At 38.5% G+C, this 537,424-nt stretch overlaps 6 protein-coding genes and 1 long non-coding RNA gene across 20 annotated transcripts; 3 read left to right on the plus strand and 4 right to left on the minus strand.

Annotated features, from left to right (window-relative positions):
• Nucleotides 1-37,644: 37,644 nt before the first annotated feature.
• LOC120514882 (fibronectin type III domain-containing protein 7-like) lies at nucleotides 37,645-99,396 on the minus strand. 7 transcript variants are annotated; one of them, XM_039735512.1, is made up of 15 exons: nucleotides 99,016-99,396; nucleotides 88,396-88,470; nucleotides 82,604-82,622; nucleotides 80,754-81,011; nucleotides 80,147-80,401; nucleotides 78,239-78,499; nucleotides 72,831-73,082; nucleotides 71,972-72,226; nucleotides 69,011-69,268; nucleotides 62,830-63,096; nucleotides 52,157-52,411; nucleotides 47,054-47,314; nucleotides 44,932-44,961; nucleotides 41,309-41,342; nucleotides 37,645-38,204 (listed from the first exon to the last, which is right to left on the minus strand). In XM_039735512.1, exons 2-14 carry the CDS (start codon nucleotides 88,453-88,455, stop codon nucleotides 41,314-41,316), a joined length of 2,460 nt encoding a protein of 819 aa, XP_039591446.1. In that variant the 5' UTR covers nucleotides 88,456-88,470; nucleotides 99,016-99,396; the 3' UTR covers nucleotides 37,645-38,204; nucleotides 41,309-41,313. The 7 variants fall into 7 exon arrangements, with proteins under 7 accessions (XP_039591446.1, XP_039591443.1, XP_039591444.1 ...); XM_039735509.1 differs by lacking the exon at nucleotides 82,604-82,622 and adding an exon at nucleotides 93,578-93,711; XM_039735510.1 differs by lacking the exon at nucleotides 99,016-99,396 and adding an exon at nucleotides 93,578-93,610.
• LOC120514885 lies at nucleotides 78,461-88,387 on the plus strand. Its single transcript, XR_005630533.1, has 3 exons — nucleotides 78,461-78,549; nucleotides 78,902-78,981; nucleotides 88,011-88,387. It is a non-coding gene; the product is annotated as an uncharacterized LOC120514885 (long non-coding RNA).
• Nucleotides 99,397-99,474: 78 nt separating the features above from the next.
• On the plus strand, nucleotides 99,475-164,053 carry stxbp3 (syntaxin binding protein 3). The gene is made up of 19 exons (XM_039735516.1): nucleotides 99,475-99,573; nucleotides 134,101-134,150; nucleotides 136,161-136,242; nucleotides 148,543-148,619; nucleotides 149,711-149,783; nucleotides 151,653-151,753; nucleotides 152,277-152,422; nucleotides 152,522-152,612; nucleotides 152,706-152,830; nucleotides 153,056-153,163; nucleotides 153,565-153,622; nucleotides 153,727-153,795; nucleotides 154,095-154,175; nucleotides 157,003-157,138; nucleotides 157,515-157,621; nucleotides 159,806-159,904; nucleotides 160,602-160,687; nucleotides 161,956-162,107; nucleotides 163,184-164,053. Exons 1-19 carry the CDS (start codon nucleotides 99,528-99,530, stop codon nucleotides 163,294-163,296), a joined length of 1,800 nt encoding a protein of 599 aa, XP_039591450.1. The 5' UTR covers nucleotides 99,475-99,527; the 3' UTR covers nucleotides 163,297-164,053.
• A 7,983-nt stretch (nucleotides 164,054-172,036) lies between these two features.
• On the minus strand, nucleotides 172,037-269,058 carry LOC120514881. Its single transcript, XM_039735508.1, has 19 exons — nucleotides 268,922-269,058; nucleotides 249,788-250,085; nucleotides 245,466-246,640; nucleotides 234,862-234,930; nucleotides 225,768-225,891; nucleotides 222,363-222,490; nucleotides 222,212-222,271; nucleotides 221,949-222,082; nucleotides 219,296-219,461; nucleotides 212,410-212,504; nucleotides 209,197-209,405; nucleotides 197,056-197,206; nucleotides 193,923-194,090; nucleotides 187,054-187,154; nucleotides 185,519-185,653; nucleotides 184,636-184,716; nucleotides 177,447-177,564; nucleotides 177,108-177,252; nucleotides 172,037-172,501 (listed from the first exon to the last, which is right to left on the minus strand). The coding sequence occupies exons 1-19, from the start codon at nucleotides 268,976-268,978 to the stop codon at nucleotides 172,364-172,366; spliced, it is 3,552 nt and encodes a 1,183-aa protein (XP_039591442.1). The 5' UTR covers nucleotides 268,979-269,058; the 3' UTR covers nucleotides 172,037-172,363.
• Nucleotides 269,059-279,435: 10,377 nt separating this feature from the next.
• Nucleotides 279,436-349,075, plus strand: gpsm2 (G protein signaling modulator 2). 7 transcript variants are annotated; one of them, XM_039735020.1, is made up of 17 exons: nucleotides 279,441-279,557; nucleotides 281,384-281,474; nucleotides 282,569-282,619; nucleotides 298,198-298,513; nucleotides 322,016-322,237; nucleotides 322,752-322,887; nucleotides 324,602-324,741; nucleotides 324,877-325,000; nucleotides 325,489-325,604; nucleotides 328,177-328,332; nucleotides 329,602-329,710; nucleotides 330,108-330,237; nucleotides 331,580-331,650; nucleotides 341,780-341,971; nucleotides 345,491-345,653; nucleotides 345,928-346,148; nucleotides 348,047-349,075. In XM_039735020.1, exons 4-17 carry the CDS (start codon nucleotides 298,449-298,451, stop codon nucleotides 348,212-348,214), a joined length of 2,013 nt encoding a protein of 670 aa, XP_039590954.1. In that variant the 5' UTR covers nucleotides 279,441-279,557; nucleotides 281,384-281,474; nucleotides 282,569-282,619; nucleotides 298,198-298,448; the 3' UTR covers nucleotides 348,215-349,075. The 7 variants fall into 7 exon arrangements, with proteins under 7 accessions (XP_039590953.1, XP_039590954.1, XP_039590960.1 ...); XM_039735021.1 differs by lacking the exon at nucleotides 279,441-279,557 and adding an exon at nucleotides 280,618-280,826; XM_039735022.1 differs by lacking the exon at nucleotides 279,441-279,557 and adding an exon at nucleotides 281,126-281,144.
• A 90,306-nt stretch (nucleotides 349,076-439,381) lies between these two features.
• On the minus strand, nucleotides 439,382-467,454 carry LOC120514531 (chloride channel CLIC-like protein 1). Of its 2 annotated transcripts, XM_039734956.1 has the most exons (12): nucleotides 467,259-467,454; nucleotides 461,997-462,150; nucleotides 456,768-456,866; nucleotides 453,921-454,025; nucleotides 450,243-450,464; nucleotides 449,822-449,962; nucleotides 449,579-449,678; nucleotides 448,133-448,230; nucleotides 446,310-446,456; nucleotides 445,488-445,991; nucleotides 440,986-441,099; nucleotides 439,998-440,094 (listed from the first exon to the last, which is right to left on the minus strand). In XM_039734956.1, the coding sequence occupies exons 1-11, from the start codon at nucleotides 467,273-467,275 to the stop codon at nucleotides 441,043-441,045; spliced, it is 1,644 nt and encodes a 547-aa protein (XP_039590890.1). In that variant the 5' UTR covers nucleotides 467,276-467,454; the 3' UTR covers nucleotides 439,998-440,094; nucleotides 440,986-441,042. The 2 variants fall into 2 exon arrangements, with proteins under 2 accessions (XP_039590889.1, XP_039590890.1); XM_039734955.1 differs by lacking the exon at nucleotides 440,986-441,099 and having other exon boundaries at nucleotides 439,382-440,094; nucleotides 467,259-467,444.
• Nucleotides 467,455-483,226: 15,772 nt separating this feature from the next.
• On the minus strand, nucleotides 483,227-531,662 carry wdr47a (WD repeat domain 47a). The gene is made up of 15 exons (XM_039734984.1): nucleotides 531,493-531,662; nucleotides 517,299-517,476; nucleotides 514,065-514,148; nucleotides 513,721-513,805; nucleotides 511,795-512,597; nucleotides 510,747-510,888; nucleotides 507,298-507,476; nucleotides 501,785-502,036; nucleotides 499,784-499,877; nucleotides 496,043-496,200; nucleotides 495,225-495,394; nucleotides 494,343-494,513; nucleotides 492,196-492,327; nucleotides 490,408-490,626; nucleotides 483,227-484,909 (listed from the first exon to the last, which is right to left on the minus strand). Exons 2-15 carry the CDS (start codon nucleotides 517,454-517,456, stop codon nucleotides 484,767-484,769), a joined length of 2,790 nt encoding a protein of 929 aa, XP_039590918.1. The 5' UTR covers nucleotides 517,457-517,476; nucleotides 531,493-531,662; the 3' UTR covers nucleotides 483,227-484,766.
• Between the last annotated feature and the right edge of the window lie 5,762 nt (nucleotides 531,663-537,424).

Genomic DNA, 537,424 nt, shown 5'->3' on the forward strand with positions numbered 1-537,424 from the left:
TCTCATTTATCCAATTCCATTTGAAAACATTTGCCAGACTTGCAAGCCGAATTCCGAGCAGGAAGAGAGCTACAAAGTAAAATTTGCAGTATTTACTGTACTGTGAATTGGAGACATAAGGATAATTGAAAAGAAACGTTTTTCCTTTGTTCCATTGATTATTCCCAAAGGAGGAGACATTTGGTTATGTTAATCGTGCCAAACAAAAAAAAAAATCCCTGAAATACTTTAATGTCCTGATTAATTTGATCTGTCTGCACTACCAATGAGATCTGTGCGCTTATCTTGTTATCTGAGCTCGTGTATGTGAACATTGTCCTGTAAGGCTTAGTACTTTACCATTAATGGGTTATTCTTGAAATTGTAAGTACAGTGTAGTCAATGAAGAGAGAGAGCTACACAAGTTTAGGTTGATTGGAATTGAATCAAGGTGAGAGTGAGCCGAAGAGTGGGCAAGTGTACAGCCTCCAGTTAATCCAAAATGCCGCTGCAAGAATTATTACAAGAACAAGAAAATATGAACACATAACTCCAGGTCTTAAATCTTTACACTGGCTCCCAGTTAAGTTTAGGGCAGATTTCAAAATCCTCCTTTTAACATATAAAGCATTAAATGGCCGAGGTCCGCTTACTTGTCTGAACTTATCATGACTTACAAACCTGAGCGCACATTAAGATCTCAAGATGCCGGTCTGCTTAGGATTCCAAGGATTAATAAAATAACAGTGGGAGGTCGAGCTTTTAGTTACAGGGCCCCTAAACTGTGGAATGGTCTTCCTGCTTCCATAAGAGATGCCCCTTCAGTCTCAGCCTTTAAATCCCGGCTGAAGACTCACTACTTCAGTTTAGCATATCCTGACTAGAGCTGCTGATTAACTGTACATACTGCATCTCTGTTGTAAGTCATTAGCACTATAACATAAGTAACATGATAATTATATTTGAATACTAACCCTCACCTATTCTGTTTCTTTTCTCGGTACCCAAATGTGGCCATTGATGCCACGGCCCACCTGCCAAGTTGTTTGCCTGCCTATGGTAAAGTCATCCCTGATGGAGGATCACAGGAATCATGGGAAAGAGGGGTCCTTTCATCGAGCAACGTTTCAGCCGTGGCATGGCCAAATGGGGAGGCAGCTAGATGGATGAGGTCGCCAGGACTCTAAAATATCCAAACCTAATTATGTCATATCATCTACTGTTAAACCGTACTTCTAAAATTTTCATTATTATGCTGTCTTAAGGAATTGTTCTGTTCTGTGAATTGTATTGTATTGACCCTCTACTTTTGACACCCACTGCACACCCAGCCTACCTGGAAAGGGGTCTCTCTTTGAACTGCCTTTCCCGAGGTTTCTTCCATTTTCCTTCAAGGTTTTATTGGGAGTTTTTCCTTGTCTTCTCAGAGAGTCAAGGCTGGGGGATGTCAAAGGCAGGGCCTGTTAAAGCCCATTGCGGCACTTCCTGTGTGATTTTGGGCTATACAAAAATAAACTGTATTGTATTGTATTGTATTGTATTGTCAGGGACTGGCATCCTGTGATTCTGGCTGCCAGTGACTCTATAGTAGAAAAAAAAAATGCATGAAACTTTGATTAACAGGAATTGAAATCAGGACAGATTAACTCTTCTGACTGGAGGAAAACAGAAAACTGTGCCACAATGTAAGTAAATAAAGTAAACCAGATATATACTGCAGTACCACATTTAACTGGGAGAAAAGGCAGAAATAAAGGGAAAAAAAAAACAATGGAACATTTATTAATCAAATTACAATAAGATCAACCCACCCAGGCAGCAATTGTTCACACCTTTCCTGTGGGCATAGAAACCTGATTGAAGACAACTCTCTGGAGATTTGTCATCTGAAAGACAGTAGTCAGTTACACATCCTCTGTGGTTTGTGAGTCAGATTAGATAAAAAAGAAGAAAAAAAAACCAAAAACGCCCACAAACCTTTCATTTTTTTATTTTTTAACACTGGCACTTCTCCCTCTTCGAAGATGCAACAGAGATTTGGGTTTCAACCAAGACAAAAGATGTCCTGTAAATATAATCATTTTGATCTTAAATAATGTTTGTGCCAGAAAATGTTTCACACTTTCGGTTTGACTTAGCAAAACTAGATTTGAAAAGAATAAGATGGATGTTACATTTCTTTCCTTATTTTAGAACATTGGAAATTTAATAAAGGAAGGATACTTCAGTCCATCAGACTCTAAAATGTAGGGTGACCCAGTATCTCATCCGTAAGACCTTCTGGGTCTTCCCTTCATCTTCAAGACTTTGTTCCAGATCCCCACAACACTTTGAGAAGAAGTTTCCATCTTGATTGCACTTCAGAAATTCAACCTTCAATAAGAATTGAAACCATTTTGTTGGGTGAGCTCTACCAGCTCAGTGCAGCATTGGATCGTGCTGATGCCTCACAATTCCAGATCACCAGGACCCATATACTGTATCTCTCCATGTCTACATTAGGTTTTCCTTTCACATCCCAAAGTCTTTTGTGTTTGTTTAACTGGCAACTCAAAAATGATGATGTATGTTTTTAGTGTTCCCTGGTGCTGCTTAGGGTGATTTGTGGATTCTTGCTTTCCACCAAGTTCTTCTGAGATAGGCTATATTACGCAGAGTCACTAATGCAAGGGATAATGAACTTGTTAAGTATTACCCACTGTCACACACAAGGGCTTAAGGAGTATATCACAGGCTCCTGTTGACTAAGTAACAGATGGAAAGAGTTTTAGTGTCTCACAGATAGCAACGTGACTCTCACTTCTGCCCTAAGAGTGGAGGAGGATGTCATGGAAGACCAATGAGGTCACTTCCGCCCCATCTCCTGGAGACCCACCGTTAAGAAGCAGCTCAGCCAGAAGTGAGTGTTCATTCATAATCCAACTACTCAAGAGGAATGATACCCTCATCGGGAAATGTATACTTTAGGAAAGACCACCACAATGTGACAGAACTTGCATGAAACTGGGCATCCTTTGGGGACTCCGGCACGTTTTTGCGCTGTCTGCATTTTTTATTCAAGAATGATAATGTCACAGTGAGCCTCAATCTATACCAACATCTCTAAATACATCCTGGACAGGACCCGAGTCCATTCGAGCACATACTTGTGTACATATAAGCACACACTGGTTCAATATTGACATAATTCATTGAATCTATACATCTTTGAGAAGGGTGGGGGTATTGGATTACTTGGTTTCAAAGAGACCATTGAAGTGTTTGGATACTTTTGGTTTAGTTTCTTCTCTAAAATATCAAGTACTGTGAATGACTGGAAATTGTCTAAGATAAAAAAATAATAATTCTTTGCATTTATATAGCGCTTTTCTCACTACTCAAAAGGCTCAGCAATTGCAGGTAAAGGGCCTTGCTGAAGGGCCCAACAGAGCAGAGTCCCTATTGGCATTTACGGGATTCAAACCGGCAGATCCCTAGTCTCAGAGCCACCACTCCAATGATCTTAATGATCTTAATGATCTCCATTGATGACTCTGGCTTTTTCTTAACCCTGATACTCAATTACTGTATGTTTTATGACAATGTTATAATATTGTTTGTGACAATAAATAATGCAGATGGTCATATTTTAGTTAATTTAAAGCTCTTCTAATTTTGTACATGGAGAAAAACCAAGTAGGAAAGAGAAGGACATGGAGACTCTGTTCAGACAGGGACTCAAAGCCACATCACTGGACCGGTGAGGCAGTAACACTGCCCTGCCATGCCACACATCCTAAAATATCCATTCATGTTTATGCCGTCTACTCCAGTAGGATTTTTTATGCTAGCTTACTCTGCTAGAAAATAACAAGTACTCCATATTTATATATACAGCATATAAACAATTCAAACATTAGAAAGGTGCTATATAAATACAATATATTATTATTATTATTAATGGTAATATGTATTCAGGTATTCAGCCACCCATTTGTGAACCAACCTAACTGAATTTAGGGTTTTGAGAAGTAAGACTTTATTAGAAAAGAATCTGAGTACAGAGCATGGGCTTGGAGTCCTGTGATGAAACACTCAATGGTAGATAGATAGATAGATAGATAGATAGATAGATAGATAGATAGATAGATAGATAGATAGATAGATAGATAGATAGATAGATAGATAGATAGATAGATAGATAGGAAACACTACATTCTAGATAGATAGATAGATAGATGAGAAACACTACATTCTAGATAGATAGATAGATAGATATTTTTTATTTTTAAAAAGACCTTTATTGTGAACATAAAATTGAAAATATTAACAATATACACAGTCAAAATAAACAAGCCCAATTTTAGAATATAACAAAAGAGCCAAATATATCAGACCACCACTACTGCCCCTTTTACACTCCTCCTACTCCACATTAATAAAAGCATGTTGTTGATGCCCACCACTTTCTTTTCATTCCCAGTTGAGCACCAGTTCGCCCCCCTCCACAGCACACAGTACACTGACAAATAGTACATCATCCTAAGAAAACAAAATACAAATACAGAAAACTTAACTAATGTCTCATACATTCATTTTCAGTTCTCCATCATCAATTGAGCACAGCACCCCTTTAATCCCCACACATTTTTAAATAACTCTAATGTATTCATCAATTTATGATATGTATATTCCATTATTATTCTGGATGGAACGTTTATCTTGAAAATCAAGACAGCATCAGTGGCCCCTGTCCCAGATTGTTTATTATTTCGACTCTTTAAAATTGCTAGTTTTGCTTCACCCAATAAATAATTTAATAACTGAGCTTTCTGCCGATTTTTTTTGTTGTATTTTGTGCCATAAATGAACATGATATTGTTAAATTTCCCCATGAACTTTTTACATAATTCACTAAAAAATCTGAAAAAAACTGAGTCTCATACATTGCAAGAATAAATGGAATATAGTTTCTTTTTGTCCACAAAAAATACAATTATCATCCCCTTTTGCTCAATTACTTTTAAAAAAGAATTTGTAGCGACAATCCCATGCAGAATTCTCCATTGCAGGTCAGCCGTTCTTTTCTTACTTGGGGGCTTATATAGCTCCCTCCAAGCAGGTGCACTCCCACCGTCCACCCCAGATTTTCTCTCCATGGCGTGTCACATACTGTTTTTAGTGCTGCAAAGTGTATAATTTTAATACAATATTTATAAAGGTCCCCCTTTGACAAAGACTTAAAGCTCACGACTTCCCCTTTATGAAACGACACAATCGTATTATCAGTGAGTGAGGACAGATCAACAGCAGGGCAGACCTCCATCTCCGTGTTTGCTGCTCTTATCGAGTTGTTCAGCCGATGATAATCTTTGGCCATGAATGATAAAAACTTCTGAACTATTCTGACCGACTTGACCCCAGTATTGAAGATAGCTCTGCTGGGTCAATAAAAGACTTCTTGCTGTCATCGTAAATTTGGGACAGTGTAAGTATTTGCTTTGTGATGAGTGTTTTAACAAAACTATCGCTGAACAACAGAGGACATGAAAAAACAGAGTTGAAAACTAAAGGCTCATCAGCCAACCAACCAGATGTAACAAAGTTTCTTTTAAAAACAAAGTGCCATGTTAATAGGAGTCCTATGTAAAAATGGGGTAGGCTGGACAGGTCCATTTTGTGAATGTTCATCACTAGAAGTTGTCTATCAAAACCTAAGCTTCCAACTTGGCGGAAGAAACCCAATGCCAGCTCTCTCCAACTCAGAGGGTGAGAAACAAAAAAAAACTTTCTGCAGAACCTGAAGTCTAAATTGTGCAACTTTAGAGACAACGTCAATGAGCCCCTGACCCCCCTCTTCCAAAGGTAAAAAGATCACACTTTGTTTTATCCAGTGCAGGCCAACCCAAAAAAATCAACCAGAAGTTTCTGGATTCTGTGTAGAAGTCCAGGAGGAGGGTCCCCACTCACAAGTTTGTGCCAAAGCATAGAAGCTATCAAATTGTTACAAACAATCACTCGTCCCCTGTAAGACAGCTTGGTACAATCCACCTCCATTTGTTCAGTCGCATAGTTACTTTATCTAAAAATAGATAGATAGATAGATAGATAGATAGATAGATAGATAGATAGATAGATAGATAGATAGATAGATAGATAGGAAAGGCACTATTAGATAGATAGATAGATAGATAGATAGATAGAATAGATAGATAGATAGATAGATAGATAGATAGATAGATAGATAGATAGATAGATAGATAGATAGGAAACACTACATTAGAATTAGAATTAGAATTAGAACAATCTAGACGAGAACAGGCCATTCAGCCCAACAAAGCTCGCCAGTCCTATCCACTTGCTTCCTCCAAGAAAACATCAAGTCGAGTTTTGAAAGTCCCTAACGTCTTACTGTCTACCACACTACTTGGTAACTTATTCCAAGTGTCTATCGTTCTTTGTGTAAAGAAAAACTTCCTAATGTTTGTGCGAAATTTACCCTTAACAAGTTTCCAACTGTGTCCCCGTGTTCTTGATGAGCTCATTTTAAAATACAAGTCTCGATCCACTGTACTAATTCCCTTCATAATTTTAAACACTTCAATCATGTCACCTCTTAATCTTCTTTTGCTTAAACTGTAAAGGCTCAGCTCTTTTAATCTTTCCTCATAATTCAACCCCTGTAGACCTGGAATCAGCCTAGTCGCTCTTCTCTGGACCTTTTCTAGTGCTGCTATGTCCTTTTGTAGCCTGGAGACCAAAACTGCACACAGTACTCAAGATGAGGCCTCACCAGTGCATTATAAAGGTTGAGCATAACCTCCTTGGACTTGTACTCCACAGATCGTGCTATATAACCTAACATTCTGTTAGCCTTCTTAATGGCTTCTGAACACTGTTTGAAGTTGATAGCTTGGAGTCCACTATGACTCCTAAATCCTTCTCATAAGGTGTACTCTCGATTTTTCGACCGCCCATTGTGTATTCAAACCTAATATTTTTACTTCCTATGTGTAATACTTTACATTTACTGACATTAAATTTCATCTGCCACAAATCTGCCCAAGCCTGTATGCTATCCAAGTCCTTCTGTAATGATATAACGGATTCCAAATTATCTGCTAATCCACCTATCTTGGTATCATCTGCAAACTTAACCAGCTTGTTACTTATATTCCTATCTAAATCATTTATATATATTAAAAATAGCAGCGCCCTAGCACTGACCCCTGTGGAACACCACTCTTAACATCGCCAGTTCTGATGAGGTTCCTCGCACCATCACCCTCTGCTTCCTGTGTCTGAGCCAATTCTGCACCCATCTAAAAACATCACCCTGAATTCCCACTTCTTTTAACTTGATGCCCAACCTCTCATGTGGCACCTTATCAAATGCTTTCTGAAAGTCCAGATAAATAATATCATAAGCTCCACTTTGATCGTATCCTTTTGTTGCCTCCTCATAGAATTCCAACATGTTAGTAAAACACGACCTCCCCCTTCTGAACCCATGCTGACTGTTCAGAATAACTCCTGTCCTTGTCATGTGTTGCTCAATCTTATCCTTAATAATTCCTTCCATTAATTTTCCTGTGATGCTTGTTAAGCTTACTGGCCTATAGTTGCTTGGATCTGCCCTGTCACCCTTTTTATATAATGGGATGATATTTGCCATTTTCCAGTCCTTTGGAATCTCTCCAGTGCACAGTGACTTCCTAAAAATATGTGTCAAGGGTTTATATATGTACTCACTAGCCTCCTTAAGAACACGAGGATAAATATTATCTGGGCCTGGTGATTTGTTTGATTTCATCTTATTTAATCTGAGCAGCACTTCTCCCTCTACAATTTCCAAATCCCTCAGTACCTCCTTAGTAGTTGTGTTTACCTCTGGCAGGTTATCCACTTGCTCACTTGTAAACACCTCAGAAAAATGTAAGTTTAGGGCATCTGCTATTTCATTGTCTGTATCTTTTAATTCCCTTTACTATTCCTGATGAACTTGACCTCCTCCTTAACTGTTCTTTTACTACTAAAATACTGAAAGAATCTCTTGGGGTCTTCTTTCGCCTTATCTGCTATATTCCTCTCCAACTGTCTTTTAGCCTCTCTGATATCCTTCTTAATGGTTGCCCTCATTTCTCATACGCTCACGGTTCTCTTTGCAGTCATTAGTCTTATATGCCTTATACAGCAGTTTTTCCTTTGCAACTTCTTTTTAAATCTTTATTAATCCATCGTGGAGATTTTTTAGTTTCCTATTACTTCCAAATTTAGGTATGTATCTGTCCTGCATTACATGTAAAACATTTTAAACCTGTTCCACTGCTCCTCGACTGTCTCCACATTTAAAAGCTTATCCCAGTCTATCCTACTTAGACTTTGTCGCATCTGCTCAAAATTAGCCCTACTAAAGTTCAACTTAACAATTTTAGTCTTTGCATCTGTACTCTTACAAAATACTGAGAATTGTATTACATTATGGTCACTTGACCCTAGTGGTTCAATCACCTCTACACCCTCAATTCTATCCTGATTATTACAGAATACTAAATCCAGATAGGCTTCACCCCTTGTTGGTGCTTTAACATGCTGTGTTAAAAATCAGTCGCTGATTACTTCTAAAACTCCTGCTCTTGTGCTCCTCCATCTGTAAGGTTATCCCAGTTAATATTTGGATAATTCAAGTCCCCTATGACTATAATATCCCCCTGTAAACTTGCCTTTTGATATTACTAAAAGATGTGTGTTGAAATTACTGTCTGAATTGGGTGGTCTATAACACACTCCTAAAATGAGACCTTTTCCCTAATATTTTCCAGGCGAAGCCACATGTCCTCACTAAGATGGGGCTCATCATCCAACTGAAGATGACTTACATTTAATTCCTGTTTGGCATAAACAGCAACCCCACCTCCTTTTCTGTTCTGTCTATCCTTCCTAAAAAATGTGTATCCCTCTATGTTACACTCATCCCCATCTTTGTTATTTAGCCAGGTTTCCGTTATTGCTATAATATCATAATTGTGCTCTGCTACATACAACTCCAACTCACTTACCTTATTTTTGATACTTCTAGCATTAAGGCAAGCTATTTTTAATGTGTTAATCCTTCTATCTTTACGTGTTTGCTTAAAATTTACATTACTATGCATTTTTATTTCTACACCATTGTTTGTTCTTCCATGTATAGATCTAAATCTGGCCTGTCCTAAACTCCCTGCCCCCCCATTCCCTAGTTTAAACAATCCTCGACTAGCCTACACATACGCCTCCCCAATACATTGGTGCCCCTCCGGTTCAGATGTAACCCGTCACGGCGGAACAGGTCCCATCTGTTCCAAAAGGAGTCCCAATGCCCCATAAACCTATACCCTTCTACCCTGCACCAAGATTTGAGCCACGCGTTAAGCCTTCTAATCTCCTCAATCTTACCTGGACTGGCGCGTGGCACAGGCAGAACTTCGGAGAAGACTACCTTGTCAGTTCTGCTCCTCAGCTTGGTACCTAACTCTTTGAATTTGGATCGCAGAACTGACAGACTACCCTTATGTATGTCATTTGTTCCAACGTGGACAATGACAACTGGATCCACCCCGCTCTGGCCAAGAGCCTATCCATTCTAGATAGATAGATAGATAGATAGATAGATAGATAGATAGATAGATAGATAGATAGATAGATAGATAGATAGATAGATAGATAGATAGATAGATAGATAGATAGATAGAATTATTATAAAGAGCCAATTTAGAAAATGTGAAAACATAAGAAATTTGACAAACAAGAGGAGACCATTCAGTCCTTCAATCTAATGTGTTCAGCTAATAACTAAGCTGTCCCAATATGTCATCCAGATCCTCCTTAAAGGTTGTCAAAGTTTCTGCTTCAACTGTATGACTTGGTAGTTTGTTTCAGATTCCCACAACTCTATGCATAAAAGTTCTTCTTGGCTTCATTCTTATGTGTAATTTCCTTTAATGTCCACTTAATTTCTACTTCACTAAACCACCGTGTCTTTGGAATTTGGATAAAAGCTACAGAGTCAAAGGGAGCAAATCTGATCCAGACTGTGACCATATGAAAACTCAAGCCCAGACCCCTGGAGCTGTGAGGCAGCAGAGCTGCACTCCTGTGTCACCCATCAACTTGCACAGTTTAAACAGTTTATGTCCACCTCAACATTTGGTTTCTCAGTTGAAGCAGGGCTGCATTCTGAGATGAGGTTGCGTGTTAACTTTGTTTTCGTCTCGATTTCCACCTATCGTTCAGAGTGTGTCCAGATAAAGAAACCGATTATCAAATAGATTTTTTTAATTAAAACAATGAATGGGGACTACCATTATGTGTCCAGATAAGGAAATTGATTATCAAATGGATTTTTAAAAAATTAAAACAATGAATGGGGACCACCTTTAGGTTTAATAAAAATCTTATTCTTAGAAATCTTATTCTGCTGGAATGGATGGGCCAATCTTAAGCTAAAGATTCAGGATATAGGGAAAAAGAAAGAATAATACATTTAGATTGGATTACATGTACTGAAACTCAGATTTAATTAAAAAAGTGAAGAAATCACTGATCATCCATTTAATATTTCAGTAAATGTAAAACAAATAATAAATGTGTCATTTATTGAAGGCCTGCCAAATTGTTTTGCTGAGCCTGCAGCTTTATCTGTTTATTTGGAACACAAGAATGTCTGAAAGGGTGGACAAGCCAGAAAATCCAAAGGCCTTCAAAAGATAGAGTAACAGAGAAACAAAAGATATACAAAAATTAGAACTCTTTGTCCACTTTGCAAAAGAATGTGTAACATGATGTTACATTTTAAAGGATGTAATAGCGAATATCTGCTTTCAGGTTTCCCAGAGACGTCCGTAATTGTTACAAAGACTTGTCCTGATTCTGTCTTCTAATTGCCTCGGCTCACATCACATGTTTATCCTCCTTTTTGCTGCTCAGCTGTGACTTATAGGCACTGACTGTTATGCCTAGAAATGGTCCTCAAATAATGATACTGATATCCAAGCGTTAGATGGTATAACAATCAGACCATACAGTAGGCTGTAACTGACAAGTGAGGAATGAGCGTTCGTGTCTCTGGGGGTATTTTTCAAGGGTATACACTCATGAAAAAATATGTATTTTTATCCCACTGCCAATTGGTAACCCAAAAGGACTAGCACTTGAATGTCAGAGAAAAGTAACTTCTTGAAGCAAAAAGCTGTTAAGCCATAGGAAGACAGCACTTCAGGAACCTAAGTGAGTGTCTTATCTGTACGTCAAGAGTTGACCCGACTGTGTCCAAATGGCTCGATTCAGATGACTCGTCCCCAGGTGGAGCAGCAGCCTAAATGCAACAGAATCCACAAGCTTTTAGCAGCAAAATAAAAATAAAGACTAGTAAGTCTAAAAGTTGTTAGGATGAAAACCTATGTTAGGATCTTAAATTTTAAAAAGTACCTTGTTTGTTTCTGCAGTTTATTATGGGGCTGAAGGATAAAAAAAGGCTTACACTTATCAAGTACGTCCATTTTTCAAAGCAAGAATGTTATTGGATATGAATCTTGCAATTGTAAAAATATTGTAGAACAGTGTATCCACATCACTTCAGAAAGGAATATAAAAAGAGTAAACAAATCATTTGCGTGATTCGGCCGTTTAAAAAAAAGAAAACTGGCTCTGCACCTGATTTTGTCATTTGTTTCTCCCTACGTAACACTGTGTGAAAGGCAAGAAATGGTCACCAGCCCATCACAGGAACAACTTACACACACGCACCCATTCATGCTAACCTGGAATCGCCATTTCAAATGATCTGTCTGGCTTTGTTTATGTGATAGAGAGAACATTAAGCAAACTCTGGGAGGACATGCAAACTCCACACTGGCAACGATCACTCACATGATTTAAACTCATGACGCTAGATCCATGAAGCAGCCGTAACGATTGTTCTACTTTTATAATCTACATATACTCATCTATACAGTCTTCAGAGTTAGTTAGTCAACAACATTTCACCCCACTTCACTAGTAGCTGCAGTGAAATGACTCACCTTAAATATGCAACTGGAGTCGGCTTTAGTAATGGACGATCAGGAAAACGTTTTGTTAGGCCTTCTTAGGCTGCAAGTAGTCATCCACACTGCAATCTTGCAAGTCCACTTTCAGTAAGTCTTCCGTTGGCATGTTCACATCAAATGAAGCACTCCAGCCACTTTAAGGTATCGTGATTACCAGAAGGAAGTCAAAGAAGCTGTAAACACTTTGAATTGTTAAGCTTTTGTTAACATCCTGCATATGCATATTTTCAAACTAAGGCAAAATTGCTGTGAACGGCTTCAGACACATGTTCAGTTTTGTGCTGATCAACTTCATTATTAAAGTCCGAACGGCACCTACGACTGCAGCTGGGAGCAGAGAAGCGAACAGCAAGTGTATTCTTACCTCGAGAATTTAGTTTCAAAAATCTGTAATAAAATAATTATTTCTAATGTTCTTTTGTTATGACAAGGAGGCCATATACAATTGGAAGGCATATTATTTTAAAATTAAACCTTTGCTGCTTCAAAGTGGATATATTTGGTAAGTTGTAAGGCATATTTAGTCATCTGTGGACCCTGGTACCCTTCATCCTCATTGTAAGCTGCAAGAACAAACAAGATATTTAAAATTTAATTTAAAAATGCTTCACTTTAAAATACAGTTTTATGTGCGAGTTAATATATACCACAATTATGAAGAAACAAACTTTGACTTGAAAAGCACAGAACTTATCCTTTAATTGTTAGGGAAAAAATAAAGAATAGCTGTGAGTCACCTCTAGTAAATCAATCCAAGATGGACGGCCTTTGTTACATGAAGCCTGATGTAGCCTTCTACATGCACTGCATAGTGAACTGTGACAAGACTGAATAATCTAACAAAGCAACATTCTTAAATAATTTATATTCATTATATAACACAGTCAAGAAGCACTTCAGTTTACACCAATCAACATACAGATAAATGGTATAGTCTTCTAGCATTAGGGTTGCCAGCTCTGGTCCTGAGGACCACAGTGGCTGCAGCTTTTCATTCTAACCCTTTTCTTAATTAGTGACCTGTTTTTGCTGCTAATTAACTTCTTTTGAATTCATTGTAATTGATTTATTCTTGAAGACCCCTGAATTGTTTCTTTTTCCTTAATGAGTAGCCAAACTATAATGAGATACAAAATGAGCCAAAACAACTAGTGTCCATCATACAATATCTGAAAATAAAAAAGGTGAAGGTCCCAGGAATACCGAACTGTTCAAGACCCCAAAACATTTCAACGATACTCTTAGTAAAGAGAAATTCAGCGATTTTGTAAATGTCTGCTATGGCACAATGAGAGCAGCAACAAGCCATGGAATTAAAGAATGAGTTTAATTAACAAAAGACTCGGTCCCTAATGCAACTAGTTGGCTTTTGAGGCCCTAACTTAGGTGGTCTTCTGTTGGCTCACTCGCTTAACATTTAATTTCTGTTTTGGTGCCATTTAAGGAAAGAAATGAAGCAATGCAGAGGATCGGTGAAGAAATTCAAGGGGAACAAATCTTAAAAATAAAGTCAGTTACAAGAAATTAATTAGCAGCACAAACAGGGCATTCGTTAAAAAACGATTAGAATGGAAACCTGCAGCCACGGTGGTCCTCCAGGACTGGAGTTGGCGACCCCTGTTCTAGCACACCTATGTCTTAATATTATCTAAAGATCTAAAAATAGTTAAGTAGATTAAAAATCTTTGGAAAATATCTGGCTCATTGAATAGGATTTATTATATGTAAATTATTATAAACATTGGGATTTCATTTTAGAGCTGGTCCCAAGCTCAATAAATGGGAGGGTTGGCATCTGGAAAGGCTGTAAAAATCATGCCAAAACCGCTATTGGACAAGTCTAGTCAAAAAAATAGCGACCCCATATAAAAATGGGAATAGCTATGGAAGAAAAAGAAGAATGTATTATTTATTATATACCTGTAGAACAAAATAAAAAGCATGAATGTGTCATCTCATTGTTGTCTTGGTAAGTGTTCTGGGTACAAATGCAACAAAATGTTTCAGGTAATCAGGCAGTCATAGTCTGAAGCACATTAAAATTCATACAGTATGTTTATCTCTTACATAATAGATTCACCTTCTTAAAAATATGAAAACACCCTTGGATTCCCAGGATAACAATGTAAATAAAGAGAGCTTTGAAATAATAATCTGGGGAACCTCCGTGAAACAATGAGCTTGTCTTCTTACAGTGCAGTTCATGACTAAGGAAATATACCTAGGAGTGGCCTCCTGAGGGAGACATGCCTACTGAATGGCAGGTGTCAAGGAAACGTTTCCACACAATGCAATTCAATACTGTATGAAGGGAAAAGTTTTATTACTTCTCAACATCACCACAGTAAGCAAAGTTAGATGGTAAAAACTATCTTTTGAAATAAAAATAAGGTCAGAATAAAAGCAAAATTTGCCTCAAACTCGCAACATCAAGTGATCACACCTGTCACTTAGCATGCAAGAAAAAGCGTACAATTAACAAGTTGTATAAGAAATCAGTCTCTTCTATATACATTGTTAACTTTGCAAATCCCATAACTATATTTCAGGTATGTGTTTCTACACTTTGTATGTATTCTTCTTGTTTACAGTATGCTTTTTTCAAGTTTTTGTGATACAGTAGAGTCTCGCTTATCCAACCTTCGCTTATCAAACATTCTGTATTATCTGACGTCCCACCAAAAAAAAGAACATGCTGATAGATGTTTGTTGTTTTCAAAGTTCCCTGGTTGAAGTCACCAGCATTCTATGGTCAGAATGATTCATTATTCAAGTGTGTAGTATATTGTGAATTAACGTTTTAAATAAAGTTGTTATGAACGAGATAACCAAGGTAAATATAAGAATAAATATGGAGAGAGGTTAGCCACAGAGAGTAATGGAGATGGGCGTCTTTTGTAAAGTTCTATTTCATGTGTATTAATAAATCGAAAGCTTTTCTGAGTTAACCATCTGCCTTGCACTGAACTCATTTTCGGAAGCTTCCAGAGTGAATACAAGGCGTTGCTAAATCAGAGTAAATCATTTCTTTTGCTAAGTGATCTTTACGCCTGTCCACAGTGAAAAGCTGATGCTACTTTTTTAAAAGTATACAACTCTAGAGAGCATTTCTAAAAGTTTGTGTTTTCAGGGTTCTGAAAATTATGGGGTAGTGTGAATGAAAGGTGAAAACTTGACAAATGTAAGTGTTTTTAAATGAAAATGCATTAGTGTGAAGGTGGCCTGGCTTGGCCCCATTTACACCTGTGTGTGTGTGTTCATCATGAAGTATACTGGGCATTTTAGAGTGGTCCAAAAAAAGTTCTAACAGATCCAAGTTCTCCACAAGACTAGTTTTACACTTCATCATATTTATAACACCCAAAATTTTAATGAAAATAAACATTTCGAGGTCACTTGTTTGGCGGTTTGTATGTCTGGTCCACACTTGTAGGTCTACAACGTTAGCACTGTCTTTGATGTAGGTGGAAATTTCTTGTGATAGTCTGTGACCAGTTGAAGAATAAACTGTTTCTGCTCTTTGTCCTTTCTCAGTATGTCATTGTACAGTACTTTTTGATGAAACTTATTCCACTTTCAGCTGCGTCATTCATTACCTTCACATGCTCCAACAGTTCACTAAGTTTGTTGAAGTTTGGACCATCTGTCCACTGTTCTGGTGGTTTCTTGAGACCTTTATTTGCCTTTTCCCATAAGGACATCAAAGAAGGATGTTGTTCTTTCTTTTTTTTTTTTTTGATTTTATTAAAATCACACAACATTCCACACAAATAAATCAATTTCTACAAACATAAAATCGAAAACAAATCAACCCCACCCCTGAGAAAGAGAGCTAAGCCAGCAGAGTAAAACTTTAAGCTAGTAACAATAAGTAAGTAGATGAATTAATAAGTGAATAATGATAAATGATAAAAAAAAGGAAAAAAGGGGAGAGAATCTGCTTCTTCAGTATTTTAAAAGCTTATTTTAAAATGTTATTGATTAGTTCCTGCCAGGTTTTGAACAGATCCTCTAAGTGTGAATTTGATTTTTTCCAATTTCAAATAGTATATAACATCAGCAGCCCACTGACTTAAAAGAAGTGGGTTAGGATTCTTCCTGTTTAGCAAGATAAGTCTTCGTGCCAATAGTGTAGTAAAGACAATCACAGTTTGTTTGTCCTTCTCCACTTCAAGCCCATCGGTGAGTCCACCAAACACAGCTGTTAGTGGGTTAGGAGGGATTGTGACTCCGAGGCTGTCTGATAGGCATTTAAAGATTTTAGTCCAGAATCTATATATATAATTCACTAAGGCAAGACAACCATGGAAAGCACGCCAGAAGGGGCGTGGATTCACTAAGCCGCTGACAAGTGAGACACCTATGGCGCACGCAGGAAGGAGCCGCGCCACCAACCTAAGATCATTGGATACGACGACAACTCACAGAGCCACGCCCACCAACTCGACGCGACGACACAGAAAAATCGGGCCGCTTATATTCGCTCTGTCATAGAGGTCACATGCAGCTCTGACCCACGTTGACTGTTAATAGAGGCATGTTTCTCATGGAGGTGAATCGCCATATGCGCGGTAAAACTGTTTGCAGGGGTATCCCATGGGATCCTTAAACGCCTTTACAACTGAGGTTAAAACACAATGAAGTGAGCAGTCTTTAAAAACGAAGTTTTCGTTACGACGCATGACCGCGGCACTATAGCAAACTGTTTTACACGCTACATACAGCAATTCGCATTCATGCGACAAACATGCGCCTTCTTAGATACTCCTGCACTTTGTACACACCCCCCTCCCACCGTGGTCGGGTGTCTTGGTGGATTATATATAGAAAGGCAGCCAAAACCGCACAGAGCAATGAAAAGTCTACGGAGTCACAGGTGCATCTGGACTGTACAAAGACGACAACAGTCGAGTGACGAGTTGGAGGTGGGCACATGAGCAGGCAGTGTATACTGAACGAGAAATCAGCAGACTAGCATGAAGGAGGGAGCGGAGTGGATGTCCTTCTCCTCTCCTCCCGTTCCACCCTGAGCCCACACGGACGATTGTGTGTTGGTTCGTTCTGTGCATTGGTTAAAACCCAATGAAGGAAGCAGTCTTTAAAAACCAATAAGCCTTGTGCCTCTGTTTCATTACCGTCTCACCTGCTTCACCAATGCAGGCCCCGCAACAGGCAGCCAACCGGGTAACCAAAGTCTTTGGGTTCAGGGGGGAGTATGGTTACAAAGCTGAAACTTAAAGGAATTGACGGAAGGGCACCACCAGGTGTGGAGCCTTTCGCTTCATTTGACTCAACACAGGAAACCTCACCCGACACGGACAGGATTGACAGATTGATAGCTCTTTCTCGATTCTGTGGGTGGTGGTGGTGCATGGCAGTTCTTAGTTGGTGGAGCGATTTGGCTGATTATTTCCTAAAACAACGAGACTCCCGCTTGCTAAATACTTACATGACCCAACAGCGTCGGCGCCCAAATTCTTAGAGGGACAAGTGGCTTTCAGCCACGTGAGATTGAGCATTAACAGGTCTGTGATGCACTTGTATGTCCGGTACTGCACACGCTACACTGAATGGATCAACGTGTGTCTACCCGCGCTGGGAGGCGAGGTAAGCCGCTGAACCCCATTCGTGATGGAGACCGTGGCTTCCAATTGTTCCCCACCTAACGAAATTCCCAGTATGCGGCGGGTCATACGCCGCACTGATTACGCCCCTGCTCCTTTGTAAAGCCCCCATGGTCGGGTGACTTGGTGGATTATATCTAAAAAATCAGCCGGAACCGCAAAGAACAATGAAAATCAACGTGGAAACCGACTGAGGCGGTGTTTGGAAAATTAACAGTCAACGGACTCAAAGGTGCGTGTGGACTGTACACAGACGAAAGCGACTCAGGTAGGGAGTTGGGGCGGCACATAAGCGGCAGTGCGCACTGAACAAGCGCCGCTCAACCCCGCCCTTCACTTTGAAGGAGAAAGCGACGGCGCCCTCCGTTTTCAGTCATGGACAATTGTATGTTGGTTCGAGCGTGCATTGTTGCAATGTTACTTTTCTTGGTGGTTTATTAAATTACGGATTTTTCAAATGTTTATTTTTTTCCTCTGTGCTTAAAAATCATTTAAAAAGCGGCCTGATTATGCGGCGCATGCTACGCTGGTTGGCTAGTAATGTTAATTTGGGGCAGGCCCAAAACATGTGGCCCAGTGAGGCTGGAACTTGATTGCAACGTTCGCAGGTTGGATCTTGCCCTGGAAACATTTTGGACAGTTTTAAGCGAGACAGATGGGCTTGATATATTATTTTGAGTTGAATAATTGAATGCTTTGCACATATGGAGCTCGAGTGAATTCTCTGCATTGCTACTTTCCACTCCTTTTCTTGTTGTGTAAAAGATCCTTTTCTCATTGTTCTCTTGGATCTTTGAAAGGGAGGAACTGTAGAATGGTTTTATATATTATGAGTCCTCAAGACTGAGCAATATTCTTTCCGGCTGTGGACGTTAGAGGCGCTGTTGCCCCGTTGAACCCATCAGACAGACTTCCCAGACACACGTATAAAAACACCAAGAAGATTTTATTAATATTTCTTCCAATGAAGTGCCCAAAACACTGCACTTTTCACAATTCTCAACAATTACAATAACACAATAAACAACGATCCTCCAACTCCCAGCAGCTCCGTCACATTTCCACCCAACTCTGGCTCAACCTGCTGGGTTTCCTACAATCCTTTTTAAAGTCCATGACCTGGAATTATCCCTTCTCTGGGTCAAACTCCTTCTTCAGGTGTCCCGGAAGTACTCCGTGTTTCTGTTCTAGTGACTTCGAAGTACTTCTGGGTTAGCATAACGGTAATATTCCCCAGGTTCTTGGTGAGCTCCCCCTGGCGGCACCCACGGCACCCAACAGGGTTGAACAGACGGACTCCATGTCCCATACTGCGCTGCGGGAATCCGAGGAACCATTTCCATCCAGGGTAGCTGCCATCTAGCGTCCTGGGGGATGTAGTGCCCTGAAAAGGTGGGTTTCTTCCGTTGAGGGACGTCCCGGCCAGATTGAAACGCCGGCCGTCCATCACACCAGCATAGAGGAAGGTGGGAGGTAAGGAAAATTGGGCAGGTTCTGTTTAACAAAGTTTCTGATTTGAAGGTAGTGAAAGAAATGTGCTGCTGGAAAGTTAAATTCTGTTACTAGATCCTCCAATTTCAGATGTTCGGATTCATATTTCAACTTAAGATGTTGAGGAATGTCAGGTAAAGGTGGCCACTGCAGGCTTTGCAGCATCTTTTCCCTTGTTTCTGCTGAGACTCTGTTATCAAACAGTGCTAAACTAGAATGTTCTGGGAACTCCACATTAGTACCAGAATGTTCTCTGTTTCATATTTTTTATTTTTTACTAATCATTTAGCCTTTAGTAACCTGGCATACTTAAGTAGTAACAATTAAAATAAAATGGTTTAGAACTAAGCAACCTCAGTCAGCCAAAATTTCTTAGGTAAGCAAACTATCCATGGTGGACAAAAATAAGCCTTGTGGAGAAAAGACTCTACAAACATCGACGCTTTGCATTGATTTGTGGACCACCCTAGCATATATCATACACTGCTGCACCTAATGCCTTACTATGACTGTTCTCTCAAATGTATATTGTGGACTTGGCCCGGACACAGACAGGCGGATATGTTGTAATCACCACCACACTTTTCATTTACACTATTTACAATAAATAAACTGGTCACACAGACCCCAGCCAATGGTCACTAAGACCCAGTCACGTGCACAGAAACCCCCCAAATACTCAATCCTGGCCACAAATGCCTCTCTTCGGGCCGCCTCCACACCTCCTCTGTGCTTCGTCCTTCCTCCTCCCGACTCCAGCGCTGAATGAATGGAGATGGCCCCTTTTATACAGTTCCCGGATGAGCACCAGATGTTCCCGGCATTCCTCCCTTGCCCGCCCAGCGTGGCGGAAGTGCCGGCTGTCCTCCCGGCAGCTCTCCGGGTGTCTCCCAAAGTCTTCCCCCCAGCACTTCCGCCACACCAGGGGCGCCTCCTGGCGGTGACCACGGGCCCCTACAGGGTAGGGCTTCTATGCCCTCAACCCGTGGCTCTTAGAACAACCAGGAAGGCGGCCCCCACGTGATCCAGGGTGGGCTTTGACCCTCTTCCGGTCCCTCACGGCGTCCCGGCCGGGTCGTTGTCCCTGGCATCCATGACAATATCTAGCCAAATAAGACGTTTTCTTGTTTTTTGTAATTTTTGTGAGTATGTAAAAAAGGAGAGGTGGTTGTTGTTATTTGTTATAATATTCCTTGAGCTTTGCAAAAAGCTACATTTTCCCCTTGGGACAAATGTATCTACAATGTTTACAGCGGAAAGAAATAGTATGTGAACTCTTTGGAGTAGTCAGTTTTTCTGCATTACTTGGTCTTAAAAGGTGATCTGATCTTCATCTAAGTCAAAAATACAGACAAATACAATATGCCTAAGCAAATTAAGCAAATAACATACATAAAATGATCAATTTCATGTGTTTATTGAACACACCCATCAAACATTCACAGTGTGCTATAAAAATCAGCAAACCCTTGGAACTGATAACTGGTCAGACCTCCTGTGACAGCAATAACCTCAAGTGAGTGCTTTCAGCAGCTCCAAATCAGACCTGCTGGAGGAATTTTGGACTATTCTTACTTACAGAACTGTTTCAGCTCAACCATATTCTTAGGATGTCTGGTGTGAACGACTCTGTTGAGATCATTCCACAGCTCCTCCATGGTATTCAGGCTTGGGCTCTAACAGGACTACTGTAATGTAAAAAGCAGATTTTCTTTCTTTTTTAAGTCATTGTGTAGTACAGTTACTTGGATGTTTAGAGTTATTGTTCTGCTGCATCACCCAACATGGAATATGCTTTAGATGGTAGCCAGCCACCATGATATTATTCTCTTGGATACCTTAATAAACTTTGGAATTTATTTGCCCCTTGATGGTGGTGAAACTGCCCGTGCTCTGAGTTAACAAAGCAGCCACAAACCATGACGATCCCTCCACTGTACTTCATCACTGGGATGAGGTTTTCATGTTTGTATACTGTGCCTGCTTTATGCAATATGTACTGCTGCATATTCTTCCTGAACAATTCAACCTTAGTTTCATCACTTAACTAAAGTTACCCAATAGCATCGTGGAGTGTCAAGGTGGTCTTTGGCAAACTTCAGGCATGGTGCAATGTTTTATGGCTCAAGCAGCAGCTTCATCCTTGGTTTCCTATCATGGACTCCGGTTCAGTGTTTTGTGTATGGTAGAGTCGTGAACAGAGATATTAACCTGTTTCAATGATTCCTTCAAGCCTTTAGCTGTTACCCTAAGGTTAATTTATACCTCACTGAGCATTCTGCATTGTGTCTTTCAAGTCATCTTGGCTCTGTGCTCATTTCTCAGGGGAACAGCCACAGTATGATATAGTCTGCAGGTATTCCCAGTTTGTCTACCTCTGGACTAGTAAATATCTAAACTCTTTGAAATTACTTTGCAACTCTTTCCAGCTTTATGCAACTCAATTGTAGATCTTCTGAGATCTCTTTTTTGCAAGGCATAGCTTCACATCAGCAGATGCTTCTCATGGATGGCAAACTCAAAATGTTTGAGTATTTTAATTGGTCAAAGTATCTCTAAACCACACCTCCAATCTTGTTTCATGGATTGGACTCCTGGTTTGTTAACTCCTGACTCCAGTTTGCTTTTCTTGTAGTCATTGGCCTATGGATTCACATACTTTTCCCAGCCTACAATGTGAATGGCTGAATGTACAAGAACAATCTTTAATTAAACCAGACTGTGTTTGTTCATTATTGTAAGTTAAATGAAGACCGGACAATATTTCAAGACAAAATTGTATGTAAATATGGAGATTTTGAAAGGCTTCATGTACTTTTTCTTGCCATATCTATCTATCTATCTATCTATCTATCTATCTATCTATCTATCTATCTATCTATCTATCTATCTATCTATCTATCTATCTATTTATGACTCTCAGCTCTGTCTCACTAGCAAACCTACTGCTTTATTTCCACCCTCCTCCCTTACTGACTGCATAGTAGAAATCAAATCCTGGTTTTCTTCAAACTTTCTTAACTTAAATAGTGACAAAACTGAGGTTCTCCTCATTGGTACTAAATCAACATTATCTAAAACTGAGCATTTTTCATTTGTTATTGATAATTCCTCTGTCTCCCCTTTTCCACAGGTTAAGAGAATGGGTGTCATCCTTGACAGTACTTTATCCTTTCAGTCCCACATCAATAACATCTCCCGGTCTGCATATTTCCACCTGCGTAACATTAATCGTATTCACTCCTCCCTCACTCCCCACACCACTGCTATCCTTGTTCATAGCCTTGTCACTTCTCGTCTGGTTTATTGCAATTCCCTTTTCTTTGGTCTTTCTTGCAAATCTCTTTATAAGCTTCAACTGGTCCAGAATTCAGCTGCCCGCATCATTACTAGAACCCCCTCTATTCACCATATCACTCCCATTTTGCAGCAGCTTCATTGGCTTCCATTTCAGTTCCGAATTCAATTCAAAATTCTCCTACTAACTTTTAAGGCTCTACACAACCTTACCCCTCCATATCTGTCATATCCTCCTCCATGTTGCCATTCCCTACCGCACCCTCAGATCCTCTTCCTCCATCCACTTGACTGTCCCCTTCGTCTGTTTTACCGCAACTGAATGCTCTGCTCCCCAGCTCTGGAACTCGTTACCACCTGAGCTTAGAAATATTAAATCATTTTCACTTTTCAAATCTAAACTTAAAACTCATTTGTTTAAGACTGCTTCTTCTCTTTGATTACAATTGCTCTGTCTGATTTTAACTTCTGTATTTTACTTTTGTTTATAATCTGTGTTTAGTCTATTGTTCAGTGTCCTTGAGTGTTTAGAAAGGCGCCTACAAATAAATAAAATGTATTATCTATCTATCTATCTATCTATCTATCTATCTATCTATCTATCTATCTATCTATCTATCTATCTATCTATCTATCTGTTTAATGAAATATTGGGAAATACATAGAAGAGAGAAAGGTGAAGGATTGAGAATTACAGGCAGCATGTTCCAAACCCAAAATACAGTAAGTGTGGGATGAAAACCAAAGACACTCGAGAATGCATTTAAATGGTAATAAGGAGTAAGAAGCAACCAGTAAATGGGGAGTTGACTAATATGTAATTATTCTTTTTTTACATTATCTTAAAACTTTAAGAGATGAAATGGTGTCAAACCAAGACTTTTTATGATCTTCTAGGCAATGAATTTCCTCAACCCTGTAATGGGAAAAGCATGTTTAGAAAATTAATCAATAAACAGTTTTCTTGTATTCTGCATATTTGTGTTGATATTCTGCTTTCTTTTTCATCTTCTTAAATGCTTGGCATTGTTTGCAGTGGAATATATACAGTATGTTATTTACATTTCCATTGACTGATGAATTTTAGTTTTATGAATATGTTGTTTTCAATGTTGCGCCTCTTCTATTTTAGTAAATATGTTTTTTTCCCATACATCTGTGGTTGTCCTTATGCAGGACCCTGAAATAATTTTACAATTGCAGTAAAATACTGAAATCAATGAAACAATCAAACTACAGTAGGGTTGTCAAACTTGTCTTTTTAAAGCAGACCACTTCATCACTATCCATAATTTGATACATGTGACACGCAATAAATGTCAGTTTTCCCAAAGATTCCCATAACGCTCATTTCATTTCGTAGATAGTATCTGTATGTAATTAAACCAGAATACGTTTCCACCTGCCATTTAAATGTGTGTCCTTCGTCCATATAAGTTAATCAACACAATACAGAGTACTGCGGCTACTTAGCCTGTAGTTAGACTAAGAATTAGCTGCTCATGCCACACTGCCATAATGAAATTTATCATCATGATGCCAAACATATGGTGGTCACATGTCACACATGTGCCACTCTGCTCACTTTTTAAACTGCACAGGCGTCAGGACTGACCACCAGTCCTACCATAGCTCACCTGACTGCAGGCACCAGCCCACACGATTCTTTTGTCTTTTCCATTGACTTGATTGTTGTATGTGGAGAGAAAACTGTGAGAGAATAATTTCAGAGGTGACATATTTGTGCGTGCAGTGTTTTGCTGTGCAGTGTACTGTATATTAAAGAAATACTTGGAATTTCTCTTAGAAGAATAGCATGAACAGACTGCTGAAATGGTCAAGTAAACAGACAGAATGATCCAGGAAATAGTTCAAGAAACTGGCTGATGTCATGTTCTTTCATGTCCCCAGTAAGACTTAATAGTTGTTACATATACACATCCCATAAGAGGGTAAAAGTTGAAATTAAGAAACGTAGATAACAACAACAACAACATTTATTTATATAGCACATTTTCATACAAAAAAAATGTACTGTAGCTCAAAGTGCTTTACAAAATGGAGAATAGAAAAACTGAAGACACAATAAAAAATAAACATAAGTCAACATTAATTAACATAGAATAAAAGTAAGGTCCGATGGCCAGGGTGGACAGAAAAAAAAAAAAAAAACTCCAGAGGCTGGAGAAAAAAAATAAAATCTGTAGGGGTTCCAGACCACGAGACCGCCCAGTCCCCTCTGGGCAATCTACCTAACATAAATCAAACAGTCCTCTTTGTATTTAGGGTTCTCATGGAAGGACCTGATGATGATGGTCATGTAGGCTTCTGGCTTTCAGTCCATCAATGTTGGAGCATCATGATGCTTTGAGTAGGTGGTGGTGGCGCAGGCCACCACCACAGAGAAACCGGAAAAAGAAACAGAAGAGAGAGACCCCTTAGTCAGAGTATCGCGGATTGCTAAAGTGAAGTAAAAAAGGCCATGTTAAAGTAATGTGTTTCTTTTTCTTAATGAGCAGCCAAACAGTAATGAGACACAAAACAAGCCGCCACATGACCAGCTCACCTGAAAATAAAGAAAGGTGAAGGTCTCGGTCATGATGGTCTGCTCAGGTCACAAAAGAATTTTAAAGTCAATCCTGAATGAAACAGGTAAATCCAGTGTAGACATCAAAACTGGAGAGATGTGCTCGATTTTCATTTCCTAGTTAGGATTCTAGCATCTGCTGCACTTGGCTGCAGTGATTTCTGTTTTTTTGGGTAGTCCTGAGAGGAGGCAACAGTAATCTAGTCGACTGAAAACAAAAGTGTGAATTAATTTCGGGCATCTTCAATGATATAAGAGATAGGATAGATAGGACAAGAATGTAGTAAAATAAGACTTTTATTTTGGGAAATACAATCTGGCTATAAAACATCTCATGTCTTTTAAATCCAATCAGAGTAAAGGTTAGGTCATTAGTTCAGCACTGTTATGCATATTCAGTTATCTGATTCTGTAACCATTTGTTGACAATGTCTGCCCAGGCACTGTCCCTTAGTAGACTGCTGTAACGGGTGCTCGCCTCCATGAGGAGATAATTAAAGACGATTGAACAAGTTTCCTCCTGCCTGGTTCTGACTGAAAGAGGTTTGAGGACAGATTTCTTTCTTTAATATGTTTCCATTTTATTTCTTCCACAAAACACATTATTTCCATTTATGTTAAATGTCACTGTTGCTGATAGAAACAAATCAATTCAGAGGAATGAATCCTTAAAAACAGGGCAATTAAAATGAAGAGGAAAGGAGTTAATTAGCAGTGAAAACTGCTCACTGATTAGGAAAAGGGTTAGAATGACTGGACATTCATTGGACCGGAGGTGGACACCCCTGGTCTACAGTGATTAATTCTTCATTTCAAAAATCACTTTTTATTTTCAGAAATAAGTCATTATTTTCTGCAAAATTTTAAAAAGTAATACTTAAGCCAAGTGAGCAGCTTTTATTATCAATAGTAGAATACCAAGGCCAGAGCGGAGAAGTAGTGTGTTAAAAAGTTAAGTGAAAAGAAAAGGAAAATTTTAAAATAATGTAACATGATTGTTAATGTAATTGTTTTGTCATTGATATGAGTGTTGTTCTCATATCTATATTTATCTATATATATATATATATATAGATATGAGAATATATATATATATATATATATATATATCAATATCTATATCTATATAGTAAAATACCCAAGGCCAAGAAAGTGCAAAGTAGTGCATTAAAATTTTATTAAGAAGAAAATTAAACCTTTTTAAACTGTGGGAAAATATGCCAATAATTATTTGTTAAGGATCTGTTTGTATACCATGTTGTCAGTTCGCCCTCCGGTTGTAATATGACCAAGCTGTGCGCTGAGCTTACTCTTGAGCATGTAACTTACAGTTGGCCATGTGAACAGTAATCTTGTCTCAAATCTCACAGCTTGGATTGCTGCTGTCATAATCGGTTTGAGTTTCATGGTTTATTTCAATTACGACAGTATTTGCAGGATTTGTTGTGTTGAAGTGACATTTGGCATCTGTCAAGCGCCAGGCACACAAACCGGTTTCATCGATAAAATCACATCCAGCTTTTGAGAGTTTAAACATTCATAAACATCAAAGTGTCCACTACCGTAAATCGGCCACCTGTGAATCTAAGATGTTTAAGAGGCATTGGCAGTTGTCGAAGGTGTAAAATATTTGGCCATTTTGGTACACTTGAAAGCACAACCGAATAATTCAGCGCAGCCATCAACTCACATGCAGAACCATAGGTGAAGGGCTTAAGCATTTCACTCTTCTAGTGCTCCTGTGTAGTATAATTATCTCCCTGTACCGTCATCAGTCCACACCTTGAACCCGTCCCAGTCATTCAATACATAAGACAGAATGTTCCTCCGATATCAAGAGTGAGCCTGATATGGCGCAATATGTAACAAAGAGAATGGAAAAGGTAGGTGGTATCTCCGGCATGGAAACCACTCGGTAAGTGACAGTTCTTTGATCAATAGTGATCATCTCGATAGACATGGTAATGGGGTTGGAATGATAAAGGAAATGGGTACCTGAGCAAATGTAAAGTGTAAAATACCTAATGTAATGAATTATTATTATTATTATACAATAAGTATAATTGTAATAAACAAACAATAAAACAGCAGAGAAGCTGTGGATTAAACAAAAAGGCTGTAGTTATCAGTAGGGAGATGTGAATCCTGTGGCGTGGCAAGGAAGGAATGTAGAGACGGAGCGATGACGGTCTTATATAGGCAGGCAGCCAGCCAACAACGTGAGAGGCATTGGGATGGGGACACAACGCCACCTCACACGGTGACCGAGGTGCAGGCTATGGACGTATATGTACGTAAGTAGGATTCAGTTAGTGTTGGGAACCCGTGCACCAAATTTTGAAGATGGGCCCATAAGTAACAAAGACTGTTGAAAAGTTCAATATTGCGGCCGCAATGGCATCATACCACCGAAATAAGTACGCATTGGTTTCGTTAGTGCAGTCAGCCACCACCAAATTTCGAGAAGATGGGGCCATAAATAAGAAAGTTCAACATGGCGGACGTTGTTGACCGCTATGACCATTACGAGTAGAATTTCAAATGAAACCTGCTTAACTTTGTAAGTAAGCTGTAAGGAATGCTTGCCAAATTTCAGCCTTCCACCCATAATGGAAGTTGGAGAATTAGTGTTGTTGGAAAATTCAATATGGCGGCTGACAGTGGCGCCATACCACCGATAAGTACGACATTGTTTTCAGTTAGCTCAGGGAAGCCACCTACCAAATTTCGTGAAGATGGGGCCGTAAATAAGAAAGTTCAACATGGCGGACGTTGTTGACCGTTATGACCGTACGCTGTAGAATTTCAAAATGAAACCTGCTTAATTGTTGTAAGTAAGCTGTAAGGAATGATCCTGCCAAATTTCAGCCTTCTACCTACACGGGAAGTTGGAGAATTAGTGACGCTTGGAAAGTTCAATATGGCTCGCACAGTTACAATGCTATACCAATGAAATAAGTACAGACAACGGTTTCCTTTTAAAAGTTCAATATGGCAGCTGACAGTGGCGCCATACCACCAAAATAGTATGTACATTGGTTTCAAGTTAGCTCAGGGAAGCCAATACCAAATTTCGTGAAGATGGGGCCATGAATAAGAAAGTTCAATATGGCTGACGCTTGTTGACCGTTATGACCGTTACGCTGTAGAATTTCGAAATGAAACCCGCTTAACTTTTGTAAGTAAGCTGTAAGGAATGGGCCTACCAAATTTCAGCCCTCTACCTACACGGGAAGTTGGAGAATTAGTGACGCTTGGAAAATTCAATATGGCGGCGTAGAATGGCGCCATACCATCTAAATAAGTACGTACATTGGTTTTGGTTAGCGAGGAAGCCGCCACCAAATTTCATGAAGATGGGGCTATGAATAAGAAAGTTCAATATGGCGGACGCTGTTGACTGCTATGACCGCTACGCGTAGAATTTCAAATGAAACCTGCTTAACTTTGTAAGTAAGCTGTAAGGAATGGCCTGCCAAATTTCAGCCTTCTACCCACACGGAAGTTGGAGAATTAGTGACGTTTGAAAATTCAATATGGCGTCGACAATGGCGCCATACCACCAAAATAAGTACGCATATCGGTTTTGGTTAGCGAGGAAGCCGCTTACCAAATTTCAGAAAGATGGGGCCATAAATAAGAAAGTTCAAGATGGATGGACGTCTGTCGATCAAGATCTAATCGCTATGACCGCTACGTAGAATTTTGAAATGAAACCCGCTTAACTTTTGTAAGTAAGCTGTAAGGAATAAGTCTGCCAAATTTCAGCTTTCTACCTACATGGGAAGTTGAAGAATTAGTGATGAGTCAGTCAGTGAGTCAGTCAGTGAGTCAGTCAGTGAGGGCTTTGCCTTTATTATTATAGACTAGTAGAATACCAAGGTCAAGCGGAGAAGTAATGTGTTAAAGAAGGTAACGAAAAAAGAAAAGGAAAATTTGAAAACAACGTAACTTGATTGTTAATGTAATTGTTTTGTCATTGATATGAGTGTTGTTCTCATATCTATCTATCTATATATATATATATCTCTATCTATCTATCTATATATATATATATATGTTGTTCTATATCTATCTATATATATATATCTATATATATATATATATATATGTTGTTTTCATATCTATCTATATATATATATCTCTATCTATCTATCTATATATCATATATACCCGCGCTTGGCAGCTGAGAAGTAGTGTGTTAAAGAAGGAAAGAGAAAGAAAAGGAAACATTTTGAAAATAACGTAACATGATTGTCAATGTAATTGTTTTGTCACTGTTATGAGTGTCGCTGATATATATATATATATATATATATATATATATAGCAAAATACCCGCTTGCAGCGATGTCATGTGTTAAAGAAGTTATGAAAAGAAAAGGAAACATTTTAAAAATAATGTAACATGATTGTCAAAGTAATTGTTTTGTGTATTTGGCGGCAGCGCCACAAAGTTTTTTCGTCTAGCTGCATCAGAAAATGTACCACAACGCCTGACACGCCTCCTTTTTACTGTTTTCTCACAGCTTGATTGTTGCTGTCATATATATACACACACACACACACACACACACACACACACACACATACATACATATATATACACATACATATCTTCATATCTACATATCTATATACATATCTACATATACACATATATATATATATATATACATACCTATCTACATCATATATACATACATACATACATACACACACACAAATTATATATATGTGTATGTATGTATGTGTGTGTGTGTGTGTGTGTGTGTGTGTGTATGTGTATATATATATATATATATATATAATGTAGATGTGTGTGTGTGTATATATATATATATATATACAAATATACATATATATATATACATACATATACTTGTGTGTATGTTTGTATGTGTCTATATGTGTGTGTATAGCTTTGGTCACTGAGTGCAAGGGAAAAATAATAAAATATAGTCTATAAGTTATTAAACAGTAAAACATTAACGTTTTAAGAAGTACAGGTACATTGAGCACTACTGGAGTGGTTGGGTAAACTACATTTTAAAGACTGGTGTAACACAACAGGTAAGTAACTAACAGCAGCTAAAATGTATATGGATCATCTCTCGGTAGTAGATCCCTTTTGAAAGGCGCTACACGACGGCTGTGGTATAGAAATTACATTTTCTATGTGAACGCTCAAATTTGTGCCTCTGGTAATGTGCCTTACCGCATTTAAAGAAAATTAGTTTTGTGTCCTCTGCAGTGTTAAGAGAGAAAGGCTTTGGTTTGGGATAAAAGGAAAAAGGTGTAAAGAAAGGAAAGTTGCCTTTTTCTTTATATAGTATAGAGAGATGTGTTCGCTGACGCTATGATCGCCTTTTGGGACGGTCGCGGTGGGTCTTGTGTAGACTGGTGAGACGCCCCTGCCATTAATCGGCTGTGATGGCACTGTCAGTCCTCCACTCGTGTGCGTGTCTTCATAATCCGAGTGAGGACCTCATAATCGTATACGTGCAAAAGAAAGTGTGAATCGCCTTAATATTATTTTGCCGGGTGTAGAAAAGGGGTCCCGTGTTTGCACTTGTCTGGGCTATAGCGCAGGGGAGGATGAAAAAATTAAAAGTGCTCACTTTGACTTAAGGCAGAAGCGCAGTCAGCGCCTCAAAGGCCGGCACAGCTATGCACGCGCTGGCTGCTCGACTTTTGCTGGGCAGGAGACCCAGTTTTGCAGACACGCTCATGATATCAAAAGTCTCAGCTCTTTGGAGGTCATTCATATATTATATATATAGTAAAATCCCGCTACCGAGCGGAGAAGTAGTGTGTTAAAGAAGTAATGAAAAGAAAAGGAAACATTTTAATAATAACGTAACATGATTGACATTGTCATGAGTGTTGCTGTCATATATATGCCTGCCTAAATAAGTCACCCTCGCTTTGTTTACTTTTTTACCGCTCATTTAATCATGGCTAGTGGCGGAAAAATTATAAAATGGAAGGAGGATGGCTTTACCAAAACAATTATTGATGGCTTAATCGATTATTCATAAAGCTTGAATTGGTGATGTTTTTCTGTGTTAACCTCATATTTTTTCAGACTTCTTCTCAAACTAAGGTGGTGCGAGGGTAAAATGAATCGGGATGCGCTTGATCAATGTAATCGTGTACAGTACCAGGAAATCATGCATTGACAAAAGCTCCCTTTGCTTGTAATGCAAAGTGTGATTAAATGCATTATTTTTAACGCTTATGGAGCACATGCATCAAGCTTCTCAGCTGTGCTTGTGCTAAGAAAAGGAAAGATTTTAAAAATAACGTAACACGCATTGTCAATGTGACCTTTTGTAAGTAGTGCCTGGAGGATTCAGTGTGGAGAAACTCTAGAGACAGCGTGTGTATTAACTTGTGGATTTTTCTGTGAGTATTTGGTGGCAGTCTGACGGTTGCTTCGAAGACGGCGTTAGCTGAGCTCAGCTCAGACCGAAATGAGATGAATGGGAGGGGAGATGATGACGGACTCCCCACCCGCCTTTAACTGTCAATCCCCACAAACACAGTCTCGAATTTGCATAAGCACACCCCTTCACCTACAATTTTAACTTAGTTACAAAGTGATCAAAACTCGCTTATATCCCTGCGCCCTCTCATTAAACTTGTATCCCGTGATTACCTGTGGGCATGTGAAACGCCAGCGGTAGCCTGTCTATGAACTTAATTTAAAGTTTAGGTTTACACCTTGCTTTCTTTCCGAGGCAGCAACACTCATGAATATGGTAGTATATGTCACTCGCTCGCTTCTTATTGTTTTTCGCTGCCTTCTCAATTATATAATGCATGTTTTCTTAAGCGCTTTTGAAGGTCTTCCTGGTTTTCTACGCACTGCGCTGACAGTCAGTTCACGGATTACGTGAGGCGGATGATGTCACACTAAACTCCCCCCCACGTCATTCCAGCTCAACTCCATTACAGTTAATGGAGAAAAATACCTTCCAGTTATGACCATTAGGCGTAGAATTTCAAAATGAAACCTGCCCAACTTTTGTAAGTAAGCTGTAAGGAATGAGCCTGCCAAATTTCAGCCTTCTACCTACACGGAAGTTGGAGAATTAGTGATGAGTCAGTGAGTGAGTGAGTGAGTGAGTGAGTGAGTGAGTGAGGGCTTTGCCTTTTATTAGTATAGATAATATATTTAGTGACAAATTCTGTATTTTAAAGAGCTCCATAGATGTCAGAGAAAAAAAAAATCAGTTTGAATGAATTATTAATCTGTTCAAATTAATTATTAACTTATTCTAAAGAATTATGTAATTTCTTTGAACTAATTATTTTAATTTTTTTCTTATTTCAGTAACTATTTATTTTTCCTGGTTTGCAGTTTAGTGAACCGGAAGAGTATAGCCAGCCAATAGATTCAGTCTATTCTATGCTGTTCAGTGCTATCATTGACTACATTTTAAATTTATCATTTCTTCTATTATTGTTACCACACTGACTCCAGAATATCATGTTCTCACGAAAAATAAATCCATTCTTGTAACTTCCCCTGCATTTGAAACTCATTTTGGGACTCCTCAAAAGAACCGTTTCAACCGTTGTGTTCTTCCAGCCAGTTCCTCTTCCAATCCACTGATTTTAACACACACCTTACAGTTCACTGAACTGTATGCTAGGAAAACCATATGGGTCTCCATAATAAGAATTGGACTGCAAGGTGGAAAATTAATAATAATCGGGTCAAACAAATTTATACAGAAGGGGTTCCGTACTACCGAAATAAAGGTCAGGGAAAATGTAAAAATAATCTGTTCAAACAAGTTATGTAATTCATTCAAACAAGATGAGTAATTTGTTTGAAATATTTAATTTTTTTTTTTGCTTGATATCTACGGGGCACCATTAATTACTGGTTTCTATTTCTCTCTATTGATCTTGAAAAAAATCTTGGAAGGAGACGAGACGTGATTTCCTTGGAGAGACACTTATACGTCTCGTGAAAATGTTGGCGCGGTACACATGTGGAGCAGGTTACAGATAATGGAAGTACGAAAATTTGAAAGTCTCAAAAAAGGATAGGAAAGATTGCATTAGCACAAACAAATGGAAATTATTACTCTATGAAATAACGGAACAGAGAAATGAGATCGAATATAAGTCGGAGATTTGTAGATCTTCTAATTTGTGTTGCCAGCGAGAATTAATAAATTCCAACAATGCTGGCGCTGTATGAAGTCCTGTGAGACGGAGACTTTTAACATGAGATTCTTTCAAGTCACGCCCTCCTCTCCACCATTTTCAAACAAGACCACAGTCATCTAGGTCGTGTGACTGCTTTTGTCAGACACAGTTCCTGCGCTCTCAGCTCTTATAAATTTTATCAGGACAATAGTTTTATACATTCTAGATGACACGTCAACGACTAGGCAAAGAAGAAGGAGCATGGATAAACATTTGAAAAAGTTGTTTTATTTATTAGAGATTATATTCACTCACAGGCAGTTATACGTTGCGTTGTCACGATGAAAATCAAAACATGGAATCAAAATTCAATGCAATCTTGAAGAAAAGTTAATTCCAAATATTGTTTTTAGTAAAGTTTAAAGTAAAAGTGAAAATAATGCATATGTAACAATTCCCATGAAAATAACAATCTCTTTAAATTGTATATCCAGTTAACCAAACCTGGGGGTGGGCATGTCTAAAAAATTATCAGTTATGATTAAGAAATTCAGGTACTGGTAACAATAACTTTTCTTGGATACAAACACACAGGTTGATTTTGAAATGGCTTCTTAGTTTTGTAAGCAGCAAACATGATTTTTTTAATAAATGTCAAGTTCAAAAACAAGCACCTTTGTCAAGACTGCAGCAAAAGAACAAGATGGTAAATATCATGGCCAGTGTGGGGGGCCCTCACATATTCTCATAGGTTACTGGGGGACCTTGGAGGAATAAAGGCTGAGATCCAGCGCCGTAGATGATTCTGGAGAGTCACATTGCATTCCAGCCGCATTGAGTAGACTTCATAAACTTAAGTTAGACTTCAGTCTGTCCTTCAAGCATGGTCAGTGTAGTTTTGCTAATAAGCTAATCTGGGCATCCCTGGGATGAGGCAGGAACATGGGATAGGCATAGGAAGCTCACACAAAGCTCTCAGGTATATCCCCTGCCCACAAAAGAATTGCTTGAAGCTAAAAAGATAGTTATGGAAGTGCTAGAAATATCTCAAAGCAAAGCAAATTTTTGACATAGGCCAGCGCAGCCTACAACTTTATTTTCGTATGACAACTTTGTATCACAAACCTTACAAATCTAACAAATTCTGAAACCAGTTCATTAATGAGAAATGTTATATGTTTATATTTAGGGTGGCACAGTAAATAATGGTGTTGACCTGCAGATCCAGCTTCCAGTCACCGTCTTGGTGGAGCTCTACAGTCTTCCTGTGTTTACTTTGATTTTACTTCATTTGTGTGCATCAAGTTAGTTGACAATTCTAATCCTGCTGCCTAAATGAAAGCTTTGCGATTGACGGATATCTTGTCCAGGGTTGGTTTCTGCCTTGCATCTGATGCTGTTAGGATAGGCTTCAGCTGCTGTAACCCTGAATTGGACTAAACAGGTTGACTGATGGGTGTTTAATATTTTTGGGATAGACTGCTGCCCTACACAGGGCTGCTTCCTGACTTGGATCCAATGTTGTCAGCATAAACTCTGGACTCATTGGGGGGCCTGAAATGGATTGAATTGGATTAATAGATTAGAAAAAAACATGCACAAATGTTTTATTAAAGTAAATCTGTACATGTGTCCTCTCCTCTGAGAAGAGCATTGCTCAACAATGTATTGAAATGAAGATGTTCTGCTTCACAAAGGTAACTGCTTTAAATGACAAATGTTGTGCTACCCATCTAAGGTGGGCTGAAATCTAAGTAATCAACGTAGACCTCCGTGTTAACATTTGCGTGTTCACCATACAATGTATATGTCTCTGTTTTATGTTATTTGGTATGGGATTCCTAAAATCATTGTTAATGTTTGTGATGGGCCACCTGTTGGAATGACAAAGACAGAGCAACTGCACAGACACACAGACATTTATCCTTTTATTAAGGTGGATATTATCCAGATTACTAGGACTGTCTTTTTCCATTTAAGAAACATTGCAAAAGTTAGACCTTTTATAAGATGCTGAGAAATTAATTCACACTTTTGTATTTAGTCAACTACATTACAGTAACACATTCTTAAGTGGGCTACCTAAGGAAGACATCAATTGGTTGCAGTTAGTCCAAAATCTTAATCAGAAAAAGAAAGTCTGAGCACATCCCACCAGTTTTAGCTTTGTTACACTGGCAACCCATGTTGTTTAGAATTAAAAATAAAAATACTACTTATGGTATATGGCTTTAAAGAATTTTGCTCTTTCCATTATCTTGGAGTGCCTGCCCCCCTACATTCCAAGACATAACCTTAGATCTTCTAATGGATGTCTGCTTATTATTCTAAGACCCAAGAATAAAAGAAGTAGTGACGTGAGGCAGCAATTTTCTGTTATGCACCAAAAATCTGGAATACATTACCAGTTGAGATATGCCAGGCTAATGATGTGGATCATTTAAAAAAACTCCTAAAACCCTACATTTTTAATTTGGCTTTTTCATAGCGTCATTTTAGCTCTACTTTTAAAAAGCTAGATATTTAGAATGATCATACTCTTCAATAAATCTGCAATCTTTATTAATCTTTACCTTTCTCTGTTTTCTATTCCGGTTCTTCCACCACTTGAATGAAGTCCTGTGCAGCTATCTGTGATGTTTGAATGAAAGCCGATACCCTAACCGTTCACGAGACCCTAAAATCCTTAAGAACGACGTAAGAACATTTATGTTAGACACAGTGGGGGCTGGGTGGTCTTTTGGCCTGGAACCCCTTCAGATTTTGTTTTTCTCTCTAGTTTAAATGAACCTTCCTTATTTTTTCTGTTCACCCTAGCGAACTGACCTTATTAATGGACCATCATTTAGAGACTTAATAAAACAATTCTATATTAAATGACTCCACTTCTCATAATTATATATCTGTAAGTGTGCTTTATTTACTTTTTGTACACTATGCATTATTTTTCTTATCGAACTTCTTTGCATGTAACTATTTCTTTAATATTTAGTAGAGCACTTTGAGCTTCATCATTTATATAAAAATGTGCTATTGAAATAAATAATGTTATTGTTGCTTCTTTGATACCCATAATCGGAATAGAAAATCAAGCGAATCAATTTCACATACTGTATCTGATCTAAAATTGCAAAATAACTGCCTTCTACATCTCTTTAACTTTGAAATTAGCACTAAGTATAATTAAGTTCAAATGGGAAGGAGTCCAGGAAGGCATATTGGATTTATAGCTCATAACTCCAGTACACTGAGATTGGCTGCTGGTCAGTGTGGAGTCCATGTGGCTTTCACTCTGCATGCCAGTAGTTTTTCTGTTGCATCCCAAAATGCACACATTTGATTCAATGGCAATTCTAAAATGTTGATGTAGGTATGAAGGTGCCCTGTGGTTTCTCCCATGTGCCTAATGGTGCCAGGTCTTGGATTAAAAGTGATAGCTAAACAAATCTTTGAAACACGGTTTCAAAATATAAGCAGTTTTAAAATCGCCAATATATAAGTCAATCCCCCAGACTTGTCCATTTAGCTATTACTTTAGGTGTCCCAGAATTTCTTCAAACCAGTTCCTAAATGTGATCAAGTTGTTTATCTCAACAAATGTTTCCAACTATAGCGCAGCATTTTGGTCTAAGTAGCAAATCTCTGTAGGGAAATTTAAAGCTAGTCCTTAACTTTGTTATTTTTTTCTACGTTAGTGGTGGTCCAGCTATCATGGTAATTGCCAGGAGCAAGAAATAAAAAAATAGAATAATGCAGATCAACAAATGGCATCTGAAACAAGAGGGACTGACAAAGGCAGTTGGAGACCATCTTCACAAGTCACAATGACTAGAAGGAGGCCACCATGACACAGTAAGGTCTGTGCATGTAGAGGATGCCCTTCAAGAGACTTTTTCGAGGACATCAAGTGACTACAAGCAAACCCCAAAGAAAAACTATGGGAACCTGCTAGTAACAAATGAAGGCAAGCAGCCTCAATGCTGACATTGGCCTCCTTAAATAATAAAGGAGAGTTGGGGTTTAGGTTCTCATGGGTCCACTAGGAAGCGTTATAGGTTACTCTTGGTATTATAAGTGACTTCAAGAAGGCTAAAAAGCCTGAACAGTGGCTTTTGAAATGGAGTTGAATTATGGGAGGTGAGTTGGGGAAAGTGGCGGCACGGTGGCGCAGTGGTAGCGCTGCTGCCTCGCAGTTAGGAGACCTGGGTTTGCTTCCCGGGTCCTCCCTGCGTTGAGTTTGCATGTTCTCCTCGTGTCTGTGTGGGTTTCCTCCGGGCACTCTGGTTTCCTCCCACTATCCAAAGACATGCAGGTTAGGTGGATTGGCGATTCCAAATTGGCCCTAGTGTGTGCTTGGTGTGTGGGTGTGTTTGTGTGTGTTCTGCGGTGGGTTGGCACCCTGCCCAGGATTGGTTCCTACCTTGTGCCCTGTGTTGGCTGGGATTGGCTCCAGCAGACCCCCATGACCCTGTATTCGGATTCAGCGGGTTAGACAATGGATGGATGGAGTTGGGGAAAAGGCTCAGTGGCAGAGTGATGATGAGTTTGAGAAATTCAAGGAAGGGAGAGAGAAATCAGATAGTTAAAGGAAGTTGTCTTTGACATTTGTTGGTGTGCAAACTGAGAAACCACCCTGCCAAACAGGATTGGCATTTGCCATGTGTTGCTTGAGCAGCCAGACCCAGTGGAACAGTTAAGAAAGTATTTTAGTGATTCTTTATTTAATGCTTTTTGTTCTCCCTTTGGTTAATTTCTTCCTTGTGATTTGGTTCAATAAACATCCTTATTTTTAACCATATTGCAATCCTTTTGGTATTTTTATTTGTAACTGAAATGATCACTAGGTGATAGCCCTTGCCACCGTTTCCCACCAGATATTATGAGCATGAATCATCTTCATTTTTCAGATATAGATATATACTTTTAATGATCATGAAGGAAGAATTTTGCATAAAGATCTGGATTCAGTAGAATATCATGTCCACAGCTGTCAAACCTGGAAAATAGATATTAAAAAGAAAATGAAATAGAGCTTTGCACAGTTTACTTTTAGAAAAACAGCTTTAAAAGAAATCATTCAGGCCAAACTCATTATGCTTAGCACCCTGGGAAGTGTAACATTATTACAACAACATAAAGATTTGCAACACGTAGATAATTGTCATCCGTCTCGTAATCTTGACTATTAAAGATACAACAGGCAGTAAATGTTTATACAGTATAAGGACACTTTTCTAAATCACTCTGTACGTCACATACAGTCTGGTTACATTGGGCCCCTAAAAGAAGTCAGTCCTGGTCTGGCGCCAGGGACAAATCAGCATCTGAAATTCTGAGCGAAACTTAACCTTCACTTTCAGTCCTTGTAACAGTACATCAATAACAAATACTACTAAAATGTAGTATTATAAAACCACTCATTTTCATTGAATTCATTAATATTTCATTATACTTTTAATAGCCTCTGCCTAAACAAAATGCAATAAGTTTGTATCCTTGAGATTCACTAACATTGACCTTGCTTACCAGCTCAATGTTTTTAACTTAAAAAAAAAAAAAGAAGTGTGGACAACACTTACACACACACACACGCTCGCGTACGCACAACCATCAATGGCCATTGAAAGACCTGTTTATTAGCTCTTTTTAACTTTAAAAAATTTTTTCACACACGCATACGCTGCCAGCGTGATTGAAAGACCTGCGGGTGGGCCACTGCAATGCCCGGTAAAGTGCTTGAACCCCCTCAGAGGGATTGCCCATTAAGTGAGCTCTCTTGACTGCGCCGTTCATCTTCTCAGTCTTTTCCTCTCCAACCGGCCATACTGTTCAGAAAAACTTCTGCTCCTGTGGCTCGGCCCCCTGCAGTTTTGTTCATGAGTGTTTCTGGCCATCTGACCTTATCATTGTACTCATCTTCAGAGACTTACAACAAAATATTACATTTAAAGACTACTTTTCTAATTACATACAGTATCTATATGATGTATTGATTGATTTTTTATTTTTTTGAGCTTATTCATTATTATTCTTAACATAATTCATTTTTTTGTTGTAACTATTTCCTTGACCTTTTATAAAGCACTTTGAGCTACATCTTTTGTATGAAAATGTGCTATAGAAAAAATTGTTGTTGTTGTTCCTCACAGGCCAGAGTCACTCCAGTACTTATAAATGGTACAACAAGATAAACACGCTATTCATAGAATATCCACGATTACAGCAGGTATGAAGCTTAACTCGCTTACTGAACAAACAATACACATTCACAATGAAAATCAAATTGCCAGAAATGTGCTTTACCTTTGCCCTGAAGGATAAAATCATAATTTTTTGAAACTACAGTGTGCTTCTATTATAAGTTTATTTTATTTCTATTTTTTCTCAAACGAGTCATGATGAACTATAAAAAACTTAACTCATTTACAAAAGAATGTATAGGACTTACTGTACCTAACTAGCTTACAGCACGGTGGCGCAGTGGGTAGCGCTGCTGCCTCGCAGTTAGGAGACTTGGGTTCGCTTCCCAGGTCCTCCCTGTGGGGAGTTTGCATGTTCTCCCCGTGTCTGCGTGGGTTTCCTCCCAAAGACATGCAGGTTAAGTGCATTGGCGAGGGTTTGTTTCCTGCCTTGCACCCTGTGTTGGCTCCAGCAGAGTCCCGTGACCCTGTAGTTAGGATATAGAGGGTTGGATAATGGATGGATGGAATTTACAGGAATCCTTGAAAGTCAGTCAGTCATTTTCTAAACCACTTTGTCCTGAACAGGGTCACATGGGGGCTGGAGCCTATCCCAGCTAGCTTAGGGAGCAAGGGAGGAACAAACCCTGGACAAGATGCCAGACTATCACAGATCCTTGAAAATGTCTTATCTAAATACATCTGCATCCATTCTTCCTTTTGATCAATAGTTGTACATTCTGTCTTCATGTGACCAATTTACAATTCTCTTACAATCTGAATGCTTGTGTCAGTCAGTCATTTCCCAACCCGCTATATCCTAATATAGGGTCACGGGGGTCTGCTGGAGCACAGGGCGCAAGGCAGGAAACAAACCCCGGGCAGGGCGCCAGCCCACTGCAGGACACACACACACGGGACAATTTAGGATCGCCAATGCACCTAACCTGCATGTCTTTGGACTGTGGGAGGAAACCGGAGCACCTGGAGGAAACATGCAAACTCCACGCAGGGAAGTGAACCCAGGTCTCCTAACTGCAAGGCAGCAGCGCTACCCACTGCGCCACTGTCTTGATATCTAATTAATTTATGGTGCTTTTATTTTAAAATGGTCAGACAGATTACATCGTTTTTTTAATGGTAAATGAATGGGAAACAACAAGAGATTGCACAGGTATGTATAAGGATTGAAGCTTTTTGGCAGAGCCATCCATCACCAGAATATCTAGCCAATCATATGTGTATAATGTCACATGGTTCAGAACATGTATTTTTGACATAACTAGTAGCCCATCTGAAGGATCACAGAGCAGCAGCGAGAAGCAGCGACATCAGAGACTGAGACACATCTGAAAGAGAGAGTGGACCAATCTAGTAATGAATGTGGTGAATGTGGTCTTACTAATCCTACAATAATACCACCCTGTTACCAATGTACAAACTATTCAAAAACTACAGACCCTGTCTTTTTAATTCCATTTTGCAGTGTTGAAATACACAATGGAGTCCCAGGGAATCGGATTAATCTGTGTTAACACTGCGTGGGATTCACGCAGTAGAATTTAAGTTAAAGAGTTGAAAAATCATTTCATCCAAAAATGATCAGATAAGACAGTTCAGTTGGGAGGACAAAGCCCACTTTTGCCCACCTTGTTAGTCCACTCTCTCTTTCTGACATGTCTTAGTCTCTGATGTCGCTTCTTCTTGTTGCCGCTGTCTGACCCTGAGTCAGCCTACTTAGGCTAAGCCATGTGTGGCCTTTCTATTTCTATCTGAAGCCCACAGTGAAGTGGAGAAGGTTGTGGCGCTGCACTTAAACAGAATCCTTAAATAACCCTGGGAGCTGATACTACTGACGAGCATAAAATACGCATAATACAAGAAAAGTAAAAACAGTTTAGAAATGAAGCATATAACATACCTGTGCTAATCTGTACTTTTTCCTTGATAAATAACTGAAAAGAAACAAAAGAATTTAATTGGCAAGTGTTTCCATTGTTTTTCATTTATGTAAAATAATGACCCCACAATGAAAAAGGGGAAAAGGAGGAAATTGTACCTGGACACTGAGAGACAGGAATAACCAATAACTGCCTGAGATTGGGTATCATCTCTGGCAACCCCACCACCTCAGTGTTTAAGGACCTCCACATCTTGTCATTTTGTTGCCAACAACCATTGCCTCCTGTGCTCCATTTTCCATTGTGAAATGGTTAATGACACTCTTCTACTATTCTGCTGTCTTGTGCAGCATTGCCAACAGCCATGTTAATTTGGTCAAAAAACAATGATACTCCAACTTCATCTTGTCTTCTTATTGGGACCACTACTGTTGACAGGGACACTTCTTTTAGCCATGAAATATTGAAACCTCTCTCTCACTTACAGCCAAAGCTGTTGATCCTTTTGCCTTTGAAGCGTTAAAAGCTCTTTTAAATGTATTGTAATTCTGTCTCCATTTACTAGCTGCCATGACCCATCTTGGCCATGAAATGCTGATGTCCCTCACACCTATTTTACTATTAACATTCATGTCCCTTCCTTGTTTTGCAATTTTCTCTATCACTGCCAACTGTAATGCCTCTTTAACCATGAATTATTTAAAACTCCTTGTTCCCATCTACATAACATTCTTAAACTCACTTACTCTAATTTGGGGTCACAAAGGCCACAGTCTATCCTTGTTGCACTAGGTACAAGGCAGAAAGTAGCCATGGACAGAGCACCAGTCCATCTCAGAGCCCACTCAAATACAGTACAGGCCAAAAGTTTGGACACACCTCCTCATTCAATGGGTTTTCTTTATTTTCATGACCATTTACATTGGTAGATTCTCACTGAAGGCATCAAAACTATGAATTAACACATGTGGAGTTATGTACTTAACAAAAAAAGGTGAAATAACTGAAAACATGTTTTATATTCTAGTTTCTTCAAAATAGCCACCCTTTGCTCTGATTACTGCTTTGCACACTCTTGGCATTCTCTCGATGAGCTTCAACAGGTAGTCACCTGAAATGGTTTTCCAACAATCTTGAAGGAGTTCCCAGAGGTGTTTAGCACTTGTTGGCCCCTTTGCCTTCACTCTGCGGTCCAGCTCCCCCCAAACCATCTCGATTGGGTTCAGGTCCGGTGACTGTGGAGGCCAGGTCATCTGCCGCAGCACTCCATCACTCTCCTTCTTGGTCAAATAGCCCTTACACAGCCTGGAGGTGTGTTTGGGGTCATTGTCCTGTTGAAAAATAAATGATCGTCCAACTAACCTGACTTCTGCACAACACAACTGCTGGTCCCAACCCCATTGATAAAGCAAGAAATTCCACTAAATAACCCTGATAAGGCACACCTGTGAAGTGAAAACCATTTCAGGTGACTACCTCTTGAAGCTCATCGAGAGAATGCCAAGAGTGTGCAAAGCAGTCATCAGAGCAAAGGGTGGCTATTTTGAAGAAACTAGAATATAAAACATGTTTTCAGTTATTTCAACTTTTTTTGATAAGTACATAACTCCGCATGTGTTCATTCATAGTTTTGATGCCTTCAGTGAGAATCTACCAATGTAAATGGCCATGAAAATAAAGAAAACACATTAAATGAGGAGGTATGTCCAAACCTTTGGCCTGTACTGTACAAAATTATTATGCATGTGTTTGGAGTTGTGGAAGAAAAACTGAAACAAAAAGGGGAAGAATGTGAGAAAGCTCCATATGGACAATACAGTAATCCCTCCTCGATCGCGGGGGTTACGTTCCAGAACCCCCCGCAATAGATGAAAATCCGCAAAGTAGACACCATATGTTTGTATGGTTATTTTTATATATTTTAAGCCCTTATAAACTCTCCCATCCTGTTAACATTATTAGAACCCTCTAGACATGAAATAACACCCTTTAGCCAAATGTTTAAACTGTGCTCCATGACAAGACAGAGATGACAGTTCTTTCTCACAATTAAAAGAATGCAAACATATCTTATCTTCAAAGGAGCGCCGTCAGGAGCAGAGAATGTCAGAGAGAGCGCTCGCTAAGAAAAGCAAACAATCAAAAAACCAATACGTGCTTTTAAGTATACAGAAGCACCGCGATAAAGCGGCATTTTGTTAGAGGAGCGTCCGTATCTTCTAGGCAAACAGCCCTCTGCTCACACCCACTCCGTCAGGCAGAGAGAGTGAGAGAGATAGAGAGAAGCAAACAATCAAGCACCGCGCGGGAAACATATCTTACATCATTGAGGAGTTTTAGTTAATATGTAATACATGCTCTGATTGGGTAGCTTCTAAGCCATCTGCCAATAGCGTCCCTTGTATGAAATCAACTGGGCAAACAAACTGAGGAAGCGTGTACCATAAATTAAAAGACCCATTGTCCGCAGAAAGCGGCGAACCAGCAAAAAATCCATGATATATATTTAGATGTGCTTACATTTAAAATCCGCGATAGAGTGAAGCCGCGAAAGTCGAAGAGCGATATAGCGAGGGATTATTGTAGACACATATGGGATTCAAACCCGGGGTGCTGGATCTGTGTCGCACGGGGACCATTGTGCCACCGCTTCTCACCTAATTTGTGATTTGACCCATGATTGGCAACAGCTATGACATTTACAGCTACGAAAGTTTGAAGACCTCTGCCCCCAGTTTGCGACTTCATTCACAATTTCCAGTAGTGATGCCCATTTTCCCCAAAAAATGTTAGAAGTCCTCACTAACCTTTTCCTTCTCAGGTTTCATGACTACCGGTAACTTGTCCATTGGATATGTCTCTTTGTCAGTAAAATATTGATGTTGCATGAATGTTTTTTCATATTGAGGTACTATAAGAGAAAGATGTGACCTTTCCTAACTATGTAGAGTTTTCTGTATAGCAGAGGTTATATCTGCTGTTTTACAACATACATGAACATTGATAACATGCAAATTTGAAAATGATGCTTGTTACCAATGCTCTTTCGACAGTGGAGGCCTTTATCACCTTTTCCGATTTGATTTACATCACACATACAGTGACTCGGTGGCTCCGAGGAGACTGCCGCACTGTTCAGGAATCTCTAATTTGTTACAGGAAGCTGCGGACCACTTTGCAGAGAGAGACGCTGCTTCAGCCATGGTCTGCGTTGGCTGTCAGAATGTTATTCAGCATACTGGGTTAACTCCAGTCCACTACTGATGGTACCAAATAAAAAGCTCTCCGCAATGATGAAAACGTGGGACTGCGTTTCAGAAATAATATCACCTATACTAAGCAATGTAGCAGAATAACAAATGGAAAGTAAGAAATAATGCTATGTCAGTATAAAAAACATATTTCTGAATTGTCATTTGTGATTATTTGGAACTTTAAAAGAAAAAGCCTGTCCTGGCAGACTTGATTTAGTGGCCAGTGGCGTTTGGGTGTAGACTTTCCCTATATTTTAAAGAAGTGACAGCATGAAAAAATACCACACTAAACTAGAAAACAGGAACTCAGCAGAGGCGTTACGTGATGTTAGAATTTTATCATCAACCACAACTTTTTTTTACCAGTAAATGAAATAAGACTGACTTACCCATTCCTACATTGCTTCCTGAGCAAGAAACTGAAAGGCAAGAATAAACAAATCACAAAAGATCCTTCAGAGTTACATGCAGTTTTACTAAAATGTATTTAAGATAGATAGATAGATAGATAGATAGATAGATAGATAGATAGATAGATAGATAGATAGATAGATAGATAGATAGATAGATAGATAGATAGATAGATAGATAGAGGGTGGTCCAGATCTAATTATGCAGATCCAGATTGTCTGGATGACTTTGACAATTCCAGTTCAGCACGAAGACGATTCTTCATGTCGTCAGTTCACACATTTCTCGATGGTCTGGGACTTTTCGGGTGATTTTCTATGTAATAAATTTAATAAATTATAGTGTAATGAAAATTGCAAAATTAGATGTGGACCACCCTATAGATAGATAAAGGCACTGCTTTATATCACATATATATGTGATCTTTTCTTTATCTTTATTGCTATATGTATCCTCTTATGGTGGACCACCTGAACTCACTTCTGTTTGCCTATCAGACAAAGATTGAAGTGGAGGACGCTATTATCTGTCTGCTCCACAAGGCTTATTCTCACCTGGACAAAGCTGGCAGCACTGTGAGGATTCTGTTTTTTGATTCTTCCAGTGCCTTCAGTACCATCCAGCCATCCCTGTTAATAGCTAAACTCAGAGATGTGCAGCTGGATGAGCACATGGTGTCCTAGATAAAGGACTGTCTGTCGGGCAGACCACAGCTTGTGAGACTCAGTGACTGCTTTTCTGATACGGATATGAGCAACACTGGAGCACTGCAAGGAACAGACCTGACTCCTTGTCTCTACACTCTGAACACCTCTGACTGTAAATATAATACCAAGTCATGTCACTTACAGAAATTCTCAGATGATTCTGTACTTATGGGGTGTATTGATAAGGAGCATGACAAAGAGTATAGGAGTCGGGTGAAGAATTTAGTTTTTTGGTGCAGAAAGAACTGTCTGCAACTTAACATCACCCCAGTTATATGACACACTTTGGACCCCAAGGAGGTCGTAGCAAAGAAGAGAGTTAAAAATAAACTGAGTGCTATTATGAACAATGCTGCATATCCTCTCTCTGATACACTAACACTGAGGACTTTCAGCTAATGAATGATTCAGTAGAGGTGTGTCAAGAAATGCTACCAAGTCTCCTTTAGACCAACAGCAATATGCCTGCATAATGCCTCACGGTATCCGGGACAATCTTTTTAAATGTTCTTTCTTTTTTAGTCATTCTGGTGTGTGATCAGTCCATAGTGCAGGAGTGGCGAATTCCAGGCCTGGAGTGCCACAGTGGCTGCAGGTTTTCATTCTAACCCTTTTCCTAATCAGTGACCAGTTTTCACTGCTAATTAACTTTTTCCCCATCACTTAAATAGCCCTGTTAGAAGAGTTCAGCCCTCTGAGTTGATTCATTTCTTGATTAAATGACAGCCAAGCGGAAATGAGATGTGAAACGAGCACAGAACAGATGATCAGCTAAACTGGGGCTTCAAACTCCAACCAATTTCACTCCAATCACTTTCTCAATGATAAACCAATTCTTGCTGTTAATTAAACCCGTTATTTAATTCCATGGCTTGTTGCTGCTGTTATTCTGCCACAGCACACATTTTGAAAACTGTTGTTTTTCTGTTCTTATCTAAGAGCACCGTCAAAATGTTTTGGTGACCTGAGAGATCAACCTTACCAAGACCATCACCTCTCTTTAATTTCAGATATTGTGTAATGGGCATAGGTGAGCTGGTCATGTGGTGGCTTGTTTTGTGTCTCATTATTGTTTGGCTGCTAATTAAAGAAAAAGAAACAACTATGGGGTCGGAGTCAAGTTAATAAAAAGAAGTAATCAGCAGCAAAAACTGGTCACTAATTAAGAAGATGGTAAGAATGAAAACCTGGAGCCACTGCTGCACTCGAGGCCTGGAGTTCGCCAGCCCTGTCATAGTGTGTGCCCATCTATCTATCTATCTATCTATCTATCTATCTATCTATCTATATTCACTGAGCTTGACTGAATGTCTCACATTTACAATATAAGATAATAATGCATGGATCTCTGCTTACAATAGGGTTGGATTACAGGTTTTGCTGTATTATGTACCTGAGTATAATTTTCTTGGGCAGAAGGTAACTTTGGATCCATCACTGGAAACTGGTGACACTACAACAGTGTAGACATCCCCACAGGATATCTCTTTAACATCACAAAAACTGGACCCGGTAGAGGGAGTGCAGGAGAAATTGGCTTTGGATCCAAAGAGGTCAACCTGGTAGTCCTGGGAGAGGACAGCTGCCCGCCAGTGCACTCTGATGACGCTGTTTGCCATTCTATACAACTTGACACTAGATGGACAACAGGCACCTGTTTTGGAAATAGGAATGTGCTGTTCAATAAAGGCCAATAATCTCAGTTAGTTAAAAGACAATTAAACAATAAGTATGTCATTTTATTCTTTATACATTGTGAAGTGCTGTATTTATGATACATGAATATAATATATAAACATAATAAAGCATACATACAACATATTAGCATTACGTTCCTTTAGATGTTAACGACAGTTATGGAACACTCAATCCCATATGTGAAAATGGATTCGAAAAATGATTAATCCGCATTTAGCTGTAATATTTGTCAGCTGGCATTTCACGTGGCTGTTGGTGATTCTTTCACAGTACAGTGGAGAACGTTTGGTGTGCTTTTCTTTGCAGAATTGGTGCAAGCTGAAGATGCTTTTAAGTTTTCAAATAATAACTACTTATATAAATTGTTGTTCAAAAATCTCAATGAGTTTCAATGCTGAACTTTGACTAGCACATGAATAGATTTTATATTTCATCAGCCATTCTAATGTGAACAGATGCACATAATGAGGTTCAGCTGAGTAATACATTTATTTATATTGTGCCTTTCCCATACTTCAAAAATATTCAAAGGAATACAATTTAAACAACTAGATTAAATAAATACCCTTGTAAAGAAATTCCATGCATCGAGGTATGATAAGCTTTACAAATTAACTCCTTGTGTACATTTGGGCATTTTGCTCAAAGAGAAACAATACACTCCAATCCACTGCCACTACCAACTAACTCATTTCACTGTGGCACACAAAATGTAAATTTCAAACCCTCAATTACATTACAATTACATTAAATCTTCAGAGAGAAAGAACCCTAAAAACCCAAAGCAAAAGGGACTTGCGTCCTGAATCAATAATGTTTTTTATATATTGCTCACTTCTACAGGCCATCAAGAGTAATCCAAACATTTAAATGTACTTTACATATAACGTTACATTAATCTTTCTGCCTATGTTTTTCAAACTATATACACTAAACTTAAAAACTGACCACTCAGAAGGGTTCCTGGTTCCACAATGCCTGTCAGAGCTCTGAAATCACAATGGTCAACTGCCTGAAGTTAAGAAGTTGAACTCAACATTTTGTTGCCACCCCTCACTCAAGATGTCATTGTACAGATGCATAATTTATCGCATTTCAACTCCTGTCGGACTCCCACATTCACACTTCAAGCTGAATTAAAAATTAAATGGATTGAAATTGAAAACATTCACCCAAATGAATAAAGTTAACACCATTTTCTTCTTAGGAACATTATATTTAGAATAACAAAAACATTTTATCCTTCATCAGGATAAACCCAGTTAACTACTTGTAGCTGGAGGGTAGTCTTTCTAAACAGAATTCACATTTCCTTCAAGTAATGGCAAGTCATCCAAAGTTTGATGCAAAAAGGTATCCCCAGACTATAAGACAATCACCACCATTGAATTATGGGATTGTTGAATGCAGTGCTAAGTTTTCCCCTGATATAGCAGACCCTTTATGAACCAGAAGGCTCAAATTTTGAGTCATTATCCCCATTAAACATTCTTCTAAAACTCTTCATAATTTTCCAAGTGTGTGTTTGCCAGACATGGGGAGAACAGTCATCCTTTCATTAATGAGTAATCGCTTCTCCCCAGGAGCATTTTAAACTTATGGGCACTGGCATAAGGGCCCACGATTTTTCAGATGCCTATGTATGTTTCTTTTCTGCTATCAAAATAGGGAGCCCAGCACACTACTTTGCTCGTGGACCTATTATGCTGTTAACATGGCCCTGAAGTTCTCCCCCGTGGGTTCCATTTTTCCTCAGTGTCTTTCTGAAATTTGCTTAAGCAGCAGTGAAAGAGGCCCACACGTCCATGGATGTTATTCCAGAATACATTCTGTCTTTGTTGTAAAACTTAATGTCTTGTTCTCAGAGAGTCTGGATGGAAAGTTGGGATTTTTAAGACAGACTGATATACCAAACATTCTCTGAACTGAGAGTATGGATGGATATGTGTGTGTGTGTGGTTCAATGGGGCCTTGCTTCCTTTGAATTAAGCAGTTTAAGATTTTCCAAACGCACACAATTTTCACCTTTTTCCTTTTGTGATGCTCAGTCTTTCCAACTCAATAAACTTTTCAAGTAAAGAAAAGTATCTCACCCACAGAGACTCAAATTAATAAGTTTATTATTGTCAAAAGTGTCATGATATGTGACCAGCCCTCGTGTCCTTGTAAATTGGTTCAAATGTCTGAAGTTGTGTGCTCTTTCTAGCATATAAAATCATGAAGTTCCACTGTGTTCAAAGCTCATCATTCCCACTCTACCATCCCACACCTAGTCAGTACTCCATGTAGTTTAGTAAACTCACAAGCTGATCTGTTTACTGCACTGATGCACAACCTAAGACCTCCCATTTTAATCACAGAACAAAGACCTCCAGAGCAGGATCGTCTCTTCTTAACTGCTAAGATTTACATATGCAATACATGAGTCAGTCACTGCATTCATAAACATCATGTACAACGCTAAAGAAATAAAAAATGTATGTAGAACTACAGTCATGTGAAAAAGTAAGTACATCAGTATGCAAACATATCAAAATTTGATCTTAATTTATAAGCAATAAAATAAAAGTAACAGAATTGAAAAATGAAAATTTGACTTTGCAATAATTTATAGAATTAAAATGAACTTTCTGTTCACAATTGTGATGTTGCATGTGAAAAAGTAAGTACACCCATGAAATGTTTTTTTTTTGTTTTGTTTTTAAATGACAGTATGCAAACATATCAAAATTTGATCTTAATTTATAAGCAATATCTTTAAATAAAAGTAACAGAATTGAAAAAAGCAATGAAAATTTGACTTTGCAATAATTTATAGAATTAAAAATGAACGTTTCTGTTCATGGAAAAAGTAAGTTCGCCCTTGGCTCTAAATTGTCTTCAAGTCTCTGACATCAACTAGTAGATAATGTTTTCCACTTCTCCTTGCACTATTCTTTGAGCTGTGTGATGTCTGTGGGGTGTGTTATGTGCACAGTTTTGTTTCAAATTCCCCAACTGCCTCTTGACTTGACCACTGCAGAACACCCCCATCACTTTTTTTTAGCCATTCCTTGGTGGATTTCATTTTCATGTTGCAAGGTGAGCTTGAATCTTCTGACTGATGCCCTCATATTATCCTCAAGCACCCTCTGGTACAATGAAGAATTCATAATGGATTCTAAGGTGCCCAGTCCCTGATGCAGCAAACCATAACATTTCCATCACCATGCTTTACAGTTGGTGTTGGGTTCTTCTGGTCAAATGCTGTCTTTGGTTTTCACTAAATATGCCTTCTAGAATTATGGTCAAATATGTCAATTTTTGCTGTGTGTCAATGGCAAATTGTTCTAGAAGTCCTGGTTTTTGCATAATTGTTAGTTGGGAAACTTTAGACTTGCCCTGAAAAGCAAACGTTTCTTCCTGGCACACCTACAATGTACATCTAAGTAGTTCTGCCTTTTTCTAATGGTAGACTCGTGCACTTTGACATGAACAGCAGCTAGAGCTACAAGCAGGTCCCCTAATGAAATTCTGGGGTTTTTAGAGACTACTGCTGTCTTGGACAAGTTAGCAGTTCTTTGAAATCTTTTCCACTTGTGGAGGATCTTGCAGACAGTGGCATGGCTGAAGATTGAAGTTGGTCATTGTTGGTTGACAAGTGGTGTTGCAATTGTTTTTTTTTTTGTTTGTTGTATTTTTTTAAATCCCTTTCTAGGCTCATAGGCATCTGTATTCTTCTATTTGAAGGCCTCAGAGAACTCTTTTGATCTAGGCATAGTGATAGCAAGCATCATCAACAAACTAAATGTCTGAAGTTTGAATAAGGCAGGTTCCTCCAAGATCTTCTCTATTGAGGTGCTAACTATTTGCACCTGATCTGGTAAATCATGACTCTAATTTTAGATATTTCAGGTAGTGATAAATGTAGGGGTTTACTTAACTTGCTCCACATTCAAAATCTGAATTAATGTTTGCTTAAATTATAAAAATGAACTACAAACTGTAAATGTGGCATGATGTTTGTTATATTATACCAGTAACGGTGCACTGCACGATAACATGCAGTGAATACACTTGACTTGAGCATTCATAGGTTTCATACTCTTTCTCTGTACATTTAGCATTTGTTTGCTCAGATGTTGATGCATTTGCTGCTTCCTGAGCTTCTTCTCTTCTTTCGTCGGCATCTTTATGTGTTCATTAAAACTGATTAAGTCAGATTTTGCGTTGCAATTACTTAGTACGTTTTCCTTAATTTTTCACTTAAGCTCACACTTAAGTCTTCAATCTGCCTCAAGAATGATTTAAGATATGAAGAAGTAGGGATGAGAACGCCGCCCGTACCGGCTGCCGGCCAATGCCGAGAGTCGATTCTACAATAATAAAATAAAATAAAAAGAGGAATAACCTTGGAGGTCATTCATCAGCGGATATGTAGTTGATGTGTACCAAATTTCAGGTCAATAGTTCACACGGTTTGCGAGCTACAGGGGATTCAAAATCCTGGACAGACAAACGAACAGCCACGGTAGCATATTATATAAGAAGATCACCGTTATCTATTGATAGTATTTAAATAAAGATCAAACCTTGATATGTCCACATATGTTAGAAAAAGAAAAAGAAAAATCAGATGTACTTACTTTTTCACATGGCTGTGTATACCTCTAGAAACAGTTGAACTACACTTATATTTTTCCCAACTTTACTTTTAGATCTCAGTTTCTGCAGCACTCTTTTTGTTAATAGCGGATTACCTTTGGTGGAGAGCTGCAGTAATTAACTTTAATAAGGTAAGAAAAGTGTTTCAACATACTGGAGGAGTATCCATGATATCTGCAATGGGTCATCAGGCCGCTCTCACTTATCGAGTTTAACGTCACTGTGTAGTTTGTTCCACAAGTAATACACCCCAGCAGGCAGTGCGTCTGAAGAGTGTGGCATTGGGCTTTGCCACGTGACGACTCCAACACTGTCACATAAGACTGTGCTCCTGTTCCTTCAGACCAGCTAACATTAGTCATTGACTGTGTCACCTGGGTGACCGTCAGGTTCTGAGGGCAGCATGGATCTGTGAAAGAGAAGAAAGACAATAATCAGCAAAAAATGTTCTAATATTCCATACATTTTTATCATAACCATTACATCTGAATTTTTCACATTTACTATTTTAAATTCCTCAAGTCTCCCTTACCATGATTAACTAATGACAGCCTAATTCTGTGTCTTTCACGGATCATTTTCATCTATGAGTCACAGTTTTCCCTCCTAGTACTGTTAGCCAATAGCTAAGTCTTGTCACTTCCCAATGACTTATTTTGTGGATTTCATTGGCCACTATCAGCTGTCAGATTTCTCACTAGCATTTAGCATTCTGTTGACCAATCCTTAAAGGAAAAGCAAGCAAAAACATCCTATCCAATCTTTTGGAAGATCTAACAAAGTGGTTAGAAAATTAGAGCCTTGAAGGGTTTCCCATCTACTTCCAGTGAACATCCCTGGCCTCAAATTCAGTCAATGTTTAGACTGAAAATGAAATACCAATTGCCATATCACGTGTTATCTTTGTACAACAAAACAGCTCCATTTCTAATATACTGAAACAAATTAGAGGTTGCTTCTGTCATGTTGTGTAGCTAGCTTGACAACTTCTTCTCTAGGTTGTGTTAAGCATCTGAGTGCAGGGAGTGTCTATACCTGAAAAAACAGGGAATGGTTTGGATGTGACACTGCCACTAACCACTGTTTTGTTTCCCTAAGAACAGAAAAGAATTCCCCCGAAGAAAATTATGTCACTTCCGCTTCCACCTGGATTAGCACCACCCCTTCCACTTCCACCAGTCATTACTCATTTTGGGACCCACTTCAAAAGAAGACAGCAACTTCAGACAGTCAGTTAGTCAGTCATTTTCCACAGGGTCATCGGGGTCTGCTGGAGCCAATCCCAGCCAACACAGGGCGCAAGGCAGGAACAAACCCACGCCAAACCACCGCAGGACACACACACCCACACACCAAGCACACACTAGGGACAATTTAGGATCACCAATGCATCTAACCTGCATGTCTTTGGACTGTGGGAGGAAATCCACCCAGACATGGGGAGAACATGCAAATCCCACACAGGGACGACCCGGGAAGCGAACCCAGAGCAACTTCAGACAGCCTGAGGAAATGTAACTAATAAGCATTCACAACTTCTTTTTCTTTACTGTTTTCAACCAGCGCAAATGGGGTATCCTCAGGAACCCCATATCCTTTTCTTTGTTCTTCTTGGTTGTTCACAGTAGATAGCAATCTTTGCTTGTTTTCTGAATATCACTTTGGTATCAGTTAGCGCTACAGTAAACTGATTATTCATAAAAACCTGATTTCTAAAATGCATTGTTAACCCTTATTTCATTTAGAGAAATCTGGTCCTTGGCCTCTGAGAAACCTGATTAACAGAGCTAGATTTTTCCAAGAATAATCCAATTATGTGGCCATGTAAACCCTTAACCAAGTTACTGTTAAGGATGTTGTATTCTACACGTCTGTTGAACTCTGTCAGCCTGCACGTGTATTTTCTTTGTACTTGCTTTCAGCAGCCATGGGTAGAAGTGCCCACAAAATACATTTCCAGAGGCAAATGTTCGGGCAATCACATTATTCCTTCTTCTGTCTGAAATAATCATTCTAAATATTTAAGATCGCTAAATTTGTGTTGGCAAGCTGAACATACAGTGCTAAACTCAGCAACACAATCTTGAGAGCAGTAGGGTAATGCGTTAAAAATAACATGCGTTACATAGTCCGATTACATTTTAAAGTAACAAGTAGCCTGATGCAATACTTATCTTATTAAATTTAAATCCACGTTTTTATTGTTCTAGCAGCACTGAGTGTAAGGCAAGAGGCACACGTACCGAATTGGTCCTTTGCAGGGCTCAACTGCACAGCGAAGAAGAAAACAATTTGCTACATGCAATCTGGTAACATAAACTTATAAACAAAGTGTCAGTTTGACTAAGTATATAGTATTTATAAAATACAAGAAAATTATCACAGGCGTCATGCTTATTTTCTGATTCATAGAGGCTGGCACCCTGCCCGGGGTTTCTTTCCTGCTTTGCTGTTGGCTGGGATTGGCTCCAGTGGACCCCCGTGACCCTGTAGTTAGGATATAGTGGGTTGGATAATGGATGGATGGATGGATGGACAATGCTCTGTGTTTTTTAAAGTGTTGAAACTTATTTGCTATTATTTCTGTGCATTATAGGAATATGCCATCCAAAAACGATATTTGTTTAAATGTTACTTACTCCATGTAGTTTGAAGTGGTGACCAAGAAAAAGGTGTAATCTCCTGTTTTCACGCAGAATGGAGAGAAAGAAGTTTATATCATAATAGAAATGAAAAGTGACCAATGTTGTACAAGCAATATAGAAAATGTCAATGGAAAAAAGAAAAAAAAAATCTCACATTACTTCTGTCGCATAATCCACCTGTCAGTTATCCAGTTGTATGCTCAAAATGCACAAGACGCATGCTTTTATTGCTAAAATAGTATTAGCTAGTTATATCTGGAACAATCATCAAGCATCTTAAACAGGAAACTAAAGCCTTATGGCGTTGACTTTTTGAATTGAAGACAGGACTCTTGACCAATGATCTATGATCTAGTTATTATATTAAATTTGAGCTTGTTTGTAGCATTTTTATGGCTTTGTTGTACCCTTTTAGGGTTTTCAAGGCCAACAATTCAATTTATAGCTTTAGTTTTCCTAAAATTCCTAAAGTATTTAGAGATTTGTATTTTCTGACATTGTTTTGTTCTGGTTTGGGTGCCACCAGTTTGTGTACTCATTGTTAGGAGGCGGCTTCCTGTTTCTAGGGGGCGTGACCTTCATGTTACAATGCAATTAAAAATAGCGGATAACACAAGCCTTTGGTAACAAATTGCCTTATTAAAATATCTCTCTGTTTTGGCTCCCTTGCTTTGTACTTTTGATTTTTGCTTAACATTCTGGTTGAGACATTTGGATTCTTCTTGTTCTCACAGTTATGATCCCAGCTTTGTTCCTTGACTATGTCTCATGTTGATATCATATTTTTTTCTTTCAGCTAGTTTGCACCAGCATAAAAGTGCCTTGGATTTCTCTACATCTGGTTTTTAATTCTGTTTCTGATTTTCCAATGAAATATTAGAAAAATGACATTGAGAACATATAGAGTATATATATGAGTATGATAATCTCTATGTTCCAAACTACTGCTAACATAATATGAAACCAAGTTTTGCAAGTCCCCAAAGACACTGTCAACCACTCTATTTGGCATGCTATGATCTAAATAAGATTTTCTGTGTGAATTTGAAGGTCTTATCCAAGGTCCTATCGAATGAACCTAAAGCAATCTCCCTACAGTTCAAGTGGAACAGTAACAGTTGCAGTAGGAGCTCATTTGTAACAAAATCATTTCATCTGAGCCATGTCAAACTTATTGCTAGAAGCTCTACAGACGTTTTCAAATGAGTTAAGAAAACTAAAGACACTTTGTGCCCATCTTATGCTCTGCCAAGAATTGCACTATATCCAAAGAAAAATGTTTTCCTGTGAGCCAGTGTTTGAGGGGTAAAATTGCATAATTTTAGGAATTTATTTTAAAAATCACAAAAGACAAAGCCACGGAAACATTTCTAAGTAAAAAGAAGACAGAAAGCTAGAGGCTTCATTTACTAAGAAGGGTGTTAAAATGTCCCATTTGTGGATACACATTTTCAATTTATCTTCTACTCTACTGAAAGTTACTGTGTAATTACAGTAAATCAAACATATATTTCAATTTTTCGACACACCATTTTCTCAGCAATCATTTACCTTATAGTTTTTTATAAATCTGATTCATAAATCATGAGTGTGTAGAACAAATGTTTCTATATTTATATAGTTAAAGTGTTGCCTTTTTTAAATGACTCACTCCTGGCCACACAGTGAGTCACCATTGGGGACTAAAGTGACAGATGTATGGTTTGTTATCCATTACCTTAAGTGTCAGGAACAATGGCAACTGTGCAGCCTGAGTGACTCAGACACATACAGTATCACAGGTTTTTTTTTTGTTCTTTCTTACATAAGGGCCAGGGTCAGGCATTGTACAGTGCCCCTGGACCAATTGTAGGTCAAGGGTCTTGCTCAAGGGCCAACCAGAATAGGATCTCTTTCGGCAGTAATGGGGATTCGAACCGGCAACCTTCCGTATACCGGCGCAGATCCTTAGCCTCAGAGACATCACTCCACCTTTATTTGTATAATTCTGTTATGATGCCCTTTGAGATACACATGGATATTGCTTGATTAGTAGTGTTTTTTCTTTGTACCACAAATACCAGTTTCATTCTAGTAGAAAGGATCTGCTGAACATTTGTCTTGACAAATTCCCCCTCTACCTTTTGGTAAAGTTTTACTTTAAATATTCAAAACATTTTGTTTTCATTACACAAATAATTAGAAAATAGCTATAGTGTGGTATTCTCCCTGAGTTAGATGTATAAAACAGACACCTGGAGAAAACTAGGAATGTATTTGGCCTAAATGTGGGTGGGAACAATAAGATGGTTCATTCAGTTTGAAATTCTTAAACCAATTCAACGCTTCATGAAGGAGGAGCTCAGATTAAATTACTCCAGGGGTGCTATACAATGGCTGACCTTAATCTCTGATCCCCAAAGCTCGTGTGAAAAGGCAATTTTCCCTTAGGGAATAAGAAAGTATATGAAATCAAAATCAAAAATAAGGTCAAGGGTTTACACAGCAAAGAGAAACAGTGCACGTGTTAGCCTTGTGTGACAGACAGCAAGCCTGTGGTTGAGATGAATAAATCTTGTATGGCTATAATATTTCCTATAAAGACTTGTGATAAACATATAAATGTGTGTAGTATATGTAGAGAACACATTACATGTGCTAAAAAATAAATGAAACCTGTTGCAAAGGAAAAAGCTTTCTGTAAAACCAGATTACACTTTGGCATTCAAAGACATCACTGGCCTAGGATAAAAGTGAACTGTCGCCAGCTGTATGTGACGTCTGTCACTCTCAGTTATGACAATAATGCCGCAATCAATGTGAAGTTGAAATAAATGACAGGTATGTGCCTGAAAAGATTAACTGCAAAATATTAATTCCAAATAAACAGTGTGACTGGCACCTTCTTGTTGCTGACTTGTGTTCAATGATTGCTGGGGTAGACTCCAGTCCCCCCATGATCCCTGGTTAGAGTAAGATAGGTTATGATAGTGGATGGATGGATTAAACAGAAAGTTGTGAAAGAAGAACCTCAGGACATGGTATTTTCAGTCCTCTGCACACTCAAAACAGTACATTTTCTTAAAGACCCAGACACCACTCCAGGAGAACTATGGAGAAGGCTGCATGGCACCCAACATCTCACTGCACATGTAAATGAATAACAAAAGTAAGTTAACATTACTGTGTAATTGGAAATGTCAAACATGGCAAAGCTTAATATGGACACAATGTTTAAGCACATAGACTGATATATTATCTATCTATCTACTATAAAATGTGTATTTAATATATAATAATATTTTATAATCTATTGTGAATTATTTGACAAAAGTAAAGGAATTGAATATAACCAAGGGTTAACCAAATGTAAATTAAAGCTTAAGCACGAAAAGTCTCTAAAGAAGCTACCAACGTAATTTTGTAAGGTTAGAATGAGGTAAATGAGTAATGAACACCCCTCGAGAAAGCAGAGATAAACTGATGGATAAGCTGGTGGAAGAGCCTATACACTCCTCCTATAAAGTAATGATAAGATCAATAGAACAATCTGCAAAACACCCCTCTTAATGAAACAGTGTTCAGAATAATGGGAGAATTGACAGGGGGCAGAAATTACTGGTGGCATTACACTGTGTGCACAATTATTAGGCAAGTGAGTATTTTGACCATATCATCATTTTTAATGCGTATATTCCAACTCCAAGCTGTATTAACTTGAATGCTTATTGGATTTAAGCACGTCAGGTGATGTGTATTTGTGTAATGAGGGAGGGTGTGGCCTAAGGAGATCAACACCCTATATCAAGGTGTGCAGAATTATTAGGCAGCTAGTTTTCCTCAGGCAAAATGGGCCAAAAAAGAGATTTAACTGACTCTGAAAAGTCAAAAATTGTAAAAAGTCTTTCAGAGGGATGCAGCACTTTTGGAATTGCTAAGATATTGGTGTGTGATCACAGAACCATCAAACATTTTGTTGCAAATAGTCAACAGGGTCGCAAGAAACGTGTTGAGAACAAAAGACGCAAATTAGCTGCCAAAGATTTGAGAAGAATCAAACGTGAAGCTACCAGGAACCCATTATCCTCCAGTACTTTCATATTCCAGAGCTGCAACCTACCTGGAGTGCCCAGAAGTACAAGGTGTTCAGTGCTCAAAGACATGGCCAAGGTAAGGAGGGCTGAAACCCAACCACCACTGAACAAGAAACATAAGTTGAAACGTCAAAACTGGGCCAAGAAATATCTGAAGACAGATTTTTTTCAAAGGTTTTATGGACCGATGAGATGAGAGTGACTCTTGATGGACCAGATGGATGGACCTGTGGATCAGTAATGGGCACAGAGCTCCACTCCAACGTGGAGGTGGGGTACTGGTATGAGCTGGTATTTTTAAAGATGAGCTAGTTGGACCTTTTGCATTGAAGATGAACTCAAAATCAACTCCCAAACCTACTGCCAGTTTTTCGAAGACACTTTCCTCAAACAGTGATACAGGAAGAAGACCATGATTTTTATGCAGGCCAATGCTCCATCACTTGCATCGAAGTTCTCCACTGCGTGGCCAGCCAGTAAAGGCCTTAAAGATGAAGGAATAATGACATGGCCCCTTCCTCATCTGACCTAAACCCTATCGAGAACTTGTGGGCACTTCTTAAACGCTAGATTTACGGGGGAGAAAAACAATCCACCTCTCTGAAGAGTGTCTGGGAGGCTGTAGTCACTGCTCCACAAAAAGCTGATCGTCAACAGATCAAGAAACTGACAGACTCCATGAATGGAAAGGCTTATGACTGTTATTGGAAAGAAGGGTGGCTATATTGGTCATTGATTGATTGATTGATTTTTTTTTAAATGTCAGAGATGTTTATTTGTAAATTTTGAGGTGTTTGTTTATTATTCTCACTATAACAGATGAAAATAAACAAGTGAGATGGGAAAATTTTCATTTTTCCTTTAGTTGCATAATAAATCTGCACACTAATAGTTGCCTAATAATTGTGCGCACATATGTATTCCCCTGATGATGTTCACACTCACATTTCCGTTGTGAAACATTCAGGTTTCAGGTTTATTAACATTTTGGATTGACTGATAGCACTGTGTTTGTTCCATATTAACATTAATCCTCAAAAATACAACTTGCCTAATAATTCTGCACTCCCTGTAGTTGATCAAGAGAGATGATAAAGTTCTGCATATTAAGAGGCAGGAGATGTGAGGTATTAGATAAGGAGATTTAATTAAACAATATAAAAGCAGAAGATTTGTTTGATTGCTCACTGCATAGACTGAGACATTTGTGCATAACATAATTTGTGCAAATAAAGAGACGTTCTCAGGAAGAGAGACTGCATTCTCAGGACTGTGTAACTGCCTTCTTTGCAGACAGAGAATTTTTTTTCACAATGCTATCAATCTATTTATAGATGAAGATATATTCAGACCATAATGCTTATCTACACACTATTTGCTTCTGTTATGCCACATAGTGCTGAAATAGTCAAAATGACAGCAAGATATATAAATTAATCATTAACCTTCAGGTTCTGAGTCTTAAATTGATAAAAGCAATTTTAGCCTTCCATTTTCTCTCTGTATAAAGCCTTTTTGTTCAATATATATATTTGTCCCACTCTGTTTATCCATAGTTGTTTTACATATTTGTCTAATTAATGTGTATATGGTGGTCCATATCTAATTATGCAACTTTTAATGCAATGCAGGAAAACAATACAAGACAAAAGAATTGTTTGAAATATCTTGTAATAAACGAAAATGAACTTGCATTGAATTAATTTACTGATTTTCCATGTAATGTCCCACTTGTCCTCCATTCAGTTGGATACAGGCTCGGAGTAATAAACTTAATAAGTTACAGCATAATGAAAATTGCATAATTAGATCTGGACCACCCTGTAGAAGTGGGACACTGCAACCCTGAGTGTTTAAAGTGCATGGACTGGAGGAAATTAGGGTGGATGTAGCAGATTTCACACACTATTCACTACGTACTTTTACTGAATTGTCCCCAGACATTCAAGAATCACGTCTCGCCACATAAGGCTAATAATGTAGTAGCTGATTTAACATTGTTTACAGGACCAGGATGGGCACAGGATGCATTGAAGTTAACCTGAGATTATTAAACGAAGAGCAGCTATACATTTTGTTAATGAAGGAGCAACATGAATTCTTTTAAGAACTCAAGTATTGCATGATCTGGTAGACAGTATCATTTTAGAATGGTTGCTTCTGATGGTTGAATTTGTACTGTGTTGTCTGATGGTGTCATTGGTGTCTATAAAGACATTATTAACTCTGTGTGCCAGTTTTATAAACACTGTGTTAATCTCAGAAGCACCTTGTTCCCAGAAACAAAACATCTCCCATGGATTCATCCTTTTCCATTTCACTTCTTCACACAGAAAGCGTCCATGGGCCCGGCCCTCTGAGACAGAAGCAAATACTTATGTAGTTTAGGTAAAGAAAATTTCCTCCACATAGGTGTGTAAGCAGGCCTCTTGATTTTCTACACACTGAATCAGGGAGGATATTGTATTACAAAGCAACAACAGGCTCTGTCTTTCTCAGCTTTGCTCTGCTCTCACCTCCTGTTACAGACCTTGAATAAAGCAGCAGTAAATCATACTATAAGTTACATTTTATTTATCCACGTGATCTTTTCTTTTTCTCATTTATGCAGCCTTACACTGGAAATCTCTTTAAAGTACAAATACCAACACACAGGAGCTTAGTTTTGTTTGTCCTCTTCCCTTGTTGAGGTGGCACACAAAAGTGCCCTGACAGACATAAAGGGAGTATGTTAATTACATCCATCCATTTTCCAACCCGCTGAATCAGAACGCAGGGTCACGGGGGTCTGCTGGAGCCAATTCCATCCAACACAGGGCACAAGGCAGGAACCAATCCCGGGCAGGGTGCCAACCTACCACAGGACACACACAAACACACCAAGCACACACTAGGGCCAATTTAGAATCACCAATCCACCTAACCTGCAAGTCTTTGGACTGTGGGAGGAAACCGGAGCACCCGCAGGAAAACCCACGCAGACATGGGGGGAACATGCAAACTCCACGCAGGGAGGACCCGGGAAGTGAACCCAGGTCTACTAACTGCAAGGCATCAGCGCTACCACTGCGCCACTGTGCTGCCCGTATGTTAAATTGTTTGTTTTAATATTAATTCATTTGTCTTTTCATCCTTCTTAATCCAATATAGTGTTACTAGGAGTAAACTTTCATCCATCCATTATCCAACCAGCTATATCCTAACTACAGGGTCACGGGGGGCCAACACAGGGCGCAAGGCAGGGAACAAATCCTGGGCAGGGCATCAGCCCACCGCAGAGGAGTAAACTTTGATCATGTTATTTTGTACTCTTTAATTGAATTATTTCTATTTTCCTATTTTATCCTTCTTGTAATGTAGATGCTCCAATTAAAATGCATTGTGTATCACTCCAGTAAGCAAGGACTTGAGCTACATACTGTATATATATACAGTACATATATATATATTTTTTCCATTTCAAGTTAATAGCTAATCCAGTCAGCATTACTCCCAGTATGAGTCATCTTTCCTTCAAAGGGAACTCTCATATGCAATGGATCAGTTTTCAAGTCACCACACACAAAACTTTGCCAGGAAGTGAAGCTAAGAGTCTTAGGAAACCCCATTTAAACACTGAGTTGACATGGAAAGCCTACATTAGCATGAACATGCTGAGAGTTTAACCCAGCTCAGTCAGTCTGGAGTTGTAACACAGTAGTGCTAACCATAGCACCACCTTAAAATGTTTAAAAATATATAAGAATAAGGGCATGTAAGAATAAACTGAACTGGAACTGTATTATATTTGGTAGTGACTTTGCTTATCTGCAGACCTTTAAAAGACTGTGTCTTTGTTTGTGTAGCTATAAGTACAGTAATTCAGCCTAAGAACCACAGCAGAAGATTACACTGGGTAATGCCCTGACTTACCACTGGGAAAAGACGCTTGCATATGGTATTGTACAACAAGTCGCACATACGGTATACAGTACACTCAAAGCCCTACATGATCTTCATGCTAGATACTGTAGCTGCTTTTTATCACATATTCTCATTTAATTGATAAAATGTTGGCTCATTCAGAGTAAAGCTACTCTATTTCCAAAAAGAATATTATACAAAGACACCTGTTTCAAGTGGCACAGTATAACTTGGTAGGCTTTCTCCTGCAGAGGTGGCTGCAATGGCGCTGACTCCAAAGGTGGCACCACAAGGCAGATCATTGAATTGGCATGACCTTCCTGTGCTGCGACAGGTTTGTACTTCTGCTTCGGTGTCTTCTTCTGCTTGAATCCTCACAGTGTAGTTCGCTGCATCGTTGTCTGATATCCAAGAAATACTGAAAGTGGATACATTGACTTTTGAAATGTTCACAATCTGGGGACTGCACGGAGCTAAAAAAGAGGAAACACAGGAAATGTTTATAAAAACTTTTAATAGTATAGTGGATTTTTTAGATACAACTTTTCTTCAACAAAACTACAGCTTTATGGAGTTTTCTTGATTACATGTGTTATAGCCAAAGCCTTTACCTGCCAGTAGAGGCAGTAGATGTATTACATAAGAACATTAACCATTTGACAAACGAGAGGAGACCATTCAGTCCATTAGAACATTAGAATACTCTAGACGAGAACAGGCCATTCAGCCCAACAAAGCTCGCCAGTCCTATCCATTTGTTTCCTCCAAGAAAACATCAAGTCGAGGTTTGAAAGTCCCTAACGTCTTACTGTCTACCACACTACTTGGTAGCTTATTCCAAGTGTCTATCATTCATTGTGTAAAGAAAAACTTCCTAATGTTTATGCGAAAGTTACACTAAACAAGTTTCCAACTGTGTCCCCATGTTCTTGATGAACTCATTTTTAAAATACAAGTCACGATCCACTGTACTAATTCCCTTCATAATTTTAAACACTTCAATCATTTCACCTCTTAATCTTCTTTTGCTTAAACTGTAAAGGCTCAGCTCTTTTAATCTTTCCTCATAATTCAACCCCTGTAGTCCTGGAATCAGCCGAGTCGCTCTTCTCTGGACCTTTTTGTAGCCTGGAGACCAAAACTGCACACAGTACTCAAGATGAGGCCTCACCAGTGCATCATAAAGGTTGAGCAGAACCTCCTTGGACTTGTACTCCACACATCGTGCTATATAACCTAACATTCTGTTAGCCTTCTTAATGGCTTCTGAACACTGTTGGGAAGTTGATAGCTTAGAGTCCACTATGACTCCTAAATCCTTCTCATAAGGTGTACTCTCGATTTTCAGACCATCCATTGTGTATTCAAACATAACATTTTTACTTCCTATGTGTAATACTTTACATTTACTGACATTAAATTTCATCTGCCACAAATCTGCCCAAGCCTGTATGCTATCCAAGTCCTTCTGTAATGATATAACGGATTCCAAATTATCTGCTAATCCATCTATCCACCATCAAACTCATTTGTTTAGGTAAGAGCTAAGCTGTCCCAATACCTCATCCAAGTAGTTCATAAATGCTGCTTCAACTTCATGTCTTACTAGTTTGTTCCAGATTCCCACAACTCTTTGCTTAAAGCAGTGCTTTCTGGCTTCAGTCTCAAATGTCCTTCCCTATAAGTTCCACTGGTGTCCTGGAGTATGTGGGTCACCTTTAAGATGACAGGATTCTGCTGGATCTACTTTATCAACACCTTTGAGGATTTTGAAAACTTGGATTAGGTTCCCAGGCAGGTTCCTCTGCTCAAGACTAAACGGATTTCATTCACTGAGTCTGTCAGAGTAGGACAAGTCCTTATGTCTTGGGATGCACTTGGTTGCTCTCCTCTGCATGGCTTCAAATGACGCTATGTCTTTATTGAACTGTGGTGACAAGGTCTGCACACAACATTCCAGATGTGGTCTCACTAGTGTATTATACAGTCTGAGCATTATGTCTCTTGATTTATATTTAGCAGTTTTTATGATATAGCCTAATATTTTATTTGCCTCCTAATGGCTTCTGTACATTGCTTAGATGATGAAAATGTTGTGTCAACATAAATCCCTAAATCCTTTTCAGAGGTTGCCTTCTTTAGGGAATTGTCTCCCATTTTGTATTTGTGATTGATTTTCCTTTTGCCCACATGCACTTTTCTACATTAACCTGCATTTTCCAAGTGTTTATCCAGTTCTGAAGGTTATCTAAACATTTCTGCCATTGCTCCAATTTCACTGTTATTATTATTATAAATCAGAAAACAGAACAGTCCCAGGACAGACCCCTGAGGGACCCCACTGATGACCTCACTCTATGTGGAGCATTCTCTTTTGTCTGTACTCGTTGTCTCCTGCCTATAAACCAACTTCAGACCCAGTTACAAATCATAATGGTAGTTTTATGAATCACCTGGCAAGAGGCAGGTGTTTGGGGTAAAGCCAAGCCACGGAAAGACCAGAAAATGCAAGGAATAAAAAAGAACAGACGGTATAGTAGCCACGATAAAAGTAGCAGTCTAAAATCCAAAAGGAGCACAGTAAATCAATCATCAAAGCTTAAACAAAACACCAACATTTTAAATCAGAGAAACAATGCAAAAGGTCCTAATGTAATAGATATTGATTTGGTGCATGTTCTTCCTAATTATTTATTTATTCATTATTGTAATGTTTTGGACGTCATTTTGTGGCACTGTAGTTCCTGCATACCACCGTATTGTTTTGAGGCCCATTGCTATCAAGTAACAGACTGGCAAGTAACATTAGAGGTGCAAGACAAAAATTCATAATGGAAAAGGCAAATGATCCAATGTATGAAAACAACAAACCAGAATATCAATTACAAAATGACCAAATTGATAAAAGAAAGAGAAGGCTACTGTGACCAGATGGAAAGAAGCACATCCTGCATGGAATGGAGACGGGCAAAATGACTGGCAGGAAAGCAAAATTTTTTAGCAGGCCATATGCACAGAAATTCTTTACCAGAATCAAAGGAACATGAAGGAACAAAAACAAAATCCATGTCAAAGCACAGGGGTTGAATTAAGAAGAGCAAGAGTTCCTGACTGTAAATAAATATCCTTTCCCTATTACTAATTTTGTGAGCCACAGTTTGATTTTGGTTAAATTCACAAACTTGGACATTCAACACTAAAGAATGGGTAGAAACAACAAACAAGATGGCATCGTGCATGGCTGTATCAGGGTCACCTTCTGGGCTCAAACTAGGTGTGCAATGCACCGCCAGGCCAAGAGGGGGTACAGTCTTTAACTGTGTGGTCTCTTTTTACCACTGCAGTGCAGAGAACATGCTCACTGAGGGCATCTTAACGTGCCCACTGCCTTGGAAGCCCCACCTCTACTGGTTGGGATCATATAAAGCCAAAAGCTCCTGAAAGATGGTATCCCACTTCGGGAAAGCAATCCCCTCATGTCAGAGCTCCTCGAACTTGACCCACTCAAGAGAGCTGATACTTAAGACAAGCTCTACAGACTTAAGAGACTTTTGTTAGGCCTCTTATGTGTTGTGCCACCACATGTTCCTAACTGTTTAGTTTTGTGGCACCCCCCATTTTCGTTGGGTCTCCTTGCCTTCTCCCTCACTCATAATGGCCGCATCCATAATAAACAAACTGGTATCCATCTATCTATCCATTATTCAACCCGCTAAATCCTAACTACAGGGTCGCGGGGGTCTGCTGGAGCCAATCCCAGCCAACACAGGGCACAAGGGAGGAACCAATCCCGGGCAGGGCGCCAACAAACTGGCATCACATAACAAAATAAAAACACACCTGTTAACAAAAGCAGAGAAGTCTGGGCTAGATTAAAACACTGGTTGCTTAAATGGTATATCTGAGAAACTCAGTCAAAGTGGAATAACTGTTCCTGTTTAGCGGTAGGGCAAAAAGCATTGTCAAATATATAAGCAATGACATTTGTAAAGTTTTAATTCTCTTTAATTTAGATACACCCGGGTTCATGTTCTTTTCCTTTTCATTTTCTTTGACCGGCCACAGTATTCTTTCATTGTACATTCATACATATATAAATATTGACATTATCAAACTTGTTTAATCCAATTCAAGGTTTCAGCACTGGGCACAAGTTGGAAGTTGGGAATCCACCATGAAGAGACACAGGGCTCACACACGCTCACACACACGCACATCCACTTGTGCTCGGGGCCAATTTCGAGTCACAAATTAAACTAACCTCTGCATCATTGTGGATGTGGAAATAGAACTGGAGCATTCTGGGGAAAATCTCCACAAACATAGGGAGATGACACAAACACAGAGAGTGACTAAGGTCAGAGTTCAGACTCTGGATCTGTGAGGCAGCATCACTAATCACTGCACCACCATGCCGTCCTTATACTTTACAATCTGGTCACTTTGCATTTCTACTTTTTCTGGTTAATGTATGGGTAAGTTACAGCTAATTACGGCAGCAGGGAAGAATCTATAGTCTCTATATAATATATATAAAGCTGTCTGTCCAATCATTGTCTGTGCCCTTGCCAGGCATAATGTTCTGTGGCATCCACAAGAGAGCGGGAATGTCCAATGAACAAAGGCAAGTAGCCTGTGTAAGAAAGTAAACCGTGGGGCATAAATGTTTGCATCCGGGCATCATGTCATCCACAACAGGACTGGAATGTCTGACAAAGAAAGGCAATAAGAAGCACAAAGAAAGAGGGATGTAAGGTTTGGCATATCAAAGAGAACAGAGGTTTACTTACCATTGTACCATTAAGCCTAGTTTAATAAATGGGCTTTTTGTTATACTAGTCTTTTATAAATTCATTATAAATCCATGATAAGAGTTGTGCACACTCACAACCTAGGCATTGAAAGTTTAATATTTGCAATTATGTTTCATAAAAATGATCCACTTGACCCTCTACATTTTGTTTAAATATTGCTAGTTACAAGACCTTACAAGGGATGAAAATGTCTATCATAATGTGTCTCGATTTCAACTGTTAGCAAAAGGTGAAATTTCGAAAAGGGTGTCCAGACCTTTGACCTCCACTGTAGATTGAGGAGAGTTGGCTGTGTTCAAACAGCTAACTCTAATTATCCATTTAATTGGGTTAATTAAACTAGAGGGCACACAGTACCAGCTGTATCACTGAACCATTAGGTCTGTTTATTAAATTGGGCTTAATGGTATAACAGTAAATCTGTCTGTTTTGATTGTGTCCTGCATTTATGAACCTCAGTTGTTAGATAATTGTGTTCAGTAGCCAATCTCATTAAAAACATGTATGATTTATTATTGAATATTACATTCTGGTTGCAGACCTTAGGACATTCAGTGTCATAAATTTGTTATGATGGAAGAAATCAGGAAGGTGGCAAATATCTTTTATTAAAATTGTAACATCATTGATGTCAATAAGCATTTGATACTGCAAGCATATTATTTTGCATCAATCTTTGTATATGTATGCCCAAAAGGATGGAGGGGCATCCCGGTCAAGATGGAGGAAGATTTCTTGCTCAGTCAGGAAACCACAATGGAAGGATGGATTGGCTACACACATTACCTGGCTGGGACACCTTATAATTTTCATCCTGGCTGGGATACCACAGGGACTAATGGACTGAGGAGAGCTGGAAGCCAAGAGCAGTTCATCCCCCAAGTAAACAGGTGGCAGTGTTTGGGCACCCACAGGGCTGCACAGGAAATGGAGTCTGGAAGTCCTTGGGGAACGATAGAGGGCACTGCCAGGGGAGGTCATCCCAGGCTTTCTGGTGACCCAGAAGTGCTTTCAACCAGCCACAATATGCCATTGGAAGTGCCTCCAGGTCCAGCTTAAAAGGAGCCTGCTGCCATAGCTAAATGAGTCAAAGTTGGGAGGCAGCAGGCAACACTCATGGGAGTAGAGAAGAAGAAGAAAAAGAGAGACAGAGAGAGAAAGGAACAACTAATAAAAGTCTGTATTTGGCTGGGTTGATAGTTATATTAGACTTGTGTGAATTAAAATACTTATACTTGAACCCTGAGTTGTGTTGGGTCTTATATATCTGGGGTTTGGAGGCTCAGTGGCACCCCCCGCTGTTCACCATGTGTGTGTGTGTATACAGAATACATGGCTGTTTCTGACCTTCTTGGGTCCAATTTTTGGTTCCTTGATCCTCCACCATAAGGATGCCAAGTACAGGCTTACGCCTGAAAGTGTCCCTTATATAAACAGTAAAAGTTGACATAGTAATAAAGGAACCTGGATTATGAAGAAAAACAAAATGCTTGCGCTTGTGTTGAAAGAACAGGTTATTGTGCAATTCTGATTGGTTTATCTGAAATCTCAGAATTAAAAATTGCTTGCCTACCTGTTTCCACGTAATGAGGCAGACAAGAAGAGTTGCAACCACGGGCTTCACTGCAAGAGGTGACAACCACTGTGTACCTGGCATTGCACTGCAAATCAGTCAAGGCGCAAACAGTCGCTGTGTCGTTGCACTGAAGTAAATGACCATCGTGACCTGCTTTGGTCTCATATATTTCAGCTCCGCGGACGGCAGACCAAGTGATTTCCAAAGTGTCACTGGAGACAAACACTGGCAGGATGTTTTCTGGGCAGCAAGGGGCTGAAAGAAAAAATGTGATACTAGCTTTATGTAAGAGTACTAAAGTACATTGGTAGTGTGCCAGCCATACTCGTTATAATTAGACAGTATAATGGCAAACACTTCCTGAATAATGTCTATAATTTCATTTCTTCAGTTTGTGGTGCTTGTCATATAATTTCAGCCTGAAAGTATCTTATTAGCTGCTTACTTGTCCAAATGTTTTTGTTTCAGCTTTCAGTAAACATGCAGGTGTAAAACAAAAAGTCCTCAGTCATCTTGATTTCTGAGCGTCACAAAACGCTTGGCTATTTTGTCCTTGAGTTTTTCACTCCCAAATAGAAGTGGCAAAAATGCTGGGCTGGACACATTTATTTATGTTGTGGCTTCGGAGTGCTTGTTGTTGGTCCAACATCTTGCAGTCACCGTTTTATCTTAATTTATAGCAGATATTTCACCAAACTGTATATTCTGTCTTGTTAGCACCTTAATATACTTGTCATTTAGAACTACAGTACATATTTTCGATGATCATCTGTTGTTTCACATGGCATTGCCACTCTGCTTCTCTGTTCAAGCTGTAGATCAAGGTTTATGTGACTTATACTGCACAATATAACCTCCCATCCATGTACCCCATGCACCTGTACTCACTTTGTCCAATTAAGGACTGTGGTGATCTGATCTCATTAGTATGACATGACATGTAAGACATGAAGCAGCCTGGGATGCACGGCCGTCTTAACATATGGGCATAATGGGCACTGGCTGGGGTGCATAGGAGCCCACGATGTTTCTGGTGCCTACTTTGCCTGGGGGCCTATGATCAGAGGTGGGTAAAGTGGCCAAAAATTGTACTCAAGTAAGAGTAGCGTTACTTCAAAATAATATTACTCAAGTAGAAGTAAAAAGTAGTCATCCAAAAAATTACTCAAGTAAAAGTAAAAAAGTATTTGGTGAAAACACTGCTCAAGTACTGAGTAACGGTTTGATCATAATAAATGATTTATTTTTTAGAAATGTAATAAGACAGAGAAAATATAAAATGTGCAAATTCTGCTATTTCCAAATAACAAAATAATAAATGAGTAAAAATAAATAACATCTTTACAAAATAAAGATGCACAAATAACACAAAGTTCCAAATCTCAGTTTTTCACAACAAAGCTTTTGAAGCCGATACCTACAGTAGGTAACATGTATGTTTGAACAGTGCAAACTACTTACAGTGACGAGATATCCTGTACACTGACAGTATAATACTGCATATTCACTTGCCATCCAAATAGCACAGCTGATTGTAAATAACATTAGAACAAGGCAGCTTCTACACGTACAAGAAGTTTCACTTTACCTTGACTATCTGTGTCCGTGTATGTTTAGTTAAAACGTGTTTGTTCTTCACTCAGTGAAGTGATGGTTAAGCTTCAGCAGGAGTTGGCTCTCAAGGTTCCTGCAGTGAAGCTGTGGCCGTTTAGCAGTGATCAGGAGCCCTGTATGACTAAAAGGTCTCTCACAGGCTGTAGACGCAGGAAGTTTGTGTGTGTGGTCATGTGACTGCATGGCTATGTCTGATTAGTGAAACGGAGTCATGTGATTATTGTTGCTACGTCTGATGGGTGAAACAGTCATTCAGTAGATCCACTGGTGACTTCTCTCCGACTAAAATATAGTGTATATAAATCTGTAAATGGAAAAAAAGTAACGAGTCGTGTGTTGCCCAATGTAGCAGAGTAAGAGTAGCGTTTCTTCTTCACAAATGTACTCAAGTAAAAGTAAAAAGTATGGTGCATTAAAACTACTCATAGAAGTACAATTTTTTAAAAAGTTACTCAAGTAAATGTAACGGAGTAAATGAAACTTGTTACTACCCACCTCTGCCTATGATGACGTTAAGAAAGCCCTGCCTGGATTGGCCATCAGTTTACTGCACACACCCACACACTGGCACGTACTGAACGAGTTAAGATTGGTTGGTTAATCTAACACACCCTTATTTAGAAAGAGGGGTCAAAACCAGAATATACAGACAAAAAAATCACACAGATAGAGAGAGAACGTCTAGACTCCACTGTGACCAGGCCAGAATTCTAACCCAATCTTCGTGCAACAGCAAAACCAAAATACTGTGCCATTGCACTGCCAGTCACTCTATTGCAAGTTTTAAAGTATTTCTTGGATGTAATTATCTATGCATCTTAACCATTGTCACACATGTGCACCTTGGGGACACTTAAAGGCTCTGGTGGTGTTGATTCCTCCTACAGGGTGGTGCTTTACACTAACGCCTCTTCTCTTCCTCCCCCTGCAGACCAGATGATTGACAGCCTTACCACCTCTGACGTCACTTCTGGTGTCAGTTCACCTGGACTCACCTCTTCCTCCTTGGCCTGTACTTAACCAGGCGTGTCATCATCTTGGAAAGTCTAATTTCAGACTCATGTCTTCAGAGATGTTATTTTGCTGAAGAGCACTATTATTTTTCATTTAAAATATACAGGATCATGGTGTCACCCCACACCTTTATCTGTCTTTGTCCTCTTTTACTCCATGTATATTTGTACTCATATTAATAAAGTACTGCTTTATTTTAGTTTGTTCAGGTTCTGCTGAAGGTTATGGTTTCAGTTCTTCTTTTATAAATATCATTTATTGTTCTTGCATGTCTTGATAATGCATTTAAAAAAACACTTAAATTAGACAAAGAAAAAATATATCACTTACCAGTGGTGTAGTTAAAATCATTGCCTAATGGACTCTGCCCTGCTTTGTTATATGCAAAAACACTAATAAAATATGTGAAGCCACACTGAATCTGAAAGTAGCAGATGTTCAGCCCAGTGCTACAGGAGTTTTCTAGGCCATCATCTCTTTTCACGAAAGCTGTGTAATTCTCAGCAAAAGACATCACAGACCAAGACACAGTAAGGTTACTCGCAACAGCCTCTACAATACTGGTTACATCTGGGGCACAAGGAACTGCAAAAAAAAATAGTCAAGTGCTACATTATTTGCATTAATGATACATTTTGCTATTTAATTCAGACAGTGTCATATAACATGATTTCATGCTGCAAAGTATTTTCATCATCCATCCATCCATCCAAGCATCCATCTGTTTTCCAAGCTTGCTTATCCAGAGCAGGGTGGCGCCCATCCCAGCAATACCTGGACTCTGTTTTCACAAATTTCTTTTGTAGCATTTGAGTGATTGAGGCCTATATTCATAATAATAGTCTGTATGTACTCTGCAAGTTACGTACCATTACTTTAAGAAAGTAAATGGTCATGCAGTTTTGATGGCGCTTCTCCTGCATATCCAGTGAGCTTATAATGAATATTTTCAATGACATTTCTAAAATCTTTGCTATATAACTTCAGACACTTTTTACCAAAATCCTGAAACCACTAGAACTGTCTGAAGAGTCAACATTATGGTGTAACATGCACAATTGCATTTATCTTGGACTATGCCATGTAGAAATAGTATGAACATACACATACAGAATTAAAGTGTACACATTCACACACATATTAAGTAACGTTTTGTATCAAAAAGACAACTTCTTCTGCACCGACATACCTGTTAAAAAGTACGCTGGTAGTGATGCAACACTTGGGCCAGCTCTATTGTACGCTAAAACGCTGACCGAATAGTTGTTTCCACATTGCAAAGGGCCAATCTGACATTTCACATCAACACCAGTGCAATTCAGTCCATCAGTGCTGTATGCAGTGTAGTTATCTGCCCCTTCAACCCGTGACCAAGACACTTCCATTCCTATAGCCCTGCTGTTAGCCAAGGTCACCTGGACAGATTCTGGTCTGGCTGGTCCTACATTTAACAGATTAAGCACTCAGTTAATCAATGTTTAAATACATGAGGTGCTTTAAGCACTATCTCACACAGTCTAATCAATGAGGTACTTGCTACATATACTTTAAAATTTTTGCAATCTTTTATTTTATTTTTTTATGTCTCATGGCATATTTAGATGGCTTTATACGCATTATAAAAAGAAAATTAAAACAACACTATATAAAGCACAATAAAACCTAGCTATGTGGTAAGACATTAGTAGAACATCATTAAAATCTGGTGATAAAATTAACATTTTCTGATTCTTATATATAATAAATACCTGGAAGGTTTCATACTTCATCTATTCATCCTATATTTTAAACTGCTTCATTTACAAGTTTTAGACAGTAATGATGAACAATGACCACCAATAAGTTATAGCTAAGTTAGTCAAGTTAAAGCCAGGATTTAAGAAAAATAAATAATAAAATATCAACAAAAAATGTTTTGTAAAACAAAATTTCCAAATACCTATAATGACATCAAGCTATACGAACGAAAATCCTGACACAATATCTTCTTTCAGTTCAATATCAATAAAACATTTTTAATCATACTTTTTTAAGAATCTTTACCACAAATCAGCATCTAACTACAAATTAAAAAAGAACACTTAAAGAGGTGGTAGAGGAATAAATTCCAGGCCTCTCCAATGCCTCCCACCACTCCCTTAAGTCTTTTTTTTACCTTCTGCTTTTGAAGCAAATTAAGCATTAAGAACAAAACTGAAGGTCATCACAAAATTGCCGTCACTCAAGAGCAACACCCTCATAATAAATTTCCCCTCATCCACAGTACACAACACTGCCGCAGTACCCAAAATACAGTATAAAGTGCATAAGTCATCATTGAGTTCATAATAAGCAAATTCTACTTTTAATCTGCTTTTAACTAAACTTTGAACAGACAGACAGACAGACAGACAGACAGACAGATAGATAGATAGATAGATAGATAGATAGATAGATAGATAGATAGATAGATAGATAGATAGATATGAAAGGCATTATATAATGATAGATAGATAGATAGATAGATAGATAGATAGATAGATAGATAGATAGATAGATAGATAGATAGATATGAAAGGCATTATATAATAATAGATAGATAGATAGATAGATAGATAGATAGATAGATAGATAGATAGATATCTAGTACTTTAGGGCAGGGGTCCTCAGTCCCAGTCCTGGAGAGCCGCAGTGGCTGCAGGTTTTTGTTCTGACCTGGTTGCTTAATTAGAAAGCAATTCTTGCCAATAAAGCACTAACAAGCTATGAAATTAAATTAACTCTGCTATGTCAGGTCATTCTCATATCCTAGATTTTCCTTCCCTTTCTATCATGCAAATGATTTGAAGGCTAAAATAGACGAGTAATTCTCAGTCCTTCACTTTTTTCTCTTCATTTTTCTTCCAAGTATTTAATTAAACCCAATAGTGCAGATAAATACACACAGGTGTAAATGTAAATAAGCTAAATGGAGAAATGCTGCTCTCTCTTGTCATTTGCATGTTATGCATGATAATAAGGAGCAATTAAAATAGCTGTTTAAGACAAAATTAAGCAATAAGGGCTCAAAATCACAAAAGTGAAGCAGAAGTGTTACTTTAGCAATAAGTGCTTTTTATTAAGCAACTGGGTTGGAGCAAAAATCTGCAGCCACTGCGGCTCTCCAGGACCGTGATTGAGGACCCCTGCTTTAGGGGAAACTTACCTTTTACAGATAATCAAGAAATAGCAGAAATGTTATAACAAACAATAACAACAACCCCCTCAAACACACACAAGAATAGGAAAACCTAGTTCCAAGTAAAGATAAAAGACCAGTCATAATAAAGCAGTTTAAAGGCATATTGCCATAGGTACTGTATAGAGGGCCCCCCATTAGTGTTTATTAACAAACTTCTCTTGAACATTTTTTTAGCTAAAATTCCTTAATGTTAGTGTGTCAGTGAGATGATGTGCATCATTGCTCACTGACCCTCAGTTCTGCTTTAGTTTTCTCCTCCTCTGCTGCCTCCAGTAAATTGAGACAGCCTTCCCATAACTGAACGTGCCTTCATAATCTGCCTGCTGATTTACTGGGCCTCTCTTGAAGTGATGTTACCAGCCCTGCCACCACAGCACAAAAACAAATCACACCAGTCATCAGAGAGTCTTAGAGTCTGTAGTCTCCTAAGAAAAAAAGAGTCTACTCCACCCTTTTTGATATAGCTCATCTGTGTTATGAGACCAGTCCAGCCTATCATTAATGTGGACTCTCAAGTACTTGCAGCAATGTACCTCCAAATCCAGTGCCAGAATAGAGACTGGCTGTAGATGCTCTATGGTGTTGTGAAATCAATAATTATCAGTTTTTTTTTTTGTTGATGTTGAGTCCTTTGCACATAACATAACAAAGACATAACAATTTCCTTCTAAGTCCTCTCTCGTGTCATTTGACAATTCATATCATTAGTACAGAAAATGACCTAAATGAAAACACTAAATACTATAAATAAAAACGTCTTTTTTATGCTATTAAAAGAATTGATGTATTCTGATAATCATACATTAGATTAAATTATCATTCGAGATGATGGTATTTTAAATATCATTTTCTTTCCTTCTAATGAAAAAAATCGCATCATTTTGACAACTTTGGATCTGCACCTAAACTAGTCAATAAATATGAATATTCTGTGTGTGTCACACTTATCTCTAAGCTGTATGATAAATGTAGATTATCATCAAATATAGACTAAAACAGACTTTTACAACAATTTATTACAGTAACTCCTCTGAACACTAAGGTAGTTGCCATCCAAAGAATTTAACCTCTTAAATATAAATGTTGAAAGCCAGAGCATAACAATTTTACACATTTTTAGTCAGTATGGAGTGAAATCATTAAATATTATAAGATAGCATACTATCTGGCCTACTTGATAAAACACGTCCTGTATTAGTATCACTGATTTCACAGGTTTCTTTAACTATAAACCCAATAGCATACAATTGCAGATAAAAAAAAAATTCTCCAACATCTAATGCTATAGAATACCATCACCATATTTTAATTTGAATATCATTGCCTTTATGATGTACTGTGCATCAAATACCATAAAGAACCTAAACTAATCAAAACTAAACAAAGAGGCATTTATTTACCCGACAGCCCAGAATTCTAACAATAATGTGGCTTATTGTTACTTTGTACAAGAGAGGAGATGAATAGAGGGAGAGGACAACATAACAAAAGGGTTCACACACAGAATATAAACTACTATTAACAAACTTCTATCAGCATGTTCCATTTGTGAACACAACATGCTGGTCCTGTTCTGTTCAAATGTTAATGCCTTTCAATGCAAACCTGGGAAACAACTGGGCAGGCCTGACCACATTATTGTCACCTACAAGCCTGTTATTAACAGCAGCACCTCTCTTATTATGCAAGCCTTATGTGTGGTTTTGGGGGGAACTATGTTATTTTATAAACCATATATTTATTTTCCTTGAGCCTATGCAACTAAGCATTTACTATATTTTGAACTATGTACTGTATATGACAATTAAAATGTGATTTGATTTTGATTGAGTTTCACTAGACCAGGGGTCTCTAACTCCAGTCCTAGAGAGCTACTGTGGCTGCAGGTTTTCACTCTTAACTCTTTTCTTAATTAGTGACCAGTTTTTGCTGCTAATTAACTATTTCCCTTTATTTTAATTGACTTTTCTTGAGACTCTGACCGCTGAAATGATTCTTTTTTCCTTAAAGGTACCTAAGCATAAATTTCATGTAAAGTGAGCCAACAGATGACCAACTATGTTGAGGCCTCAAACTCCAACCAACTTCACTTCATTTGATGTCTTAACTTGAAGCCAATTCTTGTTGCTGATTAATCCCGTTATTAAATTCCATGATGCTCATTCTGCCAAAGCTGTTTGTTTTTCTTTTTTAAGAGGGCTGTCAAAATGTTTTGTAGACCTGAGCAGATCAACATTACTGAGGCCTTCACCTTTCTTTATTGTCAGTTATTGTGTGACGAACCTTGGTTGCTGTTTATGTGTTAGTTCATTTTGTGTCTTAATATTGTTTGATTCCTAAATAAGGAAAAATGAAATAATTAAGGGACCTGAGTCTTAAGTTGTGCATCAATTCAAATTAAGGCAAAATGTTAATTAGCAGCAAAACCTGGTCACTAATTAAGAAAAGGGTTAGAACGAAAACCTGCAGCCACAGCAGCTCTCCAGGACTGGAGTTGGAGACCCCTGCACTAGATCTACCTATGGAGGTGATTGACTCTCTTTGACACCTTTATTTCTTCCTTCCACCTTCAATCTCTCTTTCTCCCGCTCCCTCTCTCTCTCTTCGCCTCTGACCTTTGCCAAACTCCTATTCTAAATTTAATGTGAAACTGCCAGAGGACTATGTACAGTACCTGCCAAACCCCACTATTACTTCCATAACCAGGACTTTGCTACAATATTATAGAGCTACAGTATAAACTCTCAGTGACACGCATAACTCCATGGGTGAACCATATTCTGTTTACTGGTCATTAAAATCAGCTTCCTGGAGAATGTCTTCTCTCTGTTTTGGGCAGCATGGTCCCATCTTTCCCATCTAATAATAATCACCTTCAGCATTTGTTTTTTTGCTTAATAAGTTAGTCAATGAATACTGGATGCTTCAGACACCAATATTTTAGACTAGTACAATAAGCAAATGTATGACTTTAATCATGATATAGTAAAGCAAACACTGTAATGGCATCATTTACTTTCATTTAGTCACTTCTCCAGAATGCACCCTACTCTATATGTTTCATACTTAAAGGAGGTTGCATATTTACAGTTTTCAGTCGGAAGCAGGCAAATGAAGTAACTTTCTTAAATTCATATAGTAAGCCAATGAGGGGAATTCTGTCTGCAGTCTTGTTTCTGTTTAACTCCTTAGTCAACAGACCATACCGCCAGCCTTAAAAGTGACTCCTAACATGGATCAAAAAGGCAGCATAACCTGTCTAAACACTAGTCACACAGGGAAGTGGAACCACACAAATTTCCATTATACATACATTTTAATTTCACATAACAGGAACAAAAAAAGCAGGAACAACAACTCAGAAGTAATAACCTTACTTGTTATTTGACTAACAGTAGCATCATCTCCCAGGGTGTAATCAGCATCATATGCGTTGGCCTTTATGCTATAGGTGATACCAGCTTCCAGTTCAGTAAATGTGACATGGCTCTGGGAAGCATTGGTCTTCAGTCGACTCCCCAATCCATCAGACCTCATGATGGACAGCTGACAACCTTCTGCCATGAAGACAGGGCTCCAGGATACTACTATGGTGTCATTGCTGGGTGAGCTCGAGGTTAGGTTAGGAGCTGACAAAACTGATGGCAGAAAAGAAGAAAAAAAAAAAGAACAAATTCAGAGCTGGCAGGTAAAGATGGACAGCAATAGTATATTCCCAAATTGCAGATATAGTAATTGGATAAGTTTGCATTTTTGTATCTGTTGCTTGTACTAACATAAGTCTGCGTTTTTGTATCTGTTACTTGTGCTAACAGGCATACCTGGATAAGCTTAAGCTGCATTTGCTATCCCCTGAGAATTATTCAATGTCAAACCCATCTTACATGGCACAATGCTCTTCTCTGTGGCAACAATCGTCATTTTAAATTGAATGCCCATTTGATTTCATTTGATAACTGTAGTAGCATTTTCTGTTATTTACATTTTGAAATCCATGAAATATTAATGTGCAAATTCCAATGTGGGCATTTATCTGGCAGTTGACAAGACGGAAGCACCCTGTTATATCCTGTTATCTGTATAAAAATGAAGAACTGGAGTAAATTGGTAGAGAACATAGGTAAGTTGTTGTTTTTAAACAGTTTGCATTAAAAAAAAAAAGGGGCGATGATGGGATTTTTTTAAATCAGAATTTAGCCAACATCAAACCTAGAAATGTGGAAGGAAAATAGAAATTTTCAAATGTCCAAGTAACCAATACACAAATTGCTCAAGGTATTGAGTATTATGTACTGTATACACTATGAGGTCAAATATTTAATGCCATGGATTTCAGATTACAGTACATGACCGGCAGCTCAGTTTCTACATCTGACTTATGGTGTGTCCCTGAGCAGCTCAATGAACCTGTACAAAAATACAAGCAATAAACCTCTTCTTGTAAAGCGACTCTAGTATGGTGCTCACTACATAAAGGTGCTATTTAAAATAAATGCTGTTTGTGGCCTTTTCAACATTGGCCCTCTCATAATGCATACAAAAAACGGCAATTCCCTTCAAAGGACTCTGGAAAAGGAATTTGTTCCTTTTTTAATTACATCTTTTTGATGACATCTTGCCTGAAGAAGGGGCCTGAGTTGCCTCGAAAGCTTGCATATTGTTATCTTTTTAGTTAGCCAATAAAAGGTGTCATTTTGCTTGGCTTTTCTCTACATTCCTTTTTTAATTATTTTTTTGTGTTCACAGCATGTTCATCCAGACATTGAATGTATTGCCTTGCATCTTCTATTCTTACACCAAAAGCATCTTGCATTTCTCCTCCATGACTGATGACCTACTTTTTCTCATCAAAGTCACGAAGAGCAGGAGACTATCTTGGCAACAGCAGACATGAGGCACAAACTCAACCCTGATGTTATATCACATGCTATTACATATACAATACATAAAAATAAATCTAATAGCATGTCTTCGGACTATAAAAGAAAACCAAAGAACTCATAAGAAACCTAGAGAATTATAGGAAGAATATACAGACTATGCAAGAGATGTACTGTAAATCAAAGTAACTGATTTAAAGCCATGTTTCCTTCTCAAACCATAGTATCCCGTACAACAGTAGAATGATACAAAAATGCAGATACATGTAAATTCAATTTTCCAGATTAGTCTTGCTAGAGATAGGGATGAGTATTCAATTACATAAGCCCAGGCTTCAAAAGGACAATATCTGGAAATATATACAGAACGGAAATTTCATCCAGTCTTTCTACATGCCACTATACCTGTCTTTGCTTTCTTTGGCTTGGACGGCTGGCTTCTTCCTCCTGTGTTAACAGACATGACTGTGATCGTATACTCTGAAGCAGGCTTTAGGTTATTCAGTGTTCCAGGTGAGCTTCCGACTGTGGTTTCAATTATGGATTTACCAGACTGGGCTCTTAAAATATAGCCAGTGGCACCAGTACGTGTTGTCCATTCTACTGTGATGCTGTTACTCAGTTTGGAATAGGCCTGCTCAATGCTGGGCACATCAGGGGCTGGAAAATGGTAATTTGTTAGACAGAAATAAAACTATTAAATGGCTAAACATTCAAAATAAGAAATATGTATTACTAAAATACTAAATTATTAATTAACTATTAATTAACTAAAATATTTAATTATGACTACTTTTTAAAATAAATAAATTCATGTATATTTAAATTACACACTAAACATTTATCACATATAATTCTAAGCACATATTATGTATCCTATGCTACAAAGTATTTTCTGTATACACAATTTATGAGCCAATACTCAATGGGGTTATTTCTTTTCAGTTGAATAATGTCAGTATTTTATGACATACTGTGCAACGTAACTCTACTCTAGGGTTTCACTGCCTACCTGTAAGCTGCTCCATCTCTGACTGGGCCAAAACATTGCCAGAGGAGTCCAGTGCTTCCACTCTAACAGTATAGATGGTGTTTGAAAGCAGAGAACCAACAGTTCCAATTAATATTGCTTCATTGAACTGAACAAACACTGGAGTACCAAGGACATTTTTAGGGGTAGCAGTGACCATGAATGAATGGGTTCCTGCCAGCTTTGTCCACTGCACTGAAATGCTTTTCGATGTCACTGTATAGAGAGAAACCTGAAACCCTGCAATACAGGTCAGAAATAGTGTTAGCAAAGTGAAAAACACCAACATTCCTCACACGTGAATCCACTATTCATGAACATATTGCTATTATGGGACATTGTAACTTTTTTTAAATATCACAGTTATCATAAATTAATATGCTAGAACATTTTCATTCATGAAGAACACTATTTTTTAACACTTTGCATTGAATTGTAAAACGATTTCAGTGATTGGGTGACTGTGGTGGGTTGGCACCCTGCCCGGGATTGTTTCCTGCCTTGTGCCCTGTGTTGGCTGGGCTTGGCTCCAGCAGACCCCCGTGACCCTGTAGTTAAGATATAGCGGGTTGGACAATGACTGACTGACTAACTGACACTACTAGCACGTAGACTGATCTTGCTTAACTGGAATAATCCCAACCCACCTGTAAAAAGATACTGTAAGATAAGATGTACTATACTATTTGAAATTGGAAAAAATCAAATTCTCACTTAGAGTATCTGTTCGAAATGTCTTTTTAAAATATGACAAGATCTAATTAATACATTTTAAAATAAGCATTTATATCAGGGGAAAGGAACAATTTCCTTTCTTTTCTTTTTTTCTTTCCTAACTATTTGTGCCCTTGCTCTTGGCTCTCCTCCCTTCCTCTTGGGTGGGGATTGAACTTTGTTTTGTTAATTTTGTCTCTTTTTATTCCTGCTTTCCTTTTTAACTTTCTTATTTTTTCTTCCTTTTTTTCTAGTTTGACTTTAAAGTCATTTGTTGTATAAGTTCAACTTGATTGTACTAAAATTAAAAAACACACAAAAAACTATCAATAGTATACATTGATATTAACAATCTTTATATGAAAGTTCAGTTTTTATGAATGGCTATAACTAGTAAGTTTACAATTACAAGCAAACTTAGGATTTAATTCATCTTAGCAATAAATTCTACTGTTATTAACAATTGGGGCGTCAAAGTAATGGAAAATAAAATCTTATATATGGCACATCTGGGATTTAAATTTCTAGAGAAAACGTAATGTTGCTGTGATTGAAGACATTAAAGTTTCAGAAACGGATCGTTTCAACTGTAATTATTTTCAGCTATTATTACAAATTGAATGGGAACTAGGTAATATACAAAATGATACGCTACGAACCAATAATTTCTTAAAAATGGAACGATAAATGGAAGCTTCGTCCCCTTTGCTCAGCTTAGTAAATAACATAAAAACAATATCTATCTCAAACCATGCTCAAACTATACTGGTAGTTAAACAAAACTTATAAAACCCATTAGCTGTTTATTTATGACTTGTCACGAATAATTATTTTATGCATTAATTAAAGTTAACTGAAACGTATTTGGATAGTTTACACAAACGCATAGATATAACAATATGTAAATATATCCAGTAAATGTAAATGGTGTAACGTACTGAAATGTGATCGTTGGTGGGTGTATTTTTTCTTGTAGTGTAGCGTTTTCATTTATTATTCATTTTTATGTATGCTTTACCTTTAGCTGTATATTAAGATAAAACTTACAAATAATGGAAATGCGCCTGAAATTGAAAATTTAAGTTTTGAAATGAATATGAACTGAATATAAAATTTACCTTTTTGTCCAGCCGTGACCTGAAAGTGAAGAGAACATTGTAAAAACTTGTGTTTCTCAGCAGTGTCTACTATTTTCAGAGGAAAAACCCGCACATGAATGCGGCACACACAGTCTTCGTATTACTCACACTACAGTTTTTAAATTCTTACCCGGGATTCAGTTTCTGGTTTCATTTTTCCCTGAATGAATTTGTCTGTTGACCCTGAAGCCAGAGCCACTGAGTCGCTGACAGGCGTGGATAAAGGAGCAGTGTTCACGTTTATAAATCCTTTCCTTTTCTCTCGGGTCAAATTGAAGACACGCAAACAAATGACAGTTCCTTTTCTTTAATTAATTATTAGCTAAATTCTATAAAGTAGTCTATTTTTATTTTTACTCAGTAGTGTGACGATTACTGGAAAGATGATATATTTCGGGTACTCACCTGTTTTGTTAAGAAGCAAATTAAAGTGATAAAAATAAGTACATTTACGTTAGGAGTTCCCATAATGATGATTTCCAATTCTCCTTGGATCCAAAAGTAAATAAGACTAATCTAATTCACGTCTAGCATTCAACGTGAACAAATAGATAGGTTTAGCACTTTTTTAATTCCTTTTGGGCTCACTACTCTGCCGCTGGGAATAAATAGAAAGGATGAAACTCCGCCTCCAAGCGTGTCTATGGACCTATTGGCACTGTGACCACGCCCACACCTGCGCCAACAGAAATACAACCGTCTCCTGCTCCTTTTCGTCTTTTTACAGTGAAGTCAGGGCTACCGAACGGGCTCGCGTTTTTGTGGCGTTTTCATTTGTTTCCAGCACATTGCTGAGATTTTATCTGACTTGTCAGGTTTTTATCCCACATCTCTAACCTGTGCGTGTTCGAATAAATGGATGCTCCACCGTGCAGGTGTGTGTACTCGGAGAGTATCCGAGATGGTCTTAGCTACAGCATTCTGGAGTGGTCCTGCCTGGCTCAGAATACTACACGGATAGGCTCAGTGTGGTACTGAATTTTTCGGAAATAATTGGATAGATGGATACAGACAGACAGCAATTAAAATGAACACATTAAGTAAATGCATCGTCCTAACAGAAATGTTGATACTTAAAATGTCTTGATGGGTTTGTTTCCAATTCTGTTGTCTTTGAAGTTAAGCTAGATATACAGATACATAAAAGTCATCAATAGATACATAAATAGAGAACGGTGCACTATAATGTAACATAAATAGCTAAAGACAGTGTGATTCAATGACTAAGCCGTGTATCATTTTCAGTTTCCGAAAATGCCCAGAACGGAATTCATTGAATTATTGTGAGATATAAAAACACAAATTGCATAAATGTGCTGAAAACAATGCAATTTTGTAGATGATTCTATTTATGTCTGATAGAGATGCTGTAAAATTAAAAAAAAAAAATTCTGAATGTAAGCGGTCCCTAATTTCAAAGTCAAAGTCAAAGCGAACTTTATTGTCATCTCAACCATATGCAAGAATACAGATAGACGAAACTGGAAAGCTCAGGGTCTACAGTGTAATAACATGAAGTGCAAATAAAAATAAAAAGTTAAAATTAGATTTAATTACAATTTTAAATTTTAATTTAAAATTAAAACACAAAACAAGACATTGTGTAAAGGTTAAGTCAAAGAATTAGCAGCAATATTGATGTGTAGTAAGCAATATGAACATTGATGCAATATATGGTATTGTGCAATCCAGATACATAAATATAGTCAATAAATATATAATAAATAATAGATATAGATAATACAGCGCAGTGTGAGGTAGTACAGAAATGGCAGCATGACTCAGAGTATGATAATAGTTGTTTAAGACATGTAAACAATGACAGGTCAGAATGTTTTACAACAGAAGGATATCAAAGAATGTCAAAGTGCAGTGTGCCAAATACTTAAAGGTCAATATGAGATTTTCAGTTCTTTTCTACATGCACACTCATCTTTGAAGGAAACTGGCTTGCATGTATAAAAGTTCTGTTTTTAGAGGTGGTTGAGGCCATGTGGTAGATCCCAGGGGCAGCATGGTGTTAAGGAGTCTGGCAGCTTGGGGGTAAAAATTATCCTGCAGCCTGGCAGATCTGGCTCTGATGCTGCAGTATCTTCTCTTGGATGGCAGAAGTGTAAAAAGTCCATGTGAGGGGTGTAAGGGGTCCTGCACAATGCTGCAGGTCTTGCGGACACTGTGTTTGTAAAATATGTCCCATAGTGAAGGAAGAGGCACCCCAGTAATGTTCTCTGCTGTCTTCGTTATCCTTTTGCAGCACTTGCACTTGCCATACCAGACAGTGATGCAGCAGGTCAGAACACTCTCAATGGTGCCTCTGTAGAACATGGTGAGGATGGAAGGGGGAAAACTTGCTCGGTTCAGCCGCCTCAGTAAGTGTAGTCTCTGCTGGGCTGTCTTGATTAGTGATGAGGTGTTATGTTTCCACGTAAGTTCCTCAGTTATGTGCATACCGAGGAACTTGGTACTCCTAACAGTCTCCACATCTGAACCGTTGATGCTGAGTGGGATGTGGGCAGGATGTGATTTTCTGAAGTCCACAATTATATCTTTTGTCTTTTCGACATTGAGAGATAGATTGCTGTCTTCACACCATGTGGAGCGTTCCACCTCATCTCTGTATGCTCTTTCATCATCCCTGCTTATCAGTCCCAGCACCGTTGTGTCATCCACAAACTTAATGATATGGTTGGTGTTGTGCGTGGCTGTGCAGTCGTGAGTCAGCAGCAACTGTGCGCAGAAGTTGTTCAGCTCATCCGGTAGGGAGGCATCACCATCGCTGCTGTGTGGGCTGGGCTTGTAGTTTGGAATTGTCTGAACGCCCTGCCACATACGACGTGTGTCTTTGGTGCTGCTGAATTGTTTGTTAATCCTCTGTGCATATGCCCACTTAGCTCGAGACATATTCATATACAGTATCCATCCATTTTCCAACCTGCTGAATCCGAACACAGGGTCATGGGGGTCTGCTGGAGCCAATCCCAGTAAGCAATCAAAGTATCAAAAATAGCATTGTATTCTGCAGCAACCACAAAATAGCATAAACTAATAACTAAATAATAACACTCCCCATGCCAGTTTATCTATCCCTATTTTTTATGCTTTATGAAAAGGAATAATTTTGACCCCTTGTATCTCATTAGGGTGTGAACCCCTGGGTTGTCTGATGTGCCATGCACAACTTCAGGTCTATCTGATCATTTTACTGAAGTCAGCCAATGGTTATCATAACGGTATAATTTTCTACACAAAATTTGGTTGAAAAGTGGCCTAAAAATTAGGAAGTTTTGGGTCTAGAAGGACAAAAACAGGGGAGAACCCCAATAAGCTTGACATCTTGTATAGGTAGACATCAAGACCCGTTGAGCGGTATATCATATATGGGGGTTTTCTCGTACAGGTGAGTCAGGAGGCACTGGACTAAAGGAAACCAAAAAGATTTGAAAGTAATTTTTACATTGAATATTTACATTGAAATACAGAATACTGTTTTTCTACAAAATGCCTAGATATAGGAGGTTTAAGAGAGCCTGTGCAAATATTGCTTTTATGATTCTGTGTTTAAGAGGTCTTAATGTTTTTCCGAAGTAAACAATTGGGCAGGGCTGAGTCAATACATAAATTATCCCTTTACTGTTAACGATCAGAATGTTCTTTTAAAGTAACACAGACATACACAAAATCCAAACAAAAGCTGACCTCCCATGTTTGCAACATTAAGTCTCTGTAGAGAAATTAAGAAGGCTGCAGTCCTTTCACAACAATAATAAGTGAAACCCAGCTGCACTATTATCCAGTATAAAAAGAATAGTCTTCAGAAACCTCAGGATTAATGAAAAACAAAAAACAGTTTACTGCTAGGATGTCATGAAACAGTCCCCACCAAAAGTCCCAGCTGTTTATAAAGCCTGTGACAGCAGGTCTGTGGGCTAGATTCATGTGTCCTGTGACGTCAAGCAGCTTTCCCCAGGGACTCTCAAGTTAAGTCAACTGCTAACTTTTATATTTCACTGTTACTTTATACAGTAGTCTATCAAACTGAAAATAAATGTTCCCAGGGCGGCCTATTTGAAGAAGATAGCAGAAGTGTAGAAAATGAGGATGAACTGCTGAATGTGATTCTTTTCAGATTAAAGTATTTATCACTACCGCTAACATAATTCTACAATACTTTACTACCCAATTCTAACTTTACCTCCAGTGAAACTATCTGTGATTTTCCACAATTGAGCATGCCATAGAGACACGTGGAATGAAGTTAATACAATCTTCTGAGATATTCTGCAAAGTTATGTGTCTCTGCATGGCACTGAGTATCAGATGTTCTTCTAATAGTTGCCAGACCTAAGGGCACTTCTGTGAAACATGATGTTGTGATGTAAAATTTTGCATACAACTTGATAAATATTTTTTATGTCTTTATTTGTAACTTAGACAAAGCAATGTAATTTTAGTGTTACATTATTGATAATAACAGCAATGGTTTGATGGTTTAAGAAACCCTTCTCCCCTTTTAGGAATGAGTCTCTGTAATCTTACGACAGGGTTGGGGGAAAGTGCCTAAAATAAGTTTGGTAAATGTTTCTCTGCTGTTTTTCAGTCAACCCCCACAGGAAAGCCAGGCTGCCTAACTGCCAAGCTTTACCTTAACATATGGTTTTGTGGGCAGGTGTGAAGGTTCTCTGCCCCATTGGTCTGAAGTATGGTTGTTTGCAATTGGCTTGTATCAGAAGCCTTTAAGTACCATGGCACCCTATTGGCTGTAGGGGTTGGACAGAAAACCTATAAATTTGCTTGCTTTACCCAGCTCTCTCTCTCTTACCAAACTGATAAAAGACCATCTCACACACCATGAACTGAAAAGGACAACACAATGAAGAGCATAGCTCGGCAGCCATATTGAGACAGGCATGCAGCCTGTTCTGAAGAAAGCTGACCACAAAATGATGTCTTAACTAGAGACATTTTAAGTAACTAACAAGTCTGTGTGCCGCCTGTAACTACATATCACCATTTATCAGGTTGTATGGTTAGCAATAATCAAATGTACTTTGTATATTGTTATTATTTGTGAATATTATCAATAATACATTATTTAAAGTGTAACTTAACTCCTGCTTGTCTTTTACTACACCTAATTGCCTGAGGTTATAGATGTAGAAAGGAAGGTGGGGAGAAATTAAATGGTACAGTACCTTATAAACAGTGGTAAGTCTGAGATTTGAGGCATTCTCACAAAGGCTACAAATTAATAATGCAAAAGGGGAAAGTACATGGGTACAAGATATTTCCATTATACACACCTAGACAAGTTCCTAGGCAAACAGTCTCTATGTGTATGTGTGCTACTCCTAAGAGAATATGTTTTTTTTGTTTTTTTTTTTTACAGGCTGAACAAATTATCCATGCCACAGGGTACAGGCTACTTCATTAAAAGTCAAATCTTGAGAGAAAAACTATATCCACTCATTCCACCACACAATCCCAGAACATTTTATAGGCATTGCTCATCCCTGGTGTAAGTTTAACACCCCGCCTTTCTCTATTGCAGTTTCTCAGGAAAGCATTGTAGAGTACAAACAGCCAAATTTATAACCATTGCAAGAAAATACAAAAGAAACTTCTGAAGACTTTGGACACCACCAGGTGAAACCCATTTAATGGTAGGTGTTTTGCTAAAAATAAAAAAAATAAAAATATAGTAGCGCCAGCACACTAGTCTGATGGAAACATGTTGTGCAGATGCAAATAGTCAGTTATGACTGCCTACTTACAGTGGAGCTTTGATTTAAGAAGGTCCCAGGCAGAAGAGGTGGGACGTCTGGAAGTGACATCAGAGGTTCTCCAGCCTGCGGAACATCAGAAAATTCATCTAATATCACATCTTTATCCAGTCTGTCTCAATCTGCTTTAGAGAGCTAAACAAATTCCTACAGAAGAGGCTGCCATTAATAATTGAAGACTGCTATTCTTACGGAAAGAGAAGTTTATAAAACTTGTTAGTATCTGTTGGTTAGTTCCACCTGATACCCTGTACTAATGGAGTTTTACCTCATCTTGTCTTATGATCTGAAACCATTTTTCTTGGTAGGTACTGTGGTTCCATCAGGGCGAGCAGATTAGTACAGACTTCTCTGACCTCAGCTACAAATTCCAGCTGTTTCTGGTTAATTCTCAAAAGTTCCCAAGCCTGCCAAGAGATATAATCCCTCCAGCATTTCCAGGGTCTGCTAAAGGGTTTCTGTCAGATAGTACTTGCCCGGACCACTCCAGGGGGAGCAGCCCAGGAGGGGCATCCATATGCCATGCCCAAACCACCTCAACTCGTGATCTAATTCTTTCAGTCATTACCCACAGTTCATGACCATATGTGAGAACAGAACTATAGGTCAAACAAAAAACCAAGAGTTTTGTCTTTAGAGGCAGCCACCAGTACAGTGCCTGTAGAATAGCTGCTGTTGCTCCAATCCACCTGTCACATTCCCTTTTTTCATCACTCGTGAACAAGATCACAAGATGACATGAACTTCTTCACTAATAGCTGTCATTTTCCCCTCACCTGAAGAAACCAGTCCACTGTTTTCTGAGACAGAACCATGACCTCAGACTTGGAGGTACTCATCCTCATTCCAGCCAATTCACATGTGGCAACAAATCAATTGAGTGCATGCCAAAGGTCACAGTTAGATGAGGCAAAGGGGACAATATCATGTGCAATAACAACAGTGTTACCCATAGCCTCCCCAATTGGACACCCTCACATCCTTGGCTGTGCCTTTTCATCCTGTACAAGAATACCACAAACAGGAATGGTAACAAGACACAGCCTTGATAGAGCCCGACACCTACAATGAACAAATTCAGCTTAATGGTAAGTATTGCAAGGTAGCAGCGCTACCACTGTACCACTGTCCTGCTTACTCTTGTTTCACTTGGAGGTGAAACTTGGATGCATTTCTACCCAGTTGTGAGATATCTTTGTCTAGTTTTATACGTAATTGTTTTGTAGTTCAGGACCAGCAGAGGACTGGAAAGAACCCTACAGTCTATCACAGGGCCAACTAACTCACCCACAGTGAGCCACTTTGGAATTTCCAGTTAACTTAGCACATTTAGGAGGAAAATTCACATACTGTAGACACAGGGAAAAATGCCAACTCCACAAGGACAGTGATGGATGCAAGATTCCAACCAAACGCTGGATCCATAAGATAGATAGATAGATAGATAGATAGATAGATAGATAGATAGATAGATAGATAGATAGATAGATAGATAGATAGATAGATAGATAGATAGATAGATAGATAGATAGATAGATAGATAGATACTTTATTATCCCCCAAGGACAAATTAAAATTATACAGAAGCCCCCCCACCAAGAAAATAAAAACAAGCAACACATAATATCATCAACATTTAGGAAGGTTCTCTGTAAGATAGTGTAGATTAACATTGTCCTCCAAAGGGCACTGAACAATGTTATTGCGAATGGCAGCATGAAGGTGAACTCATAGAAGGTGGCATGATAACAAACTGATGTGTCAACAGCATAGAGAAAGACAAGGTGTTTGCTGACCCCACAAAGAAATGAGTGCACACTCCCTACAAGCAGATGTGCCTTTTATGCCTATATTATATATGAGTAATGTAAGCGTTCTAATGCCCTTATGATGACCCAACTAAAGGGGATACGAAAAGGAACAGTGTGTAAAGTTGGTACACTTATAACTATCATTTTTTCTCTTAGTGCTGAAGTCACTGATTTAGAAGACAGACCACTTCTCTCCGTCCTCTGTAGGAATTACTCATAGAAGAAACTTTGGTGTGGGGCATAGTGAGTGTCAGCACTGTACTCCAACATTTTCTTTTCATTAAAGTTAAAAAAAAGTCCAACTAAATAGAGGGGCCAAGCTGGATCCCTCCTTTTTTTGTCATTGTGAGCTTCTTTTTCAAACAAGACGCAGGTTAGCATTGGTGCATGGACCAAATGTAGATGCAATAGCCATGGTCCAAACAAACTTTATATGACTTTCTATGAGATGATATCAACAATAGCCAGTGCATACCTCAGGTTGGTATTTAAAAGTCTATTCTTGCCAGTGGCTATAGGGAATAGGGATATAAGCTGGGACAGTGTCTTGGTGAACAACAGAAAGTTGTAACATTTTTTAGTGTAGTCTGTTAGTGGGAAATGGCTGGAAGACATACTACCTGGAAGAAATTTGAAAACCGTGACAACACAAATGCATCACTAAGTGCATTATAAAGCTAACATGGACATATTTAAAACTAACATGATAAAAGTGGAAAAAACAAGTTTTGCAAATCCATCGCTGGTTAATTAAACATTAAATCTCTAGTATTAAAACTTTTGGATCTCTTTTTATACACTAAGCGGAAGGTAACCTATGGGGATTCACCTTTAGCACCAGTCAGTGTGGATTATTTAATGGGACAGATCCAAACTATAAAAATGCAATGTCATATCACTACTGATTCACTGTGAAGCACTTGAAAGTGTTTGCACTGCAGATGTAAGGACACTGAAAATTAATGGTTAATTTTCCAGGCAAAAAACTTAGGGGATGTGTTTACCATCACACTCAAAATAAAAAGACTGAGCAAGCTTACAAATATTTGTCTAAAATTTGAAGTGGTGAATGTCATAAGGCCTGCTATGACATAAAGTTTGACAGATAAAATTCATACTTTTAAAAGTTGCAGTTTTGTTGTACTAGGAGTATAAACCTGGACAAATCTAATAACAGGCCTCAAATGGTCATTTGCTGAAGAGAATTTGGCAAAGCTTAATTCAAATAAATTTTCAATTGAATTCTTTCAAGTGGACAGATTCTAAGTACCATACAAATTAAAAATATTTGAAAAATGTAAGTAAAACCGGGCAGCATGGTGGCGCAGGGGTAGTGCTGCTGCCTCGCAGTAAGAAGGCCTGGATTTGCTTCCTGGGTCCTCTCTGCGTGGAGTTTGCATGTTCTCCCTGTGTCTGTGTGGGTTTCCTCCCACAGTCCAAAACATTCAGGTTAGGTGCATTGGTGATCCTAAATTGTCCTTGGTGTGTGGGAGTGTGTGTCCTGCGGTGGCCTGGCACCCTGCCCAGGGTTTGTTCTTGCCTTGTGCCCTATGCTGGCTGAAATTGGCTCCAGCAGACCCCCATGACCCTGTGTTAGGATGTTGCGGGTTGAACAATGACTGACTGACTGTAAGTAAAACCTCAAGCAATACAGATACCTGCATACCTATATAGATATTATGTCTTTAAAGTTCCTGTAGTCTTTCAGTCTCTTACTCAGACTAATGTATCTGGCTTACCTTGAAGTCACTCAACTTTCTCCATACTTTGATTACTTTTTCTAAATTACTAAAATGAAGATCAGTGTTCATTCAAAAAAGTAAATGTGCTAAAAACATCCATTAAATTTAGCAGACTGTTAATATATGGAATATCATTGAGTTGGAAGCAGTGGATATTCTTGCATGTGATCAGACAGCTTCTTCTGTTGCTCACATATTACTAAACATTTCAATACACATTTTTGTTCACACTATTATTTGAAATTTTTTCAAATAAATACAAAGTCACAGTGTCATAGAAAACACATGTAGAAAACACAAATGTAATTTGTACACCTTTTAATTTTATAAATTTTTTCCAATACCCAGATATTTAAGATTACTTTTTAACAGAAATCAAAAGATCATAAACATGAAGCTCCTGTGAAATGCTGTTGCTAAAATTCATAAGATTCTTGAATTTCAGGACTGCAATAGGATGTGCCAAATGTGATCACCGTGAGTGATCTGTCTGTGTGTTGGGTGCAGTGGCATTGTTGCTGTGAGGCAGTGAGGTTTAAGTCCCAGGTGCTATGGGGTTTGCATGTTCTCCCCATATCCATATGGTTTACTCCAGGTAATCTTACAGTGGAAAAGAGGATTCAGTATTGAAAATTCAGATGTATGGATAAACCAGATTGGATTGCCTGTCATTACTTACAAGGAATGATAGACAGAGTTAAATATTTTCAGCATACATAAAAGGATATTTGCTCTTTACAGCTCTTGGACTTCAATTCAGTTCCCTAGTCAGAACATCATCACCTGTATGTGAGTTATGCATGAATGTTCAAATGAGTTACTTTTGGAAACTAGTTTTTTTCACACCCTAAAGACATTCTGTCACGTTAACTGACATGTCTAAATTTGTGAGGATGCCTGTGTAGACATGTACTGTGACAGACCTTGGTGTCCCATTTAGTTTTGTTTGTGGCATTGCTCTGTCTTCAGTACTAGAAACATTGAATGCAGCAAATACAACAAACCACAGGATTTTTTTTTACTTACAATGGTAATCATCAAGTTCAGTCATGAACTACTGCAACCGCACCCTTAACTAATGGAAAGCTCATAACTGTAAAATAAAAACCGGACTAATTAGCTTTCCCGTTTCCAAATCTGAGGTCATAGTCCTCTTCCAGAAGAGAGATGATTTCTCCCTGCAGGTTAAGGCAAAAAGGTAAGGCACTTTACCCAAGTGAAACAACAGAAAAACTTTGGATTTTCACTCTTGAGCAAGAGAATTAGGATTTTAGCCAGAAGTACAAACAGTTTTTCTAATCTGTGGTGGAAACATGGCAATGAGGAAGCTTTCAATTTACTACTCAATACATTCTATTATCCTCAACTACAGTCACAACCTTAGAGTAGGTACTACAACTATGTGACTGCGGTTTGAAAAAGCAGAAATGTTCTGTCCATCAATGGGAAAAAGTACGACAATGCAGTTTGCAGTAGTGTTGTCTGATGTACAGAACAAAATGAAATTCTTAATTGGATGTCTGACCAGCATCTAACATGTAAGCATTCTCCAGCGCCAGAGAATCGAAAACATACATCAGCTTGCCTAATATACTAATTTTTCCTGTTCCCATAGCATACCTGCATACCTCAGAGTAGAACTATGGCATCTTTGAATTAAGAGGGGCCATTTCAGGTGGGCTAGGCATTTTGTGAGGATGATTCTGACCATCTTCCAATGGGACAGTACTGGACTCAGCCTACTAGCAGAAGACCTAGAGGAAGCCCCAGGAGAAGCAGGGATAGCATGTGAGCACATTAAGATTATTACAAGGAATAGAGGAATAATGTCTATTTAGCAAGTAAGAATTTCGCTACACTCAGCAAACTGTTAACTTAAACTTTAAAAATGTGGATGAAAAGTGACAGGAAATGAAACATTTGAAGTGCCAGACCAACAGTTCTATCCTCTGTTAAGGTTCGTTGATATTACCTGTTTTCTGATATTTTATAATTAAAGGAAAGTGTTCAGTCAGCTATAACTGAGACTCTTCAGAGTGAATGGTAATGGGAATATACTTTTCACAACTTCTTAATAGCAGCAATCATAACAGTGGTCTGCACTTTAGTTCACATTAAAAAAATGTGTACTTTATAGAATTAGGTGTGCTGAATAAATTTGTGAAATTTGCACAACTTATCAGTTTAAGAAAAAAACACAATTTTGAAAATAACAAAGTTAATCTTTAAAAAATAAGTTATGCTTAACTTATGGCATAAGTATTTTTCATATTCAGATTCACAATATTATTTGAAGTATATTTTGAGCTGACAAATGGCACTCTTCAATACCCTTAACACTAATTGAGTTGGAAACAAGCCAAAATTAAGTATTGCTACATGTTTTTCCTACTCCATCAAAGTAGGCGGAAATTTATATTTAGAAGGTTAGAAGGATGCCTTTTTATTGTACAGAACAGAGAAAGTTGTTGAGAAAATGTTTTTGCAGAAATATACAAGGACGATTTGCTCCATCCATTTTCTTGACCAGGTAACAGAAAAGAAAACTGTAAAATAATAATAATAATAAAGTCTTCCTTTATTGGAAAAAAGTTTTCTTGGGAATGCAAAAGTAGAAAATTAGAAGGAACCTGATGAGGAGCTTCTCTGTTCTGTTCCTGCTTAGCACCAGGTTAAATATTTTTATTTAGTCGTGTTTACACATGAATACATGAAATTTGCTTTCTCAGTTTCAGTCAATAACAGAAATGAAATAAAGCTAACAGAGACATAGAAGATCAAAAGTATTTACATGATTTGATTTGAAAACAGATTATTTGCTAACTACTTCTTTCAGTTTAATAGTGTATTTAGCTAAAATGGTTACATTAAACTTATACAGTTCTGAATTTTTGTTCTTTTTACTATTTTCACCAATATTCCTTATGGAAATGACATATGGCTCCTGGGAAGAAAAAAATTTCTGGAGTGATTTGCATGGGTTTTATATCGACAATCCTCCCTGATTTACTGAAGCTGAGTTCTGTGTGTAATGGCCATTTGCCATCAGTTGAGATGACTTCTAGCTTTTTTCACAAGTACTCCCTAACATACACTCTACAAATATTCTGTCAGCCCCAATAACTTTAGCCGCATGTTTGGTCTCCTGGAGTTTTTTTTTTTAAGTTCTGGTTTGTCAGACTACTAAATTAGGCAATAAAGCTTAAAGTGATGACAGACTGGATAAAAAATTTTATACGGTCAGAGTCAATAGTGGAGAAATAAGTGCGGATTGCATTTAGAGCATTTTTTTTGTATTTGAATGAACTGTCTATAAAAATCCATTTCCTATATTCTCATATGGATTTTCCCCTACAAGAATATGGGAGCAGTCTCTGATAAACATGGGGAGAAATTCCAGCAGGATATCACTAAGATGGTGAGCCTTTACGGTGGAAAGTGGAGTGAGTCTGTCTGCTGGTCACTGCACTATGAAATATCTTTAGGGGATTGTAAGTAATAGTTATATTTAAAACAATTACAGCATATACATCATTTTTCATTTGTTTAAGTCTAAATAATTCATTTTAAATATACTAATTTTTTCTCTAAAAGTTTTTTACGTTTTTATTTTAAAATTTCATCTCTCAAAAACTGAACTTGACAGAGTAATTCTGTTGCCACACTTGGAATCAGCATCCTCAACTCTAATTAGACCACCTAAAATTGTTGACTTGAGCGATTTCTTTTTTTTGGATTACCTAGTGTAATCAAGTGGCCTACAGTGGTGTGAAAAACTATTTGCCCCCTTCCTGATTTCTTATTCTTTTGCATGTTTGTCTGAGTTCAATTTCCGTAGCCACCCCCAGGCCTGATTACTGCCACACCTGTTTCAATCAAGAAATCACTTAAATAGGAGCTGCCTGACGCAGAGAAGTAGACCAAAAGCACCACAAAAGCTAGACATCATGCCAAGATCCAAAGAAATTCAGGAACAAATGAGAACAGAAGTAATTGAGATCTATCAGTCTGGTAAAGTTTATAAAGCCATTTCTAAAGCTTTGGGACTCCAGCGAACCACAGTGAGAGCCATTATCCACAAATGGCAAAAACATGGAACAGTGGTGAACCTTCCCAGGAGTGGTCGGCCGACCAAAATTACCCCAAGAGCGCAGAGACACACACAGGAGACCCCAGAAAAACGTCTAAAGAACTGCAGGCCTCACTTGCCTCAATTAAGGTCAGTGTTCACGACTCCCCCATAAGAAAGAGACTGAGCAAAAATGGCTGCATGGCAGATTTCCAAGACGCAAACCACTGTTAAGCAAAAAGAACATTACGGCTCGTCTCAATTTTGCTAAGAAACATCTCAATGATTGCCAAGACTTTTGGGAAAATACCTTGTGGACTGATGAGACAAAAGTTGAACTTTTTGGAAGGCAAATGTCCCGTTACATCTGGTGTAAAAGGAACACAGCATTTCAGAAAAGAACATCATACCAACAGTAAAATATGGTGGTGGTAGTGTGATGGTCTGGGGTTGTTTTGCTGCTTCAGGACCTGGAAGGCTTGCTGTGATAGATGGAACCATGAATTCTACTGTCTACCAAAAATCCTGAAGGAGAATGTCCGGCCATCTGTTCGTCAACTCAAGCTGAAGCGATTTTGGGTGCTGCAACAGGACAATGATCCAAAACACACCAGCAAATCTACCTCTGAATGGCTGAAGAAAAACAAAATGAAGACTTTGGAGTGGCCTAGTCAAAGTCCTGACCTGAATCCAATTGAGATGCTATGGCATGACCTTAAAAAGGCGGTTCATGCTAGAAAACCCTCAAATAAAGCTGAATTACAACAATTCTGCAAAGCTGAGTGGGCCAAAATTCCTCCAGAGCGCTGTAAAAGACTCATTGCAAGTTATCGCAAACGCTTGATTGCAGTTATTGCTGCTAAGGGTGGCCCAACCAGTTATTAGGTTCAGGGGCAATTACTTTTCACACAGGGCCATGTAGGTTTGGATTTTTTTTTCTCCCTACATAATAAAAACCATCATTTAAAAACTGCATTTTGTGTTTAGTTGTGTTATATTTGACTAATGGTTAAATGTGTTTGATGATCAGAAACATTTTGTGTGACAAACATGCAAAAGAATAAGAAATCAGGAAGGGGGCAAATAGTTTTTCACACCACTGTATGAATTAGATTAGATTATTTTATTCATAAAAGCACATTTAAAACAACAGAGGTTGTGCAACAGTGCTGTACAAAAAAGCATTAAAATAAACACAATACAAACAATCATGCAAAAGCAAATTAATAAAATAATCAATTATAAAATCCACCACAATCCCATCATACACAGTGAAAGACAGAAGAAAACAAGTAGGTCTTAAGCTGACTTTTAAAAACCTTGATAGACGATGAAGACCTGATGTGCAGAGGCAAATCATTCCAAAGCCTAGGAGCAACAACTGAAAAAGCTCTGTCTCCGCTTGACTTCAGCTGAGATCTTGGCACTACAAGGAGCAGTCGTCCAGGTGACCTCAGTGCTCTTGGTGGCACATAGGGGTGAAGGAGGTCACCGATATATTTTTGAGCAATACCATGCAAGGCTTTAAAAACAAACAAGATTTTAAAATCAATGCGACACCCGACCGGTAGCCAGTGGAGAGAGGCTAAAATGGGGGAGATGGGATCCCTTTTTCTTGACCCAATCAAAAATCTAGCTGCAGCGTTCTGTACCAGCTGAAGGCGTGACAGAGCAGATTTTGATAGACCCACATATAAGGAATTACAATAATCAAGGCAAGATGTAATAAAGGCATTAATGACTGTTTCTAAGTCCTTCTGTGATAGAAAGGATTTTAGTTTAGAAATTTGCCTCAGTTGGTAAAAAGTGGACTTTACTACCGTGAAGATGTGTTTTTCAAAAGTTAGTGATGACTCAAAGATGATACCTAGGTTTCTGACACCATTTTGAATCATTGATGCCAAAGGTCCTAAGTGCATGCTGATTTCAACTACAGCTGTGGTAGGACCAAAAATAAAGAATTTTCATTTAATTGCATGAAATTTTGTGCCATCCAATATTTAATATCCTCAAAGCATTTCAACAGCTTTTTACTGATGAAGTGATGTCAGAACTTACTTTGAGGTACAGCTGCGTATCATCAGCTTAGCAATGATACACAACATCATGTTTGTAAAAGATGGCCACCAAGGGGAGCAGATAAAGGGAAAATAGAAGGGGAGCCAGGATAGAACTTTGAGGGACGCCTTGTGTTAGAGGAGCTGGCTGAGAGAAATTCCCATCTATGTTAACAGACATATATCTGCCTTTCAGGTAGAACTCGAACCATTTCAGTGCACAGCCTTGAGTGCCTACTTCATCCTCAAGCCGTTTTAACAGAACTCCATGGTCCACTGTGTCAAATGCTGCACTGAGATCCGGCAAGACCAAGACTGCAGAAGAGCCAGAGTCCAAAGTTAATAGAATATCATTTGTTACCTTCACCAGAGCCGGTTCAGTACTATGAAGTTTTTTAAAACTTGACTGAAACACATCACATACGTTGTTATCCTCCAGATATGAAATTAACTGCAAAGAAACCACTTTCTCCATAATTTTGGACAGAAATGGGAGCTTAGAAACAGGCCTATAGTTTGAAAGAGCTGTAGGATCAAGTATGGGCTTCTTCAGCAAAGGCTTAAACAATTGCATGTTTAAAGTTGTCTGTCATTATACAGGATTTTAGACAGTTGTTAATAATAGCCAACACAATTGGACTAAACACTCTAAAAGTGTCTTTAAATTGGCGCGCAGGTAAGATATCTAGCGGATAATTGGAAGGTTTTATATGCAGGATTATATCAGCTAGCTGAGAATAGGTTGAAAGGAAGTAAAATGGCTGTGCACTATTAACTATTTATTAGCCCTAATAATTACCAGCGAGTCTGCCCAGCAGTCTTGTGAAAAATGTAGTAACATGGAAATGAAACAATAAAAAGCAAACATATTTTCAGAGACTTTCAAATGCAAAAACAGTTAAAACACAAAAGTATAATGAATAAAGAAGTACCAGACACTGTTCTTAATTATGGATTTACATGTTGTTCCCCTTTGTGTTTTCGGTTAGGAGTCTCGCCGAGGAAGACGAATGATCTTCTTCTTTTGAAAACAATTAAAAGTGTATGGTTGTTCTTTAAGAAAATTCATTTTCCCAGACTATGCTCGCGGCTGAATGCAAACTGGGCACACCCACGTATGTTAAGTGCTGTAGATCATTGCTCAATTTGTTTAAAAAAACACAAATCCACAAAATGTCTACTTTTTTTCTTTAGCAGGTTCTCTGTCTCGCTTCTTACTCATGAAATAATCTAACATTTCCAAACTATTGCTGCTTCCAAATCTAGCAGCGAAGTTCCCACTGACCAAAGTCTCGCACAGAATGATGGGAGGAAGGACACAGACGTGCGTCGTTTACGCAAGCTGCCACTTGTTGACATTCGTCGGCTGACGTCACGGGACTTTTCGTTTTTTCCATCCCACTAACCGCCCCCCTTTTCGCTCAGGCAGGCAGTGCAAAGCAAGATGGCATCTGGGACAGAAGCCAATTTAAAGAAATTAGTCTGGAAAAGTAAGTTACTTGTTTTTTTGATAATGCTTTGGAAAAGAAACACAATGCGGTTGGTTAAAATTGTTGAAGGTTGTACTTTGTAACTGTCCCCTTCTCCTTGAGTTAGTACAAGCAACAGGCGGGCGGAGGTTTGGTTCCGATACAGTAACCCCTGGCGTTCGCCACCTCGCTGAAGAGTTGTTGCCTGGAAGTTGAATTAATTATTTATTTATTTAGAGACTTGTTTCAGTGTTTATTGATTGCTGGAACCGGTGCCGTTCTCCTGTTTTTCTTTCGTCTTGGAAGAAAGCATACTCCCCCAACTAACAGCACTTTAAAGCGCCTTGTCCGCGTGTTTGTATACTGATGAGGAGGTTTCGGCGCAGAATTAGCAAAAAATAAAAATACCCGTTTTAGGTTTTCAAATTTATTGGAATGTGGGGATTTTGTATAAGCTGTTTACACTAAGTGTATATTTATTGAAATATAATTTATTACCAAAACTAATCAGCACGTTTCCTGTGCTACAGAAGTCGCTTTAGCATCTGGAGATGACCATCTGCGAAAGGTTTTCCGATTTTGTGACCAACGTGTGACTTTTGATAGGATTGGTTTGCTTTTTCTAGTTCATTGCAGTTCAGTTAACTGATTTTTTTTGTTGTTGTTGTTGTATTGTAGCTTTTGGCGTGACGGTGCCCTTTATACGTTTTGTAGACGTGCCAGATTGTTAACCACTGAAAACGCAGCATTTTGCAGTTTAATTCGCTGTCTGCACGATCATAAAACAATAAAATATGAAAGTTGAACACGTTTGTGAGGAGGTGGTGGCAGGACCGCGAGAATATAAAATTAGAGCGATAGTAAAGCCTGTAGGCAATACACGAGAGAAGAATAAAACGCATTATTTTAATTTCCAAAGTACAGTATGTGATTCGTATAAATCTTATAATCTATTATGATGAATTATAAAGTTGTCCTTAAAGCGGTTGTATGAATTGAGTCATTGAATAGAAACGGCAGCTTTCAAACAATATGTACAGCACTTTTTTTATCTCTGCTTACTTCAATGATGTCTTGGTAGCAAAAAAAGCTAAAGTGCATTTTCACTTAGATTAGACCTTTATTGTTACGTACACTCGGAGGGCATAGTGAAATTGTTATGCCAAGTGTACAGGCAATAAGATGATGTTTAAATAAGTTAGGCCATGACGTAATGTATTTTAACCATAACAAAACTGAAGGTAGTACAGATGCAACATAATAGTGGAATTAGACATAAACTGACAGGTGGGTACAGTACAGTACAGGTAAGAACTGGTCACCAAAGTTAAGTGACCATATGGCCTGGGGAAAAGAAGCTGTCCCTAAGAGTGGGTGAAGCATATGGGGAGTCCCTAGTAACATTTATTAGAAGGTAGAAGTGAAAACTGAATATACTGAATGGCTGGCATCAGAGATTATGGAATCAACCCTCCTCAGACATTGGAGTAGATGGTATAAAGCTGTTGAAGGTCAGCCCCTTTGATTGATAGAAGCTGTGCAGAGCACCCTTTTGGGGGAGTCTGCAGTCCTGGCAAGTCAGGTTACCAAACTGTACTGTGATGCAGGCTGTCCTAATACGTTCAAAAGTGCAGTTATATAAGTTCACCAGAATTTTAGTTACCGTGCATTTAGTTACTGCACACTTACAGTAACATTTTAGCCTCATCAGGGGGAAAAAGTCTTTCCTGAGTCTTTTTGAGGCTGCAGGTGTTGCTTACAAATCACAAAAACAGTCCGTAATCAGGACACCCAGGAACCTGAAACTGCAAACTGTTTGCATGGGGGAGCCGTTGATGTGTGGAACGTGATTGCCTTTGTTCTTGCTGAAGTTGACAGAGACCATCTTTTTTTTTTTTTTGTTGTTGACGACATTCAGAGAGGTTGTTGTCATGACACTTTTCAAAATCCATCCATCCATTTTCCAACCCGCTGAATCCGAACACAGGGTCACGGGGGTCTGCCGGAGCCAATCCCAGCCAACATAGGGCACAAGGCAGGAACCAATCCTGGGCAGGGTGCCAACCCACCCCGCAGGACACACACAAACACACCCACAAACCAAGCACACACTAGGGCCAATTTAGAATCGCCAATCCACCTAACCTGCATGTCTTTGGACTGTGGGAGGAAACTGGAGCGCCCAGAGGAAACCCACGCAGACACTTTTCAAAATAATTTTATAAAAATTATTTGTTTCTGATCATAGTGATGTAAGTGCTGCAAACTTCTATACATGGGAAAGTGAAACGTAGCAAATACATATTGATAAGTAAAGCAAAAGTAATAAATATTAGCGTTAAATATAACCATACCAAATTAAATATCAGATGCAGGTTAGGTGCATTGGCAATTCTAAATTGTCCCTAGTGTGTGCTTGGTGTATGTGTGTCTCTGTGAGTGCCCTGCGGTGGGTGGGCACCCTGCCAGTGGTTTGTTTCCTGCCTTGTGCCCTGTGTTGGCTGGGATTGGCTCCAGCAGACCCCCGTGACCCTGTGTTTGGATTTAGCGGGTTGGAAAATGGATGGATGGATATAACCTAAATATCACAATATGTTTAAAGCTTTAAAATTTCATTCTTATTTTTTAACAAATGTGATAATGTACAGTATGCAGGAGGTGTTGTGGGATTGAGCTAACTGTTTTGAAAGACATGCAAGTTTTGTGGAATGGTGATGCTAAATCTCCATCTGATGTATGTGTATGTTCATCCTGTGATGGACCATTGTGTCCTGTTCAGCGATTGTTTCTGCCACTTGCCCGATCAGCTTACCTGCATCCCTGCTCTGGATAAGCGGGCTTAGAAATTGGGTAGATTGATGGAAAGTTGAATCACTTTTAAGTATTTATTTACTTTATCAAAGAGACATTTTTGTTTATTAAATATTTTGTCACAAAGTGTATGTTTCTTGTGACTTGAGTTTTGCTCAGGCTGCATGTGGAACATAAGATGCAGACACACGCATGCATAAGCACCACTTTGTGGTCATTTATTTAGCTGCTTGAGGATCTGTTTTTCTGACAGAAGTAGCTGTTTGACATGTGCAAGTGCACAATACTGAATGCAAAATATACAAGTTTAAGTGACCTCTCTCAAGCTAAATTTAAAACCATAAACTACTCTGTAATTTATTTGGTATAGAATGTTTCTCTGTTTAATGGATAGTGTGAGAGTTGCTGAGATAGGTTGGATTTAATTATTTGTGTTTTTCAGTATCAAGACTTTTGCTATAATATGGTCAGTGAGGTGACACTGAATTGGTAGTGCAAACTGATTGATTGTGCAGGCTTGATCAGATGATTATATATAAATTAACAGTTTAATACCTTGGAGATTCTGTGGTATATGGGGCAAATTTTAAAATTTAGCATCACATTTTCTCTAAAACAATAGCAAGATTCATAAGCCAAAATTGCAGTGCTCAGAGGAAGTGACAGATAAATAACCTGCACAGGAAAAAAGGAGCGGTTATGTTTTTGGAACACTTTGACAAGTATTTGGATTGTAACCATATATCTGTTTTGAATGAGGCAGATCATTGGTCTGTGCTGGAGTAAATATAAACTGAAACTAAATGCCAAAATCCCTCTGTTTGAGGTGAAGTACTTCCATTTCTAAAAGCAATTTTATATGGGCAAAATGGAGTATAAAGTTTTTTTTAAATTGTTTAAGAAAAATATAATTAAAAAACAGTGAAAACTCACTAATGTGCTTGTCTTGCGGTCGTGTATGTATGTTATCATCCAGTTGATACCTGGAACTGCCAAACTCTATTTCATTTCTAAAGCAACAGGGGCGTGGTAGTGCTCAAACATAAAGAATGCTGGCAGTCACCTTCAGTTCCCCCTCTGGTGGTCTTTCCAAGTGTCAACTGGGTGATAACGTGCATACTGGATTGCAAGATCATCCCCCACCCTACCCAGAAGGGGGTGGGTTAGGATTGATTTCACCCTACAGCATTTTTAGTTGACCAATTAGAAACGCACGTTTCTTTTGGGGCTCTTGCAGTCAGTCCATCGTTAACCACTGAGGTCACGCGGTGCATGGCTCGCTTGCATAATGTGGGTAAGGGGGAAAAATAAGTATGTGAGTGGCATCAGAATGCAGAGGTGCTTTTCTCTATGGCTGTATTCATATTTCAAGTAAAAGTGACTTGATTCTGATTTTTGACTCATGCTCTTTTTTTTGAATGCTCAAATTAATTTTGAAAACAATAAAAATTAGTGATGTCTGTATAATTACCCTTCCTAAATGTGCCTGTAGTGCTTAAAATTAATAACAAAATTATTAAACATTGGTGATGAAGTAGAGCACCATGAGCACACAGCATACTGGCTGCTACACAACTTGACATTGGTTTCATTGCTTGATGACTGTAAATTAGTTGGCTCATTATGATAAGGCATGCTGTTTATATCAGAAAATTTGCTGTAGTTGAGCCATAATGGCCGGCGATATCTATCCCAAATTCTGCCGCCTTTCTTTATTTCTGTTAGCAGCTACGTCAGTACTGTAATTCATTTTTGATTTTCAGTGCAGTGATATAACAAAGATTACATTCACTTTGAAGTAAAGCAGTTTTAAATTTCCAGACAACTCTGATTCGAGCCTTCAAACGTAGGTCACATACAAGTCTCAAAGATCTATGAGATATAGTAGAAATTTCTGCAGTTCACTTAAACATTTAACAATTGCGTGTACAGTTTACACTATAGTCAAAATATGATATGTGTAGCACATTTATTTCACAACGAAAAGACAGAGAGGGAAGCAGAGTGCGCAATCAAGTTAGTATAGACAGTCTATGCAGCAAGTTTGTAGATGTATGACTTCAGCAGATTAGCAACTTATACAGCAATATCCACCAGGCCAAGGTTGAAATGAAATGACAGAATAATGTGCTAATTTAAAAAAAATAAATAAATAAATGTGGTACAAGCCAGAACAATAACTCTTCGGGTTTCTCAAGCCAACCATCTCTTACATACAGTGCATTATTAATTTAAAGAAAAATGCTATGCAAAATAGCTCAATGAATTACATTTAACTTAAACAATTAGTTTTTTTATTTTTGTTTGTCTCAGCAGGTTTAGAAAATAGATATGTGGAAGACCGGTGTATCTCCTAACATTACCAAAAGTCAGTAGTATTTACTAGTGATTCAAATGAATTGTATTCCTTTAATATATTACTAGGGGGCCCTGCCCCCTGCTCCCTTTGCTTGCCAATCCCTGGGTTTGGTTATCCGGATATACAATTTAAAGAGATTATTTTAATTTCATTCATTTTTTTATTTCTTGGTATTTGCCAAATAAAGCTGTCGTTAATGAGTTATTCCCCACCCCTCCCCCGGGGCTGCTAGTGCCGTGCTGCATGATCTGCATGTCGCACTGCGCGTCGATCATTTCAAAGCCTGTACAGCAGCTGTCCTTTAAGCCAGCTACCGCTTGTGCCATACTGTGTGATCTGCATGTTACACTGCACGTTGATCATGTAAAAGCCTGTACAGCAGCTACTGCTGCTTGTGACGTGCTGTGTGATCTGCATGTTGCGCTGTGCGATGATCATTTAAAAGCCTGTACAACAGCTGTCCTTTTATCTCACTTATTGTCTCGCGTGACGTTAAAGTGTCTCGGAGAATTTGTTTGTAAGTAGGGCGTGTTGTGCAAGTAGTCTCTCGGGACTTCAAAGTGTCTTCCGAGAAGATCACGTCTCGTCTCCCTCCCAAGATTGTTTTTATAATAGAGAGATACTTCATCGCTGATTGGAATGTGATTTTTTTTTTTTTTTTTTTTTAATATATGTAAAGTATTAATCTGAGAAAATACAACAGGTATGAATGATTCTTTTCTTTAATCATAGATTTTAAGTTTGTAATTTGTTTGTGCATTTTAGGAGCTAAAACATCACTTATAAGTAATGTGTTGTAAAGCCTTAGCCACTTGACTTTAAACAGATTACTGTTTCAGCATTTACTGTGACTACTTATGTTTTGACCCCATGCAAATCTTTTAACCTGCTTGTAATGATGTTGGAAAAAGCAATAAATAGTTGTGCTACCTTTTTAGACTTGTCATGTGATTTGGGATAGCCTTCATCAAATTGCACTCAGAATATGAAAAGTTAAAGACTGATTTGGTTAGGCATCTGATTTTGTTTGCAGCATACTTGCTTGTGTAAAGATATACTGTAAATTTTTAATTATCTCTTCTAGCCTATATAGGTTCTATATTCTCCACTTTGGTTTCCTTAGAGGACATTTTATTGATTGGGGCACTTTTCTGATGTGGCACATACAGTAGACTTTTATCTGTTCTTTTGTAGAAAGTGGAAGTAATCATCATTAAGGTGAACATGAATGTTAAAATGTGTGTTTCTTTCAGAACAGTTTATCTTTTAATATCTTTTCCATTGAACACCTAGTGTAATTGAGATTTATTTTTCCTTATGATTTAATATGAGATAACATAAGGCAAGCTTGTTGGCCTGCTTCCTGCCCTTGTGAATCAATCCGTATAGCGTTGAGCACATCTGAGAACAACTTTTCCTTTTTTCTCCAAGTAATTGTTTTGTCCATATCATGCAAGATGTTTCAGAAAACATGTGTGTTTTACTTTTGTTAAACATACCATAGTGTATAGAGAAACGTTTTTGTAGTGTGAGGTGTTAAACATGGTTGTGCCAGTATGTCGTTTATCTTATTGCCAGTATTGTTGTTGGGCTTGTGTGTATGGGTTTTTTTTTTTTTTTTTTTTTTTAATTGTGATTTTGTTTTAAGCATGTCTGCAAGTTGTTCAGATTTTCCAATTTAAAAAAAACAAAAACAAAATTTTTAAAGCAAAGTTGACAAATAGCCTCTTTATAGATTTTAGAATATCCTAAATCATTAGGTTTTCAGCCAGAAGTCCAAACTGCTGAAGCTACATTTAACTTTGAAATAATATTAATGTTAAGTCTTTATTCTTACTTAATGTCACTAGTGGGATAGCATTTTTTTTTTTCTTTTTCTTTCTCAAAGGCACAGTGACTAAGGGCAAAAACTGTCAAATCATCCCTAAAAGGAATGTTCTCAAATGAAGCTGATTTTTGGTGATTTGGCATATTCTGGTGTCCTTAGTGATGCCTGTGGATTGTTTAGTGTTGTGACACATACTTTCAAAATAAGAGAGACTATATAGAAAACAACATTTTAGCTATTCCTTGTGACACCCCATTGGAAAGAGGGCACCAGACTACACACTGGGGATCTTGAAGTTCATAAATGAGAGGTGTTGGATAGGGAGGCACAGACACAAAAAATAAAAGGCATGTAAATTTGTTGAACTGGGTAAATGTCTACTGGCCAAAATTTCAACTTGTTTTAAGCCTCCCTATCTATTTTTCCAGTGGCGTGTGTGTTCATGTATCAGGTTACGAGTCTCTAGACATAAGCATAAAACAAATAACTTGGTCTGAATAAAACATAGCACATTAATTAGTATTTTAAATGCATTTTAAGAGATTAACAGTAATAGCAAATATAATGTTATTGTTTCCCAACTATAGCCCATTTGTGGAAGAATAGTATCCATTTTCCAGAAATGTATGATTTTTTTCCCATTTTGTGCCAAGTAAGACATCAGATTTTTAAAAAATATTTTGTTTTTATATAGATAAAGTTAAAGACTGCTTTGCTGATTTCTTAGACTGTAGGGCTGTAACAGATGTTGCCTGAGTTAGGAATACAATTCTTAAAATTTCTTTCTACTTGGAGGCTGGTTAGCAGCTAATTATAGTATCTAAATTCCTATTCATTTGTCCAACAACCAATGATTATAATTCCAGTTTACTAAGGCTGATTCACCTAATTAGTATATATGCATGATTTACTATGGAGACTCCTGCATGAAGCACACCTTTTTTTTTCCCCCAACAGTGCAGGACTTCAGACCTTTCTCACCTTGTGAATATATGATAATGGCAGTGTAATATGGTTTACCTCTGAATAGTTTTCTAATAAAGCCCTATTTTTTTTTTTTTAAACATTTAATTTGTAAAGTGAAAACTATTTAAACAGGAGAAAACTACCAATCAAGGAGAATATCAAAACCATTTACTTTTGAGTGCAATCTAAGCAGCTTATTGAGTTCTGAACAAGATGTTATGGATGCCAGTCTTTGAACAGTTCTACAGGAGCTTGGAGACATCTGACAGGATTACAGATATTGGATAGGAGCTGATAATGCTCAATAACTTTTAAAAGTAGCTGCTTTTAAAGATACAACCTGTGGGATAAAAGTATGTTTAAATCTTTTAACTCCAGAACTAAATTCTTCCAGTTCCTGCTGCTTTACACCATTTCAGTCTGAACTTTTATCTCTTAACAGGTTTCTGAAGCCCCCCAAAAACAAGTGATGTTTATAATATTGCATTTATCCAATACTTTACACCAGTAAAAGAAAATAAACTGCTTAAACAAGCTAAACTAACAGAGTTGGCTTCAGAAAGCCTTCACCAGAGCAAAATGAAAACGTTTTGCTAATTTTGATAGTGCTGCTGGAAGCTGTTACAGTGTAAAAGAGGGTGCTATCATGAAAAAACCCCTACAGGAGGCATTGTCCCGGAGCACTTTGAGCCACATGCTCATTTCACCATTTGCCACAGTGTGCTAGGAATCGCCTCTGGGGATCTTTTCTTCCTGCTACTATCTGGCAATTCATTGCCTTCTCCTGATGCCCCAAACTAAATGGACATAGAGTTTTAAGTGATAAGTCAGTCAAAATTTTATTACTTTATCTTTTCTTTTACTAATTGATGATGTTTCATGTACTGTTGAGGTTGTGTCAGGAGGTATTGAATATCATTAGAATGACAAAGTTCCTTTTTTTTCCCCCGGTTACCCTTTTTTTTTTTTTTTAAATAAATATACAGTGGAACCTCCGTTCACAAATGTCTCGGTACACTTACAAATCGGTTTACGACCAAAAAGTTCCCCAAACCTTTGCCTCGGTTCACGACCACACACTCTGTATACGAACAAGCCAGTTTCCCTTTCGGTTTGTGCACGCCGATGATTTCCGCACATGTTGCATTGTTCTCGGTGAGACGTGCGTGCTTTCGCTATGAAATCTTTGTGCTCTATTTAATTTCCCTTCCGGTTCGTACACGCCAATTACTGTATTTAAGCACGTGTTCAGCCTCTCCCTGTTCATTGTTCTCAGTCAGACGTGCGTGCTTTACCTGTGAACTCTTTGTACTCTACAGTATTTCGTGTGCTTTTGCAGTTAACCATGGCTTCTAAAGCACTGTAACCTCCTCTCCACCCAGTTCCTCCTCCCTTCATGCCAGAACTCGACTCATGCAAGTTTAGTTTTCTTGGTAGTTTATGGTTAGTTTTTGTATTACGAATTTTTCAAATTTTCATTTTTCGGTCCGTAGCATGAATTGTTGCAGTGTTACTTTTCTTGGTTGTTTATTAAGTTACAGATTTTTCAAATGTTCATTTTTTTCCCTGTGCTTAAAACTCATTAAAAAAAAAAAGTGTTTACAGCGAGTGGTTCGTAGTGTGATTTGTTGCAATGTTACTTTTCTTGGTGGTTGAATTACAGATTTTTCAAATGTTCCTTTTTTCCCTGTGCTTAAAACTCATTTAAAAAAAAAAAAAAAAGAAAAAAAAGTGTTTACAGCAATCGGGTATAAAGGCTATTAGCGTGAACTCCTGCAATGTTAATTTCTTGGTTGCTTATGGTTGGTTTTTAAATAAAGTTTGGATTTGTTCAAATGTTCCTTTTTTCCCCCCTGTGCTTAAAACTCATTAAAAAAAAGTGTTTACAGCGATCGGGTCGTAAGGCTATAGCGCAAACTCTTGCAATGTTAGTTTTCTCTGTTCAAGGTTTTCTCAGTGTTATTCGATGTTTTTACATTTAGTTTACTATTACAATGTGCATTCTATGGTGTAACTAACTGTATTTGTGCTTAAAAATCTTTAAAAAAGATATATTTACATACAGTTCGTACGGTCTGGAACGGATTAATTGTATTTACCTACATTCCTATGGGGGAAATTGCTTCAGTTCACGACCAAAGAGTTTTGGAACGAATTATGGTCGTGAACCGAGGCTCCACTGTATGACTAAAAGTATGGATTTTCCATTATAAAAATAACAATCACTGTAACAATCTTCTTTTTTTAGAGAAAAGCCCTTATGGGGTTCATCCGAAAGGAAATTCATGGCTAGAAGAAAGCACTATAAATGGCAAAGCTATAGTTTTTGTTTTGTTTAGATAATTATTTTGCTTATTGGGGTTTTAGCTTGTGATGTTATGTTAAAGGAACCTGATGGGGAAAATACAACATTTATGTGAAAAGTGAATAAAAAAAAAAAAAAACAAAGCTGACCTTTACAAGTATCATAAATTACACCGGCTGTTACAGACTGAAATCAGATGTATGTTTTCATTCTAAAATAGTAAGAATAAGATCAGTTTACTTCTCAAAACGGAATCGTGAAGGATCAAACTCATGACCTTTTGATTCCCAGTCAGCAGCTGATACCATTACGCCACTTCACCAACTGTAGTGAACATGCGTCAGTATGGCCTGCTAAGGCGGCTTTTTTTCTGTAGTTACACTTTAGAATAAACGCGCAATTGTTGTGTTAGATTTGTACCTTTTGTGAAAGTCTTTCTTTAATATTTGGACTTCAGGCTTCATACATTATATAGTTTATGCCTACATTTTATCATCTACTACTAGAATATAAAAAATGTTTCTGTTTTAACAATGTGTTTACACAGATTATAGTAGAAACGGAACAGACATGAAATGCGTGTGTTCCAAACAACGATCTATTATTTCCACTCTAAAACTCCACTTCACTCCCAGAAAATCAATCAAGGCATGAGCTGGGAGAAGTTTGTGCACGTTCTAAGTCGTGGGGGGATGGAATAGCCGGCTGCTTGCAGCCTGATTTTATCAGCACATTTAGATGACAAAGGATGCTGGCAGAGAGGTGTGAAGGGATTTAAGAAACGATTTAAGATGGGACGAATCTAAGAGTTTTTTTCGTAGGCTCTGGTAATTCTAGTGTTAAAGAGCAAATAATTGAAACAGTTGACTAAGGTATGAGACCAGTATTACATCACTTGGACATTTCAGGTAGCTTTGCTTTGTCTGAATTATCCGACTTGTATCTCTGAGTTGGTAGGGCACCTTGGTAACTCAGATTTACCTTCTGTTTGAGAACACATGAATGCAGCATTAAACTTTTTAAAGAAAATAGATATACTGGAACTCAAAAATAGTATTATTGTCATAACGTCTGCAAAGCTACATGTATAAAAATAACAATGGCCTTGCAATAAAAACAGTAAAAGCATTTGTTTCCATTCAGTCTTATTTCTCACATAAATGTTACTAAAAGAAAAAATGGAAAGCAAATATATTGTTTAAAAAACTATTATTAAAAAATGAGAAGGAATTGAGGAATATTACTGTTAGTGATTATGTGTAGTGTAAGCTTTAGTTAAGATCAGAGAAATACATTTTTTCCAATGGGTGCAATATATGATGGTTTTTGAAAGCATAGTATGAATGATTAGTCATTTCACTCATAGCTCCAGATGAACAAAAAAATTGTGAAAAAATAGTCAGCACCAAATATTTAAAAATGTAAATATCTATAGTGTTAAACGAAGTAATTTGACCTCTTGGAGGCATATTAAACTTAACCAAATCTTCCTTGCACATCTGTGAAAAATGAAGCACCGAAAATTGTACATGAGCAGTGCATTTAATATAATACAGTACCACTGTACTGTATATTCTCTCACCATATTTTTTCAACCCCCAACACCACTAAAATAATTTCATCGTTGTGCCTCATACATTATTTTCATTTTGTCATTTCAAAATAGTGCACCAGTGCTTTCACCTCAAGCTCATCCATCATCTCTCTCTCTCTCTCTCTCTCTCTCCACCCCCTTCTTATATGTGGCTTTGCCTGTCAGTCATGTCAATTTGTCTGTTTCACAGAGTGGTGTCTTGGAGAATATTAATTATTGTACCATAGAAACGAAAGCTCTTTGTGTCCACTGCATTGTTTATAAGTTACGCCTCAGATTGCTCTCTACTGCAATTAACAAAACGCTAAGTAGGGGACGATATATCATTTACCAGAGGATTCGTGCTTATGCAGACTTGGCTAATTTTACTGCACAGTCATGTGGCGACCCATCCCAAACATGTCTGTAACCCGACCCCATAGTTTAAGGAACGCTGCTGTAATGTCATTGTCATATGACCAAGTAGCAATTGTGGAAGTGCATCATGGAAGATAAACTCCAGTCTTGAATATATCATCTTTTCTTTAAATTGTGGATCAAAAGATATTTCTGGAAGAGAGCTGTAATTTGGAAGAGATAATTTGGTACACGTTGAAGTCAGTTATAAGGGGGGAAATTATTGTGCTAATTGGCCATAACTGCAAGATACTGTTTTTAAATAGTAGTACTCCTATATATATATATATATATATATATATATATATATATATATATATATATATATATATATATATATATATAAAATATCCTAAATTGGGATCAAGATTCAGTGAGATACCTAGGCTTCTATAAGATATTTCTACATCAGCAACAATTAATTATGAACCCCTTTACAGATAAAAGTAAGGCACACATGATTAAGGAGCGCTTAATCCCCTTTAAGAGTGTCAGTTCAAGAAGCAAATCTTCAAAAGTTAACCTGCTTCCAAATTTAATCGTCCTATTCATATCTCTTCTTCTAGACTGTCTTTTTTTTTTTAATATATGTATAATTTTATTCCATTATAGAATTGTAGTCTTGTGCATCACAGATTAAACCAATAGTTAGCTCTTGTCTCTCTATTATAAAAAAAATATCTTGTGGGAGGGAATGACTAGGAGACGATATGTGATCTTCACGTTAAGATCGCAGAAGACACTTAAAAGGCCTGCGAGATGAAAGCGAATGGCCACCGAGCGTCTCGCGGGAACTGTAAACATGAGACTTTGTGCCAAGAGATTGACCCAGAAACGTCTCGCGGGAACGTAGAACATGAGATTCTTGCAAGACACACCCTACTTGCAAGCAATATCAAACAAGACCACAAAGAGAATGCTTTGACCACACACAGATCCAGGGCTCTCAGTGCATATAAAGCATATAAGGACAATACGTTATAAGTGAAACGTCGACGACTAAACAAAGAAGAAAGAGTAGCGCGGAGAAAAGAGACCCAAAAGGAAAAAAGAAAATGATTTATCTAGGTGCAAATGCAGACAATAAGGAAAGTAATAATCCGCCCAGAACAAGTGAAATTGAAAAAAAAGCATGTCCAATCGGGCTCAGAATTAAGACAGGCAGTAAAAGACAAAGTAGAACTTCATAAAGATGTTCAAAAACGTTGGCGTGATACATATGCACAGCAGGTTAGAGATTATGAAAGCAGTGGAATTTGAAAGGCGCGATACAAATGCAGAGAAAACCCGCGCCTTTCGATTTCCAGCTAGTCATAGATAAAAGTGTCTTTGCAGTTGTTCCGTATTGTACTTGATAAGGTAAAACTTTTGCAGTTTTTTGTAGGGAAGTATTGAAGTATCCTTTTTACTATAACTTTAGGCAGGTTGAAGCCTTTTTTGTTTTGACTGTTGGTCCGATTAAGGGAGGGTGGAGTACAGCACGGAAGACTGATAGCTGGGTATTGATTGATACGGTGTTTGGGGAAGGCTAGAAAGTTGTGTTTGGGGTTACGAAGTCGGCGATTGTTCAAGTAAAACTTTTGTGACACTTTATTACGTCAGTCTCTACAGTATCAAAAAAAAAAGATAGTAAAGATCGCATTAGTGCAAACAAAAGGAACTTAATCATCGGGACCAGGTGTAATTGAAAAAATAGCAGGACAAACCAAGATCAGAAATAAAAGGCAAAGAGCAAAAAACAAATTCTTTTCGCCTTCGCCTCATTCAATGCACAAAACGTAGATTTACACAATAATGGACCATACGCTATGAGAATCTGTGGTCCCATAACAGTTAAAGCAACAACACATTTAATTTCAAAGAAAACGCAATTCGGTCAGGTGTATATTTATGATCACGGAGAAGCGATCACAACGCGAGCAGCAGAGAAACGAAGTGGCAAAAAGGACAGCAGCTGTACAGGCTTTAAAATGATCGACTCTGGCCCACCCCTCCCCTTTCACAACGCGAGCAGCGTGTTATGTTCTGCGAGAAAAACATTTAACCACGCCCGGGGCCGTAATAAAGGACAAGTATTGTTTTTACAACATCACGTGAGAAGGCAGTGAGCCATCGTTTAAAACAAGTCCACGGACATCTAACCTAGCAGTTGTTGGATTGCTTGTGGCAGGCACGCATCATGTGCTCACAGCTCTTAAAACGATGAGATGCGACAAGCAGAACAGGCAGCTCAATATAAGCAGAAAGACAGCAGATGATCCGACTGCATTTCTTCCTTAGCGTGCGTTCAGCCATCCCCCCCGCTTTTACAATGCAAGCAGCGTTATACATCCTGTAAGAAAGAGATGTCCTTTATTTCCTGTCCTGGGCTTGGTTACAAGTATTATTTGTACAAAAGTTTAAGTAAATGTGAAAATAATGCATATGTAACAGTTCTCATGAAAATAACAATCTCTTTAAATTGTATATCTGGTAAACCAAACACGGGGATGGGCGACCGAAACGAGCAGGGGGCGGAGCCTCCTAGTCATCTAAAATATCGAGGAAGGTTAACAGAAATTAAATTATCCATGGTGAGTGACCCCTACCAATTCAGATTTTGTTATTGTTAGGTGTTAGAAATTTAGATATGATTATTGAAGAAATATTCCACCTCTGGGTAAGGTTCCAGCTAAAGACATGGAACACTGTTATAAAAGATTACCATTTAGGGGAGACTGTTAAGATGCTCAAATGGTGTACCAATGATACAGAAGCCACTGAGCAATGTGGTGTGTATAAAAAATAAAAAGAAGAAAACAATTTTACTAGAAACCGTATAAAGTTTCCTTTGAGGTTTTTTAAGGTTAGGAAGACAGACTCTGTACAAGTGAAAAATAACCCTATAAACAAAAACCTTATTGATTCTATGAAATGTGATAATTACAGGTAATATACTTTGACCCTGATTCTTTGCATTAATTGAGTTTTGAATTAGTGATTAGTTTGTATTATTCATAATCTTTTTTACACAATATCTACAACCGTACTGCTTAGTCTGGCAGTATAATCTTGCAGATGAAGACAAGATTTTTCAAAATTAGTCCTGAGAAACAAAATAAGAATTCCTTATAATAATCTATTACTGCAAGGTGGCACTGTTCTGTGTTGTGGCCAAATACCTTCAGAGTCTTGGGCTTGACTTGCTGCCTGGACACTTTCTGTGTGGAGTTGGCACATTCTCCACATGTCTTTGTGGGTATTTTTCAGGGTGCTATGGTATTCATTGATCACTATGACTAGTGAGAAAAGCACTATATAAATGTAAGGAATTATTGTTATTCCTCCAGCATCCAAAGGCCTTTCTGCATTTATTGATTATTTCCATATATTCCAAGTATTGTCCTCTGCCAGTAAACCAGCAAGTCAAATTTTAGGTGTTACTGTAAACTTTTGGATGGATGGTCATGGATATAAACATCATTTCTTGACTATATGAATCTTTTTTTTTTTTGCTCACCTGAGTCACAATTTGCCAGTTAGTTTGAAAAACATAGTCCTGTGAAATAGTAAGTACAAACAATGAAATATATATATTTTTCTTTATTACCTTAAATTAACAGATCAAGATTTAATCTTCATTTAAGCAATACCTTTAGATATATGTGATATAATTGGTGACAAATTTTTTTTGAATTTGCCATAAATTATTCAACAAAAAAAAGATTTGTCATTTCTGTCTGTTCATAAAAACAGGTACACTGTAATAGCGGGTATTGCCCCCAATGGCAGAAACAACCTCAAGTAGGAGTTTCCTATAACTGTCTATCAGTCTCTGACATCCCACTTAGCCATGCAGAATTCTTACAGCTATGTGATGTCTGAAGGGTGTCTTGTGTGAACAGCCTGTTTCAAATCTTAATGGAGGGTTCTGGAATGACTATGGATTTTCTGTACAGAGAAAGGTAAGGAAAATAAAGAGGGAGTGTAACCAAATGATTCAATTAATGACTGACTTTGCCAAAGGCAAAAATTTAATTCTCACTTTTTCTACCTACTTTTACATTTCAGTAACAGAGCAATCCAGACTAAATGTCTGAGGTTTAAACAAGGAAGGTTCCTCTCAGATTCCCTTTAATAATGTTCTAGTCATTTGCATCTAAACTTGTGCTCCTTATTCTAATTTTGGGTGTCTGAGATAGTGATAAATGTAAGGGTGTACTTTTTCACCTTTTGAAATTTGCATTTATGATTAAATGAAGATCAAATTTTGATATGACCACATCTTTTTTTTTTTTTAATAAATCTTGGAAAGGAAAACCAGTGAGACAAAACGTGATCTTCTTGGAAGACACTTAAAAGACCCGCGAGACGAAAGATTGGCCACAGAGTGTCTCGCGGGGACCATAAACATAAGACTTGGTGCCAAGAGATTGTCCCAGGACCGTTTCATGGGGATGTGGAACATGAAATTCTTGCAAGACACGCCCTACTTACAACCAATATCAAATAAGACCACGGGCAGCAAAACACTCAGTCGTGTAGCAGACACAGATCCTGTGCTCTCAGCTCATATAAAGCGTATAAAGACAATATGTTCTAGATGAAATGTCAACGACTAAGCAAAGAGCAGTGTGGAGAAAAGAGACCCAAAAGTGATGGAGAGAAAAAAATCCAGATAAGAGATTATGAAAGCAGTGGAATTCAAAAGACTCAAAAAAAAAAAAAAATTGTGATGTGATACTCATGCAGAGAAAGTTAAAGAATATGAAAGCAGTAAAATTCGAAGTATTGTAGCATCCCAGCCAGGTTGAAGCCTTTTTTTTTTTTTTAAAGTGACTGTTAGGTCCAATTGAGGGATGGCGGACTGTCAGCGGGTATTGATTGATGTGATGGGGGTCGTGGGATGGAAGGGAGGGTTGGAGAGGGTGCTAGAAGGTTGTGTTTGGGGTTATGAAGTCGTCGTCGTTTTTCTTGATCAAGTAAATGTTTTGTGAGACTTCACTATGTCTGTATTTTTTTTTTTCTCTTTTCGAGCCGGACATGGAGGTCACTACAGTATAAAAAAGAAAGATAGTAAAGATCACATTAGCGCTAACAAAAGGAAATTATTACTTAAAAAAAAAAAAAGGGGGAAAATAATCATCAGGACCAGGTGTAATTGAAAAAATAGCAGGACAAAGTGAGGTCAGAAATAAAAGACAGAGTACAAAACAAAGTAAAATGTCATAAAGAGGTTCAAAAACGAGGGGGCAAAACACATGCAGAGCAGGTTAGAGATCCAGCACAATCCCTCTTAACCAACCACCTCAAGATTGAACCCATGGCCAGCTGCAGTTTGGCCAGTTAATCCGACGTATACCTATTTTCATGTAGAAAAATATCTCTAAGGTATGTACTGTACCTCTTTGACATTCCTGAATAAACCATATCCACAAGGCTTCTTTTACGATTTCTCACAGGTTTTTTTTCTCATACAATGACTGGACCGTGTGGTGTAGTGGGTCCACAGCTCAATTCAAAAAGGCCAATTTTTAAATAAATAATCGCAGCGTCCGCAGCTTAGCGAGGGGGCATGGTATGTGTGATCGATTTGTTAGGTCTGAACAAAGTGGTTGCTTCAGCTGAGCGATCATGGAGCTGGAGTGACCGTTATTGAAGACGACTGGCCGTCGAAAGGCAGTGGCAGTCATGGAGGCTTTGGTCAGGTTTTACCCCAACGTGAGCGCCCTGGCCGCTGCTGAAAGAACCCAAGTCTCTGTCCGGATGGAGCCTGACATAGCCAGGGATCAGAGGGCTACCAGACCAGTGTGGAAGGCAGCTGCACCTGCAGATAGTTCTCCTATGTTGTCAAGCCAGATGGGAGAAGCAGGGGGAGCCGCCAACTGTGCTTTGGATTTTAAGAGGCTGCTTCCAGCCATTGTTTTTTATGCATTTCATTTTGCATTGTTTTTAAAGGACTTGTTTTTTTTACTAATGGATTTTAACCTCCACTAATTCACTCGTTTTAATGGATTATTTATTTAAAAAAGACTTTTGATACGCTGCACTTTATTTAATTTGAACACTGTTTTGTTGTTTGCTGGTTTTAAAATACCTCTCACCTTCCAGAAAAGAATGAAGTACATACATATAATATATAAAGAACAACACAACACAGGATTAAAACAATTTTTTTTTATTTTTATTTTAACAGGCCAGTTAATCCGTAGGCTGGTTAATGTAAGGCCAGTTAAGAGGGATTGTACTGTAATGAAAACAGTGGAATTCAAAAGACAAAAAAAGTAGGTGTGATATACATGCAGAGCAAGTTAGAGAATAGAAAAGCATAAAAATCCAAACGTATCAAAAAAAAGAAAGATCTCATTAGCGCTAAAAAAGAGAAATTATTACTTGGTGAATTAACAGAAAGGTCGAATAGAGATTGAATATATGGACTTAGGTGATATGTCAGAAATATGGAAATATTGTAAGGCTTTGAAGTTTAAGTCAGAGACTTATAGATTGTCTAATTTGTGTTGCCATCAGGGAAAAGTAGTGTTTCTACACAATGAGGAGGCGTATCCAATAGAATTAAAAGATTTGATGTTTGGGGAAAGTGAAATCCACAGTCAGTCAGTCAGTCACTCATTTCCCAACCCGCTATATCCTAACACAGGGTCACGGGGTGGTCTGCTGGAGCTAATCCCAGCCAATACAGGGCGCAAGTCAGGAACAAACCCCGGGCAGAATGCCAGCCCACTGCAGAATCCACAAACACTACAGGCAAAATATGAAAGTCTACAATAATCTTTTCGCCTAAGCATCATTCAGTGCTCAAAACGTAGATTTACACAATAATGGAGCATACGCTATGAGAATCTGTAGTCCCGCAACAGTTAAAGCAACAACAAGTTTAATTTCGAAGAACACACAATTCAATCATGTGTATATTTATGATCACGGAGAAGCGATGCAAATATTAATAGGCAACACGAAAGGTAATGTAGTAGATATTCCGCAAATACCATTAGACACCAAAGGAGATCTTGATATGCAATCCGTATTAAAATGTTTACAGTTTCCTGTGAGAATAGCTTATGCTATGACAATTAACAAATCACTGGGACAAACATTAATCGGATTATTTTAGGGATCACCGATATGGGAATTTTGGGCCGATGCCAATATCTGATAATGTCTATGTACTCACAGTGCATCCGGAAAGTATTCACAGCGCACCACTTTTTCCACATTTTGTTATGTTACAGCCTTATTCCAAAATGGATTAAATTAATTTTTTTCCTCAGAATTCTACACATAACACCCCATAATGAAAATGTGAAAAACGTTTACTTGAGGTTTTTGCAAATTTATTAAAAATAAAAAAAACTGAGAAATCACATGTACATAAGTATTCACAGCCTTTGCTCAATACTTTGTCGATGCACCTTTGCCAGCAATTGCAGCCTCAAGTTTTTTTGAATATGGTGCCACAAGCTTGGCACACCTACCCTTGGCCAGTTTTGCCCATTCCTCTTTGCGGCACCTCTCAAGCTCTATCAGGTTGGATGGGAAGTGTCGGTTCACAGCCATTTTAAGATCTCTCCAGAGATTTTCAATCGGATTCAAGTCTGGGCTCTGGCTGGGCCACTCAAGGACATTCACAGAGTTGTCCTGAGCCACTCGTTTGATATCTTGGCTGTGTGCTTAGGGTCGTTGTCCTGCTGAAAGATAAACCATTGCCCCAGTCTGAGGTCAAGAGTGCTCTGGAGCAGGTTTTCATCCAGGATGTCTCTGTACATTGCTGCAGTCATCTTTCCCTTTATCCTGACTAGTCTCCCAGTTCCTGCTGCTGAAAAACATCCCCACAGCATGATGCAGCCACCATCATGCTTCACAGTAGGGATGATATTGGCCTGGTGATGAGCGATGACTGGTTTCCTCCAAACGTGACGCCTGGCATTCACACCAAAGAGTTCAATCTTTGTCTCATCAGACCAGAGAATTTTGTTTCTCATGGTCTGAGAGTCCTTCAGGTGCCTTTTGGCAAACTCCAGGCGGGCTTCCATGTGCCTTTTTACTAAGAAGTGGCTTCCGTCTGGCCACTCTACCATACAGTCCTGATTGGTGGATTGCTGCAAAGATAGTTTTCCTTCTGAAAGGTTCTCTTCTCTCCACAGGGGACTTCTGGAGCTCTGACAGAGTGACCACCGGGTTCTTGGTCACCTTCCTGACTAAGGCCCTTCTCCGCCGATCGCTCAGTTTAGATGGCCGGCCAGCTCTAGGAAGAGTCCTGGTGGTTTCGAACTTCTTCCACTTACGGATGATGGAGGCCACTGTGCTCATTGAGACATTCAAAGCAGCAGAAATTTTTCTGTAACCTTCCCCAGATTTGTGCCTCGAGACAGTCCTGTCTCAGAGGTCTACAGAAAATTCCTTTGACTTCATGCTTGGTTTGTGCTCTGACATGAACTGTAAACTGTGAGACCTTATATAGACAGGTGCGTGTCTTTCCAAATCATGTTCAATCAACTGAATTTACCACGGGTGGACTCCAATTAAGCTGCAGAAACATCTCAAGGATGATCAGGGGAAACAGGATGCACCTGAGCTCAATTTGGAGCTTCATGGCAAAGGCTGTGAATACTTATGTACATGTGCTTTCTCAATTTTTTTATTTTTAATAAATTTGCAAAAATCTCAAGTAAACTTTTTTCACGTTGTCATTATTGGGCGTTGTTTGTAGAATTCTGAGGAAAAAAATGAATTTAATCCCTTTTGGAATAAGGCTGTAACATAACAAAATGTGGAAAAAGTGATGTGCTGTGAATACTTTCCGGATGCACTGTAAATGCCGCTGCTAATACCCATATATATAAGATACAGAGAAAAATGAGACTTGATCTGTCTGGACAAGAATTACAGATAAAGTGAACATTTATTTGTGTAACAATTGTGCACACCACATTCAATCTTTAAAAACAAATGATATCTGCCACATTTGGCTGGCTACTTGTTCATTATATGGGAAACAGTTTTGCAGGTTGTTGCTTTAAATAACACTTTTCTCTTTCTTTTTGATGGAACAAATACAACAAATTCAACAATAATCGAAAAAATGAAAACTGAAAAAAATGGTAAAGTACAGTGACAGTGAAATAAGCAATACCGTTTTGGCTGGCTATCTGATCCTTTGTTTTACAGTCAGCAGTATTAATTATTACATAATACTTTTTTCTTTCTTTTTGATGGAATAAATCTAACCAATCTAGAATTTTACAAAACAGAAAAGTGTACAACAGTAAAGAAATAAATAACTTTATTTTATTTTTTTAAGCTTTATCATTCTTTTCTATTTTTTAAGCATGATGGGGAGGATTTTCTTAACGAACATGAGCATCTCTGCCTTGTCGCAGGAAATTCTGTTTCTCTTTTCGTTGATCACATTAGAAGCCAAACTGAGTAATCTCTCACTGTCCACGCTAGTACATGGGGCTAACAGGAACTTGTGTGCTACTTTGGCAATGGTAGGAAACCGACTCCAGTTGTTCCAGTATTTCAGTGGATTTTCATTCCTCTAGATTGGAGCTTCAGAAAGAAATCCCTGCACCTGACAAGTATCATGCATACATATAAAGCATTATATTCTGTGTCATCTGTCATATCTAAAAGATAGATCTGCATTTTGTCTTTTACCAGGGCTGTCAGATTAATTTTAGAATCCTTACAATAAAAATAAGTATATGGCATTTGAATTGAATGCATGTCTGTATTGTATTTGCTCTTCTTTGGAACATTGTATTATTAATATTTTTGCTCTTCACTGTAGATCATATCTGCTTACAAGTTGCTCATTATTGCTTAAGAGACTCGGGTGAAAACAGTGGCTTAAATGAATGTGATTGGCTCTCCCACAAAAAGCAATGCAAAGAGAAATAAGACATGCACTGCACTGGCACGTTCTAACGACAATGTTCAAAAGAAAAACAAACAAAATTGTCAGTGATTGCTCAAACAAAGTAAATAGTTATTTTTTTCCTAGAGGCCAGAGGACCTTATATCCCTGTGTCTATTTTTTACAGTAAATAAACTGAAGCAATGTGACCCTTTACGTGTTTTACAAATGAAACCAGTGCATTAAATGTTACTTTATGGTGGTCTTTGAAGTATTTTGTGTATTATAATAAATTATTTAGTAGACAGCATTTTTCTAAATAACAAAAAAATGTAAAATGAGTTTAAGTGTTTATTTATGAAACTGCTTAGTTAACGCGCACCAAACAAAAATATGAAGCAAAGAAGCATGGGCTATATTTGGCTTGGCTCAGTGAGTGGCTTGATGAAAACTAGCGATCTTAAAAAGGGCGTGTTTAATACAGAAGATCCCGACCGTTTAATGATAATAAAAATATGGGTTTACAATTCAGAAACACGTATAGGCTGATCCTAAAATGTAGAATTTTACAGATCTGTTTTTTTTATACAATCAATTATGCACAGCCCTAGTTATTTAATAGTGTCCAGCAGAGGCATCAATGTGTTCTCTTAAGTAACATGAAGCCAAAGTTAGTGCGAGGTAAAACCAACAACCGCTCTTTTACATTTGATCGCCGTTATTCTTTCTTGCCTTGCCTTGCCTTATTTATTTAAAACAATGTTGCTCTGAGGAATTCTGTATATCTGTTATTATGGCGTGTCTTCAAGTGTGTAATTAAGTTGGTGGTATTGAAATTTCACACTTTGGAAAACATTAGTCGAACAACTGTTGCAAATGGCATATTTTATGTCGGTCTCGCTCACTTTGAAAAACTTCCACACATTTCACACAGTAGCACAAGCAGCCTTCTACAACCGAAAATGACTTAAGCAATACGCAGTAATTGTTTGAGCTTTAGGCATCAAATTGCTTTGATTTTCCCGGAACACAGTGAATGCATAATCAATATTGGATCGAATTATCGGTCCAATTTAGTCATTGGTCCGAAAAACTTCCACACATTTCACACAGTAGCCCAGCGCCGCTTAAACGCCTGTCAATAAAATTATTTTAACCCATCATCTGCCGATACAGATATACTGTAACTCCGATATTATCGTGCACCCCTAGGTTATTTATTAGAGAAAAATAAACGATATTCACTCATATATTGCGTTGTCACAATGTATCTCCAAAAACGGAATCAAAATTCAATGCGATCCCGAAGAAACGGGCAATTCCAAATATTGTTTTTACTGAAGCTTTAAAGTACAAGTGCAAATAAAGAGATTGAAACAATTCCAAAGAGAAAAAAAAAGCTTTTAAAATTGTATATCTGATTAACCAAACACGGGGGTTGGGGAGCGAAGCAAGCAGGGGGCGGAGTATGTTAAAAGAAGAAAAGACGTTTTTTGTGGTGTATTTTTTCATGACTGCACTCAGCTTTTATTAAACACATCCTAAAATTAAACCTAGTTGTACATATGTTAAGCTGTGGAAATACATATTTTTATAATTCAGTTTTTATAGTGGACAAAATTTAAATTTAAATATAACATTTTATTTTACAGTTAACTATGGCATAGTTTAGTAAAAACAATCTGTGAACTTCAAATAATTACAAAAAATACAGTGAGCCATTTTGCAATAGTTTTATAGCAGTGTTTCACAGCCGCTTGATTATGTGTTGCCATATGTGGGTTGCAAGTGGCTACCACAGCCAACTTTCTAGTGAAACAAGATTTTACCTGTTTCTAACTGCTTCTTTCACTAGTTCCTTAATCCCATTCTTCTAATTTTGCTCATTTCAATCCCCCAACTATGATTTGAATAATGCCTGACTGTGGACCACCGTTAAATTTAAAATGGTAGAACTGGGCCCCGAGACAATAAAGTCTGAGAAACGCTGGTTTAAAGTAATATATCTGCAGTAATATTCAACATGTCTAATGCACATACTATTGTAAAAGACCGTGCATGCAAACATGTAGCAAATTTGCTTTCAGTAATTTTGTTTCAGGACTGTTTCAGTAAATACAAATAATTAATATTTGGTATTTAAAAAAAATAAAAAGATGTAAACAATGTCAAGGAAATCTGTCAGATTTTATGTGCATTAGCATGTTTCTAAAATGCTTTTGTGTACCTGGTGTGTAGTTTAAAGTAGAGGTCCTTCATTGACAACATTAGGAAAGATTTTAACAGTAACGGAGGTTATTTTTGCTGAAGCTAGTTAGAATAGCCATCTAATTTACTTATTTGAATAATAAGTGGAACGCATAATCGCATAAGAGATGGTATTGATCACATTTAATATCTACTAGTTTCTTTGTTCTACCACCAAAAGTTAACTATATAAAAAAAAAAGTATGTACTATACCCTTGAAATTTAGAGAGAGAAAAATAACAAGACCGTTTGTTACAGTTTTGAGACTCCCTTAGTTTGTACGACTCCCAGCCCTAGGAGGAAATGGCTTCTGTGGAATAACCAGATCTGTCAGATTTGCTTATTCATTTTTTTGATATTACTGAAAAGGTGTTTTGCATGTAATTTATTTTAGCAGTGTTTATATTTCAAATGAGCCTCCAAATAGCTATTAACTCTTTTAGGGCTTTTTTTTTTTTTTAAGTTTCTTTTCTCCCAGAACACAAAGCAATGGTTTAACATATCAAATCAACAAAAAAATATTTATTTTTGACAAATATTACTGTCATTCATGTTGTATGAGCCAGCATACTGTATGATTTCAGATATTGTACTATGATTTCACACACACATCACATATTGTACATGTTACACAGCAAAGTCCTGCAAAATATGATATTTCTCAAAGCAGCCAATTGCATGCATTGCCACATTGTACTGCTTACAATATATGTTGCACTGGTGCCTCCTTATTGTCTGTTGCTGCATTTTCTCACATATATTGTTAGTGTGTACTGTAGAGAGACAAGTCACCCATGGGTGCATTTGACATTGTGGCATGCCACTGCCACCAAGTTTTCCACCCGCATGAAAACCGGATTAACATCTCTTTTCATCTTCAGCCTGTCTGGCATCAACTGTGAAGGATGTGTCTCCTGTTCACCCTCACTGTGCCACAAGCTCCAATTCCCCTGCTCTGTAGCTCCATGAACAATTCGGGTGATGTATAAAAATTGTCCATGTACACAACATGACCCAAATGTTCATAGCCCTGAAGCAGCTCCAGCACAACCTGACTTATCAAGGGACAACTACTGTATTTGCTTCTGCCAGCACAAAATCCTTTATTCCATACTTTGTGGGCTTGTCTGGTATATATTGGCGGAGGAAAAAAGGCGTCCCTTCTATTTTATCATAGATTCATCTACAGACAAATCCCGGGCAGATTAAAATTGTTTATGTTGGTTCCACAATGTCAAGCAGGGGCTGAACTTTATACATGGGGTTATAGCCTGGCTCACCCCTTGGGATTTGCTTCTGGTTATCACAAAAGTGAATAAGACTTTGCAGGACGTACCTGTCATGAGGCATAACCTGTCCATAGCCACCAGGGGACAAAGCACGTTTGGACCAATGCTCCCTGAAGTTATATCGCCAGTCTAATCCCATTTTTATTTGTAATGCCACAAAGTCCTTCATCTCATCTTTTGTTGTGGGTTTCCACTTTGAAAAATGAGAATGCGGTGCAAGCACAGCCCACGATTCAAAAATTGCTCTACATACCTGTTTGTCTCATCTGACAGTAGCTGAAAGCAGCATCAGGAAAGAGCAAGCTGAAGTAGTCCAGCGGCTGGTAATCTGTCGTGTCCAACAGCAAGCCATGCTGTCTTGTGAAGTCTGATAGCCAGTTTGGATCCCACGGATCAATGTCTGGGTATCCCTCTGACATGAACCTTGCCGTTGGTGCATTGGCTGCTTGAATGCGATCAGCTGGGGCAGCATCGGCTGGTGTCCAGTCAGCTGATGCCAGTTCCTCACTTTCTTCCTCAATCTCCTGATCACTGTCAACAAAATCAGACTATGAAATATCAGAGTCTGACTCCGCGATAATGCGCAAAAAATTGTCTGCTGAGTACTTTCTTTTCTGCACTCTCTTCACTCCCTTGTGAGAAGTCGATGCTATCTTGCCTTTGCTTACATTTCGTAACTCACACACACGGAAGGATTAGATGCTGAATTCAATGAGTCTAACATTCCTCCAAGCAGAGAGGGAATGCCTGTGACGTAACAGTGAGTTTTGTCGCCATTAACAGCTGGTTGTCGCCCTCTACCCCTGGATATTGACTTTTGTCGACATGCGTCCTCAATCCCTCCTGTCGACAAAAGTTGACATCTGCCCTAAAAAGTTAATGTTGTTAGAATCCTGTACATTATTATCCTGTTTATTATTGCAAGTTTGAGATGGATTCTCAGACTTGTCAAAAATAGGGTGAAACCACCAAAATTTCCACAACAGCGGTCCTGGGGCTTCATTGGCCTACACAGAAGAGGCTGACCTTAGGGCTGCAAATCCCCAAATTGCTACCTACAGGCTGCAGCCTACACAGGCTTGTCAATGGGGAGCTTGTTTTTAAAATTCAACAATATAAAGAAAACTCAAATATTTTGCAAGGTAGAGAAATGGTGAACACTCTGGCGTGTAGAAACAGTCCTCAACAATCAATCTTTATAAAGAAGAATTTTATTAAAAACAAAGTATCAGTTTCTACCAAAAATCTAAGAATTTCTGGATGATATAACAACTTTTAATGAGATTTTTATTTTTTTTATAAACACTAGTACAGTATGTTTTTTCTGTCAGTGTAGCAGATCGATTACTAACACTGATTAAGAATTATTTAGCCTTTGTACTGTTTATTTTTATTAGGCCTCTAGTTTTAAAATGTAATTCTGTTGGCTTCATTTCAGCTTGCACAGAGAAAGTTCTAAAGGGCAAGAAAGGGGAAAAGAAAGTAACAGGATAGGAATTGACAAGTAGTGCAAGCGTTTGTTCTCCTCTTTCATTAAAATTAGATCAGAGAGTTCAAATGGAGAATTGAATGTTCCATTTAACGATAATACATCTTATTACTTGGTGGAAACAGTCTCTATCCTAGTTCCTGGTTGTCTTATTTATTTTTTGCCCAAAGGGCCTGGGTGGTCTTTTGACCTTGGAATCCCTGCAGATTTTTTTTCTCCCTCTTTCCTGGCTATCTGACCCTTTTTTTTTTTTTTTTTTTTTAATTTTGTTTTTTTTTTATATTATTCTTGCCTTTCCAGAATTGGTTTTCTTGTAACTTTTTCTTGGTGGTCTTGTACATTGTTGTATGAAAACATGCTATATAAATACATTTTTTTCTGTTTTATGATAATACTTCCAAGATGCAATTTTTATATCAAACACAGCCTTCACTGAAACATTGTCGTTGTTGATCCTAAGCTTTAGGGTTAAGATCATTTTTCATCATCATTTCTGCAGCAGTGCTAGTATTGGTAATGCTCCATCTTTTTAGAATGTTGAATACATATTCTGTTTTTTGTGAAAGTATCCATTCTCAGTTATGTGAAAGTAGCCAAGTTCGATTTTGTAGCTCAATACTTATTCTGGCTGTATTTTCAATTTTTTTCTGAAGTAGCCTGTATGCTTTTAATTTAGTCACTTATGAAACAGACAAGTTTCTGTACAATGAGAAAATGTAGCCTTTTCCTTTTCAAATGCATCCTGGTCTCTAGCACTCCATTATGACTTGGTGCCATTGTTAACTGTGAGCTAGAGAAGCTGTTCTGTTGACTAGCACCACAGTAATTTACTATAGATCATGATACTGCCTTTCTAGACATTCCACGGATACAAGTAACTACATACTGTGTAGTACTCCTTTAAACACTAGAAGGAAAGATCTGAAATACATAGAAAACATTATTGGAAAAGGATGTATCCAGTGGGGTTCCCAGTATCAGCATAATTTATGTATTGGCTAGAAATAGAATGATTCTATTTTTGTAAGTTCTAAATGTGCAAATAACTTTTATGTGTCCTTACTAAGCTCTTAATCTGTATTGTTGACTTGCAAGAACAGATATTAACAGTATTATTATTGCTTTTAACATATAAATTGATGTCGAAGGTGTGTTTAAGTAGCATGCCTGTTCAGCAAAAATAACTTTAAGCCCCTATGAGTTAAGTGTTGAAGGTACTTTGTTACTGTCACTAGAAAATCAACCTGCAAATTTATGATTTAGTATAATTCATTCATTTATAATTTTTATCAGTAAAGCAATTATAGTTGCAATTCAGTTATCCGCAATAGGTTTTATTGATTTTTAATAGTTCAGTGTTGTCTGTGTAGAGGTAAACAATTGTGTTTTCAAACTGTGTTTACTAATGCGTGAATGTGCAGCTAAAATAGTAATGGTACCAAGATAGAGCCTAGAGGGACCCATAATCTAATTTCAGAATATACTGATGGAGTACTTTCATAACATCCCAAGAGCCAGCTTCTGTAGCCGAGGATCGGACTGCCAAGGTCTCCGGCTTCGGCCACCACCCAACTCACACTGCACCCAACCTCCTTGGCCCCTCCTGCAGATGGTGAGCCCATGGGAAGGGGGACCCGCATGGCCGAGCCCCATGGGTGCAGGCCCAGCCACCAGGTGCTCGCCATCAAACCCCACCTCCTGGCCTCTCTCCAGAGGGGGGCCCTGGTGACCTATGTCTGGGTGAGGAAAAACGCCGTCCAAAGTTTTTATTCTTCATGGGAGGTTTACTGAACCAAGTGGAGGAGTTCAAGTATCTCGGGGTCTTGTTCACGAGTGAGGGAAGAATGGAGCGTGAGATCGACAGGCGGATTGGTGCGTCGTCCGCAGGTTTGCATCGGTTTGTCATGGTGGAAAAAGAGCTGAGCCGTAAGGCAAAGCTCTCAATTTACCAGTCGATCTACATTCCTACCCTCGCCTATGGTCATGAGCTGTGGGTAGCGACCGAAAGAATGAGATTGCGAATACAAGCGGCTGAAATGAGTTTCCTCCCCAGGGTGTCTGGGCTTTCCCTTAAAGATAGGGTGAGAAGCTCAGTCATCCGGGAGGGGCTCCGAGTAGAGCCATTGCTCTTCCACATCTCGAGGAGTCAGATGAGGTGGCTTGGGCATCTGATCAGGATGCCTCCTGTACGCCTCCCTGGTGAGATGTTCCGGGCACATCTAACCTAGAGATGGCCCCGGAGAAGAGAAGAGGTCATGCTGGAGGGACTGTGTCTCTTGATTGACCTGGGAACGCCTCAAGATTCCCCCGGAAGAGCTAGAAGAAGTGGCTGGGGAGAGGGAAGTCTGGGCGTCTCTGCTCAAGTTGCTGTTCCCGGATATCTCGGATAAGTGGAAGAGGATGGATGGACACTTTCATAACATACAATACAGTTTATTTTTGTATAGCCAAAAATCACACAAGAAGTGCCGCAATGGGCTTTAACAGGCCCTGCCTCTTGACAGCCCCCTAGCCTTGACTCTCTAAGAAGACAGGGAAAACCACCCAAAAAAAACCCTTGTAGGGAAAAAAATGGAAGAAACCTTGGGAAAGGCAGTTCAAAAAGAGACCCCTTTCCAGGTAGGTTGGGTGTGCAGTGGGTGTCAAAAAGAAGGCAGTCAATACAGTACAATACACAAAACAGAACAAATTCTCAGTTCAGTATAAAAATAACATTTTTACAAGTACGGAGCAGAATTTAACAGTAGATGATATCATATAATATGATTTAGATTTGTTTAGAGTCCTGGAGACCTCCGCCATCAAGCTTCCTCCCCCATTTGGCTATTCCACAGCTAAAACAGCACTGGGCCAGACAATCTGATGAAAGGACCCCTCTACCCCACGATTCCTGCGATCCTCCATCAGGGATGACCTTATCTTAGGCGGGCAAAACAACTTGGTAGGTGGGCCGCGTCACCAAGTGCCACCTTTGAGTACCGAGAAGAGAAACCGATTAGGTGAGGGTTAGTAACAAATTATAACTATCATGTTACTTATGTTTTAGTGCTAATGACTAACAGAGATGCAGTCTGTACAGTTAATCAGCAGCTCTAATCAGGATATGCTAAACTGAAGTAGTGAGTCTTCAGCCGGGATTTAAAAGCTGAGACCGAAGGGGCATCTCTTATAGTAGCAGTGTGTGCTCTGGTTTGTAAGTCACGACAAGTTCAGACAGGTAAGCCGGACCTTGGCCATTTAATGCTTTATATATTAAAAGGAGGATTTTGAAATATTTCCTAAACTTAACTGGGAGCCAGTGTAAGGATTTAAGAACTGGAGTTATGTGTTCATATTTTCTTGTTCTTGTAATAATTCTTGCAGCAGCATTTTGCATTAACTGGAAGCTGTATAAAGTACAGTTTGAAACCCAGTGAACACTGCATTGCAGTAGTCAATCCTGCTAGAAATAAATGTGTGAATTAATTTCTCTGAATCCTATTTATTTAGAAAGCATCTTAATATCCCAACATTTTTAACATGGAAGAAACATGATTTGGACAACTTTGTAATATGCGCTTTAAATGACATGCTAGTGTCAAAGATAACTTGTAGATTGCGGGCTGATTCAATAAAATTAATGGTGACTCCAAATATGACAAAATATTTTTGTGATCAGCGTCCTTCCCTCCAACAATTAACACCTCTGTTTTATCTGTGTTTAAAGACAAGTAGTTCTCATCAATCCACTCCTTTAATTCACTAACACAACTAATTAAAGACATCGGAGAAACTTCATTTGATCTAAATGAAAGGTATAATTGGGTGCCATCTGCATATGAGTGAAAATTAACATTGTTTCCTAATTTCAAATGCTGCGCTTAAGTCTAACAACATAATTACAGTGCAGTTTCCTTCATCAGAAGATATCAGAATGTCATTTACAACCCGCGTTAGTGCTGTTTCTGTACTATAACCCGTGCGGAAACCAGACTGAAATTTCTCAAATAAATTAATGCATAAGGTGTGACTGAAGCTGATTAGCGACTACTTTTTCTAGTATTTTAGCGAGAAAGGGTACATTTGAAATAAGTATATGTGGGTCTAGGTCTGACTTTTTAAGTAAAGGTTTAATGACTGACACTTTTCATGCACCAGCTACTGTGCCATGCAATAATGAACTATTGATAATGTTTAGAATAGGTGCTGCAAGAACATCCATTGCACTTTTTACTAGTTTTGTTGGCACTGGATCTAGGGAACAAGTAGTGGTTTTCATTTTAGAAATTAAAGTTAAGACTTCCTGCTCAGTTACAGGATTAAAATTACTAAAGTGCTGAATGCAATGTGAGGCAGGGTCTGCTAAGCTAGTATGCAGTTTGTACTGTGATGCTGAGATCTGGAATCTCTTTAATTTTCTCATTGAAGAAGTTCATAAAGTCTGTACTGCAAATATCTCTTGGTATTTTACACTGTAGATCTGAATTCCCATTTGTTAATTTAGCAACTGTTCTAAATAGTACCCGAGGATTTTTATTATTGCTATCTATTATTGTAGAATAGTATTCTGGGCGAGCTTTAAAGAGAGCTTTTTTATATTTAACACTCTGTCCATGCAATTTGAAAGACAAAAAGATTATTTTTAAGCCCAATGCATGCAGTGCATAATGTTACCACAAAACAAACATGTCAAGTAACCATGAAGCAAGCTTTTCATTGACTGTATGCGTCACTATATGGGATGTAATGCACAGGTAAGGTGCGGCACGCTTTCCATTGTGTCGTGTTCCACTGTTACAGGGAACTGTGACCCTAGTCTAAAGCCCCCCATACATTTACAGATGCACTGCCGATTTTTCGGCCGTTCAACGAGTCATCACGCGTCAAACGCCTGAAAATCATCTGGTGTGTTCTCAGCTCCGTCGGCTCCCCTTCGCTATGCGCTAGTGAAGGGGGCTGAAGGAGCCGAGAACACAGATCTCTACCTGTCTCCAGCAGAGGCTCGTTCTGCTGATCAGCTGGCCGGTGAGTGACACAATGCACTAAACTTCCGGCTGGCTAACAGAGGAGACAGCCACTGCAGCAGACAGAGGCATCACATTACTTTGGATGAGGGCGGTGGTCGAGATTTTCGCAAGTTGGATCTGCCGTACTGCCTTGCTTACTGTTAAAAAAATAAAAAATCATCAGATATCAGTGCTAGAACGTCATATTAATGTTCAGTGCAGTGACTGATTCACACATAAAGTATGTATTGTTTGTTTTTCTTTTGTAATGCTGCCACATGAAATGTCTGTTTCAAATGTCCTCACAAAGTGTTTGTGTATTTTTGCTGTTGCTTAAAATCATTTTTAAAGCCTTTTTTTTAAATTCATTTAAATGTTTAAGGTTTTCTCCAGCTTTTATATCACATAACAAAGAGTGTTCGCTTCAAAGAATCTGAATTGTGGAATATATGTTTTTGAATTTTCTGTACTCCAATAATTTTGTTTTTTGTTGTAGTGAAATATGTAGAGGATATATACATTCAGTAAAGTTCTTTTATGTAATTCATTGATTGAGATACAGTATGTCTTGTATGGAGTATAATACATTTTGGATGTTCAGCAGTGTATTGAGTATGAACTTTCCATATACAGTGGTGTGAAAAACTATTTGCCCCCTTCCTGATTTCTTATTCTTTTGCATGTTTGTCACACAAAATGTTTCTGATCATCAAACACATTTAACCATTAGTCAAATATAACGCAAGTAAACACAAAATGCAGTTTTTAAATGATGGTTTTTATTATTTAGGGAGAAAAAAAAATCCAAACCTACATGGCCCTGTGTGAAAAAGTAATTGCCTCCTGAACCTAATAACTGGTTGGGACACCCTTAGCAGCAATAACTGCAATCAAGCGCTTATGCGATAACTTGCAATGAGTCTTTTACAGCGCTGGAGGAATTTTGGCCCACTCATCTTTGCAGAATTGTTGTAATTCAGCTTTATTTGAGGGTTTTCTAGCATGAACCGCCTTTTTAAGGTCATGTCTTAGCATCTCAATTGGATTCAGGTCAGGACTTTGACTAGGCCACTCCAAAGTCTTCATTTTGTTTTTCTTCAGCCATTCAGAGGTGGATTTGCTGGTGTGTTTTGGGTCATTGTCCTGTTGCAGCACCCAAGATCGCTTCAGCTTGAGTTGACGAACAGATGGCCGGACATTCTCCTTCAGGATTTTTTGGTAGACAGTAGAATTCATGGTTCCATCTATCACAGCAAGCCTTCCAGGTCCTGAAGCAGCAAAACAACCCCAGACCATCACACTACCACCACCATATTTTACTGTTGGTATGATGTTCTTTTTCTGAAATGCTGTGTTCCTTTTACGCCAGATGTAACGGGACATTTGCCTTCCAAAAAAATCAACTTTTGTCTCATCAGTCCACAAGGTATTTTCCCAAAAGTCTTGGCAATCATTGAGATGTTTCTTAGCAAAATTGAGACGAGCCCTAATGTTCTTTTTGCTTAACAGTGGTTTATGCCTTGGAAATCTGCCATGCAGGCCGTTTTTGCCCAGTCTCTTTCTTATGGGGGAGTCGTGAACACTGACCTTAATTGAGGCAAGTGAGGCCTGCAGTTCTTTAGATGTTGTCCTGGGGTCTTTTGTGACCTCTCGGATGAGTCGCCTCTGCGCCTTGGGGTAATTTTGGTCGGCCGCCACTCCTGGGAAGGTTCACCACTGTTCCATGTTTTTGCCATTTGTGGATAATGGCTCTCACTGTGGTTCGCTGGAGTCCCAAAGCTTTAGAAATGGCTTTATAACCTTTACCAGACTGATAGATCTCAATTACTTCTGTTCTCATTTGTTCCTGAATTTCTTTGGATCTTGGCATGATGTCTAGCTTTTGAGGTGCTTTTTGTCTGCTTCTCTGTGTCAGGCAGCTCCTATTTAAGTGATTTCTTTATTGAAACAGGTGTGGCAGTAATCAGGACTGGGGGTGGCTACAGAAATTGAACTCAGGTGTGATACACCACAGTTAGGTTATTTTTTAACAAGGGGGCAATTACTTTTTCACACAGGGCCATGTAGGTTTGGATTTTTTTCTCTCCCTAAATAATAAAAAGCATCATTTAAAAACTGCATTTTGTGTTTACTTGTGTTATATTTGACTAATGGTTAAATGTGTTTGATGATCAGAAACATTTTGTGTGACAAACATGCAAAAGAATAAGAAATCAGGAAGGGGGCAAATAGTTTTTTACACCACTGTATCTGACTGTTGCGGTGGGTTGGCGCCCTGCCCAGGATTGGTTCCTGCCTTGCGCCCCTGTGTTGGCTGGGATTGGCTCCAGCAGACCCCCGTGACCCTCTGTTCGGCTTCAACGGGTTGGAAAATGGATGGATATCTGACTGTTTCTTAAGTTTTTTTTTTTTCCCCCCCCAGAGATACAAGATACAATTATTAAAGATACTAAGGATGAAGGCGACTGGAAGGTAAGTCATAGTGTGATTTATTTTTCTGATTGTGATTGTTACCTTAATTGATCTGCTGTCAGTAGTTATAAACATTACTCTACTGATTAAGAACAGGGAATAAAAGTATATTTTTGTCCTTTCTAAATAATCACCAGAGCTTACAAGTCCCCCCCCCACCCAATCATATATTTGTAGTTCATACTGCCTTCCCTTTTATGTTTGAGATTCAGATTTCACATTTATATAATTTTAACTTTGAAGTACCACATTTAAATGACATATTTTTAGTTGTATTAATACTAATTTGTTTTTAGAATAGACATAATTTTTTTTTTTTTTTTTGTTTAGGTCTTGATATTTAGACTTGTCTTTGTAAATTGACTAAATGTAATTATATAATCGTTCATTTTAGTATTTTGCCCTGAAACAACACTGAAAGATTAGTTATATAATTGTATTGACTTTTTGATTTTATTGATTAATTAAATCTTTAAATATTTGTATGAATATTAATGACATTCATTCCATTACTAAATATCTTTCTGTGTCTCTGCTAATATACAGTGTAGGATCTGTAGAATGTTTTTCTGTATTTGTATCTGTTCCAGATAACCCTGTCTTCTGAATATAGTATATACTGTATCTTTAATAAGAAGGTTTTTGTTTTTTTTGTTTTTTTTAACTGTATATCATACATTAAAGAGTTACCCTCCTCACTTATAATAGTTTATGAATGTGATTTGTCTTTATAGGCACTCTTTGATAATCCACAGAACAAGCATGATAGTTGATAAGCAATACTACTTCAATAAACCAAAACTAATAAATAACAGCAGACAAATGGGAAACGAAGAATAGCTGGCTTTTAGAATTACTCAAAATATTTTGTGTAAAAGAAAATCATACACTGAATTGTATTTGGGTAGCAGGATAAGACCAGGAAAAATTGCAATTAAATAAAGTTTTTATTTGAAGGCAAGTATGGATTACTGATTGATATTACTTGGAACAGAAACACCCAATACTATAAATGTGGACAAAAGAAAAACACCATAAAATGTCTACACATATATATTGTAGATATGTACAATGTTCCACTCTTCTAGCTCAGTTGCACTCTGAAATGGGCATGGATCCCAAAGTAACCCTAATGATGAATAAAGCTGAATACTATAATTGTATGAGGATATTAGCAATAACACATGTTGTGCAAGGTATATTAAGTCCTCACATATGGCAAATAGAAGATAAAGAAATTAGGAGAAACTAAACTGTAAAATCCATCCATTATCCAACCCGCTATATCCTAACACAGGGTCACGGGGGGTCTGCTGTAGCCAATCGGAGCCAACACCGGGCACACGGCAGGAAACGAACCCTGGTCAGTGTGCCAGCCCACCGCAGGGCGCACACACACACACACACACACACACACATACACACTAGGGACAATTTAGGATCGCTAATACACCTAACTTGCATGTCTTTGGACTGTGGGAGGAAACCCACACAGACTCGGGGAACATGCAAAATCCACGCAGGGAGGACCCGGGAAGCAAACCCAGATCTCCTAACAGCGAGGCAGCAGCGCTACCACTGTGCCACCATGCCGCCCAACTGCAAAATCAACTGCCACAATTTTAATTAAGAAATAATGAAGAGAAGAGCAATGTTAACAATCTCAAAAGAAGCCCCCTTAAAGTGGTGCTGTGTGGAAAATAGGAACTGCAGTTGCATAGTTATAATTAATTCTAGTTAGGATTCTTTTTATTATGTTTAAATTAACCTTATAAATGAAAGAAAATGTGATGCTTTAGCGGTCCTGAAAATTTTGTGCACACAGAGCTTTGATACTAATGTGTAACTTATTGTATGAAGAGGAAATTGCAAATAAAATACAATGGCAAGTAAGGTTTACAGTAGTAGTAGTCACATAATTAAGAAAATCACTTTTTAATACACTACAATTCTGAAATTCTCAATGGTAATCAGACAGTTAAAATGTCAAATATTTTCATCTTTCTACAGATACTAATCTTGGATCATTTCACTACCAAGCTGCTTTCTTCATGCTGTAAAATGACCGATTTAATGCACGAATCAATTACAAGTAAGTAATGTTAATTAAAAGATTAATGCTGCTTATATCATACTGGTTCAAAACATGCACTACTTCGGGAAGAAACTATTTATCTGAAATCTCATACTTGTTTCAGTGCTGTGATGTTATCTAATCTAACAAATCAGATTGAATGATTACACTTTATTTCCCTTTTTTAACTAAATAAATGGTAGCAATTTTTTGGGATGGAAGAGGTAAGTGCATTCCTGAATTTGGAACCTGGTGTTGGCTGCTTTATGTTATATCAATCCTCTGTTTCTTAATATTGATTAAGGAGGATTCTTTGTCCATTCTTCCACACAGGACTGCTTCAACTGTGGAATTATTGAATGTTTTCTTACATTAACAACCTGTTTCAGCTCCTCCCACACAATTTCAGTAGGATTTATAAATGTGTTCTAAAGTAAAACCCATTCCTCCTCCTCCTTCCAATTGCAAGATCTTTTTAGATCCACTTCATCTTTTTCACTGATGGCTGAATAGCTTGCTCAGATATTCCTCTAGTACACTGTTCAATTCATGGATGACAAAATGACTGCTGACTTTCCACAGAGCACAAAAAAAACAACGCAGACCATAATGCTCCCACCAGCATGTTTTGCAATAATACTGAGGAGCTTTTGTTAAGAGATTTTTTGTTTTGCACCAAATGTCATCTTAAGTCTAAACTTTCACTTTTTTTCTATTATATACTGTTTCATGTCTCTTTTTGTGTTCCAATTATTTCTAACAAACTTTTACCCTGTGTTTGTTTCTGTGTGTTTTTTCTCTTTAACAGGAGGCCACTTTTTTCCCTGATTTCTTGTTGACCAAGTTTGTCAAATCTCTTTCTACATATTGACTCATGCACTTTCATGCTGATTGTGAGCAAGGATTGGGCTTAGGTGCTGATAGCTCCCTTGTCAATTTGCCATGGCAGGCTTGTCTTTTTGGCAAGTAACTTGTTTGGCAAGGAAGTAAAAATATTAGATAGATAGATAGATAGATAGATAGATACTTTATTAATCCCAAGGGGAAATTCACATAATCCAGCAGCAGTATACTGATACAAAGAAACAATATTAAATTAAATAGTAATAAAAATGAATAAAATTAAAATATTGAGCCATATTGTAAGCTGGAAAACAACTTTGAATGAATTTGGCTTAAGTATGTGTGTGAATGATTAGACTGCTCACAGACTGGCATTTTAAACCAATCCAATGGCTCATGAAGGCAGAGCATAAAGTAGCGGGTGACAATTTAAAAAGTAGAGAGCAATAGTGCGCTTGTCAATCTGTTCCAACTGAGAGAGAGCATGTGGTTACAATGGATAAGCAGTTTGTGGTTGAAGTGGCTCCCTAAACAACTCCTGTTAAACATATATAAATATTACTGAAGTGTGGTGATCACATTACAATGTGCTAAAAAATAAACATAACCTGTTTAAAGTGCAAACTTGCTCTGTAAACAGATTATACTTTGGCATTCAAAGACATCACTGAGTTTGTGATAAAAGTGAACAAGGTATTGCTGCCAGCTCTATGTGGTTTCTGTCACTTATAGTTAATGATGTGAGTAACCGTCAAAGTAAATATGAGGTTCAAAGAATTCGCACCTATGTCCATGAAAAGATGAACTATAGAATGTGCATTTGATCTTAATAGAGAGCCATCAGATCCAGTCAAAAAGGAGGTTATAACAGATCCTATTATGAGAAGTCTTTTTGCTGTTAATAACAAAGAGCTACAGGACATACAGATGCATGTAGTCCGCACACCCTTTGGAAACCAGAGACACCCAGTTCCTTCCAACAAAATCTCCCTTTATTTAGGGAAAGGAAACCAGAGCAGTCTCAAAGGACTGATACCCACAGTCACACTATAATGAAACTATAAAGCACTATAATGACACTGTCCCTTTCTTCCAGAGTCTTGCAGACCCCTTTCTTCTCCACACCTCATAGACAAGCTTCACCCTCCTGACTCAGGCTCCCAAAGGAGGTGAGGCTGCTCCTTATATTCAGAGTCTCGGGAGTACTTCCAGTGTTACATCTTTGTGGCCTGGGAATACTACTAGGTAAGGCAGGAGCCCTATACACAATGGCTCAACATTCTCTGTAGCATCCCTGGTGGTCACCACGGAACTCAACAGGGCTGTAGCATACTCCAACTCCCAACGTGCCCTGCAGGAATCTGTGTAGCCATAGCCACCTATGCCAACTAACGGTTCAGGAGAGGCATTGCCTACCTCCCCCTGCCTTTGCATTTGGGAGGCATCCCGGCTGAGCAAGAATGCCAGCCACCTCTTACACTTGAAACTGTAAATGAGCCTAATGACACTGACACTAGCAGAACCATGTACCATAGAGAATATAGACTGCAATATCAAAATCAATATTATTTTTATTATTCTTATTCTTAAGACATCAGATTTGTAGAATTACTGTTGATTTAAAAAAAAAAAAAAAAATTGCTGGCCATCATGATGTTGCTTCACTTGCATTTTCAGTTATATCCCCAATATGTACAATATATGGACTAGAAGAAATTGGGAGGAAAGAACACCTGTAGGTATAGGCTTTGTCGTTGTGGATTTCGCTGCTATGTACTACTAAGATTTTAGCAATTATTCCCTAGATGGGTCGTCTTGTTCTGAGAATCGTGTCTGAGTCCACAAGTCTAGGCTTTGTCTTTTGCCAGCATTTGAGTAGAATCTTTTTCCATTTTATATCGGCGGCTATGCAAAATTTGATGCCAGACTTGTTGTTTGCTTGACATGTACAATACTAAGTCAAAGTGCATTGATATTGCACCAGGTAGCAACTGTTCATCAATGATTATTTTCTGCTATCACTTATAACATGATTGTGCCCAAAAGTGTGCTTATTGTTTTATATAGCAGCAAAGTTGTCAGTATGCTAAAACTCACTGTTTAAGGAAACAAAATATGATTTGATTATTAGTGTGTTGTCAAACCATTGTGACTTTGTGATTGTTTTTTTTTTTTTCTTTTTCTTTTTCCTGCCCTATGAAATACTGGTATATGTATTGAATCACAGACATCAGGGGCCTCATGTATAACGCCGTGCGTAGAACTCGCACTATAACATGGCGTAAGCACTAAAAGCAAATGTGCTTACGCACAGAAAAATCCAGATGCAGGAATCTGTGCGCATCTAACTTCCACGCTCTTCCGCTACATAAATCCCGATCAGCGGAAAACTAACGCCGGCACGCCAGATTATGTAACGCCCAAATCCTCCCAGAATTACGCCTATTTGAATATGCAAATCAATATAAATCGCCCTTAAGCGCAGCCTTCTGTGAAAAGACAATGGGGAAAGCACGGGAAAATATAAGAATTTCAGCGAATACCAAGTGGAGGCAAAGGAAAACATACTATTTGTTCAAATAAACCGTGGTATAATCAACAAAATGAAGTTGATCGAGTGACATAGCGTGTTGGAGAAACTTGAAAGCTCACATTCACAAAATCGCACAGTGCCGGAAATAAAAAAGAAGTCACATATCAAAGTTGCCGTGAAAAGAAGAGTTGTAAGCCCACTGTCTGAGTGTCATATGAAAGTTTATTAGGGTACAGAGAAAAAGGCACACAGTGGGGAAAAAGCACTAAATGTCAACTTCAATCTCGACATTTCCACTTTAATCACGTAGTTTATTTTGTCATTTAGTAGAACATTATAAACTTCATCTTAAAATCGTTTAATTAACCAGTTTCTCAAATCACATCGTAATTAAAGTAGCACGCTAAATGCTTTGTTTTGTATTTGATCTTCTACTCGTATGTGATCTATGTGTGTGAATCACTACTTGCTTTTTAAACTGGCTCTCTTCCTCCAACTGGACACAGAGTCCATTACATTTGTGATATTACAGCTCTCTGAATAACTAAAATACTGAGATGTATATGTGATGTCATTTTCATGATGATAGGAGTTAAAGCATGTATTAATCATGTGTTTCATGAGCCTCGTGCTCATGACAAGCATTTATCTTTTGTCGAAATTTGTCGCATGCTTTTAGCTGTGTTGTTATTTTCTTTCTGTTTTATATTCAATATATATTGGCGCCCCAAGAGTGCTTTTCTTTCCCAAGTAACCGATCGCCATACAATCAGCTCTGTAATAGACGTTAAGCCATCTGTAAGCTTAGCCGATTCTTCAAAACGCTTAAAGAACATTGAAATATCTTCGTAGTACATGTTTAATTATTCTATCCTTCACGACACTCCCAGTGAAGAATATAGATTATTTAAATGAAGTTAAAGTTTTATGTGTATAATTTAACAAACATATTTTGCTGCATTTCACCTTAAAAATATGTAAATACGCGCTTTATAAAGTGGCCCAGGTTGTGAGATATTATAACTGTAGTGCAAGTTTACAGTGGGGTGATTGTACTTATAAGTACAAACCGTTCTACAAGGAGCAATTGATTGAGTGCATTTAAAGTTCTTGGGATTAAACTGTTTCTGAACCGCGAGGTCTGTACAGGAAAAGCTTTAAAACGTTTTGCAGTGGCTGAGACAGCGTTTCCTTAAAGCTGTATACCGATAATTCTCTTACCGATCAGCTGCTGCTGTGATTCACACTCAGATACAGTGATATAAATACTCCGAGTCGTGCAGTGAGAGTAATATGGAAAAAGATGATCCGCTGTGGCAACTCCTAACGGGAGGAGCTGAAAGAAGAAGAAGAAGAGGAAGGTGCAGTGAGAGTAACAACGCTAAAGCAGTTATGGTATTTGGAATACTATGGCTATTCCCTGGACCATTATATTTTTACAAGTTAATTACAATCAGATGCATTACACTAATAAAACAATATGCGGTTAGTTTCTGTGTATTTGTAAAGCCGCGTCATGAAAATAATGAGTAATCACACAAGAACAGTACCATTGCTTTGACGCTGGGTGCCGCCAGTTTGCAAAACCGAGCGGAGAACTTGCGTACGACAAGGCATGAGGTACCGTGGAAAAGTGCGTGGCTTTACGCCAAGTGTAGGTTTTATACATCGCGATTTGAACGTGGAAAAGTTCTTGCGCAACATTTCTGTGCGTACGCACCGTTTATACATGAGGCCCCAGGTGTGTACCAAAGACATGTTTTTCTTTTCTAAATGGTGCATCATATACGGTTAAGTACCACCTTACATTGGTCTTCCTGGCATCACCAACCTATAGTCTTGGATATATGGCAATTTAAAGTAAAGAAAGCCAACTGTTTATTGTCATATTTTCACAAATGTTCGTGTCTTTCTGGACCTGAAAGTTATAAATGCTTAAAGAAAATTAGCAGACATTTTTTTTTTTATTTATCAGAATTAAAATTAATATTATGCTAACATACATGCACTGAGCTGACAAGGGTCTTTATACAAACAAAGCATGCAGCAGAAGTAATTGATGGGTCATGCGAAAAGTACCAATAACCAACAGTGTGGGCAGATGACTGAAGATGGAGTGGTGTTTCCTAGACGTTGGGAGAAATGTAATCACATGAAATGGAAGGAGAAAGTTCAACAAAGCTCAATGGTTACACATGGATGCAAACCAGGACTCATCTTGGTTATCCTTTCTGCCAATCCCCCGGTTGTTGTGCTGAAAGTTACAAGGAGGACTGATCTGTAAACAAGTGCGCTTAAATCACGCAATGTAATAGCATTGGCATTAGATTGTGCACTTCAGTAAATGACATAAACAAATGAAAATTGTAAACCTCTAATAATGATAATATATACAGTACTTGATTTTCACATCGTTCCTACTGATTATCCATCCATCCAAAGAATACTCTTTCTTGTAAAATTGTTTATTAATGACCCATCAACAAAAGAGAAGTCACTAGGAAAAGGTAGGTGTTAATCTAATGCAGAATGTTTTACTCATGGACAATTGTGTGTAGCGTGTTCAAGAGTAAGTAACGGCATTTCTGCATTAGATCAGCATTTCTGCATTAGATCAGCATTCTTTAAAACATTTGAGTTACTATTGGTTACATTTCTTTTGTTTTTCCAATTGCAACACAAGCAGGTGTAGGGACTTGCTTCTGGTCGCAGTCGCATAGTCCTCTGTAGCAGGATTTGAAGTCCTAGGTCCAAAGCCTCAATCACTACACCACACTGCCTGACAATAATATTAGCTCTTTTTTTTTTTTTTAAAAAAAAGGCTATGAATACTGTATATAGAAAAGCACTTAGTTAGTTACATAGTACTTATGATACACCCAATTAACTGGTGGCACATTAACTGATATCCATTCATCTTATGAATCTTTCCACGTGAACTCAGGTCAACAAAACTGGTAATTTTAATAATACTGAAAATACTAATTTTATATTTTTCAAAGGCAAATCGCACAACACTTTGAGTTAAACTGATAGACAATTCAGTTTCTCCTTGCTGCGCATTGCCAAATTATCAAATGCCCTCTACCCCAAATCATTGTAGACTTATTAAATGTGCCTTTAGAAATTTGTTAGGCCAACATCAAAACAGAAACAAAAAGTCAGATATAAGCTAAGGTTGAATCCCTTAAAAATAAGTTTGTGTACTAAGCTTTCTTACCTTTAACACCTACTTAATTTAAGTGGCCATCATGTGTACTGTATATAATATTCACCATGATGCCACAGGTCACAGAACATGTGCATCGCATGTCTAACAGTCAAACAACTTGGAAAAAATGGTGGCACATGTGAAATATAGATGACTAAGGTTGCAGATTTTTTCACTCACTGTCACAGGAGCTTTTTTCAAAACCTGTGATTTTTTTTTTTCTTCTATTGTATAAATTCACAACTATAATTTGTGTTGTTATTCCTTGCAGCTCTTCTATTCTAGGTATTCAGCAAGGATGCTATGAACAGTACAAAAAATAGAAATCTGGAGCAAGAATAATGTGTCATAGTCACAGTGTTTATGGTTATGTGGTTTGAGTAAGAGTGAAAGTGACTGTGCCTAGTCAAATGTTGGCACACATTTCAGGTTTTGTTTCTGTTGTGAACACTATGCTGTAGACAGTTTCACAGAAGTACTTGTATATCTATTTAATCCTTAAGCAGCCTTCTGTGAAAAGACAATGGGAAAAGCACGGGAAAATATAAGAATTTCAGCTAATACCAAGTGGAGGCAAAGGAAAAACATACTATTTGTTCAAATAAACCGTGGTATAATCAACAAAATGAAGTTGATCGAGTGACATAGCGTGTTGGAGAAACTTGAAAGCTCACATTCACAAAATCGCACAGTGCCGGAAATAAAAAAGAAGTCACATATCAAAGTTGCCGTGAAAAGAAGAGTTGTAAGCCCACTGTCTGAGTGTTATATGAAAGTTTATTAGGGTACAGAGAAAAAAGGCACACAGTGAGGAAAAAGCACGAAATGTCAACTTCAATCTCGACATTTCCACTTTAATCACGTAGTTTATTTTGTCATTTAGTAGAACATTATAAACTTCATCTTAAAATCGTTTAATTAACCAGTTTCTCAAATCACATCGTAATTAAAGTAGCACGCTAAATGCTTTGTTTTGTATTTGATCTTCTACTGTATGTGATCTATGTGTGTGAATCACTACTTGCTTTTTAAACTGGCTCTCTTCCTCCAACTGGACACAGAGTCCATTACATTTGTGATATTACAGCTCTCTGAATAACTAAAATACTGAGATGTATATGTGATGTCATTTTCATGATGATAGGAGTTAAAGCATGTTATTAAACATGAGTTTCATGAGCCTCGTGCTCATGACAAGCATTTATCTTTTGTCGAAATTTGTCGCATGTTTTTAGCTGTGTTGTTATTTTCTCTTTCTGTTTTATATTCAATATATATTGGCGTGGCCCCCCCAAGAGTGCTTTTCTTTCCCCAAGTAACCGATCGCCATACAATCAGCTCTGTAATAGACGTTAAGCCATCTGTAAGCTTAGCGCCGATTCTTCAAAACGTTTAAAGAACATTGAAATATCTTCGTAGTACATGTTTAATTATTCTATCCTTCACGACACTCCCAGTGAAGAATATAGATTATTTAAATGAAGTTAAAGTTTTATGTGTATAATTTAACAAACATATTTTGCTGCATTTCACCTTAAAAATATGTAAATACGCGCTTTATAAAGTGGCCCAGGTTGTGAGATATTATAACTGTAGTACAAGTTTACAGTGGGGTGATTGTACTTATAAGTACAAACCGTTCTACAAGGAGCAATTGATTGAGTGCATTTAAAGTTCTTGGGATTAAACTGTTTCTGAACCGCGAGGTCTGTACAGGAAAAGCTTTAAAACGCTTTTGCAGTGGCTGAGACAGCGTTCCTTAAAGCTGTATACCGATAATTCTCTTACCGATCAGCTGCTGCTGTGATTCACACTCAGATACAGTGATATAAATACTCGAGTCGTGCAGTGAGAGTAATATGGAAAAAGATGATCCGCTGTGGCAACTCCTAACGGGAGGAGCTGAAAGAAGAAGAAGAAGAGGAAGGTGCAGTGAGAGTAACAACGCTAAAGCAGTTATGGTATTTGGAATACTATGGCTATTCCCTGGACCATTATATTTTTACAAGTTAATTACAATCAGATGCATTACACTAATAAAACAATATGCGGTTAGTTTCTGTGTATTTGTAAAGCCGCGTCATGAAAATAATGAGTAATCACACAAGAACAGTACCATTGCTTTGACGCTGGGTGTCGCCAGTTTGCAAAACCGGCGGAGAACTTGCGCGACAAGGCATGAGGTACCGTGGAAAAGTCAGGTGTGTACCAAAGACATGTTTTTCTTTTCTAAATGGTGCATCATATACGGTTAAGTACCACCTTACATCGGTCTTCCTGGCATCACCAACCTATAGTCTTGGATATATGGCAATTTAAAGTAAAGAAAGCCAACTGTTTATTGTCACATTTTCACAAATTTTCGTGTCTTTCTGGACCTGAAAGTTATAAATGCTTAAAGAAAATTAGCAGACATTTTTTTATTTATCAGAATTAAAATTAATATTATGCTAACATACATGCACTGAGCTGACAAGGGTCTTTATACAAACAAAGCATGCAGCAGAAGTAATTGATGGGTCATGCGAAAAGTACCAATAACCAACAGTGTGGGCAGATGACTGAAGATGGAGTGGTGTTTCCTAGACGTTGGGAGAAATGTAATCACATGAAATGGAAGGAGAAAGTTCGACAAAGCTCAGTGGTTACACATGGATGCAAACCAGGACTCATCTTGGTTATCCTTTCTGCCAATCCCGGTTGTTGTGCTGAAAGCTACAAGGAGGACTGATCTGTAAACAAGTGCGCTTAAATCACGCAATGTAATAGCATTGGCATTAGATTGTGCACTTCAGTAAATGACATAAACAAATGAAAATTGTAAACCTCTAATAATGATAATATATACTTGATTTTCACATTGTTCCTACTGATTATCCATCCATCCAAAGAATACTCTTTCTTGTAAAATTGTTTAGTAATGACCCATCAACAAAAGAGAAGTCACTAGGAAAAGGCAGGTGTTGATCTAATGCACAATGTTTTACTCATGGACAATTGTGTGTAGCGTGTTCAAGAGTAAGTAACAGCATTTCTGCATTAGATCAGCATTCTTTAAAACATTTGAGTTACTATTGGTTACATTTCTTTTGTTTTTCCAATTGCAACACAAGCAGGTGTAGGGACTTGCTTCTGGTCGCAGTCGCATAGTCCTCTGTAGCAGGATTTGAAGTCCTAGGTCCAAAGCCTCAATCACTACACCACACTGCCTGACAATAATATTAGCTCTTGTTTTTTTTTTGTTTTTTAAAAAGGCTATGAATACTGTATACAGAAAAGCACTTAGTTAGTTACATAGTACTTTTGATACACCCGATTAACTAGTGGCACATTAACTGATATCCATTCATCTTATGAATCTTTTCACGTGAACTCAGGTCAACAAAACTGGTAATTTAATAATACTGAAAATACTAATTTTATATTTTTCAAAGGCAAATCGCACAACACTTTGAGTTAAACTGATAGACAATTCAGTTTCTCCTTGCTGCGCATTGCCAAATTATCAAATGCCCTCTACCCCAAATCATTGTAGACTTATTAAATGTGCCTTTAGAAATTTGTTAGGCCAACATCAAAACAGAAACAAAAAGTCAGATATAAGCTAAGGTTGAATCCCTTAAAAATAAGTTTGTGTGACTAAGCTTTCTTATCTTTAACACCTACTTAATTTAAGTGGCCATCATGTGTACTGTATATAATATTCACCATGATGCCACAGGTCACAGAACATGTGCATCGCATGTCTAACAGTCAAACAACTTGGAAAAAATGGTGGCACATGTGAAATATAGATGACTAAGGTTGCAGATTTTTTCACTCACTGTCACAGGAGCTTTTTTCAAAACCTGTGATTTTTTTTTTTCTTCTATTGTATAAATTCACAACTATAATTTGTGTTGTTATTCCTTGCAGCTCTTCTATTCTAGGTATTCAGCAAGGATGCTATGAACAGTACAAAAAATAGAAATCTGGAGCAAGAATAATGTGTCATAGTCACAGTGTTTATGGTTATGTGGTTTGAGTAAGAGTGAAAGTGACTGTGCCTAGTCAAATGTTGGCACACATTTCAGGTTTTGTTTCTGTTGTGAACACTATGCTGTAGACAGTTTCACAGAAGTACTTGTATATCTATTTAATGTTATACAGAGAGATATAAGCATGCGTTTGACAGTAAAATGCACATAGTCCAAACACAAAATACTGATGTAAGTCCTATCAAAGTAAATTCATGATAAAAAAAAATAAAATGTGTTATAAATTTAATGTTTTTCAAAAATGTACTTGAGCATCATCAGCATTAATCATTAATCAAACTGTGAACACTCTAGTTATTAATGTGTCTTAGGGGTGAGCAAGAAGGAAAAAAAAAAAAAAGTTCTTAGATGCCTCATAATTATGGCTTGAAAAATTCAGCGTCATTTCCTGAAACTACATAATCAGAATTTATTGGGCTGATGAATGAATTGCAAAACAGTTTGGATTAAAAAAACTGTACAATTTGATTAAAGAGATGTAGGGAAAAAATAAGTAAATAATGCATACTTACATAAGATAGATATATATTTAAGAGAAATAAGCTCCTAATGATAAGGTCAGAGGGCCAGGTAGACAAAGGTGGTGGTGGGGGGATGGAAACATTTATAAGTGCCAATATACATATATATTTTTTTTAAGGCTTTGACTTGGAGGATTTGATGCAGTGGCTCTCATAACAGGTTGGGGTACCTGGTTTTATGCAAATATTTAAGCATCACAAGTGACTTCCGGACTTGATCAGCTGATGGTGCAGAGTGGCACCACAGAAAAACAAGAAAAGAAAACCTAGGTGCAGCGACGAGGCACATTTTCATTTGAATGGTTGCTAAATAAGAAAAGCTTATGGCTATTCATCTGAACCCAACCCTCATGAACTTCTTCATAGACCCCTGCACAGTGAGCGTAGTTTGGTGCACGGTTGCAGATTTTGGAATTGTAGGCCTTTTTTTTGAGGGGAACACAGCCACCCTCGGTTCAGAATGTTACATTGATAATGCTAGAGAACTTTTCAGGATCCAACTGGAAGAAATGGATGTGGTGGAGGATGGAGCAACAGCTCATACGGTCCATACAAGTTGTAAGATGTTTCCAGGGAAGCTGATCTCTGCAATGTCAGGTGGCCTTCACGCTCACGCGATCTTGCTCCATGCAATTTCTTATTTGGGGATATCTCAAGTCGAAGGTATACACATCCCCACCTCAAAACCTTGAAGCCCTCAAGGGCACTATTCGCCAAAATCGCTACTATTCCCCTTGAAATGGCTGAACAAGTAATGCGAGCATTCAGAAATCATTGTGAAAATTATCACTAATGATGGCCACCACCTTGAAGACATTTTTAAGACAGTGGAAAAAATCTACTTTGTATATCCTTTCTTGTGTCTTAAATTTATTTTATCTTGTAGCGGTTTTGTAGAATAAAGGCTCACCCTGTATCTCTAATACCCTTATTATTTATTATTATTATGTTTTTATTATACAGAAATTTTGGTAATTCATACCACAGAGCCAGAGGGGAGACATTGAGTAATTCAAAGACTAAAAGGTTTTTATATCATAAAAAAAATCAGAGTAGAAATATTGTACGTCTTTTTTTAGTGTGTGATATTCTGAAAATAAAATGTTTACTTAAAAATGGTCACATTGTAAATACAGCAGCATACAATTTGTCATATATTTTAATTTTTTTTAGTTGTTGAAGACTTGTATAAAAACCGTGAACCGGTTGAAGACATGAAGGCTATTTATTTTATTACTCCAACTGAAAAGGTTTGTGACACTTGTTTCCATGGAAATAAAAATGTAATATTTTTTGCAGTAATGTCTAAGTAAATAACCATTGTATCCAGTGGTTTAATTATAGATATGCTGAATATTTTGCAATGAAACAGGGGTTGGAAAAAGTTGTAGTTATTTTTATAGCTGGCCTACGTTCTGAAATGCACCCGGCTGATTGAAGCTGAAGGTATCCTTTCAAACAGACATACCTACTACTTCTGAATGATCCATCTAGTCTTTTTATTCTCATGTTTTGCATTTAGAAACATATCTTAGTATCTTATAAGCAAAATTTAGAAATTAGCATTTTTTTACCATTTAGAAGTAAGACTAAACCATTTCTTTTTGAAATTGGCTGGAATGAAAACCTGCAGCCACAGTAGAACCTGTTCTACAGCATATGCATTCTTTCTGAAAATGCACTGCTTGGATTCACAGTATTACAAGTTTTTCTAATCCTTGCTGTGACAAAAGGTTGTATGGCATTTGTATGTTTCCCACTGTTTAGCTTATACATTTATTTCTCCTGCTAGGAAGGGGGATTTTTTTAACACAAAAATGAATGACTACAATAACAAATACAGTGTATCATTGTGATAAAATCATTAGATAATCCTTTATGCAATATGTAGGATATGTCAAGGTGCCCATCAATCCACATTAAAATTCCCAGCTTAATGGCTTGACTTTCCACATTTATATAAATACCGCTTTGGACAGTCCTCTCCTAAAGAAGCAGTTATTTCAAAACTATCTACTGATTGAACCCTTGGAGGTAGACTACTTCCATTTACCCCTTATGTAAAAAAATGTCTTATACTTATTGAAATTTGTGGTGTGACCTTTTTTTGAGTGAAAGCTTCAGCTACATGCAGGCTTGTCTCATTGATAAATCCCAATTTTGCTTCCTGGTTTCTTTTATAAAGTTTTACAACTTAAGACAAATATATTGATTTCTCAACTTTGCATTAAAATAGTCTGTTAGAGGAAATTATGATGCTTCAAATGCAAGTTATACATTTTTGTTCCACTGTTTACTGTAATAGATGCTAACCCCCTTTTGCCTTTTTGTTTCTTTCTAGTCTGTCGATGCCCTTGTCAATGACTTCAAAAAAAAGTTTAAGTACAAAGCTGCATATGTCTATTTTACAGATTGTAAGTGTAATCATACATTCCAACATTGCTTAAATCTTATGTGGGTTCTGGTGTGCCATGCTCGTGGGAGGTTGCACATTTTCCCCATGACTGGGTAATTTTTTTTTTAAGTACCTCAATTACCTGCCAGATTCCATAGATGTGTGTGTTAAGTTCACTGGTGAATCTAGTTGACCATGTATGAGTAAGGAGGGGTGTTGCATCAAGTGTGCTAAGATAGATTTCAGCTCCATAATGGAATATGTAGGTTGCATGTTAAGTTGAGTTGTGACTCTGGATCACCCTTGTGTGAGTGAATGTTACCTGAAGCAGGACAGTGGAACATTGAACTGCTTCAGGCAGACATATTCTGACACTGTTGACTAAGCTGCTTCAGTGTGTCCAGATTGCAGGAAAGGTTTGAAAAGAGCAGCAGGACAGATGATTGCCCAGGATTTCATTGCCCCCGACTGACCATACCAAATCACGACCAACATATCAGACTGGTCTATCTGAGAGATTATATCAGATCTCCCACCCTAGTTGTTGCTGTTTTTCTGGCAAGGCAACCTTTTGGATGCACTCTGCTCACACCTCTTACATGAAAGAACTCCAGGACAATTTGAGGTCTGGTGTGCTAGTTTTGTCTTGGCCTGCCTTTTTTTCCCCCTAAACTTAACCTTGTAGAACACCTATGAGAAGCACTTGATTGCAGCTTATAGACATGTAAATTGTGCCTGCCAGTGACCAGCAGCTTCATCAGGCCCTTCTACAGGAAAAGAACATCATACATGTGCCCTGGGCTCATTGACACCATTTGCACATGGACTCGAGCAGTTGTGGTTGTAAGAGACTTTCATACAAGATGCTGACTGACCGCAGGACACATGCTCTTAGTGTTCATAGTTGAAATGTATAAAGATGAAGAATACAATACCATATCCACACTTTTCTAGTCTTTTTTTTTACTAACCTGCTGCACCGTTTTAAAGGTAATTATCTTTTTGACCACGAAAAGTGCTACATAAATTTTAATATTGGTTACTTTTAGTTATCCTTTTCCCATCTACAAACAGAAATTTGTGTTTAGGAGACTTAATTGTGCACAACTTTTCCTTTACACTGAAGTTGGATCTTATTTGTGACAAACCGGATAAGACAATAGTTTTTAAAATATTTGAATACTAAGTTTCAACATTAAAGTTGGACGGTTTAAAAGATGTAGCTGAATGGTGATTTCTACTTCTTAACTGTATTTTGATTGCTGTTCATGCGGTCTTCATTGTTGTGGTATGTGGACAGAAACACGGTGCAGAATTTAAATACTACTTTTAGTAAGTAAAAGGCTTTGCATTTCTTTAAATATACAAAAATAAAGTACATTTATATATGAATAAATGTGAAAGTAGTAAATATGTAGGAATTCCCCTCGCAGAGCAAATGAGAGCTAGGGGTAAACATGCTTTTTTGGTTACCTAACATGACTCAGAATGATACGGAGTGTAAAAGTTTTCATGTTTCATCTCTTGGTTTTTCTGAAACCACTTTTTACCGGTTTTTAGTTGAAATGAACATCTTCCTTAGAGCATACACACACACGCGCTATATACATAATTTAGTCAATTCAGAGTCTCCAAGTAGCCTGGCTTGCACTTCCTTGGGATAGGGAAGGAATCTGGTATATCCACAAGAAAAATGCGATTATAGTGATAATTTGTAAACTACTTATAAATTTGTTGAAAGCCCAGTATTCAAATGCAGGTCCCAAGATTACAGAGGCCTTGGCTGTCAGCACTGAGCTTACTTCCTTGTGAGGATGCTAAATAACATGCTGAAATTTGTCACTTAAAAGCTGATTTTAAAAAAATCTGATTCTGAATTTTCTTCTAGATTGTCCTAACTCCCTCTTTAATAACTTGAAGACTTATTGTGCAAAATATATTAGGGTATGCAAGGAGATAAACGTTGCCTTTCTACCGTATGAATCCCAGGCAAGTTCTATAACCTATATATTCTTTCATATTTTCATTTTATAAAATAATATATTTTCAGCAATTCTTTGTATGTTTCCATGAATACACAATTTGCATGCCTTTAGAAGCAACCTTAATAAAATGAAGACAGACAGTATTCATTGTAGGTAAGATGAAGTAGTGGGTAAGGCTTTTTTTTTTTTTACACTGCAGACATTAAAAGTTGAGTCCCTACCCATGACTGACTGGGTGACCCTTAGCCAGTTAGTGCCTCCAGTATTAGAAATGTTAAGTGGAAGAAAATGTACTGCAAAGTGTTTTAGGCTGCTTTGTACAGAAAGAAACTAAATGAAATAGTGGATATTTTTTTATTGACAGTATTGTTCACTTTATGTATTCATTTGAACTTTTTTTGACCCTACAAAGTATTTACAGATTTGTTCTAAATGTCTCTGCTGAAGTGCACACATGTTTTAACATTGTAAAGAATTTACTTATTACTTTAGTTATTTTTAGTAATGCTACTTTTTTGATGTTACAGGTTTTCACTCTTGATTACCCAGACGCATTTCATAGTATTTATAGCATATATGGGATGGATAAAAATACCACTCTACAAAACATAGCATCACAGCTTGCCACATTTTGTGCTTGTTTAGATGAAAATCCTGGTGTTAGATATAGAAGGTAATATCTGCAGTTTTGTGTTTTCTAGTGAGCAATTACACTTTTTTAAATGTTGAGCATTTTTGTTTAGTTTACCCCTCCATTACCTTCTCTTCACAGAGAACCACTGGATAATGCTAAACATCTTGCTCAGTTGGTTGATGAGAAACTTGCTGAACATTATGAAATTGATGATAATAACAAGGGAAAGGTAATTTCTGTTTCCTGAGGATTGTTTTTGTTTCACTAAGCATAGTCATTTAAAGAAATATGTAATATTAAACTTTTTTTATTTCTTATTAAGGGGAAAACAAACACACAGCTTTTGATAATTGATCGAGGGTTTGATCCAGTTTCTGTTATCTTACATGAGCTGACATATCAAGCAATGGTTTACGATGTGATTCCAATTGAAAATGACACATACAAGTAAGAACTTTATTTTGAATTAGACTCTTCTTTTAACTAAATACTGGATTTTAAACACTTCTTATATTGCTTCCCTGCAGAATATGTTGTCTGTGATTCTTCATATACATTGTGTAAACACTGATACTTTCATGTAAATAGTAATGTCTGCTATTTTCTACCCAAATTTTAGCAATTCTGAAATCCAAGTATGCTGATGCTTTTTATTTTTTATTTTTTTTCAAGATACAAGACAAAAGATGGTGCATCAGGCAAAGAAAAACAGTGCATACTGAATGAGGATGATGAACTCTGGGTCAAACTGCGGCACATGCACATTGCAGAAGTTTCAGCGTACGTTAACACTCAGTGTGAGAGTTTTCTTTCTGAGATTGATGGATGGGGTTATGCAAATGGCCTGAAATTAAGATAATGTACAAAACTGAGTATACTTTACGTAATGAAATTAATTGTATAAGACAAGAGGTTTAGTACTCAGTTGAGTTAGCCTTCATCTCACTGATGCTTGTTTCCTAAACGTTTTGGAAATAGACTTGATTACGCTATGAATATTTGAACCCAAACTGGACAAAAAGCAATGAAAATGATGGAAGAAACATCCTTTGTATAAATGATGCAGAATTTTCATTGAGGGAGATTTTTTCTTTACATGTTCCTGAACAATTTATTATGCAAGTAGCTGCTTTGAATTTTTTTAATCTGATGAATAATTTTTTTTTTACTTTTTAATAAAGGCATATCCCTAAACTTGTTAAAGAAATATCTGCCAACAAAAAAGCCACAGATGGAAAGGTAAAATAATTAGTTACATGTTATTTACAAGTCATTATTTATATGCAGTAAGAAGAATGTGCTAGTAGGAGAGAAAAAATAATAATTTTCTATTTTGGCTATAGCATAATACAATAGGAGCCTTGTCTCAGCTAATGAAGAAGATGCCTGCGTTCCGTAAACAGATGGCTAAGGTATTGGAGGTTTACTTGATAATATTACAGTAGAATGTTTAGAAATGTGTTCTGTTTTTCTTGCATCATTATTTTGCCATTGCTTTCTAATACCAAAGGGCAATGAATATTATGGGAAGCTTGTATCATGACAGAGTATTTGCTGTAATGGATTATATCATTGCTTAAATGTTTGAAAGGATATTTAATAGAAGCTTAAGGTATTGATGTGAAGAATTAAAAATTATTTAAATACACTAAATAACAATTAAAAAAAATAATTGAAACTTAGTAAATAACATTCATATTTTTATTTTCAGCAAACAATACATGTTAGCTTAGCTGAAGACTGTATGGCAGAGTTTCAGAAAAAAGTGGAAAAGCTTTGCAAAGTGGAGCAGGTAAGATTATTAGAACTGTGCAATTTGTTCACTGATATAGTTACCGATGGTTTTAAGGGGAAGGTTCAGACATAGCTTAATATCTCTCATGAGTCCTAAATAAATCAAAGAGCCTTGCAGGGGTTCAGGGGTCTACCCCGGAGCCAGGCCTGAGTGCTTGTTGGCCAGGTGACCTAACTTCAGAAAGTATTTGGACCCACTCACTTTCTGCACACTTTGTTGAACTGTAGATTTAATATTAAATGAATAAATTTGACATTTTTGCCCAACAATCTACACTCCGTAACCTATAACAACAAAGTGAAAACATTTCTAGAAAGATTTGCAAAGTTATTAAAAATCAGCAACTGAAATCTCCCATTTGGGAGCATTGGCAGCAATTATAGCTTTGCGTCTCTGCAAGCTGTACACACTTGGTTTTGAGTAGTTCATTCCAGTCTTCCTGGCTGTTTTGTCAAACTCCACTATATTGGATGGTAAGTGTCTATAAACTGCCATCTTTAGTGCATTTAGGCTGGGGCACCCATAGAAAGTCAGAGCCTTGTCCGTAAGTCACTGCAATGTTGTATTTGCTGTATCCTTTGGGTCATTTTCATGCTGAAAGATGAACCATTCTAGTCTGAACAAAACCTGCTCCAGAGTGCACACGACTCAAAGATCTCTTTATATTTGGCTGCATTCATCCTTTCCTCAATTGTGACCGGTTTTTACTGCTGCTGAGAAGCACCCCCATAACATGATCCTGCCAACACCATACTTTACCAGAGGGATGGTATTGGGCAGATTATGAGCATGACATTGTCTTTGCCAGATATAGTGCTGTAGTTCTGCCCAGAGAGTTCAGTTTTTGTCTCATCAGACCAAACTGTTTTCCTTAGGCTCTCTAAGTCTTTTAAACTGTCATATGCCTTTTACTCAAGTGTCTCCTGTCTACCCACTTTATTACAAATGCTTGATTAATGGAGTTCTGCTTAGATGGTCATCCTTTCCAAACTGTTTTTACATCTCTGGAGTGGACTTTTGAAGCTCTGACTATTGGATTCTTAGTCACTTTCCCGACCAAGGCGCTTCCTGCCCAGATAACTCAGTCTGACCTGTTTGAAACTACAGTCAACCCTCGTTTATCGTGGTTAATCCGTTCCAGACTCTGCCGCGATAAATGAATTTCCGTAAAGTAGGATTCTTTATTAATAAATCGAATATTTTCGCAGTTAGAGCATAGAAAACCTGTTTACAACATTCTAAATAAATTTTATAACATTATTAGAGCCATCTAGACATGAAATAACACCCTTTAGTCAAATGTTTAAACTGTGCTCCATGACAAGACAGAGATGACAGTTCCATCTAACAATTAAAAGAATGCAAACATATCTTCCTCTTCAAAGAAGTGCGCGTCCAGAGCAGAGAATGTCAGAGAGAGAGACAGAGACAAACAAACAATTAAAAATTAATACATGCTGTTTGGGCTTTCAAGTATGCGAAGCACGGCACGGGAAGCATATCGTATATCATTGAGAAGGATTATTTAATGTGTAATATGTGCTCTGATTGGGTAGCTTCTCAGCCATCTTGCAATAGCGTCCCTTGTATGAAATCAACTGGGCAAAGCAACTGAGGAAACATGTACCATAAATCAAAAGACCCATCGTCCACAGAAATCCGCAAACCAGCAAAAAATATGTGATATATATTTAGATATGCTTACATTTAAAATCCGCGATAGAATGAAGCCGCGAAAGTTGAAGCGTGATATAGCGAGGGATCACTGAACTTTCATTTCACAATTATTGAGGTTACTGTGCTCCTATGGAACATTCAAATCTTCAGAAGTGATTTTATACCCTTGCCATAATCTATGCCTCGCAATAATTATATTGCAGATGTCTACTGAGAATAACTTCATGGCTTGGTTTTTGTCCTGACATAGAGTGTGAATTGTGAGAGCTTATATATACTGGTGTGTGCCTTCCTAAATTATCAATTCAGTTTCCTGCAGGTGGATGCCATTCAAGTTTTAGACATATCCCAGAGATAATTAAAGCAAACAGGATAAGCCTTGCCACAATTTGGAGTGCCACAGCAAAGGGTCTTAATACTAACATTAATGAGAGATTTCAGTCTTAGATATTTAATAAAGCCACAAGGCTTTCTAAAAATATGGTTTCATTTTGTATTCATGTTATAGAATGTAGATTGATGGGGTAAAGTGGCAAATTTATCCATTTAAAATAGAATCTGCAACATAATAATTAGTACCAAAAGTGAAAGGGGCCAAATACTACTTTGAATTCACTGTAGGTCCTTCAGGCTCATTCCTAAAAAAAAACGTGGAGAACCACCATTTCGTTTTGCCACTCGATATGTGAAGGATGAGGTTTAGAAGCAATACCAGCAGGGCAAAAGACAAGAATTTAACAGGGCCTCATACTTGAACTTGGTAATAGAAAATAGCTCTTAGGATGTGAACTGTAACCTCTAGTGTGGATTATATTGGAGCTTGTGCACAGGATTGAAAAATACCTGTTAGATATAATAGGAATCTCCTCTGTGCACAGCATTAACTTTGAAATCTGACCTCTTGATCATAGTTTCTCTTTTTCTCTCTCTTGCTGGGGTGTTTCCTCACAAGGAAGGCCACTGACAGGTGTGGGGATCTTTACAGGCTCCTGGCCGTGTGCCATACAGTTGGATAACTTTGGTTAGGATGGGTTTAACAATATAAATATTCATATATATGGTCCTTGAAGCATGATGGGATGTAGTTTGCTTTTTTAATAGGCATGTTTATAAAATTATTTATATGCCTCTCTTGTTTTGCAAATAGGACTTGGCTGTTGGAGCAGATGTAGAAGGTCAAAAGGTTAAAGACCCCATGAGAACACTCCTTCCAGTTTTGTTGCAGAATTACTCCACTTATGACAAGATAAGAGCGGTTTTGCTGTACATCTTCAGTTTAAATGGTGCATAGCTTTGAATCCCATCAGTTTTGCCCTTTTCTATTGCGACATTTTGTAAATAAATGATCTGAAAAGAATTTGAATATTTTATATTTGTCATTATATAGGTACTTTTATATTCTACTTTGAATACCAGATTAATCCAAAAAAGTTCACAATATAGTTTAGCTCTCTTAATGAGCAACAAGGGGGTCTTTTTGTATTGTAACTAATAACAAACTGCTGATTATTAATTGTAATAATGATTTCATTTTATCCCTGTGTTGTACTGGGTAGGCAAAATACTAAATATAGTAAAATGTTGTGCTGAAATATTGTTAGCGCTAGTGGAATTCTTGCCTGATTTTTTTTTTTTTTTTTTTTCCGCCTGTTTTAAAAGGAACAACTGAAGAGAATTTAAATAAACTTATTCAGCATATTAAAATTGAGGATGAAAGCAAAATCATTCTAAACTGGAAGGAGCTTGGAGTACCAATTCTTTCCTCTGTAAGTATTTTTGTTCATTTTTAAAACCTCTAACTCTCCTAAGAAATAACCTGTGGCTGCCTGTGCCTCCAAAAAGGTAGGTTAAGAAAATGGTTAAAAAAAAAAAAAGTGGATCTCGATTGTCAGTTGTTTGAAGCTTTAATCCAGACAGGCAACAGGTTTAAGTGGTACGCCTTTTTCAACATTTACAATACCTGTACTGCATGATTAATTCATTGAACAGACATCAAACACTAAAGGCATACTCCACCCTACAGTAATCTTTTGTTTTTTATGTTACTAACTCCATGTACATTGCAGTGATGGCGGAGAAAAGTTTTAATCTTGTGTTATCATGCTGAATGAAAATAATAAAGTTTCACTGGGCAACTGCAAATTTATTTTAAGAACATCCACAATACTCGTGTCAATAAAATCAAGTTTCAGGGAAACTCTCCTGTGAATGTCATTTGAACACTGTCACATGGGAACAAATGTGTTCCGTTTTTGTTCATGGGAGTGTTTTCTGAAGTGGCATATTTAACAATATTTTACAAACACTACATGTGCTTGGACCTTTGTCAGCATACGAGTGGATGACGTGACATTTGCGACACAAGTAAAGTGAGATGGATTCATGGGCATTTTTGCTACTGTTTACAGTTGTCTGTTGATACCAATCAAAAGTCATTCAGATCTGAAATACCCATTATCGGATTTTTTCCAGCAATAGTAGGTCTTTACATACATACATACATACATACATACGTACATGTTTTCTGATCTGTTTGTCCAGTTCAGGGTTATGGGAGATCTGTGCACTGCAGTGACTTTTATAGCTAAGACTAGAAAAGTCATGTGTTTCTATTAGTAGACAGTAGAGCTCTGCTTAAACTTTGTCCTGACAATTGGCTCCTTGATTGTTGAACTTTGCACACAGATGTATTGTATTTTATCTTCCAATTCTATTCACCTTTTTGAATGAGCTACTGGCCTTCTTGATTTACTTACTTTTGTGAAGGTGCTTTACAAAGCAGACAAAGGTGCAGTGATTTTATGATTTGCTATCCTTTTGCTGAAAATACACTTAACAATTCTTTCAACAATTTACATATTCCTTTAAACACATTAAATTGGATCTGCAGTTTCTAATTTTTCTGTAGGCATCTATCCATCCTTTTTCTGAATCCACTTTTTTCCACAGTAGTGTCTCAAGGAAACGGAACAATTTTTCCAGCAATTACTGGCAACCAGCATGTGTTAAATTACTAAGCTGTACTTTAGTGGTGTAGCAGGATCACACATACAGTACATAACTGTTGCACCAAGTGCTATGTACATTTAATGTTTATCAAATGAGAAAGAAAAGAATTTTAATTGGTATATTTTACTTAGGCATGAACTTTCATATCAGGAAAGTAATCCTGTTACACGTGGTGAATGTATGATATTTGCAGATGGTGAAATGTTTGTAGGTTATTATTATGTTGTGTGGATATGCCTTTGACTTCATTTTAATATATGATGAAGGATTTTACCCCCCAGGTGTATCATTATGTACAGATAAGGTCTTGATTTGTTTCATGTTTTTTATGTTTTGTATAGCACTCTTCACTGAGCACTGTGACAGGTTCTCAGGTAAAGCACATGGAAACATTTTACAAATTAATGAATGCAGAATTAATACACATAATGACACAGACTTGCTTGAATACACAGGAGAACCAAGTCATTTGAAACTGATTAACATAAATGGAAAATAACCATATGTGTTTGTTAATAAATGTTCAATATTTTTCATACTATAGTAAAATAAAGCCTAATTTATATATAAAGATAGGTCTTGGAACTAAAAATATAAATCACATATGATACAATGGAAAAACTTCATCAGAATATTGTCTAATGATTCTTTTTGATTTTCTTGTTTTATTTGTTCTGGGTTTTTTTTTTTCTTTTCATTTATCAATTTCTTCATGATAAACAATGGGACATTATAATGGTACAACTTTTAGCTTCTATTCTAGCAGATTCCAGTACTACTATGTGAAGTGGGGATTGAAGTAATTCAAATTAATTCTACATTCTGGTTAGAGGATTTCATGGTTAAACTATACAGGTTTCTAAAATGTATATGAAAACCCCTTATGTTTTAATTGCTGTTTTTAATTGTTAATTTCTTTACAAATTCTTCCCTTTCTCCAGTTGAATTACCAGACACGTAAGACACAGAGAAGAGATCGCTCTCAAGAAGAAACTTATCAGCTTTCTCGGTGGACGCCTGTTATTAAGGATATAATGGAAGTGAGTAGTTTATTCACATCAGTTATAAAGCTTCATGACTCTAATTTAAAGACATTTAGAGAAAGTTAGGATTATTTAAATTTATTTCTAGTACATTTCCTCTTCTAACATTGGACCCAAGACAGGAATATCGCCTGGACAGGACGTATCATAGAGTGATTGCATTCCTACTTGACGAAGTTCACTATTTAACAATTTCATGTGTCATGTGTAACTCAAAAGGGAACATTAGAGAAGGCATTTGCTACAGTTGTTCAATTTTTTGGCTCTATCTGCATAATTTAGGAGATGTAAATCGAAATACAGAAGTAAAAACTGTTAAAACAGTTAATATTTTACCAAAGTTCTAATGGCTTTGATTTTACTATTAATGTAAAAACACTGGCTGAATGCAGTTTCTATTAATTATCTTGTGAAATACTATATGTACATGTGTATATATAATACTACTTTAAAATGTCCTATGCAAAAGTCAAGATTTACTCAGTATTGTAATTTTAGTTTAAAAAATGAAGATGGTGTTCTTTGCTCATATGTTAAACTCAATGGAATGGAAGCAGCAACTGAAATGTTTGGCTGAGGCAATCTTGCCTTAAACATACAATGTTATCATGCTTTAAATCTAACGAGATTCATAGTGCTGTGTCTGTGGTTCTGTGGTTATGGTTAGCTCATGATGTTGTTAAAATGTTGGCAGGATGCTACTGAGAACAAGCTGGACTCCAAAGAATGGCCACACCAGTCTGAGTGTCCGGCAGCTTACAATGGCTCTGGAGCTGTAAGGTAGGCTTCAAGATGGGACTGATTACCAAGAACTGACCCTCAACATCTCACTGTAGAAGTACACAAGATGTTTAGGAGTTGAGTAATTGTGTCACTTTTTAGGCTTTGAACATTTAACACTGAAAGACATACTTCTGTAACTCTTTGGAGGCTGATTTTCTTTTTTAGTCAAGGCTGTAGGAAGATTTCAATAAAAAAAAAAAAACAGATTTATTTTTATTAATCAAATTGAAGAAAAGCTACAGCTAACAGCTGAGCACTCTGTAAAAGATCATTTAGAAGTTTATGTACGTATTGTTCAAAGCAAATAACTTGCATGCATTCTTAATTCACAGTTTGCAACGTTGACGTGTTTTGTTTTGTCTTGCGCTGCAGACTTCTCCTTGTACCGTTTCCTCCTCATTTTCATAGGTGACTGGAAAATGAAGAAATGGGAATGTTTTGATATCTCTTGGGGAGAGTAAAAAAAATATTCTGCATATGTGCTTGTCTCCATATTCGGCACTCTCCAGAAGAATAACCAAGTTGCTCATAGTTTGTGTCCATCAAGACCCCAATATTTTTTTGTTCTTTTCTTAAATCTGGTAACTAAGATGATTGCCTTAGCTGTAGTCATAGGAATGGAATTAATACAGTGAGATCTTATTCAGCATGCTTAGTGTCACTTTCTTCTGATGGTTCAAAATCTCATCTTACAGTATAGTAATGCAGAATATCAGAATACCCTGAAATGCAAGGGAGTCTGTTGATCGTGTGGTCTTCGCTGCCGTTTACTGGATAAAACCAAACTATACAGTCTAAGCTACATTTTTTCAAAGTTTAGCCATCTACTGCTTAATGACAACTTTTGTCCACACCCGGCTTTTTTTACCCTTAATGTTGACAGGTTACTGTGATACCTGTCTTCTGTCCTTTATTTCGACTGTTGTTAACACATGCTTTGAAAAAATTAAATCAGTTGAAATTAGCAAAATTCAAGCTGTCCATTAATGTTTTATCCGGATTATTCAAAATAGTGATTAGCACGGTTTTGTTTTTAATTTTGCAGTCCCCACTGCCTTTCTTTAAAAAAAAAAAAAGTAAATATCATTTTGATCAGTATATTCTGCAGTGCCCAAAGTTTCAGACTTTTTTTAAGAAATTAATTTATAGCTTTATAAGACTATCTTAGTTTTAACCAAGCGAGTGCTGGTGTTGTTGAACACTGTGTGCTTCCTGGTGACATCAGCTGATCTCTCTTTATCAGCCCTCTCCTTTTCTTCTTACAGTGCTCGGCAAAAATATAATAAGCCCAGTAGTACAGATGATAGAAGAAGTGGTTCAAGGCTTATAGTCTTTGTAATTGGAGGCATCAGCTACTCTGAAATGAGGTGTGCATATGAAGTGAGCCAAGCGTCAAAGTCATTTAAGATCTACATTGGTGAGTAAAGACTTTAATTTTGATTCTCATTTATACAGAGAGAATGTTATCACTTGTATGAAAACAGCAGGATTCTACAGTGTGAATTCAGTGAATCCTATATAGTACCATGAAAAAGTGTTAAACCGCTAAGCCTTTTTCATATAAATGATTGGCACAACATGAGATGTTAATTGATTTTGAGTGTAATTTTATTTGATTTCCAAAATAAATAAATAAATATTAAAATAAAACATTAAAAAATAAATTCTAAAAACTGAAATGTGCACAGTTTCGGAATGCTTTAAGACTTTTTCTTGTCAGCAGTTTTTGATTTGGCAAGGTGTACATGGCACATTGCAGGTGTACATGTACATTGCAGATCAGCTAGATTATTGCATGTTTAGAATGTGAGAAAATGTTACTTTTACATTACGTTTATTTTAATGTTTCACCAGGCGTATTATGCTTACTGCTACATTATATGTATTTGTACTAAGTGTATGTTTGATGGCTGTATTCTTTCTTAATGTGTTGTAATGTTATGTCTTGGTCTCTCTGTATAAACCTGCTGACAACAAATTTCCCTCTTGGCCCAAATAAATTAAAAATGTGAACTCCGTTTTGGGAATGACTACTTTGTCAAGGCACTGCCCTTCAGTTCTGTATGCAGGCACCTGACAGTCACGTCTGTATACAGATAATGAAAGAAAGAATAAGCAAGACGTGACTGAATCAGAATTCATGTTTAGTCGTCCAAATACTGTTGACCTCAAAATGAAATTACTGTGTAGTTTGTCTAGTTATGGGGTGGATATGAGTGAGGTTAAAGATTCTAAATAAGTAGGTTGTTGCTATTTTAGTTTTAGGGGAAAAGTGTACATTTAAAAGGTGGTTATAACTACTGACTTTAAGAAAAAAGAAAATAATTTCATTCATTTAACATTCTGCCTGTTTGTAAGTAACCCATCAAAAATACTATAGTTGGACTCAATATCTGTATGTTGCCAACTCTTCTGTTTTTGCACTTACCAAGCTTCATTATTTGGTGATTTATCAAAATTCCTGAATTCTTTCTGTTTTATTTTCCCCTACAGGGTCCACGCATATTATAACTCCTAAACATATCCTGGATGACATGCAGTCACTAAGCAAATCCAAAGTCCCAATGGACACGTTTGAAGTTTACGAAGAAGAATCGAAAGTTTAACATACAATCGATGATCAAACTGAATTTTGATTTCAAGGTTAATATTCAAGTTAAAGGTCATTTATTTTAAAAACTATGCAAGTGCTTTTATAGTTTTTTACATTGTATTTTAATATCCATAGCATTCCATATTTTAACATGCTTAAAAGAATCAAAAACTTTCAAGTTATCAGTATTTTCAGGCACTGCCTTAAACAGAACAATGTGCAGGTGAAATATTTGCATTTTCCTTGTGGTCAACACTGGCACCTACTGTAAATAACATTTTCTTTACATAACTAATGTATATAAATTAGTCTGGTCAACCAAGCTTGTATTTTGTGTAGCAATGACATAATTCACATCTTTTGATATGGATTTGTCCCTACTGACCTCCTGAATTTGTGTAATCACAGAGAAATTCAAGATATTAATGACCTTGTATATTATAACAAAAAAAAAGTGCATCTTCAGCTGAGAGTTTATTATCAATGACGCTTTAGTTTGCACTAAATGAGATTTAATTAATTTTAAAATATACTGTATTGCTAACTATAAGAGCTCTAATTTTGTAAACATGTGCTTATTGGTTTCAAATGTACACTTGTGTAATGTAAAATGATAATTATTTATCATAACCTCAATTGACAAATAAAATTATTATATCAGCTAGGGGTGAATTCATTTGTATGAGGTTGGTAGAATGTAAAATAATTTCATGTTCGCATCAAAATATTTTTATCTTCTGATTATATAAAGATTGAGCAACTTTAACTTAGTCAGCATTTTCTTTTTTAATTTGTCACCTGTGTACTTTGTGTCTAAGAGATGTGCCTTCATGTTTTATTTATGTTCATGACCGGTGACACAAAGTCAATAAAACTCCGCCTTTGTGGTACTACAGTATGTGAAAATGCAAAGCACTAACCGAACACTCGGCCTTAAGTGTCTTTAAAGTGCTCGCTCAATGCTGTGTCATAAGGAGTCTTTTTAACCTGATTCTGGCAACTCGTTTTAGGTGCCCTGGACTATTGATTGACCATCCTACCCTGTAGTAGAGATGATTAGAATAGATGAAATTAATGTTATTTTTAGGGGATGTAAACAAACCATACCCTAAAAGGAGAGTAAAGTCCGCTGAAGTAGATTCATACATAGATGGCAGGGTACACAGCACTTTATTTCTCCCGAGGGGAATTTTACAGAAGCTTAAAATTGACTTAAAGCACATGGCAGTGTTCAAATTTGTACAAAAATAAGACCTTTTGTTATGACACTTAATTCAAAGTCATGCAGTCGCTGGAAAGGGGTGTGTGGTGCTCCTGATGTCTATGCAAAAGGATGAAGGTCTAAGTCTATAGAGTCCTGGTGCTTACTGTCTTGCTATATGGTTGTGAGACATGGACGCTATCTAGTGATCTGAGATAAGGACTGGACTCCTTGGGTACCGCTGATTTGACTTTGTGTCGAATGAGCGGTTGCTCATGGAGTCCTGAATGAGGCACATTACCTGCATTGTGATGGAGCGTCAGTTACGGCACTTATGGCCATGTGGTGCAATGGGTGATTCGGCTCACAGGATCCTCATTGTTGAGGACCCAAGTGGCTGTACCAGGCCAAGGGGATGCCCACATAACACCTGGCTTCTGCAGATTTCCAGAGGTTGGGACTGGACCGCATGTCTGTCTGGGGATTGCCAACCAGGATCCTGAGCTGTTTTGTCATGTGGTGGGTGCGGCAGCGCGCTATATACCAGTGCATGCTCCCCAACCTGACCTGAACCTGAAAATTATAATTTGTGAAAATATAAGTCACAAAGTTTAATCCCAAGTAGAAATTTAGGGCACTTCTACAAATTTTAAACACAAACATGATCTCCTTAATCTTATTACCACAAGTTTAAATAATATCATACCTCGAGTTTTCACTTTTCTAAACAAACCTATTTTGATGATGGGATAGTGAGTCTCATATATTAACAACTAGCAAAATACCTGCGCTTCACAGTGGAGAAGTAGCGTGTTAAAGAATTAATGAATAAATAAATATATATACATACACACTGCCTGGCCAAAAAAAAGTCGCCACCAAAAAAAAAAAAAGGGTCTCACACTCTAATATTTCGTTGGATCACCTTTAACTTTGATTACGGCACGTGTTCCCTGTGGCATTGTTTCAATAAGCTTCTGCAATGTCACAAGATTTAGTTCCATCCAGTGTTGCATTAATTTTTCACCAAGATCTTGCATTGATGATGGTAGAGTCTGACTGCTGCGCAAAGCCTTCTCCATCACATCCCAAAGATTCTCAATGGGGTTAAGGTCTGCACTCTGTGGTGGCCAATCCATGTGTGAAAGTGATGTCTCATGCTCCCTGAACCACTCTTTCGCAATTTGAGCCTGATGAATCCTGGCATTGTCATATTGGAATATGCCCGTGCCATCAGGGGAAAAAAAAATCCATTGATGGAATAACCTGGTCATTCAGTATATTCAGGTAGTCAGCTGACCTCATTCTTGGAGCACATACTGTTGCTGAACCTAGACCTGACCAACTGCAGCAACCCCTGATCATAGCAGTGCCCCCACAGGCTTGTACAGTAGGCAACAGGCATGATGGGTGCATCACTTCATCTGCCTCTCTTCTTACCCTGATGCAGCCCTCACTCAGGAACAGGGTAAATCTGGACTCATCAAACCACATGACCTTCTTCCATTGCTCCAGAGTCAAATCTTTATGCTCCCTAGCAAGTTGAAGCCTTTTTTTTGGGTTTGCCTCACTGCACTGATTAGTGGTTTTCTTACGGTACACAGCTGTTCAGTCCCAATCCCTTGAGTTCCCTTCACATTGTGTGTGTGGAAATGCTCTTACTTTCACTATTAAACATAGACCCGAGTTCTGCTGTTGTTTTTCTACGATTTGATTTCACCAAACGTTTAAGTGAACGCTGATCACGATCATTCAGGATTTTCCTCTAAGACAATGGGTCCCCACTATCCTTCCAGTTTTTAATAATGCGTTGGACAGTTCTTAACCCAATTTTAGTAGTTTCTGCAATCTCCTTAGATGTTTTCTCTGCTTGATGCATGCCAATAATTTGACCCTTCTCAAACAGACTATCATCTTTTCCACGACCACAAGATGTGTCTTTCGACATGGTTGTTTAAGAAATGAGAAGCAACTCATTGCACCGGTTGGGGTTAAATAACTTGTTGCCAGCTGAAAGATAATCGCCCATGCAGTAATTATCCAATAGGAGGCTCGTACCTATTTGCTTAGTTAAATCCAGGTGGCGGCTTTTTTTTTTTTGGCCAGGCAAAATACATATATACACACATACATATACATACACATATATAAACATATATATACACATATACATACTGTGGCATCGGGGGCTGGTGCCTGACAAGGACGCCCAGGAGGACCGGAGGAGGGCTTGTGCCTCCTCCAGACCGTGAGGGGGCGTCTGCCCTGGTTATGTTGGGGGCCTCGGGTAAAGGGCTTGAAAGCCTAGTCCTGTAGGGACCCGTGGCCACCGCCAGGCAGCGCCCTGGTGCCTGAATATAACTGGAGCCCAGCACTTCCGCCACACCAGGAAATGCTGGGGGGAAGACAGGGGACACTCGGACGGCTTCTGGGTGCACAGCCGGCACTTCCGCCACACTGGGGCGTGTCTACGGAGGAGGGCCGGGAAGCAGCTGGAGCCCATCCGGGTTCCTATTTAAGGGGCCGCCTCCCTTCAGTCGAGGGTGGAAGTCGGGTGGAAGAGGACAGAGCTAGAGAGAGGACAGGAGGCGGCCAAGAGTGAGGCACAAACTTTTTTCACGTTGTCATTATGTCAGTTTGTTTGTCCTTCTCCACTTTAAACCCATCTGGAAGAACTCCAAACACAGCTGTTGTGATGGGTTAGGAAGGATTGTGAGTCCAAGGCTGTCTGAAAGGTAATTAAAAATTTTGGTCCAGAATGATGTTAATTTGGTGCAGGCCCAGAACATGTGACCCAGTGAAGCTGGGACTTGATTGCAGCGAGCCTGCCAAATTTCAGCCTTCTACCTACACGGAAGTTGGAGAATTAGTAATGAGTCAGTCAGTCAGTGAGGGCTTTGCCTTTATTAATATACTGTAGATTACACTATTTGGTAGTTTAAGATTGAGGGACAAAACAACAAATGACATTACAGGCTGCTGAGGTTGGATCTACCTAAATTGCCCTGGAAACATTTTGAGAGTTTTAGTTTAGACAGATGTGCTCGATATATAATTTTGAGTTGAATAATTGTATGCTGTTGCATATGGAGCTCCCTGGAGTGAATTCTCTGCATTGCTAGTGAATTCTTTTGCCACTCCTTTTCTGATATATTAATTGAGAGATCTTTTCCCAGTGTCCTCTTGGATCTTTGAAAGGGAGGGACTGTAAAATAATTTTATATATTGCAGAGATGGTGTCTAAGTCCTTGAGATTGAGCAATATTTTTTCCAGCATGGATGAGGGTGCAAGATGAGGAAAATCAGGAAGGTTCTGTTTAACAAAGTTCCTAATTTGAAGATAGTGAAAGAAATGTGTAGCTGGAATGTTAAATTTGGAATGTAATTGTTCATAGGATGCAAAGACGTTGTCTATATAAAGATCTCTAAGCAAGTTGATCCCAAATTTTTCCAGATATTAAAAACTGCATATGTTTGCCAAGGTTGAAAGAGGTGGTTCTCTTGCAGAGGTGCCACATATAAAAGCTTCTCCATCTTAAAATGCTTTCTACATTGGTTCCATATTCTAAGTGAGTGAAGCACAATTGGGTTATTAGTATATTGCGATAACTTGCATTTATTGGGGCACAGAGCAGGAATATAAAGAAGTACTGCAGGATTTTACTTCTATTGGGACCAGCCTGTGTATGTTCATCTATTTGTGTCCAGGTTTTATAGCTTGTATGTTTGCTGCCCAGTAATAAAACTGGAAGTTAGGTAGAGCCATGCACCTTCTGCCTTTTGTCTTTGTAGGGTCGCTCTTTGATACGTGGATGTTTTGAGTTCCAAATAAATGAGGTTATTGTTGAATCTAATTGCTTAAAAAATGATTTATTGATGTATATTGGAATGTTTTGAAATAAAAAGGAGCTTAGGAAGAATATTCATCTTAACAGTGTTAATTCTTCCAGCTAGAGTGAGATGAAGGGTTGACCATCTATGCAAGTCTTGCTTAATTTTTTCCATGCAGACGCAAAATTTTGTTGATAAAGAGCTTTATGTTTACTTGTGATGTTTACCCCAGGTATTTAAACTGTTCTGCAATGATAAAAGGTAGGGTGTCTAATCTAATATTATATGCTTGAGAATTCACTGGAAAGAGTACACTTTTATTCAGATTAATTCTGAGACCAGAGATCTTTTGAAATTCTGTGAGTGCTGTTAAGACTGCAGGCACAGAATTTTGTGGGTCTGATATATACAGTACCATATCATCTGCATATAGAGAAATTTTCTGTTCCAGTCCTTCTCTGATAATCCCCTTTATCTGATCAGTATTTCGACAGTGTATTGCCAGTGGTTCAATGGCATTGCAAACAATAGCGTGACAAGGGCATCCTTGTCTGGTACCACGCTCTAGTTTAAAGTAGTCTGAACAAATGTTGATACAAACTGAAGCTTCTGGATTGGTATACAGTAATTTGATCCATGCACAAATGTTCGGGCCAAACCCAAATTTCTCCAATGTAGTAAAAAGGTATTTCCATTCAATCATGTCAAATGCTTTTTCTGCATCCAATGATAATAATATTTCTGGGGTGTTTGATTTAGTTGGTGAGTATATTACATTAAACAGGTGCTGAAGATTTGAAGATAAGTGTCGACCCTTGATAAATTCAGTTTGATCTTGTGATATTACCGAGGAGAGCACTTTCTCCATCCTTCTAGCTATGATTTTGAGAGTATTTTAACGTCATTATTCAAAGTGAAATTAGTCTGTATGATGCACATTGTAATAAGTCTTTATTTTGGTTTGGAAAAACTGATTAATGCTTGGTGAAAAGTTTGAGGAAGAGTTTGATTGTCTCTGGCTTCTGTAAATGTTGCTAATAGGAGGGAGCTAGCTGAGCGAGAATTTCTTATAAAATTCTGCAGGGTAGCCATCAGGGCCTGCTGCTTTCCCCTTGAAGTGACTTTATAGCATCTAGTAATTCTGATAATGCCAGAGGTTTATCAGTTCCTCCACACTAAAAGTATCTATTTGTGGTATCTGTAATGTATCCAGAAATGCATTAGATTGTGTGTTGTCTTCTTTAAACTCAGTAGAATATAAGGATTTATGGTAGTCTCTAAATGTATGCATTATATTTTTGTGGTCGGATGATTTTGTCTCCATTCATGCTGGTGATTACTGGGATTGTGTTGCGGACTTCTTGCTTGTGAATTTGTTGAGCTAAAAGCTTATTAGCTTTCTCTCCATGTTCATAGTAATGATGTCTGGATTTATAAATTAGTTGTTCAGTTTCTTTAGTTGTCAAGAGGTTTAGTTCTGAATGCAGAGCCTGCCTTTTCCTATGTAGAGCCTCGCTTGGAAGCCTGGCATGTTCTTCATCTATTCTAGTAATTTGCTTTTTAGCTCTGCTACTTTCTTGGTTTCTAATTTATTTCTGTGGGAAAGATATGAGATAATCTGTCCTCTTAAGAAGGCCTTAAGAGTTTCCCAGAGTATTCCTGCAGAAATCTCTGAGGATGTATTTGTCTCTAGGAAGAAACTGATTTGTTTGGATATAAATTCTGTACAATTCACGTCTGCTAATAGAATTGGGTTGAGATGCCATCTGCGAGGTGAGTGTGTGGGGCATAGTAACTTTAGCTCCAAGATCAGAGGTGCATGGTCAGAAATAACAATAGCATCGTATTTGCAAGATTTAATCGTAGGCAAGAAATTATCATCTATAAAGAAATAATCAATTCTTGAGTAGCATTGATGTACTGGTGAGTAGAAACAATATGTTCTTGAGTTTGGGTTTTAAAACCTCCAGGGGTCTGATAAGTTGTGATCAGTTATAAACTTTGTAATTATCTTTGCAGTGTTAGATGTCGTCCCCTGTGATAGAAGTCCTATCTAAGAGTGGATTTAAAACACAATTAAAGTCCCCATCCATTATAATTTTATGAGTGTTCACATTGGGAATGGATGCAAATAAATTTTGTATAAATTCCTTATCATTGACATTAGATGCATAAAAGCATTTATCAAAATCATTTTACAGTTAGATAAGTTGCCCACGACAATCACATATCTCCCTTCAGGATCCAATACTACATCTGATGCTACAAATGATACTGTTCTATGTATAAGAATTCCCACACCTCTAGTTTTCTTTGTAAAGCTAGAATGTAACATTTGGCCAGTCCAGTCCTTTTGCAGCCAGAAATGAACTAGTTTGGAGTGGATAATAATGGTGCAGTGGTGCTCCCAAGAACTAGAGAAGCGTCTGCCATCTATTGGGGGCAGATTATTGTGCTCCAAACAGTGACCTGAGGAATAAGGCAAGTAATTGTAACCACTGTGCCGATGCACCACCTCCCTCGGAGAAAATTAAAAATAGTTGAATATCAGAAAGGTAACATTTCTTTCAGAAAGTAGCAACAGGAGCGGGAGGCATGGCTTCACTGAGTCTTGAGTAGGGACTTGCCTCTCTCAAACCAAAATGTTTTTATTTTTTTTTCCCCCCTAACACACTCACTTCATTGTCACTGCTACCAAATAAGCGTAATGTTAAAAGCATGTGGATTCTTCACTGTTTGCATCAACTGCACAGAACACTGGGTAATACTATTAAATGAGTAGGCTCACATATTGCACACAGATTACAAAAAGGTGTTATCTTTAAGGCAGGCACAAATACACCACCACTTTTCAAGTTTCCTTCTATGTGCACATCTTGTGTTTAAATGTATTTTCATGTATTCCACTAATTTTTAGAATACACGTAAAAACAATTCTTATTGATTCCATAGAAGAGAATTCATCCAAGTATGCTTCTAGGATCAGTGTCATATAATCAAGTTGACTGGCTGTGCCATTTCATATTGGCTGCTGCAGCTCTGTGATGTCATATTGGCCTTGCCAACTATCCTGATCTAAGCCGACGGCACAGTGAATGTTTAAGAACAAATTCAGTTAAATAAAGCCACCATCCAACCCAGAAAAATTCACTGCAAAAAGCACTTTGGCAGTTTTCAGCAATCACCACCACTGGTTGATATCTCGTTTAGTAAAGCAACTGTAAGTGTTGTCTGTATAAATGACGATTATCCTTGAATTTGTGCCATTAATGGTACAGATGTAGTTAGATGGCAAGGAGTGGCAGTGATTATTTGATAACCTGACACAATGGCATTTTCAATCTATGGGCTGTAGAATTTTAAAAACCAGTAATATAACGCACATCTAGATTTTACCTTAGCACCTCTAACTAACGACACTATAAATAGTTCGTTATTTCTATTTTGTAAATCTCTCACAATTCAAACCACTCAAAACTCAACTTTTAGCAGAGACACAAAGAAACTCCCCTTTGATTTTTCAACTCGAAGACTGTAAAATAAAAATAAAAATTGAGATGCCTGAGTGAAAGAGTTTTTCATAGAAAATCTCCCCAACATTCATACAAATAGCAGGCATTCTTGATTACTCAGCGCCTCATGCTAACTTGTGTGTTTTGGTTGTCAGTACGTGAGGATTCATTAGAGAACATTATAGAATAATTTAACATTTTGAAAAAGGCAGAAAATAAATGTTTTAATAAATTTACTGTATGCATACATAATTTAATGAATGAAAACTTACATATGAACATACATAACCTGTAAATATGTTTAAAGACATAGCCACCCAAATACGATGCACTAAATGTATCCGAGTCTAATGTGGGGACCACTTGCCCAAGGCCAAGCTCTGTTAGGGTGTCATCCACATTCCTTCTTGTTCGGATGATGTGGACTGTGCTGTACTTTACAGTCTCTTATAAAAGCTGTTGTCCACTAAGTTACAAGAGCAATCGTCATCTTTGCACAACTCTGAATTTTTTGCTCTGGTAGCCCAAGATAACCGTCAAAAGCCTTGCATTTTTCTGTAAGTCTCAGTTCTGGACAGTTCAGCAGAGAGAATTTTTGCCATCCTTTCAGTTGTCTTCTTCATGCTTTCTGCGGCCTCTATGGCTCTGTTTAGCGTTTTGTCAAGGTCTGCACTCTGTGGGAGGGGAAGATGCAGATACAAGCACCATGATCATCATTACCCAAAAATTACCTCTACACGTTTTAATGTCATGGTATTTATAGACTCCTTTCTAAAGTATTTCTGCACTAATTGGCCAACTTTTATAAAGAGGGTCTACACACAGTTTTACAAACTAATTACTTTCGTACCATCTTACATCTTGACATTCAAATACAACTTCAATAGTAAATACAACTTCTACAGCAAATAAACTAAAACAATTGCATTTCTAAGAAAATGTTAACGTACTGTCAGGATTTATTTGATGAACTAAGAAAATGTTGCATTTGCAAAAGTTTAGGGTTGTGATGGGACTGGAGGGAAGGTTTCCTTCTGATGGCCCTTCCTTGAAGGCCATGTCCATGTAAGAAACACGGCACAGCACAGCAGTGCCCCACCAGTCTTTTCTTGGCTATGAAGGGTCCCTTGCAGACTAGTGTGAGGAGGTCTTGCTCTTCTTCTTTGCTGCACAGTATATGTGAGCTGTTCTATCTGACAGTTTTCTTAACCATCCAGATCTTGTCCTGACCTTCATGGTTCCTCTTAACTGCCATTTCTTAATGGCATTTTGGACTGTGGAAAATTGCTTGATGGAGGTACTTTGATATGTTTCTAAAGCCTTCCTCTATTTTGTAGGCATTAATTAGTTTAAGCAACTGAGGACCTGAAAATTAAAGACCCACGGCTGTTGAATGTTGCACGGCTTCTGAAAAGTCCAAAGAATTTTTTAGACTCTGGTGACACATCACCAAACAAACAAGACTAGTGACCCACATTCTGAGACTGTTCGACTAAAACGGTGCCCAGACCTTTGAAAATGGCATATCTACTCTTTCATAATTCTACATTTTTTAGGTTCATTAGATCAATTATAACTGTATATTTAAAGATTTTCATAAAAATAGTTTTAATTTATTTGCTGTTGAAGTTTTTTTTTTGACTGTGGTGGTCTTTTTTTTTTCTTCTTCAAATGTCACCAAAATGTGTCATTTGTTCAGGGATATCCAAACATTGCCATGGAAATGGAACGCCAAACACTGATACTCGTTTCCTTTCATTCATAAAATCATCCAGCGGTTTGTGAAAAGATAACTGTTATCTGATGATTCAGTGGCTGGCTGCTGCACCATTATGGGCTTGAAAACGTACCATCCTTGGTTAACCGCCTTAGTGTTGTATTTACTCCTAGAAAAATGAGCCAAAAATGTTGTGTTTTCTCAACAAGAAAAAATGTTATTACATGTAAAACAGAAACTTGTAAATATCATCAACATGTCAGTATAAATACAGCAGGATTTGGATTAAGTACACGTCCTTCATGTGACGTTTGACACCGTCATCCACTCACAGCCCAATCCATCCATCCATTATCCAACCCGCTGAATCCGAACACAGGGTCACGGGGGTCTGCTGGAGCCAATCCCAGTCAACACAGGGCACAAGGCAGGAACTAATCCTGGGCAGGGTGCCAACCCACCGCAGGACACACACAAACACACCCAGCACACACTAGGGCCAATTTAGAGTCGCCAATCCACCTAACCGGCATGTCTTTGGACTGTGGGAGGAAACCCACGCAGACACGGGGAGAACATGCAAACTCCACGCAGGGAGGACCCGGGAAGCGAACCCGGGTCTCCTAACTGCGAGGCAGCAGCGCTACCCACTGCACCACCGTGCTGCCCCTCACAGCCCAATGTTAGTTGTTAAAAGAGAAGTGTGTTTTTTTTTTTGCACACTTATATTTTTTTTCTGTTGCTTGCACACGAGAGAGTCAAATATCAGAGCTTGACCCCTTGCTCTTGATTGCATTTATTTTTCCTTTTTGTCACACAGATACTGTTACACCAGAGTTGAAGCTTCACCCAACCAAATTCACCAGGCATATCATGCATTGTTTTCAGTTTCCATGGCAACGTCTGATGACCAATTCACATCCTCATCACGATCACTCAATTCTAGCGGTGGTTCAGTTTCAGTTCATTCAAAAATGGCTCTTTGTTTGCCTCCTTTTTCTTCTTCATTGGAGGCCCCGCCCCACTCATGAATATTGATGAGTTATCAGAGTCAAAAAAATGTATTAGGCTTTAGTGGCGATTCTTCATCAGCCTAATGATCTAACCCAGGGGTCCTCAATCACGGTCCTGGAGGGCTGCAGGTTTTTGCTCCAGCCCAATGGCCTAATAAGAAGCACTTATTGTTCATCTAACACCTGCTTCACTTTAGTTGTCTCGCTCGTTAAGATTTTGACCCTTATTACAGCAGGGGTGTCCAACTCCGGTCTTGATGGGCTGCAGGTTTTCTTTCTAACCCTTTTCCTAATAAGTGAGCAGTTTTCACTGCTAATTAACTCCTTTTCCCTTCATTTTAATAGCCTTGCTTTTAAGGATTCAGTCTTCTGAATTGATTTGTTTTCTTCATTAAATGGCAGCCAAAGTCAACAGACGACCAGCTAAATTGGAACATCAAACTCCAGCCAATTTCACTCCAACCAGTTTCTTAATGAGAAGCCAATTCTTGCTGTTAATCAAAGCCGTTATTGAATATCAGGACTTGTTGCTGCTCTCATTCTGCCACAGCAGACGGTTTATTTTCTGTTTTTTGTAAGATCACTGTCAGCATGTTTTAGTTGTTTTGTGTCTCATTACTGTTTGGCTGCTCATTAAGGGAAAAGAAACAACTAAGGCATCTGAGTCACGTCAATTAAAACGAAGGCAAAACAAGTTAACGAGCAGCAAAAACAGCTCACTAATTAAGAAGATAGTTAGAATGAAAACCTGCAGGCAATGCAGCCCACTAGGACTGGAGTTGGACACCCCTGTCTCACTGCTTATTTTAGTCTTATACAGCTGTATTCTTGGTTTTTATTTGTCCTAATTAGCAGTAACTTGCAAATGACAAAGGAGACCAGCAGTTCTCCATTTAGTTTGTTACCATTGACACCTGTGTGTATTTATTGTGCACTATTGGGCTTAGTTAAATATTTGGAAGGAAAGTGAGGAGAAAAAAAGTGAAGGACTGAGAATTACTCCTCCATTTTTAGCATTCAAATAATTTGGATGATACCCTTAGAAAGGGGAAGAAAATCTAGGATAGGAGAATGACCTGACATAGCAGAGTTAAAGCACTAACAAGCCATGAAATTAAATTATTGGTAAGAATTGCTGTCTAATTAAGCAACCGGGCTAGAACAAAAACCTGCAGCAACTGCGGCCCTCCAGGACTGTGATTGAGGACCCCTGATCCAACCAGTTCTGAGACCTTAGAACTTCAAGAGACAGCAAGCATCGAAACATTGTGTTTTTGGCAGCCTGTTATTTCGTCCACTAGATGGCAGCATAACGCTATCCAGTGGATTTTTTTAAGGGGTATTTGGAACTCTTGACGTATAAAATGTATCATCACTCTGAGCCTGACTCAAGCTTCACTGTAACTGCATGGAATTCTGAGCCCGGAGGTTAATGATTAGTCAGTCCACCCCCTGACCCCCGTTTTATTCCACTCATCATCAGTTCTCAAGGCCTCCTGTGGCTGCAGGTTTCTGTTCCCACCAGTTTCTCAGTCAAGTCATTTTTACCTTCAATTAATCTTGTTGTTTAATTAGCTGACTCATTTTTTCCTTTTATTTTGCATTTAGAAAAGTGTAGGCATGTGTATTTGTAAGATTGTTGATTTTTTTTCTTTTCACTTTATCCTGTGGAATGTGCTCTGCTCATTATAAATTGTCTGTGATCAATTAAGAAGGCAGATGCCAGCGGAAATGGCTCTGAAAGGAGGAACTACTTTAGTGTTTAGTGGGTGCTTTTTAATAAACAATTGTCTAAATAGCTAAGGCATTTAAAAAGAATGAATTCTTGCCCATGTAACAAATTCCTGTTTCATGCAGTAAAATTATAGCATAACCAGTTTGACGTTTCAGATTGTTGTAAAAAACAAAGACTGGGATGTACAGTAATGGCTTGCCTAACTGAGGTAGAAATCCAGTTAAGAGAAGAAGTGAGTTGGGACAAAAACCTGCAGCCACGGGGGGCCCCCAGGACCGACTGCCGAGATCCACTGCACTAACGCACACAGGTTTACACCTTGTTGCAGCATTTCAGTAGAGTTGGAGTTGGTGATCTTAATTGACAAAGGACATTCCCAGTCCTTGAAAGTCTCCTTTGGCCATTTTGCTGTGGATGTGCTTGTATGTCTGTACGTCACCACCATAAAGAGATGGAAGACCTGCTCTTTGGTGGTGGACTGGATAGTACAATGCATAATCCACGTTTTCTTTTAATGATGACAAGTTGCTTAGTTCTCGAGACATCGTCATTACCATACTTTGCCAGTAGTATTAAGTTCTAATTGAGGAACCATGTAGGTTTGCAGAATCACCGCACACACCCTTACGTAGATTAAAGCTCACCAAATAAACCGTAAACTTGAATTATGTTTGCATTTGTACCAAAGTGTTTGAGGTAACTTCACTAAAGTACACAGTCTGAACAGCTTCTGCATTCTACTGTAAATAAGCCAATACAGATTCAAGAGTAGCAAAGAATCACAAAGGCACCCAACGTGTCCAACCCTCACTTACCCTGTATCTACTGTACGCGTTTTGCAGACTGGGATTGGTTATGGATGTTGGTCGCCGATACAGTCTGCTGGATAACAGAGCAGAATCCGAGAGGCACGAGTCTCTTTGTACATGTGCAGAAGCCATTTGGGATGGGTAGTTACTACTGTGGAAAACAGAAAAAGAAATCATAAAAACTGACCAAATCTTGAGAAAAAAAATCTACAAGAAATAAAATTGAATCACGCATATATTTGGGTTTTGTCCTTACAAAAGTGAGGCACTTTTACAAGCTGCACAATTGCACGCCTTGTGGTCCTGTGCATTACGAGTATCCCAGCTCAGTTGGTTTGCACATACCTTGCAGGTAAACTACAACTGGACACATTATGTGGGCATGTAGGAAACTCGTGTATTACTCGTCTAGAAGGATGCTCATCTTCCTCTTCAGAGGCAACGCTCATCAGATCCTCTTCAGCTGTTCATAACACAGGAATCAAACCATAAATAGCTGATTATTACTTGCGTTAATGTCTATGTTGCAAATATTTTACTCAAATTCAAAACTGTACATTCCAGATTTCTCTGCACAATTGTTTTTGTATTGTACAATTTATGACCACCATTGCTTGGGTGGTGAGAGCTCAAGCTGTTTTCTGTTACAATGAAATTAATACAAGAAAGTGTTGTCTTTTAAAGCACATCATTCTGTTTGTCTTTTTCCTCAGTTAGAGATGTTGTATCCCAGATGCAGTCAGCGAAGCTACAGCAGAGTCGGTTTCACTCCTGGGCCCTAAAGATCTGCGGCGTCTCTCAAATTATAGATCTGAGGCTCTTCTTAGTGAACCAGCTGGCACTGGAGTGTCTCCCTTATGTGAAACTGGCTTTGCTTGTTCGCTGCATCAGCTGCCATGATATATATACATATAATATTTTTGTCAATTCACTGCCTTGTGAAATATGATTGAAAAATAGTAAGAAAAGCCACTAAATGTGAAAGGTGCTTTATTGAATAAGTAACGTCGCGTCCCAGCTGGAATGTTGTCTGGTGGATGGGAGATTTTCGAGTCTGGCAGGGGAGGTGGAATGCGACATGGAGGACAGTCTGTTAGGGAAAAGACCGACAATAAGAAGAAGAGCGGGGCTCCTTTAGGGTTTGATGATGGCAAGACGAGATGAGATGGAAGGTGAGAGGAGCTGATGGTGGAGTGACAGCTGGGCGGAGGGAAATGGAGTATTTAGGGCATCTCTCATAGCCATAACAATAAGAGTTACTTGTAAATAGTTCCTGTTTATTTCCTTCATAATTACTTTGCATTTCCTTATTTTGAATCGTTAAGAATAAACTATTTTTGGTAACCACTTTGTCCTGCTGTGCCTTCCCCCTTCCTTCCACACCTAGTACTGGGGGTCGCTATAATACGTTGTGTCCACTTTTATCGTTGATTCAGTTAATTGCTTGAGCACTCGGTGTTTTTCCTAACAGAGCAACATAGAAGTGTCTTAAGGATTTGCCAGCATGCCTTTGGACTAAATGAGGAAACAGGAAGGACTTGGGATAACTCAAGAGCACAGAGAGGCCATGCTAACTGCACACGCTTTTGGTCCTGGAGGTCCGCAGTTGCTGTAGTTTTTTATTCCAACACATTTTCTTAGGCTTAGTCCACACTATTTCAGGTGGATTTGAAAAGACGCCACATATGATATATGATTCGACTCATCAGATGTCTAGTTATGCAAGACTCCTCATTTTTAAGCCAAGAGTGAGCCAATAGATTGTGTACGCCACATCAGTTGAACCCAGGGGCTCACCCCCTACCAGGCTTTAAAGGGTCAAAGTTACTTGTTTTCACAAAGCTTAGAAAAAAATGTGGATCGGTAACACAGAATGCTTTTTATTGTCATTGCGCAGATGTTCAACGATACAAAGAGGCATGCAGAGTGTCGTTTTATGCTATTTTGAGGTTGCTGATCACAAATATGATAATGTTTTTGATATTTGATTCTTTGTTGGTGGTCCTAGAGCCACTCCCAGACAGTTAAAAATGACAAACAGAATAAGCAGGTGGGTTATCGTTGTAGACAAATTCGAGGTCAGTAATTCTGAACATGTTATTTTTGATTTCTGATCCTTAATTTGGGATGGAGCCCCCTGTGAAGGGCAGGGGTAAAATGACATTTTTCTATTACAATCACGAATATTTAGAATTTAAACTGAAGTACACAGTTTACTATTTTAGATATTTGACACAACTATTCCTGTTTCTTATTTACTTCTGTTCATGAAGTAAATCATTATATGTCTCTTGGATATTTTTTAGACTTTTTTCAGATTTTTGTTTTTAAATTTTAGCATTCAATGTGAATCAGAAAAAACAAGTACTGTACCATATATACTCACACTAGCAAAATACCCGCGCTTCGCAGCGGAGAAGTAGTGTGTTAAAGAAGCAATGAAAAAGAAAAGGAAACATTTTGAAAATAACGTAACATGATTGTCAATGTAATTGTTTTGTCACTGTTGTGAGTGATGAGTGTTGTCATATATATATATATATATATATATATTTATTTACACACACACACATAAATACATACACACATACATACATACACACACATATATACACACAAATACATATATATATACATACACACACACATATATAAACATATATATACATATACATACATATCTACATATATACACACACAACTATTTCGTATCAGTGCAATACGCTGCTTGTTAAAACGGATGACTCCGCTCTTATGTGCAAGTCTGTGGATATTATGAACTATCGTATTTGTTCAAGTTCTATTTAAATTTTAAATAGAAGGAATTTTTATTTAGTCGACAGAAATATCTTTGGTAGGAATGGTAAAAACAGACAGGAATATTATTCGTGAATAAATCAACTCAAACCTTAAACAACTTATAATATTTTGCTCTCCATAAAAATATATCCTGTCTAAATTATACAAGTTAGAAATAAAGTAAACGTTAAAAGAACAAACATTCAAATTTCTTTACTCTTATGTAATTTTATATAAAAATAAACTTAGATTTTAAATATCCCAAAAGATTTTGCTCTCCATAAAAATATATCCTGTCAAAATTATACAAATTCAAATATGAACATGCTGCATAACAAAACCTGGAAATATAAATAAAATGTGTTCCTTTCAGCAATAACAAATCAAATCATTCAGTTGTCTTTGCTCATATGTCATTTTAGAGCTGGACGCCTGGCATCTTTTTGGCCACAGGTTCGTTTCTGTTTGGTGTGAGGTTCTGTGTTGTGGAGATTCTCAGGATGGATTGCAGGTGCTCATCAGTGAGGCGACTCCTGTGTGCTGTTTTGTTAGTCTTTATCACTGAGAAGAGCTTCTCACACAGATATGTGCTACCAAACATGCACAAGGTTCGAGCCGCATGTAGACGGACTTTTTTTGTTCTTCAAAGTCACCAAAGCGCCGTGCAAACTCAGTTTATCAGCAAAGTGCGTATTTGGGAACACCGTAGTGACGACTTGGTTTAACATTACTTGGCAACAGGGAAAGTGGGGCAAGTGCACTGGTGCATTTGTGTCTCCCATAAAAGCAGCTTCACTTGAAATCACTTTGTGATTGTGCACGGGTAAAACGTCCGCTGAAGTGTCAGATTCTTATTTAATTATTCTGCTTTCTGTATCTTCTGCATTGCATTCAGGTCTTTCAGGTTACCCTGATGTTTTGTCTCATAGTGCCGCCTTAGATTAAATTCTGTAATTACAGCCACATTAGCTCCACAAATGAGACACACGGGTTCAGTAAACATATACTCAGCCTCCCATCGGTTTTTAAAGGCTCTATTTTCAGAATCAACTTTTCTCTTCAGCATCGTGTGAGCTAGCTTCGCAATAACTTGCAGCATCATAAGGTAGACTTGATTAACGCGGTAAGTGTTCGCAAGGCAGCTGAAGCGCTGCATTATGGGATCTGTAGTTTATTGTGTTACCAGCGCTTCATATACCCGGCCATTAATAACAATAATACAGTATATAAAATGATCTCGGGCGGATATAATTACACGCCGGGCCGGATGTGGCCCGTGCCCTTGAGTTTGACACATATGGACTAAATAGAACTTGAAAAGATATATTTTTCAAATGTGATCGCGCAATTCAGATAGAGTTGACGCCAAGACTACAGCCTGCATGCCTCAATAAGTCATCCTCCCTGCCTTACTTTTTACCGCTCATCTAATGAATACACTGAGTATGGCTTTACCAAAACAATCATTGATGGCTAATAAAGTATCCATTATTCGAGTATGTAGATCGATATATATATACATATATATATACCCGCGATCGCAGCGAGAAGTAGTGTGTTAAAAAGCTAGAAAAGAAAAGGGAACATTTTAAAACTAACGTAACATGACTGTCAATATACAGTATTTGTTTTGTGAGTGTTACTGAGTGTTGCTGTCATCAAGGATTTGATTATCATTATTTCTTTCAATCAGGTTCGTATTTGTAGGATGTGTTGTGTTCAAGTTACATTCCGTGTTTGTCAATCGTTGTAAAGATGACAGGTTTCATTCATCGATTCGTTTCTTACTGCATCAATAAACAGCTCGTCTTCTTCTTTATCTGAGACCTGACACACTGCATGCACGGGTTTTTTACACTGTCTTCCTTTAGCGGACATTGACTTTTTCCACGTGTGCTTTGTTTCCGCAGTAGCTGGATTTATGAATATGCTTGTATGTATCAGACGCTTCATATTTTTGCTGCCTTTTCAATTGTGTAATTCGGTTTTGTTCAGCTCTTTGGAACTGTTGCTTTTATCTGTGCACTGCGCCAGTTCACGTGAGCCGCCGTGTACATGCATCGAAGGTTCCCAGCTGTGCTGGTGCCATCTCGTGCTATGTCCATGGCTGTATTTAATGTTACCTTAGTCCTGGCACTTAAAACTTTCTCTCGCAGTTTCGCTGAGTTTGTGTCAAACACCACCCTGACCATCTCATCTTCCTCGCCATAAGCACAGTCCTTCACCCGTGAATATTTAGTGGCAGTTTGCTATTGGATTGCCGCTGACGGACGGCCTTATATGGGCAGGCACTAAATTACAAACGCCAGCGGCAGCCTGTCTATGAACTTAATTTAAAGTGTAGGTTTACATCGTGCTTTGTTTCCGAAGTAGCAGAACTCATGAATATGGTTGTATATGTCACTCGCTCGCTTCTTATTGTTTCGCTGCATTCTCGATTATATAATGCATGTTTTCTTGAGCGCTTTTTTGAGGTCTTCCTGGTTTTCTATGTACTGCGTGATTACGTGGGAGGCGTGATGATGTCACACAAACTAAGCCCCCACGGCGTTCAAGATCATCTCCATTACAGTAAATGGAGAAAAACAGCTTCCAGTTATGACCATTACGCGTAGAATTTCGATATAAAACCTGCCCAACTTTTGTAAGGAAGCTGTAAGGAATGAACCTGCCAAATTTCAGCCTTCCACCCACACGGGAAGTTGGAGAATTAGTGATGAGTCAGTGAGTGAGGGCTTTGCCTTTTATTAGTATAGATTGAAGTTCTCCCGCGGATAAGTTGGGGCTTGAATTTAGCATATAATTTCCGGTGTTTTATAACGTTGGTCGTATAAGTTGGATGAGGAAAACTCACGCTGTTGGTCCAAGAGATTATGATATGCTGATGCCCACCTGGGAGAGAAACCATGGAGCAGTGCACTGCCTTTTTTTCTCTATTGTGCCTACGTGACCACAAGGTAATACCCAAACTATTCAGAAGCGACGTTTGCACTGTTTTGTGTTTTTTGTATCTCACATCCTGAATCCAGCAGGGTGTGCTAGCTCCCTGGTTGGAATAAGTTCTTTTGTAATTGCGGCATGTTACACAACCTGAAACTATAGATATAATATAAAAAGGTGATACCCCCTCCCTTAGTGATACAGCGGCAAGAAATCATTTATTTAATGATGATTTACGCGGCATAACAGACAAAGAAGCCATGACAAGACCTTTCAGGTAGTGTGTATAGAGTCTGCCATTTTCGTCGCTGCACTGGAAGGATTTTTAGGATCGGATGACGTTATCTCCCATCATCCATTGGCTTCAAAGGTGTGCCAGGCAATGTTCCAAGGCTTTATACTCTTTCTCCACATGCAGGTCCCCACTTAGGTAAATCATGCCATTCCAAACAAGGAAAAGAAGATCCAATGTCATGCTGACACAGAAACAGTACAATGCCCATTTCGTAGTTGTCCCTTTCTTATCTTCTAATGCTTTCCTGGTAGTTCTAAATGATGAGCCCCCGTGTGCTAAATCTGGCCTTGTGTTAGCTGTACATGTGGGTGGATTTATAAAATATTTTTTGTACAGATCACAGTGACATATTAAACATATAAACTTATTACACACCCTCATACATCTTTATTGTAAGAGCACTCCTTATCAACGATGGTGCGTTCGATCAGAAGAAAATATGAAGCTGGTTTGAAATCAAAAGCTGTTGAAGTGGTGAAAGAAATTGGTAACTGCGCTGCTGCAACAAAATTTGATGCGTCTGAGAAACTGATGTGAGATTGGAGGAGGCAAGAAGATGTAAAAAAAAAAAAAAAGCGTTGCATTTTTGAACGGGTCGTACAAGTCTGATTTTATGATCGATTTTTCCATTTCAAGACCTAACTTATACATGAGTATATACTTTAAATCCTTCTTATTGGACACATGTAGTTTGTGACCAAGACTGCAAAGTAAAGCAAAAAGTCAGTCTTAGTATAAGGTGGCCAAATCCTTGGAGCCAAAATAAATGTAGCAAATCATTGGCAGTGCCTGTCAACATCTGCGGAGAAGTTAGAAGAGGGCTCTCCCCACACTAAAGATGGGATGACAATGGACAAAGCTTAAGTCAGTGCTTGATCACATGAAAATCCAACCTCAGCATTTTCAAAAAGCTGCGTTTTTCCATCCACACTTGTACAAGTTTTCAGATGCCAAAAAAAAAGTATTTGCATATTTATCCATATTATTCTGGACTGGGTTAGTCAAGCAATCGTTTGTGCTTCATTTTACTTAACTGACTTCTGACGATTCCAAAACTTTACTTGATTTTTAAGTCTTAAACAGTAATCTTCACCATTTCCAACTGCTTCTTGTTTTCTCAACCAACTGCCAGTTCATAACATGTTAGCAGCTCCCCATCTAACCTGGTCCTATCTTCTTACCCGTGTGTGTTCTCAGGAAGTATTAGAATAAAATATTTGGCAAGAAAAAAAGTGAAGGACTGAGAATTACTAATCAGCTCCTGCTCATAAATAATCTGACTGGCATGCTCAGAGGCATCTACAATATAAGAACGACTTTGTGTGGCAAGACGGGGGCACTGAGTAGCCATAGAGTTAAATATACCCAGGGCTGGAACGAAACCCACAGCCACTGTGGCCCTCCAAAGCCCAACGTAAAGACTCCTGCTCCACAGTACTTTGCTTTTATGTCAAAGCACACTTTTGTCAAGGACGCCTGTAACGATTGCAGTGCACTAACCGCCTGTGAAAGCAGATCTAGTTGGGTGCTTGCAATGGGACGATCCACTCGTTAATTCTGAAAAGCCTTTGTGCCTTGGTCCTGGGGAGGGATAGACAATAAAAGATATTTCAAGCACTACACAAGTTTTAGCCATTACAAACATGACATCATCATGTGATCATTTTTTAAATGTATTTTTCCTTTTGTACAGTAAAATGCAGGGCCTTTTATTACAAACAGTCATATATGCATTTACCACATGAAATTGCGTTCCAAAGTTAAGCTTTTTCTATAAATAAAAAAATATATATCTTGCCCGCACTGGTGCTTAACATTGTAAGCTACGGGGTACGAAGAAAAAGCTTAAAAATGTACCAAATTTGTCCATTTTTCAAGCCAAGACAGTCGTCAAGTACAGTATTGATCCGTGCCTTCTCTATTTCTGACGCATATTTGTGACAACAAAAGGGATGTGGAAATACTCATTTATTTAATCACATATTCCTGGTACTATTTTTCAGATAAGAATGTTTTACTTGTTGTGAGTAAATCGAAACAAAATCAACCACATGACACAAAAAGTTTACTGTGATTTGGTCTTTTGAAAGGAAGCCACATCCTGGAGGAGTAAACGGTCACAGAGCAGAAGACAAAGTGCTGAGTTGTCACGAATTGCTGGTCCTCTTTTAAAATGGTTGAATCTCATAATGTTGATGTTTTTGTTTCAAAATGACACCTATAAACTATTTTACAAGACACTGATCAGTTCTTGGCTTGAAATCTTTTTTTTACGTTTTTTAAACTTTTTCTCTGTGCCCCATAGCCTCCAATATAAAGCACCAGAGTGGACAAAAGATTTTTCTGAAACTTTAAAGATAAGAGAGCGGCCTCAGCTGCTTACCTGTGGAGTGCTTATCTGAGCAGAACCTGCAGCATCTCTCAGACAGGTTGTGGCTCTGACGACTTTTAGGACTCCTGTAATGCAGGCCACACGGGGATGCTGACAAAGACCCTGATGATTCATCACTATCTGTACCTTGTAGAAAAGAACAACGAGCAACATTTTAGAAAGGGAATGTCACACAAAGCTCGGCCTTACCTTCACCACATTTTATTTTAAAATACAAGACAGTTACCCCTTGAAAACCTCCATGACTACTAAAACATTCTGTTTCAATTAATGTAAGCCACATTTGTGATGCCTGCTTAAGATCAGACTAATATTTATAAAGTTACACATTGTCATTGTCCTTTAAATCCCTCTTAAATGCAGTGTCTTGGAGTTTAGCAACTTCACAGCATTTCACTACATATTGTACTGAATGTATGATTTGGAGGTGACACATCAAATTTGACTTGACCTGATATTTTTGCAGTTACAGTGGAACCTCGGGTCATGAACGTCTCAGACCACGTACAAATCGGGTTACGACCAAAAAGTTCGCCAGACTTTTGCATCTGTTCATGACCACACACTCAGGTGATGAACAAGCCAGTTTCCCTTCCGGTTCGTACGAGCCGATGATTTCCCACGTGTTCAGTCTCTCCCTGTGCATTCCTTGTGCAGCGAGCGACCGAGAGAGCGCGACAAGGCAGTTAAAGAATGCACTGGGCTTGTTTTTAAAGAGACTGCTTCGAGCATTGTTTTAATCTTGTATTTAATGAAGACTTTTTTCTATTGGATTTTAACCTCCACTTCATTTCTGTTTTTATGGGAGCATTTATTTATTGAAGGATTCTGAAAGCACTGCACTTTATTTTAGATTGTAGTTTTGTTGATTTTATTAAAAGCACTTGGCACTTTTTGCACCATCCAATTGCTCCGTTGTAGTGCCTCACTGTCGTGCTCACCGGTAACATTACCGACGGTGATGGGTTTAAGGGCTCCCGGGAGCATGCAGCGATCCCGCATCGTCACAGACTTTACCTCAAAACTGTAATCTCCTCTCCACCCAGTTCCTCCTCACTTCCTTCATTCCAGAACTCGACTCCTGCAAGGTTAGTTGTCTTGGTTGTTTATGGTTAGTTTTTGTATAAATTATGGATTTTTCAAATGTTCATTTTTTTCCCTGTGCTTAAAACTCATTAAAAGAAGTGTTTACAGAGAGTGGTTCGTAAGGCTACAACGTGAACTCTTGCAATGTTAGTTTTCTCTGTTCAAGGTTTTCTCAGTGTTATTCAATGTTTTTACATTTAGTTTACAATTACGCTGTGCATTCTATGGTATATAAATTTTTGTGCTTAAAAATCTTTAAACAAAAATATTTACATACAGCTCGTACAGTCCGGAACGGATTAATTGTATTTACATACAATCCTATGGGGGAAATTACTTCAGGTCACGACCAAATCGGGTTGTGACCCGAGGTTTCACTGTACTTTGATTCTACTTTACAGACTTGCTATAAAAAGAGAACGTGTTCCAGCATTACTCACTTAGCTCTAGATCAGATGAAATCCAGTCGTCGGTTTTCTGGTGACAAGAGTGTTTGCTCTTGTCGAAGGCGTTCCTTCTTCTCCTGCACCCACAGTGTTTCCTTTTATTAGAAAATACAATTTTACAGGGATTCAGTTTTACGTCTGTTATGTAGCAACTTCTGAGTGACATGGAGTGCAGAGGCAACGCTCGCTGGTATACAAAGTGACGTAACAGCCTCTCTTTAGTATCAGCTACAGTACTCAACATGACTCGAACTGAATCATAACATTCAAAATGTTTCCTTGAAAACTGCTCGTCAGACAATATCAAATGTTCTTGAGAAAAGAAGAATGGGGAACTCCTGTTTAATGCATTCCTCATGCGCATTAATCTGTTCAGGACCCAGGCCATGTGGGGATTACAGGCAGCAGGCTTTGGCAAAGAAATGTAACGAGAATGTTTTGTGTGGCAAGAAAAATAAATTGTGAGAGGCTCAGGAAAGAGGGCTTTAGAGATTAAAGTACAAATAACAAAGGAAGCTAAATCAGCTGTGGGTTGTAGGGGTGATAATCCGTGTAACACTGTCAGTTTCAGCAACGTTTTCTTTTCAAGTGCCTAGCACTCCTCATAAGCTCAATAACCTCAAGACAGTACAATGGCATACATTCAATTATATGACAGTAAATACAGATATTTTTATAATAATATATTACTTACATTCTGTGTGTCAAAAAAACCATGGAAATTAGGGGTCCCTGTAGTGTCCCAGTGTAGGCTGAATACTGAATTCATACTCTGGTGAAATAAATTAGCTATGGAGAATGCTGCCTCTTCAATATATGAAACAGACACGCAATGAGCAAACGAAAGTCACCCCATCTTGTACGATTGATCAGCATCACTCAGTGGAGCCACCTTGCATGACACAGATGCGTTTTTAGATGTATAGTAATTTCATCGTGTGGATAACGGTCACTGCTTGACATGAGCCAAACTGCTACAGCTCCATCCTGTCAGAGATCAGGGACCTCATGTACGAAACCCTGCTTAGATTCCATACTGAATTTTTCTTATGCTCAAAAAGCAAAAAAGGCATATGCATAAAAAAACTGAATTTATAAAGCTGCATGTACGTTACATGCCACGCAGATAAACTATACGCTCGTGCAGGCAGTAACCATGCCAGCCTTTTGTGAATATTCATGCCATAATTACCATGAACATTTGGCTGCGTTCCTCAGTAAAACCTTTACATTAACACTTGAGGTGTTACTGATATTTCTAAACTTTAATGTGGTAAATTAATGCGTCTGGCTAATGTTGTTGAGAGGTGGTCTGGCTGATTTCTTTATTTTATCAAAGAGTAGTGTGGGAAGCAGACTTCAGGGTCATGCTCTGCGTGATGGCTGGCTTATTGGTAACACTGCCATTGTCAGTTATGTCATACAACACACAGCATACTGTTTTTATAGACAAAAGAGAGTACACACTAAGACAATGAACTTAATGTATGTATTAGTTGTTATTATTGACATAATAGAAACGTTAACTGCAAGATGTCTCTGCTCAGGACAAACAAAGCAGATTTAGAAAATGGGTGGACAGACATCAGAAAGTGTCTGATGCATAATAATAATAATTCTTTGCATTTATATAGAGTTTTTCTCTATAGGTTAAGGGCCTTCCTTGCTCAAGGGCCCAACAGAACAGAGTCCCTATTGGCATTTACGGGATTCGAACCGGCAACCTCACATTTGCCAGTGCAGATCCCTAGCCTCAGTGCCACCACTCTGCCTCGAGATGTGATCACTGAGATGTGCAGGGATTTTCTGTTCACTTCATTATCATGCCACCTGGAGTTGCTAAGATGCCAACACCACATAGGACTTACAGATGGTTGTAAGTTTCTATAAAATTAAAACCAATTTTACACGCCACGTTCATGTTTCATACATTCTGACTTTTGTGCCAGAGTTGGCTTACACACATTTCTGAATGTCTAGTGAGGACCCCTGGGTTTCAGTTCTGCCTCCTTATGAGCACAGAATACATAACTTTCTGTTATGTATTGTCACATTCTTCAGCCTCACAGAGATAACAATGAGTGTCGATGGCTACACAGGGCTCCTGTTTATTAGATTCCTATGAAAGTCAAGTTCACTCCTGAAGGTCCGCATTGGCTGCAGGTTTTATGACCAACCCAGTTTTTTAATTGCTTGCAAATGACTGCAGCCAAAGTAGTTATTGTTCAAGCACATTTTCATGCTTAAGTTTGGGTAGCAGGCTTGCAAGGATTCCAAACACTTAATCGCTTCTTTTAGTCTTACGCAGCTGCTATTGTAGTTTTTCATTTCTCCTCATTTTTAATGATCTGCAAATTAACAATGAGATACAAATGACAAAAGAACCAGCAGCTTACACTTACACTTTATACCTGTGTGTGTTCATTGTGAATTATCTGCTTGAATAAAAGATTTGGAAAGAAATGGACAGAAAAGAGTGCTTCAGATAATTTGAATATTATTCACAGAAATAAAATTGCAATATACAAATTACCCAATGAGGCAGAATGAAAGTGTTAACAAACTATACAATTACATTTGAACTTCTCCGATCAGCAGCAAATAGTTCCTAATTTAGTAATGGAGATGGGAACAAAAATGTGGAGCCACTGCTCCCCTCCAGGAAGAGACCTGAAGACCCCCAGTTCTACACCCTCTATTAACTATCCTCTGAAGGCTCGTCATCCTTGTTGTGATGGGCTGCTGCCACTCAAGTGTCTGGCCACGCCCACCCTGTATGAGAACTGCTGTAATATTTTCTCACAAACCCAGAAATGAGCACAGACTGATCGGTTTTGCCAAGACCCATTCTGTATTACAATTTGTGCAGCCAGATAATCACATATTCGGTAGATCTTACCATGTACACATTTATGTCTTCACTTAATATTCCTTCAGATTTAGCTTTTTTCTATGACTCTTTTACGTTTATACAACCAGAGTAGTGCAGAAACTAAATGCTGTTTATACAAGCAGCATATAAATGTTTATTTTACCATTATGTCACTAATTTATTAAACAGGTTGTGAATGCATAAAATATTTAAATAGTTCTAAATAAATTATGTATGAAGCTAGAATGTATGTATAATACATTACTCCGTAATCAAAAAAAAGAAGCCATTAAGATTAATAATGGAGTAAAGGAAGTGTCTGACACTTTAATTGGCTCATTCATAGTAATGGCTTAAATATTTGGATGATTATATGTTGCAAAGTAATAAAACATTTAATATTTTTATTCTTTTATTTATTTCTAGCAACTCAGCTCCATCCTTGTAGGATGGCAGTGGGTGAAATTTTTTTTAAACCAATTAATTGGACCCTCTATCCTAATTGAATATTCTATTAACTTGCCAGTTTAAACCTTTACTGTGTCAATCTTTAAAAGGATTGATTTAATTTTATAAATTAACTAGGGGGTTCCCCCCGCTCGCTTCGCTCACCAGCTACTTCGCGTCTCTGCTGCTCGCGTTGTGAAGAGGGGGGCTGAACGCACCCCAAGGAGACGCGGTCGCTCCTCCGAAACCCCCTCTTAAATGGTGATACAATGGGAAACAAATAGTTTTTTTTATCTCCTCTTTGCTTGATCAGCTGCTGGCTTGCCACCGCCATGCCACATGGATTTGCATTTCGTGTGGAGCTTTGAATATTTAAAGGCCTGTACAGCAGCTGTCCTACTCTTTGTCTTTTATTTCCGGCCCAAGGCATGGTTAAATCTCTTGGCACAAATTCTTGTCTCGCGGGATGCGAGTTCTTGATATTTTTTAGTTTATAATTTAAAAACGAAATAAAAACCTGAAAATCTAACAACATCACATTAAAGTTTGATTAATTCTGAAAAGAATGATACCAAACATATATATGTAGCTTTTAAAATAAGCCAGATTTAAATTGTGACAAAAAACGTGACATAAAAACGTCACTTTTAGGCTTAGGATTTTAAATATAGAGAGTAGATTTAACGAGTATGACTAAGCTGATTTCTTTTACGATTTGTCTGTTTTATTTCTTTTAAAAAGTCTTTTTTAATCTGTTGTTTGCTAATGATTGCTAAGATGGTGGTTGGGAATGATAATAAAAGCAGAATCAACAAAGAAACGACTGCTCCCTTCATTTGCATCCATGTCTTCTCTTTGTTAGCTGACATTATTTGAAAAATTCATATAATCGAGTGACATTTTTCCTATTCTCATTTTACAGTTAAACTGTGAAATTTGCATTTTTTCATAGATTTCAATAAACAGGATTCATTTTTAATTTAATTAATTAAAATTGATTTATTTATTTACAAAAGTTGATGGAGGACAAATCCCATTATAGCAATTGCCTAAGTAACAAAATTTTCAGAATAATGAATACTTTTTGTTGACTAGACAAATGTTCACACAGCATCATATTTAACGCATTTCATTTTAGCAAAATGTAAATTTCAGTATAACAAATATTTTTCAACCAAAAATGGCAACCGAAGAAAATAAAGCGATGCAAAAATTGCTTAATGCTGTGCCTACTTTCTCGGACTCTCGAGAACCCTGCGACAGGCTTTCTTGTTAGACCAAAAGAATGGAGTCTGTTGTGAAATTTCTGGTCTTGGGCAACATTATAAAGGTATTGCCAAATTCTCAGTCAGTGCTCCACCAAGCGTCTGCGTGGGTAGTTGTATCATGTGCAGATACTGTACCTTTCGAATTTCATAGTGATTCTGAAAGTTTTCTTGGCGATGAACAAAAAAAGTGAGAAATGGTGTCAGTTTATGCTGGAAAAAGAAGTTGTATGTAACGTCTCGTTTTCATACCTGTATTTCCATAAAAAAAAGTTACATCTGTTGTCTCATTTTCAAATAAAATATTTTTGCAGTTTTTGAAGCACTGTTTTTTTATACAATATTGCCAAGCTTGGGTCACAGAGTTGCATGAGAGACAGGAAAGTGAGTCTATGTTTTCAAGGGAAATACAGGTTCTTTGTACAGTAATAGTCTCAAGACTTCACTCAGAATAGGAGCTACTACTGCAGCAAAGAAGCACACAAGACTAGAGGAACACCAGTGGCTCAGAATCACCATGATGACAGACCAGGAGAGTGTGAGGAAGAGCTGGTCAAAGCTCAGTGTTAAAAGTTCTGAACATTGTGCAACACGTTACACAGTAAGCCTGATACTGCAAAGGACAACCAATTACGTTGCCCTCGGTTTGCTGTTTACCAGATGCAGGAGAGCAGCTACAGAGCTGTCCTTATGTCATTGCCAATAGAGATGGCAAATCGCTGGCGACCCCGCTCAAAATAGTGTACGTATTTTCCCCATTATTGTTATAACAAAATTTAAAATATTTTTATGGTCCCATGAATTTTCTTACAACGGGATTCCACCTGTATAAGTCTATAAAGTGTAGGTAAATAAAGATAACTGAAAAAGAGAGGACGCAAGCAGTAAATGCTAAAAAGAGGCAGCTTTTTCAATAATGTTTTCCATCTGTGAAATAACAACAACATTTAAAAATGAGTAACACAGCAAAACCTGAATAATTGAATTAAAAATTTCTATAAAAAGTAAATATTATTTTGTCTTTCTTTAATGACACAATAATGGGCTAATGTAGTAAAAATGAGTACGCTTAATTAAGATAGGATTGCAGGTTTTGTTTGGAATAAAATTCTGCACCCACTGCAACCCTCCATGGACTGAGTTGTGTAGCTGGGCTGAACTGTTCATTTAATGTATGAGGAGCTATTTTTCAGTTCTACATTAGGGGTTGGATAGCATGATTAAGAAAAATATTACACAATACAATATTCAAAAGCTTTTTTTTAAAGAACTGCTTTTTATCATTAGCTATTTCCTACTTTGACAGCAGAAGGCTGTTATTTTATATATTTAAACCAGTTTGAACAGTTAAAGCAAAGTGTTTTGTTAAAAATTACGTCATATCATATCCCTAGATCGTGGATGTGTCAAAATAATATTACAATTCACACCCATAAAATACAATTTGTTTGTAATTGATCAGATTTCTTTAACATCATAACTTTTATCTGGTGGAATGGTAGATCCAGCATCCCGGGTTTAAATACTATGTCTAGTCTTATCTGTGCAGAGGTGCTATGTTGTCACTGCATCTGCCTTAAATGGCCCATAATATGGATGTGTGCATGTAGAGTATAGTATGTGTGCTCTGGGATTGACTACCAGCCCAACACCCATCTGAATTACAGTAAGTGGGCTTGAAAATACTGTAATGACCCGGCAGTCAGCGCTGGCGGCATGGTGCATTGTGGGTAATTCTGTAACGTTCACTGTTTGCGCTGGGCAAGCAAGGCAGTCGATTTCCTTTTGTATTGGGAATGTATATGTGTATTGTGTTGCAGTTGCTTGGGGGGTTTGGGACATTTGTAGCCCAAGTATAATAAGTGTAACAGTTACCATCAATGAGAAAGATGTCTTCAGAAATGACCTTGGCAATGGCCTTGCAATATGTTGAGCTTTGTTTCTGACTATGTGCTCTAATAAAGAGATACAAAAGGACAGAACTGTGTGTTGCTAGATTTCATCTATGCAATTATTACGGAGACACTTCGGAGTCGTGCGGTGTATGGGACACGAGTGCTCGCCTACTTAATGAGCTGCGTGCATGACGCTGGTAGTCCGCTAGCCGATAGCTTGGGGGAAGTGCACGGCAGAGTTCGGCTCCGAAAACTTCAATACTCAACCACGGGTTGCTACAATACACTACTCTGTATGTATGGATGGATGTACATGTAGTTCCTATTTGTAACATTTTCAAACATTATTGACTTTGACTTTCAAAACAAGACTATTTAATTTACCAGCTATGTGCCGTTCTGACATCTGAATCACACCTGCATCTCTTCTCCCATTCTCTGTACTTTTTCTCCATGCTCTCCTTCATTGATCTTCTGTGCTTCTCTTGGGGACTTTCTTGAAGTTCTTTCTTCAGTGTTGTTATGTCAGACTGAAGCTTGAGAATCGCCTCACTGTAAAATGGGATAGAAATTAAGCAGATTATACTTAAAACAGTTAGTTGCAACATAAATTAGCAAATCCATGATAAGATTTCTTCTTTTAAGGCTTGATATTTATCATAACTACTGTATATATGAATTGCATCAAATGAGTAATGATCCCAGTTTGCTATTATGAGCATTTGAACACTTTACAAAAATGTCAAGTATGAGAATACAAAACAAAACCTTCACTGTACTCTGTACACGCAGCAATACTAATAAGAGGAATACAATTTGAGAACTCAGTGCATGAATTAGTAGGAACGTCCAAAGTCATTGAAATAAACGGCACAGTTTACTGTCCATCAAAAATCTGTCATGGAGTTTAAATGAAGTCTTGTTTGTTAACACACTGTAAATTTCTCCCACTTGACAGAATGGTCTGTCTTTTTGTCACCTGCCATATCCATGGGGATAGTGGTGAAGGGCCTGTCCAAAATGTGAGCATTTGGTATATTTTGCAGTGTATGTGAAGCAGTCCACTTTGAAAAACCTCTTCTGCTGTATTAGAATGGAGTACTTCCTACAAAACCCAAGATACCATCTGTAGCATATAATATATCATATGAAAACAACCTTTGTTGGAACAAACCTGCCCACCATGTGTTTGAACTTGTCAAGAGGCCTTTTATTGTTTTCATGCTATTGCTTTGATATATTATTGTTCGTTATTTTTCTAGTTTCTGCATATTGCTTGCCTTTATATTTCAAGGAATTGACATCTTGCTGGCAAAGTCAGAAAGGGTGTTTTATGAAATAACAGGTAATTCTAAATGTAACTATAGTGCTAAATGTCATGTTTAATTTACACTATAACTGAAACCAAACTATTTACTGTATACAGTTATTGTATTTCGTGGCTGGCAAAAGGCACTTAAAGGTTGAAATGCTTGATGCTTACCATAATTATGGCATTAGCTGGATTACAGGGCAGTGAGTGCGGTGCAGTGAATAAGGCCCTTAAACTGCAAGGTGCTCTACCTCGAGCAAGGCACTTTGATCTGTCTAGCTTCCAATTGTAAAAAAATGTATGCGATCAATTGTTCTGAGTTTTGATCTTGAACATCAGCTAACATAATCATGCCGTAATAATTACAGTGTAACTTGCGCTGAAGTAGATTGCGACACATGGACATCCTCCTGCCAGAGAACCAATTCAATTTGAAAGTTCAAGTCAGTTTCATAAGTTAAGTTTTTAGGAATGATACCTGGCGAGAGCACAGAGCATGCCACAAGTAGAAGAAATGTGACAAAGTGAATATAACCTGGTATACAGGGAGTGCAGAATTATTAGGCAAGTTGTATTTTTGAGGATTAATTTTAATATGGAACAAACACAGTGCTATCAGTCAATCCAAAATGTTAATAAACCTGAAACCTGAATGTTTCACAACGGAAATGTGAGTGTGAACATCATCAGGGGAATACATATGTGTGCACAATTATTAGGCAACTATTAGTGTGCAGATTTATTATGCAACTAAAGGAAAAATGAAAATGTTCCCATCTCACTTGTTTATTTTCATCTGTTATAGTGAGAATAATAAACAAACACCTCAAAATTTACAAATAAACATCTCTGACATTTCAAAACAAATCAATCAATCAATCAATGACCAATATAGCCACCCTTCTTTCCAATAACAGTCATAAGCCTTTCCATTCATGGAGTCTGTCAGTTTCTTGATCTGTTGACGATCAGCTTTTTGTGGAGCAGTGACTACAGCCTCCCAGACACTCTTCAGAGAGGTGTATTGTTTTTCTCCCCGTAAATCTAGCGTTTAAGAAGTGCCCACAAGTTCTCGATAGGGTTTAGGTCAGATGAGGAAGGGGGGCCATGTCATTATTCCTTCATCTTTAAGGCCTTTACTGGCTGGCCACGCAGTGGAGAACTTCGATGCAAGTGATGGAGCATTGGCCTGCATAAAAATCATGGTCGTCTTCCTGTATCACTGTTTGAAGAAAGTGTCTTCGAAAAACTGGCAGTAGGTTTGGGAGTTGATTTTGAGTTCATCTTCAATGCAAAAAGGTCCAACTAGCTCATCTTTAAAAATACCAGCTCATACCAGTACCCCACCTCCACGTTGGAGTGGAGCTCTGTGCCCATTACTGATCCACAGGTCCATCCATCTGGTCCATCAAGAGTCACTCTCATCTCATCGGTCCATAAAACCTTTGAAAAAAATCTGTCTTCAGATATTTCTTGGCCCAGTTTTGACGTTTCAACTTATGTTTCTTGTTCAGTGGTGGTTGGGTTTCAGCCCTCCTTACCTTGGCCATGTCTTTGAGCACTGAACACCTTGTACTTCTGGGCACTCCAGGTAGGTTGCAGCTCTGGAATATGAAAGTACTGGAGGATAATGGGTTCATGGTAGCTTCACGTTTGATTCTTCTCAAATCTTTGGCAGCTAATTTGCGTCTTTTGTTCTCAACACGTTTCTTGCGACCCTGTTGACTATTTGCAACAAAATGTTTGATGATTCTGTGATCACACACCAATATCTTAGCAATTCCAAAAGTGCTGCATCCCTCTGAAAGACTTTTTACAATTTTTGACTTTTCAGAGTCAGTTAAATCTCTTTTTTGGCCCATTTTGCCTGAGGAAAACTAGCTGCCTAATAATTCTGCACACCTTGATATAGGGTGTTGATCTCCTTAGGCCACACCCTCCCTCATTACACAAATACACATCACCTGACGTGCTTAAATCCAATAAGCATTCAAGTTAATACAGCTTGGAGTTGGAATATACGCATTAAAAATGATGATATGGTCAAAATACTCACTTGCCTAATAATTGTGCACACAGTGTATGTTAAGTGGTAAAGAACTTTCTAATATAACCATTGAACTATAAAAATCCATTATGATTATATGGTGCTGTTCTTTGTCATGTTATTAACTTTTAGTCTTTGTGTCCACTGTTAATACTTACTTGTGATGACACCATAGCTGAGAAGGACTTTTAACTGGAGAAGTTAGACCCCTCAGCATGGAGACAAAAGGTCCACAACTGTGTTGTCTGGGTAACAAAACATGATTGTCCAAATTTCCTACGGTGACCAAACTGGAGGGATGTGCAGCACCTTATCAAATGGAAAGACTCTAATATTAGTCACAACAAAATGAAACTTCCAGGACAGTTAGCCGAGTTCCCCATAGCTTACCTATAATAGAAAGCAGAGGCATGATTAGGAAAGGGCTTCTAGAACTTACCTTATTTTCATGTTTCACAGATTGATTACTCAGTATAGGCTGATGGAACTTTATTTGTCCCCAATGGGAAATCTGGCTTTTTTTATAGAAATTTTATTTAAATAAAAAATCCATAAATAGGTAGGTATGTACATAAATAAACAAACATACACACGCACTTTGATCTGAACAAAGAAAAAGAAAATTAAAAGGAAAGAAAATATTCTGACTTTATCCAGACATATTGCTGTTGGTATAATTGAGCTCCCATGGTGTTTCTTAACACACTTCAGCTGAACAATTCACTGGCTTAAAGTCCACAGTGTTAGTTTTTACAGAGAGGTTGTGCAGCATTGTTCTTAATGGCATTCAGTTTTGCTTTCATTTTAACTTCCAGGAGATCAAAGTGTGTCCCATAACTGAGCCTGTCTTGTATTTGGCCTGTTGATTCGGTAGGCCTCTCTTGAAATGACGTTACCAGCCCGGCACACACCAGTGTAGAAAACAGCACTGGGCATCAAGGCATTGTAGAAGATATAAAGGATGTCACTTTCCAACCCGATCCTTATCATGATAGTGTTCAGGATTAAGCTGGTTTGGAAAGGGGTAGGGTGTTCATGGTATTTTGTGACTGATTTGTTTTCTTACTGCATCTTCAGTCTTAGTATATTGGGTGAATTCCATTTTCATGTGAGCCTTATCTCATACTTGACAATCCATTTTCACAAGCTTTTGTACAGCAGCAGCAGCAGCAGCAAAAGTTTAACTAACTTCTTTTCCTTTATTATAATTACAGCAAATTGTGGACTTGTTCATGTGATACTTACGGTCCACAGATATGAGAAAAAGTCATCACCTTACTGGCCTTTTTAGTGGCAGGCTTACTTGCACTTGGAACTAGAAACATGTTTAAGGCTGAAACTTATTAAAAGTCGCAGATAACTGAATTCCAAAAAACACATCACAAAATGCAGAGCACTACCACATGTACAAAAGCATGCAGAGCTAACAAGACTCTGAAACCAATGGGAATAGGGTATGCACCACAGAACCGGGGGCACCAGGCCTCAGGCTACTTTAATTAAGTCTGCAATACTCTGATTTTACATATCATTTGTAGCACATTTTGCAGAACCAGAGAGGGAAGGCGTATTATTCAAGCATTTTGATAAGAAAATAACTATATTGTGTATACACATGACAATATATCTGACCAGCACTGATTACACAACATTACATTTTTTTTGCCAAATTAAAATATTTAATTTTCTTAAATAGCTAACACCATTGACTGCCTGAATGTGGATGTTAAGTTCACATGTAGGTTCAGGTGTGCATGTACGTAAAGAAAATTACGGTGGAAATGAAAAAAAAAGATAATTGTAGATTGCAGAGGTCTACATATGGACCCTCCTCGTTAATACAGATTATTCTCTTCTTAAGAATATGGTGGAGAGATAGAGGACAACTTAGGATGGCTTGTTTGAATGAATAAAGATTATTAAAAACTTTTGCTGTTTGTGGTCTGTACACATATTATCAAACTTTTGTCAAGCCCATAATATGATGAGACAATCCTGCTTTTAGGCTCAATTACCAGTACAGAGTTAGACTCACATCAACTTAAAAATCAACATTTGAATGATTTGTAATCATTTTTGATAATATCAAAACCTGTTTACAAGCATCCTGTGCGGTCTATAAAGGTAACCTCTCCTGAAGCAACCTCAGTTTTTAACTTACAGTTGGGCATGCTACCATCTGTTCTTGTCTGCAACCTCTCTAGACTGGCATTAATATCATACTTTCCAGCAATTAAATTCTAAACATTGCCTCATTTTCTCTGATTGTTTCTCACAGTTAAATGAACTTTTCCATGAGTTTGGATTTTTGTATGCCTCAGGGCCAAGAGATTATTCCATTAGTAAAAAAACCATTGTCCCTTATGTTGTCTGCAAATAGCCAAGAACCTTTTGTCAGTCAGTCATTGAGTCAATCAACAACATGTGGTTTATATACAGATGTGTAATAATGTCTATATGTATTTTATATATACACACACATACCTGTATATTTTACACATATATACACTATATGCACACACACACATACATACACAGAGTAGATTCAGAAAAGTATTCAAACCCCTTCATTTTCTGTACACCTTATTGTGTGGTAGATTTAAATATAAATGTATAAATTTGCCATTTTTGCTCATTAATCTACAGTCAATAACCTGTAATGACAAATTAAAGACATATTTTCAGAAAGGTTTGCAAATTCTTAAAAAAATCACAAACTGAAGTCTCTCATTCATATCAACATACAGACCCTTAATTCAGTACTTTGTAGAAACCACTTTGGAAGCAATTACAGCTATAGTTTTGATCATCTGGATTTGGGCACTTTATCCCATTCTTCCTAGCAGATCTTTTCAAGCTCCATTAGACTGAACGGGAAGCTGCCATCTTCAGGTCTTTCCACAGATGTTCTATGGGGGTTAAATCTGGGCTTTGGCTGGATCACTCAACTGAAGCCACTAAAGCATTTTCTTGGCTATAGGCTTCATGTCATTGTCATGCTGAAGGGTGAATCATCACCCCCAGTCTGAGGTTGTGCACATCCTGGAGCAGGTTTTTGTTATGGGCCTCACTGTACTTGGCTACATTCATCCTTCCTTTACTTCTGTCCAGTCTCCCTGTCAATGAGACTTACCCTAACACCATGAGGCTTCCTACCAAGGGGATTTTATCATTCAGGTGATGAGTGGTTCCTGGTCTTCACCAGGCTTAGTGCTTGGAGATATGCCCAAATAGTTCAACTTTGCGTCATCAGTCAAGAGAATCTTTTTCTTGAAGCTCTCTACCATAAACACCTGATTAAGGGAATACTTCTGAAATGGTTGTCCTCTCAAAAAGTTCTATCTCAGAAGGGGATCTGTGAAGCTTTGTTAAGAGCAACCATTGTCTTACTTGGTCCCCTTCCAGACTCCTCTTGTGAGGTTACTTAGTTTGACCCAACAACCAACTCTAGGAGTCTTAATGAATTAAAAACTTTTTCCATTTAACAATTACTGAGGCTACTGTGTCCCTGGGAACACTCAAAGTTTTAGAGACAGTTGTATACCCTTGGCCCCGATCTATGCCTCACTACAGTTTTATTGCAGAGGCCTACAGGGAGTTTTGGTGTTCATGGCTTGGTATTCTCTTAACATACAGTGTAATTTGTAGGACCTTATATACATGGGTGTGGACCATTCTAAACAACGCTAAATCAAAGAGATCAACTCCAATCAAGTTCTAGGCATATCTCAAGTATAAAAAAGCAAACAGGATGTACCTGACCACAATCTGGAGGACCACAGTAAAACATCTGAAATTTACAAACCTTCCTGAAAATGTTATCACTTTGTCATTATGGGATACTGACTGTAGAGTGATGTGGAGAAAGAGCAAATGTATCAATTTTAAATTAAATGTATAACTCAATAAACTACAGAAAATGAAGGGATCTGAATAATTTGTGAATCCACTGTGTGTATATACTGGTGGAATCCTGTTGTAATGAAATTCATGGGACCATAAAAATATTTCATTACAACAGAAATTTTGCTATAATGAATATGGGGAAATACATATACTATTGTGACTGGGGTTGCTGGCGATTCACCATCTCTAATGGCAGTGGAGCAAGGACAGCCCCGTAGCTGTTCAGCTGGTAAACAATAAACTGAGGGCAAAGTATTTGGTTGTCCTCTGCAGGATCAGGCATACCATGTAATATACTGCACGATGCTTAGAACATTTAACACTGGGCTTTGACCTGCTCTTCCACGCACTCTCCTGGTCTGCCACAGCGGTGATTCTGTGGATGGTAGCTAAAGTAGGATGACTGCCCCCGTGTCATAGCTCCAATCTTGTGTGCTTGATTACTGAAGTAACAGCTCCTATTTCGAATGAGGCCTTGAGACTGTACCTGCCTTCTCTATATACAGTAATAAAGTACCTGTATTTTACTTGGAAACCTGGACTCACTAGCTCTCATGCAACTCTGTGACTAAAACTTGACAATATTGTATAAAAAAAACAAAAATACTTTATTTGAAAATGCGATGTTAGATGTAACTTTTTTTTGTGCAGAAATGCAGGTAATGAACAAGAATGAAAATGAGACATTAGATGTAACTTTATCTTTTTATTGTTGACCAAGGTGCAATTCCAAATACTTTCACCACATAATTTTTCTTCATTCTGGAATCAACTTTTTCTAAGATTGTTAATGTTCCTTTCAACTGATGCCGTCTTTCACTTTTTTTGTTCATTGCCAAGAAAACTTTGAGAAGCACTATGAAACTTAAACAGTATTCAGTACAAAATTTGGCTATACAGTAATCCCTCGCTATATCGCACTTCGACTTTTGCAGCTTCACTCTATTGCAGATTTTATATGTAAGCATAGCTAAATATACAATGCAGATTTTTCCGCAGCTTCGCGGGTTTCTGTGGACAATGGGTCTTTTTACTTCTGGTACATGCTTCCTCAGTTGGTTTGCCAAGTTGATTTCATACAAGGGATGCTATTGGCGGATGGCTGAGAAGCTACCCAATCAGAGCAATCGATTGCGCTGCGTTAACCATGAAGTCTTGTCTCGCTCACTCAGCATCAATGTGTTTCGCTGTGTAAACAGTTAACTTTTGTGCTCTTTTGTGTTTATCTTTGTGCATAGTCAAGCCCTTCATTATGGCTCCAAAACGATCTGTCTATCGTAATGGCTGTAACATGTGATATCAGAGATGCTCGATATCTTTGAAACAATATTTAGGTTTTACTGTATATAAACAGTGTGTTTACATACATAATTTCAACAAATCTTACCTAATATCTAAGAGAATACAAAGGGTTTATGCTGTATAACTGTGCGGGAAATGTTTATAAGAGTGTGGGTGAGTTTATAAGGGCTTAAAATATATAAAAATAACCACATGAACATATGGTTTTAACTTCACGGATTTTCACGTTTCGCGGGGGGTTCTGGAACGCAACCCCCACGATAAAGGAGGGATCGCTGTACTTGTATGATGTTGTGCCTAAACTCTATCACCAAGTCTCGCCAAGACTGCCAAAGACTGGAAATTTCACAACAGACTTTCCCTTTCTTTTGGTCTAACAAGAAAGAGACAGCCTGTTGCAGGGTTCCTGAGACTTGAAGAAAGTGTAGGCGTGGCATCGCATTAGTATCTTTGGTGGCCATTTTTGTATGAAAAAAATGTTCGTTTTACTTAAATTTACATTTTGTTAAAACGAAATTGGTTAAAAATGATGTTGTATTGATTATTCTGAAAACTTTGTTACTTTGGTATTCACTATAATGGGATTTGTCCTGTATATATGTATATGTGTGTGTGTGTGTTTGCTTAGGGAACATCGTCAGGGATATTAGAATTTTTACAAAATATCAGAATGAAAAGAGAGGTGGGCACTGTCACCTGCAGTTCTGAGGCTTGCTCACTGGAAGACTGCCCCTTCTGGGCCACCGGTATATAAATCCCAACTCCACAGGAAGTCAGAGTTCAGAACAGAACCACTTGTTGAAGACATCAGAGTGCCCTCAACAGCCCTCTGATTCTCTATTCTTTCTCCAGTCAATTTAAACCAGATACCCAGCATCTGCTGATGTAAAGCAGTCCCACAACTTAACGCTACAACCACCATCGCACTTCACTGCAAAGCTCTCTGTGGCAATTTTATCCTTGCTAATCAGTTGTATTTCATCAGTGGGCTTCAACAATGCAATCACTGAATACTTTATATAAACTAGGAAAAAATCTAAAAACACTATTTTTTATGTTTGGTTAAATTTAGCCTATTACAGGTGGCTGTAGGGGGCAGCAGATACCTAAATAAGAATGTTCCAAGACTTGGTAGTCTGTTTTCAGATGTTTTTTAATACCTCTTGGAATTCATTATGGATAATATGCAACTACGTTTAAAACCTAGATCAGCAACTGCAGCAGCAGAGTCCATAAATGCTTAAACACTACCAAAATAGCCTGGGCCCCAGGAGATGACAGTTTGGACAAGAGATATACCTGCCGCTGGCATAAATGAATCCAGGATAATCACTTTGTTTACTATATTGCTATTAACATAAAGCTGAAGATATAATGTTCAGTTTGAAAACTGATCAAATGGCAAAATAGGCAAACTTTACACAAAGCTTAAGTAAAAATGCCAAAAGATTAATTTACACTTACTACAATACAAGCCATCTGGAAATATAATACTTGACTGTGAGAGATTGATGGGTAGTAAACAAATTATGTATTTAAGGATAAAATGCTATAGTGAATACAATATGATGTACTTTCAGATGAGTAATATACTGGATAAGAAATATAAATAAATGATATCCAAATTGTAAACTATTTCAGAGTATTACTGGTGACATCCATGTTGACGTGTTGAGCTAATTTTTTTTAGAAAGGCTCATTATCATTACTATGACTGCCAACATATCTACAGGGAGACTGTGCGTGCTGTTAACCAGTTTAGCAGATGCTTACATTGAAATGAGAAAAGAGCCAAGTTTCACATTTATACACTTACAGGCATGTCAATTAATATGCTTATACTGAGTCTACCGCCAGACGATCTATAGATGGGTTGGCTGGTATAGTGCCTACTGATGAGTGCTGGTTTGACAGAACTGATGTTAAGATCTTGTAAATGCACTCATGTACATAAATGAGCAATTAGCCAACCCCCCCTCCAGATGTGAATTTCCCCTTGGGATTAATAAAGTATCTATCTATCTATCTATCATATTGTGCCCTTCTTATCTATCTATCTATCTATTTCTTATTATTATTATATAGTGCCTTTCTTATCTATCTATTTCTTATTATTATTATATAGTGCATTTCTTATCTATCTATCTATTATATAGTGCCTTTTGCATCTATCTATCTATTATATAGTGCCTTTTGCATCTATCTATCTATCTATCTATCTATCTGCAGTATCTATCTATCTAAACTGTTTTTCTGACTTGTTTTCCTTAATAGATAACAGATAGACCATCCATCAAATCAAGTTAAGAAAATGATGGTAATTATAATTGTAAGCACTGCTTTAATATTCCCTTCACTATGGACTTGTTATTCTCTTCCAGTCATGAAAGTTTTTTTTATATGCCACTGTTTTTTCAAGCCAGAGACAAAATTGAAGAATAATTCAAAGAAATATTGAAGAATGTTGCACATCACAGCAGTTAAATCCAATTCACAATCTTGTTAATCATATAAAGGTTGAGTTTCCCAAAAATACCACAACAACCTGAACCCAGTGGTGCAATGCCAGAAAGCCATCAACCAGTATGATTTGCTATTGATCTTCCAAGAAGATTTCAAAAAGGCTTGCCATGCCTAGCATGAGTGCAGCCATGTGCTCCTTCTGTTTCCCGGGACTTCAGTAGTCATAACAAAAGATGGACTAGGGCAAGTGAGGAAACAAACAAACAAACAAGTTATTGGTACAGAAGTGCAAAGTGCATTTAGTAAAAAGAATGCAAACCGTTTGTAAAAAGTGCAGTTCATTCAATAAATAATTGTCCTTAAACAGTGCAGTGCTGGAAGATTAAAAAAAAAACAATAAATAAGTCCTATGAATAAAAAGCTTAAACTAGGCATAAAACCAAGTCAGGATCAATTTTCTTGCGTCTCTTTCCCAGTCTCCCCTGTTCACCCACACATCTGTAATCACTGAGTCTGAGACACAGACAGATGCAGTCCACCACCCAACTCCCATCCCATCCACCTCCATCAGTACCAGTTGGGACACTTCAAGCCTGGCCTCCCTCATCCTGTCACCTCCAAAGATCCAGCATGATGACCCCTGGAGCCCACAATGGCCCCTGCTCCAAACTCTTCAGCTGTCCCAGACTGCTTTACTTCACCTCTATGGCACTGGGCTGACTAACCCAGTCCTGCTCTCCCATTTTCTAAAGTTCTCTTCCTTTGTCTTTTTTTTTTTTACCCCGCATTCTGACCTACACACTCAGCCCTTTTGATAACCTTGTGAGTATAAAAGATCTGCAGAGCGCCAATTGATGGACGGCTTTGTCGACTGCACTCATGTACATAAATGAGCAATTAGCCAATCCCCTCTCCCACCACCACTTGTTCAAAACACCTACACTTGCTCAGATCTAGCATGGACCCCAAACAATCTTCACCACAAGGTCTCCCTTTCAACTCCCACCATTCTGTGCTAATGGATACAGAGATTAAAGTGTCAAATTCAGCTATGTGCAGAATAGTGTGTTGGCATAAACATCACCACTGGCACAGGTCTTCTAGCCTTTATAGATGATGCAGCTAAATTATTAAATGTTGCAGAATAACATGGTAAGTGTAAAGAAATATCTAGTTTGCATATGTGCTAAAAATGTCTCCATACTTATCAACTGACCTAACCAATAATGCAAACACAACCAGAGGCCAAATCAGTCTTGTATTAAAATCAGACTGGGCATGCATTACTCTTAATAATAATAATAATCATTCTTTGCATTTATATATAGCACTTTTCTCACTACTCAAAGCGCTCAGCAATTGCAGGTTAAGGGCCTTCCTTGCTCAAGGGCCCAACAGAGCAGAGTCCCTATTGGCATTTACGGGATTCGAACTGGCAGCCTTCCCTAGCCTAAGAGCCACCACTCCGCCTTACTCTTGCTGAGCAGGGCAATAAAGTCAGAAACAACACAACCTCGCCAAAAGTTTGGAAAATCATTTTAAAAGATGTTAGTGAAGTAAATAGGTGAATACTTGATGTCATTTTTATTTGTTTTATACAACATGAAAAATTCACTTAATAATAAAATCCAGTTCAGAGTTGCATGGGCAAGAGCAGCATTGGAAACAAGCTGGGTATCAGGCCTAGACAGAGACCAAGCGCACTACTCACTGCTGACCTTTACACACAGCAACACTCTCGAATACTGGGGCCAATTCAGAACCATGAAGTATCCTAGCCCACAAATCTTGAAATATTTGAGGAAAACCAAACAGAAAAACAGAAAACCATACATACAAATGCAGAATATACCAACTCTGCACAAACAGTGCCCAAGCCAGACCATCAACGCAGGAGCATGGAGCCTCTTCACTTTAACACTATGTCATTGTGTGGTGTGTGGTGGAGCGTGTCTGGGGTCGTCACGAAACAGGCAGATAGTGAGGTGTGTGGTAGGAATGACAGCCTGGTTCAAAGTGAGAGTGGGATTACATCAAAGATCAGTTCTGAGGCTTTTCCCAGTTGCAATGGTGATGGACAGGTTGACAGATGAGGTCAGACAGGAGTCTCCATGGACTATGATGTTTGTGGATGTCATTGTGATTTGTAGTGACAGCAGACAGCAGGTTGAGACGAACATGGACAGGTGGAGGAACGCACTGGAGAGAAGGGGAATGAGAGTCAGTAGAAGAAAGACAGGTGTATGTTCATGAATGAGACAGATGGTGGTGGAAGGATGCAATTTCAAAGAGCTGAGGTGGTGAAGGCAGACAAATTTAAGTACTTGGGTTCAACAGTCTACGGTGGGCTGGTGCCCTGCCCGGGGTTTGTTTCCTGCCTTGCGCCCTGTGTTGGCTGGGATTGGCTCCAGCAGACCCCCGTGACCCTGTAGTTAGGAAATAGCGGGTTGGATAACGGATGGATGGATGGATGGGTTCAACAGTTCAGAGCAAAGGAGAGGGCTGTAGTGAACAAATGGGTGCAGGCAAGGTGGACTGGGTAGAGGAGAGTGGCAAGAGTGATTTGTGGTAGAAATGTACCTGCAAGTGTGAAAGGGAATGGCTATAAATTGGTAATGAGACCAGGTATGTGGTATGGTTTGGAGATGGTGGCAATGATGAAAATACAGGAGGCAGAGCTGGCAGTGGCAAAGCTGAAGATGCCACAATTTTTGCTCAAAAATGGGCCGCGGCAGAGCACTTAATAGGGGAATTGCCTGCATGTTCATGAGACTAGTCGACTCAGCCATCCTTCATTAGCGCTGCATGGATCACTGAGGACACAACTTCACTCACAAAGGATATTAATGGTCCGAGTTGGAGTGAGAAGAATGGCGCTCCACGGACAAGAGCAACAGAGTTGACTGCATTCACCAGCATCTCAGCTCTGCTGTACATGCCTGATGTGATGGGTGAGCAGGGTGAGATGGCAGAGGGAGCTCAGGGAACAATAAACAAGGAAACTAAGGATTCCAAGTGCAATTTTACCCTTAGTTTTGACAGATTACTTATTGTTTCTGTTTATCGGATTTTAACTTTTTCAATACTGCAGTGTTTTTATGGATTATTTACTGATGACTTTGATGCACTGCACTATACTTGCACCAATAACTGTTGTTGTGCCTCTCAGTTATGACTTTCAAGGTCGTGGGTGAAGGAAGAGCCTCATGGCTGCCCGCAACCATGGCATCACACTGCCCCCAACTTTAATTCACTTAATTTTTCCCAAAAATAATACTTACTTGAATATGAGGGGTTGAGGGACATAACAAATTTTATTCTAAAAACTCAAATTGTAAGCAGACATTCCCAGAAATTGAAGCTGACATTGTGTATTGTTCCAAGTTTTCATTTAATCAATTTATTTGAATCTTTTAAGATATCCATCCATCCATCCATCCATTTTCTAACCCGCTGAATCCGAATACAGGGTCACGGGGGTCTGCTGGAGCCAATCTCAGCCAACACAGGGCACAAGGCAGGAACCAATCCTGGGCAGGGTGCCAACCCACCGCAGGACACACACAAACACACCCACACACCAAGCACACACTAGGGCCAATGTAGAATCGCCAATCCACCTAACCTGCATGTCTTTGGATTGTGGGAGGAAACCGGAGTGCCCGGAGGAAACCCACGCAGACACGGGAGAACATGCAAACTCCACGCAGGGAGGACCCGGGAAGCGAACCCAGGTCTCCTAACTGCGAGGCAGCAGCGCTACCACTGCGCCACCATGCCACCCTCTTTTAAGATTTGTAATACTTTATTCTCCATATAGAATTTCTTGTATTAGTAATTTTTCACATACCCTAACTTTGTCTCCAAATAGTTTTAGGGTAAGAGTGCAGGGTCAGCTATTTGCACAGTGCCGGTGGAGCAATTGCAGGTTAAGGGCCGGCTCAAGGGCCCAACGGAGTAGCCTTCCTTCTTTCACTGCCTGGATTCAAACCAGCAACCTTTGGAGTTACCAGCCCAGATCCTTTAGCCAGAGAACTACCACTTAGATGAAGCAATTTTAAATCCTCAGTCCCAATGAAGAAGACCGTATGTTGGATCACCAAAAAGTGCTATTTTATCTGCCCTGGACAGTTAAATGCCAGACTTGTTTGCTTTGTATGCAACTAGATTCCTTCTAATCTTTTCTTGTATTCTAAAACTGATCAAAGTCCACAAACAAAAAAAAAAACATTTTGAATATGTTTTCACTACATTTTGGTTTTTAACAGCCCCTAGAAAATAATACAACACATTATTAATATGCATTGTTAGAAACTGAAAAATTAATAAAAGGATACTATAACACCTTTTCATTACTAAATGGAAACAAAACTCTGCCCACTTTCCACCTTTTCAGAGACACAAACCTATCACTCTCATTGATTATAACTGCCCTAATGAAGCAAAAAAAGATAGCAACAATACTTCTTAAGATCTCTCTTACTTGATGGGTTAGCCCCTTAGTAGTGCTTACTTGGCAAACATGTCAAGTTTCCTAATTAATATTATTAACTACCTTATGTACAAATGCACTCCTGCAAAGTGAGTGGATACAAAAAGAGCAGATGAACTACAATGCAGTGCTTTACCTTTATGTCCATTGGCTCCACTACTTTCACTGTAAACACTGTTGGTCCAGTGGTCTATTGTGCTACCAGCAGAAAGATCTGCAAGCTGCATTGCATCATTTAAGCTTACAGAATCGGGTTTGTTCCTCAAATCAATCTTCAGGCATGGAGATCCAGGACTGCAAAATTTGGTTGAAGATAAGTGTGCTTCTTCTGGAAGGAGAGGGAAGCTATGCAATGACAGAAGAAAAACATAACTGAGCCAGAAATGCACTGGAGTAAATATTTTAAAACATTCTGTCATCATGTAGACAAGAAGCTAACATTTTGTGACTTCTTGTTGCTTGGAGCAATAAAACTCAAATCCTCATATTTTCTAAACTGAGTTACTCCAGTACTTGGTTGTCAGCTAAGTTAATAAAATATAAATATTGGGCAAAGCACACGGATTGACTCTGAACTCACATGGAATTAACTGGTGCAGAGTTGACTTAGGGACACCAACATTAAACATTTAAAAGCAAAACCACTCATCTTACACGCATACACACACAATAAAGATTCTGGACTACTGTATGACTGATGTGAAAACACAAACTCTAATTAGAAAGCCTACACATACAGAAGGCATTCATGAAAAAAAAATCTTTGGCTTCCAGAAAATTAGTTTAGCTTTAAAGTATACAAGATGTATAACCTACTGACCATGTTGGTTTTATTAATAATAATACATTATCTACAGAATCTAAGACAACCATCGTCACGACACCAGGATGTGCCCTCTCTAAAAAGATCTGTTAAGCCGGCCACATCTTTTATTCATCAAGCAGATATCATTTCAATGTCACAAAAATGAGTGCAGCCTATATTTGGCATGTTACATTTCTGGGGAAAAAAATGGGCTAATTAAGAGAAGAGAAAAAACTCCATTGACCTCATCTGGAATACATTCTTTGGCAAATATACGCAATAGGATAAATATTGAGATACAAAAATGTGCCTGTTGTACTGTAAATAAAAATATGAAAAAATGTGAGCATTCAGTGGAATGTTAAATGTGAGCATTCAGTGGAAAAACACCCTTCACTTTTTGCTGCATTTCATCCATATTTAACATATTCCAACTCAAGAAAGATTGAATGAAACTCTCTGCAAACAACTGACATGTCCACGTTAATAACCAAAGAAATAAGTTTGGATGTTTAGATAACACCATCAGAACATTAAAACAATTTTGATGAGAAAAGGCTTCTTTAAGCCCAACAACTTTGCTTAACCATCCATCCATCCAGTTTCTAACCCACTGAATCCGAATACAGGGTCACGGGGGTCTGCTGGAGCCAATCCCAGCCAACACAGGGCTCAAGGCAGGAACCAATCCCAGGCAGGGTGCCAACCCACCGCAGGACATACACAAACACACCCAGCACACACTAGGGCCAATTTAGAATTGTCAATCCACCTTACCTGCATGTCTTTGGATTGTGGGAGGAAACCGGAGCGCCTGGAGGAAACCCACGCAGACACGGGGAGAACATGCAAACTCCACGCAGGGAGGACCCAGGAAGCGAACCAGGGTCTCCTAACTGCGAGGCAGCAGCGCTACCACTGTGCCGCCTTGCTTAACCTATTTCCTTAATTTATTCAAAATAATATCAAGTTGAATTTGGAGGGTTCCTTGCGACATGAGGTCCATGGCATGGTGCAGTGCAGTTTTTAAATAAATAATCACATCCCGGGAAGCACAGGCTACAATCACGTGCGGGTGTACGCATGTGCCATTCGCTCCGGGTTTGTTTGGGGTGCTTGGCTGATCGTGCATACATGAGCAAATGTGAGCAGATCAGTCAGATATCTCCTTCACACCTCAGAGGTAGCGACGTATCTCACCTGCACCTAATCATGCCATATAAACAGGAACCTGCACAGGAGAATGGGGGATCAGAACAGAGAGGATCAAGAGAAAGGAATGGTGGTTAAAGAAAAGGATGGAGAGAGAAGGGCAGGAACTGACAGAGCTGATGCAAGACAGAGAGGAAGCAGGATGGGAAGGTGAACCCAGAGAAAGAAGTGTGTGGTCAGCCCTCAAGAGAGGAACGTGAGTCACCACTATTGAGCACCCTTTAGAGCAAGAGTGACCATGTGCTCGGTGAAGACTCCCGCAGATGTTGAGGGTATGGTAGCGGGAGTAGGAGCAGACTCAGAGGGGTGCCCCGTACGATGCTGAGGGATAGGCAGCGATAACATGGGCCAGGATTATGGGTTGTATGCACCAACTAGTTGACATCTCCTTGTGCTGCGAGATCTGAAGATGATAAGCTGGAGAGATGTTGTATTTTAGAGATGAAGCACTGCAGCTCAGATTGTGTTTTGTTTTACTGCCCAGGATTTTTAACCTCATTTTAAAGGATTATTTATTGGCTTGTTTTTAACCTCCACATTCACTAAATTTTATAGATTGTTTTATTTATTTATTGGAATAATTTGATGCACTGCATTTTTGAACACATTTTTGTTTTAGTTTTAATAAAAGCACTGGCATGTTTTGCACCAACTCATTGCGGAATGTGTGTGTCCTCATTTGCCCAGCTCATCTTGATTGATGACTATCGATGGTTTTGGATTGAAGGGCTCCCGGATGCAACAAGGGAATGTGGAGCCAACCTGGACTGTCTACCACACTATGTGGTATTTCCCTAACAGCTGAAGTTTTACAGCTGTTCCTGGTTCCACTTCATCCTACCTGTGATTACTTCTTCCCACTGACCTAAACACAAATGTTTGTTAAGTACAAATTTGTGTTCTTTCTGCTCCAGCATCCATGCTGGATTTCCTCCTTGTGAAAAAAGTGTATGTTATCACCCAGTCTAAGCTGTCGTGAGATTTGCAAATACATGACACACGTCTTAGACTTCAAATATTGCTCATTAAATACTTCTCAATTCTGTAATGCAATTTAAATCTATCCAGTAAATCATTTGGTCCAGACGTAATGCCCTAGGGTCTTTTTTCTTTTACTTGCAATTTTAAATTCTCGTAACTCTAATCATAATAAAGAGTAATGCTTTCAATACCAAAACTACTCATGGCCTTTATTTAAATCTACTAGGTGTTCAAGTAAAGTCTTGGATTACGTGAAGACACACAAACTATTTAAGATATAAAGAGCAAATACCGGTTGCCTGCAAGACAAATTTTGTAAATAAGAACAACAGTTAGAAAATGTCTGGATACCTTTCTGTAGCAGCTTGAAATGGTTTAGGGGAGTGATGTACAGCTTCAGATCCTGGAAGACTTTTATCTGTTTCAGGTAGCAAAGGTATCTGCGGCTGGTGAAGAGAGGAACAGATAGATAGGATAAACGTAAGGAAAGTTATTATTTTTTCAGCTTGTTATGGTTCTGCATTTAATCCATGCAGTAGTTTTCTTTGTTCCTTCTTGATGGTGCTATATTTATACTCAGTAAAAACTAAATACAAACAAGAATCATTTATATAAGCCTCTTTCAAAAGTGGCACATTTTTTACAATTTTTAACAAGAAAACAAGCAATAGTCTAGCTAATCTATTTCTAGAGCACTTTTTTTCCACTGAATACCTGCCTCTCTTTCATTTAAGGCACTGAATGCACTCAAGGAACTCAAATGAGAGAGAGAATAAGGGAGCAAGACACCAAGTACCTTTCAATGAATGTATACAGTATGGTGTAACTGGTGTCACACAGGAATCAGCTCTGGGGCTACTGGTCTTTTTATTATACGTAAGTAATCCAGACAAGAATATAATCAACAAGCTGTCAAGAGTGCAAATGATACTATACTAGGCGAAGGAGAAAAATCAGGAAGGATCAGCTTAATTACTATTATCTTGGACAGCATATAATAGGATGTGTAGCAGATGAAATATAATAAAAGTGAACGTAAGGTACTACATATATGAAGTGGAAAAGTTAGATTCAGATACCCAACAGAAGGTCGGAAACTAGAAAGTACACCTTTTGGGAAGGATCTACTGAAGAAGTCATAGTGGACTCATCACCATCTACATCAAGACTGCGTACTGAAGTGAACAAGAAGGCTAATAGGATGCTAGGCTATATAAAAAGGGTGGTCCAGATCTAATTATGCAATTTTCATTGAGCTACAACTTATTAAGTTTATTACATAGAAAATCAGCTGAAAAATCCCGGACCAGAAGTGTGCGAACTGACGACATGAAAAATCGTCTTTGCGCCAAACTGGAATGGTACCCACATAAATCAAAATCATCCAGACGATATGGATCTGCATAATTAGATCTAGACCACCCTGTAGATGTTAGCTTACATAGCAAACTGCTAGTCAATTAAAGTTCTGCTTAAGTTATAGAATATGCTAGTGAGGCATCATCTGATGTATTGTGTACAGTTTTGGTCTTCATATTAAAAAAGACATAGCAGAGTTAAACAAAGTCCAGAGAGGAGCAACTTGCCTGATTCTGAGATTGAGAGGTATGAGATATGAGGAGAAACTGAAGGAGGAGGACCTTTCAGTTTAAGCCAACATAGTATAAGAGGTGACATGGTCGAGTGTTCAAAATTATGATTGGAATTAGGAGAGTAGGTCCTAGTTGTTACTTAAAAATAAATTAAATAAATAAAACTAGCCAACCCACGGCGTAGCATACGCCACATAATCAGGCCGCTTTTTTAATTATTTTTAAGCACAGAGGAAAAAATAAACATTTGAAAAATCCGTAATTTAATAAACCACCAAGAAAAGTAACATTGCAACAATGCACGCTACGAACCAACATACAATTGTCTGTGACTGAAAACCGGAGGAGCGCCGTCGCGCTTTCACCTTCCAAAGCGAAGGACAGGGTTGAACAGCGCTCGTTCAGTACGCACTGCCCGCATATGTGCCCGCCCCCAACTCCCTACCTGAGTCGCTTTCGTCTGTGTACAGTCCACACGCACCTGTGAGTCACGTTGACTGTTAATTTTCCAAACACCGCCTCAGTCGGTTTCCACGTTGATTTTCCATTGTTCTTTGCGGTTCCGGCTGCTTTTTTTTTTATATATAATCCAACAAGTCACCCGACCATGGGGGGGCTTTACAAAGGGCAGGGACGTAATCAGTGCGAGCGTATGACCCACACGTACTGGGAATTTCTCGTTCGTGGGGAACAATTGGAAGCCACGGTCTCCATCACGAATGGGGTTCAACGGCTTACCCACACCAGGTAGACACACGTTGATCCATTCAGTGTAGCACGCGTGCAGTACCGGACATACAAGTGCATCACAGACCTGTTAATGCTCAATCTCACGTGTCTGAAAGCCACTTGTCCCTCTAAGAATTTGGACGCCGACCGCTGTTGGGTCTTGTAACTATTTAGCAGGCGGGAGTCTCATTCGTTGTCGGAAATAACCAGCCAAATCGCTCCACCAACTAAGAACTGCCATGCACCACCACCCACAGAATCGAGAAAGAGCTATCAATCTGTCAATCCTGTCCGTGTCCGGGCCGGGTGAGGTTTCCTGTGTTGAGTCAAATGAAGCGAAAGGCTCCACACCTGGTGGTGCCCTTCCGTCAATTCCTTTAAGTTTCAGCTTTGTAACCATACTCCCCCCTGAACCCAAAGACTTTGGTTACCGGTTGGCTGCCGGCGGTCATGGTAATGACGCTGCCGGATCGCCTGTTGTGGGGCCTGCATTGGTGAAGCAGGTGAGACGGTAATGAAACAGAGGCACAGGGCTTATTGGTTTTTAAAGACTGCTTCCTTCATTGGGTTTTAACCAATGCACGGAATGAACCAACACACAATTGTCCGTGTGGCGCTCAGGGTGGAACGGGAGGAGAGGAGAAGGACATCCACTCCGCTCCCTCCGTCATGCTAGTCTGCTGGTTTCTCGTTCAGTATACACTGCCTGCTCATGTGCCCACCTTCAACTCGTCACTCGAGTCTTTGAACAGTTCAGATGCACCTGTGACTCACGTAGACTTTTCATTGCTTTGTGCGGTTTTGGCTGCCTTTCTATATATAATCCACCAAGACACCCGACCACGGTGGGAGGGGGGTGTGTACAAAGTGCAGGAGTATCTAAGAAGACGCATGTTTGTCGCAGATGCGAATTGCTGTATGTAGCGTGTAAAACAGTTTGCTATAGTGCACGCGGTCGTGCGTCGTAACCGAAAACTCGTTTTTTAAAGACTGCTCACTTCATTGTGTTTTAACCTCAGTTGTAAAGGAACGTTTTAAGGATCCCATGGGATACCCCTCGCAAACAGTTTTACACGCCGCACATGCCGATTCACCTCCGCGAGAAACATGCGTCTATGAACAGTCAATGTGGGTCGGAGCTGCATGTGACCTCTACGACAGACGAACATAAATGACGCCGGTTTTTCTGTGTCGTCGCGTCCGAGTTGGTGGGCGTGGCTCTGTAAGTTGTTGTCGTATCCAATGGTCTTGGAGTTGGTGGGCGTGGCTCCTTCCTGCGTGCGCCATAGGTGTCTCACTTGTCGGTGGCTTAGTGAATCCACACCCCTTCCGGCGTGCTTTTCATGGTTGTCTTGCCTTAGTGAATTATATATATAGATAAACAAGAACGTGGGATACGGCTGGAAACTTATTAAAGGCAAATTTATGAACAAATGCTTGGAAGTTCTTCTTTACGCAAAGAACTACAGACATATAGAATACCTTACCTGCTAACGTGGCGGAGAGTTTGACTTTAAGTATTTTCAAATCTTGACTTGAGAATTGAGGTGAATAGGATGGACAGGCTTATTGGGCTGAATGGCCTCTTTTCTTATCACAATTAATATAATATTGCTTTTTCAACCATTTATAAAATCCTGCTACATAATTAAACATGTAAACAATGTTTTTTTTCTCTTCTTTCAAGATGATACTACATTATTCCCATTTAAATGGTTAAAGAGACACTTTTAGCTCCCAATTGTAAAAAACTGTAGAAATCAAGCGAACATATTTCTACGTTGAACAGTAGTTGCCAGTTGCTGGATTTAAAAAAAAAAAAAACAGAAATTGCACATTGATAGATATAGTCTAATTGAAATTTAAAGTAATTTCTTAAATAGTTAAAAAGCCACATTTATGATAAGATTAACTTGTTAAGAAATTAAATGATCTTAAATTAGGTCATAAAAGTGAAAATATCAATTGTCTCAATTCATACTTGAAAACACAGAAGAGAAAGTATTACATTTTACAAATAAATAAATTACAAGATTGTTTTCTGCTTTTAGTACCAGAATTCAAATTTTTGAAGGAGAATTGATGAAGAATTTAGTTAAAATTGATGCTGACTTAAAACTCAAAAACACTGGGCTGACACCGTAGACTAGTAGAATATTTCAGGAGAGAGCAGAAGTTGCTTTGTTCAAAAAGCCTTTGTCTCTACAAAAGAGCACTGAGAGAAACTATTAAACAATCAAAATATTGTGTTTTATGTGGCAAAAATAACCCAATTTGAGTGATTAAAAATACTGCTAACTGAATGTTGATATTGACATTGGTTACATGTAACAAGGGGATTTGAAGTGTTGGCTGTTGACAATAAAAACATGGAAGACATACTGATGTTCCAGGGAAAGGCTGCATGATTTCCTGAGGCCACACAGGTTTAGGGAGCTAGATGAACAGTAATCTTTCCAAAAAGAAACAGAAAAAGGCTTTGATTTTTACATTTTCAATAACTTACAGGTGGCTTTAACAAATTAGAACATTAGAACAATCTAGACTAGAACTGGCCATTTAGCCCAACAAAACTCGCCAGTCTTATCCACTTAATTCTTCTAAAAAAAGTCCAGTTTTGAAAGTCCCTAAAGTCTTTCTGTCTACCACACTAGGTAGCTTATTCCAAGTGTCTATGGTTCTCTGTGTAAAGAAAAACTTCCTAATGTTTGTGCAAAATTTACCCTTAACAAGGTTCCAACTGTGTCCCCGGGAGCTTGATGAACTCATTTTAAACTAAGTCTCAATCCATTCATAATTTTAAACACTTCAATCATGTCACCTCTTAATATTCTTTGCTTAAACTGAAAAGACTCTGCTCTTTTAATCTTTCTTCTTAAGACCAAAACTTTATAGCCTGGAGACCAAAAGTGCACACAGTACTCCAGATGAGGCCTTACCAGTGCATTATAGAGACTGAGCGTAACCTCCTTGGACTTGTATTTCACACATCGTGCTAAATAACCTATAATTCGGTTTGCCTTCTTAATGGCTTCTGAACACTGTCAGGAAGCTGATAAACGTAGAGTCCACTATGACTCCTAAATCCTTCTCATAAGGTGCACTCTCGATTTCCAGACTTCTCATTGTGTATTCAAACCTAACATTTTTACTTCCAATGTGTAATACTTTACATTTACTAACATTAAATTTCATTTGCCACAAATCTACCCAAGCCGGTATGCTGTCCAAATCCTTCTGTAACGATTTAGTGAATTCCAAATAATCTGACAATCCATCTATCTTGGTATCTTCTGCAAACTTAACCAGCTTGTAGCTTATATTCCTATCTAAATCATTTATAGATATTAAAAATAGCAGCAGCCGTAGCACTGACCGCTGTGGAACACCACTCTTAACATCAGCCAATTCTGACAAGGTTCCTCGTCCACCATCACCCTCTGCTTCTTGTGTTTTAGCCAATTCTGCACCCATCTACACACTACATCATGAACCCCAACTTCTTTTAGTTTGATGTACAACCTTTCATGTGGCAGCTTATCAAATGCATTCTGAAACTCAAGTTAAATAATATCATATAATCATATCCTTTTGTTGCTTTCTCATATAATCCCAGCATGTTAGTAAAACATGACCTCCCTCTTTTGAACTCATGCTGACGGTTCAGAAAAACTCCTGTACTTGCCACGTGCTACTCAGTCTTATCCTTAATAATTCCTTCCAGTAATTTTTTATGATACATGTTAAGCTTACTGGCCTATAGTTGCTTGGAACTACCTGGTCACCCATTTTATATAGCGGGATAGTTGTCATCTCCCCAGTGCACAGTGAATTCCTAAAAATGTGTCAAGGGTTTAAATATGTCCTCGCTAGCCTCCTTAAAAACTCGAGGGTAAATATTTTGTGGTCCTATAATTAATAAGACTACCAAAGCAATAAATGTATATTTGGGTTATGATATAACATTTTTAAACAGTACTAAACACACTTCTTCACTGAATGTGATAGTTATAGTAGGTACTATTTTACAATTTGGGTTTGTTTTTGTAATTAGGTGCTAGCTGTGCTACCGATCTAAGACTGTTAGAAATCTAAGTAATCAATGTAGACCTCAGCGTTAATGTCTGCAGAGCACCATGTAATGCATTTCTCTCTGTTATATGCCATTTGTTATGGGATTTGTAAAAGCAGTGTTAATGTTTGTGCTGTGCCATCTGTTGGAATGACAAATGCAATGCATTTTATTACTAAAAATATGTGTGGTGTTCTTCTACCTTTTAGAATGACAGAGTCATAGTAGCAGGATGGACACACAGACACTTGTCCTTTTATTAAGGTGAATAGCAGAGTTTGAAGAACAAAAAAGTCACTGATTTGAAAACAAGTACAAAACACTGATAAAAAGTGTTCAATAATAAGCCAGAACTGGATTGAAATTAACAAACTGGTTGGAATTAAAGTCAAAAACCACTGGAAGTAGAATAGCCTTACACCCTCTAAGATTCTTTGGTACATTGTCTCCAACTACAGTTTTAAGCAAGAAGGCAGTAAGGTAGCATAGTGGTTAGCACTGATAACCTATGATTCCATAAGACTGGATTTGAATTCTGATCCAGTCACTCTCTGAGTGGGAGTTGTATGTTCTTCCAATGTCTACCCATGTTATTTTCCATGTAACCTACTTTCCTCCCACATCCCAAAGACATGTAGGTTAGGTTAACTGGTGATTCTAAATTTTCCCTGCTTTGCACTTGATAGTGCCAGGAGAGGGTCCAACTCCCAGCGACCCTGCAATGGATAAGCATGTCAAAAATTAGATGGATGGGTTCTGGTCATAGACATGTTGTTAAATAAATTACCAATATCCCATATTGTTATATTGTTACTAAATACAGATAGAGTATGATTTCAATTACCTCAAGAAGAGGAGTCTGGGACAAGACTGCAGTTGGTGATGGAGATCTCAGAATTGTCGCTGAGGGTGAGCTTTGCAGGAAAGGCTGACAGCGGATATTTTCATCAATTTGCTCCCTGATGTCTTCAAGAAGCATTCCTAATTTAAATATTTCACCTTCTACCTGCCTTTAGAAAGTAATATGTTGAAAAACAATTTATTTAAGAACATAACAATTTTAACAAGAACAGGACACTCAGATTGACATATTGTAGCTCGTCATTTTTATTAACTCGTGAAGAAAACGTGTTAAAAAATTCATCCTTAACTAACACCCATCTGTGCTCTCTACTTGTGTTGAAGAATGGACTTTAAGCGGATGACACAGAGTCAAACTCTATCAAGCTTTCCTCAGAACTCTTGTCCTATAATCCTGCCTGAATAGATTTACTTTGGACTTTTTCCACGTTTGCAGTAGCTTTATAAAACAAATAAGTTAACTAGTAAAGGCTTTTCAGGGCAACATACAGCAGCTCATCAATTCCAAGTCATTTATATTTTGCAAAATATCAAGATTTGAGGTTCTATAAACTTCCAGGTCATGTCTCCTCATATATCCATCCATCCATTTTCTAACCCGCTGAATCCGAACACAGGGTCACGGGGGTCTGCTGGAGCCAATCCCAGCCAACACAGGGCACAAGGCAGGAACCAATCCTGGGCAGGGTGCCAACCCACCGCAGGACTCTCCTCATATATTTCCTTTATAAAATTAAAGACACTTAATTTTGGAATACACATTCAGAAAAGAACACTGTGAAGCTTACGGTTATTAGATATTAATTCTTCAATTACCCAGGGCCATCTTAACAGCATTATAGGCCCCCAGGCGAAGCAGTGCACTGGAGCTCCTACCTACACAACCACTCACAGGAATAAAAAGTAAATGGTCGATAAAATTAAACATTTCTTTATTGTATTGGTACTTCCAGTGAAATCAATGTTTAAACATTAAAAAACATGCTGTACAGCCAAGATTAATCAACACAAACGTTTGAACAATATAACATGAGCCTTGAAAAAAACATATTTCAACATATAAATGATACTCATTTGGTAAACCATACAGCATGGGGCCCCACGGTGCCCCCGGGCAACTGCCTAGAGTGCCCATGCGTTACGACAGCTCTGCAATTACCTCTTTACACTACATTCTGCTTAGATAATTACAGAATATTAAACCTAAACCTATGTATTTCATTGTAATTCAATATATGCGGGTGAATGTATAAAAATTTCAATTTTACAATAAAATAGTGAATGAATGGCGATTATTTGGGTTTAAATGAAAAAAGGTATTTATTCCAATGATACAGGACACTTAAACTCCGGAACACTCTGTCTAACTAGCAGCCTCAGCATTTAAATCAAGGCTGAAAACAACTGTCAAACATGGAGGAGGAGGAAGTGTGATGGTCTGGGGTGCTTTGCTGGAGGCAGAGTTGGTGACTTACACAGAGTGACTGTCATTCTGAATCAAAAGTGTTACAACAGTTTAGCTGTTATATCAGCAAAAGGAAGCTACTTAGATGAATCAAAAATTTTTCATTTGCATTTGTTTACTTGTTCTATGCCTTGATTTCATGAAAGTTTAAGACATTAAACTGCATATATTTCCATAAAAACTGGAAAAACTGAGGTGTTCTAAACCTTTTGGCCAGTAGTGTATGTGTATATATATATATATATACACATATACACCTGTATATATATATATATATATATTGTCACACACATGTGAGTAAGGGGCTCAGGGCTTGGGCATTGAATTTAATAACAGTCGTGGGAGGGCACTGTCATTTACACATTCACCTCTTGTATCTGCAGACCAGGGATTAGGAAAACTGAGGACACTGGCACCTTCCCTTCCTGTGTAGAAAGCAACCCCAACATTTTCTGAGAAAGCCAGCCTTGTTTATGTACTAACTTCTGGAAAGACAATTCTATGTTCTTCCATATTTTCTATCCCATTCAGACTGTTCTTGCTAAGGAAACTCATTTTTTTTGATATGTACAGCAAGCTGCAGGAAATGTCCACAGTAGCAAGTATGGTGTTCTAAACTGCAGTCTCCTGAGGAAGCAGTTTGAGTTCAAAAGAAGCACAATGCTTGAACAAACTTATGAGGAAGGCCTTCTCCATCACAGGGTGAACCTTGGATACACTGGAAGCTGTTGTGGAAAAGAGGATGATGGCAAACTTGGATACCATCATGAAAAACACCCCCATCCCCTCCAGGGGGCGCTCTCTTGGAGCACTTTTAGCCACAGGCTCCTTCCGTAACGAATGGTGTGCCTCTAGGTGCACTTTTCTGCCCACTGAAATAAGACAATTCAATACTTCAACCCAAGGTATTCGTTAAGGTTATTTTTATTTATTTATCAGTTGATTGACTAAATGATTGATTAGCTGTATTATCTGACCTGTGAATCACAAGATTCGTGTAAAGTAAATGTTTACTATACTGGAGATGTTTTTCAATATTGACTTTTAACCAAGATTTGGCAATATTTATAAAATGCTGTCAAGTAAAGCAGGGTCTAAGAGAAATGTCTTGTTAAATGATTGATAAATCTTACTAAACCAGTGTTAACACAAAGCTTGATTTATCTCTTACTTTTCAGGGTCAAAGTCACCAATGTTTTTACATTTGCCCATATCCTTGCGAAGTTCTAGAGTACGATGCCATTCCTTCTGAGATATATAACTTCTTTCCAGTTTATCCTGAATAGCCATCAAACTCTTAAAGACCTAGGGAAGTATGAAAATATGTAATTACAATATTATACACTAACATTATAAGCTACAAGAAAAATTCTAATTTAATAATATAAATAATTAAAAATTGTATTTAAATAATTTTAATTAATTTAATAATACCTGCTGCTGTTCTTCAATTATTAAAGCCCCATTTCCTAGGCAGTGTTTGAATTCTTCTACCTGCAAAACAGAGCATTTACATTAGAGCTTATATTTAGATGCAATGTGGAAGCCAAAGAATCTGGCTTGAAACAGTTTCCAAAAAAACTACCTTCAATGTAAGTAGGTTGATCATTTCCTTCAAGGATTCGGCCATTTTCTCTCCTTCAGTTGGCACCATACGTGAACCATCCCTAATATTCATATTCCCCAGGTGTGTCTCTTTTCTTTCTGTTAGTACTGTAAATTAAAAAGAAAATGCATTAGCAACAGTCAAGACATCAATATGGTATTTGGTGGGAGACAAAGTTGTATGACAGTTGATGCTGCATACATGTATTTCTTGCTCTTTACAATGAAATGACAACTCCACGTTACCTCATAGTGAGGATGCGCGTTACTGTGTGCAGGTGTGCTGTATGACTGGCATCCAGTCCAAGGCTGTTACCCACCTTGCCGCTGTTACTAATATATAATGCTGTGGGAGTTAGGGTTTCTGAAATTTGCAGGTAAGCAATCCAAATATATAGATTAGTAACATGATACTGGACTAAGATACAGCATTTAAAATTTTTATCTATATATATAAAATTCTTTTCGCATTTGAAACGGAAATTGCGTATGACCATTGGAAATTACGTATGACCACAGAGCATATTATAATACAGGAACTAATCACTTTGTTTGTGGACGCCATTTTTATATCGTCTTTACGAATTGTTATTATTTGTGTGAGTTATTTTACTGATATTGAAAAGAAGTAAACACAAACACGCCGATCTATCCCATAGAAGTGCGCCTGGCGTCGCCCTCTCCCAGCCCACCTCTCTGGACTCCAGCGCTGAGCCGTCCGCCGCCAGGTGCGTTCTGACAGAGAAGTTTTATTTATTTGTCCAAGTGGCTGTCGCGGAAACTGCCACATTCTAACTTTTTTTAATTGACAGTACTTGATAGTAGAAGAGATGAAGAAAACAGCCTTGTGTCTTTCTACTTTTTAACTGTGCCGAGCTGTAGAAGACCGCCTTCAGCGGCGAGGGGTCGTGACAACAAAGTGGACACTGGAAGGTGCGGAATGTCGGGCTGCTCTGCCAGGTCGACAGCTTCGCAGTTTCGGGCAGCGTCCTCTCTTTTCACACCGTTTGTGACACTTCAAGTGCCCTATCGGCTCCTTGGACAGTGGAAATCTTTGCGAATAAGTGTAATCGGCACCATCGAAGCATGACTCTCTTGGTAAATTGTGGTGCACGGCTACTTACTGTCCCTTAATGTGAGTTCAGGTCACTAAAACCACACAACATTCAAGGTTGCTTTTGTGATGAATTCTTTTAAGAAGATGGAGGGTTTACATCTAAGAATATGTACTGACTTCTTCATGTAAAGTATTGGACTTGGGAATTGTTTGGACCTTCTGCCCGTTAAGCACGGAAGGGTAGCGTCCACATTTCTCAGAATAATTTTTCTCTTAAATCACAGGCACGTAGTGCAACGTTATCAAGCAGGAAGTTTACCCGAAACCACTGCAGTAGTACTCAATGCATCTTTACTTCTTAAATGTTAATGTTTTACTGTTTAATAATTTATACACTTCTTATATGTTCTTCAAATTCTTTTATCAAAATGTTTTACTGCTTAATAACTTATTTTAGAAATACTATATTTTATTGTTTTTCCCTTGCACTCAGTGAGCGAAGCTACTGGGTAATCACCTAGTTAATAAATAAAAATGGGGTCTCATTTTTCTTTTGTTTATAGTTTGAGAACATATTACCGCACCATTACTGACAATTAAGAAAAGATTGTTTGACCACATTTCATGCATGTGCATTTCTAGTAGTCACTACTGTGCCTGACTTAGAGTATGTATAACTGTGATGATCTGGGTTGGCTTCTGCACTCCCTTGTCAGGGAGTCTCTTCAACCTAAAACCGTCAATAGTCATGAACCGAGATGAGCTGAGCAAGTAAGGACACACAAACATGCAGCAAGGGATTTGTGCAAAAAGTATCAGTGCTTTTATTAAAAACCAGACAGAAAGTGCAAATAGTGCAAGTGCATAACATTGTCTAAAAAATAAGTAATCCATAAAATCAGTGTATTCACTGAAGGTTAAAAATCCGTAATAAATAATCCACTAAACAAGGTTGAAAATCCAATGGTAAATATCCTTTTTAAAAACCATGAGCTTCAATGATGCCTTCAAGTCCAACATCTCCATGGCTCACCCTGTTCGGATCCTGCCGCATGAGGAGACACCACACCAAGCTTTTCTCCCTATGACTCCGGCTACCATTCCCCAGCCTCACAGGGGTGTCCTCCTGGAGTGTGTTCTGGGTCGCTCCTGCTCCCAGGCTGCTCAGCAGGATCAACCCTCAGCCCCTCAAGCATTGGCCACACACTCCTCTCCCGGGCTCACTTTCTTGTCCGCCTATTTTCGTTCTTCCTTACCGGCTCTGTCCAGTTCCTAGCCCTTTCTCTCATCCTTTATCCTCCATCTCATGGTCTGTTCTCTCCTGTTTCCATCACTTCTTTCTGCCATTCCTTGTTTCACACAGGCTCCTTTTACCTGGCCTGATTGGGCACAGGTGTGATACACAGCTACCTCGGAGGTGTGAACGAGGCACCTGACTGATCCTCTTGCCTTTGCACATGTATATGCGATCAGCCAAGCACTTCAGTCAACCCCAGAGTGAAGCATGCTCGCACACACCCGCACTTCCCAGTTAGGCAATTATTTAAAAACTGCACTGTGCAACAGGCCTTTTATCACAATAACCACTGTAAAACATGGCACAAGTGGATAGTAGATTTTAGCACTGGGCGTTAAATTTACAGTCTGCATAATAAGGGAGTTACAGGAGCATAAGGAAGCACAGTCCTATCTCTAGATTTACAATTACCACTGGTACAAGGGAGATTTTCACATTCCCCCAATTTTTTTTTATTCAATCACTAAAGTAAAATCCTGTTCAGTCAAAAAACTCTAAGGCAGCCAACCTAACCACCCTTTACACCCTTAAAGAGTATGAAGCATGGGCACATCAGCTACCATGGCTAGAACCAGGAAACAAACATATACAGTACATTTTAAAACCCATGTTGGCTATATGAAAATAGCCTATTTGGAAAAAGCAATAAAATGATTTAAAAATCAAAGAGAACAATAAGCCTCTTAAATGAAAAAACAAGATAAGGACAAAACACAGTAACAGAGATAGCCATGCAGTTGAAGGGGGAAAATTATGGCAGCAGTTATGTAAAGCAATGCTCACTAATAAATAGTATCAAACAATAGCAGAAAAAGGTAGTAATAGCCACTTGCTGCTGGAATATATGAATTTCCCCTTGGGATTAATAAAGTATCTATCTATCTATCTACATATTTTTGTCCCATGTCATAAAAAATATGCACTGCAAAATACAGTATTGTTATCACATTCCTTTTCTTGAGAAAATAAATGCACGTGCAAGTAAGTAACACCGTTTCAGAAGTTATGGTGAAAAAAAGCTTGCTTATTACCTGATAGACTTAACTCTGGCAATCTAGGTGTAGATCCATGATGATCTGTGTTAGGAATAATCTTGCTAGAGGACATGGAGTGGAAATCAGAAGTAATCTCAGCATTCATAATTCCAAGTGGAATCTAAGAAACCAATATGCATTGCATGAATCAAAAAACATTAACTATCACACCAATTATCTTCTAAGTGTCACATCAATAAAATGGAGACTCAAACACAAAAAAGAATATTTTAGTGTTGTTGTAATATACACTACATGGTAGGGACAGAAGGGATTTTAAAAAATGTTTTTTGTTCCACTTGGGCCATTCCTCTGGACTTCAAAAGAAAATCAGTGTCTTAATGTTATGAAAATACGGTCAAGGTTATACTGTGCCTGATGCATTATTTTTTCCAAGTACAGTGGACCCTTGACTTATGAACTCAATTCGTTCGCGAGGGCAGGTTGTAACTCAAGTTGGTTGTAACTCAAGACTATTTTTCCCATAAGAAATAATGGAAATACCCATAATGCGCTCCAAGCCTCCCACAGCAACACTCACTTAACCTTTTCATAATAAAAAAGGGTTGTATAATGCGCATAATTTACCAAAACACCAATAATTTTTCTAATGTAATAACCAAAAAGTTATAAAAAGTGCCTAGCCTACCAGACACAACAATTTCATACTGTACTCACCATTTAATTTGACATTTTTGGGCTGCAGGAAGGGAGGAGGAGGAGAATGAAACGGAAGGTGGTTATTGTTTAGAAGGAGCCTCCTTATGCAAATCTTTTCTTTGTAAAATTGTCGAGATGGTGGATTTCGACATGCTGTACATAATCGCGAGATCGGTCACAAACACCACTCTCATATTTCCGCACAATTTCCTTCTTCGTTTCGATTGTGATCTCGGTATCTCAAGTTAATAATGGCAGTACTTGAGCACTCAGTTCAAAGCTGGCCGTGTTGTGAACTGCTGTAATAATACACTCCAAAGCAAGCCGGTGCTGACTCAGCCTGATGACATCATCATGTGCCGTGCCAGCCCGCTAGCAACCATCCCTTAACATTCACTTTCTTTACCTTTGTTACCTTCTCTTCCTTCCTTAGCAATTATGCATATTGCTTGCCATGGTCTTAGTGAATTATATATATATAGATAAATCACTGCACTGACCGAAATTACGTCCACAAACACATGTATCTGGGCTCCGGCTGACACTTACAAACGCTCTCGGCTGTTTGTTTACAATCGCACAAGCGGATACACGTGACCACATTCGGGTCGAAACGCAAGATGTTGGTCGTAAATCAAAACAAAATTTTTTGTCGTAAATCAAGTTGTTCGCATGTCAGGCCGGTTGTATGTCAAGGGTCGACTGTAGTCTATTTGGGAATTCGCTGCAAGTAAGTACTCCCCATGAAATGTTTTTTCTTCTCTTTTAATGTAAATTTGCCATTGCACATTGGGCAAAGAAAAACAGTGAATACTGAATGAGGATGATGAACTCTGGGTCAAACTGCACATGAACATTGCAGAGGTTTCAGCATATGTTAAAACTGAGGTTGTAGCATGGGGTTATGAAAATGGACTGAAATTAAGTTAAAGTGCAATACTAAAGGGTATTTGTATGAGACATGTGGTTTAGTACTCGATCAACTTTGCCTCTCTCACTGAAGCATCTTCCCTAAACAATTTTTGGAGATGCACTTGATTGCATTACAAAAATGGGAACCCAATTTAGAAAAATAGCAATGAAATGATGGGTTAAGTTATCTGCTTAACAGTATTAAATAAAGCACAATTCATGCTTACACAAGGTGCAGTGATTTACTATAAAATTCAGAATTTTCCCTGAGAAAGTTCAGAAATATGTAAAGAAAAATTCTATTTATTATATACACAAGAAGCTGATTTTTATGCCTAAAATATTATTTAGATTCTATGGATTATTAACTGCTCTAATGATTTTTTTTTACATTTTTACAAGGGCATATCGCTAAACTTGTTAAAGAAATACCTGCAAACAAAAAAGCTGCAGATAGGAAGGTGAATAATTAGTTACATGTTACTTACAGGTCATTCAAATGTTTCAGAAAAGTAGTTTTCTCAGGGAGAAAAAAAAGTCCACATTTTCTGTGTTGTCCACAGCACATACACTAGGAGCCTTGTCTCGGCTTAAGAAGATGATGCCTGCGCCTCAGATGGCTAAGGTATTGGAGGTTTACATGATAATGTTACAGACTGATGTTTGTGAATGTATTCTTTGTTTCTTGCATCATTATTTTGGAATTTCTTTCTAATAGCATGATGCAAAGAATGTTACAAGGTAACTTATATAGTCACAGAATATTTACTGTAATGTTGTACTATATTTTTGTTTAAAATTTTAAAAAGTATAAGAAACACCATTTGATGTACCTTTTACTTAACAGCATGGTTTTTATATTCAATAAATAAAAATGTATGGAAATTAAGTATAAGAAAGTACTTAACAATAATAAAATTGAAACCTAATAAATAACAGTAACATTTTCATTTTCAGCAAAAAATATACTGTATTAGCTGAGACGAAGACTGTATGATAAAGTTTAAAAAGAAAAGTGCAAATGTTTTGCAAAGAGGAGCAGGTAGGATCCTTATAAAGGTGTCCATTAGTAAATTGTTTTATGGGGAGGGTTCAGACAAAGACAGATGGGCCTCTGACCTTCAAGATAGTCTTGATTTAATCAAAGAAAGCCTTGCCTAGAACAGGAAACAGGGCCCTACTGCAGAAGCCAGGCCTGAGGGGTTTTAGCCCCTGAGTACCTGGCAGCCAGGTGACCAATATACAGTGTCAAGACCTGATCTTCTTTTTAAAAAACATCTTTAGATAAAGTTGATGTAATTGGGGAAAAAAACAATGTTAATTTGCCTTTGCCATAAGTACTAAGGTTGTTGTACCATGTTAGCCATTATGAACGTAGAGAGAAGTTAAGCAAAATGACACCTTTTATTGGCTAGAAAGATTAAAATATTCAAGCTGCCGAGGCAACTCAGGACATCTTGCCTGAAGAAGATGCCACTACTTTGTCATAACTTATTTAGTGGAAAATGATCAGATATCCCACTTTTATGAAAAATTAACAGAAATGCCACTTTTATCTGTGTAAAAAATAAGTACACCCTTGTCACTAATAGATGGTATTGCTTCTTTTGGCAGAAAGAAGTATATTTTATACATAAAATGTATGTTGTCATACCTTGCATAACTGAATAAACCTTATGACACAATAACAATTCAATACATTTATGGACACTACAGTATTTGGATTTAATAATCTTCATGTGGGAAAAGGCCTGTTTAAATATCAAAGATTTCCTTCTTACACACCTCCCATGTAGATCTAATTTGTGCAGAAGATATCAGAAATACCTTCTAACATTTGTTTCAAAATGTATCATTCACCAACCTTCCTTAATACCCACCCCAAAGTCCTAAAATATGTTCAGTATCTCATATATTTTGTTCTACATCTGTTATGTCTGTAGTCTGGAAGTCAAGATTTTAACAACATATTTCACAGGTGGCCTAAACAGGGCAGTATGCAGTTTAAGCATAACCTCTCCACTTAATATCTCAAATGTCTTGTTAGTCTTTTTATCCTCTCAAACAAACTGCCTGGTTAAGGGCACTGATTAGTTTACCTGGACTCCTAGATCTTTCGGGTCAAAGTTGTTTAAATCAAAATGTTTATGTTTTATGTAGTATTTATATTTATTGAGTTTAAACTACATTTACATTGACTTTAAGCTACATTTCTGCCCATTATAGGTTCCCCTACTGGTATTCTAATGGCCTTCAGTTAACTAATTATTAATATCTAGCAAAATACCCGCACTTCGCAGCGGCGAAGTACTGCCTTAAAATTTTTATTAAGCAGAAAATTAAACCTTTTAAAACTGAGGGAAAATATACCAATAATTTGTTAAGGATCTCTTTGTATACCACATTGTGAGTTCGGCCCTCTGGTTGTAATATGACCAAGCTGTGCGCTGAGCTTATTCTTGAGCATGCAACGTACAGTTGGCCATGTAAACAGTAATCTTGTTTCAAATCTCACAGCTTGGATTGCTGCTGTCATAATCGGTTTGAGTTTCGTGATTTGTTTCAATTACGACAGTATTTGTAGGACTTGTGTTGAAGTGACATTCGGCATCTGTCAAGCGTTGTAAGCATACAACTGGTTTCATCGATAACTTCACATCCAGCTTTTGAGAGTTTAAACATTCATAAACATCAAAGTGTCCACTACTGAAATTGTCACCTGTGAATCTAAGATGTTTAAGAGGCATTGGCAGTTGTCAAAAGGTGTAAAATATTTGGCCATTTCGGTACACTTGAAAGCGACAACCGAACAATTCAGCGGCAGCCATCAACTCACGTGCAGAACCATAGCTGAAGGGCTTAAGCATTTCACACTTATAGTGCTCCTGTGTAGTATAATTATCTCCTGTACCGTCATCAGTCCACACCTTAAACCTGTCCCAGTCATTCAATACATAAGACACAATGTTCTTCCGGATATCAAGAGTGAGCCTGATATGGCCGTGCAATATGTAAGAGAATGGAAAAGGTAGATGCCATCTCCGGGCATGGAAACTACTCAGTAAGTGACAGTTCTTTGATCAATGGTGATCACCTCGATAGACATGTTAATGGGGGTACAGTTGGAATGATAAAATGATAAAAAGTCTAAAATACCTAAACAATAACTATAATCTATACTAATAAAAGGCAAAGCCCTCACTGACTGTCTGACTGACTGACTGACTCACTCACTCACTCACTGACTCATCACTAATTCTCCAACTTCCCATGTAGGTAGAAGGCTGAAATTTGGCAGGCTCATTCCTTACAGCTTACTTACAAAAGTTGGGCAGGTTTCATTTCGAAATTCTACGCGTAATGGTCATAATTGGAAGCTATTTTTCTCCATATAATGTAATGGAGTTGAGCTGGATGGCCGTGGGGGGCGGAGTTTCGTGTGACATCATCACGCCTCCCACGTAATCACGTGAACTGACTGTCAATGCAGTACGTAGAACACAAGGAAGAGCTCCAAAAAGCGCTGAACAAAACATGCATTATATAATTGAGAAAGCAGCGAAACAATAAGAAGCGAGCGACTGACATTTACAACCATATTCATGAGTGCAGCTACTTCGGAAACAAAGCACGGTGTAAACCTAAAGTTTAAACTAAGTTCATAGACAGGCTGCTGCTGGTGTTTGTCATGCCCACGGGTAATGTGGGATACAAGTTTAATGAGAGGACGCAGGATATAAACGAGAGTTTTGATCACTTTATAACTAAGTAAAAAATTGTAGGTGAAGGGTGTGCTTATGCAAATTCGAGAGACTGTGTTTGTGGGGATTGACAGTTAAGGCGGGTGGGGGAGTCACGTCATCATCTCCCCTCCCATTCACCTCATTTTGCTCTGATCTGAGCTCCAAGGCTAACGCCGTCTTCCGAAGCAACTTCATCACACTGCCACGAAATACTCACAGAAAAATCCACAAGTTAATACACACGCTGTCTCTAGAGTTTCTCCACACTCAATGTATTCCTCACGTCCCCTTTATACCCTCTGATCTCCTATTTCAATTCAGATGCCTCCAATTTCCAGTAAGGCTCTGCTGCGCGATGACAATTAATAAGTCTCAGGCACAGACCCTACAAAACGATGCCATTGATTTCAGGCAAGATTGCTTTTCTCCTGGACAACTATACTTGCATTCTCAAAAGTGACCTCGCGCAGCTTCATCATATTACAACCGGAGTGCTGCCAGAAACTTTTAAGTGCCCTCTTACTTAACATTAAATTAAGCCGTGGACATCGCAACATCACACAGGAGAGCAGCCCACGTGAACTTACTGAACGCAGTACGAGTGATCACTTCCATGCATCAAACCTGTTCAAAAAACGCATTACACAATTGACAAGGTGATGGCTTTATATGGCGTTCGTTTATAAAGCAGCGGAGAGGCCGTGTGAAGGCAACTACACAAAAAAAGCAGCAGAGCGCCACACTCTGAATGTATTCCTGGCATCATCATTATACCCCCTGATCTCCCATTTCAATTGAAATGCCTCAAATTTCCAGTAAGGCTCTGCTTCGCGATGACAATTAATAAGTCTCAGGGACACACCCTACAAAAGGTTGCCATTGATTTGAGGCAACAATGCTTTCCTCCTGGACAAAACTATACGTTGAATTCTCAAAAGTTATATATATATATATATATATATATATATATATATATATATATATATATATATATATTTACACCCCGATCTACATACTGTCAAATAAACGAACCACACATCCTAGCGCAACATGAGAATCTTCACCTTTAGCGCTGACGTCTGAGGTTTGATTCGCGAGAGTGGGTGCAGTGAGTGTGTACTGCCTGATGAACCCATAATCTGATGAACCCATCAGGCAGTTGGATTTAGTCTTTAAATTTCTATGGTGAAGAAAAAATTATGCAATGATGATTAAATTTAACTTTCATTCCTACTAAACATATTTCTGTCGATTAAATAAAATTACTTATATTTAAAATTTAAATAGAACTTCAACAAATACGATAGTTCATAATACCCACGCAGCACTAAGTGCACGTAAGATTAGGAGTCATCCGTTTTAACAAGCAGCGTACTGCACTGATACGAAATAGCCTGCCCATTTAATTATTTAGGAATGGATAAATAAATTAAGATCTTGTACAAATAATGTTTTTAATTTTTCTTCCTCAATGGATTCTGGCACTCGCACCCGAAAGGAGATATATATATAAATATACATATATAGATAGATGGATATAATGTATACATATAGATATATATACAGTATATATATTTATATATACAGTATATATATATATATATATATATATATATACACAGACACACATTTACATACACTTCTATCAATCTATCTATATTATAGATATATGCCAGCAACACTCATGACAATGACAAAACAATTACATTGTCAATCATGTTACGTTATTATTAAAATGTTTCCTTTTCTTTTTCATAACTTCTTTAACACACTACTTCTCCGCTGCGAGGCGCGGGTATTTGGCTAGTCGTAATAATAAAATGAAAAAATAAACGAACAATAAAACAGCGGAGAAGCCGTGGATTAAATAAAAAGGCTGTAGTTATCAGCAGGGAGACGTGAATCCGTGGCGAAGCAAGGAAGGGAATGTAGAGACCGGAGTGACGGCCGGCCTTATATAGGCAGGCAGCCAATAACATGGGAGGTGTTGGGGACCCAACGCCGCCTCACACGGTGACCGAGCTGTAGGCTATAGACGTATATATGTACGTAAGTAGGATTTAGTTAGCGTTGGGAACCCGCGTACCAAATTTCTTGAAGATGGGCCCATAAGTAACAAAGACCATTGAAAAGTTCAACATTGTGGCCGACAGTGGCGTCATACCACTGAAATAAGTACGTACATCGGTTTTGGTTAGCACAGGGAAGCCACCTACCAAATTTTGTGAAGATGGGGCCATAAATAAGAAAGTTCAACATGGCGGACATTGTTGACCGTTATGCGTAGAATTTCGAAATGAAACCTGCTTAACTTTTGTCAGTAAGCTGTAAGGAATGAGCATGCCAAATATCAGCCTTCTACCTACATGGGAAGTTGGAGAATTAGTGACGTTGGAAAGTTCAATATGGCGGCAGACAGTGGCGTCATACCATCAAAATAAGTACGTACATCGGTTTCGGTTAGCGCCTACCAAATTTCGTGAAGATGGGGCCGTAAATAAGAAAGTTCAACATGGCGGATGTTGTCGACCGTTAACGACCTTTATGACCATTACGTGTAGAATTTCGAAATGAAACCTGCTTAAATTTTGTAAGTAAGCTGTAAGCTTAAGCTTCCCTACACGGGAAGTTGGAGAATTAGTGATGTGTGAGTGAGTGAGTCAGTGAGGGCTTTGCCTTTTATTAGTATAGATAATAATGCATTTTATTTATATCCACTCAATTTGCAAATGTAACTAAATTTAGATTAAATTGTTTACACAGTATAAATTAAAACAAATCAACTAATTCTGAAAAAGTTATTTATATATTAAGCTACTATTTTAGGGTTATCGGATCTGACTAGTTCAGAGCAATTCAGCACATTGCACCCCGAATCTCTGTCTCTTGTAGTCTGCTTACTAGCGTATGTCCTGTCAAAAGCACTTTGTAAGTCAAGATGTATAGCATTAAATGCTTCACAAAAATGTCCACAAAACTCCAGCATATTAGTGAAACACAATCCCCCCTATCTAAACCCATGCTGACTGCCCGATGGAGCTCTATTTTGACTTTTATAATTGCTCATATTATTCTGCACTTGATGAGATTTAAGATAAATGGGACTTGTTAACTCTAGACCAATATTCTTTATTATTAGTGCAAATTTGACAGACATCTTTACCAAATGTGCCTTACAACATCAGGATACATTACAATTATTTAAAACATATTATTTTTACAGCTGCAACACTGGCAAATTAAATAATTTGATTAGACAAGTGGCCCAAGACAAGAAATGAACTAGCAGCCATCTGATTTACAGTCCAATGTCCAAGTCTGTACACCATTAACTCACTTTTTTTAAATAAAAACTTGTCTGCTAGTTTTTACTCTGTAACAATTAACCCATTATTCAGATATTTTTGAAAAATCCATTTTAAGACTTTGTATATATAATAACTAGCTTTTTCGGCATATTGGAGTAAAATGCTGTCTGGTCCAATCATTCCATTTATTATTGCACTTGGGCATTCACAGAATTAAACTAATATCTGCTGGTTCCCAAGTCAATTCAGATATAGAGAGGAATATTACTTTCCCTGGCCTATGACACAGTACTCTAGAATGTCTCGTTGAAGCATACCCACCTTAACAAAACACTAAAAGGATAATTATCATTTTTCACTGGTCAGAAACATATTCATAAAAAATACTACATCTAGGTTTCATTCATGACTTCTAGACAAAACAGGGCATGACATCATTATTGTAAGTAATTTAGTGAATACTCTTACATCACTTTTCATGAAGTCAGTTTGATTTTCTTCCTCTGTCCACTTCTGGGATGACCTTCCATTGTAATCCTACAAGGTAAAAAGCACAGACATCATAAAATACTTGAGAGACTGTTTGAGACAGAGCTGCTACACAAATATCAGGCCTATCTGAATGCTTAACAATTTGCATACAGAATGAAGATGAGGGTGAATTATGCCACAGCTACACTTCTAAACCTGCTGTTGGAGCACACAGAATGATCAAAAGCCAATGAAAAATGGTTGTTTATCGATTACTTGTCTGCTTTTAATACTATTCAGCCTTCACATTTTAGTTGAGAAACAGACTGATAAATTCTGTTTGAACCCTAACCTGTTTTTCTAATAGCGTTACTTCATCCACTGGATCACCTCAAAACTTAATTGTCTTCTAAACCCAGTTCTATCAATAACATGCTCCCTAGAAATTTCTTGCAACATGTATGAGGCTTCTGCCAAATTTTTTAAAACACAAAATAAACAAACACATATTAGATGTACTATAATACATGCCTGCAAAATTAATCCTGGTGGACCCCACCTTGCTCAAATAAAACTCCTTCACTTAGACAGGTTTACCTGAACTCCGTAGAATAATTTCTTAGCTAAAAACTCCACACTTCCAACAGGCTTTTAAATAGATATCTCCGATTGGCTAATTGATAGTGTACTTGACATAGTTAACTCGTCCTTAGATACGGTGGTCTTCCCAGATTGTCTAAAGATTGCAATGGTTAGGATCTTGCTCAAGAAAATAATCTAGACTCCTTTGGCTTTGACAACTTTAGACCAATTTGCAACCTGCACTTTTTTAAATAAAAAGCTGTTTTTCAACAATTAAATGACTATTTAAATAAACATTCTATTCTTGATAAGTTTCAATCAGGTTTTACAAGTTCTAGTACAGAAACTGCACTGCTTAAAGTAGTATTATATCAAAAACACAAGGTGAGCTACCACAGTTACAAAGATGACACGCAGCTTTACCGGTCTATAGCAACAGATGACCCTGCCACTTAGAGATCTCTAATCCAATGACTTACTTATATTTCTGAAAAGAAGCAGTTCCCTCAAAATAAATAAGGGAAAAACAGAAACATCCGTTGTTGGTAAAAATGGAAATAATTAGAGCATTAATTATAATTATAAAAATAATTCTATTTTTCTATTCATTTTGTAAAGCACTTTAAGCTACATTTTTTGTATAAATATGTGCTATATAAATAAATGTTGATTGATTGATTGATTAAAAGTAAATTTGATCCCTTAGCTTTAAAAGTCAAAGCAGAAGTAAAGAATTCAGGTTTAATTATGGACTCTGATGTAAACTTTAAATTGCACATTAACCATATTACTAGGCCTGCATTTTTCCATTTAAAGAACAAAGCAATAGTTAGACCTTTCTTAAAACACTGCAAGATGCTAGGAAAATTATTCACACTTTTGTTTTTAGTTGATAGTGAACTACTAACAGGGCTACCTAAGGAAAGCATCAATCAGCTGCAGTTAGTTCAAAACACAGTAGTAAGAAAATTAACCAGAAAAAGGAAATCTGTGCACATCTCATCAGTTTCAGTGTCATTACTTTGGTTACCTGTGTCCTTTAGAATTGACTTTAAAATATTGTACTACTAATGATAAATACATTTTTAAATATTCTTGCTACACGATACATTTTGGAGTGCCTATCGCCCAAGATTCCAAGTCAGAACCTTAGATCTTCCAATAGTGGTCGGTTTATTATTCAAAGCGCCAAGCATAAAAAGAAGTAGTGAGATGGCTTTTTGCCATTATACACCAAAAGTCTGGAATACTTTACTAAAGGAGATACGCCAGGCTTACTAACACTGTGGAGCATTTAAAATAAAACTCCTAAAAACGCAGTTTTTAAATTTTGCTTTTTCATAACTACTTTTTAGTTCTATTTTTAATAAACTAGATATGTATAGAATGTTCAGATTCCTTAATGAATTTACAGACTTTGTTAATCTCTATGTTTCGGTTTCCTTTCTGTTTCTTCTGTAGTAGACAACCACGTGATCAAAACACAACTGCTTGGGATGTTTGAATAAAAGAGTATACCCCAACTTCCCACAGGACCCACTACATTGAATCCTCTACTGAAGAACATTTATGTTATGGACATTTACGTAAGATCATTAATGCCCAGTGCGGGCTTGCTGGTCTTTAGGCCTTGGAATCCCTGCAGATTTTGTTTTTTCTCCAGCTTCACTGGAGTCTTTTCTTGTTTGTTTGTTTTTCTGTCCTTCTGGCCATCTGACCTTTAGAGACTTAACCAATTCTATATGGTATATTAGAGCACTACATCACTATTAACCTCTTTTTCATTACATTATTTCTCAAAAAACGTAAAAAAATTGCATTTTTTGGCTTGAAAAATTTAATTTTTATTAAATCTAATCCTTCCACAGTAAAACACGCAAAACACTAAAAGTACAAAGTCAGAAAGTATAATACTGATAGAAATAATGAAAAATAATAATAATAATATGAGCAGCACACTGCACATGTGCAAGTGAGACGATCATCACATTCGGATTCACCAGAATCAATTTTGGTTTCACTGACCATTTCATTTCACTGCCTGAAGACATGTTCACCTTGTCATCACTGCTAACGAGAGGCATTTCTTACGAAACTCGTTATTAGGCTAGCAGAATACGCATCTACACCGCTGCTTGGGTAACTTTCAGGCCTGACGCATATGCAAGACATGCCTATAAACGACGGCCCAAGTAGCGCTCAGCAATAATGCTGTTGGCACTTTTATAGCCCAAGTAATCCTTGGGTCTTATGTGAGATGCATCTACACTGTTGTAACATTGATTGTAACATTGCTCTGTTTCCTAAGATTAATTTATTTTCATCAGCCCACAGATTATGGTTCCTAAAGGTTCAATAGATTTAAGAGCTACAGTTAGGTCCTTAAATATTTGGACAGTGACATAAATTTCATAATGTTCGCTCTATACACCCCCACAATGGATTTCAAATGAATAAATAATTAGGTGATTGAAGCGTTTGCTTTCAGCATTAATCCAAAGGGATTAACAGAAATATTGTATGAGCCATTTAGGAATGACACCCATTTTTAAACGTGGTCCCCCCATTTACGTGGCTCAAAATTATTTAAACAATTGACTGACAAGCTGTTCCATAACCAGGTGGGAGCAGTTCCCTCATTATTTCATTAACTATTAAGCAGGTAGAAGGTCTGGAGTTGATTCCAAGTGTGGAATTTGCATTTGGAAGCTGTCACTGTGAGCTCTCAATATGCGGTCCAAAGAGCTGTCCATGCAAATGAAAACAGGCCATCATTAGACAGAGAATACAAACTAAGAGATAGCAGGGGCTTGTATGACTTCCAATGGAAGTGGGTCATTGTTGTTTACTGATGATATGAATGCTGACAAAAGCTGCAGGTTGATTTCTGAAGGGCACAAGGCTATACGGTCTTCTCAGATTCAGACAAATGATATCACAGTACAGATGGGACAGTGAGCCAAAAAATACTGTGACAGCAAATCAAGTGCTTTTCAAAGCAAAGCAGTGGAATATTCTTCAATGGCCAAGTCAATCAGCTGACCTCAACTCAATTGGACATGCATTTCACTTGCTGGAGACAAACGTGATGGCAGAAAGTCCAAATAAAAAGCAGCAACTGTGACAGCTGCGGTAAACCCCTGGCAAAGTATCACTTGGGTGGAAACCCAGCACTTGGGAGTTGGCCACGGGTTCCAGACTTCAGGAATTCATTGACTGTAAAGGAGTTTTCAACCAAATACTGAAAATGATCATTTATGGTTATGTTAGTTTGTCCAAATATTTTTCTGCCCCTGAAAATAGGGGGGAACCATGTATACAGCTCTCTTTTCTGAACAGTGCATAAAATATTTTTGTTAACCCCTCGAGTTAAAGCTGAAAGACTATACGTCAATCATATAATTATTACTTCATTTCAAGTGGTGCACAGGGACAAAAATATGAAAATTGTATTACTGTCCAGATTCTTATGGACCTTACTGTAAAATTGTTTTTGAATTCTATTAGTAATAGGGATCCTGTACTGTTAAAGAGTTAATTGTTCCTATTTATACATATCTTATGGGTGTGTTAAATAAACAAAATGATCACTGGCTAGGGTGGATGTAAGGACTTGTTTTGATATAGAGAAGGTTGAAAAGTATATTCTAAAAACTTAACAGCTTCACACTTTGTTTATGATATAAAAAGAATATAATTAAAAGACCTCAGTTTAAAACTTCATACCACATTTTGCAAAGAAAACCCAAATCTGGAAACTGTTTCCAATATGTGATCAGTGAAGATCTACACTACAAGATATGAAGAAAAGGCAGCCTAAAATGTGCCATAATTGATGAACAAAGTAATCACTCGTAGGTGGTATCACATTTCATTAACTTATTAATGTACAAGCACATCACCCTCTTTTCCAACAACCGCTACTTTGTTCACAAATGACTGCTACTTTTGCTTCATTCACATGCTATGGGACAGAGAAATTACAAGTTCTGCTGTTGGAAATTTCAAATGGACCCTCACTGAAGTGGTAGTTCTTTGTTGGCCAGTTCAGAGAAAACAATGCCACATTAAATAACCAAGTTATGATGACATGCTGATCTAATTCAATAACATAAAATACATGCCAATCACAATTTTTACAGCTTGTCTGTAAAACAATTGGCAAATCATGAGCAACCTTCAATTTCTACCAAAATATAAACCAGAAATTCAAGTGAACACAACAGAATGGAAAGCTGATATATTGCAAATAGTATCTGTGAAAATTTCCATGGTAGATGAACATAGTATTATTGCAACCCCTTTAAACATCTGTTTAAATCCTTTTATCCACATAAGACGTATTATTTTCAAAACAAATGTGCCACTCTTGACCTGTACCACCTCTTTTGAAAGATTTAGTAGTTTGAATTGTTTAAAGTTAATAATTTCTAAATGCATGGACAGTGGTGGATCTCCTCACTGATTCTTTCCTTTCATAGTCCTGGTAAAAGTAGTATGGGGGGGTCTTATACCTTCCTATATTTATTAACATCAATAATAAACCTCAGCTCATTTCATATCTTTTAACAACATCACTCTGGAGGAGATATTTCTTATGACTATTCTAACCCCTAATCTACTAGTATGTTACAATATATAAAAGAGCAAATGGCTAGTACTGTCTTCACTACAGACTACTGTGAATATGTAAATCATCTTACAAAACCTGAAAAATGATTGGTATACCTTTAGATTAGTTCACTGATAATGGTATGTTTTAATAAACATTCTTCCTCAGCTCACGACTCTGGTTACAGCTCCTAACCAGTTGTGTTTTATAATTACCCACATGGTCAGGAGTGCCATCAAACATGAAGAGCTTTTCAACATATCTTTTATTCTTACTCGTAGAAACAGTGTGAAACTTACATTACTGTAAGAATTTTCAGGTACACAATAACTATTGGCATATGAGTTAAAAAATTCACTTTATTCTCTTTATGTCACAACACTATTTCTACTACTACAAATATTTTCCGTTGGCATATTATGCATAAAAACTCACTACTGAGAAAGCAACTCTCAGCAATCAAGTGCCTGAGGCTTTACGGATGTTAAAGCATCAGGAAAATCTCCTAAGCTGATAAAAACATCAGTCTATTAAACTGCAATATAATTGCTCGCTCTTTGGAGTCTGGGCAGGGTGTGTTTGAGCTCAGGTAGGAAATCAAAGCTAGATGTATCAGAGAGAATACAGGTATTCTGGTACTTGCATGGAACTTGCATGGAACTTAGAAAAACTAAATAAGTGTCATTGTATTGTACTTACTCTTAACTAATTTGCCTATTTCATGAACCACCTATTCAGATTATATAAATCTGGCTAACTAATGTAAAAATGTAAATGTCCAGTTCATTTCTTATATATCATTACCTGTAGGCAGCACGGTCTTGTTTTAAGACTTGAAACCACACCATTACAGGCTTTGTACCTGGTGCTTCCAGCTTGTTTCCGGGAGTCTGTTGTAGGCCATTGGACCCTTCAGTGATGCATGCATGCTTTTGCACATTTGTGCACATGTGCTGCCATGGACTTTTCAGTTCCACCTTGGGTCTTAAAATATACAGTCCTTTGAAGTGAACCTGCGATTGATTTTTTTCTGAAGCAATTTAAAATAGTTGTAATCATTATCAAGAATCACATCAGTTAATGAAAAACCATTTGTGTTTTTCTTTTGGTGTTCGATGTTGACGTTAAGAAATCTTTTAATAATCTCCTTGGCTGGTTACACTGTATGATGAAATTTGATTCTTTATTTTGTGTGATTTTTTTAACATGTTATTCAGCTCACATTTTAACCTAATTGGTGCTGGTAGCCTAATACAGTGTGAAATGCAGTGTTCCTCACTTGCTCCCTCAAACAATGTTTACCAAAGGCCATCTCCCTCTTCAGATGCTTTCCAACACTGCTGCTGCCCTATGACAGCTCTTTCCATGTAGCTCCAATAGTCTACTATAGGCCTTCTCTTTCCTCTGGCAACCTTCAATATCGTTGCCACCACCCTGATCTTCCACAACTCCTTCCATGCAGCTTCAAAGATCTTTTCTCTGCCACTTCCAATGTCTGCACATTCACAATGCCAGCGCTGCTCACTCTGCTCACTTGGAGTCAGGGAAAGCACCATCTGCACTAATTTTCCCAAACTCTTTGTGAGCCAATCCAAACCAGAATATTTCTCAAGACTAACCAGCGTCCATGTACACAGGCCAAAGGATTTATGCAAGGGAGTGGGTTTTGTAAGTGCTACTCTTAAAGATTTTGATCATATCTCTTTGTCTTTTGCACACACATATACTGTACACACACATCCTATACATCATTCTTCCTTTTATGGCTGCCATCTCAGGGTACTCCTGCACCTTCTGATAACGTCCTCTCTGCAGGCCCGTGCTGCCCCACTAGAATTTTCATGACAAAATGCCAGAGCACTTATGATACATATAATGTTTACTGAAAAAAAACAAAACTGCTTACTACAGTTTGTAAAAAAAAAGAAGACTACCATACAGGATGTGCTGCCTATAATGCAAGGGGATGTCCTACCCCATATACAGTAGTTAGTTTGTTACGAGGGATCTGGATATTTAAAGTGTAGTCGACCTGAGAGCTCTGGATTTTTTTATGGAAACATGAAAAAAAGAAAGAAAATTAACACTACCGTTGCAATAATCGTTTCAAAATAGAATGGAGCTACCAATGGTAAGGGAAGATCAAATAATTAAAACATCCTCACATTTTCTAAAATAATAGAGTGACAGTTATACTTCATATTGACTAAGACAATATACATAACTGTAAATCTCCTAGTAGTTTAAAGGTAACCATATTATAAAATTCTGAAGCCATGTTTAATCCAGTTCAGGGGGTCTTTGTAAAGGAATGGTGGGTGTGTGCAATCTCATAATGAACAGTATGGAAGAATAATTTTAGAGTAACATAGCATTCATCTTAAACAAATAGCACAAAGGGTTAATAAATGTCAGGAACCTGTTCAGGCACACCAGGAAACCAGATAACGTTCAAGAGAACAATTACACTGAAATATAAGAAACCAGAGTAAAATGTAAGCTTTGATTGACATTGTATGTAAATTCAACAGTTTATAAAATGAACCTCTATTCTTTGTTTCTCTGACCATTCTAATCATTCTGACCATGTTGTAACAGACTGCTTTTGAAGAATGCTCCCTCTAAGGCATTTCGCTGAGGAGTAATAAAAAGATCCAATGAACAGCTTTTCTCCTGCCTGATTACAGAAACATCCTATCCCCTGCTCGCTCCGCTCACCAACCCCCGGGCGGGCACCATGTGCTAGGCACTTCACGGCTCTGTCACTTGCGTATGAGGAAGCAGATGTACAATTTAAACAGATTGTTATTTTCATGGGAATTGTTACATATGCATAATAGACCTAACTATTTTACATTACAGCGAGTAATTAACCATAGTAAGAAAGAAAAACACGTAATAAATTGAAAGAAAATTATGTTTCATGTTGCGTTACAGGTATTCTTTGCATTATACGTATTCATTCTGTGTGGCTTTGAAACTAACACGCAAATACTTTTTAAACTTACACTTTTACTGCAAAACTTTAGTAAAAACAATATTTGGAATTAACTTTTTGCCAATATTGCATTGAATTTTGATTCCATGTTTGGAGTTACATTGTGACAACGCAATGTATAATTGCCCATGAGGGCAATCGTTTCTGTCTCTCTAATAAATAAACCGACTTTTTCAAATGTTTGTCCCTGTGATTTGTTAATTGTCATAGCAAAAGCTATTCTAACGGGAAGCTGTAAACGTTTTAATATGAATGGGAAATCAAGATCTCCTTTGGTGTCTTTCTTTTTGCCTGTTAAAATTTTCTTCTTAAAAAAAATTTTAAGGCAGTACTTCGCCACTGCGAAGCGCAGGTATTTTGCTAGTCTTTTTAATTAAAACAAAAAGCCAAGCTTAGAGGGGGATATTACAATCATGGGGGACTTAAATGACTTCAATTTTGAACAAAGCCTGAAAGGCATAAAGTGAGCTAAGCTTTTACTGTGTTTAAAATGGTTTAAAAATATTCAGCCCAAGATTTACATTAAAAAACAAACTCTGCAGTGAGTAAACAGAAATAGAAAAGAATCTGCAAAGAAAAAAAACAGCTGTACAAGACTAATAACTCTAATGATAACTGTACAACATATGAAGGGAAGCTAAATAGCATTTATAAAGAAATATTGCTGATAAGGCAAAAGATGACCCTAACAGAGTCATTCAGTATTTTAGTAGTAAAAGCATAATCAAGGAGGAGAAGAAATGTATCAGGAACAGTAAGTGGAAATTAAAATATACATAGAGTGAAATGAAAAATGCTCTAAACTTGCATTTATATTAAGTTTTCAAATGTAAGAAACTGGACAACCTTCCAGCAGTAACAGGGAATCCTAAAAAGCAAATTAGTGATATGGAAATTCTAGCAAGACAAGTATTACTTAAATTAAACAGGCTAAAACCTAACAAATCACCAAGACCAAATAACATATATCCTTGAATGTTAAGGAGGTTAGCGAGTGGAAAAGTCATTGCACACTGGGGAAATTCCTGAGGAACAAATATCATCCCAATATAAAAAGGGTGATTGATTAAGCAAGTAGATATAAGTCAGTAAGTTTAATGTGGCATCACAGGTAAATTAATGGGAGGAATTAATTAATTAAAACATTGAGAAACATGGCAAAAACAGGCTGAATGGTCAACATGGGTTTAGACAAAGAATGTCATGTTTCACTAATATGCTGGAATTTTATGAGGAAGCAACAAAGCAACAAAACAAACAAACCATGATCAGAGTGGTGCATGTGATTATCTTGATTTTTAGAAAGCATTTGATACAGTCACACATGAGAAGTTGGGCATCAGACTAAGAGAAATGGACTTCAGAGAATAGTGCGTAGATGGGTTTAAAATTGGCTAAAATTCATTAAGCAGAAGAATACTGTGTTAGGAACCTTATCAGAATTGGGTGCTGTTAAGAGTGGTGTCACTCAGGGTCAATGCTGGGGCCACTGCTATTTTCAATATACCTGTATAACAAATGATCTGGATAAGAAAATAAAGAAAAAGCAGGTTAAATTTGCAGACGATGCCAAAGCTAGGAGGATGGGCAAATAATCTGCAATCTGTTGAAGCTTTACAAAGAGTTTTGGATAGTATACAGAAAAAATATAAGTAAAAGTATCACATATAGGAAGCAAAAATGTTGAATGTGAATACACAATGGGAGGTTAGCACAATGTATTGAGTACAAGATAAAGGAGGTTAAAGCAAAACTTTATCATTCATTGGTGCGGTCCCACCTGGAGTAATGTATGTAGTTTTGGTTTCCTGGCTATAATAATGACGTTGCAGCACTGCAAAACATCCAGAAAAGAGCAACTAGGCTGATTCTAGGACTGCAGAGTACAAGTTAAGAGGACTGACTAAAGGAGTTGTACCTTTGCAGTTTAAGCAAAAGGGGATTAAGAGGTGACAATACGCGTTAAAATGTTATCAAATGAATTATTACAGTGGGCCCAGGCTTCTACTTTAAATTGAGTTCAATGGGCACAGTTGTAAACTTGTTAAGTGTAAAATTCGCACAAACCTAAAAATGTTTTTCTTCACACAGTGAAACATAGGCACATGAAATAAGTCACCAAGTAGTGTGGTAACTAAGACTTGTTATTTTCAAGGAATTATGTTGATGGCATTGAGTGCTTCATAGGGCTAAATGGCATGTTCTCATCAATCTTTTTCGAATGTTCAAAAATAATTTCCTCAAATTACTAAATATTTCTTTTTGCAGATTATACAGTATTTTGCTAGTGTAACATCAATAGCGTTGCATTTATATAGTATATTACCTGATAGCTTTTAAACTTTCCAAGAGACTGACTCTAGCTCATCCCTGTCTGAAATTAACAATTTATAAATAGATTAATATTACCTGTATTGGGATCTGCTGCAAGTCTGCATCTGCTTCTTGACCATCTCTGAAAGCAAGTGCATAATTTGGCTGCATTGTATCTAGCACCTTCTTTACTACATCCACCATTGACTGAGAGGAGGGCGAACACTTGCTAAGCAATCCTGGTGAAGAAACAGCTCTCTTAAAGTTTGAGGATGAAGGTTTTACTGTCTCTGTCATAGCACTTCCCTTAGGTATCTTAATCCTGGGAGCGACTTTTGAAAAATCTGGAAGCGGGTAGTGAACCTGACCTTGCCCGTATTTTAATCTGTTAAAGGAGCTTGCTCTGACAAGTTTAATTTTCTGATTTTGTAGGCAGTCATTGTCTTTCACTTTAGGACTAGGTGGTGTATTCTCCAGTTCAGATTCTTCTTCTTCTAGGTCAATATTATCCATACAACATGTTTCCTCTGATTGCTTTAGTTCCATTTCAGTGAGGAATGTTTTTTCACTGAAGGATTCATTTGCGATGTTGTATTTGGGAGGACCCTCAACTTCAAATTTTGTGAACTCCTCTCCTTTTTGTGTACAAGACTTTTGGCTGTGAATAGTTTCTTCCATGCTTTCAGTCAATGAAGTCTCAGTGAGTGTTTCTGCTTCAATAAATTTAATTGATTGGTCATCCTCTGTGAAATGCTGAAGGAGCATTCCAGAAATTTTAGTTTGAGGTGACTCTAATTTATCCATATCACACTTATTGGGACTATCCATGACTTCTTTCAGTTTCACTTCATTAGCACTGGTGTTTTGAACACTTTTTACAATTTGTTCACACTCAGTTTTTACAATTCGTTCACAGTCACCCATTATATGTATTCTGTAATTTTCTCCAGAGTTGGATTGTGGATTAGGAGAACATGTCACATCAGACAATGCCAATGGCATATGCAAAGACGCCAACTTAAGTAATTCATTATCACTTGCCACGTGTCTAATGCTCATGTCCAACATTTCATAAGAGCGTTCCTGTTTATCAGTAGCATTTCCACAATCTTGTGACATATTCTCCTGTGTGTTGGGCTTCTGCTCAGATAAGCTTAATACTGAATCTTTCATCTGGTCCACTTGATCCAATTTGTTAGGGTTCTCACAATTTTTTTCATGGTGTTCTTCATCCTTACCATTATCAAAAAAACTAAAATTGTCCGTGTCATCTATAAAAGAAAAAAAAGCAAACATGTAATACCAATAAGATTCCTAATTGCATTGCAGTCATTGAAGCTTCACTAATCATTCAAATAAAATGCTTCAGTTTGCCTTGCTTTTTCTTTAAAGACATTAAATAATTAATGACTGGGGGGCTACAAGAGCTGAAAAGTAGAATGAAATTCTTCTGCAAGCAGGATACTCTTACTGACGGTTATTGTAGAGTACTTCTCACATTTCTAAAAGAAACAATGATATTCAGCCAAAACAATTATGGTACCAAAAATCTAAAGGATTATTTTTACTATTGGCTTTTAAAAATAAGCACATGAATGGTTTTTAAAATAATTACTTGTACCGTTCAAGAAATTTTAATTCCATCTATCTATACATGTGTGATTTTGCAGTATTAATTGACCATCTTTGGAATCTGCATATTTTAGAACTTGTTCTATATAATGTGTTCACCTGAGAAGCCAGAATATTTAAGGTACTGAAAAATTAGTACCACTCCACATCTCTGACACTGCAAGGAATAAGTCTTGTCCCAGTTTTTGATGAAGTTGTTATATGAAATTCATTAATATATTTAAAATTATAATGCGTCACTTTCACAAGAGGCATTCCCTGACAGGCCACTAAAGCATTTAGTATGATCTGTATCATCTGTGGACTTAGAAACACGATTTATTGCTACGACCTCTTTGTCATACTACATCGATACCTTTCAATGGTTTACATACTGGAACAGATGATTCACTATGTGCAGCTCAACTACGGTATATATAATGAAAGAAAATAAATTTGGTGATGACTTTAGAACATGGGGTCCTCAGTCACAGTCCTGCAGGGTCGCAGTGGCTGCAGGTTTTTGTTCTAACCGTGTTGTTTAATTAGAAAACAATTCTTGCCAATAATTTAATTTCATAGCTTATTATTGCTTTAACTCTACTATGTCTGGCAATTCTCATATCCTATATTTTCTTCCCCTTTCTAAGGCCTAAGGGTATCATCCAAATGATCTGAAGGCTAAATAAAATGGATAAGTAAATCTAGTCCTTTACTTTTTTCTCTTCTCTTTCCTTCCAAGTATTTAATTAAACCCGATAGTGCATGATAAATACATACAGGTGTAAATGGTAACAAGCTAAATGGAGAAATGCTGGTCTGTTTTGTCATTTGCATGTTATTGGTAATTGTGCGCAATTAAAAACCAAAAACACAGCTATTTAAGACTAAAATAAGCAATAAGGGTTCAAAATCTTAACAAGTAAGACAACTAAAGTGAAGCAGAAGTGTTACATGAGTAATAAGAGCTTCTTATTAAGCAATTGGGTTGGAGCAAAAACCTGCAGCCACTGCGGCCCTCCAGGACCGTGATTGAGGAACCCTGCTTTAGAACAATGGGATCACATCTATTTCTTAGTCCACTGATATAAAACAGGTCTCTCTATTATAAAAGAAAATCTTGAGATGAGACTATTGCACTATTGCCAAGAGATTTTTTCATGCCCCACCCTCCTCTCAGCCATTTCCAGTTAATGGCCCACACCCACAGTCCTCTCACCTCTCCTTCGTGAGAATGCTTTTGTCAGACACAGTTCCTGCGTTCTCAGCTCTTATAAATTTTTATATTTTCCTTACTTTAAGTTCCCAATCAAAGAAAACTTATTAAGTCCAAATCTTAATGAAGAATTTCATCCAGAAGGCATGGCAAATTGGTTAAATGCATATCAATAGACTATGCTGAAACAGTTGGTGGTGATTGTGCGACACATTTATTTATTTATGCTCAAGATGAAGACATCAACTTACAATATCTCGTAGAATATCTACAACCATTAACACCGACCAGTCTTCCACTGGCCAAATTACTGTTGAAAGAAGGGTGTATCGTAATGTTATTGTGTAATTTATGTAAGAGTGGTGGGCTAAGCATAGGACAAGGTTAGTTGTATTCAAAATTGTTCAAACAATTCTGACATGTAAAATTTTACTATTTTTTTTCTATGGTTAATTACTCGCTGTAATGTAAAATAATTAGGTCTATTATGCATATGTAACAATTCCATTGAAAATAACAATCTGTTTAAATTGTACATCCACTTCTTAATAAGCAAGCGGCAGAGCCACAAAGTGGCTAGCATGTAGCACCCGCACGGTGGTTGCGGAGTGAAACAAGCAGGGAGCAGAGTCCCCTACTATTCTATAAAACGCAATCCTAACGCACAGAAGATAGATACCTCTCCTTCAAAATGCTAAGCCGGGGTTAAAGCAATAGTCAGACCTATAAATAGGCAGAAACAAGATATTTTAATTTCTTGTTATGCCATAAAAGAATGCTACAGTTAAGAATGCACAACCCCACAAGATTGTTTATTTAAAAGGACTACCCAGTTGATTTGGGTAGAATGATAGCACAGTGTACAACACATCTGTCTCTCAACTCTAGGGATGTGGTTTCAATACCAGTACAATAGTTGTGTTCAATACATTTTCCCTGTTTTCACTGAGGTTTATCTGGGTATTTCTATCTCCTTTACTTTGTCAATCTCCATGTTCTGAGAGAATAATTTACATATTTAAGGGTAAAGCTAAAATTGCAAAATAAAGAGAGGGATAAGGATACATTAGAAAGAAGACTTATTTTGGGTGTCTAAACTGTCTCTACTCTATGATGGAATCATCTCATATCTTTTAACCATCATATAAGTTTGCAAGTTAATGAAACAATCAGAGTAAACATCTGGTGCTATACAAGTACTAATTCAGCACAATTATGTAGATTCAATTACTTATACTGTAAATATGACACCCTACCTGTACTCTATGACCACTCCATAAGAGACTGCTGTGTTGAATGCTCTCTCGTCATGAAGGGATAATTAAACACACAAGCAAACAAGCTTCTTCCTGACTGGTTTCTGGCTCAAAGAGCTTCTATGTAACAAATTTCTGAAACAGTTTTATTTACAGTATTTTATTTCTTCAACAATGTTAATTTAGCTGGCATTTCCACATTGAATGATGCTAGGAAATTAGGTAAATCTGACTTGAAACTGAATATTCTGAAATACCACTAATAATATTTCTTGGATAGTTATGCTGGAATATTGAATGTGGTGGTGGTTACAGTAAGCTTTTGTACTGCTTACCAGTTATGCACAGAGTGTCGTCTTCCGCTGAATCCTGTGAAAACCTAAATATAAAAGAATCTTGTCTGTCAACAAACTGGGAGCCACCATCACTGCCAATGTCAATAAGTATATGATGCTCAAAAGATTTCTTCCAAAGCAAGGCTTCTGGCACTTCTGCAATATCACTTTCATCATCGGTTGCATCTGAATGAGCCTTCAGTTCATCTCCATCTACAGTAATCTTGGAACCACTGCCATTTAGATAACTTGAACTATCCAGGTCTTCAATTGATGACATTTTTATACTTTCCATCTCCTGTTCTCAAAAAAAAAAGCATATATTTTTATTATATGTATATTTTTAATTAACAAGTAAACAAAAGAAAGCCTGATTGCTCATTACAAAGTATGGAACCACAAATTTTCTCAGAGTGTTGCTATTACAGAATTATTAACTCCAGCATACTAGAATTTGTGAATTACAATCAGGTACCATTTGAGGTTTACATTGTCTACTTCCTGTTTCAGGCAACACATCGAAATGAACACCAAAACCTCTATTGCTAGAGAACAATATGCCTTCAGTAATTCATGTTTACCCAGTCCACGTCATATGACATAGCCAAAATATTGGCTAAGAATTTGATTGTGGCAGAACATCTCTCAGAAAAGACCCAAGATCTGGCCAGCTTCAACAACTATGGAAGGAAATGGATTTAAACAAATTTGAGAACTGAAGAGTAGCAGTGTGTGTGATAGGGGTAACTTATGGTTAAGCTGAGTTCATTCACCAAATACAATTAAATATATGAAGCATCTATGAACATTAGGTGCTCAGATTGAAATTTAACATCACCACATGCAATGTTCAAAGAACAATATACAGATAGTCAATTCATATTGGGAGATATTTAAGGAGCTTAACATAGTTGGAATATAGTGACTACTGTACTTCACCCAGACCACAAACATCAATCAATAATAGAAGCACAGTGATTCTCCACCAATAAAGAAATTAATGGCATAAGACAGTTGCAGCCAGATCATGTATACTATTTTTAAGATATTGAGGGTGTTGTTCAAATGTATTAGATTCCTAAATAGGAAACACAACAGGTCAGTATCACAATGATTCATCTTGGAGTTTGATAGTCAAACAGGGAACTGCCCACCATCCTGTTTCTGCTTCATGACAATGCCATTGTTTACACTGCATGGCTTTAAGAGGACATTCTGTAAAACTGGAGATTCAGAAAGATGCACATCAAAGCCTATTCTCTGGACCTATTCATAGAACTGCCACTTGTTCTCCTGTCTGAAGGGCTAATTCTTTGGGATATACCTTTCCAAAGTAAAAAATTATAACAAAGCTACAAAAGAGTAACTGAAAGACACAATCTTTTGTGTGAGTGGCATAAAAAAAAACTTTGTAAAAATTTTTAAGGCAAATTACCTTGAAAAATATATGTTGGTTTTACTGGAATTTCCATTGTTTAGACTCAGACCTTTTTGAACACCCCACATATCTGAATTCACAACATTTTATTTGCTTGGTTCTTGCAGAGTTAAAATATGATGATTCAAACAGCAAAATTGCAAGCTCTGCTGACTTTCTAACAACTCTTTTCTGGTAAATATGTTGAGTTTTACCTCCAGTGTCATGGTAAATGCTTATAAATACTCACTAACACATGACTGAGGTTACGAACCATGCTCTATACTAATGGATTCAAAGCTTCCTTCCACATTACCACATTTTTTTAGATCACTTTGCTGTTCCACTTAGGCTCCCTATACTTGATTTGTTACAAAGAGCTGGCCTTTCTCTAGGAAGATGCTATAGTAAAGAGATGCAGCATGCTGAATTAACAGCTGCTATAAACTGGGGCACAGATGATACTGAACGTTTATCTTTTAGATGTGGAGGGTTTGTGCAGAAGTCTGCCAGCAGACTGCTCAGAGTAGCCGGCACAGGGTTAGGTCTGGCCATCAAAATTACTTCAGAACTGTCTCTGAAGTTTCTTAAAGCATTAATGAGTGGTTCTGACAGAAAAAGGAAACATGTAAGCAGGGCTCAAAGTGATTAATTTCTCAGGGGACTAAATAGGGTTAAAATGATATATCAGAAAAGAGTTTACCTGGCTGGAAATGTGTATTGGACGGGCTTTTCTCAGTAAAAGCAAAGGTGACAAAGAGGGAATCAAGAGAGCAGATGGGCGTTGGTCGCTCAGTGCAAAAACCAGCTTCAAGAAGGAAAAGTACTGGGAATATGGCCAGAGGGTTATGCTGACTTGTTTTTCACTTCGAGGGGCTTTTTATTATACAGCTCTTATTTTTGTGCGCCTCCTGGTATCAGGTGCTGTCTGGTTATGCTGACTTGTTTTTTCACTTCAAAGGGCTTTTACAGCTCTTATTTTTGTGTGTCTTTTAGTATCAGGTGCCGTCTCCAGGACCAAGTGCAAAACAACACCGCGTCCGTGGAAAGGTGTGTGTGCTGAAACTAATCACTTCTGTATACACTGCTTGCACGTAAGCCGCTCTGGGCAAGGACGCTCAATTAGTATACAAGGGAAGGTTTAGCCCTCAGTTTCTTTGGAGGCTCAACCGTGGGGAATGCATGCACCGCCCGGTACAATTGACAAGGCACATGGGTTGGTCCTCTGACAAGACTGACAAGCGGGCCCCTCAGTCTACTGGTCTAGGATGATGGCTCTGGGTCTTTTATATGTCTGTAAGTATTGTTTTGTTTTGTATGTCTATCGCTACTGCATTATATTGCATTATATGTGCTTAAATATTATAATTGATTAAGTAAATAAAATAGAAGTATTGGACCTCTTCTCTCTGATTCTTTGCCTACTTATGTTCTAATCCCTTGAACCATTTTCCCAAATCAAAACATTTGGCGTCACGAACAGGATTTTGGGGAATCTGGTAAAATATTGAACTATTAAGTGAGGCAAAGGAAATCAGAGATGTTTAAGAAGAAGAATAAAAACCCTGGCACGGCTCCTTTACCTCTTCCGGCTGGGAGGAAACAGTATGGGAAGACTGCGCTAGAGAATTGAGATATGGGGGGATCAGCACAATATTGGCAGAGTTTAGGCCCCCAACAACAGTGAATGTACTAGCCGCACTTAAGAAATGTCAGGTGTCTGTAAAAGAACCCATAACGGGCTTGCAGGCGCGGGGTGGGTTTTACTAACGGCAGTTAGATGTCTGGACAGCTTGGTAGACGAAAAGGGGAGATGCGTTAGGGCGAGCCTCAATGACCGAATCCCAGGTAGCTGTATTATTGCGCGTTTACAGAGAGCTGAGGAGTTGGCGGATGAGGCAGCCTTATGCATAGCCAAGATAAATACCTGGCTAAAATTTGCGAGCAGCTAGCAGTACACGTAGCGATGTATAAAGAGAATGCCATACAGATTAAGCAATGCTCGCTCAGTGTTACAGTGTGTGGTGGTGCAGTGGTTAGGACTTATGCCATGATTTGAGTTTATTTGTGATTTATGTTGAAGCTTACATGTTGTTTGTTTTGAGTTAATATTCTCAATGACAGTTTAGTCTTTTTGACGGGAGTGCCGTCTTGCTGTAGTATCGAACCGCGTGATTTCTTGATAGTTGGATTTTTCGTAATTGTCGCAGGAATGGATCGCCACGGAAGCAATTCCTCGTGTCGCTGAGTCATTTCGCCAATGGAGTCTCCTTGATCTAGAAACCAGCGCCGTCGAGCTGAGTAGGATCGTGTTATGTTTCCTAGGGTTAACATCAGCTAACGTCATGAGAGGCTGTTTTATATTATAGTCTGATAAGTAAAACAGCCTTCAGAAAAATGTAGGAGGATAGCACCAAAAAGAAAAATTAAGCGATAGAAAAATGTTTGAGTATATGGATTTGTGTGTAAATATGTATATATCTGTACTCATATTTGTGGGAAAAGAATAACAAGCGTTGAGAAAGAATATCATGCTTGAAAAAGAAAAAGTGCACTGTATTTAACTTCAAAGGTACCTGGCTCGCTAATGTCTGTGTATGTGAATAAGTCTGTGCTGAACTTATTCAATGTGTGTGCCTGTATATTATGTGTATGCCTGAGCATTAATTGTTCTGTGTGTGTGTGTAAATGTTTGTGCTAAAATGTGTGAGCGTGCCTGTTATTTGTTCTGTGGGTTCGTGCGTGTGTTTGGGAGTAAGAAAGCAAAAACATGGAGACTTCTGGGTAATGTAGTTCAACTATGATTTGCTGAAGCTGCCGTGTGCATATAAACTTCCAGAGCTCTGAGTAAATATGGGTTAAAATAAATGTGAGTATGAGTAACATTTGATAAAATGAAAATGCATTTAATAAATAATAAGTGATAATAAGTGACAAAACTGAGGTAAAGTTGAATGTGTTAAAACAATGGTTTGGGTGATTTTGTGTATGTTATATAGTGTATTAGAGGGATCCCTATGTGTGTATGTTAAATAGGTTTCAGTGTGCTTAAAAGAATGTGTAAAAATATGTGGTGTTGTTTGCAAGATATTATATGTGTAGGATTGTGAATGTAAATGTTGAAATTAAAAGAGCTCTTAATTCTAAATTAAAAAAGATTTGAACAGGTGGTGTAAAAGGTCTCCAGATTAAGCATATTATATGAGCACCCCTTTTATTTGAGTACTGGCCAGACTCTGATAAAAGGGAGGATTTTAATTAAAATGAGTAAATTTCGATTGAAGGAGACATTCTTTTAGCAAAATGAAGCAGGTTATTGGTAATACTCCTTTCAAAGCCTATGTTGATTAGTGCTGCTTAGAAAACAAAATTTACTGTATATTGAGAGGCAGAGTACAAGGAAAGCTGCTATAATGTGAGGGTTACTTGTATGTGGTAATGAAGGAAAGTGTAAGTGACAATATGGTGTGCATTTGTTTGGTGATGGTCAAATGCAACAATTGGTATGAAAATGGCATGTGGCAGTATAAAACAGCCAATGCCAAACTGTAAGTGAAAGAAAGGGAATAAGGAGGGTTAACTAAGAGAAAACAGACTGTGCTCTTTGGAGTCAACATTCTGAAAAACGTGTAATAAGATAACAATGAAAGAATGTGCAAGATCAACTGTCTTTGACAGAAGGTTATGGGGAAAAGAAAATCAGTGTATATAATTGAAGTAGATTTGAAGTATTTTCTTAGTTTACCTGATAAACAAGTGGGTTCTTCATTCTAAATATGGGTAGAAATGTGCAAATTTCTTAGAGGGCTTTATAGTAAATAATAAAGACACATTTTGCATTATAGGGCATTTTGATATATTGATTTCTTTCCTCATTTCCTTTGTATGTAATATTGACATGTTTGTGTGAAATACAGTGGAATACTGGTATCACAACAAAACTAATGGAAGGCTCACTTTTATACATGTATAGAAACTTTAAAATGAACACCTTGTGTAAAAAGAAAAATGTTTTAGGACTTTGCATAACTGAACAATGGTTTGTGATTAGATACATGGGGAAGAAATGTGGAATCTAACTTTTTGTTATTTAATGTCACCAAGGAAAAGATTAAGAATTTACCCGTCTAGATTGTGGATTTCTTTCTTGACTCTGCTTGATATGTTATGTTTAATTTTGTTTAAATTTTACATTTTGAAACCAGTTTAAATCTTGGAACAAATGCAGATAATTTGAATATTATGTCAATATTATTGGGACCAATTTTTGTAATGATTTATTATTGAGTACTTTTCCTTTTGTAATACATTGATTGACTTTATTTTAATAATGACTTGGGACATGTTTTTAATTGAGTGGAAATTGCAACCGCAGCCAAACTGGAAACAGCTATAAAGGAGGACTTGAACTTTGTGCTTATCAATTTAAACTTTTACTCTGACTGTTTAAAGACAAATTGACTTAGACAAGCACAGACTGGATTGAACTGACCGTTTGTTTCACTGCTAGCAATATTTTTAATAGGGTACCCCAACGAAACAGATCTGACATCTTATGACATATTGTTTTTGGATCCATAAGTAGCTACTAATGAAGAATTAATATGCTGACTATTTAAATGAGCGTTTTAAGTCTTTACATCTGCAGGTGAAAGCTGTTTTTCCTAGTGCATCGTAGATGACAGCATTTGAAGTTGAACCAGAGATTGGGCTGTGATAAAGGTCTGCAGATAAACTAATTATCTGACTCCAAGGAGAATCCAGCCATACCAAAGAGGGAATCAAGTCATGAATCAGGCCATCGATCAGCTGACTACTGGACAACGCACTTCGATTCCAGTTCCAGACATCATGGATACCTGCTGCCAAGAGCTCAACTATGCTGGTGATGTTTGAGCCCAAAGATCATCGTGGATTCGAATCATAGATGACATCTGCCTACTTGGGTCCTTTTGCTTGGGATGTGGACCCCCAACACCTGCTTTGGTCCTTATTAGAGAAGAAAATCTGTCACACTTTTACTCTGCAGGGCTCAATGTTCTTGCTGGAGCCTGCTTTGACTGTCCACTTGTTTGACAAATAGCAACATCTTTGAAATTAAAAGTATTTGAACCGTGAAGTATGAAAGATATGGAAGGGAAAGCTAATTATGAGATAATAAGTCACCTTTAAGGACCAATGATTTGGTTATTTGTAAAGTTAATCAGAATTGAATCTAATCTAACATAAGGGATCTATTAGAGATTGTTAAGTGATTGTCATTGAAGGGACAATGCACTATTACTAGTTAGGGTCAGTCCAGTTTAGATATTCTAGGTTATTAATTGTAGTACTATAGCAAATAATGTAGAGCTTTACATTTAGGTACATTTATTTAATTGAAAAGAATAATAGTAAGCATATGGGATGACACACATAACTAGTATTTTGGGGGTAAGGGACACCTACTATAGGTCAGAATATCCATAGCTTTTAGAAGAGGATAAAACAGTTTAGGCTAGCATGTTGATGGTGATACAGGTCAAATGATTAACATCATCAACTTGATGAGTATATCAGCGAAATGAAGTAATAATTTGGCCCATAGGAGATGGAGTGTCTTATATATACAGTGGTGAGTGTGTGGTCTGTGAATTAAAAGCCCAGATGAAGTCTGAAGGTCTCTGAAGATATGAATCCTTAATAAGAAGCTTGGGTACAACCCTTGAAATTGAAATGAATGTGACCTCAAAATGACCCAGTGATTTGCATTTTGGAAGGTAGTGCTGACGTCTTCCGAAGGGAGGATTGACACCTACTGTCCACGAAATGGCTGCATTAATGCGATAAAGGTGGCTTAAGATTGAGACCACAGCTGGGTGTATATTTGGGCAATTTTATAAATGAGTGTGTTAAGATGTGAGCATGGTGAGGTGTGTAAGGACTTTATCTCTGATTATCATTGTGCACAGCGGTGGCAACCTAAAACTGGGAACTTTTGAGTTATTTAAGATAAATATTTATGCCATCTGTATCATCACCAATAATATTAATTAGTATTAGCTTTATTTGAACCTGGGTATCATGGGGGTTCATGTTAGTGAAGCAGAAATTACTCTCTTAATAGTATGTTGTTGCTTATTACTAGTTTCCTAATTAGTTATTGCTAGAGTTGCTGTCAAACAGGTGTGCACCCAATTTCTTGAACCATGGACACCTTCAGTTAAAGATTTTTATTCTTTTCTTGATGACAATGTGGATGCTGAAATAAAAATCAGAAGAAACTCCTTGGGTGAAGTGCTAGTTACGCTCCCCAGGAGGTGACCCTCTATGGTGCGAAAGTACCTGGGTTGAAGAAAATGTAAGTTCACTGGAAGAATATTTCTCCAAGCGAAGAAAAAGCACTTATTATGGACAATTGTTTGCTTATTATTATCATTGCTTTAATAACTATATTCAACTGTTATGTATTTTGTGCTTTACGAAAAATTGCAATCAGAACTAGAAGGGCAAGAGCGCTGGTTTTGCGCTGAGCGAGACCGAATGTATTGGACGGGTTTTTCTCAGTAAAAGCAAAGGTGACAAAGAGAATCAGGAGAGCAGATGGGCGTTGGCTCAGTGCAAAACCAGCTTCAAGAAGGAAAAGTACTGGGAATATGGCCAGAGGGTTATGCTGACTTGTTTTTCACTTGAGGGGCTTTACTGTATACAGCTCTTATTTTTGTGTGCCTCCTGGTATCAGGTGCCGTCTGGTTATGCTGACTTGTTTTTCACTTCAAAGGGCTTTTACAGCTCTTATTTTTGTGTGTCTTTTAGTATCAGGTGCCGTCTCCAGGACCAAGTGCAAAACAACACCGCGTCCGTGGAAAGGTGTGTGTGCTGAAACTAATCACTTCTGTATACACTGCTTGCACGTAGCAGCTCTGGGCAAGGACGCTCAATTAGTATATAAGGGAAGGTCGAAATGCTAAGGCACCAAACTCACATAAGAGATCAAAGGTTAACCAAATTTGCTTTAAATGTTAATCATTAATTACAGATTTTTAAAACCCAAGATATACTATAGGTAAGCCAACTTCTACATAGCAAACATTAGTTTAAGCCTGATTAGTAAAATGTTGAAATTACTATGGTAATTAACTTCCATATCAATATCTTAAATGTATACTTTAATATATCTTACAATCTATCACAAGTACCTCCTTCCTGAAATCTTGCTTCCATTTTACTCGCACTCTATCACACTATCAAATAACTATAATCTAATGCAAAATACAGCATGTTACTACCACTAACAAAACTATAAGCAATTAAACTCAAAATCTAGAGACCCTGAATATGCAATTACTTACACATTTACACACAAGGGAATAGCAGGCAGAAACCCAATCCAGAGAAGTACCCACTAAAAAGATAAGTAGGCTTGATACTGCTTTTGGTGCCTTTAATGGCTGCTTTTTGCAGCCTCTTATAATCTTAGTTTTGCATGGTGAATACTGTTGCCCTAGAACCTGATGAATTTCTCATATATTCTTCATCTGGGAAAAGAAACTATACACAGTTCAACAATTTACAAATTAAAAACAAGTCAGGCATAAACACCTGCCAATACATTAGGTACACAAGCATTGGCCATATAATTACCCCATCAATAACAGCATTTCATTCTTCAGACAATACATTTTAAACCTACTTGGGTACTAATGGTTACTAAGTGTGCAATTCAGGGTAAAACATTTAAGTACTGTAGTTTTAAGCATGGCAGAGGCAAATGAATGTATATTAAAATCAGTGTCTTTGATGAAGTTGTTAATCCAAGATGCAGTCATACCACATGCACTTCAGAACAAGTAATCCACCCGAAGCTAAGCAATTTCGGGCCCAGCCAGCACTTGGAAAAGCTTGTGTTGCTACTGGAAGACATGTTGGTGAGGCCAGCAGGGGGCGTTTACCCTGTGGTCTGAATGTGGATCCCAACGCTCCAGTGCAATGACAGGGACACTGTATCGTAAAAAATGGAATCGTCCATTAGATGAGACATAAAATTGAAGTCCTGATTCTCTCTGCTCATAAAACATCCTTGTGCATCTTTCATAAGAAGTAGGGTTTGTCCCGATGTCCTGGCTAAATTACCCATCAAGGCCTGGTCATTCTGGCCCCCTTATCATCCAGTCTTTAACTGACTAACCACCTAACAGCCAATGTGTGAAGAGCGTATTGGCACAAAATGGCTGCTATTGTATCATCTAGGTGGATGCTGCACACTGGTGGTTGCTCCCCACTCACTATGTAAAGCAATTTGAGTTGTGAGAAAAGCACTATATAAATGTAAAGAATTAATAGTATTATCACAAGTATTAGCAAGAATGAGCCCACACCTAATTTAAACCAGGCCAACACCAATACCAAACTCAGAACAGGTCATTAATTTAAAAAGGGCTGACAAAGATTTATTTATGTTAGACAAAATAAAAGAAAGGTTGATAGTTATGCCAAAATCGGCAAATTACAGTAGATTGCTCAATGTACTTTGCCACAAATAGTATGTGGCACAGTACAGCCTAATATCTATTCATGTTAGCATAAAACAAGGTGCAATTGCTGAAATTGTCCAGTCTGATGAATCCCATTGTCTAACGATTCCCACTAATGGCAGGATCAGAAAATCAAGCAATACTAAGGATCCATCCTGCCAGGTGAAAAAAAACAGGCCATTGGTGTCTGTGTAATTGTGTTTGTGTGTGTGTGTGTGTGGGGGGGGGTGTCTTATTGAGAAACTCTGGGCTATTGGAAACAAGTACAGCAACATGTAAATGCCACATGATTTCTGTTCATTACTGATAACAGATAGTGTTTCTTTCAGGCAGATGGGAAACTATGACTATGATTCACCACAAGATTAATTAATACTCTTTGTCAAAAGGGATAGTTTGGAAATAAATCCAGGATGTGACAGTGAATCAAGTTAAATGCCACCATCCATCCATCCTATTTAAATAAAGAATCCATGGAATTAGATGGAATCAGCTATTTGATGTAGGATCAACCAGCAACTAGTCTAAATATTAAGGGATATTTTGAAAGTAATATAACCAAACTTCACTGTGTCACAACTGACATCTTTTTGAGCATAAACTTAAGATTATTCAGAAAGAAAATGAGGAATCAAATTGAAAAGTGTACAAATAAAAAAGCAATTCAATTAGTCTCATTCTCACGCATGCAAAATAGGTGATTCCAATGAAATAGAGAATAACAACATTGTAACAACAAGTTACTGGGTGTAAATGCAAATTGTGAGCTTTAAGAATGTGAACTTTAATTGGTACATTTTGATTTGCTCTTGTTGCTCAAGAATTTCATATTTTTAACTTTAATCAAAAATTAGTTATGTACATCTTACCTCATTCACAAATTAGGACTGGAATAAGCTTAATACCGCTAAGGATTTTTCTAGATTGAGAGGACCGATCTAAATTTAATAGGGGTGTTTTTTTATAGGCGCTTACTAAGAATATATCAATTGAATATGGAACATGATTATCTTGCTGTTCCCTTCATGTCAGTCTTCTTGGTACCATCCCCACTTAAAATACTGTATTATAAGGCATATTCAAGTAGCAGCATGGAGAGAGTATTTTTCAGCCAACCATTATTTACTGTAGAGTTCAAGCTGTGTTCAATCTCTAAACCACCCAATAGTCATCCTCTTGTTACTTCAAGGCTGAGCAAACCAACACAGACAGACGTCATTTACAGGCATAAATCCACTTGATTGCATTTGTATACACTATCAAAGGGAGTTGGTGTTCCTGGTGGAAATACATATCACTACTGGGAAAACATGCAAGCTCCACAGAGGAAGAATCACAACCAGGAACTGAATCAAAATATGAGATCTTAGCTGCCTTACAGCTGATATACTCCCTTTAGCTCTTAGCAACATAGATACACTTAAGTGTCTGAAAATTAAAATTGGCTTTAAACACATATCCTAACTATGTACCTTCCACTCTCCACAAGTTTTAAAATATCCTAAGGAATTATTACTATTACAGCACAGGCAAGTTAACAACAACAACACAACATTTATTTATATAGCACATTTTCATACAAACAATGCAGCTCAAAGTGCTTTACATGATGAAGGAAGAGAAAAAAGACAGAATAAATAATTAAAATTAGGGAACACTAATTAACACAGAATAAAAGTAAGCTCCGATGGACAGGGAGCACAGAAAAAAACAAAAAAAAAACAAACTCCAGAAGGCTGGAGAAAACAGACCTGTTCAAGGCAATGCCTTAAAGCATAAGTATGAAGTTATCGATGTGGGTTTTCCAGAACAACTCTAACCACAGCACCACAAAACTGTTAGAATTCTGAAGGATTTTGGGTTTCAATTTTTCTTAATAAAACAATTACCTATTGCACACATATTAGCACAGGCAAGCATTTGAATCTTGGACTCTGGAACTGAACTGAACTGAAAGAACGAGATCGCGAATACAAGCGGCTGAAATGAGTTTCCTCCGCAGGGTGTCTGGGCTTTCCCTTAAAGATAGGGTGAGAAGCTCAGTCGTCCGGGAGGGGCTCAGAGTAGAGCCGCTGCTCCTCCGCATCAGATGAGGTGGCTCGGGCATCTGATCAGGATGCCTCCTGGGCGCCTCCCTGGTGAGGTGTTCCTGGTAAAACCGGGAGGAGGCCCCGGGGAAGACCCAGGACACACTGGAGGGACTATGTCTCCCGGCTGGCCTGGGAACGCCTTGGGATTCTCCCGGAAGAGCTGGAAGAAGTGGCTTAGAGGAAGTCTGGGCCTCTGCTTGCTGCTACCCCGAACCTCGGATAAGCGGAAGAGGATGGATGGATGGATGGACTCTGGAACTGTCAGGCAGCAGCTCCAACTATTGTACCAGTATAATATTGTCTTGTAGACTAAATATGTTTTATAAGCACTGAAGATGTCTTATTTAGTAAAAAAAAAATCCTTCTGAAATCCTTAAATGTTGAAAAGCCTTAAAAAGTGGCATGATTAGAAACATGCTACTTATAGCAGCAGGTGGTTCTGTATTCATCTGAATGGTGCTACACAGAGAATTTTTTTATCTAATAATGCAAATCTCTCCTGCTTCCTTAAATACACTGCACTAATACAAGGAAAGAGAAGACAAACACGAGTTTTTATAAATTTCATTACGCAATTGAGGGTTCCCGGACTTCGTTGATGGATGAAGTCCATTGATTGGCTTTCATTCCAACTAATTACCCATATTTACTGGATGTTTTTTTTTCTGTTAACTCAAACAGGCAGTTACCTCACAGTTGAAAGTATCTTTGTATCTTAAAGCCTTCCAGATCTTGCAGTGTTCTTCTATTATGTATTTTGAAGTGTAATGGTCTGTTAAGCCATTCCTTGTTTATAAGCACATAAGGGGATATTATGTTGAACTAGCCGGTTCACATTACTCTTGTTATTTGTAGTAGCAGCTGGTCTTTGTCTATTGTTAAATTATCAATGTAATTAAGATAGCATACTTCTCAAAAAAGGAACTTTTAAAAGAAAACGAAACACTACCATCCTGTGCAGTAAAATTTTAGACAATAAGTACAAACATAGACAATGAATGCAGGACTTTCAATGGCCATAAAATGACAGCATAAAAGGTCACAGGGATTCAAAGAGGAACTCAGTTAGGTGTTTCACATTAAACATGATAGTCTCATGCCACTTAAATCCAATTCAGGATTGTGGAGGGCTGAAGCCTATCTCATCAACATTCGGTGCACAGTAGAAATTAGTCCTGTGTGGTATAACAGATCCGCAGCTACAACAAAATATGGTCAGGTTTTAAATCCATAAAGCCATGTCAGTCTTCGTGGGCGCAATTGCACAGCCATGGGGAGTTAATGAGGTAGTTAGGGCGAGTCGCATCTGCACATGCGGGTGCGATTGTTCTCAATTGCTTCATTGGCTTCCAGCAACGTGTGATTAAGGTGCTGCATCCATGGAGACAAGTGTATATATATGGGCCGGCACAGAGGGAGAAGAGAGATATGGGGGACATAAAAGTGAGAAAAAGAAATGATGTAAAGGGAAAGAGGTTAAAGGATGGAAAAAGGAAAGGAGATGATCCAGACACCAGGAAGGAGAAGGCAGCTTGAGCTAGGGCTCCAAAAGGGAGGATCGACTGCGTGAGTACGAAGGATGACGGGAGGTGTGCCGACCTCAGACGGTCTGGCTGCGCAGTGTGGCAGCAGCCTAGATGGGAGTCGGCAGAAACAAGTTCGTGCTGCAGAGGCTGAGCTGGCAACGCCTGAGATGGGTGAGCTGGGGAGACAGAAGGTGGTGGGCTGCAATCGTTTGAAGAGAGACTGCATTTTAACCTCTATATAAACGGATTTATTTATTATGGATTTTGTCTCCACGTTTCACTGATTTTATGGATTTGGTTTTTTGAACACTGCACAATGGACACTTTTGGTATTACTTTTGTTTTGGATTGTTTGTTTTTTTTTTAATAAAAGCATAAGTATTTTACACCATCCCCGGTGTCAATGAGATTTGTCCTCATTTGTCAGCTCATCTCGGTCATAACTATCGATGGTGTTGGTTCAGCAGATTCCCATGTGGGAAGAGGGAGTCTGTAGGGGACCGGCATTGTCACAACCTGTGCAAAGCTCACGCCCATCACAAGGTTCTCACATAAACCAACATACACACATATATTTCTGCATTCAAATGTTGACATGTAAAGACCACATACTGAATGGGTGCACATGAAAAAATCCTGGAGTCTATAATAGCAACATTATGTGTGCAGTAGGAATCAGGCTTGTGCCAGACACAAGTCCATCACAGAGCTCTCTCTCGCACACGTTATTGCATATAAATAGTGACTGGTAAAGACTATGTAAAGATGCACATGAAACAAAAGACAATCTACTATCTTAGTACTATTTTCAAGGCCCATTAACCAATAAATACAACATTTGAAAAAGGAAAAAACTCTAGCTTTTTGCCTATTGTTATAAGAATAAAAAAGAAAACATTAATACTTTCAAAAGAAAATTATTCTAAATTTGTTAAATTCCTAACAAAAAGTATTAAACCTTCCTGGAAATTTTAGGATTGACACAAAAAGGCACACAAGCTGGGAAGCAGCAGCATGCACAATTAAAGCATTAGTCCAAGTAAATGAAGGAATATGGACCCTGATATGTGATCTAAATCTGTGGTTCTCAGGTTTAGTCCCGGGAACCTCCTGTGGCTGCAGGTTATTTGATCCAAACATTTTCTCAATCAGTCAGTCATTTTTACCTTTAATTGATCTAATATTTTAATGTCTGTATCTTTAAATTCTTACTTTACTTTGTTTTTTTATCCACTTTTTCACTGGAGTTTGATTTCTTAATAGTATCTGAATACGGACAATTAATGATCAGCAGAGCAAGATACCAGCACAAATGACTCTAAAATGAGGAACTATTTTAGTATTATTCACTAGTGTGCTTGTTAGTAAATAATTGTGTAAGTAACCAGAAAGACAAAAAAGTTTAAAAAGGAGAAATTATTAATTCTTTCCCATCTAATATATTGTATATAAATGCCTGCTTTATTCAGTAAGAATATAGCATACCCAGTTTGTAATTTATGGTTAGATGCGCAAAACTGAAACTGGGAAAGAATGGCTTGCTTTATTAAGGCAGAAATTCAATTAAGAGAAGAAATGGGTTGGGAAAAAAACCTGCAGCCACAGGGGGGCCCTAGGATGAAGTATAAAATTCAATTAATAACCTATAAAGCTTTACATGACCTTGCACCAGACTACATCAGTACCCTCCTCTGTCACTAGGCTCCTGTCTGCTCACCAAGCTCTGCTAATTCTGGTAATGTCACTGTGCCCCAAACTAACCTGCGCTCTGTGGGTGACAACTAGGGTTGCCACCTGTCCTGGTTTTTCTGGGATTGTCTTTCTTTTTAATTGTCAGTCCTAGAAAACATATTCTCTCTCATGGGACATTCAATATTCAGTGGGCTAGATCAGCTTGTGCTGTTCCTATTTAACTGACTATTTAGATTTCATATTTATGCCCATCCTCTTGAAATATGCATTGGTTTCACACTGGTGTGCACTATCAATAGTTCTAACAAGATCATGTGACATGACTAGCCCATCAAGCCTGTGTGGCTACTACTGGCAACCCTAGATGTGCAGTGAGCCGATAATTGTGCTGAGGTGGGTGCCAGTTCATGGTCAGTATGACCATGTCCAGGTTTTTTTGTAAGAAAGATGGCAACTCTAATGACAACACCTTAAGCTATATAGAACCCAGACTTTGAAACAACCACCCTAAATTAATGACATCAGCCCACTCAATTCATTCTTTCAAAAAAACAACTTAAATCTCATTTATTCAGGAAGGCATTTACCTTACCCTGGCTTTCTGTCCAGATGCCTGGGAAGATTTGCATTTGTACCACAAATTATGTTATTTTTTCACAGTATTCTTATAGTATTTGTGTTTTTGCATTTTCTTTTTTAAATGCTTTGTATATCCTGTATTTGTCTTTACTTAGTGTCTTAGGCAGATATTACTCGTATCCAATGTTACATATGCCCTGTTGTTCTTTCGGAATTCCTGTAAAGTGCTTTGAGCATGGGGAAGGTGCTATATAAATAAAATGTACTATTATGATGATGATAATGTTAAAAATCTTGTCTAATTAAATGTATTGGAATGATTTGCTTTTACATAACAACTAAAATTGTGATTTAAAAACTACAAACAACAAATAAAGTTTGCACACTGCCAGGAAAATGCATCGCCCCCTTTCATGCGTTTCCCTTTATGTGTTTTTGTAAAGGGAAAAACTATTGAAAGTTTAACCAACGCTACATATGTACCTGATATGTTTAGACGCGTGGTCTCTGATCCTGGTACATGGAAAGTGCACGTTCTTTCTTTCTGTGTGTGTCTGTATTTGTGCACTTTCTCCCTCATGCCAAAGACTTGCAGGCAGGGTCAGAGCCACCATTAAGGGGATAGTCATTCGCCTAGGGCAGGGGTTCTCAATGTCAGTCCTGTGGACCCCCTGTGGCTGAAGGTTTTTATTCCAACCAGCTTCTGTTTGTAATTGGAATCCTGGACTATTTAAGAGAATTGTTATTTCCCAGATTCTGTGTTTTGGGAACAATATAGAAAATAGAAAACTAATTTTGGTAAAGAAAATATATATATATATATTAAAAAGTACTAACCAGTTTAATAGGAATAATGTATTTTTTTTCTTTTTAACAATATTTTCATCTTGATGTTCATTATATTTTTACAGGTGTTCTAATTGTTTAATTGACCCATTGTTTTCTAATTAGTGGGTCTGACAATAATGTAGTTGCAGAATTTCACATTTCAGTGTTTGCCTGGGTGACTATGCTCGTTTTTAATCGTCAGTATTAATACAATCAAAGGAGCAAACTGCACAGCGAAAGGGTAAAATATAATGACAGCAACAAGCAGCAAGTTAGGCAATTAAATCTATAGCAAAGGCAGAAATATTTCTAAATGCCTTATAAATGTAAAAACAAAATCATGCCTTTGTGCTTTCTTAATGTAGAATAAGTCATAAAAAATACCAGCTAATTAATTGAGATCAGTGTTATCAGTTGTCATCGATTATGAATCTGGTTGAAGCAAAAACCTGAAGCCACAGTGGGCCCCCAGGACCGACTTTGTGAACCCCTGGCCTAGGGCACTGATCATAAGTGGGTTAAATTACAGTCCCTATTTTTGGATCACCCGTCCCCGAAAGATCAAGAAATGTCCCGGCCTGTGGCGTTTTCCGACAAAATGCGTGCTTTTCCCTAGAGGCCTAGACCCCATTCAGTCTTTCTGATTCCAAATCATACTTTCTACCCATCATGACGTCAGACGGTTAGTCGACCTTCTTCTGAGTCTGACGCCTGCTGGTGGCCATTGTTTGCAATATGGATGGATGGAAATGCGCGGAAGCGGACGCATCATCGGATGGTATCGGCCGTGCCTTGTGATACGACACGTTTTGGCTATGCTACGCTCAGAGCCAGGAATGATCATATTATTCCTGTTCTTTAAGCTGATATAAGAGCTGATGCCTGATTCAGTCATTCACTCGTCAATACGGCGTTCGAGGTGAGCCGTTTACACTGAAGTTAAAGATTAAACTTAAAAGAGTTAAACTTGCCAAGTTATTTTGTACGACAAAATTGAAAGTGCTGACAAAGTTTATTTTTTAAGTTTAATTTTAGCTCTTTATTCTTTAAGTACTGCTGTACACACTTTACTGTATAGTCTCAAGTCTGCAGACTGTACTCTGTAAATTTCGTCGTAGTTGTGAATCTCATATTAATTTATATATTAATAATGAATGAACATTTGACACAAGTCACAACAACATTTGCGAATGCTTGCCTGTTCCTTACACTTACAGCTGTATTTTTGTTTTCCTTTAGTTTTGAGTGCAGAGTGACATTGCTTCTTCCCTTGCCTCTGGAATTTGGTTTGCTGTTTCTTCTTTTGAAGTCGGGACATGCACTAGCGGTAGCACATGTACTGGGATGCAATATTGTGAAATGCAATGTCAGTGATTCATGCGACAAGTTTTATGACATGTTATTACAAAATCCTGATGTCCTGAGAGCTAACCACTCATCTCAGAAATATTAGAAATATTATGAAAGTTACTCATTGAAAAGCTGTTTTTCCTTTATAAACATTGAAAAAGTGTCATGTTCAATTTCAGAAAGTATTAATAAATTATTCACAAAACATTTCTGGCACTTCACTACTTTCACTGCGATTCCTGATTAACAACGTAAGGTTTCGGTACGTCCATAACATACAGTATAGGCTACTATATAATGTACACTGATGAGTTTGTTATTTGCTCTTCAGGAAAGCGTGTCTTTCAGTCAATTTTCACGAACTGTTTTTGGCAAGATCTAGCCTGTAATTTCACGAAAAATAGCATACAATGGTATAGAACCCTACTTTGAAAATGGGTATATGTTTGTGGTTTAATAATATGATTGTTTCAAATGGAAGAAACTCGTACAGAATAAGATGCAGGAAACGCGAAAATAGGCATTTCCATTATTAAAGTCTATCTGGCTTCTGGGTGACTCCGCCCCCACCCCCGGCCCCCCGCCCGGTGTCCCAGGTTGCCCACAGAAAAATCGGGTCACTGTGAGTTAAATGCCGAACAGCCGGTTGAGATACAAATAAGCCTGGCTTAGGGCGCAAAATAACTTAACACCGACACTGCTTGCAGGTTTGGTTGGCTGCAAACTGCTTCCCTCCAAGTTAGGTATTTTCTATCATTTGTTCTTACCGGGCGCCTCCTTGCTGCCAGAGAGATATCTGTCTTGCCAGGCTAAGAAAAAAGAAAGAAAACACACTGAACATGGATAGAAGACCTACTAATAATTACAGAATGATTTGTACAGTAATCGACATGTAGTCGTCCTGACCGTTACACTGAATGCGCTTTTACCGAAACTTGTTTGACTAACCAAACAAAATTTAAAAGGTGAAACTAATTTTTTGACCATCCGTATGCATCCATACTCCAGTTTTGGCGACGAGTCTGAATATTTTCAGGTGTTTAGCCATCACGGGTAGCTCGTCCAACCAGGAGGCGGCCTAACCTGCGCAAACATCACACACGTCGGCGTGGCGTTTTGGTTAAAAGGTTTGTACTCACGTTACTCGGAGGTGTCTTGCTGTCGAAAAGACCACGCGCCGGTGAAGCATTGGCCATTTAAACGGTGTTTCGATTATTTATTTATTTTTTTTTTTTCCCCCTGTAAACTCGCAACGGACCGGCATAGTCTCGTGAGCTATGTTTTGAGTTATAAACGAGCTCGAAAGAAAAATTCAGAGCCTGCTGAATGACCTCGTGAATAATTAAGTTGCTGGCTTTAAAGATTGTAATTAATATGGGCGGTCAGGTAATCGGGTGATAGCTCGCAATGCGCCGTCTCGACATAACGTGTGCTCCGTTGTTCAGCGCAAATCAAACTTAAGGTTGTCACTCTGTTGAGAGTGAGGTCACACCAGTGGCCCCATTTGGAGCTGGAAACTATAGAAGTTCATTCAACGTCAAATGCTGCTCTAATGCTTGGTCCCTATACTGAAGTGGCAGGTGTAACACGAGTAGCGCCGCACTGCCATGAGCTCCATAGGTGTGTTGCGATGCTGCTTCATCTCGCCAGGGATCCTCACACAAAATAGCATTAAAACCAACCCACTTGGATTAGTCTTTCAAGTCTATCGGTATTTGTTATAATATTAGTTTACATAAGGTATACTGCGATGACCTATCCCAGAGATGAAGCAATGTCGGTCCTGGAGAGCCACAGTGTGGCTACAGGTTTTCATTCCAACCCAATTGCTTAATTATAAACCAAACCTTTCCAGTCTCAGACCTTATTTAATTTTATGGCTTGTTAGTCTGCAATGAAAGGTTCTTATATCATAGATTTTTTTTTCCTTTACAAGGATATCATCAAAATGATTTGAAGCCTAAAATGGATAATTTTCAGTCTGTCACATTTTCTATTAAGTGTTTTAATAAATCAAACAGTGCATGATGAACACACAGAGATGTAAATCGAAACACGCTAGCTGGTGAACTGCTGACTGCTTTGTCATTTACATCTTATTGCTAATAAGGAGCCATTAAAACAATGAATGCAGCGGTTTAAGATTGAAATAAGCAATTAAGGGTGGGGAACCTTAGCAAGTGAGACCATTAAAATCCATCCATTCATTTTCCAACCCATTGAATCCAAACACAGGGTCATGGGGGTCTGCTGTAGCCAATCCCAGCCAACAAGAACTTAGAGAAGGAGCTGGATGGAGTGGGAAAACAGGGAGAGATATAAACAGATGATGTATTTACGTTAGTTGAATTATTTAGATCTTTAATTTTGTTACGGAAAAAGTGGAGGAAATCCTCACAGACTTCAGTAGAGTGACATTGCTTCTTCCCTTGCCTCTGGAATTTGGTTTGCTGTTTCTTCTTTTGAAGTCGGGACATGCACTAGCGGTAGCACATGTACGTGGGAGGCAATATTGTGAAATGCAATTTCAGTGATTCATGTGACAAGTTTTATGACATGTTATTACAAAATCCTGATGTCCTGAGAGCTATCCACTCATCTCAGAAATATTAGTGTTTCATGATTATGAAAGTTACTCATTGAAAAGCTGTTTTTCCTTTATAAACATTGAAAAGTGTCATGTTCAATTTCAGAAAGTATTAATAAATTATTCACAAAACATTTCTGGCACTTCACTACTTTCACTGCGATTCCTGATTAACAACGTAAGGTTTCGGTACTTCCATAACATACAGTATAGGCTACTATATAATGTACACTAATGAGTTTGTTATTTGCTCTTCAGGAAAGCGTGTCTTTCAGTCAGTTTTCACGAACTGTTTTTGGCAAGATCTAGCCTGTAATTTCACGAAAAATATCATACAATGGTATAGAACCCTACTTTGAAAATGGGTATATGTTTGTGGTTTAATAATATGATTGTTTCAAATGGAAGAAACTTGTACAGAATAAGATGCAGGAAACGCGAAAATAGGCATTTCCATTATTAAAGTCTATCTGGCGTCTGGTTGCCCACAGAAAAATCTGGTCACTGTAAGTTAAATGCCGAACAGCCGGTTGAGGTACAAATAAGCCTGGCTTAGGGCGCAAAATAACTTAACACCGACACTGCTTGCAGGTTTGGTTGGCTGCAAACTGCTCCCCTCCAAGTTAGGTGTTTTCTATCATTTGTTCCTACCGGGCGCCTCCTTGCTGCCAGAGAGATATCGGTCTTGACAGGCTAAGTTAAAAGAAAGAAAACACACCTACTAATAATTACAGATTGATTTGTACAGTAATCGACATGTAGTCGTCCTGTACGTTACACTGAATGCGCTTTTACCGAAACTTGTTTGACTAACCAAACAAAATTTAAAAGGTGAAACTAATTTTTACCATCCGTATGCATCCATACTCCAGTTTTGGCGAAGAAGTCTGAATATTTTCAGGTGTTTAGCCATCACGGGTAGCTCGTCCAACCAGGAGGCGGCCTAACCTGCGCAAACATCACACACGTCGGCGTGGCGTTTTGGTTAAAGGTTTGTACTCACGTTACTCGGAGGTGTCTTGCTGTCGAAAAGACCACGCGCCGGTGAAGCATTGGCAATTTAAACGGTGTTTCGATTATTTATTTTATTTTTTCCCCTGTAAACTCGCAACGGAGCGGCATAGTCTCGTGAGCTATGTTTTGAGTTATAAACGAGCTCGAAAGAAAAATTCAGAGCCTGCTAAATGACCTCGTGAATAATTGAGTTGCTGGCTTTAAAGATTGTAATTAATATGGGCGGTCAGGTAATCGGGTGATAGCTCGCAATGCGCCGTCTCGACATAATAACGTGTGCTCCGTTGTTCAGAGCAAGTCAAACTTAAGTTTGTCACTCTGTTGAGAGTGAGGTCACACCAGTGGCCCCATTTGGAGCTGGAAACTATAGAAGTTCGTTCAACGTCAAATGCTGCTCTAATGCTTGGTCCCTATACTGAAGTGGCAGGGGTAACACGAGTAGCGCCGCACTGCCATGAGCTCCATAGGTGTGTTGCGATGCTGCTTCATCTCGCCCGGGATCCTCACACAAAATAGCATTTAAACCAACCCACTTGGATTAGTCTTTCAACAGTCTATCGGTATTTGTTATAATATTAGTTTACATAAGGTATACTGCGATGACCTATCCCAGAGATGAAGCAATGTCGGTCCTGGAGAGCCACAGTGTGGCTACAGGTTTTCATTCCAACCCAATTGCTTAATTATAAACCAAACCTTTCCAGTCTCAGACCTTATTTAATTTTATGGCTAGTTAGTCTGCAATGAAAGGTTCTTATCATAGATTTTTTTTTCCTTTACAAGGATATCATCAAAATGATTTGAAGCCTAAAATGGATAATTTTCAGTCTGTCACATTTTCTATTAAGTGTTTTAATAAATCAAACAGTGCATGATGAACACACAGAGATGTAAATCGAAACAAGCTAGCTGGTGAACTGCTGACTGCTTTGTCATTTACATCTTATTGCTAATAAGGAGCCATTAAAACAATGAATGCAGCGGTTTAAGATTGAAATAAGCAATTAAGGGTGGGGAACCTTAGCAAGTGAGACCATTAAAATCCATCCATTCATTTTCCAACCCATTGAATCCAAACACAGGGTCATGGGGGTCTGCTGTAGCCAATCCCAGCCAACACAGGGTGCAAGGCCAGAACCAATCCCAGGCGAGGTGCCAACCCACTGCAGGACACACACACCCACACTAGAGACAATTTAGAATCGCCAATCCACCTAACCCGCATGCCTTTGGACTGTTGGAGGAAACCCACGCAGACTGGGAGAATATGCAAACTCCACGCAGAGAGGACCCGGGAAGTGAACCTGGGTCTCCTAACTGTGAGGCAGCAGCACTACCACTGCACCACCTGACCATTAAAATGAAGTATCAAAATGTCACTTAAGCAATGCTTCATCAGCAGTAATTGACTTCTCATTAAGAGACTGGATTGGAATAAAAACCTGCAGCCACTGAGGCTCTTCAGGGCCGAAATTGCCCACCCCTGACCTATCCAATTCAAAATCCATGGACCTGCTGTTTGACAGGAAGGTCTTCTGTTTCAGACTGCTGACTTCATGACCAATGGTTAAACTGGTGTGGTCTTCCATTGTGCCTAGATGTTAATGGATAGGGGCAACATCTCAAACAACAGTCAAATGATTGAGCAAAAAATTAACCTAGGAGTAGATGCTTTTAATGCTTCTGTGGGTTGTGCAGTTGCGCCCCGTGGGGGTGTAGATGTTCATGGTGGAGGACGTTACAGATATTTACCTCTCAGATATTGGCATTAATAATATTAATAATAACCTACAGGACGCTTTGGGAGTCACTCAATAAGTGGGGTGAGTGAAGGTCCTGGAGTTCTCTTTACTTCAGTGGTGGACTGCAGAATTCTCTCATATTTGATAGTAACATGCATTTGTTATTGGGTTCAGCAGGAAGCAAGGGGTACTGACTGGGTTAAAAAATGCTGCTAGGTTGTAACACAAGGTATAGGCTAAGTCAGGCTTGCAAACTGCACAGTCCTCATCCATTGTAAGGCAGCAGAACTGTTGGGAAGCAGCTGAGAGAAGGCTGACTCAGCAGAGGAATAGAAGGAGATGGAAGCTGCAGTCTGTTGAAGGGGACATGGGTCCTCCAGAACTGTTTTGAATATAGTTAACATTATTGATTGTTACTTAACTGGTAAATAATAAAGAGTGGTTCCCTCATGGTTCACTAAAAGGAACTGTGTGGTCTGGTTATTTTGAAATGGGTGGGGAGTGATTGCAGATTGGGTCTCAACACTGTATTGTTTACCCTTATTAGTGCCACAGGTATGCTGCAATGCTTATTTTCCTGGTCAGATTCAAATCATTCCAGGAGCCTCACACAAAATAACACCAAAACCGGATGACTCAGATTACATTTTCAACTCTCTCTCGCTCTGTCTCTGCATTTTGTATATTAATTTACATATGATGTACAATAGGCTTAAGTACTACAGTTACTCTGCCATTTGCGTAAATGCATGCTTATTATGTCTTATATGCACATTTATAACATAAGTAACTAAAATTAAATATCCCCAAAATGTTTTTTTTTCCCCAAGCGACATGAGTTAAAAAACTGCCCAGTCTTGAAGGGCCTAGGCATCTCAGCAACCAACTATATAGACAGGGCCAAAGGTATATATATGTTCATTTGTTTCATGCTTCATATTATGGGAAAATGTGGAACCGAAATGTGTTTGGATGTGGAAGCAGTATGTGGAATCTATCATGTTTTTTTATGTAGCACCTTTTCATACAGTAATGTATGTGATTACGATTAAAACAAGTATTATTAATAAAGGATAAAATTACAAGGCTTAATTATGCATAAATAATAGACAGCAGGTGTGGATTACATTGAAAGGGAGAAATGGTGGATATAATAAAAGCTGAGTAAATGTATTATACAACCCACCAGCTGATAAACTAGCTGTTTTCTTCACACCAAAACAACTCAGAAAGCTAGAAATATGTTCTGAAGAAGGAAGAAAACTTGAACTGGAAGCTAGTTAACATAAAAGGAAAGCATGAGATAATTTGAAATTAGTAAAATTTTAAGGTAGGAATGGGATTAACATTTTCAAAACTGCACATCCCCCTTATTCTTAAATATCGGCACCAGCACACTTCTTCTCTAGGTTTGTCAACAACAACATTTATTTATATAGCACATTTTCATACAAACAGTAGCTCAAAGTGCTTTACATATTAAAGAATAGAAAAATGAAAGACACAATTATAAAACAAAATAAATCAACATTAACATCGAATAAGAGTAAGGTTCAATGGCCAGGGGACAGAAAAACAAAAACTCCAGGCGGCTGGAGAAAAAATAAAATCTGTAGGGATTCCAGACCATGAGACCGCCCAGTCCCCTCTGGGCATTCTACCTAACATAAATGAAACAGTCCTCTTTGGATTTAGGATTCTCACGGAAGGGCTTGATGATGATGATGGTCACGTAGACTTCTGCCTTTTAATCCGTCCATCATTGTTGAGCATCATGAAGCTTTGAGTAGGTGGTGGTGGCGAGGCCACCACCACAAAGAAACCGAAAAAGAAACAGAAAAGAGAGTAGGGGTCAGTACCGATTTTAGAGCCACCATGAATAGTTATTTTGAGGAGATTGAACATATAGAGTATCAGGATTAAGTTAAATTACGATTAAAATGAAGTTATAAAAGGCCATGTTAAAGTAATGTGTTTTCAGCAGTGTTTTAAAGTGCTCTACTGTATCAGCCTGGCGAATTCCTATTGGCAGGCTATTCCAGATTTTAGGTGCATAGCAGCAGAAGGCCGCCTCACCACTTCTTTTAAGTTTTGTTCTTGGAATTCTAAGGAGACACTCATTTGAGGATCTGAGGTTACGATTTGGAATATAAGGTGTCAGACATTCCGATATATAAGATGGGGCGAGATTATTTAAGGCTTTATAAACCATAAGCAGAATTTTAAAGTCAATTCTGAATGACACAGGTAACCAGTGTAGTGACATTAAAACTGGAGAAATGTGTTGATTTTCTTTTCCTAGTTAGGATTCTAGCAGCTGCATTCTGCACTAGTTGCAAACGATTTATATCTTTTTTGGGTAGTCCAGAGAGGAGTGCATTACAGTAATCTAGTCGACTGAAAACAAGCGCGTGAACTAATTTCTCAGCATCTTTCAGTGATATAAGAGGTCTAACTTTACTTATGTTTCTTAAGTGACAAATGCTGTCCTAATGATCTGATTAATATGTGATTTAAAATTCAGATTACAGTCAACAATCACCCCTAAGCTTTTTACCCCCGTCTTGACTTTTAATCCTAATGTATCCAGTTTATTTCTAATAGCCTCATTGTATCCATTATTGCTGATCACTAAAATTTCAGTTTTCTCTTTATTTAACTTGAGAAAATTACTATTCATCCATTCTGAGATACTAGTCAGACATTCTGTTAGTGAATCAATAGAATCAGGGTCATCAGGAGCTATTGATAAGTACAGCTGTGTGTCATCAGCATAGCTGTGGTAGCTCACGTTGTGCCCTGAGATAATCTGACCTAACGGAAGCATGTAGATTGAGAATAACAGCGGACCCAGGATAGAGCCTTGTGGAACACCATATTGGATATCATGTGTCTTGAGTTGTAATTCCCACAACTAACAAAATATTTTCTCCCTGTCAGGTAGGATTCAAACCAATTTAAGACCTGCCAGAGAGGCCCACCCATTGACTAAGGCGATTTCTAAGAATGTTGTGATCAATGGTGTCAAATGCAGCACTCAGATCTAAGAGGATGAGAACAGATAAATGGCCTCTGTCTGCATTTACCGCAAGTCATTTACTACTTTAACGAGTGCAGTTTCTGTGCTGTGATTTGTTCTAAAACCGACTGAAATTTATCAAGAATAGCATGTTTATTTAGGTGGTCATTTAACTGCATAATGACTGCCTTCTCCAGAACTTTAGTTAAGAAGGCAGGTTAGAGATGGGTCTAAAATTTTCAAGAGCTGAGGGGTCGAGATTATGTTTCTTAAGTAGGGGTTTAACTACAGCAGTCTTAAGACAGTCTGGGAAGACCCCCGTATCTAGTGACAAATTTACTATGTCCAGAACATTATCAATTAGCACGCCTGATACTTCTTTGAAAAAATGTCATGTGGACCAACAGCCTTTCCATTTTTCATCCTCTTCATAGCTGTCCTTACTTCTTCCTTGCTAATCTGTTGCACTTCCTGATTCACTATCTCCACATCATCCAACCTCTTCTCTCTCTCGTTCTCTTATCAGCCTCTCAAAATACTCTTTCCATCTGCTCAACACACTCTCCTTGCTTGTGAGTACATTTCCATTTTTATCCTTTATCACCCTAACCTGCTGCACATCTTTCCCAGTTCGGTCCCTCTGTCTAGCCCACTGGTCCTTTTCTCCCTCCTTAGTGTCCAAACGCTCATACAACTCATCATACGCCTTTTCTTTAGCCTTCGCCACCTCTCACTTCACCTTGTGCCTTACAGTATCTCCTTGTACTCTTGTCTACTTTCTGCATCTCTGACTATCCCACTCTTTGCCATCCTCTTTCTTTGTATACTCTCCTGTATTTCCTCATTCAACCACCAGGTTTCCTTTTCCTCCTTTCTCTTTCCAGATGTCACGCCAGGTACCCTTCTTGCTGTCACCCTTACTACATCTGCTGTAGTTTCCCAGCTGTCTGGTAACTCTTCACTGCCACCCAGTGCCCGTTTCACCTGCTCCCTAAACTCAACCTTTCAGTCTTCCTTTTTCAACTTCCACCATTTGATCTTTGGCACTACCCTCACTCTCTTCCTCTTCTTGATCTCCAACGTCATCCTACAGACCACCATCCTATGCTGCTTAACTACACTTTCCCCTGCCACCACTTTCCAGTCTTCAATCTCCTTCAGATTGACTCTTCTGCATAGGATGTAATCTACCTGTGTGCATCTTCCTCCACTCTTGTACATAACCCTATGAGCCACCCTCTTCTTAAAATACGTATTCACCACAGCCAAGTCCATCTTCTGACCTTCTTCATTCCTCTCCTTGACACCATACCTTCCCATCACTTCCTCATCTCCACTGTTCCCTTCACCAACATGCCCATTGAAATCTGCTCAAATCACCACTTTCTGTCCCTTGGGTACACTGTTCATCACTTTATCCAACTCACTCCAAAAATCTTCTTTCTCACCCATTGCGCACTAACAACATTCATCATCACACCTTCAATTTCCAGCTTCATAATCATTACTCTGCCTGACACTCTTTTCCTGGTGGTTTCGAACTTCTTCCACTTACGGATGATGGAGGCCACTGTGCTCATTGGGACCTTCAAAGCAGCAGAAATTTTTCTGTAACCTTCCCCAGATTTGTGCCTCTAGACAATCCTGTCTCGGAGGTCTACAGACAAATCCTTTGAATTCATGCTTGGTCTGTGCTCTGACATGAACTGTCAACTGTGGGACCTTATATAGACAGGTGTGTGTCTTTCCAAATCATGTCCAATCAACTGAATTTACCACAGGTGGACTCCAAGTAAGCTGCAGAAACATCTCAAGGATGATCAGGGGAAACAGGATGCACCTGAGCTCAATTTGGAGCTTCATGGCAAAGGCTGTGAATACTTATGTACATGTGCTTTCTCAATTTTTTTATTTTTAATAAATTTGCAAAAATCTCAAGTAATCTTTTTTCATGTTGTCATTATAGGGTGTTGTGTGTAGAATTCTGAGGAAAAAAATGAATTTAATCCATTTTGGAATAAGGCTGTAACATAACAAAATGTGGAAAAAGTGATGCACTGTATATTTACCCTCGGATGCAGGATGCACTGGCACCCTCATTGTTCCTTCCTTGTACCCGATGCTTGCTGGGAAAAGCTCCAGCATCCTTGCAACTCTGTTCACAGTAACTGGGTTTGAAACTGAATAGATGGGTTTATATGAAATAAAATTGATTCGAAAATAGAAGTAAATATGTCAGTACTTTACAAACAGAATAAGTGCAATAGGAAAATGTTTAGATTAATTCATCCTACGATAGATACAGATATTGTTAATTAAAATGCAAGAAAGAATAGGAGAGTTGTTGGCACTGATTTGTATGTGTCCCCTGGTAATGAAAGCCCTTCATCGAGAGCTGCAAAATAAGTCTTTGGAATAGTAAGATGGTCGACCTCAATATGACCTCAGTTGTCTCACTTTTGGTACAAGATAAGTAATTATAAGAAAAGGCTGTGCTTTAAAATTAACAATTTTTGTAAATAAGACATCATGAAGTCTGCCTTTGTAATTTAAAAATATGTTTTATATGCAATTACCAGGTTAAAACATGTTATATTAGCAATAAATAAAACAAAAATAATATATATTATCTGGGGTGAAAGGCATAGTTCTGGGAATAGTCGTTATGAATTACCACATCAAACATTTTTTCTTGCTAACTTACTGCAATAAGTAGGTTAACCCGATAGAAAGTTAATACGTTTATTAAATTAATAAATGACACATTTTTAACTTGTCATCCACGCCTTTGCCAGAGCGCAATGAGAAAGGTTGTCCAGCATAGCTTTGACATTTTAACGCCAATGTTAGACATTCAAGTTCGTCTCATGTTGGGCTGTAAGTATGAAAGTGTGTCAGGTTTGTCACTTAATGTGACTGTTACAGATGCATTTAGCTGGGCAAGTAATTTACTTTGATGTCCAACTATGACCTGTCAGGAACCACCCACTGAGCTTCTAGTACTCCGCCCATGTAGCCACGCCCTTCATAGTCTTCAAAGTAGACGCAATTCTACCAGCAAGCCGCGTGGTATTTCGACCAATAGCATACAACCATTTTTCTTGTTTACCTTGGATATATCCAATCATCTTTGCAGCGCTGTTTGTGTTTGAATCTGATTGGCTATGTCTCGGTTTGGGCGGTCGTTTGGATTGCTAACGTCAGAGCTCTTCGTTGAGAGTGTGTCTAGTAATTCCTTATTGGTTACTGGACAGGCTTTTAACTGAGAAGCCCCTCCTACTCTCTTCACGTCAAATCGGAACAAGTTTGTGAATTAAATGGCGGAAAGTAAAAAGTGATGAAAACTTAACCGACAAATGGGAGGCGTATATCGGGATGTATAGGAGCACGAAGAAGGCACGTTCAGCTAAAAAGTAGGCTTTTTTATTTCTAGGCTTTAAGTAACATAATAGTGAATAATAATTAGGCTTCAAAACTTTAGTACAGTAATATCCAGATCCGTAACCATATGTACACGGTCTGGGGTAGTGTGACCAGACGTGAAACAAAAGAAGCTTTGTTGTACACGGGATGACGTGCTTTTTGAGCACATACTTTTGTCTGATGTTGTATCGGTAACGGTTGTTTGAATAATTATTTGAATCAGTAAGGATAACAGTAGATGTCTACAGTATTGAGTGATGCAAATTTTAATAATTAACTAAATTTGTGAATTTCCCTTAGGATTAATAAAGTATCTATCTATCTATTTATCTATCTAATTAACTGTACAGTAATCACAACTACTGAAGCCGCTGAATAGCATATAGATATCAAAAGGCGTACGCCAAAAGGTTACTCTAGTTGGTAATTATGTGCCCCCTGTTTCGTAAACCGTACTTTAAATTAACGCATCATTCAATATTCTATATTGTGTCTTTAACAGCGACTGTACTTTTTCATGAAAATCCAGACCTAATCTTGAGGGCAGCTAATTTCAGCTGTTTTAAAATGTAAATTGCTTTAACTGGTGGGTAAATGCGCTTAACTCTATGTATTTTCTCATTAACCGTAAGACAAGCTTTATTCATGTTCGCAAAAGAATGCATGATTATAGATGATAGTGTCAAGGAGAATATTGCTTCAGCATTCAAGTTTACTCCCAGCGGAACGAAATTGCTTCAGACGCCTGTTTGTGGCTGCAAGCAGATGACTTTACGAAGTCGCCCGCCTTCCTAGCCCTTCTGCTATGTGGTGAGTATGAGCGGGCTGCGCACATCTCGTTAATGGTTTTGCAACAAAACGTTATAACCATCGCGCCTGAAAAGATTCCGAAATCATTTTTGGAGTTGCGTCTTCTTCACAGAGAACGGAAGAAGACAATAATTATAACATGCATACATTTTTGAGCCCGTGTAATCCAATTTTGGGTTGGCAGTGGGCGGAACTTATTCTGGCAGCAGTGGGTGCGAAGCGTGAAGCCTCCAGGGTACCAGCCTATCTCGGTGTGTACGAACGTCGTTGTCCGTTAATCTAAAACATTCTTTTATTTATGGAAGTAGTCGCTTTTAAAGCATAATGAAAGTAATGCAAACAAAGGTGGTATTCACGAAGTACTTCTGCGGTGGTGAGCTGCTCTACAGATAGCCATCAAACTTGGATACAAACAAATTTTGCATATTCCTTTTATAATCCGAGGCCATGTAAGTGCAACATTTGATAGATGCAGTACCTGCTGAACTAGTTATCTTAGCTCGAAAGGTGTTGGGCATGATGTAACTTGTGTGCTGGGTGTAACTTGCACAATCTCCTGCAGTGCATTTTTCCTTTACTTTTTTAACTGGTTTATTGAAGCAGGGTGCCTTGAAACTTGACACATTTTTAGAAATGAGTGGATTAAAGTCAGCCCATACGTTTGGTTATTGTAGTTCTCCAAATACCTTGTGGAAATATCTCTTTAAAGTCTTGGATAATTGCTTTAGTTATGGCTGAGTTTCTGTTCCAGATTCCCATGAGTATTGGTGATTAAGCTTTATAGCCCAGTAATAAATTAGTCTTTAACAACTAACTGATTTGACAGTCTTTCTTAGTTTTTCTATGTACACTGTATGTATAAAATTACATATATTGCTGCCCTTATAGGCAATCTTTATTTACTGTAACAATGTTTGTTTTGCATTATGGCTCTATTGGGGTGTTGGAAATAATATTTTTGTGTGTGTGTGCAAACTTGTAACAAATGATTATTTGATTTTCTAAGCACAAAGTAAACCTGAATAATAATGGAGTGCAAATAAGCCTAAGGGAAAGAATGAAGTCAGATCATAGGAAAGGAGGAATGGAATTCTGAGGTAAGGCCTGGATCAGTTTACAAACAGTGTATTTTGGAAATTACATTTTTTAAGGAGGATATATGTTAGGTTTGTGTAAAAAGATATATACATGTTTAATTGGATCATGCATTGTTAGCATTGCTTCTTCTCAAGTCCAGTGCAGATGGTTCAGATATTGTGTCTGGTTACTCTCTGTGTTAAGTTTACCTGTTCTTGCCAAGTAAGCATGGGGATTTTCTTCAATATGTCAAAGACAAATTAATTAGATTAACTGGCAGTTCTAAATTGTGTGTGTGATATGAGTTCTGGGGAGTGAGGTCCTGGAATGGACAAGTACTGCATTCAGGCATGGGATCCCGCATTGTGAATGTTATTGGCGCAATAGGCTCCAGCACCCTGCTTCCCTCGATTGGATCACACAATTTTAAGGAAGTTATGGTGTGAAGTGATTCCAGTTCATAATGAGCACACTATTTTTATTCCACTGGTATGAAAACCTGCCTTAGTTTCATGTGACCCTGCTCTGGAGAACAAAGTGCAGAAAATATATGGCTATAGCATATCAACTTACTGAATTGCTTATATTTACTGAGCATGTTTGTGTGACTGTTCACTGAATTTAAATTTTCGCCTCTTATAAAATGTATTACTTTCTAGATTATTATATTTAGTAGATACAGTGAAAAAAGGTGCTGCTTGGTGCAAAAAAGTTAAACCTAGAAGGACTATTCTGTTAACTTAAATTGTATTCTGTACTGTTTCCGATGTTCATCTATTTGAAAAATGTTATTTGATATAACTAATTTATTGGTATAATAATAAACATGTACTTGTAATGTGACACTGTCCAGTGTTACTGAATATTTTATTAGTGACAATCAATGATATTTCATAAGCACTTATTATTATTTGAAATATTTATACTAATTTGGAAATAAAAAATTAATATTTTATAATTATTTACAAATATTGTAATGACAGTGTAAAAATCTGCCATTTGCAATTTGTCCTGCTTACTTTGTGAATGCATTTTAAATATCTAAATACCTGTGTTTATGAATAAATGGCAGATTATTCATCATTATTCTTTCTCATTTTTTGTCTCTGTTTAGATCCGAAGCTTTCTTGAGAACTAGAGTCAAAAAAGCATATTGTTTATTAAGGTTAGTAAAAATTAAAAAAAAAAAAATAAATGCACATGCTTAATTTTTTTTTCTTTGCTTGAGTGAAAACTTGCTTTTCCATGTTGTAATCAGTGTATTGCCTTAATGCTTGCTAATGTCAATGCATGTGCTTTTTTTCTGCTTGTTTGTAATAGCTTGTCTGGAGATTTGCATGCTATTAGCGTTTTCCAGTTATTGTACTTTTTACACATTTCGTTCATTAGTCTATTTCAAGCTCGTCAGTTTCCACCTAAATTTGGGTGAATATTAGGAGCTCTCAAGTATGTACAGAGAGATGATAACTAGCATCCCTGAAAAGCCAATTTTCTCTTGGCATCTTTCACTATGTATACTTTGATACATGGTGAAAGATTTTGCCATGTTCCTAAAGCCGGTATTTCATTAAGCGACCTCTAGTCATGGGCTATATAAGAATTAACCAACCGCAGTTGTTGATCGCATTTCTGGACCATGTCAGTCTAAACAGCTGAAAATTTTTGGGTATGTCCGATTTACACTCTGAATGTCGACCTTCCAGTGCAGTTGTACTCGCCGCTTTTTGTGACAGCCAGTAATAATGTGCTGCTTGACTGGAGCCAGTGCTCTACGAAGAGTTAGTAAGCATGGTTAGTTCAGCCACAGTTTCTGCCCTTTTTTTGGTTTTCCTACTCTGTCATGGTACATAAAACACAAGATATCAGACAGGCGAGACATTCTTCTGCTTGGTCCAAAAATCCAAGTTCCTTATTTCTTATTGCTGAATTATATGATTATTATATGTATGCATGAGTACTCATTGGATGTCAGCTGTCTTGCAAACAGAGTCCACGCATATGACTAAAGGTAAAGTCAAAGCCATTTGATTTTGTCGGAAGAGTTCATTGATTAGTTGGAATGAGTCGCTGGGTATGTTACATTGCATGATCAGTTTCACAGTAACTTGCCGTTGACTGCTTCCAACTCCCTAAGGTTATATAAATGACTATGACTGAAAATCACTGGAGAAGTTACATAATCTGGCATAATCTTAAAGCGTACAAGAATAGAATTAAGAATCTGCCAGAGCTGTAAAAATATGCTGATTTTGCAAGGGAGCATGTGTTCGTGTTTGCAGGGGTCTGTCTATTAAGTGACTTAAACCCAAAATGGTAAATAATTAACAGGACAATTGCTCTATTGAAATATGTGACCAAAACATCCAGCCTTTTGCGCAAGTGACATGAATATTAGTGTTTGGCCCAAAGACCTCTGGTACCGGATACACTTGTAAGAAACCTTGCCAATGAACATGAGCTTAATATGTGAAATTCATGACTAGAGAACAAAGGCGATAGTATGCCTACTATTTCTATCAGAACATACAAGCAATTTCTTGTAAAAACAAATATTTAGGCATCTTTGCTGTTTCTCATGTGAGCATTGAAGCCTCTCCAAAGGATCACATATTCAGCACTCTCCAAAGGATCACATATTCAGCATTTTTGAGAATGGGGAACATATTGAGTATGTGATAGGTGCATGTGCACAAACAGTAGCCACGGTTTTTCTCTATGTACTGAGGCTTGCCACACAGGGACTTTTGTTTTTCTCAGAGTTGCAGTACATAGAGAAAAACACACAGAAACCATAGAAGAGTATCCAAATTCTACACAGACAATGCCCAAGATCCAAAATTGGAGCTGTGAGGCAGAAAATGCTAACTAATAACACAACCATGCTACCCTACATACACATCCATCTGCATACAGCAGTACACAATATATATACAGTTGTACACAATATATTGCGCTAAGTATCATAGTTCGCTTGCAGATGCAATTTATTTGTGTTAATCCGAGACAGAGGCTGTGGGCCGAGAGGAGGGGGAAGTGTGACATCAGGAGTGGGGAGCTGGGCAGAGCCCTCCTCACTCATGCGCCAGCCTCCATTTGAATTGCTGTACCTCTGGCCACTTGTTGGAGCGTACTTTCCATCCTCTTAGCTGGCGATACCATCCATCATCCAACCCGCTAAGGCTCATGGGGGTGTGCTGGAGCCAATCCCAGCCAACACAGGGCGCAAGGCAGGAAACAAACCACGGGCAGGGCAGCAGCCCACCGCAGACTATACGATCATGGCCAGGGACAGTATCATATCGGATAAATCTAGTTCCAGACTCAGTATAGTTCAGCCTTTCCAATGAACTGCCAACTTCATTGTGGACAATAAAGTGATATTTTTTCCTTATCTCAGGTTCTAAATTAAACCTATCAGGCATTTCTAATGCACCACATCCCCATTTTTAACCTTATGGTGGGAAAGTGCACAATTGGCTCCATTTGTTCATTTTGACTAATTTGGGAAATGTGGGCGGGCTCTCAGACATAGGTGAATCCAACTATTACTCTATTCTGGACAAGGTCCTGCTTTAACCATGTTAAGAGTCCTTTTTATGCTACTGACTTTGTAAAATAATAACATGATTCATTATATCTCTTATATGTAATCTATTTTCCCTTTTGATAATCCCATCCAACTTCCTCTCTCTTTTGCACCTGAATAACTTCCTTCCCAATCAACTTCCTCTCTCCTTTGCCCCCTGAATAACCCTTAATAATTAAGATCTAAAATTGCTCTGTAATATAGCTATGCTGATCCACATTGTGTTGACTTTATTTGTTGTCTAAGGTTCTATAGCACATCCCAAAGTTCATTTGAAGTAGCAGGTGGTACAGGGTTCTTCAAATTTGGCATATTCGGGCAACCAACAAACACAACTATATTAAAATGATCACCGAGGATGGGTGTTTCATATGAAATGACTTCAGAGAAGGTGGTGTGAGGACTGAGGTCTGTTGGAATGCTAAAGACTTATTGCATTACAGCAAAAATAGATGCCCTGTAGATTGTTAAAGGTAAAGCCAAAACACATGGCCATGCAAGAGTAATGCCTGGTAAGCACCCTTTTCAGGTGGGATCTATCACTGGTTAGATTTAAGAAATTGTTAGCTGAATACTATGTAAAATTAGAAATTGTGTTAATGCACTAATTGATGTGGAATATATTTTTATTAGTGAAGGGGTTCACTCACAACTGAGATTGCGAATATATATATTTTTCCAGACAGGAGTGTAAAGGTGAAATGTTTTGTAAATGTTTACATAATTAGGAAATTGCACCACTGTAACCAGGATTGTTTAATAGTAGTATCTTTGTAGTAGATAATAGGAGTCATTATGGAAACAAAGGAATATTTCAGTGAACAAAATACACTGGAATTAAAGAAAAACATGTATACATAAGCTATAATGTCCACAAAGGTCCTCAGGTTCAGGAAAATAGGTGTGCTGTAGTTCAGTTCTGACTTTAAATCTCAGCCTTAAACATATTCAAGGTGATTAACAACTCTAAATTTGCCTGCAGAGGGGACTGGGCGGTCTCTTGGTCTGGAATTCCTACAGATTTTATTTTTTTTGTCCACCCTGGCCATCAGACCTTACTTATTCTGTGTTAATTAATGTTGACTTATGTTTATTTTTTATTGTGTCTTCTATTTTTCTATTCTTCACTTTGTAAAGCACTTTGAGCTACATTTTTTTGTATGAAAATGTGCTATATAAATAAATGTTGTTGTTGTTGTTGCAGGATTGTGTGTGAGCATGAACCCTGGAATTGGCAATTTATGCCTTCCTTGCTTTTGGTGCTGCTGAGATAGGTTCTAAAAGCTGCAACCTTTAATTGTGTGTGTGTTTTTTGTTTTGTTTTGTTTTTTTTAATTAAAGCCATTTTTCTATTACCTAGTCAGTTTATGGAGATTATATCTGGTCCAGGTCATATTAGCAGATATCTTGGCTGTGTTGAGTCAGGTTTTATATATTTTGCAGCTAAACTGCAGAGCAGAGTACTGCAGTTAAAGAACAGTAGTCCACCTTCAAAGCCTTCGTGCATGCTCAAGGTGAAGGTGAATCATGTTTTGAGAGATCTGAGTTCTTCTAATCAGTTAGCATTTCATTTCAGCTCAACATAGTGTAAATGTGGGCATCTCTTTTGCAACACGCCTTATTTTCTGTTAGCTTCTTTTGACACGACCAATTAAGAGCCCGGAATGTTAAAACATGAATTGTTATAATGGAAGTATAAGGATTATAACAAGCATTCTGTGTCAAAAATCAGAAAAATATTTATCCACCCCTTTCCTATAAACCTTATTACACTTGTATTTTAGTCACTGCATTGGGGTGACACTTTATATTCTACTAGCCATGTGCCCAACTACGTTGCACGTGAAAAAGTTGTCTGTGAAGGGCTCCCTGTTTAAACGCGGCTGCCAGTCGTGAACTGGGCCCTTCGTCACACAGCATTATGTTTTTTATAAGGGAAACAAAATTATAAAAGAAAACCCTTGGATATTGATTCTATAGGAACGGCCTACTCAGAATCACTGTCCGAATCGTAATTATGTGGTGTTGTAGCAGCATTTCTGCTTCTTTCCATTCACAGTCTGTCTCGTTTTCACAACGCTGTAGTTTCCTCTCGCGATCTCTTTTCAACCTTTCTCCAATCTCGTAGGTTGCTTTTTGGCAAGCCAAAGAGTAAGGCAATATACACGGAGCAATGGTTATAAATGTATGTGTGGAATTCATGGACAAACAAAGATCAAGATCTAAATGAAGATCTCTTTAGTTAATTTAAAGCACAACAATTTGTTTAGTTTGAATATCTGTGTTTTGAGGTGTGACTGGAGTACTACAGTCTTCAGTAGTATCTAAATACAGTAATCCCTCCTCGATCGCGGGGTTGCTCCAGACCCCCGATAGGTGAAAATCTGCAAAGTAGAAACCATATGTTTGTATGGTTATTTTTATATATTTTAAGCCCTTATAAACTCTCCCACACTGTTAACATTATTAGAGTCCTCTAGACATGAAATAACACCCTTTAGTCAAACGTTTAAACTGTGCTCCATTACAAGACAGAGATTGCAGTTCTTTCTCACAATTAAAAGAATGCAAACATATCTTATCTTCAAAAGAGCAGATAATGTCAGAGAGAGCGCTCGCTAAGAAAAGCAAACAATCAAAAATCAATATGTGCTTTTAAGTATACAGAAGCACCGCGATAAAGCGGCATTTTGTAGAGGAGCGTCCTATCTTCTAGGCAAACAGTCACTGTGTAAACAGCCCCCTCTGTTCACACCCCCTCCGTCAGGCAGAGAGAGTGAGAGAGACAGAGAGAAGCAAACAAAACAAGCGCCACGCTGGAAGCATATCTTTAAGCCTGGAGAAGATTCTTAATGCAATGCCTATGTTTTAGTTGTCTCTCTACTGCCATCTAGTGCTTCTTCTTCTAATTAATTCGCGGACAAACAAAGATCAAGATCCAAATGAAGATTATATATAGAGATGTTGCCTTTGTTAATTAGTTTTCTCTGATTTTAATTCTTTCTTTGTGTTTTTTCTCTTTCTTCACATGTAACACACTTTGAGCTACATTATTTGTATGAAAATGTGCTATATAAATAAATGTTGTTGTTGTTGTAAAGCAGCTGAAATCCATCCATGATAAATTTGGTAGTTTATCTTCAGAATAAGAAACTGTTTGAAAGAAAAACCAGTGGGGTTGGAACCCACCTAGTTCTTAAGCTTCAATGCAAAGTAATAACAGCATAAATAATTCTTTACATTTATATAGCACTTTTCTCACTACTCAATGCGCTTCAGTGAGTGGGGAGCCACTTCAGCGTTGAATGCAATACTCCGATCTTCACCCTTACAAATAAACGAAGCAGACACTATGGCACAATATCAGAGGCTTTGCCTCAGGTGCTGACATCTGAGGTTCGATCCCCATAAGGGGATGCAAAGGTGCATGTACCTACTGAGCCACAATAAGGGCAAAACATGTGTTGTGTACTCTTTGTATTTTCAGATACAGTATGACATATCTATGATCTGCTTCTCACAACTGAGAGAACGTGGCAGATGTTTGCTGACTAGCCAACCAATCACGAGCGTTACCTAATAGGTAACCACCCAATGAATCAGATTGCGTTTCAGACCTAAGAATATACTGTGTGTCAATATATATATATATATAATGTGTGTGTGTGTGTGTGTATATGTATATACACACATATATTATATATGTGTATGTCAGTACAAGTGACTTTCACTCCCCTATCATGTTATTTGAGTTTTATTTGTCTGGTAAACCATTGTACTCGGTCTAATTAACTCTTTCTGTTCTTTTTAGTAAGCTTATTAACTGGCCCCAGTAATCTCCTCTACCTTTCTTTTTGAATGTTCTATAAAGCAGTGTTAGGTAATCCTTCATGTGTTTATTAGAACAGACTTGCATTTGAAAAGTTGGTGTGATATGCAGAAACATTTGTAATCAAAACAAAAACTTAAAATGTGCATGCAGATAGTTTTAGAGGAAAATCACAGTGATTAATGAGAAAAATGTTCTCAGTAGAGATTCATTCTTTGAAACTACCAGCCTTATATTCATTTTACATTCATTCTGGGTCACAACCACAGTTAGTTACATTATCCCACCCGAACCCGGAGTGGTGTCTCTGAGGCAAAGGATCTGCACTGGTATCCCAAAGGTTGCCAGTTCAAATCCCCATCGCTGCCAAAAGAGATCCTACTCTGCTGGGTCCTTGAGCAAGGCCCTTAACCTTCAATTGCTCCAGGGGCGCTGTACAATGGCTGACCCTGCGCTCTGACCCCAAGGGGTATGTGAAAACTAACAAATTCCTAATACAAGAAATTGTATAAGGCGTAATAAAGAACAAAAAAAAAAAAACCCAGTAGAGAGCACAATAAAGTACCGTAAGTCTAAGCATTATAAGTTAATAATTATTTTTATTTTGTTACTTCTTTATTTCAGCTAGCTTCCTCAAATACATAAGAAACTTATTAACAAAAAGAAAATTTTCAAACAGCCACACATGCTTAAAATGTGTATAGGAGACTCCAAAGTGTATGGATGCTCTGTGTTGTACCTAAATCCCTACACATTTTAAGTATGCACACCTTCCACTCTGTTTGCGACTGGAAATTGCACTGTGTAAAAAGCCATGCTATCAGCTATGTTTTTTCTGATAGAGATCCATTATAGTTGTTGCTTAGTGAAGAACAGTATACAATTTTAAACATTCAAATTAAGTAATTAATTGTGTTAATGGTGGGGAAATCTTCAGGATCTTAGGTTATGTCTGGAGGGGGTATTTGACTTGTGCTCAATGTTGCTATGTATGCCAAACCTATCGGTTGTGTAAGTGGATGGTATTTATCATCAATTAAGAATGCTGGTTGTACAAATGCCTGCAGGCATGTAGCATTTCTTAAGAGAAGGTCCAGAAATTACTCATATCAAGAGAATTATAGCATATATTTCTACTTAGGAGTGTAATATTGATATTTGAAAGGTTGCATTACTTGCTCCATTTAGTTTGATTTATTCAGCTGATACTTTTCATAAAATAAAACGTATATATACAGTACATTCAGAAAAAGTGTAGGAATTTATTAAAGCAGTGAACTATAGTTCCACTGATATAATCCAAAAAAAGTGTAGGAATTTATTAAAGCAGTGAACTATAGTTCCACTGATATAATCCAAAAAAATCAGTTGCAGAAAAAGGGTCTTTTAAAGAAAAATCCAGCATATGATGGGAGCATGCCATGGAAACAATGTCCTTTCACACTTACAAATACACATGGAGTCACAAAATAACTTAGCAGTTACATCTTTGGGGACACCTAGAGAATGGGAAATTTCATTCAGACATTAACCAGGGGCCTCATGTATAATGCTGTGCATAGAATTCACACTAAAATATGATGTACGGACAAAAACATTCAGATGTATAAAATTGTGTTTACACAAAGTTCCCCGCATTTCCCACTTATAAAGACCAATCAACATCATTTTTAACGCACTTGCACGTGTCTACAGCCCCACCCCAACTCCTGCAAGAATTGTGCCTATTTGAATATGCAAACCAATATAAATAACCTCTTCCGTTCAGTGTTTTGTTAAAAGACAATGGCAAAAGCACGTGTAAAAAAGAGTTTCAGCAAATGCGAAATGGAGGTCCTGCTCAGTGAAGTGCAGAAAAGGAAAAACATACTACTTGGAGGCTTAAGCAGTGGTGTAAACAACAAAAGGAAATTGATGAGGTGGTACAGTGTGACAAAGGCACTCAAAAGTTTGAAAAGTCACACAGTGCCTGAAATAAAAAAAGAAGTTGGTCATTATATGACAAAAATGGCTTGACTTTAGTTAATATCCAATTCTGAAAAAAAGCAAACATGCTGTTAAGTAGCATTAAAGGAGGAGTCTGCTTAGTCTGCTAGATAAAGATGGGAGTTTAGTGACTCACTGTTAGAATTTGAAGTACACCCTCAACAAACAATACTACTGTGTTGTATAAACTGCTATCGTGTTTGTATGTGTCTGGTGTGTGTGTGTACATGTGTGAAGTGTGTGTATGTACGTGTCGCCTTACCTGTCTGTCTCATTGTAAAGGGACAGCCACACTAGCAGTGGGAGTAAATGTGTAGTGGAGAATATATGCTGTGAGGGTATAGTTTGGCATTGAAAAATCCATGGTGCGTGTCCTAGAAGTAGTTTACCAGAAAAAATAAAGGCCAAGAACATTTTGCCTGGATGCCGAAGGTGTTCCCATTTTGGCACAGATGGGACCAACTTGGCAAAGGTGGCAGCATATGGTACCCTACTGGGAGAAATGTCAATGTGTTCCCTGCTTAAGGTAGACGTCCTAAGAGCTACCTGGGAGACCCAGGCAATTCTGGTCATATACTGTAGACCTCAAGGGTGCATATATGCAAGGAGCTACTAGTTGACCTGATAGCCTGATGTATGAAACGATTGTATTGCTTAGTAGGACATGAACCAGCCCGGATCCTAAGGCCACATCACTCCAGAGAACTAAAGGTATCTAGTAGCAAGGAGTAAATTGTGTGTCAAATTCAAACCAGTTTAACTTTATCGTAGTCAGTTGCAGACTAGTTGATCTCAGTTGTTAGGTAAATGACACTAGGCAAGTGGCTTTATGGGAGCACACCGCCAAGTGCCTTTGACTGGCTAAGACTATGTAAATGAAGACTATGACTGGTGCGGCACGGTGGCGCAGTGGGTAGCGCTGCTGCCTCGCAGTTAGGAGACCCTGGTTCGCTTCATGGTTCCTCCCTGCATGGAGTTTGCATGTTCTCCCTGTGCTTGTGTGGGTTTCCTTCGGGTAATCTGGTTTCCTCCCACAGTCCAAAAACATGCAGGTTAGGTGCACTGGCGATTCTAAATTGCAAACGCCTAGTGTGTGCTTGGTGTGTGTGTGTTGCACCCAGCGGTGGGCTGGCGCCTTGCCCAGTGTTTGTTTCCTGCCTTGCGCCCTGTGTTGGCTGGGATTGGCTCCAGCTGTCCACTGTGACCCTGTAGCATATATGCTGTGGATATAGCAGGTTGGATATGACTGAAAATTGGTGGGCTTTAGCAGCTGTAGACTTTCTAAACCGTTCGGAGATTAGTTGCTCTTAAAGAACTTGGTCTCTCTCTGTCCACTTTTTTAGAAGGTCATCATGTACATTCCATTCTGAGATTGTATGGCTTACTGGAATCGTGTGTGTTGCTTTCTGTGATAAACCTTTCCTGATATCGTTTTTCCTTCAGACTTTTTTTTTTTTTTTTTTGAGTTAGAACATGTTTCTCCATTATGAGGAGGAAACTGATTTTAAATATTTAGAATCTCACTATTGTAGTATATATTATTTGGCTAACACCTATAACAACTTGCATATGTAGAACACAGTACAGTTCTTTACATCTATTTATTACTGGTACTCTAAAGTAGGTTAAGTAACATGATTAAGGTTACATTTACACTGCCAGTCAGGAACAGAAATTTAACCTTGTGGTTTTAAAGTCCAATGCCATATGCAGTACACCACACTTGACTTATAGCAGATGTACAGTGGTGTGAAAAACTATTTGCCCCTTCCTGATTTCTTATTCTTTTGCATGTTTGTCACACAAAATGTTTCTGATCATCAAACACATTTAACCATTAGTCAAATATAACACAAGTAAACACAAAATGCAGTTTTAAATGATGGTTTTATTATTTAGGGAGAAAAAAATCCAAACCTACATGGCCCTGTGTGAAAAAGTAATTGCCCCCTGAACCTAATAACTGGTTGGGCCACCCTTAGCAGCAATAACTGCAATCAAGCGTTTGCGATAACTTGCAATGAGTCTTTTACAGCTCTGGAGGAATTTTGGCCCACTCATCTTTGCAGAATTGTTGTAATTCAGCTTTATTTGAGGGTTTTCTAGCATGAACCGCCTTTTTAAGGTCATGCCATAGCATCTCAATTGGATTCAGGTCAGGACTTTGACTAGGCCACTCCAAAGTCTTCATTTTGTTTTTCTTCAGTCATTCAGAGGTGGATTTGCTGGTGTGTTTTGGGTCATTGTCCTGTTGCAGCACCCAAGATCGCTTCAGCTTGAGTTGGAACAGATGGCGGACATTCTCCTTCAGGATTTTTGGTAGACAGTAGAATTCATGGTTCCATCTATCACAGCAAGCCTTCCAGGTCCTGAAGCAGCAAAACAACCCCAGACCATCACACTACCACCACCATATTTTACTGTTGGTATGATGTTCTTTTCTGAAATGCTGTGTTCCTTTTACGCCAGATGTAGCGGGACATTTGCCTTCCAAAAAGTTCAACTTTTGTCTCATCAGTCCACAAGGTATTTTCCCAAAAGTCTTGGCAATCATTGAGATGTTTATTAGCAAAATTGAGACGAGCCCTAATGTTCTTTTTGCTTAACAGTGGTTTGCGTCTTGGAAATCTGCCATGCAGGCCGTTTTTGCCCAGTCTCTTTCTTATTGTGGAGTCGTGAACACTGACCTTAATTGAGGCAAGTGAGGCCTGCAGTTCTTTCCACGTTGTCCTGGGGTCTTTGTGGCCTCTCGGATGAGTCGTCTCTGCGCTCTTGGGGTAATTTTGGTCGGCTGGCCACTCCTAGGAAGGTTCACCACTGTTCCATGTTTTTGCCATTTGTGAATAATGGCTCTCACTGTGGTTCGCTGGAGTCCCAAAGCTTTAGAAATGGCTTTATAACCTTTACCAGATTGATAGATCTCAATTACTTCTGTTCTCATTTGTTCCTGAATTTCTTTGGATCTTGGCATGATGTCTAGCTTTTGAGGTACTTTTGGTCTACTTCTCTGTGTCAGGCAGCTCCTATTTAAGTGATTTCTTGATTGAAACAGGTGTGGCAGTAATCAGGCCTGGGGTGGCTACGGAAATTGAACTCAGGTGTGATACACCACAGTTAGGTTATTTTTTAACAAGGGGCAATTACTTTTCACACAGGGTCATGTAGGTTTGGATTTTTTCTCCTAAATAATAAAACCATCATTTAAAAACTGCATTTTGTGTTTACTTGTTTTATATTTGACTAATGGTTAAATGTGTTAGATGATCAGAAACATTTTGTGTGACAAACATGCAAAAGAATAAGAAATCAGGAACGGGCAAATAGTTTTTCACACCACTGTATGTGTTTGCCTAGTTTATATAAATTATATTTTGTATGCTCTTTTTCCTTATTCATGGTTTGTAAGGGTAATGATGCTGATAACGTGCTGATTAGGAAAATGATGACCATACAAATTCCCAGTCAGAGCTGTCATAATGCTATTAGCTGTAAAGCTGCAGTTAATTCACTGTGTTGGCCATTTTATGAAGCTGTGCTGTATTTAATGTTGTATTATGCATTGAAACTCAGAAAAAATAATAAACTAAAGTTAAGTCAAGTATATTGATTTTTAAATTCTTTTGTCTTTTTTATGATTCTTAAATTTGAAGTTTCACTAACATTAATTCTTTCTGACTGATCAAAAACTGGAGCAGCTCTACTGTGGTGTCCCCAGCATGTAGATTACTCAATCATAATACTTCTAAAAATACTTGCCAAGTAAGATTTTGCAGCCTGAGAAACAACGTAACAACTGAAGTTTTTGAAAGTGCTTGTTGTTTATTCAAGTTAATGCTTTTATATCTCACAACGTCTGTCTTGTTTTTGTGGCAGCCTTATGTTAAATTGGTAAACAGATATGGTAGAGCCCAAATGTACCAAACATTGGACCAATCTTTATATAGCTATTATGAAATTGTCTAGAGATTTCAGTTTAAGCACTTTACATGTTTGTTTTAAAACATGTTCGATTAGAGAGTTGGGAAGTTTCCAGTGCAATCAAAAGTTTTGATTTTAACTTGCTCCTCAAGATTTAGCCAACCAGTTATTGCTTTTAGGTTTCTTGTTGGTTTTTTGTGAAAATTTTAAAAAAGCCACTAAATGGTAGGCACTGCTGTATCACCTTTCTGGAGACCTACATTTGATTCCTGATCCAGTCTATGCCCATGTATTCTGGCCTTTCCCATCCCACAAAAGTCTATAAAAACACATGTTAGACTAACTGACATTCCTGAACTGAGTAGATTTGCACGATTATAGGTGAATATGTAAGGATTCTCTGTAATGGACTGGCAAAGCTTTTGTCCAAAGGTGCTGGAGCAGCCTCAGTATTCCTGAGAGTTTGCAAATGGAAAGGTTAACGACCAAGTTGTTTTGGAATATTTATCTGTGACAATTGATATAGTATGATAGTATGTCCAAATCTCAGTCTTCTATGAATGAAGCATGAATCAATATGGTTCATATAGTTGTAAACATTTGGAAGAAAGTTATACATTTGGAAGAAGCTCAACTATTTAGCCTTTATAGACAGACTGGTTGAAAAAGTTTAATAAAAGATTATTTTAGTAATACTAGACTTATCAGAGCCCACTTTTTGTTTCATGTTTCTGGATTATCAACCCATGTACAGGTACCATCTAGTATGTTTAACACACAGGAGTTCAAATTAGGCTTTCCAGTTAATCTTTTAGATATTAAATGAGATTTCAGTCCCCAGGGAAAACCCAGACAGACATAGGACAAACGTACAAATCTAACACAGATAAGGGAACAAAACCAAGTCCCCGAAGCTGTTAAGCAGCAAAACTAACCACAACACCATATTGCTATCCTATGTTAATGTCATTTATAGTGATTTATGATCACATTGTCTGGTGAACAAAATTGGGCTTTGCTCAACAACCAGTGTTGCCTATTGACCAGTATGGAAGATTATGAACAACCAACAAAATGATATGTAAATGTGCAGCACCTAAAATACATTGTGACAGGCAGCCACAGCCATTACCTGGCCGGGATGCCAGCTGGATGAAAAGACCAGGGGAAAGAGATTCCACAGGGCACTATCTTCCCTGGGATGCTTGAGGGCTCTGCAGCTCCCCTTGGTGACCCCCATGGAACCCAGCAGGGCTTTACCATACTCCCAACTCACAGCATGCCTTGTGGGAATCCATGGTGACACAGCCGCCCAGGAGGGCTGCCCTCTAGCGTCCTGGGAAAGGTAGTGCCCTGTGGATACTCTCTCCCCCGGTCCTTCCATCTAGCTGGCGTCCTGGCTGAATAATGGCTGTGGCTGCCTCTCACAACATATGCATAGATTGTATATCATAACACTTCACAACTAATTGCATTTAAAACAGATGTGCAAAATTCACACAAACATTGAAATGTGTCATTAAAAATGGGTTACTGAGATTAAAATAAGACCAGAGAGGATACAAATTTCAGATTAGTCTGAATAAATTTGGACACAGTCTACCTACTATATTACAGAAGTATTCTGTAAATCAGTACAGACAATAGTGTTCGAAAGGGTCCTGGAGTCATATGCTGTCCCAGGGGACATGCTGTATGCTAAGTGAATTAGCCAGGCTGCAACATGACATTGGATTTTCAGTTAAATAAAATTTTAAATCAATTACCAAGGTCTTCATAAGTGGCTGTTTGTGGTGGAATTGGAATTTGGAATGATTCAATATATCTTTGTTTTTTGTTTTAATGAAAAAAAAAATAAAGCTTTTCTTTAATTGCCTTTTGTGTGTAGTAGGCAGTAAATTAACAGCAAACCTTTTGATTCTCCCAAGGTGCTGACCAGAATTGACGTGGATGTAAAAAAATGGAAATGTGAGACATCACAAGTGCAGCTCCAAAAATTTCTATAGCACATGAATGCAAATATTAGTTCTGTCACAAAAACTCTATTTTGAGAGTACTGATGGATGGAGGTTATTTATTTATGTATGTATGTATGTATGTATGTATGTTCAATTTGAGTTTGTAACAAATCTTGACACTTAACGTTCTTTGGAGTATTTGAAACAGACACCTTCTTTCTGTCAACCGATTAAAATGTCAGTGCTTAATATCAGCAAATGTAGACTTGTTTGTTCGGCTGATACATTTTCTGAAACCGTCAAGAATGATCCTTAGACAGGGTGCCAGGCCACTGCAGTGCTTCCTGTATACACATCCACATGCCCACACCAGGTAGTTTTATAGTCCCTAATCAGTCTAAAATCCATGTCTTTTGTTAGTGGAAACTTTAGAAGAAAACCAATAGATGCATATATGGTAATGTGCCAATTTCACACAGAAAGTAACTAGAGCTGGGAATCAATTCCAGATGCCTTGAAGTGGAACCATTAATTACTCTAGCACCGTGCCACCCACTACACTTAGTCACAAATGTTTATGTAAAAATTACATGTGTTATTGCAGTCATTGAGATTGAATCTATTCAGTATGCCGCTTAGTGAAAATGAACTCAAATGTAAACAAAGTTCATCCATCCATTATCCAACCCGCTATATCCTAACACTGGGTCACGGGGGTCTTCTGGAGCCAATCCCAGCCAACACAGGGCGCAAGGCAGGAACAAACCCCAGGCAGGGTGCCAGCCCACCGCAGGGCACAAACACACACAGACCAAGCACACAGTAGGGACAATTTAGGTGTAAACAAAGTTTTCCCTCAAAAAGCTATACAAAGAATGATTGCCTCCTACCTAGTATGCTTTTTAAGGCAGATGGGGATAAAGGGAACTCACAGGTGGTTAGTGAAATACAGCAACCTGACTACTCCTTTAGTTGTAAACAGTGCATACATTAAGGCCCATTAAAGTAAGATTTTAAATTTAGGAATTGTCTAATCATGTTCTATAACCAATATCTTCTCCTGATTCCCATAATTTGCAGTAATCCTGCATGATCTGAGCAGATCCTTTAGCAACAGGGTTAAAAGCTGTCAACGTCCTGAAATTTTAATGTGCAAACCAGGTTTCTCTTTGCGCAAACGTAAGCTCTGCATAGCAACCAGACCAAGTCGTCCATACATCTAGAGTGGCTGCTAGTGAATTGTATTAGCTTTGCCAAATCATTGTACATTCAGACCCTATTGTGCAATATAGTTTGCTAACTTGCCAATCGTTTCTCTCTAGTACTGTACTTCTGCCTGTCTCAGCATCAGAGTGATTGATGCTTTTATCTGCTCAGTCTGCACACTTCGCTTTGCATATTACTGGGGGGGAAGGGGTTGCTATGGTGCTTCCCTTTGAAATGCTGCATCTTGTGTTCCTTTACAGAGTTGAAGCAGAACTGACCAAAGGAGTACAAGGACTCTGGATGGCTTTTTTTATTTTGGTGGAAAACTTATGTGGGGTTCCCCTTTCTTCCTAATAATGAGGAATGAAGCCTAATGGGAAGCTTTTGGGATGCATTAAAACCAACCTCTCAGGAAGCTGAGTTCAGATTAGAGACCACAAACTAAGTGCCTAGGCTGTCACCTTGACTGGATTTATTTCATACAGATTGTGTCCCTTTACGATGCACGTTGATGGAGGCAAATAGTGTTTTTATTAGCGTGCGTGATGAGGACCATTCATTTCACATTCGTTACAGGTAGGAGTGTATTTTTCATTTTTATCATTATTGCTTCTATTTTGCAGTTACACAAAATTAAAGAAAACTATTAATGCTTTAGAGTATAAAAGTTGTCTATAGAATAAGGTTTGTTGTGTTTAAATACATTTTATTCCAGTCTAAATTATGCTTTTCAGTAAAAAAGCTGTCTATAAGCCAAGATTTGTAGTGTTTAAATAAATAGATTTAAATCCCCACCTAGGTGTGATGGCAGTCCTAGTGGACAACTATGAAGAAAAGCCAACACAAATATTGGAGCATTGTCGAGCTCTGCACATATTGTCCACAGATTTGAAAGCGAAACTATGTCCACTGTACTAACTGTATTAACCTTTTTTATGTTTGCCTTTTACATCATATTTGTCTGTAATTTTTATCAGTTCCCTTCACTTTGACCAGATGTTTCAAATAAACAATTTCTAGCTGCATGGTGTTTTCTTCATGAGCAATACAAGTTACTTTTAACACAAAGTTGTATCAATGCTACTTTATAGGATTAAAAAGTAGTTTAATCTACTTTCCATTTTATTTGTTTTTTCCTTATCATTTTAGTTTTTCAGAAATTTTTGTTGTAGTTGTTTTCAGGCCATGTCGTTTAAGTTTCATGACATGGCTATTGATTAAAACGATAAACGTCCATGGTGTGAACTGTTGTAATTCAAGATTCACAGGGAGATTTAAAACTTATTCCATTTAATTTGTGATTAGTTGTTTCCTTAGTGTTCATGTTGTGTTTTCTTTTTCAAAATAGTCAAATGTTGTGCATTTCAGTGAAGGAAGTGACTCTGATTCTAATTAACTTAAACTTTGCATCTCTTTGAACCTAAATGTACCACAAATCAATTACTATAGTAATTTTTCTAAATACATTGTTTTCTTGCAAAGCTGGAGACATAATTGAATATGAAGCAATTTGCTTTTAGTCTGCTGATCAATATCATGTAAAGGACAGCAATCTTTTTAATTGCCCACAGTTATATTTTATTATCTCCTGACAAAGCAGTGAAGTGCTGTTACTGGAAAAAAATGTTTTTTGTTAGCAGAAACAAATAAACAGAATTGCTAATTGACTTTATCAGAAGCATTTTGGTACAATGGTCACATTAGTTTTTTCTCCCTGTATGTGCCCGCATCTATTCATAGCAGTAATGTAGCCTGGCCCATGCTGCCTATTTGATAAGAACACAATGAAGTAATATTATCTTCTTGTTTGGTCTACCAGACAAGTAATGTAGGGCAGTTTAGATTAAATTACAGGCTCATCAATATTGAGCAAAGTTGTGAAAGGCTGGCAAATAGAATCCTTCCACTAATTAGTGCAGAGTATATTACTCTTTATAAGCAAGGTACTTGGAAAAATTCTTATTCTCCTTCTTGGAGTGGGCAGCTATCCTAAATCAAGTTAAAGTTGATCTAATAGTGAGTGATACTGAATTATTGAACATTTTAAAAGAGTTCTCTTCAGGAGATTGTTTTTTTTTTTTTATTAAAAATAATTGGTTTTAATTAGAGGAGTGTTGCACTTTCTTGGCATGAAGGACTGAAGAGTATGGTGTCCAGTTTTGTCATGTGAAAGAATTTAGAATTGACAAAATCTGTTATCAGGGCTGCAGCTAAATAATAATTTTAGCAGTGAGTCAAGCATTGAGTTTTTTTTTTTCTTTTATGAATTAAATGAAAGAAAGCAATTGAAATTCTCTGAATTGTGTTTTCTTTAGTATTTATTTTAACTTCATGTAACCAAAATAAGAGTTACTTTTCAAGATAAAGTCTTTCATAAAGGAAAAATAAAATGAAAAACAAGCTGAATACAATGGCTTTCTCAAAGGTTTTGATTCGTCATTTATAGTATATCAGTAAATTTACAAACATGTTAGCGTGCTCTGGGCTGAGACTAGCTGTTTCTCCAAAATCAATATGAAGAGATAAAGTATTTAGAGAATGCATGGGTAAAATTATTATAATTTTGGAAATTATGGGAAAATTGTCTGATTTTGGTTTCCACCAAGCAGTAATAATAGTTTTGTTAAATCATGTGTATTGTAATTGTGATATGAGAATGTGTTTTTAAACATTGGTTCACTACAGGATGAAGGAGCTTGCATTACACCGTTGGCAAAAAGTGTGGCAAATACTGAGAATATTATTTGGAGTGTTATGTATCATGGATAGTCAGTAATGATCAGACAGTGAACCACATCTAAGCCAGAGGGGTCTTACAGAGAAAGTGGGCAGGCTAGAGAATGTGATATATAGGAGATCAGGGTTAGATGATACACATCACTATTCCTCAGAGTGCGTTACTGTCATCATATACTTTTTTGCAGGAACATTGGATCCAAGGCCAACAATTAGTTTTACACTAAATTTTAGTTAATCTACTGCAAGGCAGAATAATAGGTCTCACAGTCTGTGACATCTGTTCAGTTGGCTTGATATGAAATACAGTAGCTAATATAGTAAGAACTCTGCAATCAGTGGACAGTACCCTGTTCATGTCATTGATCTCAGAAAAAAGAGAGGTAGTTTTAAGGGATATTTATCTGTACACCACAATCACAGTCTTTTGTTGTTTATTTATATTTCTTGGTAATAAAGTTAATTACATGGCTTTTAAGAGAACATTTAGTAGATGTAAAGGGAGGAGACAAAACACATGGAAGAAGCTGAAGAAGTGCATACTTTGTCTTTCCCTTTTCAATTAAACAGCTATACCTCTTTTCAATGTACTGAGTATTTCCAGATTTGTTTACAGTATGCCTGCTTAATGGATCATTTATATAGTATCCACATAAGTAACTATCATGGCCTTTCTGCTTCCATGTTTTGTATATTAGAAGGTAAAAATAAACCCTAACCCTAAACTTCATATTACTTGTCTTAAGTCCATCTGTATGCATCCAAGCTACAGTGGAAGTTAACTTGAATGCCATTGTGCTACAAGCTGTTACTTTTCACTGTCCCCTGATTTAATGGGTTCAAGTAGTGATGTACTAAAGAACATTATTCTTCTCTAGAGCTTCTTAGGGTGACTATAATCACTGCGCCAGCTATCTACTTAATCAAAAGTGACAGACAACATCAGGTGCCCACAGGACAAGGGGGAAAGAGACTGCGATCAGATTAAGTGAGATTATGCCGCTGATGCAGTTTGTGTTAGAAACGGTAATTTAAAAAGATCTTTATATTGGAACCGTGTTATTGGTTAACTGTGCTCTAAGTAATTATGGAAATATTTGTTTATTGTGGGAGTAAAAATTGAAGCTATTCAGGTTAAGCTTGTGCATATATTTGAAGGACTAGGCTTTGAACAATATTTATGAGTTATGTGTATGTATACTAAAAGCCTGCGATTGAGGAACACCTCCAGTGGAAATAATTGCCAGATGCACCGGAAATTTCTGAATGACTTGGTTTGGAAGTTTAAAACAAGTTCCTTGTTGGAGATGTCCATTATGACAATGTGCTTTGATTGTGTACACCAGAAATCTAACAGGTACAGTATCTTGATCACTTTTTAAAACAAAAAGGAAAAATACTTGTGTAAGAAGGATGTAGAGATGATATATTTCGATATAATACATCTGAGATTTAACTATTGTGAGTTGATTTAAAAACGTTGGGTTCGGTGGTTGGGGACTTAAACTAATTAAAACATTTCATCATTGTCTCAGTGATTTCATTAAATATTTTTTTCCTTTTTTTTTTTTTTTACATAAGATAAATGAGATGTTTGAAACTATTTAAGGTACATTGACTTCCAACCAAAATTGGATTAAGTGTACAAAGATGGATTAATACATTAACATATTTCTGCTTTTACGTTTTATGCCTATGCACCATAATCTGAGGTATTTAACAACAAACAAAAATTCCTACAGTAAAATATTCTTTGCATGTTCTTTTTTAAAATGTGTGAGTTGAGCCTGGAACAAATACATTACATAATATGGCCTTGTATTTTTGTTTTGTGTCATGCCATTTGTTCATCTGTATAATAAGTTCCCAAGGTGGTGGATTTTATCCTGGCAGCATTGAGTGGAGGGCTGAAGGCAAGTCCATCATGTTGCACACCTCAACAAATAAATAGATGATAGTTACTCAGATTCACACGTGTATGGAAGGTGGAAGGAGTATAATTTATTGCATTTGCTACAGATATCTTTAATAATAGGTTTAGCAAAGAAACACAAGTTTGCTGTTTGTTACTGTGTATTTTATTTATACAGCATCTATACCCTAGTGAAGTTGTATTTGCTTAATATGATTTGTTTTTATTGAAAATGTAATGATAAAAACTGGCTGACTGAACATGTAGCAACTCAAAATTAGTACCCTACACCATTTGAGAAAACAGGCTTATACTTTTCATTTTGGCAGATATTTAACCTGGACTTTGTCTAGAATGTCACACACACATTTCTGTTTTTGTTCCTTGGCTCAATGTACCAGCCAGACGAATAATTTAAGACTGACAAGAATTTGGCTCATTGAGCCATGACCAAAATAAGGTGCTTGCACTATCATGTTGACTGTTTAACTGCAAGGCATTTTTGATATTTCATATATAGTAAACAGACTGGGTACATTTTGTGCAGCATTTACTTACTTACACACCTCAGTTATTTACTGTGTAGAGTGGCTTATTTGAAATATGTAAAAGGTTACTTTATGAAAAAGTACACAGCACTAAAGGGATATGGGTACCAGGATTTTACCTGAGAAAAGAGCAGTACACTAAGAGTAAAGGGTGCTTTATCTTTATTCGGTATGATGAGTATAGGTTAAAAAAATATACAGAAATATATAAAGAAGCAGAATTCTACAAACTGAATATATCTTTATCACTATTCTACTCAAATTAACAAGCTTTGTTCTGTTTTGCATATCCACTAAGACTTTACAGTTTCTGAAAACTGGGTGAACAGATCTTGGCACAGAAACAAGGTAACAATGTGTTAAATCAGTGTCCGTAACAACACCCTACAATTATGTGGATTCAAACAATCTGAAATTCAATTTTTTTGAATGAAGTAAATATTTTCATTATGTTGTCTTTTTTTCACAAAAAGTAAGGACAAATAATTTTCCCTCACCCACTGTTTTGTTCCACTAATGAAGTTAAATGATGATTAACTTGGAGTAGTAGGACTAATTTTCTGATGAATACAGCTAGGTGTCATCAGCATACATGTTAAAGTTTATATACACTTTAAGGTTGCAATCGGTCCTGTAGAGTTGCGAGTTTTGACATTTGCGGTTTCGGTTATTCACAAGTTGGCCATGAACAATTAAATAAGATGATTTTTTGAGCTCACCTGCTTCTAACAGAAGCCTGCGTAGAGCTCAAGTCATCTTTCTTGGCTCTGGCCTTTCTCGTGTGCTCATTCGCTTTTCAATTTCCTTTCTCCTAAATTATTTTTTTCCATTCTTACCTGCCTTTCTCCCATTTATCTCTGTGGTCAACCCCAGTTGACACCATGCACTCACCTTGCCCCTGAATGGCAAATAACTCATTGAGGTGCATGCACGTGCATGCCAGCACTGGTAAACCAGCTGGGTAAGGTTATTTTTTTTTTGTTTGTTTTTTTTTAAAAAGCAATTAATAAATTAAACCGGACAAATATCCCACTGTGACCAGCTTCACCACAGTTAGGGATACCCATGTCTTACTTGCCAATTTTCACATTCATTAGGGTGGTATCTCGTATGAACTGGCATAATTTACTGAGAAAAAGAATTGGTCAAAACTTTGAACCCTGATGGACACTAAATCTAATGATTCGAAGAAGTATATGCTGTCTAAAATGTTGATCTTTTCCACATTTCAGGTCAAATTATTTTTTCAAAAAATTCAAAAGCCTGTGTAGTGGAATAATATGGCTATTGGTGTCAAAAGCTATATTTAAATCTAAAAGCATAATTTAAGTAACATTTCTTCCAATGGAAGGTGATAGAGTAGCATTTAAAACAGGAGGTTAAGGGTATTGTTGTTGTGAGACATGTTTGAAAATCAGAGTGACATTTTTGGACTATTATGTCATTCTGTAAAGTTTTGAAAGATTTATGAATAAGAAAATTGTTTGTAATTCTTACCATTAACGTGTAAGTGATTTCTTTTAAATAATTCTTAATATTAATATTTGATTTATTTTAAAAGATCAAAGAATAATCACTATAAAGGAATTGGGTAGAATGTTATTCAATAAAGCTTTATTATTTACTGGCTACTTTACCTGTCAAAGACAGGTAATAGAATACATTTTAAAATATCTGATATTTGATATTTCTTGCCTTACATGTACCGCCAGTGTTTGTGATACACCTTTCTTCAGTATCTTTGTTTGTCTCAACCTGACTTGGCCAACCTTTTTCTTAGTCATGTTCCTGTAAAGCCTGCTCTCAGACTCTATCATTTCAAGACACATTTTTTGCCTCATTTTTTTCATTATCATTAATTAGATGGGTCTCCATTTCAACCTGTGAAAACATCATTCAAATTCTTGTGAATACTTACTATCTTGAAGACAACTCTGTGTTCCTCCTACATCTTTCCTTGGTACCCCTGTGTGTCTCAACCTCTTTTCCCGGTGCTTCCTGTCTGGATCGCATTTGATTAAGCAACCAAAGCAAAACTTACCAATCAGACCAAAGTCAAACTGACCAATCAGACTGCTCAGATGGACAGTATATACATACCCACACATGCAAATGCAGAGACAGTAACATTCTCTTATATACTATAGTAGATGTTAGCAAGGCCTGTTTGACCCATTTGAGTTTTTAGCAAACAACTAGAATAGTGCTTTAAAGTATAGTTGGTAGTTTTTTTTAGGAATCAATTGTAAAACGCCCTGTTCTGTCACTAGTCTAAATTTGTTAATTTGATATGGACAATGTAACAAGATCTGAATATGACTTCTCTGTCTGCAGTTTTGTACTTTATTGACAAAATGCATAAACTCAAAATAAATCTGACTGATTATTTATTTGTCAAGTTAGCTTTTGTTCCACAGAAACCCCCAGAATTAATACGGTCATCTGTTTGGATTAAAAACTGGAGCCGGACTACAAGGGACTTTTTTTATATAATTTAATATTTTTAGTTGGTAAGCTTGAATCTTTGCTGTTCTCCATTAATACTTGGATTTTTTAAAATTCTAATAGAATACAGCTTATGAAATCATTAAATTGTTAAAAAAATATTTACTTTTAATAATTATAATTAGTTTTAATAATTAGATTTTTAATTTTAGTTTTGAGAAGAGCAGCTTTATCAAAGGCAGCTTACATGCAAGTATCAGTTATTTGTAAGTTAAACTAATAGCATAAGAATTAGGTTGATAGCTTATGGGGTCTCAAAGTGTCAATATATACTAAAGTACTGGTTATTATTTAAATGCATTATAGTTGTGGTTTTTAACTGAACATTTCATGGAAACCACAGGAGTACAAATTAAGAAAGATTTCTGCTAAGAAACCCACTAGAGGGACCACAGTTAATATACAGTAATGTCTGCAGTTCACTATAACTTCTATAGAATCTACAAATAAGAACATCCAGATGTGTCATTCAGCTGAAGGGCACATTCAAAAGGCCTCAGTCTTGAGTTAGCAAAAAGTAGAATTTTATAATCCACAGATTTTAAAAACATAAAGATAATCATGTAGTCATTGTTTGTGTCACTTGTTTTCGATTTAGTCTCAGTTGAAATCTTTAGACTATATTATTTTTGCTGTGTAGTCACTTTCTAGTTATGTCACTTACAATAGTTTTAGTCAAAACAAAAAACAGTAAAGGCAGTTTTAAAACCAGCTGTCTCTCAAAGTCACATGTTAGTCATAATTTGACTCACTATGTCCTGAGTTTTATTTATTTTTTGGTCTCTTGCTTTGTCTTACAGGCCAAAGACCTTTTATTATTTTATTTGAATATAAATTGTCCAGAAGGTGAATATGTATTTGTGTAAGTGAGGCTACCCTAGTCTGCTAACCAGTATGAGTTTTACATCTTGTCTGCTGCTGGAAAAGGTGTCATCTTTCCTTAACCTGTTAATGAACAAGTAGATACCAGAAATAAGTGAACAGATTGATAAATGAATGTGAAGATGGATGGCAACATTGTTGTGTCTATAATTTGAGAGTAGTAACAGGAGATTTTAGTCATACTAAATTGTGGCACTGTTAATTCTGACCTTGAATCAGTCTCTTAATACTGCTAAAACGGTCAGTTGTGAAAAAGAAAGAAACACACTAAATCAATGTAGCTAAAATTAATTACTTAATTTTCCATAGCTTGCTTATTCCAACATTTGTTGGAATTGCGAGTCGCTGGGGCCTGTAGAAGCTACATTGGGTGCAAAGCAGGAACCTGTTCTGCGTAGTGTGTTACCCCATTACAGGACATGCTCAGTTATATAGAATTTAGCTTGTAAGTTTTTGTAGTGTGAGAGGAGCATGAGGTAACCAGAGAAATCCATTGCAGACGCATGAAAATCTTGTAAGTACAGTACAGACAGTACCTACTGTAGATCAGAGTCTGATCTGAGAGGTCTTCAGAACTCTGAAACAGTGTTAACCTCAGCACCCGAACACCCTTTTAATGAAATTAACTTTTTATTAAATCATCAATAGATGGAATTCTCCAATAAACGCACATGAAATGTATTCCTACATTTTAATTTTAATTTTTGTCCACAAAGCTGCAGTAAGTACTAGAAACAAACAAAAAATATAAAATGTATATAGGAATATATAAATCTGTTATGCTAAATATCCTTTCATCTGTGTATATAAAGAATTGTTAGTAATGCAGAGTGGAGAAAATCTGACTACAATAATTTAGTTCCTTTCCTTTTTAATATCTAAAAGTCAAAGAGCCTAATATGGTTATTTATTTTTGTCTACACGTGCTTGATGGATAAACATGCCCCAAATTATTTTATGCAGTGTGATTAAAGCATATGGTGTTCCAGAGCCACTGCCACATGGCTGTACGGAGTGAGAGGAGTTACAGCACATTTATTAAGTTATGAGGGAGTTAAACTCATTAAGGGTGTTGTCTTCTGTCTGTCCATGATTTGTATTTGAATATGTCCTCTCCTGGATCCCAAGATGAAGCCCCTATTGAGGTGGCAAGTTATGATCCAGCATAAGTCCAACACATAACAAAAGAAAATCCACTATCCAATAAAGCTTGTTTTAGAAACTTTATTGAAAATTCAGAAATGAAGAAATTACAAAAAATTGAGGAAAAAAGTATTATATACAAAAAATAAAAAGTAAGCAATCTAGAAAATGAAGCCTTGAGGTTTATTTTTTTAGTATAACTATGAATGCTGAGTACATATTTATTCACTCTGTGCTTTTAGAATAGCGCTTACATAAATCCTTTCCCCGACATTAATTTCTAGATAAGTGCAAGTTATTTATTTAATTTATTTTACATTTAGTAAGAAGTGAGCTGGTATATCAGAGGTGCATAACTTCAGCCCTTTTTTTCCCTCCTTAACTATATGGTTAACTTACCTCAAAGCAGTAGAAAAAATGAGTGGCAATGCTATGCAGTTTCCCTGGCACTTGACTAACTTGTACCGGGAACCCATTCTGCTATCAGGCATGGATGTCAGGTGACCAAAAAGGGAAAGTTTAAAAAAAAATAATTTGAGGTCACCGCTCTTGACTTAAGATTGAAATGATAAAATACTCTGTAATTGAAGTTGCATAGAATGTCCCTCATTTTTAAAACAGACCAGATTCATCAGTGTTTCTTAATGGGAGATTTTGAAATTTCAGAAAATTGTATTTAAGCTGTATTCAGGATAACTCTAGAAAAATTTCCTTGAAGAATGTGTATCCCATATTTTAACAAAATTGGTCTACAGGATGTGAGTTATTTCATGCAGACAGATTGACATGACGATGGCAGTAGGTTCTTTTCACACTATATATGAAGGCACCATAAATTTTTCTTTTCTATTTCTTTACAATGTTAGCTTTTTCAGTTATGTTCTGTGCTTAAACTTTCATTACTTTTCTTTAGTGTACTTGCATGTTACAGAATTCAAGCAAGAGGTACAACTTACACTACATTACAGTTTGAAAATGTTTGTCCTCTGTGCCTTGCCAATGTAGAACAATGATTACACTAGTCTCAACAGGTGAAAGTAGAACCTTCCATTTTCTTTTTATCTATGTGTTCTATATAGTAATATACTGTAGTGTGGTTAAACATAACTAGGTAAATGTTTATATCAGTTTAACATAACATTAACTAACTAGAAATGGCTGTTACACTTAAGAGTGTCCGAGTACAATCAAGACTTCGAGAGTAACATTTTTTTATTTTAACGGCCTCCAATAATATGTTGCAAATGTGAATGATAATGCAATAAAATTCAGTGAAGTTGTAATTTTATAGTGTCTTCTCCAAATTCATGCAATTTCCATCATGGAAAGAAAAAAGATAGTAGCAGTATACTGTATGTGTTTTTTGAGACTGTAATTTAGATGGTTCATTTTGTTAGGATTTGATAGATTTCTGCTTTTAAGAGACAGGGAGAAATAGAACAGTTTTAGTTTTTTTTGCAAGTTGCACGTAAGCATTCAGTTTAATAAATGAAAAATGTACTTCTGATTTGAGCACAGCCTCTTGGCCCAGCCGCACCTCAAAACATTTTTCGGACCATTAGTTATACTTTCTTAAATTGTGTCAACAGGATATAGAGTCTATAGAGACTGTTGCCTGAAACATTGTTTGTCCATCACAAACCTCATTTTTCTCAGCCACTTTATTAATGTTTGCATAATATGGGGTGGTGGTTTGGAGTTGGCAGGAATTTATTGGGGCTGTTTATAGTGTATGTTTATTTTTCTTTAGCTCTTCTTAAGAATACTCTGTATTGGTCATTGTACCTTGGTCTTTTACCTGTTCCTTCATTTACTACCAGATAGAAATGATGTATGTTCTATTCAAGTAAACAGGGAAAAAATTTTAAGTGTCACACTACAATAACCCCCTCTCCATCCCCAACTCTGGCTGCCTTTACCTCTGTAAGGAGTCTGGAATGCAGCAACTAATGGGGCGAAAAAAAGAATATTTTGGAGAAGTTGCATGCATATAAATAAAAACAGGCACTGGTAAGTGAACACACCAAATCAAAAGGAGATATGATGCAAATTAAGGAGAGCTTATAAAGAATTTGCTAGCTTCCCCAACTCGCTTTGAAGCAGAATCTGGTGTTGCATAGATTTTTTTGTTTTGTATTTTCTTTTCTTGTGTATTTCCATCTTGCTTTGGCTGTACAATTTTAATGAATGTTACCCCATGAGCTGCCAGGCTGAAAATGCCATATGTTTCAGTTGATTTCTTTTTGTTTCCTTTTTCTTTCCATTCATCCTCCTCTTTTCTCTCCTTATATATAGAAAAACATATAAGGTCAGTGTGAAAACTTTGAAAAGGTTTTGTAATTAATCAGACACTTCAGTTCACTCACAACATTGTAGCAGCTGCAGTCCTTAAGTTTGATGGGCCTAAATCTAAAATTGTATTTAGACATTAAAAATACATTGTTCATGATTACTTAGTTATTTTTTTTTTTTTTTTTTATTTATTTATTAATTTTATTACCAATACATAGCAATCTTGAGAGAGAGAGCAAGCCAAGCGGTGTAAAATTTAAGGCCTTATTTGATTTTTCCAAAAGCAAGTGCATTGCCTGATATATTAATTGAGAGGTCATTTTCCCAGTGTCCTCTTGGATCTTTGAAAGGAAGGGATTGTAAAAGGATTTTATATATTGTAGAGATGGAGTCAATTTCTGGAATGTTAAATTTGGAATGTACCCCATTTTAAACATTTACCTAAAGCAAACACAAGTATTCTGGCCTTCCTATTATTATAACAAGTTAGAAAATGTGGTTCAATTTAAAATTTGTATGCATGTCTCTTTATTTTAGGCGTGATTTGAATTGATTAAATTAAAAAATGTATACATTTCTCTTTAGTTTTTAAAATACATTGTTCACATTATTTAATTATTTGCTGATACTATTACTTAGTTATTAATCAGTTCCATCCCTGCCCCTGCCATAAACCATATTAGTGGTTCTCAATCTTTCTTTACTAAGGGCTGCAGCTGCAGTTGTCAACAAGCTAAATCAGACACAGAATAAGAATGTAGAGCCTGCCTCCTCTTATGTAGAGTCTCGCTCAACCTGTCTCCCGAAAATAGGGAGACCATGTATAAAAATGTATGAGCTGTTTAGAAAAGACAGGTAATATTTTTGTTAAACCCCTTGAATTAAAGCTGAAAGTCCATATTGCAATCATATCTTGATTGTTGTGTTTCAGATCCATTGTGGTGGTGTACAGAGTCAAAATTATGAACAATTGTATTACTGTCCATATACTTATGGACCTGTGTATTCTAGAAGTGGAAAACTGTGAAGGATTGTCCATAGACTTAGATTTAAAAGGAGTTTGATTAAAATAAAAAACAAAGTTTTCCTAGTTCCTTTTCCTAAATATGTTTGCGATGTTTAAAACCAGAAAAAAGTACATAGGCTAAAACAAATAAAGAGAAACGGTGGGTAGGATTGCAACTTGTGAACAGCAGGGCAATTACTGAGTTCTCTGCATAAAACTCAGAATTGCCGTAAATTTTGGTATTGTTTGTACCAACAGCATTTGAAATTTTTGTTTGAGGCAAAGCACTCATGAAACATCAGAAAAAGGTTCGATTAAACCAATTTGACAGACACACATTACAGTATAAGAGGATTATAAGCCTTTACACACAATGCACTGTTATAAATGCTCACTAAACATAGATATACAGAGGAGTGATCAATACAAATGCATTGTGATTGTGTATTCAATAACATCCAGGAGCTTCTGTGGACCTCATGTTCAAGTGATGCAGGCTACAGGTTGAGAACACACCCTTTCTTTGTCTCTCTCATATATAGCTCTAGAATATGTGTGAATAAAACAGGATGACAGGGTAGTGCGACTGTCTTTTAGATCCAGCATCCTAAATTTAAATGCCATTCATAGTAGCTTCCTGAGGAGCTTGCACATATTTATTTGAGTGTTGGTGTTTTAGGACTGGACAATGATGAATTTATGAATCAAATTCCAAGAGTGAGTATGGATCTATGTGTGAAACCCTGTAATAAACTGACAGCCCATTCATAATTATCTTCTTGCTTGTGACTGCTGCTGCCCAGACAGACTCTTAAACCGTGGAACACTTACATAAAATTGGATGTAGATGAGTATATACAAAAGTGTTTTGCATGAAACGTTTTGGGCTGCAAGAGATTTTTATATTTCATCAGAACAGTAATTATTTGGCCACAGCTTATAATTAGAAAGAAGGATAAATGAGTTAGGGCTTTTTGTGAGCCATTTTTAATGTGCCATGGGAAATTTCTGGGTACTCTATGATGCGAGACCTACATGAGGCATCTTACAATGTGTTAATGGATACTGCACTGTGTTCATGAGGTTGTAAACAAGAATTTAACATCAGTTTATGTCACCAAAACATTTAGTCAGGCCAGACAGGTTTAATTGCTACATTTTTTTTATTTTTGATTTTATTGTAATCATTCCATACAAATAGATCAATTTTTACAAAAAATAGGATTGAAAACAAATCCACCCCACCCCTGAGAAAGAGAGCATGGCCAACGGAATAAAGCTTAAAATAGTAAAAATAAATAAATTGATGAGTTTAATAGGCGGATACAGATAAATGGAGGAGAAAAAGAAATGGGGAGTGAATCTGCTTCCTCAGTGCTTTAAGAGCTTATTCTAAAATATTATTGACTAGCAAAATGCCCATGCTTTGCAGCGGCGAAGTAATGCCTTAAAATTTTAATTAAGAAGAAAAGTAAACCTTTGTAAACTGAGGGAAAATATACCAATAATTATTTGTTAAGGATCTCTTTGTATACCACATTGTGAGTTCGCCCTCTGGTTGTAATATGACCAAGCTGTGTGCTGAGCTTACTCTTGAGCATGCAATGTACAGTTGGCCATGTGAAAAGCAATCTTGCCTCAAATCTCACAGCTTGAATTGCTGCTGTCATAATCAGTTTGAGTTTCATGGTTTGTTTCAATTACGACAGTATTTGCAGGACTTGTTGTGTTGAAGTGACATTCGGCATCTGTCAAGCATTGTAAGCATACAACCGGTTTCATTGATAACTTCACATCCAGCTTTTGAGAGTTTAAACATTCATAAATATCAAAGTGTCCACTACTGAAATCATCACCTGTCAATCTAAGATGTTTAAGAGGCATTGGCAGTTGTCCAAAGGTGTAAAATATTTGGCCATTTCAGTACACTTGAAAGCGACAACCGAACAATTCAGCAGCAGCCATCAACTCACATGCAGAACCATAGGTGAAGGGCTTAAGCATTTCACTCTTCTAGTGCTCCTGTGTAGTATAATTATCTCCTGTACCGTCATCAGTCCACACCTTGAACCTGTCCCGGTCATTTAATACATAAGACACAATGTTCCTCGGGATATCAGGAGTGAGCCTGATATGGCCGTGCAATATGTAACACAGAGAATGGAAAAGACAGATGCCATCTCCGAGCATGGAAACCACTTATTAAGTGACAATTCTTTGATCGATGGTGATCACCTCGATAGACATGTTAATGGGGGTACGGTTGGAATGATAAAGGAAATGGGTACCTGAACAATGTAGACTAAGTCTAAAATACCTACACAGTAACTATAATCGTAATAAACGAACAATAAAACAGCGGAGAAGCCATGGGTTAAATAAAAAGGCTGCAGTTATCAGCAGGAAGACGTGAAATCTGTGGCAAAGCAAGGAAGGGAATGAAGAGACCGGAGCGACGGATGGCCTTATATAGGCAGGCAGCCAACAATGTGGGAGGCGTTGGGATGGGGGACCCAATGGCACCTCACACGACGACCGAGCTACAGACTATGGACGTATATATGTACGTAAGTAGGATTCAGTTAGCGTGGGAACCCGCTACCAAATTTGTTGAAGATGGTCCAATAAGTAACAAAGACCGTAAAAGTTCATTATGGAGGCAGACAGTGGCATCATACCACCGAAATAAGTATGTACATCGGTTTCGGTTAGCGCAGGAAAGCCGCCTACCAAATTTCATGAAGATGGGGCCATAAATAAGAAAGTTCAACCTGGTGGACGTTGTCCTAACTTTTTGTAAGTAAGCTGTAAGGAATGAGCGTTATTCTACCTACACGCAGTGAGAATTTCCTTTTATTAGTAAATGAAACCTGCCTAACTTTTGTAAGTAAGCTGTAAGGAATGAGCCTGCCAAATTTCAGCCTTCTACCTACACGGGAAGTTGGAGAATTAGGGCACGTTGGAAAGTTAAATTTGGCGGCCGACAGTGGCGCTAAAATATATATGGATCATACCACCGAAATAAGTATGTACATCGGTTTCGTTAGCACAGGAAGCCACCTACCCCTCGCTTTGCTCTTAATTTGGTGAAGATGGGGCCATAAATAAAGTATAACATGGTGGACGTTGTCGAGTATTTGGTGGCAGTTATGACCATTAGCGTAGAATTTCGTGACTCCCCAAATGAAACCTGCTTAACTTTTGTAAGTAAACTGTAAGGAATGAGCTTGCCAAATTTCAGCCTTCTACCTACACGGAAGTTGGAGAATTAGTGATGAGTGAGTGAGTGAGTGAGTGAGGGCTTTGCCTTTTATTAGTATAGATTAGATCCTGCCAGGTTTTGAAAAAGTTCTGCACCGATCCTCTAAGAGAGAATTAGATTTTTTCCAATTTCAAATAATATAAAACATCAGTTACCAACTGACTTAAAAGAGGAGAGTTAGGATTCTTCCAGTTTAGCAAAATAAGTATGCGTGCCAATAGTGTAGTGAAGGCAGTTTGTTTGTCCTTCTCTACTTTAAACCCATCTGGAAGAACACCAATCACAGCTGTTAATGGGTTAGGAGGGATTATGACACCAAGGCTATCTGAAAGGCACTTAAAAATTTTTGTTCCAAATGATGTTAATTTGCTGCAGGCCCAAAACATGTGACCCAGTGAGGCTGGAGCTTGATTGCAGCGTTCACATGTTGGCTCTTGCCCTGGAAACATTTTGGACAATTCCATGCAAGACAGATGTGCTCTACATATAATTTTGAGTTGAATATTTGAATGCTTTGCGCATATGGAGCTTGAATGAATTATCTGCATTGCTACTTTGCACTCCTTTTCTGATATATATTGAGTGATAGGTCTTTTTCCCAGTGTCCTCTTGGATATTTGAAAGGGAGGAACTGTAAAATATTTTTATTTATTGCAGAAATGCTGTCTGAGTCCTCGAGACTGAGCAATATTTTTTCCAGCATAGAGGAAGGTGGAAGATGGGGAAAATCGGGCAGGTTCTGTTTAAAAAAGTTTCTAATTTGAAGATAGTGAAAGAAATGTGTTGCTGGAAAGTTAAATTTGGAATGTAATTGTTCATAGGATGCAAAGATGTTGTCTATATAAAGATCTCTAAGCAATTTAATCCCAAATGTTTTCCAGATATTAAAAACTGCATATGTTTGCCAGGGTTGAAAAAGGTGGTTCTCATGCAGAGGTGCCATAGATAAAAGATTCTCCATCTTAAAATGCTTTCTACATTGGTTCCATATTCTGAGTGAGTGAAGCACAATTGGGTTATTAGTATATTGGTGATAACTTGCATTTATTGGGGCACAAAGCAAGGAATATAAAGAAGTACTGCAGGATTTTATTTCTATTGCGGACCAAGCCTGTGTATGTTCATCTCTTTGTGTCCAGGTTTTTATAGCTTGTATGTTTGCTGCCCAGTAATAAAACTGAAAGTTAGGTAGAGCCATGCCACCTTCTGCCTTAGGTCTTTGTAGGGTCGCTCTTTGGATACATGGATGTTTTAAGTTCCAAATAAATGAGGTTATGGTTGAATCTAATTGCTTAAAAATGATTTATTGATGTATATTGGAATGTTTTTAAATAAAAGAGAAGCTTAGGAAGGATATTCATCTTAACAACGTTAATTCTTCCAGCTAGAGTGAGATGAAGGGTTGACCATCTATGCAAGTCTTGCTTAATTTTTTCCATACAGATGGCGAAATTTTGTTGATAAAGAGCTTTATGTTTACTTGTGATATTTACCCCTAGGTATTTAAACTGATCTGCAATGATAAAAGGAAAGGTGTCAAATCTAATATTGTATGCATGATAATTCACTGGAAAGAGCACATTTTTATTCAAATTAATTCTGAGACCAGAGATCTTTTTAAATTATATAAGTGCTGTTAAGACTGCAGGCACAATATTTTATGGGTTTGATATACAGTACCATATCATCTGCATATAGAGAAATTTTCTGTTCAAGTCCTTCTCTGATAATCCCCTTTATCTGATCAGCATTTTGACAGTGAACTGCCAGTGGTTCAATGGCGATTGCAAATAGCAGTGGTGACAAGGGGCATCCTTGTCTGTTACCACATTCTACTTAAAAGTAGTCTGAATAAATGTTGTTAATACAAACTGAAGCTTCTGGATTGGTATACAGTAATTTGATCCATGCACAAATATTCAGGCCAAACCTAAATTTCTCTAATGTAGTGAAAAGGTATTTCCATTCAGTCATATCAAATGCTTTTTTGGCATCCAACGATAGTAATATCGCCGGGGTGTTTGACATTGCAGGTGAATATATTACATTAAACAGGTGTCGGCCATTAATAAATCCAGTTTGATCTTGTGATATTACCAAAGGCAGCACTTTCTCCATCCTTCTAGCTAGGACTTTGGAGAGCATCTTAACATCATTATTCAGAAGTAAAATTGGTCTGTATGATGCACATTGTAATAAGTCCTTATTTTGTTTAGGAAAGATGGTGATTGATGCTTGGCGAAAAGTTTGAGGTAGAATTTGATTGTCTCTAGCTTCTGTAAATGTTGCTAGCCGAGTGGAGGAGAATTTCTTATACAATTCGACAGGGTAGCGATCAGTGCTTGCTGCTTTCCCGCTCTGAAGTGACTTTATAGCATCTAGTAATTCTGATAGCACCAGAGGTTTATCAATTCCCCTGCAATAAAATTATCTGTTTGTTGTATCTGTAATGTATCCAGAAATGCATTAGATTATGTGTCGTCTTCTGTGAACTCAGTAGAATATAAGGATTTATAGTAGTCTCTAAATGTGTGCATTATATTTTTATGGTCAATAATTTTATCTCCATTCGTGTTGGTGATTGCTGGGATTGTATTGCAAACTTCTTGCTTGTGGATTTGTTACACTAAGAGCTTATTAGCTTTCTCTCCGTGTTCATAGTAATGATGTCTTAATTTAAAAATGAGTTGTTCAGTTTGTTTGTTAAGAGGTTGGCCTCTGAATGCAGAGCCTGCCTTTTCCTATGAAGAGCCTCACTTGGATACCTGGCATGTTCTTGATCTATTCTAGTAATTTTGCTGGTTAACTCTGATACTTTCTTGGTTTCTAATTTATTTCTGTGGGAAAAATTATGAAATAATCTGTCCTCTTAAGAAGGCCTTTAGAGTTTCCCAGAGTATTCCTGCAGAGACCTCTGAGGATGTATTTGTCTGTAGGAAGAAACTGATTTTTTTTTATATAAATTCTGTACGGTTCTTATCTGCTAATATAAGTGGGTTAAGACACCATCTGTGAGATGAGTATGTGGGGCATAATGATTTCAGCTCCAAGATCAGAGGGACATGGTCAGAAATAACAATACAGTCGTATTTGCAAGACTTAATCATAGGCAAGAAATTATTATGTATAAAGAAATAATCAATTCTTGAGTAGCAATGATGCACTGGTGAGTAGAAGGAATATGTTCTTGAATTTGGGTTTAAAACCTCCAGGGGTCTGATAAGTTGTGGTCAGTTAAAACTGTGTAATTGTCTTTGCAGTGTTAGATGTCATCCCCTGGGACAGGAGACCTATCTAAGAGTGGATTTAAAACACAATTAAAGTCCCCAGCCATTATAATTTTATGAGTGTTCACATTGGGAATAGATACAAATACATTTTGCATGAATTTCCTATCATCGACATTGGGTACATAAACATTTATCAAAATCACTTTACAGCTAAATAAGTTGCCCATGACAATCACATATCTCCCTTCAGGATCAGATACTACATCTGATGCTACAAGTGAGACTGTTCTATGTATAAGAATTCCCACACCTCTAGTTTTCTTTGTAAAGCCGGAATGGAACATTTGGCCAGTCCAGTCTTTTTGCAGCCAGAACTGATCTTTGCTTAATAAATGGGTCTCCTCTAAAAATGCTGTTTTAGCGTTTAGACCTGTTAGGTGAGAGAATACTTTCTTTCTCTTTAATTCGTGATTCAGGCCTTTAACATTCCTGCTCACAAAGTTAACTGTCCCATCATGGAGACATTGATTCTGAATTTTGGATGTCATTTTGTAATCTTAACTGGAAATGAGACAGCTTTAACTTTAATTTCCAGTTTTCCCACTAGTTATTGCCATGCAGCCTATTGTTACGTTGAAAGTTATAATTATAAGGAATTAAAGGATAGATTCGATAAAGCTTGCTCTCTTTTTCTCGCCCCTCCCCATTTTTATTTGCTACATTTCTGATAAGCGACATGGCCAAGTAGATACTGGTCAACCATTGCCAAGATGTGCGAATTTGGAAAATTGCCCCATAATTATAAATATTATTTAGATTCACATCATCTTGAAGTCTAGGTATTCAAGGCTTTGGGTTTTTTGTGTCCTCCCCTTTTTCTGGACCCTAAAAACCCTCATATTTATACATTTTGTGCAATAATTTACTGCCTTATGACAAAGATTAAATCAATAGGTGTCTGCCGCAAAAATGATCAGGAATACTTGAAGTTGTACGTACTGCATCAACCGACCCCTAAGCTAAACCCAATAATAGGATGTGAGGGGTCAAAGTTATTCCTTTTCACAAAAGTTTGAAAATCAGTAATATAGGCATGTAAATTCTTATTTTATAGTATTTCGAGGTCATTGATCATGAATATAATAATATTTTTGATATCAGATACATAACCAGTTGTTCTAGTGCTGTAAGAGTCACTTGAAGTTTAAAGATGACAAATGTCAAACATAAACATGTGGAGTGTTTTAGACAATTTCAAGTTCAGTGATTACGAATATGAAGCTGTTTTTGAATTTTGATCCTTTATTAGTGATCTATACCTCTATGGACTTCTATAAGAGGGTAAAAAATTAAACTTTAAATTGAAGCACACATTATATTTCAATTATCTGATGCAAATATTTTTGCTTATTATGTAAATAATGAAGTAAAATCATTTGTCATTTGTTATGAACACCCCAAATTGGGGTTGCGTACACTATTTCAGATTTTATTTTATATTTCCCCATAAATTAAAAATTGACATTTTGCAACAGTTTCCTTTGTCTTTCTTTACACTTTTACATTCCAAAGTAAAAGTCAATTTTTCAGTGTCCTTTGATTAAAGTTTTTACTTAAGAACACATCATCCACATGAAGCTAAGCATTTTTGGGCCCTGCCAGTACTTGAATAGGAAGACCACCTAGGAATAGCTTGGGTTGCTGCTGGATGAGGTGTTGGTGATGCCAGCAGGGGGTGCTTACCCTGTGGTCTGAATGTGGATCACAATTTAGTGATGAGGACACTGTGCTGTAAAAATGGCGCTGTCCTTCGAATAAGACATAAAATTGAGATCCTAACTCTCTGTCGTCATAAAAGATCCCTGGGCATCCTTCGTTAAGAGTAGGCTCTATTCTGATGGGCTCCCACTCACTACTAGTGACCAAAGTGATATATACAGTAAATTCAAATTATTATTATTATGTAAGCAAATTTTGCCTTCTCTGTTGAATCCAAACAGAAGAAGGGAAAATTGGTTTCAAACACAATGAAATATCAGATTACATACCAATACATATCACTGAAATACTAAAAATAATTTATGTTTAAAATCATTTTTTGAAACCATTCTTGCACATTTGTTTTTTACAGTTGTAGATGCTTAAGCTAGCCAAATAAACCTTACTTATGTGAATTGAATACTCTCAATACTTTTGAATGCTTTGCTACTGGTTGTGCTTTTTGCCAACAAAACCATTTTGCACTCAGGACAGAAGAACTCTTAGAGTGACTTGAGTGGGTCCTCTAAAGTACTATAGCTATGCTTCCTGAATTACTGAAGGTGAATGTAGCTAAAATAAACCCTAATTTTCTAAGAATTGCCATCTGGTACAAAATTTAAATTATCAGACCACTCAGATCAACTCTTATAATTCCGACTTCCTGTCTGGCAGCATGTTTTAAGTTTTTTTGGAGTCTGATTGGCAAGCAATGGAGATTGTGATGACAGAGTGGATCACATTTTCATTTTTAAAATTCTGAAATTAAAAAGGAGATATAATCACTAATTATTTTAAAATACAATGTTCTGCAATAATATTAATTCAGTTTGCAATTTTTTGGAACTTAGTCCCTGCATATTTGTTTTCAGTTGCTTTGTCTACCTCCTCTCCTACATCCAAGTAGATTTTGGCAATAATTTGAACAAGTCAAATCAATATTAAATGTGTAGGATTTTGAAGCAGTAGGACCCAACTGATCTGGCAGTCACTAAAAAGTAAAGTTACTTTTTAAAAAAAATCTTTATTTTTCTCTTTATTTTTCATTTCAAACAATGCAAATGCTAAGGACTGCTTTGTTTTTAAATAAAGACATTCTGTTTAGATTTTTCCCTGGTACTTTATATTTCCATTCAGTTCCCAAAGAAATGCATGTTACATTTATTGGCAAGTCCAAATTAGCTCTTTTTCAGTTAGTCTGGGGGTTTGCATGGGAGTGCATAAGTGTATCTGGAGTCAAGTGGTACCAGACGCTGACCCCCCAGCACCAGCCACACAGTAATCTAGTTCAGAAAAATTTGTAGATGCACATACACATGCTTGTAATGGAAGTTGAAATCCTTTAACTGGTAAATTAAACTAAAAGGACATTATTTGTAATATCTTTTAAGCGTAATTGTAGATGCAGGTGCAGTGTTGGTGTGTTGTTTTTTTTTTTTTTTTTTATTTAATTTTTTTCCATAGCATTTTATTTTAATATACTTTAAAAACTTGCTTAGCTAAAACATAAGATTGGGTGTTCCTCAGTTCTTGTTTTAAATTTTCTGATATGTAACTGCATAATACAAGATACACTTGGAAATAACAAAGTAACTCTCGGATCCTAACGTTAAAGACCACTGTATACAATTACAGAGCGGTGTGAAGACTTATTTCCCAGCTGGTCTAAAGGCAAAAAATAACTGCCTCCAAAATACTTTCAAGATTGTGACCCTTGCCCCTTTCTTGCTTTCACTATTTTATTAATAATTTTTTTACTCAAGTAAAGTAGTGGTTTCTTTTGTTTCTCAAAACTTTTTAAAGACCTTTTCAGAATGTGCTTAGTGAAGTCATTGTTATTTTAAACTGTTTCTTAATGAAATAGCACAGGTAATCATATGCCTTCTCATACACTCCCTGAGAAGATTCTTAGGACCACTATACTAATACTGGGTAGTGCCTCCATTTGCTAACACAGTAGCCTTAGCTCCTCATGGAATGGATTGTGCAATATGTGGAAGATATTTCTTTGAGATCCTAGTCTATTTTGACATGATTACATCACACAATTTCTGCAGATTTGTCAGCTGCATATTCATACTGAAAATCTCCTTTCTGCCACTTTCAAATCCAGTGACTGGGACGGTTAGTGAACAACAATGAACAGATTTTCATGTTCATGAAACCACAAGTTTAGACAACTTTTGCTTAATGACAAGGTGCAATATCATGCTGGAAGTAGATATTAGAAAATTGTGGCCATGTAAGGATGCACATGGTCAGCGACAACGCTCAAATAGAGCTGAAGTCAGTTTGTTGCACTCCAGCAACAATTGATTTATATTAACTTGGACAAGGTGTGCCAGAAAGACATTCCCAGCACCATTAAACCACCAGTACCAGCCTGGTCTGTGGACTCAAAAGCATGTTGAGGGCATGGATTCATATTGTTGGTGCCAAATTCTGACCCTACTATAGACCTGTGTACTACAACAGAAATTGAGATTCAATAGACCAGTCTATAATTTCACAGTCTTCGTCTTTCCAGTTTTGGTGAGCCAGTGTCCATTTTAGCCTCCACTTTCTATTCTTGGCTGACAAGAGTAAAACCCAACAAGGTCTTCTATTATTAAACCCCATCTACCTCAAGATTCCATGTGTTGTACTTGTGTTGCCACCACTTGATTTGTAAATTAGATTATTGCATGGATCAGCATTTGTACAGGTGCTGCTAATAATTTGCTCAGTGAGTGCATATGACATTGTAGAACTAGTACTTAATCCATTATTGTTTTGTACTTTGTCCTTCACTCCCTAACTTACAGAATGGAAGCATCATGTCTTGAACTTGCTCTAGAAGGTGAACGGCTCTGTAAGCTAAGTGACTATCGAGCTGGTGTGTCTTTCTTCGAAGCGGCAATTCAGGTTGGAACAGAGGACCTTCAGATTCTAAGTGCAATTTATAGCCAACTTGGAAATGCATACTTCCACTTGCATGATTATTCCAAAGCCCTTGAGTACCATCACCATGATTTAACACTAACAAGGTAAGTATGAAAAGTGTATCCTGAAATGATTTTATTTCATGCTGTTGAAGAAAAACATTTAATTGGTTGTAAACTGTGGCCTAATTCATATTGCTGTAATTATTATAAAGGCATTTTTAATATTGAAAAATAATTATATTGGAAACCGTTTTTTCCTTATAACTACAAAATGTAAGTGGTACTGAAATCTTACACCCAGTTCACTCAAATGTTATTTAAAAAAAATCTCTTTCAAAGGTCTGCTTTTTTTTTTTGTTAATCAAATATTGCAAAATTGTTCTGCTTGTTGAACTGCTGTTTTAATGTGATTTGCAGTTTTAAATATCAATCCTATGTCACTGTAATAAAACATTTATAAGTGCACAATGGAAATAAGAATAAACATGCTGGTGTCTTGAAAAATGTGCATATCACATCCTCCTATTGTTCACTCTGTCCATTATTGGCAGCATAGAATCCATTTAATTATAAGGAGGCTGCAGAAGTCAACATGCTTATTATGTTTTGCTTTCAGAACAATTGGAGACCAGTTGGGTGAAGCTAAAGCCAGTGGAAACCTAGGTAACACTTTGAAGGTTTTAGGACGATTTGACGAGGCCATTGTTTGTTGTCAGAGGCACCTGGACATTTCAACTGAGTTTAATGACAAGGTGAGTTCATTTTATCCAAAAGAAAAAATAGATGAAGATTTCCATAGACTTACAAAATATTCTTTAAATATTAATTATTTGTGGGTTTTTCTGTCTAATAACACACAGAGAAAGATTGACTCATACAAACATCTCATGGTATGCAACACAGTGATTAAATATTGAGAGTGGTGTGGGGTAAGTAATTTGAGTTGGCACCTCCCACAAAAACAAGCACTTAGTAATTTACAGACCTGAAATGCACAGAACACCCTTGACATTTGTGAGTGTAAGTTTCTTCAGCATATTAAAATGCATATTAATAAGATGGCTCATTACATTTAAATGTACATAATTTAGTAGCATTTATCAAGGGATATGCTTTTAAAATTTCATTCCTTGAATTAAGAGTGACTGTAAAATGCAAACAAATTACCATTAGGGAAATAAAGGTTAAAAGTTAGTTCACTTGGTTGGATGACACAGGCAGTAAATCAATCAACATTGATCAGGTTCTCCCATCAAAATGTAACAGTTAAAGGAGCCACAGTGAGAACATTTACTTTTATTTATTTATAAAGCACTTTAAAAACAACATCAAGGCTGATCAAAAGTGCTGTACATATCAGACACACAATAACCAAAGGGTAAAAGAAACACATAAGGGCTGAAGAAACTCATAATAAAAAGTACACAGACAGTCAATATATCATACTGGGTTAAAGGCCAGGGAGTAAAAGTGTGTTTTTAAATAGGATTTAAAGAGAGCAAGTGAAGGAGCCTGCGTAACGTGCAACAGCAAATTGTTCCAGAGTTTTGGAGCTGCAACTGAAAAAGCCCGATCACCTCTGTGTTTGCATTGTGTCTTAGAAACACATAAAAGCATCTGGTCTGCTGACCTGAGAGAGCGAGACGGTACATAAGGGTGCAGCAGTTCTGAGAAATAAAATGGGGCACAACTATTAAAGGATTTAAAAACAAATACAAGGATCTTAAAATGGATTTGAAAATGAACTGAAAGCCAGTGAAGGGAAGCCAAAATCGGGGTAATGTGCTAATGCTTGCTTGTACCAGTTAAAAATTGAGCAGCTGCATTTTGCACCAGCTCTAGACAAGTAGTAGAGGCCTGGCTAATTCCAAAAAGAAGCTCATGGCAGTAATCTAGATGAGATGTTACTAAAGCATGTATCACTGTTTCAAGGTTACATTTAGACCAAACAGGCTTGATTTTTTTGACAGCCGCCTCAACTAGAAAAAGCAACCTTTTACCACTGCGTTCACATGGCTATCAAGTTTTAAAGTAGAATCCATTTTCACAGCTAAATTTGTGATCATGGATTTCTCATATTGAGCCACAGTGGAAAGATTGATGCAAGGGGTCCAGTTGTTGCCATTGGGTCTAAATAGCATGACTTCTGTCTCGGCTAGAACTTTCAAAACATGCACTTAAGTCATCATGTTGTAAAGAATCTGGTTATTTATTACTGTTATTATGTGTTTAAAAATCTTACTTCAGTTACAATTAATGATTTGCAGGGTTATGTAGCTCAGTTGCATACATAATTATTTTATCATTTCATTCAACTTGTCTAAATTTTTCATATTTTCTATTTTTTTCACTCTTTGCATTATTCTCAATGCTTTGTTGACTTTTACAGTGACATAGAAATATACATGATAAATCTTGTGGGGAGGAAAAAAGAACTGAAATGAAGGGTTGTTCTCTTAACCTTAGGTGGGTGAAGCAAGGTCGCTTTATAATTTCGGCAATGTTTACCATGCAAAGGGAAAAAGCATTTGCTGGACTGGAGCAGATCCAGGCGAGTTCCCAGAGGAAGCCACTGTTGCACTACAAAAAGCTACAGAGTACTATGAGTAAGTAGTGAGCATATAGTGATGGATTTCATTATAATGTACATACTTGCTGTTCTTTATAAACTGGTGCAACCAAATTGGATTATTAAGCTTGCAAACTCATGTGTACATATTTGTAAACCTCTTACTTTTCAGGGCAAATCTTTTGATTGTAAAAGAGTTGGGCGACCGAGCTGCTCAGGGACGAACTTACGGAAATCTAGGGAATACACATTACCTCTTGGGAAATTTCAGGAAAGCAGTAACATCACATGAGCAGGTATTTATCGTACATTTTAATATGTAGATATTTTCTTAAGTGATATTTAAAATAAATCTTTTTGTCTTGGGGTTTTGACGCTAATTATATGAATATAAGTGTTTTGTTTAGTCCACCAAGGCTTAAAATATAATTTTGTCAGTTTCTGATAAATTGCTAGTATTGTCACAAAGTAAAGTAATGTGTGCATTTCCTTTGATATTGCTATTATACAAGTGTCAAACTTGAAATTCTTTTAAAGTATCATTTTATTGTTTAATGTTAAATATTTTAAATATGTTATATATTCATAATTGTGTAATCCATGTGACCACTTTATTTTTAATTTTGCTTCGCTCTTGCTCTGTTAATTATGCTATGCAATGTCTGGATTTGGATTTGATAGTTAATTATATGTACTTTGCATTATGTAATACTAAATTCAGTACGATACTCTGAATATGTAACGTAAATCTAAAATGTAATTAAACAGAAATGTTAATTCTTAGCGTCTCCTAATTGCCAAAGAATTTGGTGACAAAGCAGCTGAAAGAAGAGCCTACTGCAATTTGGGAAATGCTTACATTTTTCTTGGAGAATTTGAAGTTGCATCTGAACATTACAAGTAAGTAAATCAGTATATTCATTAAATAGCTTTAAAGCTAGAAATATTGCCAGATTCTAAAGCTAGAAATATTGCCAGATTCTAATCCCTTTCATTTTCTCTATTTTAAAATTTTTAATTACTTTCCCCGAGAGACTCCCAACTGTACACTCCTTAGATAAACAAAATGTAGTAAATAAATAAAAAAAAACTTGACTTTCCCTCTCCCTTTAATTCATAAGTCATGTTATTGTTGGCTTCTCTGCCATTATAACTATTCCCTATTTCTTTTCATTATATCATTTGAAAAAGCATGCCCATTTAAAGTAGATATTTCAAGCTTCATTTATGTAACGCGTTAGTGAAATTTGTTCAGAGCACTGAAAACTAAAGATTTAAAGTACAAGCTAAAATTGTATTAATCTATTTCTCATGATTCTGTTTTTTGGTATTTTTTTTCTAATTTTGACTAACCTTTTAATTATTGATGCCTAACATCTGTTGCTTTAATTTTTTTATTGCCATTTCTTCTATAATGATTAATTTGCTAAAAAGTTCAGAACTTTAGTATATAATGTGTACCGTTGTTACTTTATCTACAATTGTTCCTTCTATGGCAAATTTGTTTTAAACATATTTAAAATTAAATTTGTTTTCTGTACTACTTGTACCATCCGTTCTTTTCTTCCTGCTTTGTACAATATACGGTTGCTTCTGTTACAGAGAGAAAGGTTAAGAGCACGCTCTGTTAACTGCATGAAATTTGCACCAAATGCATAGTTTGATGTTAACTAACATGTCTGGAGAAGAGCCTGATAGGTCAGATTGTAGTAGATATTTTGGTAAAAGGGTGTACCCATCTGTACACCAGTGTGTATGTTCAGATCTTTTGAGTTTTGTGCATTATTTAAAACCAATTTAACACCTTATTGCCAGATTAAGTGTCAAATAACCTTTTCATAAGCCAATGTCACTTTCTAGTCATTGGGTAAGTCAGCTTTGCTGATGGCAGTAGTTGATCTTGTTGCTAGACTGTGTCAGTTTAAACGGCTGAAAATCGCTGGGCTTTTAGTGACTGTGTGCCCTACTCCTGGCACAGTTGGGTTTGTCCCTTTTTCTGACAATTAATAACATGCTGCCTGATGGGGCCAGAGGCATATGAAAGGTTAATGGGTAAAGTGAGTTCAGCCTCAATATCCGCTCTTTTTTTTTTTTTTTTCCATTTTGTCATAGTATGTAAAACACAACACATCAAACAGATTAGCTTTTCTTCTGTAACCAAGGTCCAAAACACCCACATTCCTTATTCCTCGTCATAGCATTAATTGGTTGTTAGCTTTCATACATACGTACTGTACACTTAAGCCCACCCAGAGGTTTTGTCTGGGCGAGTCGCAGACTGGTTGGACTAAACCACTGGGTATGTCAGACATTTAGATATGCGTTCACAAGAGTCCACTGCCAAGTGGCTGTGACTCACTAAAGTTATCTAAATGAAAGCTACGGCCAAAAATTGTGGAAAAGTTATCAATTGTGAAATAGCCTTTTGCAATGATGCATTTCTAAAACAGTTAAACCTGTCAAAAGTCGTTAATTGCTGCTGCAGCTCTGAAGCAGTATATTGTCAAATGTAATTATAATTCAGAACATTAGATTTTCTAAAAATGATAAATGCCGCCCCAAGTTAGCCAAAAAACTGAGACATTTCACATGGAAAAATTAATAAATATGCTTCAGTTGAAAGGTTTTAAAATACAGTATAACACTGAACAAAGAAATATTTTATTTTCCAAAAATCTTTATCTTGTTTCAAATACCTCTATAAGAACAGTTATGTGCTATAATATCGGGGGCTTGTGTTGACTGTAAAATTGGTCCATTTTTAGATTTAATAAATTTAATAGATTTAATAGCTGTCCTACAGGACTCCTGAAATAGTAGAATGTGTGAATAATTTTTTTTTTTTTCCCCCAAATAGGCTTCTAAGTACTAATGTCATGAGCTGGCATAATATAAAACATTCTCAAAATGCTTTCAAACCTGCTTATTTCAGTGCAGTATGCCAGACCCCAATGGGACTTCCGTCATTGTCAGGGTTCACTTATGCACATACCCAAACAGGGCTAGTTTAGAACCACCAGTTATCCCAACACACAGCCCTGGGGTGTGTGAAGAAAGCTGGAGTACCTGAAGTAAAATCTACACAGATAGGAGAAGAACTTACAAACTCCTCCTAACAGTTACCACACTCTGGAATTCCATTAAGGGTGTTGTGAGGTAGGGCGGTGCCCATGTGGAGTGCCTGAGGTACTTGAGGTTAACTGACAGTGTGAATGTGAGTATGCCTATGATTGAATGAACTCTGTGAAGGACTGGCACATGGATCTGTGCTGGTTTTTGCTAATAGAATGCTCTGGCAATACTGTGTTATGTTATGTTATGTTATGTTGTAATATTACATTTTTTTTTAGTCTCAAGATATTTTAACTCCTAATATATTGCTTAAAATTGGTGTCTAAAAATCACGTGTATAGTAGTTTGTGAAGTTTCAGAGGCAGTGTTATGGTTTGAATGTTGTATGTTCATTTTGCAGAAGAACACTGCAGTTAGCACGTCAGCTGAAGGACCGTGCTGTGGAAGCTCAGGCCTGCTACAGTCTTGGCAACACATACACATTGCTGCAGGACTATGAAAGAGCCATCGACTATCATCTGAAGCACCTCATCATTGCTCAGGAACTGAGTGACAGGTAAATAAAGTGGTTTTGATATCTGTACCTCTTAGCTTGTAACATACATGGTATCAATCTTAATATATGTATATATTTACTACTGAAAATAAAAGTGCACAATTGAGAGTTTGATATTGCAACATTATACAATGTATTATACTGCCATAATTTTAAAATCATGATGATGAGTCCATATTAAAATAATGACATTTGAAAATAAGCACACTACTTTCTGACAGGACCTGACCCAAATAATGTTTGTGAATATCTGTGAAGAGTTGTTGTGTTTTTTTTTTTTTTTTTTGAGTTTCTTTAAGGTTAAAGCTACAGGTGAAGGGGGTCAGTGTCAACATATAACTCTGGCAATAAAGACAAGTTAAAAGCCTAGCCATGATAAAAATGAATTTGTGCACAAATGAACAAAAATAAAATGTTACATGATTCATATGAAGCTATTCTGTTGAAAAAGTGTTTGGCAGGTGGCTGGTACACACAGAAAAACAAAGCATAAACACCCAAATGAGAAACTACAAAAAAAACGTATTCTTTTTGTAATACACAGTCTTGGTGTTTAGCAACAACGCATTTTACTTCATAGTGTACTGTGTATATAATTGTATGTGAGAAATAAAACTTGATTTGATTTCAAATTTCAACACAGTCAGCAATATCATGAGCATAAAGTTATATTTTTTAATTTTATAACATAATGTAATTTGAATGTCAGTGATATTCAACTTTTTAATTAATTAATGTTTTGTTTCTTGATCTACAGTTGCAGGTAAATAAAGGGTGGTGAGTAATTGACTATAGTAGGTTAGTGGGCTGAATAACTTGCATAACAGTTCCATGACTGCATGTCACCCTGGAGTTGTGTAGCCAAATTAGCTATGCAAACGCTGTTGAAGCCAGAGGCATATTGCCTGTAAAATTTTTCTTTTTTTCCCTCACACCTGCTTCACTCAGTCAGTCAGTCATTGTCCAACCCGCTATATCCTAACACAGGGTCACGGGGGGTCTGCTGGAACCAATCCCAGCCAACACAGGGTGCAAGGCAGGAACAAATCCCGGGCATGGCACCAGCCCACAGCAGGATACACACACCCACAAACCAAGCATACACTAGGGACAATTTAGGATCGCCAATGCACCTAACCTGCATGTCTTTGGACTATGGGAGGAAACTGCTTCGCTCAAACATTTACAATTAAATAAAGGATGTTCATGTTTAGCCTTATGTCACAAAATACACCAATCACAAACATGATAAGTGTTTGTTTATTATAGGATTGGGGAAGGAAGAGCATGTTGGAGTCTAGGAAATGCCTACACCGCTCTTGGAAACCATGAACAAGCTATGCACTTTGCAGAAAAGCATCTTGAAATTTCTAAAGAGGTAAGCTTAATATATATATATATATATATATATATATATATATATATATAAAACAGTGTGAAAACCATTTCCCCTGCCTTTTTTTCCTTTTCACATATTAGTAATAATATTAACATATCCAAATTCAATTCATATGATTTAGTAAAAGATTTGTTTTACACTGGGAAATTAGTTTCTTAGATGGCTTATATTGCTATTTTTTATTTTTTAATTCCCCTCATTTTGGAGCTTTTCATATTGTGCTTTTTCTTTTGAAGGCTTCTTAGACAGCCATGTGGTTCTCAGTTTGTGATTTAGGGCCTAGACATTTGGTGAATGGGTGCCTTTTAGTAGCCGGTCACTTCAGGCTCGGAAAATCTACTTGCCTTTACATGTCCTTCTTTCCTCTTTGTTTTAGACAGGAGATCGAAGTGGGGAACTAACAGCAAGAATGAATGTTTCAGATCTGCAAATGGTCCTGGGTCTCAGTTATAGCACAAATAATTCAGTTCTTTCTGAAAACCATGACATGGATTACAGCTCTTACGGTACTTTTTACAGTGTTAAATTTAGATTGAGAACAACTTTGATTCATTTTCTGCAGGCACTTAATGAAGTAAAGTCAGAATAGGCCAGAACTTCCCACAACACTCCAGAGACTGGGTCCAAACTGGTCATAATCTAGCTGGAGTTTACGCATTTTCCCTGTAGCTGCATGTTTTTTTCTGGGTACCCCAGGTTTCCTCCCACACTCAAAATAGAGTTGGTCAATCGGTGCTTTTAAATTAGCCAAGACGAGTAAGTGTTTTGCCCAGTGATTGTCCTTGCCTGTCCTGCTTTTTACTTGATTAAAAATTAAGATTGGATTAAAAAGGTTCAGTAAATATATGGTTGTACAGAAAATGAAACACACAAACAATGCATACAATATATAACTACAGTCTCAGTTATTATATTACAGGAAATGAGACTTTACTTAAAAACAGCATTTCTGCAATGTGAACATCATACAAAAGTACTTTATTATTGTATTTTGAGTTGGTTAGTTTTTTGGAGTACAAGTGACAGTATTGTGAGTGTTGTGGTCAGGTCCATTAAGGCTACGTTCACATTAACACAAAAATGCTTATGACGTCATTAACACAAAAATGCTTATGACGTAGACATACGCTACACTAGGCATGCATTGAATGGCTGAAAATCTCATGATGGGACAGTAGTGACATAGGCAATGGAATATATTGCAAAACTGTAGCAACCAATAAATTATTTGCCTTTTGTACTTGTATACAGTATTCAAATTGTAGAAAACGCAATTTAGATGCACACAGGCAAGCAACACAATTAGTGCCATGGAAAGCAACTCTTCTGTGTCTGCTGTGATTGGTCACCCTTTGTGAAAGAAAAACCTATGTAATGGGGGAATGAGATGTTATAATGAGCAGGATCTAATCGGAGAATATCAACGTAATAAACACAGAGAAATCTGAGTATAATTAGAATCTGCGTTTCTGAAAGTCTTCATTTTCACCCATCTAAATTGGAAATCTGAGCCAGTGTTTTCAGAACTATATGGCTCTGCAGAACGTTTTGAATAGTCTCAGTTTTCAGAGGTTAAAAATGCTAGAGTAGCATGAACAAAAGGCGAAAATGGAAATTAATGCCTGCGTTTTTAAATGAAAATGTAGAAGTGTGGACATAACCTAACTGAAGTAGTGGTACAGAATGAACTTCTTACCTTGTTTTATCTATGTGGAAACCTTAGCCATCATACTATGCTGTTTTAGATGAAAGATAAATTGTAATGCAATCATTTTTCAATTCAGGAACTAAATGTTACAATATTTTTCATTCTATGGGGAATAAAATTAAGTTTCTGTTTCTTTTCAGGTGCAAGGCCAAGAACAGGAAGGAGACACAGCATGGAAAACATGGAGCTCATGAAATTGACTCCAGATAAGGTATCCATCCTGGCTTTAAATATATGTGAAAATAACAATGTATATGAGGGATGGCCTGCATATTTGTGCTAGACCCTAACGACACTTGCTTTCTCTACCTAAGTAATCTTCTTCTTCTTTCGGCTGCTCCCATTAGGGGTCACTACAGCAGATCATCTTGTTTCATATCTTCCTGTCCTCTTCTCATTTCTCTACCTAAGTAATAAGCTCTTTTTATTAATTAATTAAAATTACAGAATGAACATTTGCCATAGAATGTTGATGCAAGTTGCTATCCGCTTTGATTCAACTTTTTAATTTATTAATTTATTATTTAGGCCCTTTTGCAGTTAATAGGTCAAGCACAATAGCTTTTTCAGATTAAGAGTGAATTAGTAGTCCACTCGATAGGTCAAAGGTTAAATTTCCCAACATTAATTTTATTTATTTCATTTGATTTCTTTTTAATGTTTTGATCAGTTAATATATAATGCATCTCTGAAAAAGATTTGAATACATGTAACTTGACTTGTATTAGAGCAACAAAAAAGAGTTGAGCACTTGCTGCTTTAATGTACAATGCCAAAAATTACAGCATAGGTGGAGAGAAACAAAATTCCAGTTTTTCTGAACTGCATGGGCAGGCAATACTATAAAAAATATATAGATATAAAAAAAGAAAGTTTATGTTCTTTCTTGCATTAAATAGTATTCCACACTGACCTGAAAGAAAAAAAGAACTAACTATTGTCTAATTTGACAAATGAGAAAATCATATGAAATCCATACAAACATTAGCAGCACAGATTTAATTAACGTCTTTAATGATACAAATAACATGATTCCAGATTTAATAATAATAATAATAATACATTGTATTTATATTGAACCTTTCCGATGCTCAAGGCTATCACAGCGTCTCAGAAAGAACAGCATAGAACACTAAAACAGATAAATATAGGATATACAAAGTATTAAATAGAATAGAAGACAATAAACCAGAGTAAAATACTAAATTCAATATTAATAATAATAATTCTTTTGCATTTATATATTAGAAGAAAAGTCTGAACAAATAACATAACTTGTGATAACACATCCAAATTGTCCTGAGCATCTGGACAGAGAGGTAAACTGAAAGTTGCAGAATGTTACTTTAAGTTAACACTTTCCTGAACAGCGTAGTTTTAAGTTGTTTTTTAAAAGAATGCGTTTCTAATTAATTTTGGGAGGTCATTTCAACATCTAGGCACTATAGAGCTGAAGGCCCTGTCACCCATAGAGTGCAGGTTAGTGTGATACACAACAAGATTGCTAGAGTCAGAGGACCTTAGTGGGCAAACAGGAGCAGAGTGATGGTGAAACAGTACAAGGCTATTTAAAACTTTGTAGGTTATTAATAAAATTTTATGTTCAATCCAGTAACACACAGACAGCCAGTGAAGGTGAAGCAGAAGCAGGACTGGTGTTATGTGCTCATTGTTTCTGGTTCGTAGTTAGGACTCTTGAAGCAGAGTTTTGAAAATGGAGCTGTGATATAAGATGTGAATTGGGAGGCTACAACAAACTCAAACTTTTGACAGAAAAGGTAAGTGAGAAGTAGGCCAAAAATTGTTAAGATTGTCACCATCAACACCAGACTTTTTAACACTGGGGTTACAGACTTTTAAAAGTGGCTGGTACAAAGCTTGTGCAAGGTATGTATTTATTGTTGTTGTAACAGTTGGGATTATGGCATGAAGGCAGGATTTGAGAAGTGTGATGGGAATATGGTTCAGTACTCGAGCAGTCAGCCTCATCTTACAAAGCAGGTCACTAACAAATGCAAATATGACTGGTACAAATTTAGAAAAGGAGCTGGATGGAGTGGGAACATAGGGAAAGATGAAAAATGGATGATGGATTTATGGTAGTTGAATTATATAGGTTTTTCATTTCATTTAAAAAAAATGTGGAAAAAGTGGAGGATTTTTTCACAGATTTCAGTAAAGGCGGTAAATGGGCCAGATGCAGGTTGAAGTAGTTTATTAACTATAGAGAATAAAACCTTTGGGTTATCATGGCCACCTTCTGTTATTCTGCTATAATGTGTGTTCTTGGCTGAAGCTAGGCTAGTACATCACTGTAAGCCCTTTGATGGTCAGAGAAAGCCTGGACATGCACATTGAGGTCAGTTTACATGACATTCTCCAGCTGCTTTCTCAGACCGTAATTCTGAGTTGTACCATGAAGCTGAATGCTTAAAGGAGACCTCCTTATGTTTTTAAGAAGCTGTTTTTTCTAGTGCTGAAAGAAGGGCTGGATTATAATAGTCAACAGGACTATTTAGTGTTGATGGAGTGGTGGAAGACAGAAAAAGATCAGAAATGGATACAGCAAGGATAGATGGACAGATACTTTTAATATTTCTGAAAGACATTTGACATTTCCAGGTAAAAGGAGGGAGAGGTAATGAGACAGTGAAAGTACTGCTTTATTGTCAGTGTCCCAAATCACTGCAGTAAGTGTTGCCAACTGTTAAGCCTGATGTGTAAATAAGTTCTAATATATGACCACCAGGGTGGGTAGAAAAATCAACATGTTGCACCAACTCAAAACAGTTCAGCAACAACAGGAATTAATTTCTTAGTTTACATGTAGGAATGTCAATATTGATTTTGAAATTGCAGAAGAACAATGGCTGCCTGGGAAAGAGAACTTAAGTGGGTTAATAATTCAGACATATGAGATATGAAATACACATTGTATTTTGGGGGAAGATAGAAAGCAAGTAAGAGAGGACCAGATTTCATTATTAGTTTAAGAGGCATACACTGAAGACAATGGACATTCAAATGGGATTCTTTTAATTTTTAGATCCACTAATTGCTGCGACCCCTCCGTCTTGTCTTGAGCTGTGAGCCTCAGTGAAGTAAATCTATCCAGATGGCTTCACTTCCATAAGAGATGTAAATTTGTTTGGTTTTTGCCAAGTTTCTGTCAAGCATAGCATATCAAGGTTGGAGTCTGTAATGAATTCTGATAGCACCAATGTTTTGCCAATAAAAGATCTTGTGTTAAACAAAGCAATATTAGCTAGTGAGGGTTCGCTGTGCACAGATCTATAACTAAAGTTTATTATTGCATATTGCAAATTTGGTACACTGACACTCCCCTTATTTCCAAAGCCCTGGGTAGGACGCCATATTTCTAAACATATTTCTGATGCCAATAAACTTTCTATTTGCAGCACAGAGGTGGCGACCTGACCCACAATGTAAATATTTTGGGTGTTGCACAATACCAGTGCCTTTTAGGACATTCCAGTCTGACCATTTGCTCTGGACAAACTGTTTAATATGCAGGAGTTTATCACAAGAGTATTTCAGCATAATAGAAAACCAGTACTTACCTGACAGTAGTGAAACACACATAAGCAACACAGCACAGCAGAGAAGGTGAGATGGGTGGTGTGGGTTTGCGCAAATGAGCAGTGATAGCAACGCAGCAAAAAATTCATTGGAAGCGTAGACTGATGCCACTGGAAGACTGATCCATTAAAAAGTAGGATATGGTATAATACATGCGTGAAGATATTTACCAGAATTCGGAGATGGGTATTATAGGTGTGATCACCTTAGTTCCACAGGCCTGGTGAATGTGAATATCAGATCATTTCTCCAGTTGAAGCACATATAGAAGTTATTTAAAGCAATCCAGTATATCCATTTTAATTAAGAAGACAGAATATTCCCAGCTCCTAGATCTCCACAACGCAAAGACAAATGTTCACAAATCAGGCATCAGCCAGGAGCAAGCAATCAAAAGTTCTGTCCAGTGAAGCACAAAAAGATTCAAATCAATTGTCCCTGTTTGCTGCAAACTCAGTCAAGGCAAAGTCCATAAAATTAAATCCAAATTTAGTACAAAAAGTAATCAATTGTGTCTATAAAAAATATACATGCAGTAAAAAAAAGAAAAGTACAATAAGTGCAAGGTTCATTTAAAGCCATTATGCCCTATAACCCTTTGTGTGTACTGTCTTAGAAATTTTAACTTTATGACACGGCTAAGATAAAATAATTATTCAGTATTAATGACAAGTATCCTCCCACAGTCCAAAGACATGCAGGTTAGGCGCATTGGCGATTCTAAATTGTCCCTAGTGTGTGCTTGGTGTGTGGGTGTGTGTGTGTTCTCATGCATGGGCTGGCGCCTGCCTGGGGTTTATTTCTTGCTTTGCGCCCTGTGTTGGATAGGATTGGCTCCGGCAGACCCCTGTGACCCTGTAGTTGGGATATAGCTGGTTGGATAATGGATGGATGGATATTAATGACAATAAAAATTTGTCACCAGATATTTCAAACTGGCTTCCAATTTCCAGCAAGTAAATGACTTAACCCAAAGAAGAAATTCTTCATGGAACTGATTCAACTAGTTGCTGGAAACATTCCTCAGGGATTTTGGTCCATATTGACATGATAGTCAATATGCGACAGTTGCGGCAGGTTTGTTGGCTGCACATCTATGATGCAAATCTCCCATTCCACCACATCCCAAAGGTGCTCTGTTTGGCCTGAGATCTGGTGACTGGACGCAGTGTGAGTATAGTGAACTCCCTGCCGTGTTCAAGAAACAAGTTTGAGATGATTTGAGCTTTGTGATATGGTACATTATCCTGCTGGAAATTGCCATCAGAGGACATAAAGGGATGGACATGGTCAACAACAATACTCGGGCATTTAAACGATGTTCAGTTGGTACTAAGGGGTCCAAATGTGCCAAGAAAACATCCCCCACACCATTATACCACCATCAGTCTGGACTATTGGTACAAGGCAGGATGGATCTGTACTTTCATGTTGCTGACACCAAATTCTGACCCTACCATCCAAAATCCAGACTCGTCAGACCAAATATTTTTCCAATCTTCTGTTTTCTAATTTCGGTGAGCCTGTGCAAATTGTAGCCTCAGTTTCCTATTCTTAGCTGACAGGAATGGCACCCACTGTTGTCTCCTGCTGCTGTAGACCTTCTGCTTCAAGGTTCAAAGTGTTATGAATTCAGAGATGCTCTACTGCATACCTCGATTTTAACGAGTGGTTTTTACAGAAACCTGAGGAACCTGAACCCCTTGTGGAACTGGCACTGAGCTGGATCTGCTTTTGCCAAGAGTAACAAACTCTTGCCTATCAGTCAGATAGGACTTCAGACACCGGAAGGCAATGCCAGAGATACCCAGAATGTTATTGATTTTGGACAGTAGAATGTCACGTTTGACAGTGTGAGATACTGCACTGAGGTCTAACAGAATTAATATGCTGGTTTGTCCGGAGTCTGATTCCATAAGCAAATCATTAGTTACATGAAGTAGAGCACAGTGCTGCACTCTGAAACTAGACTGAAAGGGTTCCATCATTGTATTACAAGTTAAGTAATTGGTGAATTGGGAGGCTACAACAAACTCAAACTTTTGACAGAAAAGGTAAGTGAGAAGTAGGCCAAAAATTGTTAAGATTGTCACCATCAACACCAGACTTTTTAACACTGGGGTTACAGACTTTTAAAAGTGGCTGGTACAAAGCTTGTGCAAGGTATGTATTTATTGTTGTTGTAACAGTTGGGATTATGGCATGAAGGCAGGATTTGAGAAGTGTGATGGGAATATGGTTCAGTACTCGAGCAGTCAGCCTCATCTTACAAAGCAGGTCACTAACAAATGCAAATATGACTGGTACAAATTTAGAAAAGGAGCTGGATGGAGTGGGAACATAGGGAAAGATGAAAAATGGATGATGGATTTATGGTAGTTGAATTATATAGGTTTTAATTTTAAAAAATTTGGAAAAAGTGGAGGATTTTTTCACAGATTTCAGTAAAGGCGGTAAATGGGCCAGATGCAGGTTGAAGTAGTTTATTAACTATAGAGAATAAAACCTTTGGGTTATCATGGCCACCTTCTGTTATTCTGCTATAATGTGTGTTCTTGGCTGAAGCTAGGCTAGTACATCACTGTAAGCCCTTTGATGGTCAGAGAAAGCCTGGACATGCACATTGAGGTCAGTTTACATGACATTCTCCAGCTGCTTTCTCAGACCGTAATTCTGAGTTGTACCATGAAGCTGAATGCTTAAAGGAGACCTCCTTATGTTTTTAAGAAGCTGTTTTTTCTAGTGCTGAAAGAAGGGCTGGATTATAATAGTCAACAGGACTATTTAGTGTTGATGGAGTGGTGGAAGACAGAAAAGATCAGAAATGGATACAGCAAGGATAGATGGACAGATACTTTTAATATTTCTGAAAGACATTTGACATTTCCAGGTAAAAGGAGGGAGAGGTAATGAGACAGTGAAAGTACTGCTTTATTGTCAGTGTCCCAAATCACTGCAGTAAGTGTTGCCAACTGTTAAGCCTGATGTGTAAATAAGTTCTAATATATGACCACCAGGGTGGGTAGAAAAATCAACATGTTGCACCAACTCAAAACAGTTCAGCAACAACAGGAATTAATTTCTTAGTTTACATGTAGGAATGTCAATATTGATTTTGAAATTGCAGAAGAACAATGGCTGCCTGGGAAAGAGAACTTAAGTGGGTTAATAATTCAGACATATGAGATATGAAATACACATTGTATTTTGGGGGAAGATAGAAAGCAAGTAAGAGAGGACCAGATTTCATTATTAGTTTAAGAGGTATACACTGAAGACAATGGACATTCAAATGGGATTCTTTTAATTTTAGATCCACTAATTACTGCGACCCTCCGTCTTGTCTTGAGCTGTGAGCCTCAGTGAAGTAAATCTATCCAGATGGCTTCACTTCCATAAGAGATGTAAATTTGTTTGGTTTTTGCCAAGTTTCTGTCAAGCATAGCATATCAAGGTTGGAGTCTGTAATGAATTCTGATAGCACCAATGTTTTGCCAATAAAAGATCTTGTGTTAAACAAAGCAATATTAGCTAGTGAGGGTTCGCTGTGCACAGATCTATAACTAAAGTTTATTATTGCATATTGCAAATTTGGTACACTGACACTCCCCTTATTTCCAAAGCCCTGGGTAGGACGCCATATTTCTAAACATATTTCTGATGCCAATAAACTTTCTATTTGCAGCACAGAGGTGGCGACCTGACCGATGATGTAACTATTATGGGTGTTGCACAATACCAGTGCCTTTTAGGACTTTCCAGTCTGACCATTTGCTCTGGACAAACTGTTTAATATGCAGGAGTTTATCACAAGAGTATTTCAGCATAATAGAAACCCAGTACTTACCTGACAGTAGTGAAACACACATAAGCAACACAGCACAGCAGAGAAGGTGAGATGGGTGGTGTGGGTTTGCGCAAATGAGCAGTGATAGCAACGCAGCAAAAAATTCATTGGAAGCGTAGACTGATGCCACTGGAAGACTGATCCATTAAAAAGTAGGATATGGTATAATACATGCGTGAAGATATTTACCAGAATTCGGAGATGGGTATTATAGGTGTGATCACCTTAGTTCCACAGGCCTGGTGAATGTGAATATCAGATCATTTCTCCAGTTGAAGCACATATAGAAGTTATTTAAAGCAATCCAGTATATCCATTTTAATTAAGAAGACAGAATATTCCCAGCTCCTAGATCTCCACAACGCAAAGACAAATGTTCACAAATCAGGCATCAGCCAGGAGCAAGCAATCAAAAGTTCTGTCCAGTGAAGCACAAAAAGATTCAAATCAATTGTCCCTGTTTGCTGCAAACTCAGTCAAGGCAAAGTCCATAAAATTAAATCCAAATTCAGTACAAAAGTAATCAATTGTATCTATGAAATATACATGCAGTAAAAAAAGAAAAGTACAATAAGTGCAAGGTTCATTTAAAGCCATTATGCCCTATAACCCTTTGTGTGTACTGTCTTAGAAATTTTAACTTTATGACACGGCTAAGATAAAATAATTATTCAGTATTAATGACAAGTATCCTCCCACAGTCCAAAGACATGCAGGTTAGGCGCATTGGCGATTCTAAATTGTCCCTAGTGTGTGCTTGGTGTGTGGGTGTGTGTGTGCCCTGCGATGGGCTGGCGCCCTGCCTGGGGTTTATTTCTTGCTTTGCGCCCTGTGTTGGATAGGATTGGCTCCGGCAGACCCCTGTGACCCTGTAGTTGGGATATAGCTGGTTGGATAATGGATGGATGGATGGATATTAATAACAAAAAATTTGTCACCAGATATTTCAAACTGGCTTCCAACTTCCAGCAAGTTAATGACTTAACCCAAAGAAGAAATTCTTCATGGAATAGATTCAGCAAGTTGCTGGAAACATTCCTCAGGGATTTTGGTCCATATTGACATGATAGCATCACACAGTTGCGGCAGGTTTGTTGGCTGCACATCTATGATGCAAATCTCCCATTCCACCACATCCCAAAGGTGCTCTGTTTGGCCTGAGATCTGGTGACTGGACGCAGTGTGAGTATAGTGAACTCCCTGCCGTGTTCAAGAAACAAGTTTGAGATGATTTGAGCTTTGTGATATGGTACATTATCCTGCTGGAAATTGCCATCAGAGGACATAAAGGGATGGACATGGTCAACAACAATACTCGGGCATTTAAACGATGTTCAGTTGGTACTAAGGGGTCCAAATGTGCCAAGAAAACATCCCCCACACCATTATACCACCATCAGTCTGGACTATTGGTACAAGGCAGGATGGATCTGTACTTTCATGTTGCTGACACCAAATTCTGACCCTACCATCCAAAATCCAGACTCGTCAGACCAAATATTTTTCCAATCTTCTGTTTTCTAATTTCGGTGAGCCTGTGCAAATTGTAGCCTCAGTTTCCTATTCTTAGCTGACAGGAATGGCACCCACTGTTGTCTCCTGCTGCTGTAGACCTTCTGCTTCAAGGTTCAAAGTGTTATGAATTCAGAGATGCTCTACTGCATACCTCGATTTTAACGAGTGGTTTTTTGAGTTAGCATTGCCTTTCTATAAGCTTGAAAGATGCTGGCCTAAACAAGGCATTTTTGCCCAGATAACTCTTGCGCACTGGATATTTTCTCTTTTTCAGACTATTCTCTGTAAACCCTAGCAGTGCATGAAAATCCCAGTAGATCAGCAATTTGTGAAATATTTAAAACAGCCAGACTGGCACCAGAAACCATGCCACTTTCACAGTTACTTAAATCACCTTTCTTCCCCATTCTGATGCTCGGTTTGAACTTCAGCAGGTCATTCTGACAGTGTCTACATGCCTAAATGCATTGAGTTGTTGCCATGTGATTGGCTGATTAGATATCTGCATTAACAAGCAGTTGACCAGGTGTACCTAATAAAGTGGTTGATTGAGTTTATAGAATGGGTAGAATTAAGAACAATAATAATGGCAGAAGGTTAAAAAGAATCCCATAGATATGTCACTGGGACTGTAAGGCAACAGCACTAACCAATGCACAATAATACTGGCCAGTTTGGCATATTAATAAGTGTGATACTTTTCATTTTTCTTGTAAGCATATTTTCATGAGTTAAGGTGCTTTGTGCCTTTGAATTTCGTGTTCCTGATATGATTTGATTTAGAAATTGTAAGTCCTGTGTCTTTTTGCCCCCAACTTTTTTATGTAGCAGGTTGAAGTGCCAAATATTGGGTTACTATGCTGCACCTTAAGAAAAGCTATGTCACATTCAGATACATGAGGGTCATGGATCACTCTCTGCTTTTTTATTCAAAGCTGGCATTAAATACACATTTAGCCACCTACTCCACTAAGCATCTGATGTTACCTCCCATAATGCTATAGAAATGTTTTAACTGTTGATTTGGTTAGTCCCTCTATAACTCAATCAAAACCTCTGCTTTGTACAGTTGCTAATCAGGAATCACTTCTTTTCAGCAGAGGACAGACAGTTTTATAAATTTACATGTATGGTGTATGGAACTGTAATATTCTAGATCTGAACGTTACTCTTGTTAATAATATCGGTGGACATGGACTGTTGGGGCCATTTCTTTGTTAATTACATTGATGTGTTTACAGTGTGTTTAAAATAGCTGTGTTTTTTATGTGTTTGCACTTTGTAATTGTATTTTACCAGTGAACTTGTTACAACACTCTTGAATCTGCACTCAGCAAGAGCGTTATACAACAATAATTTGACTTTACTTTTGTTCAAGGTTCAAAGCTGGAACAGTGAACTTCTCACAAAACAGCACAAACCTCTTCTCTCCAAGTCCTCCACTAAGCTATTTTTTGTAAACCGCTTAAAGGGAAAAAAAATCAAGAACAATGGCTCTTCCACTAAAGTTTTACAAGACTCTAGTAATTCAATGGATAAAGTACAAGCACAAGACCCAACATCACAAAAGGTGAACTTTTTTTTTTCTTTTTAAATAAGAATAAACATGTATGAAAATACCATATAGAGTAGAAAAAAGAGTAACTATTGCACTCAAAAGACAATCTATACTCTGATTAAGATGTGTGCAGTTTATAACAGCCTTAGTTTAGGAGTGTTTTATTGTAGGCTTCACCTTAAGATGGGGAGACAAGATGCATTACTTCTCAATATGTAAAACATCAGTTTTTCCATCTTTCGTATTTCATGCAGTCCATTCATCATCAAACTTGTTTAACGTAGTTCTCTATTATGGATTCCTGGAACCTGTGCCTGTTGCATCAAGCATAAGGCAGGAGTCAGCCCTGAACAGTGTACCAGGCTGACATAAGGCACACTCATTCTTAAGGGACCAATCTGGAGTCGCCAGTTAGAATGACGCACTACTGGCAAAGTAAGTGAACCACAAAGTTGGTTCAATGCCTTCCTCGTCCCTATCCTGGGTAGCCCATTTAACCTATTTGGTTAAAGCTGGTTTAGTGAATTTGTTGGTCATTTGGATTTCTATCATTTCTGTATTTTCATTCTCACTGTTCTACTTAAAGAAAGTAGTAGTACCATTTCTTAAATGAATACATCCTCTGCTACAAAAATAAAATTGCCCTCAGAATCAGTGGTCCGGTTTTCAACGCAAACCAGTGTCAAAAACATGTGACACATGAGTATGAAGTAATTCCAAAGCCATAATTATAAAGCCAAATAGACAAACAAACAAAACAAGTCCATTTCAGGACAACATGTACAGTACGTGAGGTGAAGCACCAAAGGTTGGTTATATCATGGCACCAGAGAGTGGCTATGTTAAGCGCTTATTCATTGGGTTATGGAGTTGCACCCAACAATGTACTGTGATTTTACTGTGAGGGGCAAACTGTAGCTGGCATTCCCGATTGTCCCAAACATGTCTTGGCGATGTCAAGTCCAAACATACCGCTGCCCAAGAAAAGGTTTTGTTTCGTTTACACATTCCAAAAAATGGCATCCTAGTATAGTTAAGCATTGTGCTTATGGAAAACTCGTGACAGGATGGCATGTACACGTTACAGTGCAGTTAAGTTGCCCTGACTCCCCTGTCATGCAGCAGGGGAGGTGTGTACATATCCCTAAATAATATGATTAAATAAAAAATAAAGAGAATGGTCAACAAGCTCAGCTATCGTAATTTCCCCTCACTATTACAAAACATACCACACATATTGTAAGTCAAGAAAAAAGTTAGATCAGTGTTTTTGTAATAGGGAAGATATATAAATAACATATAACCATTACCCCTTTGTTCCACCCCCTCTCCAAGACACTAACACTTATGAGGAGGGACACAAATTCCCAGAAATGTATTATAAAATTTTCAGAAATTCCTGTTAGTCACCTTCAAAATTATTCTCCAGGAGAGGCAATACACTGGTCCCAGTGTTTCCTCCATTGCTGTTAACATTTCCTGCTCTCAACTTTTGTTACGATGTCTAGAGACCCTGACTGTCATTCCCTGTATATCTTCCATTGTGGCAAAATTGAGACTTAAGGGAAGAACTCTGAGGGAGCAAAATCTGACATCTTGTATTAATTTTTGACATCTTATGTATTTTTTTTCTTGTAACTTATTTGTTGACATTGCAGCAGTTTGAGCCATATCCTGTGTGTGAAAATGTGCTATAGAAATAAATACTGTGGCTGCTGTTGAATGCAAGTGCTGCAAAGTAAACTCCACATTGTTTTTGATCATTATTTGACTGACAATGCGATGTGTGCAGGCACGCTGTCATGGTGTTAAATGCAGTTTTGCATGCCCACTGCTCCAGATGTTTTTCCCTGATGTTTTCCTGTAGATGATTTCTTTGCACTTCAGTGTCGACTGTCATCGTTGTCTGTGGAAAAGCTGGCTTGAAGAAAACAAAATCGCACAAGTCACAGTATGTTTGTAGGATAAATGCCACAAATGTCCACTTCAGTCAACTCAAGCCAATGCCACTTGGTGGGCTGATTAACCAGACTTGTAGGCACACAATACCTAGTGGCATATTCAGTAACTAATAACTAATACATCTGTGCTATTGACTGATTCTGGGTATGTTTGGGTCCTCCCTCATATGTAGAACACACAAAAACACAGTACATGATCATAAACAAGAAGTCTTAGTAAAAATAAATATGTAAAAAAATCCAAACAGATTGTCAGATATCCAAAGTTATTAGTATGTAAAATTACAGAGAAAACATCTACAGGTGAATGGCGTACCTGGATAATAAAGAACTGAAAAACAGCATGCTCTGCCGGTAGGGATTTACTCGACCTTATGTGTCTCTTCCAAAGAAATCAAAATTCTGGAGGTCTTCATTTTCACTAGAAGGAGAAATGCAGATTTTCCCCTTTCTGTATCCATTTGCTGCTTATTTTTCTTCTCTACACTGCCCATTTTTCCTTTCCCAAAACAACTGTATTTAAAGCTTCTTTTCTGGCATATCTAATTCCCAGAGTGCAAATGCATGCTTCTCATTGGTCTTTTTCCTATCATTATTCCCACTGAAGGCATCATAAGAATATCTCCTGCAAACAAATAACCAGGGATCTGCACATTTAAACAAAATAAACCATCAACAGATGCAGACAAATGAGAGATTTGTATGACAAATACAAGTGACTATCGTAGGCAATAACATCCTATATGTGTCATCTTGTGTTCAGCCATTTCACCATTTGAGAATGATAACTGGATTACATTTTTATCTTCTTGATGTTTGAAAATTTGGTAAAGTATTATCCATTATATATGGTAACAACAGGAGAAGCTACGTGGGGGCTGATACCAGGTACGATATAGGCAGGAATGTCTTGTAGACAATGGCAGGCTTTATAATGGATCTCATGAATGCAGTTGGGTATTTCATTTATAGAGCAAGCCCAATAAGCATGCCTAATTATTTACTTACCTCACCATGCTTCTTTTCCATGCTGGTTTTCCAACAAATCTCACAATGCTTTCGAGAAAGCTTTAAAAAGCAGTTTCCTTGTTCAGGTAACATTAATCTTCCAGCTTTGCTTATGCATCTGACCTGTGAACATATTTTAGGGTTAGAACCATCCAAGGAGGATTAAATTCTTGTCATACCTGTCATTAAAAAATAAAGAGCCAATTTAACTGAGACCTTCTGGGAATGAAGGTTTCTATTTTAATGGTTTTCTGATTTAGTCTGAATCCCAGTGGCATGAATTAAGTAGGACTGCACATTTTTTACTCTTCACTTCATACACTGGACAAGTACAAGCACCTGTCGACGTAACATTAAGGAACCGTATTTCATAGATTTTTCTGCAATCTGAGAAAACTACTGCTGGTTAGAAGCATTGCAACATGGAGAGGGTGGAAGGGCAGAAGGGCAAAGTCAAAGAAGTACAATGGTAATCTGTTTGCCTTTCATGCTGTATGCTTTAACTGTACTGTATAATATACATCTTGTTTTTTTTTTTTTTTTGCATTCAATCAATGCATAGGCAAAAAGTACTGACATACTTGGTGAGGAGGGGTTCTTTGACCTGCTGAGCCGCTTCCAGAGCAACCGTATGGATGATCAGAGGTGCTCCATCCAAACTGAAAGTAATGGTATTTTGGGATCAGTCGACACTACATCTTCAACTCCCCGTGCAATGAGGAAATGTGAGTTCATCTCCTACAGTTTATTAGTCAAAAGTGCAATTATTGCTGTGTCTGGATTTTAATTCAATTAATATGCATTTAAGAAATACTTTCTTGGGTTATGAAATTAACTATATACTTGTGCTCTGTTTTTTAGTTGATATTTTTCAGTGTGCATGATGCAGTGGTGTTTGATATTATCTTTGCTACAATATAAGCACAACAGTGCACATAAACATGCTCCAGTTCATGATCAGAAATAAAAAATAATAATAATTTATATCTTTATTTCCAGCACATACTATATCGGTTATCTCTCCACACACCGATGAATTTTTAGACCTGGTAGCGAGTTCCCAAAGCCGGCGACTGGACGATCAACGAGCAAGCCTGGGCAGTTTCCCTGGTCTGAGGTTGAACCAGAAGAACAGCCAGTCGGTCCTTAGTCATCTCATGGCAAATGCAGACACAAAAGAACCTGATGAAGACTTCTTTGACATGCTTGTCAAATGCCAGGTAGGATTTAGTTTGATCAAAGCTCTCAAACGGTGAAACAAGTAGATACTTCAAAAAAGGGTTCAGTTGTGTTTACAGGGTATAAATGACCCACTGGTTATAAAGATCAAATTTGGATTAAAAATAAAACCTCTGTATCTATAAATTCTAATCTTCATTTGTTTTTCAAACCATAGAGTTGAAATCTGGCATACAGGTTGCTTGTCGCTGTAAGCCAGGTTTTTGACATATAACTTTTGGCCTTGCTCAGGGTGAGAGTGAGTGGTTATAACCCTTGCAAGTGACTCAGATATGGAAGAGTTAACTTTAGAAATACCTGGATAAAGCCAGGAAAGAGAGCTACAGTTTCAAAATAGTGATTGGTATGAAATAATATGGTGTTGTGCGTCAACAGAGAAGCCAAGTGACACTGGTTTTGACAGTGGTGTGATGATTAGCAGGCTTGAGTTTCAACCAAGTAATCCAGGCTTGATTTTCACTCATCGCATTTAAACTTTTCTTTACTCAAACATTTCCCCTCTCTGTATAATTTCTTATAATACCTATAATAAGTGTAATAACGTAGCTAGTAATATATATAATAAATAATAGTATATTAATGTAGCATAGTCAAAAATAAAGAACACACACTTGACTATTTTTCTTTTTTTTTTTTTTTAGATAATCCATCTGTCCAAGCAGACAGTCGTTTATTAATTTTAAATCCCAAATATCCAATTTAGGTGACTGTTAAAAAATACTAACATGCGTGTGTTTAGAGCGGCCTCGTTATTGTTTCGTATACAGAGCACAGTGAATTTCTTACTTGTATACGCTAAGCAACACGTTAGCACATTGTGAGCACATTCCGGCACCATAATTAATGCTTAACTCTTAGCTCACTCAGTCATTCAGAGTCCTCGAGGGCTGCAGTATGTCCTTCAAATACTTGACCTAAGACCTGTAGGGCCACTCCAATTAACGCAACACTTAACACTTTTGGGATGTGAGGGTGTTGCCATACTTGAAGTTCGACCAATAATATATTTGTCAGTGTAGTCTTTGTATTCCATAAACTTAGCACTCATTTCATCTGCTTTTGACACATTATTTCATATATTTCTGTTTATCATTTGCTTGGCCTTACTTTTTATTATACATTCATGCTTTTAGTTTTCATTTTGATGTTGTTCTGAATGAAAACTATATTTTCTTGGGCTCCGCCAGGAGAAACGCTGCTAAAAGTTTTGATTCTAGAGGTTTTTTTAGCATGTGTGGGGTGGGACTAAAGCACAAGTTATAAAAAAAAGTGTCATCACATGCTGGGATTAGAAGACCCCACAATCGCTGAGCCCGAGATGTGCCGGAGCACCACAGCTGCTGACTTATTCACCCCTGGGACCCTCTATATAACCATCTCCCCCTCAAACTTCTGTACACTCCCAAAAGCACCCATAGAGCATAATGGCTGGATCACTAAGAGCACCGTGACTAACTTTTGTCAGGGTTTATCTAGCAGAGGCTGATTATGGATTTGTATGCTGAATGATTCTTTAATACATGTATAAACCTGTTATTTGCATTGTGGTTATTTTGTTGTCCCTGTGGCACTGAGGCAGCACAGTAAGCAGAATATCCTTTGTATAGTGCGACTGCCGGCCCTGAATCTGGCCCATGTGTTGAGGTAACACTGTCTGCTAGACACAGGGCTGTGCAGAACACACGGCGAATACCTACAGGAAAAATGAGCAATTTCCAAATATTCAATGAATGCAAACAGAACTTGGCATTCTTATGTATCCGTACTGTACCACCCATGCATAAAGAAAATACTTTATCTAAACATCCTTTTACACTTAGTATTTTTGAAATGAATCTGGTAATATTTATTCATCTTGGTTTTATTTTCCATATCACAGGGCGCAAGGTTGGATGATCAACGATGTGCTCCACCTCCACCTGCAACAAAGGGCCCCACAGTTCCAGATGAAGACTTTTTCAGCCTTATCATAAGATCTCAAGCAAAACGAATGGATGAGCAAAGAGTTACCTTGCCACTGAACCAGGAGAGGCCCAACTCCAGTTAGGAGAAGTGCTTGGAAGAAGCTGGAATATCCACACATTTTAGGTTAACTCTGTAATATAAAGGCAGTTTCCATTAAGGGAAAGCACTCCTCTGATAAATGGAATCCATAAACTGCATATGGATATTTAGCTAAAAAAACTGCTGCCTCTGAAAGACAATAACAAGGGATTGTTCTGGAATTTTTTTTTTTAATTTTATTAATGTATAGAAAATCTTCCTGGGACTGTTCTGGGTTCAGAATTTTTTTTTTTTTAAGCTGGCATTTCAAAGTGTTATATGAGTAGCTTGCCCCACAAACTTGATTGCACTGCTGTTGAAAGCACTAATGGTACTAAGGATATATATTTTTTATTGTATTTGAATGTTACTTTTCAGAGCATTTTGTCAAAGGGAAACCAGTGGTTTTATATGCCTTGGTCAATTAAGCTTTTTTGTTTTTAAGCATTTGCTTTAAAAAAAAAAAAAAAAATAGCAAGCAAGTCATTTTATTACTTGGACCGTACATCCAATTGAGGAATAAACCTAATTTTGTAACACTATGTAAGAGTTACTTTATAGTTTATTCATTCCACACTTATGATGGACTGACACCCTTGGTCCCCCTAACACAAGCCTTAGTTGGATTAAAGAGGACTGAGAATATTGTGTGTTGTGGTGATAATTCAAGTCAGCATGTGTCATCCACAAGGAAGGAGAAGGACCTCACAGGCATGTAGCTGCAAGCTTAAATGTTCAAGTCTAAACGTAAGTGCAACATAGCAGAAAGTCAGTGGTCATCTATTTCACTTTGTTCTTCTGTAAATACATATGATAGTTTCCAGTTCTGCTATAAAATTTTAGACAAATATCTTTAAAATAAATAGGGAAATTAAAACATCCTTTCTTGTGTTTAAGTCATGTGCTTTGATCTGGCATGGGCAGAATACAAGCAGAACGTCATGCAAAGCAGGACTGAAGGCCAAGGTGCTGAAATGAAAAGAAGATATGGATGAAAAGGTGAATACTTACCATAAAGAGCCTGGAGAAGGACAGCGGCTTGGAGAAGGTGGGTAACTGAACATGTGATATGTCTTATGATATTATTTATCTGGACTTTCAGAAAGCATTTGATAAGGTGCCACATGAGAGGTTGGGCATCAAGTTAAAAGAAGTGGGAGTTCAGGGTGATGTTTTTAGATGGGTGCAGAATTGGCTCAGACACAGGAAGCAGAGGGTGATGGTGCGAGGAACCTCATCAGAACTGGCCGATGTTAAGAGTGGTGTTCCACAGGGGTCAGTGTTAAGGCCGTTGCTAATTTTAATATATATATAAATGATTTAGATAGGAATATAAGTAACAAGCTGGTTAAGTTTGCAGATGATACCAAGATAGGTGGATTAGCAGATAATTTGGAATCTGTTATATCACTACAGAAAGACTTGGATAGCATACAGGCTTGGGCAGATTTGTGGCAGATGAAATTTAATGTCAGTAAATGTAAAGTATTACACATAGGAAGTAAAAATATTAGTTTTGTATACACAATGGGCGGTCGGAAAATTGAGAGTACACCTTATGAGAAGGATTTACGAGTCATAGTGGACTCCAAGCTATCAACTTCCCAACAGTGTTCAGAAGCCATTAAGAAGGCTAACAGAATGTTAGGTTATATAGCACGATCTGTGGAGTACAAGTCCAAGGAGGTTATGCTCAACCTTTATAATGCACTGGTGAGGCCTCATCTTGAGTACTGTGTGCAGTTTTGGTCTCCAGGCTACAAAAAGGACATAGCAGCACTAGGGGTTGAATTATGAGGAAAGATTAAAAGAGCTGAGCCTTTACAGTTTAAGCAAAAGAAGATTAAGAGGTGACATGATTGAAGTGTTTAAAATTATGAAGGGAATTAGTACAGTGGATCGAGACTTGTATTTTAAAATGAGCTCATCAAGAACACGGGGACACAGTTGGAAACTTGTTAAGGGTAAATTTCGCACAAACATTAGGAAGTTTTTCTTTACACAAAGAACGATAGACACTTGGAATAAGCGACCAAGGAGTGTGGTAGACAGGAGAACTTTAGGGACTTTCAAAACTCAACTTGATGTTTTCTTGGAGGAAGCAAGTGGATAGGACTGGCGAGCTTTGTTGGGCTGAATGGCCTGTTCTCGTCTAGATTGTTCTAATTCTAATTCTTGTTTAAGTTAGTTTATGTGTACTGTAATGTATATCATAATTTACAAACAATTTTCAAAATGATAATTTAAGAATTAGTGACTCCAAAAGGTTTTAAAAATTGTACAAGTGATAAAAGAAAAAACACCATTTTGTTAAGTGCTTCTTTGGAGAATGTAATTTGTGTTTGGAGTACTAGGCATTCATCAGTCTACTTCACACCAGTTTTACAAGTTGAGTTTTGCTATAACTCTGTTGAGGTCATTCTGTGATCCACCCTTGACCCTTTTTGCAAAAGAATGCTTCGTAGTCATTTTTCAAGATTATATTTAATACTGGATATGGAGGAAGGTGCAGAAATCAGCAGGTTGGGAAATGCTAGGAAGAAACTTTGAGAGCTGCCTCTTAATTCTGAATACACCTCTGTCATTGGAAGGAGAAAATGAATAAGTTGTGTGCTGATAAAGTGGGACTATGAATTTAAGTGAGAATTGCAAAATGGGAATGATGAGGTGGATGTGTTTGGAAAGCCATTTTACGAGTATTTTGACTCTTTATAAAAATCACTTTTGCACATTCTTATTGGTCGACAGGCAGATCGGTGCGGCGTCCGAAGTGATGCGGGCTCTGCATCGGTCTGTCGTGGTAAAAAGAAGCTGAGCCGCAAGGCAAAGCTCTCAATTTACCAGTCGATCTACGTTCCTACCCTCACCTATAGTCATGAGCTATGAGTAGTGACTGAAAGAACGAGATCGCGAGTACAAGCGGCTGAAATGAATTTCCTCCGCAGGGTGTCTGGGCTTTCCCTTAAAGATAGGGTGAGAAGCTCAGTCATCCGGTAGGGGCTCAGAGAAGAGCCGCTGCTCCTCCGCATCGAGAGGAGTCAGATGAGGTGGCTCGGGCATCTGATCAGGATGCCTCCTGGACACCTCACTGGCGAGGTGTTCCTGGTACGTCCAACCGGGAGGAGGCCCCGGGGAAGACCCAGGACACGCTGGAGGGACTATGTCTCCCGGCTGGCTTGGGAACGCCTCGGGATCCCCCGGAAGAGCTAGAAGAAGTGGCCGGGGAGAGGGAATTCTGGTCATCTCTGCTCAAGCTGCTACCCCCACGACCTGACCTCGGATAAGCAGAAGAGGATAGATAGATAATTGGTCAAAATTACATTTTTGATATCTATGATATGCTGTTGACTAGGGAAAATGAGAATTGCAGATATCTATGATTCAATATTGTGAAGTAGGGATATATAATTCAGTGACTCTTCCCATATACTTCCGTGGACCTTCCAGTTAGAGATCTCTTCATTTGTAATTTTGTCTTTTATAAAATTGCAGTTTAGATATCCAGAATTATATTTTAATGTGATATCTACTTCTTTTCCAAATCCGCTTATGCAGAGCAGGGTTGTGGAAGCTGAAACCTATCCCATCTAGCATCAGGTTCAAGACAGGAATAATCCCTGGACAGGGCAGGGTGCCAGTCCATTGCAGGATTTCATGTAAAACAGCATTATAAAACATACGTAGTCTACTACAGTGTCAAGTGTGTAGGACAACTGACAACCTAAAATGACACAATTGTGTGATTTTAGGATTGTTTTCATCAAATAAATACGCCTCTAATTTTAATTTTAATGAAGCATTTTACATTTGCTTCTCCCCTTGCATTCAGGTGAAGGAGAAAATCCACACAGGCACAAAGATTTGACTTCCTTAACATTAATTATCATGAAAACGTGTGTAGCTTTATAAACAAAGGCATTAAGTTGTGTAGAAACCTTTGACTTCCTTAACATTAGATTGAAAAGCTGCTAAAACAACTCTGTCTATGGCTAAACAACTCTTGTCTCATTGACATCCTAAATTATCAATGCCAGGTAGTTGCTTGCAAGTATTTTTATTATTATTATTATTATTATTACTATGTTTGGCTGATGCCTTTATCTGAGGTGACTTAGAACATTAGGAGACACAATTGGTTTATTTTTTTATTTTTTTGTCTCGGAGCACTGGCACATGGAGTGACATGTTTATGGTTACATATCAGCAGTGATGTGAACTCGCTGTCTCAGGGCTTTGCGGTTAAAAGCCTTTGAAAATGTTTAATTTGAACTTCATGTTCGTCTGTACTGTGGTGGGCTGGCGCCCTGCCCGGGGTTTGTTTCCTGCCTTACGCCCTGTGTTGGCTGGGATTGGCTTCAGCAGACCCCCGTGACCCTGTAGTTAGGATATAGCGGGTTGGATAATGGATGGATGGATGGATGTTCATCTGTAATTTTTTATTGCATTTTGTCTTTTGTCATGTACAGCTGGCACCACCTCTACCTTAACCTACTGCCTTCTCCTCTCCTTAGATCATGACTATGGATGGGAGGAAATTAAATTGGTGGTAATGCACTCCAGCGTCACACTGTTGTAATTGACCACAGTCATAAACACTGACCTCTCACCTATGGTGCGCGTCACACTGTTGTACTTGACCACAGTCATAAACGCTGACCTCTCACCTATGGTGCATTTAAAAAAAAAAACATTTGGCCTTTTTTCAGTCTTTTTTGGCCTTTTTTCAGTCTTTTTCTTACACTTGTGGCTTCCATCCTCCTTTTTCTTTGATGTCCTCTGAAAATGCTGGAGCACCAGTAGTATCCATCCATCCATTTTCCAACCCACTGAATCTGAACACAGGGTCACGGGGGTCTGCTGGAGCCAATCCCAGCCAACACAGGGCACAAGGCAGGAACCAATCCCGGGCAGGGTGCCAACCCACCGCAGGACACACACAAACACACCAAGCACACACTAGGGCCAATTTAGAATCGCCAATCCACCTAACCTGCATGTCTTTAGACTGTGGGAGGAAACCCATGCAGACACGGGGAGAACATGCAAACTCCATGCAGGGAGGACCCGGAAAGCGAACCCAGGTCTCCTAACTGCGAGGCAGCAGCGCTACGCACCAGTAGTATTTAGTAACAAAAGAGAAAGTGCTCCTCAGCAGTCTGTCCCCATACTTCGAGTTAGGAATGGAGAGCACACATCACACCAGGAGATCCTGCTCCCATTTTGCTCATTGTGGGCATGTGGGCATCGGGACAGAGATGCATTAGTAATTGTCATTGATGGCTGACCATTTGTAATTCTGGAGGTTCTTATAACAAAAATAAATAATTATTCTTCACATTTATATAGCACTTTCCTCACTACTCATAGCACTTGATGAAGTGGCTTCCCACTCACTTCACCACTAATGTGTAGCATCCATCTGGATAATGAGATGGCAGCCATTTTTGCGCCAGTGTGCTCACCACACATTAGCAGTTAGGTGATAAAGTGGTGAGAGAGAGCACGGCACAATTAAGAGAGAGGGGATGATTAGGGGGCCAGAATGAATAGGCCATGGTGGGCAGTTTAGCCTAGACATCGGGATACCCCTTACTCCTTAAGAAGGATGACCAAAGATAGTGGGGACCTCGGTTTTACATCTCATCCAAAGGATGTCACCATTTATACTGCACTGGGGCATTGGGATCCACATTCAGACCACTGGGTAAGCATTGCCAACACCTCTTTCAGCAGCAACCCAAGCTTTTCCTGGTTGGTCTCCCATCTGAGTACTGGCCAGGCCTGTATATGCTTACCTTCAGGTGGATGACCCCTTCTGAAGTGCATGTGGTATGGCTGGCAGAATGAAGTGAGATTGACCGAGCTTGAATGTTACAACATGAAGACTAGTAGGGTTTGCGTAGGCCCTTCCTCCACTCCTGGAATGGTCAATGTGACCACATGAACAGTAGCAGACCATGAACAGATAGGCAGTGGCATGTGGTTATGCCAACTCAAAATCTACTTTTGACTGGTAATTCTTGCTCCTCATGGCACAACAGAGTGACGATGTTTGGCACGTTGGTCAAACAAACCTGAATACTGTACCTTACATTAAATCTGATTTCAAACAACATTATACAAGCATAGTTGTAACTATGAGTGGCTATTGAGTAATCTGGTGAAATTGTGAATTAATGTGTCCATGAATCGGGATATGGAGGGGAGAGAAAAGTGACTGCAGGATAAATATGGTCTGCAACAACACTGCTAGGCTTCTCATGTAGTAGTAAGTGCTGTACAGTATGTCCTGAACAGAAGGGAGCTGCTTGTAGATACTATTTTGTGTTGGCGTGATGCCCAAAGATTGTGCATTTATGGTTCTGAGCAGAGCAGGTGGAATACCAGGATGTAATGTAGCCAGTGAGAATGGATTCCAGTGGCCACCTGTAAAAGATGGTGGGCACGGATGAGCATTCCTGAGACGTTTAAAGAAAAGTAAAGGCTTTGGTGAGCAGGTTAGGTGATTTTCTCAGGTTCAAACAAGAGATTAATATAGAAAATTTACAAAACCACAACAAACAGATTGAAAGAACTTTATTTGTTAATAGGGAAAATATGTTTTTTTTTTAGTAGTGTTGTACCGTGTTAGCCATTATGGATGTAATGAGAAGTCTAGCAAAATGACACCTTTTTACTAGCTAACTAGAAAGATTATAATATGCAAGCTTTTGAGGCAACTCAGACCCCTACATCTTGCCTGAAGAAGGGGCCTTTAAATAAATAGATAAATAAATATACTGTATTATTCATACACCAGAATGACAAAAATTGAAGACAAATGTAAAAAGAAAGAAAATGTCTGACTTGGCTGTCCCAGTCAGGGTGAGGCTTTATACAGGCATATTGTCCCAGTGTTGCTCTTTGACACACATTTGCTGTGTTAGTTTGACAGAGAGAGGATGTGCAGAATGGTTCATAATGGCACTCAGTTTTGTTTAAATACTTCTTCAAGTAATAATAATAATAATAATAATAATAATAGATTGTATTTATGTAGCACTCTTCCCATCTCTCAGACAAGTGTGTTTATACGTGTTGAATTGTCATTTTATTAAGCCGTATACTGCACTGGGATTCTACAATCTGAAAGGTTCCAGGGAACTTTAATGGAAACAACCTTATGGTCTGTACTGCCTGTATCATATAGAGTCTTATCTGTGAAATTTAAAGTTCTCTGAAGATTTCTGCTCACATAACCTGGGGCTCTCAAGAGTCATTTTCTGTAAAGGATTCTTCCCTTGAGGTCTCCATCCATATCGGTGCAGCGCTCTGAGCCTGTCAAGTGAAAGCAATGCTGTCTAAACCAATAGCCATGTCAGTTGTCTATATCTGCTTCCTCGGGGTCTGGATTTTGAGGCTTTCAGCCCAGCTCCATAGCAATACCTGCAAATTCAGGAGCAGCCCTGGGCTTTAAAGTAATAGACCACATTTACTGAGATAAACTAATAGTATTGGGGTCTCTGAGAGGAAACTCAATACACACAGAAGACAGGTCAGCCAGGACCAGCAGACCACCTTAGGCATCATAATCCCAACCCTCCTTTTGTGTTGCTAATAACACAGAGATTGCCCCCTGTGTCACTGTGGTGTGTCCATGACTATCATGGAGACCATTTTCTTTTTTTCCACCTCACTCTAAAGACAAGGTGCTGACTTTACCACTTACCCTGTGTCTGAGGCTGTCAGTGTGCACACTGTGATGACACTTCAATGATGGAGTCTTTCCTTGTACTTAAATGCTCTTGGTATGAGTTTCTCCTTCCTGTAATCATAATTGTATAAAGTAAAAAAAAATCTTATAATATTCAAAATTATTTAAAATATAATTTGAATTAGTTATGATGAATGGTGTATAATATATACATCTGGGAACAAGCAGGTGTGAACTTCGGGTAAAAGTGGGTGGGGACAATTAGACGGCTCAGTGACATTTCTAACCTAATCCAATGCCTATTGAAGGCGGAGCTCAAAGTAGGGGCGGAGATTTTGAACTGCAAAGATCAGAGGAGCTCTTGTTAAGCTGCTCTGACAGACGACAAGCTTTGGTTTATGATGAACCGTCTACAGTTGAAAAGTCTCCTAAAAATCATGTGTCTAGTGTTCAGAGAGCACATTATACGTTTTAAAAAAAGGAATAACCGTTCTGTAGCATCAGATTATGCACTGACCTTCATAGTCATCAATGGATGAGTGGTAAATGTGAATATGTTGTCAGAGGTGCGATGTGTGCTCTCAGTTGTTCAGTGTTACGACGGTAGTGTAGCAGTCAATGTAAACTTGAAAGAACTGACCGCTATATTTATGAAAATATAAACAGCATATGATGTGTGAGTCACCCCTCGCCATATGACTGTTGTTAAGAGAGCTGATAACTAAGACCCCAGGAGATGCAGATTTCACTACTGAAAACACCCACATCAACAAATCTGCTTGATGACGCCAGTAGATGCACAGATGAGGCCACACAATATCCACCTTCTGACTGCATGCATAAATGAGTTGCTAGCGAAATTTAACACGACTGTCCAAATGTAAATGCAAACATGCCATGACAAAATAGCTGCAGCATTTTAACACGTTGTGTATTCATAGGCCACAATGCTTATCTAAACTCTGTTTGCTGCTGTTATGTCATATAGTAGTGCATGTGGAGCCCAGTAGCTGCGGTGGCCTTTGTGTGTGTCTCCACTGTCACAGTGCTCATTACAACATTCAAATTAATTATTACGCTTCAACTACCTTGTGATACTGAGCCCCTGAATGGATAAGAGCAAATTTGGCTTTTTATTTTGTCTCCACATCAAGTCTTTTGTTCATCTTTTACTCTCTCCCTGAAACTTCAGCAGTAGTTTAAAGTGCATGGACTGGAGGAATTGGGGGCAGGTGTTTTAGGTGTCTGCGGTGGGATGGCACCCTGCCCGGGGGTTTGTTTCCTTCCTTGCGCCCTGTGTTGGCTGGGATTGACTCCAGCGGACCCCCGTGACCCTGTAGTTAGGATATAGCTGTTTTAGATGTAGCCCTGAGGGTTGAGCCCTTGCAGTGCCGCTACTCACTGCACACTTTTGATTGGTTGTCCCCAGATGTGTATTCTCATTTGAGAATCATGTCTGGCCTCACAAGACTAAATTTGAACAGAAAAATAAAACGTTTACCCCACTCTTCACTAACCTCCAAAGGGCCTAATTAAAAACACAGTTGATCTTCAGAATTTGGACTATCCACATTATAATTTTGGCACACTCCCACCAATGAAGGTCTGGGGGCAGCTTCATCATCAGTCACCTAACAATGCAAGTTGGTATTTATGAGAATATTAAGATGCCACCACAAGATTAGAGAAGGAAAAAAAAAAAAAACTTCATTTTTTTTTTTTCTTACATGTCATGAAATAATTTTAATTAGCTGGTAGAGAGTTCATGTTAACCACATGCTGTTTGGGGAACTGGCAGCCCTACAGCTCAAGCTGGGAGGTAGAGACTGGGGACTTGTCTCCACGATGGCATTATTGAGTTACTCTACTGACTTTTTATCTTTTTGACAAAATTTGAGCAATAGATAAATACATTCAGCTCTACGTACAATCATGTGAAAAAGCCCCATGTAATGATGTTCTTCATTAACACGATGGGGCCTCGCCCTCTGCTTGCTTCAATCGCCAACCCCCCCGGCCTGCGTATCCTCCAGCCACTTTGCGTCTATGCCGTTCGTGTATGATTCGGATATTTTGCCTTTAGTGTTTGTGGATTTCACTTTCACCAAACAACAAATCTTTTAATTCTCGCAGATACGCCTCTTCACTGGGAAGAAACACTACTTTTCCCTGATGGCAACATGAATTAGATGATGTACAAGTCTCACTGAATAACAATTTCTGTTTGTTTGCACTAATCTTTACTATCATTTTGTTGAGACTTTAGAATTTTAGTACTTTCATTATCTCTAACCTGCTCTGTATGTGTATCATGCCAACGTTTTTGAATTCTTTACTCTTTGTCTTTTATTTCCGGCCCCGGGCATGGTTTAAATCTCTTGGCACAAAGGCTCGTCTCGCAGGACGTGAAAGTCAGTCATTATCCAACCTGCTATATCCTAACACAGGGTCACGGGGTCTGGAATAAATACTGGGTAGGGTGCCAACCCACCGCAGGGTACACACACACACTAGGGGCAATTTAGGATCGCCATTGCACCTGACCTGCATGTCTTTGGACTCTGGGAGGAAACCCACGCAGACACAGGGAGAACATGCAAACTCCACGCAGGGAGGACCCAGGAAACAAACCCAGGTCTCCTAACAGCGAGGCATCAGCGCTACCCACTGCCGCCCGGACGTGAAAGTACCTCCCTGAAAAAGTCACGTCTCATCCCAGGAGATACTGTATGTCTACAGTTTAAATCAAGCTCAAATCCTGAGCATTTGATTCATCCTCAATATGATGTTAACCTGAATCCAGCCCAGACCGCAGGTCCTCCAACTTACAGGGAAAGCTTGTGGGTTGGTAAAAACCTCCCACTACTCCAGTGTGGTGTTGAGGTGTCACCCTCTGCATGGCTGCACTCCGGTTTCCATTCCAGGTGGTTCATCGTGTGGCAATATGCAGTATCAGCACATTCTCCCAACCTTTTTCTCTCTCTGTCTCCTCCTATCCTCCATTAAGAAAAGAACCTTAGAGGTTAGTTGGCACACTTTGTGTTCGGTGCATCTGGTAACACAATAAAACAGTAAGAAATACATAGGCATGGATGCTTTCTTAACCCATCTTCCATAAGAGCGCGTCCACATTGATCGTCAATCTTTAGGATTCTTCAGCTGACATATCATTTAACTGTCGTCAGATTTTCAATTTGAAGTTACAGTACATACTGAAACCGCAAGATCCACTTATTCCACTTGCCTTGCCCATTTCTGTCTTTGCGTTTATTCTTGTTAATTTTTGCATAAGTGAACCTTGTACAGATACTCAAAATAATGAAGCTGGGAGTTCAAACCCTAAAGTGAAAAATAAAGCCATTAGGAAAAATGCTCTCCGTTACGTACCAAAGATGCCATGCTGAGGAAAATTAAACAGCTGGAAGCATTAAGGGGAGATCTTTCAGAAGAGCATGCAGCACATCACTTAAATCTTTTTCAATTTGTTTGAAAATCTCATACACTAAAGATTTGAAGGTTAACACAAACGCCTGAAACAAAGAGAAAAATAAGCATTGGTTTAATGAGTGATAATGCCAAGGGGGTCACTGCAGTGCAGGACGTGCACGCTACCTAGGCATTGTACAGTGACATTAACAGAAGTAGCCAACCAACCTAAATGAAAACTGCAAGTGCAAGCCACAGTCCCTCCCATAGTACCAGAAGTTAGTCGTAGGCCCCACGTGATAGCAGCCATGTAGTTCAGTTTACCCTCTTTGCCCCATTTTGCCTCATAATAAGGGAAATGCAATCTTCTTACATTTTTTGTGCAAGATAATGACAAATTAATTTCCATCATTCTGGCCATTTAGTGAAAGACATGTCTACGCCAGCAAAGCTAAGATCGCAGTGCACCACAGCAGGTTTAGAAAATGAATGGATGGGCATGTGTCCATAACTGTTTGAGGTTAAGTTCTGGGTGATAGAGTGGTGCCAGGGTCTGACCTGACCTCAATCTGAAGTCAGATACACACTTAATATTGTACGGTAGTGGCCAAAAGTTTTGGCAGTGACACAAATGTCGTGTCATGCAAAATTTGCGGCTTCAGTTTTTGTGGTGGCAATTCACATTGTTTTTATATTGTTGTGCAGAGTGATCAGATGCATGTTCATTCATTGCAAAGAGCTTTATTCACATAAAAAGTTATCACAAAAACCCATTTTCACTTATTTTGCCCTGGCACAAAATGATCAGCTAAAGTGTCCAGCAAGCGGCAGGCCCGTCTCCTCCTGTGGAGTCAGCTACAGAATGGTGCCGTCACCCATGCAGACCTGCCTCAGTACTGGCAGCAGGTGGGTGTGAGTGCATCTGAGGTGAAGACTTTTGGATGACTGCCTTGTGTCAAGAATGGTAGCAAAGAAGCCCCTTCTTTCCAAGAAAAACATCAACGACAGACTGTGTGCAAGGATTAGATAGCAGAAAACTGGTGTAAAGTTTTTGGTTTTTTTTTTTGTTTGTTTTTAGATAAATCCTCCTTCCGACTCTTTGGGACATCTGGAAAATTGATTGTCCGGTGAAGGAAAAGATGAACACTACCATCAGTCCAGTGTCACTGTGCCAACCAACAGTGAGACAATTCATGTGTGGGGTTGCTTTTCATTCAAGGGAGTGGCAATTCTGCCCAAGAACACTGCCATAAATTAAGAATGGCATCAAAATGTCCTCCAAGAGCAACTTCTCCCAACAATCCAGGCACAATTTGTTGATGATCGGTGTATTTTCCAGCATGATGGAGCACCGTGTCACAAGGCAAAAGTGATAATGAAGTGGCTCAGAGATCATAACATCAAAAGCTTGGACCTGTGGCCAGGAAACTGACCAGATCTTAATCTCAATGACAACCTGTGGTCAATTCTCAAAAAGCGGGTGGGCAAATAGAAGCCCACAAATTGTAATCAACTCTGAGCACTTACAAGACAAGAACAGATCAGCATCAGTCAGGATTTGGCCCAGAAATGTCCAGCATGCCAGAGCGAATTGCTGAAGTATTGAAGGCTCAACACTGTAAATATCGACTCTTTACATAAATTTGATGTACAGTGGTACCTTGATATACGAGTGCCCCAACGTGCGAGTTTTTTGAGATATGAGCCGTCACTAGGTCGATTTTTTTTTGCCTTGAGTTACGAGCCAAAATTCAAAATACGAGCCATCAAAGAGCTTGCGCCGCACATTCTGAGGAACAGACGACAGAGGAGTTGACGGAACAACAGATGCAGCAACATACGGAGGTTCTGCAGGAGATCGATATCGTGGAGGAGGTTATCTCTTAAAGGAAGTGTTTGCAATGTGGGAAAAAGTTTCGAACTTTAAAGAAAAGAAACACCCTGAAAAAGTTACAACTGGTCGTGCAGCGGCGCTATTTAATGACACTTGCCTAACTCATTTCAGAAACATTCTAAAGGGGAGGACTAAACAAAGCTCCTTGGACAGGTTTCTATTGAAACGCCCTGCGAATGAAAGTGACGAAAGCGTGGCAAAAAAGAAAAAAGCTAGTGAAGAAGAAAATTAAGTTAAGCAAAAGTGAAGAGAAAGAAAAAAACATTGCAATACGCTAATCGGCTTTGCCAATATCTGTTTATTTCTTTAGATTCTCTTTTATGTATGTTTTATTTTGTTTGTATACAATATTTGTTCATTATACATACATTTTTCTTATGTTGAAAACATTTAACAAAAAATTGGGGTAGTTTTTTGGGGGCTGACACGAATTAATCTCATTTCAATTAATTTCAAAGGGGAAAACTGATTTGAGATACGAGCATTTTGACTTACAAGCTCGGTCACAGAACGAATTAAACTTGTATCTCAAGGTATCACTGTATTTGCCAAAATAAGTCTGAAGTATATTAAATGTTTATAATTGTTCTTTAGTATACGATAGTAACATGTAAAAAAAAATAATCTGAAAATGCTGAAGCAGCAAAGTTTGCAAAACACAACATTTGTGTCACTGCCACGGCTGTAGAACGCCTGGTGGGCATCGATCACCAAACCTGTGATTTGACTGTTAATAAGGACCGTGTGCTCCCCAGAGGTTTACCTTCTCCAGGAAGGCTGCTGACTGGATTTTTTATTTGAGCTTTAGCCAGCTGAGGAGAGGAAAATAAAACATTGTTGGATTGATATCATCCTGACTTGTTTATGCTACTCGGGCCTAATAATGTGTGTGTTCATCTAAATACGTGAGGTTTTTAGTTATTTGAAATTTCATGACAGCTGTAAACGTGAGCAAGCACTCTGAGCCTGTGCAATGCTAAAGTGACATGAACTGAATGGAGGAAGACAGAGGTGACTGTGGAGAGTAATGGACAGAATGGACTCATGCAGGGGTTCCCAAACTTTTGGACGTCAAGTACCACCTGAGGTTAAGTGAGTTGCGTTGCATACCACCCGCACCTTGTTGAAAGGGAGGGGGAGCTGTAAGGGGGGGCGGAGTTCAGGTCCAAAGCGCCCCGAAATATGTGCTATATAAATAAATGTTGTTGTTGTTGAAATCTGAATAAAAGTTAAAGAATTGAGAGGAATTATGCATACAATTAACGAAAAAATTTGTGCATGTACATAAATTGATAAATTCCGCCCCGAAACTAAATCCTGCCTTCGGCCTCTGTATGTGATGCAGTTACCGAAGACGAAATGGTATCGGCTTTGTGCTTGGATCTAGTGACTACGATGCGATACAGCGGCAGTGCACGTATAACAACAAACGCGAGCAGTTTCTGTGAAGGCAGAGTTACCAAAGACTAAATAGTGTCGGCGTTGTGCTTTCATCTAGTAACCAAAAGCTCAAACAGTGAAGAAGTAGGAATTATGGTAGCGTTACATGAACTAAATACGGATTCGAATAATAGGTTTTATTTATTCAGATGACGAAATTTCACACCACACTAAATATTGTATTCAAGCAGTTTCATTGGTTTTTGCTCACAACAGGCTTGTCATAAAGGGTTTTGCACAGATAAATCTCAGGGACCGCGATGCATACCATGGTTTGGGGACTAATGGACGGACAGCATTTACTGCACTTTGTTTTGTTTCAGGCCTTTGTCTTTGTCTGTTTTTCTTATGCCAAGTGTGAATTTTCTGTGGTGCACAAGACCTCCCATTCCTTGTTTTAAGTTATTTAAAAAAAATGCTTCTTAGCATCCACCAGGTAATTATGCTTTTACTTTATGAAATTGTATTTCATGTTGTCCCCTTTTCTGTCTAGATGGGCCCACATTTTCTCCTCTCCTCTGGTCTTTTCTGCTGTACTTGTAGCTACTCCTTCCTCCTGCTAGCCGCAGCTTTATATTGCACAGCTCACGCGTGGACTCAGGTGAGTGAACATTCAGATGTATTTGACACTAAACTGAAATGTTCAGTCAAGTGGGTAACCCAACTGCTGCCACTCTGCCATCACACACAAACAAAGAGAGAGGAGATCAACGTTACCTTAGCTGGAGAGGCCAACAAATAGGGCTGCACGACCTGGAGCTGAAAGTACTTTGTGCAAAGTTCGTCATCTAGGAGCACAAAAATAAGCACAGATTAGAAAACTATGGCTACTATTAGACACATCTCTTAAATAATAGCATTGTGTGTTTGTTTTAAGGGGATCTTTATTCAAACAATAAAAAAGCCAAAGTTTCAGACAAATGCAACTACTGACTTTTAATCCAGTTACTCAGTCTTTCTCTCTCCTTCATTGTAACCAGACCATATTTCTATTTCTACATCACAGTTTACTTAGATGATCAATATCAGGGTCTTCTCCACCCAAAATTGATATTGTTATCTGTTACTTAATCTCGTGTATTTATAGTGATGGCTGAGAAAAAAGTTTAATCTCATGCTTTCAAAGGTTTCTGATATAACGGAGGTCTAGGGTGAATAAGAACAAGACTTATCAAAAAGTCCATGAAACAATCTTGCATTATTCATGCGACATAATCCATATGTCAAGCAACCCGGTTGTATGCTCTCAACGTCCCATATTCATGGATTTTTATTAAAATATCATTAAACTCGCTGTGCCACCTGTCTAGTCTAAGTAAAATAACTCATTAACATTTGTAACACACCATCTAAAGTATTTTGTAATGCATACAGTAATAACATGTCACTCCAACAGAAGGCACATCACAAACATTTGTAGTTGTAAAATGCATTACTAGAAATGTTTCTAATGTGCCATCTGTATGGAACGACAAATGCAATGCATGTTATTACTGTAAATGTTTGTGATGCACCATGCCAACCACATGGGCACACAGAAACTCAGACACTTATCCTTTTTATCCTTTTTCCTTATACTGATGCTCTGTGTAAGAAAGGTCAGAGCCGACTATACTTTCTTAGAAGGTTGGCGTCCTTCAACATCTGCAGTAAGATGCTGCAGATGTTCTACCAGATGGTTGTGGCAAGTGCCCTCTTCTATGCGATGGTGTGCTGGGGAGGCAGCAAAAAAAAGGACGTCTCATGCCTGGACAAACTTGTTAAGAAGGCAGGCTCTATTGTAGGAGTAAAGCTGGACAGTTTAACATCTGTGGCAGAGCGACGGGCATTAAGCAAACTCCTGTCAATCATGGAGAGTCCACTGCATCCACTGAACAGTGTCATCTCCAGACAGGAGCAGCTTCAGTGACAGACTTTTGTCACTGTCCTGCTGCACTGACAGACTGAGGAGATCGTTCCTGCCCCACGCTATGCGACTCTTCAGTTCCACCCGGGGGGGTAAATGCTAACATTACTCAAAGTTATTGTCTGTTTTTCTTTCTATCTTTTTATTAATGTGGGTAATCTGGCCCTAAGCATTTGAACTGAAGTCCTGCCTCATTCATTGGTCTAATTCCAGCCCAGTAACAGCTCATTCATTGGTTAATATTGAGGGTCACGGTAAAAAAAAAAAGCATACACTAAGAGACATGTAAAACTAAAGATGAATGTTTTATGAGAAATGAGTGGAAACAAGATCAGGGAGAGACTTGTGCATAACCAACGTGCTTCAACAAGCAGCAGGTCAGTTCACCCATGCAAGCTGATACACTGCTGCTAAATTTTCGAGGTACTCTAGTTGTCAATATAAATACGATAAATTGAGGAGGGTCTACAATTCAAATGCTGTTTTATATCTGAACATGTTCTAATTTTTTCTTTTTTTTCCAGAAGTGGATCATTTAACAACAAGCTGTGCTACACTTGTAAGGTAAGACTGAACTCAAATCAATGAAGACCTCAGCAATAACATCTGCAGTGCACCATCTATTAGAATGTGTTCTGTAATGCATGTAGTAATAAAATGCTTTGCATTTGTCATTTTAACAAATGGCGCAGCACAAAGATTTGTAGTAATAGATTGCATTGCTACAAATGTTTGTGATGTGCCATCTGTTGGAATGTAAATAGCAATACATTGCTACAAATGTTTGTGATGCTCAGGCTGTAGAAATGAAAGAGACATAATAATCAGACAGACACACAGATGTAGCAAAGTTTATCCTTTTTATTAATGTAGACAGTCCAATTCCGGAAAACACTCTTATGAACAAAAATGGAATGTGCTAAGATGTCCTTGAGCATCTAAATTGAAGACCCGCCTCATGCATTGGACCAGGTCCAGTCCAGTAGCAGCTTATTCATTTGCTAACATTGTATGTCACATGAAATCAACAAAAGTGTGCACGGAGAGACACGCAAAACTTAAGAATGTTTTAAGAAAAATGAGTGGAAATAAGATCGATCATGCGGAGACCTTGTGCATATCCAAGATGCTTCAACAAGGTTGACAGACGGCTGCTAAATTTTATAAGGTACTCCAGTTGTGGCTATGCATATAAATATAATAAATGGAGGAGGGTCTACAATTCAAAAGCTCTTTAATATCTCAGCATGTTAATTTTTTGATCTCAAAAGTCTTTTCCAGAAGTGGATTATTTAACATCTAGCTGTGTTACCCGTGTAATACAATACAGAAATCCAAGTAAGTGGTGTAGACCTCCGCATTATCATTTGCAGTGCAGCATCTACTGGATTGTGTTTTGTAAAACATGCAGTAATAAAATGCAATGCACTTGTCATTCCAACACGTGGCGCATTACAAACATTTAGTGCCCAGGAAGCTATAAGACAGTTCCCTCCATTAATATGATGTTTTTCACTGTACATCAGGATCTAACAAAGTATAAAATGTAATCTTGTGTACTGTTCTTTAAGAACTCAGAATAATTTTATTTGAATATTTAAAATTGAATGACATTGTAAAGCAGTTGCTTATCACCATCCACACCAGTCACTATCCGAGTCTGCACATTTCCATTGTGTGTTTTTCTCCAGAATCCCAAAGACATGCTTGTTAGGTTGGTTGGCAGCTCTAAACTGCTACGGTATCAGCGTATGTATGTGTGTACCCTGTGACTGAGTCGATGCCACCTTGAACCCAGAGCTCCTTAGATTGATTTCAGCTCCCTGCAACCTTAACGTGGGCTCGGTTTGAAAGGAGAATGATTGTCATTTGTCTAAGTTGAGTCTGCACTTTGTCTTCCTATTACAGAGATTTGAGACCTTTATTGTGACGTACATTACGAGAGCATAGTGAAATTCTTGTGCCATAGTTGCCATTGGGGACAGGAATAGTATATACAGTCAATAAAATGATGTATAAATAAATACAGTAAATAAGAAATAAAAGTAGCATGTAAGAAAAAATAAGGGATGGCAGTCCATTTGTAACATACAGTAGAGTTAGACATAAACCAACAGGTGGGTACAGTGCATGGCACTTCATTTATTCTGTGCCCTCGTGGCCCGGGGGGAGCAAGTGGTGGGGCTCCACTACTGTTTACCAGAAGGCAGAAAGTGAAAACACAGCTACAATGCAAGAGGATCGGGTTAGCGCTGAGGAAAAGAAAAAATGGCGTGAAAGAAACTGAAGAGGAGTGGTTGCTGGTGGGAGAGGCAGGGGAACAAAAGAGCAGCATCAGTTTGACTGACCATCTTTTAAATTGTTGGACAGAGTGCTGCAAAGCCCTCCGAGGTGTGGTAGGACTCAGGTCAGCGGAGCTGTAGAGCTGGCAGGAGAGAGTGAGAGAGAACTGAATGGCTTAAAGCACGGCAACATCATTGCATGGGCTAGGCATACTGGGAGCTGCGAGGAAGCCTTTGTGGCAGACGTTCAGCTCCGAGGGATGTGTCAGAGAAGGTGCCCGGCGCAGTGACATGGGTACATAGGCAGGATACCCTGGGAACCCAGGAGACATGGGGCTGTACAGTTCTGATCTGCATGGTGGGTCGAGGAACTGACCGGCTGTGACATTAATCTCTTCTGTTTTCCTGACATAACAAGTGCAAGAAAGGATGCAATGGTTTAACCTCTCAGTTTTGGGCATTTTAACTTTCTTAGGATTACTTATTTGAACCTAAGACCCTATTGAATCGATTTTTTATTTATAGAACTAATTATTGACTTATGAATTGCACCGTTTTGCACATCATTTTGAAATTGACTTTACATTCTCTTGAGTTTTGAAGAAACGTACTCTTTTAACAAATTAAGTCTCGTACTGCTTTAGTCCCTGGCCCTAGTCCATCCCCAGTCGTGACTACCAATTGCCCTGGGAAACGGGCAGTGCCATGACTGCAGACACATGGGGTTTCACACAGCCCCAGTGATTTTAAAAGCAGTACAGAGGGTCCTTTGGTGGAATTTGTGATTCTAGTAGGTCAGGCTAACAAACCCCACCATGATGAATCTGGCCAGGATATTTTGGTGCTGACACACCGTGAAAGGCAGTTGGTGACCTGGACACCCAGAAACCTGAGGCTGCTAACTGCCAGGACTGGGGAGATGCTGAGGTGGAGTGGAACGTCACTGCCTTTGTTCTTTCTTACATCATCAGCTACCTCCTTTGTTTTGTGGACATTCAGGGAGAGGTTGTTGTTATGGCAAAACACAGGTCTTCTAACTCCCCCTCCCCTAGGCAGCCTCATCAGTGTCACTAATGAGGCCAATCACAGTGGCCTGAGTCTTTGATGATGCTGTTACCCTCATGCTTTAATACACAGTCACAGGTGAATAGACCGTAGAATAGTGGGCTGAGGCGGCAGTCTTGTGGAATGAACAGCATGGAGGAGTACAGTAGTCCTCACTGATTAGGACCTGTTTGTAGGAGGTCAACCAGCCAGCCACATATGGATATACTGTATACAATACATACTGTATATCCATCATTTATATTTATATATAAATGATCTGAATAAGAATGTAAGTAACAAGCTCGATAATATAATACCAAGCTAGGTGGATTGGTAGATAATCTGGAATCCGTTAAATTATAACAGAAGGAATTGGACAGCATACAGGCTTGGGCAGATTTGTGGCAGAAGTAAATTAAATGTAAGTAAATGTGAAGTATGACACGTAGGAAGTAAAAATGTTAGGTTTGAATGCACAATGGATGTCTGAACATTGAGAGTACACCTTATGAGAAGGATTTAGGAGTTGTAGTGGACTCTAAGCTATCAATTCCCAGACAGCGTTCAGAAGCCACTAAGAAGGCAAACACAATGTTAGGTTATTTAGCGCCTTGATGTGTGGAGTGCAAGCGCAAGGAGATTCTGCTCAACCTTTATAATGCACTGGTGAGGCCTCATCTTGAGTGCTGTCTGCAGTTTTGGTCTCCAGGCTACAAAAAGGACATAGCAGCACTAGAGAAGGTCCAGAGAAGAGCGACTAGGCTGACTCCAGGGCTACAGGGGATGGAGTACGAGGAAAGATTAAAAGAGCTGAGCCTTTACAGTTTAAGTAAAAGAAGATTAAGAGGTGACATAAGTGAAGTGAATAGAATTAGTACAGTGGATCAAGACTGTTATTTTAAAATGTGTTCTTCAAGAACACAGGGACACAGTTGATAACTTAAGTATACATTTCACACAAATGTTATGGAATAAGCTACCATGTAGCGTGGTAGCCAGTAAGACTTTCAGAACAGACTTAATGTTACTTTGGAAGAATTAACTGGATAGAACTGGCAAGCTTTGTTGGGCCGAATGGCCTGTTCTTGTCTAGATTCTTCAAATGGAGCGGCTTAGACCAAGGTCTCTGAGCTTCAGCCTTAAGCTGGAGGGCACAAAGGTGTTAAAGGCAGAGATCTTGTCCATGAGCAGCACCCTGGCATAGGTGTTTTCCTTTCCAGATGTTCCAGAACAGTGCATGAGTCAATGGAGATGGCCTCATCCACAAAAAGATCTGTTACGGTGGCATGCAAACAGCAGCACATCGAGGGTAGCAAGGATATTGTGGTGAATGTGGGTCTTGACCAGTTTCTCCAGACACTACATAGGATAGCACGATTAGCTGACAGCTGGGTGGATAATGAGTTGGCCTTGTGTACGCGTGAGTGTTTGAGTGAGTGGCTGGGTCCTCTGATTGACTATTGTCCAGTCCAGAGTTGTTTTCTGTCTTTCTCCTAGTGCTGCTGGGGATATACTGTGGTCCCTTGTGACCCTGAATTGGTGGTGAGTACTAGTAGTAGTAGCCATAGTTATGTGTACAGAGTAACTCTTACTTATATGTCTGACCAGCTTTTGTAAGATGGATCCTTTAAATGCAACCTTGTGTGTTGCTGACCACACTGGAGCCTTGTGGCTAAAAACCACAAGTCATGCTGTTATTACGCCAGTCATAAGCACAGCAGAAGGTAACGTCAACTGTGGTCATTCCTCATAAAAGCACATGTGCCACATGCCTTCTTTAAACTTTGTTTACCCAAAGGAAGCAAATTATTCTGGTGGAAGATGGAGGCAGAGGCTTAGCAGGAGAAAGGCATTTAAGAGCCCATCAAGCTTTATACAAGACTCAGTAGCTAATATCTTTTGCTACTCACCCCAGACATATTGCTGCGATCCAGAGCATTTATTATGCACATCCTCCACTTCAAAAATGTACTTCTCATGCTGGGCAAAAGCAACCTGCAAAAGAAGAGAGCTGGGCTCGTATTTATCAAGCATTTCAGAATTACTGCTAGGAATTCATCTAAAAGGCACACTAGGTTAAGAATTTGTCCTGCTTCAGAGTAGGCCATAAGAAATATTAACAAAGCGTCTCCATCTCAGCTAAGAGCTGGAATTCATGTCTGAGAATGAGTGACGTCATAATTTTATGGCATTTTATGGCACCCCTTTCTGTAAATTGCCACCCACGATGACATTTTGTAGTTTTCTTTATACTAACGCTAAGGCTTCACCATAAAGATAATAATACTAATATGTAAAGCAGCAGGAGAATAAGAAAGGAAACATCACAAGGGGGCAGCACGGTGGCGCAGAGGGTAGCGCTGCTGCCTCACATTTAATATGTCTGAGAATGACGTCACAATTTTATGGCACCTCGCCACCCATTTTGGTTCTCCCTACATGGAGTTTGCATGTTCTCCCCGTGTGGGTTTCCTCCCACAGTCCAAAGACATGCAGGTTTGGTGCATTGGCGATCCTAAATTGTCCCTAGTGTGTGCATGGTGTGTGTTTGTATGTGTGTGTGTGTGCCCTGTGGTGGGCTGGCGCCCTGCCCGGGGTTTGTTTCCTGCCTTGTGCCCTTTGTTGGCTGGGATTGGCTCCAGCAGACCCCCATGACCCGTTAGTTAGTTGGCTGTCCACCCTGGCCATCGGACCTCTCTTATTCTATGTTAATTAATGTTGACTTATGTTTATTTTTATTGTGTCTTCTATTTTTCTATTCATTTTGTAAAGCCCTACATTTTTTGTATGAATATGTGCTATATAAATAAATGTTGATTGATTGATTGATTGATTGATTTGATAGTTAGGATATAGCGGGTTCGATAATGGATGGATGAACATCACAAGATAGGATACTGGGCTAAGCTGCATGTAAATGTTACCACCTGACTGCAACAACATCAAGAATACAGCAGTGACCATCGAGATATAAAGACCAAGCGAGACTTAAAAGTTACTGGGCTTATTAAGTAATGATCCACAGCTAAACTTTCAGAAGAATCATCTTCCTGCTTATGCCCATGAGAAGCACTTTGTAAAGTAACAGTTACTGAAACTAGCTGTGGGCTCGTGTTCTGATTGTCTTCCAGAGTTGTGAGCTGTGTCCCTTTCTCTGACACCCTTTATCTTCTGCGGGACTCTACTTATCTAAAGCCCCAGGAGTCTCCCCCTACCTTCTTGTAAACTTTCCAAGGCTTATGTGATGTGAATGTTCCAGAATTTCTTATGAGACATTTCGCTGTCAGTCATTCACCCACCCTGCCCTGCCCTCCTTATCTTCAGGATAATATGCTGGTTACTGCAGTAGCATTTGCACACAGGGACTACCTGTGTGTTGATTCTGTGATATTACATGTGATTCACGTGTGCGTGCTCATCCACACTTGGGACAATGACCTTCATGTGTGTGCCAAATTATATGAATGCAGCTTGCTTTATATTGGAGTATAAATCTGCGTTCACCTCACGTTGGTTGTGACATACCAGAATTATCACTATTGCAAAGCTGCAATGTGGCCAAAATGTCTCGGCTAATAGTGCATGGTTCTCTGTGTAGATGGATCGATCACACAACATTTGTCAAGAACATTAATCCATCTCTGTCTGATAGATATACAGTATTTGTACAAGTTCATTGTTGTCCAGCATTTCCAAATTGTTCAGACTTTTGTGGGATGTGCATAAATGAACGCCACATTCTGACAGCTCACATACTCTTCTAAATCCAAGTGAAGTTAAGAGTAGTTTCCTAAATAAGAAAAATCGATAAGATGCTTCAACTCCGACTCCTAAGAGTAGGATTGTGGTGTTATGGGTCCACAGCTTGCTGAGCAAAGGCCATTTTTTAAATAAATAATCACCGCGCTCGCGGCTTCGTGAGGGGCGTAGTGGCCGTAGCAAGCCACGGGGCGATCTGCGGTGTGGGCGTTTCTCACCGAGTGCACAGGTGAAGGACTGCCCACATCCGTGATTATTCCCGTGGCTAATGTGCTGCAGCTGCTATGGCCCCTCGCTGTTTAAAAGAAGCGCGAGTCGGTTGGGAAGGAGATCAGAGAAAAGAGAAGAAAAAGAAGATGGAGGTTACAGGGAGCGAGGGAGGAAGCAGGTCGGTGCGAAAGAGAGACTCGCACGGAGTGTGTGGTGAGCGAGCGAACGAGCGCTCGTGGGCAGCTGCAAGGGCCTGGGTGTTAGGCCTACACCCAGGGGTTGTAGTTGATGTCGCTCCCGCTGAGCGAGCAGGTAGCGGGAGTGACCAGGGGAAGGCGACTGGCTGCAGAAGGCCGGAAATGCAGTGGGAGTCGGGAGGGTTGGTGGTGGAGTCCCCAACGTGAGCGACCTGGCCGTTAGGTGGAAACCAAGTCTCGAGGCTGGGATGAGTGCCAGACCGAAGCCAGGGATCGGGAGGTCTCCAGTCTCGTTTTGGAGTGAGAAGAGGGCAGCTGCAGGGAGCGAGAGTCTCGCCTGTTGCATGGGCCCGTATGGGAGAAGCAGATGAGGCACCAGCATAAAAGAAGGCACCGGGATTGTTGTTGTTTTAAAAGACTGCTTCCACATGAAACGTTTTAACGTCGTTTTAAAGGATTTTTTTTGTACTGTTTTTACCTCCAAGTTTTTTTTTATTGGATTATTTATTTAAAGAAGATTATGAAATCACTGCACTATTTATTTGAACACTGTTTTTGTTGACTATTTTAATAAAAGCACATTTTTACCATCCCCTTGCTCGATTGTTATTGCCTCCACTGACTAGCTCAACGGTGACATTACTGACGGTGTTGGGTTGAAGGGCTCCCGAACAGCGATGGGAGCATAGAGCTGAACCCGCATCGTCACAAGGATCCAATGTGCATCACTCAGCTTTTCTTCCTCTAAGATGCTTGATAAATATGGACACCTGTGTCCATTCTGGTGTTAGTGCCGTTCTTGCAGTTCATACTCCCGGGATGAACTAAACAGGCCCTATGATCTTGTCATGAAGACACTTGGCTCGATATACAGAGAGAAGAAGTTCTGTTCAGTAACATCAGTTGAACAAAGTCATTCTGACTTTTTGAAAAGCCTGTTTTGGGGTCTTTGTTACGGCAGTGTGAAGACACATGAAAATTCTAGAGCTTTTTCTCATCATACAGTAGGCTCGGCCCATCTTGTTGACTTTCCATCCTAGACATGTTCCTTTGTTCTGTTGTGCAGATCTATGCTGCTGGTCTCAAACTTTCTCCATCAGGGCGTCTACTCAGAAAAAGCAATACAGAATTTGAAATAAGGAAGGAGTCACCAAGAAGAATGAGTTTGTGATTTAAGCTCCTGCAGTCGCATTGATTGAATTGAGCAGCTCTGGTGCAAGCTGACTAAATGGCAGTCTTCATTGATTATTAGTTTCACATAAGGCTCAAAGTATGACTTTCCTGGAATTTGTATGGTGATATCCGGCTGAACGCCATCTTCTGGCAGCTCCTAGAATATAAGGACAGCTCACGCACTGCCCTAAAACCTGGTGAAGTTAGGAGCAGGTTCCTAAATTAGGAAAACTCATCAAATGCTATTACTCCTAATCCTAAAAGTAGGGCCAAACTTGCATCACTCTGAGAATTTTGAGCCAGTTAGGGCTGTTTTCCTACTCTTGAGACCTTTGATAGATGTGGGCACTGACCCTCAAGTCCTCCTTACTTTAACAGGTTGGATTCACTTGTGCAAATGTACAAGAGGTTCTGTTCACAAAATTTTGTGACTTTTTTATTGCTGCTCATTAATTTCAGAAGTGTTTGACCACAGTCATAGAGGGTACCTTTATCTTTCTGCTGCATAACTCATTTTTCCACATCATCTCCATCAACTTTAGCAACATTGTGCCAGCAAGAAGTCAACGTATGTGTCCCTTTGAGATATCAGTCTGAACCTTTTATTTGTCACCATTTCTGACATCCTCAAATCTCCTTGTCATTACTGCCAAACTGCTTAGCCTTTCTTAGAATCCGCAATTTGTGAAGCCCAGCAATTAACAAGACTTTTACTAACAGCATTGTCTCTGCATACATTCATGTAACTGGCTCTGATGGTTCATTCTGCATTCATTCTCCTTCTATTCCAGAGGAAATTTAATTTTAGTTCCATTTTGGCTACATATACAGAGTACAGTGAAAGTGTGCTAATCAACATGCAACACGTCACCACTCTCTGCTTCCATAATTAGTAATACCGTACTAAACTAAAAACCTGTTTTCTTTACCTGAAAAATCTCAGAACACAGTTTACGACACTATAACCAATAGGTGACATACGTGTCTAAATTGATTTGCCTAAACATTGACTACTTCAATACAAAGAACATGGCATCGACTAACTCATAACGATGTCACATGGTCAGATATATTAGACACTAAGCTGACATTGGATACTTGCAGTAGACATGTTGAATACCAAAGAAAAGGGCAGGTGAAAAGACCAGAGTGACTTGAGGTTTGGAGCAAACGCTCATACAATGCACTGCTGCACCCACCACATGACAGACCTCCTCAGGATCCCAGATTAGTGCACCCAAGCAACGGGTCACACCTCAGCACCACACTAGTTCAGAAGGAATGGAACAGTATGAGGTTTTTTTATGATGGCCGGTGCCAATTCTGCTACCAAACCCCAAGTTTTTTCCCTGCAGATTGGAGGGCCTACTTGCAGGGCTGGATGCAGATTAACATCATACCCAGGACGGAGCAACTGCAGGTTAAGGGCCTTGCTCAGGTGCCCAACGGAGTAGAGTCACTTCTGGCGTTTATGGGATTTGAACTGGCAACCTTCCAATTGCCAGCACCGATCTCCAGCCTCAGAGCCACCATTTCGCCCTGAGTGACTTGGATGAGATCTAAATTCTTTAGGTCAGATGACTGGGCCAGAGCATTTCCAAAACAACAAGGCTTGTGGGGTGGCGAGTACCTACCAAGAGTGGTCCAATGTAGGTAAATCATGAACCACAGACAGGGTGCTGAGCGGCCAAGGCGCCTCGATACTTGAAATCAATGAAGGTTATCTTGGTATCAAGCCACAGAAGGGCTATTGTGGAACAAATCACAGATTATCTTAGTGATGTTCATGAGAGTAATGTGTTGCAACAAACTCTGTATGGCCATTGGACCTTACTCTTATTCTATGTTAATTAATGTTGACTTATTTTATTTTCTTATTGTGTCTTTTATTTTTCTATTCTTTATTATGTAAAGCACTTTGAGCTACTGTTTGTATGAAAATGTGCTATAGAAATAAATGTTGTTGTTGTTGTTATCTGCGTATGGGACTGCAAAGCCACAGGTCAGTCAACAGTGCCCATTCTAAATCCCATCCACCATCAAAGCTGGCTACAATGGGCATGTGAAGGTTGCAACTGGACCTCGGATTAGTGGAAGAAGGTCGTCTGGTCTGAGGAATCCCATTTTCTGCCGCATCATGTGGATGGCTGGGAACATTTGCATGGTTTACTTGGAGAAGAAATGGCAGCAGATTGCACTGGGGGGTGACAAGCTGTTGGAGGAAGTTGCAATGTTTTAGGCAATGTTCTGCCCCGGATCTGGGTATTTATGTGGACATTTCATGTGCCACCTATTTAAACACCCCTGCAGACAGAGGTGAGTAATAACGAGTTACATTTACTTGAGTAACTTTTAAAAAAAATTGTACTTCTAAGAGTAGTTTTACTGCACCATACTTTTTACTTTTACTTGAGTACATTTGTGAAGAAGAAACACTACTCTTACTCCGCTACATTGGGCAACACTCGACTTTTACATTTATGCATTAAACTAGATTTTTGCAAGAGAGAAGTTGCCAGTGGAGCTCCTGCATGACTGTTTCACCAATCAGACGTAGCCATGCAGTCACATGACCACACACAGACTTCCTGCACCTTCAGCCTGTGAGAGACTTTTTAGTCACGTGGGGCTGCTGTTCACTGCTAAACGCTCACAGCTTCACTGCAAGAACCAGATCGTCATTCCCAAACCTGCCTTTCATGTCTTTTAACCTCATGTCTTTTCCTCGATTCCCCCTTCTCCTACACTTCTGTCTCCGTGGGCCTTAATCACACGCTGCAGGAAGCCAATAAATCAATTGAGAATATTGGGACTCGCACGTGCAGGTGCGACTCGCACCAACTACCTCATTAACTCCCCGCGGTCGTGCAATTGCGCCCACAGAGAGGAACACAGCTTTATGGATTTGAAACTGGCCTTTTTTTTTTTCTTTTCTTTTTTGAAGCCGCGGACCCGCTACACCACAAAGTGAATATGCAGTATTATACTGTCAGTGTACAGGATATCTCGTCACTGTAAGTAGTTTGCACTGTTCATGTTACCTACTGTAAGTATCAGCTTCAAAAGCTTTGTTGTGAAAAACTGAGATTTGGAACTTTGTGTTATTTGGGCATCTTTATTTTGTACAGATTTACTCATTTTTTTATTTTATTATTTGGAAATAGCAGAATTTGCACATTATTTTATATTGTTGTCTGTCTTATTACAACATTAAATCATTTATTATGTTCAAACAGTTCCACAATACTTGAGTAGTCTTTTCACCATGAGTAAGTTTTTGGTGGACTACTTTTTACTTCTACTTGAGTAACATTATTTTGAAGTAAAGCTACTCTTTCTTGAGTACTATTTTTGGCTACTCTACCCACCTCTGCCTGCAGACCAAGAACACCCTTCATGGTAACGGTATACCCTGATGGAAGTGGCATCCTTCAGCAAGATAACGTAGCCTCCCACAATGCACAAGTTCTTTGGAAATTGTTTGTGGAACATGATGACGAAAGAGTACAAGCTGTTGAGCTGACTTCCAAATTTCTCAAAGATCTCAACCCCATCAAGTATCTCTGGGAGGTGTTGGGCTAACAAGTCTGATCCACCGTGGCTCCACCTTAGATCTTCCAGGAGTTAGGCGACTGGCTGCTAATGCCTTGGCGCCAAATACCGCATGGCACCTTTTGAGATAAGAGTCCACGCCTTGGTGGGTCAGAATTGTTATGGAGGAACACGGAGGAGCAACAGCATATTAGGCAGGAAGTCATCATTTTTTGGCTTATCAAATATATATATATATATATATATATATTTATTAAATAACTGATTTATCTTATGCTTTATTTAGTTTTCATTTCTTTGAATGTCACTCTTGCATGCTTTTAGAGGACTTTATGATGGGACATCTTATATAAGATGTTATATAAAATAAAGACTGACTGAACCGCACAATATATCAAAGAGTAGTTGTCTTGACATGAAGCTCGTAGTTCAAGCTTTTATGACTTTTAAAGTTGTTTATAACTCCTGCATTCCACTGAATATGTGGCGACTTTGTCGTTACCTCATAGAAACACAACAGGTACAGCCAGGTCCAGACAAAGGAGATGAAAAAGAAAGAGGCACACAGCCCTTGAAAAGGAACACCACAGGTCCATATTTCAGTGCAGATCATCACGATGATAAACGCTGTGCAGACCAGCAGCTGAAATGGCAAACAAGAGGCTTTTTTAATGCAGAATTAACTTTCCAATGAAGTGATTTATAATTTACTTGGAAAGTGGCGATAGTAATAAAGCTGAGAGTTAGGCTGGAGAGCAAACAGTTGAGATGGATGGGTCTGCTTTGTGATAACATTGGTACTGTCACTAAATGTTTATTCTGGTCTGGGAAACTCAAATCAGGAGTAGCTCACAGATATCAAGCCTGAATTTGCACACCATAGCAATACAGGAGGGGATGGAAGGTCAGACTTTGAGCCTTATTGAAACTAATCAATGAAGGCTGCCATTTAGTCACGTTGCACCAGAGCTGCTCAACTCAATCAATGCAATTGCAGGAGTGTAAATCACAAACTCATTCTTCTTGGTGACTCTTTGCTTATTTCAGATTCTTTATTACTGGATCAGAGGAGACAAATTGATGGAGACAGTAAACGAGAGTAGTACCATCTGCACAACAGAGCAAAGGAAAATGTCTAGGATGGAAAGTCAAAGAAATGGACACAGTCTATGATGAGAAAAAGCTGTGCAGAATTTTCTTAAGTGTTCTCGCTGCATCAAAAGACAGAATGCATTTCCTTCAACTGAATTTGCTAAACAGAAATTCTTCTCTCCAAGTTTCCAGCCATTTTTTTTCTGAATCTGCATTTACATGATAGGAGCTTATCCAGGAAGTTCTAACTGAAAGAATGGAACTAAAACCAGAATGGACACCAGTGTCCGTATTTATCAAGTGTCTCTGGAGTAGAAAAACGGTCCTAATTCCCTCAACAATCACAGAGATCGCAGATTTGGTCCTACTCTTAGGAATAGATTTATCAATTTCATGATTTAGGAAACAAGTCCTGGGTTCTGAGAAAGGCTAAGCGGTTTGGCAGTAATGACAAGGAGAGCCGAGGATGTGAGAAATGGTGACAAATAAAAGGTTCAGACTGATATCTCAAAGGGACACATACGTTGACTTCTTACTGGCACAATGTTCTAAAGTTGATGGAGATGATGTGGAAAATGAGTTATGCAGCAAAAAGATAAAGGTACCCTCTACGACTGTGGTCAAACACTTCTGAAATAAATTAGCGGCAATAAAAAAATGTTACAAAACTTTGTGAGCAGCCCTCTTGTACATTTACACAAGTGTATCCAACCTGTTGAAGTATGGGGGGTTTGAGGGTCAGAGCTCAAATTTATCAAGGGTGTCAAGAGTAGGAAAACGGTCCTAACTGGCTCAAAATTCATTAAGAGTAATGCACATTTGGGCCTAATCTTAGGAATAGGAGTAAAAGTATTTTATCAATTTAATAATTTAGAAACCTGCTCCTAACTTCACCAGGATTTAGGAGAGCACATCAAATGTCCTAATTCTCTAGGAGCTGCCAGGAGATGGCGTTCATGCAGAGAACACCATACACATTCCAGGAAAGTCATACTTTGAGTCATGGAATGGTGAGGATGCAGGGAGTAGAGTTGGCAGAGGTGAATGAGTTTAAAATACTTGCGATCAACAGTACAGAGTAATGGGGATTGTGGAAGAGAGGTGAAGAAGAGTGCAGGCAGGGTGGAATGGGTGGAGAAGAGTGTCAGGAGTGATTTGTGATAGATTGGTACCAGCAAGAGTAAAAGAGAAGGTCTACAAGATGGTAGTGAGAGCAGCTATGTCATATGGGTTGGAGATGGTGGCACTGACTAAAAAACAGGAGACAGAGCTAGAGGTGGCAGACTTAAAGATGCTAAGATTTGCATTGGGTGTGACAAGGATGGAAAAGATTAGACATGAGGACATTAGAGGGTCAGCTCAAGTTGGATGGTTTGAAGACAAAGTCAGAGAGGCGAGATTGTGTTGGTTTGGACATGTGCAGAGGAGAGATTGCTGGGTATATTGGGAGAAGGATGTTAAAGATACTGTAGAGCTGCCAGGGAAAAGAGGAAGGCCTAAGATTTATGGATGTGGTGAGAGAGGACATGAAGGTGATGGGTGTAACAGAGCAAGATACAGAGGACAGAAAGATATGATAAAAGATGAGCCTCTGTGGTAACTCCAAATGGGAGCAGCCACAAGAAGAGGATGATTCTAAATGGTGACTCTTTGTTTATTTCAGATTCTTTATTGCTTGTTCTGAGGAGTTACACTGATGGAGAAAAGTAAAGAGATTAGTACCATCTGCACAACAGAACATTTTTCCTAATTTAGGAAACTACTCCTAACTTCACCAGGATTTAGGGGGGTTTGTGAGCTGTCCTAATTCTCTAGGAGCTGCCAGAAGATGGTGTTTGGACAGATACAGCCATGCACATTCCAGGAAAGGCAGAATGTTTTGAAAACAATGGACAAAATTGATCTTGTAAAAAGACACTGTTTTTGCAGAGATGGAATAATATTCATACAAATCTTGCACGTTGCAAGATCATTTCATCTACAATGAGACGCCATGTGCCACTGGCCGAAATGAAACTGTTGGTAACATTAAATGTAAATTAAAATTGGATATGTCAAATCCAACCATTTCTTATAATCTGCACTACTAGGGTGTTGTACCGTGTTAGCCATTATGAACGTAGAGAAGAGCCAAGCAAAATGACTTTAAAACTAAAAGATTACAATATGCAAGTTTTCAAGGATTGCCTGAAGAAGGGGCCTGAGTTGCCTCGAAAGCTTGCATATTGTAATCTTTTTAGTTAGCCAATAAAAGGTGTCATTTTGCTTGGCTCTTCTTTATAATCTGCACCAAACTTTAAATGCCCTTACAACATATGAGGTAGTGCGCAAATTTATACAGCACCTGAAGTAATGTCAATGCAAGCCGCAATCAGGTAAATTGGCCTGCATAAAAGAATTGTTGCCCCATGGATCATTTTGGTTTATTAGTTGTCCATATTTTTCATTAATAATGCTATAGCAAGTGGGATGATCTTAGGAACTGCATTGTATTTTCCACTCTGCACCACAAAGGAAGAGATGGAAATGCACAAAAATTTGGGGCTGCTGATTTATGCAAATGAGGGCCAGAAGCGAAGGGGAACAACAAAAATTCAGTGAAGCCCAAAGTAGACGTGCATATCAAGTTACCTCCTTGGGTTTGCACAGTATTACCTGTTCTGCTGGCTTCTTCTTATTCCTCTCAATGTGACATAAAATATATACCAATTTGAAGGGGGGTTATCCCCTATGGATTGTTATTGCACTTATACTTTAAAAACAGGTGGGGGGCACAACGGGCTCTTGGTGGTGAAATCCATAAATTATTGAGGAGAACTGGGATGTCCCTTATCCCTTTGGATCAGACCATGATGTGCTGCTACGCTCCAGTTCACAAAGTAGAAACAGTGAATTTCAAGCCCTGAGGCTCCCCAGAACAGAGCATACAGGTAGTGGATATTGCAGTCGTGTTTAGTGGCTACTATTGGTGTACTCCACCAACCCAACCTGATTGAATTTTAGTCTACTGCAGTGGCTAAGTCTACCTTCCCACCATTTAACTAATATGTTGTCATGTAGTAGTAACAGCAAAAGGCAAAAAGGACCAACACGCTGACTAAACAGAGTACTGTCAGTCATGTGGTTCCAGTTCAAGCACTAGGACACGCTACATAGTTCGTTTTACAATTTCTTTTCAACTAATTTTTTCTGTGCGGTGCTTAAAACGTTCAATTCACTGTATGTCTACTTTTAATGTTTGGCTTATAAAAGTTGAATGGAATGTAATAAGTTAAACTTTGTGATGGTACAAGATTACAGGTCAAAACATTACATTCAATTCTGATTGATTTTTACAAGACGTGCTACTGGGTGAAGTTATATATATACTTCAAATTCCTGTTACTCATATTAATTGTTTGAATTCAAAATGATACAATTTTCTGTAAAATTGTATTTTTCCAATGACCATCAACAAAGGCTAAATAATTCATTCATTTTCAACCGCTTATCTGATACCAGGGGCCTCATGTATAAACGGTGCGTACGCACAAAAATATTACGTAAAAACGTTTCCACATTCAAATCTCAATGTAAAGAGATTTACAGTATTTACGTAAAGCCACGCAAATTTCCATGGTACCTCATACTCTGGCATACACAAGTTCTCCGCTCGGTTTTGCAGACTGGCGGCACCCAGCGTCAAAGCAGTGCTACTATTCCAGTGTGGTTACCCTTTCTTTTTTAGATCCACATCCCTGACGCGGCTTTATAAATACACTGAAATTAACCACTTATTGTTTATTAGTTTAAGGCATCTGATTGTAATTAACCTGTAACAATATAATGGTCCACAGAATGGCTAAACTATTCTAAATACAATAGCTGCTTTAGCGATGTTACTCGCACTGCACCTTCTTCTTCTTCTTTCAGCTGCTCCCGTTAGGAGTTGCCACAGCGGATCATCTTTTTCCATATTACTCTCACTGCACCACTTGGAGCAGCTGATCGGAAAGAGAATTATCGGTATACAGCATCAAGCACACGCTGCCTCAGCCATGCTGTCTATTGAACTGCTGTCATACGGCAAACACTTCAGAGCCTTTCCTGTATGGACCTTGCGGTTCAGAAACAGTTTCATCCCAAGAGCTCTAAACGCACTCAATCAAGTATATCAAGTGCTCCTCGTAGAACTGTTTGTACTTATAAGTACAATTACCTCACTGTACACTTGCACTACAGTTATAATATTACACAACCTGAAAAACTTTACATATGATGACAATATCATTTTTAAGATGAAATGCAGCAAAATATGCTTATTATATTATACAGATAAAACTCATTTAAGTAATCTGTATTGTTAATAATTAAACATGTGAGGACACGGTGCCGCAGCACTAGCGAGTCATTGGCGCTCCGTTCACGGATTGTTCCTGCCTCATGCTGTATTCTTGCTGGTGCTGGCGTGACACTGGAAGGATAGATGGATAGAATAATTTAACATGTACTACGAAGATATTTCAATGTTCCTTAAAAGTTTTGAAGAATCGGCGTTCTGAGCTTACAGATGGCTTAACGTCTATTACAGAGCTGATTGTGTGGCGATTGGGTATTTGGAGAAAGAAAAGTAAGGACAGGAATTGGGGATTAGTACGATTGAAAGAGACAGTACTGCTGCAATAAATTATTTCATCGAAGGTAGCACACGGCGCAGCAAGCATCTTGTGTGAGACAGGAACAATCACTGCGCCACCATGTTCCCATGTTTAATAACATGCTTTAACTCCTATCATCATGAAAATGATATCACGTATACATCTCAGTATTTTAATTATTCAGAGAGCTGTAATTTTATGAATGTAATGGATTCTTTGTCCTGTCGGAGGAAGAGAAAGCCTTGAAGCACGTAGTGATTCACACACATAGAGCACATAGAAGATCAAATACAAAACAAAGCATTTAACGCACTACTTTAGTTACAATGGGATTTAAGAAATTAGTAAATTAAATGATTTTAAGATGAAGTTTATGAGGTTCTACTTTAATGACAAAATAAACTGTGTGATTGAAGTGGAAATTTTGAGATTAATGTTGACATTTCATGCTTTTTTCCCCACTGTGTGCCTTTTTTTCCTTTGTACCCTAATAAGTGTTCATATGACATTCAGACAGTGGGCTACGACTCGCCGTTTCACGGTACCTTTGATATCTGACAACTTCTTTTTTTTATTTCAGGCACTGTGCGACTTTGTGAACTTAAGCTTTCAAGTTTCTCTGACACACTATGTTACTCGATCAACTTCCTTTTGTTGTTTATACCCCTGTTTAGACCAACAAATAGTACGTTTTTCATTACCTCCACTTGGTATTTGCTGAAATTCTTCTATTTTCCCTCGTGTTTTTGCCATTGCCTTTTCACAGAAGGCTGAGCTTAAAGGCTATTTATATTGATTTGCATATTCAAAGAGGCGTAATTCTGGAAGGAGTTGAGGCGGGACAGCAGGCGTGTGCACGTGCGTTTCTGTTCATGCTGACCAGGATTTATGTAGTGGAAGAACGTGGAAGTTGGCGTTTGCACAGATTTATGCATCTGGACTTTTTTGTGTGTAAGCACATTTACGCTTTTGTCCTCATGCCATGTTATAGTGTGAATTCTATGCACGGTGTTATGCATGAAGCCCCAGGTCTTTTGGGGTTCAATGACCTTAGCAGTGAGGTGCAAAAGTCCTTGTGACAGTAGGAATATACAGTAGTGTGACTGTGCTGGACGGTAGCCATTTTGAACTGAAATGGAATCAGAATATGGATCATAGTTATAAGATCAGGACAAGGTCTAGGACTAGAAAAACAATAAGCAATGAACTCAAGACGTGTAACCTAAAATGTAAATCATAGTGTGGTAATGGAGGTTGAAATCCAGAAGGGGAACATGTTACCAGGGCCAAAAAGTAAGACATTAATAATTGTTATATGTCAGAAATGAATTTGCAACCTGAAAATGCTCTGTTGATAATAACAACAATGAACAATAATGTTATATTTCCTCCCAGGTTGGAATTAAAATCTCTGTTTTAGGTCTTTATGTTTTCTTTGTTCATGTTTGATTCTTTTGGTTTTTTTTTGTCAATATTCTAAAAAATGTCAGAGATTTGACATTGCTTGTATACTTTTCTAGGTATTGTTGGGTTTCTTTGCTGCCAAGTTGTTTGCCTACCTATGGAAAAGTCATCTCTAATAAAGGAGCACTGGAAGTGTCGGGTAGAAGGGGTCCTTTCGTCGGATTGGTCGGCACAGCACTGACTCAGCTGCGGAATGGCCAGTAGGTGGGAGGCGGCTTGTAGGCCGTGGTCTCCAGGACTCTGAACAAATCAGAATCCTCATACTGTATGTGATTCTTCTGTATTTAGTGAGTGGTACCATCTATTCTTGCATTTTGCTTTGTAGTTTGTACTGCTACTATTGTATTCATGAGGTGACCAGGATAGATTGACCACCTAGATCTGTGAAAAGGATTACCTGTGTTCTGTTTTGTGTATTGTATTTACCCCATTTTTGACACCCATTGTTGCACGCCCACCCTACCTGGAACAGGGTCTCTTTCTAAATTGCCTTTCCCAAGATATGTTTTTCACTGCAAGGTGTTTTAGGAGTTTTTTTTTCCTGTCTTCTCAGGGAGTTAAGGCTGGGGGGGCTTTCAAAAAACAAGGCCTGTTAAAGCCCATTGTGGCACTCCTTGTGGGATTTTGGGCTATATAAAAAAATAATTATTGTTGTTGTTGTTTGTGTATAAGCTGTCTTTGTTATGTGCCTTCTTTTGTGGGTGGTCCCTCAAGAGGCAGGGCTACCTGCCAATCACAGCCAGGAACTTCCCACAAGCCTATATATCTGGAGGGTCTCCCACAGTTCCTGGTGGTTCATTGTGAATGCACTCAGGAGTCAGTGAGTTTACTTGTGTTTATTGTTATTGTTTCATTCATTGGATTTCTGGATTGTTGGCCTTCTGTTCTGTTTTTTTATTTTATCTTTATCTGGATTCTGTGTTCACCTTGGACAGCTCCTTTGCACATTTTGTGCTCTTCAGAGCTTCATAGTATGACAGAGCAGATTTAGTGAAAATAAACTTTTTCTTTTATTAAGATCCCCTTTTACCCTCATTACAAGCTGGGGGGCTTGACAGTCTTGGCAGACTCTTGTGCTTTGGGACTTTCTGTTCATAACAGCTAAGGATCTAGGAGTGTTTTAACAAACTTGAACCATCAGGAGGTGCACAACACCGACCTTCACACCATCTCAGTAACAACATCTCACGTCCCACATTACATGACAACAATGAACACAACAGGTCACAAAATTTGTGGTGCCCATGCAAAAACAAAATGGCTCGACGTGACCTTTTCATTCTTTTAAAACACCATAATATTGTTTCAATTTTTAGAGACCTCAGAGCAACCTGAATAATTTTCAAAGATAAGTCAAATCACAACAAGTGTGCACATACAGGAGGTCCTCGAGTTACGACGCAGTTCCGTTCCTACAACAGTGATGTAACCCAAATTTTGGTGTAAGTCGAAACACACCCTAGCCTAAGTCACTTACCTATCTTAACACATTTGCAAAATCATAATCTAGAACATAAAAACACAACTAAGCCACAGAAAAATGAAAAGGACATAAATATACTGCACTGTACACTGTACTGTAGTAACAGAAAAAAATGAGTGTAAAAAAATCCCTACCTTTATTCATTCTCACGTCAAGTTTTTATGGGAGTGAGCATTGCAAACTCGAAACGTTGTATGTCGAGATGCTGTAACCCGAGGACCCCCTGTATTGAACAGGTTCTGACGCTCCTCCGCCAACGTGGAAATTCAAAATGGATGAGTGGATTAAAGAAAATCATTTGCTGGGATTTGTGTATAGTTTCAATGTTAGAATTCATAGTAGGTCATTAAAATAAATGACACATACATGGCAAGTGATTTATGGTGGGGTTTTCACATACAGTACTTCATATTCTCATTGACTATAGATATGACCATTCCACAACACTGAAATAAATTTTTGCTCCTTACTGTCAATAATTTGTCCAGTTCATCACCAAAGGTGTTTTCAAATTGAGACACCCAGGCTCCATATTTGTAAGTTGTAAAGATGACTTGGATTTCAGAAAGGATCTCATCCATGACCTCTGGTGCCATTCTCTCCTCCTCCTTCAGTACTTTATTGATATGCAAAACTGACCTTCTTGGTAGCCGAACCTCTGCATGATAGACCACATTCATACCACCTGGACTGGGCTGGAAATAAAAACAGTAAATAATCAAAGTAAGTAGCATACTTCATTTTTAAAAAGACAAGAACACTGTAAATCATAGCCAAGTCTTAAACAGATGTTTTATTTAATATAAAATCTAAGTAAGCAAAATCTGAATATAAATAAGCTGTGCATTTTCCACCACCAATCCAAGATGGATGCGTTTCTGAGCACGCTTTTTTATTTGCTGCAACAATTAACTTCATCTTATGCACCATCCCATACTTTTTCCTGCAGCATCTGTTCAAAAGTGAAAAACATGAAGATCAGTGGGTCCCTCTTACACTTTTCATCATCTTTATAAATATTGTCAGACGTGTGTGACTAGGGGGCAGCGACAAGGCTTTGACAATACCAGTAATGCTACCTCCAAGCATTAGAGGGTGCCATTGGTTAACTCTGGCTCCTCTTTTACCTCCAGGTCAGATCGGCCTCCAGAGTACTAGCAACACTTCCTCTACCATCAAAACAGAAGTCCCGCCACTTCCACCTCAAATGGGATAAAAAGACAAAGATGGAAGTCTGCATTGAGTCGTGGAACCTGCAAGAGTGCAGGACAGCTCTTTGATAGTGAAAATGTGCCTTTTTTGTGATCAAGATGTCATTATAGTTTTATTTTCTTGATCTCAGTTTTGTCATTATACAGTGCACACCCCTGCACTACCCAATCCTCTCTTCCTGTGTTCTCTCATTTTGCTACAATAGCCTTTTCACTGTTTCAGACTCATATGTCACAATTGCTTCCTTATTTCTTCATTTGTAGGACGTAAAGGTTGGAAGTCTCCCTCGGATTAGTAGCCATTGACCTGTCCAACAATGTCAATGATAAAGAAACACTGCCCCCTTAAAGTTCTCAAGTATTTGTGAGACACACTACAGTCAAGCTGAACTGTCACTGAATAAGACGGTGAATGGCAGAGAACGTCCGTTGTGATTAACTGGGTGGATAACCTCCTGGCCAGAGTAGGGGTGGATTCAGCCATCATTGACCATGTTGGGACAAATGAGCTATATAACTTCAGGCTGTCAGTTCTGCAATGTCAAGAGTTAGTTCACAGGCGGAGGTGTACATCTGAGGAGGTGGTGGTCTTCTCAGAAGTTTTGGCTATGTATGCCAGCATGTCTTTAAATGGTAGGAAATACGCCAGAATCCTCAAGGAAAGAAACAGCTAGGCAGAGGTGTGGAAAAAAATGTGAGGCAGCACGATGGCATGGAAAACTGAGGTCATAGTGTTAGGAGTTGACAAAGGTTTGCCATGGAGTACCACTATGCCTCAGGTGGAATATCATCTATTTACATTCCAAAAAAAAACTTCTGCTAATGTCACAACACTTTTTCATTTCACTTAGGGAGGAATGGCGGTACGATGGTTAGCCTTGCTGCTTCACAAGTCCTGACTTTGATCTCTGCTCCAGGGCATTGTCCATATACAGTTTTGAACATCCTCCTCAAGTCTCAGTGTGTTTTCTTTGGGATTCTTCAGTATTTTACCAATATTCCTAAGGTAAGTTTAATTGGAAATTGCAAACTAGCTCCTGAGTAATCGTGCATGAGTAGGCCTTGCAATGGACTGGTGCCCTCCACACAACCGTTTCCTGCCTTGTGCTCAGGGCTACCAGAACAGCCCAACCATAACCCCCCACAACCTGTAAAATTGGATAAGTGAGTTATTTGAGAATTTTAAAGTATTTGAGAACCTCAGTAACACAACAAAATTTTTCTCATCAGGCCAATTCTTCAGCACTTCTATCACAATTATCAAACAGTAAAAAACAGTTGAGCTTGTTGAGGCTTCACTTCAGGTTTAAAGATTAGGAGTCATTGACCCAAAGTTGAAACATAATTTTTGCCAATTTTCCAGGTTGCCATTCATTTACTTCTTCACTCCTTTATAAATCCTTAATACAGTAAACTGCAGTATTGGACTGAGGTAGGGTGTGGTGATTAAATGGCAAGCCATAAATCAGACAGTGAGCATGTAGACCATCAAGCATACGAAACAATTGTCCCATCACTTACAAACAGACACAGATCCATGGGAGTCGCAATGTGTGCTCAACTACAATTTGAAACAGGCAAACTAAATTCAGTGCCGCCATAACAGCATTATAGACCCCTGAGCAAAGCAGTGCACTGGGACACATGTTTTGATAGCAAAACAGAAACATACTTACCGTATATACTCATGGATAAGTCCTCCTGCGGATAAGACAGGACTTGATTTTACTGTATAATTTCCGGTATTTTATAATGTCGGTCGTATAAGTCAAATGCGGAAAAGTCACACTATTTGTACAAGGGATTATGATATGCTAACGCCCACCTGAGAGAGTAACCATGGAGCACATGGCCTATTTTCTCTACGTGGGTGCGGCAATGCGCTGTATCAGCGTGTGATCCTAACCTCTCTCTCTCTCTCGTGTCTGCGTGACCACACAGTAATACCTGAACTATTCTGAAGCAACGTTTGCACTGATTTGTGTTGTTCTTATCTCACACCCTCATGCACCTTTATTGTAAGAGCATCCCTCATCTATGATGGAGCATTCAATCAGAAGAAAATATGAAGCTGGTTTTAAATTAAACGTCATTGAAGTCGCCAAAGAAATTGGTAACTGCGCTGCTGCAACAAAATTCGATGCATCTGAGAAACTGATGCGAGATTGGAGGAGGCAAGAAGATGTAAAAAAAAAATTAAGTGTCGCATATTTGAACGGGCGTATGAGTTGGGGTATGATTGATTTTTTGGGTTTCAAGACCTGACTTATACGGGAGTATATACGGTAGGCATCAGAAACATCGTGGTCCCCTTTGCTTCTGGGGCCCGCAGCCAGTGCCCATTGTGACCATACATTAAGACGGCCCTGAAATTGGTGGGTCTCAGGTTTTGAGGATGGTGGCACAGTGGTGAGGTTAGGTTAGGTTATGTAGACTTTAATATCCCAGAATGAAATTTGCAGCAGGAAAGTACAAAACAGAAGGCACTGTTATACAGGTACAAGAAAATAGGCCGAGACACATCAACTTACAACGAATGCTATCACACGTACTCACACTCACGACTAGTATAAAGAATAATAATTACCTTCAACAGTACACAAAGTAATAGTTTAGAATTCAGCATTTAGCAAAAAGTAACCCTAATTCAAAATGCTTGTAGCTCTAGGAGTAAAAGAGATCTTAAATCCATTGTTGTTAACCCTCAGAAACCTAAATCGTCAGCCTGATGGCAATTTGGGAGACAGATGATGGCTACTGTGTGACTGAATCAGGTCGGCCTCCTTTCTAACCTGTTTGTACAGCTCAATGACGCACGTCAGCTGAAAACCAAAAATGTTACTTCTAGTTTTCTCAAATGCTGTTAAAATGGCTTACATTATTAATACTGCAGTTGCCAAACCAACATAGAAAGCCAATGTATCAACTGACCTAATAAAAGGACTTCATTATGGTTTTCTCCACTTTTAAACAGTTGAGTTTCCTAAGAAAGAAATACCATGTCTGCCACTTCCTACAAATCTGTCCTGTGTTAAGATCAAACTTCAGACTGTTATTAAGGCCATTTGTAGCATTCCACCATCTCCACTCTCTCCCATTTAATGTGATTTGGTGTGGTGGTTAAGGCTTTGGACTTCAAACCCTGAGGCTGTGGGTTCAAATCTCACTACTGACACTGCGTGACCCTCAGCAAGTCACTGTGCTCCAATTGGAAAACCAAAAGAAATGTAACCAATTGTTTTATAAATGTTGGAAGTCGCCTTGGACAAATGTGTCGGCCAAATAAGTAAATGTAATTACAGTTGAGGTTGTGGAAGCTCATGAAGCTGAATGAAGTGGATAGATGGGTGGACATATTATACAGCAGTACTCACCAAGCCCAAATCCAGAACGTCCTCCAGGAGCTTAGCCACGTGCCTCTGGAAAACAGGACTGCAACGTCTGCCTTTAATCTCAAAGAAAAGATGTAAATGAATACATTAATGTAAGAAGATGTCATTTGTATCTAACACAAACTAATACAACTAAAATTGTTTCCACTCTACTACAGATTAAGCATCGCAAAGCAGGACGATTTGATCCAATCACACAGGAGTCAGTGGTGAGGACAGAAAAGGCAACCTTGTGCTTTACAGTCTAATGCTTCAACCACACGTCCTGCTGTTGCATACATGAAAATCCGCCTCAGACATTTCTGCACTGCTTTCTTCATTATACGGTTCTTAAAGGAGATACGTGCACCTTGTTTCTCATTACAGTAACAAGCATAGAGTAAATTCAAGCAGTAAATTAAAAACTTGGGGATTTGTTTCCTTTGTGCCTCCCCCAAACCTATCAACTATGAGGGAAAGTTTTAGATTTGTCAAAAAGTTCGGTCTCCGGTTGTGGACGGATCTCGATGTTTAATGGTTCCATGATACCAAAAAGATCGATATCTTGATCATGGGTGTGTGTCTGTCTGTATGTCAGTTTCTTGAGGATGATGTAGATTAAAAAATACCGAACTTGACACGTAAGCCTGTTATGTGCAGTGCCGATTAGTTTTTGAGCCAAATCGTGCGAGAGAAAGAGGCACTCTAAAGGAACCCTCAAATACCGTAATTCTGTTATTAATTATGAATTCTTCTTGTCAATTGCTATCGTAATGACCTATTTTATGATCAGAAAGATCAGCAACGGAGAAGCAAATAATTATGTAAATGTTATAGAACAACATTTGGGGAGATTGGTTCCTATGGCACAAAGCCTAGTAACGTTCACGTCTGAATTTGTACGACATAGAATACATTATTTGTGGTCAGTCTCCAGCGAAGTATAAAAATCAAGTGGATAGCACTAAAGGTTTTAAATCCATCCCGTTATCAAACCAGTTTATTCTACCTCAGAGCAGCTGGATCTGGAGGCATCAGGCACAGTTAGATCCCTGTCACTATACTGTACTGGTGCTTACATTTTTAACCTCTGCAAAAAATAGAAAAGTAATCCTAATTAGGAATGCAAAATAAGATATGTAGGAGCTTCAGCATGTTTTGGCACATAAAAAATTGAAAATGACTCTAAATGTGTGATCATTTGAAAAAGTAGCCCTGTGCTCTATAGTTTTACATAGCTGGAAGTGACTAACAATCAGCTCATGCCTCCAAAACACCAACAGTAGATTTCCATCCATTCATCCATTTGCTAACCCGCTGAATCCGAATACAGGGTCACGGGGGTCTGCTGGAGCCAATCCCAGCCAACACAGGGCACAAGGCAGGAACCAATCCTGGGCAGGGTGCCAACCCACCGCAGGACACACACAAACACATCCACACACCAAGCACACACTAGAGTCAATTTAGAATCGCCAATTCACCTAACCTGCATGTCTTCGGACTGTGGGAGGAAACCGAGGCAGACATGGGAGAACATGCAAACTCCACGCAGGGAGGACCCGGGAAGCGAACCTGGTCTCCTAACTGCGAGGCAGCAGCGCTACCACTGTGCCAATGTGCCACCCCGATATTAGATTTTCCTTTGCCATTTCACTGATCTGCAAAGAAAGAAAAATGTTCGGCTTCTATCAGATATTTGAGGTGCTCTTTGTAGATTTGAGGGTGCTGAATCCACCTCAGGCAACAGAATTGCTCTAGGACATTTTAAAGATGAAGATTTAAAATTGGAAGAAAAATGGAAAAGGAAAAAAAAAACTAAATTATATTCAGATTTCAAAAAATGAAAACTTCTACATATAATGGTTTTAAATGTAACAATTATTTGCAAAAAGCGATCACTTGCTATCTTTTTTTCCCTCTTTTAAAGTGTTTCATGGTGGAGGGACAGCAGATGTCTGCTAACAGACTCTCTCCACTTTCCACTGTAATGTCTCCCCCAACTGAGTGGTGGCTTGGTGGGACTTCTCTCCATGTTCATCATAGACCACCCCCATGTTGTCAGGGAAAATATGGAAATGAAAGAGTAGGAAACACAAGCCCTGGATAAGAAGAGAGAAGCTCCTCAAATTGTTGCTCATAGTTTTTCACCTTTGTATTTCCTAGAAAATTGTGGCATACACTTTTGTTTTTCTTTCTTTCTTTCTTTCTCTTTCTTTCTTTCTTTTTAATAAAAGTGGTGTATTCTTTTACTGTTTGCTTGCCAACCTGATCAAGACAATGGTTGGATCCACCCAACCTCACATATCTCTCTATTATAATTAAAAAATCCTGGGATGAGACATGACTTTTTCAGAGAGACACTCGATCGATCGAGATCAGTGATCCTCTTGTTCCAGCACTTTTCGACACACTTTTGCTAGAAGGAAAGTTAGCTTTGTTGATTTGACCTCGATTCCCTATGCGTGCGTGAGTAGTGAAGAGCAAACAGCTTCTAAAATCGCATGTGGAGAGATACCAAAGTGAATGCTCAAACCAAAATAATCAGCAGGACTTTTTGTATTATCGCTGAATTGGACTGATTTGTTGGACTCTGATTTTGATGCAAGTGATCGGGAGATGGAGATCGAAAACAAACGTGAGGTACCGGCATCTGCTGATCGGTTCCCCTAGCTGATCGTGGTGCTGAACACGTTCGTGTAGTTGATGCACCTATGGCAGTGTTCACCTGGGAGGATAGATACTTAAGATGACAGGAGATACAATCGATACTGCAACTGCCACCCCCGCGCATCTATCTCCGAAAGACAGCCAGCCCACCGTGCATTCCTGCTGGCCATCGAGCCGCCCCCTGCACTGCAAACAGGCACCAACAGCAGGCACAACAGGCAGCAACAGACGTTTTATGTTGAATTATGTGTGAAACCATTGCTTTGTGCGCTTTTTAGAAAACTGAGTTTCTTGGAAAAAATATTAACCTTCAAAAAGTTGCTACTGAACATAAGACTGTTTATGCTGCTCCCTGATAAAAGAGAATGTTTCTACTGGTATCTGTTCAGATAAAAAAGAAAACAGATTTAGAAATGTTAACTTGCTGTTGCTCAGAAGGTGCCTGTTATAATGTTGTGATCGTGGCTCTGGACTCTGAGGGTAGCCTGTTTTTATATAACAAACTAGATAAAATGTTAATGCCCTGGCCGCGGCAAATAGCTTTGGTTTTATATTTGGTTTAAGATTTATTGTCAAGATATATTTACAAGAAATATTTTAACTGCTACTATGTAAAGAGAATACTGCTGTTAAAAAGCACCTGATTTGTGTAAAGTGTTTGCAAACCAAATACACGCAATACGCTACTTTTGAGTTCATTATTGAAATTTGCACATAACAATGTGATTACTGTGATTGTCATGCGATTTTTAAAATTTTAATTGCTGCCTAGCACTAATATATATATAAAAAATAACAAACATATACACGCACACACACACACACATCTCCAGCTCCTCCAAGGTAAGCACTACCAACCACAGACACCAGGCGGCATAGACACCACCTCGTCTTCTTTTCCATCCACAGCCCAGAGAAGCCACCCCGTGAAGGCAACTAACCCTGTTCCTTCAAGTTCAGGAGGTGTAAAATGAGGGAGCTCCTAAAAGGTGTCTGCTCATTAGGAAGGCAACCCACCTGATGACAAGCCTGGCAAACCTAATTAAATACTACAGTACAATAACCAATGGCTTATTTGATCAGTTTTATTTTTTGCACCATAACACACTTGTTCTTTTGTTCTTATACCAAAGTAGTACAGTAAATGGGGTGGCCCAGGTGGCACCCCAACATTTCGCCTGAGTTCCTGTGGTTACTAGAGGTCGACGACAGGATGTTCAAATTGTCTGTTTTTGAATGTCTTTATTGGAGTGTTCCTACTGTAGGCGCAGTATATGCAGTGTTCCCCTTATGCACCAACATATAGAATACTGGATATGCAGGCAGCATAGTAGCTGCCAGTAATGACACACAGTGTCACAAGTCCTGGGTTTAAATCCTAGATTTCCTCAACCTCTGCAGTGACCCGACATTTGCGCGATAGACATATGAGCGCCGACAAAATAGAGTCCATTAAAACGCGGTGTCAAAATTGTGCCGACAAAATCGCGAAAGTTTTATTAAATATGAATTACTAGTTTAAAGCATATATAATAATGTTTATTTTAGAAGTCAATATTATGAGACACGGCACGCAGATAGTCCTTAAGATCACGCCCTGCATATATAGGAAGAATTGCAGCAAGACGTCTTGATAGTTGAGCATATGTAGACTCGCTGGCTGCATGATTGCTGGTAATTCCGCTTTGTATACGACGCGTTATGCCAACCCTCGACTGAGTTATTTATTCGCGGCATGCCATCAGCAACATGTTCTCGCATGTTCCACATGGTGATAGGAAACAACAGGTTGGCTCATCGATTGCGTCTCAATCGACCAACGTAATTGTCTTCCTAGTAATCATAAACATTCTGGAGATTGTCGGGTCTACTCTCGCTCAGTTTTTCGAAAGCGGACCCAACATCTTCCGGAGGAACGAAACTCAGTGCAATTAGCATCTTTGAATACAGTTATAACTTAGCACATAATGTGTACATAATACGCACGTACGCGTCCCACTCTCTTGGCCTCTCTTGCGATTTTGTCGTGGCGATTTTGTTGGCACACATTTGTCGAAAACCAGTTAGCGAGTTTGTCGGCGCTCATTTGTCCGTCGTGGTTTTGTCGGCGCTCATTTGTCCATCGCACTTTTGTCCGTGAACCGCAGGCATGTCAATCCCGTGTCAGAGTGGATTTCCTACAGGGGCTCTTTGACGATGCGGGTTCGGCTCCATGCTCTCATCTCTGTTTGGGAGCCTTTGAACCCAACAACGTCGATAATGTTACCGAGTGAGCTAGTCAGTGAAGGCAACAAGTAAGCAAGGGGATGTTAAAAAAGTGCAACAGTGCTTTTATTAAAACGGTCAACAAAAAAACAGTCAGTGTTCAATTAAATAAAGTGCAGTGCTTTCTAATTCTTCCTTAAATAAATAATCCATTAAGAAATGTGGAGATTAAAACCAATAAATAGAAAAAAACAATCCTTAAAACCAGAGGTTAAAACATCCGACAGGAACAATCTTTAAAATCCAACAACAAGCTCGGTGCTTCTTTTAACTTGTGACTCCTCTGCTTCTCCCTGTCCAGGCTTCGCAACAGGGGAGCCACTCTCTCTCTGCAGCTGCCCTTTTCCCTTCACTCACACAAGACTGGAGACCTCCCGATCCCTGGCTTCGGTCTGGCACTCATCCCAGACCCCGAGACTTGGTTTCCACCAATGGCCAGGTTGCTCACGTTGGGGACTCCACCACCAAGCCTCCCGACGTCCGCTGCCTTTCCAGCCTTCTGCGGCTCGTCGCCATCCCCTGGTCACTCCCGCTGCCTACTTAATCAGCGGGAGCAACATCAACTTAAACGCCTGGTTGTAGGCCCAACACCTAGGCCCTCGCAGCTGCCCGCAAGCGCACACGCTCACTCGCTCTCTCTTTCTCTCGCGCACCGACCTGCTTCCCATTAACCTCCGTCCCCTTCTCTTTTCTTTTTCTCATCTTTTTGTTTCTCCCCAACCAACTTGCGCTTCTTTTTTATAATGTGAGGGGCCATAGCAGCTGTAGCACATTAGCCACGGGATAAATCACGAATGTGGGCAGCCAACCTGTGCACTCGGCGAGAAACGCGCACACCGCAGATCGTCCCGTGGCTTGCTATGGCCCAAAGCCCCCTCGCTAAGCCCCCTCACGAGTGGTGATTATTTATTTAAAACTGGCCTTTGCTAAACGAGCTGTGGACCCATAACACCACAGGCTCCAGGTTTTACTGTCATATTCGGATTCGATTCAGTTGAGTTTATTTTTGTATAGCGCACTTCACGTAGTGCAGGTGCAGAGTGCTGTGACAAATTAATAAATGCATATTTTACAAATGACTAATTAAATAATAGGGCGTGGGTGGCACAGTGGTAGCGCTGCTGCCTGCAGTTAGGGACCCGAGTTCACTGCCGGGTCCTCCCTGCGTGGAGTTTGCATGTTCTCCCGTGTCTCGCGTGGGTTTCCTCCGGTGCTCGGTTTCCTCCCACAATCCAAAGACATGCAGGTTAGGTGGATTGGCGGTTCTAAATTGGCCCTGGTGTGTGGGTGTGTTTGTGTGTGTCCTGTGGTGGGTTGGCACCCTGCCCAGGATTGGTTCCTGCCTTGCCCTGTGTTGGCTGGGATTGGCTCCAGCAGACCCCGTGACCCTGTATTGGATTCAGCGGGTTAGAAATTGGATGGATGGATAATAGGAGCAATTCAAAACTGGCTCAGAGTGAGTAATGGTTGGCGTATGGAGGCTCACCTTGTGGTACATTTATATCGGTTTAAGCTTTGACCCGCTTGGCGACTTTGAATTAGAGTAAGCAGGCTCAGAAATGGATGAATTGACTTTTAAGAGCATCAGTTTTTTGGAATGTTTGATAATTTTAATGAAAATTAACCAGTACATTATAACACTAGGTTCCCAGAAAGCAAGCTTACCATGCCTTGGGTTTCATTTTTTCGAGGTTTCTGCAGGATTCTCCAAGTAGAATTATAATTGGCTTTTTCTGTGCAGTTAGCGGAGTCGTTTTCTATGAGTTGTCCTCTGACTAAAAGCAGCATTGCATAAATCAAGAAACCAGTCCTCATTATTCTCATATCAAAGTGAAGTAAAACCTGCTGAGGGAAGAAATGCAGAGAAACCGAAGACTAAATGAGTGGATGTCCATCTTGTGAAGATCTTCACAACCTATGCTGAATAACTTTTATTTTTTTGTTATTCTTATTATTTAGGCGGCTGTTACAATGACTGCTGTTGACATCCAGGGAGCGAGTAAATCACCCAGCAGAAACCACACATCCAAAATGGAAACAGGAGGCAATTGAGAGCAGTCATGTGCTTTTATTGACACCCATGCACACATTTCACCAGAAGCACCATCTGTCTGTGAAAAATAAAACATGAAGACCATCTTAACTGGAACTGGAGCTTGCCAAGTGCCTGTACCAAACGCATTTCCATATTCTACAAATACCAAACGCATTTCCATATTCTACAAACTGTCAATGACAAATAAAAATGTAGCACATCTCAAGTAACTATAAACGTCCAGTGCCGTCTGTCTGTAACACGCGGAGTTTAGAGGACCTGTGCAGATTCAAATGGCATGTGCACATGTTGGAACAAGTGATGCAAATCTGACAGCTCCACACAGGCCTCGAGTATAATAAATACTTTAAAACGGTTCTCCTGCCAAACCTGTTCTGACCTATCCAATGCTTGCATGCAAAAAAAAAAAAAAGGACCAATAAAGATGATATTTGCAAGACCAAGAAAAAGAGACCAAGAGAGGGCTAAAGAGGGTCCCTTGACCAAAGGCCGAGCTTGCTCTTGAATCAAAGGGCAATACAAGCTTATAAACACCAACCACAAGCCAAAATAAACTGACAAATGAATTTCCTCACTCTAGAAAAAGTCTTTTTACATTACTGGATATAAAGTAAGAGTCAATTATGGAACATGCTGGCCACACTTAAATAAGATGGCTGACGAAACCACATAAAGGACAGGTCCACAAACAACAATTAAAAAAATGATGACAGTTGAAGACAACATCGCAAGTCACACTGTATAACTTCTAGTCGGAGGGGATATCAGCCTTTACAACTGCAGCTACTGATCACATCACATGTGTATGTCAAATTACACAACTAGGTATTGCAGATAATCAGACAATGTCCCAGACGTGCACATGGGAGGCAGGTGAAGGACTCAAAGAAAGGTAATTCCCGGTCGGACCAGGGGATGGCAGAGTGCACTGATCCTTTCCGCTTTCTTCCCCACAGACTAAAATGCGGAAATTCCACCTGGGTATGACATCACTTCCAGTTCCAACCCCAGATGACATCATCGCCACCCCCCACCCTTCCAACTTTAAAACCGCCTTGTCTGTACCACATGCTCAGTTCTGTTTTGGACTCTTTCTCACCAACTCTTTAAACATTCAGTCACTTTCCAATTATACAGGAGGCCGACTCCAAACCTTTTTATTTGCCAAGGCTCGATTATTACCACAACAACTTCATGATGACTTTCCAGCACCTTTAGACCCTTCCAATGAATCACAAGCTTGTCCCCAACTAAAATGGCAATGTGCAAACAGTTTATGGGTACAGCGAGTTCAGCTGCCATCTCTGCCCTCTTTTCTTTTTTCCATTCAGTTGCAGAACATAAAGAACACATGACAGACAGGTGAGCCAATGTTTGTTTGTGAAGTTCAAAACACTCGCTAACCTTATTCGTCATCATTTCATTACGTGCACTGCACTCTCGGATGGGCGCTCATTGGTTGTCAATTCTCACGGACACAGAGCCCTCCCCTACGACTCACGACAAGATCAGACCAGTTTGATTTCTGTCCCCTGGCCATTGAACCTTACTCTTATTCGATATTAATGTTGATTTATTTTGTTTTAAAATTGTGTCTTTCATTTTTTTATTCTTTAATATGTAAAGCACTTTGAGCTACTGTTTGTATGAAAATGTGCTATATAAATAAATGTTGTTGTTGTTGTTGATTTAGTCGGGATGAGTCATGGAGTAGCTGGACTGAGTCGCTGGGTAAGATTAGATGACTGGCGGTCACAGGAGTGTGCCAGGACTGCCCCCGTCTCACCAAAGGTTATGTCAATGAAAAAGAGCTAGAAAAGACATGTGATGTTGTGATGTGACACGGCCTTAGGTGAAGGTGAAGGAAAGAAAGTATTAAAAAAAAAAAAAAAACACACATTATCTTGACAAAACTAATTTTCCATGGCACAAACAACGTTCTTGTACATGTGTTCAATATCTCTCGTGACAGCCTCTTCAGTCGATCATCTGGTGTACCCTCATGCTCACCACCTGCTGATCCTCACAGAGCTCATAGCATACAATGAACTACTGCTGCTCATTCAGTAGGTACACATAATGAGCGACTGTCTTGACAGCACAGTGAGGGTCGCTTCATAATGACGGTGGCGAGAAACCCAAGTAACTACTATTGAATATTACATAACATGGATTTTCAACTTTTTTCTCCCCCCCAATCTACAAGTTTTTATTTTTCCAAGAACAGCGATGTTGGACTTTGGTGGTTTTGCTTTTGTGGGCCTGTCATCAAAGATCAGAGCACTGAGATCAGCGCTGTGGTCTGTGGGCATCCTGGCATTTCGTGACAGCTAATGACAGCTGTTTGGTAAGGTCAGGGTCACTAAAGAGCACGGCTGTGGACAGAGAGCTCCTATGGCTCAGGGTCAATAGTTATGTTTGGAAAGAGCACTTCGGTTTGGAAATGTGCACATTATAATTATATTTAGTATTGCTAGGCTGATATTTGATGCGTTTACTGCAGGATAGTTACTTTGTATATGGTTAGCTAAGCAAAAAAAAAAAAATCAACTTTTACTGGATTGCTTAAATTTAAATAAAAACAACATAAAAATAGAGTGTACAACTGAAGGAAAAAAAAGGAGAACCAAAGGAGAGATGCATGGATTATATCAAGAAAGAGGGATATTCGTATACTTAGTAACAAACATGGAGGCATGGAGAGCAGCAATAAGACCTGACCCCTAGTGGGAGAAGGTGGAGAGGAACAACGAGAAAAGCAAAAAAAAGAAAAAGAAAAAGAATTAGAAGACCAACTAAGAAAAATGAAAGGCCTGACAGTAATGTGAAGAGAAAGCCTACCAACTTGAAATAAAGGCCATGGCCATTTCAGAATGGGACATCGTCTTAACTTTGCTTTGTTTTCCTTCACTGCGCTCAACCCTAACCTCTGCTTACAGCTTCTCCTTCAGCGTAATCCAGTTGAAGAGAATCACTCACTTTTAAAAGAAACAAGTCAAATGAGCTTCATTCAACGGACTATAAATGACCAAAACTAAAAAGAAATCAAGTTAAGTTCAATCCTTTCAATTCCTCTTTTTCCAAGCTGAAGTATGGAACATCAATACTGCTTTTTTATTTTATTTATAAATTTTGGAAATGACCAACAAATAACTAAATTTAATATTAGAAACAGAGGAAGCTATAACTACAAAAATTCAAGAGTGATACAGTGTATGAGACGTGGACATTTGTTGGGACCCTTACAACTCATTGACAAAATGCGATATGCCTGCTTGTCAGGGACGAAATGAAAAGCATTTGCTCCCTGAACGCCTGCATGCCATTGATACGTCATCAAGTAAAGAAAAGCAGATATGAAAAGAGAGCAAGCATTCTTTATTCTACGAAGATATTCAAAAATTGTACGGCAAGAAATGATCATATTGGATTTGAGTGATTTTCTCAAACTAACAGCCTTCTTCAATTAGTGTCTCACGTCTCCTACCGTGTAATCAGTCATTCAGAGTCCTAAAGGGACATAAGTAGTCAATCTGCTGTTTGGTGTGCCCAAAACATGGATCAGAGAAAGTAAAGGAGAGAGTTGTCTGAGGAGATCAGAAAGGAAATGATAGGCAAGCATGTTAATGGCAAAGGCAATAAGACCATCTCCAAGAACCTTGATGTTCCTGTGACAACAGTTACAGGTAAGGAGAAGTTTAAGGTCCATGGGACTGAAGCCAATCTCCCTGGATGTAGCTGTAAGATGAAAATTGACCCCAGAACGGGCAGAAGGACATTGAGAATGGTAGAAAAAGCCAAGAACTACTTCCAAAGAGATCCAAGATGAAATCCAAGGTCAAGATCTATGACTTTCTGATCGCACCATCTCTCACTTTTTGAGTGACAGTGGCCACAATGGAAGAAGCCCCAGGTGGACTCCATTTTTGATAGAAAAAAAAAACAAGACTGGAATTTGTTAAAATGTATCTTGACAGGCCACAGTTCTTCTGAGAGTATGTTCCTTTGGACACAGGAGACAAAACCCGATGAGGCTTTCAAAGAAAAGAGCACCAAACCTAATGTGAAACACGGAGGAGGCTGGCCTATGTTAAGGGGCTGCTTTGCTGCATCTGGCAATGGGGTACCTTGAGTCTGTGCAGGGAACAATGAAATGTCAGGTCTATCAAGACATTCTGGTATGAAACGTGCTGCCCAGTGTCAGAAAGCTCTGCCTCAGTCACAGGTCATGGACCATCCAACAGGATACCAAAACACCCAGCTTAAAGCACCCAAGAATGGCTAAGAACGAAACATTGGACTATTCTGAAGTGGCCTTGTATGAGCCCTGGTTTGCATATCTATGGAAAGAACTGAAACACGCAGCCTGGAGGAGGCCCACTTCAAACCTGAAGCGGTTAACTCAGAAAGAGAGGGCCAAACAACTTGTGGACAGGTGCAGAAGCGTCAAGGAGCGCTCCAGGAATTGCTTGTTTGCAGTGAGGGCCTCTAAAGGTTGCGCAACAAAATATCAGGTCAAGGGCCCCATCATTTCTGTCCATGCCATTTTCACTTGCATTATTATTTGAAAAATTCTGTTCAATAAATACTTTAAAGCAAAGTCTGGTTTTTGTTAAATACGGAACAAATGATGGGTGCCAATCACTTTTGTCAGTTTCAAGTCACTTCAAAGAAGAGGTTCTCCTTTTTTTGTGGAGGAGTACCAACAAATTTATCCACATCTGTAATTGTACAAATTATAACATAGAAGTGATAACAACAGTTATCTCCCATTAAAAAAGGAATAATAGAAGGAATAATACTGCTGATAGACTAAAGCCAACTACATTAAAGAAAATCAGTGATGCCAGCCAATAATGGAGGTGCACAACATAAACTGGGCAGTGGAGGAGTCTTTCATTTTCTTGATTGTATCCCACAAGAACACAAAAAGTGCATGCAGATTGGAAGGAAGCCACCACTGCCCTTGGTCGCTCACAAAATAGCAGAAACAAATAGCAGCAAATGTGTGCAAGAGAAAAGAGTCTGTACGTATCTTTAGTTACGGAAGAAAGGAAGTTTAGCTTTTGAAAGAAAAATAATCCAAATCTTTAGAAAAAAACAGGATGGCACTTCGCTCCATATTGGTTAGAAGCAACAGTATCACAATTCTACAGGAGTAAACAGGCTATCTCAAATCAACAACATTTAGAAAATAAATACCTTACATATAAATTATATATGCAAATTGCCCTACAACTGGTTACCCCACAAACACTGACTGATTATTGCACTGAAGTCTGGACATGTGACAATAAGGACCCAATAAAGCTGCTGGTCTAATAGCTACCAATCACAGTTCTTGAACACGGCCACTCCCACTACATGATCATCACTAGCAGACATCACTCAGTTCTCCAGCTTCCATTATTACTTGGTTTTGGCTTTGTTTTTGAACTGTGATGCCATCACAGTGTGTGTGGTTACCTACAAAATGGCATTCCAAATGCTCTCAGGGAGTACTTGGCAAAAACAAATTATTACATATGCACCTTAAAATAATTGTGTACACTTCTAAGGATATTCAATATGTTCTGACCCCAGAAAGGACTGCTGTAGTTGAATAATTCAGCTGTTCCACAGACTGAGCGGGACTGCAGCTCTGCTCCACATCTCTAATGAGCTTGGAATATACCATGTGCTACTTTCTTAGCGGGGGATTGAGGGGTATTTGGGTGGAAGTGGATTCTATCCAGACCCCCATCCATTCATCCAATTACTTTTCCTTTCATTTTCTCTTATTTTCTTTGAACAGGCTGGGGTTATCTTAGATGCAAAGCAAAGAATCAGTTCTAGATGGATTGCCAGCTAGTGGCAGGACAAGAACACAAATCTGAACGCACCCACATTTAGGCAAACTGACAGCCTGCACTTAGAAGCCAGCAAAACCCATCAAGACCTTGCAAACTGTGCAAAGCTGGCATCCCAGTTGAGAATTAGAATGGGGTCCAAGTTCCACGAAGGGACATCTCTACAATACAATACAAGTTATTTTTGTTTATCCCAAAGTCACACAAGAAGTGCCGCAATGGGCTTTAACAGGCCGTGCCTCGTGACAGCAACCCAGTCTCGACTCTCTAAGAAGACAAGGGAAAAACTCCCAAAAAATATTCTTGTAGGGGAAAAAAATGAAAGAAACTTTGGGAAAGGCAGTTCAAAGAGAGACTCCTTTCCAGGTAGGTTGGGCGTGCAGTGGGTGTCAAAAGAAGGGGGTCAATACAATGCAGTACAATACACAGAACAGAACAAATCCTCAATAGAGTATAAAAATGAAAAATAAAAATCTACCTGATGTATCACTGTGCTGCCTAACCATTTGGTTTGCAAAGTAAGACTTCAAATATGTAAACTGTTATCACAGAACAAAGCACGATGGTAAATGTTATATATGATCTCATTTCCTAATATAAAGTGTGCTGGCACAAATGAAGTAAGGGAGGCAGTTTTAAGCACTGTTTTTCATTATTACCTTACTGAACACGGATAACAAGTGCACACAGCCCAGGAGATGGACATCAGCTAATTCAATTTGGTTTTTTTAGACAAACGTGTGTTGAAACATGCAGATACCTTCCACTAGTCATGCAGAAGTTCTCAGAGAGCCCATGAGGCTGCAGGTTTTTGTTCCAACCAGTTTCACGATCACCGATCACATTTATTTAGCTGGTCTTGCATTCAATACAGCACATTAGTGTTACTTTTAGATTTTAGAATGGCTGAAGTTTTGCTAGGGCTTTAAATCTTGGATTTCCTTTGCTGACATTTAAAAATAGAAGTATTCACTTTTACAACTTTCTTGGACTATTACCCAATGTATTTATTGGTGTTTCAATGTGCTACCTTCAAGAGTATGAATGCCATATCTGGTGGAATCCATATTAAAGGAATATGTTTTCATGTGACCTGACTCTTATTGTCTTCTTCTTCTTCTTTCGGCTGCTCCCGTTTATGGGTCACCACAGCGGATCATCTTCTTCCATATCTTTCTGTCCTCGTCATCTCGTTCTATTAACCCATCACCTTCATGTCCCCTTTCACCACATCCATAAACCTTCTCTTAGGCCTTCCTCTGTTCCTCTTCACTGACAGCTCTATCTTTAACATCCTTCTCCCAATATACCCAGCATTTCTCCTCTGCACATGCCCAAATCAAGCATTCTCGCCTCTCTGACTTTGTCTCCCAACAGTCCAACCTGAGCTGACCCTCTAATGTCCTCATTTCTAATCCTGTCCATCCTCATCACACCCAGTGCAAATCTTAGCATCTTTAACTCTGCCACCTCCAGCTCTGTCTCCTGCTTTCTGGTCAGTGCCACCGTCTCCAACCCATATACATAGCTGGTCTCACTACTGTCCTGTAGACCTTTCCTTTCACTCTTACCGATACCTGTCTGTCACAAATCTCTCCTGACACTCTTCTCCACCTGCCTACACTCTCTTTTTCACGTCTCTTCCACACTCCCCATTACTCTGTACTGTTGATCCTAAGTATTTAAACTCATCCACCTTCGCCAACTCTACTCCTAGAGTTCTAAAGCTAGACGTGTACCATCAGTTCATTGATGCTTACTCCAATGAGAAACATCATAGGCTTGGATGAATTCTCACAGAAAGTCAGTTTATTTATTTTTTTTAAATTTCTACATATCGCTGTTTTTGCTTTGTATTAGTTCAGAAGTATCATAACTCACCTTGTAGATGGGCTTGTTGATTTGCAAGAAGGCCACACATTACCTATCCACTATGTGAGCTGATGTCTTAGAATATCCTTGAAAATCCGTCTCCAGTCATTCGTGAATGACGTGTTCTCCGACTGTTATGGTACAGTATCTCACACAATTTGTGGAAGGTGGATCTCAGAAACCCCACATACTCATTAAAAGAAATTATGAGTATGTAACACCTAAGAAAAGCAATGTTTTTAGAAAATCAATTAGACGCAAGTTTCTTCTTTCACAGACTAAACAGTATTAAGGTCTCCAATTTAAGATATTGTTCATTTATGAGGTCCCAGTTATGTCCTGATGCAGCATTGTTATTACTAGAAAAATCTCTGAAGTCAGAACAACAAGGAAGGCTTACTACATGGCACTGACTTTCCACCACCTTCAATTCAAAACCTTCTGATGGTTTATAGTGGCAAGGCTTTTAATGAATTAGTAGAAAACAAATATGCGGTAATTTGAAAATTATCAAAAGATTGGTTACTAGTGAATCCGTTGAGCCACTGAAGGATTATTTGCTGCACCTTTCATAAATTTTGTCTTGTGTATTTAATCCTATTTACTCAGCTGAAGCATTTTATTCAAATTTACTTACAAAGCACATACGAACATATCTTACAATAAACATTTCCCTGATAACTTTCTAAGGATCAAATGGTGTGGCGAGTCTGTGGTGGAGGTTCAGTCAATTTCCTCATGGTTTCCTATACTACACATTTTATTATTATAATAATATTATGATAGCCAGAAGGTGTCAACAGTCCAACATCTGTTTGTGAGTAAATATTAAATTTTTAATGATCGATTGGGTCTGGGATAGAAATCCAAAGTATTTACAAAAGAAATCTGTTCTCAGACACTGACAACACGAGGGCATGTACTGTATAGCAGTGTTTATTACACATAAGGAAAAACAAACCAATACTTAAAATCAGGGGTCTGCAAAGTCAGTCCTGGAGGGCCACAGTGCTTATAGGCTTTTGTTGTGACCCAATTGCGTCATTAAAAAACAGTCCTTGGTTTTGATGGCTTCTGCCATTACGTCACAGGTGTTTTTCCTTTCCTACGATATCCTTTAATTTATTTGTAGGCTGAAGCAGATTAGAAATTCTCAGTCCTTCACGTTCTATCTAAGGTTTCCTTCCAAATATTTTATTAAACCAGGCAGTTCACAGGGTATGTTTATACCTTATTGTTATTCTTTTTGAAATACTGCATTGAAATATCTGCACAATTTACCTTTATTTATATATATTTATTTTGTTTGTTTCACTGATTGATTGATTGTACTATTTGTCCTGTGAATATGTATTCTTGCTATTTATGCTTCTGCTGCTGTACGAATTTCACCATGAGATTAATAAAGTTTACGTAATCTGTTCTACAGTCAGATCCATAAAATGCCTGTCATTCATAAACGGCTCATATGATATTTTTGGTAAACCCCTTAAATTAAAGCTGAAAGTCTACATTTCAATCACATAATGATTGTTTTATTTCAAATCCATTGTGGTAGCATACAGAGCCCAAATTATGAATATTGTCTCACTGTCCAAATACTTATGGAGCTGACTATAATAAGGAGCCATTAAAAACATGCAGCTGTTTAAGACAAAAATAAGCAGTTAAGGGTGGAGGATCTTAACAAGTGAGACAATTAAACTGGCACCTAAGAATTTTGCTCCAGCAGTAAGTGCTTCTACAGTTATAAATGATTTCTTTTAAAGAAATTGAGTTGGAACAAACCCGGAGCCACTGCAGCCCCCTAGGACTGACTTGGCACCCTGCTGGATTAGATATAAAAAGCAGCCTTCCATTCAGAGCCTTCCAGCATTATTTCTTTTTCATTTATTTTAATTAACTTGTGAGGCCTACAAGTGCATTGAGTTTTTATACTCGGCGAGAGACGTTGCCATTACAGAACTGAGAGGCAGTCAACACTGACAACTCTGCCACATAAATGGGATCTTCCTCAGGAAAAACAACACATGCTTTTGGGCACGTTGTCAGTTCTGCAATGGCCACTGTGACGAGAAGGGTTGTCCCGCTGTTTTTTATTCATTCATTTTCTTTGTCATTTATTCATTACTAGCCATCCCCCATGGCTTCGCCCGTGTAGTAGTGAAACAGGACAGTGAGGATGGCCCTGCCCAGCTCTCTACTCCTGAAGTCATTCTTCCGCTTCCCCTCAGCCTGTAGCCTCTGTCTCGGATTAGCGCGGATATATCGCTCCTGCAAGCGAACTCTGATTCTTAGTGCAATGAGAGAAGTCGCAAAATCAGCCGGAATGATCAAGCAAGTTATAGGAAAGAAAAGAGATTTAATCCTTTAAGTAGTTCTCTCATCCGCTAACTGAGCCGAGTTAAGGTTACACCCGGAGGCAGACGCGTGAGTGAGGAGGGCCCCAAATAGCCCGATGAGTCTGTCTCAGATTCGTGCAAATAAATCGGTACAGCAAGTGAACTGTGATACATAGCACGATGAAAAAGTCGCAAAATCAACCGGAATGTTCAAGCAAATATAGAAGAAAACCCGATCTAAATCGATGAAGTAGCTCTCTCGTGAAAAGCAGACAGAAATACAAATGGGTCTAAAAAACTATAAGAAATTTTGCGCTTGAAATTTTGAAAACCATTTCTTAGCGAGCACCTATGGGCCACGTGTAACCTACAATCCCAATTTCAAGTCCCAAGTCCTCAAGGTTCGGGAGGTTTCGTGATGAGCGAGTCAGTGGTATTTGGCTTTTATATATATATATATTATATATATATATATATATATAGATTATTCTTACCTGATCTTATTTATTTTTTCTTGTAACTTTCACTTCGATATCTTGTAAAGTACTTTGAGCTACATTCTTTGTATGAATCTGTGCTAAAGAAATAAATGTTGTTGTAGTAGAGTCAGTTTAACAAAGTATTTGTTTCATCACCTGTGAATATTTATCATTGTAAGTATTGATTGTGAATGTATTTAATTTGTCTTACATTTTATTTACAATTGAATAAACACGTATTCTGGACAAAATCTTTTGTGGCTTTGGTCTTCCACTCACCTAAAATCACGACTCAGAGGACCACTCAAGATGGAGGTTACAGATACTCACCAGAAGAGCCAGCACTAAGGCAACGAGAACCAGAATCAGGATTTCAGCTGAAAGATATTTATGCAGAGCCAACATGAAGAAATTCAAAACCTGTGCCATGTACTTGATTGGTACCATGATGACCGAGTTAGCCAAAGCAACTGCCTGAAAAAGACAAAGACCTGCGCAATTAAGCAGCACTTCATGTATGTTATGACACTATGACAATAAAACACTTCTACATAGACATTTTATCTTTCCAATACTTTTATTTTAGTCACAAACTATCTATTAAACTTTGAATACAAATTCTGAAATGCTCTGTATGATACAAATTGTACACTTTCATGAAGGTTACTTTTCATCGTATACAGCAGGGGTGTCCAACTTCCTAGTGGGCCGCAGTGGCTGCAGGTTTTCGTTGTAACCTTTTTCCTAATAAGTGAGCAGTTTTTACTGCTAATTAACTCCTTTTCCCTTCATTTTATTAGCCCTGTTTTTAAGGATTCAGTCCTCTGAATTGATTTGTTTCTTCATTAAATGGCAGCCGAACAGAACTGAGATGTGAAACCAGCTAAATTAGATCATCAAACTCCAGCCAATTTCACTCCAATCAGTTTCTTAATGAGAAGCCAATTCTTGCTGTTAATTAAAGTCGTTACTGAATATCAGGACTTGTTGCAGCTCTCAGTCTGCCACAGCAGACTGTTGAGTTTTTCTGTTTTTTCTAAGACCACCATCAAGATGTTTTGGTGACCTGAGCAGACCAACATGACCGAGACCTTCACCTTTCTTTATTCTTAGTTTAACTGGTCATGTGGTGGTTTGTTTTGTGTCTCATTACTGTTCGGCTGCTCAGTAAGGAAAAAGAAACAACTAAGGGGTTTGAGTCACATCAATTAAAACTAAAGCAAAATAAGTTAATCAGTAGCAAAAACGGCTCACTAAAGAAGAAGATGGTTATAAAGAAAACCTGCAGCCACTGTGGCCCACCAGGACTGGAGTTGGACGCCCCTGGCATAGAGTCACCCAGACAAGGTCAGAGAATGAGTGCCACTAATAAACCTGCTCACGATTAAATACCACTGCCCTGCCTGCTTGTTCCTTTCTCAGTAACTGTCTTTAATGTCTCTGATAAATAATTTTTGGACTCAATTTCTGAATTACTGCAATCATTTTACACATATTTAGCAACGTCAAAACTCTAAATTTTGTACACATGTTGTAATTGGAGGGGGTGTAATACTCAAAACTGCGTGCACCGTGGGCCACCCTCCAGACAGCCAGTAAGCCCTTATCCCTACAAAACTATCTGCTCAAAGCTCAATATGTACAAAAAAGAAGCTTTCTGAAATTCAACAAACACTAAATGAAAATGGGGAGGCATGGTGGCGCAGTGGTAGAGCTGCTGCCTCGCAGTAAGGAGGCCAGGGTTCACGTCCCACTCCTCCCTGCATGGAGCTTACATGCTCTCCCTGTGTCTGTGAGGGTTTCCTCCGGGTGCTCCAATTTCCCCCAACAAACCAAAGACACGCAGGTAAGGATGACTGATGATACTAAATTGTCCCTAGTGTGTGGTTGGGATGGACTGGTGCCCAGTGCGAGCTGGGATAGGCTCCAGCACCCTCTGTGACCCTGTTTAGGAATAAGCAGGTCAGAAAATAATGGGCTGAATGGCAAAATGAAACTTCCTATAGGGTTTCAAACTTAACACGTTGTCTGTACACCTCAATTCCTGCAAAGCTATCCCATTACGGTGTGTGACCTCCGTTTGGAGTCGGACCTGATAGTAACATGACCTTTGGAATCCACTTACTACTTCACTCAAAACCTAACTTTAATGTCTGACCCTACCTTTTTAGTTCCGATACTCAAATATCCTGGCATGTCCTTGTTTTCACTCCGCATTGTTTTCCTACTTGAAGTGTTAACACACACTACCTTCTGGCTCTCTCTTAGACCATGCTGACTCTCAGCTGGCTTGTCTTTAATGGTTTCTGACCTCCTATGAAATTGTTTCCACAAGTCTGTCTACTTACTAGCAAACATACTCGCTCCACTAATCCATAGTGCTTTTTTAACTGGGCGCCAAGACCTACAGACACTAACCTTCTTACTATTCTGAAACTCCCGAGAACTTCCTTCCTAGGTGCATTTGTGAGGCTCAGGCCCAGTCCAAGCACATCTCTTGCTCCTTGTGGCTTCAGACATTCACAAGTTTCATTGGTCTTTTTCATTCTTCACTATAAAATCACTGACTTTACATACAGTGCACTAACTTGACTGATCACCATCCTCTACGATCGCACGGTATACTGGAAAAGTGCCAACAAACCCTAATTTTCAAACAGTAATATTACCAACATTACGTGATTTTTGGCATCTTTCCTCTCAATCTGCTCTGCTCCCCCGTCCCTTGACTCCAGTTATTGCAATTTTGATAAAATGTTCATTTTTGTAGACTAATTACAAGCTTTGACGTGATTGGAAGTTCATGGGCGGCCCCGCCTATTGCTTAGACATGATCAGGACTTCATGAGGGACCTCTTATTGCTTTGACACAATTTGGGACTTAACAAGCGATCCCGCCGCCCTTATTGCTGAGACGCGTTTGGGACTTCATGGCCTCAAGTGGAAAGTGGTGTGTAGTGCGGCACACAATGTCATGGCACATCGGGGAGACGAGCAACTGTGTGGCGCATCAGGGAGGCTGGAGTACAACAACAACAATTTATTTCTTCTTTAGCCCAAAATCACACAAGGAATGCTTCAATGGGCTTTAACAGGCCCTGTTTTCGATAGGAGCCTTGAGTCTCTAATATGATAATACACAGGCTGTAAAACGGGGTTTTGGAGTTATCTGTTATTTAGTCTGGTACCGATACCGAGGTCCGAAAGCTGGTGTTGCTACCAAAGTCCAAATTTTAGTTCTGCTCCAACACTACTGTCCTGTCACCTAAACGTCTCTCTCTTCCCATATTCTCTTCTTGGTTTAATGAAAGCCATCGTTTCTAACTTCTTGTCATGGCCAATGCTACTGTAATTTGATTGTCAGGGACATTTCTAGACTGTTTTAGATTTATAATTAAAGGGGTGCAATATTTATGTGACCAATTATATTGTGCATAATAGTCTAAAGTGTGACACTCATAATGAGTAAGAAAGGCCCAAACCCCAGTATTCCATCCATCCATTGTCCAACCCGGTATATCCTAACACAGGGGTCTGCTGGAGCCAATCCCAGCCAACACAGGGCTCAAGGCAGGACACAAACCCCGAGTAGGGCGCCAGCCCACCACAGGACACACACACCAGGGACAATTTAGGATCGCCAGTGCACCTAACCTGCATGTCTTTGGACTGTGGGAGAAAACCAAAGCGCCCGGAAGAAACCCACACAGGGAGAACATGGAGAGAACATGCAAACATGGGAAGCGAACCCGGGTCTCCTAACTGCCAGGCAGCAGCGCTACCCACTGTGCCACCATGCCACCCCAAACTCTAGTATTTTAATAGTAAATCACAGAATATTAATGGGCACCAATTACTCTTCCAGGTTTTCATGTTCTGCTTTCCCAATCAGTCAACTGTGTTGCAGGCCACTTCATTGCATGAAGAGTAAATTATCTCCTTACCTAAGGAGGGCACCATGGAGGCATTAGAGGAAAGTGACTTTTATTGGAGGAGGCCAGAATTAACTTGACTCTTTCAACCTACATGGCTGCCCCTTGGATCTACTTTTTTTTTTTTTTTTTTTTGTAGTAATGAATCGAAATACACTAAAACCAGCCAAGCAAGAGTAATATTATAGCCTCCATATAGACCTTCAGATGAAAAGGTTCAGCTGAATAATTTCTTTTCTGGTGTCAAAAATGATTCCATTCTTGACAGTGGCTTTTTTGTCCAAGGCGTCCTATAAGATTAAGACACAGTATAGTAATTTCCACACATTTTACAGCTCGCCTAGGCCTCTACTCCAAAATGCATAGATAATCAGTCACACACAATAAGTATATTAAAAACGCAATTATGAGATGTTACCTTAGCAGGAGAGACCAACAAGGCAGGCGTCATCATCTGTTCATAGTGGAGTCTGCAATTGTCTCTGTCTATGATAAATATAACAAAAACTCAATAAAATGTTAACACACCGAGTGAATGTGTCAGCTTCATGTTCTAGAATATTCACACTTCCACCCATCAAATCCACTGAATTCACGTTGTCATGATGAACTGGGCACAGGGGACTGAGAAAAATAGAAATGGAGAGCTGCAGATACCTGGGAGTTTTGAGACTGGCCTCATATTTGGTACTGCTTTGTACCTGAAACATCTCTTAGCTCTCGTTATGTTCACGTCTTTCACGTACCTGGTAATCAGTGTTACAGTTTGAGTGTTTGAGATAACAGATCTAATATTTACTTGGCCTGGGGTTTGAAAGCTTAGAAATGAGGTAAGATCCCCCAGAAATTCCTGATTTCAAGATGGAACCCCGCTAAGGAGGCTGAAGTTTGTTAAGTTATGCTCTGCGATGGAGTGCCCGTTATATGTTGGCACACTTCCAGGGAACAAGCGACACAAAGGGTTAAGATGGATTTTAATCGACTGCCTTAAGACTAAGAAATAAACTAAAAGCAAACACCTCTCTCTCTCTCTTCATAAATATATTGTTACCAGTAGGGGGCGTTGCAATACCCCAAAACCCCAGACACAAGGCCAGAGTACAAATAAAACGTTGAATTGTTCAAGTAACTTACAATAGGTTGCTTTATAATCATAAGCACAATTCTTTTTTCTCGCTCTCTCTATTTCTTTTTCTTTCTCTTTTTTCTCCACTCCTCCCAGATGACTCCAATGAGCTCAAGTGGCTTCTTTTATCTTAAACCTGGGAGTACATAACCAGCTGGCTACTCCCACAGACCTCGACTGCCCTATGAGACTCCAGTTCCCATCATGCCTTGCAGGTGTCTGCACTGGTAGCATCACCCAGGGAGGGTGCCACCCAGCATGTTGGTGGAGTACGTAGCCCTGCCAGGTTGTCTCCCCCTGTGCTTCCATCCCACTGGCCACCTGGCCAGGAAAGGGTCTTCAGTCCATCCCTGCCAGATGTGCCCACCTGTATTTTGGCATTCTTTATTAGTCTTCTGGGATGGATAGGGAATATCTTGCCTTTCTTTGTGCCCACTCACTGCCATGGCATCCCTAGACTGGACCCCATCCTGATAGGGATGCCAGTGCATGCATGCTGTCCATCACAATATGGATAGAAACTGTATACTTCAATATACTCATTTTTAAAATGCTTTTGTTTTAAATATTAGTAAATGTGTGCAAGCACTTTGCGTTTTAAAACAGAAATGCAGCGTAAAACAATAAATTCAACGTCATTTGCACTTTTACACCACAAAGTCACAGGAGGCCAGAGTCGGTCCAGCAGCTTTGGGAGTTGGGCAGGCAATAAAAACCTGAAGTGGATTCCAGCAGATTGAAGTCATTTAAAATCTCTAATTAAACACAAACATTTTAGAACAGCGAAGTGCCCTGTACAGTAGTGCTGAAATACAGTAAAGCCAAAGATCTGCAGTCATATGAAGAATATGCAGTGCTACGCAGACCACCACCCTGCCGGAAACCAAACCCTGGTCTTTAGACCTCCAGCGTAGGAAAAAAGGTAAAAAGAAAGAATGATAAAGATAAGTGGCAAGAACAGGCAAGCTAGTGATGATTAGGAGCGGAGACACTTACACATTATTGTTTCCATCCAGCTTTTGTTATGCAGGCCATCGCACTCAGGAAGGAAGGCCTGCCTAACGGGACTCCATTTTTTAAAAGCCTCCTACAAAAGAACAGAACATTTGTGCAAATGTAACAGCAAAACTCTTGAATTCTGGAGCCTGAACAACCCTACAAGTACATTCTCGTGCAGTCCCTTCTCCAACAGTGCACCACGCCTCGGCAGTCCTGTGCAGCAGGGGGCTTCAAGTTCAGTCCTAGGGCCCCCAAAACCAAACCAGTTTCTTCTTTTAATCAGACTCCTCCATTAAAGTAAGTGAGCTGTCATTTCCCAGTTTCTGTGTTTTCCTGTGTTACTCCAAACTGATTATTAGATGAATCTTATTATTTGGGCGACACGGTGGTGCAGTGGGTAGCGCTGCTGCCTCGCAGTTAGGAGATGCGGGTTCGCTTCCCGGGTCCTCCCTGCGTGGAGTTTGCATGTTCTCCCCGTGTCTGCCTGGGTTTCCTCCAACAGTCCAAAGACTTGCCGGTTAGGTGGATTGGCGATTCTAAATTGGCCCTGGTGTGTGCTTGGTGTTTGTGTGTGTCCTGCGGTGGGTTGGCACCCTGCCCAGGATTTGTTCCTGCGTTGTGCCCTGTGTTGGCTGGGATTGGCTCCAGCAGACCCCCGTGACCCTGTATTCGGATTCAGCGGGTTAGAAAATGGATGGATCTTATTATTTGTGTGAATTAGACAGGCACTTGTTCTTTTAGTTTGCTTGTTAATTATTTTCTTCTTTGCTAAGGTTATTTAGGCCATTATGTTTTAATAAGTATGCAAGCAGATAACACACCACCATAGCCATTTAGTGTCAAATGCACCTTTGTCTGCTCGGCTGATCATTAATTGTCAACATTCAGATACAACTGATAAAACAACTGCCCAGAAAAAAGAAAATGAATTAAAAAGAAAATAGCAAGGCAGAGTTAGACATTTAAAACTATGGCAAAATATTCTTAAATTATAATAAACTAGAGGGTTCTGCCCTCTGCTTGCTTCGCTCGCCCATCTCCGGGTTTTGTTAACCAGGTATACAATTTTAAGAGAGTGTTATTTTCATGGGAATTGTTACATATGCATCATTTTCACTTTTACTTTAAAACTTCAGTAAAAACAATGTTTGGAATGAACTTTTCTTTAAGGTCACATTGAATTTTGATTTGTTTGGTCTTACATCGTGACAACGCAACGCATAACTGCCTGTGAGTGAATATCTCTTCTTTCTCTCTAATAAATAAAATGACTTTTTTCAATGTTTGTCCATGCTCTTTCTTCTTCGCTTAGTCGTTGATGTGTCATCTACAGTAGAACGTATAAAATTTATAAGAGCTGAGAGCACAGGAAGTGTGTCTGCCAAAAGCATTCACAGGGCTGTGGTTAGATGACTGTGGTCTTGTTTGAAAATGGTGGAGAGGAGGGCATGACTTGAAAGAATCTCATGTCAAAAGTGTCCGTCTCACAGGACTTCATACTGCGCCAGCGTTTTTGAAATCCTTTACTTCTCGTTGGCAACACAAAATAGATGATCTACAAGTCTCCAACTTGAAATTTAAATCTGAACAATATATTCAATCTCTTTTTCACTGTTCCTTTATTTCACCGAGTAATAATGTTTGCGCTAATGCGATCTTTGCTATCCTTTTTTTGAGACTTTGGTACTTCCATTATCTCTAACCTGCTCTACATGTGTATCATGCCAATGTTTCTGAATTCTTTACGACATTCTAGTTTGTCATTTACTCTTTATCTTTTATTTCTGGCCCCAGGCGTTGTTAAATCTCTTGGCACCAAGACTCGTCTCGCGGGACGTGAAAGTATCTCTCAGAGAAAATCACATCTCGTCTCCTTCTAAGATTTTATTTATATTAGAGCGATATAAATCTCTCACTAGTGCACTCATATGAATGTCAAGATGAGGAGCGTGCACTGGTACAGCGTATTGCAGCACCCACCATACGATGAAACAGCTCGGATTCCCGGCGGACACGAGGTCCAGTCCCATCAACCCGGAAATGACCATCTATTATAGAAAAATGGATTCTTAAAATTGGTAAACTCTATGTGTTAGAAAAGTATTATAAGCACATGAGAAAAGTAGACTCTATATTTTAGTAAGTATTAAGATGTAAGAGTTAGGATTAGAAAGACTTATGCCTACTGTGGAGGATGGCCGGCTGTTTATCCCGGCCAATACCCCCCAAGCCGCCAGGTGGAGCCCTCCTTGCAGCATGGAGGTCCCCAGAAGACCAGCAGGGCATCATGGACAATGGAGTTTTTATGCACCGCCCTGCTGGATGTCATGGGGGCCACGAGAGGGAGCTGCAGGGAGGACCGAAGAGTTCTTCGTGCCCTATGACCCGGAAGTTCGTCATAGGAAGAGTGACGGGCTTCCGGGGTGAGAAAAGGACTATTTACCCTGACCCGGAAGGAGTAAGGACTTGTGGACTGTTGGGCAGGAACACCTCCGGGTCAGGGAGTATAAAAGGATCATGGGAACTCCCAGACAATGAGCTGAGTTGGGAGGCAGGGTGGCTAAGCGTCTGGGAGTGGAGGATTGGTGTATTGTTTGTTTATTGAAGAATAGTGAAGTGGTGGGGCTTTGTGCACATTATTGATATAATAAATATCATTATTTGACTTTTACCTGGTGTCTGACGTGGTGTCTGAGGGTGCAAGGGTGCGAGCAAGCACCTAATCTGTCACAATACATATTTTTTTATTATTTTGTATGAGCTAGATACCAACAATTGCGGTGGGCTGGCATCCTGCCCGGGATTTGTTCCTTTCTCGTGCCCTGTGTTGGCTGGGATTGGCTCCTGCAGACCCTGTGTTAGAATATAGCAGTCAATCTTTTTCCGGTTTCTTTGTGGTGGCGGCCTGCGCCACCTCCACCTACTCAAAGCATCATGATGCACCAACATTGATGGACTGAAAGCCAGAAGTCTACGTGACCATCATCATCATCAGGTCCTTCCATGAGAACCCTAAATACAAAGAGGACTGTTTCACTTATGTTAGGTAGATTGCCCAGAGGGGACTGGGCGGTCTCTTGGTCTGGAACCCCTACAGATTTTATTTTTTTTCTCCAGCTTTTGGGTTTTTTTTTGTTTTTTTTTTTCCACCCTGGCCATCAGACCTTACTTATTATATGTTAATTAATGTTGACTTATGTTTATTTTTTATTGTGTCTTCTATTTTTCTATTCATTTTGTAAAGCACTTTGAGCTACATTTTTTTGTATGAATATGTGCTATATAAATAAATGTTGATTGATTGATTGATTGATTGATTGATTGATTGATTGATTGATTGATTGATTGGATAATGGATGGACGGATGGATACCAACAATAATTCATCAAGCCAAAGGTTAGACTTTTAGGAGAGCTGGAGAAAGATGGGCGTAGAGATGGAATGTAAACTCTTTGGCTGTAAATAATAAGAGTAAGCGCTGAGCTAGTAAGGCGTAAAGACAGGCCTTGTCAAAGAGAAATGATGGAGAGAGAGGGGTTTTGACACCCCCTCAGTTAAGAAATATTGGGAGAATTAATTATTAATGAAGTGCTTTGGTGTAGTACAGTGGTAGACAAGTGAGTGAGACACGCTGCATAAGAAGGAAGGATTCGTCACTATAAAGACAAGACAGCAGTATTGTAAATGACTATCGGGTAAGTAGGGTTTTACAGTTTAAGAGCCACTGAAGATGGCGTGGACAGCCTGCTACTGACCTAAGTTTCTCTGCTTTGAGGTGATGATTTTTATTAATGGGCATCAATGCACACTAACCTCTAAAAGATGTCTCCAGTTCAGAAAAACGCTGATAAAATACCAAGCAACAAGCAACCCTTTAATCTGAACTTTGAAGGAGACTCGTGTCCAACGTTCAGCACAGAAGATGATGACGACTGATGTAAAGCATACCAGGATCTGAAAAACAAATGGAAACACCAGTGAGAAGCTGTCATTAAAAAGGACTTGCACTAAACTTCTCGTTTATGTGAAAGGGTTCAGCATCTCTAAATGTCACATCATTTTCTAACCCATTTAATCCAGACCAGGGTGTTGGGGGGACTGGAGGCTGCTATCCTTACTAGCAGAGGGCACAGAAGAACAAAGCCTGGGACAGGGCACCAGTCCACCGCAGGGCGAACACACTCACACCCACACACGCGCACACCAAATGGGCCAATTTAGTGTCACCAGTTCACTTAATCTGCATGTCTTTGGACAGCAGGAGGAAACCCACACAGACACGGGGAGAACATGCAGAGGGGAACGAGGACATTAAGCTGGTCATCTTACTGCGAGGCAGCAGCAACAGCATCAGCACTGCACCACTGTGCCACCCACATCTCTAAATGGGACAGCTAAATGTACAAATATTAGTGATGAGGGAAATGATGGAGTACGCAGTAAAAGTCTGGGAAATTTCATTTTACTTCCAGCAAAATTTGTGACATTGCCACAAAAAGACAGACATTGAGCTCCTTCCTTGAGCTTTTAGTATTTAAATAAAGTTCTCTAGAAAAATAAACACAAAAACAGCAGGCTCACTTCATGTTATGTGTAGCCATTTTGTTGAGCCAGCAGCAGCATGTTGTGGTTGTTCTGGTGGTACGTACTACGCGGCCTGCTTTTCCAAATATGATTGCAGTCTTGAAACAGGATGGAGACGCGGAGCTCAACAGCGCGTGAAACGTGCAGCTCCTCAACCAAGACAGGGAGGCTGCTGGGTAACAGCGATGGGGAAAGCGTCTTTCTATATTGTGAGAAAACACTGTAATGCACAAAATGGTGCAGAAGATATACAGCATGATACATTTCTAAAAACATAAATGCGCTGGCGTGTGACAGATTGCATTACGCGGCTGCAGAAAAGGTAAACGCAGAAGAGTGAATAAGGATTTAGGGAAAAACATTCCTCGTTTTCAATCTAGAAAACCTTAAAAACCTCCAAAAAAGTTATTTTTAGTGAGTTCTGCATTTCACAATTGCAAAATTGACTGGAAAATTAACTTTAGCATCAGTTTATTGAAACTATAGGTGATATCTGTTTCACTTATCTCTTAACAATAATACACCGAGTTGAACCTCGAACAAAATTTACTGAGGATGGCCTACCAGACCAGAGCTAATGGGCTTTCCATTTTATCAAAAATGGTGCAAAAGGGCATTCAAAAATAACACAGATATATAATTAATCCACCCTTCATATTCTCAAATCAACATCTTCCAGGGGTGGGGAAAAAATATCATAACTGATCCAAGTGAAGTTCAACTTCTTCTTAAGGTCTGACACCTTAAAGTTATCTTCAAAACAAGGTCATTTTATGGTAAGTTGTGGCTTTACTAAGCGACCACAAAAAAAGGTTAAATGATTTCAACAGTTAACAGTCTTTTCCAAGATTAAGTGGTAAAGTAGTTATTTAAAAAATGACCCAGCACTTCAGCACACATTTCTAGTACACACTTGCATTATAATTGATTCCTACTTTCATTAAAGTAGCTGGCTGCACATCAAACAAGCCCCCATAATGCTGCTTCGAAGTCTCATTGCTGTGGGGTTTGAATCTGAAATGGATTTCATCACAAGCTCTTTCCACAAATTCATAGTCTGAAGTCATACAGTCCAGCAAGGTCTTCATCTCTGACAAAAACTCAGGGCTGAGCTGAACTTCAACATCATAGATGACATATGGGAGACCTCCTAACTCCTAGAAAAATTGGAAATTAAGATCAAAGCTGTCTTATATAATAACGTACCATCTTTAGTCAAGACTATAAAATGACGGCAAAAGTTCAGAAGCAATGTCTTCATGACCAAACAGTTAACTTTGTGAGCTGGAATGTTAAAGGTCTCAATCAAGAATTAAAGAGAAAGAAAGTATTCTCTCACCTAACAGGTCTAAATGCTAAAATAGTATTTTTACAGGAGACCCACTTACTAAGCAAGGATCAGTTTCGGCTGCAGAGAGACTGGACTGGCCAAATGTTCCATTCCAGCTTTACAAAGAAAACTAGAGGGGTGGGAATTCTAATACATAGAACAATCAAATTTGTAGCATTAGATGTAGTATCTGATCCTGAAGGGAGATGTGATCGTTATGAGCAATTTATTTAATTGACATAAGGGAGACCTCAGTCAGGCTGGTGCAAGAATAATAGAGCACGGGTTAGCGAAAAAACATTTACATAACATGTATTTGCTTAGCAGACACTTTTATCCGTAGTGATTAACAAAAGAGACCAGAATATTCAAGGAAGCATCAGTCTGGGGGGCTGTTTGGGAACAAGTGCTACAGGACAAGGTTTCAAAATTGAACATCACAAGCGAAGAGCTCAGAAACACAAGTTACAACTCCTAGGTTATAAAAATCAGTTAGACGGAAATTCACCAAACAAGAGAGTCTTCTTAAACACATTGAGGGAGGTAGAATTATGAATTGGGGAGGGAAGCTCATTCCACCAGGTAGGAACAAAGCAATCTTCTATTGCATTTATTTAATTGGGCGACTTACGAGATTTCGGATACAAATGGTTACATTTCTTTTGGTTTTCCAATTGGTGCACAGGCAGGTCAAGTGACTTGCTCAGGGTGATTAGCGGCATTTGTACCCACACCCTCAGGGTCTGAGGTCCTAAGCTTAATCACACTTATGCTGCACTGCCTGCCTGCTGAAAGGTTAACAAGTCTCTTCTGACCTATGTCAATATTTCAGTCAATGTTCATAGTGCAAATGGCCTCTAAAATGTCAAAGGGTAAAGTCATGATGGCAGTCTGTAAAGTGGCAGCACACATCACAGTTCACCTTCCAACAACCTCCTAATCCCTTTGTCTTTTAGTCCTTGCCCAAGCTTGCCTCCCAGTTCTAAGGTCAGTGTGCCAATGGCAGGGGTCCTTTGATTCATACCTGGTGTTTACTTTGAAAGCCCTGTGTCCAACTGGCCACCCCACCACAGCTCCCCATAATACCCGGTGTCAGGTTAAAGTTATGGCGGTGTAGACCACCTTTAATGAGCCTGCTATTAAATTCCCCCAGTAACTTTTGCATGACAAGAACATCCATAATACCATTGTTCCAAGACTGCTTAATCCTAAGCAGGGTCCTGGGGAGAACAAAGATATCAGTGTCACTAAAATGACAGAGCAGCTTCATCCCGAGTCCCTGAGCCTCTGTATCAAGAAGCGCTCCTGGATTTCTGTGTTTTACGTGTTCTTGTTTATTGTACACAGTTTTTCTTGGCTAAATAGATGGCCTTATACACTCATTGGGAAAAAAAAAATCAATTAATTAAATCAAAAGACTGGAAAGTACAGAAGACCCTTGAGCCCAACTGATAATTACCTTCACACCTACTTATGTGACTTTTTTACAAGCTGTGCCCATTGGACTCTGGGTCTGCCCACCACTGCCACCTACAGTGGTCAAACAATACAAGTGTCTGCAGCGTGGCCCCCTCACCTCCTAACCAACTACAGCAGACACCGTCTCTTTCAAATAAAATCCTTCTTGTGGGCGTCTCGCACACTTGTCCATTCACACAACTCATTGGCAACGTCCAAAGTAAGAGGACTCACCAAGCCGGCCTCAGCAGCTTCGTGTAGGAGTCGGAGCAGGTAGCATCTGTACTCAATGTCACAGTATTCCTGAAGTGTGCAGTAAACAAAACAATAATTAAGACATTACTGCAATCGATTATTCAATTTATCACACAGACCTATTAATACAGCAACAAAATCACCCATTTATGACTTTTACTTAATTCTACATTTTTTCCACAATTCATTGGTTCATTTATACATACTGTACTGCAGTAGCTTTGCATGCTATTTTATTTCATTTTGGCACAAATGGTATTCCATAAAAAAATATAAATACACTTATCAAATTTTAAAAGTTGCCCTGCGGTGGACTGGCGCCCTGCCCAGGGTTTGTTTCCTGCCTTGTGCCCTGCGTTGGCTGGGATTGGCTCCAGCAGACCCCGTGACCCTGTAGTTAGGATATAGCAGGTTGGATAATGGATGGATGTAAATTCTAAACGCTTGTACTTTGAATGTTACACAAGAGTGCCCCCTTTGAAATGTGAACATACATAAAAGTGCACTTACAAAACACAATTTGAATTGAAGGCCTAGAAATTGCCACAATTTCTGGTTATGGAGGACAGAATTGGATGAAGCAGTGGACATGGAATTTTATCATCATCTACTAAAAGTTCTACCCGGCTTCACCTGTAAAAGTGATAAAATAGACATTACATGCATTAAACAAATAAAATACCAGATCTGAACCTCATCGCCTCCTCATCACAGAAAGACATGCGTCTTTTTAGTATTATTTAGCATTTAGTGCTTCTAAACCTATTCAGTTTTACTGCTAAATTAAGAACATGTAGAACCGCATTATTTATTATCTCAAAATGACAGAGTGGTGAAGGACCTGCGCGGGTATCTGGAAGTTTGTCAGTTCAAGTCTCTTTACGGCCAGAAGGGATCCTACTCCATTGGGCCCTTGAGCAAACCCCTTAACCTGGGGTGCTATACAATGGCTGGCCCTGTGCTCTGACCTCCAAGAAAAGGTAACGTGAAAACACAGTTTCTCCTCACGGATTATTAAAGTGTATAAAACAAAATCTAAATAGATCAGTAATAATACTGAAATGTTACACAGCATGTAGAATACACCACCATCATAATGTACAGCTCGACTGCTGAGAGATAAGTGAGGGTCGAGCACAGGATTTCCAGTGTGACAGGGAATTTATAGCCCAATCGCCGTAATAAATCCCACCCAAGTCTATAAAATCTAGCCCCTACATTGGTTAGTCCAGAAAACGGGTACTCGTATACCCTCCACAGCCTCTAACTCTGCTGAGGAGAGAACCGGCTGTTTTAAATGTCTTACCGTCACCTTAACTTATTACTTAAAATAAGCACAACATGGAGATGGTGGCCCATTACTCCATCAGAGGCCTGAAGAAATCCTGGAGGTCTCCATCTATGCCCATTAACTTCTACAGGTGCACGGTGGACTCCCTCCTGACTGGCTGTATAACATCCTAATATGGCACCTGCACACTACATGGGCTGGTGACGTCAGCTTAGAATATTACTGGCACACAGCCTGTGCAGAAAGGAGTAATCCTTAAAGGGCCAAAAGGTGATTTGTACTTCTGCACGAGCCAATAATGTAGCTGCGCTGTGCCCGCATAGTCTACGTGGTAGCTGTGGTGTAGCCCTACATGCACCTCCTCAAAAATACGACTATGCGTGGTGTCGACACGCGCTCTACGTAGAACTCTAGGACTCTGACTGGCCAGTTTGGCTCCTGCATATTTCTTGAAATACTTTCCTGTTAGACTTCTGCTGTTCTGTTCTGAAGTAAACGTGGAGTAGATCGGGGAATAATTGTCAAAGAAATTAGAAAAATACACATTTATATTATACCTCATCACAACGCTACAAACACAATCAGATGGCTGCCAATTCATGGCACAAAATATTGGCTAACATTGGCTTGGAAGTCAGCAAATGTATGAGAAAGTGAAAAAATGTGAGGGATAAATACGTTTGCCTACAGAAGAAAATGTGTAGTAAGAGCAGCGGTGATCCTGCGCTTCATATTTTTCTGTCCTGGAAGGCACCACACGTGAAGCACAGAGAATGGATCATTCACTTTTCTTGCATGCTACCAACACTGCCATCTAGTGTTCAGGCATGTGGCTGCAGAATGGCACCAAGTAATAAACGATTCTGATGGCAGAGTCTACAGCAGAGGCTACATGTGCCGCTACAGCGTAGGCTTGACGTCTCCTGAAGTCTCCTGGGGTGACGTCTCAAGTGCTCACTCCTTTAAAGTAGAAAACAGAAAAGCAACGTTTATGTTAGGAGCCCTGAGCCGGTCCGATGGAATTAGGCAGACGTGTACTGGCACCCCACCACTGGCCTTAAACAGGGGCTTTAAGTAGAGCAGTAGGCCCACCTGCCCTGTGGACTCCTGTAGAAACATTGTGTAACTTCCAAGGGCACCGCTGCGTCTGTCCTGCTTTAGAAACCTGGCACAACTTCTTCTGCACATGTGCGTCCCAACTTATTCTCCAAAATGCATTATTTGTTCTTTATTTTAGATGCTGTCTAATTTTTCTTTGTAATAAATATCCCAAAATTGTGTATTGTATGTTTTTGCGTACAATGCCTTGCTAGCTGTGCCTTTGTGCACTGTTTACTAACAAAACACACATTTTAAAATATTCAAACCGGCAAAGATCACACCAATCACATTTCTCGTTATTAAGTCTCATTTAACTCATTTTCTAACGCTATGACATCTTGTGAAAGACTGCTACTTGAGAAACAAAGCCATCAAACAAAACATTAGGAGACCAAAACCTCCATCTACGGTAAGAGTGAAGGTTTTGACCAGAATTTAGAGAGAAGAATTCATTCTTTTAAATTCTGGTTTTGTAAATCATAGCACTGTGGCCAAGGGCAATATAATAACTTGGCTTTTGATGCAACATTTTACACTTCGTTTTCATCAGTTTTCTTTATCGTCATTGATGCTTTGACGTATGTAAAGTGTTGCCTGTGATGCAGTAATAAATGTCTGTACGTTCAAATCAGGGTACTCTGGAGTTGTTCTGAGTGGTGTCAGTGAGCTTTACAACAGAGAATTCTAAAGATATAAAATGTCATTACACACGTGACTCAGTCTCATGTCGTTCCTCTCTCATCTGCCTCAGAGAGATTTCTCATCCAGCCAGGACAGACCAGTTGCCTGGACATTTGCAAACAGGGAGTTCAAAACACTTGTTATACTGTAAGCACACACAACAACACAAACCTGAGGGGGCCATTAAACTTCAACAAGGTGATACAAATACTCTTCACTTAATACACAGACACTTATAATTTTCATTATATATATATATATATACAGTGGGATGCAAAAGTTTGGGCAACCTTGTTAATAGTCATTATTTTCCTGTATAAATCGTTGGTTGTTACGATAAAAAATGTCAGTTAAATATATCATATAGGAGACACACACAATGATATTTGAGAAGGGAAATGAAGTTTATTGGATTTACAGAAAGTGTGCAATAATTGTTCAAACAAAATCAGGCAGGTGCATAAATTTGGGCACCGTTGTCATTTTATTGATTCCAAAACTTTTAGAACTAATTATTGGAACTCAAATTGGCTTGGTAAGCTCAGTGACCCCTGACCTACATACACAGGTGAATCCTATAATGAGAAAGAGTATTTAAGGGGGTCAATTGTAAGTTTCCCTACTCCTTTAATTTTCTCTGAAGAGTAGCAACATGGGGGTCACAAAACAACTCTCAAATGACCTGAAGACAAAGATTGTTCACCATCATGGTTTAGGGAAGGATACAGAAAGCTGTCCCAGAGATTTAAGCTGTCTGTTTCCACAGTTAGGAACATATTGAGGAAATGGAAGACCACAGGCTCAGTTCAAGTTAAGGCTCAAAGTGGCAGACCAAGAAAGATTTCGGATAGACAGAAGCGACGAATGGTGAGAACAGTCAGAGTCAACCCACAGACCAGCACCAAAGACCTACAACATCATCTTGCAGCAGATGGAGTCACTGTGCATCGTTCAACCATTCGCGACTTTACACAAGGAGATGCTGTATGCGAGAGTGATGCAGAGGAAGCACAAACAGAGCCGCTTGAGGTCTGCTCAAGCACATTTTGACAAGCCAGCTTCATTTTGGAATAAGGTGCTGTGGACTGATGAAACTAAAATTGAGTTATTTGGGCATAACAAGGGCGTTATGCATGGAGGAAAAAGAACACAGCATTCCAAGAAAAACACCTGCTACCTACAGTAAAATATGGTGGTGGTTCCATCATGCTGTGGGGCTGTGTGGCCAGTGCAGGGACTGGGAATCTTGTCAAAGTTGAGGGACGCATGGATTCCACTCAGTATCAGCAGATTCTGGAGACCAATGTCCAGGAATCAGTGACAAAGCTGAAGCTGCGCGGGCTGGATCTTTCAACAAGACAACGACCGAAACACTGCTCAAAATCCACTAAGGCATTCATGCAGAGGAACAAGTACAACGTTCTGGAATGGCCATCTCAGTCCCCAGACCTGAATATAATTGAAAATCTGTGGTGTGAGTTAAAGAGAGCTGTCCATGCTCGGAAGCCATCAAACCTGAATGAACTAGAGATGTTTTGTAAAGAGGAATGGTCCAAAATACCTTCAACCACAATCCAGACTCTCATTGGAACCTACAGGAAGCGTTTAGAGGCTGTAATTTCTGCAAAAGGCGGATCTACTAAATATTGATTTCATTTCTTTTTGTGGTGCCCAAATTTATGCACCTGCCTGATTTTGTTTGAACAATTATTGCACACTTTCTGTAAATCCAATAAACTTCATTTCACTTCTCAAATATCACTGTGTGTGTCTCCTATATGATATATTTAACTGACATTTTTTATCATAACAACCAACGATTTATACAGGAAAATAATGACTATTAACAAGGTTGCCCAAACTTTTGCATCCCACTGTATGTATATATATATATATATATATATATATATATATATATATATACACACACACACAGATATGTATATACTGCTCAAAAAAATTAAAGGAACAATATCATCTGTAACATTAGAACATTCTAGACAAGAACAGGCCATTCAGCCCAACAAAACTCGCCAGTCCTATCCACTTATGTCTTCCAAAAAAGAATCATGTTGAGTTTTGAAAACACATCAGATTTCAATGGAAAAAAATTCTGTTGGATGTCTATGCTGATATGGACTGATAGGGTAATGTGTTAGGGACGAAAGGATGCCACATAGTTTGATGGAAATGAAAATGATCAACCTACAGAGGGCTGAATTCAAAGACACCCCGAAAATCAAAGTGAAAAAATGATGAGGCAGGCTAGTCCATGGATATGTCTCACCAGACCATCACTGACCCACCACCAAACTGGTCATGCTGGACGATGTTACAGGCAGCATAATGTACTCCATGGCTCCTCCAGACCCTTCCACGTCTGTCACATGTGCTCAGGGTGAACCTGCTCTCATCTGTGAAAAGCACAGGGTGCTAGTGATCGAATTGCAAATTCTGGTATTCTGCCAAATACCAATCGAGCTCCACAGTGCCGGGCAATGAGCACAGGGCCCACTAGAGGACACCGGACCCTCAGGCTGCCCTCATGAAGACGGTTTCTGATTGTTTGGTCAGAGACATTCACACCAGTGGACTGCCTGCTGGAGGTCATTTTGTAGGCTCTGGAAGTGCTCATCCAGTTCCTTCTTGCCCAAAGAAGCAGATAGAGGTCTTGCTGATGGGTTAAGGACCTTCTATGCTCCTCTCCAGCTCTCCTAGAGTAACTGCCTGGAATCTCCTCCATGCCCTTGAGGCTGTGCTGGGAGACACAGCAAACCTTCTGGCAATGCCACGTATTGATGTGCCATCCTGGTGAAGTTGGACTACCTGAGTCACCTCTGTAGGGTCCAGGTATTGCCTCATGCTACCAGTAGTGACACTGACTGTAGTCAAATGCAAAACTAGTGAAGAAACAGTCAGAGAAGATGAGGAGGGAAAAATGTCAGTGGCCTCCACCTGTTAAACCATTCCTGTTTTGGGGGTCATCTCATTGTTGCCCCTCTAGTTAATTTCATTACCACCACAGCAGCTGAAACTGATTAACAACCCCCTCTGCTACTTAACTGACCAGATTAATATCCCATAAGTTTCATTGACTTGATGCTATACTTGAATTAAAAAGTGTTCCTTTAATTTTTTTGAGCAGCATGTACTGTATACTGACATACATTCGTGTCTGAAGATCACCCTCCAAATTCTTCCCAGGTATGTCATACCACCCCAGGCCGAGAGGGGGTGCAGCTGCTAACTGTCTTGTCTTTTTCTTCCTCCATAGCATCAAGAGACCACCCAGTGGGGGCACATGACTTTGCCCTTTCTTGTCCCTGGGCTATAAAAATGTGACAGTCCAGTTAAAGGCGTCACTTGTACCTGAATCGACCAAAGCGAAGGTGCTCCACAAATTACCCAAGGCAGACCAGAGAGTCTCATTAACTCCAGCCACTTTATTTTGCGTGGTTTTTATTTTGTTTCCTTTTTTATGCCATTGTACATTCGTTTTGTTTTGAACTCAAAGTAAATGGGGACGGCCAGAATGGAACCCTACAAATTCTCCCTTTGCGAGGTTACCATTCCCCAGATGACCACAAGATACATAGTATGATGGCGTATCAATGGCAATAATTGTCAATAATGAATTTTGTAATAATTCTGCAGCCCTAATTCCCACCATATAAAATCAAAACTTTACTAAGAAAACAGTAATAATTTTGGAAGCAAAAAAAGTATAAATTTTATAAAACAACAACAGTCATAATATCTGTTACAAAAAATGGTAGAGTTGCAAGCAAAAACAATGAACTTACGCCACATAATACAGAGACATGAAGCACGTGGCTGGACAGCGATTGCTCAAATCTCTGCTTTGTACTCGTTAAAAGGTGTGTCTGTTGTGTTAATTTTGGTCCAATTTGTCTATGCAAATAAGACAGTTATTGCTGGCTGGGATAAGTGATGGAGGGTAGACAGATAGATTCGGTAGATCCCACGATTTGTCAGGTCATGCCATTTTCTAATCCACTGTCACACGCGCACATGACAGCCAGCCACAGGGATCAAAAGGAGGGGTAGCAGGGTACAATAAACCCTCTTATTTTGTCCCTGCAGACCAGACATGGGAAATTCTGCCCGAGTGTGAAGAAGTCACTTGCGCCTCAGCCCAGAGGACGTCACTTCCTTTGAACCAGCATTAAAAATCCCTCATCCTCCATACTGGAGCAGTTCTGTCTTGGACTCTCTTCTGTACACTCTTGTGCTGAAATGTTGCCTTTTGCAGCCAAGGTCAAGTACACGGGTGGCTGCCCCAAACAACAGCAGCATTTATTTCTATAGCACATTTTCAGACAAATGACATAATTCAAAATGCTTTACATGATGAAGAAAGAGAAAAAGACAAAAATAAGAAAATAAAATTAGGGAACACTAATTAACATAGAATAAAAGTAAGGTCAGATGGCCAGGGAGGACAGAAAAAACAAAAAACAAACTCCAGACGCTGGAGAAAAAAAAATAAAATCTGCAGGGGTTTCTAGGCCACGAGACCACCCAGCCCCCTCTAGGCATCCTACCTAACATAAATGACCTCACAATTAGTCCTCATGGTGTTCAGGGTTCACATGGAAGAACTTGATGATGATGGTCACCTTTGTCTTGTGTCGAGGCTCATCATTTCACACCACATAATGCAGTGGGAGCCTATCCAGGATAGCGTAGGACGCAGGACACGACCAAACCCTGGACAGGGCGCCAATCCATCGCAGTCACACACACTCAACTCACACTGAAGATACTACGGCCAGTTTCTCATTATCAAATTTACCCAACCTACATGTCTTTGAACAGTGTGAGGAAAACATGCAAACTTCACACACCGAGGACCGGGCACACGAACCCCGGTCACCATCCTGCCAAGCAGCAGCACTAATACTGCAGCACCGTGCCATTCTTACTTTATTTGTCCCCAAGTGAAAGTATACGTTACAGAAAATCACGTAAAATAAGGGCAGAGTCGCCTTTTTAAGTCATCAGAGAAACAAACTGGAAGGTTGATTTTTTTTTATGGTAAAATCTCAAACTTCACATGTAGCATTAAATAAAAGAATGTATTTCATGTACTTCATATACGTTTTACAATTAAGCCTGCTTTATTACACCAAAAGCAATGCAGTGCAATGTGTTCAAATCGTAACCACAGGGATAAATTATACAAGTGCTTGTGGTGGCTGACCTTCCTGTCACTACAAGATAGAATTCAAAAACCATTGTGCAGTAATTTCACATCACGTGTGAAGTTGCACTGGAATTAGAGCACCCATGAGAGAGGTTTCTTTTACAATACAATTAATTTTTTTTATAGCACACAATCACTCAAGAAGTACCACAATGGGCTTTAACAGGTCCTGCCTTTTGACAGCGGTCCCCAGCCTTGACTCTCTAAGAAAAGAAGGAAAAACTCCCAAAAAAAAAACCCTGTAGGGAAAAAATAGAAGAAACCTCAGGAAAGGCAGTTCAGAGAGAGAGACCCCTTTCCAGGTAGGTGAGGTGTGAAGTGGGCGTCAAAGAGAAGGGGGTCAATACAATACAACAGAAGAGGACACAAGTAATCCTCAATACAATATACAGTCCCTGACTAAAGTCTTGTCGCTTGTGTGTACAAATTGACCTGAAGTGCCGCTAAAATATATTTCTAATCAAGATTATGTTACAAGAAATGAGTCATTTTAATCCCATCAGCTTTTTTAATAATGTTTCAGTGCAAAACGAAACTGACAAAAAGTATTCTAATATTCACAGCTTGGTAAAGCCCATGGAGTCCATTTTTGACAAGACATAAGTGTTGCTGTCGCCTTGTCATATGAGCTTCACCTGTGACTAATAACAGATCAGTTAGGTCTCAGGTGTGTATAAAAAGAACCCCAGTACACTAGACCTTCACATCAACTGCAACTTGACCTCTGCAAACATGCCTAAGATTCACCCTGAGACTAAAGTGTTGATTATCAAGAGGCTGAAGACCAAATCCACTGCTGATGTGGCAAACACCTTCAATGTGTCCCAGCGTCAAGTTCAGAGGATAAAAAAAAGATTTCAAGAGACTGGAGATGTTTTGACAAGCCCAGGTCAGGAAGACCCTGCAAGACAACTGCTCGAGAGGACCGTTTGTTGGCTCGAAAATCCAAGGCCAGCCCATTTTCCACTGCAGCAGAGCTCCACGAGACCTGGTCACCTGAAGTCCCTGTGTCAACCAGAACAGTTTGTCGGATTCTGTTGCGAAATGGCCTCCATGGTCGAATCAGTGCCCATAAGCCAGTACTAAACAAAAGACAATTGAAAAACCGTGTGGCATTTGCCAAGGCCCACAGCCTGCTAAAAGGATGGACGCTGGAAAAGTGGCAGAAGGTGGATTTTTCAGATGAATCTTCTGTTGAATTACACCACAGTCACCGCAAATATTGCAGGAGACCTACTGGAATCCGCATGGAGCCGAGATTTACCCAGAAAACAGTGAAGTTTGGTGGAGGCAAAATGGTCTGGGGTTACATCCAGAATGGGGGTATGCAAGGGATCTGCAGGGTGGAAGGCAACATCAATAGTCTAAAATACCAAGAAATCTTAGCTACCTCTTATATTCCCAACCATAAAAAGGCCAAATTCTGCAGCAGGATGGTGCTCCATCTCATACTTCCATCTCCACACCAAAGTTCCTTAAAGCGAAGAAGATCAAGATGCTCCAGGATTGGCCAGCCCAGTCACCAGCCATGAACATCATTGAGCATATGTGGGGTAGGATGAAAGAGGAAACATGGAAGACGAAACCAAAGAATATTGATGATCTCTGGGAGGCATGCAAGACTGTTTTCTTTGCTATTCCTGATGACTTCATCAATAAATTGTATGAATCCTTGCTAAACCGCATGGATGCTGTCCTTCAAGCTCATGGAAGTCATACAAGATATTAAAATTTGGATCTCACAGCACCACTACTTAAATTTGCTGACACATTTTTGGATTTGCAGTAAAGTTGTTCATTTTCTGTATAGGCGACAAAACTTTTGTCTTGCCCAAATTTGATTGTCTTGATTAAATGATAAATCTTTTTTCAGTGAAACTAATTTATTTCAGTGCATTAAACATCATTTGGGAGGGCTTTAGCTTTTCATATGAGCTATTTCTAACACCAGTTGATTAATTAAAAGTCAGGTTAATAGCAAGAGTTTCTACAAAATAGATTTTGTCAGGGACTGTAATAGAGCAATGGAAATCTTACAAGCACAGAGCAGAATTCAACAGAAGATGATAACACACAATACGATTTTACACTACTGATGTGTTGTTGCAGGTTCAGATACCAACCCAGCGTCTTCTCTCTCTCACACACTTCCAAAGCTTTCAAGTTTGCAAACCGGCACCGTCTTCACTGTTAGCCACTAGGGGGCACACCGCCCACTTAACCCAGATACAGACAGGCAGCAGACCGGTTTGCCACACAACACACATTTACAGTTTCTCCAGCTGTTCAAAGACATAAGCACCACTAACACCCTTCTGCTGCCAGCCCTTCTCCCTCCACTCCTCTTCAGGCTTTGGCCTCTCCTCCCGACTCTGGCTCTTCATGGAGTGAGGCAGCTCCTTTTTATAAGGCACCTGATAACCAGATGTCTAACGAGCTTCTTCTGACCACACTTCCGGGTTTGGTGGAAGTGTGACCAAATAAGGCCCTGGGAAGGTCCATGCGCCCCCGGGTGGTGGCCACGGATTCCAACAGGGTTGAGCCTCCATGATCATTACCCGTGGCCCCACTGAATACCAAGAGGGCTGCGCTTTATCAGCCCGGAGACGAAACTGTCCCGGCAATCCTCTTACCCCAGGTCCTTCCACAGTTTGGGCATTCTGGCCAGGCAAGGGCCCCGGCAATCCGCCACATCACATATTATGTTTTCGAGAATCTGGTCACGCTAAGGTTGCAGGGAAGCAGGAAATGATTTCTCAGTTATATGGATCCACCAACTGGTGTCTGCAATTCTACAATTTAATCCTTTTTATATGTAAAATGCCCTTAGAATATTAAATCCTAAAGAACATAAACACACTTTCTTTCAATTTGTCAGCATTAGCTACACCATAATGTGTAAGAATAACTCATTTTTAGAGCAACTCACAATGTAAATGGATTCATTGTCTTCTGGATGCCATGCGGTGTCGGACGTATCACCAGGGTCAGCTGTATTGACAGGGAAATGTCTGTCTCCATCTTGCGTATGCCCCTTTACTACAATCAGCATTGCACAAATCAAGAAAGAGTGCTTCATTTTTATGTCTGTGAGCACATTATTAAAAGATACTGCAGAGCAGGGAGGAGAAGAGGGAAGAAGTAAAGAAGAGGAGGCATTTACCGGGTTTTTCAGTCTTGTAAGAGACAACAATTAATAATTTGACAAAAATCCTACACTGCACAGTTTCCTGGTGTGTGCATTTGCACCGTACCATGTCATACATCTCGCCTTAGATTACCCAGATAGCGTGGACACACAGACTAAAAGCAGACTGGACAGATACTCTGGGAGAGGAAGCTAATCATTCATAAACAATAATGAAACAAAAAGAAAAGAGAGACCCACATGATAACATTAGACATTTCATGTAAATTCTATCACATGCTAGGTAAGTATACGTACATTTCTAAATGAAAGACTTGCTAATGTTGAGGACACAGCAATGTAAAGTACAGTGTTCTGAAATGCACTTGCAGCAACGTCAAAGTCCAAACTGATAACCTGCCAACAGGAAAGCCGCCCAAGACTCTTAGACTGGTAGGATTATCAAGGCTTCTGGAAGATACCAACACAAATCAAAGTAGGGGGGTTCTCCCTAGTCTGTGAAACACTCGCTCAAAGAGTCGCAGACTGACAGGCGGTGATGTGCTGCGATTGGTTCACAGCGGAGACGCAAGCCCTGCGATTGGCCAGCCTATGTTCCATTTTTTGCACTATAAGTGGCGATGTCAGGTTCCATGTTTTCTTAAAGTGGGCAATACAACCATAACTACTACATAATAGTGTCCCCAACATGGCACTAAGGAAATCATGGAGGGCCAGCTGTCTGTACACCAAGAGTGTGCAGGGTTAGAGGTGAGGCGAACTGGTTAGAATACCAGGCTTAAATCCCAGAGCCTTGAGACATAAGGAAGCAACATTAACCACATTTCAATGTCCTGAGGAATAACCAGTGACGCGAGTCCAGTCCATCAGAGGATGATTTCATGGCCAAATTTATACTCACAGCAGGCTAATTTACACTGGCAAAGGCATAAAGCACTGAATATTTAGGAAGTACACAGGCTCTGCCATATCCTACCTCTTTGGTCTCCATTTCTCAAGCTATTTACCTTCTCATCATATTCTAAACCCATGTCACTATTTGGAGGCGATATGTAGAATTAGTCTAATATGTTTTTTGGTTTAAGCTTACAGCTGACCTGAATGGTTTGCATGTGTTTGTTTCATTATTTTTATTTAAGATAAACAGTCACTTGTGCCCCATTTAGGACTGGCACCTGAACTACACTCCTTTGCTCGACTTCCCCAACTCTATTTCGTAATTCTCCGTTTCAGAGATCAAATTTGTTATTCATTTATTTTTATTACAATATTCGTTCCCAATAGTCACAAACCTTTCAGGCTTCCGTCACATTTTCTATCAATATCAATTGATACAAAAATATCAATTTTCTAGACAACAAATTTTTTAAAAGGTTTTCATTTCCCAAAAGATTTCTGGTGATTATGAGAGACAGCTTCAAGCTGAACACAAACATAATTACACATCAAGTGTATCATGTAGAAAGTTGGAGAAACATGCAACGGCTGAGGTGCTGCTAAGATTCACACTGTCAAACGCACAGGGATTTATTTTATTTTTTCAGTGAGGACTCCAGGAACGCACCCGGCCTTGGCCAAACACACACACTAACTCACAAAGACACAGCTGAAGAGCAGATTAACTCTTTCAGGTCGGATGTCGACTTTTGTCGAAATTCACGGGTAGAGGGCGGTAATCACCTGTAAACGGTGACAAAACTCGCCGTTCTGTTTTAGTTCGACTCTCTTTAAAGTTAGCTTTGTTGATTTGACCGAGACTTCCTGCAAATGAATGAGAAGAGCAAACGACCCTTCAAATGGCAACATCATCTGGCGAAAGCCCCAAGCGAATGCGCAAAACGAAATGCTCTGTGGACGATGTTTAGTGTATCGTGTCGCCGAGTCGGAGTCTGAGCTGTCGGATTTTGAAGTAAGTGATCTGGAGATTGAAAACTGAAGTGAGGGGCCAGTATCAGCCGATTGTGGTGCTGAACATGTCCGTGTAGCTAATGCACCAAAGCCAACGTTCACCTGGGAGGACTGCCTCTTACGATGAGAAGAGGTACAAACCAGATGGCGTCACACTGCGACTGCTGTTCATATTCCTGCTGATCGTCAAGCTGTCCCCGCGCTGCCACTGTCACCAGACACACCAAATGGGGGCCAACAGCAGCCACTGCGTGCGGCAAAAGATCTTTTATGATGATTTATGTGTGAAACCATTGCTGTGCCAATCAGAAAACTGGAAAAAATATTCAGTCTTCAAAGAGTTAAAAGTAATGCAATATATTAAATGAAATTGAAATAAAGAACAATTAAACAGTTAACCCTTCCTACTCCCTTATAACGATGACCAATAATAATACAACAATAAACACTCACCAAAATATCCAAAACACAGTCAAAATGTAGCAGCAATAGATGACGATGAATGACGAGTGGAAAATCCTGTGAATGGCTCTGTAAATAATGCAAAGTTTGTCCTGCTGGTCTCCTGATGCGGCGTGGGCGGAGGTGAGTGGGAGCGCTCCCTCTGCTGAATACGTGAACATACAGTAGCAAATGTATGATTTTACTGTCCACCACTGTACTGATGCAGATTTGGTACACGCCCTTCATGTCACCGACGCACCGCCCAACGTCACAATTGAGACAGTAGAAGCACGTTTCTTTGGACACTTGATTTTTGCCTGCACATGAGAGTGGCTGATGCCCACAATCACTGCTTCCATTGTGTAGGCGACTACAGGGCAAGACTTTGTGACTGCTACTGTTCCCTGATGAACATGGACAACAGCTGTATTGCAAATAGTTACTTACGGGGATAATGTTTATCTTGTCCGTCCACCTAATAGTATTTTTGTCTGCTTGAACAGTTAACATTCAGCTGCCATATCATGCCTCACTTTCACTGTAGTACCAATGTTTGCCGACCAATTACACTGTCATCACTCTCGCTTGACTAAACTAATGGCTCAGTTTCAGAATAGTTTAAACTGGCTTTACAGTTTCTTGTTTACTCACCATTATGTGTTGTTGATGCTTCGCCCCACTTATGAATACTGATGAGTTACCTCAGAGTGGCAAAGCACAGTAATATTCATGACTTTTTACAGCATGTCGTTTCATCCAGTAGATGGCAGTAGAATACTGTTGTGGCCCACAAGTTATTCAACCTTTAACATTAGAATTACCAGAGCCTACGAAAAAAATCTGCTGATAAAGAGAAGCTAGAAGCAACCGGCTATTCCATCCCCCCACCGACTTAGAACGTGCACGAACTTCTCTCAGCTCATGCCTTGATTGAGTATCTGGGAGTGAAGTGGAGTTTTAGAGTGGAAATAATAGATCGTTGTTTGGAACACACGAATTTCATGTCTGTTCCGTTTCTACAGTAATCTGTGTCAACACATTGTTAAAACAGAAACGTTTTTTATATTCTAGTAGTAGATGACAAAATGTAGGCATAAACTATATAATGTATGAAGCCTGAAGTCCAAATATCAAAGAAACATTTTCACAAAAGGAACAAATAACACAATTGCGCTTCTATTCAAAAATATAACTGCAGAAACAAAAAGCCGCCTTAAAATGCGACATTGACAGCCATTTATTGTAACTTCCTCCGTGGTGTACTAGAATCAGTTCACGCTTGGGAAACAAAAGGTTGCGAGTTCGATCCTGCACCACTCCTTTTTTGAGAAGTAAACTGCTCTTGGTCTTACTATTTTAGAATAAAAGCATACATTTGATTTTGGTCTGTAACAGCCAGTGCAATTTATGATCCTTGTAAAGGTTAGCTTTTTTTTAAATTCACTTTTCATTCTCTCAGTCGCGTTCAGAATCAATCCATACAACCCCATCTGACACGGCTGTTTTCACATAAAGACGCGCTATAGCTCTGCAGTGTACCACGATGCATACTAACGCCCCAACACCGGGTTCTGACACACAAACGCTGGCGAAGCTGGCTTCTTCGTATCTCACCGTCACTTGATCTTCTTTTTATTCAGTTTTATTGAGTGTTCCTGCCCGTCCCAGCATGTTGCTGTTTCTTTTGTACTCCAGAACATGCAGAGGAGAGAATGGTAAAGAGCAGTAATTTCGGCGCTATATGCAATAATCAGACACTCCCCATCTGCCCATGTCGCTCAAACACAGGAACATATGTTGGTGTAAAAGTATAACAAAAGTGCACTTTTATTCAAGTGCACTTTTTCCATCGCCTTTTCCTGTAAGAAGCAATGTACACACTTCTCTCTATGCTGTGGTTTCTATTACACACCTGAAAGAAAGACAATATATGTGAAAACATCATCGCACTAATGCAATATTATTTGAAAACGAACAGCGTCAGATTGGGTGTGAATTTATGCAGTAACTGGAAATTCTCTGATGCGGGACCTTCCCTCAGGGAAGAAAGTACAGTGTCAGGTGCTCATTCAGTGTAATAGGAACCATAGCACAGAGAGGTGTGTACACGGCAACAAGTACATGTGTCGTAAATGTAGGAAGGACGGTCCTTGGGTGTGTGGGAACTGTTAATATTTGAATGTGATTATTTTATATAGCACGAAATGAAAATCAGCACTCCTTAGCATTGCACCATGCAAGATGTCGTATCAATCGCCTACTGTAACTTGCTTTCTTTTTTCTTCGGTTATACAGGTAGTCTTGAATAAAAGTGCACTTGTTTTGTTTGCGAAATGAAGTGTCTGCGTGCACTTTTCGTGGCATTACACGTGTATTTTTTGAGCATGCCCGTTTGAGCAGTATAAAAAGTATTGAAAAGTATAACAAAACAACGGGCAGTTGGGGAGTGTCTGATGATTGCATATAGCGCCGAAGTTACTGCTCTTTACCATTCTCTCCCCTGCATGCCCTGGAGTACAAAAGAAACAGCATACAGCAACATGCGGGGACTGGCAGGAACACTCAATAAAACTGAAAAAAAAAGAAAATCAAGTGATGGGGAGATACGAAGAAGGCAGCTTCGCCAGCGTTTGTGTGTCAGAACCCTTTGGTGGTGTTAGTATGCATCGTGGTACACTGCAGAGCTATAGCGCGTCTTTATGTGAAAACAGCCGTGTCAGATGGGGTTGTATGGATTGATTCTGAACGCGACTGGGAGAATGAAAAGTTAATTTAAAAAAAAAAGCTAACCTTTACAAGGATCATAAATTGCACCGGCTGATACAGACCGAAATCAAATGTATGCTTTTATTCTAAAATAGTAAGACCAAGAGCAGTTTGCTTCTCAAAAAAGGAGTGGTGCAGGATCGAACTCGCGACCTTTTGGTTCCCAAGCGGGAACTAATTCTAGTGCACCACGGAGGAAGTTACAATAAACGGCTGTCAATGTCGCATTTTAAGGCGGCTTTTTGTTTCTGCAGTTATATTTTTGAATAGAAGCGCAATTGTGTTAGATTTGTTCCTTTTGTGAAAATGTTTCTTTGATATTTGGACTTTAGGCTTCATACATTATATAGGTTTATGCCTACATTTTGTCATCTACTAGTAGAATATAAAAAACGTTTCTGTTTTAACAATGTGTTTACACAGATTACTGTAGAAACAGAACAGACATGAAATGCGTGCATTCCAAATAACGATCTATTATTTCCACTCCGGTAATTCTAGTGTTAACCTGCAAAGCAGATCATTAGAGGAATAACCCTTGTAATGGACAGCAAGCACGGGCTGGTGCCCCTGCTCAGATAGTGTAAGGTTCCTTACCTGGCTAGAAGGCTAAGCTAGTGAATAAGCAAGAAGGCAGGCAGGGCATTCCCTACCTCAGAGGGGAGAAAGGCAGAAGATGCAAACTGAGAAGTGGATAACAGTGGTCTTGCATTCAGTTCTTTGTCAACAGGAATGACATAGATAAGAACAGCCCATTTAACCCAACAAAGGTCACCAGTCCTGTCTACTTCATTTCTCCAAAATACCATCAAGGCAAGTTTGAAAGTCCCTAAAGTCCTACCTTCTACCACACTACTTGGTAGCTTATTGCAATGTCTATGGTTATCTGTGTAAATAAAAAAACTGTCTACTGTTTGTGCAAAACTTTCCCTTAACAGGTTTCCAACTGTGTCCATGTGTTCTTGATGAACTCATTTTAAAATAAGTCTTAATCCTCTGAACTAATTTCTTTAATAATTTTAAATGCTTCAATCATGTCTCCTCTTATTGTCCTTTTGGTTAGACTGAAGGGGCTCAGCTCTTTTAATCTTTCCTCATAATCCATCCCCTTTAGCCCTGGGATCAGCCTAGTCACTCTTCTCTAGACCTTTTCCAGGGCTGCTGTGTCCTTTTTGTATAGCTTGACTAAAACTGCACACAGTACTCTTGATGAGGCTTCACTAGTGCATTATAAATCTGGAGCTTAACAACCTTTGCCTTGTAATATCTTCAAGGCAAGGTAGAAAGAAAAATAAAAAATAAAAAGCAGCAACAACTCCTTCCAGCATATTTACTGAGGACTTCTACCATAATGGCACGTCAGCTGCTTAATTATCTCAATGACTAACCTAGGAAGAAAAAAATGCCTTTCAAGGCAATCTGCACAGCTCACCTACAGAGAGCCTTCCTCCATCTTGTCAGTTACATATCTCATGGCACACATTTAACAATTCATTGGCCTGTTAATTATAAAATCGCAACATACCACATCTATATCATTTTGAAACAATATCTTTATAATACAACTTTATTTTGTTTCACATGATTAAAGGTTAATCTTTTTGGGTTCTTTTGAAAACTTAGCTTTATCTTGCCTAGAACAGTTTGTCTCCCTTGTTTCTGTAGTGCTCCTTTTTCCAAATGAAGAATCTGAGATAGATGACATCCCGTACATACCTAAAATACTAGGTTAGTTTTTACAGATGACAACTCTTAGTCTTCACGTGGTTCAAAGTTCCAGAGAAGACAGTAAGCGGAGGTCATCCCATGGCTGCCTGAACATCATCTCCATAGAAAATGAAGCAAATTAGTTCTCAGCACCCCCTCTTCTAAATGGCCAAAATAAAATGTTCACATAGTGAATAATGAGATGTTAAAGTTTGATGTCTGTGTTACGCTCCTTCCCCCTATATGCACAGCACAGGTTACTTGCCAATTTTCTCAGCTGGTACACTGAAGATGAAGGTCATGTTTAACCAGCTGCTGCTTTCTTGACATCACTTCTCTTCTGTCTGATGGTCCACTGTTCTATTAGCTCAGTTTAGGGTGTAATTAGTATTTATAGTTTTGATGATTTTATATAAAAACATAAACTATACAAAATATACAGATTACAAAACTCCATTTTTATAGCAGTTGTGATTTGAATTTAGTAAAGTTTCTTGCATGGAGAGCTTAATGGCTGCACTGGAGAGCTGGTCTTCATCAGTTAAGGTTGGAGATACCTACAATAACAAAATGTACTAATGTTGAAAAAAGTAATCAACCTCCTAAATTAAGGTCAACAGTAGCCATAACAATAAAATGTACATCAAAAGAAAACAGTGGTCAAGAAAAATTACAACTTTTAAGTATAACAGTCAAGTTGTAGTACTAAAAAACACCCAATGTTTGTTAGAATAGCTTTAGTGATTGTATGGAGGCATTTGAATAAAGTATCTGGGTGAATACAAGAGAAAACACAATGCATACATTATAAAACATGGACATGATTAGCACTGACATTTTCATTCCAGTACGTTTAACTGTAAGTTAAATAAAGTTTTCAAGGCGACAGGCAAATGTGCTAAATAGGTTTACGAAATATGCAGTGGCAAAATGGAAACCAATACTAATTAAACACACACACAGTGCCCAGTTACCTAAAACTAGGATTACACTGGACACCAAATATGTCACAGTACAACTTACATGGAGTTATATTAGGTAATTTTTCATGTGGATTTCAAAAATATACTCAACATTTTTCTATCATCCATAACAGGAGTTATGCTCCTTTTCAAGGTGCAGGTTTACTTTATATTATAGATCAATATTATATACACTAAAAGTTTTAGAACACCCCCATTTTTACAGTTTTTACTAAAACTGAAACAGTTCCAAGTCTAATGAGATATATGAAATGGTATAAAGACTAGTGCTAAACCGTATAAAGGTTAAAAAGAACCTTGGCTTACTAAAAAAAAGGCTGGAAAATAAACATTACAAAAAATACTTTTTTCAGGATACAAGTACAGGGTGATTATAATAGGCAGGACCCCAAATTATGATGTATTACTGTCTTAATAATAAAGCAATCCACACACACAAAATAAAAAAAAATAAAAAAAACCCACAGTATTCCTGAATAAATGCATGAATGAGTGAGGCATCGTGCTCTTCTGTCAAGACTGTCAGCTGGCATCAGAACTTTGGCGTCTGTCTACCGCACTAGTGCATTCAGCGAACTCCTGTGTAAACAAAGTTAAGGCATTGACATTCATTTGCGCATAATAGGCCCCATTTTTCTTACCGACACAATCAATACTGATGTGTACCTGAATATTTTTTACTTATTTGTGAATGACCGGGAGAACCGCGAGATGAGCAGGGCTGTGGAGTCGGTAGATAAATGCTCCAACTCCTCACTTTCTAAATCTTCCGACTCTGACTCCTCTGTATGTATATACTATGCTAATGTATTTTCTACATCCATTGAAGGAAAGGAAGGCAACATACATGTCATTTCACCACAGAACTACTGGCTAGGAAGCCAACACTACTATAATGCCAGATTAAAGACAAACACAATGAAAACAAGGTTTTGTTTATTTATTAATTTTTTTTTTTTTTAAACAAGTGTCTGGATAGTAATAGCAGGCATACAAATCAGGAACAGGAAATGTATTGGTTCAAAAATACAAACCACATTCTTTGGTAGTTTTAACTTTTAAAACAAAAAACAAGCTGAACTATATGAACTAAAAACAATATCTGGAAAACCTATATTAAACTTGGAACACAGTTATAGTTAAAGGAAAGGAAATAAATATGGCAGCCTCCATATTCCTCTGACCTCGGGTTCCCTTTAAAGTGTCTCTAGTCCTGCAAAAAACATTTACCTAATTATCAGCGAGAGTTAAGGCCCCCAAATACGCAGTGATCCGTGGCCGATTTTGCCACTGACTGATGTGCGTGTACAATCGTGGCAATTGATTGGCGGCCGCAGATTGTGGGTGTCCACATGGACGGGCAGATCCAGCTTGCCGAAAATCTCGACCACCACCCCCATCCAAAGTAATGGGATGCCTCTGTCTGCTGCAGTGGCTGTCTCCTCTGTCAGCCAGCTGGAAGTTTAGTGTATTGTGTCACTCACCGGCCAGCTGATCAGCAGAACGAGCCTCTGCTGGAGACAGGTAGGGAGATCTGTGTTCTCGGCTCCCGGCCCCTTCACTAGCGCATAGCGAAGGGGAGCCGACGGAGCAGAGAACACACCAGATGATTTTTCAGGCGTTTGACGCGTGATGACTCGTTGAACGGCCGAAAAATTGGCAGTGCATCTGTAAATGTATGGGGGGCTTTAGGCTAGGTTCACAGTTCCCTGTAACAGTGGAACACGACACAATGGAAAGCGGTGCCGCACCTTACCTGTGCATTACATCCCATATAGTGGCGCATACAGTCAATGAAAAGCATGCCTCATGGTTACTTGACATGTTCGTTTTGTGGTAACATTATGCACTGCATGCATTGGGCTTTATTCTTACAGCAGAGAAGTAGTTCATTATGACTGTTTGTGAATTGGGACATTTAAAACTTACTTTTTAAATTCCAATTTAAATTTAGTAGGAGTCGGAGTCGGTTAACTTTTTGCCGACTCTGACTCCAGGTACCCAAAATTGTCTTCGACTCCGACTCCACAGCCCTGGAGATGAGTGAATGTTGTTATTTCCAGCAAGATGGGACAACCTGTCACACATCAGCTCTCAGCATGGCACAAACTGAATAGTTTTTAGTAATCGGGTTATTTCAAAGGGACTATGGCCAAATTGATCCCTGGACCCGTCGCCTCCAGATTTCTTCCTTTGCGGAACGGTGAAAGTGTATAAGATCAAGCCTTGTACACTGGAACAATTACAGCAAAACAGAGGAAATTGCTGCCATCACCCCTACAGTGCTTGTGGATACCTTTGCTAATATGGAGCACCATGTCGATCTGTGATTGGATCTTTCACACATCTATCAAGATATGCACTGTATTTATTTCGTTTCTATCTTTTCATTATCATTATTACATAAGTAACATATTATACCTCCAAACACCACCCATTAGACTCTCCCTGTAATTGGTTAACAAGTTTTGCAGCAATGAAAGTTCGTTAAGCCTTGAAAGTGGAGGCTAAATTCCTACAGGTGTCTCAAGGTTTGTCGATTCCTTAGAAACCTTCTTTCTATATAAAAGCAGTGCTGGAACAAAATGAGTAGCTATGTCCTCTGAAGCATTATTTGGACAATATTGTACTTTATATTGCTAGAATTTGAGAGAAAAATGCAATTAACAAAAGGAAGACAGACCATCATTACCCTTAAAAAAGTGTAGGTCTTTCCCTTTGAGAAGCTGTAAAGAAAACCAATATAAAAAATTAAGTAAATCTTCCAACGACATCAAAAGGAACTTGGAAACTAAAGGAAACTGACAGCAAGAAACAAGTTTGAGAGTCAACAGCTTGTGTGAGAGACACCTCAAAAGGACAGCAGCTAAATTGTCAATTTGTTCTATGCTTTAATGTCAGAGTTCATTTTGACTCTCAGTGGTTTCTAGCCTAGGCCAAGTGTCTTTCTCATTTTGCAATTTCAGCAATGACTTTCGTACTGTCACTCGACCCCTCTTCTCTTCACTGTTGAAAGAGACACCTGCTTACTTCGACTGCTGTCCTGTGAGGCACCTTATCACGCAAGCTGTAGACTCTCAGAAATGTGTCTTCCAAGTCTGTTGGGACTCTGGGTCTGCCAGACCTATTCCTGTTAGTTCTCTTTGATGGTGAAGGAAACTCTACTCCCGGCCACAACAGTTTAGCAACAGTTTGTTTCAACACTGCTTTTATAAACTTGGAGGGTATATAAGTAATCAACAAAAGTTAGGGACACCTGTAGGAACTGTTTGCATCAGCTTTCAAGGCTTAATTAAAACTTTCATTGTGCCAGAAAAGCTAAATTATTAACCCATTACATGTTCCATAAAAAGGCCAGAGTAACCTCTGGCGGTTTATCATTTACCTTTGTACTATTTCAGGTTATTCTTGCAACTTGAACTATTTAAATTTTAATATAAACTGGAAACCTCATGGTATTCCAAAATATTTGAACAGTAAAGTAAAATTCACATCAAGTAAGATTTTTTCAATTCATGCACATTTAGTTGCAGTTTGTTGATAATGCCAAGATTTATTAATGACACTTATTCTTTCTTCTTTGCCAATGCTAGAAACATGATGCTTACTTTTATTAGAAGCACAGCCATACACAGAATCCCTAATCATATATTTCTTGCCCATCATGTTCAAGTACACCTCACAAGCTAGCCACGGTTTACAGGCCAGGATAAGTGGGCTTGAACCAGCAGCTGAACTAAGAAGAGTTTTTTGTACTATTTAACAAACCTGGGGAACAAATGGAGAGCATTACAATATATACAGTTATCATTCCTAGGTAAGGTAAACCTTCATAGCGGTTCCTCATCTAATATCATACTCCAAGTGTAAATGTCACAAAATGGAAACAATTACAATGTAGATTACATCTTGCCTGAAGAAGGGGCCAGAGTTGCCTCGAAAGCTTGCATATTGTAATCTTTTTAGTTAGCCAATAAAATGTGTCATTTTGCTTGGCTTTTCTCTACATTCATAACGGCTAACACGGTACAACACCCTAGTAATGTACATTAAAGAAAAGTTATTTTTTGCCTTAACATTATGTAATGTCTAAGAAACATGAAAAAGACTTTGTTTATTCTTATTTTTGTTTGATAAATTATTGAAAAGCCTTCAGTATCTAAATTACCATAAAGGGCTACTTTTAACAATGTAAATTTGAGATTTTACTATAAATACCAAAAATAAAAGCAAAGATGCACATCACATCCAGGATCAGACATGCACTTTTTAAATAAATGCTTGGCATAAAATTCATTACTGTTCTGACTAAAATAATTATTTTATTATTTAAATAAAGTATTGATTTATGAACCTGAATAATTGTTGTCAGTATGTATTTTTACATAAACATGCTATACAAGCTGTACAATAACATTTAACTCCAACATAGAGGGTCATTTTCTCAATTTGTCTCATTGTAGCCCTCCAGTTGTTTTAAGGCTCACTACTGAAAGCCTAAAGTTCATTTACTTTTTACAGCACTGGTTACTAAAAAAATGAAAAAAAACCAAGATGCTTAAATGTTTTTAGCTTTAAAAGGAGGCACAATGAGTGCATTGTAACCAGCACATCACTTCAGAAATTGGTGTGTGTTAATTCAGTAGTTTCTGCATCTGTGTAATAAAATTTTTTGCAGTCTAAATTGGATTGTTCCATTTCTAGTCTCTGCTTTTGTGCTTCCCTCCACTACAGTCATTTAAAAATATTTCAGCTCCTACTGCTCAACGGATTTATAATGCATGAATAATGAGCATTTTTCAAAAGTTTGTCAGTGTAATTTTAGTTAATATGTTCTTTAATAACAAACAGCTTTAAATTAATAGAATGTTACTAGCACCTTCATTAAGCAAAGGTGGACAATTTAACCAACAAATGCAGAGGGGCTTCCACAAAATATATGTCAATCCAGTTAAATCATAACTTACGTTTTCAATTGGACTCTTCTCTTCTAAAGCTTCTGTGTGGTTTTCTTCCTTATCTTCGAGAAGGGGACTGTCTGTTGTAGAGGTATTTACTATCGGGTTGGACTCCACCTGATCATTTGTTATTTTCTGCTCTTTTATTTTTGTGGAAGCAGCAGTGTCCTCATTCTTGTGCAGTTCCTTTTCCGACGAGTTTGATACTGTTGTAGAATCCCACTCATCATAAGGGATTCGAGTAATTGGTCTATCAGTAGGACCCACAGCTTCCACAAAATTCCCAGAACTTGCCCGATTTTGTACATTTCTGTATCGCAAATGTTCATTACTGGGATTGTTCTGAATTGCGCTCCTTTCTCTAGGCTCAGTTCTGTTCAACTCTTGGAATCCAGTTTCTCCATGTGTGGCACCACCTGTGGGCAATGCATGTGGTGGTGGACCTTGATGGGTCAGTGGCCGTCTGAAGACATAATGTTGAATGGTAGACTGGACACAGCCATAACATATAATCTGTTGCAGGAGACAAAACAACTGTAAGTTAATATTTTGCTATACTATTATTTTTAGTCGCACCACAGAACATGCAGCATTTAGTTTACTTTGCTCAAATTAAGTAAATCTCTTCAATCCTGCTCAGGATTAAGCAGGCAGGGAATATTTTACGGAATGGTAAATTAACATAAATTAAGAGTCCACAAAATTACAACTAACACTTTCTTCACTTTTGAAATCAATATTATTATTACTTGATAGATTTTACAGGACCAATCGAAAAAATAAGAATGATTTTCATTAAACAAATCTTTAAAAAGATGCAGTAATGCTTACAACAACTGTAACAGCTATGATGATAACCACTGGAATCTGCAGTGTTATTGGGAGATCTTTGAGAAGCGCTCGCAGGAATTCGCTGATACCTTGTCCCACATGTTTCAGAGGCTCTGTTACAAAAGTAGTGAAGGTCATAGCAATTGCCTGTGATTAGGAAGGGAAACAAAACATTAAAAACAGATCTCTAAACCTAATCTAAAAACATTCTCTGGAATCTTCCAATTCAAAACAGGAATACTTCGTTATATGTACAGTATTTCACTTTATATTTCAGTATGAAATTAATGACCACGGCTTTGAAGCACAAATAGGAAATTGCCTTTGCACTTGACTATTTGGTGGTCAGAGTGCAGCGTCAGCCATTGCACAGCACCCCAGAGTAAATTTTCCAATTAAGGGCCTTCCTCAAGGATCCAATGGAAGTAGGATCCCTTCTGGCAGTAATAGGACTTGAACTGGCAACATTACAGATACCAGCACAGACCCTTAGCCTCAGAGCCACCTTTGGGAGTAAATCAAGACAAATAAATGACAGACTTTCAGTTTAATTAAAATCTTGTAACCAACAATACAGAGCAAGTACTGCCATATATACAATGAAATATTTACTTTTATATACTGAGCAACATGGAACACCATCATCACTGCCCTATTTAACTGAAAATCAAATCAGAAATTTCAGTAAAAGTGAACAGAATTTTATTCGTTCTTGTTTTCAGTAGTATTTAAATCTGTAAAGAGTTTAAGTCAATGAGCTCTAATTAATGCTTGAAAAAGGATTAGACGCAAAAACTGGCATACCACTAACCCTGGATTATACTGTACTGAAGTTGAGCTTTCCAATAACTGTACTGATTTTACTTTTTGCTTAGTGTAGTCCACGCACAGAATTTAAGTTAAGTTTTCTAGGTGATTCCATGTCAAGTCATCAAGTAATGTCAGTAATGACATTAGTAAAGTTTCTGTTCAATTTCAGTGTAGCATAATTGGAACCTTAATTAATGTCATTACTTACACCTGTGCTTGTAATACTATTTCATGTCAATATGGCTGCTATGAAACAGGCCCATTAGGGATATGAAATCATGTGATGCCACCTAGAAGTAATGATATCTTAGTAAAGACTCAAAAACCAAAGACCACATTTTCTGGAGATGTTCATGACATAAGCGACCTTTAAAAATAATTCAATTTTTAATATAATCACTCATGGTAATTTTTCATTATGGGGATAGCATAGTATTTGCGCAAAATACAGAGTTGGAAAAGTGCTTTAAAACAATATGGAAACCATTTCTGTGCAACATATTTAGGGAGATGTAGCCGGTCAAAGGTCATAATCCCTCCAACCAACAAGTTCAAATTTTTTTAGCTTTAATGTTCCTTAATATTGATCCAAGGCACATGCAAATTCATTTCCATGGGTTACTCATATGACCAAATCAGCATGCCAAGTTTTGTTAAAATCTGTGACGATGAGGCTCAAAAGGGTTATGATTTGATATGGAGTTACCCTTCTCTAAAATTAGTAACTGGATAAAAATAACAATGGATATCTGTACATTTTTTAATAAGCAAAACTTAATCATTTTATTGTTCATTTCTGGTTCCCTATATGCATGCTATAGGTTTAATCATACTGTATCACAACAATTAATAAACGTGAAAACATGCAAATATCTCAAATTAAATGGGTTAGACATAGTTTTCTGCATTAAATTTTAAAGATATACCATCAAAATACAATAAGTTAACAGTAAATACAATAAGTTAACAGTGAATAAAAAGTTTCATAGTCTTTCATAATCCATCACATCTACCTTAGTTGGAGGAACAATCAAGATCGGATCCACCACCAGATGCTCATAGTATTCTTTGCAAGGATCATCCCTTAAAGTCATGGTGCTTCTAAACCACTCTAAAATATAAAATTAACTATTTATATAAGGATATACTTAAGTGTAAAGACACACACACACACACAAACATGGTCTTATGAACTTTATTTTGACATAATAGTGTTAAATTTGGGTATGAAGGTACATTAAAATGATCTGATCTTCATTTAAACTTTATTCTGCCACAGACTACCTGCATGATCAGAAAAACTACAGGAAATATTTTTCTTTAAAAGTTACAAAAAAAAAAAAAATTCAGCTTGCTATAAATAGTGACTTGTCAACCATTAATGAAAACATTGTTTGGTCGAACCCAAAATCATTAACAGGCATGGAAGTAGACTGGTTTGGGGCTGATCTGATGACTTCAGTGAGATTGCAATGGTTGCAAACACAACAAATTCAGACTGAATCTGTTGAACTAAACAGTGACATCTAGCAGTGAAGCCTGAAAAACCTTTCTTGTATTTTTAATGCACTAATTCCAGGTAATACTTGATTTCTTCTTGCATAAAATTTAAATTTTAATTAATTTACTAATACCACCTCTATTAACACCGAGTAGACGAAAATGAAAGGTTGAGGCAGTTTACACAACACAATTTTAAAATTGCTTTTTTAAAACAGTAAGAAAAGAGATTGCACTGGACATAATGACGCCCTTAAACTCCATAATATTAACAATTAAACTGGAAGTACTGTCGGAAAGCAACACGTCATGTTATAATGTACTTTAACGTTTACGTTAAGGAGTTCAGTTACAAAACTAGTAGAGCACCTGGGTGGCAAAGCAGTCATCAACATGTGGTAAAGGGTCTAAAGGAGATTAATATCAAGTTTTTCAGTCTCCAAAATTTTTGCTTTATAATATACTAGCTGTCACCCGCGTAATGGTAAAACAGGACAAACTTTAAAAATCAATAATTAGGTATCATTAGCTAAGCTGAGGCAAGGTAAGCTCCTAAACATGGTGAGAAGTAGACTGACTCGAACAGAGGCTGGCACATGACTAAGGAGTGCCCCACCCAGCTACCCACTCCCTGCCCGACTCCCCACTCATGCTTTCCCCCAACCCATCGGCAGCAGCCTCCATCTCAGATTAGCGCAAATAAATCACTCCTGCAAACGAACAATGATACATATCACGATGAGAGAAGTCCCAAAATCAACCGGAATGTTAATGCAAATTATATAGTTTAAAAAAAAAAAAAAAAAAACAACATACAATCTAAATCCGTTAAGTAGTTCTCACGTGTAAAGCGGACAGACATACAACCATTACTTTGTTCTTGATGGTAAATAGTCCATGCAACATTAAACAGCTTTACATTTACACCTTTCACATCACATGGGTTAAACATCACTTACCTTTCAGATTGTCTTTCCAATCAAATTCTTTTATTCCTGTGCACTTCTCCTGGATGTGTTCCATTTTAACCATATTTTTTTGATGTTCAGCAAAAGCAATCTACAAATTACAACCTGTGTTATTAACAATTTATTAGTGAATGTTGATAATTAAGCATAATATACAATACCAAAAAACTCAGTTAATATTTTCAACTTTAATCATTACATTTTCATTAATTATTAAAAAGAGAAACATGGTACCTTATACAAATACAGCCAGTTCCAGGCAATACTGACGAAAAAACAAACTGCAAACATTCGCTTGAACTGTACCATCCAGGAAACCTTCGACCAAACTTCAGTGCAAATTATCACAACAATCAATAGTGAACACATCAGCACCTAGAAGCACATTGATGGTACATTACTTATTAAAGCAAAAATGTACATTCTTATGCAATCAAGCAAAATACATATAATTCTAACAGATGTCTTGTTTTGAATGAAAATATGCTTAAGAAAAAGGTTTTTTTTAAATAAAGATTTGCAGGCAGCTACCGATTCACTGCCCTTAACCATACATAAGTGTAAAATACATTTTTTTAAAAAAAATAAAATCTAAAACAAATAAGCCCAAATTTTCATCAATCACATTTATTTTGTTCAAAATTAAGTCACCTACTTTTAACAGTGCTTCTAACTCTATACCAAATGTGTCTTCAAAACGCCATTTCCAAGCTTCATAATCATGGGGTTTAAAGTTGACCAGAATATGACTAAGGGCTTCATCCATTACTGCTGGCTTCCAGCTCTCATTGTCCAGAAATTTCTTGATTTCAGAAACTGACTGTCGCGTTAGGTGAACTTCAGCATCATAGACAACTTCCTCGTCAACATGATCAGGCTGAGAATAAAAGACAAAAAAAACTGTTTAATTTTGAAACATATGAAATACTATATTAACTTTACTGTTAAAACACTTTTCTTTTTAAAACGTACCACAGGGAAATGAGGCAGAGAGAAGCGTGCACACATGGTCGCTCCCAGTGGAACTGTTAGGTGCTAAACTGCACTGATCAATATAACATGCAACATGCAATTCCCAAAAGTGATTAACTTTTTTTTTTAATTTTCATCATCACATTTATTGTACAGCAGAAAAATGAAAAAATGCCATTTATGTGTGAATACCATCGTGTAACATTTAACAAGTAACACAGGTATACTTAACAATCTCAAATTCACATAGACCAAAATTGACAACCTGGTAGTTTTAAAGTGCAGTGCCTTAGTCATTAGGCTATTACAACTGACAGCATTACATCCGTCTTCAGAATCAATAATAAAATCAGGGTGGCAGGTGGAGTCATGTAGGAAATAAACAGCACCTAGAGCTGGAATATTTCAAAAATCCTTTAACAACCCTTTTTTTTTAAAAAAAAAAAAAAATCCAGCTTTCTAGTAATTGTACCATAATATAGTAATCAGAGTGTAGATCTCTAAAGTCTTAATAAATAACCAGCATTAACTCATTGCTTTCTTTTTGTTTGCTTTTTGTCTCCCCACATCTGTTCAAAGCGTTCTATTCTGCAGTCACCTGGGGTATTGGAAGAAACGAGAACAACTTGTATACCTTTATTACCAACTGTGCTAATTGTATCAAGTGGGCAACCAGCTAGCCTTGGTCATCTGGACTTTCATGATGCAGAAACTGATTAGCATTAGCCATTTTGATGCTGCACTATAATACTACAAAAAACAACAAGTGTCCCACTTCTACTTCAGTGTAAGTAAATGTAGGGTGGCACGGTGGCGCAGTGATAGCGCTGCTGCCTCGCAGTTAGGAGACCCGGGTTCACTTCCCAAGTCCTCCCTGCATGGAGTTTGCATGTTCTCCCTGTGTCGGTGTGGGTTTCCTCCCACAGTCCAAAGACATGCAGGTTAGGTGCATTGGCGATCCTAAATTGTCCCTAATATGGGCTTGGTGTGTGTATGTGTGTGTGTGCCCTCTGGTGGGCTGGCGCCTTGCCCGGGATTTATTTCTGAGCTGGCTGGGATTGGCTCCAGCAGCGCCCGTGACCCTGTGTTAAAATATAGTGGGTTGGATAATGGATGGATGTAAATAAATGTAAATTATGACATAATAAAGTCTAATTTGTCATGTTAAATAGTGTAATTAAAATTGCACATTAATTACTTCAGAACTACAATAATGGATAGTCTTTGGATTTTGTGAGACAGTTTCGCAGTGAAATTTGCAATATGGTAGTAAAAACATCTAAATCACGTGAATATAACACAGCTGAAGTGAAAAATATCCCATTGATCGATATAAAGGACAAAGAATTGTGGGAAATAGAGATTCAAAGCCATGCATATTAACATATGCTATTTGCAAGTTGAGAACCTGAAAATGAAAATGCAAAGTGGAATTAAGTTTCACTTTTTATTTTTGCAGCTTCACTGAAGTTTAGGCTGGAAATGAAATTGTAAATGGTGTTATTTTATTTCAATGTTTGCAGCATTTTTGCGCACAGACTTTGCATTTCCAAAACAGAGATTACGTTTTAATTTTACAATTTTCATTTCCTTTTTTGAAGAAAATACCTCCCATAGGTGAAAATCTCTGTATTGTCAGCCAGAAAACCTGAACCGTACATGCTGCAGGATACACAACATGTAAAACGAGTCCTCAACAGGCAAAGATTAGGTGCAACTTGCATTCAGTGCGAAGTTCATCTTTATCCCTTTCTGCAGTCGCTTCAGTCCTTTCTGTGTTCAGCTGAACTGCTAGAAGACTGTCGGCTTGGCTAACTGTTGGGCGACAGACTACTCACTATTCTGTACTTCTTCTCGTTGAATGTCTGTGTTTTTATTCTAGTTGATCTTTATTGAGGGATACAATTACTTTTTTGGTTATTCTTTTCTGGTGCTTGTAAAACTCTACATTTGTGAGACGCTAGTCTCATTAGCAGAAACCTGACCGCAGCTTAAGTATGCGCAATTCAAATCACTTTAAGAAACTGTAGGCATTCACAAAATGTAATCTACTTATAGTAAGTTCATGAGGTGTATTTGTACCTTGTTAAAATACCTAAAATTAAAGATTATTCTTGTTACATGCGTTGTCAGATATATGTGATTGGGAGACATCTGAAAGACCTGAAGAATAGCACTACCAGGCCAGACCAGGGGGTGGCAAGCTGCACCGACTCCCTTTCTCAATCATCTGCAGACCATCCACGGGAAATCTCGCCAGGTCCCGGCACCACGGAAGACATCACTTCTGGTTCTGGCACCATGAAAGACGCCATCTTTTCCTGTTGTATTCCGTTCTGTTGTGGACTCAAACCTGTGATCATCTCGATCAATTTAAAACCCATTTGTAGTCAAAGCACAACATACAAGTGGCTGTCCCAAACCTTTTTATGTCTGTGGTCTGCTTTTGTGACAGTATATTTGTGCCTTTTTTGTCTGTTGCTGTAACCCTGCAATTCCCTTTGAGATTTATAAAGTTTTTATCTATTGTGGCCTTCATGGAACGCTCAGCTCCCAAACAGACAGAGGACATAGGTTCATCAACACATTTTTTATTTGGATCTGCAAAATGCTTCCTTTTCGTTTCTCAACTGCACAGCACAGCCACAAGCACAATATAGCACTTCCTTTTCTTCTTTCTCCCTCTCATGGTCTTCTGCCTCCAGTTCTCTCCAGCAAGCTTCATCCTCTCCCTCCCAACTCTTGCTCCTGGAATGAAGGCAGCGGGCTTCTTTTGTACCGCATGTGGCAGCGCATCCAGTGGTTCGTTAGCATGATTTGAAAATACTTCCAGGTGAGGTGCAAGCCCAATAAAGTAGGGCTCCGCAATCCCTGCAAAACCCACTGGAGGCACCCCCGGGAAACCAACAGGGCTGTGCCAAACTCCCATGAGGCCCTGTGGGAATATGAGACACTGCTGCAACCCAGGGGGCATGGTCTTCTAGCACTACAGGGGAAGTAGTGTCCTATGCAGGCTCTCTCCCCACTGGTCCTTCCCCTATAGAGGTGTCCTGGCCGGGTATGGGCTACAGTCGTCCACCACACTTTCTAATTCTAAAACTAACCCCAAAATTAAGAAATTGCCTTGGATATGTTATGAAATACTAGCACAACGCACAAAAAAAAAAATACCAAATTAATTGAAAATCGTCATTTAGCAATCCATCATGAGCAGTGCAGGACTACAACCATTACGTAAGCACAATGGCTTATTAAGAAAACTATAAAAATTCACAACTTTTCAGCTAAGGCGGGGGGGCTGGCTAGTTTGATTGCAATCTAAAATACACACATTCAAACTGAAATCTATTTAAGAACTTACCAAGCCAATCCTCCGAATGTCCCTTAAAAGCTTACTCAGGTACCTTTTAAAAACAGGGTTGCAGTCTTTTTCATTTTTTGAATTGGGCCCCTTAAGCTGGAGAATCTTAAACGGAAACATAAGATCACTATGAAATGAAGTGAAAAGCAACAAACCATCAAAATGTTTTAAATTCCGAAAAACAGTTAAATTGGCAGCACTTGCATATTACCAATTCTACAATAATTACATTTTTTAGCTTCAGTACATCAACTACTGAAAATTACATGTGTCGCCAAAATTGTTTCCCTCAACTATTTTGGTACAAATCTTACTGTCACACCAGTAATCCTATACCAAGAAAACATGACAGACAAGTTCATTAAAAATGAAGAAAGTTGTTATCTTCTACAGTTTAAATCTATTTCCTTTGCCACTCCACCACACTGCCTGCTGGCAGTCTCTCAATAAGCAATGTCACTTCATTACAGAAGATGTAAAATGTACAATTGGGTTAGTGTTCAAACCAGATAGGTTTACATCTTGAAATTTTTAACATGCAGTAACCTACAGCATTACAGTATGCAAAAAATTACTCTCTCTCGCTCTACCCCCTTCTCTGCTTTCCTAATGGTCCATCTTTCACAACGATACATTGTGGCTGAGAAAAAAAAAAAAAAATCTTCAATTTTTATGTCTGTGACTTCTCTGAATCTTAAGAGACAATGTCATGGAGAAGTAAAGGAAATTAATTTTTATCAAATGCTAGCATTTCACTTCCAGCCATCCTTTTATGGTGCATGATTATATGTAAATCAGTTAACTTGCCTAAAATAAAAAAAAAAAAGCTGCCCTTTATCCGCTCCTGAAGCGTCTTGGGATGCTATTGTCTATAGAAACAAACTATATATACACTGTATTATATACATCTCATAAAACTAGAATATCATGACAAAGATGATTTAGTTCAATAATTCCATTCAAAAAGTTAAAACTTGTATATTAGATTCATTCATTACACACAGACTGATGTATTTCAAATGTTTATTTCTTTTAATTTTGATGATTATAACTGACAACTAATGAAAGTCCCAAATTCAGTATCTCGGAAAATTAGAATATCAATTAAGACCAATGCAAAAAAAAAAGATTTTTAGAAATGTTGGCCAACTGAAAGGTATGAACATGAAAAGTATGAGCATGTACAGCACTCAATATTTAGTTGGGGCTCCTTTGGCCTGGATTACTGCAGCAATGAGGCGTGGCATGGAGTCGATCAGTCTGTGGGACTGCTCAGGTGTTATGAGAGCCCATGTTGCTCCGATAGTGGCCTTCAGCTCTTCTATATTGTTGGGTCTGGCATATTGCCACTTCCTCTTCACAATATCCCATAGATTTTCTATGGGGTTAAGGTCAGGCGAGTTTGCTGGCCAATCAAGAACAGGGATACCATGGTCCTTAAACCAGGTACTGGTAGTTTTGGCACTTTGTGCAGGTGCCAGGTCCTGTTGGAAAATGAAATCTGCATCTCCATAAAGTTCGTCAGCAGCAGGAAGCATGAAGTGCTCTAAAACTTCCTGGTGGACGGCCGAGTTGACCTTGGACCTCAGAAAACACAATGGACCAACACCAGCAGATGACATGGCACCCCAAACCATCACTGACTGTGGAAACTTTACACTGGACCTCAAGCAATGTGGATTCTGTGCCTCTCCTCTCTTCCTCCAGACTCTGGGACCTTGATTTCCAAAGGAAATGCAAAATTTACTTTCATCAGAGAACATAACTTTGGACCACTCAGCAGCAGTTTTGTCTTTAGCCCAGTCAAGACATTTCTGACGCTGTCTCTTGTTCAAGAGAGTGTCTTGACAAAAGAAACCCATGTCTTGCATACGTCTGTGCGTGGTGGTTCTTGAAGCACTGACTCCAGCTGCAGTCCACTCTTTGTGAATCTCCCCCACAGTTTTGAATGGGTTTTGTTTCACAATCCTCTCCAGGGTGCGGTTATCCTTATTGCTTGTACACTTTTTTCTACCACATCTTGTCCTTCCCTTCGCCTCTCTATTAATGTGCTTGGACACAGAGCTCTGTGAACAGCCAGCCTCTTTAGCAATGACCTTTTGTGTCTTGCCCTCCTTGTGCAAGGTGTCAATGGTCGTCTTTTGGACAACTGTCAAGTCAGCAGTCTTCCCCATGATTGTGTAGCCTACAGAACTAGACTGAGAGACCATTTAAAGGCTTTTGTAGGTGTTTTGAGTTAATTAGCTGATTAGAGTGTAGCACCAGGTGTCTTCCATATTGAACAGTTTCACAATATTCTAATTTTCTGAGATACTAAATTTGGGACTTTCATTAGTTGTCAGTTATAATCATCAAAATTAAAAGAAATAAACATTTGAAATACATCAGTCTGTGTGTAATGAATGAATCTAATATACAGGTTTCACTTTTTGAATGGAATTACTGAAATAAATCAACTTTGTCATGATATTCTAATCTTATGACCGGCGTGTGTGTGTGTGTGTGTGTATATATATAAGATGGTTTATTAATTTATTTAAATCTGAGTGGACGTTTCATTACCATTCATTAGTTTTGTTTTTTTTTTTACTTATATTTAAGCAAAGCCAAATCTATTCCCCCTTACACCATATTTTTGTGTTAACTGTACCTCAATATTAGTACTACTAAATACATGAAATGGCAGAGTGGTATTTTTAAATCAAATCAATACACATTAAGCCAGGTTAAACAAATATTTAATGGAATGAAATTGAACATAAATTCAAATTGGAGAACAGGAGTTGGACATCCTAATTTGACCATTTACATAAAAGGCATTAAACAGCTACACAAAGAGGTAAATACCTGCACTTCTAGCTCTGCAAGTTTCCTGGTGCATTCCGATGCATCAGGACAGGACATGGTCGGCGATGAGCAGTGATCAGTACTCTGTAGATATTTCACCTAATGACAGGAAAAACATGACATATCAACTATAAATACTGAAAACCAGTGTGATACTTCGGCCATTAGTTAGATAACATGTTCATCCAGTAACAAATTGTAATGGTATTCTGTAGCTAGTTAAATGGCACATTAAATGGCCTACTCTGCCAAATACAGAGAATGCTGAAGGGACTCCATGTGGAACTTCATGATTTACAGTCCAAAGTCTTAATCACTATGCCACATATATGAATGACAGGTTTTTCTGTTCCAAATGTAATAAACTCAAGTATAGTACAATATTTAAATCTAATTGCCATGATTGTGACATGGAGTGTCATCACAAATTGGAGCCAGAAGCAATAAAACAGAGGGCAAAACACTAGTACTTGGATGACATCCACATCAATGCCTGTTTTATAAAAAAAAAAAAAAAAACTAACGAACTGTATTTTGGCAATTTAAACTGCAACAAATTTTTGAAATGTTTGTCTTCCATTCTGAAAGCTTAAAACAGGATGCATCATCTGAACCATAAGATAACTGTGCTTAAAAAGTTCACTTAATTCAGCACTCAGTCCCATTAGTTAAAACTGATACGAACACTAAGGATAAAGCAAATAAAAATTCACCTCATTCTTGGTTATTTAATTGATAATTACAGTGTTTCCTTTCTGAGGCGGAAACATTTCTTATGTAAAAACAAGAAGAAAAACATTTGTCAGGTTAAATGACACTTTAGATAGACTGAGACAGAAAAAAAAATCATAATCAATAAATAAAAATAAACTGTGAAGTTAAGTCAACAGTCCTTTGTTCTGGGGTTGCATAAATATGGACTGTATTTATCTACCCTCTAACCCATTACTACCATGATAGCACATAGGACTGAATACCAGTTCACTGCAAAGAATACGGACTCACACTCAGTCATACCAGGGCAATTTAGAACCATAAATAAACCTAAATTTACAACTATGAAAAGCACAGGAAACCACAGTCAGAGAAAGGCCACACAGCCACTGGATTGAGTTACAGAGGTACATTTTTTGTTTTTTAAATACTTGATATCAAGGGTTTGACATGGAGAAACTGGTACAAAAAGATCTTGAAAAATTTTAATATAAAATGGGATCGGCTATAGAGTTTTGTACACTTATCTAGCAATCTCAAAATTTAAATGGAATATATTGTTCTAAATTGTCATGTGTGTCATCTGCTGTGGATGAATTCATAAAATAATTCAAAATAACGTGTTACACTGAAATTACTTGCATTTCATATATGAGACATTCCTACCAATACTACTTATTTGTGGATGTGTTTTGACTTTAAATACTGTATTTTGGAGTTGGAGTAAATGAAGCCAGACACTTGAAATAGTATTTTAGTTCTCTCTGAGGAAGCAAAATATGACCAAAATGTAGTCATTTCCAGACAAGAACTCAAAATAATCCATGTAGGTCTGAACCAATAATTCAACCAAAGAGAAAAAAAAAAACACACAACTCAGAGATATTAAAATTGAATTTCACGATTAGTGACGAAAATTATGATTTACTGTATTATCGAAGCATTGTTAAAATTAAAAAAAAAAGATTGAAGATATTTCATTACATTTTATACTGAAATAGATCATAAACTATTGTAAATTCAAAAAGAAACTGACTGTTTCAGATGTTTTAAACTACTGTAGTTTAAATTTACAGATCTGGTATACTAGGTTCAAATCCAGCACCCGATTATCTGCATGAGTTTGCATTATCTCCATGATACTTTTTTTAAAATAAATAAAAAAAAAAAAAATTAAAATACTAGGTATTTCAGTTTTCCTTCCACACACTCAAAGCCTTGTAAGTTTGGTTAAATAGAGTGTGGATATGCGCATGAGTGGCCCATGCAATACACTGGTACCCTTGTCTAGGTTCTTTTCCAGGATTGTGGCTAGTAATGCCAGGACAGGCTTTTGGTCTTTGATCCCCTCATTTGGAATAAGTGGATTAAGAATGACTACGGCTATTATTAGTTTTCCAGTGAACATTTTTTTTTTTTTGAGGTTACCATGAACTTTTTCCAAAAACTAAGTACATTAATTAAAGAACATAAAACAAAGTGAAGATGAATTGTGGTATTATATTGGAAAGTAGTTAGGTGGCCATTACCAAGTTAAACCATAATAAACTAAAGATTACTGCACTACTAGCTGTATTTATAAATTGACAAAAATACATTAAGTTATATGAATATGAAGCACAAATGTTGAGGTGTATGTTTTACTTAAAGAGGTAAGTCAGTGAAGAGCCAGTCTCTTCCTGGAAGGTTAAGTGTTTGAATGCTGCAGAAGTGCTTCAATAAAAATAAAGAAATAAATGCTTGGTGTTTACTATTTTGTGACTCTTGCCAACAGTAGCCTATACCAGGTATAATCAAAAATTTAAGGTCCCAAAAAATCTGCTAAAAATTCAAAGGACTCAGATTGTCATGGCGTGTTCATTGCAGAGCACTTGCGCACACACGTTCACACTCACACTCATGCTGGGCAAATTTTGAGTCACAAATAAGAGCGAGCCTATTTATTGACATTAATGGCATCATATACAACCTTGACATAAAGAAAATGTAATAAAAGATGCAATTTCACTACAATATATTTTCAGAGAAAAACTCATTGCAGGGGAAAAAAATGTTATACTATAAAGTTTTTCCATTTTCAAGAGGTTCACCACATGGCGTGCCTTTTGTCTGAAGGAGCACCCAAGTTACCAATATAGTGAGCCATCTACCAAAAATTGCCTTGCAGATATACTGTAGGTGTTGCCTGAAACTTTGTGTACATCAGAAATTAAGAACACCTAAGCAACATTACAAATGGGAAAATGAGTATGCAGTTCCCCGTGTTATTATAAAACAAACAATAATTCTGAATGGATAAAATGACTTTGTAATGAATGGATAAATCACAAGATAACAAAGATCTCAAATACTGGACCTATCAATTAGATGGTATTTGACGAGAAAACATCTTTAGAACTATGGATGTCAATATGGGGTCATGTAATAACTTAGGATTATCCATTTTTCATTCATTTTATTTGAATGGGATAACTCTCTGCCGTCCATTATGCGGGGTTAGACAGTACGATTTGAGAGTCATTTTTAATCATAATTGATTCTTTCTTTTTACACTGTGAATCATAAACGAAGGGTGCTGTTTTTGCACACTTCTACAAACATGTTTGTTTTAAATGCTAGTTCAGTTTGTCTGTTAACAATGATGCATAATTCACAAAGAAAAACTACCGTCATGTGCAAGATTTCCCGTTATTTTAATTATATGATATGGCTTGTGATGTAATTTACACGCCAAAATTTTCCTCCAAAATCAATTAAATCTAACATTCATCCAAATCAATTATCAAAATATTTGTTTGCTTCAACAACATTTATATAGCACATTTTCATACAAAAAGTAGCTCAAAGTGCTTTACATAATGAAGAATAAAAAAGACACTGTAAGAAAAGAAAATCAAAAGTCAACATTAATTAACATAGAATAAGAGTAAGGCCCAATGGCCAGGGTGGACAGAAAAAACAAAAACAAAAAACTCCAGACGGCTGGAGAAAAAAATAAAATCTGTAGGGATTCCAGACCATTAGACTGCCCAGTCCCCTCTGGGTACCCCTTCAGGCCTAGATCACTGAATGGCAAAAAATGGAGATTGTTTTGCAAGAAGCTCAAGGATCAAATTGACGCAGTATGACCAGTCTTCTCTAGGCCAGGCCCCTCCACATCCAAAAATTCAGAGTGTCAATGTATGGCCTTCATTCATGAAGCTATTACACTGCTCCACCATGACAGCTTGCTTAGAGTGCCGGCACACTAAATGGTTTTCTAGATGGCCTCCAGCAACTACTCTGTACTGTACGTGTCTCTGCTTCACTTTGGCACATCCCCTTTTCTTTACATATTCTGTATACAAGCAATATTACATACCTCCAGAAGGTATCTACTATATAATAAAACACTTAAGTCTGTTTCTCCACTCCACTCGAGCAATCTGATTGGTCCACTTCATTTTGGTGTGATTGATCTGTTTGACTTTGGTAATGTAACTAAAAAAAAGGGAGCGGCAGAAGCACGACAAGGAGTAAAGGTCTGAGGCATGCTGAAAGAGTTGTCTTCGAAGATGGCAAGTCTAAAACCAGACAGGGATTGAGAAAGAGGCCTCAAAAATAAGGAGTCTGATTAGCAGGTTTTATGGGAACACTCAAGAGATGGAACACTGGTAAGAGACATTTACACAAACGCAAATACAGAGGAAAGGCACTGAAGGTACATGTAGGGCAAAAAATAAAATAATTTAAAAATATTTGCTATTACCTGTCTTTGTCAGGAACCTTAACTGGTGTGCAATAATGTAAATGCAAACTGAGCATATTTAGTAGGGAGTTTTGGAACAGTGACAACCTGCCAACACTCAAACCCAACAGAAACCTTAGCTAAAGGGGATAAGCCACCATGTCACCCTCTCACCACGCCAAATAAAGCACCTGTCCTCATATCCTATCGACTCTGATTTTTTTTAACCAATATGCCTTCTGAATCCAAACCTCAATTTCAAGTGTATGAGTGTATTATGAGCATAATAAAAGGTGTTCATCAAGACATCTTCTCAAGAGCAACTTTAATAGCAAACAACCAACCAGCATCACTACAATCATTCTACAATCTGTCTCTCTCTCTGTGCCTCACCTTGTCATATCATCTCTTCTTTTTCAAGTTTGTCTCTTCTCAAAACCTCAAACAGAGAGACACCACTGCAGGTTCCATTGCTTCAAGATCAAAATCTATCATCACATATTTTATAAACTTTTGACTATACTAAACATTGCATACTGGATTTACTTGGTAATATTTGCCAATTTTGATAGTTAATATGGTAAAACAAAAAATATTGTTCAACAGTTAATATTAAAAAAAATACTGTGCACATAACTTAGTTTTTCACGGAAATTAAATTTGGCAGAATCCCGCGTCTCTAAAAGACGAACGGACCAAAATGTTAATGCCACTACATTTTATTTTGTAGTAGCAGCAACAGTTTTGAAAATGAATATCAATATCAATGAGTGAAATCTTCAGCTTACAGAATGGTGGGTGTTGTCATTTGCTCTTTTCATAGACTTTGATGTGGCATCATAATGAAGCATATCAGTGGGGTCAACCCAATCATCACCTTCCACCTCTGCTTTCACTAAAAGTAGCATCCCAAAGATGAAGAAAAGAAGACGCATTTTCTTTCTGAAAAGGAATTAGAATTTTTTAAATAATCATTAGAGATCATACAAAACAAAAAAAAAGCAGAAAAGCTAATGAACTAGAATCCTAAGTAATTATTTTATTCCTTCTACTTTTATTTTTGTAATCATCTCATTCTACCAGTTAATAAATTCACTAGGAGAAAGCATGGGAAAAGTAAAACACGTATGGAACACCCGAGTACTTCTGAATAACAAGAAACAAGGAGTCAAAAAAAAAAAAAAAATCCAAATTCTGCCCATATTTATTAGGCATCTCAGAGTTCTTCTTAGGACTGCACTAATAATCTGTCAAGGATAAGAATCTGTCCTACGCCAGAGCAGAATGAAACATCAGGGAGGAAGGAGTAAGAGCTCACAACTGAGAAGGAATGACATCACGATTTTACACGCCCTGTGCTACAAAACAGTACACATGATGATACACTGAACACTAAGGCTTCAATACAATTAGGAGGAGGAGGGAGCCAAGGTTATATAAATGAAGTCTATGACTTAGAAGGACCAAAAAAAAAAAAAAGCAAAAAAGTTGTGCAGTGTGACTTTTGTCTGAACGTGGCCTTGAGACATCAACAGCTTCACTAAGCAATTGCATCCCCAGGTTCATCTCAACTAGAGAATAGGAGGATATTTCATGAAGCAAATTACAATTCATACCATATTCATGGCCGACCAGTGCTTTTCTGTAGATGCAGCTGTAGAACGTCTGTTAATCTGTCACAGGGCACAAATTACCAGCCACATAAATACAAGCCATGGCGCAAGGTAAAATTGCTTTAAATCGCAAACCTCACTGTTTTTGCTGATTACTAGCAAGCACAATGTGTAGTGCACTTCATGATCCAAAAATCATTCTTTTACTCTGTTTTTTGAAATCACCTTATTACCAACTCTTCTGTAGGCTAGCATGCTAAATGGACCAATGTTTCTAGGTGCAAATGTTTCTTTTTCACAAAGTACATTTGTTAAGGCATTAAGATTTTTCACTAATCAGCTGAGATTTAATGATATCAGGAACAACACTGACTGACATCAAACAGTACAGAGACTGAAGTACCATGAAAATAAATTCCTCCTAAACTAGTTTAACGAATAATTTAAAAATGCCCATAAACCACTCCTCCAAGGAAAATGGGCGATTCTCAAGTTCAGTCCAGACGGGCCCCTGTGAGTGCAGGCTTTCATCTCAATCAGTTTTTGCTTTTAATTGGACATGGACCTCAATTAAGCAAGCTGTTACTTCCCAGTTTGTGGGATTTTCTTTTTGTGGGATACTAAACTGGATATGCTTAAAAAGTATAGAATGAAACAAAAAAAAAATGGTGTGTTAGATGGACAAGAATTCATAGCTTTTTATTTTTTAATTCTGGTTATTTTAAGCTTTTTTTTTTTTTTTTTACTAATAAGCACACAGGCATAATACTGAAATAGCTGGCCATGTTTACAGTGATATTTACTGAGCTCATCATTAATTATCAGTGGTCAAATACAAGGGAGAGCGATTTAAATGTTAAAGTGACAAAAAGTTAAGAATTGAAAGATTTTTAAAAAAAGGAAAACATTTCTAATAAATCTAAATCTTGCACTACTACGCTGTTTATAATGCAAAATAAGAGATGGGGGCAGTGGGGGAAACAGCAAATTAACAATGACATCAAATTAAAGTTTAAAGGACTTCATGATTGTGAAAATTGTTGGAACAAAAAGCAGCAGCAACAGAGAGGACCACATGCTTGAACTTGGGAGAAGCACGTCAAACTTCATTCCTACAGATCTTCATACTAACCTAATTAGAAACCACTGCCTGCTGTTACCACACCATGGCATTTTTCTAGGAGGCTTATTTAGTTTTCAGATAAACGTTTTATGAAGCTGAATGCATCTCTCTTAAGTTACACTTGGCACTAAATATTTAACTAAACACCTGTATGAAGGAATACACAGATATTGTAGAAACAAGTTAGCGACTTTGCTGTTGCCTACCTTATTACAGAAACCTCAAAATTAACTGAAGTTGGTTAAGAAAAGGAAATAAAGTATTTAAAGTAGTGTGACAAATAAACCAAAAATCACAGCAAAACAAAAATGTCCCTTGTACTATATGCTACAGCTTCTGACAAGCACCATGCTATACGTAAATCCTGAGATCAGACATACTGAGCCTGCACCACATACAGAAGTTTAAATGCATTCTAAGAATATCATCAATGATACCAGCCATCCCAACAATTGCCTCTTCTCTGTGCTGCACTCACTCAGGTAAAAGCGACCATCACCTTAAGTCCAATTCACAGAAATTGAGGAAGAGCTTCTGTCCCCAGCCCGTCCACATCTTAAATAAGGGAAGAGTCTAAAACTACAAGAAGTCTAGCTGTTAACTTGCTCACATTATTAGTTCAGTTGTCGCATTTAAAATTCTACTGATGATTTTGATATTTATAAAGTCATGCATTTTTGTTATTGTCCTTTAATATTCTTAAAGCACAGTCATTGTAGCTGAGCAACTAAACATTTCACAACATATTGTACAGTAAGTATAATTTGTATAATGTATTGCAAATAAAATTTGATTTGATTCAAAAAACTGTAAGAATTTACTATTCTATCAATCAATCATTTATTTATATAGCACATATTCATACAAAAAAAATGTAGCTCAAAGTGCTTTACAAAATGAATAGAAAAATAGAAGACACAATAAAAAAAATAAACATAAGTCAACATTAATTAACATAGAATAAGAGTAAGGTCCGATGGCCAGGGTGGACAGAAAAAACAAAAAAAAAACTCCAAAGGCTGGAGAAAAAAATAAAATCTGTATTCTAATAAAAAGAATAAAAATATATGGACACCGCACAACACAAGAAACTGAACCAAGACCTCTGCTTTAGAGAGACTTGTATCCTGCATCAACTTAGTACAAGTTAACATAGGTAGCCATATCATTTTTTGCTCTTATCTTAGAAAATACCTGAAAATTACTCTAAAATGCTGTTACTCCTTGTAAGTTCTCCATTTCCAAGTTTTACTCACTGGTGTATCTTGCCTAACTTTTTAAAAGCAGATTATACATTTGCTCATTAAAACTAAAGGAAAATGCAGGATAACATACTTTCCAAAGAAAGAAAGATGGACATTCACAGCTATACATGTCAACGCTAGCCCAAACCACGAATCTCATACCTTCTGGAGAGCTTATCTCCATGCTTCTAAATAGACTAACTCAAGGTGTAAATGAAACGCGTGGTTTTTCTGCATAATTTCTCATTCACTTAATGACAGCATATCAAAAATGGCAGATTTTCAGCTGGGCACAGGAATCAAACTGAGATCACTGTATCTATGAAGTGGCATATTATCTGCCGGTTGTGTTACATTTAAAAAGAAGACACATTACCTGAGAACTACCATTTCACATTGCAGTAACACTGGATGTCCTTTGACTTTTTAATCTTTTATTGAAAAAACTCAAGATGGATGAACCTGTGACTCTCAAAAGATGTGACATCAGGAAGAGGAATTTTGCTTGTCAAAGTAAAGGACATCTCAAGAGCTGCTATGGAGTCCCTACCGTTGTATGTTGAGAATTTAGTTCTGACAAATGTCAAAATGTTACTAATTTTTACATGAAAAAACATTCATTACATTAGAACATCAGTCTGAATGAATTCAACTGAGTGTGGTGGTCTTATTTTTGAATTTCCCACACTGCACAACATTTTCAAAATTAAATCGAATTAGACAATTTCCATAAGTGATAGTGGAATTTTCTCCCTCATTTTCTCTGTAAAATTGGTATACTTGGATTTTTATTATTTGACAAGTATAATAATAACAACAACAAAACTCTCCAGTTTTCATAAATGTTACCTCTTGGTCACTAAAATTTAAGCATGTCTTCTCTTTCAATTTTGTATTCATGTGGAATAACGAAGATACCTTATACAAAATTAGCCTTGTTCCACATTAGTGAATATAAAAATAATTTTGTATTAGTCATTCAGCTTTTATGCTAAAATGAGAAGGCTGTATAATTAGTCTGAATATTTACTAGACAGCATATCAAAAATGGCAGATTTCCCATTTCTTAAAACGGTGGTACAGTGATAAACGAATAAGTGCTGCCTCAAGTATCTAGAACCCTGGGTTCAAATCCCATGTCACATTGTATGGAATCTTCCTCATCGCCTTTTTTTTGGTGGAGTGTCCTTTCACATGATGTGCCCTCAACTCCGTCTACCCCACGACCATCACTTGGATGAAACGGGATCGACAATATTGTGTTCGAATACCAAATTGTTTTGTTGATCCGACATTAGTACTTATGTTTCTCTCTCTCTCTCGTTTCTGTTATTTATTAACTGTGAACGTCGCTTTTAAAATGTGCACACTTGCCTCCCTGTGTGGAGTCTGCATGGTTTTCCTCTAACAGCTGAAGACATGCGGTTTAAGTGAATTGGCCCTTGTATGTGGGTGGGGTATGTGCTCACTCTGGGATGGACTGACGCCCTGTCCAGGATTTGTTCCTGCCTTGTGCCCCATGCTAGCCGAGATGTTCTCCAGCACCCCCAACCCCCTCCCCGACGACCCCGTTTAGGACTAATCGCGCTGGAGTCTGACTGACAGACACTTACCTCTGTCTACATACAGTCTGTAAATTTGACTTTCAAATCCAAAGGCCAAGTGTAAAACAAAAGGAAATGGCAGCAGTAATATAATAACAGCAGGATATATTGTGAATCGCTAAAAAGCACAAGAAGACCCGCGTTATTATTTAGGGCTATCGGAGCTACCATATAAATCCAGTTTTCTAGAGCGTCTCGAACTTTGCCATCCAGCACATCGCTAACAAAGTGCGACAGTGTGAATTGTAATGTCTTCAGATAAAGAGATTAAATCCAAAACATTGAACGAACTGCAAAGACCTCGTTTAACTAAGAAGATGTTCACTACATTGTAACGGACTTTACAAGAAGTCATAAATACATACATACATACATAAATAAATAAATGATTAACTTCAAATAACACAACCCCAAAATAAAGTCCAAAGATGTGCCTAGACATGTAGTAAATACTGAAACTACTTACCCTTCTACACACCACATCTCTACGAAAACAATTCTATTGTAGCTGCAAACGACAGTTAAACCCTAATAACAAAAATTTAAAAAGTCTTCTATGAAAATGAAAACGAAAACAACCCAACCGCCACCTGTGCCCATATCGACGTGATGACGTCACAAAACAGCGTGCGTACAAACGGAAGATAAACATGTAGCAAGCCCTTTGAATAGGCGGCGCACTTAGTCAATAGACTCCAGCTGCGGTACTCTGCTCCGCTGATCAAAATGCGAGAAGCTGCGCCGGACAGCCAATCAAATTGCATCTTTTTGTCACATGCTTTTGACCGTGGAGCTCGTCGGCAAACATGTCTTTATATCACATGGTTAACAGAGCAGCTGGACATCCAATGAGATTGCGGCTTTTGTGACACTTTTTGGGGCGGGGGGTACATGCCATAGACATGTATAGATAGGGCAATCGACACGATACGTCAGCCCTATTGCGAGTGGCAAAAATGCCATTTAAACTAGTAGACGGGGAAACCGGGTTTTCAGATGGAAAAACAATAACGTTTAAAACAGTATCGTTTACATACAACTGATTTTGGCGAATTGTTTACATGCAATTATTTATATCCATATATACACTAATAATGGCAATTATATAATAATTATTATTAAATAATTCCTCCCACATAAGTAACATTTCTCGGACTGCCTTCTTCAATCTCCGAAACATTTCTAGACTTCGTCCTGTTCTTACGCAACACAGTACTTTAAGTACTGGTTAATGCCCGAGTCACCTCACGTATAGATCACTGTAATGCTATTCTGTCTGGTATCCCACAAAAACGTATCCATCGCTTACAATTTCTTCAAAATTCTGCTGCCAGTATAATAACCTGCTGTTCCAAACCCACTGAGCATATTACACCAGTTCTCTCTCAACTTCACTGCCTCACTGTTAACTACAGAGTACAATACTAAATACTGCTCTGAACATTTAAAGCTCTCCACAACCTCACTGAGCTCGACTTTCTGTACCACACATCAGACTCAGTGCTCTGGGAGCTCGAGCGTCTCTAATAGTGCTCCTCAACTCGGGAATTCTCTTCCCTCCCATATACATCAGCTTGATTCAATAACACATTTTAAAACTATCCTAAAAACTTATCATTTCAAACTGGCATACTTATTGTGAATTTTGCACTGTTACTGCCAGTTTGTTTGCTAATTATTTTTTTCCAATAAATTCAACAAGTCAAGAGCTAAACCACCGAGCAGGCGCAGACTTTGCACGCTGGTACATTAATTGGTAGAGTATGTGACGAGTGCAGTGGTTTGTAAATATGGATCAAGAAGTCATTGACATGTGGGAGAATGGTGAAGACATCCATCAGACTTTTTTATATTTTATTTTGAACATCAGCAGGACCTGAACAAACTCCCGTCTGAACTGCCTGATAAAAAGAGTCTGTGTCTTCATGCCTAAGTGTTGTACAGCGGTGATGATAAAAATTCTGAAAATTAGTAAAAAAACGAGTAAAAGCGACTTACCTGCAGTACGATGGTTTGGTGACTTTGCCGCATTTCTATTTTTCTCTCTTTTCATTGTTGTAAAGGTGCAAATACTATTTGAGTTACTGTTTCAGGACACAGTTTTACTTGCAGATAGTATGTTGGTGGTGTTAAATGTTTTCCTTTTATAAAATACAGTATCACATTGTTTCTTTCAAAATGTTTATTATTTCTATGTGTTTATAAGGTACAAATAAAGGTTTGTGAAATAGTTTACAGTTAGCTGCTGTCTGATTATGAATATTGTACTAAAAGTAACATAGGAGTCTGTTTATGTACTCCTAAACATTACCCCTCCAATTTTTTTTTTTTGGTAAAGGAGTTACGATTTGCATTTTTTGTCACACCCTAGGTTTTTTTAAACGTTTCAATACCATAACAGATATCTTGAACCTTTTAGAGTGATTTAATCCGATTAATTTTAGACTTGAATACTTTTACATAAAAACAGCAAAATCTGTACATACTCTTGTTATAACCAATCTTTGTAATAATAAGCTTGAAAAATAATCATTCATCATCATCATCCTCTTTAATAAAACCCTTGTGTGCGTCCAAGTCTCCGTGTGTGTGTCTTCTGGTGAAGTGCGCATGGGCGGGGCCACACGGCACGTGTTCAGTCTCTTCCTGTGCATTCCCTGTGCAGAGAGAGAGACAGATACACACACAGGCGCGCATCACACACGCACACGCGAGACACAAGCAAGCATGACATACATACACACACACACACACAGACGAGAGACAGACAGACACACACAGATACAGAGGTGCACGCTTAAGAGACACACACGCAGACCCGCGAGAGAGACACACAGGCGCACGCGTGCATTGTTGCAATGTTACTTTTCTTGGTTGTTTATTAAATTACAGATTTTTCAAATGTTAATTTTTTCCCCTGTGCTTAAAACTCATTAAAAAAAGAGTTTTTAGCGAGAGGGTCATAAGGCTATAGCGTGAACTCTTGCAGTGTTAGTTTTCCCTGTTGTTCAAGGTTTTCTCAGTGTTATTCAATGTTTTTACATTTAGTTTACTATTACGCTGTGCATTCTATGGTATAGTTAACTATATTTGTGCTTAAAAACTTAAAAAATATATATATTTACATACAGTTCATACGGTCTGGAACGGATTAATTGTATTTACATACAATCCTATGAGGGAAATTACTTTGGTTCACGACCAAATCGGGTTACAACCAGAGTTTTGGAACGAATTATGGTCGTGAGCCGAGGTTCCACTATATTACTGTCAGACAAAATTACAGACATTTTACAGAAATACAAACCAGTATTACTAAGAGAGAAAATTAAAGGCACACAATACAGTGACGCATATTATAGCCACATACAAGGTCCCTTGCCATTTAATATAGACAGTTCATACAAATGTTTATGCACTACTGTTCTAGCACCCGTTATTTTAACGGGCTTAATGTCTAGTGTATAAATAAAAAGAAACTGAAATGTGCTACATTTCCTGACATAGAATACTTTAAACTTTATAGTGGAGTAGTGCTGAAAAAAACTACGTAATTAGACAGTGCTGTCCAATTTCCTCATGTCTGCTTGTACTGTAGTTGCTGCTGTGCTTCTCACTGCATCTGTCACTAATACTAATTACAGGCCTATATGGTTGATGAACAGAGTCCAACAGTAAAGATTTACAGCTGGATACACTGGGATCATCAGGTACATAGACCCCACATAGAATTGGGAAGAGATGAAGAGGAAGAAGATTGTCGAAGAACAGCTACTAGCGAATGACATCATATTTTTCTTCCGAAATGGCTAGCAACTTATAGCATTAAACGTAATAGAATATTGCTCCAGCATATCCTTTATGCACAAAAATATAAATTAACTAGCAAAATACCCGCGCTTTGCATCGGCGAAGTACTGCCTTAAAGTTTTTATTAAGAAGAAAATAAAACCTTTTTAAACTGAGGGAAAATATACCAATAATTATTTGTTACGGATCTCTTTGTATACCACATTGTGAGTTCGGCCCTCCGGTTGTAATATGACCAAGCTGTGCGCTGAGCTTACTCTTGAGCATGCAATGTACAGTTGGCCAAGTGAAAAGTAATCTTGTTTCAAATCTCACAGCTTGGATTGCTGTTGTCATAATCGGTTTGAGTTTCATGGTTTGTTCCAATTACGACCGTATTTGTAGGACTTGTGTTGAAGAGACATTCGGCATCTGTCAAGCGTTGTAAGTATACAACCGGTTTCATCGATAACTTCACATCCAGCTTTTAAGAGTTTAAACATTCATAAACATCAAAGTGTCCACTACTGAAATCGTCACCTGTGAATCTAAGATGTTTAAGAGGCATTGGCAGTTGTCGAAAGGTGTAAAATATTTGGCCATTTCGGTACACTTGAAAGTGACAACCGAACAATTCAGCGGCAGCCATCCACTCACATGCAGATCCAAGGTGAAGGGCTTAAGCATTTCACTCTTATAGTGCTCCTGTGTAGTCTAATTATCTCCTGTACCGTCATCAGTCCACACCTTGAACCTGTCCCAGTCATTCAATACATAAGACAGAATGTTCCTCCGGATATCAAGAGTTAGCCTGATATGGCCGTGCAATATGTAACAAAGAGAATGGAAAAGGTAGGTCCCATCTCCAGGCATGGAAACCACTCGGTAAGTGACAGTTCTTTGATCGATGGTGATCACCTCGATAGACATGTTAATGGGGGTATGGTTGGAATGATAAAGGAAATGGGTACCTGAGAAATGTAAAGTAAGTCTAAAATACCTATACAATAACTATAATTGTAATAAACAAACAATAAAACAGCGGAGAAGCCGTGGATTAAACAAAAAGGCCGTAGTTATCAGCAGGGAGACGTGAATCCCGTGGCGAAGCAAGGAAGGGAATGTAGAGACCGGAGCGACGGACGGTCTTATATAGGCAGGCAGCCAACAACGTGGGAGGTGTTGGGATGGGGGACCCAACGCCGCCTCACACAGTGAGCGAGCTGCAGACTATGGACGTATATATGTAAGTAAGTAGGATTTAGTTAGTGTTGGGAACCCGCATACCAAATTTCTTGAAGATGGGCCCATAAGTAACAAAGACTGTTGAAAAGTTCAACATGGCGGCCAACAGTGGCATCATACCACTGAAATAAGTACCAAATTTCAGCCTTCTACCTACACGGGAAGTTGGAGAATTAGTGACGTCTGGAAAATTCAATATGGCGGCCGACAGTGGCGTCATACCACCGAAATAAGTATGTACATCGGTTTTGGTTAGCGCAGGGAAGCCGCCTACCAAATTTTGTGAAGATGGGGCCATAAATAAGAAAGTTCAACATGGCGGACGTTATCGACCGTTACGTGTAGAATTTCGAAATTAAACCTGCTTAACTTTTGTAAGTAAGCTGTAAGGAATAAGTCTGCCAAATTTCAGCCTTCTGCCTACACGGGAAGTTGGAGAATTAGTGATGAGTCAGTGAGTCAGTCAGTCAGTGAGGGCTTTGCCTTTAATTAGTATACTGTAGATTATGTACTATTACTCATTTTTTTATTCATCATAGAAGGTCTGGTGGCCGGGCCTGCACCCATGGGGCTCGGCCGGGCACAGCCCAAAGAAGCAATGTGGGTCCCCCTTCCCATGGGCTCACCACCTATGGAAGGGGCCAAGGAGGTCTGGTGCAGTGTGAGTTGGGTGGTGGCCAAAGGTGGGGACCTTGGGACATGGAAAGTCACCTCTCTTAAATGGAAGGAGCCTGAGCTAGTGCGCGAGGTCGAGAGGTTCCGGCTAGGTATAGTCAGGCTCACCTCAACGCACAGTTTGGACTCTGGAACCAATCTCCTTGAGAGGGGCTGGACTCTCTACCACTCTGGAGTTGCCCGGTGAGAGGCGCCAAGTGTGTGTGGGCAGACTTATTGCCCCCCGACTAGGAGCCTGTACATTGTGGTTTACCCCTGAAGACGAGAGGGTAGCCTCCCTCCACCTTCAGGTGGGGGGATGGGTCCTGACTGTTGTTTGTGTGTATCGCGACGAACAGCAGTTTGGAGTATCCACCCTTTTGGAGTCTCTGGAGGGGGTGCTAGAGGGCATACCTTCTGGGGATTCCCTCATTTTGCTGGGAGACTTCAATGCTCACGTGGGCAATGACAGTGAGACCTGGAAGGGCGTGATTGGGAGGAATGGCCCCCCCGATCTGAACCCGAGCGGTGTTTTGTTATTGGACTTCTGTGCTCGTCACGGATTGTCCATAACGAACACCATGTTCAAGCATAAGGGTGTTCATATGTGCACGTGACACCAGGACACCCTAGGCCTCAGTTCGACGATTGATTTTGTGGTCGTGTCGTCGGACTTACGGTCACATGTCCTGGACACTTGGGTGAAGAGAGGGGCGTAGCTCTCAACTGATCACCACCTGGTGGTGAGTTGGCATCGATGGTGGGGGAGGATGCCGGTCAGGCCTGGTAGGCCCAAACATGTTGTGAGGGTCTGCTGGGAGAAGTAGCTTCAACTCCCACCTCCAGCAGAACTTCGACCACGTCCCGAGGGAGTTGGGGGTCATTGAGTTCGAATGGGCCATGTTCCGTGCCTCTATTGTTGAGGCGGCTGACTGGAGTTGTGGCCGTAAGGTGGTCGGTGCCTGTCGTGGCGGCAATCTCTGAACCTGTTGGTGGACACCAGCGGTGAGGGATGCCGTCAAGCTGAAGAAGGAGTCCTATAGGACCTTTTTGTCCTGTGGGTCTCTGGAGGCAGCTAATAGGTACCGGCAGGCCAAGCAGAATGCAGCTTCGGTGGTTGCGGAGGCAAAAACTCGAGCATGGGAGGAGTTTGGGAGAATGACTTTGGACGGCCGAGGAGATTCTGGTCCACTTTCCGGCATCTCAGGAGGGGGAAGCAGTGCAGTGTCAACACCGTATATGGTGGGGATGGTGCGCTGCTGACCTCACTTCGGGCGTTGTGGGTCGGTGGGGGAAGTACTTGAAGACCTCCTCAATCCCACTAACATGCCTTCCAATGAGGAAGCAGAGCCTGGGGACTCTGAGGTGGGCTCTCCCATCTCTGGGACTGAAGTCACCGAGGTGGTCAAAAACTCCTTGGTGGCAGGGCCCGGGGTGGATGAGATCGCCGGAGTTCCTTAAGGCTCTGGATGTTGTAGGACTGTCTTGGTTGACACGTCTCTGCAACATCGCATGGACATCGGGGACAGTGCCTCTGGATTGGCAGCACGGGGTGGTGGTCCGCCTCTTTTAAAAGGGGACGGAGGGTGTGTTCCAACTATAGAGGGATCACACTCCTCAGCCTCCCTGGAAAAGTCTATTCGGGGTTCTGGAGAGGAGGGTCCATCGGATAGTCGAACCTCGATTCAGGAGGAACAGTGTGGTTTTGTCCTGGTGTGGAACAGTGGACCAGCTCTACCCTTAGCAGGTCCTGGAGGGTGCATGGGAGTTTGCCCAACCAGTCTACATGTGTTTTGTGGGCTTGGAAAAGGCGTTCGACCTCTGGGAATCCTGTGGGGGTGCTCCGGGAGTATGGGGTACGGACCCCTGATAAGAGCTGTTCGGTCCTGTACAACCGGTGTCAGAGCTTGGTCGCATTGCGGCAGTAAGTCAGACCCGTTTCCAGTTAGAGTTGGACTGCCCTTTGTCACCGATTCTGTTCATAACTTTTATGGACAGAATTTCTAAGCGCAACCAGGGTGTTGAAGGGGTCGGTTTGGTGGACTCAGGATTGGGTCACTGCTTTTGCAGATGATGTTGTCCTGTTTGCTTCATCAGGCCGTGATCTTCAGTTCTCTCTGGATCGGTTTGCAGCTGAGTGTAAAGCGGCTGGGATGAGAATCAGCACCTCCAAATCCGAGACATGGTCCTCAGCCGAAAAGGGTGGAGTGCCCTCTCAGGGTTGGGGGAGAGATCCTGCCCCTAGTGGAGGAGTTCAAGTATCTCGGGGTCTTGTTCATGAGTGAGGGAAGAATGGAGCGTGAGATTGACAGCCGGATCGGTGCGGCATCCGCAGTGATGCTGGCTCTGCATCGGTCTGTCGTGGTGAAAAAGGAGCTGAGCCGTAAGGCAAAGCTCTCAATTTACCAGTCGATCTACGTTCCTGCCCTCACCTATGGTCATGAGCTATGGGTAGTGACTGAAAGAACGAGATTGCGAATACAAGCGGCTGAAATGAGTTTCCTCCGCAGGGTGTCTGGGCTTTCCCTTAAAGATAGGGTGAGAAGCTCAGTCATCAGGGAGAGGCTCAGAGTAGAGCTGCTGCTCCTCCGCATCGAGAGGAGTCAGATGAGGTGTTCCAGGCACGTCCAACCGGGAGGAGGCCCCAGGGAAGACCCAGGACATGCTGGAGGGACTATGTCTCCCGGCTGGCCTGGGAACGCCTCGGGATTCTCCTGGAAGAGCTAGAAGTAGTAGCCGGGGAGAGGGAAGTCTGGGCTTCTCTGCTTAAGCTGCTGGCCCGTGACCCAATCTCGGATAAGCAGAAGAGGATGGACGGATGGATGGCTATTACTCATTAAAAACTTAATTGTGGTACTATAATTTCCCTTTGAATACTACTGTACTGTACGTATATACTGTACATGCTCCATCCAATTCAAAATCACAAAAGCCAGAGCCTATCCTTTCAGCACTGGGTGTAAGACAGGAAACCACCCTGGAGAGGGGATCAGTCCATCAGATGGCCCACACCAACACTCACACAGGGGTCAGTGTAGAATAGCTGATTTATTTGAGTGAGACATCTTCGGGAAATGTGAAAGGAAAACCAACGTACTGTGGACATCAGCACTGGGAGAACATGCAAACTTTACAAATACAACAACCGCATCGAGAGGAGTCAGATGAGGTGGCTCGGGCATCTGATCAGGATGCCTCCTGGACGCCTCCCTGGTGAGGTGTTCCGGGCACGTCCAACCAGGAGGAGGCCCCGGGGAAGACCCAGGACACGCTGGAGGGACTATGTCTCCCGGCTGGCCTGGGAGCATGGGATTCTCCCAGAAGAGCTGGAAGAAGTGGCCGGGGAGAGGGAAGTCTGGGCTTCTCTGCTTAAGCTGCTGCTCCCGCGACCCGACCTCGGATAAGCGGAAGAGGATGGATGGATGGATGGACAACTAGGCACAGGAATCAAACCAAGATTACTGTGTCTATGAAGTGGCATATTATCTGCTGGCTGTGTTACATTAAAAAAAAAAAGATACATTACTTGAGAACTACAATTTCATGTGGCAGTAACATTTGATGTTCTTTGAATTTTTATTCTATTATTGAATAAACTCAAAATGGATGAACCTGTGACTCTCAACAGATTTGACATTAGGAAGACGACTTTTGCTTGCCAAGTAAAGGACATTTCAAGAGTTGCTCTACAGTCCCTACTGTTGTATGTTGATAATTTAGTTATGGAAAATGTCAAAATGCTACAAAATTTTACATGAAAGGACAACATTCATTACATTAGAACATCTGTCTGAATGAATTCAAGTGAGTGTGGTGGTCTTATCTTTGAATTTCCCACATTGAACAACATTTTCAAAATGAATCAGATTAGACCATTTCCAAAAGTTATAGTGGAATTTTATACCTGATTTTATCTCTAAAATTGGTATATTTGGCAAATATAATAACAATAAGACTGCTGTTTTCATAAATGTTACCTCCTGGTCACTAACTTATATATAAGTTTTCTTTTTCAATTTTTTTTTTCACGTGGAATAACCAAGATACCCAATACAAAATTAATCTTGCTCCACACTAGTTAATATGAAAACAATATTTTATTAGTCATTCAGCTTTTAAGCTCAATGAGAAGGCTATCTAATTAGTCTGAATATTTACTAAGTTTATAAGATTCTGATATGTTCTGAACAGTTTTTCTTTTTACCCCTGCTTATGTGATACAGCAGATAAATTCATCCATTGGAAATCAAGAGATTTAGAGCCTTCTTTCTGTATAATTTAGTGATTATTTCTTGTATAATGGCTAATTGTGGAGTTTTTCTTGCAAATACAGAATGGGTAAATGTTTGGTCTTTAGCAAAGAAATATATAAAAATTAAGAAAAATCTGACTTAAGCTAATTCATATATATTATCTTTTCAATAAATTATCTTGTAAAATGATGGAAAACATTGAAACTGTTTGTTTTTTTGCATTTAACCACAAACTTTCTTAGTCATGCAACTTTAATAATGATAATATAATAATAATAGTAGTAGTAATATTTTTTTATGTATATACAGTAGTAGTTAGGATATAGCAGGTTGGATAATGGATGGATGGATAGTGTATTTCACATGCTCAAAGTGCTTTATGAAGCCAGACTTATTAGGGGTTTTATCTTAAATGATTTCTTCTCTTCTTTAAAGATTTTTAAAGAAATCTGCTAATTTTCATTGCAAAATATCACAGTCCCAAATGTAAATTTAAATGCGAAAGAACGATTATTAAACAGGTCAAGCTATATGAAACTGGCTTAATCAGTTGTTATTTACTTTGTTGCATTTATTTTTGTATTGCTATGTTTTACTTGGAGTTTTTGATAGTAGTAATTAAATAATTAAAAAATAATGGCATGGTGGAACATTTTTGTCTAGATATTAGCCTAATAATGCAGTAGAGGGGAGATATTTTATTTTATCTTGATAGCTACTTGTGATTTCATGAGGAGACATTAATTGCAAGTAACCTTTAATTCTGACAGAATATTTTCTGCTTGTGATGTCAATTATTTGTGTCAAAGTTATGTGCATTTTAATCAGCAGAGCTGATCGCTACTTGGGTTGCAATAAATTGAAATGAAATAGTTAATTCTCAAACATGAACTACTACTCCATGGTGGAAGAGGGTGTAGGGCGCTTCATAACTCCTTCTCCTGTCCTATTCTGAGGTTGGACAAATTCTCATCCTAATAAGACTTTTAGTGGGCGGCATGGTGGCGCAGTGGTAGTGCTGCTGCTTCGCAGTAAGGAGACCTGGGTTCAATTTCCGGGTCCTCCCTGTGTGGAGTTTGCATGTTCTTCCCTTGTCTGCGTGGGTTTCCTCCCACAGTCCAAAGACAGGTTAGGTTACGTTAGGTGGTTAGGTGCATTGGCAATCCTTAATTGTCCCTGGGGTGTGTGTGTGTGTGTGTGTGTCCTGCGGTGGGCTGGCACCCTGCCCGGGATTTGTTCCTGCCCTGTGTTGGCTGGGATTGGCTCCAGCAGACCCCCGTGACCCTATTCGGATTCAGCGGGTTAGAAAATGGATGGATGGATGGTAATGACTGACTGATTGACTTAGTGCAATTCCTAGGAGTAATTGTGAGACATTTACAGATCTGAACCCAACTGAGAATTTGTGGCTGGACCTAAAAAAGTTGTTCACTCACAATCACCATGTATCCTGACAGAGTGTGAACAGTTTTGAAAAGAAGAACAGAGAAAAATTGCAGTTACAGACTTGTGCACACAGGCTCAAGGCTGCTATGGCTGTGAAAGGTGCCTCTACTAAATACTGACTTGAATGCTGCAACGGCCTGGACTGGCTGCAGCTGCCCTCACGTCCCTTGAAACCGTGACTCTCATGTCTATGGATGAGCCAGGCAATAAGGACACAAACAAACTGGGGCAGGTGTACAAAGGTGCCTAGTGCTTTTATTTTCCACACACACAGTTCAAAAGTTAAATAAAGTCCAGTGCAGTTTAAATAGTCTATAAAAAAAACTTCCAAAAACCCAAAGTTTTTTTAGTGGGAGCTAAAATCCACAATAAATAAATACATTCCATAAATAGGTTAAAAACCAAAAAAGTAGAAATTGGGACCTTTCTTTCTCTTCCCTTCTCTGCTCCAGCTCACCCACTGTATATGCTGAAGCCAGACATCTGCAAGACCAACCTGAGTGAATTTTGCTTAAAATAGGGTGGGAACAATTAGTTGAGTGTCACATTTCTAAACCAATCCAACACCTCATGAAGGTGGCACTCAAAGCAGGGGCAGTGATTTTAAGCTTTAAAGATCAGAGGAGCTCTCGTTAACCTGGTCTGACAGACAGCAAGCTTCAATTTACAATGAACCATCTACAGTCAAAGTCTCCAAATAAAAACCCCATTTGACATGTAGATGTGTGTGGTGTGTGCGGAGGGCACATTGCACGTTTTAAAAAATAAACATACCCTCTTGCAAGAGAAAAATGCTTCTGTAGCATCTGATCATCAACTGCCATTTGATGGGTAAGTGGTGGTAGAAGTTAACGACTTGTTGTTGCAGGTGCTGTGTTTGCTCTCTGTTGTTCAGTCTTACAATGATAGTGCAGGAGTCGATGCAAACCTGAACGAAAATGCAAAATATACATTTGAAGTAAACTGTGTCTCACACTTCGTCATATAATTGCCAATAAGAGAGCTGATAACTAACAGCCCCAGGACTTGTGCATTTCAGTACTCGAAACATCACAATAAACAAATCTGCCTACTAACACCAATAGATTCACAGATGAGGCTGCACATCACTCACCTTCTAACTGCACATCTAAACGAATAACTAAACAAGCATTACCGTCTTAATGGAAATGCAAACATGCTATGACAAAATAGCCGCAGCATTTTAACAAGTTGTATATCCATACACCACAATGCTTATCTAAACTCTGTTTGCTGCTGTTATGTTATTTATTGATATAACAGTGAAAATGACAAAGATAGTAGCAGACAGAGGCACTTCGCAAGCATGTGGAGCCCAGTAGCTGCAGTGGTTTAAGTGTGTATGTGTGTTTGTCTGCCTATCTCCTATTGCAGTTCTTATTACAACATTCAAATTAATTATTACACTTCAGTTACCTTGTGCTGCTGAGCTCCTGAATAGATAATAGCACTTTAAGCTTTTTATTTCCTCTCAGAATCAAGTCTTTTGTTCGGTATCTTTTGCTCTTTCTTTGAATCGCCTGCAGCGGTTTCAAACGCATGGACTGAAGAATTTGAGGGCAGGTGTTTTAGGAAGAAGTCCTGTGTGTGTGTAGCCTTTGCAGCACAGAATTTCACTGCTACTCACTACACACTTTTTAGCAGGTTGTCCCCAGGCGCATATTGTCTTTGGAAAATCATGTCAGGTCATGCGAGACTCCCTGGCAGCTGAGACACTGGCATCCATAGTCAACCTTTTAAACATGTCATGTACCACAGCCACCTCATTCAGTCACTACTGCAACATTCCAAGTCCAGCTCCATCGTCCTACCACCTCCTTTATCAGGCATCTGCCAGACAATCCGCAAAGCCCAAAGGGTCGCTCCTGCTCACTGCATTTGTAATGGGCTAGAATTCAGTGTTTTAAAGAAAATTATATTTCTGTGTGTTGCTTAGTGTAGTGGGCTATAAACTAGTGTTTTAAAGTAAAGGCAAAATTCCTGGAACATTCTGCTATAGGTTATTGTTGATGGCTATCTACAGTACATAAATATTTACTTGTTTTGCAAAAGAGTCTCCTGCTTTGAATAATCAAACTACTTGGATTAGCATCTCATCCACACACAATGTGGTGATACAGAACTGCCTGCTTCCTTTGAAAATTAACGAGTTCTGGGGACATTGGTTTCTAATCAAGTACTTCTTGATAGCTGACAACAATACTATTGCTGAACCAAAGTAAATGTTTTTATACTATTGTTCTGCAGAGGAAATTGGCATGCACCATTGTTTAACTGATCATCAAGTTCATCTATTCAGAGACTGAAGCTGTGGCAAGGTGCCATATAGGCATCGACCCGACACAGACTGACAACGGAGGCATGTAAAAATGAAACAAAAAGATTTACTTTCTTCAAGTGGGGGCCACGTCTTCCCGGTGTCCCTCAGCCCTAACACAGTCCCAAAACACACAAAGCAAAACACTCTTCTATCTCTTCCACTCCTCCAAGGCAGCTTCGTCCTCCTCCTCCTCCCGACGTGGTGACTTGTCAGCTCCCTTTATAGCCCACCGTTCAAATGCTGCAGGTGCTCGATGACCTACTTCCGGCTGCACCTCTGGGTGTGGCTGCGTTCCTGCCCAGACGAGCTTGTTAAGCCGTGCAGCTCCCCCTGGTGGTGGCCATGGAGCCCAACAGGAATGAGCTCCAGTTTTCCAAAATATTGGCCCCAATGCAACCCAGGGGGACTGCTACCAAGTGTTGCAGGGGACATAGTGTGCATCCCATGACTGCTCACCCGGATCCAGTGTCAAAGGGGTGCCCCGACCGGGCATGGGTCCTGGCCATCTGCCACAAAGCATTTACATATTTTTGGGTAAATGAGAATAAAGTAGAATAGAGAAGTATGGTCTGTGACTTATGACTGCTGCCTGCTTCTTTAATGCTTTTTCACCATTTCGCTGTGGCTACACTCTGTAGCAACAGTGGCCTGTACCTGGCCCAGGTTCCCCTAGGCCTGAGGCCGGTAACACATTCTCAGCAGGACAGACCCTGCCCCATGAATGCTGTTCACTTGCTCCATCCCAGGGCCACATTCTGACCTCCGGTCCTCCATACCACGTGTTTGTCCGATTCTACTTTCTCACCTTCTTTCTCTCTCGGCAGCAAATCCTGCTCTCTGGTATTTTCCCTCACACTTCTCCTCCTGCTCTCAACTACACAGTCTCTAATGTACTCGTGTAGGTGCAACACCTTAATTATGCCCTGCAGAATACTGATGCAGAAAGAGCTAAGCTACTTGAACAATCAGCTTGCCAACCCACCACACACCCCATGGCCTCCCAGATTCACAACTGTGCAGTCCCACAGTGCCCAAGATGCATTGCATTTCATTAAAAACTAAGACACTGCCAAAGGTCCCTAAAATGGGTTCTACCCATAAATACTCAAGTAGTGAATCATTTTGTGTTCTATATTTGTAATTAATTTAAATCACTTTAAAGAGATCCATCTTCACTTTGACATTATAGATTATTTTTCTTTTAATTAGTGTTAAAAACGGCAAATTAAATCCACTGTGAATTATTTTTGTATAACAATAACACGTGAAAACATCCAAGGGGGTGAATACAATTTATTGGCACTCAACCTAATCAAGCAGCAATTTAAATGTGATTATATCTTTGTATATGTGCTTTCTATGTAGTATTTAACTATACTGTAGATGTAAATGTGAATAGTTCTTCCAGCTGGTTCAGTGATATGGGAGCTATATATTAATTTACATTCACTCATTTAGTACTGTGGACTACGGCCAGCCAGTCATCCCGGCCAATAACCCCAGGCCGCCAGGTGGAGCTTTCCCTGGAGCATGGAGGTGCCCCGAATGCCAGCAGGAAATTCTGGACATTGGAGTTTTTATCCACAGATCTGCTGGATACCACTGGGGCCCATAGAGGACGCTGCAGGGAGGCCCAGAGAATCATATGTGCCCTATAACCCGGAAGTACGTCTTACTCACAGCGACAGGGGAAATGACGTACTTCCGGGATGAAGAAGAGGACTTTTTTATCTGACCCGGAAGTGATAGGAAGTCACAGGGACTGAAGGATTGGAAACACTTCCGGGTCAGGCAATATAAAAGGACGATGGGAAATCCCAGATGTCGAGCTGAGCTGGGTAGAAGGGTGGCAACGCGTCTGGGAGTGGAGGATTGTGATTATTGTTATTGTATTGAAGAATTGTATGAGTATTGTGGAGAGGAGGGTGCTTTGTGCACTATTTATTAATAATAAAGTCAACTATTGGACTTTTACCTGGTGTCTGACATATTGTCTGAGGGTTCAAGAGGGCGATAGCGCCCTCTATCAGTCACAGCATGCATTTTTATCCAAAGTGAATTACAAAAAAGGTCAACCTACTCAAGCAAGCATCCATCTGGGGGACTGTTTGAACCAAGTGTTAGAGAGCAAGGTTACAAAATTCTAAACAATGCAGAACACCACAAGATTTATTACTGTCATCTTAACTACTAAGAATCTAACATCAAAGACATAATTAGAGAGACATTCACAGAACTAGCGAGTCATCAAAGACTTCTTAAACATAGTGTGCAGTTCAGATGGAGGTGGGCAGCTCATTTCACTAGATGGAATCTGATCAGAGGAGGCTGTATGGAGGCTTAATCCAAATCCTCAAAATTCTTAAAAGATATAAATAAAACTGATTGAGAAGAATTTTTACATTAAAGAAGTAAATCAGAGACTTGTACATCCAGGATGCACTTGTTGAAGCAAAGGGTTTGGGCATCTGGAATAACTATTAGGTAATATAACTGATGTGAAAATCTTTACCAGGATTGAGATAACACTTTGGGACAACTTAGCAGTCAGCTAAAAAAAGACCAAACAGATTCATCTCCCCTGTCAAAGTTCTTACAGTATGTTCTATTTACTATAAATATAATAGTAAAGCCTGCAGCTTGAAACTTCTAGAATTTGATGCGATTGTGGCCTCTACTAAAAAGAAAACAAATTTTGAAATGAGGTGTCAGAAAGGCCTTTATTGAAACAGCACAGCAGTGACACACTTCCATCATACTATTAGTTACTGTCACCTTTTAAACAGTATTTAAAAATGTAACTATGGTAAGTGCACAATCATCTGATCATCATCATCATTATATATATATATATATATCTATATATATATATATATATATATATATACATACATAAATACATACATATACATACACACACACACAAACAAAACCAAGCTGAATTACAAATAAGTTAAATATAATAAATCAACATTTACTTTAATTCTTAAGTTAAACTAAAGACACTGTACAATAAGAAAATAAATTGAATGCATAAATACAGTATGCTATGCAATTCTGAAATAATTGCAATTGTACATTTTTTTTTAACAAAGTGCAAATAAAACATAGTTAAAAAGAATTAAATGAAGGATAATGAAGACCAGAATTAGAGAAAATGTATTACCTGTTAATCATGCTTATGTGGAATGTCATGCTGTAGTCAACATATTATAATTAAAGTGTTCTCATAAAGCAGAACCTCACTTACAGAAGTTTGTTCTCCTTGTTTGTTCTCCATAAACCTGATAGGAACAATTAACAACAGTAAATCTGACATAGTTACAGTATTACACTTAGAAAAATAACAACTTGATGAATTTCTGACATCATTCACTTTACAAAGAAGATATTTACTACTTATTAAATATTGATACATTACAAAACAATTTGGTTAGAGGTTAATAACTTCATCAGAAATAAAAAAATACAACTAAATTCAATGATTTCTGAAGATAGTAAAACCCATGATTCTGATAGAAATATCGAGATGTTTCCTTGTGGTAGATGATTTGTATAAGATTACCAAGGAGTTTGAATTTCTCGTAATATGTAATGAAATGCAAATTTGACCCTCAAGTTTTAGAACTGCCTTTAGGCATCACCGTCCACTGTTAATTTGATTTTAGGGCGCTCTGTAGACCTTCTTTACACGAATGAAATGCTGAGGCATAAATCTTTGTTAATAAAGCTATGGAGACTGACTTCACCAAGGCACTATGTATAATTCAATTAGTATGTTTCTAACAATGAAATCCAAGAGGATCTACTTATTTGTAATTTAAAATCATAGCACTTCAGCGGTTTCTGTGATATATAACCTACATGATGTTGGGCAGTATTTGTATTTCTGTGCATTCTAGTCTACATTATCAGTTGCTGACAGAAAAAATAAGGGGATGCAATTAAAAAAACCCTTTAAACAAATCATTTAACCTTAATTCATGAGTGCACCATTGACAAACAACAGCTACTGTGGACAGCGGGCAACAGGACTATAATCAGTCACAGAAGCAAGAATGCAGGTGGAAGACTGGAAGCATAATGAAATCATACAAATAGGCCCATCAGCATAAGCAGAGATAGAGAGACGCATATTGATACAGTATGTGCCTATCTGCACTTTCCCCTCTGAGAAACATGTCAGTGTCGTTATTTTGTTGGAGTCTCTGTGCTTCAGCTGCAAAAGTACTTTGCTGAAATTATTTCATGCGTTGAATGTCCACAGAGTTACAGTCCTGTCTGCAGAAGAAGACAAGAACGAAAGATCCTGTGTGTGCCACCTGCATTGTATCACTTTGTCCTTGTGTTCTCCAACAACTGTAAGTGGAAGCTGTTTTGTGAGGTCTCCTAGGGAAAGAGAAGATAAAATAATGAATAAATTTTAAAAAATGACAAGATATTTACATCTACACATAGTATCTGCTTCTATTTATCTTAAAATCTTTTAAGTAAAATAACCAACTCCCGTTTGTTGTCAGCCTTTTGTCTAAGATGCAGTTTGTTGACTCAATCTAGAGTTTCTTCAAGGCCAAGACAGCAAAGTACTGGATGGGAGAAATATTCCAAATGAACACAGGACCATCATAAAATTGGATTTGATGGTAAGAGGGGTTCATGGTGGAAATATGAAGAGGAATGCTGTATAGGCAAGGAATTGATATGAATTGAATGATAGACTGAGAAGAAAAAAAAAGAAAAAGAAATGGGAGTCACATTCCAGTGGATGCAAAGAAACTACAATTATTAAGAAACAATTAGCCAAGTCATTTCACAGACGATCTTGGGTTGTATTTAGGCCAGAGAAATATTTGAAAAATCTGATTTTTAGTAAATGATGCGTTTGAGAGATGTATAGATTTGTTTAAAGAGAATTTCAAACATTACAGAACACTGAGGAAATCAGGGTCACCCTTTACTGAAAAAATGCTGCACAACTATTTTTTTTCATATTAAATTTAACAATACTTTCTGCATACTGACAATGTAATGCGTTGCCTGTCAAGTACTGCTCATTTCAACAGAGACATCAAGTTTTGAACGGTGTTGAGAATAAAACCTGATATTACAGAATTTAGAGTAAATTGAAACATTTAGACAGAAACATACATGCATTCAAATCACTGAGTGGAGTAGAAAAGCATCAGATACTGGTTAGGACATTGTAGAAAGTATGGCGGTGAAGGCCACATAAGATGTAACATCCAAGCATGTAGAAGCTGTGACAAAATAGGCCTTAAGGCAAAAAATGTCAAGATATAGTTGAGTGGAATTTGCGTAAGGACTATCTTCATTGATGTAGACAATGCAGAAGAAAAGGTGGGAGAAGGAAAGAAGCAAACAAAAAGAAAAGACAAACTCATGAGCAGTACTAAGAAGAAAGAAAAACATAAAAGTATAGTAAAAGAAGACTGTAGCATATATATGAATGATAAAGCACTACATAATGTTAGAACAACAAAAATCTAAAATAGAGACTTGTGAGGAATGGTCAAGTAAAGTTGGAAGGGAAATGAGAAACTGAAGGAAATACAGAAAGGAAGGAGTACAATAGACAGAAAAACAAGAGATGGAAGCCAAAAGGATGAGACAGAGGTTGAAGAACATGACAGAATTTATGTAGAAAGGGAAAAAAAATGACAGACAGACAGATAGATAATTTGTCCCCAGGGGGAAAATTGCCTTTTAATAGATGCTCTTTAAATAAATACATAAATGGATAGAAAAATATAAACAAACAAATAAATAACATAATAAATAAATAAATAAAGACACATTAGTCTGACCACACACTACAATTACTATAAAGCAAGAAAAATTTAAAAGAAAGAAAAGTCTTGACTTGGCATTCCCCGTCCTAGTGAAACATTATGCAGGCATTCTGCTGTTGGTATAAAGGTGCCTCAGTAGCGTTTCTTGACACACTTCTGTTGAAAGATTCATTGACTAAAAGTCCTCAGTGTTAGTGTGTCACAAAGAGGATAGTAGGCATTGCTCATAATGGTGTTACCAGCCCAGCACACCACAGCATAGAAAATTATACTGCCCATCACAGAGTTGTAGAAGATGTGAAGGATGTCACTTCTCACATTAAAGGCATAAAGTCTCCTAATGAAAAACAGCTTGTTCACCCCCTTCTTATATAGTTCCTCCGTATTGTAAGACCAGTATAACTAGTCATTAATGTAGACCCCCAGGTACTTGTAGGAGTGAACCACCACTACATCCCCTCCTTGAATAGTGACTGGACATAGAGACTCTTTGGTGCAGCAAAAGTCAATAAAAAGTTCCTTGGTTTAGTGATGTTAAGTTGCAGGCAATTCTCTTAGCACCAAGAAACAAACTTCTCCACCAGACTCCTATACTCTGTCTCATCCTATGTTATCCCCATAACTGCTGAATCATCTGAGAATTTCTGCAAATGACATGACATTCTTTTATATTTAAAGTCTGAGGTGTACAGAGTTGAGGGAAAAGGAGACAGGACTGTTCCTAGTGGTGCTCCAGTGTTGCTCAAATAAAGTTAGAATCAACAGTAAAGAGGAAGAAGAATAACCCGAGACAAAGACAATGAACATAAAGGCTAACTTTTTAGTAGAATTATGTAGTCCTTGTTTTAGTTTTACATGAGCTATTTTAACTTTATCTATAAATTTTTGATTCTTCCATACTCTTCAACCCTGTCCTCTGGTTGTTATTCTCTTTAGGTACTACTGAACCTACAATGACTTTGTGCTCTTGTGGAAATTTACAGATGGTCTTTCCTTTAACATTTTGAAAGCCTCCTTCACTAACCTAACACCTCTTTCATGCTTTGGTAGAAATGATTAATCAATTATTTTAATCCAACATTGCTAAAAAGCAAGTAATGGTGTGGTTAGTCAGGACTTGGTCAATGAGGTCAATACTGTACTGCTCTTTTTATTTTTACTCCCTTGGTAACTGGGGCGGACTGTAAGTCATGCACCTATTTATTTGGTTCCATGCAGGCATCCTAACATTTAACTAGGCTTGTGCTAATAGGCAATACCATCAGCAATCAATGATTAATTGTTTACATTGTTGATGGACATTCCTTTGCCAACACTTTGAACAACATGATTAAACACTTGTAAATATTCTGCATATACTAGGCATATGTATCCGACTTTACACAGACAGGCTATAAGCACACTCTACATAAACATTTACACTGGAAACTTTAAATGCATCTTTAGCAGAAAGATACAAATTCAAATACTTTCCCTTTGCAAACTGCAAATCAGCAATCTGACCACCTTCTCCAATCACAGCACTGAAGCAGAGGTGTCATAAGTGCACATATTAGATACACCCTGTTCTGCAGCAAAGGGAGTCAAGAACAATTCAGGACTCTTCCATAAAGCAAGCAGCGGTTGGAAAAATTCTAGGATTACACATGGTTGTCGATAAGCACGCAAAGACATACTGTAAGTATTGATTTGTGAAGAAAAAAAAATCGTTGCATTATTTTGCAAAAAAAATTTAAAAATTAAAAAAAATTGCCTGCTAACATCAGTGCAAAATCATGTAAGCACATGAACCTGTCGTTTAGTAAAAGCTAGTGAGAAAGGTGTTGTGCACAGCAGTAATCAACTCTGAAGAACCAAACATTTGTGATATTTATATATATTTAATCCTGAATGAGCTGAGGGATAAATTTAATTAGCTCAGTTTAGGGTCACTGGGTGCCTGTGATTACAGCAACAGTGCTGGGTATAAAGGTAGAAGCAAATACTGTGGAAAGTGTGCTGATCCTTAGCATGGCTCAATCACAGAGACAATGAGAAAAGGGTGTTCTGTGTTCAATATGGTAACAGAAATATATTAATAAAGTATCTGTTTAGTTTTAATCCAGGTACTTGCTAAAAATATTTTGAAACTGTGTCATCTAGTGGCCATTGTCCACCTGGGGTCTTGGATTGGGATGGATGTCATTTACTTCGCATAGGAATACATGTGTTTTCTTAATTGAGTTTGTGCTACCACTCTGCCTTTGTTAAAACACCAATACTAAACTTTAACCTGATTAAAACCAAATTTATGCCTATAACTGTTATTGAATTGTTGTCACTTGATTATACCTTTATATGTCCCTCAAAGACCAACGTACACAAGTGCATTTTTTTTCTATCTTCAATGAGCTACTTCATCCAAATGAGGCATTAACTTCCTGAAAAAACACTTCCAAGCACTCTTTTGTTTTCATTTACCAGCATTTTATGAGCATTACCACGGATTTCAATAAAACAAGAGTTTGGCCAAAAATACTCGAAAAGTACTCCTTGCAGAGGTTTTCTAAACCACTCGCAGCTAAAATGCACAGGTGTCAATAGTGTCATTGAAAATAATGAGAAATAATTATTCAAGTGGTTTAGAAACTTTCTGGCCTAAAGCTAAACACTAGAAAAATGCTAAAGTGTGAATGGGCCCCAATGCTGTAACTCTGACAATTATAGCAAAAGTCAAGTGTTCTGTAGTCAGTCTGGTCTTGTGCACTGAGTGAAAGACTGGTTAGATAAATTCCTGCTTGGATTCTTAAATGACCCTACTGGTTTCCCAGTTGCCGCATGTCCCGCCCCATCAAAAAGTATTCTGCAGTGAGCGTTAAGGTATCTTGCCACTGGTGCTGTCTGTAACACCTTATCCAGCTTTTTTAGGAATAAAAAAACAACAGTGAGCCAGTGCATTTGGAAAAGGGTGTTGCCATAAAAATTCTTCTTTTGCTCTTGTTGTAAAGGAGCCACCTCTGAGGTGTGATCCAGATGGAGTGGGTTCACGGCTGACGATCAGCAGGTACAACAGTGCTAAATGTGGAACTTGGGATGGATCATGGTGAGATTCCATGACAAAACATGTGTGGGTAATAAATAATTTCAATAAAAAAGGCAAAGAAAATAAAAGATCATTACTCTTAATCATGCAGTGTTGTTTAAAGATTACTAAAACAAAAGTAAATAAGAATGAAAAAATGAAAGAGTATTTCCAGGAATACAGCAAAAGGATTCTCTAAAAAGAAATTTGTGTGTTATGAATGACAAGCTATTAATAAAAGAAGAAGAAGAAGAAGAAACACAAATGAAGGTAAGACCATTGTATAATAGAAATGTAGAATATTAGAGTAACAATAGAGGAACTAGGGGAAAAAAATTAAGTTTGCATTATTAAAGAAATTAAATAATGATAACAAGTTTTGACAAAACATAGAAATACTAAGGAGACAAAGACAGATGGACATGATCTAATACTATTTTGTTTGGGCATTTTACTGTTCTCTGTAAGATTAGTATTACAAAAAGGAACAGAAAAACAAAAAAACTGACAATTCCAAGAGTCAAGGTAAAGTCTCACAGAACAGAATTTTTTGTATAAAATATTAAAACTGACTGGATGGTCTAAAATCATTACTTAAATTATATTAGAACAACAAAACCTAAAATTACAAGTAAGATATGAACATGGTATTATAGAAAAGGGGCAGAAAAGTTTAATTAACTTTATAAAAAAAATGTTTTATAAAAGAACTAGGAGAAAATACAAACGGTACAAAAAGTATCTAAGTTATGTGAAGTTCTAATAATTACACTATAGTATGAAGCATGAAGGGGCTGCAAAAAGGAGGAGCAGGGAACATGTTTTGAAAAATGTGTAGTCTGAGAACATGAACCGACAGGACAGTAACACTACTTTTGATAAAACAATCTGCAAGTAAAACAACAAGCAAATGGGTTTATGTCCCATTATACATGGTTTAAAGTGGAATTACACAATTAAAAGGGGGAAAAAATATCCAAATAAGGACACAGTCAACAACATAATTTTATGCTTACCTTGCAAGTCTGTGATCATCACTTTTGTATCATAAGAGCCTGTCAGCAGATAGTGGGCACCAGGTGAGAACCGGACAGAGCGAACATCACTACTGTGTGGGCGATACGTCTGCACCATTCTTCCTCCTCTAATATCATACAGCATGCAGCTGGAGTCTTCCTGACCTGTAGCTAGCAGACGGCCACTGGGATCTACAGCAACCGAGGCTACAGCACTACCTGTTGAAAATGTATTCATTTACTGTAAGTCTGTCCATTTTTTATTATGTATGGCTCTCAGATATAATACCTTTTTAAGAAAAGAAATGAACAACCAATCAAGTTACAGTGCAAAAACATAGTCTACATGGCCATGACACGAAAACAGATAATAGGATTCTTTTGTAAAAAATATTCTAGATTTAAACAAATTGCTACATTATCAAATTTTACTTCTTATCCTTACAGAATGCAATATAGCAAGACTTGTTACAAGCATTGTTTAAATCCATTCCACAACATAATTTCCAACATGTATTAGTTATACAAACCGTAGCCTACAATTAATAAACAATGTCATGTAGGGTTAAGAAATACTATTACATTTAGCTGGACAGAATTTGCATTAAGGTTGTAAATAATTCTGTGAGTTTTTCTCCAGGTACATCAGTTTTCCTTCATCATCTCAAAACACAGGACTCCTACATTAAATGGACCGGTGCAAGTGTGAGCTTAAGAATATCTCTGCAATTAAGTGATACTGTGACCAGAAGTAGATTCTACATTACACTGATGTGCTGCCGTAATAAGTTTCAGCCCCCTGCAACCTTAAACTATATTCAATTCTGAGAATACAGGCTTGTGTTATGTAGCAAATGAAACTTAACATAAATACATGTAAAGTCTTACACACAGAAATTACAAATGTTTAAAGCTAGAAACCTAAGCTATTACAAATATCAGTCAAATCTAGAAATCATTCAAGACACAGAAAGTGTACAAATGTAATTAAAAAGTTAACGGAAATTTGGGTTAGCTAGTGATGAACTGATTGTGACTTTCTACACTACATTGCTAAAATGTTTACTGACGCTGCTCAGTTGCAAGAATTCTAATGCACCCTCCATAGGAAGATGATATATTATCTTAAACTAGAAAAAATCATGTGGAACTGTGCAGAGCTTCTTTAGAATCTGGCAAGAATTCATTAATGTTATTCTAAAACACATCTGTGGGCTCCTATTGATTAAATTGATACGAGGCATGCTACAATGGACCACTTTTTATTGCTAAGAAGTTCTCTGCATGGATATGGATGAGATTTTTAGCGTGGCTTATAATTACACATTTTAACTCTTTCTGTGATATTACAGATTAATTGTATGTCTGATTGAAATGATTTTTTATTTATGTGTTGGACTGTCATATCATAACACTTCCTTTTTAAATGCATATTTCTAGAAATAAACCAAGTTAATTGAAAAAAAAAATACTAAAAGGACACCATAACACACTAAACTTCTTAAATGAAAGTAAAATACATTTTGATTTTACTCTTTCAACAAGAAAAACTCAACTGTAATTTCTAGTCAACAGTCCTACTGGTCGCTAATAAACAGGGTGTTTCAGTAATTCCCAAGAATTAGTATACATCAAAACTGTCAGCAAGCCTTTACACTTGCATTTAAATATGCCTGTTAATGGGATGGCAAATATAAAACAATGTAAATGTGTTAAAAAAGAACAACAGATTGTAGATATATTTTGTTATTTTTCTGCAACGTACAAACTTTTTTTTTGGTAAAATACCTGATCCATGAAAAGCTGTTCCAACAACTCGCACACAGCTCGGCACTCTCAGATCCCAGAAACGGACTGTCTTGTCTTGTGAGCCAGAGGCAATCATCCATCCTCCCCAAGTGTATAATGATAAAATATGACCTGAAAAGGAAATTAATGATAATAATCTAGTGTCCTATTTAAGACCAGTGCCTGGCATAGCTTATAGTATACCAATAAACTATTCATTAACCAAACACTTTAGTAGCAATATACTTAAAATGAATGAAAATTCTAAATCAAAAAATGCAATTTAGAAAGTACATGATAAAGAAACTAAAAAGATATCATATGAAATGGATTATTAATGTCTGTAGTTTACTATTACCAAACAAATGACAGTGGACTCATGTTACATGACATAGTATACTAAATAGGACATGCATTTAAGTACTCTGGCTCAACAGTCAACCAAAAAAATGTAACTATCGAATGATCATGTACATATTTATAATTACTGTCCTGGTGCCATCAAAATTTCTTTTTTGTTATTTTCAACACCCTGTGATGCACTGGGCAATGATCACCTACTGATGAATATGGCTAAGGAGAGAATGATTATGAAGAACTTTGCCTAGTCAGTGGCTACAGGAAAAAAGCAAGCAATCCATGTGCGAGACCTCCTTGTAAGCATCAGATGCTGGTAAAATCTGGACTCGAGTAAGTGCTGCAACAACTAAGATATTGTCAGTAAAAACTGATGAAAAAAAATGTTGCTAACTAATTTTGATTCTGAGCAGTTGCTTTGTTACTTATTTTGTATATCACATCATTGACCAAGTTTAACATTAATTACTTTTTAAGATAAGGCAGAGAGTGATGATATATATACAGTGGAAGATCAAAGACCAAAAAACAAAAGAGTGTAGTTTCTTCATCTTCACATCTGGTAAGAAATCAAAGTGTCTTGACAAATCTGAAAAATGAGGTCACTAGACATGACAGCAAAACTGTGACATGGGAGAACTTGAACAGAAAACACGCCAGAGTAATGGTGATATCTCTCTTTTGCTTACTGTGATATAACACAGCAGTATTCTTAATGTCACTTTTCACTATTTTATTTTGAAGCTTTTGCAAAGTATTTCTTTTGATTACATCGACAGCTGGTATTTGATTTTGTACTAAATCAGGAAATCTTAAGTCTGCATGATTAGTTCATCTCATGGTCTTTACTAACATGTAGCAGATAAGAAAAAAGGAAAAAATAAAATAAAATCACACAATACACTCTAGGTAACTTTTGTCAACACTAAATTATAGTTTTAGCCAACACAGACATTCATCCTGGACTTGCTTGTTCATAGAGTATTCGGTTGTGAATTTGAAAGAGCACTCTGCAATGATCAGTACAAGTGACAACTGTCTGCTCTACACTGTCTTGAAAAAGACAGAGAAATGGCATACTAAAAAACAACTACAATTAGAGTAGGTAGAAAAATGCACTTTTGGGAATTGTTGTATATTATATTATGCTGGGATGAATCCCAATACAATGGGCCCCAGGGCCTGTCAAGATATCAGCCCCCTTCCCCAATTCCCAACCAGCAGTTAGGTGTGCCCAGCCATTTCTACAGAGCTGCAAACAATAACGTTACAGTAACAAACATTATCTACTGGGCCTGGGCTGACAGAGAATCTATGTACGGACATATGTTCATTTTTTTAAAGCACAAATTTTTGGGATTGCTACACTGTTGACTAACACTGACATTTGGCTTGTCTTGACTATATTGTATGTATGAGTGTTTTCATGTTGGTCTGTATTCCCAATTCAACTGGACAAACAAAATCTCAATTTGAGGATAAAAAAAAGCAATCAGAAACATGTAATTAATGCACTTTAATGGCAATTAATGGCAAGTTTGATTAGGTTGCATACTGCCTGGATTGTCTACTGTCATATGACAGTTGCACTTATAAATGTGCATATATTATGACTGCTTTGAGAAGTGCTGACTTACTTTATAGGATAAAGTTAAATCAGCATAAAAGTAGATTTCTCTAAAAGCATGTTTCTATGATTCTTTGAAAAATTAACAAGTAATCTATCAGCATGTTTAAATTAATTGTCCTTATAAGTTTAAAGCACTAAAGACATAACGTTAGAAACACACCTGTGTGACCACTCAGAGCATGTAAACCCTGGCCCCTCTGACAATCAGTGGTGTAGATATTACAGTCTCCAGCCCCAGCACTTATTAAAATGGCGCCTCCACTTTCTGGTCCCTCCATAAATGCTAGATCACGGATAGTCCCATCATGCATGCTGAATTCTAGATCTGGGCCTGTGGAATTAAAAAGCAACAGATATTGGAAAGTTTATAAAGAATATGCTTAAAAATATTTAATTTCTTTTACAACACAATATCTAAAAACTGTTTAATAGGTTCCTTTGGCTGCAAACAATGTTGCCTTCTCTGTTCAAGTATATGGCAACAGTATTAGCATTATTCTTGGATCAAAAATAAATGATATTGCCCAATATACCAGATAACAGAACATACTGCACCCATTTTACTATTAAAATACTGTGCAGTCAAGTAATATGAAACCACAAAAAAATAAATCATTAAGACAAAGAGAGGGGCATTTTTGAAAACCAGGAAGATGGCACAAATAAATGCATCAATATATTTCTTTGAAAAATATGTAGATCCTTGTAAAAACTGTTACCATATAAAAAGGGGACAATTGCATTCAAAACAAAATAGGAGATACTGTTGCTTCAAGTAGGATAAAATTAGGCTTCATCGCAGACTAGGCAACTTTCTTAGTAGTGTCTGAATTCTCTTCCATGTTCTTGTAATGTTATTGCCAAAGTTCAAATGCATGATGTTAAGTAGACTATTGCTTCTAAATTGTCCCAATGAAAATTTATGTATGTAGTGATCTACAATGGTTCAGCATTTTCTGCTAGTAACAGTAGCAGGATAACCTCTGAATTCCTTTGTCTCTAAACTAAGTACCAAGTGAGTTTGAAAAGGATGCTGTCTCACCAGTTGCATTGCAGGACTCTGCATTAAATGGTAATACTTTCACATATTTGTCATTTGAGCCTGTAGCTAGTAGCTGTCCACAGTGACTCCAAGCCACACAGTATATAGAACCTTTGTGGTGTTTGTTCCTTTTAAAACGTACTGCAGGCTGTTTAGGGGAACTGCTTGAACTGTGAAAAATATAACAGAGAAGAATGAAATTTAAAATGTGTACATTCTGACACCTGAAACAACAGAGACAAACATATAAAGATGCTAAATCAATTTCAACGTGTGTATATATATTTCTTGCCATGTTTTTACTGCTATTATCAACCAATAAAAATTACTTTCCAGTTTACCAAATTAAGAGGAAAGTTTCTAATCAGTGTGATTTTGAATTGACTTGCTAAACTGATGCTATGCTGTAATTCAGCTAGTTTCTCTGTAGATTTCCTTATGATACTGCTCACAATGATGGGTGCACTGCAAAAGAAAAAGGCAGGACACTGCCACGTCTCCAGTCTGAATATCATGGCAATGACATGGTCTTATCCCCTAAATCACCTTGCTACTTACTATGAAAACTTTGAAATCAAAGAGGATCTACACTTTCTACCTGGGAAGTTCAGGTATTCAATTTTTCTAAAAAGACCTTGTTATGATAAACAAGTATGTTAGATTATTATAACCAGTTCATACAGGTTATAATTTTAAAATCAACTTTTTATTGGATTATCTTGCAAAGTTTTTCAGTCATAATAAAATTGCTATCACAGCATTATTTAAATAAAACACTTAATACAATCATATTTGCAGAACACCTTAGCTGTTCTTACCTTGGATCTAGAACCTCTGGATATGCACATACCCGCAGCGTTTTAGAATTGGAGCCCACCGCATAAAAAGCACCACTAGGATGAAAGGCAACAGCTCGGACAGCTTGGGTATCTTCAAGGATGTTTATGGCAACAAACTGAGTTTTAGGTTTTTCATTCTAAACAAACAAATTAGACACAAGTTCAGAGCTATATTAAGCAAACTGCCGATTATATTGCTGATTTAAATAATAATTAGAAACACATAAGAACTACTGAAAAAAGTTTTTTGTATTTTTTTTTTGTATTGTATAGGATTTATATAAAAGGTTTAGCAGGTTTATGTTTTTTTTTACTTTTTCATAACTTAGGCATATATGTAGTAATTACAATTACACCTTATAAGCATTGAAATTCAAATTCACCAGGTTATACATGTCAGTTAAAATTGTTTAATTTTGTTATAAGAAAGTAGCTCTGAAAATTGCAATTCACATTAACAAAATTGGAGTTAAAGTATTAGGACTAATGAGCATCTATAGATATCTATTGTACATATCAATCTATGCTATTCTCATCAGGCAGTCTTATCATGCATGTTATGAAAATAATGTTAGAAAATTTTGTAAAACATACACTGCCAGGTAAAACTATTTAAGTTCTTAACCAGGCTCCAAGTAAATTTAAGATAATATAAAAATCATAGAATTTTCAAGTAAGACTGCAATGAGAAGCCTTTTGGAAGAAAGGAATCTACAAATAGGAACGTCAGTGTTTCTGCTGCGTCACGTAAACATAATGGTATAATATAAAATAAAATGCACCTTCTTTGGGACAAAAGACTTGGTTCATGTGAGGTATGAATGTTTTTCTATCACTTAACTCAAAATATTGTCATTGTTTAACCTAAATTACAGTCAGTTTGCTGATGTATGCATTGGTTAAGTTAGAACCATTTTTATTTCATTTTCAAGGCATGTTGTGGTTGATTAAAAAAAATATCAGTTTGTAAACATGTACAATATGTGTACTTGTCTGTACTACAATGGGTGTCACAGTGAAGTGGTTAGTGCTGCTGCATTATACATCCATTTTCCTGTATTTGAATCTCACTCATGGCTGCCTCTTTCAGGCCTTTGTAAATTCTTCTTGTATCTGTGGTAATTTTCCTCTCACAACTTCATTACAGTACTTCAGTTTTGTCTCATGTCTGAAAGAATGTGTTTGGTTTATTGGCCATGTGCCTATGTTATTGAGGACTTTGCAATAGACTAATGCTGTATTCAGAGTTCTCTCCTGTCTTATGCCCAGTGTTGCCAAGATATGCTCTGTAACTCCAAAACCCTGAATGTCGTTAATGCGTTGAGAGTGTTATGTTAATCCACAGTGTACTAGTGGTACTAAAAGCAGTCCTGCAAATGGATTTTCAAAGCTAGCTTGTTTGGAGCATTTGTTTCAACCTCTGTGGTGGTTTTCCTTGTAGTCTGGCTTATTTTGGTAAATGTAAACACACCCATTGGACCAAAACAACTGTACCGAGACCCCTTGAAAATGATGGTCTCAGTGCAGTACCAAGCAAACACTGGAGTGTTTTTTGTCAGGCATTAATGTAATCCAATGTGGAGTCAATCTAACTACAGGAAATACTATTCATTATGGAAAAAAATTGTGCTATACCATTTCTGCCTGTAGTCGGGCAATCTCAGCATAAATATAAATACACAAACACACAAATTCACAATCAGATTAATCCTAGCACCTAATTCATTTGATCAAGTTGCTCAAACCACATAGAGAGGTGGTGAGACACAAATGCCCTACACAATCAATGCTCAAACCCCAAATATTACAATACAACAGTGATGAGCAAAGGTGGGCATCCTCTCAATGTGATCGCTCTTCAGGTACAATGTAGACACTGGAGGCACATTATCATTGATATCATGCAATAAATGTTAATCAAACATTCCAAAGTGAACACTATTAAAAATTGTTGACATGTCTAAGTGCAGCAAACATGCGATTTGATATAAACTAAATAGAGATTAAAGGTTACGTTCATAGAGTAAGCTGCAGGAGAGCAAATAAATAACATTATATACAGTAGTGAGATGAAATTCATCAGACATGCCTACTGTCTAAATGACATTGAAGCACATCATGTTGTTAAATGGTGTGACTCAAGCCACCTACACCTGAACACCAGCAAAACCAAGGAGCTGGTGGTGGATTTTAGGAGGCCCAGGCCCCTCATGGACCCCGTGATCATCAGAGGTGACTGTGTGCAGAGGGTACAGACCTATAAATACCTGGGAGTGCAGCTGGATGAGAAATTGGACTGGACTGCCAATACTGATGCGCTGTGCAAGAGAGGACAGAGCCAACTATACTTCTTTAGAAGGCTGGCGTCCTTCAACATCTGCAATAAGATGCTGCGGATGTTCTATCAGACAGTTGTGGCAAGCGCCCTCTTCTATGTGGTGGTGCGCCGGGGAGCCAGCATTAAGAATAGGGACACCTCAAGCCTGGACAAACTGGTGAAGAAGGCAGGTTCTATTATAGGCACGGAGCTGGACAGTTTGACATCTGTGGCAGAGCAATGGGCACTGAACAGGCTCCTGTCAATCATGAAGAATCCAATGCATCCACTGAACAGTGTCATCTCCAGACAGAGGAGCAGCTTCAGCGACAGACTGCTGTCACCGTCCTGCTGCACTGAAAAGACTGAGGAGATCATTCCTCCCCCACACTATGTGACTCTTCAATTCCACCCGGGGGGTAAATGTTAACATTATACAAGATTATAGACTGTTATACCTGCCTCACACTCTCCATCTTGCATTTTTAACTTGCACTGCGCTTTTATTGCTCTTTAATCAATATTGTTTTTATCAGTATGCTGCTGCTGGAGTATGTGAATTTCCCCTTGGGGATTAATAAAGTATCTATCTATCTATCTATCTATCAATCATTGTATTGCTTCAGCAGAGCTTGCATTCTTCTGTCAACTAGATGAAACAATTCCTTTTTGTAGAATGTGAAGCAGTGCTTCACTTTCATGAATTCTTTTAGTTTTCAGATAACAGGCATTATGTTCACAGAGTTGTGTTTGGTAAACAAACAATGTCACTATTGCAAATGCAGTGGTGCACAAACACAGCTGCTGTCAACTCTACATTATGATTTCTTTCAGTGAAAAATCATTTTTGCCCAATGAAAGAGTCTAAGACATGTCCATTGAGGGTTTGCTGTTACTTCTGGGTTGTTTGAATGTTTGCAGTTCAAGCTAACTGGAGGCTGAAACAAAACAACTAAACAACTAATCTTCTGTTCTGGCACAAAGCAAACCAACTATGAGTGTGAAAACTCTCATAGCAAACATAATAATAAGCTTTTTGCACATTTATTACTGTGATAATTGTGTAGCATACACCTGTACATAGGATATTTAAATTCAAAAATTAAAATTTTTTGCTGTTAGCAATGTTTATATTAATCATTTTTATTAATTATAGGTTTGTGAAATTTCATCCACCTTCTCTATTAACAAGCCGTTTCACTGTTCACTAACTAGAAATTTTGATTCCACAATTTATATTATTTTACAAAGAGTGTACAATACAAATTACTGAAGAAGAAATTATATTCCTCTTTTTGTATAGAAGCAAACCATTCGTTTTTTGTAAATATTTTATAGGATGCAACACAAGCATTAATAAAAAGCATAATTTGACCGTGACAAAGAAAATGTTAGTATCTTACCTCCTCAGCACGCAAACGTGATGGTGAGTATGTCAGACCCCCTGGCTGTGGTGGCTGAGTAACACGTTCCCTGGACAAAGGAGCTGCGTTTGCACTGAAGTAAAGAAAGGGAAATGTTCAGTTTCAATGATATTAAGATTTCACAATAGGGACAAATATTGTTTCAGTAATTCAACTGATTAAACCGCTAAAACAAATATTTAAACAGATTAAATACAATGAAAAACTCAAGAGGCAAAGCAAATGTACATATATCCTTTTCTACATAATATGTTTTGTAATTATCATTTTTGTTCAGCTTTTTCTGATTAATGTAAGGATAACACAATGAGCTAAGCTTACTATTAAGAAACAACAAAAAGTTTTACAGCTTAAGAAAAGAGACATCTACTGTACGCATAAAGGTGAATTAAAGTACAACTGGGTTTGGGCACTTCAGCAGGTACAGGTGGGTGCAAGTTTGATTTTCAGTAACTATGCAAAATTCTGTTTAATGCAGGATTCAGGAGAGGGTCCCAACATCCCAGTTTCAGACTGTTTCTTTCCATGTAATTGACATATTCATGACGATCAGTTATGGAGTGTTATTTGTTTGACCGCCTCACTGTAGTCAAGTTTGGTGTGGAAAACCCCAACATGAGCACATTTTTCTTGAAAACATGGTTCTGCATACAAGCCCACCCATCCCCCAATTCTTGGAGGAGTGTTTTTGTGTCATTATTTCTTTTATTTCCAAAAAAGATGTGACTAATATGTAAATATTGTATTGTAACTAGGAATGAGAAAGAATAACAAAGCAATCGAGTATTTAAATAACTATTCTGAAATGCAGAAAACTGAAATATTCAATATGTAAGGCATAGAAAAATACTCATGAGGTGAACCCTCCTGGCAATGGACAGAATTTGTTGCACGAAGATATGTATATAGACAACATTGCTTCTCATATTACAAATGTGTGATAAGCATGCCAGTGCCTATCTGCATCCCTGTTTAAATGTCACAAGAACATCAAACAGATTAAATCACATGTATTTTTATTTCTGATCAAGAGGAATCTCACTAATTCTTTCCTGCCTTTGAAACAACCAAAAAAGCACCCACAAAAGGATTTTTAAGTCTTTATGAGACATTTGAAAGTTGGCTGGCCTTCTAAGAGTGGTTTTATATAAAAACCATCTGCAAGATGCACTCTTTATTGTACAATATACTGACATTTATGTATATTATTCACATATTTGTGAATTTCCCCTTGGGATTAATAAAGTATCTACCGGTATTTATGTTGCTGTGTTTGTATGTTATTTAGTAATATTTAAAGAATTATTATACTGTTTGCTGAAAAACATGATGGCAGTGTAATTAATGCTATTTCCTTAAAGTTTTAGGCAACAGAGGAGTGTTTACATTTTCTCCATGTTCATGAGGATTTTATTCAAAAACTCTCATTTTCTCCCATATCCCACAGCCATGTATTTAAAGTTAACTTCAAAATTTAAGATTACCTCTCAGCCTCTGGCCTGGTAGGAGTTTGTGTGCAATTTGGTAGGAAGTTGAAGACGGATTCTAGTCTTATATCTGACATTGCAAGGACAGTCTCCAGTTTTTCTCTGTAATTGACTAACTAAACTCAGAAAATGGTTATATGTCTAGAAATTGTGTGTCTGTGGTGATCTTTTAATTACTGGCTATATATATCCTGTCCCCTTTTAAAAATTCATCAAGTCCTTCCTTGTGAAGCCTGGAGTTTTTTCTTTTCTGTCCTCCCTGACCATCAGACCTTTTTTCTTTTATTTTGTCTTTATTCTCTTTCTTCATCTTGTAAAGCACTTTGAGCTACATAATGTGTTTGAAAATGTGCTATATAAATAAATATTGTTGTTCTTCTTCTTTTTATAAAATAATACAAAGGAAAAAAGTAGGAAAATTGTCACATACCTGTACAGTAAACTAATCCAAACCATAATATTGTCCATGCAACACAATACACAATAAAATTACCTCTGAGTACCAAATACTGGTGATTCATCTAATGAAGGAATTCCACGAGTTCCAGCTTTCTGTGGAGTGCTAGTGGATGCAGTTTGGCTCTCTCTTTGGTGAGCACTTTCAGGACTTGTGTTAAAACCAGTTCCAGTTCCAGTGGCGGGATTACAGTTTGCATTTGTTCCATTGCACTGCTGACTTAATGACTGGACTTCTCCCCCAAGATTATCCATTCCAACATTGAGTTCTTCCAGTTTTTGAATTGATCTGTTGGTAAAAAATAAAATGTTTTCTATTATAGAACAGTACTGTCAGAAATCTTTGCTGCTATACATATAACATACACTAAAACACAGCACCATCACCTTTCTCTCTGACTAATAAAACAAAATAAAAAAAGCCTTAATATTAAAAAATGTTAAATTCTAAGCAACTGCTGATTTTCACACTTTCAGCATTTTAAAAGTACACAGGCTTAATGTAATTATTTCACTTTCTCTGCATTTGTTACTCATACCATAGCAAAACAAACTAAAAATGCTCAGTTTTACTATTAAACAACAGAATTTGCATTGCAAACATGTTGCCATCTCTTAACTGACATGTAATCATCTGAGAGGTAAATCTGGAAATGTGTACATTATGTTTAATAGCATTTACTGGTGATAAATATATATTTAAAGAGGTTTTTTGGTTTTTGTTCATTTTACATACAATCAAAATCTTTCTTGTCATTGTAGCAATGAGACACTGTACAACAAAATTGTTTAGGTACAATTTTGCAGTGCAGAAAAAATAAAATAAAAACAAAAACAAAACATAATTACTCAAGTTACAACTAAAATAAGGGAATAAAATAAGTATCCAAAATTGTCCATAACAGCAGAACAATGTTTTCCGCTCATACATGCATGCATACATTATATTGCACTTATCTAATGTTAACTTAGAATGAAGGTGCACTCGGTCAGATTGACTACTTGGCAGCATTCAGCATAGTGATGGCTGAAGGATAGAAACTGTTTCTCAGTCTATTTGTCTTAGGCTTTATGGATCTGAAACATCTGGATGAAGGCAGGCATTTAAACAATGCATGTCCTGGGTGTGATGGGTCCTGAAGAATTTTCTTGACGTTCCTGAGACAACGGGAACTATGTAGTTCTTCTAGTGAGGGGAGAGGACAGCCGACTATCCGCAGGGCGACCTTAATAACCCTGTGGAGCTCTTTCTTCTGTGCTACTGTGCAGCTGGAGAATCACACACAGAGACAGTACACCAGGATGCTATCAACTTTGCAGTGGTAAAAGGACAACAGGCGTTTCTCAGGGATGTTGTTCTTTCTGAGCACCCTCAGGAAGTAGAGTCTCTTTTGGGCCTTCTTCACTACCTCAGCAGTGTGTGTTCCCCAGGTCAAGTCCTCCCTAATGGTGACTCCCAAGAAGCGGAAGTCTGAGACCCTTTCCACACTAACATTCTCAAACATAACATTCCTTTAAACCAATTTAGGGTTGTGGGTGTGAGGGACAGAGTCTATCCTGGCAGAACTAGATGCATGGCAGGAAAGAGCCCGGGAAGATGGCGGCTCATTATAAGGGCCATATCCATGATCTTGCTCACAATTTGGAATTTGTAAGTAGAACTTCCAGTTAACCTTGTATTAATTTCTTTAGAGATGTAGAAAGTCTTATTGAGTACCCAGAGGAAGAAACAAGTATTCATGGAGAGAACAAGTCCACATAAACAACAAACAAGTGCAGGATTAGAACCCAGGATCCTGAATATGCATGGCAACAACACTAATGACTGTGGCACAGTGCCACCCACTCTGCCACAGTCTCAGTAAAATGAGCCACTGTTCAGCTGAAAAAAACTGGAAGAGGGGGAGGAATTAATTACTACAAAATGGAATTCATTGCTTTATAGACAAGGCCATTGAAATCCTTGTTTTACTACACAACAGTTAAATTTAAAAAGAATCATAATTAAAAGTAAGAAGTAGAACCATAAAAAAGAAAGCGGTCTGTCTTCCAGTTAAATTTAGAACAAATTAAAAAAAAATCTCTCTCTCACAAGTTGTGAAAAACATATTGATGTCTATGTGCCTGAAAGTATGATATAGTCAAAAGATGAGGCCTTAAAATTAATGTCAAAATACGGATTTCTAGACTCTAGAAAGTTTGTGCTTTAATTTTAAAGATCCATAGCTGTCTCATCTTTTGTTGTACTTTCCATTAATGCACTATGGATAATGACATATAAAAATCACATAGCCATTATAAATTATACAAAAAGGGTTATGTCATAAGGATGATACCACAACTAAAAATCCTTAAAGATTAGCCTAATCTCCTTAACTCACTTGAAATTACACTGTAACTCAGAACAGCAAAATATTTTCATCTGCTTTGGTATTTATAAATAGGTTTTATACAGTTCTGTTTCTAAAGTATAAATTCTGAGCTATATATATATATATATATATATATATATATATATATATATATATATATATATATATATATATATATATATATATATGCGCTTTAACATACCATGGTTTCAGCATAATCCATCAGTTATGCAATCCTTTACACTTCATATACTTCAATTTAAGCAACAAAGTTTAATATTTGGAACTCCTGAGAGTAAACCTATGTTCACAAAGACAGCATTCAAAATGCAACAATAACATCAGACAGACAAAATGATAAAAGTCCTCTAATGAGAGATGCTACAATAATGACATATACAATTAATATTCTGAATGAGTCTATCAAGTGAAAACTAAACAGAAAATACATGAAATTATTATATGATGCCTTAAGCCTTTTTTAAAGGGAGATGGAAATTCCCCCGTAACGGAATGTGTAAGAGTCATTTGCTGTAATGTGTTTGTTTATTGCATTTGCAATTGGTACTTAGTATAAACTGAATGTTGTATATCCTAAATTAAAGGAATTATGTGTGATGAATATAAAACAATTTAACTAGTGGTAATATAAAAAATTAAAGTACTAATGTGATTATAGGACATAGGGAGAGCAAGTATATTTTTCCTTATTTATTTTCCTCTTAAATACAATACATGTTTGCTCTATTAATTTATCATACAATAGGCTATGATTCTGTTTCTGGGAATTGGGTATATATTTTACTGTGAAAGTAGGAAGTGGAGCAACAGTTTTCTATCAGATTTGTCAGGTTTATTAGAATGATCAGGTTGTCAAACTTATGTTCCAGGTATCAATGCTTTGCAAGATCAAATAAGTTAACTTGTTATTTTATTCATAAGTAAAGTTTGTAAAAATAAAAAAAAAACAAAGAAGCAAGTTATATATCGTTTGAAGCAGCTGAATATTTAGCACTGCTTGAAGTGACAGTTAACTGTGAGCTCAACACTACCTCACGGATCTGTAAGACTGTAAGGAAAATATTTAACAGATGGTTAGTCAGGCAAGTGCACCATCATTCATTGAAGTGGTTTAAATAATTCAATTCTATTAATTTTAGCTACAGTGCACTACTGCCATTTAGAGACAGTCATTTATATATACACATTACAGTTAAAAGAAACACAGAAAAAGAAGATAATTTGAGGAGAAAAAAAAATTGCACATTTTTCTTTTGTGAAAGGAAATTACAATAATCTACAATTATGAAAAAGCAACAACAACAGACTATTTATACTTAATTCAATTTCACGCAATAGCCATACAACGGTAAAATTGATTCCACAAAGTAACATACAGTGGGAGATACAGTGGGATGCAAAAGTTTGGGCAACCTTGTTAATAGTCATTATTTTCCTGTATAAATCGTTGGTTGTTACGATAAAAAATGTCAGTTAAATATATCATATAGGAGACACACACAATGATATTTGAGAAGGGAAATGAAGTTTATTGGATTTACAGAAAGTGTGCAATAATTGTTCAATCAAAATCCGGCAGGTGCATAAATTTGGGCACCGTTGTCATTTTATTGATTCCAAAACTTTTAGAACTAATTATTGGAACTCAAATTGGCTTGGTAAGCTCAGTGACCCCTGACCTACATACACAGGTGAATCCTATAATGAGAAAGAGTATTTAAGGGGGTCAATTGTAAGTTTCCCTCCTCCTTTAATTTTCTCTGAAGAGTAGCAACATGGGGGTCACAAAACAACTCTCAAATGACCTGAAGACAAAGATTGTTCACCATCATGGTTTAGGTGAAGGATACAGAAAGCTGTCCCAGAGATTTAAGCTGTCTGTTTCCACAGTTAGGAACATATTGAGGAAATGGAAGACCACAGGCTCAGTTCAAGTTAAGGCTCGAAGTGGCAGACCAAGAAAGACTTTGGATAGACAGAAGTGACGAATGGTGAGAACAGTCAGAGTCAACCCACAGACCAGCACCAAAGACCTACAACATCATCTTGCAGCAGATGGAGTCACTGTGCATCGTTCAACCATTCGGCGCACTTTACACAAGGAGATGCTGTATGCGAGAGTGATGCAGAGGAAGCACAAACAGAGCCGCTTGAGGTATGCTCAAGCACATTTGGACAAGCCAGCTTCATTTTGGAATAAGGTGCTGTGGACTGATGAAACTAAAATTGAGTTATTTGGGCATAACAAGGGCGTTATGCATGGAGGAAAAAGAACACAGCATTCCAAGAAAAACACCTGCTACCTACAGTAAAATATGGTGGTGGTTCCATCATGCTGTGGGGCTGTGTGGCCAGTGCAGGGACTGGGAATCTTGTCAAAGTTGAGGGACGCATGGATTCCACTCAGTATCAGCAGATTCTGGAGACCAATGTCCAGGAATCGGTGACAAACCTGAAGCTGCGCCGGGCTGGATCTTTCAACAAGACAACGACCTGAAACACTGCTCAAAATCCACTAAGGCATTCATGCAGAGGAACAAGTACAATGTTCTGGAATGGCCATCTCAGTCCCCAGACCTGAATATAATTGAAAATCTGTGGTGTGAGTTAAAGAGAGCTGTCCATGCTCGGAAGCCATCAAACCTGAATGAACTAGAGATGTTTTGTAAAGAGGAATGGTCCAAAATACCTTCAACCACAATCCAGACTCTCATTGGAACCTACAGGAAGCGTTTAGAGGCTGTAATTTCTGCAAAAGGCAGATCTACTAAATATTGATTTCATTTCTTTTTTGTGGTGCCCAAATTTATGCACCTGCCTGATTTTGTTTGAACAATTATTGCACACTTTCTGTAAATCCAATAAACTTAATTTCACTTCCCAAATATCACTGTGTGTGTCTCCTATATGATATATTTAACTGACATTTTTTATCGTAACAACCAATGATTTATACAGGAAAATAATGACTATTAACAAGGTTGCCCAAACTTTTGCATCCCACTGTATGTATTTATCTAACTTTGCATAATAATAGAAATAAACACAGTATTTGTTTTTATTCAAAGTCCTTAAAGGAAAAAAAATCTCTTTATAATTTAAATGAGATAAAGATGCAAATAAAAAATCATTAATTCTGGAAAGATAAAAAGCAGACCTGTTTAGAAACTTTTCTGTGAGGTTGTATTGTTGCTCTGGCCCATCTTCCTGGTTGACTCCACCCTCCAATAACATCTGCTGATACAACTGTCTTTGCTGCTCCTTCTGCTCAAGGTGTTGCTGATAGCGCATTCTCTGGCGGTAATACTCTTGAAAGTGCTCAGCTGAATCTCGGAGCTTAAATACAATAACATCAGTGTTAAGAGCTTAGCATGCAAAAATAATCAAATTATTATTTAGTGAATGTTACAAAATTAACACGTGAACAAATGGAGACTGAAAAATTTACTGGTCCCTTGTTGTAAAGTGATAAAAAGCATAGGATAGCATAATAGTGGAAAGACTTTAAGAGATAAGTCTTCATCTTGCATTTTCTGCTGTTTTAGGTTTATTTCAACTCATGAAAAATTGTGAACTTAAATAAAAAAACAGTCTGTCAATTATTGTACAAACCATGCAATTTGTAATTTAGAAGAAAGTGCTGACTAAAAATAAACTACTCAAAAAAACTTTGAGTTTAATATAAGTTTATTTGAAGAACTGCACAAGGTTCAAGTTACCAGTTAAGAGATAATAAGCAACACTTATTACTTTATAATAATAACTAGGGCAGCAAGCCCCCCAGTTGCGGCCTGTCTGCTGGTCGCGTTGTGAAGAGGGGGGCTGAATGCATCCCAAGTATACGCGGTCGCTCCTCCGAAACCCCCTCTTAAACGGTGATACAATGGGAAGCAAATAGTTTTTTTTTACCTCCCCATTGCTCAATCGGCTGCTGGCTTGCTGCTGCTGCCGTGCCACATGATCTGCATCTCAAGCGGCACTTCGAACATTTAAAATCCTGTACAGTAGCTGTCCTACTCTTTTGTCTTTTATTTCCGACCCTAGGAATGGTTAAATCTCTTGACACAAAGTCTTGTCTCATGGGACGTGAGTTCTTGATGTTTTTAAGTTTATAATTTAAAAATGGAATAAGAATTTGAAAATCTAACAACATTGCATTAAAGTTCGATAAATTATGAAAAGAATGATACTAAACATATTTATGTAGGTTTTAAAATAAGCCCGACTTTTAGGCTTAGGATTTTTTTATATATATATAAAATGAGAGAGAGAGAGAGAACATAAAAATGCACATTTGGTACAATTTACTGTTGCAACAACCAATTATACATAATTAGTATTAAACCATTAGTTTTAAATTGTATTAATTATAATTCATTAAAGTTTTAATTGTATTGTACTTTCTTTTTGACACTATGGTCAATATTCATTTATTTAAAAAAAAACTTAATGGTGCAAATACAAAATTGTACCATTAGCAAGTGCCATAAGGTAAAAATAGATACACAAATCTTTAGGGTTACTTAAAACCAGTGAAAAAAATTATTTTTAAAGTGAAAGTTATTCATTGCATATACATATAAGATAACTATTAAATACTAAAATTAACCCAGCAGTTATTCATATTTCACAGTGAAGGACTTCTGAATGTGCTCAATATGGCCTGGGGGCTAAGGCACTGGTAGGTATAATGTTCTTCAGGATGATGTTCACTAAAGAAACTGTATTTTATAAAGTATTGGTTGTTTGTTGGTTTGTATTTAAGACACATTTAGCTTATAAAAAAAAAAAGAATAAAATGTGCAGTATTGTACCCACAGGAGTCCCAGGCTTCCTTGACAAATTCTCTATTCTCTCTGATTCTTTCATTAAATATTATCTCCAACACTGATTTTTTTCTCTGTGTTATACTTTAAGTACATGAGAAAACGTGAAAATACTATACTTAGCCAAGGCCAAAGTCCTTCCACTTAGCTAAAGTTTCAAATTTTGGCCACCCACCAAGCATGGAGAAAAAGTTAATGGTCATCTCATAGTGTATTAACATACTGCTTGAATTATAAACACGTCTGATGCTGAAAAACAACATATAGGCTTCTGCTTTATAGCGTCTTTTAGGCACGGATGAATATAGCCTAATGACCAACCTATAACTAAATGAAAAGGGGATGTTATTTTGCTATTTGCCTTATCACAGTTTTGCCAGTTTGGTTTACTAAGTTGTATTTCAATCACTTATGTATTCTTTCTATCTTAACATGAAATTTGTAGCATACTATTTTCTTTTTTCTCTATGGAGTTAGTTTTTACAATACATTTGAATCTGCACAAAACTGCCACCCTTGGTGTTTTTCAAACACGATGACACGATGTGTCACATTTTCCTCAATTGTCTATACTCTTTGTTCTTTGCATGCATTAAGCTATATCCATATTCTGATAAATATACTAACAACAAAAATTTAGGAAGGTAAAAACCCGATTCATAACAATAGTGAACAATATGGCATTACCCATGGCAAAACAACACAAAATTGAGTTGCCCTTGTTAATCAGTTATTTCATATTTCTTTTATTTACTGATTTATTATTATCTTCTTATATAACATGCTACCGTTGCTGTCCGTTTGTCTGTCCAGGATTTGAAGCTTGTAAAGTATCTATCTAAACCGTTTGAACTATTGACCTGAAATATGGTACATATATACTATGTGACGTCTACTATCCACTTTTGGGTGATGATTGACCTTCAAGTTTATTCCACTTTTAATTTTTATTTTATTGTAGAATCAACTTTCAGCAGCAGCCAGCAGGCGCATGTGTACGGGCGGCGTTCTCATCCCTACTAACTTCACCATCACTTCCCCTACCTCTTCATATCTTAAATCATTTTTGAGGCAGTTTGAAGAGTTAAGTGCCATTTTAAGTGAAATATTAAGGAAAACGTACTAAATAATTTCAACACAAACACTGACTTAATCAGTTTTAACACGAGGAGATGCCGACGAAAGAAGAGAAGATGTGGGCCGCTAGGGTGGAAAAAACAAGAGCTGCTCAGAAAGCAACAATTACATCAACTTCTGAGCAAACAAATACTAAACATACAGAGAAAGAGTATGAAAACTATAAGTCAAGTGTATTCATGCAGTGTGCCATTACTGGTCGTAGATAATACACTAACCTAACCTTAATAAGACTGACAATTGAAAAATAATACCTATCTAACCCTGGATTAGCCCAATTGTTGTGGACGACTTTAAGGGTCAATTTGGTTAGCATCTGTTTGGGCTCAAGTTTCATTATATACATATTAAACGTTAGTAAAAATATATACATAATCACAGGAAATAATCATACAACAGTTTCATTCACCTGCGTTGCTAACTTTAAAAAAAAAAAAAACACTAACAGAGAATAAATGAGTGAAGTTAATTAAAAGAGATAATGATTTACAATAATGAATTATACTTTAAAGGTCCTTTAAGAAAGAGAGTGAGTGAGAACTCCTCTTCTACCTTTGCTGCACCCAATTTTGCAAGACCTCTATACACAGTAATTGTTCAATCTTTCGAAATGCATGCTTTAGGCGTAAATGTTTTTTGCTACCTCATTTTTGTCTGTTTTTCCTGGTCCCGGACTTGATCCAGGAAGGTTGCCGTCATTCATGGCCTTTGAGCTAGAAGTGGGACTGTGACGTAAAGTTTCATGACTGCTGGACTGTAGTAAACTTCCATCAGGTGTGCAAGTTCTATGGAAATATACATATATAGAAGACTGAAGATTTAGGGAACATAATCAATAGTTTTTCTAGTAAGATCATAATCATTAAATATTAACAAAATATATACATTTATAGAATCCTTTTACTCTGCAGGAGGCAGATGTTTTGCCACATAACTGACGTTTCTTGTCAGTTAATGCAATAAGGGTGCAAGTACAACCTTATCTTATTTAAACCTCTAGAAGAGTACTGTATATACAACACAGAATTAAATAACCAGATAAGATACTGTACTTCTGCAATATCTTTCTTAGTGATTAACATGAAATGTTCCAGTAATAAATCTTGTTACAATTACAGATAAAAAATGGTTATGTGATATGCTTGGAATTTCAGAAAGACAGAAAAATGTAAACTTCTGTTTTCATATTTATACTTATCTACTTGACAACAATAGCTGCTAAACCAGCCATTTCACTCAAAGAGAAAGGAAGTCAACCAGTAATCCTGTCAGTCACCTTGAATCAAATATTCATTTATCTTCAAAGAAACACCACCAAACAAATACATAAAAAAAAATGAATTATGAAACAACCACAAAAATGGCTGACTAAACATAAGTCACTGGGGAAAACTATTTTTTTGAATACGCACACTTTGGCATATTAGGCGAACAGGCTAAAATCATTAATATAAAGTTAATTAATCCTTTAAACTATCAATGCAGTTGGAATACTGTATTGTGCATTTTAACATATACTGTATACTAAAAACATTTAAACTGTATTGTTAAATAACATCCCCAAACCTGACTTTCTTGTCTAATCTGCTAGCGATGAGTATTAACATACATAAAGATGATGTGCAAGTGGTGTCCATATAGAATTAAATGAAACTGAGCGGTGGTTTTATGAATAGTCAGAAACAATATACCTCTCTGGAGATTCTTCATAAATACTGTGACAGTCTGTGCTCTCCAGTAAAAGACTTCTGGTGAGGTTTTGAGCCCCAGGGTACTGAAAGTTAGCAAAGGAGTGTGACATGGGAGATGTCTGACCGCCCAGGTCTGTAGCTCTTTTGTCATGATTTGTTAGACCATAGGAAAGGCCATCCAGAGCAGGGTTCAGGGAGCGAGACATATATGCGTCAGCAGACTGGGGCCGCCTCATGGGCGAGGATGGGTACGGAGAAAGTTTATTTATCAGGGGCGTTAAAAGGTCTGCATATGCTGCTTTTGTGGGCTTCACCAACTTGTCCACATGAATACTAAGCATCTTCTGCTCAAATGCACATGAAAATACACTAGGTGACAAGTTCTGGAGCCAAGAGAGCAAACTTAAATCCAGATCATCGCATCCATTCCCGCAAAGCATATCAATACCCAGCAACACTTCGCTCTCTGTAATCTCTTCTCCTGTAGCCTTGCTTTGGCAGAATTCTACACAGCATTCGTACAGCATCCCTTTAATGATTAGTTGGAAAAGACGGTTGTTGCTTGCCTTGAAGCCAGCCTCACTTAGCTTTCTATCAGCCGGTATAAATTCTGCCACCATAATGCAAGCTTCCTCAAAGCAGTGTACTCTTGCTGTGCTGGGGTTCCAGTCCTTGAATTCAGCATGATTAGTCAATCGAGGTAAAGTGAGAAGCAAACACAGCTTACTATAGTCCTCCTTAGAAGGGCAGTACTCCTCTAATGCGTGCAGGCACTTGACTGCCTCCTGCATTGTATACTCAAGCTGCAAGACAAGAGCAGTTGTTTTAAATTTGCCACTGTTTTGATTTAAAGGTTAAAGTCAGTTAAATTACCCTTATATTTTTTAATGCATTGAACAATATAACTGCATTTGTTTAGCAGCCAAGAAGCGAGGCATTATTAAGAATCTATTAAGAATATTAAAACAAAAATATCAAGCCTACAAATAAGCAGTCGAGGTATTGTCCCTGCGGCACAGCTTTATTATTGTAAGAGTCTTATTTCCAATAATACCATTTTACTTCAACCAGAACTTATATTTTACACTCTGTGGATATTTGTTTCAAACAAAATAAAAACTGATGGAACTTTTCAAATACTGGGAAAAAACAATGTCAGATAATAAACTCCTACTATAGTGGTTGAAAAATTAAAATTTTACTGTGAAATCAAAGTTAATCAAAACCCTCCCTTACTTAAAAAATAATGGGGGTTGTATTTGCAATTTGTGTTTATTATTTGGAGAAATTGACATGTCAAATAGAAAGAAAAAAAAAAAGAACATAACATTTAATGTATTAAAGTAAGTACAGTGCAAGATTCATTAGCTCAGCAAAGCACGCCAGAGTCTACAGGTGATAACATAACTGGGTAATGAATCAACCAAACAGCTAATCAGCAGAACGAAATCTCAGAGGAAGACAATAATGTATAAAGGGAAGAAATTCATGACAGAGTTAATGTAGCACACTATGACTTAATTTAAACGGATATCATCATGTAACCTCAATTATACTGTTAAAGTGTTGCGAATGGAAAATACAGTATCTCCTTTCTAGATCAAATGAGTCACACATATAGAAAGTTTTATATAAAAATTAAGACTGTAATCAAACAGGAACTTGAATCTCAAAATCATAAACTCATTTCATTTCTAAGCAAGCTTTCACATTTCAAAGAAAAGCTTGAATTTTACCATTTCTCCTTATTTCATAAAACAGCTTCTAAAATATACTGCAGTATGTAATAGTATTCACATGCCACTCAATTGCCTGGCAACAATCTTGCTTGATTACAAGGCATGAAGTATATTGTTCAGGGTAATCTAATAGCAAACAGAAGCAAGTCTTCTTAAATCAACAGGAAAGTGAGCTGAAATGACTTACATGTTGTGGCTCGTCCTCTGCTGACATTGCATTATTGACACATAAGGCTTCAAGAAACTTTTGCTTCAAGATTATGTATCGAAATCTGAAGTGAAATGAAGTGTGACATTATAAAACAGGTCTTAGTTGAGTAACTTTTGAAATTAATAATAAAAAATCCTATTTAGAAACAGATTCATACATATTTACTGCACTGAGAAAAAGTATTTTCTCATTGAATGTTTACAATCACCAAATATTTTCACAGTGAATGTTAATTGGATTGCCCAATATTAAATAAAAAAGATATGCAAACTTGTTTTTAAGTGATACAACTTAGTGGTTAAATATTTCAGCTTATTCACCGTTTTCTGTCAAACTTTTCCATACATTCCAAGGGCTGGATGAACTGGAGAACTTCATCCCACTGGCCATCAAGCACAAGTTGCCTGTGGGGGGAAAAAAAAACAAAAAAAAACTAGAATGTCAATTAAAGTTTTAGATCGAAGTTCGTAATTCATAAGAGCTGACCATATTTTTATTTTTCATTTAATGTCAAGACTATGCATATAAACAACTTTTTAAGTTCAATGGCATGTTTTAGTTACCAAATATTACCAGTTTAGTGGAACTGCACGCTTTCCCTCAGTAACAAACAGAAAAAGGAAATTAAATTGGGAATCTCCAATCATGTCATACACAGTACAATATAAAACATACTTCACTGAAAAAAACAATAGAGACAGACAGACAGACAGACATAAAGACAGAACTTTATTGATCCCAAAGGGAACTTTAATAATTTCCAGGCAGCACAGTTTAAAACTTTTAACAATTACATACGTGCAAGGCTTTAACACACAATAAAATAATAAACAATATGATCTTTATGCCAGCGAGTCTGTTATAACTGTCTAGGATGAAGACAGGCATGACAGGAAGATGAAGATACATTAAAACGTCAGACGTTATAGGCAAAAAAGGACCCCACTAATGCCCCTTAAAACATCTTGGGAAAAGGAGCTGGCAGTTTAAGGAGCTCCAGGACTACAAGTGATGGTGCAGATGGATAGCATTAGCGCTATTAGGCTATTACTTTTATCATCATTATCTCTTCTGCCGCTGCCTACAAGTTCAGGATTAGTCTTGTAATATAACAGGCCTTCCTAAATAGTTTACTCAGGCATTTGGCATCTTCTAAGCTGGGGTTATTCCCTTAGTAGACCAGACATTCAACAGTCCCAATAATGATTGACAGCTTTCTGGCAGTAAGGTTGCCTTTAGCCATTTACAACATATTATAACTTTGCAGTAGATACTGTTCTTAAAAAGTGCAAGAACAATGTTTATCTGGTTTAGACAGAATTCTGCATTATTGTAGTCTTTTCTCAAGTGATGTTTGGTTTAGATATCTAAAATTGATGAGATTTCAAATCCCATAATTTCCTGAGCAGATGAAACATTTTTTTCTGTGTGATGGAGCTACTTTACAATACCACACATTTAACCACCCTAGATTATTAATTCAGTAGTATGATGACTTCTTCGCATTTGCTCAGACAGCTAAAAACACATTTTCTTCACTTGATATTAATGTTTTTGTGTGAATTCATTGGAAATTTAACAACTTCAAGCCTGTAAATTTCATAAGAGTTTCCACTGTTAAGCTATACTATTCTACTGTGTCGGGACATTCTCTGTGTCTCCACAAATTCTCAATGATTTCTACCACCTTGATGCCAAACTGCTGTCACTACTCCACATTGCCACCACTTTCTTGTATGCAGTCTAGCCACTGTAGTTCTTCTGTTTAGTATGTGGTGCTGCGCCTTTCATTTTTCAGTCACCTGATTATTACACAAAGCAGGAAGCAGGCAACAGTGTCCAGGATCTTCAATATAGTACACTGTGGTTGCCAATTCAATTCCCAACAGTAACTCACATGTATAACAATTGTACTAAATAAACATAATTATGAGACATCTTGTCATTATGTTTCACTATAGAAAGATGCCATATATATTGACCACACTGGTCCAATCACATCTCAATTGAGGTAGGCAATGAATAAGAATCATGCCACTTCCTGCACCCCTCTTTTCCCTAGTGCTGAGTAAATTCTCTGTTTCCCATTGAGAAAAGCTGGTTATTCATAGTACGACCAAAACAGTTTATACTCAAAATTAGCACAGTTTTGAACAACTCTTTTCTCCCTTCCTTTCTTATCACTTTCCACACCTAAAACACATTTTTGGGTATGGTTTCTCACTCCACTACTTTATGATTGCTTACATTTTTCCATGTGGTGTTAAAACTCTACTCTCTATAGTTACATCATCATTCCAATGTTTTACTGTTGACTGGCTTCTAATCATAGAACTTCGGAAACATTGCTCTTTTGTCTTCTTAGTGTAACACATATACAGTAAATGGTTATTTCTCAACACATGTTTTTGTTGAATATTTCAAAGACATTAGTGACTCTTATTATTATTATTATTATTAATTTGAACGCAGACATTAGTTAGCCTTGGATAAAGCTGCCGCACCCAATTATAGTAAATATGGCATCATATGGTCAAATGGGTCAGTCAAATCTCCACATTCAAAATATTTAAAGGGAGTTCAACCTCAAAACAATATTGTTGAAATCTCCCTTTAATACTGCAAAGCAAGACCGCACACACGCTTAAAACATAGAAAGCAGTCATAACACCCAGCTGGACTTTTCTTTCCTGTCCATCCTATAGCTCAGATCTTGCCCCCTAAGAGGTCCACTTCTTTGGAGATCATGTAGAAACATTAGAATTTTAGCAAACACAACCAACTATTTTATAAATATTCTCAACCAACTCTAAATTAATTTACATGTAAAACCAATAATTGTGTTGCAAAACTCTCTGGATGACCCTAATACATTTGTAATTTCTTTAAGATGCAATAGATTCTGGACCCTTGGTTCAAATAGTTTACTGTATGTTACTCATTCTCCCTGTAGATATGCTAGTGTTTCCTCCAGGCACTCAGGTTTTCCTCCCCCATAACCAAATTGATCTTAATGTGAGTTTTTGTATGTGTGTGTGTATTCTGCAATTAACTGGCACCTTGTTCAGGATTGTTTCTCTCCTTGCGACATCTGCTGCTGGAAATGAAATCCAGATTAAGCATGTTTGAGAAAGTATGTACCTATGAACTGAATATTTCAACTTTTCAAGTAATCACAAAATAAACACATTTTTAAGTAATGTAGATTGATGTTTACAAATTTGTTCTGTAAAGTGCAAGAGTATTGGTTCAATCCCTAGTATTGCCTGGCTAAGCAAATCACATAATCTCCTACACTTTGTAAATAATTAGTAATCCAGCCATTCTGAGGAAAAGGGCATTTATCCCATGTGGATATTTAGTACTTTAATAAGATAAGGATTACAGACCTAAACAGATGTCACTGTTTAGCTGTGCTTCCAAAGCAAAGCTATGACCACTCAAGTTACATTGTAAAATTGATGGTAATCAGTGTACTATCAAAGAATACTGGTTAAAAAAAAAAGTCCACATGAGCCTCACGAATTAATTACAAACAAAAATGTAAAATGTACCTCAAGAAAAGCATATCATCAGAGTAGAGACCATTGATAACACCACTTTCTTTTTCCAGAGCAAGCATACTGATATGAAGCCTTCTTGAGTTGAGAAAATCCAAAATCAGCTTGATGATCTCCACCTCCTTAATGTTTATTGTTTCTTCCGCTGTCATATTGTCAGCTTTGCAATAAACTGTAAAGTCAAGAAACAGCTATATGTTAGGCGGAAGCAAGAGACAGTAAATTTTCGAATTCCAAATTAAGAACTACAAATACTTTTTGTCAAGCAAGGAGTAAAAACTGCTTCAACGTGTGACAGAGAAAGAAAATCATCTGCCCTTTACCTACTACTTAAAACACAAACAGCACAGACTGTTAAAACAGTATCGCCAGAATTACAGGTATAACCGTGCAAAAATAGCCTTCTTCATTTAGAACTCTAACATTACATAATGTAGCATTTGCAAACCACGTAATCAATCTCAGGGTTGCAGAAGCTGGAGTGTATCCTGGCAGTTTTGGATGTAAAGCAGGAACTAACTCTGAACAGGTTGCATCTCATACCCACACTCCTTATTTTCTTCCTTTTCATCTCTTCTCATTTCTATATGACATTGATGTGCCTGATCAAGCATTCCTACCAGTTAAGACATCTTTCCCTCAAATCTTCTTTTACTTTATTTATCCACATTCTCTATACTTCTGTTCCCATCACTCTTTTGCCCACAAGTTGTGTCTTCTCGTCACATGTACAAACCACTTTCCTGTACTGTACTTTCTTAAATAACTCCCCTACTTTTGCTATACTTTGATTATCTCATTTCTTACTCTGTCCTTCTTTGTAACTCCACATATTCATCTCAACATTCTCATTTCTGCCACATCCAAGTTCTCCTGTGCTCCTTTCACTGCCTATGTCTTAGCTCCATACATCACTGCTGTCATAATCTTACCTTTAAGCTTTGTCTTAACTCTTGAATCAGAAAACACTCCTGATATCTTCTTCCAACTGTTCCATCAATACTGCACTCTATGGGTTATCTTTGCATCAAATGATCCTTCCTAGATTACCATTTAACTCTAATTCACTCTTTTCAATAATCATCCCTGCAGGCTAACTTCTGAATCCTGATTAGGATTAAACCTCACATATTGCTTTTTCTATTTATGTTCAATCCTCTATCTTCCAGAGCTCTCCAACCTCCCTTCCCTTCCCCTCCACATCTTCCTTCCTACAACATAATTTGTCAAATGAGTCAACACATCCCTAATCCCTAAAAAGATCCCTGGTGCCAACCTGCTCTAATTGGGATGTTGTCCATTGTCTAACACTGCTTCTAACCCGAACTTTCACTCTCAGGCTCATACATACAGTATCTGGACAGTCTTTAAATACTTTTACGCTACTCCTTACTCCCTCATGCACCTCCAGACTTCTGGAAATGGCATCCTATGATGAGCCTTCTCCAAATCAATAAACACCATATGCAAGCCTCTCTGTTTTTCATTACACTTCTCTATGAGCTGTTATGACAACATTAGTCGTTCCTGTGCCTGACATAAAATCAAACTGCTCCTCACCTATGACCGTCTTTTCCCTAAGCCTTCCCTCCATAATACTTTTCCAGATTTATATCCTGTGTGACTTCAACTTTATCCACCCAGTTACCACCTGCTGGTATTTTTTCTTGCTTGTAGATCTTCTGCATTAGATCCCACAATACATCTACCCCCACTTCCCCTAATCTCTTCCAGAAAGCCACTGGTATTTTATCTGGTCTTGTCTTTCTAAAACCCACATCTTCCATGATTTGGAAGGGATAAAAAAATTTTTTTGAAGCTAAAACAATTCTATACATTTTGTTCCCACTTGGAAGCCTGTGATGAGCAATCTCTTCTTTTTGGTTCACTGTGTTAGATCTTCTGAACTTGTACAGCATTAATAAAACGGGCCTAAGCTATAGTTCTATCTACTTATGACATACCTTGCATTAAGATAATACTCAGGCCATTACAGACTGCAATTACCAGTGTGCTAAATTAATGTTTTATGAGGTTCAAATGTTGAAGTTGCTTAAAAAATGTACAATACTAAGGAATCCTTAATGTCACATACATTATAGATGGAGCACAATAGCAATGTCTACACATCCTAAAAATAAATGTTGGGGAAAAACTGCACTAAGCTAAGTGGATTGCTATGTGAAGAGAGGCTTCTCCTTCTGTGGATGATACGGAGTATGAATGCCAAGACTTCTGCAAATATATTTTGCTGCCAACTGTCTCTGATCAAAAGCTAACAAAAATAATTCCAAATAATCAATATAATAATAGGAAAATATTATATAAAAAACGTGTATCTAAGGTGGCACGGTGGTGCAGTGGTAGCGCTGCTGCCTCGCAGTAAGGATACCTGGGTTCACTTCCCGGGCCTCCCTGTGTGGTTTTTGCATGCTCTCCCCGTGTCTGTGTGGGTTTCCTCTGGTTTCCTCCCACAGTCCAAAGCCATGCAGGTTAGGTGCATTGGAGATCCTAAATTGTCCCTAGTGTGTGCGTGTGTTTGCCCTTCGGTGGGCTGGCGCCCTGCCCAGGTTTTGTTCCTGCCTTGTGCCCTGTGCTGACTAGGATTGGCTATAGCAGACCCCCCATGACTCTGTTTGGATATAGCAGGTTGGACAATGACTGACTGACTGACAATGTGTATGCAGCGTAAGATTTAACATTGCAGTCAGTAGCATTGTGAATATACTGTACATCTCTTATGAAATAATTCAGCACCATTTACACAAAAAAAAAAAAAATACACTTTATAAAGTTTGACTATCATAAAGCAGCAAATAAAATAAAACAAATCAGGGACTGTGCTTTTACAAAGAGTGCTCAACAATTCTAAATCTTTACTTTTATGTTGAACTAATATATCTCAATAAACAAAGAATCTGTAATTTTTTTTTTTTTTAGAACTGTTAATATTCTTTTAGCAAAAATTCTGACAATGTCATGATGGTGCAATTTAATGTTATTCCAGCTGCCACCTCAAAGTTCCAAGGACCTAGGCCTCTGTCTGTGTGAAGTTTTCCTGCTCCACTAATTTTTGTAACTTTTCTCCACTACACCGGTTCCTGGCACATTTTGAAGATGTGCACTTTTGATTAATTGGCAACACCTCAAATGTCTTGGTGTGATGATTGGGTGTGATATGGTAGATCAACGTTGTTTTCAGTATTGGATTAAGTCTCATGGTTAATGTTCCCGAGATAAGCTAGGGCTCTCCACAACCCTGTCATTTTTTGGAAAATAGTTAAATGAATGAACAAAAAATACAAATGGCAGTAGGCAGACATAATTTTACCTTCATTTCATTTATTCATTCATTTAGTCATTTTGTACACTTGTCAGGAGAATTCCAAGTGAAGATATTATTATTAAAGATATGTTGTACATTTTCTTTTCATTTAAACATCCATAAATGCATTTTCACATATTATTTTACAACCATGGTGGGGAAGTCCATTGCAGGGCACATTCTCACACATCCCAGCTCAGGCAATATAAAATTACCAAGCAACTTAAAAAGCACATCTTTAAGATCGGAGAGGACACTGGCATAATTGGAGAAAATCTATGCAGATACAGAGAGAACATGTAAACTCCATACAGACTGTGGTTTGAACCCAGCATGGCCAATTCATATGCCACTGCGCTAACCTAAAATTAAAACAACAGTTATTTAATTAAACTATTACAGAGTGAGGAGACCCATGGCAGTACAACTTGGGTCTAACAACAGAGGAAGGCTTATTGGAGTTAAAAATGTGGCTATATTTTCTTGTATGTATTTTTTGTGGTGTTTTCATCATTATAATTTGTAGTTTAGTTGCATGTCATTTTTTGTTATTTTCCTGACTATATTGCATTTGCCATTGGAGTACAGAATTCTATGCTGATAAGTCCGAGTATATATTATACAGTATAAGAACTGACCTAATTAAAAAAATACATATTTATTTAGCAGGTGCTTTTATCTTTATTAATTTACAAATCACACATGCATAACACAGCTGTTTCCATATTTATGTAGGGCGAGTACCGACATGTTAAATAATTTGTTCAGGATCATGCAGCGAGTCAGTGATTGTGGTTTACATGCCAATACTTTAGACATCAGGTCACACTGTCTGCCAAAACATACATTATTTGTTCATGTGGACTGTGTGGTCATTTTTCAATGAATGCAACAAAAACCTTTACAATGAATATTCATGGTTGTAGCATAACTAGAGAATCAGGACATAACTAGGACAGCAATTAAAAAGCTTGGATTAGTTGGGGATGGGAGCTTCGCTGACTCAGATTTCTCCTGTTAAAAGGCTTATTGCTCAGCAATGTGCACACTTTTTTCATGCCTAATAGATCTGACTTCACAAACTATACAAATACCTTTCAGACTTCACCAACTATACAAATGACTTTAATATTAAGTCACTTTTATTGAAAGCAACTTAAAAAAAACAAAGGTAGCCAAATACAACCATTACAGAGCCATAAAAGAGCTAAGCCATTTATAAGAACACTATTTTGATACACGTTGGAGTGGACATTTCAACCTTTTTTAGTTACTTGAAGGATTTGGATTATGCCAGGTTTAGATTTTCATTTAAGTGACATACCATATTAAGTTTGTTTACAAGCAATGGTCTCTTCAGATCACATAATAATACAAAGCAACAAGTGGATGCGTGACACAGCTCAACAGAAACAGCGCCTTCACTTGGATATAAAGCCACTTTTTGAAAGTGGCAGGTGCATTATTTTAATTAAAACAACAGAAGTTACGTTTTAAACTGTACATTATGACGTAAACTACTACATTGTGTGTTATCATTTTACATTTGTTCTCACTGCAGAGTGCCTGTATGCACACGAATTTGTCCCATGTCCTGAGTTTTTCCAATTTCCAGCCCAGGCACAGTGGAGTTTGCAGGTTCTCCGTCAAACTCAACAGACATGCATATTAAAGTAATTGGCAATTCTAAAATGACTCTGCCATGCGCGGAGTGAATGTGCTGTGCAACTGACAGATGCTTTATCTGCACTTGATGATAGCAGGAAGGGCAACACAATCACATGAAATAGATAAAAGGATGACTTTGAATACCTTGCAATAAGATAAAGGATTATATTCCATCCTATTTTGTCCAGCATTACAAGTGAGCAAAACAAATATTATAGTCTGAAGTATCATAATTTAGCATGCACCACTATGGTGTATCTTTGCTAAACTATGGAAAAGTGGCTTGAACTATCTGGTACAGTGCTTGACTGGTTTAAGCCATATTTATCAGCCCGCGAGTAGTTTTTATTCTTATGGGTAATAACAAATCTCTGTCTGCCCCAGTTCATGTTGTCCCTCAGGGTTCAGTTCTGAGGACTAATCTGATCAGTATACTGTATGAATGTTATCCAAATCATAAGGAAATACATCTTCAGTTATCATTGTCATGTAGACACACAAATCTATACTAGTGTAAAAAGAAAACTACATGTATTTATCCACCCATCCATTATCCAACCCCCTGTATCCTAACTACCAGGTCACAGGGGTCTGCTGGAGCCAATTCCAACCTACACAGGGCGCATACATTTATTTATTTCATCTTTAATCTCCTTACCAATAATCTCAATAAATAAAGTCATGGATACAACAAAATTTTCATCAACTAAAATGTTCAAAGAGTTAGTTTAATAGGTACTCATTCATCAATAAAAAGAAATATAAATAATTGTATTCTATCTGTTGATAATATTAAGGAATCTTTGAGAGCCAGCTCACATTTGAAGCACACATTAAAACATTACCAAAATGTCCTTCTTCAATCCTTATAATACTTCATGCCATTATCACCTATCATTTAGATTACTCTAGTGTAATTTTCTTCAGTCTACCAGGAAATTCTCTTGAGAAGCTCCAGCATGTAAAAAGCTAAAGTTTCCTCTGGAGACAAAGTCCTATCTATGTGCAAAACGGTGCACTCAGGTTCTTACTCATACATCACGCCTGTTCTCTCACATTTACACTGACTCCCTGTGCATGAATGCATTACATTTAAATCTCTTATTTTTGCATACAAAGTAGTCCACGGCACAGCTCCTCATTACAACTGTGACTCTGCCAGTCCTCAAACACTCTCGCACTCTCTGCATTCTAATGGCTCAGTAGATGCTAGAAACACCCTGAGACTTGACTGCTTTAAGAAACTTCTGAAAACACATGCATTCTACATAACTTTTAAAGATTTTAACAGCTTTTAGGTTTTATTTTCTTTGACTTGAATTTTCTTTGGATCATCTTATTATGTATGTTGCATTATCGTATTTAGTTTGAATAAAATTTTAATTTTACAGGAGAAAGTTGGAGCAGAAGTTGCAGAATAACAGCATGAAGGAAGTGAGGGAAGCGGGGTGCCACCATCAAGAGAGACATGAAAAGATCAAACCAAATGAACAACTTTTTTAACAGGTTTGACCACCCTAACCCACTCTCACCTCTGAGTACTGCACCCTCCACCAAGCCTTCTGATACCAGCATAGGTGAGACATCCCCACCCACAATTACAGCAGCCCAGGTGAGCAGAGAGCTGAAAAGACTTTGTGCCAGCAAAGCAGCGGGTCCAGATGGAGTATCGCCACGACTGCTGAAGGCCTGTGCGTTGGAGCTTGGGAGTCCTCTACAGCAAATCTTCAACCTGAGCCTGTAATAGGGGAGAGTCCCGAAGCTTTGGAAAACATCTTGCATCACCCCAGTCCCAAAGGTATCACGTCCTAGTGAGCTGAATGACTTCCAGCCTGTCGCTCTGACTTCACATCTGATGAAGACCATGGAGCGGCTGCTGCTTCACCACCTGAGGCCACAGGTCCACCACCCTCGATCCTCTGCAGTTCGCATACCAGGAGAAGGTGGGAGCGGAGGATGCCATCATCTACATGCTACACCGATCCCTCTCCCACTTGGACAGAGGTAGTGGTGTTGTAAGAATTATGTTTCTGGACTTCTCTAGTGCCTTCAACACCATCCAACCTCTGCTCCTTAGGGACAAGCTGACAGAGATGGGAGTAGATTCACACCTGGTGGCATGGATCGTGAACTATCTTACAGACAGACCTCAGTATGTGCGTCTCGGGAACTGCAGGTCTGACATTGTGGTCAGCAACACAGGATCGCCGCAGATGACTGTACTTTCTCCGGTCCTGTTCAGCCAACATACATCAGACTTCCAATACAACTCAGAGTCCTGCCACGTGCAAAAGTTCACTGATGACAATGCTATCGTGGGCTGCATTAGGAGTGGGCAGGAGGAGGAGTATAGGAACCTAATCAAGGACTTTGTTAAATGGTGCGACTCAAACCACTTACACCTGAACACCAGTAAAACCAAGGAGCTGGTGGTGGATTTTAGGAGGCCCAGGCCCCTCATGGACCCCGTGATCATCAGAGGTGACTGTGTGCAGAGGGTGCAGACCTATAAATACCTGGGAGTGCAGCTGGATGATAAATTGGACTGGACTGCCAATACTGATGCTCTGTGCAAGAGAGGACAGAGTCGGCTATACTTTCTTAGAAGGCTGGCGTCCTTCAACATCTGCAATAAGATGCTGCAGATGTTCTACCAGATGGTTGTGATGAGTGCCCTCTTCTACGCGGTGGTGTGCTGGAGAGGCAACATAAAGAAGAAGGACGCCTCATGCCTGGACAAACTGGTGCGGAAGGCAGGCTCTATTGTAGGCATGGAGCTGGACAGTTTGACATCCGTGGCAGAGCAACAGGCGCTAAGCAGGCTCCTGTCAGTCATGGAGAATCCACCGCATCCACTGAACAGGATCATCTCCAGACAGAGGAGCAGCTTCAGCGACAGACTGCTGTCACTGTCCTGCTCTACTGACAGACTGAGGAGATCGTTCCTCCCCACACTATGCGACTCTTCAACTCCACCAGGGGGGGTAAACGCTAACATTATTCAAAGTTATTGTCTGTTTTTACCTGTATTTTTATTACTCTTTAATTTAATATATTTTTTTTTTGTATCAGTATACTGCTGTTGGATTATGTGAATTTCCCCTTGGGATTAATAAAGTATCTATTTTACTGTATTTTACATATCTTCCCATGGGCTCACCACCTATGGGAGGGGCCAAGGAGGTCAGGTGCAGTGTGAGTTGGGTGGTGGCGGCGGGACCTTTGCGGTCTGATCCTCGGCTACAGAAACTGGCTCTTGGAACGTGGAATGTCACCTCTCTGAAGGGAAGGAGCCTGAGCTAGTGCGTGAGGTTGAGAGGTTCCGCTATCTCCTTGAGAGGGCTGGACTCTCTACCACTCTGGAGTTGCCCCGGTGAGAGGCCGAGCAGGTGTGGGCATACTTATTGCCCCGACTTGGAGCCTGTGCATTGGGGTTTACCCGGTGGGCGAGAGGGTGGCCTCCCTCCGCCGGGTGGGGAAGGGTCCTGACTGTTGTTTGTGCGTATGCCCGAACAGCAGTTTGGAGTATCCACCCTTTTGGAGTCTCTGGAGGGGTGCTAGAGGGCATACCTTCTGGGATTCCCTCGTTTTGCTGGGAGACTTCAATGCTCACGTGGGCAATGACAGTGAGACCTGGAAGGGCGTGATTGGGAGGAATGGCCCCCCCGATCTGAACCCAGGCGGTGTTTTGTTATTGGACTTCTGTGCTCGTCACGGATTGTCCATAACGAACACCATGTTCAAGCATAAGGGTGTTCATATGTGCACTTGGCACCAGGACACCCTAGGCCTCAGGTCGATGATCGACTTTGTGGTCGTCGTCGGACTTACGGCCATATGTCTTGGACACTTTCGGGTGAAGAGGGGCGGAGCTGTCAACTGATCACCACCTGGTGGTGAGTTGGCTTCGATGGTGGGGAAGATGCGGTCAGACCTGGTAGGCCCAAGCGTGTTGTGAGGGTCTGCTGGGAGCGGCTGGCAGAGTCCCCTGTCAGAAGTAGCTTCAACTCCCACCTCGGCAGAACTTCAACCACGCCCCGAGGGAGGTGGGGACATTGAGTCGAATGGGCCATGTTCCGTGCCTCTATTGTTGAGGCGGCTGACGGAGCTGTGGCCGCAAGGTGGTGGTGCCTGTCGTGGCGGCAATCCCCAACCCGTTGGTGGACACCGGCGTGAGGATGCCGTCAAGCTGAAGAAGGAGTCCTATAGGACTTTTTGTCCTGTGGGTCTCTGGAGGCAGCTGATAGGTACCGGCAGGCCAAGCGGAACGGCTTCGTTGTTGCTGAGGCAAAACTTCGGGCATGGGAGGAGTTTGGAGAGGCCATGGAGAGCGACTTTGGACGGCTTCGAGGAGATTCTGGTCCACCGTCCGCGTCTCAGGAGGGAAGCAGTGCAGTGTCAACACCATATATGGTGGGGATGGTGCGCTGCTGACCTCACTTCGACGTGGGTCGGTGGGGGAGTACTTCAAGACCTCCTCAATCCCACTAACATGCCTTCCAATGAGGAAGCAGAGCCTGGGGACTCTGAGGTGGGCTCTCCCATCTCTGGGACTGAAGTCACCGAGGTGGTCAAAAACTCCTTGGTGGCAGGGCCCGGGGTGGATGAGATCGCCGAGTTCCTTAAGGCTCTGGATGTTGTAGGACTGTCTTGGTTGACACGTCTCTGCAACATCGCATGGACATCGGGACAGTGCCTCTGGATTGGCAGACGGGGTGGTGGTCCCCTCTTTAAAAAGGGGACCGGAGGGTGTGTTCCAACTATAGAGGGATCACACTCCTCAGCCTCCCTGGAAAAGTCTATTCAGGGGTTCTGGAGAGGAGGGTCCGTCGGATAGTGAACCTCGGATTCAGGAGGAACAGTGTGGTTTTAGTCCTGGTCGCGAACAGTGGACCAGCTCTTCACCCTTAGCAGAGTCCTGGAGGGTGCATGGGAGTTTGCCCACCAGGTCTACATGTGTTTTGTGGACTTGGAAAAGGCATTGACCGTGTCCCTCGGGAATCCTGTGGGGGTGCTCGGGAGTATGGGGTACGGACCCCCTGATAAGAGCTGTTCGGTCTCTGTACAACCGGTGTCAGAGCTTGGTCCGCATTGCCGGCAGTAAGTCGAGCCCGTTTCCAGTGAGAGTTGGACTCCGCCAGGGCTGCCCTTTGTCACCGATTCTGTTCATAACTTTTATGGACAGAATTTCTAGGCGCAACCAGGGTGTTGAAGGGGTCGGTTTGGTGGACTCAGGATTGGGTCACTGCTTTTGCAGATGATGTTGTCCTGTTTGCTTCATCAGGCCGTGATCTTCAGCTCTCTCTGGATCGGTTCGCAGCTGAGTGTGAAGCGGCTGGGATGAGAATCAGCACCTCCAAATCCGAGACATGGTCCTCAGCGGAAAAGGGTGGAGTGCCCTCTCAGGGTTGGGGAGATCCTGCCCCAAGTGGAGGAGTTCAAGTATCTCGGGTCTTGTTCACGAGTGAGGGAAGAATGGAGCGTGAGATGACAGGCGGATCGGTGCGCATCCGCGTGATGCGGGCTCTGCATCGGTCTGTCGTGGTGAAAAGGAGCTGAGCCGTAAGGCAAAGCTCTCAATTTACCAGTCGATCTACGTCCTACCCTCACCTATGGTCATGAGCTATGGGTAGTGACGAAAGAGCGAGATCGCTAATACAAGCGCTGAAATGAGTTTCCTCCGCAGGGTGTCTGGGCTTTCCCTTAAAGATAGGGTGAGAAGCTCAGTCATCCGGGAGGGCTCAGAGTAGAGCCTGCTCCTCCGCATCGAGAGGAGTCAGATGAGGTGGCTCGGGCATCTGATCAGGATGCCTCCTGGACGCCTCCCTGGTGAGGTGTTCGGGCACGTCCAACGGGAGGAGGCCCGGGAAGACCCAGGACAGCTGGAGGGACTATGTCTCCGGCTGGCCTGGGAACGCCTTGGGATTCTCCCAAGAAGTGGCCGGGAGAGGGAAGTCTGGGCCTCTGCTTAAGCTGCTGCCCCGACCCGACCTCGGATAAGCGGAAGAGGATGGATGGATGGATGCATTTTACATATTGTTTTTAATTTTGTCATTTACTACATAGTTTATACTTCTTATTCTACTTTTTGTTATGCCTTATAGCACCTTGGGTTAAAAATTGTATCATATATAAAATGTATTCTTATTGTTATTAAACTATCACTGAGTGTTTATCACCATAAGCTCTGCTGTACCCCATTGTAAATCACATAATATAGCGCACAATGTTCCACTGCGCTACCTTCATTGATAAAATAAAGCATGGCAGTATATACAGTCATGTGAAAACATTAGGACACCCTTTGAAAGCATGTGGTTTTTGTAACATTTTAATAAATGGTTATTTCATCTCCGTTTCAACAATACAGAGATTAAAGTAATCCAACTAAACAAAGAAAACTGAAGAAAAGTCTTTTCAAGATCTTCTGTAAATGTCATTCTACAAAAATGCCTATTCTAACTGAGGAAAAAGATAGGACACCCTCACATGTATTCCCTCTTAAATTGGCTCAGATCTCACACAGGTATATCACACCAGGTGCACATAATTAGTAGATCGTTACTCTGCATGTTGAATGAGGCTTGCCCTATTTAAACCTCAGACATTTAGTTTGGTGTGCTCCTGACTGTTGAAGTGAGAGTGAGCACCATGGTGAGAACAAAAGAGCTGTCAGAGGACTTCAGAAAAAAGATTGTAGCAGCCTATGAGTCTGGGAAGGGATTTAAAAGATCTCAAAAGATTTTGAAATCAGCCATTCCACTGTCCGGAAGATAGTCTACAAGTGGAGGGCTTTCAAAACAACTGCCAACATGCCCAGGACTGGTCGCCCCAGCAAGTTCACCCCAAGAGCAGACCGCAAGATGCTAAAAGAGGTCTCCAAAACCCTAAAGTGTCATCTCGAGAACTACAGCAGGCTCTGGCTACTGTTGATGTAGAAGTACATGCCTCTACAATCAGAAAGAGACTGTACAAGTTTAACTTGCATGGGAGGTGTGCAAGGAGGAAACCTTTGCTTTCCAAGAGAAACATTGAGGCCAGACTGACATTTGCCAGAGATAAAGTTGACAAAGACCAGGACTTCTGGAATAATGTTCTTTGGACAGATGAGTCCAAAATTGAATTATTTGGACACAACAGCAGAGGACATGTTTGGCGAAACCAAACACAGCATTCCAAGAAAAGAACCTCATACCAACTGTGAAGCATGGAGGTGGAAGTGTCATGGTTTGGGGCTGCTTTGCTGCAGCAGGACCTGGTCAGCTCACCATCATAGAATCCACGATGAATTCTACTGTGTATCAGAAGGTGCTTGAAGAACATGTGAGACCATCAGTTAGAAAATTAAAGCTGAAGCGGAACTGGACCATGCAACATGACAATGACCCAAAACATACTAGTAAATCAACCAAAGATTGGCTGAAAAGAAGAAATGGAGAGTCCTGGAATGGCCAAGTCAAAGTCCAGATTTGAATCCCATTGAGATGCTGTGGGTGACTTGAAAAGGGCTGTGCGTGCAAGAAACCCTCAAACATCTCACAGCTGAAAAAGTTCTGCATTGAGGAGTGGGGTAAAATTTCCTCAGACCGATGTCGAAGACTGGTAGATGGCTACAAGAACCGCCTCACTGCAGTTATTTCAGCCAAAGGAGGTAACACTCGCTATTAGGGGCAAGGGTGTCCTATCTTTTCCTCAGTTAGAATAGGCATTTTTGTAGAATGACATTTACAGAAGATCTTGAAAAGACTTTTCTTCAGTTTTCTTTGTTTAGTTGGATTACTTTAATCTCTCTGTATTGTTGAAACGGAGATGAAATAACCATTTATTAAAAATGTTACAAAAACCACATGCTTTCAAAGGGTGTCCTAATGTTTTCACATGACTGTAGTTTGTTCAGAATAATGTGTTAGATGAAGAAAAAAAATGTAAAGTGCATAGTTAAACCATCGATTAGCATATATATACCATTTACAGTTAGTACTAGTTAATGTACAGATAAAGAAAAAGATAACTCTATCAGTACTGAACCACAACTCCAACTTCACATTATGTCACTATATATATATAAAACAATATTATTAGTAATCACAAAAGAAGTCCTCCAGTAGAGTTACTGGGGCTGAAGATAAGGATGAAAGACGTAAGACCAGTCACAGTGACGTGTTTTTTAAACCTTACAGTCAGAACATTTCAAGGGAGCGTGGGCAAGTCACTTAACCCACCTGTACCCCAAATAAATATAAAAAGTTGTATATTATGTCCTCATTTTTAGTTTAACTGAATAAAGGCATCTGCCAAATGCACTACATAATAATAACAACAATAATAATAATCGTGATTATTGTAAATACTGAATAGTTTTTAAACTCCCTGTGATTTGTTTCAAAAACAGAGCACCAATAAAGTTCTGTCTGTCTATGTGTCTATCTACCCACAGTGCATTTACTTGTTTCAGAATTGTGTGGTACATGTGTATTTGAGGATGCAGTGATTCTATTCTTACAGTGGTACAACCATCCAACCTTTATGGGGAGGATAATTAAAAACTCCAACATAGTTATAGTTAACAACTACTAACTCCACCGTTTAAACACAGATCATATTAAATCTGAAAGGGCTGCAGACCGAAATCTAATACTTCTTCATACTATGATGGGGTGCAGCAAAATGGTCCCCCATCGGACTCTTTGTTAAGATCCTCCACCCCTCCCAAATGACAGGAGGAGTCTCATTATTTGGCAGGAAAGCGGCAAAGCCTTCACTGCGCAGTTTCCCATTGAATCTTAACGGCTACCCGGATTTGGCAGGGTGTCTTCACTAAGAACCACTACCCCAAACTGTCGACCAGAAATACTCCGATGACAAATTACTAGGGCGGTGCTAATTATAGACCTTACGTGCTGAGAAAATGATGAATGCCGTATTCTTTAGCTTTAAATGTGCGCCTTTATGCTACGGTGCAATTGCCGCTTCACACAAAACGAGCTTCTTGGATAAACAGTAAAACACAACCTTACATACAAAGTGGTGAAATTAACGCCCTGACGAACTAGAAACGATATATCAACCCATGCTGGCCGTTCGGGAGGGTCGGCGTCCGCACCCGCATCGCAGAACCGTAGCGCCGTGACAGCAGACACCGAGGTGCAGCATCCCCCGTTTCTGCGCATCGCGTATACGCCCTTTAAAGCTCACCTCGTCACTCCTACAAACTCATGGATCGCAGATGTTGATCCTCTTCCTTTTCCACTGCCACGCTATAATTTTAAATCCACCTAATTCCCCCTTTCCCCCCACAGACTCCAGCTCCGCTTCTCCCTTGTTTTCTGTTGTTGTCTCCTCCCACCCTGCTGTCTGCTGAAAACGACTCTCCGGTTGTCAAGCGGCTCGCGGCTCTAAGCCAATCAGCGGCGAGTAAGCCTCAGCCGGCTAGCATGAGGCCCCGCGGCTGTCTATCGAACTGCCTTCTCGAGAAGGTGCACCAGAAGGTTGAAACGCTAAACTGACGCGAACGTGTACTGTGAATATAAGGAAGAGAAATGCGGAAATGTGAGTTACGACGTGGTAAAAATAACGAGTAATCTTTAAAGTTGGAGAAAAGAGGAATTCTGTCTTTAACTGGAAACTTCGAAACGGTTCACCGAGTGCACAAACCGCCCACAGGACTTCCCGATGCCTGTCTTCCAGTCGAAATACCTTCTAGTGGACAGCCAAAGTAGAGCTGAGCGACAAGGTTGGCGAGCTAATATCTGGTCATTTAAAGCAGGCCGGTGCCATTTACTCTTCCAAACGTCCACATCACGCAGCATTTACTGCCCGGCTTGCGGGGATCCGGTGAGCCAATCCTAGCAACAGTGGGTACAAGGGCAGGAACTTGCTAGCCGTGGACTGGACGCGGAATAGCTTTATATTATTCATTTCACCCCCTTAATTCTTTTGTAACCGTTTCATTACATATAAACTCCTCTAAACAATCTATGAATCCTGATAGTATTCACGTGAAAAATGTCATCAGAATACAACGGACTATTATAACAACAATCAAGAGAGGGGGCGGACCGATTTTTTTTATTGTTAGCGCATGGGTCACTCGAACGGACCAAAGCATAGAAAAGGTTTTGGGTATGATCATCTTCGTACTGCAGCAATAAATTCAACGGATAATGGATTAGCACACTTGAAATAAGAATTTCGGCAACGGACAAAGTGATTGAATGGAGATTGAAAAAATGTATAAACGGCGTGCTTATGAAGAGCTGGGTTTCAGATCGTTAAGTCTGTAGGGTCAGTGAGATAATATACCGTTAGCCAAATAATATCCGGACGTGTTATCGAATATATATTTATTGTAATCGTAGATGTAAATCAGATCACCTAGCTGATCCTTACCTTGATCACAGTTAGACGCTTCATGTATGATATTGTGTTTTTATATCCATCCACTTCTTTATTCGGATGCTGATGATGCAGTGGACCAGATCCAGATTTCCTGAATACAACCTGAGAGTGATTTGCCCTAAATATCTCAGTTTTCAGAGATGGGTCCATCTGCAGAACTCCAGAGCTCAGTGATTCGCTAGCTTCCCTGGACAGTCAATTGGTTTTCTTGACTTGACTGTTAGGTAATCCTCCCCCAGCCCTAATCTTAACCATAGTGTAGCCAGGTTTTATCACTGACGTATGATATAAAGTGACAGTGGAGTAGAGATCTGGAGATCGCAGCTTGAGTCTATTGAATTTTCACAGAGCTTTCCACCTGGGCACACCTGGTTTGGCTGCTCCACCACCAGTCCAGTTAAATAAACATCAGCAGCAGATATTATGTCAACAAGACAGACAACCAATGCTCCCCACAGTGACATTATTACTGTCTAAACATATTGAATTGCTTTGTTAATTTTTCTTGTAGAATTTTCAAAAGTTGACACTGCAGAATATTTACCATCTGCAAGAGACACCATAATAATTTGTTTTTTCCACATAAATGTTCCACTTTTTTCCATTGCAGGTGGAGGAAAAAGCATGCATACATGAGGTAGCATCACTTTACTTTTACAGTGAGTTTTCAAATGCATCACTCCAGGCATTGTGGAGCATATGCATAATCATTTGGAAAGGCAGATGGACAATTATGATTGCTGGTTGGAGTATTGTCTCCATATAAAAACATGTAGAATATGCTGTTTTAAGAATCTACGTAGGCCTTTTAAAGGGAGGGAAAAGGAATGCTGGCAGAAGTGGAACCAAAAAAAATCAGTATTGTGCAGACCTTTTCTTCCCCTCTCCCTTTATTTGTAAGCTTGACTTTTTGTATGTGCAGTCCATAACCCTGCTTAAGAGTTTTAGGGCCAGTCCTACATTTTTGTTTCTAAGTCATATTGGAACTTTTAAGACCTAGTTTTTGAATTGAAGTCGTCTTATGAGTTTTGTGAGCCCCTGCAATTCATAAAGCCATTCACTTAAGATGCAGCATCACCATTGAATATATTTTGAAGGAATGGTCAATTTTTATCTGCTGCTTTCTTTAAAAATAAGCACATATTCCTCCTTCTTTAACCTAATCATTATTCAACTTAATCAATTTATTAGATATCAGTTCCTTTAGAAATGTTTATACAGATATCATCTATGCATATTCAATCCCATAAATACACTATTTAAAAAATTAAGAGAGCATTTAATCATCACAGTCTAACACCAAGTCATTTAAGCTTCAGGGACACCAGTCTATGCATTTAGGGAGCATAACTGAGTGTGAATCAACTTCACCTGTTTTGGGGCAAATGAACGTGACAGATAGAGAGGCAACGGCAAGACAACCACCAAAAAGGGAATGGTTTGGCAGGTGGTGGCCACAGACAATTGCTCTGTCTTTATCCTTCCTGACTGATTCTCTTCTAGTTTTGCGTTTTGCTAATGCCCTTGTCACTACTGATAGCATGAGGTGGTATATACCGCCAATTCAGGTTGCACAGATAGTCCAGCTCCTCCAGGATGGCCTGTCCATATGTGCCACTACAAGAATGTTTCACTGTTTCCCAACACAGTTTCAAGAACATGGAGGAGATACCAGGAGACCGGCTGTACGTGAAGAGACCTGTGGGATGTGATGTCTAGTATCTCCTCCATGCTCTTTAGACCGTGTTGGGAGACACAGCGAACCCTGTTACAGTACATATGGAGGAGCTGGACTATCTGTGCAACTTGATTCCATCGCAGGTACCGCCTGATGCTACCAGTAGTGACAAGGACACTATCAAAACATAAAACTAGAGAACAGTCACTCAGGAAGGATAAGGAGAGAGCAATTGTCTGTGGCCACCACCTGCCAAACCATCCCTTTTTGGTGGTTGTCTTGCTGTTGCCTCTCCAGGGCACCTGTTGTCACTTTCATTTGGACCAAAGCAGGTGAAGTTGATTCACAATCATTTATACTTCCTAACTGGACAGATTGATATCACTGAAGCTTAACTGACTTGTTGTTAGACTGTGATAAGTTAAGTGTTCCATTCATTTTGTCAGCAGTGTATAATCTATCCATTATCCAACCTGCTATATCCTAACTACAGGGTCATGGGGGTCTGCTGGAGCCAATCCCAGCTGACACAGGGCACAAGGCAGGAAACAAACCCCGAGCAGGGCACCAGCCCACCGCAGTATAATCTACCAATAACTATATATATAGATATATAGATAGATAGACTAGCAAAATACCCACTCTTCGCAGCGGCGAAGTACTGCCTTAAAATTTTTATTAAGAAGAAAATTAAATCTTTTTAAACTGAGGGAAAATATAGCAATAATTATTTGTTAAGGATCTCTTTGTATACCACATTGTGAGTTTGGCCCTCCAGTTGTAATATGACCAGGCTGTGCACTGAGCTTACTCTTGAGCATGCAACGTACAGTTGGCCATGTGAACAGTAATCTTGTTTCAAATCTCACAGCTTGGATTGCTGCTGTCATAATCGGTTTGAGTTTCATGGTTTGTTTCAATTACGACAGTATTTGTAGGACTTGTGTTGAAGTGACATTCGGCATCTGTCAAGCGTTGTAAGTATACAACCAGTTTCATCGATAACTTCACATCCAGCTTTTGAGAGTGTAAACATTCATAAACATCAAAGTGTCCACTACTGAAATCGTCACCAGTAAATCTAAGATGTTTAAGAGGCATTGGCAGTTGTCGAAAGGTGTAAAATATTTGGCCATTTCGGTACACTTGAAAGTGACAACCGAACAATTCAGCGGCAGCCATCAACTCACATGCAGATGCATAAGTGAAGGGCTTAAGCATTTCATTCTTATAGTGCTCCTGTGTAGTATAATTATCTCCTGTACTGTCATCAGTCCACACCTTGAACCTGTCCCAGTCATTCAATACATAAGACACAATGTTCCTCCGGATATCAAGAGTGAGCCTGATATGGCCGTGCAATATGTAACAAAGAGAATGGAAAAGGTAGGTCCCATCTCCAGGCATGGAAACCACTCAGTAAGTGATAGTTCTTTGATCGATAGTGATCACCTCGATAGACATGGTAATGGGGGTAAGGTTGGAATGATAAAGGAAATGGGTACCTGAACAATGTAAAGTAAGTCTAAAATACCTACACAATAACTATAATCGTAATAAACAAACAATAAAATAGCGGAGAAGCTGTGAATTAAATTAAAAGGCTGTAGTTAACAGCAGGGAGACGTGAATCCCGTGGCGAAGCATGGAAGAGAATGTAGAGACTGGAGCAACGGACGGCCTTATATAGGCAGGCAGCCAACAACGTGGGAGGTGTTGGGATGGGGGACCCAACGCTGCCTCACACGGTGACCGAGCTGCAGACTATGGACGTATATATGTACGTAAGTAGGATTTAGTTAGTGTTGGGAACCCGCGTACCAAATTTCTTGAAGATGGGCCCATAAGTAGCAAAGACCGTTGAAAAGTTCAATATGGCGGCCGACAGTGGCATCATACCACCAAAATAAGTATGTAGATTTCATTTCGGTCAGCGCATTGAAGCCGCCTACCAAATTTCATGAAGATGGGGCCATAAATAAGAAAGTTCAACATGGCGGACATTGTCGACCGTTATGACCATTACACGTAGAATTTCGAAATGAAACCTGATTAACTTTTGTAATTAAGCTGTAAGGAATGAGTCTGCCAAATTTCAGCCTTCTATCTACACGGGAAGTTGGAGAATTAGTGACAATTGGCGGCCGACAATGTTATCAATATGGTTTTGGCTAGCGCGGGAAGCCACCTACCAAATTTCGGTAGTCATACCACCGGGAATAAAATTGGTGATGTTGGAAAATTCAATTGGTTTCAGTTTGGTTTCGGTCAGCACAGGAAGCCGCCTACCAAATTTCGTGAAGATGGGGCCATAAATAAGAAAGTTCAACATGGCAGACATTGTCAACCGTTATGACCATTACGTGTAGAATTTGAAATGAAACCTGCTTAACTTTTGTAAGTAAGCTGTAAGGAATCCAAATTTCAGCCTTCTACCTACACGGGAAGTTGAAGAATTAGTGATGAGTCAGTGATGAGTGAGTGAGTGAGTCAGTGAGGGCTTTCCCTTTTATTAGTACTGTATACACAAGCTAGACAGTTTGTGAAAAACAGTATGTCTGATGTTCCTCAAGCACTCCTAAATTTTCTCAGGTGGCAAATAAAATTTCAGAGAATGATTGGAATTCAGTTATTAAAATTCATTCCTATTCAGTTTGTACTAACTACTCCAAAATCCAGCGAAACAAAATCACACATTGCACACACACACCTCATTTTAAACTGCCAAAAAGGTGTCCAGGACAGGATCTGGGTCACTCAGACCATTGCAGTTTAACATCTTTGCATAAGTCTCCCTATCACCTTAAGAGTAAAATGTTGATCCACAAAAGATGGGATAACATCTAAAACAGCGTTTCCCAACCTGTGGGCATTGCAGGTGGACTACGGCTGACCCTGGACGGAACTCTGATTCACAGCATTGGCACCACAGGTAGAACGTGGACGACCCTGGACAAAAGCCCATCCACAGATCCCATGATCGTACTTGATAGACAGTTGAAACATCAACCTCCATTCTGACAATTGTGCTTGATTCACCAAGGAGGAAGA

Source organism: Polypterus senegalus, chromosome 14, assembly GCF_016835505.1.
Source record: "Polypterus senegalus isolate Bchr_013 chromosome 14, ASM1683550v1, whole genome shotgun sequence".
Lineage (NCBI taxonomy): Eukaryota > Metazoa > Chordata > Cladistia > Polypteriformes > Polypteridae > Polypterus > Polypterus senegalus.

Excerpts from the sequence above, each read along its gene's own strand:
- LOC120514882 (XM_039735509.1), bottom strand. The coding sequence starts at position 93,668 with ATGGTCAGAATCATCCTCACAAAATGCCTAGCCCACCTGAAATGGCCC. Across the intron at positions 88,471-93,577 it reads TTCTACTCTGAGGTATGCAG|GCTGGAGAACCTCTGATGTC; the intron begins GTATGCTATGGG and ends GATGTTCCGCAG. Across the intron at positions 47,315-52,156 it reads ATATCATGGATACTCCTCCA|GTGCCTGTTGTCCATCTAGT; the intron begins GTATGTTGAAAC and ends TTTCCAAAACAG.
- stxbp3 (XM_039735516.1), top strand. The coding sequence starts at position 99,528 with ATGGCATCTGGGACAGAAGCCAATTTAAAGAAATTAGTCTGGAAAA. Across the intron at positions 136,243-148,542 it reads AATGCACGAATCAATTACAA|TTGTTGAAGACTTGTATAAA; the intron begins GTAAGTAATGTT and ends AATTTTTTTTAG. Across the intron at positions 149,784-151,652 it reads ATATGTCTATTTTACAGATT|ATTGTCCTAACTCCCTCTTT; the intron begins GTAAGTGTAATC and ends ATTTTCTTCTAG.
- LOC120514881 (XM_039735508.1), bottom strand. The coding sequence starts at position 268,978 with ATGGCCAATGCTTCACCGGCGCGTGGTCTTTTCGACAGCAAGACACCT. Across the intron at positions 225,892-234,861 it reads CTGACTTCATGAAAAGTGAT|ATTCCACTTGGAATTATGAA; the intron begins GTAAGAGTATTC and ends TTGGTTTCTTAG. Across the intron at positions 222,272-222,362 it reads TCAACCTACTTACATTGAAG|GTAGAAGAATTCAAACACTG; the intron begins GTAGTTTTTTTG and ends TCTGTTTTGCAG.
- gpsm2 (XM_039735019.1), top strand. The coding sequence starts at position 279,520 with ATGTATAGGAGCACGAAGAAGGCACGTTCAGCTAAAAA. Across the intron at positions 325,001-325,488 it reads CAGTAACATCACATGAGCAG|CGTCTCCTAATTGCCAAAGA; the intron begins GTATTTATCGTA and ends GTTAATTCTTAG. Across the intron at positions 325,605-328,176 it reads GTTGCATCTGAACATTACAA|AAGAACACTGCAGTTAGCAC; the intron begins GTAAGTAAATCA and ends TTCATTTTGCAG.
- LOC120514531 (XM_039734955.1), bottom strand. Across the intron at positions 450,465-453,920 it reads ACATTCGGAGGATTGGCTTG|CCTGATCATGTTGACGAGGA; the intron begins GTAAGTTCTTAA and ends TTTTATTCTCAG. Across the intron at positions 449,963-450,242 it reads AGTTAGAAGCACTGTTAAAA|GTGCTGATGTGTTCACTATT; the intron begins GTAGGTGACTTA and ends ATGTGCTTCTAG.
- wdr47a (XM_039734984.1), bottom strand. The coding sequence starts at position 517,456 with ATGACAGCGGAAGAAACAATAAACATTAAGGAGGTGGAGATCATCAAG. Across the intron at positions 499,878-501,784 it reads CCAGTATTTGGTACTCAGAG|TGCAAACGCAGCTCCTTTGT; the intron begins GTAATTTTATTG and ends TCTTTACTTCAG. Across the intron at positions 495,395-496,042 it reads CCAGAGGTTCTAGATCCAAG|TTCAAGCAGTTCCCCTAAAC; the intron begins GTAAGAACAGCT and ends TATTTTTCACAG.